Consider the following 514,483-nt stretch of genomic DNA (forward strand, 5'->3'; position numbering starts at 1 on the left):
TCTTGTAATACAACTTTTAACTCTATTGTCCATGAGTCTTATCAGTTCTCAGATGGAAACTCGTTAATAAAAAAGGAAAATGAAATAAAAGGTACATCATCAAATTACTTTTTCAAGTTGAGTTTGGATCTGTGTTTTTTATATATCCAAATGTGTGTTGCCCTATACTATACGAATTTCATTCATTAAAAAATTGTCTGAAAATCTAGTTTAATGACCCATGAATGGCTCCTTAGTGAATGCCACCTAGTATTTTTGAGTGTATTTCTGTTTTCCACTGGTTTTTTCATCAATCCATCAGAGTAGAAGTGCTTTCCATACTTATTGCTGACATTAGTAGTTCTGATTCTACCTGTCGAGTTAAAAAACATTTTGAAACGGAATCTCTTTTCAAAATGATTCGGAAATAAATAAAAAAAAATTGGTAATACCAATATATTTTTATTGAAACATCTCATTTAGTACAATAATTATATGTATGATAAACACAAATATGCAGGAGGACCCCTTACAACGAGATCCACACCTGTTTTTTTCGAACGGTTGTGTTCTCATTTAATAATAACTTAAAAAATAAAACATACTTACAAAAAATAAACTGATCGTCAGTTGAGAAGGATGGTGGAATATTCCAGAAATAAAATGCTCTATTTGGATGTACTTCTGTGAAAGTTCACAGAAACTCTCGCACAATCCTTTTCAACAATTGACCAGTCGAATATTGAGACCACATTCATAAAAATAGTATTCAACGACACTCGTCAACATGAATGGAAAACAGTTCATTAAATATTGCAAGATGACGTCAGAACACATGTCAAATAGTAAAAAAATTTAACAGATTATTGACCAGTGGAGAGAAGTACGAGGTTAAACCAACTCAATTTCAGTTGTTATGATGATTCATATCAAAAAGCACCGCCAAAAATGATAATTCAAAGTTATTTGATGTTCACCACATTGGTTTGGTGTCAGAAATGGAATGAGCCACTGGATATCGTATGGATATCCAATTCATGTCCACTTCAGGTCGGAATATTCTTGAACATGAAATAATAATCTCCATAAGATATTCAGAAGATATCCGTTGGAAATAAACTGGACGTTCAGCGGATATCTATTGGATATCCTTGTGTTGTTCGGGAGGATAATGTAACATTGAAAAAATCATAGTAACAGCAAATTGCAACATCAATAATACCATTTAAATTACCAACTAGAGCAAAAGCTAGGAAATTGGGTTGATTTTTCTGAAACTCCCGACTGATCACCAAACATAAAAATCGTTCAATATTTTCCAACACGTATCTCACGAAAACTATTTGTAAGTATAAACTATGATTCCATAGGCTTATCACAATATTAATATTTACAGTGTTCCGCTTTATTGATTTGAAATCCTCATAGTATTGTGATATATTCTTGGGGCCTAAAACAGCGACCCTCAACATTAAATTTTTCATTTTGGAAACGAATATTATAATTATTATCAAAAAATCACTAATGTGTTGTCGATTTTTGTTCAGTGTGAGAATTTTCGTTTTGTGCAAGTACTAGAAAGATAGATTTGAAAGTTACAGGCGTTCAAATATCAACTGTAAATCGATATAAAAATACTTTATTTGGTAAGAATCACAGATAATTCCAGAGCTTTCTGGAAACAAAGAGAGTCAACCAAGAATGATTGAAAGTGAAAAGAAGAGAACTTGAAAAATTGTAAAACCTATGTCTGGTTGATTCTCAATTACCTTGAAAATGTGAATCCTTTGAGAAAATACCTAAATTAAATAAAAAATGTATAAATGTGAGCCAATTTGAAACGACTGTCAAAGAATTCCGATAATAACGGAAGGAGTATTTGCAAGACAAACACCTCGCACAAGATAAATTCCATTGAATAAGATATTGTGGCATTTTATGGATGGCACTAACATTTTTTTGAACATTCATTTTCTGTAAAATATCTTTAGGTATTCAAAAACTGTTTCTTTATAACTTATATTTGTTCGTGCATATTCGTTAATTTCATAATACAAGATAATTTTGCATACTTGGCAACAAACTGTTTCAATTTGAAACTTTTCCAGGATGTTTTTTCAACAGTATTAGCCGGGAAAAAATTTAGACACATTGTTGTCGATTTGAAATTTGATTTTGATTCAACTATTAGAGAGGCACCAATTTTATCTAGCATGAATGCCAATGTTGACACTATTTTTGATACTTTTGTGAGAATGGAGATGGTTGTTCAGTTCAGTCATCGTCTTTCTTTTCGGGCTTGAGGTCCACCATCGCATGAAGCTCCTCGGGGCTGTATCTGTAAAGAAAAACTTCTTTAAATATTCGAAAGTAAAAACTAGGAATAGTGAAACATTAATATGGCAACTCAAAGAATGTAAACTTTCCGATCTGAGATTATTGTGACAAAGCTTTTCTCCAGGGTTTTTGGCTGAGGTCTGCAGGTTTTTATGTCTGACATTTCGTCTACAACTGCGATAGACATCATCAGCCAAATATAATGAGGCAACAGACTCAGCATTCTAGTTGTTCTTGCAGTACAGCAAACCTATACCAGCGAATATATTTGACACATTAATGTAGTTTTTGCGGAGATTCATCTATCTCTCTTCTTCTGCAAAATGTGGTTTTAAGATTTTAAGTTTCTTGATTTCAACAATCCTAATGTTGACATCGCATTATTTAAATGAGATTCAACCAAAAATTGGTATCCTCTCAAATTTTAATGGAAATGATTTTCCAACAATTATTGGGAGAAAATAATCGTTCTAATTTAGATTTGGGATATGCAGTTGAGTGATTACATATATTCTGTTCTAAACAAAAATTGATGCGTTCTTTGAAATTTTTGGTCATACCTACCACATTTTTAAATATAGTAGTATTACGACTTCAAATTGAAAAAAATGTATATACTTAAGAATGTAAGCTACGAACAATTTGTATTCCATACAAATTTAAATGGATCATCATTGTAACAATATTTTTAGCCATATTCATCACAGTAGGTAATCAAAAATACACTCAATCATTCATTAGTTTCTGCTTCTAGGGCTTACTATATTTCAAAAAATCGATCACAATGAATCTAGTGATCTACTAAATACAATCCAAAAGAAAATGAAGATATCTTATTTTCTGTTCATGCCCAAGAAATTGATAATGATGATAATAATAATAAGGATAGAAAATATGATAATGATAACGGGAAAGGTATTTTATTTAAAATTGAGCCAAGTTACGAATAATGAGTTGTGGTAAACTTTTATGGATGGAAAATGATATTTTACAATTTCATAAAGGCTAGACCTCTTCAAGTTGTAAGTACCTAATGAAACAATCTACAACTATTTTTTCATACAAAATGGAAATTTATCGAGAAAAAATTTTTATTTTAAATTCTGAGCCACGAAGTTTGAAGAAAATTCACTTGTATTTTTTATTCATGATAAATATCTAAGATTTCGTTTCAATTTCAAACAAAAAAAGACTCATCAAATTATCAATGTCTCAGAAACAGTTCGTTTTTCAAAACTAGCAGTCTTTTTTTATTAAAACATTTTTCAAATGGTGCATAAGGAGTAAAATACATATGAAAAAAATTGACAGAAAAAAGGAAAAACAAAATAATGACTTTTATATAACTTTTTGACCAAATTTTTCACACCCTATGAAATTGCATAATTCAACCAAAAAATATCACTATTGATTGAAAAAAGTTTTCAGCATTTGGTTCAGGTCGATGATTTCGGTATTCATAGATGGATTTTTAAATTTAGACCAGTAAAATTGAAACTTCAGAATGAATTCCCATGAAGCACGAATGGAATCATTTAGAACTTTCTTCTTTTATTTGAAGATCAAATCTGCATTGTGAAAATTTCCTTCATGTGATCAAATTCGAGTTGTCTTCAGTGTTGATCAGTGTTAGTCGTAGCTCAAGGATAATGCCGCTTAAAAAATTTAAGTTGTGAATTCTTATAGTACTCACCCTAATAAAGTCTGCAGATCACAGACGTATCGGTAAACGTATCGTTTACCAGCAGTCTTGTGTATGATATTCTTGTCGTAGTAGTATCGAAGTCCTCGCGATAATTTCTCGTAGTTCATTTTCGGTTTATTCTTTCGTATGCCCCACCTTCTGGCTACTTCGTCAGGATCGGTCAGTTTGAATTCCCATCCATCGCCTGTCCAAGATATGAACGCCTGACACGATTTGTCGGTAAGTAGCTCGAGAAGGAACTGCCACAGCTGGATCGGTCCTGATCCTGAAAAGAATTAATAAAAGTATTGGAAAAATCCATTTTTTCAAGAAGTTCATCATCGTTGAGAAATTGATGTTTTTGTTTGAGTGAAATGGAAAATACACTAGAATTCCAAATATGAGTTTTTCCCACCACAGATATTGAATTGCGAGTAACTCCTTGGAGATTCTTCATGAAAGTGGTCTGTAGGTGATTGTACAGAAGATAGTAGAACGAATCTGAAGCCGCCCCTGACCGATACGCCAGCCGACTCATCGAACAAACACATGACCTCACCGCGAAAGAATGCAATCGCCGGTAAAATTCTAGTCGAGTACCTAACCATCTGCAAAATTCTCGAAAGGGCCTTTAATGATATAAGGCCGTCTTCCCGACCCAAGAGGGCAGTTCAGAAAGTGAATCGAGCGGCTAAATAAGAAATTCAAATAGTGAAAATAAATTAAGAGTTAGTTGCTAATTGTTGTAATAAATAAATCAGTTTGTGATAATTGAAATATTGTTGAAAATAAATTTGTTTAAAGAAATAATTTCTTTGAAGAAATATATGTCAAAATGTTCTTATTATCGATGGAACTTCGACTAAACTTATAATATAGATATTTCTAACAAAGATGTTCATCAGGAACATGTCTCTTTTAGTCTAGAATGAATGTCTTTTGGAAAAATACATAATGGATATCTTACACACGATATCGTATTAGAAAATTTTTCGATATTGAAAGTGGGTGTTGTCAAAGTAGTTCTGGAAGCTACTTTTTATTATCAAGTACGAATAATTGATCAAAAATAGTACTTGTGCGATGAATTTTTCTTTGTGCGTAGATACACTGCTCACACATCAAGCGAATGAGCTCAGGCAATAGCTGGGAAATGTTTTTGTCATTATCATGCAGAGGCAACGTTAAATTATTTCCAAGTGGGAAGTGGCAACAATAACTCCAACTTAAACTGTTAAAATGCCTTTCCCGAAGAAATGAGATTTCATAATTCATTCCGCTGATAAAATGATCGATAATGAAAGTACTAAAGGTTGTAATGAACACAAGAAAAATCCTTCGATGAGTGGCGCCAATCAAATTAGATAGCAAGGTTCGTCTGCGACGACGAACCCCCCATAAAATGTAAATGAAATAATTAAACCGAGCCGTAGTAGTCTCGACGAGAGAATTTTTCTAAGTAAAATGTATGAGAGAAAAGAAACACTTCGTCCAAGCTTCATTACCCGCCTTATTATTGAAGTAATGCGAGAAAGAGAGAGAGAGGATCGAGGGGGTATTATTAAAAATGATTATGCTACCGACTGCTACCGCTAATAATAAATCTTCCAAGGTCACGCCGCGAAACAATTGCCAAGACACGTCGCGCTCTATCATGAAAGCCCGTCTGCTCGCCATTGTTTTCGTATTTTTTCATCGATTTAATGATTATTCGCTACTGTTTGATTGGGGCTTTCCATCGTGTAATTGCAACTATATCATTTGTTAGATCGTTGTATTGAAGCGCCATTTCATTCAATGGTTGAAACGGATAGGTAGGGAGGAAAACAAACGAAGACTGCAAAAACTGCAAAAAACGGTAAACTAAAATATCGATATATATAAAAAAATCGATTGTCTTTGAAACTGTTATGGTTTACCGGAGGAACGATTTACTAATTTAGTTACTTTCACTGAACGACTTCAATATCGAACAATTATACGAATCTGTGGAAAAATTCTATTTTTTCGTCAGCCAGCTGTCGCCAACCAAATCTAACCTAACCCAGCTGAAAACGAATACAAGAGAATATAAAGAAGGAAAAGAAATAACTTGACCAAAGTTATATTGTTAATGTAAGGAAATCTAACCTATAGCCGACAATAAATGCAACAAAGCCTAATAATATATATTACAGGCAGGTCATCAAAAAAAGAGAAGTCACGATTTTAGACCACAAGAAGCACATACTTGATGGTGCGTTATTAGAACAGGCAGTTACAGCGCTTACACAACAATTGAGGATCATAAAGTATCGGCGCCCAACGTGGGGACCAAAAATTTTTCGTTATTATCAAGTTCTTACCTGTAAAGCAAGGTCCTCCCGCTCCCTGATTCGTCGGATATCCGGCTATCATCCCGTTTTGGATCATAGGTTTCGTATCTTGCATCGTGTTCAGTTGCTCCCTACCCATGCCTGCAGAGAGGAACGCAGGATGCGTGTGGGGATGGTGCCCCAATGCTAATTCGTGGCTGTGGCCCCACTGTTCGGGTCCGTTGTTGGCGGCGCTTGGAACCGTTTGGAAGGAGGTGGTTTCGTAGGGGGAGCCGTACGTTTCCGGGTAGCCCTCGTTGAACCTTCCGGTTCCTGAAGAAAATTAACGGGAGGTGATAACATGTTTCCACTCGTTTCGATTTTTTTTTCGTGATGATTATAAAGCTAAACCTAAAGGAATATAGTTGATGATTCCTTTGAAGAAGCCAAAAATATGTATTGTCCTATGCAAAATTATGTGATGGAATCGGCCGATACTTGATGAAAATCCACAACGTATATTCAAGAAACACTTCATCGTAAGATTTTCACCAAATAGTTCTACAAAACGCAACAGGTGTTTCGTTATACAACAGTTTTAGTTGTGTCTATACGCAAAGTATGGAAATTAAAGATTTTTGCAAATATCGTTTATATGAATGTGGAAAGGTAGTGGGTTCAGTACTGTACCCTGGGGAACACCCATGGTGACTATTGAGGGCTTCCTTCAGACATTTTTGAATTTTGACTATTTGTGTACTACCTATTAGGTAGAAAAAATTTGAATCTGGACCTCTCATTAGGTTATCTGATGACTTAATCAGTATTATTGCATACTGTGTCGAATGATTCAGCTAGATTAAGGAAACCACCAAAGCATTTTTCGACAGATATAAGTTCCTTATCATAGTATTCGTACTGCACTTTCTCTCGTTTTTCCAGAAACATAATTGTTCATCAATGATCGCAGAATCATATTTCAAGAACAATTTCCAGAATAACTTACATATACATGAAGTATGTGCTTTATGTATCCTAGAAGGCATTTATTCATTTGTCTTCATTTATGTTGTTGCCTTCAGAATTGTCCTAATTAGATATTATGCACTCGTGCATATTATCTAATTAGGACTCTTCCAGATGGTAAAACGACGGCCCTTCAAAGTTCTCTTTATTTTTGGAAATAGAAAAAAGTCACGCGGAACCACGTCTGGCGAATATGCAGGCTGAAACATCGTTACAGTTGTTATTGGGCAAACATTGACGAAGAAGCAAAGTGTGTACAGGTGCACAATCGTTGTGCAAAAGCCATGAACTGTTTTTCTACAGCTCGGGAGGTTTTTTCGAATTGTTTCAAGCATTCATTTCACTTTTTCCACTTTTTCACAGCCATCTTGAAACTGTTTATACCATACGGTAGCGGCAGCCACAGACGAAGTAAACAGTGAATACAGATGAAATTTTTATCATAGTTCAGGGGCACAATAATAAAAGAAGAATGACAATCTGACTCTTCAAATCGCGTTATTTTCTGAATATACCTCATATATAAAGTCATTCTAAACTCACCTCGAACGAAATTTTTAACATAATTGTGCGCGGCGGCAGGATTGTACTTCTGTTCCAAGATGTGGTTCGAATAAAATTCCGGAGAACTGTCGATGAACTGTTGGTGCGCCTCAAGCGACGCCTGATACTCGTGTTCGTCGGGTGAAAAATGTGGCGTCGGAAAAATGTGGGTGCCGTCGTCGCCGTTTAACGTTTGCAGGTTGTTCTGGTCCATCGCGCCGAAATTGCCGCCCGTAGAATCACTCCTTGGCGGACACGTGCTTTTGTATCCTGAAAAATTAATATAGATATAGACCGGTTGGTTTAGGATCCTTACTGGTGTGTAGAGTTCCACAAGGTTCTATTATAGGGCCATTGTTTTTTTTATAAATGACTTTCCTAAACACTTTTACTGTAGGTTCGAAACAACGTTTACAGATTTTAATACAACGTTTCATTCTCCATCACCAATTTCAATATTATATATGAACTGGAAGAAGGAATCACCCGGTATATTTGGTCGAGTATTGATACTCCAAATGTAACCAACACTCACAAAATTTTATTCAAAAATTGTCAGTCGGATATAATTCAATGCCTGTCGTGATATTGGCCAGGGAATCAACTGTTTTCCTTCGGCACCGATACAATTTTGGTAAAGCTGACAGTGAACTGGAGAAATGTACACATGAGTTCTACAGAGTTTTAAAAAAGTCAGACCCATTATATTTTGTCAAGATGCAGATGTTTAGTTGAAGTTTTACATAAAGTTAAACAATGTTACCATCTTTCGGATGGTGATAGGCGGGACTCCTTTGGAGTTGTTGAAGGTATCCGGTGAGGGCGCCACCAGGAGGGGGTGATCCGTCATCTCGCATTTCATCCGATGTCGGACAAGCCGGACTCCTCAATTGTCCGTAAACTCCTGCAAACAAAAATTCGAAATAATATCCATGCCCAACAAAAATTTCAATCAATAATGTAATGCATGTGTAATAACGATAGGAACTGGTTTTCAGTCAGGGTTTCAATAGTTTAACAAACAAAATAACATTTTTCTGCATATTTCGAAATAAAAACATTATCAACTCATTCATTGCGGACCCAAGGAATTTGTCTATGCGTGAAAAAAAATTCAATTGCCTATTTTAGTGCTAATTTTCTCTAAGTCCCTCGTAAGAGTTATCATGTGTCTGATAATGCAAGGATACTCTCCTGTTTTTGTGAAAGTTCAAAAATATTAGAGGTTGAAATGTTCCCATATTTGGTAAATATTGGAGAAGTGTTTATATACCTCCACCATTACACTTAGTTACGTGATATATCGTCAAACCAATTTGTTCTCCCGTAAATCAAACAATGCTAATCGCTCATTCTAATACGTTTCATTGCTCGTTCTAATCGCTCGATCCGTCCAATCGAACGCTTATCCACGACTCATTATCGAACGTCTGGGAGGTCCAAATCTCTATATAAAACAATTGCTTATCGGTTGCCAATAGAAACGAAATTCGCGCGAGATCGGCCAAGGTTGATCGCTTATCGAGGACACTCGGGATGACCAGCTAGAGAGTAATGTACCGACCGGATGGGGATTGGCCGTTCGAGATCCGCCTCTTTGCCGTGTGATCGTCTAATTGGGAGGCTGCGGACCACGCCCTCCCCGTTGCTAGTTGGTCCACGGTACGCGATCGCTCAAAGATAGACAGATAGACTATGAGAAGTTTTAACTTGCATAGGTATAATGAAACTTTGAAAGCAAGCTAATTGTCCTTTAGGGTCAAGTTTTGAGTGTGACAACAAATCTGTGGTGTAAACTCTTAAATTTGAAAAAGTACAAATATACCTACCTGTTAATTTTCACTGACTAGAAAGATTTCATTGAGTATGATATATCTAAATTGAAGACAAAATATCTTTGAACGCGCATCATTAGTTTGGGTATATGCAATGAGTCGGCAAAGTAATAAGAATGAAAGTGGCTACTGTTCTGAACAACGGAAATGTAATGTTGAAATGATTGAACTTTTGCACCAATAAGTAACCCCATGTTTAGATTTTGTGTCAATTCCGTAATATTCATCGGCACTTTATTGATTATTCCGTATGAATACATTAGTTTTTATGTATGAAAACAACTATTAGTGTAGTTAGATAGGTACCTATAAAAGATTTGAAACCGCGTAAAAACAACGATAAACAAGTTTGAAACAATAGTAATAACGTCATCAATTGGTCTCAAAATGGGAAAGAATGAGGTAGTTAGATACCTAATAATAGTAATCCATCACTTGAAAAAATGATATGAGTGTTTCCCTTTATCCGAAAAATTGAGACGAATCGGTTACTGATATGTGAGAATCCCTTTCAGATCACACTCGGTTGTTGGTAAGGTAAAATGGATAAAATGGCTCCTATATACCGACATTTCGAATAGAAATGGTCTCTTTTGTTATAACATGGAAAAGAGAATTTCATGTTCAGATGGTTTTGAAAAATATAGAAAGATCTATTTAAAATTGAGTCCATTTCCAGTTGAACTGAAAACGATTTTCAATTGTTTCATTGTTGGAGATATCGGCTTCAAAGACCCATACCTTTGTTCCAAATTTTAAATTTCTTGTATCGCAAACAACTCCATTGGCACCGTATACAATAATTTCGTTGTTACTCGATTATTACGCAGTAATTTTTCGGGTCGATCTGTTCAATGTGCCTCTATTACACTTTATCAAATTCCGTATTGAATAAACTTTCTTCGTTTATCAGATTGTGGAATGTGAAAAAACCAAAAAAAAAACAGCAAGAAAAGCTGACCCCTCCACATATTTTTTCACGTTTGAAGTGAACAAAATCGAGGCTGATAGGCCAGCGGCGGCTCGTCTGAGGAGGCAAGGGAGGCTTAGCCTCCCCATAAAATTTGAGGCTATTCATCGCAATAAAGATATATTGACAAATCATTATGATTATTTTTTTCTAAAAATCCTTGGATATCATTACTTTACCATTAATTTTCAATATAAATACATAATATGTCCGAAAAAAACACTATCACTCACTACGTAGTACGTACCATACTGTATCATGCATCAATAAAACTCAAAAGCACCGCCCATGAACGAATAACGAATAAACCATCAACCCGAAATAATAAATGCCGTACGTTGCAAGGGAGCCAAGTCTCCGACCGCTTTAAAAAACACAGTCTCCACGAGACCGATCCAACCAGCGACATACGTCCCTATTTGTAATTTTTGTTGCAGGTAAGTTTTTTTTCATTTATTATGGATAAGTTGGACGAAATTAAAAAATCTAACGATATAGTCGATTGGTTGCAAATAATTTCAAGTCTTTATCTTAGGATGATGAATTTTACATTATTAAAACTCTGGTAAGGCCTCAACCAAATTTACCTCGTTCTACAGAAATACATTTCAAATCTAAGTAGCATATATTTTCGTCTTGTAAATTAAAATTGTTTAGCAAACAACAACAAGCAAGCAACAGCTTTAGATACAGCTCAGGTTAGGGTTGTTTTTCTAATGGTCTGTTTTATACGTATAATTTTCGGCAATACACAATTTTTGTTTGCATTTATGCAAATATTACGTATTTTGCTTTAAATAGGTGCGGTACCGAAAACATTTTCGCGCCTCCGGCGGGCTTTTCTGTGTGTATATAGTCTTACTGACTTTAGCCTCCCCTGTTCTCCAATGCACGAGCCGTCACTGTGATAGGCAATTGCCGAAAGAAATCTGAAGTACCGAACGTTTCGCCTGATACTACAGCAGTATCAGGCATCTCGAAGTTAACGCACATACCTACAACTGATGATGTCTGACGCATAAGCAGACGAAACGTCTGGTACTTCATTATCAATTCGACCACGACATATTACCTACCTACCACACTCTTCGTGTACCGTTCAGTAATAAAACACTCTACTCGTTCTGTCATGCAATCGAAAACACTTTCCTGCCACACTGAAAACAACATCGACAGTTTTTTACCTTTGTAATAATACATTGTATTTCCCACAGACACCAAAAACGGACGCGCAAACTTTTCTTCCAGGAAGCTTACCGCTACTGAATTTAACAGAGCGAAGTTCTGTGCAAAAATCAAACGCAATCCGGATGTGGCAGTGCATCATTTTTCGAAAATATTCACGAAGTTTATGTATCTACGGCGGCAATTATCAACGAAAGACTCACTGTAGATATGGGATAACAGGAAGGTGTGTGTATTTGTGAATTCTGAGAGGGTGTTACGTTATTCGTTATTGAGCCTGTGGTCTGCGTTAGATCTTTCCACTGTTTTGATCGACGGATGTCCGGTATAGGTTGGCTCGTGTGGAATATTAACGAGGCGTTTTGCTGGTGTTTATCGATGGTTTATTCGTGAGGAAAGAGTGTAGTAGCAGCTACTGTCTAGTTGAATAGTGTCTGGTGTCGGGATACTGAGCGACTTGTACAGTGTGTTTTACAAAGAGGTTCCATCGGAAGTTTGAGATAAAGGCGTAAAGTTGACCATTTTTTTATTAATGTTTCAGATATCAGTGAAATGTGCTTTTTGGAATTATTCAACAATGTAGGTATACAGTTTATATACGTACCCTGTAGAAGTGTGGCTTACCCTCCAAAAGTTGATCTATGTTCAACCGTCCTACTTCTCAACAAAAACTCATTCAAAAAGTCCTACTTTACTTTGAAAATACTTATTTGAAAAATGTTGTTTTTAATATTATCTATCAAATAACAGTTTGACCGCAATATTTTTTGATACTGTTGTTGAAATGGTTCTAAAGTTGGGTGGGTAAGTTAGGTAACAAAAATAGTGTATAAACATTTATTATTTATTATATACATTATTTTCAGCATCAAATGTATCCACTAAGAATTGCGAAAACACAATTTCTATATAAATGAAATTAATCTTTAGGCAAACTGACAAGAACTTCAGGCGGTTAACCCTTCTGGGAGTATAACAAAAGAGATTTTTGTAATGACATCATTTTTATCAGAAACTCAATCTTGATAACGTAAACAATTTTGAACACAAAAAAATCACAAAAACGATTGAAAACCCTCAAATATAAATAATCTACAAAAAATATACTACCTACATTGACTAGGCCTATTCAAGATCGAGAGCAGCACAATATTTCAGCTTTGGGTTAGCTAGTTTTCTTCAATATTACATCGTAGAATTTATAAAATAACATAGCGTTTCGTTTGAGAAAAAAAATGTGTAAAAAACTATTTCAAGCCCCATCTCAATCAAATTGTTTAGAGAATAGGAAAAGCATTCAAAATTTGTTTCGCGAACGCTAATTCCACATTCATCAAGTTCTGGAGAAATATATTTTTTAATTTTTGATTTAAACATCTTCTACTTCGAAAACAGTGCTATTTAAAAAAAATTTCATGGAAATGAATATTGATTAATTCAGAGACTAAACTCATTTCAGCAGTCTTTTTCAGAAACTGCCTGATGATATATATATGTTGGGTCCACGTTGGCTGAAATACAAACACTAGATCCTTCGCCAAAAACAAAACACTAAATTATACGGTACTACTGGTTATTTATTATTGTTATCCTTCTAAATTGGATAAAGTAAAAAATCGAAAGAGACTGAAGTATGCAATGATCAAACTTTATATATGATATTCAATTTGCCAACCTAGTTCTTATAGTGTTGTAGTATTTCCTTTAGGCATAATTTGTTCATCAAGTACGTTGGTGATTGAATTGATGAACGCTAGTAACAGCGTTGGTCCTTCGAGCCAGATATGTGAGATTTAACACAGAATTATGAAAACGGTTATAGAAAACAAATAGTGAGAGATAAACAAATTTTTTGATCAGCAGTTGATTGTTTTGAAAAATATTTCTCAAAATTTACCTATAGTAATTATTATTCTCGAAAAAATCATGCATATACTTTCTCAACAGCCAGAATGGACGTTGAACTACACGTCTATTTGATATTTATGAAGTACTTTCGCTACATATATAACAGCCAATTAAATTTCGTGCGGAATACCTTTATTATTTATAATTGTGTAAATTCCAATATTATTTCTGTTCGATGAGTACGTATATTTCATCGAAGGCGCACCTGCACGCGAAAGCAAGATTTACCGGATCGAGTACATAATACCGGGTCGAGCATTCCTCGTGGTGCGCAACCAATGTTTTCTGTTTCGTTTTCGAATTCTTGTCATTCTACCGCCTGTCGAATCGCTTCATATGCCATCGTTAATAATTGAAGTGTGCAGAAGTGAAGTGATCGCTGGTAGAACGGGTAAATATTTTTTAATGATGACGATTCGAACAATCGTATAACGGATCGCGGGCGAGGTTATTATTGTAAAATGTGACCGCTGTCACCAGTTAGGCCTATGCTTGGGTTCTTGATGATGAAAATGTGGTACGTTTATTCAGATTTACACTTGATGATTATCGCATTTATTTGAGTTGTTCACTCGTCGCTTTCCTCGCCTTCGAACTATCTTATGTTCCTAACTGATTCAATTTGTTTTGCAGCATTATAAGCTCTCTCATACACAGGATACAGTGATATAACCGTTAGTTAGCCGTATTTTGAGACATAATAGGATCCACATTCTGGAAATTGGTAGGGGTATGTTTTTGGTATCCTCTATCACAGTTTCGTGGTGAACATGTGAATTTGACTGATTTTTTTGAGAACAACTAAAATACCATCAACGGCTGATTTTGAGCATATATAGGGAATATAAAATATGAAAGTCAGTCACAATAATCTCAGAGTTCCAAAGCTGTCTTGGAATTTAGGGTGTTCCACGTAAGGAAAGCAAGTTTTGACATTTAAATATCTTCAGAATTGGTTACCAATGTGAATCACATAAACTATATTTGAAATAAGGAAAATGGTATCGGCTTTTGGTATAATCAGAAGTGTGCAAAAACTCTTATCATTTCCATTCGACAGAGTATAACGAAAAACCTAGCCATGCCAAGTTTCAAAATATAAGTCCTATTATCTTCTCAAAATACGGAAAACTGTCGGTCATCGCGCTGTGGCCTCTTTATATATAACAATCGTATCAGTGACGGTTCATTCACTTGTTCGCCAATGGCGTAACTTTTGAAATAAAACTGGAAAAAAGTTTTGTAAACTCCTCTATTATAGATCAGTGAATATTTATTTCGGTCTATAGTTATGTGAATGGGAAGAGTATAGAAACGTCTGATGTTTTTTAATCTGAACAAATGACGTAGGTACAGTGGTTCACTAGAAAACTTAGGGTGCCAAAATTGACCAAAAACAAGATGGATGAATGAAAAAAAAGTGTTATACACCTTACAACACTGACATATTGGAAGTATCTATAAAGGTAAGACCTCGTTAATCCTTAGCTCGCACAAGTTTCGAATTCTGAGGGTTGTCGCTCGTAGGGGTGCGACAGTTGGTTAACGGAAAAACATATTTTAAACAGATTTTTAAACAGATGCGCTAAAGATATGTTTTGCCTGTTAGGAATTCGGGATTTTAAGGCAGTGTATTTTATTTCATTGCATTGTAGGTATATTTTGTTTTAAACATGAATTCGTACATTTTTCAAGTTTCAATACAAACAGCATAGATTTTCATCTATCAGAAGCTTATGTTCATTCAATGGGGACTGTCATAGAAATAGTTGTTGTGATCATTTTATTTTTTCGCGTTATGTATGTAGGATACACATAATTTTTTATTCTAAGCCCATGTTTACCCAAAATATGAAATATTCGATTAAGAAGGGAATATTTTTCCACGAGAGATTAGTTTCTGGGAAAAGAAACCTTTTGGTACAAACTAAAATATTACCAAAAATGTCAGTTTTGGCACTTTCTTGTGCGGTTTCAACTTTTTCCTATCTAAGATTCTATCTATAATCTAACTTTGTAAAACGGTAAAACATTCTTTTTTATATGCTCTTACTAAGAATGAACATTTTTTCTGGTTTCTGTCAAATTTATTCTGTCAGCAGGTCAATAAATACCGGTGAATCCAAAAACTGTCATCATTACTAATTTCTCAACGCTGTGCAATCTGACGACAGGGTACGAATATAACAGACAATAGATCTCCCAGATAAAAAATGTGCACCCGCACGGTTCATCTAATAAGCAGAACCGGCGGAAGATACAAAGTCATCAAAGAAAAAGGCGCCCATGCAAGAATAACCGTAAAATTACTAATAAGGTGTTATTTTGTAATAAAAAATGTTGAAGTATGAGTTTAAGATACTTACATTAGTTTGAAGAGGAATGGCAGACGTTTACCTCATCTAATTTTCATACCTATATATTTTATGTGAAATGATTTTTTGAGAAACAAAAATCATTTTTTACTCCTTAATCAATTAGCTTTCGATAAAATAACCTCCAGTTGTTACTTGCTGGTATAAATCTTCCATACTGTTTACGATATTGAAAGGGGGAGCGCAAAGGATAGCTACAAAGTTTACTCGAAAAAAAAAAGAAGACATACGAGTAAAAGGACCAGTAAATGATCAATGACAATCCTTAACAATCCTGATGAAAGATCTCAGTTATCCCGAAATTTATAACAAACACAGTCTATAGAAGATATTGAGGAAGAGCTTAGTTGATCTCGTTTGAATTGAAAGGGAATTATTTTTTTTGGGAAATAAGTTTTTAGGAAATAATATTCCACTCAAATACGTCTTAGTGTTTGTATTGCTTGAATCCTAGAAGGTAGGAATGACTTATAAAGTAACATTCTTTCTACAAACCGATCTAAAATCACTGAAGATGACCTGGCTCGGAACAGAAACTCATTCTTCCAGCCGATAATTACATGTGTTGAAGTTACTTTTCTCGTTACCATTTTCCTTCCTGTTTCGCGGCCAAAGCCAGTCCTGTTCCATCTTCAGTCATCTTATTTTCAAAGAGCGCAATTCCCGTTCCTCTAGAGCTGGAAGTGAGTCGATTACATCGTTTCGAAAAGGCAGGCAAAAAGCCAACGCGAAGGACGAGAGAGTAAACTTCTTCGTCAGCAGGTGGTTTGTCGGAGCACCTGTCTCACACACACCAGTTTCGGTTTTTTCTGTGCACTTATTCGATAGCGGCCGATTCGATGTATGTGCTATTGAACGCCAGTATGAATCGAGGATGAAATGTTTGAGCCAAACAAGCGATTGCCCTACAGTCAAGAGGTTTCTTTTCAGAAATATAAAAAGGTTATATAAATTCAGTTAATTAACCTAATTATTCAGTTTATGGTTTCAAAGCCCAATTTTTTTGTTACCTACATGAGAAGACCAACATCCCACCAATATCTCATCATCAATTTTATCCGTGGAAAAATTCAACGGTGAATATTTACTCATGGGCTGGAAAGTTCCGGGCCTTAAAAAGAAAACCGCGTGTTTTTTGTTCAAAATCGGCTTTATTCATCAACGTAATTTCCATCAAGAACAATCATTCCAGCGCCGCTGGAATTTCAATAGCACTTTTGTAGGCATCCTTTCAGCAATAACATCTTCATTCTATCGAAATTTCTCACAGGTGAGTCTTTTTTGAGTGAAGTGATCTATGTTTCATCCGAGGTCACATATCGACGCAAAAATTCCGGTTTGTTATGTTTAAACATGGCCAAACACTGCTTAGAATCATCAAGATGTTCTTGTTTATGGTCGACAGTGAGCACGCGCGGCACCCACCTTTATCAGAACTTTCTCATAATCAAAAGCTTGTGCAATATAAAGCCAACACGTTCCTATTGATATCTTTACAATGTCAGTTAATTCACGCAACTTCACTATTCGATCATTCAAAAAGATTTTGTGGATTTTTTTATGTTTTTTTGGTGTTACTGCGTCATTTGGACGTCCACTGCGTTCTACATCATCGGTGTCTCTCTCTACGACCACGTTCGAAGTCAGCAAACCAACAAACCAACTTTTCAAGCCATTGCTTCGTTTGAACGGTATTTTTTCCCATCAAGAAGAAGTGTAAAATTCAAACACAAAATTGTTTTGAATCCATTGTTTTGAAAATAGCAAAAATAGTGTCACTCTTAGAACTCACAAACTTATGAGAAGAATATCATGAAATTTTAACAGCTCTATGTGTTAGGCCCAAGTTCTTTTGCGGTGGGCAATCTGATTTCTCTCGTGAAAAATTTAATGCAATTATAGTATTATAGTAGGTATTATGAAACTATATTTCCATTACTGGTTGTTCAAAAGTTGTGTAATTTTTGGAACAAAAAAGTTACTCCATACCTGTTTCACCAGGTAAAACAACTAAACTCATGATAAAAATACAAATTCACGAACAATAGAAATTTTTGATCAACTTTTTTCTGTGGCATGTTGAAAAAATTATTTTCGAAAACCTACTCGTCGCTCTTTTGCTGGTATCATTTCGAAGCGTTGCATTTAATTAATTATTTTCCGACGGAATTCTGAAAGTTTTCATATTTTCAGGCAAATATATTCGAAATAGTTTCAATAATTTCTACAATCTATTTTGAAAATTGATGTTGAGTTTGAGATATGAAATTTTTAAGTTTTGCTCTAAATGCATTGAATTGAATTGCATTCAACGATGTTAAAACGTGAAAGGATAAAAAGGAGTTGTTGAACTTTCTAGATTGACAAATGAAAACATAATTTTCTTTTAGGCACATAGGTAATGAATATTCTATAGTGTGAACATCAAATACACTTTATATTCATGTAACCTCTCAAAAAATCTGAAGGCGCCCTATTAAATGATCTAGTAGGTCATTGTATAAGAAAACGTGTCTGCATATCTACAAATTTTGATAATGATGGCAACACAACACGGCGCTCCTCTAGTGCAATATCCTCTTCCTCTGCAGTGAATTGATTCGCAGTATTCAGCAGTATAATTGCAATTCCTACGGCTTCGTTGTAGGTGGTTCGATTTTCTCTCTTGCGGAATTGTAAATATCATTATGATAGATACTACTTACTTTGCAAGACAATTGACCAGAAGGGAAAGTGCCAGAACACATTTTGAAGGACCAAAATGATTATACCAGTGAATCACACGCTAAGAGACGTATGCTCAAAGAATCAGCGATGTATTTCAAAGAGCTCCATAGAAATGAATCGTTCTTGGCCACCTGTGTTGAAGAAAGATATTGGCGAAGTTGCAAGAGACTAGTTACATTTGATATTTTGAGTTTTGTAGACGGAGGAAGATATTGGCACCCGAATGTTAAGATTATTATCTAAGTATACAATTCATTGACTAATTTTTTGTAGGCAAAAATTTTCCACAAAAAATGACTTTTCGTTAAGTTTTCAGTAATGAACCAAGTATTGAAATTCTCCTCCAGATATTGCAGTTGACTAGAGAACAATTCCACATTTCTACGGTAAATTAATTTACGAAGTTTCCTAATATAGCGCTCAGGTTTTTATCATCTGGTCGATTTTGTCGAATTCTCTCTCTATAAGAATATTATTTTCGGTTGGGAGGGCACGCGCGCAACCCGCAACAGGTGTTGGAAACAGAAGGTATCCGAAGAAGTGGATATAGCTAAGCGAAGTTCGGAGAGTCAGCTGGTCTCCTCTCGCATCAGACGAACGAACTTCTCGAAACAGATGTCGGCCCTTCTTAGTTTTGGTTAACTGTTCTTAGGTAATACGGTGACTTTGAATCGAGTTTGAATTATAGAAACCGAATCGATTCAGATTGAATAGCTGAATAGCTGGTTATTTCGCGGAAGACATACGAAATATTTAGAAGAGGATATCGTATTCAAAGACACACTTTAATGTGAGATTTTCAATGCGACACGTGCTATACAGTTGTATTGTATTGTGACGCCATAGGATGCTATCGTTTAGCGTCACAATACAATACAATTGTGACGCCAGAAGATGCTACCGTATAGCGTCACAATACATTACAATTGTGACGCCATAAGATGCTACCGTATAGCGTCACAATACAATACAAGTATTATGACGGCAGCAAATGCTACCGAATAGCGTCACAATACATTACAACTGTAACACCAGAAAATGGTTATAGTCTGTCATCGAACAGATATTGTTTTAAAAGAGCCGGTGATCTGCAAGTGATTTTTCACAGATCCGCGACAGATCCGATCCGTCGATCGACAGATTTTAGTTCTCGAACGTTATCATACAGTCAAACAATATCTATCTTTCCTTTTCGATCTAGGTAACTCACATTTTCATTCCTACTTGCGCCATTATGTTATTTTTTCCCTTCAAAAATTAATAAACCCATTTAAAAAACCTTATTCTCCCTCACTGGATGGTTTTTATTCATTAGGTATGAAAAAATACAAAACTACAAGTGTTTATTTTGAATAACACAATGACATTTGAATTTGCTCAAAAATAAATATTATTTATAGAAGAAATACGGGCATGCAGAGTATAGCTAAACTAATAATGATTAATGCGTAATATTGATTGCTTTATTTTTTTATTGTAATTGAGAACGAGGGTGAATAATAACTTTTCCCAATGAATCTTGACACAATTAGAGACCAATTCATCAACGCTCTAATTCACGTTCTTAAAACACAATTAGCAGGTATACACTGAGAAATTTAATATTTTTTGAGACTTTCATCATCAAAAGGATACATTAAATATTATGTAACAAAACGCTAATATCGCGTTTCGTAGAAATAGAAATTGATTCAACTCAATGGTCCGGCAATAGTAATTGTCGAGTTGACGTCCATATTATTTTAATTCCACATAATAAATCTCATAATGATACCACGCACGGCTTCATTTCGTACTCACTTTTATTATAAAATTACAGTTTACATTTTTATTTTCGTTCGCTTAAGTCATACAAGTACACATTTCCTACATAATTTTGAATTGATTTCGCCTAATGAGAATAACGTTAGCATATTCATTAGCTAAATCTGGCTGTTATACAAACGGCGATGGCATTTTAATATATTTCAGTAAAATTATGGTGAAGGGCATGAGAAGAATGATCTGAAAATATTTTGGTATCGAGTTATGCAAACAAGAAATTGGAGCAAAAAACCCGTCTGAAGACGCTAATCTTTCATGAGAGCAGCAACTTTGAACCGATTAGTTCAGTTATCTCGAAAGATAGTTATATCAAATAACCATAATTATAGACTAACGGGTTTTTGAAATCTGAATATTGATTGAGATAATCTTGTTTGAAATTCTGTATCTACTTAAGACTTTAGAAGAAAATGTTTCGTTCTCGATAATTATCGCACCTATTTCACTTGTTCACTGTCGCTTTTGTCCCATGCAACTTCAAATTAAATCGCGTTTAGAACCCATTTCAATGAATCTGAATGAAATAATAATAATAATAATGGGGTATTCTTCAGTAAAATTGGAGCCCTTGGCTTATCAAAGCGCCTGACGTTCGCTTTCCTCTGGTCGAGTGGGCTGAAGTCGGAAACTGAGGGGTTCATCATGACTTGCCAGGATGGTGTCTTCAACACCTTAGTCTACCGCAGTCGCGTGATGGGTATAGAGGTTCCTGATATAAGGTGCAGGGCCTGTCGCGAGGCGCCCTAGACCTTAATGCACTTGTTGTCAGCATGTCCAGCATATGCGGACATGCTGACAACATGTGCATATGCTGGCCTATATCCATCGACATAACGCGGCCCTAAGAGTGCTATATTAGCATCTACTGCACTCTTACGGTATTGACGAGATACCGGTGTTGCCCTACGCTCCGGGGGATATTGAATCCGTTGTGGGGAACGATAAGTGCCGAATTTATTGGAACTATTCGTTCCCCATCCTCAGGCTCATACAAGCTAATAAGCCTGATGTAGTCCTTCTTGATCACCAGAGCAAAACGATATTTGTCGTGGAGTTTTCAGCTCCTGGCGAAACGAATATCGTCAGAAAAGAGGAGGAGAAACGGATAAAATATCGAGATTTTCTCTTCGAACTCCGCAGACTCTATCCAGATCAATCTGTCAAGATGGTTTTTGATTATTGGAGTCCTTGGTAGAATGATGTCCTCTCTACTCTCGAATCTTAAAATTATACCGCAGAAGACTTACATTTGGCTCACTGCGCTTGCTCAGGGCACATGATTCTGGGAACCCATGATCACTTACCCCACGGTGTGAGGAGTGGTCATTGGTTGATAATGCTGGCGCGTCCTCCCGAATGTAACGGTGCTTCGGGTGATAGGGCCTGACCAGTGCACACTACGGTGGAAAAAAATAATAATAATCGTCTTTATTGTTTCCCAGCTGTAGTTACATACAAATATTTAGATAAATTACAGAGCTAGTTGCTAATATAACAAAAGGTGAAGTTCAACTCAGCACACAGAGCTAGTTGCTGATATAATAAAAGGCGAAGTTCATTTCAGTTAGCACAAGTGCTACTGAGTTGTTCTTCCACTGGAATAATCCGCAATATATACTACATTCGACCATTCCGGTGTAAATTTCAGTATATTCTCGATGTCGTTCTGATGCGATACTCATTTAGAGACTGAGAGCTCATGACGACACAACACGTTGTCGCTTGGAGGTGGTTCATAGAGAGCAACGTCGGAACAATAATAATAATACTATGTCTCAATTTTTAAGGTGAATGAACTTGTTCGATTGATGACCTATTTATTTTGTAGAAATCCATATTGAATATAGCATAAAGAAAATAACTTTAGTCTAATTTCTACTAAATATTACTGGAGTTTTTTCCCAACACCAAATCGTTTTTTTAACACCTCGACACGCGTTTCGATCACCAAGTGATCATCTTCAAGAGGAAGATCAAACTTGGTGTAGTAATATTCATTACTACACAGTGGATCACAAGTAATTTCTACTGAGTTCATTATTTGTTACGACCGATTTTCAAGTAACTTGAAAAAGGTATAATAAACCGAAACCGGTCGTAACCAATAATAAACTTAGTAGAAATTAGACAAAAGTAATTTTTTTATTATATATTGAAGGTGAATGAATCATTTCGTTTCAGATCGTTATTTATTCGTTATTTACTCGTATTTATTATCTCATAGGGGATAGATAATAATTAAGTTGATTCTAATTATTTTCAACTTTCAAAACACATCAACATCCCCTCTAAATTTGACAGTAATGTTTCTTTTTGTTTTATAGAAGCTAAATCAATAGAAAAGTCATTTGCTTAGAAAAATTTCGAAAACTATGGATATGCAAACATTTTGACCGATTTAGTACTTCGTTAATTTTTTTTCAGTGTTTCATTTCATTGTTTCCTTAGCAATGATGGGATTCTGGTTTTTGTAGTTCATGTCCAGCGTCAATTTTTCTTTGTATCGATGTAAAAAAGCTGTTTTTTGATATTGATAAATATTTGATTGATTGATGAAATTTCTTTGCGGAATGTGGTTTACAATTCAATTCAGATTACCTACAAGAAACATCACATTAATTATATTAGTAACTATTACTAACTAATATTATACTACAATGAAGTACCTAAGTAAAAGAAAGAAGATATTTTACAACTACCGCAACATAATTAATGAATCTTACAGGAAAAAATAATGAAATTATTTCAACATACCATATAATTGTGAATGATTAATTTCCAAAATTTCAGAATGAACGTAGGTAATAGGAACGGATTTCGAAATTTTGTCGATTAATATCCGATTTCGGTATACTTAGTACACTTGTATTTCTGTTGATGATATTACCTAAATGTGATTATTTTGTGGCATGATTATGTATAGGTATACCTATCTATTTCAACAAAAGTTAGGTTATAATTCTTTATATCTCAGTTTGAATGAACGAAACAACTAGTTTTTTGAGTATTTAGAAGAATATAAGTCTGAATATTGATTCCAAACAAGGTGATTTATATACCTATGCTTCAAATCATTATGTTTCGTGAAGTTTTCAGATTTTTGATTGTAGATTTACGATTCCCAAACGGAAATGAGATATTGCAACTGTTAGACTGAAATATTTTTCAATAATATTTATGGGGTAAGATTATTTGAATGAAGTTTTGTAGAAATTTCTGAAAGAAGAAATATTTATTTTTCATCTATTTTTTTTTCAATAAACTTGTTCCATGACAGTTTCTCATCAAAGTATACTGAACCTAAAATTGTGTTGTTTCCGTAGGTATATTTAATGACATTTACTGATAATTATTCGTTTGTTTGTCAATGAAATGAGTAAACAGCGAGTGAATAAAGATTGAATTCACGATAAGTCACAGGAACCCTCGTTTTTTTAATAGTTAGTAACGCAATTGAAATCAAACTAACGAAGATCCTAACAGAGAGGAAAAAATAATAACAATAATGTACCTTGCGGCAGAACCGTACAAGTCGGTTGTCCGGTGGTGTTGACGTCCAAATTTATATACGACATCGGACAGTCGCCGTAGAACGGCTCGCCTGAGTTAGAGGCCACCATATCTAACACCTGTAGCACCATGGCGCCGCCGACGGTCTCCGTGTTTGTCTTTTATTTTTCGACGGAACGCCGATATTCGAACTCTCGCAATATTCTTCACGTCACTACCGGTTGTTTTCGACCGACGACCGACCCCACTCAAGCTTCGCCTCGAACTGGAAACGCGCAGATCGGCGGATTCGCCGCGGCCTCCTACTACCCAGTCGAGTCTTTGTTAACGGGAAGGCGGGGTGGGGAGAGGAGGTCGGGTGCTCCCACCGCGGCAAGCAGCGCTGTTTCATTCAGAGATTCGAGACGTGATGGGTTTTTAGGGGTAAAGCTGAGCACTTAGGGAATGCGTGGTCGCGAAGCAAGAGAGCAACAATTGGTTGTGTGAATTAGGTGATTGATATTTCTTGTAGAAAATTCAATTTTACCTTTTAAATGTTTAGCTAACAATATTTGGGAATGGATATGAACAAACGCTGCAAGAAAATTTTCAAGGTTGACGTCTAGTATTAGTAGTTTATTAATCACTAAATTACATGTATTTATAAAAGCATACAATAGAAAAAAAATGGTGATTAATTAGATATAAGGAAAGGTTTGTCAAAACGAGTCTTATTATTGAATTTTCATCAGAGGAAACATAGGTATTGATGATTCACTTAAGTTTTTGGAAAACTTGTCTGCGAAACATCAATATCGAAATTCTCTCCTTTGAAGATGGTCAAGTTATAATGTATTTTGAGTTACTTGGGCAAAACATTTTAGTGCTTATATTTGTAAATAGTATCAACAATATCGATATTATCTTTTCCTAAAAAGTAGTGAATAATTTTCTTAGTATACTACAAAAAATACACATTGAATATAAAATCTAAAAGTATAAAATCTCTAAACGTGTTAATAATGTAAAACATATGAAACGTAAAAATTTTAATGTGTAAACGTATAAAAATATGAATGTTATATGAAAATTGAGACATCAATTCAGTAGAATTTGTTTATAGTAATGTTATATTTTCATTTTTGAGCCATTTGATCACTGAAATTTTGAATAACTTACAACACATTCCGTTTTTATATGATCTGGAGCAAGATTGAATGATTTGGGTCCAATGTATGTAATTGATCTTTGTCCAATAGCTTTGTTAATTTTCGATATATCTAGGTTACTCGCTTTGAGTCGGGTTTCATATCCATGTTGATGATTTTTGAACTTATTTCAGTTGTGAAATATAAATATTGATACTTGTTTTAAATAAAGATATCTCAAACTCATTAGATCACAATATTGAAATATTTGTGCCGATGGGAAACGAAAACTTAAATTATAGATAATTTTGATAAATTGTTTCTGTAGTACCTTAAGCGGTTGTACAGTTGTACTATAGACCCCATCCCATCCTAGAATTCCATACATACAGAGAGTGAAGTAGCGAAAAATATATACTATGCGCAAATCATTGATACTCAGTATATATTTTTAAGTGTTCGAAAAACATTCAAAAGGGCTCTGATTATTTTACAAAGATAGTATATTTATATTTTCCAATTCGAGATATTTTACTGAACTGGATTTTTTCAAAGTTATGTTTTCATTTCTGCTAGCAATCCTACAGAACATTTCATAGGACATTATTTGTAGCAAATTGAATTGTCTACAACTTTATTACCACCTCTTTTAATCATAAAATGAAAAATAAAAATATAACAAAAATATCTGAACATTTTTGAATACTTTCTTTTTGGGCGGTATAACTTGTTTTCAGGTTATTTTACAATAAAACGGTATCAGAGTAATCTCATAGAGAGTTTTTCAATGAATAATTTCCACTGAAGATTTGTTTAATTTCATTAATTTATCTGGGTTTTGCAGTGCATCGAAGTTAACCACCATCGATTCTTACCAGTATTCAAGAACCAGGTGAACTTCGTAGCGCTATAAAACCCAGATAAATTAATGGAATTGAATACATTTGTAGTGGAAATTATTCGTTGAAAAATTCTCCATAAGATTACTCTTATGTCATTTCATTGTAAAAAGACCAGAAAAAAGTTATAACGCCCAAAAGAAAATTTGTTCAAAAATTTTACGATAGAAAGTAATTACAATGAAGTTGTAAACAATTCAATTGGATAAAAATAATGTCTCATAAAACTTTCTGTAGGGTTGCATCCCTTTTACCAAGATGACAGCCGGGGGACAAGGGTTGCGTCCCCACAAACTCGTACTTAAGCTTATACTAACCCCTCCTACATACCAGAAAAACTAAATTGCTTACATTGAAAAACGCAACCCTAAATGTAACTTTTCAATGGACTAATCTCAGATTTACTTTACTTTAACAACTATCCATAGAATTGTTCGAGAGCAGAAAGTTCATGTGAATATAATTTTAAAATATCAATTTCGTAAACATATTTTCGGAGCTTAAACTATGCCCATCTGGTAATATTAAAAACTATTTATGCACTTGCCATAGTTTATAGGAAAACAATTTTATGATGATTGACCAATATTCAACAAAACAATTTAGCAATGTATGTCCAAGAATCGAATAAGTAAAATAGAAATTTTTGTCTTGGTGACTACAGAAATTAAACATTTTTTTTTTACAAAATTAAAAAGGGAAATACTACTTTCGTTTCTTTTATGTCAATAGTACTTCGAATTATACTTCGTTTGAGAAACTGTAGCATTTCAGCACTTATTAGGGTGTACGAAATAAAAAATTGTTTTTTTTTTTGGTGAAATTCAGGAAAATTTTCAATAACAGCCTCGACTATTATTATTCGTGAATATGGAAGAAAATCACATTTATTTTCATAGTAGGTATCTAAGCTCAATTATATCAGTGCATCCACCACACATATCAATGTGGAAATAATAAAAAAATTAAAAAAATAAAAAAACATGCAATTAGGATATGTCCATAACTGAAAAAGAAAGGCTGACTGACCTAAGTGATATTATTCGCAGAAATAGTTAACATTAATAATACAGAAAAAAACATAAACACTTCACAAAATACACAGCAATTCAATAGATAAACATAGCACCAGTATTGCTACATTCACACAGAGAACATCTCGAAATCTAAATGAGTGTCACGTCTCCAGTCAATGTCATTAATGCCAGTTGTAGGCGTACGTCAGACATCAAATTCAAAAACAAGGAGGCATATGTTTTCAGTTATATCTTGTATATGAAAATTATGATAATTTATGTGCTTATTCATAAGTTTATAGCTACTCAGTGAATGCATGACTTACAATGCAGTACATCACTTCATTTCAAAATTTTATTTTTATTAATTTACCCACTGCCTCCCTAGACACAAATTTATATAATGGAATAAAGGCCAATGTAACATCAAGATTTCGGAATAATTTACTATTGAGTGAAAAATATATCACACTAACGACTACGAAAAAAATTTCAAAATTGTAAGTCTATTGTCTTGTATTCTGTGAAATCTAGAAAACTTGATTTTCTAATCTTTAAAAAACTGCACGGCTATGATCACTTATATGAATTTTGGTATTTCATAGACAAACACCGTATTGCTTATTTTCATTCTGTTGATTATGTGTTTGAATGAACGTACGAACTATGTTTTCAGTCTGATCAACCCAAGCAGGTTCCTTATGAAATAAAAATTAGTCAAGTACCTCCTTATACGACTTCCGATAGTTAGTCTACAGGAAATTATCATCGTGACTATCATATTCATTAATTGAACCGTTTATTATTATCAGGCGAGTTCAAAAAACTAAACTTCACATATACGGGGTAGTTTTGAAAGTAAACTATCAGAAGTGACATAAGTTTTTGCTTCTAGCGCGAAGAAGAAGCAAAATTTTAATTTATTCACATACCATAATTTACAAAATTCACATGTTATAATTTATAAATGTTATATTCTACTTCAAAAACGAACAACCCACCTCAGCAACTCGATTGCTTGTGTTGCCTTGAAATGTATTTGAGAAGTGCTTTAAGTGTTTCATCAAGTCTTAGTGGTAACAGATCAACTACATTCATATTGAGAAATACAAAAGAAATAAAAGGGGAAAAAAAGATGAAATAAGATAATTAAAAATAGAAAAAAAAGTTATTCATGATTATGCAGATAATGACAGTAGAAGGAAAAATACGACGGCAAGAGAAGATGAGGTGTGTGATGAGGATTTGATTCTAACAAACAAGAAAGTGGAGAGGTGATATTATCAATGAGTTTTTGGTGTTTGGAACCTTTGGTGTAGTAATGCATATTACTGGAGTTTTTTCCCAACAGCAAACCGTTATTTTACCACCTCGGCACGTGTTTCGATCACCAAGTGATCAACAGGAAGATCAGATTGATCTTCTTCTTGATAATGATCACTTGGTGATCGAAACACGTGTCGAGGTGTAAAAATAACGATTTGGTGTTGGGAAAAAACTCCAGTAATATTAATTACTACACCAAAGGTTCCAAACAGTGCATCATAAGTATTTGAAGTGGTTTAAGTGTTTCATTAAGACTTAGTGGTAACATATCAACTACATTAATATTGAGAAATACAATAGAAATAAAAGGGGAAAAAAAGATGAACTAAGATAATTAAAAATGAAAAAAAAAATAGGTATTCATGATTATGCAGATAATAACAGTAGAAGGAAAAATACGACGGCAAGAGAGGATGAAGTGTGTATTATCAATGAGTTTTTGGTGTTTGGAACCTTTGGTGTAGTAATGAATATAACTGAAGTTTTTTCCCAACATCAAACCGTTATTTTACCACCTCGACACGTGTTTCGATCACCAAGTGATCAACAGGAATATCAGATTGATCTTCTTCTTGATGATGATCACTTGGTTATCGAAACACGTGTCGAGGTGTTAAAATGACGGTTTGCTATTGGGAAAAAACTTCAGTGATATTTATCAATGAGTGATGATTTGTTGGTTTTGTCAGAAAACTTTTAACAGATTTTTATTTTCATAAATAAAATTTTTCATAGTGTTTTTGACTTTGGCAAGGAGTTTATTTATAGTTTTTATGTCATGTGGCAGAATATCTATTGTACAGTTTAGGTCCATAAGAAAAGATATAACGCTGTGTGTGTGCTTTCCAAAAAATTGGTGATATGTTTGTTTGTTTGGGTTTGGGAATCGTATATTTTTGTTTATTATGGAACATCCAGATCATCAGACTGATATATAATTCTCTTCAATATCCTTGTAAAGCTGATTGGTAAAATAAAGTTTTTTAAAAATTATTTTTAGTATGTAAGGAGTTTTGTAATGATTGAAGTTTACCCAATACATTATGCAATATTTAATAACTGATTCGACCAGGAAATATTGAAAGATTTTTTTTGTTCAAGATCTCTCTGGTACTTAAAATTTATGGATCAGTTGTCTGATCCTTTTTGTTACAAGGGTCACGTGATCATCCCACCGTAGATATTGATCCATTATAATACCATGATATTTCATATTGGGTGTTTTTTGTATAGTTGGGTAAGTGAAAATAAAATGGAATATTATTGGGGACTTTAAAACTTTTTCATGTTATTAAAAAATTCGCTTTTTTGTTACGAACAAAAATTATCGCTCCTGTTATTGTTCCAGTTGCGGAAAAGTATCTTCAGGTTAGGTTTGTAGAGGTTAAATTGAGTGAATTTGAACTTTGTTTATGTGTCTTCAATGATAGATTCTTACAAAACGTAACTATTTTCATCAACCAACGCACTCACATTGGCCAATTTGCCACATAACATCGTTTCGGAGCGATAATTAAATTAACCACAAAATTGATTCTGTTATCAATGGTTTGTTTCTTTCCTGTTGGAAGATTCTTATCGGTTGTGGTATGTTATGGGTTTTTTTATTTTGCCACGTTGCGTCATGAGCTAACTAGACTTATTATTTTAATCCTGATATAATACGGAAATTTTGAGTAATCCAACGTTTTTTTACAAAATATAATGGAATCCACTGTTATAGTTTTCAGTGGGTTGAATTTCAAAGAGTCAGGAATGTGCTTTATAAAATAATTACCTAATAAGTTACAGTTAGCAAATAAAAGTAAAAAAAAACTGACCCTATACGAGTATATGTTATTTTTAACAAACTTTTATTTCATCTGTCAATATGCTTTGTTGAAGTGTATATTGTAAAATGCATTGAATATACTGAATTTGTTTCATTATAATTATTTTGATTATGATTTTTTAAACCTCAAGTATTCCTATTGACATTTTGAATTTTGCAATATCTGTCTGTTTAAAATCTGTTTTTAAGTTAACCAGCTGTCGCACCCCTACGAATGACAACCCTCAGAAGTCGAAACATGTGCGAGCTAAGGACTAACGAGGTCTCACCTTTTAACGTGTGATTCTTAATACGAGTTGGGCGATAGCAAGTGAAAATCGATCGTTCAGCCTGGGGCTTGAACCACCGACCAACACGGTGTTCGATTTGAGTGAGTGAACAAAGCACCCGATCGGCTAACGACCGACAATAGCCCTAAACCATTAATCTGAGATCCGAATAAAGGTCATCCTTTGCCCATCTGTTTGCCAGATAAAACATATTATTATTTTTTATTATATTCTGTACGCGCATACGAATATATCCTGAATGTATTGCCTAGGAAAATATGCTCTCAAAGATAGACATGAACTATTATAAAAATAATTATTTTTCTGATACAGTTATGAAAAATGTTCGGATAACTTTCATAGAACTTTTCGAGGTGAACAAAATTGGTTTCATAGAAAATTTCGATATCTACGGTGTGTTTGTTCTGGTGTAGAAAAAGTGTTTCCTATAGATTCACTTGTCACATGTTTACTGGTGATACGATAGTAGACACTTTCAGTTAAAAATTTGTTGGACAAATTGTTCCACGGTTTGAAGCATTTCTGTTCAACAGCCAGAACTGTGTTGTTTAAACACTGTTACTTTTTGAGAGGGAATCGTTTTGCCTTTCTACTTCTTCATCATTAAACAAAAAATGTGGAAACCTTTTGGAGAAACAAAAAAACCACCAAGTTCAGAATAAGTTCTTTACAAAGATGTGTAGATCAAGTATACACGTTTTTTTCAGATAAAAACTGGAAGAAAAAAATCCTTTTCGAACAACTACTTTAACATGAGTTTGCACTACAAACATTCGTCATGGAATTCAAACAGATAACATTCACAGGAACGCCACACATTTTCAATATTTTGAAGAGAATTGATATAAAATTCCACTTACAACTCGATCATCCACAATGGTGTACTTTTCGAAATAATCTTCATTGAAAATATACCCCTTAAAAATTGAAGAGTTTATTCTTAACTTAGTTACTTTTCTTCCTTTTTTCGGAAGTTTCATATATTTTTTCGTATGAATGAAGCTGGAGACGTAGAACAACAGCTATTAAGCACCAAATGTTTTACATTTCTCATAATGTCTGTGTTTCATAGAAAAACTGACGTGTCAGGAATTTTTTATTTGAGGGAGATACCTTCAACAAAGTGCTGCCAAAAACTGAAAACACTGTTTGTTCTTTCTTGAATCTCACATATTCAGTTACTTATAATGCAGTTGTTTCTTTTTCGGACCTTGAAGTCTTTAATTGCTTGAAAAAATTGGACTCCTAAAATTGTCATTCAAACCACATTTCCATGAGATAGTATTGAGATTTAAATGTTCTCTTCCCGCACAGTGTCCTCCACATCGATGTCCTCTCTTCCCACGCATCGAAAGACATCTCGAGATCGCCGAAATCCTTGAATGAAACCCGCCAGAAAACAAAAGCCCTCCAAAACCCTACACCACCAAGGTCGAATCCCATCCTCACGAAAAACAATCGAGGACGGTGCCTTGTGTAAATGCACAATGATGCGTTTTTCGTCGGTTATATCAGAATGTGCAGCACGACGCTATTACGTGAATGATGCCCTCGAAGGATTGCCTTAGGGGCGAAGAGAGGGCGGGGGCAAAAACGGAGGGGTATTGTGTGCATTCACCGGAAACTGAATGCAACCTGACACCATGTCTCACACGTGATTTGCCTACCTTACTACCACCGAATTTATGGCAAAACCGGGTTGGCGCAGGACCGGTTTCAGGGAAAAGGGTTTAGCTGATAAAAAAAGGGATTATGGGAAGGTTGCCATGAAATAAGTATTATATAATATTATTATATTTCATATGTGAAAAGGGGAGAACCCGTGTATAACAATAATAAATAAATAAATTCGATTCGCATTTTATAACGAAACCTCAAAGTGCGGTCTATATACATGTTTATGTCTGAAAAAGTTGGAAAAAAGGATTCTCAAAATCGGCGTATGGAGGAAACTTATTTCACGTAGACAAGTTTCAATTTTTTAATAGTTTTAAGAAGGGCAGATAAGGGTGCTTTTTTTCCACAAGTACATGTTGATATTACAATTACGAGTATATCAAAATTTCGTGAATTTGAAAAAGTATTGCGTTCTGTGAAAAAAAAGGTACTTTGGGGAAGATGCCACACTTATAATATTCTGAGATGAGTCTGACTGATATGCAATTGAATTCAGGTTTGTGTTTAATAAACCCTGCAAAATACAAATGAAACAGAACACAGAGACAAATGCAACAAATTTAATACGCATATATACAGACGGCTGTATATGTGGAGTGTACTCCAGATCACTAAGCCTAGGGATTGAGTGGGGAATGTGATAAATACCAGCAGACAAGCCCTATTAGCCTTGAACAGGCAACGTGTTACCTCAGGGCTAGTACTAAAGTGCCACCAAGATTTAGCCAAAGCCTTGGTAGATAATAACATTATCCTGAGGTGGGTAAAAGGGCACGACATGAGTAAAGGTAATCACATTGCCGACTCTTTAGCCAAGTTAGCGGCTGGAATAATATTTTTAGGATTCAGTGACACTACGGCTCGACTACGGCCCGATGACTTCGGCAATTACGGAAAACTAGCCAAACGTCACACCCACACTCAATCTCTAAAGAGATGGGATGAAACCAAAGGATGCAATCTTGCCAGGATCACCCTGGGCGACCCTGTTGACACACCTCTATGTAGGATGTGTCAACAGGAAGATGGAACTGTCAGGCATATCCTTTGCGAATCTCCGGAGTTATCGTCAATAAGAGAATGTGTGTTCGGCGAGTATTGGCCTTACAGCTACCGATATAAAAGAGATATCCCCCAGTAATCTTCCTGGAAAGGACAGGATGGACGATGACCTAGGAGTCCAACTCCTCGGGAAGATGTACAATGGGTTACATGTGGCCTAAGTGCTGTGGATCTACACTCACCCTCCCTACTCTACTCCTGTACTCTACAGATACAGATAAGTCTTACTTTTGAAAATTTGAGGAAATTATATTTTCTTTCAAATATAGATTACATATTTGAATTTTTCCACAATTCTTTCACGTGGCATTTCAACGAACATTTTCCATCAAACGCAGCAGTTTGCAATTCAAAAATTAATGGATTTTGAAACAGGCTCTCCGAGGAGCATTTATAAAAATGCTAAATGCCAAAATAATAATTTAATCAAAAACAAATATCCTCTCATAGTAAAGACAAGTCTTCTTGGAAATTCATTTAAGATGATGATACTAATGATTTGGGTACTAACATAAATTATGAGCCGATACCTGATCCTGGTAATGTTACCATGCACTTCAATGATTTTTTCAAATTGATGCCATTAGATATAATTGAAAGAATACCTGAGAATATCACTGAAAACTTTTTCACGAGGAGGTTCTTGCATTGTATCATTCACGGCACTAGAACTTCGTTTTGCATCAGTAAATTTTCTACATAGATAGAATTTATATTGTCATCATCACAACATATATTTCGACAAAAAATCCATTTTTACAACGTTCAACTCTATTATCTCGTGGAAGAATGCCCTGTTGTGATAATTTGCGATCTCAGCAGGGCATTCGACTGCATAAATCACAACAATTTACATCAAACGGCAGTAAGAAATTGGTCGAATTCTTTCATTGTTTTCCGTGAATAATATGTATGCGTTGAGTCTGAAGAAAATGGAATAATTTCCACCGATTCTTGGTTCAATCACAATTTAATTTTTTCAATTCCGAAAAAACGACACAAATTATTCTCATTCATAATCATCAGAGTGATACCTACAAATCAAATTTTTAGGTATTTTTATAGAAGAGCCAAGGGGCATTGTGAAAATATATGTTTGGAAAACGAATTCTTCCTATAAACTTTGTAGGTATATATTTTCGTCCTTGTCAATCTCAAGGAATATGCAATGAGAACAAGACAAAATACTTTTGTAAAATGATCATCATAAAAGCAAGTTGGGTTATTTATTGCCTGATAGCATAGTTTTAAGGGCGTTTATTTCTGTACCATCTGATTCAAATCAGTTGAATACGCTGTTGAATCTTGTCTGAATATATTTTTATCCGAGAACAGGTTTTACCAATTTTACCATTACCAAAACTATAAAAAAATGCAAGTCATATCACGTTTTCAAAAACTGAATAAACAAATGTATAATCGATTTTCCAAGGTAATTATAACAACACCCCGTTTTATCGTATTTATCAAACGATAAAAATGTCAATTTTTATTCTCGTTCTTTTCCAAAATCCCGTCAAAATATTTCCATGTCCTTAAACTTTTATAAATTCCCGTTCAATCTTCTAAATTTTTTTGTGCATATCATTCTGAATATAGAGATGCGATAAGTACGGTTATACGTATATAAAAATAATTAATACAATGAGTTTTATAGATTAATTGTAACTTCCTGTGAACCACTTTTGTGTGGCATGGAGCGTACATTCGAATGGGGGAAATTAACACTCTAGATGTGGAATGCACCTGTTGAGTTTCACACGATCAGAAATTCCCCTACTCGAATTCGAATAATCATAATTTCGACACTCATTAGCCTATCTGATCGCTCTCTCTCTCGGATCCATCGTTTTGTCTAATATACGGGAAAATATTCATCAACAGAAAGCAAACAGATAGACACCAGTGATAATGGCGAAAAACTAGGGGTAAGTTAAAACAAATTATACGCCGCAGTCGAGCTTTTCAATTAAATATTCATTAATCGGTCTCTGTATCTTTATCACTGGAATAAATACAAAGCGTAAAATCCGCACCGCGTGAAAAACCTCGGTTCTGAAACCTATCGCTGGCACGGAGAATGTTTATTGGTCGCGGCAACAGAAAAGTCGATTTCCTGTTTCACAGGAAACAAACGAAGATAGCATCTGTAACACGCTCGATCAAAATACCACTAAATAATTAATTAGATATAGAATGAAATTGTGCTCGCTCCGCGTTCAGGAGTGATTTCCATCATTTTGTTTTGATCATTTCTCAGCGTAATTAGTAACATAACCCGTCTGGGAAGATAAATTAAGCGAATAATACAACGGTAATTTATCTGGTGGTGTTTATTATATTTGACATACAAAACAGCTCATATGATCGATAAAAATATCAATATAGAAGTAGATGGCACTTCTATGATTCGACAGAAAACTCAGAAAAACAGTCATCAGAAATGAATTGGGGTCACCACCAAATGGTGAATCGTTTTTTGTAGTTCATCACTGCAAAATAATCAACCAGATGAGAGAAGAGCCAAGATCTACCATAAATGACAACATGAAGCAGTTTACCTACGATAGTTCTTAGCGAGCCGCCTCGCTTAGCACATGTGTAATTTAGACCCCTGTTATACTTTGATACTATTTATAGGTACCTACTTAGGTCACTTATGTATAGCATTTTTTCTCTTCCCTGACGAAGAGGCTCCAACTTAGCCATTGCACCTACATCTATGGCCATATAGAAAAAGTGCAGTGGAAGTACAGAGGAAGACGGAAGAATCCATTTGGAAAACCAGAGATCAGTTACATAAAGAACCACTTCCTACATTTCTGATTGACCTACGGACTGATTCAAATTCCACTGCACGTCAATAAGAGAGTGTGTGTTCGGCGAGTATTGGCCTTACAGCTACCGATATAAAAGAGATATCCCCCAGTAATCTTCCTGGAAAGGACAGGATGGACGATGACCTAGGAGTCCAACTCCTCGGGAGGATGTACAATGGGTCACATGTGGCCTAAGTGCCACATATATGAAGAATAAAAGAAGTTCAGTCACCCACAACTTCCAAGACTCCTAATGTCAATCATTCAACCATTACAAGGAAAATTCATCTATTCGGCGAAGAGTTCAAAACACTTTGTCGAGTTACTGACGTAGAAAAAGACTATAATAACATATAGGAAGCTATCCGAATACGATGATGAGGAAGTCAATATGAGGATATGGTCCAGTGAATACGTCTGTAAGAAAGGCATCAGAAAGGAGATAAAATTATCAACAGCATCAAAATCACCTGATAGGGTACTCAATATTGTTGGTATGGGGGATAAAAAGGCATGAATTTCAAAGGTGGAAAATGTTTTTTACATGATTTTCATCGGAACTATTTTTATATGAATAATTTTTTCACATTAATCAAAGTTATAGACCTTCGTACCGCCCACAACTGAAAAAGGTCTGGTTTCGTTGGCAATTATAAAAAACTTTACACCAAATTGATATGTAATGAGAGTGGTGTAACTATTAAATCTGTTCGGATCTAAGTTATGTAATTTTAAATAGATCTCTACAAGTTTGTTGTTCAATAAGCCCCATTCCCTGAATAAACTTTTCAAAAACAATTGAAGCTGAGAAGCAACCACCCCAAAAACAAATATTCCTTTTTATTTTCTACATGCTTGGATGATAATTCTACCACCGATCATGGGAGAATTGATTTGAAATTTCTAATAAAAGATAAGTGGTTGATGAATTTTTGTTACAAGCGAAGGTTAGAGAAGCAGTAATGTGCAAACTATCATGTGGAACCAATCCTAGATTTATTGCTATATATTCAAATATAACATAGGAACAAACAAACAAATTCTAGATTAAACTATTCGCTGTTCGCTATTCGTTATAAATGATGAGTGAAATTTAAAATATTCAACTTGTGGATATCTCCACAGGTGAAAATCAACTCATCAAGCCACGACTTTTTCTAACCATAACATTTGTTATCCGCAATTCCGAGATTTTTGAAATTTCATTATTAGCCCAGTACAACACTTGTATCTAATAGTCAGTGTCTGACAGAAACTGACTGTCCGAAAAATCCTAAACTAAGGGCAATACTCAATTATTTTCTAATTTCCCCACTTATCACCAACATTTGTTTCAATTAGTTTCTATTAAGCTAAATTGTTTATTAGATTACCAAACAACGATAGTTAGTAGTTGTTTAAGTGTTGCTATCTCTTGTATTCAATAGCTTGTTTACACGAGTGTCAAACCATGATAAGGGTTTATCTCGGCTTGGAATGGTACAGGCGTTAGTTTTATCTGTGCAACAGAAATACTGAAAAAATATGTGGTGCTTGACAAGGTCGATAAAAATTTCCAATGGTGATAAATCTTTGATCAGGGGACTTTTGTCTCGGGTTTTTTGTTTATGTGAAATTCCAGAAGACCCTCTGATTGATGTGACGTTTTATTTAGTCTTAGGACGTAGGAATAAAAATTGGATGTAAGCAAGTTGAACGTGTTGAGATTCTCAAGCCATATGTTAATATTTATGATGACTACTGTGAGAACATTACTTTTAATTTATGGTACTGAAACAAGCGACTTAACGAATATTCCAGTCTTTTTGAAATTGACAGAAAATAATTAATCCAATTAGGTGTGCGAAATTCACAATATAAAACATTTGTTTGTATTGTCTGTATTGCAAACTTGCATTGTATCAATTCAAAATGTGACTCATTTGAAAATATATAAGTGATAATTGAATAGAAGTTTTCAATTTCTACCACATCTAAATCAAAATGCAATTTGACTTTTTTGGGAAAGGTTTCGATATTTGACAAAATGGTCCAAAAGGTTCTCTAGAATATTCTTAATCGTATATCATTTCATGCTAAAGTACGATTACGTAGTAATTCAGCTGGGCTCTAAATAAATATTAGCCATCTATAAAAATACTTTGGACAAGAATGTTACTAATCTAAATGAAAAGCACTATTATGTATAGTGTTTTTTGGTGTAAATTATACCTTAGTGAATACAGAAATAGTAATTTTTTCATGCTGAAATGTAGAATCATTAAAATGACTACTCCTTAATGGATGGTGTCACATGCTAAGATAGTGTCCTAGGTGTACATCCGTTCGTCTTTGACATATCATAACGTTTCGGCAAGTCTCTCGCCATATTTTTGTGTTCTGCTTGATACTAATGTCTCAGATTGTCAGATCTTTTTAAGAAATTTTAAAAAAGTAATGAATTGTTGTTTTGATTTATTTCGAATGTTGACATTTTTTTTCGTCTGTTCTTACTTTCAATATTCAAATTGATTATTATTTTCTAAACGAATACCACTACTGTTTATCTAATGAGCGTGAATATATATGTGAATGATTGAAAATGACTAATCTTTTATAAAGATAAAGATTGCAAAAATTCGATCATTTTTTGAAGTTACTTACCAGACTACTGATTTCAGAACTTGAAAAACGAACCACTTACATAATTTTTGATATGTAGCTCAACTAAAATTAGTAACCTTTATTATATTTATATATCGAGATTTAAATCTTCTATCTACAAATTGAGCACTTTAACCTTTTCCCTTGACTTATAAACTACCAATGGTAGTTTCCTACCGACTTTGAAACCTCAAGGATGAAGGAGAATTGTAGAATAGTTTTCAACTTATGAAATTGTTATTACTGTGTTAAACTGAAACGACTAATTTTCATTCCATATTCTCTATATTGATATTTTGTCAAAACTAGATACCTAGGCACCAATGCTAGTAAAATATGCTTTTCTACTAAAAAAAAACTACAAATTTGGCTTTCATTCACTAGTTTGTGTAATAAAAATTGATAATATTTATTTAATTTTGACCTATACTATAAGCATCAGCAAATATATTCATATTCATTATTATCAAATAATGCTCTTTTTTGATATTTACTTGATGAATGTTATCTATGGAATAGAATGAGAGGAATATGGTTATTGGATCACTAAACAATATTTTTCAATTTTCTGTGAATAAAACTGTGTATCTTCAAAAAGGACTAAAATCAAATGAAAACAACAGAGATACTGCGTAATATATAGAAAAATATAACTGAATAATAATAATGAATTATTTCATTCAAGTTCAACTTATCTGATAGGCAAAATTCATATATACTGAGCATATTGAATTCCTTCTTCGGAAGATTATATTACACAGTAATTTTTGGTTATAAATTTTTCAGTTTACCCTTTATCACACATGGACATATTCAGAAAAGTGAAATATTGAAAACCTAACTCAATAAACATTGGACTTCTCCACAAAGAATAGTTACTTCAATTCATTAGTTAGGAACTCGTACCAACTAGACTGGAAATTTCTATTCGCATTGACGCGCAATCAAGTTTTCGTCCGTCTGTCGCAACCCTAAGTAGTTTTCCATTGTCGAGTCTAGTGATTCCTCTTGAAAACCACCCATTTCCGGCCGTATGATTTCTGAACGAGTCGTCAAACACCACCTATATAGGTATTCCTCACGTGCTCAACCATTCTTCGAACGCTAAGTAATCGGAGATGTCGGTACCCGAGGTACTGCCCCCCAGAAGAAGGGAACTAGCTACCCCATATGACAAAATGGAGAGAGGAAGTTCTAATATGACAGGGGTATCTGCCGAAACACGTGCGCATTGAGAGATATCCCGGCCCACTTGTGTTTTATTGTATAAGCTTTTGATATCACATGCTCTTAGCGATCAGTGGTGTAGAGCAACGGAAACTCAAGATGATGGACTTCAAAAAAAAATTCTGAACTGATCAGATACTCATCAGATTAAAATGAACACTGTAGGAATTATATAGTTTCGATTTAATGGAATGACTTTTGGGCTGAGAAACGCACCAGCAGTTAATCAGAAGTTAATGGATTACGCCAATGGAAAACAATATATATATATATATATATATATATATATATATATATATATATATATATATATATATATATATATATATATAAAAACCCAGTTAATGAATATAAAGACGCATAGATATTCCATTGCAGAATACTCGGAAATTGATTCAGAGAAAATTGTACAGAATTTTTAGTTTAATTCCAAAACGTGAACATTTCCGTAAAAATAAATACTGTAAACGAAGACTGAATAATTATTATATCGAAAGAAGACCCTTATCAATAGACTTTTATGGCTAGATATAGCCATGCCAAACCTATTTTTCGAACGAAATGCTCCGTCTATTGCCTCATCGAATTTGATAATGTCCACCCCAGTAATGGACGAGATGTTGAGTATGAAAACCTGTGAATCACGGCCAGCAAACCCGAAAAATAGCTTTGATACGAGTTCATTTGAAATCAAATCAGCACAATAATTTGTGCTGATTTTCAGGAACCGAGATTGATGGTAGCCGTGGTCTATAGATGTGGATGATAGATGTTTCGTCTACAACTGCGAGAGACATTATTAAAGACACCCTTCAATCCGCATCTAAGAAAATGAATATCAGCATCAATTTGGAAAGAATTCTGTCATATATGTACAATGCATTACAAATATTATATCTGTATAATGTATGATGTTTTCCGATTATCGGAAAAGGGTCATATTAGGGTAGATAATTCTTGATTGTACAAAATAAAAAAACATCATTTTGAATTGGAAATAATTTTTCTGATAAAGGAAAATTGCTCGCGTTAAGCCTATTCCAAAAGGGCAAGAAAAATCTTCCAAATAACTATAGACCAGTCGCTTTGCTATCAGTGTTATCAAAAATCATGGAGGAAGCCATAAACTACCATATCATTGAAAATTTGGAAGGCTTGAACATCTTGAGCGATCATCAATATGGCTTTCGGAAACAAAGATCAACAGGCGACCTTCTATCGTATGTCATCCGTATTTGGAATAACGCAATGGAGAAACATGGACAGTCAAGAGCTGTTGCACTAGATTTTCTAAGGCCTTGGACCGTGTGTGGCATAAGAGTTTGATTGCCAAACTTCGATGCTATGGCTTGTCGAATCATTTTTGTGTATGGTGGAAGAATGTTTCCTGCAGGTAAGGATCTAGAGGTGATTTCGAATTGGAGTGAAAGTAACCAGGTTCAATTCAGTTCCACTAAAACCCAGGCATTGGTTTTTTTGTTTTTTTACAGAAAGATAAGTGTCTTCGAACCGGATAAAATAATTTCAGGACAGGCAATTCAGCTTTCTCCTTTGATAAGTTTGTTGGGGGTTAAAATGGACACCAACATGTCTTGACACAATCATGTGTCAGATAACTGTAGACACCTCAGCAACTTTTGATGCTATATAGAGCCCAGATCAGACCTTCTTTGGAGTATTGTTCTCATGTATGGAGCTCCGCTCCCAAACATACCCTGAAGCTGCTTTCCATCCAGAAAAGAGTCAGTCGCTTGATTGGAGACGCGAACATCACTTGCAACCTTGATAGTCTGGAGCATCGAAGAAAGGTTGCAGATTTGTCTCTCTTCTATAGATACTTTCACGGAAAGTGTTCAAGTGACTTGGCACATTTGAATCCACCAAGAGCGGTACATATCAGAAATACGCAACGGACTGTGGCTGGTCATCTTTTTGAGGTTCAACTCAGTCGACCTCGAACTTCACTGTTTTAAAAACTCTTTCATTGGAGAACTGCGTTTATGTAGAATAAACTTCCTGACAACGTTTTTCCAAGTGAATTTAATCTCCAGCTGTTCAAATCCAACGTGAATCGCTACTTTCGCACAGACACCGCTCTTGGAGCGCCTTAAGGAGTTTTTTGTAGTGCTTGTGTTCTGTCTTAAAAAACAGAAGCAATCGTAAATAAAAAATATAGATATTTCATCAAATCAAAACTCCATGAGTCATCAAAAACCTACGACAAATGACTGTTAGGTAGTATTAGAATTGGTTTTTCATACTCTCCAGAATGTTTCATACATTCCAGTTTTTCTAGACTACAGCGAGACGAAAACCAAAACTGGAATAATTTCGCAGTTAAATAGTTGATGACTACTTTCTCATTCTAGTACAGACCTTTGATTTGCTCAATTACTTAGTCACTAATTACAGGCACTACTTTTTATATTAACTCAATACTATCACCCTTCTACAATATGGATCAAGCAACCGTACACGCCAATGTCAACATTGAAGAAGCACACACAAGGTATACATTCTCTCAAGGGCCCTTCTTCGTACGGCCATTAATGAAATTCAAATTAAGATGGCAGTCACTAAGAATAACTACAAGTTTATCTAGTTTGGAATAAGGGTAGACGTGAAGGGGTTGTATAATGGGGTTAAGTAGATTTTTTATCGCGCATTGCTATAAGTAGGGCTGATGAGGGGGTCGAGTGGTGTTTCCACTTGAGAGAGAGAATGAATTTTGAATGAGTTGAATGTATCGTTTTATGAATCGGCATAGTTTTCAATTGAATAGATTGAATCGGAGGGTCAAAGATAATCTTGGATATATGTAGAAACGATAAAAACAATTGTACAAAAATAGGTATGATCAAAAAGGGTACTAGTGAGTTTTTTGATATAATAAATCATACCTATTTGAAGGTATTAATTTGTAGAATCAATGTATCTATTATTGGGGATAATGTATCGAAACTGCCTTTCTTGAAGTCAGTATCGCTATAAAATAGATTGATTTTCAAGATTAACGATATATTATTATATGAAATATTCACTCTATATTCAAGTTCGGAGATTATACAAAAATGATTTTGAGAAATTTCCATAAATCAACAAAGAATACCATGAAATGAAATTAATTGTAGTGAATCAAAAGTATTAGTTATTCATTTCCTTCGGTAAAGGATGGATATAGAATGGAAGACAACAGTAGCGTTGAATGAGAAATTCAAAGAAAGTCGAAGTGAAGTGTCAAAAACATTATATTTTCCAAAGTTATTATGAAAAAAATTTCAAAGGCGAAGACTAAGCAGATTTCACATACTTTGTCTTGGAGGTAGCACTTCTGAATCCAGAACAAGCATTGTTCACAAACACCAGAACTGCAACACTCTTTTCGACACGATTATCACCAAAAAAGTTGGCGTCTTCATAACCAACCAAGTTGGTCTACTGTAACCAAGTTTGAACGTGAATTATATGTGTTGAACCAGCTCTCTACTTCACAATATTGTGAAGATATGTCTCTTGTTGAAGAAATATTATTTAAGCTTTGTTCTGTGCTAATCTAACTTAAAAACATTTCATTCAAAAACAAGTAGATATTGGGTATTCGAATGAAAGTTTCAAAAAAATGAACCAAAATTCGGGATAATCAATAACTAAGCCGCACAAAACTGATGATACTGTCATTTGATCTGGAAGTTACTCTTGAAAAATTGTTCACATAATTCAATCATTTCTCGAAGTGAAACTTGCATGTAATTGATATTTATTGAATTTAATGAATAATAAATTATTTTGCAAGATACTTGGTTATGTTCAAAAGTTTCTGTCGAATTCTCAGGTATATTGTAACACTGGTTCAAAATTCTATATGCTGTTGGGAATATGCCATATGCATGAAGGGTGAAAGTTGCAGAGAAAGATGGAAAGCGATTCGTTTTGCGACAAATCGACGAAAGGACCCTTGTACAAGTACAAGTACATTTTTTCGATAAAATATGTTCATTTCTAAAGATCAGTAGCTGGACAAAAAAGTACCAAAAAGATTTACTTATTTGAGTTGTCATACTTGATGCTTTTTGGGGTTTCTAATGGTGCAGAAAAAATTGGTTATAACATATAAAAAGCCAATAATAAACGGTGGTTTTTCTGCCGGTCGGAAACAGAAATAGTCGACGATAACGAGCATCCTGAAATTTTCCCAGGAAATCCGAGTTTCACCACTTTTTACAAAAACAATCTTGCCCCGAGGCAAGTTTCCTTATACGCCGTGCTTGTGGCTGTCGATTAGAAGCGGAAGAATTTTTGCAGCTCGAATGCCCCTTACGGGATTCGTCGTAGATATCACATTCATTGACTAGCTAGTGAATGAATTAAAATCTTATACGTCCTGTCATTTGTCACTGAATCATTTTTTATCGTCTGTAATGATTTGCCGGTAAAGGAAATCGGTTCTCCGGTCAAGTTTGAATATTGCCAATTATGGAATGGTTGTAATTGTAATTAGAATGGTTTTGGTATTCACGGAATCCAATCATGAAGGCGTTGATTGCATTTTTTGAGCGGTTCTCACGAAAGGATATCCTTTAATGTTCATAAGGCATCGCGAGGAGCAGCTGTCACAAATATTTTTTTGAAAATTTTTATGAGGCTATGAAGCTAACAAGCTTCAAATCAGAAATAATGATTCATGCAGGTCTAGGTTATTCAATATATATCTTAAAAATCATAAATATATCGTGAAACTTATTTTGAAAGCGGGTGTTACTTCCTGATAAATGAACAATTTTTTATAGAACTAACGGATAATATCGATTTTACCTTTTGTTTTCGGAGAGTGTGAAAGTCTATTCATATTCTCGCTTAAGCATGGGTGTTATAATATGTACGGAGTCTATTCGAATGGCATATAAAAACTAAATAGGTACCAAACGTCGGCAGTTTCTTTGTATGGCATGGGCGGCGTGGTATAATATTTTTTTATTTGTAGTAAAGAGTAATGCCATTACCCTTTTATTTAGCTGTTACAATTGACTTCGTATACCTTACTCGAGATTCAGTAGCCCGCAGCCAACTCACGTTCGGCGTATCTTCTCTGCGAGATATGCGTAGGAGCGGAAGCAGTTCGAATAGAATCAGAAAGGAGAAAATGACAGGATGCTGCAGCAACCTGTCTCTCATTTCTCACACACGCTGCCAGCAGCTAGTTTATCGTCGATAAAGGATAATTATTATTATTAAGAGGTACGTTCGCGATCAATTTCTTTAGAGGAAGCGGTCCGCGTGATTCCCAACGGGATATATTCGATGTTTCCGGTTGATCGACACCGATTTAGGTGTAAGTTTATGCAGTGTATGGCACCTGTACGACATCGTTCAATGGTCATTTGATATTCGGCTGGGTTTATCAACGTAATTTATATCAAAATGTGATTTCCGTTGTCTTCGGAAATGCATGATGTCTCATTACAATGCTTTGGTAATACTAGTGTGATATATCATATTCAAGGTAAATTTAAAAAGAAAACTGAAATATCAACGATGGACTTTATTTTCTGTTAAGAACAAAATAATTCAATTTGAAGTGATTATTTCAGTGGTTTTTACTGGATGATACCAAATCAAGTACTCTTTCGATACACCATAAAGATAGAATGAATAAATTCCATTTTATTGTCTTCCCATGATAATAATTACAAAATTTAACTTCAATTTACTGAATAATAATGATTAAATTTTTTTTTTCGATAACCTGAATATATTCGATTTTATAATTATTTTCAAAATAAAAAATTTGCCCTTAACTTGTTGTATACAGTGCATTTCTTCAATGTCCCCCTCCCCCTTCATTTTTTGAACGGGTCGACTCAAAAAACTTGAAATTTGGGATAATGAAATTAATGCATGAATACTTTATTTTGAAGTGAAATTGACAGATGAAACTTTCAAGATGGCGACTGGAGCCATCTAAGAAAAAAAATTGAATGAAAATAGGGGTCTTGGGCTACATCACTTTGAAGCTCCTGACGAATACTTCACAACCATAGAATATGAAGTCAATGTCTTCACCTACTACAAAATGGCGAAACATTCAATAATTTTCTGAAGACAAACACATTAATATCTATATTTCTAGAAATATTCCTTCTTATCTGCCATATGGCAATTCCAACAACCCGATAAGGTTTGTTAAGTTATTTTTAGTTTATAAAAACGACAAAAACTGTCAGTACGAAAATGAACATTATTGTTCACTTAGAATATTCTGATTGAGTTTTCGGTTTTACTAGTAGAAAGGTACCACGTCGACAATCTCTAGAATGGTCAATTATCTTCCGTTGGAAGAAAAAATTTAAGCGATTTTTATTCAAGGTGCGACGGGTAACTTTCACGATATCCAAAAGATTTTCAATGAACGTTTTCCGAATCGTCCTATCTGTAGAAAATATTTGGGGAAACTTGTATCCAAAACGAATCCTAATGGATATTGTATTCCAATATGATGGAGCACCACCACAATACTCCAGACAAGTAAGAAACTATTGGGATACTACTTTTCCCGGTCGTTGGATTGGCCATCGAGGTCCTACAGAATAGCCAGCCCGCTCGCCAGATTTGACAACTTTGGACTTTTTTATGGGGCTATTTGAAGCAAAAAATGTACGAAACTGAACCTGCTTCAATATTGGATATACGGCAGGATCTTCAAAAAAATGTGTCACAAGACCCCCAAATTTAAATTTTTTGAGTTGACCCGTTCAGAAAATAAAAGGGGGGGGACATTAAAGAAATGCACTGTATATTTTAATTCACTTCTGCGATATTCTGTAAGACAATAAATATCACATCTCACCGAACAATTTCAGTAAGACCCCTCAAAAGATCTAGTTTACATAATCTCTATTTTCATCAAGAAACATAAATTACAATAACTCGTTTCTTGTTTTCAATGAAACTATTTTTATAAGCAGGTAAAATTCAACTTATTGAAATGGTTCCTTGTGTTCTCTAAAATGCAGGTACTTGAAATATTTGTTTATAACTTTCTCTAAAGACATCAAGATTATACTGATAAAAGTTATTTTTCCTGTTTTATTCTCCTTCGAATGGTAACCTACAATAGATTACTTAGACTTTTTTGATCAGATATAGTGTAGCTGTATTTTAAAACATGGGTTTTTGTTCACTTTTCGTTTCTGTTGGAAATGAAAGTTCATTTATTACGACTTCTACTCATTTGATAATGCATTCGACAAGAAAATTAAATTGCATTAGCCCGAAAATAAACTTACCACAAAACTTTCACAGCCAGCGATATACTTTTACAGATTTTCTAAAAGCCGAATTGACGAAAGTTAAAAGGAAATTACGCATCTTTCACGTAGAGTGAGAGGAAAATTCAATTAACTAATTAAGGACTGCTAGCCGGTAAAAAATGGACAGAAAAACTTGAAAAGAATTCTTCTAGGAAAATATGTACTTCCCAAAATCTTTTCAAGGAAATATTCATTTGAAAAACAATTTCTTTGATTGAATAGCCTACTCTATTAATTGTACACAGTTTGAGCTAATTTGCCTTCAATGCATGCTTGGGCGAGTGATCAACAAAGTGTTACTGGATCACGATTGTAACGCAGAAGTAATGATCTGCATTGAAAGCTACACTGATACAGAAAGCGATTTCCAATTTTGAGGTCGATGTCGGAGTTGGCTCCAAAACAAAAAGCTTTTGTAGACCTCACTTCATATTTGAGTTAAGGATTGAGTTTTTCATCGTTCTCATATAAAAGTGCCTTATTTCCTACTGTCTTTATATAAATGTGTTGTATTTAATCAAATATTTGATAATATGACTCTAAAATAATGATTAATGATGAACTAAAATGTATTTTCTTCATTTACGGATTCACTTGGTTACTTTCTATATACTGCTTGAAGCGATTGCATTATTCTTGACTGTGCTTGTGATCGCACGTTAAAACTCAATGTATTACAAGTATTTTTTATACAAATAATGCCGCCTCTTCTTGCGATACATTGCCATGGAAAATGGTGAATAATCAACATATAATTCTTTGAAACATGAGTTGACTTTCATCAAACTGGTGAAAGAGGCAGTATTGAATGGCTTCCACGGTCACCAGATTTGCCACTCCTTGATTTCCTCTAGTGTAGATACTCAAAATCTATAGAACACAACTAGTACTATTAGGATAATTGAATAAAAATTATCATCACTGAACAGTCAACCAACAAAATAGACTAAACCGTTCCGATGACTAAACAACTTCGATAGAGTTGCTGACAATAGCAACAGCTCTCAGTTTATTATTATTTTCAAAAAATATCCGAAATATTGGAAGATTATTTAAAAAATCTTTGTGCTACATAACCTAAGAATAATAATTCCCTTTATAGTTTTTGAAAGTGTAAAAAATGGTTAATAAAAAGCATTTTTCATGTCAGTGAAATATCTTCTTTATTATTATAATTCCCAAGAGACAACGATATTGACCTGTGTCTTTGTGCGGATAGCCTCAAAGTGGAAATGTGCTTTTAATGGGATTGCGAAGCTTCAAGATAATGAATATTTTTGAGGTTACGTTTGAATGTAGTTGATTTTTCAAATAATTTCTGTTCCAACTCTGTTGTGAGAATATCAATCAATTGTTTCGCATGATTGTGAATCTGGTGGTGAGATTTTATTCATTAGTACTAACCTCTGAATATAATCGCCATGGTAATAAAATCCTTCGAAAATGCACACCAAATAGCAACTTTCTCGCGAAACCATTTGCGAAGTACGCGAAAACACCGAACCGTGTTTCACACAATGGGACAATCTAACATCGCACCGCGAATGGAACCATCAGCGTACTAAATACGAAAAAATGGCCAACTATTCGACCATTATGAAAGAAGAAGTAGAAGCAGAAGGTACGAAATAGAGAGCAGCATTGGCATTGTTGGAAAGGAAACGGACCATGTCCGAAGATTTGAAGCAATACCTCGCTCGATGCATGCAATAATATTTCTTATCTCACTTTCACTATCGGGTTTATCCTCGTTTTCATTGTTTATATATTTTTTGAGGAATATGAGCGAAATTATCATAGAATGGCGATGTACACGTGAAATTGTTTAAAGATTGATATCTCTCACCATTATGGATCTCGTGGATTACTATTGATCTAGTTTGGTGGTAAGAAGAAGGAATTGAAATATTCAGGGGGAATACCCTGAATCTGAAGACAATCAGCAATCTCATCTCAATTAAAAGGAAGAGATGGAATGGACCCGGTGTTTACCTACTAAGACCGGTGTCCTTCAGGGTAGTGTTTTAGGATCTGACATCGTTATTGACTTCGTAAATGGGATCCGGGTAGAAACAAAGCTTTTCTTGAGAGTTTCAAAAATGTCTTGTTATTCCTCGTGAAAACTTCACTAATGATCATCAAAGATCAAATATCCAAATGCGAACATACAAATTTAATAATAAGCAAATTGCCTGCTCTTTCAACAATGATAGACCATCTTCCCAACTGTGGATGCAAAGCATACTCTCATAATTTGCATCTTAACCCATGGAAGTGACAACCATGTTATTTGATTATAAAAAAAAATAAAATGTTTCTTGTGAGGGGAATAACAAATTAATATTGAGCAGATTTCATACTTCATCAAAATTTTTGTATTATAATGTATTTTCTTTCTACGAACAATTATTTCAATATAATCTGGTCTTTTTACCATAATATCAAGGAACATTTTGTTCAATCCCTAATGCCAACTTTTTTGTTGATTCTTCTACATTCAGGCGATTAAAACAATTCACATCATAATGATTTTGATTCCGTACATCAATGTAGCTCATTCAGCACACTTTTGAACCGCCCTGGTAGGTTTCGACAAAAGACTCTTCAAAATAAGGTTCAACAACTATCCGGTTAATTACTTTGTAGAGTATTAAAAATTTGGGCTTTCCATAATTCAAAAATAAAGATGTTTCTCAACAATTTCCATTTGTAATGAATTTTTATTGGTTCAAGTAAAAATTGATGATGGAATTCGCTGTATTTGTTGAATACCTTATATTGATGACGAACAAATATCCCGAAACGATATGCGAATAATATTCGAGTTGATTCGGATAGAGAACTTGTTAACTGTAAATGCTCTACAATTTCATCGACATAATCGAAGGTTTTTTCAAGAATTCAAGACCCAGGAACCGAAAAGTTATTCAACACACGAAGTACTGGAGAATTTTTACGTTTATTAATACACCTGATGTTCGGAAAAATTCCATCACGAATAAAATACGTAGATTCGGTCGATATCCATGGGTAGAAAAGAAACTCGAGACCATTGTTTACAGGCCGCATTCGAATTTGTAATTCAAATAACGCATTATCTATTCATTAATAATTACAAAAACCTTACAAAACATGAAAAGAAAAAACGAAACACCAACCATCGACGTGTGACAAACCACCTTGAACCATACGAACTTTTTACAGAAATATGAAAACGTCGTCAATTGACCAGACATAACAATCACACACGTTGAGCTTTAACGCATTAACCTGGATTAAGTAATAGCAAAACTTTCGGATTCTCCAATCCGTAACCGATGATTTTTAATTGCAAAATTTCATTTAATAATTCCATATACCGAGGGCAGATATGAATCTTTTTGTTTCGTACACTTTAACGCTGTTTATGAAATGGAAAACGGTTGGTCACAACCGTGAAAAAACGTAAAAAATGGGTCAGAAAATAATTAACGATTTGCTTCATGACTACCTTACACGACGAATATTTGCCAATAACTGAACTCAGAATAAAAGTGAACAGCAGAATCATATTCTGTTTCACTGATAGAGGGTATCAATATCACTATCCGGCTCGAAGGTCCATAAACTGCTAATCTTCCGACGTCAATTTTTTGTCGAACCCTTATCATAACAATTGAGATACTATTCATTTGATAAATATAACTTGAATAAACAGTCAAGTTTGAAAAAAAAGAACATTGTTCTATTGATTCTCATTATATCTCTCAATATTGGGAAATTATTGGGAATAATCAAATAATCACTCTAATGCTTTGATAATGTAAACCTAATCGAATGACGGGATTAATTATTGCATCTAATGAATATATCACATGAAACCTTATGATGACTTACCCTCGTGTAGGAAATTGTTGTTCGTAGGAGGAGGGTTCGAATTATTCTGAGGAACTGGCGAATGAACAGACACCGGTTTCCGGGATTCGTCTTGTAAGACTCCAGGTGCTTGCGTATAATCAATATAAGTTAGTTCTGGAACGCACATTGGCTCGTACAAGTTAGTAGTTTCGACAGAGTTGTTTAGCGCTCTCTCTTTTTCCACATCTGAAAAAGACAAATGAAATGCAGATAATCAGTATTTGTAAAGTAAGTGAATTATTACTATAACTTTTTGAGGGTTTTGATAATGTTATTCAAAAGTGAAAACCTAGGATACGACTTTCTGGTTTATTCTGCTTTTATTCCCTTTCAGCTTTCGTTTTAAGCTCAGCCTATGTTTCTGCTTCAGACATTAATGTCATCAGCAAAACTATTTATATTTCCTTTATATTTTAATTTAAGTAGACAATTCAGATGTATTGTTAATAGAAGAGGACCAAAGACGGTTCCCCGAGGGACATCACATATTGAATATAATGCATACTTTCGATTCAAATATTGTACTTCACTACCAAACAGGGCACATCTTCAACTAGAAATCTGATCAGACTCCTCCTATGTTTTGAGGCGCCTTTGAAACATTTTTGTTTTCATGTATGGCAATAATGAATCATTGGTTGATTTAGTGGTCGATACCGAGCCAAAACCATATTCTAATGGCGCGGATTACATTCGAAGCACGAATCGTCACGGTAGAAGTAATTCATTTATAAGCACATGTTATAACGTATCATTTTCGTCTTCTTTGACGCAAACAGTTCTTATATCGGAGTAATATTGGCATAGATCAAGGTAAATGTGATAAAATTATCGGGAATTAACTAACAACCGATCGAACAATAGTGATAACCATCGGGTATGAGTTTCTGGGTAATAATAACAATAAAAAATCGATTATTACGACACGAGCTCGTTCGGTTAACAAATATTGTTATCCGTAGTGAAATAATGAATTATGACAAGTTCCTCCGCTTTTTATAAACTATCCGATAAAAATATACGCGGGAATTTTGAGGACACGGGGTGGCACCCCCAATACCTGTATTATTGTCACTTTTTTCTTACAGTTAATTTCTTACTTTGAAACCGCCTCGTTTTATAGTTGACCACCCCGATGGTATTTTTCACCCTAATTAAAATTTGTTACCCCCAATTGAAATTTTGAATTTACGTCTTTGGATAACAAGTTCAATATTCGAAAATCATCCCAAACTTCTAAGCTTGTATTACTATAGTAATAAGTGAAATTCATTTTCGATATAATATATTATTCTTCCTCTAGAATAATGAAAAATTATATTTGTTTTTGGATTAGGGTTATTATAGTATTCTTAGTGACAATGCGTCTTTTTATCGATTTCTCGCGCGATTTTGACTGTGTGGACTACCAATTGCTGTTAGCAAAACTTTGAAAACATGGTACAATAATTCTAGCCTTACAGCATTAGAATTATAGATATTATATTATTGGTGTTCTACAAGAAATCATTCTGAGACCGTTTCTCTTCTTAGTTTTTCGCCACGCACTGTTGAATTTTCTTCAAAAATGTGTGCAGTCTATCTGACTTATTATGGGGATTACACCAAAATTCTCTTTGTTGAAAAGGACCTATACGATTTTGAAATAACAGCGGAAAACATATCAATATATAATAAAATGGTGAAATAAAGTAAATTACAATTGAACAGAGTTACGACTAAAATTATTGTATTTGATTTGGTACAAAAAATTGTACTTCTTTGAAAACATTGAGAATGAAGAAGTACCTTCTGCAATGTGGATTTGCTGGCAATTTGCTTAGATTCTAGAATAATATATTCATCGAATTGAGAAGGGACTATTAAGCTTTAAAATGCATATCTTACTGTAGTGAAAATATAATAATATCCTTACATTATGTGAATTCCCATTCTCATACGGTACCTATATGCTTTTCTAAATTGTAGAACAAGTACCTGTAAGACTATAGTATTTACCTAGCAGAAGTACGATATGAGAAGCATGCCTTAATTGAGTAATAAAAACTCTCATAATGAATTTTGTAAAAAATTCTGAATCATAACCGTTCTAGAAGCGCGTGTTTTTTATTCACAAAAACATAACCTATTACTTGACGAATGGGAGGGGTCAATTATTGCCCTCTGTTTTATACAACAGAAAAATTGAATATACTGAATATATATGCTAATTAACTCTCGGTTGATACCAAGAATTTGGCTAACTCTCACGGCAATCATATTTGCAGATTATTGTGTAATCTATTCATCGAACAAATCAGAAAATGAAAATTGAAAAGGGTATAGTTTTTAGGAACGATTATCATTTCATTGTTATAAAACGAATTTCTGCACGTACCTTTTTGTAAAAGGTCCAAATGTTCCCACAGGATGTCTCCGACGAAAGCAGGAGCCCTGGCGGAAAAAGCGTCTTTTTCCCATTGAGCAGATGTCTTTCCCTTTCATTCTGAGCTGATTCAGGGGTATGCAGTCCAGGGAAAACTCTTTGGCGGCCCAATGTAACCAATGGGCCACATGGTTTTCCGTCCATTCCCTGGGATCTGAAACAAGGAAAATACACAATGAACAGATGCGGAATATTTACAGATTTTTTCCGAATGATCAGATATAATATAATTTAATTGGAAGTATGTTTTGATATTTTTGATACCCATTAATTTCGTCGAGTGCTATACAATTACGAACATACCGTAAATCATAAACGCAGAAATAATTTGATAACTTTCTTGTACATGACAAAAAAACTGGAGTCGTTACTATTGGACGAAATGGTTCATCCAAACATGTAGATATAAGATTGCAGTGCATTATATAAATTTTTGAATTTTCTTTGACAGTTTACAGTACACCATTTTCTTCATCAATTGAATTCAGTCTGACATACGGTTGATTTTGACCGTTTTTATGCCTTGATAATTAATACAAAATGGGCAAACATGAATGGAGACATTTCCTGATCTTATACTTTTTTTGTAAGATTCTCAGAAATTGAAATACAAACAAGAACTGCTGCTTTCTAAACTTATAATTACTGAAGAAAGAAACCTAATAACAGTTAGTTATTTGCAAATATAAGTGATTCCAAACAACCGTCAGACATATTTGTCAAATTTTACGCCCTCTAAGAACTTCAGGGGTTTTTCAAAATTTGGGCATACAAGGTGAGCCGTAGGATTCGAAGCAATTGAAATATATTCACAGAAGAATATAGCGGGAAAACAATAATTTTCGGTAGACTTCAGGGAACGGTTTCAGGTCCAACCTTTTTCTCTTTATATAACAATAGTTAATCAACTCAGTAGACTTGAGAATGATACGAGCATTTTTAATAACGCAGATCCATGATGAAAATCGAAAACAAAAACAGAAAAATATTTCAGATAATATCGTTCATGAAACAAGTTAACACTGAATGTTGACAAAAGGAAATATTATATATTATTGAAATGATTTACAAAACTGTAATATAGGCATGAGATGAGATTTGCAATCCTTTGAAATCTTGCCATGGTCTTGTACAGTCGCACTACTACTCACTTGATTATTGGATCAAAAAAGATTCATTAAAAGTGCCTGAATTAGTTTCAGGAAAGAACACATCTATTTCCATGATGAAAGTCATGAATAAAACAAACCTGAAGAATAATACAATATGGTTATTTTTAGGAAAATGTATTTATTTGAGCCTGGGTCAAAGATAATGGAATTATCTTCTATAATGAAAATCACCTAGAATTACATAAGCATAAAATTAAAAATCGACATTTCGTTTTGAAATATACAGTTTTTAACGAAAAACAGGAATAAAAAAGGATTTGGCAGTGAAATTTTGTAATGTGGCATAAAAGACTTATATTTTTTGAAACTTCGTCAACTCAATAACAAAATGAGAGCAATAAGAATCTAACATAGCTTTATTTGAAACTTATTTTGAAGGTGCTAATTGGAATAGTCAAAACTTTGGATTAGAATGTCAATGATCTTGTGTTCAAGTCTCATCAACTGTGGAGTTTTTATTTTTTCGATCACTCAATATTCAAATTATTTACAATTGAATAAAATAACATAAATGGCAAATATGTTCGAATATTTTCTTGGGTTATTTCTTGTTGTGAAATTGAATGATATTAAATCTTATTTCAGAATATTCATGTTATACGCACTTTAATAATTTATGGTTAATTTCATTCTTACGAGTAATGACCATATTTCTCGTTCGTTGAATAATATACTATTATTATTCCGTCCAGTTCCAATATTTTAGAATGAGGATGACATGTTGGAGAAGAAGTTTCAAGTATTCATTGAATTGTGTCAAGCATTCCAGGCTATGAATCTCAAAACGTGGACCAATAGTTTCGGATGACTGGGTACTCCTCGGTCGAAAATCTCGATAACAATATGTCGCATACATCACGAGAACTCGTAATAAGCCTCGGAGCAATGCAAAGTGTCATTAAATCAGGTGATTTCACAATGGTTTATTTAAAACGGATGCTGGAACGTTACACATTGTTGATTTTCAATAGGAACGGAAACTTTCGCTGACCCGTGCTTATCTGATTGTTTCCGGTTTGGCTTTGTTTTTACCATTTGCCCTCTGTCTACTCCCTTTGCCCCTCCACAGCTTTTCGTCTGTAACAGGTATTGCCAGAATCGCAGAGCGTCAGCCTTTCATTTCACCAGCACGTACTTCTCTGTGAAATATTCGCTAATCATCGAACCTGAAGATATTGTAACGGAGCATGAAACACAATATGATCAGAATCAAATTGTACATGGCTTGATAGGTTGCAAAAAGTTTTCAGTATTCATATAAAAACCGCGTCATTATTCGAAAACAGTTCTATACATAAATGATATAACACGTTTTCCTGATAGCAAATTCACGATTCTAGTGAATATCAAACTGACTTGAAATTAAAATGTGTCAATTAATTTCTTGGTTCAACAATATTGGATCACACACAAGTAGTTTGAAGTCATAAAATAATAACCGGAGAAATACAACAAATATGGCAAAGCTGAGATGGATCCAAGATGAGTGAACAAAGTCTAATATAAAGAGCCAAATGAAAGAGTGTTTCTACACATGCCACAAATAATTTTCCACATTTCTCAGTTTGTAGGAGTTTCGAAATATGAGGAGTAGAGAGCTGGTTAACACGAAAACCAATTTCAAAACAGTTTTCAATCATGTCGGAGAAAACCTGGAAGTCCTGGACAATGACTATTTTGCCTGTTCTAAAAACTGCACCCAAAAACGTGACAGTGAATTATAATAGCATCAGAATACCGGTAAATTGAAGCTCTCTCAAACCTCTTTCAAAAATACTCCATTAAATTTGAAACAGAAGATTTTATCTAGAAATGATATGTTCAATTTCGGGAAGGAAATTAATGTAGCCACACTTTTCTTCTAAGACCAACTTGGACGTTGTTGAAAACGAAACTCTAAATCAAATCATCTTTAGGATCCGATGAGACCACAAGCATTCGTTCCTGAAAAATTATATTCTTTCGAGAGTGGCAAATTTCCAACCTGTCTAAAAACAGAAAAAGTTATAACTGTTTTTAAAAAGGTAATTCAAAACTTCTGGAAAATGTACACCCATCACTCTATGGGGTAGTTTTTCGAAGGTCTTCGATGTTGGATTGCTATTTCGCGTTCAGACGCGACAGTGTTAGAAGGCAAAACTTGGCACCTGCTCTATAAGTTCAAAAAACAAGATTTTATAGGCATCAGTTTCCAATTTGTTTCAATTCACTAGAATAATAACATCAGCTGGATATCCACCAGTATCTTTGTGAAGGGATCTCAAAAAGTAATAATTTTGTATTTGTCTACTACTCTACTGGATATTCGGAAATCCAGCAGATGCCAATAAGGATAAAGTACCCGTTTTATTTATGTAAAACACTATCTATGCCGACATAACATCATCATACAACAATTGTAAAGGTTATAATGACTTGAATTAGTTGAAGTTTCGAAAAGAATCGACTCATGAATCTCTTAGATTATTTTCATGATTTGGAACAAAAAAAAAAAACAAAAAACCCGTCTACTCGTCATTAGTAATTTCTCAATAAATCGAGATACAGATCCGTCTATTGTTTCGCGATTTGCTTCAACGAAGAACGGGCACTAATTCAAAAATTTTTCGGCCGTTAACTCGGAAATCATTAACTGGAAATCAGTTTTATTGTTATCGAGTTAGATTTGGTCGACGACTCGCGGAAAATGTGAAAGGAAATTAGTTCGGGAGGCAAAAAATGCCGACGATATCCATCGTAGGTGTTTCGTTAGGCGAAGAGAGAAAGAGAAAAGACAACTAACAATCCTACGGGTTTTTCTAAGGCGATTTGATTGTCTTATAATTCGAGCTTATACTTCTGTAAACAGTGAAGATATAGATAATTGGATGTTGGAATATCGTACCTAATAGCAACAAGATCTCGTAATGATCTTGGAGCACGGAATGTTTTGTGTGACATGCGGCGTTGTCATATAGGAATTTCAAGGATAGTTGAAAGTAGAAGTTACTTTTCAAAGATATGCTCAATTTGTTGTTTTCGATGATATCAATATAGGTTTTAAAAATATGATTGATGTGTTGGGATCATTAAAATACGGCTCAAGCAGGTTCAGAATGTTTGGTTGATGGTTTTATTTCAATTAACATAGGTCCAAAGGAGTAAACTCCACGAATACCCTAAAAATCAAATCAAGTCAATCAATTATCAACTTTTTTAATGTGGTTTGAGTAATTTGTCAGTTCTAGTGAAGATAGGAAACATATTTGGTATCTTTCCTGAGACTTGTAGAAACTCTAAACAAATGAACATTCGTCATAATATTGTAATTATTTTTCTAATAAATTATCAGATATTTCCAGTTTCATTAGCTGTGGTCAACAGATTTCCATACTCGATGTTTCGTCTGCTACTGCGACAACCATTATCAAAGGCTATGCGGCAATGGTCGAAGCGATCTATATTGATACGATGGGCAAATTGAAGATGATCCTGATGCGCAAGCTGACAATGGTCCTGGTGCGTTTCTCCTTGCAAGGGACCATCCATAAATTACGTTACACATAAAAGGGTAGGAAGTGGGGGGGTCGACGAAGTGTTATATTGTGTCACAATGGGATGGGGGTTTTAAATTTCGCGACTTTGAACTATCAATGAAAAACTCAAAAACATTTGCAGTAATGGAACTATTGATTTGGAGTTAGAAAAAGGAAACTTTGAGAGTGCAGGCATTGTGCTGGCTGATATTTGGAGCCAATTGGTCACTGATGATTTTCCTATGGTTGCTGAATACATTAAGAGAACAGATACTGGACTGAATATTGAGCAGGCTAAAGAATTGGAAAATGATGTGACTTGGTACGCAAATAATGTTCTTGAATCGCAATATTCATTATGAATTGTAGAATGCGAAGTTATCTCATGTTGTAGTGTGCGATAATCTGGCCTTTGGCGACTATTGCGAGAGGGGTTTTTCCCACCATCTGTTTTGATTAATCAGGCGTCAGGCGGGTATGTAACCATAGAAAAAGATGACTCCGAAGTTAAATCCGCTCCACTGTTACTTCAGCTAGCTTTTGATCCCCGAGCATTATCACATTTGAAGAAGTTCCGTATGACAGCTAGTGCTCCAGTATCGATGCATACTTGTTCAAGCGATCGTGTGGCATCAGTGGTCTATATTTTGCATCATACAATCTCACTAATCAACACAGGCAATAACATAAGAAACAACAAGAAGTATTGTCCATCGCGAAGATTCGTCACCAGAGTTATTCATACCTGGGGGTAAAATTTTATAACAACCTACCGAAATATGTCAGAAGTGAAAATAATGTAAGAACATTCAAAAGAAGCCTCATAGCTTATATCAGAAGTAGATCCAGGAGAGAGATTCGTGAGTTGATTGAGATACAATAATGATAATGATAATCATAAATATAGCTATGAGTGGATTGTCAAGATAATATTGGTAAACTATCATTGAATGATGATGTCTCGTTTCTACAATTCAAATTTTACCTTCTTGTTTGTTATATAAATCTTTTAATTTTCATTATTGTACTTATATACTTATATACAACCTATGTGATAGAATATTGTGTTAAGCGTACTAAATTTATTATTGTAAAAAATGTAATTATGTGTTGTGTTACCACGTACAAGTTGTTGAAGCTCTCAACAACTTCTGTTGGTTCATTGAAATGTTTATTGTATTTATCGTGTATTACTTTAGTATGTTCATTTACTATTAATAAACAACATTCATTCATATCATTCATTCATTCATTCAAAGAATTGCAGTTAGACGTGCCAGAGAAACTCTTTGTTTGAATGATAACGTTGATGCTGTATGACTGGATCAAAAAGATGTTGACATAACGAATGTTCCTGATATCAACAATACAAACGAGAACAGAGTGTCTGCTATGCCAGGAGTGGATTCAAATTTCAAATGCGCCGTACGGAAATAAAGGCCAAGAAAACCTAGAGTCCATGGACTAGAGATGGTTGAGCATGATCTTTAATTAACATAAATAATCGTTTTTTGTTTTGATACTTTCTTGAAATGTTTGATTTGATATTGATTTTATTAAAAAATTATTTAAATTGAACAAATTTCGGAACTGCTGTTTCAATTCAACAACTATTTCTAGATGTAAACTTGTGAAATATGTGACGTCACACTAAGGAGGGAGGTTTCACAAATGTAACCAGCTGTGAAAAAGACGGGACAGGGTAAGAAATAATGAATTTCATGTGACGTAATTAATGGATTACCTCTAATAGGGCTAAGTGTCAGGTGTCAGACTGCTCTTTTACCTGATTGAACAATCATTTGGAAAGATTACTAAGCTTATTAAGGTTAAGATACTTTCATATTCAACACATGACAACCTCAATATCGACCTGAAATCTTTTCAGAATGCCATTGTGGTGCCATAGGGATATTCCAGAAGTTGGTCCAGAGGTATGATTCCAGAGCTGTACATTCAGACCGGAAGGGAGCGTCTCCTGACTATACCTGACGGAGGCATTTGCAGACTGACTGCCTCACTAGACACATAAATGCAGGTCCTATCTGCAGTCAGTTTTTCTTCAGTTAGAAAAGTCCCACTCTCGCCAACTGACTTGAAATATCATCACCAAGAAAAAGACAACCAACGTATAATTTCATCTAACTTCACTCGATTCTAGTGGAAAAGAAAAAACTGATAGCTTCAAACATGGCAACACAGCTTCCCTCATGTTCTGAAAGATTATCCCCATATCTCGTCTATATGATGTAGACGATCGGGCTACTGGCTAATTAGCCGCTACTGATGCGTAAATGATTGGCAGTAAAATTATTTATTTCTCAGTGGAACATTAATTAATATTTATTATAACGAAAATGGCATTAAAAGTTTATAGAGATTGTTCGGTGTATACCGCCGTATATAAATCCGTAATTAGTCGGGTAAACATCGATGATATTGACCAATTAGGGCGGTCTGATTTGTTCCGATCACGGCATGATTAGATTTAAGGAATTTGCTAACAAGAAATAAATCTGACTCTTGATGAGTTCATATTTCGTCTTGAATGCCACTTCTGAAATAATGATGATCAGATATCGAACAGAATAAAGTAAACAACTTAAGACTTCTACTGGATGTTCGGAATAACCGAACGCAATTATCTCGACCTTTTCACCATTAATTGGTATCGTTCGACCACCTTAATCTAGGAATTTCTTTATCGGTGGTCAAAATAATCTAGTCTTTTACCGACGACATAATTCGAAAATGGGATGATGACGTCACGTAATTGTAGTCGCATGTCCTTACTAGAAACAGAGTTGGCTATTCTTGGAAAGTCATTGTTACTCGATTACAGACACCATTGTTTTGGTGGTCATGAAACTCGGTTGATGGAGTCACACCAGAATAGTGTTTATTGCGAACTGAGAAGTAATTTTTTGTTAAATGAAGCCCGATAGAACCGGAAAATTACGTCTTCTGTCGATGTTTACTTTTGGACAAGCAAGAAATTCTTGCTCAATTCTCAAAGTATAACTCTTGATCACATAGAAATCCAAAAATTTTAAAAATCCGTTCGGATCTGCTTTTCTGCATGGCCCGTAACGTTTAAATGGCAAACAGAGGAGCGATGCATGTTTAAGGTAGATAGTGAGCGATAGATGAACTTGATTTGCGATAGTTATCGGTGTGACTATATCTCTTAACAAGTTTGAACCCATTCTCCAAAAAGTCCATATAAAGGCCACATATATCGAATCGATCCTGCGGTATATGAACGAGGTTTTCTTCAAGAGCCTTGGATACCCTGGCTCATCCACGAACCAGACCTTTCAGGGCTTCATCATGATTTGTCGCAAACGTATCTTGAAAAACTTGTTCACCTGACGGTTTACCTTTGCTCAAAGGAGCTTTGACATCTGTTGAAGAAGTTGAGAAATAAAAAATCAGCAATTAGCAAAGAAATAACTGCATTTATATTTAAAATTTCTTCACTTCTGAAGACGGAGGCAGATGTTGGCCTCCGAAACGTAAGATAACTATTTTTTTGACATGCAATATTATTGAATACGAAGTTATTGATAAATAGAACTTGTTTTGCCTGAAAGGTTTGCCCTTTCTACCTACCTGAATAAAGTTCACTATTTTAATATCAATATTTTTCAGATTGTGGAAAGTGAAAATACAAAAAAAGGGTCCATAAAAATTTGATTTTCCTCCAGAAAACTGCCTTTCATTCCATAGTTACTTCGAATGGAACAAATATACAAGTAGTTAACCAAACCTCTTGATGTAGTCTATGAAATGTGTGAAAGCAATTTTTTTAACTTTTTAATGGTATTATTAATGTTGATGCAAATGGTACTGGTATAATCAATGTAGATTGGCTATAATTATAACTTTGTAATTATTAAAAATTTCCACAAAAGCCACAAATGTGCGGCTGGCTTGCGTTGATTTTTTTCATACATACTTATTAGTCGAGTTTATGTTCTTTTCATTTGTATATCAAATATATCATATCAAAGGCCTCACATATGGGTCTGATTGCCTATAAACTGACCATTAATATTATTTCCAACAAGATTTAATGTTGGGCATTTCATATAGAAAGAGCGTCTCTCCGATGCCGAGATATTTTCAATTTTCTTTCTTCCATAATTCACGAATGTAGTTACTACTAACATAGTTATAAAACACCAGCTCTTTCGATTCTGCATCTTCCATTCGATTTTCCTGTTATATGTCATTTCCGAAAAGAGACTCGGAAAATCTACGATTATCATTCTATAAAACGACAATTTCCTCATCTTCACACATTTCAATATTCGCCACAATTTATTTGTAATTTCCTTCGTAAAGAGCAGATGAATGATGGAATCCTTCAAAATATATCACATAGAATTGAAATAGCTATACAGAAAAATGCAAAAACACCTTATGAAAAGAGGAAACAATTATATTTGACGAAACCTAATGATGATGTGATATATTGTCGGTTGGTTAATGAGTTCCATTCTTGAAACAACCGCCATTGTGAATGCAGGTTTGATTCCTACTCTGGAACTGGTCTGGTAATTTGTAATCTGGGTTGCTGGAAGTGTACATTGAGTCACGTTTTACCTGTACGTTAGAAGGTAAGACCTCTTTAATTCCTTACTCGCACAAGTCTTTTGAATGAGCTTGTTTCATTGTTTATAGTTCACTTGATAGAAATTTTAAATTGAAAAACAGTGCACTTTGTTTCATCTCTCTAAGTACCGTAGTTTTCCCGTAATTAATTATTAAAAATCGAATGTCACGTCACGGTGTGACGTCACGGCCCTATTCCCGCTTCTTGTTCGATTGACCAATAGACACAATAGAAATAATCAACATTGCCGAATTGTAAAATTTACGGAGCCTATAATTATCAATTTATTTATGGAAGTGTATATGAACCCGTTAACGTTTAAATTAATGAAAAATTCTACACATGAAATAAAATGTACACGAAAAATCATGTTTCGAACTATGTTCTATATCTTAAATCAGTACACAAAGTCGAAAGATTACAAAATATTTATCTAAACTATGATTTTATACATTATTTAATATACGGCTTTGAAAATCAAAAAATATAGCAAACTGGATTGAAGAATCCTGAAATATTCAATTTATTCTACAATCCTCAATCTGTATAAATGCAATTTATTATGAAAAAAATTATTCCTACATATATACCTCCTTCTAATAATGCTACTAAATTCAAGCGTTTTAGGCTCGCTTGGGTAATTTGTTGAATCTTCCAAAACTTGAAAGAAAGGTTGAATGAGGTCAAGTATAGACAGAATTAATTGCATTCGAACTGATCCAACAAAAGCTTCTGAGGTAATGACATTAATCATTTGATAAAATCTAATGAGGTAAAATGAAATGCATTTGATTTTTTTGCAAAAATATTAATTCATTTTCTTTCATACTTTCAGCAACAGTATTAACCCCAGATAATACTTTTTGTGGAGAATACTTTAAGTTGAAATAAAATACTGTGTCATCAAATTCTATATTTGCGTTCCCCTGTCATTTATAGTCACTTTTTAAATGATTTCTATAAAGTCTTGGAAGAGTGGAAGGATTGTAGTTATTTCTTTGGGAACCTGAACTCATTATATGAAATAACTCACCTATAAACCAATTCGCTTTCTGTTTTCTTGGGCCTTTTCGCACAATTAAAATCAGCACAAGAATGAACCATATTAATATTCAAATATATCTCTGAAACACTTTTGAAACACACACAAACTAAACTCGATGAAAAAACGAATTGTTCCTACGCGAGCTGTCAGCTAAGAAAAAGTTGAAACTCTATTTTCCTGAGAAAATGAACGATCAATTAAAATTTTCTGTAATTATTCATTCATTTTTTAAAGAATAAAGCCAGCAAACAAATAAATATACAATAATAAGATCGCTGGAATCCACGAATTAAGCATAAAAATGGATAATAATATTTGCATTGATAACTAATATAGTACAAGTTATATCTAAATATGATTCTAAATAGAATTTACCGAGCAGTATTTTCAAACTGTTTTCGAATGCTCATGAATCCTAATAAAATAAATCAATTATGCATTCATGCCACCCACCAAAAATAATAAGAAATTTAACGTTACTGGTATATTAGCCATATTGTTATCCAGTCAGCCAGCGCCCTCTGTAATGTATGCGACAATGTGCTCTTTCTACTGACAATGGTTTCCTCACATAACTACGTATTTTTGTTAAAATAATTTCAAAATGAATGTTGAGCCTACTTTTTTTTAAAGCTGACTCCGACAACTTCCCAAGAGTCGATTTTGAAATGATCGATGAATTTTACTTGAAAAATTTGCAATACTTTGGTACCGAAATGTAGAATGAAAAATTGAAACGGTAGGTGGTATATTTAGAAGGTCCTTTTATTCATATGACATTCATTTCAGACTTCGTCTTTTATCGAAGGATGGTAAATTTTGATTTCATTTTAGCTCGGCCAACTGAAGAAAATCATAGATCTCTTAGAGTTTCGTTTTTTGGAACACTGAAAAACTTTTTGTCTGGTATGGATGATCTGTTTTCACAACTACCATTTTGGTGGTAGTAATGGTAAAATTCAATCCAAAAATAACCAGAAAAAATATTTATCGGAATGTAAACTAATGACACGGAATATGCAGCAAAATAGGCACCCGCCGAGACCTACCTTTTACAAAAAAAAACCTTATTTAATTACATAACTGTAACAGTTTTTATTAACACCGAGTTGACAACAATAACAACAAAAATGGCGTCTGTCAAATTGGATCATCAGATCTGTGATTGGATATTAAAAAACAATACACTTGGCAACTCCGCTCTAGACACGATCTATTTTATTGGTCAACAGACACGCGGCCAACTTAAATTCTTGCTTTTCGAATTGTTCTTTTTTCTGCAAATATAAAGAGATCTTGGGACCGATTAGGCTTGATAAGTGTAATATACCCCTTACTCGATTAGTCTATAAGCAAACCAGTATTATTTTCCATAGCATGAAACAAGCCCATTGATGATGAAAGAATGGATTGTTGGCTAGGAATATTATAAATTTGAAAACATCACATTCGGCCACAATAAATAACATTATTTGACTAGGGCCGCTTGACCATAAAATGGTTCGCAGTGTCTACACCTGTGTTTACTTATCGCACTGGGTCCGTTTTTATGGTTTTTAAATCAATCTATCTGTTTCACTGTCATGGCGCCATAGGCAGGTGAAATAGTTAATGTTCATAAGCAAGCCGCATAACACAGCGGTTTATAAGTTGCCAATCTGAATTCATCTAAAGTGAATATCTTGATTTACAGTACCATAAATTAACAGACGATTCTTAAGGTAATTTCAAGACGAAAAGTTCATATAAACATGGGTCCGCAAATCCTTCGTTCTCAAGATACAGGGTGTTAGAATGAAAATAAAAAAAGTTATTCGTAAATATCTTAAATATCTATTACTTAATTTTGTTGTTATTTGGCAATGGTATTTATAACATTAAAGAGCTAATTTAGCCCGAACGTGATTCAATTTATCAAGTCCAGTGGCGTCTCGAGTGGGATTTGAACGAATATTTTTTACTTAAAAATGTACGCCACTGACTGTTGTGCAATTTTTATTATTTCGTTGGATTGAGCAATTAGAAATACGACTTTTTTCTCTCGTGAATTTTTTTCGTATCTTGCTTAGTTTTTAAGAAAAAAAAGTCGACCTAATTGCATATCCCTGGACCTCACAAGGAATAATATGGGGAATTAAATGTTTCTTTTGGAAATTATTATTTTTACAATTTTTCATCGCTAATTATGTAACAATAACAACAAATATTAAATAACATTAACATCTAGACTAACAAATTGCACTAAATTAAGTGTTGGACAGTTGTTGTCAACTTTATAAGCAAGTGTGTTAAGTGGTTATTTTTTGAACCATTTTTGTAAAACATGGTTCAATTCACTAACAGTGAAATGGCAGATATGCATTTCTGTTATGGAATAGCTCACAGAAACTCGAATGCTGCAAGACGCATTTACCATGAAAGATTTCTTCAGCGTGTAGTGCCTAATAGAAGAACTTTTGTACGTCTCCATGCACGACTTCATTGGGAGGCCTGCAACGGTACGAACAGTTCAAATTGAAGAAGCTGTTTTAAATGAGATTGAAGTAAATCCCCATAGCAGTACTCGGAAAATAGCTGAAGAAACTGAATATTACCCATGTCACAGTGTGCCAGATTTTAAGAACCCAGCAGCTATATTCCTATCCTATATTCCTATGCAACGTGTGCAAGCTCTATTGCCCAGAGGTTTGCCTGCAAGAATAAAATCAGGTTTCCTAAGTCGAATATTGTTTACAGATGAAGCTTTTTTTTACTCGCAATTCAATTATTAACTTCCACAACAATCACATTTGGGTCGAAAACAATCCTCCACACGCCTTGATATAAAATAATTTTCAAGAACGGTTTTCTTTTAATATTTGTGTTGGAATTGTCGGTGACCATCTGATTGGGCCTCACTTCCTTCCACCTAGACTTAATGGAGAAGAATACCGAAGGCTTATAGAATTTGTTTTACCTGGACTTTTAGAAGAAATTCCGATCATGGAAAGATTCCGTATGTGGTATATGGTGGCACGGCAATTTTTGGATGAAAATTACCATAAACGATGGATTGGGAGAGCTGGTCCACCTCGCTCGCCCGAAATAAACCCCTTAGATTATTTTCTCTGGGGACACTTGAAGCGTTGGTAAATAAACTGCTATTCAACGTGAAGGATTTACGGAATAAACTCATCAATTCATGTGACATAATGAAAAATACGTCAGGTATTTTCAGAAGAGTGCGAAATTCAATGATGCGGCGGCTAGACGGTTGTATTGAAGCCGATGGAGGCCATTTCCAACGCTCAATTCAGTGCAATTCTTTAGTATAGATGTTAATGTTATTTAATATTTGTTGTTATAGTTACATAATAAGTAATGAAAAATTGTAAAAATAATAATTTCCAAAAGAAACATTTGATTCCCCATATTATTTCTTGTGAGGTCCAGGGATATGCAATTGGGTCGACTTTTTTTTCTTAAAAACTAGGCAAGATACGAAAAACATTCAAGAGATAAAAAAGTTGTATTTCTAATTGCTTAATCCAAAGAAATAATAAAAAATGCACAAAAGTCAGTGGCGTACATTTTTAAGTCAAAAATATTCGTTCAAATCCCGCTCGCCACGCCACTGGACTTGATAAGTTGAATCATGTTCGGGCTACATTAACTCCTTAATGTTATAAATACCATTGACAAATTACAACCAAATTAGGTAAAGGATATTTACGAATAACTTTTTTTTTATTGCAACACCCTGTATTTTGAGAAAGAAGGATTGGCGGACCCATGTTTATATGAACATTCCGTCTTAAAATTACCTAAAGAATCGTCTGTTGAATTTATGGTACATATTTAGTTAACACCATGTATAAAGCATTTCACCTGGCTGGAAAATATAATTCTTCAACAAAGAAGACAAATATCTCTTTGAATACTTCTGACCTCTTCTAGGGATTGCACGTACAAGGTAAGACCGCGTTGATCCTCATCTTGCACAAGTTTCTACTTTTTGTAGTTGTAGTTTGTATGGGAAGGATTTTTGTTTCAACACATCTTCACCGGCAGCAAGAGTTTGCATATCTCAATAAGGATCTAGAAGTGATTTCGAATTGGGGTGAAAGTAACCAGATTCAATTCTCTGTCACAAAAATCCAGGCATCGGTTTTCCCCAAAGAAATAAATGTCTTCAAACCGGATAATGTCAGGACAGACAATTCCGCTTTCTGTTTCGATAAGTTTGTTGGGGGTTAAAATGGACACACTCATGTCGCTGGAATTGCAAAGACTGCTTCTCAAAAGGTTGGAACACTGTACCGAACCTGAAAACTGTACAAACTTCAGCAACTTCTGTTGCTTTATGAAGCTCAGATCAGACTTTCTTTGGAGTATTGTTCACATATATGGAGCTCCGCCCCTAAGCATACTCTGAAGCTGCCTGATTCCATCCAGAAAAAAGCCATCCACCTGATTGGAGAGGCGAACATCACTTGCAACCTTGATAGTCTGGAATATCAAAGAAACATTGGGATTTGTCTCTCTTCTATAGATACTTTTACGGGAAGTGGTCAAGTGCCACAAGAGCGGTACATAACAGAAATACGCGACGGACTGTGGCTGCTCATCGTTTTGAGGTTCAACTCAGTACACCTCGAACCGCACTGTTTCATTTGGAGAACTAAGTTTATGTGAAATTAACTTCTTGAGAACGTTTTTCCAAATCAAATGTGAATCGCTACTTTCGCAAAGGCACCGCTCTTAGAGCGCCTTAAGGATTTTTTTGTAGTGCTTGTGTTTGGTCCTTGAGAAAGACTAAAAACCAATTATAATGAATTTACAACTGTTCTGGGAACTCATAAGAAAGTAAATTTTACGTACATGTAGAGTAGTATACAAATTTTCATCGTGTTGGTGAAATTTCTGAAGCACTGTGTCCCTCGACTGAAATTTTCATTCAAATCCTTTCTCAATGTCTGTTCGACAATGCGAGACCCATTGAAAAAGCGTTGGTAATAATGGACTTTGTAGGCGTATATCGAAACTCTTACAATTGGTGACCGCTCAACCGATAACTTTTGTACCATATCAAAGTAAAAATCTGATGTGATTGCGTCTGTAAAACAATGGTGTACCGAGAATCTGCTGTCTCTCGTTTAGCCTCTCTCTCTCTCTTTGGTGTCTACACAACGATACACTCGACGGATGAAGTGAGACATCAGATAGAGAATAAATTGGAATACGAATCTTTTTTGCTGATGGAAATGACTCTGAAGTAATCATAGGGTAATAATTTTGGATGTAAATGATCCTTAAATCACTATTTTCAAAGGAAATGTCAGGTCATCGGATAACGATGAGATTGGAACCTTTGGTGTGAAATTTGAATAACTTTTTGCGAGATCAATCAATTGGTCTCGAAAAAAAAGTTATTCAAGGTCATCGGAAGTTATACGTAAATTAATATTGAAGGAATTATCAGAACAAGCGAAAGTAATGATAGATAAGCAAAAATCCATGCTGAACCAGTCTCCTAAGGATCACAATAGAAGGCAAAAAACTGGGAAAAAAGTTAGCGAAGAACTTTTGTGTTGCTAGTAATAGTAAATAATCGTAACTCTCTACGTCATATTATCTTCTGACGAAAATTGAATTATGCACGAAAAATATCCATTGCTTCTTTGGTATGTTCTGAATTTTACCAATACTTTTGTTGAAATATTTTGATAACTTTCTGGTTTTATATATAAATATGTCATTTACTCTAAAATTATTTTTCATGAAGAACGAGTTTGAGCATGTAAACGTATGTTTGTTAGTTCAATAAAAAAATCATACATGAATAGCATACAGAAGATATTGCAAATGACCCGTCAGTTTCACATCAATAATGCTAAACTGAACTTACTCGTATATCAGGAAATATTCCTAAACCGAAACATAAGTTTATCGGTGTTGTTATTATGTGTTATAACAAGCAAAATGCATATCGTGAGTTTGAGATAATTTTTAAGTTATCTCGTAAATGTTCATAAGTACTGCACCATTAATATCTAGACAATATTCACATTACTTAATGATTTTTTAAAATTAATATTATCCACAACGGTGGAATTATTCATCAAGCTTTTATTTATATGCCCTGAAAAAAAAAACAACGTAAAATAGGGTAAATCTATGACAAACTTTTAGATCGCACAAATTGTGTTTTGTAATAAATCGATGAATTGATTCATTTCAGTTTTTTATTTTTGGAACATGTAAATAAAACTTTGTTTTCGAAAGCGTCTTTTACAATAAATTTTTCTCGGAGAAAACTCGAAATCTTCCAAAAGTAGGTGGCGCAGTAGAAGTACCAACCGACTAAAGGACGTGCCAAAATCGCAAATAACTTGTTCCTTTTCATTTTTATTGGGTACACACTCAGTTTTTGTATTGAATATGTTCACGGGCGAGCTGAGATGGTGATAAATTCTGTTTTTCGTCAATCTCGTCACCTCCAAGAATTTTAAACGTCCAGATCAGAATGTAAACAGTGTCGTCGGCATCTTCTTTGAACCTCTCGAATGAATGTGTGTTCTGAACAATCGAACGGTCATGTTAACGTTTTTCTTGTTTGATGTTTCAATATGAAGAGTCGCAGACAATAAAACTGTGGAACAGAGTCGTATCCAGGCAAGGTGATTTAATAAATTGAATTGGCCGCGGTGGTAGTGCGCCCGAATCACGATCGGAAGACCGTGGGTTCGATTCCTGCCTCGACCAGATATTTTTCTCGAGAGAATTCATCTGGTTGAAGCTGGGATGATTCTGCAACCGTGTTAGGAATAACACGTTATCAGGTAAGACCTCGTTAGTCCTTATCTCGCACAAGTTTCTCAACTTCTGAGAGTTGTCGTTCGTATGGGGGCGACAGCTGATTAACGGAAAAGCAGATTTTTTGTAAACAGAATTATCAATCGTATTCATCACAATATTATATTCAGAATAATTCGTCAAAAAGTACAGAAATTTTGGTAGAAATCCTGGCCTGAAATCATCGAATCAATGAGCAAAAAACGTTCTAAGTGGAAAAAAGGTGAAAGTTGAACTTACATTTTGAAAAAATGAAACCGGGGCTCTACCTAATAAATACATCAATACTTCACTTCAAAAAGGCTCATTACTATCAATCAGGACAAATGTGGAAAAGTCCTATTGAAGTTGATGGAATGAATTGAAAATAATCATTGGTTTTGGCATTGTTAAAAAAATATTTTGAGTAGATTTTCATCAACAGGTTGAAAATGAAGAATCAAAAAATCCAATGAGAATTCTTTCAAAAATCCATCTCCATTGTTTTCCCACTGAAAAAAGATTCATTATGAAGCCATGATAAAGTTGAGGCAAGTAATAATAACGCCTTTCACGTGACAATAGATTACCATGATTGTGACATATCATCATTATTATTATTATTATTCATTTATTCGATATTTGTTTAATGTAAATTGACTAATGATACTCTGAAACTGTTACAGATAATCGAATGATTTTAGGTTGCGCGCGAAGCCCCTTCAGAAAATTCGGGTACCGTCCTGCAAGTAAACATAGGGCTCGAGCCAGATTGTACGCCGCGGTCATTATGGCCGCTCCTTTCCCGACGTTGTTTAAATTGTGTGTGCTTTTGCGAAATTGATAAGATTACCACAAGAAAAGATATTTTCAGGTATAGATTACAATATTTGTAAATATATGCTTTGTTGGTGTTGTGTGAAAGGTCTGTCAATTTGTAACAAATTAAATAAATCAACCATTCATCTCTAGTGTGTGTATAACATTGACATGCATGATCAGCTGGATATGATGAGATATCGCATGCTCAGAATGTCTCCATTTGTCACAGGAGTACAAAAAAATTTAATATTTTTGAGGCAACTACCAACACCAGGCTGACTCTTCAGTGTGATAGTTTAGTTCGCAAGTGCTATTTTATCGGAAAACTGACCTTAAAGATCAACAATTATGATAAGCTTTCGTTTTTAATTGACTCTTGTTAGTTAAAAGTTAATATAAAAACCTAAAAAATCTAAAGACCTAGGAATGTTTTCACTTCCTTGGAATTATTGCTGTAAGAAAAAAAAATCTGTCGAAAAAAATTGTTTTTCCACTTTCGTTGTAAAATGTAAATAAAGCATAACAAACAAACCTATTATTTTGTTCTCTCATGGCTAAAAGTTATATTATGAATTTTAAAAATTTTTATTTACTTATACTTACTAATTCTTGATGAAAATGATGATTCTTTAAAATATTAGTTTCATAAATTCATTTTTGATAAAAAACATGTTTTTGTTGCCAAAGATTAATATACAAAAACCATTGTTTTTATAATTATTTACAGTTTTCTTTCATATCGCTATACTTTTATGTCATTTTAAATTGTTCTTCACCTGCGTTTTGTGCTATATTTTTGAATTCTGACTATATGTAATAAATATATTGAAAACTGTCATAAATAATAGTGTTCGAACTTATTTGAAATTAAACCCGAGAAATGAACAAATAGACCTCAGAACACAATGGAAAATCATTAAAATGTAACTAGTAACATTTTTTACCGAACGAACTCTTGCATTCCACCTCAAATCGGCCCAGTACGTAGTTACATCTGGGGGTACAAGGTTCCAATCTTAGACCTCTTTCATTTTTAATTTTTATTAATGATTTGGCAACCTCTTTGAATATTCCTAGCCTACTATTTGCAGACGACCTGAAGCTATATTATAAAATCGACGACATTACTGACTGCCGACATGAATTAGATGTAATCAAACTTTGGTGTAATGATAATCGTCTACAACTGAACATATCCGAATGTAAAATAATATCATTTACAACAAAGAAGCGAACTTTAATGTACGATTATTCAATCAACAAATCTACAATCAACCGCGTACATGAGATAAAATATCTTGGTATAACATACGACAGTAAATTAACATTTACAACACATATAAGGAATATGACTGCTGATGTAAATAGGATGCTTGGATTCATTTACAGAAATGGCAAGAACTTCAAAAGTATTGCCACCTTAAAATTACTTAAAATTAAAATTATTTTGCGTATGCCAGATCGAAGTTAGAGTATGGCTCTTTGTTATGGAATCCGGTTTACGGCTACCAAAAAACATCAATTGAGAGCGTACATAGGAAGTTCCTAAAATACTTATGTCTAAAAGTTGATGGTCAATACCCCACGAGAGGCATCGATCATAACATATTGTTGACACGATTTGATATGACATCTTTGGAAAATAGGAGAGTTATCCTTGCTATAAAATTCCTGCATAAATTACTCTACAACAATATTGACAGTACGGTTCTTTTACCCGAGATCAATTTCTTAGTACAAGAAGTGAAGGTCGATAAAATCTGAAATTCTATTGCGAAGCATCACGCACAAATATTATGCTACGATCACGCCTTGGTATCTTGTATCCATAATCACTTGTAAAAATACTATAAATAAATTTTGTGTCAGTACTGTAACATTGCATGATTTGTAACTTTTTGTGTTATATACTCAATTTTTCATTTCTCTTTGAAATTCTACTTATACGAATATTTTATATATACTTTGTTTCAGCATTTACTTTTATACATTTCTATATTCCATTATTTTTAATATTTAATCCATATATACTCTGTAATAATAGCATTTCCTGTAACTGGGTACTCCTGTTGGAAATAAATCGCTTTTTTTTGTTTTTTTTCTCATTGCTTCTTGAAACTGACATTTAAAAAAATATTCATAATAATAGAAAAGTCCCATATTCAAATTACTCTTTACGTCACTTGTAAAATGATACATAATTCATATAGTAATGTATAGTGATACGTTGCTAGGACAAATACCTGCCGGAAAACAACTACTTCCCTGGCTAATGCCACGTCGGATATTGTTTTATATTCGATAGAAATTTGAGAAAGTTTTCTCACAGAGATGAAAATATGTCTAGTGTATAAAATCTATGATTACTCACCTTTGGTTATATTTAACCTTAATTGTTCTTTTTCCCACGAGGCAAACGACGCTTTCAGCGCCTCTGCCATCGTTTTGTTCGTGCCTGGAGTCAGCGGCGGCACTTGCGTAGGAATATCTGCAAGACCAAAAATAAAATCAATATTGGAAAAGATGAATCACACATTAAATAACTGTTCCAGTCTCAATCATTCACTCCCTTCTCCGTTCATACATTCACATCATACATCAACTAAGACTCCAACTAAAACACTTGTCTAGCAAATCATAACAATAAAACTCTTCAATATTATCTGGATTATGTCCTGATGACACCAACTTGGTTGGAGAAACGACAGGGGTTATAATTCTGTCTTTCTGAAAATTATCATCAACGAATTGAGAAGTGAGCACTATGGTTATAATTCCAACTCTCATCCGTAAATTGATTGGTTCAAATATCACATAGAACAGATACTTCTCTTATCAAAATGAACTGACTTCATGGTTGTGTGTGTTCAATAACCGTGCTTTAGCTAATAACGAACAAAAGTATTGAGGAACATACCAAGTATTGGGATGCTGATAAGCAGCTGAAAAAGTATTGGCAAAATTTGTTATTACAAAACTTTAGATTCACAGTATGCAGGCATATAAAAAAAAAAATTGCTGAAATATCTCTTGTATACCTTATTACATTCAATGTTTGAAAAATAAGGAGGAGCGATGTTATCTTATCCATTTTGGTTCGATTCGGCAATTATAGATTGCAATTGATATTTCAATTTAAACATCTGTCAATGGTCGATGTGGTTGTTGAGACTTCAAAATATAACCTTCCACAATAGCAGACGAAACGTTGTTTTCACTCATTGTTTTTAAAATGAAGTTCAAACATTGCCATCCTTTTCGGAATTGAGTAACCCGTAACAATTTCAAAATTTATTAAATAATTTTTTCTGAGACAAACTATGCTCATTTGGCAAGGAAAAACTAGAGACTCGCTAAACGGTATAGCACTTTTCAATGATGGTGCACTAAATCCCATCCCCATTTAAAAAAATGGAGACAGGAGGACAGTAGCCGGTTGGGTTGACGTGGGTGGTTTGCTCCACTCACAAAATGGACCGCTGTGTGAACCGTTGGTTTAAGCCGCGAGGATGGACGATCGAGTTTCACTTCCTATCGTCCAACCTGTGCTAGGAATCACGTGTTGAAAGGTAAGGCCTCGTTAATCTTTAGCTCGCACAAGTTTCGACTTTCGAGAGTTATCGTTCGATATCGATGGTATCGATGGTTATCGAAAAAACATATTTTCGAACAGATTTTAAACAGATACCCCACTTCAAGGAATGAATGATTTTGGAATGTTTTGAAGAGTTCTTTCTTTGCAGGATATTTTTGAAGGCTCACAAATGTTTCAAGATTTAAATTGTAAGGAATATATTTTTAGGAGACATCAATTTATTGCAGTTTCTTCTGAACTTAATTGCTTTTTTTGTACAAATACTTGTTTCGTTTCTAGACTATGACAATTCTTATGCATCCATAATCGAACGTCTCCCATATGATCTATTTCATTTCTCATCGAATATCGACTTGAATCCAGCTTGGTAGCTCTCGAGCTACCAAAATAACCGGTTCATTTCAATCGTAGGATCGTTTCTCAATGCATTGGCGTTGAAAGCGAATGTGCGACAAACATTGCCCGACAATTGCCAGAAAAAATTGAGCGAACTAGAAACGCCGCTAAAACAATTCCAAGAATAACATTTCAATACACACAGTAATTAGCATGGAGTTATGGCAGTTGTGAATTGGTTTCGACGCAGTTGCTATTTCGGATCTTCAACGGGGACCGACTGCCCACGAGTGGTAGTTCTTCCAGGTGCCGACCAAAGAACCCATAAAACTTTTATTCGTCCGACATATCCAATGTTCCAGTGCTGCCATTATGGATTTTTCGGTCATTAATCGATCGTTTTCAGGCCAGATGCACTTTCAGCAATTAGTCACGATTCTTGAAATTTAATTTCTCAAAGCTGAAAAATAATTCCTTGGTGTTCGTTACGATTTTTGTTGATTTTTTTCAGCGAGTTCGAATGCCAATAAAATACTGACTGCAACTGATTTCCCTCTATTCATTATTGTTTGAATTTCTATTCATTCAATTGATTATTTCTAGCCCATTCATTGAAGGTAGAGACAACGACGACAGTGTGAAATTTTCCAAACCGCACCGATTTGCACAAAAATTCAGATTCAGATTTTACTCAACCTCTACTTCAAGTTGATCTTGTACTGGGGATGCTTTCACGCTAGAGGTCGGTGCCACCCATTCTCGAGGGGGAAGGGAGCGAAATATGTTTCATTGATAATAAGTCCCGTAATGTTAGATGAGTTGAGAAATTACACTTTTTCCAAAAAGTCAATACTTTTACATTATTCTGTGGAAGTGCCAATTTTTCAAACAATGAACCCATAAGCAAAAGCATAAGCTTTTTCGCCAATAACACAAAAAGTATTTCATCGAAAAAAAGATTTTTTAATAAAATACACATTATATTTTACCTATCAATAATACTTTTCGAGTTATTTTGGAAAAAAGTAAATTTTTTGGCAATTTTTTTCAAAACTAAGCACTTTCAACCAGTCAATATTTTAGATCACATCGCAAGTATACAAATAAATTAATTTGTGAAGCGATAACGATTATTTTCAATCGGGATGGTAATCAAGGGGTGATTTTTAGATTTTTGTCGCCGAAAAAAATTGGGACCAAAACTATAAAAAAAGAATTAATTTAAAAAATGTTTTCATCATTTGCATGTGATTTCTTTCTCGGAAAAATCTGCTTTGTTGTACGAGAAGCAAACAGGAATTAAATGTCGAAAAATTTTTGCAAAGGAGTGTAACAAACAGAACAAGAAAATTTACAAATGGATCAGTGTTTCATAAATTTTCGTTATTATTATATATATATTGTATATAGTTATATATCATTACTGAAAAAAATTAATGATAGATTGATAGACTAACGATATAAATTGAGGGCAACTACCGTGATAAATCTGAAAGATGTTTTAACTTTTAATTGTGAACTAATATGGAATTAATTACCTGCTGATAACAAGAAATAGATCGTTAACACGACACATTCTTGGAAAATCTGCCGTTTCGTTAATATTTATCTTGTATATCAGTTGATAGTTAAATGAACGTTCAGTGTGAAAGAGGATCAATTAAAATTTTCTTCTCCAGAGATGAGGTCATAAAAATGACCACCTAGGTGTCCTAATCTAACGACAAAAGTATTCTGTCTAACGATACTCAATATAATTGGGAAGAGTCAGTCTGAATCAGTGATCAAAAATACGGATATTCGCCTTTAATTCATAAAATCACTTTTTATTTCAGAATCTTGGTTGTTTGTTACTTTTGTGACAGCTTGTAAACGTAAGATTCTGTGGACAAACAGTCTGAAAGTATTTTGCTATTTTATAAGGTTTTGAAAATGGTATAAAATGCAATTTTTTCAACTAATTTTAATAATACACTTTGCTTATTATTTGCAAACATTCGCAATAACTCGCAAACATTTTTTCAGAAAACTTTTTTTGGAATTTGAAGGCACTGAAAGACACATTCATACCAAATTTTAGCCCCATAGGTGTGATTTTGACGAAATGAAAAATATTTGATATTTCAGCCATTATCAATTTTTAATTGCTCATATCTGACAAAGCTTTCATCAGATTAGATTGACCTTCTTAATGAATACTATAAACCCTGGAATGTTTGTAAGGTTATCTACAGAGGGACTGAAACAGCATAAAAAACCGTTTTTTTCCGAGATAATCCTGAATATATGTCTACGTAGAAAGTTGGTCTTGTAATTCTTGAGGAAACTCATACATTTTGGAAATATCACTATACCACAATATCTCTTGAAATTGACGGTGAAATTATACCTAGTTGGTATAAAGTATGTTGGTTTCGATAAGAATTTCAGTGAAATAAAATCCGGAATTCTCATGTGTCCACATGTATGTGAGCAGTTTGGTGAAACATTATTAACTACTGTTTCTTTCTTCACAGATATTGTATTGCTATGATACTAATTTTTTTCCATATCATAGGTAACCATAGGTTTGATGACCATTTGGTATGACTATTAGATCGTTTTGATTTTGAACTCATTTGATTATTATGCCCATGAATAGTGCCAAGACAGTTAACTATTTGAACTGGCACTAAGGAAATAAATTGACGGAGTGAGCGATTGACTCAGTCGGTACTGTGACTTCTAGACATTATCTTTGACTCGCAGTCTGCGTATATACCGTATACATATACCACTGAATATGTCTGCCGCAGTAGCAGACGAATCGTTTGGTACTACAAATTCCATTCGACTACAGCCTACTAGCCCGGAAACATTCATGGTCGCTTGTCAAGAACAAACCTTCCCCTTGATATCAGAGATGACAAGTGCTTTGGAAATACCAAGGACATTTTTTTTCAATACCTTTTTGCAATATTTCATAGTTGACATTTGCTTGAAGAAATTATACTAATATAGAGTCGTTTAAGATGACGGATTATTTCTTCAGAACCCAAAGCTTTAATGATGCTCAACTCTTGCAGGATTCGTTGTATAATAGTACGGTAGATATTAAGTCCAAGAACTGCCTTGAACTAGACATATGAATGCTGTTAGTGAAAATGTGTATTGAGCTTCGTTTGGAGATTAGAAACAAGTGTTCGATGAATCTCCAAAATATGTACTCGTTTTCCCCACTCTTTGGATATATCAGGCCAACTGAGTATATTTTCATTTGTTTTTGACTCGATGCTACATTTTGGTAGAAATATCTTAGTGTAATTAACCGCCATTCTAATACCAACTAATCAAATCAGTGAAGCACATCCGCGTAGCTATTTTCCATTAAGTAGGTTCTTGCATAATAAAAAAACACAACACAAACGATAAAGAGTAAATAACGATTAACACCTCCTTCAATTATCCAACAACAATTTGTTGAGTATTTCATGGACAGAGAAACAAGTTATGAGCTCGCGAGAAACGAGGGATGTAGGAAATTGAATGTACCAATGAAATTTAATCAAATCTGCAGTAGAGCGTTTGAAAAAAATCAGTAACCACTTCGTTTGAGTATAACTCCAGGTTGGAATTTAATATGTAGCAGGTGGCACCATTAAATATGCGATACATGCCTTGGTCACGGTCCGGGTGCAAATTCTTACACACTTATTCATTACGTTTTACGTTTTATTCATTCGACTGACTCCCAGTTCACCTTCCTCCATAATAAATTTTCGCTGTATTTTATAATATGTATATATCCCTTGCGCTTCTGCATATATCGGTTCTATTAAAATTGACATCGCAATTAATTGTTGGATCTCGCAATTAATTTCTCTTACTCGAGCAATTAAAATTCATATTTGAGCGGAGATCATTTGAGTCCGGCTGGATATTGATGATGCCGATGAAAATGAAGCAGATGTAACTCTCGTTGAAGATTTAGTATTCTATATTCGCATGTCATCGGGTATTCTATGGAGTTAAAAATAAAGGTATATGTAAATTTCATTGAAACGGCGCGTGTACATTCCTTATAGTTGTGTCAGATGTCCAGGAGTTGGTCAGCGCACGATATTTTCGTTGAAAATTCTCCTCACGTTTGAGCCACTCCATTAGCACAATGTGAAGACAACGCAAAATATTCCAGGAATCACTCTTTCAATAATGCAAGTGAAGATGTAGACAAAATAACAAATGCTATCCTGTGCAGTGATAGCTGAAAAAAAAATCAATATAGTGATGACAATCTCTCATGCATCCAATATTCCAAAGGTTTGAGACTGTCTATGAGTCTTTCCGAAGGAATAACTTGTCACCCTCTTACAATGACGAAAGTCTTGCAGGTCAGAACTGTTTATGATCCTAAAGTAGAAAAATTTAACTCACAATTTATAAGTCCTGCTCGAGCTGCCGAAAAAAATGTTACAGCTTGACGTTATGAAGAGCCTTATTTATTATTGTCGAACTGATGCTGTATCAATATTCGTTAATGGAAAAGGGAATAGGTAGAACATAATTTGAAGTCTAGTTATTGGGAATACAGCTAAATAAAAGACTAATATCTCAACTAGATATGGCTGGCATACTCAGAGTGACAGGTAAGAAATTCATGCGAGGTCCAATCATTCCTTTTATTAACTAGTAAATTTATCAGACCCGGGACATTAGTCTTTTATCCAGCTGTTCGGACTGAGTATACTTTGGCTTGAGTTTTACAAAAGTTTTCTGAAAAGTATCAGCTTTTTTTTAAAGGAAAAAACCGACAAAAATGTTTTCCAGAAATACGGGATTTTCTACCGTTACTACGATGTATCTGCCATGAATAAAGCAGATGAATTCATATCACCAATGTAAATATTCGAATGCGGAAAAAAATGACATTCTAAAAAAAGTGTTCCACTGAATATTTTGGATGCTGGAAATTGATAGATAAGCACCATATCCATGTTTGAACCATTATATAAAGTGCACAGGATAGGAAAAAGAAACAAATTTTGCTTTTTCGGATGGTAGCAACATACATACCTACGAACAATTTGAAACCATCCAGCTGACTGTCTTTTCTGCTAAAGAAACATATAGCCTGCAGCCATTGCATCATATATTGTATACAATTGAGAGTTATAAAGAATTTTGGTGGCAACGTTCAAATTTTGTAAATTTAATTAAAAAGGCGAATGTCTAAGAGTCACTTGGTATTACTAACCCTAGATCATTTCGTATGGACGTAGCACCAAATGTTTTCAAAACAGCAGAGTTGTAAAGCCATCCGGAGTCGTAACATCACCAATAATTTTATTGCAACCAACAGTTGCAGCACCAGTAACAATAGTAATATCACCATCAAAATTTGCGTCTCAGACCCACTAATCAGGGATTCATCTGGACCTTCAAATACATCACAAGAATCTGTATCTGATAATTTGAGAGTTGATGTAACCAATACTAATCAACAAAGTTATACCTGCAACGATAATATAGAAAAACTATGAAAAGAGGATGAATGCTGAAACACGGAATCCTGTACGTGTAAAAAAAAGATTACAAAAAAAGATTCAATGTGAGAAATGTAAAGATTGTATACATGACCTATGTACTGGCATGGAAAGTGGAATAAAGCAGCCATTTCATATGTGTGATATTCGTGTTCAATCAAATTAATTCTTAAGGGCATTCAATTTTGTTTTTGTGATGGTTTGACATAGACTCTTGATCTCAGACTCTTTTCGTGGAACATTGTTATGATACTATTCTATCAGGCACGTAGGTTTTTCCACCGCCCTTAGAAACATGGAATCAATGCATCCCTCAACCAAATCAGGAAACGCATTGGAGCGACTAGGACCAAACGAGCCATCTTGCGGCAAACACGATGGAAATCACAAGATCAAACAAAGTCCACCAAAAGGCACACAAAGAAACACGGGAAACCGAGCGGAAGCCAGGAAAATCTCTCGCCACAATGCAACAGACTCTGGCTTGAACTCTCGTGTTTCTTTGTGTATTTTTTTGGTGTTGACTGGTCTTGTGGTTTTCATCGTGTCCGTCGTGAGACGGTTAGTTTTGTCCCAGTCGCTCCAATACATTGAGTTTCCGGGTTTGGTTGTGTGGTTCTATGAAGACGAGGGCTGCTGCGTCTTTCCTGTTCTGGAGGATCCATTTTGGTGCGTTTGTTGGTGCTGTCGGTTTAAGGTGTTCCAGCAAATGCAAACTACAAAAATATCAAAAATAAAATGAAAACTCAACTGTTTCAATGAGTTTGATAAGTCTTCAGAATGCATTTAATGAGGAGCTAGCTATGATTCAATCCTGCAAGGAGTTGTAGACTTTTATTGATGAAAATGAAAATGACTTCTGGGAGTGCAGTTTTGCGAGAGGGAATACAATATTCACCAGAGAACCTTGTGGATAGACGATGTACCTCGAATCAGAAGTTCAGATGATATGTATTATGAAACTTTGAATTGACATCTTTTAGTGAGACATCTAGTTGCGAACATCTAGTTTCAGAAATACTACCACCCATCGTGTTCTTAGAGACCAGCAAACAATAGTCATTATATGAAATCTTAAATTTCTTTGTTTGAAGGTGGTTGACAATATTTAGTGGTGTATTTCATCAGTTAGGACTTCCATTGTCTAATATAATATAAATTGATATGAAAACCCTGAAAAAACAATTGAAAAAATCAATAAGATTAACCGAAAATAAAAATTTTATTAACTGAATTTACAGAGAAATAACATACAACAACAACCAAACAAATAAAAATTGTAATATTAATAAAAGCTGAAAAAATTAAAAATATTATTAACAGAAAATGGAAAAATAAAAATTGAAAGATTTCAAACCGAGTTATGTCACAACGTTTCGATTGTTAGTATCCACAATCGTCTTCGGGTGATAACTGAACTTATTCCTCTCTGACTATTTATAGGTCATTCGAGTGCTTTCACCTATCCTCTCTTCCCTCTTTCCGCTTCATTGGTTTTGGCTCTGCTATTCCGGATTTGCAAATCCGGAATAGCAGAGCATGTTTGGACTCATCAACACAACATCAAGTGGGCTCAAGCTGAAATCATCCACAAAGAGGAACACTGGTTTAGGAGAAAATTCAAAGAAGAAGCGTAATGTTCAACAACGCATTTAGTCGAGCTAGCGTAGAGATACGTAACATATTGAAACCTCTAATCAAGCGAAAAACGAACAATTCCCGCCAAACGGTCATCTCCGCCAAAACCAATGAAGCGGAAGAGGAATATTTTAAATTTTGTCAGCTTTTTTTGATATTTCAATTTTTATTTGTTTGGTTGTTGTTGTTTGTTATTTTTTTGTAATTTCAGTTTTTTATTTTAATAAAATTGTAATTTTCGGTTAATCTTTTTGATTTTTTTGAGGGTTATCAAATCAATTTATATTATATTAGATAGTCCGAACCGATGGAACTTAAATTTTTCAATTGATAAAATTCAGAAACGAAGTAAATGTTATTTTTTTAATTCCATCGAGATTAGTGTAGCCCAATAAATGAAAGAAATATTACAGATGCATTATATTTAGTAGTGCATTGTATTTAGTACCAATCTCGGTGTTACCAACCCAATATAAATCATTATCAGTTTTTTTTCTGTCAAACATCTTTGTCTCCCGACCTCATCTGACGCTAACCAGCGGAATTTCACTCCTCCTATCGATTACGCAATCTAAACGGCAGAAAGATACAATGATATCTTGTATAACACCAGACGACACATTAAACAATTGTATGTGATTGCCATAACATTCCGTAGCAATGTTTATTGTCCTGCGACGGCTTACCGAGAAGGCATCACCGACTGAGTTTCGTTTAATATTCTTCTGGAGTTTTGTTGAGGCGGCGGCGGCGACGAGGAGCGGTAGGAAAACAGTCACGAAACGTCAGCAGACGAATACGGCACGGGATTCGTACGTGCGACCTCTTACCGCACGTCTATGGATTCTTTCAGAATGTTGGAAGAGCTGCCTGCGAAAGCGTTCGCGAAATAATAATTGGCTGATATTATTCATGGAATGTATTCGGCAAGCGCCTGTTGTAAATTTATCTTGTTATGCGCTGCAAAGGAATTTTGGAGATTTGTATTCGTAGATTACGAATGACGGTCAATGAACGCTCATGATATTTCGATAGCACGTTGAAAAATTAGATCCCCGTCTCCCTTAAGCTTGTCCAAAACTTTCGAAGATTTTGAAAGACTCCTTGAAACGATACTATCCTACCGACTGCGCCATATATCAAGAAAACAATTTTCAAAGGGACTTATAAGAATACGAGCACACGAACTCCTAATGAATATCGATCCCACCCGATTCTGTTAGAATTGACAAAAAAACAAAGACAAGAAATACTTCTGAAGATTTTTTTAAGGACAAAGCACAAGCACTACAGGAAAATCCTTAAGGCGCTCTCACAGCGGTGTCTGTGCGAGTAGCGATTCATATTGGATTTGAATCGCTGGAGAAAAAATCCATTTGGAAAAACGTTCTCAGGAAGTTTATTACACGTAAACGCAGTTCTGAGAGAGTTCTTAAACAGTTAAGTTAGAGGTGTACTGAGTTGAACCTCAAAACGATGAGTAGCCACAGATGGTCGGTCGGTAGCCAAGCGGTTCGGCGTGGGTGATTTGTTCACTCACTCGAATTGACTGCCGTGTTGGTCGGTGGTTCAAGCCCTAGTCTGAACGATCGATCCTAACTTGCTATCGTCCAACCCGTGTTAGGAATCACACGTTAAAAGGTAAGACCTCGTTAATCCTTAGCTCGCACAAGTTTCGACTTTTGAGGGTTGTCGTTCGTAGGGGTGTGACAGCTGGTTAACGGAAAAACAGATTTTAAAAAAGATTTTTTTTTAAACAAAAGATAGACAAATCTCCAACCTTTTTTCGATGTTCCAGACTATCAAGGTTGCAGTGATCTTCGCGTCTCCAATCAGACGGATGGTTTTTTCTGGATGGAATCCAGCAACTTCAGGGTATGTTTGGGGCAGAGTTCCATACATGAGAACAATATTCCAAAGAAGGTCTGATCTGAGCTTTATAAAGCATCAAAAGTTGCTGCGGTGTGTACAGTTTTCTGATTCCAAGTTTTTGAGAAGCAGCCTTTGCAATTCCAGCGACATGATTATGCCAAGACATTGGTGTCCATTTTAAACCCCTAACAATCTTATCGAGAAAGCGGAATTGCCTGACCTGACATTATTATATCCGGTTCGGAGACATTTATCATCTTTCACACCAATTCGAAATCACTTCTAGATCCTCATTAAGATATGCAACCTCCTGCTGCCGGTGAAGATGTGCCTCCGTAGCCGATGTCCTGGAATCCAATTGGAATGACGAGACAAGTATGCTGTTCTCAGCAAATCAATACATTGGATTCTTGTTTTTTTTCCAATAAGTCGTTGATATACAGTAAAAAGAGGGTTGGAGACTATGGATCCCTCGGGAACACCAGCGTTGATGGTGAAAGTATTCGAGAGATATCCATCGACGGCTACTTGCCGGGAACGTTCTTCAAGAAGCTGAAGAGCCATACACAGAAATGTCCCGACAAGCCATAACATCGTCGTAGTTTGGCCAGCAAGGTCAAAGGCCTTAAAAATATCAAGCGCAACTCGAAGGTGACATCTGGTTGATTATAGTTTTGAACGACATTTTATAGATGATACTATCCTACCCACTGCGCCGAATATAGAGAAGATTATTTTGAATGAGTTTTATAAAGATATGAGCAAAATTTTCCTATATTTATCAGCTTAGATATTATTGGGCATTATTAATAGCATTCCAGTACTTTATTGTTTCTAATGACATAAATCATATTCGAATGTAAATGCCAGACACAGGCGTATCACCAATGTATAAGGTGATGATTGAAATGTTTTGTGTATGAACAAGTTTTATGTATGTATTCTCCTGATAATAAAGGAGCTCAAAAGGATTTCAAAGTGTCAAAGTAATACTCTTTGTTACTTTTGATGAATCACAACTAACTTTCAATTTCCCACATGAAAATAACACCAATTATCAAAAACTGACTCAATGAAAATATTTCCGAAGTCTATAAAATCTATAAAAATGCTATACTTTCTATTTAGTGTGTCTTTAGCAGATGAGGTTAAACGTAAAAATCAAAGACATTCAACGAACAATTACAATTTTCAGCAGAGTAAAAGAACATTTGAATATTTTGTACTTGATGAGTTTTTTGTTTATGGGCAGTTCAAACGAAATGCAGTGTAGTTACCCAAAACAAGAAAAAAATTGCTACTTTTTATCAATCCTTTTTGAATTTCCAACGTGTTCACGTTCCACTTCTTTCTTACCACATCAATTTACCAAACCTCTTGTATGTCAACTAATAAAGTTTCATTAAAATTATTGAATCCAGAAAAAATCTCTATTTGAAAACCACTCGAATGTAGTGTTTGAGTAAATAAGCCCGTATACTTGAAACAAAACAAAACAGGCAATAAAGTTCTAGAGACCGCTCCCAGTGTAATCAATTAAGATCATAATAGATGACAATCTTTTGTGATTTCATTTACCACAATTTATATGGCGACTGAATTGTATTGTGTTTTTTTGTGTCATTCCTTTTGTTAACGACAGAATTTATTGGTCAACTCACGAGTTTGTCATTTCTATGATACTGGGATCGAAGCAAGATCGAGTACATATGATATATTGTTTGAAATCTGGATGGGCAAAGTGAATTATTCATTGGTCGGTAATCGATGATTTTTCAGATGAAATTGTTTGTGTTTGAAATCGTTTCAAAAAATATAGTCAATAGCATTTACTTCTTCGATTGACGACTTGTTTATTTCGTGGAAATTCATGTTCACTGAGGATACACTACAAAAACACACTTTTGTCTATTATATAGTGGAATATAGTGGAAAATAGACAAAAGTGTGTTTTTGTAGTGTATCCTCAGTCAATAGCATCTAAATGTAGAAAAAATTCATCGTAGTCTGAGTAAACGTAGAATGGAATATTTGTTTGAAGGTGATTGACAATGTTTCACGATGAATTTCACTAGTTTGGACTTCCATTGTCTGATATTATATACAATGATTTGAAATCCCTCAAATAACTAAAAAAGAAGAATTGAAAATTGAAGAAAAAGAATAAAAATGAATAGTTAAAAATAAACCAATCATATTGTTATATTTGTTCAATTTTTACTTGTATTTTATTTCATTTCAGGTTTTTTGCTTAATTTAATTGTTTTTTTTCCAGCTATCCATTCTTCTTCTTCTTCTTCTTCTTCTTCTTCTTCGATTTTTAGTTCTTTTTTAGTTAATATTTCAGGGATTTCAAATCATGTTATATAATATCAGACAATGGAAGTCCAAACTAGTGAAATAGAACGAAATAGTGGTCTTTTATCAAAATTATTGGTTTTATCAGTTTCAATCGAAATTTTTGTAATAATTTATTCACCGTGGATTTGACAGAGCTGTATTGGCTACCATTCCAACAATTCCGATAGCTTGTTTTTCGTGAAGTAACTGCTTCTTGAAAGTAGATTGTTTGATAAAAACTGAACTAGGTCGTTAATAAAATGATAGGTGTCTACATCGCTGATAGCTAATAGCAGTAAAAGAAAATGATATAATAATATTTACCACAATGGCCAAATGGCAGATGTTGGCGCGCGTGGGCACATAGCAGGTGCTAGTCATTGTACTTCGTAAAATAAATAACAGAAAACCTATAAAAGTTATTTATTTTCGAAGAGTCCCGACATTTTGGTCTTGGATTATTTTACAGCTACACATATTGGTTGATGGAAATTTTTGGTGAGAACCTCTCGAAATCAGCTGTTTTATACCTAAAACGATTTATCTGTCACGTATTGAAATCAATGACATAAAAATCTTTCTCTATTCTTTTCGAAGATCTCTACAGAGACTGTGCTGAGAAAAGTACGTCCCAATAGAACATCGAATGTTTATCAATACGTCTGTATTTTAAATTCCCACCACTTAGTGAAAGTTCAGCACGTACACTTTGAAGCTTCTATCGAATTCATACAAAGTGGATAAATTGGCCCAATGGTGACCTTTTCTCAAGTTATCGAGTCACTAGATGCTCTCAACTTACATCTAGCTAGAACCATTTTATTCATTACAATCGGTCTACAATTATTTGAAATAATCAGAATTCAAGTGACACATTTGATTCCACAAAGAGCGGTACATATCAGAAATAAGCGACGAACTGTGACTGCTCATCGTTTTGAGGTTCAACTAACTACACCACGAACTTCACTGTTTGAGAACTTTTTCAGTTGGAGAACTGCTTTATGCGGAATAAACTTCCTGAGAACGTTTTTCCAAATGAATTTAATCTCCAGCGATTCAAATCCAATGTGAATCGCTACTTTCGCACAGACACCGCTCCTAGAGCGACTTTTAAGAATGTTTTTGTAGTGCTTGTGTTTTGTCCTTGAAAAAAGTTCATGAAGAGTTTTCTTTACCATGAATTCTTTCTGTGACACAACACTTCCACCAAAGTACTGGGCTCTTGGGCACATTTCAAGCTGATATAGAGCTATATACAACACCAAAGTGTTTTAGTTCATTTCAGTTAGACGCTGTTTTCAATTGAAAAATAAATTTTGATTCGATTTTCTTCTGATGTATGTCAACAATAGTAAATACTTTTACTTCGTATGGTTGTACAATGAAAGAAGTAGCGGTGCCATCAGAATTCACCAAACTGCAAAGATAATGATATTTTTTGTTGTTCAATCAGCATCAGTGTCAAAATTGAAAAGTAACCAGAGTTACTTTTCAATTTTGACAGACATATCGACAAAGGATCTTTGCGTCCCCCAACTATTTGTTATCAAAGATTCCGTAGATTGAAGTGGAATCAAATGGTCATTCTATTCTAGTATTGGAATCCTAGCAAAAAAGACAGTTATAAAATCTGACCCACAACCTTTCCGTAGACTCAAGGCGGAATTTTGACGATGAGAACTTGATCAAATAATACGTCACAGAAAAGAATGATAGAAGGGCAAGCAAAACAGTTCATCACCACAGAAAGCTACAGATGAACAAGAAAGACCTGAGATTGGTAGTGGGATTTTTTAGATACTAACCAATGAAGTTACGCCTTAGTGAAATGGAGAAAACAGACGGGGAGAATTGTCGTTATGTTCTGTGAAGCCTTACAAACCATTTAGAACCAAAAGAAGCCGTTCTAAGGTCTTCATCAGCAGTCAGCGCTGTTTTGATCTGCCAAACGTCTCATCAGTGGTGGTAGACTATACCAATAATGTACTGCCAGGACTACACTGTCTTTGAATAAAATAGCGCTGTTTACTGTTGTATCTCGAATACTTTTTTTATACGATTTTTGACTATTTATTTGCATTGCAATGAAAGCTGCAGAAAACATAGAGAAAGGATCTCGTTTGGCGGTTGATATCGAAGCTCGACTTTGCAACGGACCGCCTTTGAGAGCCTCTGTTGTCTTTGATATTCGTGGTTTGAGTCTTCTGCCGACTTCATAGATGCTGGTGATGTCGTAACTGGAGATTCAATCGCTTATTCTTGTGCTATATTTGTAATGAGTATGACATTTTTGTTTTCGGCGATTCCATAATTATTTTTGAGATATATGGGTAATAAAATATTTTATTCGATTTGAATTCCATCATCAAAACTAAAGACCCCACAAAATTCAGCGTTTTTATTTCAGAAAAAAAGTTCAATACTGAGAGAATCAATACTGTAACTTTGTCTAATGATCTTTAACATTAATACTTAATACTGATCAATGAACTGTTCAAACTCTCAATGTAATATGTTCACAAACACTGATTATTACTTCGCCGAACTTCGGCTTTTCGTCATATAAACAATAGAAAAAGATTGTATCACAGTGGAAAATGATCATTGGATTCAAAAATAGTCTGCTCTGAGTAGAAGCAGTGCATCAAGAATGACCGCTTTTGTGCAATTGTTTAAGTTCTGTGTTTACTCTATAGATCTCGATATTCCTTTCTTTTTTCTCCTCTTTTCGAACGATATTCATCTCCCCCAAGATAACAAATATTCTTAACTATTTGTATCTACTACCAAATCCTCTAACGAGATCCCCAGCATAGTAGTTGACAATTCAAGGTGAGTTCCCAATATTATTAAGGAAAAATATTCCGTATATGAAGCATACCTTGTCACAATTCATTCGGAAAGACAAGCAGCCGACAGTATGGAAACTTAATAAACTCTCTTACCCTAACTACCCCCTACCGACCGACTCATGCTTTTAATCCGATATCAAGTGAACCATACTTGAGCGACTCATGGGGAGCGTAAAATATAAAATTCCTAATTAAAGTGGCAAGTCGCAGAAGACTAAAAGGGGTCAGATATTCAGCAATATTGGCTTCGGCGGTTGTTGGATAGGTTATGTTGAGGCCCGTTGAACATATGCGACGCAGGTGCTTGTCTTTCACACACACTCACAACCACGACTCGTATTCAGTGTTGCCAACCCAATAGAGTTGTTTTGAGAGAGGTTGCTGTTAAACATCCGATTGAAGAGCGCGAAACTTGAATTAATCTATAAATCGACGCATACTTGAATCATAATTTCGAAAAAGCCCTCTATACTTGAAATTTTACGAGAAAAAAAGCAGACAAAAATACAGAGTCGGTGTCTAACAGATTAATCGTTGTTTTATGGGTTATTAGCTTTGGTCATATAATAATAAACATAATAATAATCGTTAATCATAAAAAATGATAAAAAGAGGTGAAGTTCAATAGTTTGAAGACTTAACCAGAAACAACTGTACTTTCATTTGAATTTAACAGTTCTACCGGGAACCTATACTGATAAAGCATACTTCCAGAAATGCATACTTAATGTATTGAACTGAATTACCTATAAGGAAATGAAATATTCTCAGTATATCAAAATTCAATATGAAAGTAACAAATTGGGTAGCTGAAAGATTGGAATGAAGGAGGTGTTAGCATTCCTTCAAAACTCATCTTCCGCAGTTGCGGAAGAAATGTCAGGTCCCACAGACCACCCGATAACAGCATTAGGTAAAATGTGTAACATAGATCGATCGGTCATCGGTACACAATCTGTTATATCGTTTCACCAAAAATTTAACGCAGAGTTGTACTGGGTCTGAGTTACTCTGAGATTAAACTAATCTACTAAGACAATGTGGCAAAATGCAAAATACACAAAAACAGTAAAAGTCTAAAAACGCAAGTAATATGCAAGGATACTAGAAATACGCAGATTTTGTTCATTTTTAACCCTGTTGGCAACACTGTCCGTATTTCAAGACTGCTTGTTTTACCGGAGAATTTCGTTTTTTCGTTGGCGCTGTTACACCTGCTGCTACTGACTGATACTTATTATTATTTTTATGTAATTGATTACTGAATTGTTTGTGGGAAAGTCGGTTCTTCGTAAAGTATGCAGAATGCTGGCCGTTTAGAAATGTTTGCATATTTTCCACTGCGACTGTTAAGAAAAGTCAGTTGCCGTTTGGTTCAACGGCTACTTTTAAACCAGTAGTCAAAAATTGGAAACTATCTTAATACCTTCGAAACAAATTGAAATACTTTTCAAATGTGCTCCTTCTTTTGAACTTGTGCAAGTTGCAACGTCCAACTGTTAGAAATTTACAAAGATTCATAAGTGACAAGCTAGTTTGATTTTATTTTTCCAGAAAAGGCGATATAAAATCAATGTAACCCCTTTTGAGGTTCCACCTACTCGCTTCATTGAAATGAGAACCATATGCCTATAATTTCAATAAAGTGTAGTTAGATTTACTTGAGAGTAAATCAAAAATCATGCAAACTTTTGATGGGCCCCAATTTATGCTTTAAAGGATATTGAATTTATCGAGGTAAATGAGAGAAGTATTGAATTTTTTAGGACTGTTCATTTCAACCCTCAAGATGACTTAAATTAATATTTAAGTCTATATATTGTAGTCCTCTCAGCTATCATTCGAAATGATATCGTTCGAAAAGAGAAGAAAAAATGAAAAAATATCGTGATTTATGGACTAAACGCAGAACTTGAACCAATGCACAAAAGTGGCCATTTGAGGCACTGCTTCTACTCATAGCACATTACTTTTGAATCCAATGATCATTTATCACTGAGAAAAGGTCATATAATCATTTTCTGTTTTCACCACACCGTTGCCTTCGACTTCGTTTTTGGGTTTTTCCAGCTTTTTTACAGCAAACTGTCTCATGTATCTTTGATTTACAATAAACTCGTTTCATAAACTATAATTATAGTTAACCAAAGTTACAACAGAATCAACCAAACGGTTTTTTATAGTATTTTTTTCCAACAAATTTGTGACGTGATTCTTTAAATAAACATAAGTTTTTTATTTATGAGCTGATTGAAATGAATTAAACACTAAATGTTGAGTGACTCTTATCACAATAGAATTGTGATAAACCCAGCTTCTTAACGAAGTCGGTTACTTTGTATGGTGAATGGTCTTTCAGGTCAGATGGTAACAGTACGGTTCTACCGAACTCTAAAAACCTGATTTGGTCCCCAACGGGACAAGCACAAAGTAGTCGGATATTCAAGGTGCAAGATTCCCACCTTGATAGCCGCGACACTCTTCCATATGAGGGTTTTGCACATCAGCTACACCTGACGATGCCTTAGATTCGACCGTGCAGGTTTTTTCGCCTCTGGTTTTGGAGAATCATCACTTGAGATCAAACGTTTGCTAACCTGCTCATGGGGGGGTTTGTTCCTTCACCTGAGACAGATTCTGCGTACGCCGCTCAATAATTTGGTGCAAGGCGGTTTCATAAGGTACCCCGCTCTTGAGGAGACGACTCAGTCGTTTCCTGGCTGGACCACCAAACCTTTTTTTTAGGTTCAGTTATTGGATAAGGAGTTGGAGAGTTGGGAAGCTCTCGCTCCTGATCTAAATATACAGGGAGGTGAGTTGGAGTCGTAAGCTCGACATCCATCTCCTCTGTAGACTCAGCGTCAGAAAGAATTTTCAAGTTTACTCTGTCCATAAAAGTCCCACGAGTAGCTAGGGAAAGAAGGTCAATCACGGCAGAGCCCCGCATTACCGTGACAAGGCGATGCTACGACGAGAGGGCGTCCGGTATCTCGAAGGTTCCGTAGAGACAGCTGATAGGCTCAGTGTCATTCATCCTCTCGGCACGGATACACACACCTTAGGATCAAGCCATGGTTGGGATGCCATTCAGTTAGGGAATAACAGAACCACAAGTGATTCTGTCATTCCCGTATCCAGCGGGGCTACGTGGAAGCAGGCATCTAATGGCCGGTTTGCTCAACTCCCACATCCCAAGGTAAGGCACTCGCCAAAAACAGCATGCACAGTGGTTCAGTGAAAGATGAACAAGGACAGCGAGGTACTCTCAATCAGCTCTCATCTGATTTATCCAAGCATTCTGAAAAGTGAGGTTAAGAATATGGTATTTATGCGGCAATTGATAGATTTTAGAAATTAGTTATCACTCTACACCCTCCCTTACTACATCTATTTTCCAGCTTTGCTCAAGACTTGAAAACTGACCCACAATTTTTTTTCAATATTCACAATGATGTACTTCACACTCAGTAGGTACAATTCATTAAAAAAAAATACAAAAATATCAAAACTGATATTTTGATAAATTGCAGTTATCAATTTTGTTAATAAAAACTGTGTATCTGTTGTTGAAGTCGTTGAAGACAATTTCTTTTGTTAGTGGGAACATATGCACTCGACGATTATCTTTGAAGCTTGTCATTGATCGGGAATGTCGAGCATTGTGTGAACGTCTTCTTCAATTCTCTTCAAGTAGGTCCTCGTTGAGTCCTCAAAATGAGAGTTAATAAACCACATTAACCACGTAAATTACGCGTAGTATCTAGCCGACGGAAGTGGATGTTTAAAGCTCGAGTTATTTCATTAAATTTATTTTGGTTAATTGATATGAAACCCTTGACCGACAGTCACAAGGAAGCTAGAAAAAGTAGAGCAATACATACCATCATTATTTTTGGAAAAATCAGAGATTGAATATTTGTTTGTGCTCAGGTTCATATAGCCAAAAACCAAATTATTAGTTATTTTTGTCGAAAAAATCCTTCTGATGAGTAAACCTCCAAAACGAACTAAGAGACATACAATAATGATATTTGGAATGGCCCGAAAAAGTGAGACAATCTTATATCTTTTGCACGCATGAGAAACTTTGGCAATATCTAGATCTGTTGTCAATTTTCTGATACGAATTCTTCTCTTATACCTATCTTCAATTCAATTTCTCTTTTTTCCTTTATCCAATATTCCCCGCGACGTTTTACCATCGGCAAGTTCTGTCTTTCAACGTCTTAAATTCAGCACACATGTCTAAGATGTCTTATAGTAAGGTGATCCCTCGCTAATTTTGACTTCCTTTTGATCCACCCTGAGTGGATCCTGAATTCCTTTTATCTTGAAAATTCTGGAGCTTTCCCCAACGCCATTTTTTCTATCGTTTCTCTCGACATCGTCATATCCTGTCTCCTGCCATCTTGATCGTTGTTTTTTCTTTCTTATTTCTAACTCAATATTTGCCTTTTGCAGTTTTCGAAGTGCTTTTTCATCTGAAGTTGTAGATTTTGCTTTCAAATGAACTATTTTCATTTCATATATTTCATATATTTCCATAGGTTTCTTTTCCACGACCAAACTTTTTGACAAAAAATTAAATGGCAAAGTTTTTGTGGCATCTTGCAGTGTCATTATTGCTAACTCCTGAATCTAATATATAAACCTATGTCTCAATAATGGCATATTTTTTTGTCTGGAATTATTAAGTGAAATAACATATATTTATGTCGAGGGTCAAATATTATTTCAAAGAAGTATATATACATCTCTCAATATGCATTTCGTTGAAATTTGCTATCAACTTTCGCAACAGCTTGCATATCTATACAAACGAGGTTTGATAATGTCTTATCTGTGAGTATTCCTGGTAGAAAGGGGGTAACAATCTTAGCGTTGAGAAATGATTCCATTATCATCTCTTTCTTTTCGAATTATCTTAGAGTTAGTTGTCATTGTCGGACTAAAATGAAAAAACTTGAATTATAAAGGAACATTTCAAAATGAATTTAAATAGGTTCAAAGAATAATACTGCTATTATATTGAAGATGAAACATTTACACAGATATAAATATGTTCCAGATAGACACATAAATAGAGAAAGAGCGTGACAGATGAAAAATATAATGACGCGTATGTAAAGAAACAACGAGGAGTAAGAAGTTCTAAAAATAAGGAGACTGAAAAAATTGAAGAATGTAGTGGCTATAGAATGTCATAGTAATGACAGTCACAGGCAGTTTACTTTTTGACAGAAAATCCACAGCGGTAAAAAAATGGGCATAAAACTTGTAGAGAGCTGAAGTGAACAAGAGGAACAAACTGACAGAATGAATGACACATCATGTAAAGAGACAAATCAAATTGACGGGCAGAGTTATAGGAACAGGAAAATATATAGAGGGGATAAAAAATGATAAACTGAGTTATAAGAACATCAAAAATAGAGAGAGATAGATAGAGAGAGAGAGAGGGACTGCAGATAAAAAAGGAAGAAAATGGAAATTTGAAAATGAACAGAGAGAAATGTCAAAAATGAAAAAGGAGAATATGGGTATGTTTTGAGTTCTTTAAAATTAGTTGGAAATCTGCAATATTATATTAATAATAATAAATAATAATGATGAAGAGTCTTTATTTTTATCTTGGCGGTATATTACCGGAGTTTTTTCCCCAACACCAAATCGTTATTTTTACACCTCGACACGTGTTTCGATCACCAAGTGATCATCTTCAAGAGGAAGATGAAACTAGAAACTTCTCAAAACTAAAGCTATTTATGCTATTCAGGTACATCATACAGGTAGGTAATCAGTAATACCACCCATACAAGTGTACCACCCTAAATTAATTTTACAATTGGCCTTTCTATTATTTACAATATGTCCTTATGTATGTTCAAATGTTACAGCTATATATAGAACAATTTTCAGCTATATAAAACTAGTTTCACAATATTGCCTATCTAAATATATTTACAATGTGCCTTTTTGTGGTAATCAGTAAACCCAACAATATTATTTCAACAAGCTATATAGTATGCTATTTGGTATTGGTCCGTTATCGTTATTCATAATATCATTATGTTTACTTATTTCCACACTCTCATAGGCATCTAGTTGCCTGTTGTTATTAACTTGTCTAACTAATCTTAAAGAACTGAAGTCTATGGAATGGTTTTGTTGCAAAATATGATGGGCGACTGCTGATTTTTCAGGTCTTCCATATTTTAAGTGTGCTATGTGTTCCTTATATCTCACTTTAATAGATCTTTTCGTCTGTCCATAATATTTTGCATCGCAGTCTTTACATTCAATTTCGTAAATTCCAGACTTTTCCGAATTCTCGACTTTGTCTTTTGGACTTCCCAAAAGGTTCTGCAGTGTATGACTTGTTTTAAAAACCACCTTCATACCTAGTTCCTTGAAAATCTTTCCAAAGTTCTTCGTATATTGGTGGTATGGAACTGAGATGTATTTCTCTTGGTTTTTGTCCTTTCTGAAAGTCGAGATTTTGTTCATTCTTAACCTAAACTTCTTTTTCCTAATTATGTCATCTACAATACCCCTCGGAAACCGTTAGTGGCTGCTATTTCCTGTATTGCTTGGCGGAGTTCAGCTTACGATATTCTACCACTCAACCATACCTAATATCATGAGTAAAATCTAAAAAACAAATGCCCGAAAGATACTCCTATGGATGAAATTTTAAAATTGATATAAAAATGACGTTATATGTTTATTTATTTTATATTTGCGAGAATCGCAATAATAATAATAATAATAATAATAATAATATTTATTTCAGAATATCAATACAAAGAATGTAATGAGATATGAGATGGATTATGAGTTTTCGTAGAAAATTATTGAATATTTTGGAAAACGCGGCTTGTATATTAACGGAAAAGATGATGTAATAAATTGGTGTTTTTGAGAAGTGATAAATATTTTGATAAGATAATAATTTTCAAAGGAAGATATTTTGCTTATCTGATGAATATTTGCATATCAATATATCAGTATTTGAAACATTAATTAGAGCATAGTAACCTTATTTTATCACGACAGAATACAATTGAGCTCATTTGGTCCACCAAAAATATTCCAAAATTATGGGATACAGTAATGTTTTTTTCATTCCTGTTATGATAGAGATGGACCTGTTTCATATGACTGTTGAATATAAAAAAATCGGTGTGAAATCTGGAGAAACTGAGCTTGTTTGGCATTATGAATTGCAGCCTTCACAAACATTCAAATGAATACTTGAACAAATTTTGTGTAGCGTGAAAAATATAAACTTTAATTTTGTCCAATAGTCCCAACTTCAACTTCCCCTAATACAATATCGACTGGATGAGTAGTCATAGCCCCGTCTCTGTAATTATGTCATACTACCTCTCCCATATTTTCTGCCTGCCGAAAATTTAAAAGTGCTCCTCAGTTTCTTAATTGCTCTTTTACCTCGAAGCGGCTTTTATTTACTTAAAAACTTCGATAGGGTGGTAAAATTATAATTATGTTCCGTTATTTGGTTGCCACCCCACTCAAGTGACGCAAGAAGACAGAGAAAGAACATTTTGATTCAGTTTGGACCCAATTTTGTTTTGATATAACAATGTCACCAGATTATTCAGAGTTGAATGTGATGGAATTTTATATATTTTATATTGCAATATATTCTTTCAGTTCAGGTAGACTGAGACACAATATTTGAAGCTTTGCTTTTTTCTCCGTCCACAAATGGATATTTTTCTGCATCATATGGATTTTTGTTAAAAGTTTTATTGAAAACTTGACCGAAAAATATCTGTTTTGTAAAAAAATGTATGAAAATGTGAACTGAACTCTGACTTGAAATTCAAATTACTGTTCTAAATTTATTTAGATATTTGCCAAAATGAAAATGAATAATTTTAAGTCCGCCAGAGAATCCATTTCATGAATAGTGTCCAAAAAGGAAGCTACGTTTCTTCTCTACATGGTCGTACTCAGTCTTTGTATAGAAAAAATTTGGGATCATCAATCAATTTTCTCATTTTCATAACAAAGATTTTTGCTTTTTCACCACGAAGAACCGGCCAGCTGGGATTATCGCAATGCTTGGATTCCTTCACAACAGAAAAAACTATGGACGGTGGCATGTGAAGACGACATGTTTCAAGTGAGAGTACGAAAAACCTGCCAATTCACAAATTTCATAGAATTTCATTGATACAACTGACGAGATTTACTTCAACAAAAAATGTTTTATGCAAATTGAATGTAAACATTCCCTGGAAATTACAATTATGCAACACTCTTGAATCACAGAGGGACCAGTTATAGTATGCGTTCTGTTCTATAAACTAGAAGGCACTAAATTGCACTTGCTATATATACCTAGTCATGTTCCATCATTATCAAATGCTGCACGAAATTCAGTCAATTCAGCAGCTTCTTCAGATTCAGAAGGTAATTCTTTCATATGTGACAGTGAAAAAGTGTTCTTGCAAGATGAAATCTGAATAAAAGCTTTTCCAGTTTCCCAAGAAATAAAAGTCAATTCGTCGGCACTTTTCCGTTGATTTCACAAATAATCTGAAATAGACAAGTTCCAAGTAACACTAAGGTCTTTATTGAGGGAGACACAGTATGACCATCTTCCTGAACTTTTACGACAGACTAAGAAGTGATGGCCCAGCCAATAAACCTCCTCATATTTTTCTAGAAAGGGTAATGAGACAACATTTAGAATTGTGCATATTACCAAATGCATAAAAAAGTTTATGGTTGACACCGAAAGTCACATCATTCTAGAAATGACCTTCAAACTGTCCTGTTCCTGAATAAAGAGGATTGGATCATTCAGGTGGAGAAAATACCAAGAGCAGATAACTGTTGGTTCACAGATGAATCAAAGACACATTCAAGTTCTGGTGCAGGTATATATACAGCAGCAGACCCAAGACAAGAAATATTAACCTATCAAGAGCCTGATGCGACCGTATTTCAGGAGGGCAGTTAAGAGGCTTTCCAAGCCGTAGCCGTAGCCTGACGTAGATCTCACCGAGCTACGTCCAAGTTGGCATTGAACCATCAAAAAACGCTACATAGTAGGGATACTTGTAGATACGTAGCTCTCACCGAGCTACGTCTAAGTTGTCATTGAACCATCAAAAAACGCTACATAGTAGGGACACTTGTAGATGACAATTACGCTGCTGAGTCACCTGGAAGGAAGGGAGTTGCAAGCGGTTTCATCAGACCAGAACCTACCATTGGCATCGCTCTAGATTTTGCAAACAACACCGAATACCTGGACTACAAGAAGAGTTTCAGACTTCTGAGGAAATCTAGCAGGATTGGCCCATTCCAAAGTGTACATACGTCCTTCGAAGTATGTTCCCAAACAATTATTAAACTACAACAGGGATGACCTACCTAGTCAAACAGGACAAGGAAGGTCATGAGACAGCAAGGAAGATGACGAAACAGCAAGGAATATGATGAAACAGCAGATCACATACTTTGTGCTTATCCCGCTAGGGACCCAATAAAGTTGAGAGGCTTTGGCAGAATTTCATTCCCGTTATCTGTCGAAACAGATTAATCACCAAATGGACTTACTTGGTAGAGTGTGATTTGGTGAGCTGAGGAAGTGTCAAATACAACTCACTCTTGAAATAACTTAACCTAACCTAATAAAATATTCACACAATTTCTGACAGAATCGTTTTTGGAAAAACCAGAAAACTCATTCGAACAACCAGGTTCTAGCTCTGAAGTCGTCGCTGAGAAATCTGTAGGAATATAATCATACCAAAATATCAGACATTCCACATGCCAAACATGCAGTGAAACCCATATTCAGACACTCCAATATGATATATGAATCGCTAACCTTTCTTCGTTCACTTCAATTTGACTTCCAAGAATCATTTATGTTCACGAAAGAACATCGTGAAAACTACATTGTATGCAGATTTCACGAAGCGAATCCACCGAATCAATTAAAATTCTTCAAACTATTTTCGTGATAATTGAAAACTATCCGCAATTCGAATCGAATGCGAAAACAAAACTAAACTTCCAATTGAAAGTAATCAAGCTAAACGGGCAGAACTATTAAAAATTACTGCTTTTAGTAAATAAGCGTCGTGTTCCTAATTGATAATGGGATAATTACAAGATCTATATTAGATTTCTTTTCCAAATTGAATCTCGCATTAATTAGATGTAAAAACATGTTTTCGTTCGGATGCTGTGTGCAGAGTAATTGAGTATTTGACGTCGTAATTTATTTTTCTCTCGACGTCATGTACGTACATTCGTGACTCAAATGTTTAACAAAAAGTTTATGTTTGGAGACTGACAAGTCTATGTAACAGTTGACGTTCTCACACCATTAGACTCGAATCATCACAATCAAGTTCTAATTTTAAAGTAAAGACTATAATAGAATGTCAAACGTTTCAAACGCCATTTGTATTTTTGCGTGGACGAGAATTATTCTGGTTAATATGAAGTGTTATAGTTTAACTTCAAGTATTACAAGTATGGTATGAATGGTTAAATAAGCATAAAATTCCGATCAGTGCAATGTACCTAATTGTATAGATATGAAAACCTTTAGACAACCTACGCCTTTGTACCTTCTTTATATATTTTTGAATTTCTTTACTTGAAAATATTATTAGTATGTAGTCAAAACTTGACGACAGCAAAAAATGCGAACTTCAATTGTAAGATGTTGGCAATTTTTCGACTATTATCAATATTACCAAAAATTCTACTGAAAATCCTTGATGTAGTTTGTCTGTATCTGATATAAAAATATTAGAATAGTAGGCAAGAATATGTTACCCTATTAAACTTGTAAATGCCCCATTTGTTGGTTCATCCCACTTTAGATCTATATCCACTCAATATCTTATCAAAGAAAAAGTGGAAAATATGAACCAATATGCAAATTGAAATGAAAATAATATGTAGTACTTGAAATAAATTCCGTTTGAATATTGTTTGGTGTTCAATTATGAACGTCAGAATAAAAATCATTCAGTTGCATTTGGTTCGTATCATATAAAAAAAGGAACGTGAAATAAAAAAGGCAGTGTTCACGAAAGAGAAACTATTGAGTTGATAGTTATTCACACATATCATTTGAATTCATTATATCTAAAAAACCCAACATAGGAACAAAACCAGTCTCTCGATGGGCTTTCGCTAATCAAGTAAGCATCATCAGGAGATGACCTTAATTATCTGCTGATGATTTGTCTTCGCCCCGAATAGCAGAATGACTATTAAGACATTTGAAAAAAAAAGGAAGTGATCAAACAAACTGACGACATCGGGTTTGTTGGATTATGACAGTTCTCGTGGTGAGCGCAAATACAACTGAGGTTGTAACATTTGTGATTGTGCTCGCATGTATAATTATTGTGTCGTAATAGAAGCAAATTCATCAATATCCATCACACTGTTATTGAAAGTGTAGTGAGCAAGATGATGGAATCCTTCACAACGAAGTCATAATACAATTAGACTGCGGAATATTGTGAATCAATCCACTGAAGATGATGAAGAAATCGCATGAGAGAAACGCCACGCCTTCAGGGTTCTCAGGTCTATTGTTTTTGTGTAAGTTTTTGTAGTAGATCTTCTGTTTTGACTCTCAAGCTACTTTTCTAACTAACCCCCCATGAGCAGGTTAGTAAACGTTAACGCTCAAGTGATGATTCACCAAAATCAGAGGCGAAAAGGCCCTGCATGGTTGAATCTAAGGCATCGTCAGGTGTAGCTGACGTGCAAAAACCTTCATATGGGAAGGTTATCGCGGGTATCAAGTTGGGAATCTTGCACCTTGACTATCCGACTACCTCATTAACGATGAAACAGCAGAGCATATACTTTGTGCCTGCCCCGCTGGGGAGTGAATCCGGTTTTTTGAGTTTGGCAGAGCCGTACTTTCACTATCTGACCTGAAAGACCACTCACCACTGAAACTAATCGGCTTCGTTAAGAAGCTGGGTTTATATGGTCGATCTACAATAAAGGTTGCTCGACCAAATAAGGTGTGAGCCACAATAATCCCTTGCGAGTTGCGGTGGAGGGTCGAACAGACCCACTCTCTTTGGACCTAACCTAACATACTTTTCTACTATATAAGAATAAAAATCACCTGATGACCCAGTTTAAAATGTGTCTGAATAATGGACATGTATGTAATATGTATCTATAAAATATATTTCATACTTTATTGTAAGTATCAATCTATTGTTTTTCTAACAAAAAATCTACTGCTGAGCATTGGCCTGGCAACATTAGCCGTGTTTGTATGACCTGACATCGTGCTTCACAAACACAATATAAAAAAGTTATTGTAGCCCAGCTGATAACTTGAATCATTCATCAATTGTAAGGCAGCTTATATTTCAATGAAACGAAAATATTGAATTTCTCTAATATTAAATGAAAATAAGAATGGGAAACGAAGTTGAACTCAAAAAATTTGCTGACAAATTTTCAATATCAAGTGTACTAGATATTTTCCATTTTGAATCGCATATATGGCAAATTTATGAGAAGTTTTACCGGGAATTTGGTAAAATCTCTATGAATTTCATTCAAAAGTTGTGAAATTTCTCGGTAAATGTTAACTCTTCATATCTGAACGAAATCGAAAAGCTCTTTAATCTTGAGAAGTGAATCATTCGTGTACCTCCACAAATAGCATTCAGACAATATTCGTTAAAAGAGTTCATTAAGCTACAACATTATTTAAGATGTACAAATGTAGCTTTTCGCTCTCATATGTGCTTACTTAACATCTCTAATTCATAATTTCTTTCTACATATCAGTCCCCATAAAGAGCAAAGTGTTCGAAAAGAAGGTACGATTCCAAACACACACACACACACATGCTCTAACGAAACATCTGCTCGCCACATTCGGCCATCTCACAACTCTCGAAACCCGAATTAAAATTAAATATAGCTTTTCATACCTTTCTGCCTGCTGAAAGCCTTCATTGTTTTTATTCCCATTCCGCTCCTAATGTCTATACACATTGACTAGATAATAAATATATATATGTACATGTACGAAAATAAATTATATCACTGGAATATCACAAGGAATGTCGTTTTTCTTCTGCTTTTCTTCAACATCGGTGTCACTTGATTTATTTCGGGATTTTTCCGATTATTTATAGAGTTCTTGTTGCGTCCGAGGCTGGGCGAATGTCAATTGTTTTTCTCGCTAGCGTCAAGTCATTCTGAAAAGTGGAAAGTGAATTTCACATAAAAGGTCCTAATTCACGATATTTCCTGGCTACAATTTTTCAATTCACAACAGTGTTCAAAACACAATTTATTGGGCTGTAATTGGTGGTAAACCTTTGGTAATATGTGCACAAAATAACGTTGATTCTTCAAATACATACCCTATACAAACGATGAAAAAATTGAAGACTAGGCAATTTGAGCGAGTTGTAAATTTTTGATCCATAGGATTCATCTATTGGTTCTTTCGAAACGTTACCTCTTTTCTCATGGTTGGAGCAATTCAGTTTTAAAACTTGCCGTTTTACAGCGATTAAATTAACTATAGATCTGTTCAGCGATTGAAAGTGCTGTTGAGATTAATAATTTTGACAGGTAATTATAATTTTCGGAAATTACCAAAGGTTTTGAAAATGCAGAACTTCCTACCCTCCGCGCTCAACATCATTTTGAAAAAACCGAAAAAAGTCGGCACGTTCTTCATATTTTCGCTTATATCTCCGTATCACTGTTTTTCGTTTCTTAAACTAATAGTTTCGGAGATATATATAGTTTCAGTCAATTTTGGGAAAAGAAGTATCATGATGAAACTCATATGAGATTTAATTATATACGAAACGCATATACTTGAGTGATGCTTGTAGTAAAAATAACTTTCCGCATTTGTAAGGATAATAACTACTCCAGCATACATAATAATATTTCCACTTTTTGAATCTTCTCAATTTAATGACAAAGTAACTACTTGTACCCAAGTAAATAAATCCTAATTAAAGGGGTGAAGATTGGAGTGCAGATCTGAATATATGATGAGCAGATAATGGAAGTGTATGCAAGATACATTCTCAAGAAATAAAAATATAGATCTATAATTAATGCCAAGTGTTTTCAGTGGCTTATATAAATACAAATCTAATAGACAATGAAAACTGCAAAAAACTGTTCAAGCCTAAGTATAACAATTAGGTTATGAAATTCTGTAGAATTAATCGAAATTTCCCAATTGATGAAAACTGATGAACACATTCCATTAATTACAATGAATCCTTTTGCAATTACATTAAATTATATAATTTTTTAATGAAAGTCTTTTATCAGGTGAAAAAATCCTGAAGTGAAGTATTATTGAGTTCGGAAAGTGCGATATATTATTATCAGTTCTAGAAACAAGAATTGTAGAAAATTTAATGCTATACAATATTGAAATCTGTCCATTCAACAAACAAAGATAGATGCGTGATCAAAGCATGATCACCACATCACCACGCACATATTAGGTAAAATAAACAAGCCTTCTTACGCTGGCCAATCAGATTCAACTGCAATCGGCTGGCGGAATTCATGTTACAATGTCGGAGTGGTTAGTTACATTTTAACGTCTGTGGTGTGAACATATACGTAATTTTGAAGTCACTCCACCTAAAAATTAGTCTATACCCAGCCGCATATCATTAAAAAAAATTATGTCGTTCCTTAATGCGATTCTGTACAAGCAGCCTTGTCTGAGGGATCACTATGCATGCTAATATTTTGGAGCACTCTGTCGCTAATATTGACAGAACACTTCTGTAGTAGTATTCCTAGAACACTTCTGTAGATAAACTGTTCCAAGAAGAGGATATAAGCGAAGAAATGTTGAAGAAAGTGCCAATTTTTTTCTTTTTTTTTCGAAATGACATTAAACTCAAAGTGGAGGGGAATTGTGCATTTTGCCTTTTAAAATACTATCAACCAACCTAGAATTAACGTACCTGTTGTAAGTAAAGCCCGCTACATCTATTCCATAATTTTTAAAATTTTTGTTTTCAAGTAAAAGCTCTCGAGTGTAATTAATCATTTAATATAAAATCCTCTACTCAAATATTATCTTAAACTCAAGTTATTTGCTTAGCAACATTCAGATAATCGACTTACAATTGATGAAATTTGGTGCACACTGACAATATAATGTGTTTCAAATATTGTATAGCTGTTTTCAAAAACTGATGTTCTGAAGAGGCTTATTTATAAAATTTCAGTTATTCTAGATATTACTTGAAATATCAGCTTAAAACTCAAAAATTATCGCATCTGTCATATTTTTCAATTTTCTCAGATAAATGTGACTGACTACAACTAACTTTAGAGTACTTGAACTTCCGGTAATATCTTTAATATTCAAGAGCCAAAAATAGGTACGTTATCAAGTTACCAAAAAGTGAATGAAGAAAATATAGAAAAAAATGCAGTATTTGTTAAACTTGTGAGAAGAAATGAGGTATGTCGAAAGAAGGGTTACATAATGATAATGAGCAATATTGTAAAAATCCCCTGTGAATCCAGTTAATCAGGGTTATTTTATACGAGTAATTATGCCCATTGAAGCTACAACGGAGAGGTAGAAATCTGCTTCAATTTTCTTTTGAATTATTTCAAATCCATTTCAACAAGGTTTATTTAATTCACAGAGGTTTATATAGGTTCTTTTGTACCAGTGAATAGTTCAGGTTGGAATGAAAGTTGTAGTGAAAGAAGCATATTCAATGTTTTAACCCCTCATTACTCAGTGATGGTCAGAAACGAAATATGGTGGTGAATATTAATGTTAACAAAACCTACTCAAAAGTCGAGGTTATCTACAACATTCAATTTGAGTTATCAGTCCAGAACAAAAGAGGAATATATAAACAGATTTAAATAAATTCAACTTAAAAGACACAACAATTAGCCTTGTTGAAAACTACAATCTCAATTGTAGATAAATATCGCTTAATATGTGAGTGTGAGGGACGTGTGTTTCAGATTGAATTGCCCCAAATACTTATTTTAACTCAACCTAATCCCCTCGTACTTTTCATTTTATCATTAATAGGCACACTCAATTAACAAGTAGAAAAATTCGAACTTTTCAGTTAAAACTGAAAAAGTAATATATCTTTACATAACGTGGAGTGAATGAATGGAGTTATTTAATAGTTATTTGTCCACAAGTTTAATAATAATGCTTTCATTTCTCAACATATTGCCGGTCATAGGGTATCTCAGTGGTTAGTTCTACTCGAATCATCGCTATTGTGAATGCGTGTTCTATATATAGCATTTCCGCTTGTCTGATCTGTGTTATGAATCGCATTTTGAAAGGTATGATCTTGTTAATCCTTAGCTCGACTTTTGAGGGTTTTCTTTCTATTTCAATATTGGTAATAGGAAAAGTTATGGACATATCAGACAAATTTGCATCATCAAATTATCATGACCTCGAAAACCGAAAGCTACAATAACTATATTGTGAAGAGTTTCAGTTTTGTGCCACTGATTGTGCAAAATGAGTGAAAAACGTTCATTTTAGGACTGATAATTATCCTTCCTTTATATTGACGAATATTAACGGTTGGATATTAATAAATTCACCTTCAAACTCATAAATTTTGAGCATATACTCATTCACTTGAAAATGTTTGGTATCAACTACTTATTCTTTATATGTACTTGTATATTTAAATAAATATGAAAAAAATTACTGTCATGTAAATTGAGTTAAAGTAACTGACATTTGATAAAATATTGGCGAATTGCTTCTTATAGGATGTTTGCTACAGTTTCAGACATAACATCAGGATATGAAATCGGTGAACAACGTCTATATACAACTTAGATCGATGGTGTATCTCAAAATACTTTATCAACAATTATTTCAGTTTGAAATTTATCTAAAAATTAAATTTAGAAAGGAGATCGTAAAGACAAACTGTCCTGAGAAGTATCATTCAACATTATATGATGTGTTGTATGTTTTTTTCGTTATCGCACCCCAACGAACGACAACCCTCAGAAGTAGAAACTTGTGCGAGCTAAGGACTAACGGGAACCAAGCAGGTGAAAATCGATCGCTCAGCCTGGGGCTTAAACCACCGACAAACACAGTGATCGATTTGAGTGAGTGAACAATGCACCCACGTCGAACCGACCGGCTACTGACCGATCGAGATGTCAAAACTGTTTACAGATTGAATGTTTCATCACCAAATTGTACTGTTTTCATAGGCATACCGAACTGACATGTTAAATCTCATTGACAAATTCAGCAAGCGGGTACTCTACGGTAATTGTAGTAAATCATGTTAGACCATTTGCAAATAAAGTTGCAGGTTTGTATTCGGTACCTTTTGTTGCAAAAAATGACGTAGAAATTTTGATATTTTTTTTAGAAGAAATGCTACGACTATTACAAATTTATAGAGATAATGACTTTTCTTAAAATTTGATGAGACATGTTCTGAAATTGCGATACAAGTACAGAAGAAATCTTTCAAGTACTGGTCTGTAGGTATCTATACTTGCCCTTTATATTTGAAAGGCTTCGCACCCTGCTGTGTTTACAATCTATGGAGTCAATTCAGTGCATATCTAAAAATGCTATACAGTTTCTTACTCTAATTTTTGAGAATATTTTTCCAGAACTAACATAACTATGAGAAGAAGTGGAGCAAAACAATTCAACAAATTTCAACATTTCATTTCGGTGTTTTTTTCCGAATTCCTCAATATGAATAATGAGATATGCTGCTGATAATTTATGATGACAATAATTCAATTCTCCATGAAAAAGTTATGCAGGTATTTTTCTGGGTGAAATTCCAGAATAGTACATTATCGTCAGGAATATAAAACTAAACCTATTCACCACCATAAATCTGATTTGATTTAAAAAACTGAAATATTTTGAAGCCAATGACAGCATAGTAATATAGTGTTCCCACAAAAAATTCTGTTTTTCATACAAATACAGCATGAACGTCATTTTTAAAAGTCAGAAGGAGAATAAACTAAAAGTTATAAAACAAAGTTCTTCAGAGCATCATCGTATGCCTGCCTCTCGTGACAGTATAGTGTTTACATTTTAGAAATAGTACTAAATGTCAAGTAATAATTTGAGAATGTGCGTGTCAAATTTTATTGTCAAGGTCAACGTTATTTGTTTGTTGCACATCAATAGAGATCATTGCAGTTCAGATTCAGAGTCGTTTTGGCTGTCTCTAATGACAGTGTTGTGTTCTGAATCCTCTCTTTGATGATAGTTACCAAAGTTTATACCTACAAAGATTACGATAATGGGGTTTAATCCCAAAAGAAAACAACCCACAATTGTGCCGAGAACACTGGACCAAAACCTAACCTGCAACGATCAAATCACCTCCTAAAATATCGTGAATTACGACCAAAGCGCACTAGTTTCGAGTGTCGAACTGTCTCATAAGCAAAACGAGACGCGTTACGAGCGGGGCAGATTCAATTTCACCGGACACACTCAGGTATTCCACGAAAACGTACTATTTCGCACACACAAAAGATTTCACCGACGACGCATTCGGATACAGAAAACGCGCACCTGTGTTACGGCCAGAGTATGAATAGAGTCGCGCTAGTTCAGAACACTCCGTTTCCCCCACCGCCCGACAGCTTTCCGAACTTATGAATGAATAGCCTTAGTGCGGGGTACCACGGCCGGAACTGACGTATACTCGATTTCGGATAGGATTTCGAGAGAACAGTTTTCATCTCTCAGGACTCCGATCTGTCTTCGGATGTTACGAGAATGGATCGAAGACGAAGATTGGGAGACTTGTGGTTGTCATGGTACGGTTTCGACGTGTGTCGGATACCTGGAGAGGATGTTTCTTCCGGAAGTTTACGGGCGAGAAGCTATCGAATAGGATGAGGTTTCGTGATAACTGTCTGAGACGAAAAAAGGAGGCGAAGGCGCTGAAAATTGAAAAATAAACGGCGCTAACAATTAAAAAGTGGAATGAAACAATATTACACTTAAAACAGATAATATTTCTTTTTGAATAGAAACTTTCGCTCTGAAAAATTACAGTAGATTAAAAACTTCACAACCAATGCTTGCTATTAGAGCCTCCAAAATATACAAAAACCTTGCAAATGGTAAGCAGCAACTTCTTAGTATATATTTCCATTGTCGGTCCAATCTGGACATCAGTAGATACTTATAACAAGGAAGAACTTGTACCTACTTTCTCGGATATTAGGGCCTCAATCACTAGCTTCAGGTTGATAGACTGCATCTTCAAAGGATTTATATGTCCTCAATGGTATGGTAATATCCACTGTTATGTTAGTAATGGACGAGCTAATATGAGCTAGTCATAAAGTAGTGGCATGCAGTACCTTAGACCCTGAAAATTACATCAAAATAGATCAAGAAGGAGTCTAACTTGGGCCCATCCCAATCGATCATAATCAGTCACCCAGAAGACCAAGATAGCGGAATAGGGACCTTCAAAACTCCAAGGTGAAGAGATGAAATTGTTGTGGGGATTGAATATCTGTAACAGAAGATTTGCCCAGACGTACATATACGGAATACCATGGAGACATTAGGTTTTGGTTATCCATACCAATGGATGAACTTATGATAACCGATTTACCCAACTAAGTACCAGATTACTTAGGAATTACAGGTAAAGAGTCTGGTGAGTGTGGTACACACGAAAGAATGATCTTACTAAACAATTATTAATCGAAAAATTGTTTCAATAGAACATTATTCGATTTAGATTGATTACAAGGTTAGTAACTGGGTATTGTTCATTTTGAAGAGACATCTGAAGGGGGGTGTAAGGTAAATATCAGCAACATAACATAAACAGTTCGTCATGACTTATGCGAATGTGAGTTGCGGCATTGGATCCCAAGAGACAAGCAACTTATGGACGAGCAAAATTACGCCCCAAAGAATATGACAAACATCCAAGAAATCACCTGAACAAACTAGAACAGAAAACAAGATTGTTTGAGTGGGTGTCATGAAAAGATTTCAATAAACCCATGAGACTGCAGAGTCCTCCAAAAATTTAGAAGTCCCGCAGATCCCAAGCAGGAAAAAAGCTGAATGCCGGCTTTGAATAAAACTCGTGTAATCCATATTAGAAATATTGCAATATTGGCTGAAAAATTATCAAGTTTGTCAATTTTTGGGTCCAATTTAAGTAAGACGCAAATAAATTTAACAAAAAATGTCGATATTGAAGCTTTGTTTTGCAACTGACTGCCTTGAAGAACCCCATATTCGTGGATTGAGTCTTCTGTTGATTCCATAGATGAAGGCATCATTAGGGGTTCGGTTAGGGTTTGGTCCAAAGTGAGTGGGTCTATTCGACCCTCCATCGCAATCCGCAAGGGTTTATTGTGGCTCACACCTATTCACACTCGACCAAATAAATCCAGCTTCTCAACGAAGCTGATTAATTTGTATGGTGAGTGGCCTTTCAGGTCAGATGGTAAGAGTACGGCTCTGCCGAACTCTAAAAACCTGATTCGGTCTCCAGCGGGGCAGGCACAGAGTATATCCTCTACTGCTTCATCGTCAATGAGGTGGTCGGATAGACAAGGTGCAAGATTCCCACCTTGATACCCGCGACAACCTTTCCATATGAGGGTTTTTGTACGTCAGCTACACCTGACGATGCCTCAGATTCAACCATGCAGGGCTTTTTTGATTGTGGTTTTGGTAAGTCATCACTTGAGCGCAAACGTTTGCTAACCTGCTCATGGAGAATTTGTTCCTCCACCTGAGACGATTCTGCGTACACCGCTCAAGAATTTGGTGCAAGGCGGTTTTATAAGGTACCCCGTTCTTGACGAGACCACTCACTCGCTGGCTGCACCACCAAACCTTATTTTTGGGAAAGAAGGCCAATCACGGCAGAGCCCCGCATTACCGTGACAAGGCGATGCTACGACGAGAGAGCGCCCGGTATCTCGAAAGTTCCGTACAGACAGCTGATAGACTCATGGTCATTTATCCTCTCGGCACGGATATATACACCTTAGGATTAAGCCATCGTTGGGATGCATTTCAGTTAGGGAATAATAGAACCACAAGTGATGCTGTCATTTCCGTATCCAGCGGGGCTACGTGGACATGTCATTAGGGAACATGTCATCGCATTTCTTTCCCAGACTTGTTGTTTGAGAAGAGTTGACAGACCAGTAAGGGATTAATGGTTCAGACTAGCATCATGATGAGACCAATGGCTCTGGTTTCAACTAGAACCCGATGTTGGAGTTTGACTGTAGCGGTCCGCCTTGGAAACCGCGTTTATAACTTATAATCCTATTTTTTTATTTATTAAAATTCATTTCGAAACTTGATAATATTTACACCAACAATATTACGTTAATATTCATTTTGATCTCAATTACTGAACAAGTTATAAGTCGATTCACTTTTCTTCAAATTAATTGACTGAGAAATATCTGCTCTAAAAATCACCCTTGGTTATAATTTCACCGTACTATTTCCCATCGACGGTCATCTGTTCCTAATTCGATTGATTTTAACAGTGTTTCAAAACCAGTTCATTCATGTAAATCTGCGGGCCAACTTTTAATTAATCCATTAAATGAATCGGATGTGATTGGGGTTTCATTTTTTTTCGTCGTTTTCGTTTAACGTACTACGTTGCGTTTATTCAAATTTGTCGACATAACTTTCGACAGTTTCCGTTCGGCCGAGATTTCGGCGCCTCGAGGAATCTCTTCAGTAATGATTCCCATGCATTTTATGTTCATTGACGACTTCTGACTCACTGACAGGAAATGTTCATATAGAAACAACCTCAATTTAGTTAATTCATTGCAAATTTATTCGATTTCATCTCCCACGAAGGAACGGGAGACCGTATTGAATTTTGAGAATTTATTGGCTTGATTTGGAGATCGCCGTGAGAGTTTGGATTCGAGTGATGTAATCAAGAGGATTGAAAAATCTGTAGGTCAAGAACAGGTGTTACTTGTTTGTGGGAAACTTATTTGGACGAACAGTTCAACAATTTCAATGACAGTGACATTGAGGAATGGTCTTGTGTGAAAAACAAGGTGGGAAGGATAAGAGATGCGGACTATAAATTGTGATATTCAAAGAGAATCTCCCATTAGATAAAATTGTTCTATCATGAGTTCATTTCGAGTCTCCTGGGTTCAATTTTTTTTCGAAATGTTCAAGTTGATAGATTACTACGACATACTGTTCGCAATTTGATAAATGAAAAAAAATTCTTATAATCACAGCCACATTTTAAAGTTTCCAATGTTAATTATTTGCATTGTTGAACTAGTTATTATATCAGATAAGCGTTTAGAAGATGTCACTGATTTTCTTTCTTCATCTGAGAAGGAAATTTCACCAAAAAACTACCATTTTTTTATTTTTTTCCAATTTTCGTTATGTTAATATTCCACCAGTTGGAGTCTGAATAACAACATCCAGTTTTGTCTTTTAGGAAATTAGTTAACAATAATATTCATTAAAAATTTCTATTGGAAATATTCTTCCCTATCAGAACAAAATTACTGTTTCTCGATGCGCTTTTCGGTAAGTTACCATAATACTGTACTCGGGCTCATACAACGTGAAAACCTTGATGTAGTTCTTCTCCAACATCAGAGCAGGAAGATATTCGTCGTAGAATTTTTCGCTCTCGGTGAAACGAATATCATCCGAAAATAGTAGGAAAAACGGATGAAATATCGAAATTTTCTTTTCGAACTCCGAAGACTCCATACCGACCACTCTGAATGATTGTTCTGATTATTGGAGTCCCTAATGGAATGATGCACTCTCTACTCTCGAATATCAAGATCATATCGGCTTGCCGCACGATGGCAGAAATCTTGAACAGACAAATGCTGAAGGCAGTCATTCTTCTTCATTGCATCTGTTCAGGGCACACGTTCTCGGACCCAATGATCACTTACCCCACTGGGTGGGAAGTTGTCCTGCTGTCGCGCCCTGTCGACTGTGTCGGAGTTTCGGAGACAGGGCCCGACTAGCTTACCCTTTATAAAAATAATAGTAATAATGATGATAATAATACAAGAGGTAACTCCAGTAAAGAACTCTTTCCGTAGCATGTTTCAGCCACGACCTAGTCTTCGAAACTGTCGGGAAAAAACGAAATTGCTGTTACAAATATGCTTGCCATTGCGATCTTACTCCACTGCTTTCCAGTATTGAAGTGGACTCGCAGATACCTGGCTCCGGTAAAATGGTACATCTCCATAGTCGTCCGAGTTACAGTTATACTTTTTCGACAACAGCGAGGCCGTGGACTCTATAGTTTGGAGTTTTTACATGATAAAGTTGATGAAATCTGTGGAGTCATCAGCAGTTCGGATTCCATTCTCTGGATGGTCGGCGAACATGAGAGAGCAGGAATTCGAGCATTTCTTTTTGAGGCAGCTGCCCGAGCGACTGATGACACTGAACGAGGTGATCACAACTCTGGCACTAAATTGGAACCTGTTCAGCAAAATACCCTCATAAAAGCTGCAGATATCACTTCACTTCTGAGGCAGGAGTCACTTCACTCCTGAAGCAGGAGTACTTTACTCCCCAGCTTATCAAAGCATCTGAACTTTGATCCTCTAAGGTCAGGTGGGTTTAGACCAGAAATTGAAGGGTTCATTATGGCCTGCCATCATGGCCTACCATAGTTACGTTATGGGTATAGAAGTTCCTAACATTAAGCGGAGCAGCGCTTTCTGTGTTTCCCAATAAAAAAAAACAGATATAAACTATGTTCTGACTTTGTCAGGACTTTTTCAATGAAAGGAACAGTATAAATTGGTGACGAAGAAGGCAAAATAATGATATGAGATTTTCAGAAATCGTATAAACAGTCAATGGCTAGTAGAATAAGTTTTCGTGAGACTTGTTTGATTCATAGTCGAGAGTCTCAAGTTTCGAAGAAATCAAGGTAAAAGAATTGCAATGAAAGTCTGTATATCGTCAATTATATGGCTTATTATTTGAATAATAAACTAGGTCGCTCTGGTTTTTTTAAAGTATATACCTTTCAAAATAACATAAAAATATTTTGAATTGAAATCTTCGAAAAATCTCCAAGAAGAGTTGGGATTTTCTTGATGGATAGTAAAAAAGTGATAAAACCTGCGAAAATAAAGTATTATTGTGTTCAACTAAAAATGCAGCGCCAATAAAACGATTTGTTTGAACAATCGATGTACCTGTAGAAACAAAAACACAAACCCTTTCTCATAATCCGTGTTTTAAGTTACCTCTTGATGGGATTTATCGCATGCAATATTTCAACATCTGACCCCACTTACCTCCGGACCGTTTTTTCTATATTCTAATCAGAAAACAAACTTCGGTATCTCCCCTTTCTAGTCTTGGTGACTACGTGTAGACCGCCTTGATGACGACTACGACACAATTGCCCTTTTCGTATACCCTTGTCAGAGGGCAGATATAATGAGAATGTTTTCCTTATTGGGCTTTAAATACATTTTAACCTTTTGTGAATTTCTACCTGGAGATAACGTAATGCCCTAAGTGAGCGTGTATGCACTTGTCGTACTACATTTTTACGATGAAAAAGTGATCCGTTGATGGTCATTACGGGTTACAGAGTACAGGGTGTTCGAAAAATTACCAAAAAAATCATATAGTTTCTAATTATCTCAAGGATTTTTTTGGAGGACTTCAAATTTGAGAATTTTCAAAACAATATTACTTTACGATTTGAGTTAGTTAATAGCTGTCCGAACCTCAAATTAAATTACTGTCTATTTAGTTCAGCACAAGAAATCATACAAATTTCATGTTGTATTACTTTAAGAAGTCAAGTTTCTAAAAAATATCGTTGGAGTTTGCTCTGGGGACTTGCAAATACAAAATAATAACAAACATTTACTTCAACCCGAGCTTCACTAAATATAGATCAAACATGGCTACCTCTCCTGAACATTTAGATGTTTCAGACCTACGAAGACTTATAACATTCAGTTTAATTAGTGGATACAATAGTCCAAAACAAAGCATTTTTTATTCAACACCAGGCGACACTGTTTCGACCCGTCATAGGTCCCATCAGTGACTCTAGGCTGAACCACGAATGCATTGTTGGATTCATCTGGACGACTATGACGTATTCCATTTGAAAGAGGCTTGAAATTCAGTAGTATGGAATGCTTGGAAATTAAATCATTAGAAATTTCTGAAAATTAGCTGAATGACCAAATGGAAATGAATTATTACCCTGTGGTAATTTTTTTTCTAATGTGAAAATTCGTAATTAGTTCAGTATCTATCCATTTATTGAGTTAGTACAATGTCTTTCAAAATGTTTGACTTTTTAATTAATTTATACCCAAAACCCGGTAAAAGTATTAGTTGATAATTAGATGGAAGGTCATGTTTCAAATTGTTACATTATATAAAGCACTAATTAAGTAGAATATTATAGTCCGTATGAATACGAATGACGAAGCTATTGTATAGCGGTTTTGTAAAACTGTCCAGGGAAAATCTAACAAAGTGTTATTTGAATAAGTCCAAATATAATAATGAAATAAATTCGTCGATTCTATTAAAGTATCACATGTTTCTTCTTATATTTTTCTTTCCATATATGATTAAATATAATCTTTGTGATATTCATGCTTCCTTCAAGTGATTTTCAAGTACGGTTTCAAAAATTTTATTCGCAAATGGCAATAATGCATTTATCTGTTCTTTCAACTCAATGTAGAAATGTATAAATACTTTTAAAAAATATGAATTTTTATCATTAATTTATACGGAATAATTGTTGACAGTAAGTTAAAGGACCTGATTATACGTTATGAGTAATACTTTTATCTTCCCAAAAATTATGTAAATATTATTATTTATTGAACGAAAGTTATTTTTTGTGGGCGAAAATCAGTTTTTATCTCCCTGTCAAAAATTAGTATAATAGGTACAGAAATTTTGAAACCAATACCAGGAAAGAGTAATATTTTTCTAAAAAATACAACCCTTTTCAAAAATAAACTTAAAAATGTATCAAATATTATGTATAGACAAAACCTATTTTCAATATGGAGATGACTTTAATCAACAAGAATTTGCAATAGCTATGGGTTTCGCTTTATATTCTATCTTAAGTAACATATATATGAAATAATTTGAAGAATATTTTGTTGAGACTTACCAGAACGGTCCCAAAGTTTGGTGTATATATGTTGAAGATATCTTTACTATTTGGAATACAAACTATGATGAATGATTTTTAAAATTATATCAACGAACAATAACCGACGATAAAGATCACAAGAGAGATTGAACAAGATGGTCACTTCCTTTCCTTGAGGTAATTTTGAAGAGGTCTTCAGATAAATTTAATACAAATGTTTATCGAAAAAAAAAAACACATACTGATAGATACCATCACTATACATCAAATCATCATACGAGTGTTGAAAAAAAGGTATAATAAATTGTCTTTGTAACAGAGCAAAAAAATTGAACTGAATATTTTAATAGAGAAAGAAGTATCATTGATAAAATATGTTCTAGAAGAGAACGAAATTCAAGAGTCGATCAAGAAGCAAATGACCCTACAAACAGCATCACAATTCCAACAACCACTAACTCAACGAGAAAAGTAGACGAATTGGAAATAGATATTATGTTAGAACTTCTAACAAAACAACAAATACACCAAGATCTATACTCACACATATACGAAACCCAACAACACAAGAGAAAAAACAGAAAATTGCATTTATGAAATACCTCGTTCTTGTGGTGACAGGATCAAAATTTTCAGAACACATTTTGAAATCAGACGGTGCACATCGAGTTAAACGAAACAAGACGAGAATGATTGCCAATGAATTCCTCTCTAGGATATGTAAACTTGAAGAATCAACATATTCATATCTGGAGAGAAGTGTATTTCGAACAACTCCTTAGAAATGAATCAATCGTACGTGGCCACCCGACTTGAAGAAATATATGGATAGTGGCGAAATAGCAACAGAGTAATGTCTATATCCAACTCCTCTCCACATTTTTCTGGAGAGAGAGGCTAGATGGACTGCATATAGACTTGTGCACATTGCCAATTGCACAAATCAATTTAATGTGCAGAGTGCAACAGACTGCTGGTTGACACTAGCATTGACAGCATTTTGGAAATTATTTTTGACTTAATGCCTCCAACTGTCAACTACGAACTGCCTTATAGAGTACTGTTCCCGAGTAGAGAGGACTGGATTCTCCGGGAGAAGGAAATATTAGGAGCAGATAGTTGTTGGTTCACAGATCAAAAACACCTTTAGGTTCTGGTGCAGGTGGTTTCAGTCGCAGACCCAGGACAGAGATATCAACCTGCCTAGGAACCTATCAAGCGGAAATTTACGCAATTGAATTGAGTGCGGAGAGATTGGAAGAATCCAACCTCATACACAAGTTGATAAAATATTCTCAGACAGTCAAGCGAAGTTGGAAGCTCTTGGCTCCTACCGAGCAACGTCCAAACTGGTAGCAAATTGCCAAAAATGGGTCTCTTCGATAGAAAGACCTAACAGATTGTCTCTGATTTGGATTCCTGGCCATACTGGCCTGGAAGGCAATGGGGCTGCTGACTCCCTTGCAGAGGAGAGTGCTGCAAGCAGCTTCATCGGACCAGAACCTGTCATTGATATCGCTTCAGGCTTCGACAAACAAACATTGAACACCTGGATGGCAAGAAGATTTATGCACTTCTGGCAGAATCTTCCAGGATTGGCTCACTCCAAGGCGTTTATTCACTCTTTGAAACTTGCTCCCAACCATTTGTTGGACTACAGTAGGGATAAACTACGATGTTTAACAGTCCTTCTCATAGGTCACTGTCATTTGAATCATCATATGCAGAGACTCGGACTGTTGGATGATGGTGTGTGTCGCCTCTGTTTGGAAAATGATAAAACAGCACAGCACATACTTTGTGGCTGCCCCGCTGGGAACCGAATCAGGTTTTCAGAGTTTGGCAGAGCTGTACTCTCATCATCTGACCTGAAAGACTACTCACCATACAAACTAATCGGCTTTATTTGGTCGAGTATGAATAGGTATAAGCCACAATAAACCCTTACGGGTTGCGGTGGAGGGTGAATAGACCCACTCATTTTTGACCTAACGCAACCTAATGTCGGAGAACACTTTGTACAACATCGAATGTTTCAGGAGTCAACATTGACATTGACATCATTCACATTTCAAATTTTCTTTGACTTCTGTCGACGAAATTAAGAAATACAAAGAACCAGCGAAGGGAAAAGTGTGTGTAAACTTTTTGTCCAATTCTGAAGATGGAGGCAGATTTTAGTCTCCGAAATGTTAAGAGAAGTTTCGTATAATTTTGTTGTTTTTTTTCTGTTACGTAAAATTATTCAATACGACTTGTTACTTATAAATAGAACATTTTTCTTTGTGAAAAAACTTGGAATTTATCGGGATAAACTAGAACATTTGCCCTTTTTACACATGTATAATTTGCCAAGTTTGCCCACTACTGAAAGTAGCAAATTGTTTTCATCTTTATACTAATTCTAGAATGTATCCTTTGAGCGATCATCCCGTAACAACACAATCGATTATGGCTGTCTATTTCTATTTGCAATAATAGGGAATATTCGCAAAAAGGGATTCATTCATAGATCGAAGAGGCGGCACGGCACCCCTAATGGAAATCGTATATTCAACCTTGCACAGGTGTACACAGGATTAAGAGGATCCCTCGTTATAAAGAGAATATTTCATTGAAAAAGTAAACAGCAAGTTTCCCATGAGCAATAAGATATATCTCGCAGGTCAAGTGTATTAAAACACCGAAATGAATGGGTGTGTGAATTTTCAGGTAGGGGGTTATGTAAGGAAGAAACGAAGATGTATAAAATTCGGTTCCATTCATAGGGTCGAAATTGCGGATAATAAGTTCATAAAAGTATTTGCAGAAATTCAATAGGACTGACCCAAGTTTCTTTTGCTGGAAGATATTTATTCGCAGTAATTACATATAATACTTGATACATAATATATGTATACAGTGTTTCAAAAAAAAAACGAATAGATTCTTTAAACTCTTTCAATAACAATGAAAACGAAAAACTGGTTGTATAATCGAAAAGGGTCCATCTTCAAATTCTTTGTGAATCTATTTTTAAATAAAAGTAGCTTCTATGTTACATATACATACATCCCCTTCTTAACTTCATCCCCCACCCTTCAGATTCATCTCACATTTTTTATAATAGCAAAAGGTATCGATTCTTTTATTTTAAGGTGTTTTCATAGACTATACAACCCTGTTTTCATTTTGATTTTTTTTTGAGAAATAATAATGTACGTAGTTGGAAAATCACTTCATCTATTTTTATTTGAAATAATTTCATGATATATTAAAACCAATCTCCGTTAACCATCATACAGAAATACAACTGATCTTCATTACTGAACATTTATTTTTGTTGTTATCGTTATTACTAACCAACAATCTTAATAATTCTATTTCGTGAACCTTTGACTTTAGAGGCCTATAGAGAAGGTTTTAAATAAAAGTCAAACGGTGTGAGGCAGGGTAATCGAGGAGGCTTCAGTACTTATATTGACACCAGATGCGGTAGCAACCGTTCTCGAGAAAGTGTTGAGCTCATATGATTCAAAATCACGATTAGCAATGTCTAAACCATTCCTAGTATCCATTACTCACATCAACAGACATACCAATATTTTGAAACTGAATTTCAATCAAAGTATCGAAACCTCTTCTCAATAAAAACATATGAGGAAGTTCTAGAGGGAAAAGGAAAAAGTCAATATGATACACATAACATAGCTCCCTTGATGAAAACTTAGGACCTGTCTCATTGTTTCAGGGATAAAATCAATTGATGAAAAAAATTGAAAGTGAACTATGTTCGATGAGATACATAGTATATTCATATACATTTTTCAATATCTAATAGTTTCGGGAAGAAGAATTGCATAGGTGCAAACTGTTTAGATGCCCAAAATTTGAACGTTTGTATCATCAGGGAAACCCTACATATTATAATTTCGCCTTTTACCGGACTGGTCAACCTCACATTTAAGACAGGTGTTTTTCCTGACGCTTTCAAATATGCGAAAGTAATTCCAGTCTTCAAAAAGGGGACCCATGTTCCCATCTATCACCTCTAGTTTTTCCAAAGTCGTTGAAATAATAATGAAATAGCGTCTGTATGATTACTCCGAGAGCAACAACTTCTTTTCTCAGGGTATCGCAAAAATCTAGGTGTCTTTGATATTGTTGGATCTATTGTTGAAGGATTCCAGAAGGGTGTACACACTGCCATAATGCTTTTTGACTTGTCTAAGGCTTTTGATTTTGTATCACACAGTGTACTTCTTAAAAAATTGTATTATTATGGAGTTAGAGGGGCATCTCTGTCACTCATAGAAGCATACCTTTCAAATAGGTATCACGCGGTTTCGTGTAATGGTATCACATCAAATTTTGAACTTAGTGAGAACGGTGTTTCACAAGGTTCATTACTTGGGCCCCTGCTTTTTGTTATTTATGTCAATGACATATGTAATTTCATGTCTCCAGATGACACAACTTCAATATATAGCGATCAATTATCATCTAATATTCCACAAGTAATGGAAGCAGTTGAAAATCAACCCAACACTAGCAAATAAATTGAAGTTGAATAGTGACAAAACTCAAAATCTTGAGTTCAGCACAGTGAGTTCAGCTAACAAAAGTGTAAAATTACTTGGCATTACTTTCGACAGTACTTCATCTTGGCTTCAACATACAGATCTCGCAAATAAGCAATCTAGTGCAATATATATCTTTCGTCAACTGCAAAACATCACAAGCGGTGGGATTCTATAAATGACGTACTTTGCATTATTCCACTCACACATCAGCTACGGTGTTGTTCTTTGGGGGAACTCTCCTGGTTCGATGAGAATTTTCAAACTACAGAAAACAACCGTAAGAATACTGGCAAGTGCAGGTTTCCGGGAGCACTGTAGACAATTATTCAAAAAGTTGCGTATCATGTAACATTATATATTTATCAGACGCTACTGGAAATCAGAAAAAATGCTCAGTTGCTAGAGAAACAGGCCGACATACACCAATACTTCACAAGAAATGCGGACAAGGTAAGAACATGCCATTATCGTTCGATCAGATCAAAAATGAATTCTGTTGATTATAATCTTTTCAACTCTCTGCCAAATAACTTTAAAGAGCTTAGTATCACCAAATTCAAAATAGTCATCAAGGAAAATGCTACTCAACCAATGTTTTTACTCAGTTTCGAAATACTACGATCATTTTAGGACAGTTCACATCAGCTATGTCTACTCGAGATGAAACACACTCACCGGTATCGATTGTACTGAGGTAGTTTGTAAACACCCCTATTATCATAGGTGAATATTTATTTTTGTTTATATATGTACGTATTCAACCCTGGGATGTTTAATATTTTTACATTTTTACAATTTACTTCTTTATTTTATATGTTTATTTAAGAAAGCTATACACTTGACTTGCTACAAACATGAAAATATAACGTAGTTAATAAACTATTCTATTCTATTCTATTCTATTCTATTCTATTTAGAAAGTATAATAAAATTAGTATTTTTTAGATCTGATCACGTCAGATGATTATAATAAAAAGTTCAAAGTTTAAAAAAACAAATAAGAAAAACATAAGGTTTTTCTGCGCTTCCGTAAATTATGGACACCAATTTCTCAATCAGAGATCCATTTTTCCCATGATTCTGACATAATTTCGAATATTTGTTGTTTTAGCATCGATTACCTCTGAATAACAACCCCGAATACTACTACCCGTTTTACGCATTCCTTCATTTACGTTTTCTCCGCCCGCTACTCAGAATCCACGAACCTTTTAACCTATTTACAAGAACTCAGGTAACCGCCCATTGAAAAATCCAAACATAAGGATTCTCCCTCGAACGGTGTGCGTATAGTACAATTCGAAGGGAAGGAAGATTGAGGCTACACCGGAAACAGCTCTCGAGGGAAGCCACCCTCGCACGCCCCGAAGGACCGGAAGTGTCGTAACACCTCGTAGCGAGGCTAAACAACTTGCACGCAGTGATGCCAGATTTTGAGAAATTCCTTGATTTTGGGGGAATTTGGCGGCATCCAAAAATTACTAATATTTCGTATTTATAGATCGTTTTTTTTAATGGCTTTAATCCCGAGTACAGCAAGTTCAATCGATCAAAATGTATGTAAATCCTTTATTTTTGAAATTTTGCTAAGCAAATGACTTTAGTGTATGATAATTAGTAAATAATAATAATAATGATAATAATAATAATCAGGCTCATACAAGCTAATAAGCCTGATGTAGTCCTTCTCGACCACCAGACCAAAACGATATTTGTCGTGGAGTTTTCAGCTCCTGGTGAGACGAATATCGTCAGAAAAGAGGGGAGAAACGGATAAAATATCGAGATTTTCTCTTCGAACTCCGCAGACTCTATCCAGATCACTCTGTCTAGATGGTTGTTGTGATTATTGGAGTCCTTGGTGGAATGATGATTGCCGCACTAAGTCAGAAATCTTAGCCGGACAGATGAAGAAGGCTGTCATTCTTGGCTCACTGCGCTTACTCAGGGCACATGATTCTCGGACCCAATGATCACTTACCCCACGGTGTGGGGAGTGGTCATTGGTTGATAATGCTGGCGCGCCCTCCCGAATGTATCGGGGCTTCGGGGGATAGGGCCTGACCAGCGCACACGACGGTGGAAATAATAATAATAATAATATATTACCATCTATGGCACTCTTACGGTATTGACGAGACACCGGTGTTGCCCTACGCTCCGGGGGATATTGAATCCGTTGTGGGGAACGAGAAGTGCCGAATTTATTGGAACTTTCAGCGAATATTGTCAGAAAAGGGAAGGAAAAACGAATAAAATATCAAGATTTTCTCTTCGAACTCCGCAGACTCTATCCAGATCACTTTGTCAAGATGGTTGTTCTGATTATTGGAGTCCTTGGTGGAATGATGTCCCCTCTACTCTCTAATCTTGAAATCATACCGAATTGCCGCACTAAGGCAGAAATCTTAGCCGCACACATGCAGAAGGCTGTCATTCTTGGCTCACTGCGATTGCTCAGGGCCCAATGATCACTTACCCCACGGTGTGGGGAGTGATCATTAGTTGATAATGCTGGCGCGCACTCCCGAAGGTATCGGGGCTTCGAGGGATAGGGCCTGACCAGCGCACACTACGGAGAAAAAAAAGATAGTATACTTTATTGTCATTAAAAATAAATTTTGTGAACAAAGCTTGTGAAAAATAAATACCAATGTAATTATAGCAATTTAAAATGTGAATATAAAATCACCTACAAAAAAGTAAAGTTAAAACTTACACTATAGTTCAACGCCGAAATTTTGTATCAACATGATTGTGTATAGATTTTTTTTAAAATATTATCAACAGTTATATAATAGGCATACTTATGTATGATATTACATAAATAAATACACCCATTGCACCAGACAATCAAACATTTATCCAAAGAAGAATGTAAACAATATAACCTCATATATCTGAGGGCAAGTGATTGAACATCTTGGCCAAATTTGTTAAAGGAATTGGCAATTTCAACGCGGTGGAACGGGTGCTATAAGAATGGCATAAAGTCTCAAATAGGGAGATATTTTTGAAAATGAGGCAAACCGATTCCAAAATGAACAAAGCAACCACTATTAAAATCTTTTGCTCAACGAATTTGTGTCTGCACGAATCACGAGGTTTAATCTTAACTTATACCTGATAGCCCGTTTTTGCAGTACTAGTACAGACACAAGTGCTGATGAATTGCATACTCCCCAAAACGGTATTCCATAACGAAGGTGGGATTCAACGACGGCGTAATACACCGTTCTGGCAGTTTCGATTCCCAAATTTATTGAAGTAACTCTCACTGCATAACATCCAGAACAAATTTTACTTTGAAGTTGTTTGATATGTTCAATAAATTTGATCTTATTGTCAATGTGAATACCGTTCTTGATCACTAAGTTATCACCAAATGACAGGTCATCAAGAGCACTTTTGAATGATAAAATGTTTGTTTTAGTTATATTGAAGGATAGCAAATTAGCATCACACCAATCCTTGATTTTTTTCATATCAGTAGATAATGCATTGTGTGAATCATTTGAGTTTTTGTTGTTCTACAATATCGTCGTGTCGTCAGCGAAAAGAGTGAAATTTCTAGAAATGCTCAAATTTGCTATGTCATTGACACATAATGAGAATAAGATGGGTCTTAAAACTGATCTTTGAGGAACACCACACAATTTTTTTTTCTGAAAGTCCTGTTGTTCTTACCATTTGATTCCTTTCTGAAAGGTAAGATTCAAACAATTTGAGCGCCATTTCTCTGCGGCCGTATTGGTGAATTTTTCTTAGCAAGATCTTATGATCAACGCAATTAAACGCTATAGAAAGATCATAAAAGACCGCAGCTGCTACATTACCAGAATTGAACCTTGCAAGTAACAACATGAACCTATAAAAATAAACTCAAGTTTAAAAAGTCAATTTTGAGATTTGAATGAAATATGTGAAAAAAATGAGTTTCATTATTTTTTGGATTGAGAAAAAACAAAATATTCCTATTATTTAGATATTCTCAGTTAATAAGTCGTTTTCAAAAAAAATTAACCATATCTCTTCTGTGTAGATTTTCTGTTCTGTCAGTCTCAACTCTTAACTCTACTTTGGAAAACATCTACACTAAAAATTAAACGATGTCAAAAATGGCTGAGGAATTTCAAATTAGAAAAGAAATCAAAAGGCAACACTGCTTACACGCCAGACTTGGTGGATTGTTTATTTCGGATGAGGATGTACGGTGGAATGTTGAGCCTGCTACTCGGAAAATTAATGAAACGATCAATGAAATGTGTCTAATGAGGAAATTAGAACGTAAATAAACATAAATTATTGAAGCGGGCCGGTTGCGGTACAGGGTGCGTGGAGCGTGCTCGGCCGGAGGTTTAAAAAATTGTATCGGGTGCACTTTTACGCAAGATGCTGAAAAAAAAATTGAATAATGTAACTGATTGATTAGTTACGATTCAGTCCGTTGAAATGTTTTCAATATCAAGTCTAGTTTTTCTTATTCTCTTGGTAGAAACAAGTTGCAGGTCTGATCTATAGAAACGTTATACAGTAGGTTGAATGGACTGACGCCCATCAGAAAACAACTACTCCCCTGGCTAATACCACGAAGGGCGTTGGATTATATCCGACTGGCGTCAGTGCAGGAATCTTCACAGAAAATTTCCTGCATATGCAATTGGCATTACAACTGAAAGAGTCGACCTTCAATTTTGGAACGGGCACACTTGCAGACCGTTTCGGGCTCATAAGCCACTCATCAGTGCAAGATAGTAGCCACTCATCGGGCAAATTTCGGATATGCAGTTGGTTGGTACCTCGTCCACTAGATTTTTTGTTGTTCGCTCCAACTTAGGAAGAGGAATGATACTCAGAAAGAATTCCGATTTTCAATTATGGATTATCATTGACTTTAGGTCGATGATGGCCACTATCTTGCACTGATGAGTTGCTAATGAGCCCGAAACCGTCTGCAAGTGTGGCCGTTCCAAAATTGAAGGTCGACTCTTTCAGTTGTATTCCCAATTGCATATGCAGGAAATTTTCTGTGAAGATTCCTGCACTGACGCCTGTCGGATATAATCCAACGCCTTTCGTGGTATTAGCCAGGGGAGCAGTTGTTTTCTGATAGGCGCCAGTCCATTCAACCTACTGTGTAGGTATATTCGAGACTGGCTTGAACGTTTAAAGTTCATTTCTTTAGATTTTTTCATATTTTTTATACGACGGACAAAACCCCGCCATAATTCAATTCTTCACTAGAATAAAGAATTATTATATTGTCCAAGTTAAGAGTGTACTTCAAGTAGTTTCAAAAGTGCCAAGATGTCAACACTTTTCAGATAGTTATAATGGAAATGTATGATTAAGTTAATAATTACAGAAAATAAGAACAGTAAGTTCGATAGTAAAAATCAAATAAGAATGTAAAAGAATAACGGAAAGTTGTTCGTTTTTTTTCGCACTGCAAGGAAGATTACATAAAAAACCTACTAAATATTCACCTTGTCATTGTAAAAAAATGATATAAGGAGATTTAATTTGCGAATTTTCTTCAACTATAGTCAGTAAAAATCAGTTAAACCGTCGAACACTTAATTTTAATAACCGTCGGAATCAGTACTCAATACAGAATGATACAATAAAGCTCTCATCGATCTCAGTAGGCCATCTCAGGTGCCATCTACATGTCCATAAATCCAAATTAGGAAGCCACATTGCTACTGCCTCTTAATAGAAATTTTCATGATTAAAATATCGATAGGAGAAGTGATAAACTCATATCAAAACTGACATGTTATACCAGTGACGTATCGATAATCATTTCATGATCTACAAACGCTATGCTTTCGATCTCTCGCATATTATCTAGCTGTTTGATTGCAGTGAGAGCTGCAGAGACAGATAGGAAGAGATTTATTATTCGTCGGTTGTTGGCTTTGCAACCAGATTACCGTTAGGACCCTCGTTCATCTTTGACATCCATGGTTTGAGTTTTCTGTTTAATCCATGGCGTTTTTGAACGGGAAGAAGGTAGGTCTTGCTTGGAAATTTCTGAAAATGCCTGCAAGATACATATTGGAACTAAAATATCTTATTAATGTATGGGCAGTTTTCAATGACACAAAACAACATTTTAGTTTCCAATTTTAATACCTACATTCTTTGATTCAAATTCAAACATTTCGTATCTTCAAAAACCAGTTTTATTGAAGTTAAAATAAAAACAAAGCATTCATTGAATTTCAATTCATGTGCCAATTCCTAATACTTATCATATTTCGCGATACTTTTGTTTCAAACTGGTTTCCTCAACTTATAATAGCCTACCTATATGTTCACTTTCACTTCATTTTATAACCCAGTTGTTGGTAATTGTTTTATAACAATAATAATTAAAACAATTATGAATTATGAATCACCTTATTAACAAATTGGTGTTATTTAATACACTCCTTTTCAGTAACATTTCATTTATTTTCAACAATTAATAGGTTTTATTTATAGACAATAACTTTTTATGCTACACTTAGTTTGATGACTAATATAAATGGTATTCTGAACATATTTCTCCTCTTGTCCTTCGTAAGTGTTGCTTGGATGGATAATAGTGCGAGTGTAAGTATTTCAAAAGAAAAAAGTGTTCTATTTCGATAGCACAGAGAGGTCCAATAGGGAACATAATCGATTTATATATGATTTTTTTTATTCAGTTGTAGTCCACTTACAAATGAACAAAATTTGTGCGAGCTGAGAGCTAACGAGATGCCAAAACATATCCTTATCCTCATCTTTCAAGTCATACCTGCAAAAATTTGAAGGAGCATAAAATAACCTCAGCAATGCATTTTGTCATGAAAATTCAATTCAAGCATTGAGTCTCAATAGATCACATTCTTTTATTGATGAAGTTTAGCTGAAAATCCATTTGTTACCAGTATTTAAAGATTCAATACAATGAGTCAGATGCAGTGGCACTGAATTCAAAAAAGTTTGAAATTTTCTTCAGAACATAAACCAAATCCAAAGGATTGTTCTGCCGAAGGATCATTCTTTTCCTTTACTATAATCTTTCAGTATTCTTCCCAGTAAAGGTTGAAACATTTTTGAAGGACTCTGAGAACATTCTACTACATGTAAGGCCCACAGTACTTCTGCATCAGCTAAACGCTCAGTCAACATCCACTTTTCGCGTCTACGAGGTAGGTAGGAGAACCGTATTGAAAGTGGAGAAGGAGGAATAAGGAGCGCTTCAAGGAAGTTCTTCATGAGTAAATTTTTTGAAAATTTCTGTCATCTATCTCACCGTGAGAATTGATTACGCATCATTTCTCTAACCAGTTTAGATATTAATAATTAGAAATTTCGAACAATTATAGACAATTTTGAGTAAATTAAATTCGATTTCTCATGAACAGAATCGGAAAATAGGAAAATTGTCTTTCAGGCGCTTCTCCCTTCCTATTATATTTCTCTCAGAAAAGTGCATACTCCAACTCCAATAATACAGAATATATCTATGATTTTTGAAAACTCGGATTTCGTTAATGACGCCAAAACAACTGAAAATATCGAAATGTCGCCTCAAAGAATACTTTAAAAAATATTCGAATTTATTTTTTGCAACTATAATAATTCGAGAATTTCCCAATAGAATATATATTTCTATTATACAATTGGAAAAATTCCTTCGAAATGGAAAAAATCGAAACTGAAATCATCGAAAAAACTACTGAACCTTTTGCTATACTTATTATAGTTCAAGAAATACTCGTTGGAAATCCAACCCCTCTATCTAAAAAATTACATAGAATTCATTAAAACTAATAGCCGGTTTACACCCGATCGAAGTATTTACATGTGAAAAATCATCTGTTTCGAGAATTTTCGAATTCCTCAAGTTTTAAGTAGTGGCTTGTTGATTTTTACAAGCGTACACCCATATAACCCAAGCAAGAAATCGCACATTGAAAATTAAGATCTCGTTAATCCTTAGCTCGCAGACGAGGGCCTTCTGAGGGTTGTCGTTCATGAGGGGGCAGCAGCTGGCTTACGAAGAAACATATTTTTAGCCTGAATCTGGAAGTTATGATTCACCAAAATATATTTCACATCAAAATCATGTGGAAAAATGATGTAGGTATCAATTATTTATGCGATGAAAATCGATTTGATGTGGCAACCCCAGAAGAAACCAGCTCGATTTCATGATATTGTGAAAGGTGCTGAACAATTGAGAATATCAAAATAATTCTGAACACTTTATCGACTGTATACATAAAACATATAAGAAAATGAATACTTAGAAATAAAATTTCGAAACATTCATCTGGACATTGATAAAATTCAATGTCCAGCGTGGTATTAGCCGAGGAAGTAGTTGTTTTCTGGCAGGCATTCACCAAAACCTACTGTGTGAGGTAGTTGAAAGAGGTGAACATTTCGGGATTTTATTTCGAAATATTTATTTTCTAATATTGAGAATATTTATTATACATTATTTCAATATAAAAAACGTTAATTATTTCTGGAACGACTGAAAGTTCATTCAAAGATTTCTTATAACCGAGATCTGTTTTCTACTGTTTTGATTTACGTAATTTTGTCACATTCACAACAACATATTCATGGATTTAGCAATTCGGGCACTTTATGGTGGTTTTAAAAGCAGCGGAAGTGTCGACATTTTATCACGGTTATAGCATCTTTTTGCAATGTTTGAGGATACTGCTTTTAAATTTATTAACTATTTCCTGTGAATAGGTAACTCTTAACCTAGTTGTAAATTAAAAATGTACTGAATTATAGAACGGTTTGACTTGAATTATGAACCAAACATTTTTACTTGCAACAAATTAATGAGTAATTGTAGTTTATTATACGTTATCTCCAATAATAATCTCGAGTTGTTTTAAGCTGTTAGTAATTTGTGTTTGCAAGCGTCAAACAATTACCGAAATGAATTAGGGGACCATTTAGATTATGAAAACCATTAGATTATTATTGTGTTAATAATTTTGGAACATGTCTAAGAATTGAATTGAAGCGTTTTGACAGTTACTTTTTATGTATCTATCTACCTATCTACAATTCAAAAATATTTATAGAATATTTGACATGAAAACGCTCTCAAGTGATTGTTTTTTCACTGAAATCAATACTTGTAACTTGAAAAATATCTGTACTTGAAAAATATCTGAATCAGAATCAAAACAATGTCGTCTCCCGAATAAATATATACAGTCAGAAAATTGAAAACATTGGAGATCAATGGCAATTGGACATGTTTCGAGTGTAATGAGCCACCCATCTTCAGTAAAACAAGAAAAAGATAATGAAAATTATGTAAGTTAACATTAGATTGAAACAATTGAAGAATAACAAAGTTATATAATTTAACACCATGACTTTTTTTAGCGTATGATAATGTCCAACATGGTTGGGTAGACTATTCATGATGATTAGTAACGTCGAAATTTGTGAAAATTCCTTAGGTATAAATCACACAGTCAGACAATAAACACTATTTTATCACTGTTGAACATATTATTAAGCTAAAGAAATAGCCTTTATGTTAAATTATCATGTATAACTTCTTTATTTATCAATGGTTTTAACCTAATGTTAATTTACATAATTTTTATAATCTGTTTCTTGTATTACTGAAGATGGGTGGCTTACTCCACTCGAAACATGTCTAATTGCCTTTGACTTCCAATGTTTTCAATTTTCTGACTTACAAATATATACTTATATATTATGTGGAGACGACATTGATTTGATTCGGATTCTGATTGATAACCTCCACTTTGAGCTATGGACTATTTCTTAAATATGAAAGATATTTAAAAATACTATTATCGGGGATTTTTATCCCTCGCTCGAAAAGTATTCAAATTCAATATTTTTCTAATGAATAAAACTGAATTTCATGATATCAGATAAAAAACTATGAAATTAATTATATTTTTTATATTCCGAAAAATTAGACGAATTGTGAAATTGAAAAGAAAACAACTGAATCAAACGATCGTTTGTTCCATGACAGAGTAACAAATTCAACAGTCAAATTCCCTGTGCTGTATCCGAATAATTTACTCAATTTTGTGTCTGACCCCTCTTTCAATCCTTCAATGTAGTTTGGTTTGTTATATGCCGACGTTTCTTCTACTACTGCGGTATACATTATCAGATGTGATGAGGTAACGGTTGACGTGGTCGAGTTGTTTCCAACGCAGAAACTACAATGTTGGAATTTGTCTTTGAATTTATATTGTAACAAATTAATAAGTTAACTGTCTTAAACAAATTTATTTCCAACAATATTTCACTAATCACAAACTAATTTATTTGTTGCAACACTTAGCAACTAACGCTTCATTTATTTCCACTATTTGAATTTCTTGTTTAGCCGCTCGATGAACTTTCTGAACTGCCCTCTTGGGTCGGGAAGATGGGCTAATATCAAGAAAGATCCTTTCTAGAATTCTGTAGTCGGCTCGGTACTAGAATTTTACCGGCGATTCCCGACTGCATTCTTTTGAGGTGAGGTCATGTGTTTGTGCGATGAGTCGGCTGGCCTATCGGTCAAAGGCGGCTTCAAATTTGTTACAATATTATCATAGGTGGGCGAGGATTGGTTTCTCTTGATTGGATCATATAATCCACCTATATAGGTACTTGTAATGAACTGTTTGGACCCTTTAATGAAGTAATGAATATAACTGGAGTTTTATCCCAACACCAAACCGTTATTTTCAACACTTCGACACGTGTTTCGATCACCAAGTGATCATCTTCAGTTTAATCTTCCTCTTGAAGATGCTCACTTGGTGATTGAAACACGTGTCGAGGTGTTGAAAATAACGGTTTGGTGTTGGTATAAAACTCAAGTAATACTCAATCCATCTATATAACAATATAAAACCGGAGACACTCGAAAACGCTGTCATGCAAAAACTCTCTATTCCTCATTTTCAATTATGACCTAAAATAGATTTTTCATAAGGTACAGATATTCTTGCAATTTTCATCTTTGCTGATGCTTCCTGTAACATACATCAAAGCCAAAACATCGAAAAAACTGTACATTCGTCGTCGGACGACGATAACACAACCAGCGTTGTTACCACAAGTGTCTTTGACTTTGCAGTTATTTGTTGTTCCAAAATCCAAAGACGGTGCGAAACAAATAAACACGAAGCATGTGTCGTCGTCTTCTTCATTCATTTTTACTACGGTAGTAGCATGTTGTTGCCATTGAGTAGTTTTTTTCTGCGTAGGTGAACGCCCTGCTTTCGATGGATCTTAAATCTGGCCGCTGCAGCCACCAGCTGGTATTTGTGCATCGGTTTATTTAGATTAGTCAGATGATCATCGTGATATTACGTTCAGTCGAAATTATTAATGTTGTGATTAGTAAACTTCCCATCAATTACTCCACACAGTAATTATGGAATATATTATTTAATAATATCCCAGAAAAATCTAGTCATTAATGTTATGAAACTGTTCTATATATATTAGGAGTGAGCTCAGTTAGTTTGGAAAAGACGAATATAATTTCGGGTGTGCAGTTTAAATAATTCTCAACAAAATTTGCAAAGATCTCAAAGTAGCTCAACTGCTGGAATTGAACCTCTATGGAGAGCATTATGTAAAATATTCATGTTCTGTTAAAAAATAGCCTGAAGAACTTGTCTCGTCCTCTACCAACAAGATAATAGAACATAACAACATTTCACCTACTGCTCCAATATATGTTATTCGTCAATGAAACCGGTCTTCTACTAGTTGTTCAACCTTTTAAGTATAATTCTGGCAACTAGTTTAGTCAACTCTTGATGTTGTCAACTACCTGAGAAGGTCAGAGTTACTGAATGGGAGGAATGAAAGGTTCTTCTGAACCATTAGCTTGATAGACTTACCACTAGAGCAACTTTGCACGACAGAAGTTATTTCACTCCTTAGTAACTCTATTGTTAGACTAGGAGACTCCCCTTTGGTACCGAACTGGTATAAGTACTAAAATAATGTTTGCATGTGTTCATTCCAAAACACATATTGATGATTTTTGACTTCATAACGAAAAGTGTAATTTGTCTTTCTGTTGACCTTTCATTGTCCAAATCTCTCGTGACTTTATGATACCTCACAAGACTTGCAGTTTTCTTTGTGAAACATTAGAGGTGCTGCTCTTTCGCAAGTTCAATCTTTTTCCATATTGCAAATTTCAAAATTGCATTCTGTCATGTGGCAAATAAATCACCGCTAAAGGAACTGCTACAGTTGTGTTGATCTTTGAAAGATGTAAACTCGATGGCAGATAATTTTCCACTGGGGACTTTATATTAATAAAATGTTATATTTTGTTTATGTTTTTAGTCTCAATGTAGATTTTCTCATAGATTGACCTGAGGAAAGTCAAAGACAGATGCAGACTCTCTACCCAGACTTTATGATACCTCACAAGACTTGCAGTTTTCTTTGTGAAACATTAGGGTGCTGCTCTTTCGCAAGTTCAATCTTTTTCCATATTGCAAATTTCAAAATTGCATTCTGTCATGTGGCAAATAAATCACCGCTAAAGGAACTGCTACAGTTGTGTTGATCTTTGAAAGATAGAAACTCGATGGCAGATAATTTTCCACTGGGGACTTTATATTAATAAAATGTTATATTTTGTTTATGTTTTTAGTCTCAATGTAGATTTTCTCATAGATTGACCTGAGGAAAGTCAAAGACACATGCAGACTCTCTACCCAGACTCATTTCGATATGAAAGACGCTTGATCAAAACATGATCACCACGCACATTTGCATCTATTGGGTCTCCTTACGCTGGCCAATCAGATCTAACTGCAATTGGCTGGCGATATTCATGTTAGAGTGTCGGCGTGGCCCGTTACGTTTTAACGCATGTGGTGTGTACATATACGGTATTTTAATGTTGACAATTTTTAAAATGTCTATTACTGATACGGCTAAAGAAACTACTAATTTGTATCACTGCACTCTATCTACATTTTTCCCATACCCAGCCGCATATCATTAAAAAATAAAATGAAATTTCGGTCGTTCCTTAATGCGACTCTGTACAAGCTGCTTTGTCTGGGAGATCACGTGCAATATGTATGATAATGTTTTGAAGCACTCCGTTGCTTGGTTGGACGGAGTATAGTAGGTTCGATCGAAACGACAAAAGCTTGTTTCTAACAGCAACTATTTCTATTTGGATAACTCCAACGATCAGATCTGTTGGAGTTTGTTCTGATACTTACCTTCTTTCCTGTATTTTTTTTTTATTTCAAGATCAGATTCGAAAATTTTTGTACTGTTTGAAAATACCACTGACTTTATAGAAGCTAATACCGCGATTTGCAGACCGATGTGTATCTTGGCATTTTGAAAAGGAACGGCCAGTTCTGTACCATAAGTTCATGGGGAAAATTCAATACACAATAATAAACAACACGTAATAAACTCACCAACATTACCCAGTTTTGGTGGTTGAAAAACAAACAAGACAAGTACCTGGAATTTTCCAAGATTCACCTTTATCCACTCCCCGACTGTCTCAATCTGGCGAAGAATCTCAAAAAATGCAGAAGTTTCAAATCATGATTATTTTAAAAGCTAGAATCCTTGGCCTCAATACCAGTTATGTAGCAAAACCTAGCGTCCCATCAATTGTTACAAAATATATCACATATATTATTATTTAATTTCGGCGCTCTTCTAGCATCACTTTCACCGACCGTTAGGTTTTGCCACCCATAAAAAAAGTTGAAATTTCATACTCCATGAAGCTCTGTCTCAGCAATATCCTCGCCATCATTATTGCGATAAGTCAACAAACATTACTTTATTAACCGTTCCTTTACAAAGAGAGATACTTCGAATTATATAAGAAATAATATCGTCTGCAAACAATCTGTTCCAGCGCTTACATAAGTAATGATTCGCTGATTGCAAAATACCGAGAAGGAAAGAAAAAGGTGAAAAATAGTCCCTCGGTACGCATGAATGGTTAGCAATTTGCATTTAGATGTTTGAGATAAATAATTAGATGGTATCAGCAAGTCGCCTGTACCTATTTAATATAATGTTGGCAGAACAGCTCGGATGGTTCGCGTCTTTTGCGGAGCCTCTCGAAAACAAAAAAACATAGAATAAATAATGTTTTAAATGGCGAGTTGGTTTATTCTCAAGGCGAATATGTGAAATCATTCGCATCTTTTCTCGTGAAAAATGTCTATTGGACGTCTGGATATCTATCAGCAGAGATTCCTGCTATACTATACATAAAAAACGAACAGTTTTAACTAACCCAGTATTACCAACATAGTTTTTCGACTTTTTATACTACAATTCCAAAATAGTAGGCAGTAAATTCTCAGAAATGACTGTGACTTTTTTGCCTTAATCTGTCATGAATGTTAAACTAACCGCGCTCAGCTGATGGGCCGATATTCATATCTCATATTCAAATCATTCAAATAAGATGATAAAATATATACAGAGTGTAAAAGTCAAATGGAATAAATTCATTATTTCGGTTGCGGTACATATTTTAACAAAATCCCGAAACACGTCAAATTTAAATTATAATTTGACATACTTCAACGGAAAAATGCTACAGGTAAAACCCCCAATTTTTCAAATGTGAAGAATAGGCTTGTGATATATCGTTTGAAAGGTCTCTTCATTCGCTATTCAAAAATGTTATCGCTTTCAAGTTTATTGCAACAACTAAGATGAATTAATTGAAATCATGTGGTTACCGAAATTCGATATAATACACTCAAAACTCATTCCATGTTGAGGTATTGATATTAAGAAAGTAAGCAAAAACCATAGCAATGTTTTTTTCAGATGGTATCCTTTAAAAAACTATTAATTGCCGCACCTTGTCAACTTGTTTTATATGCTACATTAGTTGTCAGTATTTTAATTTAAGTTTAAAGTTCGTTAACTTCAAGTCTGACAAATGGTTACATTAACAGAAATGGTCAACAGAAAATCCTTAATGAATGAGAGAAGAACACACGCAATAATGTTTGGGCAGGGATTGCAGGAAACCATATCATTGGTCCCATTTTCGTTGAGGGCAACTGTAATGGCGATAATTATTTGGCACTACTTCAAAATGATCTCATTCCAAGTTTAGCGAATTTACATCTTGATCCAGGAAACCCTGGTTTCAGCAGGATGGAGCACCACCACATTACCAAGTTAATGTCAGGCAATACCTCGATACAAAGTTTCTCAATCGGTGGATAGTGAGGCGATGATCGAATGGCCAGCGCAATCACCTGATCTTTCATCATTAGATTTTTTATGGGGATATGTAAAGAGCCAATGTGTACAAAACTAAACCTTCAGATTTTAATGAATTAAAAAAACGAATAACGCTTGCGATTAGGTCGGTCACGCCTGATATGTAAAATAATATTAAAAGACAGTTTTATTTGAGATTAGGATGTTGCCAAGACGTTCACGGAGAACATTTTGAGCATCTACTTCGTTATGGAATTTTAGTATAGTGAGTTTCAATAGAAACGGTTTCATTTTTGATTTCAAGTGAATTTTGACAGTAGTGAAAACTATCTGTGACTATATTGAGTGAAAACGTCAATAATTTTACTTTTTTAATTTTGTCTGCCTATGGCAACCTTTAGTTTTCGTATTTTATATAAATGAACTTATTCAAAATTAAATAATAAATAAAAAAAACATTATTTTGCCAAACTATTTTAAAAGTGTAACTTATGATTTTTAAAAGCAAAATTATTTGTCAACTGATTATTTGAACAATCGAAATATAAAAAATTGTTTTCAAACAATTAAAAATTAAAATTAAGAAAAAAAATTTTCAATCCTAATTATCTCTAGACAACAAAATATAAAAAAAAAATTTCAAAAATATTGAATTTCTCTTTTTGCTTAAAACAATTTAATAAACAAATTACGTAAAAAATGCTTATCCTATGTTGATAACTGCCATTGTTTAATGTGAAAACAGACATAGCTAAATATCAATTGAAAAAAATAATTTTATCAACAATTTTTAGATATTTTAATTTGCGATAGTTATAAAAAATCATAATTATTAAATTAATAAATATTTATGAACTTTTTTCGCAGGATCGTATGAAGTATATATATCCCATTATCCCATTATTTATGTCAACGGAGATTGGGAAAAAATTTGTTAGTTAACAATTGAATAACTTTTTGAAAAATGGTGATAAAACTTTTTTTACTACGGAACTCAATCTATTCAAGTATTAAGAATATACTAGATTTTTTCAAATTTTTAAAATGACATTTTGTTATAAAAAAATTATTTCTTCTGATAAACTCTCTCTAGCGGCAGCGTGCGCATGCCGTAACAGCCGCGCGGAACCCTATTTTCAACGTCAAATTAAAATTATAAATAATGGAGATGGAGTTTCGGGAGTTATCGGAAATTTCCCCCTCTTTAACGAGCTTTTTTGAAAATTGCTTAAATATTAATATTTTTTGAGTTATCAACAATAACAATTGCAATTTTTCACCTGCACCAAAATCCTTCAAAAACATTTTTCTAGAGGTGATTCCGAATCGAATGAGTTATCGCTCATATTTTTAGGACCTTTATCTCTATATTTCATGTTTTTGAACTTGTTGATTAGACTATAGGTAACAGTTTATTGTGAGAATTTCTCTAGATAGTTTGCAGAACCAGAACGTGTTTCGCTCTACAATAGTTTCCTCAATCGTTTTCATACTGCTTCATCCAGTATAAAAATACTTGGGGAGATAATTTTCAGAACAGAAATTGGACTTGATGTATTTGAATCAGCTTCTTCGTATTTGTAAATGGGATTTAATTTGGTCCTCTGAAATCTATCAATTTTAATGAATTATTTCATTCATAGGTGAGTTATTATTTAATATTATTCATTGGAATTGCTTGATTTAACCTCACCAACTCTTCTTCCTGAAACGAATCTGTAATGAGTAATGTGAACGTCATAAAAATCGATCACTATTGATGAAACATCGTTTTTTCCAAATCCGTCACCCATTTCCAAGGAACCTATCCAAATATATCCCCTTTCAGAAAGAAATTCCAATATTTACAACGCAAATATTAACAAAAACAACGAAAGTGTTAACTGTCAAATAGAATTAATCATTATATTTCATTGTTCAAACTCCTTTGACGCTATTTGCTTGTGTCAACACGTGTACACAAGAGGTGTTTGTATTGTACATACAATAATCGACTCTCTTCTGAGTTCTGGAATCTTATGAATGTCCACTTCATATAGACACAAGAGGAGATCACTAAATTTAGGATCTTTTCTTGTTCATGAAAAAAATCTGCCTAAATTCCTTCATCGCTAACAGGGCACACACGTCCTCCTTTTGTTTGTCAGTAATCTGACTATTTGTCTTATCTCAAGGTATTCGAGTTCTTGGAAAATTCTAATATTTTGAGTGTTTGCAATGTCTGGAATCGGGTAGTATTTTAAAGAACAAGCACCAACGTTTGTGACGGGCTCAGTTTGCGTCCAAACTCTAGGTTTAAATTGAATTTGAAAATAATACCATAAGACCGTACAATTTTATTGATGAACTTCCATTTTTTAACAAAAAACTTGGTATTTTTCGATATTTTAACGCTTTGAAGGAGATCGCTCATACGATTGAACGGTGTTACCAACATCAAAAATAAAGGAAACAGTAGAAAGATCGAGGTGGTTTCGATGGTAGCAGAACAAAAAATATTCGACAAGAAAACATTTCAGTGGCAAGTCGTGGCAACATTTCAATAATGGTATATTTTGGTAATGACTATTTGGTCAAATATTGATAAGGTTTTGATTAAAATCTAAACAATAACCAGGAATCAGGCATTGATTGAGTATTGAAAAACGTTGCTCATATTGACCTTTTACTCAAACTGTTAACATATTGTAGCCAATATTGTCATTATTACTCAAGTTGTTTAAAATATAACACGTCTTTCTTATTTTTCTTTTCAATTCTCTCGCATTTTCACTAAATTCATTCACTAAAATCTGTCGAGTTTTTTTAATTCTTCTAATGTGAATCTGATTTTGACGACCATTCACCAATTAATAGCTATCTTAGTAGATTGTTTCTGGCGTAGACCGGATGCGGGATATCTGCCTTAAGAAGGAAGTTGAAGTGCTGCTAGTACCAATTAATTTGGTAGCACTGTTCCATCCACGGTTCATCGCACGGGTCAATGGGTGAGACTTTCGAGATTTTTTTCTGTTCGTCGGTTCTATTAGCGCTGGAATCGATTCGTGAAAGTCAGGTAACGAATACGATTTCAGTCAATAGGCAAGACCGTTTAAGAGAGTGGTTTCTTTATTGAATTCGTATGTGAAAAACTCATTATTTGAATTGAATTTAGAAAACGAATAAAAGACGAATATTTAAATTAGGCGATTTTAATACTGTCAAGTCGGGATTACCTATAAGGTCAAATCTATACATAAAACATTATCGTCTGATTTGATGGTGAATTTTATAAGAACGCATATTGAGCACATATTGAGATTGAGTACAATTATTGCCAAAAAAGAAATCTGTTTTGATTCAGCCCTCAAAACAAGAAACTTGTGCGAGCTGGGGATTACCGAGGTCTTACTTTTTAACGTGGTATTCCTAGCACTGGATTGAATGAATAAATAAGAACATATAATTCCAATAGTTTTCACCAATAGAAGTGTAACTGGTCGCTCTCTCTACAGGTGAGCTATTTCAGAAAAACGTTTAGCTATTGACGGTTTTAATTAACGCAATACAACCTAAAATAATTTTTTAAACTTTTGTCTGAGCACTAATCTCAAAAAGTGGCAATTGTCACTCAATATACAGGGTGTTCCTTAAACACATGCTAATATTTAAGGAGGTAATTCTTAGACCCATTTTAAGAAAAAAACTTCCTATGAACGTATGTCCTAAACGCCTTAACTTTTGAGATACAGGGTGGCAAAGTTTTCAAAAAGAATCAGTTTTTCAATAATAACTGAGATAATTTTGTAGACATCTTTGGCATATTTGGTACATATGTTCCATGCCTCAAGGCGCATTTTCTGATGTACATAAATTTGCATTTTTTTCAAACAGTGGCATCCCTACGGGTTTCGCATTGAATATTTTTGGGGAAAAAGTACTACGCCAATGCTTTCTTTTCAAAATAAAATCATTTTTAAAATCCTCATTTATTTTTGAGAAAATTTGATCTCCTGGTATTTCTTTGTCCGACGCATGATTTTCACTCAAAAAAATAAAAATCGACAGAAAGCAAATTAAGAAATTAGATCAATTCTAAAATGAATGAAAATCTGAAAATTGCTTCATAACGCATTACCAATTCCCTAATAATATTTGAAAACATAATCTGCAAAAAAATAAATTTTTCACAAAAACGAGTTTTATTTTATTTTGTGACAGTAAGTCTAAACGAATAGCACAAATTTGTTAATTAGTAATAATACCAAAACTGATCATAAGAATTGTTGGAAGTGGCCACCTGCACTTAGTATGCATGCTTCCGCTCTTCTACGAATGGAATTACGCACCCGTTCAAATATTCCCGGCGTATTTCGTATAGTTTTACACGAGGCAACTATTCGCTCTCTTAAATCTTTTAAAGTATTAACGAGAGTTTTATACACAAGAGTTTTAAGGTGACCCCATAAAAAAAAATCTAAACTGTTGAGATCGGGGGATCTTGCTGGCCATTGCTGAGGTCCTCCGCGACCTATCCAACGATTAGGATAAACTGTATTTAAATGGTTTCGGACAATTAAACTGAAATGAGCAGGGGCGCCATCGTGCATGTACCATATTCGATTCCTTAACGCAAGTGGCACATCTTCCAATAACCCAGGTAAGTCTTCTTGGAGAAAGTGTAAATAAGAACGACCATCAAGGCGTCCTGGTAGAAAAAATGGGCCTATTAGATGATCACCTATAATTCCTGCCCATACATTAACCGAAAATTGGTGTTGGAAATGGGTTTCGGTTATTGAATGGGGATTTTCTTCAGCCCACACATGATTGTTATGGAAATTTTGAATGGCATTCCGAGAAAAATTTGCTTCGTCTGTGAACAAAATTTGTGTCTCAAACTGCGGATTTAGTGCAATACTTTGTAGATACCACTGACTGAAGTTCACACGCTGTGGAAAATCTCTGGGGAGTAATGCCTGCACTCTTGAAATATGGTATGGGTATAACAAAAAATCAACCAAAATACGCCAAACAATTTGATGACAAATATCCAGAGTTCTAGCGATCTACTCGTCTCAGGATGTTCCTCAATTTCTTGCAGCACCGCTTCCTCAATTTCAGAAGTTCTTACTACACGAGGTCTACCTTCCGGAGTCCCTTTCTTGAAACTACCAGTTTCCCCAAGTCGACGATGAATATTTGAAAAGGTTCGGCTATCTGGTAAGGCACGATTAGGATATCTTTCCTGATAAATGCGCCTGGCTTCTGTTGCATTACCATCGGCAAAGCCATATACGTAATGCATTTGCGCCATTTCCGCATTCGTATAATTTACCATATTTACTGATATTCAGAAAAACAGCGAACCACCAAAATAACTTCAATAACACTTCAAATCAATCAAAACGCGCTGTGACAGTTTTTAACACCAACACCTTACTTTAAACCAACATCAATATTAGCTACTGACGTTTGAACATACAGAGAATTCGTTTTTTATTGCTATGGTGGGTACGCTGTTTTTTCTGCTTTTAATGCTTAAAAGAAATCACATATCGACAAACTCCATACTTCCAAGAGGTGCAGTAAATAAATTCTGCTACACGTCATTTATTCCAAGATAACTAAATTTATGTTTTCAAAAATTATTAAGCGGTGCTGCGTTATGACGTAATTTTAATTGAGAACAGTGCATCTGACAACAAACAAATGCCTTTTAGATCCTCAATTAGTTTGCAATAAATCTGATCTCTTAGTTTGCTTTCAGTCGATGCACGATACCGCATCAGATTTTTAAGGAATTTATCCTTAAGTAAAGCGATTTTTAATTTTTTGAGCGAAAACCATGCGTCGGACAAAGAAAACCCAGCAAATCAAATGTGCTCAAAAATGTATGGAGATTTTAAAAATTATTTTTAATTCAAGATAAAGCAGTGGCGTAGTATTTTTTTCGACAAAAATATACATTTCAAAACTCGTACGTACGCCAATGGCAGAGAAAATTAAGAAAATTGTACATCAGAAAATGCGCCTTGAGGCATGGAACATATGTACCAAATATGCCAAAGATGTCTACAAAATTATCTCAGTTATTATTAAAAAACTGATTATTTTTGAAAACTTTGCCACCCTGTATCTCAAAAGTTAAGGCGTTTAGGACATACGTCCATAGGACGTTTTTTCCTTAAAATGGGTCTAAGAATTACCTCCTTAAATATTAGCATGTGTTTAAGGAACACCCTGTATAGTGTTTGATTCATTTCAATCGAAATGAAACAGTTATGTCAACTTGAAAAATTACATCAAATATTTGTTAAAAAGAAATACCATAAAAATATATTCGGTTGACTTAACTGGTACGTTGGTTAACTAATATATTCATAGTTTATGAAACTTTTTTCTTACGAATCAAAGATAGACAAAGACATGAGAACTTTTTGCTGTCTTTAATATACATAACGTGATTTTTGAAATCACATCATGGACATAAATTTATATAGTTTCCTTAGAAATATAAGTTTTCTAATAATTCCAATATGTAGTGCTATAATGTATTTTTAGCTTCAATTTGATTGCTAACCAAATTAATTTTTGTTGTGGTCTATGACCGCCTTCAAATCACCTCCTGATGATCCTTAAGGTGTGTCTTGTAAGCCAGGCCAAGTAATTTCGTAACTCAATATTTATTCAACATACAAGAAAATTGTGTCATTTCCTCTTGCGAGTGCAATCCAATTAACCTCGAAGGAAATGGCATACCAGCAGAGGAATTGAATATATAATTTTTCCGGTGCTCTTTTATCATGTTAATATTTTGTTCAACAATTTTTGATTCATTGGAATATCCTAAATTCTTGTGTAGAAAATGCAGGATACTGCTTTTTCTAACGCAGTGGAGATTTATCATAATGAAGGAAATTGGACCTTTTCTAATAACAACGTTCCATTCAGAAAATTAACATTTAAACAGAACAACATGAGTACATCCACTTTCCTTGATTGAGGGTTCTTACCTTCATTAGAAGAACCTGTTGACACTCCATACCTTTGTTTTTACATCAGTAATAATGTATGTTATTACTGATGTATAATACAGAAGAAGTTTCATCAGACAATATGCATCTTTTCTGTAGATAGCTTCTCTTATCACTTCTGTGACACATTCAGCTGTGTTAAATTTCTGGTGAAGCTTATTCTTGTAGTACAAACTCAATACTTCTGAATTCATAGTGGATCTAAACACCAACAATTTTCTGATGTGTGTTTCTTTTATCCAGTACTGAATGCTTTTTGATAAAAAAGTAATCAACTATTATAGTTACGAACAAAGCAAAACGTTCTGAAATTTTTCTCAAAGTAAAGATTGTGGTAAATAAGAAGACAAAGCAAATGATAGAAAAAACAACGCTGACAATGAAAATTTCGTAGAAGAGAAGACGTCTAGTTTTTAACGGGATTTCGAATCCGAAATAAAAGGATGTTATTGCCAAAAAACTTGATATTAACATATGAATTCGTTTTACTGACTAATACTTCGAATAACCATGCACAATACCTGTTGCTTCCATTACTGCATTTCCTTAATGGTTCTCATACTACATAAAAAATAATCGATACAATAAATCAAGGCAATTGAACGTAAAAGTGCTAATGATAATTTTTTTTCGCAGGCCACTTAACGGTCACTATTCAAGTTTTTTTTTCATTAATGATTTTACTGCACCCACCGAGTGGTTTTTGGTAGATAGAAATCTCGAACTGACATATCAATTTCCTGTACCGTATAGAAGATACATCATAATTATGAATGATGACTGTTTTTAAATAACAATTAAGGAATCATTACGAGTACAGTTTTCATTCATCGCATTCGAAAAAGGAAAAGAAAAACGAGTTTAGTGTTTTGGATAATACAGAATTTTGAATAAAAGTTTGGTAAGATATTGATGGACATTTTTTATAATACAAAAAGTAAAAATTCTTCAGCATTTCCAAGACTGAACCAAAAATGGGAATTTGGTAACTTTTCTGTAGTTGCAATTGTTATGTTTTTATATCATACAAGCTTTTACCTGCAGCTTCGCTAGCATTTATGCCATTAAATAAGTGTCAGTACAATATAAATGAATCAATATAAGAACTATATTTTAATGGTTGGCTGGGATTATCAATTTTTAAAAATTATTACCTAACCTAACCTACTCTACTCTAACCTAAAGTAACTTAACCTATCCTAACCTAATCTAACCAACAAAGTAGCTATATTTTGTGATTTTTTGACAAACAATTTTTTAATCTTACATAATTTTTTTTCAATAAAAAGTATCTTACTTAAGTATGTTACTACTAATACCTCCAAGAACATGTCTACAAAATTTCATGAAGATTAGTGATAAATAAAAAAATTTCAACTATTATTATTTTTATCGATGTCTTTAAATCTTTCGATACTACGTGCCACGACATACTACTAAAAATTGCGATCTTACGGACTAAGAGGAAACGTACATAACTTATTTAGAAGCTTCTTGTCTGGAATAAAATGGATGTCAACAGCGAGAGCGGAAAAATAATGGTGTCCCTCAGGGCACCGTCATGGGTCCCTTACTATTCACAATAACCTAATGGTTTATTCAACTCAAAATAAGAAGGAAATATAAAGAGTTTTGTTGATAAGATAATGACTATGCCGTTTAGAGCAGAAACAAAATGAAAGCTGAATGGGATATGCAGGTCATATAAATGATTTCGAAACCAAATGTTTTCATTGAGCCTCTTATATAAACGGTCTTCCAAACGTAGGGGCGATAAGAATTGTTGAAATCATTGAAATATATATCTGAAACCGAATCCATGAAGTGTCTAGGAATAATTGTGGACAGGCGTATTACATTAAATCTCCAGTTTGAAAATAATATTTTGAAATAAAGAGAACGACCTTCAAGGTTCAAGTTGAATTTTGTTTTAGACATTTCAAGTTTGAAAATTGTCTATCACTCGTTGGTACAAATAAAGTTTGTGGGAATTTTATCAAGTACAGGAATAATCTGCTGTGTGTAAATAAATGATATTCACAGGACTACAGAAAATACTGAATACCTAATTATCAAGATATTTCTCATATAACTCAATTTCAGAAAAGATGTTTGATCGCTTGTATTTATCTTGGATGAAAATCAGAAACTGAAAGAATTTCAGACATGATTCTTGTGTACTAATTTATTAGAAAAAATCAGATTTATTATGTGAAAAAGTCACCAATATTATTTGAAATCTTCGACAAGAAAAATCAGAGGATCACGTGGTACATGGAATAGGTAATTGTATTAGGTATTGCGAGCAGAAATTTTTAATGACTGGTATACTAATTCAGAGAGCAAAATTGATTCAAGGGTAATTCAATATCCCTATAAGGATAGTAATTATTTCATATGGACTGTTTTATTGAATTTAGTATTTTTTGGAATGAACTAGAATGTTGAACTAGGAAATTAGGCATACTTGTTGTATTGAATTTGATTATTACACGTTTTTTCATATGAACCCTTTCATGGAATTATATATTTTTAAGAATAAACTAAGAAGAACAACTAGGGATAAAAAATATATGCAGTAATGTATTGAATTAAGTTTGATTATATCCACTTTCCTTTGCACCGTGGTATAATATACTCGTATGAAAATAATGAGACGCACAATTTTTTTTAATTTTTCATAATACTGATAAATACGAAAAATACCCATCCGCCCTAGTTCATACCTAAAAAAACTGAATGAAGTGTTGTAGTGATGCACGCACAACTCCCACAAATACTACACCGGAAATGGGCTATAATCTTCATCGGTAATTTAACCCGAGAGCCATATGTAGTCTGCTGCATCTCGGGTACTTACTATTATTACGATTTTTTTATATGCAGCCTGCGGTCCCGACTCGGAACGTCAGAAATTACTAACGAAAAAATTTGATTGATGGAAACGTATTAGTATTTCATTGCGAAATCTTTCATTCAATTGCAGCATTTCACAGAATTATCATTTGTGTAATATTATGCTCGTTATAGTACTTTCTACTGGTATGCTTTTAGAGTGATCGAATTGGGTATTGAACAAGAGAAACATGCAAATGTAAAAAAATTACATAAAAAGTCGTATTTGATGGGAATTAAAACTTCAGTATAGAAAAAAGTTACATTTTATTTCACATCTTAAAAGGTCTCTCTTCCACTATTCAATTTTGAAAGAGATTGGATTTCAAAGTCAACGAAGTTTTTAGCACTTTGAATTGAGAAAAACAAAAATGAAACATCACTTGTCGCCGAGAGGGTGTCAATTTTATTTGCGTTTTGATTTTCTATCTGCAAATCTTTATACAAACAATGCATTTCATAAATTTGATTTGAACTCCGGAATTTACTTTTCGACAACGCATCAACGTCCAGCCAGGCGAAATTTAAATCAGATTAATATAAACAAGGCGTCCTGATGAAGTAAGTGCACGTCATCGTACTTGAAAAGTGCCCAAATGAACTTGCACCACTATTTTGCAGACTTTTCAACCTGTCTTACAAGAAAGGGTTTTTGCTTTTTGTTGGAAGACTGCTCGCGTTCTGTCTATTCCTAAAAAAGACAAGAAAAATCTTGCAAATAACAATAGACCAGTCGCTTTGCTATCAGTAATATCAAAGATCATTGAGAAAGCCGTAAAACACCATACACTCAAATATTTGGATGGCTTTAACATCTTGAGCGATCATCAATATGGCCACAGCATAGGAAACAATCAGCATGGACACTTGGCCATGCCTCTTTTGATGTGGAAAAGTATTTGGACGCCATTTTGGGAAGTGACGATAAGAGGGCAGGACTCGCGAAATGGTTTTGGACAGGTTCGCACTCAAAACTTTTTTATATCCAAAATGCTCATATAATTTTTATATACCTTACGGAATGGACCCAAATTCAATTGATATAATAATAATTCTTGTACAGGCATTCTATCTGATTACATGATTTTTTCAAAAAATGTCAAAACAGCCGAATTATTTTTAAAATCTCCAGTAGGAATACAATAATAAAATCAACCGGAATATGAAGGAGAAATGTGATTTTGTATATCACTAATTAACCTTTCAGTTGAATTGCTTGTTCTTTATTATAAGAATTGACGTTCTCCTTGCATTTTAGAATGAAGTCTTTTTCAACATAAATGTATTTTTTTTATATATACATAGGTAAGTTCTATCCAAACATCATCTTAATTTTGTTACTCCAATCTTTTTATTGTTTTTTAGTAATACGTTCACAGAACGTTTTTTACCCCCTTGAAATGTCAATATCATGTAGTTGACCCACTTAGGATCCTTCTAGGTCATTTTGGAACATTTATTCGTGTCTCCAAATTATTATTTTATTTTTCCTTCTCTTTTTGGCAATATTTTTATGAGATTTGAAATTCCTTTTTATGCATTTTAATGTATAAAATAATCTTACTCTACTATATAACTTCAAAAGGTGAAATATTGGGAAATTTTTACAAGGACGGTTATAATTACATTGTTCAAACAATGATGCAAATCCTGCAATGACATTTGTTCCTACAATAAGATTCTCAAAAATGCTTTGTGAGTTTACTCACAAGGAGAAAATGAAATAAACAAATTCATTTTTGGGCATCCTTAAGTTACAGAATGTATCAAGAGTTCCATTTTGAAGTGCTCTGAAATAACAGTACAGAGATTCATTAATCAATTCACAATTTGTTTTGGAATAGCTCACACAAATGTCACAACTATGAATTTTCAGTAATTTATTGATCAAGTAACCGCAAATATATTTCATAACATTTTGCTGGAGCACATCACTGGTTCTATAATACAGCACAAACATGTCCACCATCTATTCGTTTTTTCATTATTTTAAAAGTTAAAATTCACGATACGCACAGAACACAGGTATCATATTCGTCCTAAGAGTAAAGCCAAAAGCAGAATGAGAAAGTCTGTCACTTCCCAAAATGGCGGACTCATCAACGCGACGGATATGCGCGAACTTCTCCCGCCAAGCGAAGTGACATTGCTGATTGTTACATATGCTGTGATATGGCTTTCGGAAACAAAGATCAACAGGTGACCTTCTAACGTTTGTCATGCATACTTGGAATAACACAATCGAGAAACATGGAGAGTCAAGAGCTGTTACGCTTGATATTTCTAAGGCCTTTGACCGTGTGAGGGTTTGCTGGCCAAACTTCGATGCTATGGGTCGTCGGATCATTTATGTGTATGACTCTCCAGCTTCCTGAAAGAACGTTCCCTATGAGTGGCCATCGCTATATCTTCAATACTTTTACTATATTGTCTCCAACCCTCTTTTTATTGTATATCAAAGACTTATTGGAAAAAACCAAGAATCTAGTATATTGTTTAGCTGACTACAGCACATTTGTCTCGGCATTCTAATTGGATTCCAGGATATCAGCTGCGGATGCACATCTTCATCGGCAGCAGGAGGTTAATATCTTATATGTATCTTAATAAGGATCTAGAAGTGATTTTGAATTGGCATCTGTTTTCTCCAAAACCGAACCGGATATAATAATGCCACTTTCTGCTTTGATAAGTTTGTTAGGGGTTAAAATGGACACCAATATGTCTGTCAGCACCATCATGTTGCTGGAATTGCAAAGGCTGTTTCTCAAAAGCTTGGAACACTGTTTCGAATCAGAATACTGTAGAAACCCCAGCAACTCTGGATTGTTGTTCTCATGTATGGAGCTCCGCTTCTAAGCATATCCTGAAGCGCTGGATTCCATCCAGAAAAGAGCCATCCGCCTGATTGGAGACGCCAACATCACGTGAAACCTTGACGGCCTGGAACATCGAAGAAAGGTTGGAGATTTGTCTCTGTTCTATAGATACTTTCACGGGAGGTGTTCAAATGACTTGTGGAATAAACTTCTTGAGATTGTTTTTCCAAATGTATTTAATCTCCAGCGATTCAAATTCGACTTAAATCGCTACTTCCGAACAGGCACCGCTCTTAGAGCGCCTTAACGATTTTTCTGTAATGCGTGTCTTTTGTCCTCAAAAAAAAATACAGACAAAGTGTAGAAGATACATTGGAATATTGAAAAATACTAATACAGATTTTTACTTGAAACAGGTCTAGAGCAATAAAGACAAATTGTTTTTCATATTATCCTACTCACTTCATAGAAAAATGGTGCGGCAGTATGTTGAACTGTATATGTTTTTAGAAATCGTGTTTTTTTTTCAACGTATTAAATAAATGGTTATTATCTGCCACAAACTATAATTTCCTTAATTAATCAGCTACCATTTAGAATCACTTTGCACATTTTAACATCAAAGTAGAACGGATTGCTGTAAGCATCACCGTGGAAGAATTATCAAACTTCAACGAAAAAAGTTTCGTCAAATACCACAATTAAACGTCCTTGATTCCATTCGATCGACATCCGGGAATGAAAACAGCCCAGATAGAATCGAAATTACTAATTATTAGACAACCTCTCTTGTCAATTTTTAACGAATTAAAATCCGTAATTTCACCTTGCAGTCTGATATTATTATAGTTGATTACCAAGTAGTAATTGTTATTGAGAAGCGGACCGCAGCAATCACAATGATTGTTACTATAGTGACCGGTTCTCGAAATCGATGCAAAGTATTAATCACATTCATCTAGCCGTACGACCTAAGTGAATGAGATTATACGGTCAATTATTCTATTATTGATACCGTTTCAATTGTGTTGGCAGCAGTTTGCAGGAGTCAGAATTAGACAATGAAACTTTGAACAATTTGCAATTTAGCCTAAAATATATATCCTCTACATAGAGAAGAAAAGTTTTATTACAAAGAACACTTTAGCCCCATGTTTTCACAATTTGAATAATTTGCACGACTTAGCGGTGAATTGAGATGCTTGTTTAAACCCGGTCTTCGTCACTGATGTCTTCAATTCGAATCCGTCTTCGGTCAGATATTTTTGTCTCCATAGAAGTGGACTGATTCTGCTACTGTACATGACTGAGGAGACTGCGAATAGCCACAGTACTCTCCAGAGTACTAAATCTAATATTTCACAAAATAAAATGAAAAGATTTTTATTCACGATCACGATCTGAACTTATAACAAGTGTTTTTTCTTGTGATGTTAAACATGTGGTGTACACAATACTGAAGTGAGTCAACATATTGTCCCATCAAGAAGCGATTCCGTCTATTGGATTGAATCCACTAGAGTGATCACCTTTCAAAATCTTTCCTAAGATATCCTTCTATGCAAGCAGAAGGAGTACGTCGTCAAAATTGCAGAAAAATAGGTTGATGGAGGGACATCAAATTACATTAACTTGTTGGAACAGTAATTGAATGGAAAAAAATTACAGCCCTTATTTAGTGTATTTCGATCATCAAAATCTACTTCACTAGATACCGAATATCGCATCTGAAATATGGAGAGAGGCAAAAAAGCTCGGTATGTTCGTTTTTTCACCACTTACAGAATATAGTCATGGAACTACAGGGTATCCTGTATCCAGATCTCATTTACAACCAGAAAAACGATAGTACTGTCGAGTATTCCAAGCCTCTCTGCTTTGAAAATACCACAATTATTTTCATGGTATTACTTCTTAAAATGTTTTGCACTAGTGTAAATTCTAGGCCTTCACCAAAGAACAGGTCACTTCAGAAATGTTCAGCACTTTCAAACTGATTGAAATTTGCCACAATACGTGTAACTCCTCAGACATTTCTTATTACTTTTGTAGCTGATGCACTTCATGTTCTGAAGACGCCAACTTGGTTGGTGAAACGAGCATTGAGAAGAGTGTTGCATTTCTGGTGGTTGGAAAAAGTACTTGTTTTTTATTCACCAAAGTATGACAATCATCTATAACGCTTATTATATTTTTTTGAAGAGAGGTAGACCTGGTAAACTACGTGTTTTCGTAATTTTTTTTGAAAGAATGGAGTCGATAATATCCACGTTGTAGCCGTTGTTGATGGCTGCATAAAAGAGACGTGTCGGGGAATTATTATGTATGATAATTTCCATACAGTGCATTTCTTTAATCCACCCCCTTTTATTTTTTTAACGGGTCAACTCAAAAAATTGAAATTTGGGATAATGAATTTGATGCATGAATACTTTATTTTGAAGTGAAATTGACAGATGAAACTTTCAAGATGGCGCCATCTGGGCGAAGACAAACACATTAATATCGATATTTCTAGAAATAATCCTTTTTTATCTTCCCTATGTCAATTTCAACAACCCGATAAGATTTGTTGAGTTACTTTTTGTTAATAAAAACGATAAAAAATGTCAGTACGACAATGAACATCATTGTTCAGTTAGAATATTCTCATTTAGTTTTACACATAGAAAGGAACCACGGCAACAATCTCTAAAATGGTCATTTCTCGTCCATTGGAAGAAAAAATTGAAGCGATTTTTATTTACGGTGCGACGCGTAACTTTCACGAGACCGGAAGAATTTTCAATAAACGTTTTCCGAATCGTCCTATCTGTAGAAAATATTTGAGGGAACTTGTATCCAAATTCACAACTACCGGTAGTGTACATAACAAAAAGCCCCCAGGTCATCCGTTCATTCCGAAAGAACAGCAAGTGCAAATAATTGGCGAGATGGTAGTAAATCCTGAACAGTCTACTTATTCCATCGCGAATGTCTGTGAGGTGTCTTCTTCTACTGTGTGGAGACTCTTGAAGAGGAATAGGTATCATCCATACCAAATTAAAATGGTACACCAATTAACTGAAGATGACCCTGATCGAAGAACAGAATTCTGCGAAATCATGACGGAAACCATTGCAAGGCATCCTACCTATCTCCACAATATTTGTTATAGTGACGAATGTACATTTTTTTTAAACGGCAATGTTTACAGACAAAACTGCTGTTATTGGAGTGACAACAACCCTCACGTTTTCCGGGAAACACATAACCAATATCCAGAAAAATTTACCGTTTGGGCAGCAATATTGGGAAACCATATTGTAGGACCTCTATTTATTGATCAAAATTTTACAGGGGAACTGTATTTGAACATGCTGGAAACTACTTTTGACCCTCTCACCACTAAAATCGTCGAAGCGAATCCTAATGAATTCGATAAGGATATTGAACTCCAACAAGATGGAGCACCACCACATTACTCCAGACACGTGAGAAACTATTTGGATGCTACTTTTCCTGGTCGCTGGATTGGTCGTCGAGGTCCTACAGAATGGCCAGCCCGCTCGCCAGATTTAACACCTTTGGACTTTTTTATGGGTCTGTTTGAAGCAAAACGTGTATGAAACTGAACCTGCTTCAATATTGTATACACCGCAGAGAATAATAAATATGTGTAGAGATATTGACGTTTCTGTGTTCGAAAATGTTCAGCGTGAAATATCGGATATGTCACGAAGTTCAAGGCAACCATTTCGAGCATCTTCGGCTCATTACCTAATATTATGTAGTTAAATGTCAATGTATTTAGGCAATTATTAAACGCTCCGCCATTTTGTAGTAGTTGAAGATATTGACATTATATTCTAGGGTTGTGAAGCATTTGTCAGGAGCTTCAAAAATATGTGTCACAAGATCCCCTTTTCCATTTAATTTTTTTCCCAGATGGCGCCCAGTCGCCATCTTGAGAGTTTCATCTGTTAATTTCACTACAGAATAAAGTATTCATGCATTAATTTCATTATCCCAAATTTCAATTTTTTTGAGTTGACCTGTACAAAAAAATAAAAGAGGGCGGACATTAAAGAAATGCACTGTATATTATAAGAAGGTTGGTAGAAAGTTGCAAGAAAGATTCTAGTTGGATGTATTATCATCTTATTGTGAAGGGAATGGTGAAGGAGGATGAATTTTGTATATTGTATTTTTTATTGTACAACACTTGAGTGAAATTTTTCATTGCTAATTAAGAAACAACTCTTGGGAAGGCAGATGCCATTTATAATTTTGAAAATAAGAAAAGTTTGTTGTTTTGAAGTTCCAACTTTTTGGAGTGAAACACCGGAAGGAATTTCAGAAAATTTCGATATTATTATTGATGATTCACACTGTGAAAAAAATCGAAACGTTCATCAAACTATGATATAAAAAGAAATGCATTCAGCAGTACTTTACACGGAGATTTCTGCTTAACAGTTATTAAAGGAATTTCACATCCAGAAACGATTGATTACAATAAATATTTTGAAAAAAATCGTAATAAACAATGTTTCCACTATACAGTGTTTCTTACAACCACTGCACAATGAGTTATTTCAGTATTTCAAACTTCAAAAGAAGGTACAAATATGTTCAAAGAGAGTCGTTAAATATGTTTTTCATTTCAATTTATTGATACCCAATAATCAGAAGAGATAAATATTCAAATAAAGTTGAGCGTGACTGAAAGAAAGTAAAACTGAATATTTACCGCTTCGTCAATAAATATAAAACTATTTCCTGAAGAGATTCACAAGCAAGTTATAAAGAAGGAACAAGATAGTATCTGTTGGACATCTTCAGGAAACTGCTTAACTGTTGAATCGATATTAACTTCATTTATAACCATCGACGTCCATGCTGAAGCAGACAAACCTGTATACATGGTATTGCTCAGGATGTGGCTCATTAAAATGACGCAATTTATTTGAACATTTTAATATTTTCCACTTCCGCCACACGTTCACATTTGTAGAATTTCTGAAATTAACCATTCATTGAGGGAGATGATGTCTAGTTATTAATCTAGTTATTTTTGTGTGAATAATTTACAACCTCATACAAGATTTGTTTGGAAAATAACGAGAATTTCGGTTTTTTGAAAAATATATTTATCTATTCGTCTATTGCCTTTAAAATAGTCCCCATTAGATATTATGCACTTGTGCCGTAGTTTCTCCCAATCCTCAAAACACTTCTCAAACTTGATCTTTGGGAGAAAACCTGCATGCTTGTGAAAAGATGGCGCTTTAAATTAACTCGGCCAAAAACATGGTGTACCATTGGATAGGGAACAAATCTTCTACATGTTTGATTCCATTCATTTTCACCTCCGGGGTTAGGTTAGGTTAGGCGGGTTCGCTGTCCTTGTTCATCTTTCACTGTGTCTGCTGCTTTTGCGAGTGCATGGGCTTGGGATGTGGGGTTGAGCAAACCGGCCATCGGATGCCTGCTTCCACGTAGCCCTGCTGGATACGGGAATGACAGAATCACTTGTGGTTCTGTTATTCTCTAACTGAATGGCATCCTAATGATGGTTTGAGGCTAAGGGGTGTGTATCCGTGCCGAGAGGATGAATGACACTGAGCCTATCAGCTGTATCTACGGAACCTTCGAGATACCGGGCGCCCTCTCGTCGTAGCATCGCCTTGTCACGGTAATGCGGAGCTGTGCCGTGATTGACCTTCTCTTCCTCGTTACTCGTGGGACTTTCATGGACAGAGTAAACTTAAAAATTCCTTTTGACGCTGAGTCTACAGAAGAGATGGATGTCACGCTCAAGTGATGATTTACTAATACCAGAGGCGAAAAAGCCGTGCATGGTTGATTCTAAGGCATCGTCAGGTGTAGCTGACGTGCAAAAACCTTCATATGGGAAGGTTGTCGCGGGTATCAAGGTGGGAATCTTGCACCTTGACTATCCGACTACCTCATTAACGATGAAACAGCGGAGCATAATAGTTTGTGCCTGCCCCGCTGAGGACCGAATCAGGATTTTAGAGTTGGCAGAGCCGTACTCTTACCATCTGACCTGAAAGACCACTCACAATACAAACTAATCGGCTTCGTTAAGAAGCTGGGTTTATTTGGTCCTGTGTGAATAGGTGTGAGCCACAATAAACCCAGCTTCTCAACGAATCCAGTTAGGATATATTGTGAGTGATTCATGCCAGATGCCTGTCCCGCTGCGGGGGCAGGCACAAAGTATGTGCTTTGCTGTTTCATCATTTTTCAAACAGAGACGACACACACATCTGAAAGATTTTTCCAGAAGTCCATAAATCTCCTTTCCATCCAGCTGTACCGAATTATGTATGCAAACTTCTTAAAACAACATATATTCATCGAATATTTCTGTCTTGCATAATCGTTTTGGAAACTCTTTATCATTATCCAAACAAATTGATCTAAACTGGGCATTTCCAACTTTGATATTATTTACCCGATCGAACCGGGCTAAAACGGTCGTATTTGGGAAACAAAACTGCTGTGCATTTCTGCGATAATCAGGCAGTGTATCGGGGGTCAGAATAAGTCACTCTTTTGTCCATACTAATAATACTGAAGCTGTTGAATATTCATTATCCCTTCGTATTATATGTAGATTCTTCGCATTAGCATACCCATGCCGACACTTGTTGACAATGAACTATTTTATCGACATTACTACCTTAAAAGTTTGTTGTCTGTTTCTGGCTTCGTGGAAAACCATATAGAAAGAATTATATAAATAATGGAACGAAGACATGAACAGACAATCAGTAATTAATCTGGATAGGAATCAGTGTGGTGTGCGTAGCACTTAAGGGGGGAATAGGAATTAACTTCTAACTGTGATCATGAAAAAATAAATTAAATAGCTCATTGGCTCACTCATGATGTGGGTAGGGACTCGATTTTGATATTCATCGAGTAGATAATCAATAATTAGAGATAAATTGAAAAGAGAGGCACAAGTAAGAAGATAGTGGGGAATATTTGCAAAGAGGGGAATCATATAAAGTTTTAAAAAATATAGGAATGTCAATAGTTGGATCCTCACGAAAAAAATATGAATTCAATAGTATCTGAATCTACTTCAAGGAATTGGAGCGTTAGTTTTCTTTGTAGGAGTACTAAGCAATGCTTCAACTTGTCTGTACACAAATCGGCAAGAATGAGAACCGAAAAGAAACAATCACATCTTTCGGGTACATTACTGTAGATATAATGTATATATAAAGATGCAATCACTATTGGTGATATAAATAGTAAACTGAACTCATGAGCAAAATTATTGAATAGTGACAACCGGAATGAAAACTTGAAATTATTTAGAAAATGGAATAAGAAAAGAAAAAATTAAAATGGTACAGATGGGGACATGTTCAGATGATATAGTTGAAGTGACCGTAAGAAGAGGAAACATTCGGGAAAAAGCCAATTAAATTACTTGGGATAGAGAAATTTGACATACCTATATAACCAACAAAATCCCTAACTAGCTGTTCAACACCACCAAATGCTAAGAAAGTAATGACACGAAGATAAGAGTTTGTACTAATCACTTTAAAACATATTTTACGTAAGATCCCGAACTTTGGACAATTTCCAGAAAAACGACAACTAATTATTGTTGCCAAATTGCTGCCTTTAGAAGCGACCATGTGGAGACATCCAGAGATTAGTATTGACGTGACATTCTAAACAAGAAGTCCATCCAAACATCTCTACCACATTAGAGATCAAATCTAAATCCAAAGTAATATAAGTGAACTGTTTAAAAGAAGTACTGATGAATAAAAATTATGAACCAGAATGAAAAGGATAGAAAGCTTAGGAAGTATCCCGATCAGATTCTCAGGGAGGAAAATAACGTGTGAGAATATTTCGAAATAAAATGGTTATAGAAAATGAAATTTGATAATTTTCAATTATTTAGAATTTTTGTTGAAGACCGAATTTTCAATATAGAACTTCATACATTTTTTTTATTACATTTTTTATTGTGTTTTTCTAGTAACCATGTCGCTAAAGTACAGCTAGATAATATCATTGAGTATAAATGCACAAAACTGATTTAATATAAAAAGAAAATCATGGATAGTATATCGTTTCTGAGATAATGGGGAATACCGCGACTACAAAACCTCCAAAAAAATTGATCGAGCGTGCAAAATGGAGAGTGGTCGTTTGTATCTCTCATATAGTAAAGAGATGCATATATCTGAATCTACCAAAATTATAAATAGCTGCGATCATACTTAGTAATTGTTTATTGCATATCAAATCAAAATTGTGAAAAAGTTAAAAAATTATGAAACAACAAGAATTAATTGGCGCTCCGGGGCCGCTTCATTGATTCCAGTGGCGCATTTGTTTTTGCAGCTGCAGGAAAACCCGGAAAAACCTGCAGTATCACATCCTCAGAAGATCTTGATCTGTCAATGTCCTATCTTTCATAAAACAAAATATAGAGTGTCTCCAGAGGCTCAAGACATCGCCAGAACGGTTAGTGACTCGACTATCGTCAAACTTAAACCAGTCCGTTTCGTCTTTGACCAATGCCTAATAACGACTAAATTCAACGCCAGAACCACAGTGAACAATATCTGCATGAAGATTATAATAGTTATCCGCTAGATTGAAGTGTTCATCTATTTCAAACCTTCGTAAGAGTTTGGTGCTTCCGTCAGAGGTTGAGTCATGTTTGAAAATCATCAGATTGACTGGTGATTCAGCTATACTTGTTTTTTATAATAGTCAGTTAGTTTGGCGCATGTTTGGCAATACAGTTGATCATCTCCCGTTAAAAGTTCCATTTTCGGATGATTTAACAATAATAGATTCCCTTGAAAAGTTGCAGAGATTTTATTGCTACGCCACTGGCGTGCTAAATGCGATGACAGTGAGGTAGGTAGCTCGATGGCTTCAGCTGAATATATTTATTGCATCCCCTGATTGCTATCGCCGCTCAACATTCACAACCGACCGACTAGAAATTATTATTATTGTTCGCCTTTTTCTTTGTTGAAAGTTGACATATTAATGATGATTAATGCGCGCATTGTTCATATTCATTTTAAAACGTATATGCAGGGCACTTGCAGTTGACAAACAGTCAATCCAGTTTTATGAATCTGTCTGACATTAAAATGAATATTGGAAAATTAGTACTCAATAATACGACATGAAAAAATATTTTAGTAGTTGATGGACGCGTACAGATCAATTAGGCTGACAGCTATCCGAAGCGAAATTCTTTATATTGAAATTACAATTTTAAAAAACAAATGAAAAATTTAATATCTACAGTAAAGGGGAAAGAAAGATTTGTAACTTGATTTTACGAAAACTTTCAAACACGTGATTATATTGTTCGGAAAATTGCATCAAATCGATTCATATTTGGCTCGTGTAGAACCACTTTTCTGCAGGCATAAAATATTAAAAATATTTGAAACATTCATTCTAGAGACTGTCTGCTTACACAAACATAAAGAAAAGTTTGAAAGCCAAACATAATAGTCTACGCGTAGCGATAAAAACTTGCCTTCCACTGCCCACATCATCTTTGGCCAGGCAGTGTCAAATCTATAGAATTAGACAAATATATAATCATCAATCGTTTTGGGAAAGTGTTTCTACTATTTGGAAGAGTATTTTGCATACAAATTTTAGTCTTTCTGTATACCACGATGTATATTACGATTAATGACAAGTAATTTTAAAATTGTGTTGTTTTATTGATAACATATTTGTACACTTTCTTTATCTTTGATATTTTTTGATTGTTTTTTTGTCTGTTATTTTTAATCTTCACTGTATTTTTGTGAATACTATATAATCTTAAAAAAACAACATTTTATATATTTTTAATATTTTATGTATTCATGAACATAACACCCTTTGTTGACAAATCACAATAAAGATCTCTATCTATCAATCATATGGCTTGAATGAGCGAGAGTTTCTTCCGGCTACACAGTATTAGAGCCACTTTTTAGGTACATTGTTTCAAAAGGTTGAAATATATCTAATATGTGACATATAAATTGAATATTGGTAATGTATACTGACAAAAGAAATCCACTTCAAGGGATTTGAACACGTATTGTTGTTGTGACCTCCTATTTTCATTTCTTAGAAAGATGATTCTTTACCTCGTAAGTAGATAAACACATACTTTTCTGATTGCTTTGTAGATAAAACTGAGAGTTGTATGTCCTTTGTTTGGTGACAGATTTCATCATTGATTTCATACAGTGGCTTATTTTGATAATCAAAATTACCAAACAGTTTCAATGAGTAACAGTTTGCATAATAGTTTACAGAATATCCTTCATTGGTTCATCCTTCATTGGTTCAGTTCTAAACAGGGAGTGAATAGAACGGTTTTGTGAAATTAAGTTAATTGCATAAAAATAGCCTAGAAAGCAATTATTCATCGCATGTATGATTCAATTGGGTGCAGAATGAACCGCCATAGTGCTTAAAATTAAGTGTTTTATCTATGTTTTGAGAATTGTTTGAAGAACTTTCGAGAAACAATGTTTTCAATGAAATAATCTTCCTAGATTTCAGTCGAACGAACCATTCTTGAAGTCAGCAATTTTTGAATATAGATTGATGATATGATTATCCCCCATAAAATTAAGTACTGCCTGATGGAGTTATCAAAGGTTTCAGCTTTGACGTTTGCCCATCCATTAAAATACATCCGTCATATAGGATCTTCCAACAGCAGGGGCTTCTGAACTTTGACAATTGATAACGGCCATCTTGTTGAAACTACATCTGTCAAATTAGTTGTCATTTATTCAGCCTGTTTTTCCAAATCATCATGGACGGATATAGCAATCAACAGCACTCCCAAATAGTAACATTGTTTTATCAAATTATGTGTTCTGTTCGGGGAACGTGCCGCTGGCTTCGTCCATTTAACGATCACCATAATCGTCCTACGGTAAGGACTATTCGCAATGTATACACCTGTATATTGACGAAACGCAAGGTCTGCTAAAAACATCACCGCTGTCTGTAAGAATATGCATAAGAATCCGACGCAGTGGATTCGCGTCGCTCCAAGAACTCGGCTTTTCGCAGACCACAACTTGGCGAATTTTGCATCGTGACTTGAGCCTGCACCCGTACAAAATTCAACTGACCCATCAGAAACTGAAGGAAAATGACCACAAACGACTTGTGTTTGCTGAATGGGCTCTGGAGCTGTTGGCAACTGACCCTAATTCTCATTGAAAAATCATCTTCAGCGATGAGGCCAGCCACATTTCTGGATGAACTGGTACAGAACAAACAAAATTGTCTAATTTAATACGTAATCAATCCACATGAGACCTAAGAGCGTGCAATGCATCCCAAAAAAGTGGATTTTGGGCTGTCAGCGTCATTGGTCCATATTTCTTTGAGAAATACGTTGGCCAGGCCGTCAGTGTCAATGGCGAGCATTACCAACTTGTTTTGGCCTGAATTGGATGACCTGAACACCAACGACATGTGGTTTCAACAGGATAGCTCTACGTACCACACAGTTCATGCCACATTGGATATTCCGCACGATCGATTTGAGGACATGGTCATCTCACGTAGAGATGATGTGGTCACCAAGATCGTGCGATTAGACCCCGTTAGACATTTTCTTGTGGGGTTTTCTCAAGTCGCAGGTGTATGCGAATAAGCCACAAACCACAGCGGTGCTCAAAGCCAACATAACCTAGACTCATTTATGTGCCAGAGTCATGGAAAATGGGATGTTTCGGATGCGCTCCACCCAGAGAAGCCACGGCGAACATTTGACCGATGTTATTTCACACACATAATGGTATCAACAGGTCTTTCAAACGAATAGCAAATATCGATGATATCTCTCACAAACACTTTGTTTCATTTTCATTTAAAGATAGGAAGCGCTTAATGAACGACTATATAGAAGTGCCCCAAGAACTGAGTCTTGAGGAACCTCAGATTCACTGAAATGACTTACAGAGGATCTGTACAATCAACGTTCAATTTCTAACTACAGATTAGATGGCAAATATTGTATAAATGTGAGCCTCACAGCAAATAGTAATAGTCTTCCATTGTCTAATATAATATAAATTGATTTGAAATCCCTGAAAGAAATATTGTCAACCACCTTCAAAGAAATAATAATAGTAGTACCGGTCCCTGACCCGCTCAGGGACACCCATTTGACTGCTGTTAGTGGACCTATCATTATTAGCTAATTTGCAACAACAGTTCTATCTAGGACGGGTCACAACATTCCTTTCCCTAGTATGATCATCGTTGCGACTTCAGAATTGAATATACACTTGTCATGAATGAGAATGGCACAGTGTCTCATCATTCCATTAAACAAAGAACCCGTGTCATACTTACGGACAATTTAGCAATCTTCCAATTTGTTTTCTGCAGTTTATTCTGGTGCGGTGTCTATATTTACATAGTGAATAAGAGCATGTGTGTATTTAGTAGAAACTGATCTCTCAATGGATACCACTGCGTGTATTTTATTACGATAGACTTATAACATAAGAAGTAACAGCAGTTAATTTTTGAAAAAATATTGTGAAATTATGTTCAGTAAAAATTCAAATATGTGGAAGTGAAGGAAAAGATGAAAATATATTTTTATATCATTTTTAAATAACGTGTAAAGCGAGCTCCGTTTCAAAATTTATACTCGACAGGAACTATGGAAACAATCTATTATTTTTCCTATAAACAAAATTTCTAATTCTTTGACACCAAATGATTTGAGGCCCATAAATATAGTACCGGCAATATCAAAACTTGTAGAAAAGGCAGCCTATAGTCAGATATACTCTTATGTCTCTGATAATAACATCCTGCCTGAACACCAATCTGGTTTTCGAAAAAATCACGGTACATCTAGTGCTCTGTTGAAAATGACTGATGATATTTTTTCAGCCACCAATAATGAAAAGGTCACTTTTTTCTTGTCTTTTGATTACAGTAAGGCTTTCGACACCATGAATCACGATCTGATGTGCGCTTAACTTGGTTTTTTTTTGGTTTCAGTACGGAGGCATGTGACTTTATTAGTTCATTTTGAAAAAATAGAAAGTAACGTATTGTGATAAAGGGTAGTCAGTCTGATAATATGAGTGTATGTCATGGAGCCCCACAAGGTTCAGTTCTCGCCCCGCTACTCTTTATTATTTAACACATCTGACTTCTTCAAGATCCTTAAATTATTCAACATTCGTACGATGAATAAATCAGCTTATTGATCACGAAACATGCTCAATAATGACATAAAAAATCTTGTTCAGATTTCGCAGCAACACTGTCTAAAACTTAATCATAGTAAATCATCTTTAATAATTTTTGGAAAAGCCATAGATAACATCGATTTGTATATTGATAGACATATCAATATACAAATCGACACATGGAATTGACTGACTAAATAAAATTTTTAGGACTTCATATAGACTACAACCTCAGATTTGTTCATCAAGTCAATACTCTCATTCAAAGGTCGTACGGTACTCTGGAAACATATGTATTCAAACAGACACTATCTTAGTAGATCTCTCAAAATTACCCCTTCAGACGTACCGATTCTATCTATGTTTAATTATTGCGATGTCGTCTATGGCCCTTTATCGATTCCATAACTTCTGCAAGAATTCAGAAAGTACAGAATGCCTGCATTAGACTATATTCAACTTGAATTACAGAGATCATGTGACCCCTTCCATCAATCAACTTAATTGGTTAAAAATTCAAAACAGAAGAGAATTGCATTTCGCCTATTTCATTCACAAACTGATAAAAAACACAACAACCCACTTATTTGGTAAATAAACTCCTTCCCAGACATCAGATACACTCAAGAAACCTTAGATTTAATAATAATTTTGACATTCCGAATCATAACAGTACTATCTATGAACGATCCTTCACGTATCATGCTGTAACAATGTATAATTCATTCAGTGAATCTTCGAAAAATTCATTACTACCGCTATTCAAAAGTAAACTCAAAACTAAATTGCTCAGCCAACAGTGATTAAACATAAACATTTGTATTTCATTTTACTATTGTCCTGAAATCGCCATTTATTTTTTGTAATGTTTCTTTTCTTTTCAAACGTGGTTGAGTGGAAGAATAACGCTTTGCTAAACTCCGCCACGTAAAATAAAGACCATTTATTATCATTATTATTATTATTTCAATACTGAAATGATAGATATCAATCAACCGCGGATCATGTTATGTGCTATCATCGAAATTCGACGGATGAGCTTGATATTCTAGAAATCTCAGATAATTGATATCACTTGACAGTTACTACTTGTTCTGAGTTTTCAACGAACGTGTTGAGCCAGATGGCAAACAACTTATCTGGCACCTGCTGATATTTGAAAAAAAAACAAAGTGCCAGTTTGGTGAAAAAATTAGTTTATCTGGGATTATCATATGTTGGATTTCTTACAGATATATTCTTTGTCAGTCTTTCTCTACAATGAACAAATTAGGTTTTTTCTGATCTGATGCGAACTGAATTGGAGAAGAGTGGTTCATGATATTTTACTCCGACATATTCTGACAGGCTAGCTAAGCTGAGTAGACTTTTTAAGGTCGCGTTTTTAAGGTCGCGTAGAGATTGAATATCTGCCTAGATTATTCCAACCTGACCAATCCGAGCCCTAATGCGTTTGTTTTGCACCCTTTAAGCCTTATTCGACACCCTCGTACATAAGGTACAAGGGTGCTCTGGAAAGTTTTCGACCTAACAAGGATAAAGGACATTTTTTTTAGATTTATTTTTTATTTTTCAACATAGTGTCGGGACAGGAGATAAGTGATTTATCAATCAGACGGACAATTATTGTCCCGGTCATGAATATATTCACAAAAGATCAAGTTCTTGGGCCCTTGTCTGGATACATAAAAGTCTTAACAATGAGTACCTACTCGAAACATCTCAAGTGGCGCCTGTCGTTCTAAATATCCATATGTTTTTTCGACAATAACCTTTCGTTTCGAGGGATCACACGTTAAAATACAAAATACGTGAATTACAAAAATAAAAATCAATAACGAAATGAAATGTTTTTAAACTGAATAGTTGTAGAAAAAACCCCTACAATAGTCAATGATTGTTCATCGAGGTGATTTGACGAAAATCTCTGTCCTCCGAGCGCATTTTCAGATGAGGGAACAAGAAGAAGTCGGTTGGGGCTAGATCTGGTGAGTACGGTGGACGTTCGAATAGTTTGAACCGTAATTCGTGGATTTTCGCCATAGCAACCACTAAGGTGTGAGACAGTGCACTTTCTTGGTGAAACAGAATTTTCTATTTCTGCAAATTTGGCCGTAGTATGCTCATGTGATGGTTTTTCCGTTTTGAAAATAATCGATTAAAATAACTCCATGACTATACCAAAAAACAGTAGCCACCACTCGCCCAGCCAAAAAAAACAAACTATTTTTTATGAGCTGGTTCATCCTTTGCAGTCCATTGTTTGGACTATATTTTCGTTTCGGGCGTATAATGGTGTATACAAGTTTCATCTACTGTAATTAATCAGTGCAATAACTTGGATTTATTGCGCCTAAACTGCGCCAACAGAGCGTTGGAATGTGAGCAAACGCGGCATCCAACGCGCCAACAGCTGTCTTGATTCAATATGCGACAAACATGATCTTTTGACATGTTCATAACCTCTAATATTTCTCTCACTTTAATTCAGCAGTCGTCTAGCACTATTTGGTGTGAACTTTGGCGATGTTTTCGTCGATAGTTGCAGTTTTTGGCCGTTCCGAACGTTCATCGTCTCCCAAGCGTTTAAATTTAGCTGCCCAAAATTTCACTGTGGTAAATGATGGTGTATAGTCCCCATACACAGAATCCAACTCATCTTTGACTGCGCGTCCAAAATAGCCGAAACTTTGGTGAGTAACTGTCAACAGATGAACAGCGAAATTCACTAGCTATTATTTACGAGTGCTGCCATCTTCATATTGAGGTCGGAAACTTTCACACCAACCTCGTAGTTGAATCCTGATCCCCCGTCTAAACTCTGTTTTTTAAGAGTACAACTTGTGCAAAAAATATTCATTTTGAATTTTAGGTTCTTTGTTTGGGCAATATCTCCTTTTTTTCACCACTGTAACGTTCTTTAGATAGATGTGAAGAAGAAAACTGTACCCATATCTCAATAAATGAAATACTACTCGTAACATTTAATGCGCGCCACCCAGTATAATTTCCCAATGTATCAACAAAAACATTTTGGATCTTCCGTTTGGTTGAAACCAGACACGACCGCCAGCAAATGAAAAAACTCGAAATCCAGATATCAATTTCTGCAACGAACACCGAATTTACATATAATTATTCAAATGAGAATTATCAAATTCAACTGAAATAAAATTCCTAAATTGGATCAGATAAAATGATAATTCGTCCATTTCGATGTGTTTTAATAGTTTCCAGCTAAACTCGAAAGTGGTTAAAGGTTACTTGGGGCCCGACGGGGGAACTTTGGGACCAGTTCACGCATCGCTGGGCCCCACACATGCCTCTCATCGAGTAATGGTCATTGCATGTAAATAAAACGATGAAACGAACAATGAAACTGAAATGTATCATGCAGACTACATTTTGATTCGACGATTCGAAGTACAGACATGTTGAAATAAGACAATGAATATATTACAAGAGAGAACAAACAGTGAGAAGATTTTAGCTAGATGTTTTAACGATTCTTTGGTCGTATATATCAAGGCAGTTCCAGAGGAACTGAATTAGATTAATCCAATGAACTCCTGCTGTATGTATTTTCAATTGCAGTTCGGGATCTTTCAAAATTATTCTTGGATAATTCGTCCAATTGTTCAATAATTTCGAAAATAAGCCAGAGAGTGTTCATCTGAAACACTGTTAAAACCAAGATATACACATTTTCTCCGAAACAATACTTGAGCAGTTGTGCAAAGTCAGGAGTCCCAGAAAAAATAGATAGACACGAAAGGCCAAGGAATATCGAAAAAAAAGATAGAGATAATGGAACAGACATTTGCTGTGAGACAATAAAAGACTCGAAAGGAAGAGGGGCCGTCACAATTCCTTTCTCACTTCAGAGGACTGTCGGAGAGGATAAGAAGCATTGGGTACGAATACAAACATCAGAACCTTCTTCAGATCAGGGAACACCATCCGTAACAGCCCCACGAGAACCAAGCCACCAAGCGCAGATTGGGACTCAATAATTGCATTTACCGAATGTCCTGAAGTTATACCTAGATCAAATCAGGACAGAACCAAGGACGAGTCTTTGTAAGAAAATTCTATGAACGACGAACTCATTTTATTCATAATCTGTCTGAATGATCAAAGATCACAAAAGGATTATATTGTAGAAGAGAGGACAATTGAACTTCTTAACTTTCGAAAAATTCTTAGGTCTTTCAAGAACATAGAAAAATAAATGACTAACTATGGTTAGGTATGATTATTGTTACATGTTTTAGAAAATTCCAAATATTTTTTCTTTTTCTAGATGATATTCAGAAGCTTCAAATATTATGAAGGGGAGCAATCAAGATATCAGAATAAATGAATATGAGACAGTTATGGACAGTTAGTTGTTTTTTTTGAGAGTCCATTCGTTTATTATATTTTTAGCATAGGTAAAACTGATACCTAGCTTTATACTGGACGATTATATAGACATTTGAACAAAACTAGTATGTCGTATGGAAACAAACAAGTATCGAAACCAAGAAATCTGGAGACTGAGCTGAAATATCAAATTCCATATAGATAGGTAGATATTATATTAGACTGACATATAATTGATCATTATCTGATTATTATTATATGTCTGTTTGGGAAAGCTCAATTGGTAGTTTAGTTTAATTTATTTTGTAAATATAATTAAAACTAGTATGTCGTATGGAAACAAACAAGTATCCAAACAGAGAAATCTGGCGACTGAGCTGAAATATCAAATTCCATATAGATAGGTAGATATTATATTAGACTGACATACAATTGATCATTATCTAATTATTACTATATGATGTCTGTTTGGGAAAGCTCAATTGGTAGTTTAGTTTAATTTATTTTGTAAATAAAAAAAAGAATGAATGGATTACAGCAGGATTAGTTAAGTCGATAAAAACAAGAGACAAACTATATAAGCTATACATCAAACAGCCAAATGACGAGAGAAAAAAAGAATATTTTGATTTCAAGAATAAACTCAACAAATTACTAAAGAAAGCAAAAAATAGTTACTATAGAAATAAAATCGAAGAGAACCGGGATTCTACGGATAATCTGTGGAAAGTAACCAAGGAAATTGTATCAAACCTAAAGCAAAAGAATGATCCAGCTATAAATAAAGTCATTGACGAAAATGGTGCTGAAGTCACCGACCCCTATGACATTGCAAATACGTTTAATATATTTTTCAGTGAAATAGGTCAACACCTTGCCCCACAACTGCACAATCGTAAGCTACGACAGAACTCCTGCTACTATGCAAATTCTATATATCTTGCATCAACTGATGTCAATGAAATCACCAAAGTTATCGGTGACCTTAAAAATAAAAAATCACCAGGACCAGATGAAATCAAGAATGAATATCTGAAATTAACAGTTGAATATATTGCAAGACCTTTGTGCCATATTTTCAATAAGTGTATGGAAAAAGGAAAATTTCCATCTGCTCTGAAGATGGGATATATTAAACCTATTTTCAAATCTGGAGATAGGCTTAATGCCTCTAACTACCGCCCGATATGCTTAACATCGTCTATAGCAAAATTATTGGAAAAAATTATAAAAATTCGATTGATGAACTATGTAAATAAACACAAAATTATTTCTCCCAAACAGTATGGATTCAGAGAAAGTATATCAACCCAGGATGCCATAGCTGATGTTATAAGTAGGATATATGAAAATGTAGATAAGAAAAAAGCATGTCTTGGAGTTTTTGTGGATCTTACAAAGGCTTTTGATACTTTGAGTCATGGGCTTTTGTTGGAAAAGTTGGAAAAAATAGGCATAAGAGGAGTTGCCCTTGATCTTTTCAGAGATTACTTGAGTAACAGAAAACAGAGAGTAAAAATTAGCGATGTAATTAGTGATGAAAAAAGAATAATTTGCGGTGTCCCACAGGGCACTGTACTTGGACCGATACTTTTTAATATTTACATAAACGAGCTCCTTAGCCTAAATACTTGTGGTTCTATAATATCGTTCGCTGATGATACTGTCATCATATATGAGGACAAAAACTGGTTGAATGTGAAAGATGCGGCAGAAAGAGACCTGAAACAGATAATAGAGTGGTTTAAAGAGAATTTGCTTACAGTAAAGCTCAGTAAAACAAATGTTATCTGTTTTACATCATATGAGAAGTACTTACCCCCATATGAGTCAATAAAAATTAATAACCAAGATGTCAAACTAGTACTGTCAGTAAAGTATCTAGGTATTTTTATAGATTCGGTATTGAGATGGGATATACACATCGAAAAGTTGAAAAATAAACTCCGAGGGCTAATGTTCAAGTTTTATAAATTAAGAAAAATACTTTCTGTTGCACAACTCAGGATCCTCTATTATGCACTAGTGGAATCTTTGCTGCAATATGGAATACTTGGTTGGGGTGGAGCAAACAAAACAATTGTCAAAACCCTTGAAAATGTGCAAAAACGAATCTTGAAAATAATATATCGCAAATCACTTCGATTTTCTTCTGATTCATTATATATCGAGTTACAAATTCTTGACATCAGACAGTTGTTTTCCAAAACGGCAATATTTTTTATCCTTCAGCGTAAACAGTATACAAGTAAATTAAGTCATCCATTCAATACAAGGGCCTTAATATCGTCCGATTTTGCCATACCCAAGGCAAATAAAGCAGTAGGTCAGAAATGTTTTACGTATTTAGGACCAAAATTGTACAACATAATGCCAAATTCTCTTAAAGCGATCCATAACAAATACAGTTTGAAGAGGGAACTCAAAAAATGGATACTTTCAGAAAATAGACATATTTTCCATGAACTGATTGATTCTCTTAAATGATTCATCCCATTTTTTACAATGAGTTTTTTTTTTTTTTCCTTTGCTCTAGTTATTGTTCAATGTCTATGCTTTTCCGAGTAGATTGAAAATTAAGGAACCATTACTATAGTTATTCGTTTTTTTTCTTTGTATGTGTCTGTTATTACTAGAAATATTTCTACTTTTCAAAAATTAGAAAAATTATACTGAAATATGAGCAGTATTTATATTTTTAGGTAGTATTCATTGTTGCGTATTTGTATGATTAAGTATACCCATGGACAGGGTCTTCAAGAGCCTATATGGGAAAATATATTTCTGAAATATTTGTTTACAATGTAATACTTTCCATATTCTATAATCATGTAAAAACTGTTCTTTTGTAAATAAATATTATTATTATTAAAAAAAAAAAAAAAATATAATTATTTCACGCTGTATCGAGCATTAAGGGGCCACAGCAACGTTCCACCCACAAGAGATGTTCATGACCTTCTGAAAGGCAAAAAAAACAGCGTATTACAAACAAACATATTTGTCCGATATATTCACTTTAAATATCCAACGGAATGAACTTCGGTGCTCAAGTCGAAGTAATCGTCGTTGAAAATATATTTGTGAACATCAAAAGTGTTTTGTTTTGTGAATGTCATTATCAAGAGCGAAGATTTCCTTCAACGGAGCTTCCCAAATCCACTCCTCAGAAAGGTACCTTTCCAACGCTATTCTTCACGCGGTCGACCACGAGGAATCAAAGTAAATCCCCTAATGTTCTTGACCTAATTTTAACTATCGTTTTCTCTTTCGCCATTATTTTTGGGAATAACGGATATCACCCCAACTCAGAATATTTTCCAACAGTGCATTTTTCGAAACCAATTTCTGAGCTAATATATACAGAAACAATATCTTTGATGAGTGATTTTCGGAGAAAATGAACCAAAGTACTGCCGAAACAGCCCGAAAAATTAACCAGGCAATGGCAATATAGCGTTAATGAACGCACTGTGCGATGTTAGTTTGCGAAATTTCGTTTCGAAGATTTTAGCCTCGAAAATGACCCCCCAAGTGGTCGTCCTACAGTAACCCTGGTGGAGACTGACCCATCATAAACGGTGCATGAGATGGCGGAAGAACTGGGCGTGCATTCCCATCAGGTTTTTGATGGTTTAAAACGTATTGGAAAGGTCAAAAGACTTGAAAAGTGGGTGCCCCATGATTTGAAGAATCGACAAAAATTGTCACGTTTCGAGATCTGCACTTCTTTGCTTTTGCGAAAACTAAACGATCCTTTTTTGAATCGGATCGTCACGTATGATGAAAACTGGATCATCAACGACAACAGAAGACGTTCAGGAGAGGGGTTGGACACCGTTGAGCCACTCAGGAATTTTCCAAAGGCGAAAACCCGCCAAAAAAGACCGTGGTTACGGTATTCACCATAGCTTTTTGCAACCGGGCAAAACAAACCCTCACAGCAGAGTCCTATTGTGAAGAAATCGAGAATAGTAGTCAGTAATAGTCCTATCCTGCTCCATGACAGCGCCCGTCCACACATTTCACAAATTATCGTCCGAAAATTAAATGAATTGAGCGTCGAAGTTCTGCCTCACTTGTCATACTCCCAAGACCTCTCGTCAACTGACTACCATCCTATCGAGCAGTTCGATAAATTTCTTACCGGTGGAACTTTCGCCAATCAGAACCAGGCAAAACCGGCCTTCGTCGACTTCATCGAATCCCGAGTACTTAGATTTTATGCTGACGGAATTATTCGACTTGTGTTGCGTTGGCAAAACTGCACAAATTATGCTTATTTCGATTAAATTTAATTAGTATTCACTAAGATATTACAGTTTGTAGTAGACTAATAAAAACGAAAATAACTATAGAAACAACCTAAAACTAATCAAATTAACAATTTACAAAATCTGCAATATCTTTAACGAACACTGATATTTTCAAACAAAATAGTAATTAATGTATTCATTTATTTCTCTTTGTCCATTCCATCCTCCATTTTCCGTGGGTTGAATCTTCAACCATTATATTTCTATATTCTTTATATTTTTCTGTGAACTGTTAAAAATAAATGTACTGTTATTATTATTATCGATTTCGTAGTAGAGCAGTCGCAAGGAAATTACTAAGTAGCATAGGTGAAAAGGTCAGTGCATGTCTCGAGCTGGTCTTCTTCGAAGAGAAAAACAAGAGCGTTTCGCTGAGGGGAAGAGGGCGAGAACAGAACAGTCTGGAGGAGGCGCGGCCCCAAGTGGGTACCGGAGCGTGGTTCCTCTGTCCATCGTACCATCTTCGAATGTCTCTTCTACGTATAACCTTTGTTGCATGAAGAATTTTATGCATGGCAGTCTTTCGTTTTTTATTGCTGAATAAGGTTAATAGGTCTGAAGAAATAAAAATTCCACTTTAATTAGGCGTGTAGCTGTAAGTCTGACTCTGCTCAAGGATGATTACGTTTTTTTGTTCGAAACGGTCGTTTCAATTTTCTCAGTGAATCAGATTCAGTAATTTTTGTTTTTTCAAGAGATAACTGGGAAGAAAATTTGTCTTATTGCTCTTCATCTGTACCAGGACACATGCTTTCATTTCTTTAGACTTGCAAAAAAGCGTTTTAATTCAAATATATTAATTTTGTAACTATCATATCATTTTGTAACTATCATATTAATGACTTCTTTGCCAAAATAACTTCAGATTCCGATGCTCCTGATGAAAAACTCTTTGATTTTTATTTCCACAATAAAATCAATCATATTGGAAAATTGGATTTTCTTTCTACAAGTTTCCAGAAGTTTTCGATGATAAAATTTTCAGCAATGAGATTGGACAACATTATTATAAATATGGTTTTGCATTGTTGTTCCATCATAGTTTCCTTTATTACTAATCCCAATAATGTCTGTATTGAAAATAAAATTTACCCTATCTCACACTATAGAAGCAAGCTAAGGTTATTCCCCAAAAAAATTAGATCCCCCGCTCCTGAGTAATTTACATCCGATAAATATTCTTTGTTCCACCTCGAGAAGTTTTGAAAATAATCTTACAGAAGAATAAGAGCTCATTTGGATAATTTCGATATTTTTACCAAAATTCAAGTGGTTTTTCGATACTAACATAGTTGCACTACTGAAAGTTCCTGATAGTCTGTATTAATTTATTGGTGAAAATAAACTATAGGTATGTTTCAATCCCAATTAATTTCTCAAAAGCTTTTGATATAATAAATCGTCAATTTTTATAGTTTAATCAATAAATTATATCGAAACCTAAGATAATGTATCTTATTCTGTCGCATTATCTCATAATCGTAACTTATGTTAACGTAACTAATCTACACTGTGAAGAAATAAGTAAAGCTTGATCAAGCTGCGCTTAATACAATGTTTGTTGAATCGCTAAACATGATAAATCAACCATGTTTCAGTTCACTTTCACTGAATTCTTTTTTCTTGAGTTTCAATGTGGAAATTTGGAATGGTGAGAAATTAAATGTAATTTGGTCCTTCGAACCGGATCTAACAGGTACTAACTCCAAATACAATAACTTTTAGTATTGAGATCGACATTGTAACATTGAAAAACTCCTTTTTTTTCACTTTCGCTTATCCGCGTCCAAATCGAACACATCCTCACTCAAAGTCTTCCGTTCTGGTAAATCAGCCGCCAAACGAAACTAATGGCTCATTCCCATTCAGCAGCCAGCACCTGAGACCTGTTCTCTTGTCTTAAAACGTCTATTTTAACAATTAGTTCAATGGGTTCCGGACCGACACAGCAATCGAGCACGTGTGCTTTTAAAAGAAAGACCCTCAGAGTCGTCGATTGTTACCACAATAAAGGACCTCACCGCGTGCCTTTATTGAGTCCCAATACCGCAAAAAGTGTGAATCCGTAGCATAGAACCGAAGAGTTAGTCCCACTTTTAGCACGGATGAATACATCTCGAGGGATAATATCGATCTGAATGTGTTGGGGTTGCGAAAAAATATTGAAAATCGGTTTGGATCCACTTGTGACGGTATACAAATTGGTAATATTTTATTTTAACACACTTTATATATATTAGAATGATGCAACTAATTTTCCTTTATTTTCAGTATTTTAATATTAAATTTCACAAAAAGGATTTGAAGCTTTATATCTTCTATTAATTATCTGCGAGCGCTTTTGACAGCTGGTCGTACTGTCATCTTCAAGGCACTCCTCAAACTAATACTAACTACATTCCACTACTATATATATATATATATATATATATATATATATATATATATATATATATATATATATATATATATATATATATTTAGATTTCATCACATCACCTTGTTTTGTTTTTTTTTTCACAAATTTATTCTGTATATTATATATTTTAGATTGAGCTTTTGTTCTACAAATTTTTTCATATATCTCATTCCTTACACTACACACAAGTAACATATGTTGCTCCTATGGATTATACGATATTTATTTGCAAAGTATTTCTCTTTGTCATTTGTCTTATATGTGAGAAAATGAATATTATTTTATGTACCATTTTGTGACTAGTATTTTAAACATTGAAATGGGTGTAGTGAAACATTCCAAAATGTTTAGAGTTTGATAAATTTATGAATTATTGTATGCACTGAATTATTCTGTTCTTTATATTTATGGATTTGACTAGTGTGTTGATAACGAGGTTATTACTTTAAAAATCCATTTTTGCATCTTTCCTTTGATTTTCATAATCATGAGTTACCTACTCAATCCAAGTATTTGAAAGAAAAACCATAAATTGTTTGACGACTAAGCCGTTTTTAATAGAAACAAACACAGTAATCCGTCGGAACGTAATATATATTTTCTGTGAGAAACGTCATTTCCCACATAGCGCTAAACAGCACTTATCAACGGCCATGTTCCAATTATCCAGCCCAATAATTAAGATAAAACCATTAAAACAAATGAACACATACATCCATCGAAATTCACAACGATGTTGGTAAACTAATCATATGGGGGAGTGTAAATTCGAACCACCTGTGTATGTTTCCCACAGTGGTCCCACTATAACACCTGAGACATGTCATGCATCGGAAAACACACTGTATGAGTGGAGGGCCCGAACCCCCGTTTTGGAAACTGAAATTGTAATGTGACAGGGAAAGCACTTGATCGCCGATCCTTATCTTCCGAAGAATAAACGGATTCCGTATACGGGGGTGAACTGAAAAGTTCAATATTTTTGTCATATTGAGGACATAATGAAGAGCTGTTGTATACTTTTTTAAATTCCTCTATAGACACATAGATATGGTTTTTTCATCTCTGTAATTTCAAAATTATTTGGTAAAGCCCATAACGACAAACATTCTGAAACATTTCGAAATTCTAATGTCAAAATTGTATAAGAATTTTATAAATTTTTCAGTAATAAAAACAAAGAAGATTCTATTTATCATGCAGATTATGTGATGGGTGCCCGCTTAAGCGGCCTACACTCATTGGAACATTGTTCGCCAAACTTGGTCCGCACGAACCATGAACCATGTCCGTCATTTGTTCCTCTGTGTGTGGTGTTCAACTAACCAAGATCGCTACAATTTCTCACGAAATTGATCTTCCATCGGGTTGGAAAACATTTGTTCGGTTCACCGACCGGGTGCTCCAAGTTCGTCTGTGTGTGGAGGAAGGGAACCGTTGTTCGCCATTTTCCTCAGTGTTTGTGGTGACATGCCACACGAAAACTTTAAGCCTTACAAGTTTTTTTGAGTATCTAGGTAGCAAGATATAGAAACGAGGCAATGTTCGGCCGATATCGACTTTCCCATTGAGTTGTTTTGAAATGTAGGGTGTCACAAGTTTCAATAATTGGTGGCATCTGTCGCACTGTTCTCCTTAAGATGACGTTAGGAATTGATATGATACCATTCATCAGTCCAAAGGGTAAAGGAGCCAGGCTCCAACCAGTCTAAATTCAAGATGACTTCCACTTCTCTCTCACGAAGCCACTGCTTGGTCCATTGCGACATTCTATCTTGTGAAACCCCCAAACTCATTTAATACAGCAAGATCAGCTGCAATCTTCCAAGAACTCATCCCAACTACTGGAATGAAATTGTGAAATGGTGAACCATTGTTCACATTCCCCTCTATTGTGTGTAGGAAGTGACGAACCAATAACTTGGTTCCTATGTGTGTAGGCCGCGTCATTTAGTATCCATATATCTTGAAAAAAAATTCACAATTCCGCATGGTATTTTATCATATTTCATATCTTCATTGTTGTTTTGCGGTAGAATTTTATTTATTTCAGTTCAATTGTCCAAAACATTATATATACCTACATGTAACTGTTTAATTATACAGATCAGTCAACAACAAAACCAAAGTTTATACCGTTAACTTCAACACTTATTTTTTCTCACAGAGGTTCACAGAATTCTAAGAAAATGGCATGCTTGTTGTCTATGACAGTTTATTTTCAAGAAGACCCATAGCTATTTGTTTACTCATTAGAGATTTAACGAGTTTTAGTGAAGATTTCGAGTGCTTCTCCCATTTATCTCCGACACCCCATCGTTTTGCGAAATGGTACCCTTGAAAGGTAATAAAAGGCATGCTAAACATAAAACAGAAGGCACTCATGTCAACACCCAATAAACTGCAGAAAGAGATAAGATATGGTTGAGTCGTAAACTGTAGCATTCATTATCTTAGATAATTATTATCCTTAATGTATCCAATTATCTGACATCTGTCAATCGAACAATAATACCGATAAGACAAAAGGATCGGATGCATAATTTGTGGTAAAATTTGCTAAATATGGAAGTTAGAGTATTTTTTCGAGAAACACTATTCAACCTTAGAAAATATCTGTAAGTTAGTGAGTCTGTCATTACGTATATATGAGACTAAAACTGTCTGAACAACTATCAGAAAATATATTTTGAAACTAATATTCACAACGTTAATAAACTATTGTGAACAATGTAACCAACGTTAACTTTCACGATGTTCTCAAAAATATAATTTTACAACAACCGTCTCTTAAAATATGAATCATAATTGTTACCAGTAACACGTCAAGGTGAAACATTGAAAATGAAATAAACATAAAATAAAAAACTATGTAAATTGATGGATTGATGGAAAAACTGTAATTAAAACATTCATATCAGATCTTCAGGTCAATTATAGTTGAGTTTCAATGATATACAAGTAAAAAACGGCTATATAAATTCAACTGTGATTTCGGTATGTAGACAGAAAAACTTTGGGATACCTCCATGAAAACAATACTTATTGAAGGACTAGCTCCTATATACTTTTCTAAGTTCAATAGTCATCTCAACAAGAATTGAATGTTTGAAAAAGTATAGCCTAGGTATAACTGAGAAAATAAACTGCCTAACTTAAACGATCTAATCATTCTTTAAATTCGTCCTATAGTATTCATACTATTCCATTATTTAAAAAATTTGAAAAAAATGTATCCATATTTATTTGATTCATGATTTTGATTCAGCTTGTATAGAAAAAAAAAATATTTCATTGAAGCTGATTGTACTTTTCTACCGGTTATCCCCACCAATTGAATTTTCAAATAGTAATATTTTGTTTCAAACCGAAAATTCAGAATATTTTGCCTGAAGTGTTATGCCTGAATTCATAATCATTCAGTAATTGCCAAATCTTTTCACAATAAATTCTGTTGTTTTCATTTTGAATGCAATTATGTACTTTTCTTCATTCCATTGACGCATTAACTCAAATTGAAAAAATAACCTCAAAATGGACGAAAGATTTGTCACAGGTTAAAGTGTTCATTCGAAAACCGAAGTTAGTCTACCTTGAAATAGATCATTGTCTTGTGTTTTATAGTTGAAAACATGTGCTACGTATCCGGCAATTGTTGATTCGGCTCGGGTACTACTTTGTGATATTTATTCCATGTTAATCACCGAGTCACAGATATCCAAACAAAATGATGGCAATTCGTCTCATGTGAGACGAATTGCCATCATTTGCCAAAAAACAAATTGAAGCGGTTCAATTGAAACACAACTCATATACCAGACGCATCGAAAACCTCAATCCTCGGATATCAAAGAAAAACGAGGCTCCCCAAGGCGGTCAGTTGCAAAGCCAAGCTTTGACATCAACCGATGACGAAATTCGTCTTCTGTCTGTCACTGCAGCTTTTACTGCAAGTCAACCAGTCGTGACCAGAACCCAAAAACAAAGCATTTGTGATGTGACACCAGATACCGCCGTTTCGACCCGCCATAAAAATCATCAGTGGTGCTGGAGTAAACCGCAAATGCATTACTTCCTAATTAAACTTAAATTATAGTTCGACTCATTTGAATTTGGAAATAAAAATTTTATTAATTTCAGCATCGAGGCAGGATTACTAAATTTTATAGCAAGCTATGTACAAGAAAATAAGGAGGTCTTGCCTCATGATTTTCTTAAAACAATATGTTGGATTTAGACAAAATTCCTTTCAGAACGTCTGATTAACAGTTCAGCAGACCAAATTATCGAAAGTAATATCCTAAAACTCAAAACCTCAAAATTTTATCGATATATTTCCAGTTTTCAACGACAACTTTGTTATTTAGCAATGTCATGAGTGCAAACAGAAAAATTAAACGAGTCCGGAGAACGAGTGGTTCAATATATTGCTGGTATTACTCAAAAATAATAAAGTTTAAAAAACTGGATATTTATCTGAGAAAATGTTTAGGTCGACTGGTATTCGTCATAATTATTTTCTGAATTATTATCAGGTAAATGCATTGATTCATGAACAGAATATCAATTTTCAAAGAAAATCAATTTTATTACCTGAACAACGAGAAATTTCAAGAGGAACATGCGTTTGAAAGTATAACTATTCATTAAAGACACAATGTTCGAAAATATGAACAGAATACGTGAATGACTGGACTCACATTTTTCAACAATAGGATTTCATTGTTAAAATCTATCGTGCCTTGATATGAGACCGCATAGTCGGCACCCGAGTCACCCGACATATTTGACATGGCTAGATGCATAAACTGTACGTCGCGTATTCTTTTCGCGTATTCAGAATAATGTTACTATTCGAATTAAAAATGTACCAATAAGTTTCGATCATGATCTTAAAATTTCTGGATATCATATATAAATTGTTGGTATACAAGGAGGAGTTGTAATTGAATCATTGTTGTCTTAACAACAATGAGGTCATGTGAATCAGTGAAGTATGGCAATTAATTTTTATTTTCGGTGTCTTGTAGGTAGGTACCTACCTGTTCATTGTATTGGCAAGTTTTATTTGATTTACATATTCATTCAAGATGTATCACCAGAGATAGGGTCTAGTTACAGTTACTATCACAATATCAAATTGAACCTGTAAATTTTGTCAGAAGCATTTACGCAAAGTTTTAATATTTAGTCACAATCTTATTTGAATATATGATGTCGTTGGTTCGCTCAGGATAGTGAGAGTGATCAAAATTTTATGATTCAAGAATAATTACACCAACAGATGTTAATCTCATGACTAACAGTTTTATTGTTATCAGTTTCATCGCCGTTCGGAAGAAGAGTTTTGTCACTGTTGGGAAGAAGAATTTTATCGCTGTTAGGAACAATCGTTTTATCGGAATGCAGGCCTTCACGTCGTCAATGTTTTGGTTGGTTTGCGGTTTGCGGGTTTTGTCGTAGTCTTCTTTGGTCGAAGTACCCTTCTTGAAATTACAAATAAAACTGTTTCAGTTGATTCAGTTTCAGTTTCAGTTAAGAATAGTACTTCGACCACGCCACTGAAGATGACTGCCGCAGTTGCTGTTGAAACGTTTGGAGATTATAACCGAAGAAGAACACGGCAAAACCCGAAACCAACAAACACAAAAGTTTTATTGCTGTAAAACTGTTTTGGTTGCCTAGCCTTCAATTTTTTCATCCATTTCGCTTCGAAACAAAAAATATTCTTCATCATTTTGAAATATACATTCATTTCCCATTATATTTTTTGGGAGAGAAGAAACTTATTCCACCTCAGCATTTTGTACGCCTCCTGGATCCTATGAGACACTTATGGGAAGAAAGAACAAACAGGGTGTCGAACTTCTACGTTACAATATCTTGAACTGCATGGGACAAGTTCGTACACTTAAGAAATGTTCAAGTGAAGCACCCTGTACCGAGGCGACTTGATTTGAGCGTTCTGACTCAGAGTTATTCAAACAAAAGTCAAGCTACGTAAAACATTCGAATCACTGCTCAAACAGAACAACCAACGAACTGTTGGGTCAAAGGTCATTTTGAGGCGGAGCTTAATTATCCAATCAACATTTCAGCGTGATGTGTTCTATGATTTTATAGGACAAAACAATAGAGGAATGCCGGGAACTTGGCTGTGTGGGAATACGTTGTTTACGTTCGAGAAATGGGTGTATTCATAGGCATATACAGTGTGAGTTCCAAGAAGACATGAAATATATTGAAAAAAAATTGGGTATGTTGAAATTATTTTTTTGTGAGAAAAATAAAGCTCCGGTTTTTTATAAGTTGGGCGTTTCAACAGACGGTCACACCTATTTGAGTTTTCAAAAAAGACGAATGTTCTCCAACATCAAAGGAACCACCTTTGATTTTGTTCAGGTGGAAAAAAAGAACCAGTTGAAACACACAGAAATCTCTATTGTTAATGAGTTTTTATTGAGGAACTATACTGATAGTCTTGAGAAATTATCTTTCCTGAATTCGTTTTTCTTCCTCTAGGTACTAAAATATGAAGCAACACTAATACTGAAGTTGTTTTTTTGCCTTATTTGTATATTTCACCTTCCAAACCGGAAAAAAATATTAAAATTGTAATGACAAATAATATAAAACCAACATCGATCTAATGACCACCAACTGAAGCCAACCATTGACACCTTTCACAACTAATGGCATAACCTTATTTTCCAGGACAATTTGAAAACATGATCAATTAAATATTAGGTGATATATATGAATATATGCTATCTCACATGAGAAAAAACAAAAAATGGGATGTACAAGAGAACTTGTTCTTGTGTATGTTCGTCAAGACTATACTAGAAGTGGAAGAGAATGAATATAGAGACTACATCAAGAATAGACAATTAACAAACTAATGGGAAAAAGTTCAAAAAATCAGCTTATAGTCTGGTGACTAATTTGTGCAAGTAGCTATATAATGGGTTATTTTTTTTGCTAATTGGTCCGCTTTTTCATTACAAACTATATGACCATGTGTGAGGAAACCCACAGGAACTAGACGGTTGAGTATATATTTAATCCTTCCATATGGAAGGATTGCTTAGTGCGGAGTTAAGTTAAGGTGATTGACGTATCTACAGTTTTCACCCAGTTTGATATTTTGGAAAGCTATTTTTTAAAAAAACCTTCTGGACGTTAATATAAATTAAAGTAAAAAATTTAAAAGCGTCATGAAAATTACTTTGAGGATTTTGGAAATAAAAACTTGGTGTGCCAAGATCCTCTCATCGGATTGCTATTTCCTGATTTATACATTTCGTTTAATCCTTGGAAAGAGCATGGAGAAGATTGTTGGCTGTCTGTTGATTATCACACTACTTAAACTCACACTTGTTATTTTTTGTACTCGTTTTAACGTATGTAACGTATTCAGCAATCGGTTGTCTACTTCCCCGTCGTACCACTGGATGTGGTGTTATTCTCTAATCAAATGGCATACCAATAATGGTTTTCTTCTAAGATATCACTTACTGACTGTCACTAATGGAATATTCGAAATCCCGGACGCTCAATCGTCATAGAAACCCTTGATACGGAAATGCGGGGCTCTGGTAATTTGCAATATACTTTTTCCTAACGTATCAGCTTATATTTCAAATTGAAACAGTGTTTTTTCTGTGCATTTCTTCAAAATATTTTGTCTTTTTGGTTACTTTCAGAACACAAGCAGAGCGAAACAGCCATAAGAAAAGTGTAATCGGTGCTGAATGAAGTGATTATCAACCGTTTCCGGTATACGTTAATACAGTTTCCTAAAAATTCGCCTTCGGCAAATAATTGACAATCAAACAACACTCTTCCTGACCGTCCGACCGTCATCTAACGTCGAAAGTCGAAATGATTGAACCGAGCAGAAATACTGCCTTCGAGTTGAAGGGGTCGAAAGGCGACACAGAGACGATAAAAATGGCCTCAGGGTTCGCCACCGTCACCGTGTTGACAAGACGCAGACATCAATACGTTGCCAAGATTAATTTCGGGAATTAATTAGCGTTCATAGTCAAAGAATCGAGCCTTCCGTGGCTGGTAATATGACCAAAGGAGTCACTCGAGCGATTCGAGGCAAACAAAGACGGACTATGTCATTTTTGAGATCCTCCGGCTGTCGTTTGGTGATTTTCGAAATACAGGGCTTGTCGAAAGGAATTGAACCCTCTGATAAGTAATCTATTACTTAAGATAGTCCTAATTTGCTTTCTGAAAATAGATATTTTGATTTATATTCACGTAACACTATTCCAGTTGTGATAAAATTTATAACACTAACGATAACGGGGCGAGAATATCTTTGATATTTGCGAAAAAAACTCCTGAAGGTAATTGTTTTTGAACTATCTACATGCGGATGCTCAAGTGTTAATATTTCACGATTTTGGTGTGACAACCTAGATATTTTTGTGAAACATAGTAGATTTGCACAAAATGATTTCAAAACCAGTGGCGTATCACTGCTCTTTCTTAAAGTCAAAATAATTTATAGCATGAAAACATATTATTCATTCATTTGCATGTTACGAGGGTTGCCTTTTATGTTTCGGGATTTTGCAATATGGCAAGTGACAGCTCTATAGTAAAGTTTGACATTTTTGAGCTTATACGTACTCTGAACTTTTTGACATACGCGCGCTATTTGTGTTGTTTACAGTAACTTAAAAGATTCATCTCGGCTCAAAAATGGAATTAAATCGTGAACATTTTCGAGCGATTACTTTTTACAACTTTCGACGTGGATTAACTCAGCAACAGTGCGTGGATGAACTTAATTCAAATTTTGGCGATGAAGCTTCATCAAGGACCAGTGTTTATCGATGGTATGGTGAATTCAATCGTGGTCGTAGTTCCCTGCAAGACGAATTTCGTGAAGGTCTTCCAAAATCAGTTGCTGTGCGCAAACTGGATATTGCCAGATCGTCATGTGACCTATCGTGAGATTGAGACAACCTTAGGCATTAGTGGGACCAGCATACATTCAATATTGCATAACCATTCGACTGTCAAAAAAATTTGTTCGCATTGGATCCCACACAATTTGTCAATCGCTCAAAAAAAGGCTCGTGGCGATTGGTCGAAGGAAATGCTAAAAAAATACAATCGCAGTACTTCGAAACACGTCTATGACATCGTGACAGGTGATGAATCGTGGATTTACGCGTATGAACCCGCGAAAGTAAACAGCAGTCGACTGTATAGGTGTTTCAAGATGAGTCAAATCCAACAAAGCTTGATCACGCATGAAGCACTTCCAAGTAAATAGTCGCCTGTTTTTTCGGAAAAACTGGACATGTCGCAACCGTACTACTAGAACTACGCAGAACAGTCAATTCTGAGTGGTACACAACCATTTGTTTGCCAGTTGTCTTCTAAACCATTTGTTTGTCAGTTGTCTTCTAAGAAATCAGGAAAACCAACCGTCGAAGACGGATCACTCTTCACCACGACAATGCGAGCTCTCACACATCGGCTCAAACACCTGCATTTTTGAGCACCTAAAACATCGATTTGATGAGTCATCCGCCGTATAGTCCTGACTTGGCACCCAAAGACTTCTTTTTATTTCCGCACGTAAAAAACAAACTGAGAGGTCAACGTTTTTCAACACCCGAAGAAACGGTTGCTGCATTTAGAATGCGTGTTTTGGACATACCTCAATCAGAATGGCAAAAGTGTTTCGACAATTGGTTTAAACGCATGCAAAAAAGTATAGATCTTCATGGGGAATATTTTGAAAAACAATAAAGTAATTTTCGATGATTAATATTTGTTTTTGTTCTCTAATCCCGAAATATAAAAGGCAACCCTCGTATTATAAAACTGAATATTTGCAGAAAGTGGATATCTGATTTAATTTTTTTTGTAGATTCAGTGTATTTCTGGGTTAACATTCCATGATGTGATTTAATAAATTGAATAGGTATATTATTATTGAAAGTTTTATAAATCATTTATTTGTGGGGTGCAAATTAATTAATTGAATTTTTTATGCGAAAATCGTAGGTCAAATGAAAAAAAAAAAGAAAGGCAGTTAGAGTTTAAGAGTGAAACATATGCAAATCAGAAAAACCTTTGGCTGTTCACACATGGCGATTGAAGCTGAAGTATTTTTTACTAGAAATCTGCCAAAACGACGTTATTGAAGTTCCAAATATTTTTTTATCGTTGTATAATCTTAACTCATTTAGTAGACGTTAGAAATATTCGTTAACAGGATATCGAATGTATGTTACTATAATTCCAAAATAGTAAGCAGTTAATTCACAGAAATGACTGACGTGTTTGTCTTAATCTGTCTCTTCCCCTGGCGAATGGAAATCATACTAAACAGATGAGGAAAAATTGTGATAAAATATATAGTATCAACCTTGACAACAATGTTTTCGTTTTAATGCAATAATATTTCTGAGAATTCAGCGCCTACTATTGTGGAATGGTACTTTAACAGAATGGGTATGCACGTTCAGTATAGGTACCATTGATTTTTTTCAAATAGTAGCTTCAATTTGATTAGACGAAATTTGTGAGCATCCAAAACATGGAACCGTATAATATTCAAAAATTATCGGTTAGTACCTATATGAAAAATATAACTTTGGTTGGTTACGTTTCGACTAATCAGCCAGCATATAGGAAAATGAGTTTGAAACCCGCTTGAAATCAATAATTATTTTTTTCCAAAAAATCATATAATAATTATTATATTCGATTTTTAATTTGAAAATCATTCTTGATTTGAACATAAAAATTCAAATCGATATTTGATGTTTTTCGATTCGATTATAATCATCATCCACAGAGGGATGCCTATCTTTATTAATAACGATTAAACTATAATCTTGAAAACTTCAATATAAAACAAAAATCACCTTTTCAGTAGAGAAGCGCGACATTTCTAGTTGAAACTTGAGTACTTTCTATAAATTTGAATTAAACTTTTCCAACTTCACGAAGTGAGACAGTTTGGATTTTTATATTTACTTATTACTTTTGGTGAGCCGAAATTTCTACTGCTTTTCAGAAATAAATATTTTCTCCACCCACCTATGGAGACTCAAAACATATAAATACAAAGTACTTAAAAAATATTACTGGAAAATCATTATAATTGTTAATCGTACAAATTTCATGGAAAAGTTAGGATCAAGTTTGATGTTTGTTTGAAGGTAGTTGACAATGTTTAGTTTGGACTTCCATTGTCTAATATGATATAAATTGATTTAAAATACCTAAAAGAATCTGTAAAAAAAATTAAAAAAGATTAGCTGAAAAATAATAAATATATCAAGCAAGAAAACTATAAAACCTAAAATTACAATGAAATAAAATATAAGCAAAAACCATAAAATCAAAAAATTGAACTATTAACACGAGATGAAAATTAAAAAAATTATTAACAAAAAATGAAGATTAAACAGTTATCACCCGAAGACGATTTTGGATACTAACAATCGGAACGTCGTGAAGTAACCTGGCTTAAAATCTTTTAATTTTTACATTTCATTTCTGGTTAATAGTTTTTTAAATTTTTATCTTGTGTTACAACTTCAATTTTTTTATTTTTTGGTTTTTGCTTGTTGCTTGTATTTTATTTCATTGTAATTTCAGTTTTTTCTTTGCTTGATATAATTGATATTTTTCAGCTAATCTTTTTTAATCTTGATGAAAGAAATCGCTCTCAATAAAAATCATGAATTAATTTTTGAAATACCTAGATAACGTTTTTTCATTTTGATTATGAAATTCAAATCCTGGAATGAAAAAAAATTAAACAGATCAAAATATTGGTTCCCCCAGAGCAATATTCCGAGGAAGTATTATTGACTTACCCTGTATATTGATAGATAGATAGATGGATATTAGATAGATTTCTACATTTGAAGCTGGAACAGATCCGTTGTTTTGAACAAAGAAAAAAAAAACATCTGCATACAGACAGGAGCAGTCATGTAAACCGATATCACGGAAAAGTTAAGAGAAGAAAAAATTTCTGACACGATGGATGCGGAAAAGTTTAGTAGCAGAAACGAGTGGATTGAAAATTGTTTTCTCAGCATTCGCGTAACGGTGCTCTCGCCATTCAACATATCGTTGCCACACATACAAAAAAATGAATATCGAGTGCACACCCGACCATGACCCTAATTAGAAAATTCACGCGTCATTAACGGCTACTACCTTCTCGAGCTGGTCGGGAATACGCACGTGTGTCCGTCGTTCTGTCCGTCTGTGTGATTTTATTGGTGTTCAATGCGTGGGAAAGCGAATTCACGCAACGACATTGAGCAGGTGTCGCCCGATGACCGTTATGGAATTAATGTAATGAGTATTGCCCGATAAAATATGCGGATTATGAATATTAGCGAATATGAGAGAATTTCCTCATATATAAAATACGGTTTATAATTGAAGAGCGTCCGGAGTCTAGGGGCAGCAGTCGCCTGGCATGCATTTTAGCAGAAAACCATTGACGGTTTTGATGTCACGTGGAGATTTGGCTGCTTTTTCCTCATTTGCCTTTTTGTTTATTGTTTTACTAGACATTATACTCGTAGATATATGTTATACTGTAGGTTTTCACGGTTATACTGTAGATTTTCCGATGTATATTTTTCAAAGGTCAACGTTTCGCGATTTCAGATTTCATTATCAAGACTTCGTGAGACGTAACTTGACATATTTTATCACCCGTGAAAACATACAATGTAATATATCACGCCTCTACGGGGAGCCGACATTGATATCGCACATCGATTACTTGCTTGTTACATCATTTTTTTTGATGCAATGCCGAGACAACCAGATGATACGGACATGCGTCAAACTTGCCTACCACCTGAAAAAAGCAAGTTTATCACTCATACATACAAAATTTTAGCTGCTGAAGAGGAAGAAACATAAGACCAACATCTTCAATTGAGCTAAATCCTTGCACCGGTAAATTTGGATCCAAATTGACAAAATTACTACTTGGAGAACAGACAAACACAAAGTTGAAAAAAGACAAACATAAGAAAAAGTCCCACAAACATGATACCAAAGATTCCGTGACCAGGGCCAGGACGAAATTGAGTAACTAGCCCTATTCGGGATCGATATTTTGGCACCTTCAACAATGGTTTGTTAAACATCGAAGTCTACAAATTCAGTTTCGATACCTTGAAGAGGTCGAAATTACCACCATGGCATGGCCAGCACGTAGCCCGGATTTAAATCCAATAGAAAATATCTGAGATATCCTTGGTAGGCGATTGAGAGAGCACCCGATCCAACCAAACACCCAGCAAGCAGGAACTGGGGAAGAGAATGATTCAGGTTTGGAGAGGACTGGACCAGAATGAAAAAAAACACATAATTTCAAGTATGGGCCGATGATGTGAAGCTGTTATACGAGGTAGAGGTGGAAACACTCGTTACTGACACTTTTCTGTATATTTTCGTCAACTTTTTCGCATCACTGGTCTCCGCAAGGGTCCTAATCTGCCTACTCTCAAGCGGCGACTGAAGCTTGCTGGAAAACAACTAGGTACTACCCCGGTAAATGACTTGAAGACTGTTATTTAATATTCCTTGTTTAATTTTTTGATATTTTATCTCACATTTTTCAATTTCCAACAAAACGTTTACTTTACATCACCGCCAACACCATGTACATTGTACAGTACACACTCGAATGTACCCGCTTTGTTTTTCGTCAACCATCAGGCAAGTGAGTGCATGATTGTTCAGAAACAATGGCTCGTTATTCGTGGGAGTTTCGGATTATAATAACACGCCGGGTGCATTTTTTGTTAACAAATATCACACCTCATATTGCTTTCAGACGCAGACGTTCATTAATTAACCAAAAAAAAGATCATCGGAAAGTCCAAAGAGCGGTTATTCAGTTGATGTTTCCTGTCCGAATATTCATGAGAACGTTCAGAAAATGATGCGAACCAGCCGATGCGAAACCTTGGGAGATAAATGCAAAACATGAATTTACAGGAATAACATGAATATTCTAGAAAACGACTGCTTTGGTTTATTATTCGAAATTGTAAGTTATTAATATTTTTTATCTATTCATAACATAATTTAAATCATGATTCATGAAAGTGACAATAATCCAGTTTTAGTCATAGTGATTTTTGTTCATTATTTATATAAAAATACTAACTTCTTTCTCTTTCAATTTCTTATTTGTTATTACTCAGCTCTGAATACACCAAGCAAAATGAAGAAGAAATACGCTCGACATCAACCTGCTGATACTGATACAAATAAAATTATTCCAAATAAGTTTCTCTCGATTTCCAGAATAAAACAGATTTAAAAAAATATATACTTTTATATGCAACCCTGTATGAATAATTTGCACTGGTACAAAAAAGTTCAGAGCAGCAATTTCTAATTTAATTTTCATATTACAGTAATGAAAGGAATAAAATTGATAAAAAGATTTGGAAAAGCTGAATACACTTATTTGAATTAATGAATCGAAGAGGTTTTTGTATTAAAGTGTATAATTTTAAAAATTCTTGCAAAGCGCTTTCGACTTTCGTCATCACCAGTGCTCACTTGTCAGGCAACAGGAAGTATCAAATTAAGTACATTGCACATTTGTAATATTTGACTTATATAAAACAAAACAGGCTTATAGCCAAGAAAATACATTTTTGGATTGAGGCCATGTGGTTCAGTCAAAGTATCATATGAAGAAGCTTCTTCATATGATACTTTGATCTAAGAAAAGGACACAACATACTCCTTTGTATAACTAGTGAATTTACCTGGACAAAAACCATGTTGAAATTAAAAAATGATACAAAACCAACCCAGAAACGCAAATACTTTATTGTAGATACATCTTTCGAAAATGAAGATCATAATTCTATTTATAATTCTGGTACTAAAGACAGCATTAGTATCGAAAATATCTATAGCTTGTATGGTGGAGCAAAATAAAAAATGTCCGTTACATCTATCGTTGTGTAGTCACTGAAAGATAAAAACGGAAAATTTCAACAGGCCAATTAATTTGCAGAGGCTCTAAATATAGACCAAACGTATTAGCAATTATATTTCTATTGTCGCTCGTTTTGGGCATTTATTGAGGACGAATTCATGTTTGAATCCCAATTTGGTTCTGCCTGTCTGACTTCTCTCCAGTCTGAGTTTATTCTGCTCACGTGAATAATAATTTGAGCCAACTATATAGTTTGAAAAAATTACATTTCTTTATCGATTTTTATTTTTTATAACGAATTTTTGTTAAGAAATTCACTTTTCACAACTGCATATCCAAAATATCCATCTGCTTAGGTCTTTATGTTAATTCTTTTTTTTTTCTCTTCGCATATCATTGAAATGCTCTCTTCTCTCGAAAGAAAAGTTTATTGCCAAAAAATGAATATTTCGAATGACAGACACCACTTGGTATGTTTCAAGCAGATACTCATTGTTAACACTTTTATGGATCAAGACAAAGGCCCAAGTGGTTGACTCTTTTTGACTATATTCATGACCCACACCATCGTCAGGGAGAAAGTTACTTCGAACACATGTTTTAGCCCATGCACTGATTCATTCTGTTCTGAGATTTCGGTCGAGAACAATTTCTTATTCTGGGGTTTCCGCCGAGAACTAAACCCGCTCTAGAGTCTCCTTGCTGATCGAGAGAAGACTTAGCGTTAGTTCCTCGAGATTATCCTGTAATTTTCTTTTTCGTGTTTTGTTTGTCATTGGGTTTTGTTGTTAATAAATTGTGTTATTGATAAACGCTGTGTTCGTCTAAATAATAATTCACCTATCACCAGTCCGACAATAGCCTTTTTATTTTGGTACTCAAATTTGTTTCATCGACACAAACTCCATGAAATTGATTCAAGTGATCAAGTTTTAGTCTGAAACAGTAATCAGTGAACAATAGACAATCCTCCAGGAACCTTGAGGAATACCTTGAGACGGAGCGTCTTCGTTTTCAACAAAGTTGGACGAGCAACTCGGAACTTTATTACTGTGATACGAAAAAATCGAGGCACGAAACACGAATAAGAAGACGAGAAGACGAACAAGCAGAAGAAGAAGAAGAAGAAGCAGCTCCGTCGTCGATGAGCGGCTATCGGGCATGAAAAGAAGCGTTCGCGCTGTGTAGTAGTTGAATAATTTGCAATTCAAATAGTGCACCTGCGTTTAAATTTTTCCCATGGACTGCCTGACAGTGGAGCGAGTTATTTACGCTTATGTTTATTAGCGTCTCCGTCCATGCTATACACTCAACAACTACTATTAAATATTATTTTATTTATCGGTATACTCGAAGGCAAGGAACGGTGATGTCGGCTGGTGATCGAATGAATGAACTAGTTAACACTAGACAACGTTACTTTCCATTGAGATATATGGAGGCTGCTCCTTATTTTGCATATTCGAGTTAGCAAATACTTTAAGGGACGGTTTCTAGTTTATCAGGCTAGTATCTGAAGCCACTAATTACTTAATGCCAAAATGCATAGAACCACGTCGAAATGATATATAGTGTTTGGTAAGTTTTTTTACTATATGGTCCATAAATCAAAGAGCTCAACAAAATAGGCGTGACAGATTTCGATTGTTGCATCATCTATCAACAAGAGTACAAATTTGGGTCAATCTCATTTCTAGCATTGAGAGTTTTTGACAAAACAAAAGCGGGTCGTTTAAAACACCAGGGTATCTAAGCATCAGTGTTAACGCGCTAAGAGTTCACATCTACATACTTTCATTCGTGTGAAAAATATTCCACCAAATTTGAAAAATCATCTCAGAAGAAGAAAAGAGAATTTAAACTTTCTCTGTTTTCTACCACTTAGATTTGTAACTAACTTTACTGCAGTTTCGTCCTATAAGAACATTTTAAAACTTATACATTCAACTAACAAATATTGATTGCATTAGCCCTTATAAAACATCACTGTAAGTAATAATACAGGTATTTAGCTTGATTGAGTACCTGAATTTTGTTTACTAGGGACAATGTGGATATGCTAATTTGAAAACAGGTGAGTAAACTAAATCGATTTGATCATTTAACTGGTTGCACCCGCAATTTTTATGCTTGTAAATTTCCAAGGATTCTAAATAATTGAGTTTGCAACCCTTCCTTGCATAGTGTAGAATTTCCGTATCGTTTAGATTCGGAAACTTGTGGTTGCATGCCAAGGAATGGTAATAATAGAGGTACTTAGCTTGATTGAGTATCTGAATGTTGTTTACTAGTGACAATGTGGTGAGTAAACTGAATCGATTTGATCATTTAACAGGTTGTACCCGCAATGTTTATGCTTGTGAATTTCCAAGGATTCCAAATAACTGAGTTTGCAACCCTTTCTTGCACTGTCTGGATGGGAAGAATCACTTGGGGCAGTAATAAATAAGCAGCCTACAATTCAATGTTCAACAGAGCATTCTCACTGCCTCTGTCTGCTAACAATCTAGCTAGGGAAATTGATATAATCACACAGATAGGTCATAATAATGATTTCAACGCAGATGCAGTCCAGAAGTTAAGTCAGAAAACAGCCGTAATTTCGCTTACAGATTAATATACCTCCAGATCAAACAATCAGAAACCAAGAAATGGATAACTGTAACATATTTTGGTAAAAGAACAAAGATAATTGCGGGTTTCTTCATGAAACATAATGTGGAAGTGGCATTCAGACCACATGCCAGGTTATCTAATTTCCTTTTCAAAGCCAAAGACAAGTTGGGGAAATCTGGAGTTTATAAGCTCAAGTGTAATAGTGTTTATATGGGACAATGTGGTCGAAATTTCCAAAAACGGTATGCTGAACATGAAAAGTCGTTTAAACAAGCTAAAAATGATTCGACGTTTTCAAACTATACCTTGACATGCAATCACAAGTTCCTGAATCTAAACGATACGGAAATTTTGCACTATGCAAGGAAGGGTTGCAAACTCAATTATTTGGAATCCTTGGAAATTCACAAGCATGAACATCGCGGGTGTAACCTGTTGAATGATCAAATCGATTTAGTTTACTCACCGGTTTTCAAATTAGCATATCCACATTGTCCCTAGTAAACAAAATTCAAGTACTCAATCAAGCTAAGTACCTCTATTATTACCTACAGAGGTGTTATATAAGGGCTCATGTAATCAATCATTGTTAGTTCAATATGTAAGTTTGATAATGTCGTTATAGGACGAAACTGCAAATAAAAGTGGTAAAAAACATAAAGAATTTAAATTCTCTTTTCTTTATTATGAATTCCTACCACGTAGTTATACGGCTACATCCATCAATTCATCTCAGAAGAGTTGGGAATCAATATAGACCCCAAAAAATTTCATTTCATTCTGTCCACAGTAAATCAACTAAGGCGCATTTCACACTGAAAAACTTATTTCGTTAAAACTAGTTTCGCGAAATATCAAACTGAAATTGCTTGCAACAGATAGAGAAGATTAACAAAGGTTGGTGCACACAGCGTTTGATGAAACCGGGTTTCAAGAAATTCGTAGAATCGATTTCTTATTGCTTCAGTCTCACGTTTCATCAGTCCAAGTATATATTTCATAGGCGAAGAAAGAAATTAGCTGAGGTGGCAGATACATTTCAAGTCACGTTGATCGAAACAGTAGAAAAACATCAGGTCTGTACAGTTTTCACATGAAAGAGTGAAGCACTAGAGACAAAGTGTCAAGTGGAAGTCAGGGAGAAGAGGAACCTGATATGGAAAATGAAGATACAGAAACAGGTAATAAACCGATAAATACACCATCACAGGGAACTGGGTTAATGAGACCTCCTCCGAAGAAAAAGAAGAAAACGCATACTAATGCTGCTGATGAGATAATGCGAATAAAAAGTGGCTTCGACATCCGAAAAATATCTTTGAATTCATCAGGATATCTGCATAGTTATCCAGCTACAACAAAACAGCTGTGCTGCCGATCCCTGATCAACAGGTGAACCCAGTACTAGCATTTATTTCTCATTTCTCAGCCACCACCACAACACAAGCACATCGTCGTCGGAAACCGTCACGAAATTGATGGAAAACCGTTGCTTCTGTGTGCACATTCCAATGAAACGGTTTTCTTGAAACCCATTACATGAAACCAGTTTCATGAAACACATTTTTCCAGTGAGCACCGCGCCTAACCCACCCTTCACTCGTTTGCGGTCTCATTAGAAAGGAAGAGGCAATGAACATTAATAAAATCTGGCTACCTGTTCTGCACTGTACACAATCAAGATCATGTTATTCAATTTAGATAAACGAAGCCATGCTCACTTATTGTATTACATGATATAAAACCGAAGACAAATTTCAGCACTGTAGTTTCTACGTTGGGTAGAACTCCTCGAGCACCTCGACCGTTGTCTCCTCGCCATTGATACTGCCTACCGTAGTAGTAAACGAAACGTTAGGTAATTCATCATTCATTAGTGAACATAGACGAATTTTTGAGGGAAATGATGTTGAAAAAACACGTACTAAGACATGCAAAACATCGCCTCAGCGTCGAACAGGTGGCTGACCTGTGATCTGCTTATCAGGGTTGCTTGCTTAGTTTACAAAAACTGTGGTGTCATGCTTATTAATTGATAATAATTACGCATTCGTGTTTAGTGATTTGAACATTCACAGTGTTATATTTTGTTGTTCAAGAAACCAGACTAGTAACTTCTTCAATTCGATACCAATTTTTATTACGACTATACCTCAAACAAGGCAGATTCAGCACCAAGTCGAGTTTTAATATTTATCATTATTCTGGCTGTAGCATGAACGCGAAGTGCTAATACTCGCTGAGCCATTATGAATACATATTGAAATTGATGGCGGACTATACCATAACTCCGTGATAATTTTTCAGTCGCTTTTGGCCATCAATTATCGCCGATTAGAGGAAGAGTTGAACTTTATCATCTAGACTAGTCGTATTCTCTATCTCGCCAGCCACTCGGACCGTGACAAATAATTATTATTCTTGTTATTTGTTGCTCCATGCTCGGTGCTTCTGAAAAACGATGCCTACTTGTAATTTGTCGGGCGTTTTCATAGTTATTAATAGAATCAACAACAAAGACTTCACACCGTTTTGCTGAATTATTATTGCATGCGGCGAGGTTTTCAGATATGACGTCACTCCATTTCATTGAAGAGAAAGTAGAAAAACTGAAGAATTAATAACTTTCAGAAGAAATTAGCTTTTGGGTAAAGGAAGGTTTTGGTTTTCTACCTCTTCATCTTCATACATCTCTTGTATGAAAATGGAGAAATAGCGAACAAAAATCTTTGTTTTAAAGTAGTCCGGTCAAATTAGACCAAAAAATAAGAGTAAAGCTACCTAAATTCCCACCAAGCTGAAAATCAGTAAGATTGTTTAAAATATGTTTAAAAATTTATTCAAGGTCAAAGGTCTAAGAGATTAGTTTTTCGCGATTTTCAGCAAAACAGTAAGTTCAATCATAAAAATACTTCAGATAAAAATTGTAGATCATAAAATTATCTATAAAAATGTATCAAGGCCTACTGGGGAAACCACGTTAAAAAAACCGCGCTAAGTACACTACCTCATAGGTGGCGGAGAAACATGTGCATATTATGACAATTACAACTTTTTCAACTTTTTGAATTGTCAAAAACGGTGACTCATAGGAAAAAAAGTATTGATACATTTTTTGTAGATAATTTCATGATCTACAATTTTTTTCTGAATTATTTTTATGATAAAACTTCGCCAAAAACTCATTTTTTAACCTTTGACCATGAATACATTTTTTTCCATACAGGGGAAAGATGAGGAACTTTCAAATTTTATGTTTAATCATATTTTAAACAATCTCACTGGTTTTCAGCTTGGTGGGAATTTAGGTAGCTTCGAATGTCTAAACTGACCGGACTAAAAAGCATAATATAAATTCATTTCTATGTTACGAGTGCCGTTGAATCAATCGCATTCGCTACCACCTTCTATATCTATTCTCTCATTTCCTTAACAAAATGAATAATATCTGTTAAATTAAGGACAATTCAAATCAACATACCGATTGAGCCAACAGTATTTCAGAAAAACCCCAAGTAGTTATCGTCTGGTCGTTTATCAATCGGGACCACTTACAGGACATCCCGTTCCAATAGATAAACTCACAAACGCGCACAAAACCAAAATAAACAAAATCCTAGCGGCGGAGGGTGGCGAGAGTTCCCCGTTCACTCGACGAAAAAAAAAAACAAAAAACGAAGAAGAGGAAAAAATCAATCCGACGCACACACTTTCGATTCTTACTGGATATATACAGGAAATGAAAATTAATTGTTGAAATGTCACAACTCGGACTGAATGTATGTGTTAGTGTGGAGCGCTTATCACAGGAAGGATATTGTGGTCTAAGCTTTTCATTCGCTCATTTAAATATTTGGATTTGATATCAAGTTCTTTTTTCATTGCGATGCTTGATGTGATTGTTTACCGAGTTTGTATAGGTTGGCATGTAATTAATTTTATAGTGGACTGTAGATGTGGGGCTGACGACTATGTCAACAGGTCGCATAAGGTGATGACAGTCGAATATTTTCCCACAATCACATATTCAAACAACATTGATTCATTGGTGAAGTTCTGGATAGTCTGCACCCGGCGATTTCGAAAATAAAATGGGTGTACTGACGTATTTTGGCGAAAGAAAAAAATCGATGCTTTCCCTTATTTCTAGAGTTACAGCCTTTTGTTGTACACAAACTCCTGAAACCACAAGTGTTCATTTAAAACATCAGCTTCACTTCCAATTTCATCTTCTTTGACATTTTTCAGTTGTAATGCACTATTTGGAGCCTCTTGAAGATGATCACTTGGCGATCAAAACACGTGTCGAGGTGTTAAAATAACGGTTTGGTGTTGGGAAAAAACTCCAGTAATATTCATTTTTCAGTTCAATAATCAACATTTTTCCTAAGAAAAACTCGATTTACCAATGGATTCGTTCAATCTTTCAACATCTATTATCAGATCTCTTGACACTACTGGGTGAGGTGTTACTTCTTGAAGTAATAAACCTCCTAGATGATAATGAGAAATAAAGTATACTTTGATTGATTCATTTATTGATGTTTTAGCATGTCGAAGATATTAAAGTGCTCCAGCAATGATGACACAGTAACCATCAAAGCCCAGGATGATGCAGATACCGTAACATTCATGTTTGAAGCAAAGAAGCAAGAAAAAATATCTGATTATGAAATGAAACTCGTGAACCTTGACCAAGAACACTTGGGAATACCAGAAACTGATTTCTCTTGCGTAATCAAAATGTCTTCCGGTGAATTTGCTAGAATTGTAAGAGATTTGTCCCAGTTTTGAGAATCAATAGTTATTTCTTGTACCAAGGAAGGTGTTAAGTTCTCTACTTCTGGTGATATTGGTAATGCCAATGTCAAAATCGCACAGACCAGCAATTTTGATAAGGGGAAAGAGAATGTAACCATAGAGATGCAGGAACCCGTGACACTCACCTTCGCATGTCAGTATTTGAACTCGTTCACAAAAGCAACTACTTTGACAATTCAAGCGCAGCTGTCGATGTCTGACAATGTACCGCTTGTTGTGGAGTACCAGATCCCTGATTTGGGACATTTACGGTTTTATTTGGCACCTAAGATTGAGGAAGATGAGAATTGAAGGTCTGTAATTTTTATTTAAGTGTCTTGGTTTCTGAGCCATTTTGACAAGTGACAGCACTTCATTTTAAGGTTTTTCTCTGGAAGAATTTTTTGTGGAGGACTATTACTGTTTTTTTTGGTACCTATATAACCTTCCACAGTTTGAAAAATGAACAGAGCATAATCAATAGAGAATCTGCTGAAGTGTAAAGAAGGGCGAACTGAAAAGTTCAGCCCGAAAAGTTACTGCGTAATATTAATCACTGAAAAGTCTAATGTATAATAATAGTATAGGAATAATATAGGTTATAGTCTCCAAACGTTTTGACTGCAACTGCGGCAGTCAGTGGCGTGTCTTGACGTGTCAATTAAAACAGTTGTTGTAGGAAGAACAGATAGATGCCTTCTGTTGACATGAAGCCTTATTTTTTTTTCAAGAATTCAGTGCATCGTCTTTGAAACTTGTTCAAGAAGTCGCTGGAAAGGAATTGAAGACAAGAGTTTTTACCCGAAACTTCAAAGTACACTTGGTGATTGAAAGTTTTCCATGCAAGTGAAATTCCATTTTGAATGTTTGGAGTACAAAGTGAAAGGAAAAGAGTTATTTCCCATGTAATTAACTGTTCATATATTGGAAAGTTTTAATCATTTTTTTTTGAGGTTATAAACAAGATTTTGATGTGGTATAATATAAAAATAACAATAAAAATTAATTGGCGCTCCGGGGCAACTTAATTGGTTCCAGTGGCGCATTTGCTTTTTCAGCTGCAGGAAAACCCGGAAAAACCTGCAGCACATCATCTGAAGATCTTGATATGTCCTCTCTCTTATAAAACAAAATGTAGGGTGTCTCCAGATGCTCCAATAAATTCAAAACATCGCCAGAACATTTCGTGACACGACTATCGTCAAACTTAAACCAATCCGTTGACTGTTTTGAGTGGATATTTTCTTCCTGTTTGTATCTGGAAACTTCTGAGTATACACATATTTGTAAAACGTTTTATTGATGTTCTAATAATTTTATTTCTTCGAAAGTTCAATATTTCCTATATAATGATAAAGAAGTAGAAATCCAACAGAATGTTTTTCTCAAAATATAGAATTGATTCTGTAGATTTGATACACTATTCTTATCTGTCTTTTGACTTAATTATATTCAAATTTTTACATAGGGTTTTTTTTAATAATAAATACATTTGATGTTACTCATTTTCAGATTTGTTCATTGAACAAATCTGAAAATTGTGTTCATTTCTGTATTTAACGGTTTCGAGACCATCAATTTTTGATGAATTTCCTTTGCTATGTACTGTTTTGCGAACAACTTTTTTTTTAATGAATGAAATTACACAACTAGCAGTACTTTGAGAAATATTTGACAAACCATAATATCATACATTCTCTATTAGACTCTCATACAATATTCCTTCAGAGAATATAACAAATTCTCCACACATCGACACTACCAAATGCACCACACAACTGCAACTTACCTCATCCTTACTGTGGGGCATGTAACAAGCGTTGAAAAAAGTCAAAATTACTTCATCAATTTACAGAACTGGCACTTACCTACAAAAAAAATATCAATAAATTCCCTGACATACAAGATAGCAATCAACCATGTATTTTTCCAACCTACCCACACCGTTGACCAGCGTAGTACGGTCAAGTACTTTTTTTACAGCACCCGATATCTCATAGAGAATCTGTCTGTTTTGATTCGATGCTTAGACCATTTACATAGGACATAATACAAACATTTTAATGTCAAATTAGAGGTCGACGGGGACGGTCTTCTGCGAAATTAATCGACCGCACCAACAAACATTAACGAGATCCAAACGCTAATAATAGTCATACTGAAGATGGAATTAAAGCGATTACATCACAAACGTTTTGAATAAAAATAAACGTGAGAATCTTTTGCAGAATTCATTATACCGTTTCGCTTTCAAACGTTTTTTCATAATACATTCCGACTAGATAAATATTAACGCTCGACTTGTTCGGAATATATTATGATTATTATTTTTATAATTATATTCTCATATTGTTGTTATATCATTTCATTATGCGACCACCGGCCTGACAGGTTTATTGGTTTCGTGTCAGGTCATCAAGCCTGATTGTGCATTGTTATTTTTTTATAAAAGTGTTCACAGCGACAGGGATACAAAATAATAATGTCTCGGTTGCTTTTAACCTTTGGTGTGGATATTTGACAAGAATTTACAAAATATACGAGAAATGTTCTACTAGTAATGATAACAGTGACCCTGTAGAAAAATTGGCTGTGATATGAGGCTACAGTGTATTAGAATAATTTTCATTAGTCAAAACAAGTTGGCATTGTTTTTATCATTTTATGGAAATCTAAAGGGGGTAGTAGGCTCTTATAATTAGTACCGTCCTAACTATTTTTAACGACATTACAGGATCAGTTTCATTTGTGGTGTGTATTCCAGTGAGTATAGCCAGGATTTTTAGACACATTTATATAATTCTTTGAATCATATATTCTTTATAAAACTCTCATATAATATCCTTCAGGTGTATGACCATATATTGGTGCATATATTTTTCCCTCATTTCAGACAAATTGATTTTTTTGTCTAAACCCTCATTTGAGAGATAAATCATTATTTGAGAAAACAAGAGAAGCTAAGGCTCTTATTGAAAAAGTGATGAGTGATAATGAATGTACCATGAATCTGATAATCTACTGTAAACCTAATGTTGAGGAATCTGATCCTGAAGAAATGGAAAAAACTATTCAGAACAGAAATCAAGGTAATTTTTCTGAAAAAAAGTGCTTATTGAGATAAGAAAAAGAATAGAAAAATCAACATATGCGAAATGTAGCCATCAGAAAATCCTATTCTGAAAATGATTATCAAGTGTAAGCAAAGTCTAGTTTTGTTGAGATGAAACTTTAAATTTCAAATATCAAAATAGTACTTTTACAGAACTTATATCAGAAATAAGCATTTTCAACTAATATTGCTGTATTATGTACTTATAATTAATATTAGAAAAAGTGACCAAATCGTAGTAGACTCTTATTTAAAAAATTATTGAATCACCGGTCTCATGAACCAACATAACTACTAGGGTCGTGAAATTTATCGCAATCACTGAAAGGTTAAGTTTTTTTTGTTTGAAAGTGGTTGACATTTTATGGTTCATTGATTCGGACTTCCATTGTCCAATATGATTCCATTATGATTCGACGTCAAGTTACTTCACGAAATTTCGATCGTTAGTATGCACAGTCGTCTTCGGGTGATGACTAAACTATTCCTCCGAGAGATGACTAATAGGACATTCGAAAGCTTTCACCTATCCTCTCTTTCCTCTCTCCGCTTCACCAGTTTAGCGAGAGTTGCCTTTTTCCACTTTAACAGGTTTCCATATGTTGCATATCTCTACGCTAGCTTGCCTGAATGCGTCGTTGGACAACATATATGCAACTTCTTTGAACTTCCTCTTAAACCAGTTTTCCTCTCTGTGGATGATCTCATCTTGGGACACATGCTCTGCTATTCCCGATTTGCTGGTTTCTCCTCGCTGTATATTATGAGCTTTTCTTCCAAGTCTGCGGAAAACACTGCAGCCTACTGGGCTTATGGTATTCATGTCACCCATTCCGACAATCAGGTACCGTGTACTAATTTGTACATGGACATAGTGTAGGTTATCCAAAGATTGCTTGCCTCCTGTGATCAGGATGACATATTTGATGTTCGTTTCTCCAGACTATGTGAAATTTTCGTTTTGCAAAAACTCATGTGACTTCGTGAAAGTTTCAGTCTGAATTAGGCTTTCCTTGCCTCTCCTATTTTAACAAAATGTGATGGAGGAAGATTCAAGAGCATCTCCAGTGAAACTATTGGTGTGGTTTTTCATTGCTTTCGTTATTCTCAAACAAGCAAGTTTTTGTACCCTGCTCAGTTTGTTAATAGAGGTCGTCTGCTTCAACTTTGGTCATCATACCTAGATGCATATGTTATAACATATTTAACCAACATTGACAATAGCCAATGAATACATCATGTCTGCCCGTGAGTACGTCAAAAATGTTGATAGTTCATCGCTGCATCTCTCGAAACACTGTTGATTTTTTTTAGCAAAACTGTATTTCACAACATAAGATGACCATACTACTCATCAATAGGAAATAAATATTATTTGCAAATCTTTTCTTCCGTTTTCTTTTCAGTCAAAATTAAGCTCTTGCCAAAATCTTGATTCAATGCAAATAACATGAGTAAAGTATTTACTGCATTCCCTACCATTAACACAAACAGTTTTTGCACATCCCAAATCGATTTAGTATATTCGAGTCCCACACTTTTTGAAATCTGATCAGCTAAAAATAGCCGACGAGGTCAATGATTCCCAAAACCTTCATTCATCTCATTCAGCAGTCGAATTTTTATTTTATTTTGTTATATTTCGGTTCATTCAGCTTTCGGTGAGAGTATCTGTCCTGAGAACGAGTTGTGTAATATCAAATTAGGTTATGCATATACTTATAGTCTGTGGGCTAGGATAATATTCAAAATACATTAAGAATCTAGCAAAACAAAAATGGAATTCATACTGGTAAGTATAAGTAGCGAAGTAATGTTAGAATGTGCATTATGTCTGTCAGTCTGTCTGTATGTCGAGAAAAAACGTGTTTCAGGAGTCCAACACATAACTGCAACACCCAGTAGGTATAGTTTCTGTTCTGATATCGCCAACTTGGTTGATAAAATGCACATCGGAAAGAATGTTACAGTTCTGTTGTGTGATTTTTTTGGTGTTGTTTGTGTTGGGTTTATTCTACGCCATAGGGGTCTTATACCTTTCAGTATGTTCAGACATCATCAAGTGTCCATAGGGTGTCTTATCACCCCTTCTTTGGAACATAGTCCTGGATACCACAACAATAATAGATTCTACACAATTGCATATGCAGATGACATAATTATCTTGCAGATTGGCAAATTTGTCGACACAATGTGCGATAGAGCGCAGGATGGGCTCAAATTAATAGAAACATGGTGCAAGGAACACTCACTGTCGATCAATCCCAAGAAGACTGAGATGGTCCTTTTCGCCAGGAAAAGAAGTTTATCGGGCTTAAAACCCCCCGACATCTTCAAAAGCAAAGTAAACTTCTTTGAAGAGGTGTAAAACCTTCGACAGGAAGCTAACATAGAACTCTCACCTATAGAATAGAACACAAAGAGCATATGTGGCTTATGAGCAAAGTCGGAGGACATTGGGACGCACATGGGGTATTTCACCCCGTGTGGTCACCCGAATCTACACTGCAATAATAAAACCTATGTAAACGTACGGAGCCATTGCATGGGGACCGAAAGTTCTACAAGCTGCGGCAGCCAGTGATGCTATTGAACACAGGTTCGTGTTTAATAAACCCTACTAAATACAGGATTGGCTGTGGAATGGAAAAAAATATCAGCGTGGTTTAAACAGAACTCAATCGCCAGAAAAAAATAACCACGAAAGGAATTTCTGGCAAAAACATAACAATCTGCACTCATAGCAGACAATGCCACCAAGATTTAGCCAAAGCCTCAGTAGATGATAACATTATTCTGAGCTGGGTTAAAGGGCACTACAGGAGTAAAGGTAATCGCATTGTTGACTCTTTAGCGAAGAAAGCGGCTGGACTAAGAATTTTAGGACCCAATGACACCTACGGCCATATGACTACGACAATTGCGAAACTAGCCTAAAGTCACACTCATGCTCAATCCCTAAAGAGATGGGGTGGAATCAAAGAATGCAATCTTGCCAGGATCACCCTGGGCCACCCTGGGAAGCTGGCGCCGAAGAAATATCTGTCGATGACGTGGAAAAATCTGACTGAGGAAGATGAAACTGTCAGGCATGTCTTATGCGAGTGCCCGAAGTTATCGTCAATAAGAGAGTGTGTGTTCGGCGAGTCCTGGCCTATACCTGACGATATAATGGAGATATCTCCTAGTGACCTGTTCACCTTCTTGGAAAGGACAGGATGGACGATTTCCTATAAGGACAATTCCTGGGGAGGATGTACAATGGGTCACATGTGGTCTAAGTGCTGTGGCCCTACGCTTACCCTCACTACTCTTCAGATACAGGCAATGATTCGTTTTCATAAAGACATGCCTTAAAGTGGGTGCTGAGGGTTGACGAGGTTTACCCTTATAATGTGCGTTTCCTAGGAGTATCAGACGATTCCCATTGAGTGCCAGTACTCACAGAGTTGGGATCGGACCCACAATAACTTCATAAATAGAACTCACTAAAACTGGACGATATCAATTACCACGTACCATTGAGATTAAATTCAAATCAGTTGTTTTTCACAGAAGAAAAATACTTACTCTCGACGCTTGTATCGCTAACCAAATTAGCCAAGAGATGATAAAACTTAGTCATCACCTGATAAATTCATTTTACGCCTAATTCTTCTGAATCAAAATTAACTGAAAACCAAAAATTACTTTTGAACATCTGAAAACAATCCTCAATGGAACTAAGGTATCTAGGTAAGGTATTGAAATAATTGCAGAATCCATAAAAACAATTGCAATAGACGAATAAAAAACTTGAAAAACAATGATCTTTGTATAGAGAGAAGTAAAAGCTAGATGGAAAATAATTTTTCAAATGATTAAGTTGTAACAAAAATGAAAATCGTATGAGTTTAGTAAATATACTGTAGATAAAATATATTCAAATAAGTCACACCTTTTTCCCTTCTTAAACCATTTATTTGAGATGAGTAAAAAAAAATTATGATGAAAAAACTCTATTTGTCTCCGTTATTGTGAATGTAATGCACGGTAGGGTTCTACAACCATCTCTGATCGTAATTCATGACATTTTTCATTGGTAGGGAGCGGTAATAAAATTGTTTGAATTTATCAATTATAAGAAAGTTTCTTTCCAGAGGATCAAAGCGAAAAACTGTCAATTTTTCAAATGAAAAACTCATAGCCCGGTGTTACATAAAATGTCCTCAAGCCCATAGACTAACACTGTTATTTTTTGTGCTGATTTCTTTCTCTTCTGAACCCCCGAGGCGATACCTCTTATTCGTGGACCGGTTTTTCGGGGTTTCATAACTTACCGGTCGATGTTATACCAAGATTATATTAGTTCTACAACAATTACTACGGACATCGACATTTCGAAAATGACGGTCGATAAAAAACTGAAAGATTATATAATTTCATTCAAATTACAATGCGGATATTACCAATACATGCAATTAGCATTTAACTGATTAGTGTTTATTTAATCGACCGATATAAATTTATACGGTTCAAAGCAAGTTGAGTTACGATATGTGGACTGATATTTTTTAAGTACCTGGTACTGAAAATCAGTTAGGTACTCCTCTGTTAACTACTTTTTTGGATGCCAACCTATAAATATGACCCTTTGAATTGAAATATTTCAAGTGATATCTCTTAAACCAGCATCGAAACGATAAAAAAGTAGACGATTTCGATTTGGTGAAAACGATGTATTTAAATAACAATTGATTTGAATTGACTGTAATATATTTATAAAGAATGAACACAGATTTATATTCCTTAATGCTTAATTGACTACATATAGTGTAAGCAATTTTGATCAAGAACAAATAATTTAATTACATGAAGTTTTTTCTCCGTATAATTATAAGTCGGCGAAGATGAGAAGGATGAAAACATCTGTAGCTGCATATGAACAAAAAATCCTTTTTTTTTATTTCATACTACTAATCATTATAATTTCAACTCTGTTTTCCAGTTTTCGTTCTTTCGATTATTATCTAACTCGATGAAGAACAGCGATTTTTTTCAATAACGAAAGCCGACAAAGGAGAAACCAGTTTACTTCAATGAAGAAAATCAGGCAGAGACCCAGTTCAATTGCATTTCGCACAATAATTAAAAAGAATATGAACGTTGTTACTTGATGTCATTTTTTAAGAAGAAACGCCTATGGTTTAATATCCCTCGAACAAATATTGGATACACGTTTCTATATTCCACATGACCCACTTATTTTGTAATGATTCTTCATCTAGAAATGCGAATTATGTAATGTACTAATCTTGCACGTTCTGGAATTTTTTGCGACTCATCAATTTTCATTGCGCATTCTGTAATTCCAAAACTAATTACCAAATAGATAGATGAAATCAATTAGAGCTACCTTTGGGCGATCAAGGATCCGTTGCGGATGACTATAAGGTATGCCTCCAAATGGGACCCTTGAACATAAACAGCAGAGAGTAAAACGTTCATTACCTTTTTAGTATCCCGACCACCATCACCAAAAAGAGCAAATTCCAAAGGTCATGTTATTATATTTATCATAAAACTACACTACAAAGTAATGATCCTTTAGTTGTTTTGAGGAGTGTAAATACCTTACCGACAACAAAACAAGTTTAGAAAAAAAAATTAAAATATTGCCGAATATTAGAGACAAATTGTTTATTATGAAGCGTGTGGGGTCATCTATAGCGCAATCTTATTGACGGGTTGAAGTGAATTTTCGTCAATTCGAAAACTCGCCTATTCATTGTTTGGATGGACTGCTTCATATATTTTATAGTATTGATAAATTCAAGGTTATCTGTAGAATAGGCATGAGGAATTATTAGAAAAATGTGTCCCATACTGATCTTTCCCGATCTTCGTAGCGAGATTCTCCTGAGGCCAGCACTGGACAACTAAATCGAATAATAATTACACCAATTTTCAATCAGACAATCCCGTTTTTTCGACCCTGCCCCGAGGATTTATGCCCGTTATAAATTTCACCGGACACATTCCTGTATATATGCTCCTGAACACGTGTAAACCCACCGATAATCTATGTACCTACCTATATAAATATAATTAGCGAAGAAAGGATTATTCTGATTTAATAGATCGGCTGCTGTTCGCATACCTCAATTTATTTTATTATATTTAAGATCGCCACTCATACACCAGCAACGATTTCTGCTAGGCATTTTCTTCGTTTTCTCTATCTGCGTAATTAACGTTGAAGAATTTATGTTTTATCGATGCATAATGGAGTTTATTCGCTTAGGAAACAGCAGGAATGCCGCTCGGGGAATTGAAATCATCCCCGAGTACATCGCATGAAAGGGGCTTTTTTCGACTAGCGAAGTGAAAACACAAGAAATTATTCGCAGAATCTAGAATGTTCGGTTGGTGAGAATTGTTTCGAACCTTCAAAGAGATTCGCCCGTTTCCTACTATTCTTGAATATTCGCTGTTCTTTTATGATTGCAATAGGATAAGCTATTTTCAGTTGCAGAAATATTTTCTAGCACAACTAGGTGTCCTGCCGGTTTTTATGTCTGAAGTTTCGTCTACTACTGCGTAGACATTATCAAAGACGATATGGTAACCGGTCGCAGTAACTTTGGTTTCATATTATTATTAGTGGACGTGGCTTGGTTTTTCTCAATTGAATTATCTGACCTTGTCTGTGTACCTGTAAAGACAGGTAGCCAGATTTTAGTGATGATCATTGCCTCTTCATTTCTATTGAATTTTTCTCTGTGTTTTTGAATTTCTATTGCCTCTCTTTTACCAAACGTCGGTTGAGAGAACATGACTGGTTATGCCTTCAAATGAAATGGGTAGGTATAGCTAAGGAGAATTTGAGCGGGCACACAACTCAGGAGCGAGAACACCAAAGTAACCCCAGCTAGGCTGGTTACGGGAAAAGCTTTCCTTCTCTATGTCAAAAATAATACAGATCAAATTGGGAGAATCTTAGAGACATACGACGTGAAACGAATATTCAAGACAACAAAAACTATCAGACGATGTCTAAGGTCAGATAAGGACCCTAGAGAACCTTTAGTAACACCCGGGGTATTTCGGACTCTGTGTAGCTGGGGGTCGGTCTACATTGGAACCGCGAAAACCGACAAATCAGTTGTAGCTAATATGCGCTCAACAATGAAGGCACTTACACGCAGATACAGTAATACTCGATAAAACTCAAAATTACTATCTAAAAGTATATAGAGAGGCAGTAGAAATTAAAAAACACCGAAATAATTTCAATAGAAAAAAGAGGCAATGAACATCGATAAAATCTGGCTACCTGTTCTTAGAGGTTACACAAACAAGATCACGTAATCCAATTAAGAGAAACCAAGCCATGCCCACTGAAAATAATATAAAACCAAGCAAAAACAACAACATCGCCTTATAATCTCTACCGCAGTTCTAGACGAAACGTTAGGCATAAAACCTGCAGATCACGACCAAACAAACCGGGAAAATTACTATCACACAAATTGACGACTGATTGTTAGATTGAAGTTATCATAGTACGCGCAAAGACAATTGAGGTTATGACATAATAAAGGCATAGTTAGCAATATCCATCACAGTGTCATTTAAATGCCGTGAGCAAGAAGATCTAATCTTTCACAACGAAGCTACATTATGATTAGACTGTAAAGTTTAGCTAATTAATCCAATGTAAATGAAGAAGAAATCACTAGAGAAGAAGGACGTGTTCAGTGTTGCCAGGTCTACTGTTTTTATAGTAGATCACCTGTTTTGCCTTTTGGGGTGATTCAGTTTACTTTTCATAATAGTTATTCAATTACCGTAAATAGTGGAAATCACCATGTATGTAGTACGTACCTATGTAATATATTTTCTGCTGTTTTTTGTTTCAATCTACTATTTTTCAGAGATATTTACTACAATGTAGGGAAACAATCTCGCAACACTACCCGTGTTAGTATGGCCCGACTTTGTGCTTTACAAATACGATATAAAAAGTTGACTAAGCTACTAATGAGAGTAATTCACAAAAATGATCAATAGTTAATGCTTAAAAGCTGAGTCAACGAGGAAAGATGAAGATGAGTGTACAAAGGTGAATCTCCAGTAGTCATCAAAACTTGTGTTACTATTTGGGGTAGTTTATTGATTGAAATGTAATTGAGAATGGTCCTATCAACAATATTTCATACAAAGACAATGGTAAGCCGGATTTATTGTTGCCTTTCGGGAGCGTTCAGTCCGAAAATGGTTTTTTGTTTGCTCTAACCGATGAAAAAAAAACATAAGCCAAATTACAAAAAGTAAAATTGCTTGTTTATATGTTTCCACAACAGTTTTGTGTGACACGCACATTTTTTTCGCCATTGATGAAACGAACAGCAATTCAAAATACACCATGATTGTATTTTGAGAGTTTATTTTGAAGTAAGTTGATTTTCAAGGCTTACTTGCGAATGAAAATAATTCCAATACAATTGTAAATTATTGAAATTGCTCATCTTGATGTTGAGTAATGTATCTAGTCAACTCTGATTGGTTCAAAGTTTGAAACCAGAGCCCAAACAGAACGTATACATGATCAGCAGACATCACCGTTTCGACTTGCCACAGACCTCATCAGTGGTGCTAGGCTGGACCTAAAATGCATTGCAGGACTCAAATGCCCGGAAACGACAAGCTTGATTAAGTGAGGCAATACCTTCTTTCCTTACGAAGATGCCATCTATGGGAGCAACAGAAAACTAATTCGTGAAATGAGTTCTCTGTGGATATTACAGATGGCGTCTTCGTAAAGGAAGACCTTGAGAAATGAATCATTTGCCTATCGACTCAACAAAAAAAAACTTTAGGAAGAGACTACGGAAATATTTTCTCAAAAGACGGTTTTTGCACTTCTTGCTTCGTTAAATAACGATCAGGAAGAAACACTAACGAGGTTCGATAAAAAAGTGAATTTATGAATACATTACCGAAGCCTTAGGCCAAGGAAATGCACCTCTCACGAATACTCCCAACAATCGATTCATTAAATTATCAACAGACTAATTTCATTATTTCATCGATGTAATAGAAAGCCAAGATAACTCCTGGATATCGCGGAACAGAGTCCACCAATATATTATACGTACACACACTTATATTTCCTGCTGTATAATTTCGAATGCCCCAAAGGCGTATAGTAGGTATACTGACCCCGTATATATACCTGTTCATTCATAGAGATCGTGGGAACCTCGTCAACTAAATATATGTGAATGTACCTGCCCTCTCTTTCCGCTACTGATCAAAAGCTACCTTTCTCTCTTCAATTTTCCAAAGTAGCTCGAGGCCCGAGCGCTTATGCGCGCTGCTCGTTTGTTTTTATTCTTATTCCAATCTTTGTTTAATTCCGTAGTATTATCGACTGTCCATTTTTAATTCAGATGATATACTGTTACTTCATAAGCTTGGTATCAAGACATTTTTGTGATTACATTTCTTGGTTCGGTCAGAGACGTAGAAAACTTTCGAAGAAACTTAATCGAATTAGGTAATACTATTTTCTATAACTATTGAAAAATTCGTCCTCTGAGCAGGCAATTGAAAACGCGTTTCCCACACCAAAACAAAAACACTCTATCTCCACGTGCGTTTGGCCAACCAAACTAGCATAATCAGGAGATGACTAAAATCCACTACAAGAAGTTCCAAATTCTACATATCAAGTTGACATCAGAATTGTGTTTGAATTATTTTCATTCGCAAGTAAGCCTCAAGAATTCACCTACTCCAAACACCCATGCTTGTAAAAGAATTTGAAAATGGTATAAAGATTTTTCGGAGTGAAAAAAATAAATCGATTGAAAAACTAAGTTGCCGTTTTTTTGAAAACAAAAATTGTGCACTGTAAACATTTGCTTCTAGGTTATTTTGCAACCCATATTTTTTATTACTTATCTGAGACATTAGAAGGTTATTAGTGGTGAATCTGAACGTTTCATATTTGCCTCTCATGTGTACATGTGAGTCACATGTACATCCGCGATTTAGTTGAAAAGTTTAGAAAAACCAGATCAGTGCAAAATGAAAGGACGGATGCTCCAAAGTTGTTGGATGAAGCAAGCCAAATTTAGGTCCCTGGGCAATTTGTAATGGATCCATCTGCATCAACTCGTCAAGGATCTGCAATGTCAAGACTATCAGGTGAGTTGATGAGACGGTGTTAGAAAAACTCAATATTTAGGTAGGAATATTGAACAAATCTTTGATTGATCTTTTGTTTTTATTTCAAAACACCATCGAACCTGTAATTAGGCATGAATTAGAGAACCTAAGAAACGACCAAAACAATCTAGCTCTACACCAAGACTTGCTATACTTCCAACAAAATGGGGCATCTCCTCACTATGCAGCAGCAACAAGGTATTGGTTGGGTACTAAACATCCGAACGAATGGATTGGAAGGAGATAGATGTCCTATTGAGTGGCCACAGAGGCCACCAGGCACAATGCCACCAAATTTTCATTCTATGGGATTCCCTTAGGTCAGTTAGTTATGAAACTCGAACTGCATCAGTTGGGGAATTACGGAAGAGAATTAATCAGACCAGACCAAGTCTTTGTGCATAGGTGACACTGTATTTGGAAAAACGTAAAAAAATGTTGATTTTAGAGGCATCCTATATTGCATTTTCTCAACTGACACCAAACACCATAACATTAACATAAAACTAGCAATTGTGGAAGGATCCAGTTATACTCAGATCGCATGCAGATCCAGCATCCTTGAAAACCCATGTTTTGAAGATATACTACATATTCTTCAGCAACCGAAGTACACCTCCATCCACCATTACTCTTCAACGTGGTTATACTTGCTCCAGCACATACCAGAAGAGTTGCCGATGTTCAACGTAGACCAACCTATATATCTACGTAGATTTCCCTGAATCTCTCAAACTCAGATATTCTGCAATAAGGAATAGTGTTTGTTTCATTCGGTAATCAACAATGTTATAGACACACGTTTTTTCACTAGAATCATCCGAGAGATAATAATATCATTTTCAATTTCACATCGAATGTTTATAGTATTCATATATTTGAAAGTAGTTGTTAACGAATGGGTTTTCTCTTTAAGTTTACGTATGAAAAAAATTTCAGCGCACGATTTTCATATACTTGTTGAGTTCATTTACCTTCTTCGGGGGTTTCCAAATACTCTGGATGATGATGGACAGAATAAGTCATTCAGAAATAAAGTGAAAAAGTTAATACGAAACAAAATAAGTTGTCACAATAAAAGTACATGAAAACTCATTCAACAAGAACAAATTTAAATATAAGGACTTTTTTTTCAAAATGAGTGAGTAAAAATTCACCTAAAGTTTATCCAAAATAAAATAATGCCTTTGTTGCTTGACATTTTCCAGAAGTTGATTATACGTTCTAAGCCCAATGCAATTAGGTGAATTTTATTTGATATTGAGTCTCGCATATAAAACGTAAAGATAATTTTTTGTCATATTTTTGATAAACGAATATTGGAATTCTTATCAAATTTGTCAAAATTTTCCAATATCATAGAGACGTAACTTGCAAGAAGGGAAAATATTTCTGCAGGAACGCCTCTGTTCGATATCTCTACAAACACTTTCGATCAGAACAGTAGTCGGCTGTTAATAATATTATAGGCGTCGAAAAAAAATTATAGGAATATGATTGTGAGGTCAGATAGAGCTTTTTGTGTTATGGATACTGTAACGGTACAGGTAATAAAATGAATAGAAACGCAGATTAATCTGATGTCGGGTACTGTTAATATCAATACAACAATGACTACGTTACATAAGTGGTTACATATAATGGGGAAAAGCTGATTTATCAGTTTCGTTAGAAATAACGTTTGTTGCGTTGAAAATTATGGACAATTTGAAATATTTTTGTGGAACTCAACTCCCAGATCATTATTACTGTTCGTGTATTCACGTTCGAATAACAAAAGGCTGTGTAGGAAGTCATTATAACGAAGATAATAATAATAATAAAGCAGAAATCTACAGCTGTACCCAGAAACATTTTTATTTAGTATTTAATCATTATAAAATGACAATTCATTTGATGTAATCACATTAATACTAGGTACACAAGAAATACTTATAATTGGCAATGAAAGGCTAAAATGAACCATATAGGGATACATGCTACCATCACGTTGGAATTGAAGTATGTGGTAATTCAACAAAGAAATTTTGAAATATAAAAACATTACCAGTGGTAATAGCGGCGCAGACACAGACGATTACGAAATGATTCAACTTCAAAATTGTTTTGAAATTTGAAATCTTTTGCGATGTATATTCACACTTGAACATTGAGAGGAATGTATTTTAATACCCTTTAAATGAAAAGTACATCGTAAACAAGGTACTGTTTTGATTTTTTCTTTATGGTTTAAAATAAAATAATTCAAATGTAATTTTGATTGAGAAGACAAAAATATTAGGAGAGGCTAATAAACTTAAATGCTTTCTACTCCTCGATCCGCATACAAAACATGTGGGAAACTTTTAAAGAAAGGAATAAAAAAATAATACAATAAACACATTTTATTAAGATATGTAGCATTCTTCCTACTTCTGAAAAATAAACAAAGCTCAGTCAGTAGAGAAGTTGTTGAAGTGTGATAACGTAACACGTGTGTCGAAGGAAATAAGAGGTATGCTAAAAAAAATGAATGTTCAAATTTTGCGTACTACGTACATTCGATTAGAGATTTTTTATGTTGGTACACACGTCTCGAACATATGTTTACAGTTTCCGCTGTTCATCGTGTTTATTTTGTTGGTGAGAGGCACAAAAGTTGTAAGTGTTTCGCGTGTTTTCTGCTATCTAAAAAATAAATAAAAAAAGTTGCATAAAATTTTGTGAAAAAATGGTATAAAGTGCACAAAAATACTTGAAATGTTGACAGTGTCATACGATGATTGTACTATGATTACAAGAAGGTCTAGAAGATGTGGATGACGACGCTCGCCCTGGACGCCCCAGCACATCAACAACCGATGAAAATGTTGAGAAAGTGAGAAAAATTGTTATGAAGAATCGTCGAATCACTATTAGAGACGTTGCTGAGGATGTCGGCATATCAGTTGGCTCATGCCATGCAACCATTTCAGAAATTTTGAGCATGTAGCCTGTGGCAGCGAAGTTCATTAAAAAATTGCTGAATTTCGACCAAAAAACCAGTGAAATGAACCAGTGAAATTGTTGAATGACGTCAACGGCGATCCAAATTTGCTCAAAAGGGTCATAACTGGGTGATGAATCATGGGATATATTGTTATGATATCGAAACAAAAGTCCACGGCGTCCCAATGAAAGAGCCCAGGAAAGTCAAGACCAAAAAAATCCGTCAAGTTCAATCAAATGTCAAGGTATTGCTCGCATGGATGGGCATCCGGTCAATAAGAAGTATTATCTTGAAGCTTGCGAGAAGGAATACGAAGAAAACCAGTATTGTAGAAAAACAGTTCATGGCTTTTGCATAACGATAATGCACCTGCTCACTTGTCATAGCTTGTTCGTAATTTTTTGTCCAGAAACAACACCGTAATCATGCCTTTTAGCCACCATATTCACCAGATTTGAGCTCCTGCGATTTTTTTCTGTTTTCCTGCTCCCATGAAATGACGGTGTTTTGTGACTATTGAGGAATGTATTATATCTGAGGAGAAATGATTTGATGGAGACAAAGTATAAATTTATGAATAAATACATATTTTTTTGGAAAAATGGTTATTTACCTGATTTTTGAACGGACGTCGTACCTATGCCTGTTTTCAATTGAGGAATATTTCACAAATGATTTTTTTGGGTTTTGAAAACAGAAGAGAATTATTTTCAGAAACGTCATCTATGTCAGGAAAGCTAAATATAGAAATTTCATTTTTTGTTTAGACGCAAAATTCATGAATACAAGTCAACTCTTAAGTGGATTATATTACGCAACAACTGTTCGGGATGAACTTTTCTGTTTGCCTTTATTATATTTCAGCAGATTCTTTACTGATTTAGAATCGTTTGCTTCTCAAATCGTGGAAGGTTATACCCCTAAAAAGTAAAAAATATTGACTTCTCCACAAAAATGTCTTTCAAAAACTATTTATAGCATTTACAAAATTTTGTACAACTACTTTCACATTAACTTTGAATTGCAGGAAAATCACTTTTTCTATTCAGTTTGTACTACACACATCCGTTATGAAATTGAAAAAGATATCAATCAGTAGACGCTACCCAATGAAGTTTAGAAGTATTGATTATATCATTTACATGTAACATTATCATCTTCAATGGTGTACTTCGAAGTTTCGGGAGAAGCCACCTGTCTTATCACTTAATCAACACCCTTTTGGATTAAAAAAGATATTAGTGCTTGGTAAATGATGAACGCAAATTTAAACTCTTCTTAACAGTTCAAGATTTATTGAGAGCAATGATATGAAGAATAATCCTAAGAGTTTACGGTTGACTGACGTTAATCTAAGCCGACGTAAAGTCCTAAGCTGCCCAGACTGAATAGCCTATCTACCAGTGAGATATAATTATAGACCAGAAGGTTGATTGAATTAATAACTAATCGTAATTGGATTTAGGCCTTGACACCGCCATAAAAAATACAAAACGAAAACATTTATACCATCCTTCGAAACATCCACACCACTGTTAACATCTCCATAAAAGAGGTCCTCAACCTTGACATTCGGGTAATAAAAAACCGATCGAACACCGAAGAGAAGTCCTCCACGGGGGTCGCCCCTCGAAGAAGGCGCCTGGGTCACATCAACCGCCCCGGGCTATTCAACAGGTTCGCCGCTTCGCGTGACGTCACACAGAGCCACGCGACCGTTCATTCATGCCGTCCCCCCCTCTCGATCTATCTTCTTTCGCAGTACGATCGCTCTCTATGCATGCATCCAGCATCCGATCGCGGACGCAGGAAATCAGTGGCGGATTCGACTTGACGTTTCTTTGATAGGTCATATGAACATGTTCACTTGTTTCCCATTGAGAATACAAAACGCCTGGGGGTTAGACTCGCGACTATACATATTGTCCTTGTTTGTCTAATCCATGAAAACTGGAGGGTGAAAAGAAAAATATATGTTCTTGTAAAATGGTTCTATCTTCTCTTTCAGATGCAGTATTGTGTGTTTCAACCTACTGATCACTATTTCACTCATTTCAATAGAGTAATTAGGTGATAACAATGAACGTCAAGTTGAATGGAATTGGCTCCAGCGCCGTCCCTTGGGGTACACCAAGAGTAAACCAAGTCACCTATTTTGACTTTTTGTTTTCAAATTGAAAAAATCCGGTGCTATGGCACCAGATACGAGGTATACCTCGTATCGAAATATTTTGTAATGTAATGAGTAACTTATTGTTAACAGTATCAACAACTTTGAAAAACAAGTGAATGGTTTACATTCATCAATGATAAATGACCCATATCACCTTCTTTATTGGATGTTGAATACATGTATTTTCTCTACAATCGGGTTAAACCTCAGAACAGTTTTGATACTCTAGAAATGCATTTAGGGATTTCTGATTGATTTCACAAGACGGACGGACAACTATACGCTCCGAAAACTCTCAAAAACACTCAAATTTGAAGGGGGCGTCAAAATCTGAAGAGGATACACAAGGTAGAAATTTTGGGTAGGTTACATTCTGTCATTCTTCGTTGAAGGTATTAGAATCGTACTGTTGTGTTGAAAAGTGTTATCGTTTTAGTACTTTTTTAGTTTTGAGTCATTGATTATCGATTGAAGTTGTGTAATTCATAAAGAGATTCATTGAAGAAATAATGGTTTATGTATGATGTCGTAGAGAAGAAATACCAACTAGCGTGTCTATATAGTCAAAAAAGGCCTTTATGAATCTTCACGTCATATATAGGCTTGCAACGTGAACGAATCAGAAAGCATTTTAATATGAGGTGAAATTCAAAGGGATCATATTGAATTGTAGGTAAGAATTTCACAAGATATTGATTTTTGCTTGGAATAAACAAGTGAACATATCGTTGTTATGGTATCTGTTATGGTAGACTGGTATCGTTGGCATCTGAGCGACAATAGCGAGATATGCTAGTAACCCTTAACAAGTTTTTTTCGTGTATCTTTATAGTCACGAAAATGCAGACATTCAACGTTTATTTCAGAAATAATATATTTTTCAGGTATGTACGTAGTACTAAAACTATTTTCAAAATATGTCGTTATGTCTATTGTGGCAAATTAATGAATTAACTGTCTTCAACAATATTATAAAACAATTGTTTTAACAATATTTCAATAATCACAAACTAATTTATCTATTACAACACTTAGCAATTAAAGCTTGATTTATTTCCACTCTTTGAATTTCTTGTTTAGCCGCTCGATTCACTTTCGGAACTGCCCTCTTGGGTCGGGAAGACGGACATATATATATATATATATAGCTGAAGGTCATTTTGAGAATTCTGTAGACGGTTCGGTACTCGACTAGAATTTTACCGGCGGTTTCAGACTGCATTCTTTCGCGGTGAGGTCATGTGTTCGTTCATTGAGTCGGCTGATGGCGTATCGGTCAGGGGTGGCTTCAGATTCGTTGCACTATTGTCTCTTGTGAATCAGAAAGAGCTCTTTTTCAAAGGACCTGCATGCTACAATACTGTGCTTTGAATTGATCAGGTAAATTGTCTTAAAAAAGATTTTTGAGTATGAAAAAAATCTGTTTAAAATCTGTTTTTTCGTTAATCAGCTGTCGCCTCCATATGAACGACAACTCTCAGAAGTTGAGAAACTTGTGCGAGCTAAGGACTAACGAGATCTTACTTTTGCAGAATCATCCCCGTTTAAGCCAGATAAATTCTCTCGAGAAAAATATCTGGTCGAGGCGGGAATCGAACCCACGATCTCCCGATCGTGAGTCGGGCGCACTACCACCGCGGCCAATTCCACAAGTAGGAGTAGAGAATAGAAAATTTTGTTACTTTCCAAAGAGAACAGCACCGGGTCGTGGTCAAGAGATACTTTAATTATTCAATGCAAGTTCACATTAAATTCAACTACAAAAAGCAAAAATTAGAACGATGTTGAAGTATATTAAATTATATATTTACAATTTTGAGTAAGTTGTATGAAATACTAGCAATCCGCTCCGGCTCCGCACGGATGCAATGCTGTGAATAATACAGTGCGATGGTATAAGGGTACTAAGGGTTGGAACTTAATAACTGGAATGCTAGATGAGTGCTAGATGCTAGATTTTGAGATTTTTTTTACAAACAATTTTTTTATCTTGCAAAAATATATTTTTTTTATAAAATCTATTCTATGTTACTTCTAATACCTCCAAGAACATGTGTACAAAATTTTGTGATGATTGGTTGAGTAGTTTTCGCGTGAAACCGTAACAAACAAATTTACATTCGCATTTATGATATTAGTAGGGATAGTAGGGATGTTACCGATACTTTACATTAACTTTCACTATAAAACGCAAAAATTACGACGCAGCAAAACATAATATTATATTATATATTTTTCATCAAGCACTAGTGATGTCTATGTTTTCACATCAGGATAATTATCATAAACCCGTGGTTTAATGAACAGAACAGACATATTTTGTTTGAAAATATTTTAAAAGTATTACGAGTAAAAACATTTTCAATCTTCCAAACTGAAATCTTAAAAACCCCGAACATTCAAATGCGTCAAGGGCCATTTTCATTAGTTTTTCGTGAAAAAGAATTCATATCAGACAGATATATATATACAAGTAAATTCATCCCATAGAGACTGGAAGTTCGACATTAAATAATTAACTACCTCTGATTGCTGCTATCTGAAATAGATTCCTTGTTAGTAACCGGCTGCTATCTCACGAACAAACTGTTGTCCGATCATTCCTTCAACAGCACTATTAACAGCCAATTAAACAGGAGTAGTAACATCGTCTGAAGTAGTAAACAACCTTTCTCTTGTACGTAATAACGCCTCACTTTAATTGGAACCCCGGGATACCCAACCGAAGACGTTTTGAATGCCGGGCCATAAACGTGTGACCTACATGCCTATGATGAAAAAGTATTAAGATATAGAGATGACGCTTTCCAACTAGACTGTGGAATCGTAAATGCAATTGAAGTTGGAATAAGATGAAGAAACTATCGATGGAATATTCTCCCTCATCGAATTAGCTACTGGGGTCTTCGAAAATGTTTTCCATTAGCATTTCTTTAAAGACATCTGTTTCACACCACATGTTTTTTGTAAATGTACCTTTTATCTGAATGGGGAAGTGTATAGTCGAAATTTCATAAAATGGAGTGATTCAAATCAAAATATGCACGCCAAAATGATGAATATTTCAATTTTCCGAATAATCAATTTCTGTGAAGCATCAACAAATCTAATTCAACGCTCTCTTGCAAAATGTGAGGTACTTTTTTTTCAACAGCCCCTCATTGAGTAGTACCAGTGCTACAGTTCCTCGATAATAACTTTCCAGGTTGACGGATTGGAAGGAAAGGTTCTACAGAACGACCACCCGTATCCCTCGATTCGTCTCCATTAGACGTTTTTTTATGGAGATTGAAATCCAAAGTCTACGAGCTACAGCCAACTATTCTAGATAATTTACAGAAGGAAATTACTATATGTTGTAGGGCTATCAATACTGAGAGATATTCTTCAAAATTTAAGGAAGAAAACAAAAGCTTGTTGATATCATTGTATGTGAGTTAATGGCACTCATTTCGAACATTTCATGAAGTAATGTTTTCTATTCAGTCTCAGTTTTGAGTTCGGAAACATAACAAGTATTATATTATTTTGACATTGTTTATTACTATAATGTCAGAAATCTTACAGACTTGGACACATAATTGAAAAATAATTGAATTAAATTGGCCGATACTTAATGAAAATTCATAGTAAAACTAATTAATACAGTTTATTGCACGTTTTTCACTATAAAAGGGTTTTACAAAAACTGTGACACGTGTTTCGCTACACAATAAGATGAAGCGTAAACGCTTGAGGAAGCTATTAGTGCTCAAACATAAACGCTTGAGGAAGCTATTGTATAGCGAAAACCTAACCTATGTGATATGTTTACCAAGTTAACCTATGTGATAGAAATGGCCGATACTTGATGAAAATCGATAACATTTTTCTATAACGTGAAATCTTCACCGAACAGTTTACAAAACCGCAACACGTGTTTAATCATTCAATAGCTTCATCGGACGTACTCATACTGGTATGAACACGCCTGATGATATTCTGAACAGTTTACACAGCAGAAATACGTTTTTCATTATGCAATAGCTTCCTCATATTTTCACTGAATATTTCACAAAACATAAACACGTGTTTCATTATATAATAGCTTCCTCGGGCGTGTTCATACTGCCATGAACACGCCTGAGGAAGCTATCTGATAGTGAAACGCGTATTGGGGTTTTGAAAACTGTTCAGTAAAACTCACAAGTACCACAAAGTGGTACTTGAATCATCAGATAATCATTCACGCTACTTACGAACCTTACAGGTTGTTATAACCAATCGAAAAAATGTATATTCTTTGCGAAGAACTTCCCACTTGCAAAATTTAACACGCTCGTTTGGTCACTCCGAAACGAATCGATTGATTTTTACGAACTAGTTACTTTACTGCCAAGCTAATTACTTCTTTGTTTCGCTTAATTAACCGAAAATTACTCGCCCAAGTGAAGCATGACGAATAATCGAATCAAGCGCCCCAATAGGAAACGCCAGTGCAGAATCATTAATCCGTCTTGTATCTTTTCTGTTTAACGGTAAATTCGCGATAATTATAAAATCAGGTATTCCTATGCGAGCATATCAAGTGAGATTGCTGAAAAAAAAACGATTTAATGGACTCCGACATCCGTTGCAAGATTATGAATGAATTCAAGTAGTCCATTTCGTAAGCACAATGTGTGCTAGATGGTTAGATAAGTACTAATCTATAGATCTGAATATCAGTAGTCAATGAAACAAATTAAGTGAATGTTATGTATGAAATTGTGCTGTTTTAGGTCAAGACACTATCCGAAGTGTTGAAATCCCAATCGATATAAACTAAGGTTCCTAAAAAAGCCATTTTGAAATGTTAGCAAATTTTGATTTTGAATAACTTTTACATTTTTAGCTCAGTTTTTGACGTTTTTTTTTTTTAATGAATGGGAGAAAATTCACACAAAAAATATTTCCTACTAGTGCGAAATTTTGTGTAGGTACTAGTTTACAGTGCAATATTATAGGTATTTCATGTAGGTCGTCGAAAAAGTTCCTTTTTGTTCCTATGTGGCAGTTCGCGACTTCTATACTTCTACCTAGATAGTCCCAGACATGCTCATAAGGATTTGCATCCTGGGAGCATGCTGCATATGAGGATTACGAGGACAAAATGCAATACATCATTCAGTAATTCATAACTTTGAAATGAATCGTGACAGAAAGTTTAATGAGGAAATAATATATTAGGAAATGAATCAAATTTGCACACAAAATAGTTCTGAGTCTCATCCAAAAGGTGTATTTTACCATATGTGTCTCCCACATATAATGTGTACAAATCGGGTCTTACTAGAAAATATGATTGGTGCGAATTAATGTGGGATTAATTTTCTTCCATTTATAACCAAAATAGGGCCAAAAATATCAAAGTTATTCAGACGTAATGAAGTAACGTACCAAATTCAAAGAAACATTTAAAATACCACGGATGATGTATTTAGGATTTGACACAAAAGAGGACTTTGTTTAAACTCTCAATAAGAGATCTCCAAATATACATATGAAATTGAAAACAATAATTCTTGCATAATTAGATTAATAAGAAGAGGTAAATTTGCAGAGAATCTTCATTATTCTTAGACTTTTAGAAAAGACAAAGTTTACTGTCCATCCTTATGAACCAAGATACATTAACGAATAGATATTATTTTTCAAAAAGTTGAAAGTTAAAGTAACCCTCTTCTTGCTCACTTCAACAAATGTTAGGTAACTCTCAAGACAAAATGTTAGAAAATGAAAAGTCGGGGATATTGGAACCGAGCTGTCAGGACTCTGACAAAAAATATATCGGTCAGACAAATCGAGCCACTGAAACTCGTTTCAAAGAACACGCAGCGCATATCCGATTTCAGACACCAGAATAAGCTAATGCCGTTCAACACGCCTCTGAGAACGGCCCTACAATTGGTGAAATTGTTGAAATCGATTCATGACACTAGATTTTTGGATGCTTTCAAAAGTGTGGAAAAAGCAAATGGCATGAGAACTATGAACCCAGTTTGATATAAAAAGAGACCAGTTTAAGAGTTAGAAATTAGTTCTCTTCATCTCCTGTAAACGCCAACTTGGTTGGTGAGAAGCGCGTTGAGAAAAGTATTGCATATTGCATATTGGATACTTTTCTATAGATAAAATAAGGCGTACAATTAAAAAAAAATTGGCTCATTCTCCTTATGAGTTCCAGAATATCACAGTTGTGCTCTTATAATAATATGTTGATTGAAAGTTATCTAAAAGTGGATGTAAATTATAATATCTTTCAAGGTAGATCAATTATTCTTGTTCCATTGAATGTTATCGTAAAGGAAACACAACAATTCAACTGAGAACTGGTTATAAGATTTGTAGAAAGAGGTGAAAATATCAGTTGAACCCTTTTGAAGATGCTCTCGATGATGCTAACTTGGCTAAGTTTGTATCAAATCATTCTACCATTGCATTGCAAATTTCCTGCAACTCTTTATTTGACTTATTCTTTATCTTCGATGTAAAGGACAGAAAATAGCACTGTTTTATCAACATTTGAGTCAATCAGTGAATCCTTCAAATACATTAAAAACATTATAGGTCCCAGGACAGTTCCTTGCAGAATAATAAAATTTGCATTTTTCCATTTACTCAGCACACTGCTGATTCTCATTATCTGGTTTCGCTCACATAAATAGCTATGCAAAAGTGACAATGCTGGTCCGCGACTCATGGTAACAAAAGCTTTTGCCAAATCTATGAATACTCCAACACCCGCCTGACACAGGTGTGCATGGCATCATTCGTTGATAAATTTTTTAAAAATCTGAAATGCATCATGGATAATGTTCTATGCTTATCTAAAAAACCCCGAAGTCCTGCTGTAAAAATATAAAACTCTGAAGATCGCTTCACTAATCTCCTTAGATTCAGAAAAACCAATATTGACGACATCCAATAAAATGGTTTGTTCAGATTACCCAATCTATCCGACAAAACATCCAAATTCGAGAAATCAGGAGTATATAAATTAAAGTGTATCCTAACGTATATATTGGTCAAACTGGCAGAACATTTGGGAATCGAATCCAGGAACATCATATGAGCTATGTAAATAAGAAAACAAATTTAACATATGCAAATCATTTCCTAGAAGAAAATCATACCTTTAACGAAGAGTTCGAAATTTTGCACACATAAAATAAAGGTTTGAAAGTGAATTATTTGGAAGCAATGAAAATTAATAAACTTAAAAATTCAAACAATGTAATTAATGACTAACTGGATTTGAATAGATCACCATTATTGAACTTGTTTTCTTAAAAACCGAGAAAGAAATATTATTTACTAGTACTATGTTGCTGTATCGCTGATGTTCCAATGTTTTGACAGAATCAGAATCAACGAACTTAGGCGTGTCCAGCGTTATAGAATGTGCTTTTAAAAAATTGTTCTACAGCGCCATCTAGTGGCGAGTTACAGAAAAATTGATAGCCTAAAAACCTTCTCCATGAAAAATTACTTATACATGTCAAGTTTCATAACGATCGGTTGAGCGATGTAGAAGTTTATCACTTACCAACCAACCAACTAACATTCATTTTTATATACAGTGTGTCCTATTCTTAATGAAAATACCCCCCTAAAATTTGAAGTTGTAAATCGATTTTAATAATTTTTTTTAATGTCAAGTACTAAAAAGTCTACCTTGGGACAAAATTTGAAATGTTTATTAAAGTTTCAGGGCATACATACTACGATATTTTTTCTTAGTTGAAAATCGGTATTTTTTATTAGCGATTTTTTTATTAAAAATATCACAACGCCACTGGATTCAGAGTGCCTCTAAATAAGTGTGACCAAAATTTCATGAAAAAATATTCATTATTAACAAAGTTGTGACAACTCAAAAATTCGAAAACTCACACAGCTAACAGTAACAATATATCATTTTTTTTATGATTTCAACAATGAAGTGCCGCCAGATGAAAAAAAAAACAAATAGCGTAAATATTTTTAATGAAAATAACGGAATTACATTCACACAATTCAACTAACAATGAAGCAAAAATTTTTAATAAACGTAACTAATAACTAATTATTGAAATGTTTCGATTCAGTGCAGCAATTAATTCTAACTCATATTCTAGTAGCCTCTACTAATCCACCACGTATTTCGATACATGTGTCGTAGCGCTTACGAATGTTTCTGATTATGTTCCTTAGTTCTTGAGGGCTAATATCTGCACATACCTGTCGAATTCTTGCACAAAGTTCATTTCTATCTCTTGAGCGGTTTTTCTAAACCTTTTGTATGAGAAGTCCCCAGAGAAAAAAGTCCAAAACTGTGACTACCACGGCCTATCCATCGGTTTGGAAAATGTTCGTTAAGCCATTGCCTCACAGCTCTGGCATAATGAACTGAACACCCATCTAACTGGACAATTGAATTGGATCGTTCATTAATTGGCAGCTCGTGAATAGCATCCCAAAACTATGTGTTTAAAAATTCTAGAAACCTCTGCGCATTAATGTTTTCCTCAAAAAAGAAAGGACCAATAATTCGTTCGTTCAATATCCCACACCAGACGTTGATTTTTTGGGAATACTGGCTTTTACAATTTATTACCCAGTTAGGATTATCCGCTGCCCAATAGCGACAATTCTGTGATGACATTACTCCATTTGTAGTGAAAGTGGCTTCGTCGGTATATAAAATATTTTTTAGGGAATTTCTATTGTTTAAATATTCTCTTTGGACCCATAAACAATATTCAAGGCGTCTTGCTTCGTCGCCTTCTTGAAGTGTGTGTAAAAATTTTGGCTTGCAAGGTTTAATATTCTTCGCCTTGAGACATCTCCGAATAGTTTCACGTGGAATATTCAAATCTAAAGTGGCATTCCTTATACTGGCATTAGGATTATTTCCGAAATGAATTAAAATGATTTGATCATTCCTGTCATTCCTGTTTCGTCTTTGTACAGGATTACCGTACCGCAGCTAATACGAGGACGATCTGGATGTCTCTCATCAAAGACTCTACAACCCTCTCTAGCACTTCTAACGTCATCTCTCGAAAGGCGTACAATTTCAATGTTCTCTCTTACGCTCAATCTTGCAGCCATGACACAAAATAATGCGAAGAACTGTAAGGTGAATATTGTTGACAATAGTACACTTAAATATTTCACAAGTGTCAAACTGTCATATCATTTCCATGGTAACTAAGATTTAAATTGAATAGTTTTAGTTAATTTGCGTGAAAACTTGAATGTAATTCCGTTATTTTCATTAAAAATATTTACGCTATTTGTTTTGTTTTTCATCTGGCGGCCCTTCATTGTTGAAATCATAAAAAATATTCTCATCGCTATATCTGTTGATATAGGGTGTTTTTTGTGACTGTTAGCTGTGTGAGTTTTCAAATTTTTGAGTTGTCATAACTTTGTTAATAATGAATATTTTTCATGAAATTTTGGTCACACCTTTTTAGAGGCACTCTGAATCCAGTGGCGTAGTGATTTTTTTCAATAAAAAAAATCGCTAATGAAAAATCCCGAGTTTCGACTAAGAAAAAATATCGTAGTATGCCCTGAAACTTTGATAAACATTTCAAATTTTGTCCCAAGGTAGACCTTTTAGTACATTTCAAAAAAAAAATTATTAAAATCGGTTTACAAGTTCGAATTTTAGGGGGTGTTTCCATTAAAAATGGGTCACATTGTATTAGATGATGTGTATTTGAGGTTATATGTTTCAGGTGATCATAATTGAAGAGGTATCTTAGATAGAGGTCTAGGTAATTTTTTGGGGGAAGTCTCAATTATGGTTACCTGTAGTATATAAATATCAGTGTAAGAAGCAACTTGAAGTATTCAAATCACTTGATAAAGCTACTGCGTTAGCAAAACACGTTGTGAGTTTGTGGAGATCAAATCGTGAGGTGAAGTTTATGAAACAATATATCAGAATCACCAAAATGATTGAACCACCTCTTAGTTTTCTGGTGCTAAACAGACCGAAATCCTAATTAGTGAGTAATAGAGCTAGTTAATCCTGTTTTCTAACACCCAGTACATCGACCATCCAATCGAACTCATTATATGTACACTTCGGTTGTTAATTTTCATCATCTCCACATAAACTGATGAGCCGATGATGTCACATCCGCTTACGGGAGGTGGAATCGTTTCGTTATTGAGTTGAGATTAAGAGAAGCAGGCGACTTGATTAGTATTCAGCTTTAATTCTACGCTCAAATACTGCTTCCGGTCAGATACTATTCGAACATCTTACACGTTCACGCTGACAAACGAGACTCGCCAGAAACTTACTATCAATTATTGCCGTATTGGGCGAGAAAGTATGAATGGTCGATTGGAGATTGTTATTTATTGAACGCTCCAGCAATTACGGTGTCTGTTTAATATAGGAAGGGCCGCTTTCAATTTGGTATTGAACTCATTTCTTATCAATACCTATTTAAAATGAAAACACTTTTATGAAACCTATATTTTTCAACCGATACGAATTATTATTTTTTCTATGGGTAAGCTTCGAGAGGTCTATTAGGTTACAAAATTTCATAAACGAAGTTTCGGTTTCCGGATCAAATTATTTCATTTTTCAATATCAAAAATTTGTGATTTTTTGAAAATAATTCCACACCACTGTATTCACGCCTGCCGGCAGTGGCGCAAAAAAAGGGCAAGAAAAATCTTCCAAATAATAAAGACCAGTCGCTTTGCTATCCGTGATATTGAAAAAACCATGAATAAGAAAGCCGTAAACCACCATATCCTTGAATATTTGGAAGGTTTCAACATCTTGAGCGATCATCAATATGGCTTTCGGAAACAAAGATCAACAGGCGACCTTCTATCGTATGTCACCCATATTTGGAATAACGCAAACGAGAAACATGGAGAGTCAAGAGCTGTTGCGCTTGATATTTCTAAGGCCTTTGACCGTATGTGGCATAGGAGTTTGCTGGCCGAACTTCGAAGCTATGGCTTGCTGAATCATTTTTCTGAATGGCTCTTCAGCTTTCTGGAAGAACATTACTTGCAAGTGGCCGTTAATGGATATCTCTCGAAAACTCTTACCATCAACGCTGGTGTTCCTCAGAAATCTATATTGTCTCCAACCTTCTTTCTATTGTATATCAACGACTTATTGGAAAAAACCAATAATCCAATACATTGGTTCCAATATATTGTTTCGTCATTACATTTGGATTCCAAAATATCGGCGGCGGATACACATCTTCACCGGAAGAAGGAGTTTGCATATCTTAATGAGGATCTAGAAGTGATTTTGAATTGAGGAGGAAGTAACTAGGAACAATTCAATGCCACACACTCCCCAAGTTTGTTGGGGGTTAAAATGGACACCAATATGTCTTGGCACAATCATATCGCTGGAATTGCAAAGGCTGTTTCCCAACAGCTCGGAACACTGTTCCAAACCAGAAAACTGTACACACCTCAGCAACTTTTGATGCTTTATAAAGCTCAGATCAGACCTTCTTTGGAGTATTGTTCTCATGTATGGAGCTTCGCCCCTAAGCATACTCTGAAGCTACTGGACTCCATCCAGAGAAGAGCCATCCGCCTGATTGGAGACACGAACAGCACTTGCAATCTTGATAGTCTGGAACATCGAAGAAAGATTGGAGATTTGTCTTTGATTCCACCAATAGCGGTACATATCAGAAATACGCGACAGAATGTCGGTGCTCATCGTTTTGGGGTTCAACTCAGTACACCTCGAACTTCACTGTTCAAGAACTTTCATTCGGAGAACTGCGTTTATGTGGAATGAACTTCCTGATAACGTTTTTTCAAATGAATTAAATCTCCAGCGATTCAAATCCAATGTAAATCACTACTTTCGCACAGGCACCGCTCTTAGAGCACCTTGAGGAACTTCTTGTACTGCTTGTGTTCTGTTCTTGAAAAAACCGACTTATTATTATCCCTCCAATTCAATTCCAGAACACAAACTCCCATGAAAATAGGCACCAGAACGGTGTAAATGGAATACATACTTACTTCCATCAGGGAAAAATTACGTATGTCTTAGATTAGATACCTGAATATTGATAATATCTATCAATCCAATTACTGGGAATCTTGGGAAATTTTGGACTTCTATGTTGAATTTGTTAAGGAAAGGAAGATGCAGGAAAGTTGTCAAATCTGAGTCTTCGCTTTGTTATTGTTTATTTTGTTATTCGAAAAGGAGATTGTTCCCGTCACGCCTACATTCTGCGCCGGTGCGAATCTACCCCCCGAGAAGAACAGTTTCACTAGTCTATAATCAGTTACCATCACAACAGTGTCTAGCATTGAGTGTCGAACTATAAGGACCATCAGTCAACGGCATTCAACTCATTCAATATCAATATATGTATCAATAGTATTTTAGTGTAAATATATCTGTTAAACTCAGTGGTCAATATATACAGTCCACTTATACCACTCATTCAACAAAGATAAACAGAGATTATAGTTGTTTTGTGATTATTAGTTATTCAAAGGTTGTTCAGAAAAAACTCATGTATCATGAGAAAATCACAATTTTATTCCAGTTAACTACGGAAAATTCAGTGCCGCTTTCCGTTAGTAAACAATAACTGCAAATACCTACTTAAGTTTTTAGTTTTGATTTTTTTCCATCTTTCTTTTTTCCACATTTTATTTTTCATTCTATTTTTATTCAATTACTTATTGTTTGAATCATTATTTTGTGCACATAGATTAACACCTTTCTAATATAATCTAATCTAATATAATATAATATAATAATCCGTGAACTGATTTGTTTCTGGTTGGAAAAAATTCAAACCAGATTACGAAGTCGTTATGGAGAATCGCCAAAACAATATTTTAGAGAAGTTGACTAGGATGTCAACATACCTACTGGTTGGCTCATGCGACAGAATTTTGTCGGAAATTTTGGGTATGAAGCGTGTGGCAGCGGAGTTCGTTCCAAAATTGCAGAATTTTGAACAAAACACCGTCGCATGAGCACCACTCAGGAATTGTTAAATTCCGTAACGGCGATCCAGATTTGCTTAAAAGGATCATATTGGTCCCAAATCATGGGTATATGAGTTATAACATGGAAACCAAAACCCAATCGTCCCAATGGGAGAGCCCAGGAGAGCCGAGACGAAAAAAGCATGTCAAGTTCTTTCAAATGCTCAGTTTTCTTCGATAACCGTGGCGTAGTGCATTAGGAGTTTTTTCCACATGGTCGTACGGTTAATATGGAGTAGTATTATCTTGAAGTTATGCGTCGCTTGTGAAAAGCTATACTCGTCATTGCTTGTTCGTAATTGTTTAGCCAAAAATAACACCGTAATCATACATCAGCCACCGTATTCACCAGATTTGTCCCCTGCGACTTTTTCCTGTTGAAGATGCCCATGAAAGGACGGCGTTTTGCGACGATTGATGAGATAAAAACCGAACGCTGGAAGAGCCAACGAGTGCATTTCAGAAATTCTTCGAGAATTGGAAACATGGTGTATCATATCTGAGTAGAAGGACTTTGGAGGGGACAAAATAGAAATTGATGAATAAATAAATATTTTTCGAAAAATGAAAGTTCACCTTATTTTTTCAACAGACCTCATAACTGCTTTGAAAATCTGAACACTTTGGTGGATTGCTTGTCATTAACCATTTCGATCTTGGTTTTAGAGCTGAAGTCTAATGGTGGATTTTTAGCAAGATTACCTAAATCTCATTGGGTGCAGGAATAGAATGTCCTCAGTGAATGAGTAACGAACAAAAAATGAGTTTTCTATTTTTTCATGACCAGTAGGAATTTTGGCGTGTCGCAACAAGAAGGAGTAGGACATTTTTCTTCAATTCGAAGAGTAGATTTCAGTATGTCATTCGTTTTTCTCTTTCTGTCTAGACAAACCGAAAATCTAATGACAGAATCTTCTTACTTTGATGGGTTGAGTGGTGTGCATGAGACAAACCCATTTATTTTGGGAAATGAGTATCAATAAATTCGACACTGTACATTTTCCACCACGAATTCCCGAAGAAAAAGGTAACACAAGTGTCTCGTCAATACCGTGGAAGTGCCGGACATGAAAATAAAGCGGACACTATATCGTTATTATAAGAGTATGACATGTAAACGAATATTCTCACACAGCAATAGAATAAACTGCACTCTGCAACAAAGACAGTTACATGAGTCATCACATATCGAAGACGACCTGTAACAAACCAGTGGGAAAATGTTCGGATGACTGACATGTAAAAACAAAAATCTACAAATCAAGAAGTCAACCTTCTAGCTTAATCTGCCAACGAGACTAAAAAACATTACATCTTGTCTGAGCGCCACCTGCTCCGTGTTCGAACTCATGTAGACTTAGAGTGGCATCTTCCGTCTCTCTCATATGCACGACACGATCGTAAAAACGAGCGAAACGTAAGTAGTGCACTTCGAGATCATCGAAGGAGAACAAGAGCCTAATAGAAGATAGTGGACTTGTAAATCGTCGAGCCTCCGGCAGTGCAGCGGCGAAACATGAAGGTGGAGTACAAGGGTCGTAATCAGTGATCAGAAAATATACATACAACTTTGTGAAAAGGTTCATCACAATGGTAATTCGTTAATAAATACATGGGATCGCTGCACCACTCCTAAAATCAACAGAAATTCCTTCAGATGATTCACAGAGACCTACAGAGGAAACAAACCAAATACAAAATAAAATACCATACGAAGACATAATATACCACTTTCCAATGCTCTCGATTCAACATGCCAATACAAAGTCTTTATCAGGGCATCAAACTTAAGGCATCTGCAAGCTTGCAAAAAGTGCAGTAATTATTATACATTTCCATAACAAGGTAGAAATCATCTGCAAATCACTCCACAAAAAAAGTTGTTCATTGTTAATGTGAAAGCTATTTTCCGGATTTTTTGGCGGTTATTTGTAAGTTTTTATGACTGACGTTTCGTCTACTACTGAGGTAGATATTATCAAAGGCGATGTGGTAACAGTTGCAGTACGCGAGTTGTTCCCGTTCCTAACGCGGTAACTACGATGCCGGTATTGGACTCTGTTATATTATCATTATCTATCGTGGGTCCGATCCCAACTCTGTGAGGACGAGCACTTAATGCCCGTACTCACAGAATCGTCTGATACTTCTAGGAAACGCACATTATAAGGTTAAGCCTTGTCAACCCTCAGCACCCACTTTCATGTATGTTTTTATGAAAACGACTACCATTTTAACTTATTAGAATCACTGTCTGTATCTGTAGGGCCACAGCACTTAGGCCACATGTGACCCATTGTATATCCTCCCGAGGATTTGTCCTCCAAGGTCATCGTCCATCCTGTCCTTTCCAGGAAGGTGGACAGGTCACTAGGAGATATCTCTTTTATATCGGCAGGTGTGAACCAAGACTCGCCGAACACACACTCTCTTATTGACGATAACACCGGACACTTGCATAAGACAAGCCTGACAGTTTCATCTTCCTGTTCACGCATCCTGCATAGAGGTGTGTCCACTAGCCCCATAATACGGTGGTGTTTCCTTAGTTGACAGTGGCCAGCCAGAAATCCTACTGTTAAGCGTAGGTTTTTCCTGGTCATCGCCAGATATTTCATCGGCGCCAGCTTCCCTGGGTCGCCCAGGGTGATCCTGGCAAGATTGCATCCTTTGATTTCATCCCATATCTTTAGGGACTGAGCAGGGGTGTAACATTTGGCTAGTTTCGCAATTGTCGAAGTCATCAGGTCGTAGGTGCCACTGACTCCTAAAATTCTTAGTCCAGCCGCTTCCTTGGCTAAAGAGTCGGCAATGCGATTACCTTTACTCCTGTCGTGCCCTTTAACCCACCTCAGGCTAATGTTATTATTTACCGAGGCTTTGGCTAAATCTTGGTGGCACTCTAATATTAGCCCTGAGGTAACACGTTGTCTGTTCAAGGCTAATAGGGCTTGTCTGCTATATTATCATTAGTGGACATGTCTTGGTTTCTCTTATGGATTACCTAATCTTGTTTGTATAGCCAGATTTCATTATTGTTCATTGCCTCTTTTGTTCCATTGAATGTTTCCTTGTGATCACCTTCTTTGTTGAGAGCATATTCGGCTATAGCTGATTCGTTGGCTAGTCCGAGTCGAAAATCTCTCTGCTCTGAAAGACGGTTACCTACACTTCTTTTCGTGGTTTAAGTGTAAACCGACCGGCTTCTACAAGGAATCCGGTATTCCCCGGGTGTTGCTAAAGGTTCTCTGGGGTCATTAGTTGATTTCAGACTTTGTCTGATAGTTTTTGCTCGCCTAAATATTGGTTTCACGTCGTGTTTCTCCCAATCCGGCCTGTAACATTTTCAACATAGGGAAGGAAAACTTTTCCCTTGACCAGCCTAGCTGGGGTTACTTTGGCGTTTTCTTTCCTGGGTCATATATGGCCCGCTCGAATTCTTCTTTGCTGTACTCATCCATTAAAGGCATTATTCAGGTTATTGAGTTTATCAGGAAGACTCTCAGGTTAACAAATACGTCGTGCTCTTTCAACCAACGTTTCAATTACTCTCTTTTATTGTGGCTGGTGTTGTTCAGGTACTTGTCTGTGTATGTTGGTTTCATATAGACTCTGTGGAACAATGTACCATCTTCACATCTATCAGCAAGAACATCTAAGAAAGCTAGAGTTTCTTGGGTTTCTTGTTCCATTGTGAATTGGATTTTTGGGTCGAAATTATTTTACATTATCTGTTCATTGTTTGCTTTTAAATGACTCATAACACTATAACTGTAACTTGATGAGTTGTTTCAGGTCATCTGACCAATTCTTCCACACTCCTCTTCATAAAGATGAAACAGCAAAGGAGTGATGACCAATAACCCGACCCTATTGTTGGGATTATCCTATCACTCCTTTTCAACAGGATTCGAGCCATTTTCTTCTTCTCTGGTTACTAGTATCGTCGTGCTGATCATTTTTCGACTATGTTCAGACTTTTAGCTCCCTAGAGATTGATGATAGACCTGTTTCTGGTTTATCAGACCTGACCAAAAGTAAAATAGGGAAAGGGCTATATATTTTTTGGTCGCATTGTTTTATCTTTCTCTCGTCTTGTACTAGATAATTCATGCATACATCACATTATATTTTGATCTTCAATTGCACTTGTTGTAAGCCATACGAAGCATTATACATTATAACTTCCAAGAAGGGAAGTAAGTTTGATTTGAAAGATTTGGAGGTTTGAAAAAAAATCAATACATCTATCCGAAGAGTTGACAACTCTCAAATATTTGATCAGACACTGCAAAAAACATAAAAAAAATGAAATGAGATGGAATCGTATTTGGATATTCACTACAGCTTGGTGGTAACCTTTATAAACAGGAAAACCCGATGCAAAACCAAATAAAACTAATAGACAGATATAGATAATTTTATTCACTATATTACAAAACACTGTACACTTATTTATACTCCACCACATTATAGTTGGTCTTACTGCAAACCATACATTGAAACATTAATGAATAGTACAGAATATAGTGAGACAGATGGACTCAACAACAAGTCTAGAATATTATACTTTCATGATCAATCCTCTGGATAAATGAAATCATTAATCCAGAAACATTCATAGTTTTGCTATGGATATGTGAATTTCTGTGAAGCTTGTTTCATAGGTCGAAGTTTATAGAATTGTACAAAGCCTTTCTCATCCTATATGGCTTCAGCGATCACTAACATGGATTGACTAGTTGTGGAAGTTAGATCACCTCAAAAGTATTTCTGCCTTTCGGATTTCAAACAGTCGACGACTGTTTGCTTCGATACAATTCTAAGCATCAAAGGTTTTCATTAAATTTTTGATCGAGTAATTCTCAACAAAAGACGTACCGTGCCGCCTCTGTTTCATCAACACTTTTTAACTATACGGTCAGTCACCCAAAGACAAGAAACATCACAAATCCTGCCGGAGGCAATTCATCTATGCTAAACGCCTCTTCCGTATTGTTTTTCATTTTATTTCGGCATCATTCATTATGACGAGCTATGAAATTTATTCCAGCAGATGGCGTGTCAATCTTCTAAAGTTAAACAGTTTAAAATGCATAAATACTTTTTTACTCAGCAGGAATACAAACCGTTCTCTGAACGATTCGAAAAGTGACATCAAACAAATCAAAGTTTTTTAATCAAACCAGGCTTATTTCTTACAGAAGAAAGTCACATAAAATATTAGAGAAATTATCGATAATCATATGAGGTCCCAAAATAATTCATAAAGCATACCATTTATTCAGTAAAATATTTTTTGTATTCCTCTCTGATATACTTCGTATTTTGTATACCATAACGCTTACAACATATTTTCATTGAAGACACAATTACTGTTTGGACATATAGGGATGTTGAGTAATTTCATATCCGAAACATTTTAATTTTCAAAGGACTTTTGATAAGTTTGAATTATGATGGTACGATATTTCAAAATAAAATATTCATTTGGATATTTTTGTTCACTTTTTAACAAAATAATGTTACTATTTCATATCAGAAGGTCTTCGGGTCATAGCTTTTTTTTTACAAAGTTTGTATTTTTCTTAAGAAACGTCCCTTGGAACCTTCTTGCCTTCATGAAACAATTTACTACAATTAACATTCACGTTTCCTTATGTAAACAAATATTAAATCCATTAATGAAATTTTGTCCCAAACTTTGTTACTGATTTCATAAATCAAACTCTTTAAAAGTGGAACTCCTCACTCTAGTCTCCATCTATTGGCGGTCGAACGAAGCTGCAGCAAACGGCTTGTTAGGAAACTTCCTCGACCTCCGTCGGTTACCTGGCCACTAATGGCGGTGAGACCAGTAACGGATAGATGGCGCTGAAATAATCCTCGATGAGGTAATATAAAAAACAGGGTATTTAATCACTATTGAAAAATGAGTGTGAAGTATTCATCATTTGAATGATTCTCTTTATTACTAATGACTCAAACAAGCTTCAACATTTACAAGAAAATTTTTTCTAAAAGGGATTTTTGATGTTTTATCTTTTGCGAAAACAATTTCATGTTGTGGAAAATAAGCAAGCCATGGATACGGAACAAGAAATTACGAAATTGAGGAGTATGTTATTACGAAAAGTTTGCATGAATATCAAATATATTTTTAAAAAGGCCTGAGCAAGCAACAACTTCCTTTCATCTTTTGCAATACTTCCGTGGTTAGACAAAAAAGTTATCCATTAGTGGTTGGAAAAATTGGAAATGTTCTAAGCTGAACTGGTACTACTTTTGAATCATTCTAGAGCATTCCACAAATTCCCGGAACATTTTGAAATATTGTAGAATGTTCGGGAATGGCTTGCAACGTTCGGGAATATCCCAGATCCCTGTGGAACGATCAAGGAAGTTATATCGTGAAATAGCTGTATTTCCTTCTGAGGAAGGTTATCGTTTTTCCTGAATTTGTTTCATTATTCAATGTAGTTGCCTTCGAGGTAACTACGATTTGTCTTGAGCCTCAAAATAGGTCTCGGTTTCGACGATTATCACTTCATCGGAGTTAATTTTTTTCCAGCAAGCATTCTCTTGATGTCTGAGAATAGGAAAAAGTCGATAGGGGCCAGAACTGGAGAATACTGTGGATGCGGAAGTAATTCGAACACCAATTCATGCAATTTTGCCATTGATTTCATTGATTTGTCCAAGGTGATGTCATATGGGGCCGTTTTTCTGCACGTTCGTCCTCCCAATAACCATATGTAATAGTCGTTGTTGATGGAGTTTTCCTTTTCAAGAAAGTCGATGAATATATGCTAAAAAACAGTCGCCATCACTTTGTCAGCCGGAAAAACAGGATTTGATTTTTTTGGAAACGTTTCCCTCTTTGCAGTCCACTGTTTGGACTGTATTTTGTTCCGGGCGTAAAATGGAACAAAATTAATTGACGCCAAAACTCAGATTTATTGCGCCTAACCTGTGCTAACAGAGCGATGGAAATGTTCATTCAAATACGTTTTGGGTCTAACGTGAGCAAACGCGGCACCCAACACGCGTACAGCTTTCTCATTCCTAAATATTCATTAAATATGTGACAAACACGTTCTCTTGACATGTTCATAACCTCTGCTATCTCTCTCACTCCAATTTGGCGGTCGTCTAGCATCATTGGGTAGTTGCAGTCTCCCAAGCTCTTGCAGCTATATGTTTGAATTCGCCTGCCCGAAATTTCACTGTGGTACACAGTGCTGTGTAGGTACTGTGGTACACAGTGCTGTGTAGGTAGGTACTGTGGTACACAGTGCTGTGTAGGTAGGTACTGTGGTACACAGAATCAAACTCATCTTTGATTTGCGTGGGCGTATTGCCTTTCAAAAACAAATATTTAACGACAGCTCGATACCCTATTTTGTCCAACAATAGTTTCTCCACTCTAAATGTTTTATCCCACAAACTAATAGTCCGACAGCTGAGAAATTTGTACGTGTCTTTTGATACGTGTACAAGTACATGACAGGGTTAACTGAAAAATCATATGGATTCAATACTAGTAGCGTCATCTGTGTGTTAGCCTACCTAATATGGGTTGGAAGTTTCGCCCTACAGAAATTTCTAGAACGATACAGAATATTTGAGAGTATTCGAGAGCACTCCACTTTTCAGAGCATGTATAATGTCCTAGAATGTCTGAAACACGTGGTAACATTCCAGAACACCCAAAACTTTTTCGTGAGGATGCGACTCAACGATAAGCAAAGCGTCAGCACAATTTTTAAAATTTTTATAAGGAATTGATACATGTGATTGTTCACTACGTAACTTTTCATTTTGGCGTCCTCTTGCGGAAAAAACAACTGTTCTGCATTCCAAATTATGATACTTCATTTGCAAGACAAGTAATAAAAAGATAACAAAATTTAAAAAATGCACATTGCAGGAACCAAAAAAAAGTAGAATCGAGCATAATTTTAATATTTTCAAACGACAATAATTCACAGTAGATTCTGAAAATGTTTCCCACTAGCCATAAACGTATTCTGACATTTTGGAGAATCTCTGAAGTTACTTATTAACATTGTCTCTCTGCTCTAAACGTTACGTTGTTAACACCCATAAAATTATTTTTTCAATGTGTATGAGAGGTATGAAAGTTGAGGTTATGATAGAAAGATGTCATCCTTGAGTTAAAAATCAAAATATTTTTGCAAGTTTTCGGTACAGCACACTGTATACTCCGGATACCAAAACTAAAAATGTTGTATATTGTAGATATATATAAGTTTTATAAGTCCATGCTATTGTAATAGTAAAGAAGAAAGTAATACAAATCATGAAATTACGAAACAACAATAAAAATTAATTAGCGCTTCGGGACGAATTCATTGATTGCAGTGGCGCATTTGTTTTTTCAGCTGCAGGAAAACCCGAAAAAACTTGCAGCACCACATCATCTGAAGATCTTGATCTGTCAGTGTCCTCACATTCATAAAACAAAATGTACGGTGTCTCCAGAGGATCCAAAAACATTCAAGACATCGCCAGAACACTTAGTGACACGACTATCGTCAAACTTAAACCAGTCCGGTTCGTCTTAGACCAATGCGTAATAATGACCAGATTCAACGACAGAACCGCAGTCAACAATGACTGCATGAAGATTATAAAAGTGTTCATCTATTTCTAACCTCCGTAAGAGTTTGGTGCTTCCGTCACCAGATTGACTGGTGCCTTAGATATACTTGTTTTCTTAAAATAGTCAGTTTGGCAATACAGTTGATCATCACCCGTTGAAAGTTCCATTTTCAGATGATTTAACAATAAGCTTTACACGGACTGGGTTATCAGTCATATTAGGGAACTCTAGTTGGAGTTTCAGAAAATCACATATATACGCTTTTGCTACGCGACAGTACATATAATGTCATCAACATAAAAAATATATGAGTAATTCGTAAGTAAAATTATTCTTCATACATTCATGTGTTCATAATATCTATCATGTTGTTATTAAAATAGTTTCCTTTCAATATGAATTGATTTTAACAGAGATTGGGAACCGGTTGAATGTAGACATTATTTCTCAAAGTTAAATTAAAGGTTTTTTTTTCGAAATCTATTGATATCAGTGAAATATAACAAGAAGAAAATATCAACAGTTGAAGTTGTATTACTTTGAGTGCATCTACCTACATTTTTGTAGGAGTATGTACTATGGAGCGACAATAACATTATCAAATTATCTTGTGTAAAGGAGACTGATACTATAACGAACATGGATTTTTTCTGGAGCAAGGCACGCAAAATTGATTTACTCTAGACTACCCACAGACAGGTTCGCATGTTTTTCTTCGAGATTGAAAACCGGTATCGTCCTCGATCGATTTACCGCAAACGAAAAGAAGAAGAAAAAAAGAGGAAAATAAATTGAAAATATAATATCACAGCTGTGAGATATGCGAGCAGACTTGGCAGCTACTCCAATTTAAAATCTCACGGAATCCGAAAAGAACTTTATGATTTATATCTGTTCGATGCCAATTATCCTTTATTGATAAATAACAGATAGGTACAAGTGAATGTAAAATGTTGCTCCTCTCCTGAAGAAGCCAATTAAAAGCAGAAAAATGAAAAATGATTGGAAAGGCGGTGTTGAAATAAATCAAACGAGTGTTCCTTGTTGGACTCTTGCTGACAATTACTACAGGTCTCTTGAAAAAACAATCAGAGCAATTAAAGATAAGATATATGATGGGTTTTGATAGATGAAACAATAGATTACTTATTAACACAACAAACCCAAAATAGTTTCCTCTGATGGATTCGTCAACGATATTTAAATGCTATGTGAATTCGAGATCATGTGTAACACTGTTTAAATTGATATGACCATGTTGGTCATATCTCATGTTTTCATAAAGTAATCGTTTATAGACAAACCCATAACAGGAAAATCCTTATGGCTCTCTATGAGCGGTGTCTGTGCGAAAGTAGCGATTCGCATTGGATTTGAATCGCTGAAGATTAAATCCACTTGGGAAAAAGTTCTCAGAGGTTTATTCCACATAAACGCTGTTCTCTAAATGAAAGAGTTCTTAAGCAGTGAAGTTCGAGGTGTACCGAGTTGAACCTCAACTGGTATGTACCGCTCTTGACAAATCCCCAACCTTTTTTAGATGTTCTTAGAAAAGTGGAATATGAGTATTTCTGAAAAATCATATCTTCATAATAATCTCGGCTTCAAATACTCCACAGTTATTTCCAGAACTATAGTGAAAATTTTCGACAGTCCGATCATAGTTAACGGTTTCATGATGACACTCCAAATAAACTCATTCAATAAAAGAAAGTACAAAAAAGTTTTGACGTTTACAACATTCTTTTGGGAAGAAGGTAATGGGTGTATTGATTCCACACTGTCTAAAGTTTAATACCAATTCTAAAATGTGGATAAAAAATGAGTTTCAACCGGGAAATAACAATTGATACAAAATGGCAATAAATACATAAACAAATTATGAAATCAATGATATAATTCAATCAATAATGACATTGAAATACTTTGAAAACAATAGTGAGTCGATATAAATATGTGGAGCCTGATCAGATTTTGAATCTAGCTCTTTATAAAAATTCTCGAAAATGGAAAATTCATTATGAAGAGAATACCAAAAATACACAATTGATATGCATTTAAATTTTATTTTATCACAAAATAGCTTCAATAGAAAAATAACTTATACCAATAACAACAAGCCTTTAAGACTTACAAAAAAAAACTAAATAATTTGTCAGAGGAATTCATAAATTGTTGTGAAATAAATTTTTTGATACTGAATGCAGTGAATAGTTTGTATGCATTTTCATTCTAGGTGGAGATCTGTAACTGGTACTCAAGTGGTTGTCAGAAATAGTACTATTCATGTTTTTGAAATTACGAAATTCCTTGGAACGTGTATAGATAGTGAAATGAGTTGCGAAAATAGTATTGATGTCATAAGCAAAAAAGTTAACACAGGTTATAATGCTGTGTTGCCATTGAAAAATATGTTCAATACCACGTATTAATTTTTTCAAAAGTATAATGTTATTTATGCAACATATTGACATGTATCAAACATTTTCTTGGTGCCATGATTACCCCACTAAAAATGGAGACCTCATCAGAATTCCTGCATACAGTTCATCATAAATAAATATAAAGTTTTTCTTTCCGCAAACCTGAAAGAGCTACAGAAATAAAACTGCTTCAAATCAAAATTGGAAGTATATTTGCGAGATAATAAATGTTTTTATGGTATCAAATAATTTCTTGTTTGTTTGCTTGTGTAGGTATGAATATAAACTGAAATAAATGTTACCTTGTATATGTGTACAAATCTGTTAAATATTGATATTTTAATATTGTTGATTGTTAATGTGTTTACCATCTAATAGTTTTTATTTGTGACATATCCTACATCATGCTGTATGTCAACTGAAAGGATGGAATACAATATTATTATCATGAAATAGACTGTAAAATACAATGAATAATGAAGTAAAATATATAACTGGGAAAATATGCTGTTTACGATATATGTAAAATGAAAGAATTAATTGGAGTGAATTCAAATAAGCATAACTTTGATCATGATCTTCAACAACATTTTCGAAACACGAAAAAAATGTTTATGTACATTTCATGTAGTCCAACTTTTATTGGAACCGCCCCGATATTTCTGTAGTTAAAAACATGATTTCAATCAACTTTGTAGATTTTATCTGAGTATATGCTGAAATACTACAATTTGGCCAGTAGAATACAGTGTGTAACAACGACGTTTTTGAATATAAAAAGTAAGATTTTTAAAAAAAGGTCAGACATGTCGATTTCTAATTAAAGGGGGACACCTTTCGGACTAATCAGATATTTTGTAGTACGCACCCCCTCGGAGGGGTGCGTCCGATGACCCTTATTTAGATAGAGAAAGTAGGTCGAGTGGCACCTTGTTTTAAAGGTCTTTCGAATAAAAGAAAATTTTTGTAACGATTAGTTTTCGAGATAATTTGAAGTTAAAATTGCCATGTTAATAATACATTAGACAGATCACTCGGTAACTTGTATGCCTAAATAAAAAAAAAATTCGAGCAGTTCTTCTTATCAGTTTTTTGTTAAATAAAATCCCTTTTTTAAAATCAATACCCACTCCTCTTCTTCCAGTTTTCATTTGTACATCGTTCGATTGTTTTGTTTAAACGGGTCGTGTATTGTTATTTGTTTAAAAATGCCTTACACTACTGCTAAAAGGGTTTCAGTTATTGCTTTATTTTTTGGCAACGACCAAAATGCTAATTGAACATCAATTTTATTTAACGAGCAAAACCCTGGTAAACACCTAAGCAGAAATCACGTTCTGGATTTGGTCACAAAATTAACGGAGATAGGTTCGGTTTTAAATAAGAATATAAATCTTCAGAAAAGGGTAGTGAATGACGATAATGCGATTGGAGTGATTGGTCATGTCATCGCCAATCCCAGGTTAAGTACCAGAGGTTTATCAGCAATGGCCGGAATAAGCCATATGAGCGCATGAAGAATCCTTAAAAACCACAAATTCCATTATTACAAAATTAAACTTATTCATTAACTCAATGAGGATGATTTTGACGGTGCACCACCCCATTATGCCCAGCAGGTTCGAAATTTTTTGAATAATAATTCTGAAGGACAATGCATTGACAGAAGAGGTCCAATTGGATGGCCAGCACGATCACCAGATTCAACACCATTGGACTACTTTTTGTGGGGATATATCAAGTCTAAAGTTTATGTTACACAGCCAGCCAATTTGGATGAATCACGTCGTAGAACTATTAATGAATGCCGAGCTATAACTCCTGAGATGTTGAATAATGTAAGAGCAAAATTCGAACAAAATCTTTATTGTTGCATGGAGCAAAATGGCGCACATTTTGAAGATTTACTTTAAATTTCCTATGTGAGTTACCCTTATTAGGTGTTCAGTTTTTTTAAATTTTCTGTGTCATCAGCATTCAAGGAAATTAGCAGGTTGTATTCGTTGTGTAGGTAAGTTTTTAGTATGATTCACTTTTTTATCAGAAGCATAAAATATTCACGTCAAAAGGCAACCTTCATAAGGAGGTGCCACCCAATTTACCTAAAATGTAAGGGTGGTAACCAACCCCATTCCCCGAAAAATCTCCTCGTAATAAACAAATAATTCTTACTTTTTTACGAAATCAAATGGACACATATTAGTAGGTTGTTATAAAAAGCAAAATTTTTTTTATGAAAGTTCTGAACGTAAATTGTACATTAAAAACAATTTGATTTATTTAAAAAGAGTTGAACTCAATAAAAATACCTTTAAATCTTCAAATTATCTCGAAAACTAATCGTTACAAAAATTTTCTTTTAACAGAGATGTAAAGGTATTCGAAAAACCTTTAAAACAAGGTGCCACTCGACCTACTTTCCCTATCTGAATAAGGGTCGTCGGACGCACCCCTCCGAGGGGGTGCGTACTACAAAAAATCTGATTAGTCTGAAAGGTGTCCCCCTTTAATTAGAAATCGACGTGTCCGAGCTTTTTTTAAAAATCCTACTTTTTATGTTCAAAAACGGCTCTGTTAAGTTTTCGTTGTTACACACTGTATATTGATTATTCATTGACGTAGTCTATTTACCGAGGTAATTATGTGGAGACAATTGAACCAGAAAGCAGTAATGGTCTTAGGCCAAACGAGCACTTATTCCCTAAGAACTATCCCATGGATCCAATCCAAATACTTAGAAACCCTAGTATAAACGGTAGGGACGTTGCCCCCGCATCCAATCCCGAAAGACACAACTCCCACTACCGAAAACACCCCTGAATCCTGCTGAATGAACAAAGGTCCTCCAGAATCACCCCAACACGCGTCTTTAGCACCTCCTCCAGCGCAAATCTGGCTAGACACGATCGATTTCTTCCCAAACATCAAAATTCCGTAAATGGTATCGCATGCACTCACAGGCACAGAGAGGATTTTGGCTTTCCGAAGTCGTGTACTTCTTCCTTGTTCTGACACTCCCCAACCGGCGATTGTGAGTCCTTGAGGGTCGTCCTGGCCTGCATATAAAGTAGCCGGCTGGATTCTGTCGGAAAAAGAAACTCTTCTGGCAATTTCTACGATGGCAATATCGTGATGCTTCGTGGTAATGTTGTATGAAGGATAGAGAGTGGCTTTTTTGATATCGACATCCAAAGCAGAGGAGTCGTCCAACGAGGTAACTCCCAAGCGAGCTACTGAGGGCACCACATTTCGACAGAAACAATGAGCGGCTGTGAGGAGGAAATTGAAAGAGATTATCGTCGCTCCACAGTCCCAACTAAGTTCGCCGTTTGACAAGAAACCCAGGGCTGCCATGTGGGGAAATTCATTTTCGCTAGCTATCACCCCTCCTATCATGTTCCACAGTTTTTCTCGAATCACTTTACAAGTTACAAGATGTCACTGATACTAAAGAAAAACAAGTTGACAGTCCATTTCTGAAGCCCTGTTTCAACTTTTCTCGAATACGAGTATTTATGGACCAACTCGATTCGATCAAGTGGACGTTATAAAGAACACCAACATTATGACCGGTGGCAAACTTTTCATCGAATTCAAAAGGAAAAAATTGATGACGCTTTTTGACCGCATTTATCAAGCTTTGACGTTGCGAAAAATTGTACATATATGCATGTCTGCCGGTCTGTGGTTTTACTTTAATTCCTTACACCTGTATAGGAAATGTGGTCGTCAATGACGTTACTCATAGTGCGAAAATTTCTAATCAACTTTGCGGTTTCATTAAATTATTGTGAAGGCGGTATATTTAATAACACAGTAATTGTAATCAGTTTTAAAAATGATTCTATTTCTATGTATTAACAAAAAAGTGTCACTTTAAATAAAAGTTTAAACGACTGATTTTGTTGATATGATGTTCAATAGATAGATGAATAGAGACTTATTGACTACGTTATGTGCAATAAGATGCATCAAAAATCATGCAAAATAAACAACAAAACATTCAAAATGAGGCACGGTTAAATCCAGAATATCACACAACTACATTTCAAATACTCGTACTTATGGTAAATTTGTGAGACCTATGATTTAAACTCACTAGTGAAAACAAAAACGCCCAATTTCTCATAAATGGCAGCCCGAAAAAAAATTGCTCGGTTCCTTCGATTTTTATTTCGAAAGAGAAATCCTTCTCCGCCTATTACCAATTTTATCGCTTCCACCCCCTCGCTGGGGTAAAATCCTTCCCTCAAATCTTGAATAGGATCAGGGATCTCCCAGAAAAAAAACATTACTTTGAAATCAGTCAAAGCCTGAACGTAAAGCGTCTAATAAAAATTGTTTCAATGTGCAACTAGTCTGATATTGATTTTAAAAATACCTTACTTTCTATTTACAATTTAGTATTATCCATTCTGGAATTCGATGCTAGTAATAAAAAATTTAACGCCGTTTTTGTCAATCTTTTTTCGAAAGTATTCAAAATTCCATTTATCTACATTGAGTATCTCACAGATTTTGCACAAAATGCTGTATTCAACTGCAGAAAAAGTGTCGATAATTGAACTGTAAAATGTAAATGATAGGTGCGCTAATACTACAGCACAGTTGATAATGTCCAAACTCTGGATGGGCATCTGAAATGAAAGTTCTTGAAGTAATGAAAGATTGATTATCCTCCTACCTCAGAATGCTTTCGAAGACGTAATATGATTTTTGTGAAGGAACATGCACGGAGAAAGCAATTTTAGACCTCACCTCTGAAATATACTCGGCGCTAGATAACAAAGTCTTTCGTGACTTGTTAAAACCTTTCGACAGTGTGGTGGGAGCAAATATTGGTGTTCTACAAAAACACTGTGTGAAAATCACACGGAGCTATTCTAGGCCCAGTATCATTCAACATCTACCAGGAATAGGTATTTTCACTAGCAAAAACCAGAAAAATGTTTACGTATGCAGATGATAGAGAAAGTGTAAAGCACAAGGAGAAAAAAACGTAGAAGAATGACAATTTTCAACAAAAGTAATATCAATGGCAACACTATCCATTGATTGTGTTGCCATTGATATTACTTTTGTTGATTTTCTCAATAAAATGAGCGACAGCGAATTTTCTGTTTTTTTCTTAAATAAAACGTTCCACATTTAATTTCTCAATAACGAATGAACCAATTTAGAAAAAAAAATACAGAAGTAATAGAGAGACGAAAAGACCTTTCAAATCACTCGACTCCCCATGTCAATGGAAAAAATAGGGGGGTTAGTTGGTGACCGCAGGGGGATGAAGTTTCGGGTATGATTTCCATATCAGAAGTAGTCACCCTAGAAATAAAAATTGACGTGTTCTTTAAAATATTCGATTACACGTCAGTTTCTGACAAACTGATAAATTCCACAATTGATAGCTGTAACTTTGATAAACGTACGAACATGAGCACATCAATAATAAAAATCATTATGAGGGAGTCAAAACGAAAGCGGTAAAAGTTAATAATTACACTGTTCTTGCGGTTGGTGAGTTATCCCACAGTTATTGGAATACATTGATAACTTCCTTACCTTCAAAGACAATGAAAAAAATTACTGACGTAGACAGATTGGTCAGAGATTTGTTTAAACTTGAAAAATCATCCGATAATAATAATAAAAATTTATTTAATAGGCATCTTAGTATAAACAGATCAAATGTGCCGATATACATGCTGACTTCTGAATTTATTGAGTTCTTTAGGGCAAGTTACCTTATTTCCTCAGTTACCATTTCCAAAATCAAGAAATAAATTGACTATTGATTTTGTAATAATTTTTTTTTCATCATATTTAACAATGAAATACCTATATCTGACGCTGAATCTCAAGTTTTGTTTTCGCTTGAGGCATACCGGGTGGCAAAATCAAATTGCATACTATTGCTATCTCGGTAACGGAAGAAGATACGATGTTGGTCGAATTAGACAAAAAAAAAGTACTCTTTAGAATGCCGTGGTTTTGGATTGAACTTCATGAAAGTTACAATATTCACTCATTTTATTTTTCATCATCATTCATCATCAATTTTCTCAAATACGGAACTGTATTTCTAATAGCAAATTGTGATACCATTTCAATAATGCATTTACCTAGCAACCATTCATAACTTTTTCTCAACGTTTCACTCAAAAAAATTTCATAACCAAGTCGATTGGATCTGAAACTTAATATTTAGGTACATAATATCTAGGTATTATTATTATTATAGATATTATAGTCCATTCAGTATTATCTGAGAGTGAAGGAATTTCAAGAAGGCAAACAATGCCAGTACATTAAAAAAAGCAACATAGTCGTCTCAAGCAAGAGGCACTGCAATTCATCGACAAAGTCACTGAGATATTTCCACCCGCTATGCCCATCGAGGACATCGCCAAGAAGCCATTGAAACGGTGAGTTTCAACGGCCGACGCTGTTTATCATATTGCGTTGAAGATAATATTAATAGGCGTCGAACTGGAGGTATTAATATAAAGTTTCTGTATGATGCGAAGATAATTTAAATATCGTGAAAACTAATTTTGTTTAAATATTTTATTTTGAGAAGGACAATTCATATTTGAAATAGTTTTTTATTGGGGATGTTACCTTCTATAGGACTATGAAATAATGGGAATATCAAATTTAAAAATAAATACAAATGTAGAAAGTGCAAACAATTACTGAATTTGATGAATTAGCTTTTTAAAAAAATATATTATTTGTCAGTAACTTGAATTCATGAAATTTTGCAAATAAAAACCTATTCAAATCAAAACATTATAATGTGTAGTGATAATTCTTTTTTTGATGTAAATCAATTTGATATTATTATTATTGACACTGATAATATCAAATTGATCATAGGCTCGATAATGAAGATGGATAAAGTCTTCGAGACGTCACCAGATAAGGTACCTTTTTTGTGCTATGGCAGCTCAAGGTTTTTGGAAATGTGAAGAATTTCTCAAGATTGGTTTTATTTAAAGTTGAAAATTCACTGACGCTTTGTTCGAAGTAAACCTTCTATTGAATTAAAGAGCGATCATTTCCAGTTGGAAAAATAATTCATAACGTCAATGTTCCAAAAAGAAGTTCCCGGAAAAACATAATAAAAAAAATGTTAACCTGCGCGAAAATGAAAAAGCAACTAATAACTCGAAAACTACAAAAAATGTGGTATCGAACTTTTTTTTTTATTTTTTGTCGTTAGGGTTAGACCACTCTGATATATTGAATGTACTTGAATATTTGCGAACAAAATAATTCAAAACTTTTCAGATTCACACGATTTCAATTTAATCATTCTTTGTGTATTTTCAATCTTCTAAAACCACGTAAAAAAATATTAATAAAAATACTTTGCATATTGAAAAGTAGTCGTCCCTTAAGGCTAAAGCCGTTCCTGGTCAACCTTACGCGTCGTTTATTACCCTGGAGATTATACCTCCTTCTATACACATAGTAGTATATCGGTTGCCTGCTTGTAGGCTGCCTCTTGTAGCAAAGTAATGTATAAGTAACAGGTCCTAAAGCCCTAAATGTAAAGCCTGGCAAACAAATTCAAAGTGTATTCTTTCGAATAATAATTCAAGGCTCTCAGATGCCAGTTTTGGATTGTGTCTGCTGAACTTTCTATTAGGCTTTTAATTTATTGCAGAAAACAAACCCTATTTATATCTGAGCGAATCGATGACAAAGTTCCGAATAGGTGGATCTGGTCATATTCGTTTTTTCACCGTAAATTTGTTATGCGTACTATACATTCGCAGTAATGATTGATAAAAGAAGAGTGTTTTTATGTTGAGCAGGTTGGTATCTTCATAGAGTAAAAGAGTGGGAAATATTCTATCTTTTTTTAGTAAAGATGTTTTGTGCTATCTGTAAAGATTGTAATTATTGAAAGCACCACCCTATGCGACTATGCAGTATCTGATGATTGATTCAGCGAGACTATTGTACAAAATAATCATGTTTTTTCTTGAGAGAATGTCTCTCAGGATATAAAATTTCTGACTTCAAACAAAATTAATTTGTCCGTCGTTATTATGATTGAATGTTCCGAATAGAACAATAAGAGCACTTGAATTATTCATTTTACCCTTTAAGAGAACTAACTATTCGCAGAACTCTCCTCTATGTCGATGCGTTAAATTAGGTAATAGGTACTCTTGCAAAATATATCGATATTTTTTGTACATCATTGCTTACGGCCAGGAAAATATTGAAAACTTATTTTCATTAGTTATAATTCATTTATATATTTGGTCAATAACTATTAATCAGTTTTTTTGTTATTGTATTCAATTCTAATTCATCCTTTATTTTAGACACTATGTATATGTGTATTGTAGGTTACCTTCAATTTAATATTAATTCAATTATGTGGATACTGTAGTGGATTTTTGTTTGTTTGTATCCCGAATATATAAATGAATAAATAAATGAATCGATTATTTATAACATACCCAAAGATATACCCGAAACGTAATAAAACTTTTCTCATCCATGCTTTAAAGTTGTAAAGTTATGAGTATCTGAGGAGCAGATTTTGGTGCTATAATAACCAATCCAAGTCAAAAGTATAAATTTCACTGTTCGTTATCTATCAAAGAAATTGACAAATTTCACAAATTTTTGGGGAATTTGTGAAATGGAAAGTTGAACTTTTATATTCTGCTAGAAAATGAGATTCAAAATCGCGAAACAGGAATATAACTTTGAAAGATAAGGTTTCTACTTTGTCGCTGATCAATTACTTTTTCAATATTCAAGAGAAGAATTCTAAAAACAGCAAAAAAATAATAAGGTGCGACCCAAATATTATGTTTTACCCTTTGGATTGTCTGCAACTACTATGTATCATACTTTTATTGTCTACATCTACATGATAAATTCCAGGACGAATGGCCACGTCCATCAACAAAGAATTAGTATGTTTTTCCAAGTTATTTCAGATAATATAATGGTGAAGGAACACTGAAGTTTTAGGAATCTCCGCCATGTTATGAATTATGGTGAATTCGCAAGGATTATTAGGTTGGATACTTTGTGAGCGAAACTCATGTCGCGCATAAAGAAACTAAAAATTAAACAAAAAAAATGTTAATTTTTTTAATAGAGATGATATTCACCTTATAAACGGGGTATGTTGAAAAAATAAAGTGATTTTTTCATTTTTCTCAAAAAATGTTTATTCATTCATCAATTTCTATTTTGTGTCTTTCAAACATTATCTGGTGACAGATAGTTTCGAAACACTTTATAAATAAAAATACCCCAATCACCTAACGACTCGACTAACACTGATGTCGGTGAAGAACAGAGGGAGTATTTAAATTCGAAAAAAGTAATGAGGATGTCGCAGTTTAGGTTGTTTAACATATGTGATGTGGCTATAATAATATGACTAATAATGTTCGGCTGCAGGGCTTGATGAATATTAACGATTTAGGGACTTCTGATACGAAATATAGAAAATTGAAAGGGGCATTCTTTTAGGAGAAATTAGTTTATGGGAAAAAAGCTGTTTGACTTCAACTTCTCCATACGTACAGGGTGTTTTTGAACTCCAGCTAACTCATTTGCCGATAAATTTAGCCATCATTTCATATCATTTACATATCTGTACCAGTATAGTCTGTCCATTCCCAATTGGAACGGCAATAAAAATAAGAGTACAGTTATAAACATTTCTTGCCTGTGGCCCCTAGTCGCCCAGTTAGCAAACGTACTATCAAATGTAGTTGAGGAATAAAGGCTCGGCTAGCTGGACTAGCTGAATACTAATTTTTTGTCCGTTTCACAATATTTCTTTATCAGTGCCGTGTGTTCGTGGGGTTAGGTGAGGTAGTGAGTGGTTTTGCAAACCGATTTCTAGAGATCAATTACCCTAATACCAAACTGATATTTTTGCACTCGACGCGCGTTTCGGTAACAAAGTTAACATCTTCTGGAGAAGCAAATTGATACTGAATCTAAAGACAAGGGTTAGCTGTTTATATACCTAAACTTTTTTGGTCCGATGTGGACTTTGTTTGTTAAATGATGATTATCCTAATTGATTTTTTAGTAATTAACTAGTGGAACCACTACCTGCAAATTAATTTGTCCGCTTTTTAATCTATTGTTGACAAATTAATTTGCTGGTAGTGGTTCCACTAGTTAATTACCGAAAAATCAATTAGGATAATCATCATTTAACAAATAAAGTCCACATCGGACAAAAAAACTTTAGGTATATAAACAGCTAACCCTTGTCTTTAGGTTCAGTATCAATTTGCATCTCCTGAAGATGGTAACCTTGTTAGCGAAACGCGCGTCGAGTGCAAAAATATCAGTTTGGTGTTAGGGTAATTGATCTCTAGAAAATTTTTTCAACTTTTACACCAAAGGTTCCAATCTCATCGTTTAAACCGATTTTTATCAAAATCTTAGTGTTTTTGGGTACTTTCATCAATATGGCTCTCTGGAGACCTTTTGAAACAAATGATAACATTACGTGTGAGGAATCTATGTCAATCGACAGGGGTCCGGAATTTGAAAATAAGGACTTACATGTTCAAGTTCAGCGAGTAATTTCAAATATTCATAAATACTTGAAGAAGGAAAACTGTCATACTTCACAGAATGCTATTGTGAATAGAATATGTGAGTTAACGAAACTAAGTCGTTCGACAGTTCTTCGAGTCATTAAAATAGGAGATGTCGTTTGACCATGCAATGAAACGAAAACAAAGGAATAAAAAATTCGCAAACGTTGATGGTGCTACAAAAGATGTGATTCGACGAAAAATTAATGGTATACACCAAAAAAATGAAGTACCAACCTTGGAAATGATTTGGTATAAATTACTCGAGTATCCCGATTACAATTACAAATCTTTGGAAACTCCACGACGTGTCTTATTGTCTTGTGGTTTCAAATATGAAAAATTTAACAATCGGATGGTCATAATGGAATCGACACGCATTGTTCAACTCCGTCAAGAATATTTGATACGAATTAAAAGCTACCGAGAATCCAGCAGGCATATAATCTACCTCGACGAAACTTGGTTTGACACCCATGATGTTATCAAATATGGCTGGGTAGACGAAATCAAGTATTGTGCTTTGAACACACCTTCTTCAAGGGGAAAACGTGTTATAATTTTGCATGCCGGGAATGAAAGTGGTTTTGTGCCCAACGCTTTCTTCTGTCAGCCAAAAATATAAAAGATTCGTCTGCTGATTACCACGAAGATATGACTGCGGCTTTATTCGAAACCTGGTTCAGTCAGCAGCTTCTCCCAAATATTTCTCCAAACTCGGTTATTGTTATGGATAACGCTACGTATCAATTTCGGTTATTGACTACAGTACCAAACAGTAACACAAAAAAAGTAGATATTGTTGATTTCATGCGAAATCATGACATGGAAATACCCGAAATGATTCCAACGAAAAAGGTATTACAGGCGACCATAAAACAACGTAATTTCAAAAAAGAGTATATTATTGATTCGAAGTGTGAAACACGTGGTCATGTTGTCTTACGTTTGCCTCCATATTATTGTGTGTTCAATCCAATTGAAATGGTTTGGGCCACAATGAAAGAAAGCTTGCGGAAATGTAATCAGTCACCGACTGTGAATGCTGAAGTGCTTGAGAATATAAGGCGAGTGGTGAATGAAGTAGGTAATAGTGATGTGTGGAAGAACTGTGTGGCCCACGTTATAAAAGAAGAGAACAAATATTATGTGCAAAGTTCCATAAATCCGATCGTTATTCAACTCGATGATGATTCCACCTCATCCGAATATAGTGAAGAAGAATTTTGATTTTTCTAGCAATTTTATTGGCCTCTATTATTTTGTAAATATATGTTTGCTGAGAATTCGGTGTGATTATTTGTGTTTTCATTGTATTTTAGAGTTTTCGACTCGAAAATTAACTACCTTGAAATCCAGAGTTTTTTATAATTACCCATGGTGGAAAAATTCAGTTGAGATAACTTTGATCAATTGCTATGATTGTAAGAATAAGTAACTGAAAAACTACCACTGAAAAATAATATGCCGACACCTATGTCGAGGCGGGAATTCCTTATCTGTGCTGTTCCAGTTAGTATTGGAAATACTATATGAAAAAGTGTTAATGAGCCGATTGATATGGATTTTACTTTCTAGGTTGTCAATGAAAGTTTCAGCTAACAAGGGACTCAAAGGGTTTCCCATTATGAAACCCTCGCTACTGGAGTAAAAATTGTTTATAGTTTTGAACAACTATTCTTTTTGATGGCATAAAAATTAGGGCCCCCCACTTCTTCGTTGCCACAGGGCCTGCCAATGTCTCAAATAGGAGCGCAGAAGATAGAAGATAAGCCGCCTAAATTTGACCGCTTGATGACGCTAACTTTCTTAACGAAACTAGTCTGCTACATCTTATAAAGCTACAAAACACTCTAGTAACCTAACCAAACCATTCCACGTACTGGAATTGCCACAAAACTTTTCTCGAAGCAGAATTTCGCCAAACAAGACGAATCTGTGTTGAAATTTCTCAAGCTTGTTGACCGTCGTCGGTTGACTGTTTGTCAACGTTTAACCAAGAAAAGTAGTTTGCATCTTCAGGATAATGTACTTCATTTAGAAAAAAACTTGTTTACTTTCAATAGGTACATAGAAGTCGATGAGAGTCATTTACGAAAAGCGTCAGAACAACGGAGTAAATTAACAGACACAAAGAATTGGAGCAAACTCCAGAAGTCCTCAAAATTATTGTGAAAGCTGAAGGTGAGCAACAGCTTTTCCTACTTTTCAACTTGTAATCCTAATCATACGAATGGGTTATTGACGTATGAAATTCTCATTTTGTACTTTTAGTGAAGACAGAAACATTTATCAAGTTAGTGCTCATTAAAAGATAGCTTCCAGAATCCAGAAAGGGAAATGAAAACTGTATTTATTTTGTAGACATATTTGTTTTCGAAAAATAGTCAGATTCTTCGGTTTCCAGAAGTTCGACTTTCGAAACATTATTGAAAAAACCTTTTAATGTTGATGAAATAATTTTTCAGATTCATTTACCCCAAATATATTGACTGAACTAAAAAAACAAGCCTTGTTAAAAAATGCATCGAGTTACGAAACGTCTTAAAGCAGAATCATAAGGATGAATCATTGGACCACCTTGAATGTACAAAAACTAATTAGTTAAAAAAAGCGGAATGGACTTGCACTTGCCAATTTTCATCAGCAATGAAGAAATCACTTTCGTTAATCTCTTTTAATTATTTTAATTAGAAAATTAAATGAAGTATGATAACGCAGTCTACGGTTTTAATAAAATGTGGGCTGTAAGATATACACTTACTCACCACTTCCGTCCTTCCTTTGTTTCGGTCCTGCCATGGATTTTGTTTCATTAAGGGGATCATTATAATAGTTGGCGGTGTCGTTTACACGAATATAGAGGCACTACCGAATATACAGGGTCTTCCATTAAGCTCCTTCTATTTATCAATTTAAACAAAATGTGTGAGATATCATCAACATTTTTATTCGTTTCAAAGACGTATTGATGCCATTATGTGTGGAATACAACATCGTTCTAATGCCCGCCACGGCTTCTCTGGGTGAGGCGCATCCAAAACGTCAAATTTTCCATGACTTTGGCGCTTAAATCGGGCTGAATTTTACCGATGGCATGACCTATGTCGGCTTTGAGAACCGCTGTGCTTTGTGGCTTATTCGCAAAAGAAGTTGGTGATCATCGAGCTATAGTACTTGGAGATAGATCTGGTGACCTTGGAGGCCGTTCCACAGGTCCTCGGCGCTCGATCCGTCGTCCTGCATGAACAGTATTCAAATACATCCTCACAATATCTACAAAATGAGGAGGAGCTCCATCATGTTGCAGAATAATGCCCATGTCACATTCGTCTAAATTATTTTCGACAGTTGCCAGTATCAGTGGATCTATTACTGTTTCCAGCATTTCCAAATAGAGGGCACCAGTCAGATTTTCCTGAATGGATAACGGACCTAAAATGTGGCCACCCAGTATTCCTACCCACACATTAACTTTTTGGGGAAACTGGAATTTTTATCGGACCAGTACCTCACATTTTGTGGCTTATTTGCATACACCTGCGAGTTGAGAAAACCCCTGAAAAAAAGTATAACTAGGTCAAATCGCATGATCTCAGTGGACAGTTCACATCACCACGTGAGATGACCAAGCCCTCAAATCGTTCGTACAGAATGTCCCATGTGACATGAACTGTGTGGCAGGTAGCGCCGTCCTGTTGAAACCACATGTCGTTGGTGTCCAGATCATCCAATTCAAGCCAAAAGAAGTTGGTGATCATCGAGCTATAGAACTTGGATATAGATCTGGTGACCTTGGAGGCCGTTCCTCAGGTCCTCGGCGCTCGATCCATCGTCCTGCATAAACAGTATTCAAATAAGTCCTCACAGCAACTGCAAAATGAGAAGGAGCTCCACCTTGTTGCAGAATAATGTCCATGTCAATTTCGTCTGAATTATTTTCGACAGTTGCCAGTATCAGTGGATCTATCACTGTTTCAAGCATTTCCGTATAGAGGACCCCAGTAAGATTTTCCTGAATGGATAACGGACCTATAATGTGGCCACTCAGTATTCCTGCCCACACAATAACTTTTTGAGAACACTGGGTATGAGTTGCGCGAAAAATTCGAGGATTTTCATCGTACCAGTACCTCACATTTTGTGGCTCATTTGCATACACCTGCGATTTAAAAAAAAAACAGAAAAAAAAAGTCTAACTGGATCAAATCGCACGATCTCAGTGGCCAGGTCACATCCCACGTGAGATGACCAAGCCCTCAAATCGTTCGTACAGAATATCCAATGTGGCATGAGCTGTGTGGCACGTAGTACCGCGTCCTGTTAAAACCACATGTCGTTGGTGCCCAAATCATCCAACTCAAGCCAACAGAAGTTGGTGATCATCGAGCTATAGTGCTCGGCGTTGACAGTGATGTCCTGGCACACGTCGTTCTCAAAGAAATATGGACCGATGCCCAAAATCCACACCAAACAGTGACTTTTTCGGGATGCATTGGACGCTCTTGGATCTCATGTGTCCAGAATCCTTTCAGGGAACACACGACGTTGTCTATGGTAGTTTTATTTTATACGGGTGCAGGCCCAAGTCACGACGCAATATTATCCTGCACACTCTCACAGACAGCGGCGTAATAATTGAATGATGGAATTCAAGCTGATATTGTTAAAGGGTGTTTCTCAATAACGTTCTAATATTTGAGAAGGTTTTAACTTTTGAACTATCACTTTGGTATGACCCTACACATTTTTGTGAAAAGTAGTATGCATCTTCTTTCCATCAAAAAGTATTTTCTGTTGTACAACCTAATATGTTTATTCTTGTCAGTAGCGTCCGCGAAGTCTGCACTGAATTATTTCAAACAGAAAAGTGATACGCTAGTGCTTTTTCTTCGAGTGAAAATTACTTTTTAAATCTTCATTTTTTTCGTAGCAAATCTGGTCTCTTGATTTCTCAGAAAATAACGGTGTGGGTGAGTTGTCTTCAATTTGTAAAAAATATACGAACAATTTGAAATGTCACTTACCTAAGGATGCTTCTGGATCAGAAAGATCACTGATGGAAGGCACTTTCTGGATGGAATCCAGTGCCCTCTGAGACTGATCTTCATCACTCTCATCAAATATCTCTTGTTTCATCACTGAAAACGGTGTGGTATACTCGGGATCATCATTCTACAACAATTGAAAAAATATATGAATTACTAAATATTGAGTACACAATGTGAGTCATTGTATATGATGGAATTGGCCGATGAAAATCCATAACGTTTTCAAAAAACACTTTGTTAGATTTTCAATAAACAGTTTTACAAAAAAGCAACACGTGTTTCGCCATACAATGGCTTCTTCGTACTAACTCACTAAATTTACTAACTAACTAACTCATTGTTTTGTGTTCTATGCAGTGCTGCCGCAACGTCAATTCAAAAAGTACCGAAATTTACAAGAAAATAGTACCCAAAATGTACTGCGCAAGACTAGGCATGGCACATGCGAATAAGTCATTTCAGACCAAATGCCAGTAATGCCAAACGTGTAATAATGTTATCCATTTAAATTCGGAAAATATATGGAGTAAAAAATTTGCTGGAAACTAAGAAATGTTCTTTAAGAGAAAGATCATAATCAGAACATTTGATAAAAAGGTGTCTTTTTCCTTCTTCGAATTGCTCTTTCATGATTGCAAATGTGTTTTGTTTTAATTAGGTTTCTGTCACAATAGAATGAACAATACTAAAGACGTTTTCAAGTAGCTAAATTCGAAAATTAATTTTTACCTGTCCATATTCCTATTTATTTTGACAAAACAATAAAACCAATTTCTCAAAGGTGAGGTGTGAGGTTAGAAGTTAAAACTGCTGTTCTGCTGACTGACTGACAGATGACAGAACCACAGTTCACAGGCACAATACAGAACACAGGATTAAATAATGCAGAGTTATGATGATATTTCGCAATTTTGACACAAGTACGGTATTTGCTGATCTGAAACTTGAAACACGGAATTGCATTGTTGCCACACATATTGTTGTTATTTTTTACTGTACTCGATGGGAGTCAACGTGAAAATGTAAAAAAATTAGGATTATAGTAAATAGTACCGAATAGTCTACATATTGATCCGGGTAGTATCTTCGTATCAAAATCATGGAATAGTACCGAATGCGGTACAATAGTACCTTAACGGCAGCACTGGTTCTATGGCTCGTATGTGATTTTTACATATATTAAATTTATCTTGCCTAATCTCTTTCTGTCTAGTTTTCACTGCAATTTAGCTAGAAAAACCTAGAGCTCACAAAAAGTGATGCTATTTCGTCTCGAATAATACCAACTCAACTGTCCACAAACAACAAGTCTGAATATAAGTAGGCAAACGCCATCTTTGAGATCAAACTTCACTCTTTCATTTGTTTTTAGGTTTGTTCGTGTCTACTTGGCTCAAACAGGTTGGGGCTTGGCTCCCTTACCCTTTTGACTGGTGTTCGTCAGAGAGACAAACGGATCAAGACTGATGGGATGGCGGCATGAATGTCCTCAGACATCAGTACCGGCCTTCACGTGGACCCCTACCTGGCTGGGATGTTTGGATGAAGGGACTGTTCATCTGTTAACGGGGGACATGAGGACCTCACTCGGCAGAGTGTATGGGCTTTTTTTATCGGGAGGGGTCGTCTACAGAGCATAATCCATAGCTTTCCTAACTAACGGAATATCGTGGGTTTTTGCGCAATCAAGGACTTGCCGATTCCTCGACTGAATGGACTGCTTAATGGAAGGCAGCAGCAAATCTCTGCGGATGGCTTCGTTCCGTACGAACCACGGAGCATTCACTATCATCCGCATTAGCTTATTTTGCAATTTCTCCAGAATGGAAATATTAGGCGGAGCCGCTTGTCCCCAGATGCCTGAAGCATACATGATGACAGGTACATACTTTTGATTCGACCCTCGATCGTTGTCTTCACGGTTGCGATGTGCGGGTTCCAGGTGAAGGTAGGTCTATTAGAAGGCCGAGGTACTTTACCCGCGCTTGCCAGTCGATCTCCCTTCCAGAGATCCTCAATTTTCTGGCCGGAGAAGATAGCATTCTTCCCATGGTTATCGCCTGAGTTTTGTCCAGATTCACTCGGAGCTTCCATTCAAGGTACCAGCGTTCGAAGTCGTCTAATGCACGTTGCATGTAGACGACACCGAGCTCCTGACCCATGGAGGATGAGAGGAGAGCCGCTCAGACCTCGGGAGGTCACTGGTGTAAAGTGAATACAGCGCAGGGGAGAGCACGGTTCCCTGTGGCACTCCAGCGAGGATCTCTCTGTTGTCAGACAGAGAGTCCTCTACTCTAATCTGAAATGTTCTGTCTTTCAGGAAATACCCAATCCGCCAAATCAGGCTCCGAGGCAGGTCGAACGCTTGTTTTAAGGTGATTCATAATGAATTCATGTTTCATAATGAATTTCATTAGTTCGGACTTCCATTGTCTGATATTATATAAAATGATTCGAAATCCCTGAAAGAACTTAAACAGAAGAAATTAAAAATTAAAGAAAAAACAATTATATCAAGCAAAAAACATGAAATGAAATAATAGTGAAATAAAATACTAATAAAATTGGAACAAATTGAACAAAAAATAAATAAAATTAAATTAAGAAGTTAAGAGATTCCAAGTCAAGTTAATCCACGACGTTTCGATTGTTAGTATCCACGATCTTATGCAGCATCTTGTGGATTTTCGGTCACGTTTATTTTCAGGTAATTGCAACCGCATTCATGACAAGCATAAAAATGAGTGAGGATAAGAAACTAATGCAATCGAATAAAGGTTTTTTTATTCCCGGCGATTACAGTAATCAACTCAAAAACCAAAAAAACATTTCAATAATAAACATAACGACGCAACAAAGATGGAACATGCAGATAAACGTCGGTGTTGTATTTATGAATGAATTGATCAGGCTGGACGTGGCCTTGCTTTTCTAGACATGGAAATGAATGAGTCTGCCGAGTTCGTTTGGCGTTCTACGATTGTAACAACAACATGCGACGTTGCCAAATCCTAAAAATGAAATAACAAGAGAATCAACAGTTTTCATACAAGACACAAGAAAAAAATGAATGAGGAGTAGCGGGAAAAATGATGTTCTTTCAACTTTGAAATCATCGGGAATAAAAAAAGAGAGTTTTGTTCTTGGTTAACACCTGGGAATTCAACAACACTTTTATTTGTTGAAACGTGTTCTACTTTTTTACTAAGATCTGATTTTCCAAAACTCTGAAATTGTGAACTTCAAGGTCGATATTTTATCAAATATCACTACAGTTAGGAAAACAAGAGAATACACGTGCGTCATTAATTCGTCATTAATTTGTAACGATATGGCTACTATACTTCTCAAAACAACCAACCCTTTTAGTGCAAAATTGCTGTAATTTTTTAAATTGACGCATGTAGCGGCGGGGAACATTGTGTATTCCCGCGCTCTTAGCTACGTCATGTTTGGTTTATGGTTACCAGTGGCGGCCGGCGTTATTTTGGATGATACTTCATACACATTATTAGTATAAGCTCACCTCAAGTTGTCTTCCAATAGAAATGAACGTTTTTTGAATTGGTAAAGGAGTTTTGATGCAATTTGGTTACTTTAAATTATTTCAATTTTCGGTATACACGTTCATTACCTTCGGGAGTTTTTAATGTAATTTCTCATTCTTTTTCAGGTGACAATTATATGTAAATTGTCCACATGTACCTTTGCACATATGTCCACATGTACATATGCTCATATGACCACATGTACACGGTTTCATGAAGGACCTATACAAAAAATGGATCCCTGAAAACTGCACTACATTAGGATATAAGTTAATAATCGATATAGAAATCTATTTTGGGGTTCACTTTTGAAAAAGTAAACTAAACACTCTTGGAACAACTCTGGAACAAGTGCAACCTCGTGGGAAGAAGCTTCGAGAAAGAAAGGATTCCTAACACAATAAAGGGTATTTTCTCAAAGTTTTCCATCATACAGGAAAAATAAGCTCAACTGTGTGACAGCTCACACGCCAAATTTACGAACAATTATTCGAATTTGACTTATTGATAACGCTGATAGTTGTCAAGGCCCGTCTGTCTGTTTTCCGTCGTCCCCCTACGAACAACAACTCTCTAAGGATTAGCGAGGTCTTATCTTCTAACGTGTGATTCGCGACATGGTAGATGTAAAGATAAGCTTGATGTGTGTAAATACTAACGATGGATTGTTGTATCGATTGATGAAATAGTCTATGGAATGTAAGAGTTCCATCGAGTCTCTGGCCTACAGAGTCTTCGCTAAACTTGACATCAATGTTAACAAACTCGACGTGGTCAGTACTCTTGCATAATTTTCTGTTGATGGGCGATACGACCACAACTGAATAACACGCAACACCAACCAACGCTGCAGGATGATTTATTTCAGAGCACATGTGATGCTGCTTAATCTCTTTGTTTTATCGATTTGCCTTGCGTTTTATTTTTAATCAGAGAAATTTAAAGTGGTAGCTTCTAGTATACAAAAGTAGGCAGCTGCTCACGATCCAAATTGGAAAAGGTTAATGTCAAATGCGTTTTGCTCAAGAATAATGAGCTGTTCATTTCAACTCCATGTGGTTTTTCTGGATGTTTTCTGAAATGCCATCAAAAACCTCGAGGTTAGTCAAATTATTCAGAAACAGATACCGAAACAGAAAAAATACTTTGAATTTACTGGGTATTGAATAAATAATCTTTTGTAACTATGATATTTGGCTGATTCATTGTTATACCTTTATTTATTAATTTGTGCAAACGAGCCATACACATATGAAAAATAAACGTCCCACCAAATTCGACAAAGTCTTGAGATTCCTTCTGCGAGATTAAAGTCAAAATATCGATTTCAAAGTTTGTTAGGTAGTTTTTGTGCATTTTCTATCTCACGACTTCTCATGTAGGTCGAACTCAGAAAACTGTATCTGGTATTTTCATTTATAACCTGTGCAAATGTATTGTATGAAAATAAATTCATTACAAGAGGAAAGTCTACACTATTTTGATATATTGAATATAACCAGGAACTCACCGTGTTGGAAATTTGTTCGTCCTCTATACAGACTTTCATCGGAACGGTTGTCATGGGAATAAGTTGTTACGACAGAGACTTTTTAGAATCGTTCTAATTAATTTTTGAATTGTCAAGTTATTAAATAGTATACTTTGCATTCGTATCACACCCAAGTTTTTCCATTTCTTATATTAATTGGCGACCGTGATAGGACAGACAATGGGAGATTTGAAAGTACTCCAAAAGACAAGGGTTTTCCTCAGACGAAAGCTTTAAAAGGACATGCAAGATCTCAAAACTATTTTGAACGAAGTAGAATTGCAGAAAGGAGAGCTTGCAGCGTTATTGAATCAAACTTTACCAGAACTAGTCAGAGCAAACGCCGTCGATGAAGAAATTGAACAGGAGTTATCATCGTCAGAATATTACCGTATCGAGTACATCAGAAGCAAGTCAAAAGCTTATTTCGTACTGAACGAACAGAATAAATCGACAGGTTCATTAAGTATTAACAAAAAATTAGCACCAAAGTGGAAATTTCAACTTCCTAGGTTGGAACTGAAGAAATGTAATGGCGAGGTTAAAAATTGGATAGGCTTCTGTGGCCAATTCAACAAGATTCATGTTGATAAGGAAATGGTCGAAGAAGATAAGTTCCAATACTTATTGCAATCAATGGAACCAGGTTCAAAGGCGCGAGAATTGACGAAAGCTATCTACCGCCACGAGCTAATTATGACAAAGCTGTCGAGCAAGTGAAAAGCTTCATGCTGTATTTTTTGTTAGAATCTGCTCTTCCTGAAGATATTTTGAGGGTATGGAAGAGGCACTGCAATTCTGTTTCAATTAAAATCACGGATGGAATTTGTTGTTGACTATTGAAGTGAAAAGTGTTAAAGAAGAAGGAATAAGGTGTAAAGGTGACCTAGTGAATAAATGCTTGTGTTTTTAAATAGTTTATTTAGTGAAAAAGAAGGCTGAAAAGTTGTCCTTTTCTGAACTTTGAAGGGCCGTAACTTTTTAAATAAGGGAGAGCGCCGCTTTTTTCTTTCGGATTCGTAATCTACGCATCAAAATACGTAAGTACAGTCAAAAACTTTTTCAAAATCGCCGGATGTCCACATAACGAAAATTTACCAATAAAACGTGCTTTCTCTCTTTATTAAATGTTTATGTGCAGACATTTGTATGTTATACCATACTTTATTACATTCTAATCAAATATTTACTGACGGATTTCTTACTTAAAGGTGTCTATGATCTACCACTACATTTTAGGCGTGTACTCAAAAAATAATCCTGGAGACCTGGCTGACACAAATCAAAAAAATCTGACCTATTTTGAATGTCCATGAATTGAATTTTCTCTTGCTGACACGGTGGATGTGCCTCCTTGAAGAAATTCACATGTTTATATTTATTTCAAGGTGACTAAAACAACAAAAATACAAATACAACCAATTGTTTGAACTTTTGATATGAAAACCGACACTGCCTTGGCAAAAAAACTACTAAAAGACCCACCTTGAAATGAGATGAATTTAAAAAATGCATTGTTGTTATCCTCTCCCCGCAAATCGAAGACCTCTTAACAAGTGAAATAAAATAACTGAGCATCCAAATCTGATTAGGACAAGTAAAATATGTGCTCAGAAAGATGCATTTGAATAGAAATAAATCGAAATGTGACAGAAAAAAATCATATTATATCTTGGACAGTTCATTATAAAAACTGAAAGTTAATGAATGGACATCATAAAAACTATATTTGCATATTTTCAACAAATTGTAACAACGACAACAAAGGTGGTTTTCCAAGTACACCCTGTACATAAATAAAACCAGTAGCAGTCTGTTTTGATGTCTCCAGGAGCCGAAAAAGCTGTAACAGTGTATCTCCATTGCATCGAACAAAATAACGTTTCCTTTAATTTGTCTGAACGACTCGAAATATCGAAGGGAAATACATTCTTAGTCTTGTCGTTAATGTCCAAATGAACCGAGATGCATTCGGTTACCGCATAATTTATTTTCATGTTGATGTTTACAATTTGAATTTTCACTCATTAATTAGTATTTGGGATGGCTATTTAAATTTGTACATGCGGTTTTATTGTAATTAATTCGTGGGAACGGTTCACTGTGGTTATACGAGGTGAATCATTTGAATGTATGTGGTTTATTTACAGTTTTGTGTGAACTAATGTTTACTTCCGAATTATCAATTATTCTACAAAAAACCATTTTCATCGCTTAATAAGCTCAGAGAGCTTGTTCAAGATGAATTTCATTGAAAGACACCTGCAGTGAAAAAAAAAGTGGTGAAATTTAACTGTGATTGTTAATTTTCACATCAAAATTACTGCTTATCCCCCCTGTCCCCCCATTTACAAAATCAATTTTGATTACACCAAAAAATACAGTCTCGATTCAAATTTAATTTTTATTTTATTATCGCAAAACTTTCAGAAATCTAAATTGTAAATTATTGAAACATACGAAAAAATGATGTTTTCTTCTGGAATCACAATCAAAACGCAAGATTACTGTTTTTCTTGTGAGATCACTGTAGAAATAATTGTATAATTCTATATATTGTGCAGATAAACAATATTAAATGATAAATGCACAAAATATTCGCTCTGGTCAGATCGACAAAACATTTCAAGTCTTTCGTAAAGCCATAATCCCTGGTTGCTTTCAGCAGTTCTTTTTGGTCACCCAATGTCTTTTCCAGGAGCTTTTCAGCTGCCGGTTATAGCTTCTAACCGCCCTGTTGGTCGATTGTGTGGGCGACTGGTGGGCGATTGCAACTGTCCTGTTGTCTTGTGTGGCTGATTATACTTCTTCTTTATGAGCGAATATACCTATCCCTCTTTTGGCAAATGCAACTGTCCTGTATGTCTGATTGCCTCTGTCCTACTACTAACCTGCTCTAACATATTTCCCCTTTTAACACCTTTCCCCCTCTTGGCCAACTGTTCTGTATGGGCGATTGCAATTGTCTCGTTTAGGCGATTTTAACTGTGGTGATTGCAACTGCCCCGTTTGGGCAATTGCAACTGTCCCGTTTGGGCCATTGCAATTGTCCTGTGTATCTGATTACTCCTGTCCTGCTCTAACATATTTCCCCTTTTGGCAACTGCAACTTTCCTGTATAGGCGATTGTAATTGTCTCGTTTAGGCGATTTCTACTGTAACAATTGCAACTGCCCCGTCTGGGCAATTGCAACTGTACCGTTTGGTCGATTGTAAATGTCCTGTGTGTCTGATTGTCCCTGTCCTGCTTTAACATATTTCCCTTTTAAAATCTTTCCCCCTTTGACAACTGCCACTGTCCTGTATGAGCGATTGTAACTGTCCCATTTGGGCGATTGCAATTGTTCTTTCTATGTGTCTGATTGCCCCTGTCCTGCTTCAACATATTTCCCCTTTTAACATATTTCCCTTTTTGGCGACTGCAACTGTCCTGTGTGGGCGACTGCAATTGTCTGGTTTAGGTGATTTCAACTGTGGTGATTGCAACTGTCCTGTTTGGGCGCTTGCAAATGTCCTGTATGTCTGATTGCCCTTGTCCTGCTATTATATATTTTCCTTTTGGTAACTGCAACTGTGTTTCGTATAGGCGATTTCAACTGTGACAAATGCAACTGCCCCGTTTGGGCGATTGTGAATGTCCTGTGTGTCTGATTGCCTCTGTGCTGCTTTAATATATTTCCCGTTTTAATATCTTTGCCCTTTTGGCAACTGTAACAGTCCTGTATGGGCGATTGCAATTGTTTCGTTTAGTCGATTTCAACTGTGGCGATTACATCTGCCCAATTTGGGTAATTACAACTGTTCCTTTTGAAAAAAAAACTAATCGATAGAGTTTATTCTATGATTTTCACTATAAGGGTTTTACAAAAACCACAACACGTGTTTCGCTATACAATAGCTTCTTCAAGCATAACTTCCTTTTGAGCCCTTGCAACTGTCCTGTGTGTCTGATTGCCCCTGTTCTGTTTCAACATATTTCCCCTTTTGGCGACTGCAACTGTCCTGTGTTGTCGATTGCAATTGTCTAGTTTAGGTGATTTCAACTGTGGCAATTGCAACTGCCTCGGTTGGGTAATTGCAAGTGTCATGTTTGGGCGCTTGCAACTGTCCTGTGTGTCTTATTGCCCTTGTCCTGCTTTAACATATTTCCCTTTTCAACATCTTTCCCCTTTTGGCAACTGCAACTGTCCGGTATGGGCGATTGCAATTGTCTCGTTTAGGCGATTTAAGCTGTAGCGACTGCAACTGCCCCGTTTGGGCAATTGCAACTGCTCTGTTTGGGCAATTGCAACTGTGCCATTTGGGCGATTACAATTGTTATATGTGTCTGATTGCACCTGTCCCGCTTTTACATCTACTCCATTCTGGCAATTATATCTGTGTATACATATTCTTCGTGAATATTTTAGACAACACTTCATGATTACAGCTTGGAGACAGCTTAGATCCATTAGGAGTTTTCAGTATAAGCGGTCAATTTATTATGTGTAAGCCATTATAATAAAAATATGTACATGAAATACATCAACAAATTACACTTTATGTTAAAAAAAGGAAAATCTAACAAGTAAAGATCACCTCAAATGAAGTATTTACATAAATAAAAACTCAATTACGAGAATATAGGGGTAAACATAACATTAATCGAATTGTTCTCGAGCAACAGCATTTAACTCTATCTCTGTCGTGATACCCGTGAAATCTATCGATCAATTTGTCGAATATATTAACGCATTTTTATCTCCAACGCCATTGAATGAACTCTCACAAGGTTAATAGATGAGATGAATACAAATCGTTTGTCGTGTTATTCCCGACTGACTTTCAATAACAGACTAAGAGTAGGCCTACAGGGTGGAGATGATGATGATTATGCTAATTATGGTTATCGACAAGTTCCATTTGAATTCACTACTGAATCTTTCATGTTTAATGTGTACTGTGTGTTCATGAATTTCCGAATGCCTGAGTTGGCTAACAATTATTTATCATTTGAAGTTATAGTTATTTTTGAAGAGAACAAAATCCAGGCAAACGTTTCGTCTACATATCTTCAGTGATATGTGGTGTGTTCTTATAGTTATAATATTATGGAACTACGTTATGAGATAAAAGATTATTGCTAAATTTATTTTGGGTGCATGAAGGCGACGAGTTTCATGTGCTGTTCTATTGACAACTTGAATGTTTTTATTGAATAATTTGGAGTGAAGAAAAAAACTAAAATTATATCTTGTGTTATTCTGTGCCGATTCTATTGTTTCATGAACTGCACTTTGAAGACATGCAGTTTTGCAACAAAATTCTTAACAAAACTCCTGAAGCTCAGTCAAGTATCAAATTTACAGAAAATAATGCACAAGAAGAGACAACAATAATCACAGCAGTGATTTTGTTGCACCTATTTTTCGAAAACTATCTGTCATTTGACGACACTCCTAGTGCTAAATATTGAAAAATTTAAAACGGCAAGGATCAAGGATCTTGCATTTTTTGTATAATAGTTATTGAAAAAAAATCATCATTAGCTTTGATTCCAACAGAACTCTACAATATTTCATCCAATAGTTAACAGGGAGCTCTTCCTTCTGCTTAAAAGGAGTTCCAGAAGAAAAATCATGTGGCTGAAATATCATGTGCTCAAATATCTATCAGTTTATTATCTCAGTTCGTACTGCACTTTCCGAACTAGACTAGTCATTCACCCCTATGTATTAGTGAACAACATTATTACTCTCACAACAAATTATGGTTCTGGAAAACCATTATGAAATTCATCAAATCCAACAAATGTATGACCAACAGAAATCACTGACCTACAACACAAGAGAAAGTACCAAAACAAATGATGGGTTACAGACTGAACTTTGGAAAATAATATCAAAGAATTGTGATACAGTTTTCAAAGCGATGACAGATTTTGTTTGAGATATCTTTTATAAACTCCACTCCACATGTACTCCAATGCATAATACACAGTTTAACCAGGAAGTATCTAATGTAATCTTCAATTTTAGTATTTTTATGAAAATAAACACCAATAAATTTTTGGGGCGGTTTATTTTCTATCAAGTCATTTCTGTAGCTTTTGTTTCAAGATGTCAAGATATAAACTGTACATATCATCACAGTGTCTCATGGAACCTCTTTTCATCCTGGATATTTCAAAGGAAACAAAGTAGAACCTAACGCCGAACCCACAGGTACTCCAATTGTACATTTGTTTGATTTACCTAATAACATAACCTAACCTAACACCTAACCTAACACCAACAAGTGCCTTAAAAGTATTTTGCCTATTTTATGGTACGTTATAAAAACAATAATTTTTATCCGTCCCTTTGATCATATAAGTGCATATTAGAAATGTCATTAGACAATCGAAACATAAAAACAGTCGGGTATACAAATATTACTTTAGTAGCAAACCTAACCTAACATTTTTTATGTATTCAAGTGCTTTAAAAGTATTTTGCCTATTTTATGCCACGTTGTAAAAACAATTATTTTATCCGTCCCTTCGATCATATAGGTACATATTAGAAATGTCATTAAACAAAACAAAAATGAAAACACCTTTATTTTCTGAATATATCGTAGAAGAAAGCAGAGTTCTTCTGCCAGTGAATCACTATCAACTCATTCGTACAAATTTTCACGAATTACAAGTAGTAGTTCTGATACTATTTTTTCGAAATTAATTTCAATTCCAATAAGGGAAATTTGATTAGGTTTTTTTTCATTTAACGTTTGTCATATAGGTAAAGTTTACGAAATGCAAATGTTTTACTAGCCCACTATCAACAACGGGCATTCCGTCCCACCTTGAAATCACAACAAGTCATAATTATTTGATAAAACTGCGTAATGTCCACTCTTATCGAAATCACAACAATAATTAATTACAGGTCTTTCTGTTTTCTTCCATTACTCATGAATGGAATGAATTCATTCGATTACAAAACAAATGAATAGATAGTAAATAACGATTCATTTCAATCTTGGGCAGATGTTCAATTTATTGATGTCATTAGTTCACCACAGAAAGTTTTCACGTCATTATGAACCTGATAGTTTCACGTTTTCATTTAATTATAATATTTGGGGAACGAACAGGCCAAACTTCAAAGCAGTATCCTCCAAAAAATAACATTGTGAAGAAATGATGATGACATCATAATCCGACAACACTAGTAATTAATATACGATAACGTTTTATGTCCAATTACTCAAATGAAGTTGAAATATTTTCACAGTAAGAAAAAAAAATGAAACAAAACGAAAAAAGATGAAACGAAAAGGGTCAACAAATTTATATTAGTGACTTTCATGAATTTGCTAGTTTTGGTAAAATACATCACTACGCCGATGATAATCAATTGTATAGTTCAATCAGCTTTAAAGATATTATACTCGCTAATGAAAATATTAACAGAAACCTTAAAACTCTATACGATGTATCCTGTGCACATAATCTTGCTATCAATCCAAAGAAATTCCAGGTCATGTTATTTGGTCCCAAAAGTAAAAGAAATATTGTGTGTGAGCCATTGTCGATCCGTGTCAACAATAACATAATTCCTTTTGTGAATGAATGTAAAAATCTCGGCTTGTGGTTAGATACAGACTTGAGATTCACGAAGCATGTAAGTCATCTGTGTAAAACGTCATTAAATCTATTGAGACAACTTTATCCAAGTAGACACCTTTCATCAAAAAGTCTGAAGTTGAGTCTCTGTGAAACATTTATTTTTTCAAGATTAGCTTACTGCGATTGTATCTACGGACCCGCCATACAACAATTAGATGTAATGCGACTCCAGCGTATACAAAATAGTTGTGTCAGATTTTCCTACGGTATCGGAAAGTATGATCACATAAGTCCGTCCTTCCAGATTCTGGTTGGCTTTCACTCAAATATCTAAGAGCAATCCATTTTCTTAGTTTCACGCAAAGAATTCTTGTTTCGGGATATCCGCCTTACTTACGTGAAAGACTGGTTGCACTATCACACATTGGCACTTCTCGTAATATGGATACTTTCCTCATTCCTAGGCATTCCACAGCAATGTTCACTCGAATTTTTTCCTACAATGCGGCAAAGTTGTATAACACCATCCCCACAGACTTTAAAGAAAGTTCAATGAGAAACTTTATGAAAAGGCTGAAAGACATGTTTCTTACACGACAGTGATAGGGCACGACATATGCAAAATTATTTTTATTTTTATGGTGATACATCAGTGAGAGTGTCGCCAAAAAGGCTAACCGGGTGATTCTTTTTCCCAAGAAATATGAAAACTGGTGTTGGTTTCTCGGAGGCGAAACGTCGGATTGGAAATCTGTGAACGCCATCTCGTACGGCTTGATAAGTGGCAATGAGAAAGTGTGTTTTGTTTTCAATATCTTCTTGAATACCGTTAGAAAAAAATAAATAAAACCGAAATATGTTTTTGTGATTGTATCAGTTCGTTTTACCTACATGTACATGTATACCACATGATGTGGTATACACATTATGTATACCACATAACCACATCTCATCTGAACGTCATTTATCATTACTTTTCGTTACAGTTAGTCCCTTAAGAAGGCGAGAATAAATGCCCAAACGTTGGCACTGAAAATTGTGCATACAGAAAAGGAGCTTAATCAGCAGATTCCACCAAGTAAGAGGTACTAGGACATCTAAAATGCTGAGGTAAAAATATATAACTGCCGAGAATGATTGAATATCTGGGAGCGGTAATAGAGTGGTACAAAAGTTCCAAATACTACTTAACAAGTTCCAGAACTTGTCAAAGCATTCAACAGTATTTTGGAATATTTCACAATGATCTGGGATGTTCCAGTAGGTAGGTAGGTAGGTCTAAAGAAGGTGGGTCTATTCGACCCTCCACCGCAATCCACAAGGGTTTATTGAGGCCAAATTAACCCAGCTTCTTAACGAAGCCGATTAGTCTGTATGGTGAGTGCTCTTTCAGGTCAGATGGTGAGAGTACGGATCTGCCGAACTCAAAGAACCTGATTCGGTTCCCAGCGGGGCAGGCACAAAGTATATGCTCTGCTGTGTCATCATTTTCCAGGCAAAGGCGACACACACTGTCTTCCGACAGTCCAAGTTTCTGCATATGATGATTCAAATGACAGTGACCTGTAAGAAGGCCTGTTAGACATCGTAGTTCTTTTCTACTATAGTCCAACAACTGTTTGGTATAAAGCTTCCAAAGGTGAATAAACGCCTTGGAGTGAGCCAATCCTGGAAGATTCTGCCAGAAGTCCATAAATCTTCTTGCCATCCAGGTATTCAGTGTTTGTTTGGCAAAGCCCAAAGCGATGCCAATGAGAAGTTCTGGTCCAATGAAGTCCTTTGCAGCACCCTCCTTTGCAAGATAGTCAGCAGCTTGATTGCCTTCCAGGCCAGTATGGTCAAGAATCCAGACCAGAGACAATCTGTTGAGTCTTCTTATCATGGAGAGTCGTTTTTGGCAGTTTGCTATGTTACAGTAAGTTCCATAACATTTTTGAATGTTCCAGTATATTTGAATGTTTTGGACTCTTCGGAAAATTGCTAGAGAGCGAAAATTCCAGCTCTAATGTCTTCAAAAACACGCTTTATGCATAAAAATGGAAACCTTATTCGTGGATGGAGGATAGATTTCCAGAACGTCTCGGAACGTTCCAGAGTATTCTGGATTATAGAATGATTCGGAATGTATTGGAATACTTTTTGATGGTCTGAACTATTCTAGAAATTTCTTTAAGGTGAAAATTCTAGGCTTATTATGGAGGATTGGGGGCTACCACATCATACAAATCTCTCATCATTCCACAATGATTCAGGATGTTCCCGAACGTTATATGTTATTCTTTCTACCGCATTTCAGAGTGTTTTGGGATTCTCTGGAGTTTTGTGGGATGCCTTTGAAAATTCTCGACCTCTGGACCTTTTCAGAAACATTTGAGGGAGAAACGATCTAGCGCATCAACAATCGATGAAAATGTTGAGAAAGTAAAGAAAATTGTTATGGAATCGTAGAGAATCACTATTAGAGAAAATGCTAAGGATATCGGCATATCGGATAGCTGATGCCATGCAATTTTTTCGAAAATTTTGGGCATGAAGCGTGTGGCAGTGAAGTCCGTTTCAAAATTGTTGAATTCGAACTAAACACCGTCGCATGACCATCGCTCAGGAATTACTGAATGACCTCAACGGCGATCCAGATTTGCTTAAAAGGATTGTAACTGGTGATGAATCGGGTATAGGGTTATAACATCGAAACCACAGTCCAATTGTCGCAATGGAAGAGCCCAGGAGAGTTAAGACCAAAAAAAAGCACAAGTTCGATAAAAATGTCAAGATTTTGCTCACTATTTTCTTCGATAACCGTGGAGTAGTGCATCAGGAGTTCTTGCCACATGGTCGTACGGTCAATAAGGAGTATTATCTTGAAGCTATGTGCCACTTGCGAGAAGCAATACGAAAAACACGTCTGGTATTGTGGAAAAATAATGTATGGCTTTTTCATCGCGATAATGCATCTGCTGACGAGTTGTTGCTTGTTTCTAATTTCTCGGCCAAAAACAACATCATAAGCATGCCTCACCATGTCATCGTATTCACCAGATTTGGCTCCCTGCGACTTTTTTCTGTTCCCAAGATGTTCAAAGATTGAGAAAAACGCCGACACAAGTGTATTATATCTGAGGGAGTTTACTTTGAAGGGGACAATAAAGAAATTGATAATTGAATAGTTTTGGGGAAAAATTTTAATTCACCTTATTTTTTTAACAGACTTTGTATCGAAGCATGCCCTCCAGAAAACGCAATAAAGGGTCAGACACAGTTCTTCATCTTTTATGCGAATACGAGGCACTCAATCATAAGCAATAAAGCAAGCAATTTATTAGCAAATTGATTATATGACAAATATCCAAAAAAAAAAGGACAGTATAAACTGGTGAAGGAAACAAGATTTTGGGAATGGATGTCATGAAAAATTTGGGGAAAACGCAATAAACCGATGAGGCTGCAATGTAAGCAGCATTGAAAAAAAATATCAAAAACTCTATTGACTTTGGAAGAATTCAATACATACAATTCGTTCTGCAAAAATATCTGAAAATGACGAATATAGAGTCAAACAGTAGATATAGAGGTGATTCGATATAATCTATGGGTAATATTTTGGTCGTTGTTTTGAATTATGAAAAAAAATGAAATAAAGCAGTTTTATTAAAAAAAATTACAGACAAAAACAATTATTGAATGCGTAACTTCGCACACTCTAATATTTTCATATTAGCGATTTACTTGCACCAACCATTCCCAAAAAAATTATCTAATAAAGCAAAAAGATTTTTTCCGGCAGAAAAAATAAATCATTCATCGCACTTTCGATTGATTGAACGCATAAAATTAAATACCCATCAGAGCAAGAATAGCGTGTAAGACGAGAAGCTACCAGTCGCCGGTGATGCTGAAAGCAAACAAGAAGACAATAAGAGGCGCTGTTGGCTTATTTTACGACGTCCTAGCGACAACACTGGAATGCATAAATAAACAAACAATTTATTCATAACGCTAGAGGGATACGGCCCCGTGCATACGAGAGTGGGCCTAAACGCAAGCGAATTGAATACGATACGAGGCGGCCGACGTAGGACGTAGCTCAGCTCTGTACAAATGCAGTGGAGTAGAAGGCAAAAGGCCGAAAAATCCAATATAGAAATAATTGACCTTTACAATGATATTGGAATAACCGCATTGGCGAAAAGTAAATGTACCTCTTTTTATGTTTTTTACAATTTTTTGTCAGTAGTTTTTTCATAAACGATGGTCGTGACGTCACTGACATATGATATAAACCAATGGACACCGTAGAATGTATACACGATTCATCCAACCATCATCATCAAAAGGAATCATCAAGACTCTAGTGGCTCGTGCTTTCGGGCTCTGTAATACTAAAAAGGTCTCGGGAAGAAACTAGGCACCATAAAAAATGACCTTCAACGGATTGGTTACTCCAAAGTGATGGTGAAACAGACTTTGACCACAAGACAGTAAGAGCCTCTTTCCCTTTCCTACGTCAGAGGATTGTTGGAAGGAACAAGAAGAATTGGGTCCAAGTACAACATCAAAACCTGCTTCAGATCCGGAAACACCATCCGTAGCAGCCTCGCGAAAACCAGGCCACCAAACACGGGCAGCAATTTCAACAAACACATTTACCGGATACCCTGTGAGTGCGGCAAATCCTATATCGGTGAAACTGAGAGGTCATTGAAAGTTGCATTACCGAGCACAAGAGAAACACACAGCGAGGAGAAACCAGCAAATCGAGAATAGCATAGCATGTTTGTACTCATCAACATAACAACAAGTGGTCCCAAGATGAGATCAACCACAGGGAGAAACACTGGTTCAAGAGGAAGGTCAAAGACGCTGCATATATGCTGTCCTACGAAGCATTAAGCCAAGCAAGCGTATAGATACGCGACATATGGAAACTTGTAATCAAGCAGGAAAACGGTCAACTACCGCTAAACCGGTGAAGCGGAGAGAAGAAAGAAGAGATAGGTGAAAGCGCTCGAATGAAGGAAGGAAGGAATAGTCCAGTCTTCACCCGAAGAAGATTGTGGATAATAACAATCGAAACGTCGTGAAGTAACTTGGTTCAAAATCTTTTTTTAATTTTTTTGCTCATTTTCATTTTTATTCCTTTCATTTCTTCTTTACTCTGTGGTTAGTTTCATCTTTCATCTTGATTATTTTATTCGTTTTATTCTATTTTCATTTCACGTTTTATTGCTTATTACAATTGATATTTTAGCTACCCATTATAATTTCATAGATAAACATTATCAACAACTTTCAACTAAGCGTTGCATAAATTAATTTTATTCTCCCTGCTCTGACTCCTTGTTGGTCAAACTCAGAGGAGACATTGATCATCGCCTTAGGAAACCGGCATTTAAATGCCAACACTACAGGTCTCTGATCTACTCTACATACCAACATAAACCTTTATTTATTGATTCTTTTTTGTATGTTTTAGAATGATAGAACATTGACGTGAAATTGTTGACATTCCAGATATCACAAAATAAGTATAATAATTCAAAAATCAGTCCCCATTTACACAATTTTCTACGTGGTCCAGCAATCTAAACACTTTGGATTTCGTAATCAATAAGTAAAAGAGTCGATTTGGCACCTTGTAACTATGGCACATTCCTGGTACATTCCTGGCACATTGCTTGAAATGTCCTCTTGAGAAATGTTTCCATGTGGCAACAATTTTGGAAAAAATGTCGTAGAGGCAGTTTTTCTTCATAAGACAAGTTTTTTTCGAAATGTTGTCCATTATCCTTCGAATTCCAAAGGTTTAGAAAAGGCTAAATATCGTTCACTAAGGCATATTGTTGCAGCAGCTTATTCTATTCCTAAGAAGAGCAAATTAACGTTTGAGTAAAATTGAATGAAAATAGCTTATTGGCCAATGCTTTATAAAAAGAAGTTGTGCAATGCTTTGTAAAATGAAGTTGTGCAATGTTGCTCATCAGAGTAGATATAACACTGTTCATCGCATAGATAAACTGCTTTTGATGCATTCAATACGCACAAAACTTAAAATCTGGCTAAGATTTGAATAGTGTGAAGTTCAGCAGATTGGAGTTTTTGCATCCTACATTACATCCAATGATATTGTGGACGCAGATTTCAGATGTGCTTAGATGGCTTGTAAATGGTTCAGCCGAACTACGGACAAAACAATTTGGTAATTTAGAAACTAGGGAAAAACAATTTAAATATTGAAATTCAACGATTCATACCATAAAATAACACCTTTTATTGAATGGTTCAGTGTGATAATACTCCACGCTTATAAATACACATAATTTCGTCAGGTTACCACCCTTCGCGTACGGCATATTTCCCCAGTAACGTAATTTTGAATATGTTGTGGAATTATTTGATTATCACCAGTGTCCCTGAGCTATTACTACTAATAATCTCATCAATTAATGTTTTTATTTCAGTTTAGCTGGAATCAAGGAAACAGTTTTCGCCTCTACATGGTACGCCACTGGTAATACGTTGATAGATTTACGATGTACTACTGCATTAGCTGTCGTTTTCAAAAGGCTGTTAATAGCTTCATTCTTCATTCAAGAGTTTTTCGTGCCATCACCGATAGAAGAAAAAATCCTTACAATTGACTCGCAACAGCTGGGATTATGACAGATTCTTGTAAATTTTTAAGCGACATTGAAATTTCAACGATGAGAAGGGTTAACAAATGGTTGAAATGAGAAGCACTATCTTCGTATTTTACCGAAACAACCATTGAAGAGATATCATTGGTATACAACGGTTAAACAAAGCAAATAAGTAGTCAGAAAACAAATTTTTCTTTGAAAGGATTAGTGGGGGGAGATAAAAAGAATGGTGATTGGGGAGAACAGCACAAAACCAAAGTAGACAGCCAATAATTTATAAGAAAATGGATAGATAAGTATTCGAAATAGAACCCGAAAAGGTTATGAAGTAAAGCAAAGGTCATTTATTATAATATCAAATTCAGGAATTTAAGTTTTTAAGTTTTTTCAGTTCCCATATAATCTCAGAGTTTAAATATAATCAATCCAGTCACTAATTAATTTGCTATATTCATATGACTCCGTGCATTCCTACTTCTTTTGGCAACCGAGTGTTGCCTATCCTTGCACTTGGCTGCACCATACCGATGATGGGCCGAAAACTCGAAACACGTGCCAATGGTTTGCCCCTTTTGAGTGCTATGTCCAATAAAATTATTTCTTCGATTCATATCACGACACTTGATAATCTTTAAAGGTCTGTGTATGATTTCCTGGACACTGGCGTCACGCTAGTAGCTATGGCTGCCATCATGATAATTTCAGTAATATTCTTGAAAACACAAGGTCTATCAATCGAAACTAGAAATGACAGCTGGTTTCTGAAGATGGCTCCATGCTTTTGAACTTCTTTTGGCAAACAAGTGTTGCCCATCCATGCACTTTGATACACCATACTGATGAGATGTCAAAAGCCTGAAACAAATGTCTATGATTTGGGTGCTGCGCCCAATAAAATTATCTTTTCGATTTATATCAAGACACTAGATATTCTTTATATCTGTATGATTTCCTATACCCGGATGTCACGGCTGCCTCCATGGTAATTTTAGTAGTTATCTTATGAACACCATTTCTATCAATCGAAACCACAAATATGCGACTGGCTTCTACAGACGACTCACTGCATTTGTATTTCTTTTGGCCACCAAGTGTTGTCCATCCTTGCACTTGGCTATACCATACTAATGATCAACCAAAAGTTCAAAACACACACACATAGTCTATTAATCAAAACCACAAATGTGCGTCTTCCTTTTGCAGATGGCTCCGTGCATTTTTACATCTTTTAGCAACCAAGGGTTGCCCATCCTTGCACTGGCCTGCACCATACTGATGACCAGCCAAAAGCCCGAAACACACACACAAGGTCTGCTAATCAAAACCACAAATGTGCGGCTTCCTTCTGCAGATGGCTTCTTATGGCAACCAAGTGTTGCCTATCCTTCCACTTGACTGCACCATACGGATAACCAGCCAAAAGCCCGAAACACACACTTGAGGTCTAATAATCAAAACCACAAATGTGCGGCTTCCTTTTGCAGATGACTCCGTGCATTTTTACTTCTTTTAGCAACCAAGGGTTGCCCATCCTTGCATGGCCTGCACCACACTGATGACCAGCCAAAAACTCGAAACACACACACGAGGTCTGCCAATCAAAACCACAAATGTGCGGCTTCCTTCTGCAGATGGCCTCTTATGGCAACCAAGTGTTGCCTATCCTTGCACTTGGTTGCACCATACGGATAACCAGCAAAAAGCCCGAAACACACACACAAGGTCTAATAATCAAAACCACAAATGTGCGGCTTCCTTTTGCAGATGGCTCCGTGCATTTTTACTTCTTTTAGCAACCAAGGGTTACCCATCCTTGCATGGCCTGCACCATACTGATGACCAGCCAAAAGCCCGAAACACACACACACGAGGTCTGCTAGTCAAAACCACAAATGTGCGGCTTCCTTCTGCAGATGGCTTCTTATGGCAACCAAGTGTTGCCTATCCTTGCACTTGGCTGCACCATACGGATAACCAGTCAAAAGCCCGAAACACACACACAAGGTCTGCTAATCAAAACCACTAATGTGCGGCTTCCTTCTGCAGATGGCTTCTTATGGCAACCAAGTGTTGCATATCCTTGCACTTGGCTGCACCATACGGATAACCAGCCAAAAGCCCAAAACACACACACACACAAGTTCTAATAATCAAAACCACAAATGTGCGGCTTCCGTTTGCAGATGGCTCCGTGCATTTTTACTTCTTTTAGCAACCAAGGGTTACCCATCCTTGCATGGCCTGCACCATACTGATGACCAGCCAAAAGCCCGAAACACACACACAAGGTCTGCTAATCAAAACCACATATGTGCGGCTTCCTTCTGCAGATGGCTTCTTATGGCAACCAAGTGTTGCATATCCTTGCACTTGGCTGCACCATACGGATAACCAGCCAAAAGCCCGAAACACACACACAAGGTCTAATAATCAAAACCACGAATGTGCGGCTTCCTTCTGCAGATGCCTTGGTTCATTTTTACTTCTTCTGGCAACCAAGTGTTGCACATCCTTGCACTTGGCTGTCCCATACCGATAATTAGCCAAAAGCTCATTTTTTGAGTGCTATGTCCAATAAAAATTATCTTTTCGACAAAAATCGACTGTCTCTAATTTGTCCTACCGTTTGTTGATTCTGTAAAATAATTATAATAATAAACATGTTGACCCTTGAATATTTATCAATCGAATTGTAAAATTTCATAACACTTGACTACGGCAAGTATGCACATATTCTTAACCATAAGTTTTATTCAAAACAATCGATGCCGCTTCAAACAAGCCGCTATCAAATTGCATTTTTTTCCGTAATCATCAAAACGCACTGCAAATACGAGACGTTGACAAGTAGATTAAATACTGTATGTAGGATTCAGATAAGACACGTATCTGTATGAAAATATATGAAGAACCGGCAGTGTTTGAAATTATGGTGGATCCCCATCTATCAAGGTTTCTCCGTATTGTTAGCAGATGAATAGGCATGATGACATATTTATAAATACTGTTTATTCTATAATGTTGGGAAATAGGTATTCTGATTGAAACGTATATATATTTCCGCAAAAAAAAGTTCAGTATAAAATGAATACACTTCAATTTATAAGTTTAAAATTCGCACCAAAACACATCAAAGTGTCTTAGCATCGCTTGTGACGTCACGTTCAAGTAGATTACATATAAACAGTAAAAGCTCTCCAATAAATTGGTTGATAACTATTATTGAATATGAATTCAAAAGTGCATCGGTGATGTTCAGTTTCTCAGTGTACTAATACATCTTTTTTTTTCTGACTGATTCTACCCATCCTCATCAACACAAAGTAGCAGCTTATAATATCATGATTCACAGATTAGTCAATGTTTCTCTTTCAATAGATAATTTCAATAAAGAACTTAATATCATCAAGCAAATTGTGGTTAACAATGTGTTTAAAACCGAATTAATAAACAAAATACTTGCCAGGAAACTCTACGCAAAAGCGATTCGAGACGTTTTTCCTATTGATAAGGTAGATAATCAAAATTATACGTAAGTATTTTAGACAACCAACGGAAAAAGTGGCTTAATTTTTGAGGAAACGAGATATTAAAATTGCATATAGATCAAGTAATACGTTGGGAAAGTTAGAGATAAAGACAAAACATCCAAATTCGAGAAATCAGGAGTATATAAATTAAAGTGTGGAACGTGCCCTAAGGTATATTTTGGTCAAACTGGTAGAACATTTAGGAATCGAATCCAGGAATATCGTACGAGCAATGTAAATAAGAAAACAAATTCAACATATTCCAATCATCTTCTACTAGAAGAAAATCATATCTTTAACGAAAAGTTCGAAATTTTGCACATAGAAAATAAAGGTTTGAAACTGAATCATTTGGAAGCAATGGAAATTAATAAACATTCTAATGAATGACCAACTGGATTTGAAAAGATCACTATTATTGAACTTGTTTTCTTAAAAACCGAGACAGAATTATTATTGATGTAAATGTGAGGTAATATGCTTCAGGTGATCATAATTGAACAGGTACCTTAGGTAGACCTTTGGGTAATTTTTGTAGGTAGTCTCAATTATGGTTACCTGTAGTATATAAATATTAGTGTAAGAAACAACTCTAAGTATTCAAATCACTTGATAAAGCTACTTTGCTGGCGTAACAAGTGATATATTTTTCAAATAAAGTTTGTGGAGATCAATAAACACCCGAAACGTCGTGAAGTAGCTTTCATTATTTCACTTTATTGATTTGTTTCACCATTTGTATATCATTAACATTTCACTTATGTTCAACCAATATATTAATTAATTTCCATTTCAGGTCTATCCACCGGTTTGAAAAATTGCTATATAGCCACTTTCGAAGCAGCTTGTTACAATTAGAAGGTGCTTCGTGTTACAGAAACTCAACATTGATTGAATTTGTAAACTATCCAAATCGGTAGATACCCAGACATTGACCCTTAGAGTAGCCCGCTAGATCACCTGATATAATGCCTATAGATGTCTTTGAGGGGATTCGTGTCATCTGAAGTGAACAATACACAACGCAATGTCGGAACTGGTGATAGGTGAATTATTATTCAAACGAACACGTTAACAAATAATAAAATTTATTAACAACACCAACAAATGAACAAACATAAAATAACGGTGTAACCTCGTGGCGAGGATAATCAGAATTAGGATTAGTTCCCGGCCGAAATCCCTGAACAGAATACATCGGCTAAGAAATGTGTTCGAAGTAACTTTCTCACTCACAAATGGTCGAGTCATAAATTTAGACAAAAGGGATCAACCACTTGGGCCCTTGTCTTTCGTTCTAAATATCCATATATTATTCGGCAATAAACTTTCGGTTCGAAAGAAGAGAGCATTTCAATGATATGCGATGATAAAATACGAAAATGAATTTATAATACAAAAATAAAAACAATAACGAAATAAAATGTTTCTGAAGTAAGTAGTTGTAGAAAAAACCCTACAGTACCAATACGTTTACGAATAGAGAAATGGTGCTTGAAACAAAATAACTCTGGAAACATTTTCTATTGAAAATACTTGATGAGTTCTATACAGAAGATTTTTTTCTGTTGGGTCGATAGATTTTTCCCAAAAAAATCAATACTGGTATTCAATTATAGTCTCAACCATATTTCCGGACTACGTTTGGCCATGTGTTTCACAAGCACTACAGGAAAATCCTTGAGGCGTTCTGAGAGCGGTGCCTCTGCGAAAGCAGCGATCCACATTGGATTTGAACCGCTGCGCTGGAGATTAAATCCATTTAGTGATGTTCCTTCACGAAAGATTCTTTATTATATTGTTCGTCTAATTCAGAAGTTATCGTATGGTAAAATGTGGCAGTTTTGAAAACTGTTTATGTGAAAATCTCACAAAGTATTTTTCAGTACCCACGAATAACCAAACCGCCGTTAATGAAATCAGCCCACGAATCGTTACGAAAATATTTCAAAATGCGAACAACAAGGTGCACGCAAAATTTTCTGCGATTTTTATGCAATATTTTCCTGCTCTTTGTCACCTGGCATCGAGAAGGCAGAATCATAATAACGGTGTGCAGTGTCCAGAAATAGAAGCGAAAAGTTGTTTGAACTTGAGCCAAGAGATTGAACGACTGGCAGATATTGTGGACTGGCTGACTACATTGCGAATTCTTAGTCGGTGGGCTCGATAACGAGTTTCAATTATTTAATCACCTAAACTTCTAAACGAACAAGAATCTACAATGGATTTCACCATGTTTGAATGAGAGGGTCCCCTTTCCTAATGTTTTGTTGAAAAAGTCATCAGATACAAATGATACAAATGTTTATCGAAAGAAAACGCTTACCAATAGTATAGTGGAGGAATCACTATACTATCATGAAGAAACTATAAAAGGTATTATTTATTTATTTATTTGTAATAAAATACAGGACACAGCCCAATTACAGAGCAGGAAATAACAGAGTATAATAAATACGTCACAAACAAGTGACTGTAAAGTCCACAAACACTACAAACAAGTGATTATAAAGGCTACATATTTTATATTCATTATAGGTGACAAAACAATTATTTTAGGAAGTGGGATTTTATATTTGACAATTAGCAACTAAATATATCTAAATTATCGGTAACAGAGTTTGTCACTTTACACATGGTATGGATCGGAGAATTCTCCAGAACATTTGTGCGAGATGTTTTTAAATAGAAAGTACTCGGGTGTCTGGAACAGATTTTAGGAACGCAAATATTAAAATTTTCTAGTAATGTTGGGTAATCAACTATGCTTTTGATAATTTAATAGGTTACTACAACACTATAATATTCACGTCTTTTTTCGAGACTGAAAAAGTTATGCTTTTGTAGCAATTCATAGTGGGTTGTTCCTATTGGAGGATAAATGCCATCGGTTTTTAGGCTTAGCAGTTTTAAAAATCGTCGTTTAATTGCTTCTATTCTATCAATATGATATTGATAAAAGGGGATCCACACAACTGACGCGTATTCTAACTTTGATCTTATGAGAGCAAGATTTTTCAATTGAGAGTTTATAATTGATCGGACTATTTATTCAGTGGAAGACTTCTATAAAACTGACCGTATATAATGTGTGTATTATTTATATGTATTTTAATGTATATTGTATACAATAATTGTTTTTCACTTGATGTACCTCCGTTATATTTTATTCTGCATATTGTTGTTTTAATATACTTGTATTTGACGTTTCCTACAGCATAATAGTTTGATCTAAAAGGAATTATTATTATTATGTTCCGGATTTAAACAATACCAAAAACAACATAACAAAATCATCAAATTCCAAGCTTAGCCTTAGCCAAATCCTAAGGTATGTGGATGATATTTTCGCGCTATTCGATACCAAAAAGTCGAATATTGACGACTTTGTTTACATTTTAAATAATAGATGTACACCAATAAAATCCACGTATGAGTTAGAAAATAAGGGGCAACTACCATTTCTTGACGTTTTGATAATGAGGAGCCAATATGGAGGGTTAGAATACGATATATTTAGAAAAGAAACAAGCACGTACAGGTATATTCCTGACAGTTCACATCACTGTGGACAGCACAAACGTGCTGGGTTGAATTTTTAGTGCATCGTCTTTTGACTTTCCCTCTAACACATGATAGGTTCACAAAAGAAAGACGTACAATACAGAAAACAGCAGCCACTAACGGTTTATCGAAGTAAATGACATAATAAGGAAGAAGAAGTTTAGGTTAAGAATGAACGAAATCTCGACTTTCAGAAAGGACAAAAACCAAGATAAATACATCTCAGTTCCATACCACCAATATACGAAGAACTTTGGAAAGATTTTCAAGGAACTAGGTATGAAGGTGGTTTTTAAAACAAGTCATACACTACAGAGCCTTTTGGGAAGTCCAAAAGACAAAGTCGAGAATTCGGAAAAGTCTGGAATTTATGAAATTGAATGTGAGGACTGCGATGCAAAATATTATGGACAGACAAAAAGATCTATTAAAGTAAGTAAGATATAAGGAACACATAGCACACTTAAAATATGGAAGACCTGAAAAATCAGCAGTCGCCCATCATATTTTGCAACAAAACCATTCCATAGACTTCAGTTCATTAAGATTAGTTACGCAAGTTAACAACAAAAGGCAACTAGATGCCTATGAGAGTGCAGATTTTTTTTAAACACAATAATATCATGAATAACGATGACGGACCTATACCAATGAGCATACTATATAGCTTGTTAAAATTAAATTAATGTTATTGGGTTTACTGATCACTACATAAGGACATATTGCAAAAATAAATTTAGATAGGCAATATTGTAAAATCAATTTAGGTTGGTATACCTGTATGGGTGGTACGCCTGGATGGTTTACCTGTATGGGATACCTATATAGCATAAATAGGGTTAGCTCGCATTAGTTTCTAGTTTTAATCTTCCTCTTTGAAGATGATCACTTGGTGATCGAAACACGTGTCGAGGTGTTAAAAATAACGATTTGGTGTTGGGGAAAAAAATCCGGTAATATTCATTACTACACCAAAGGTTCCAAACAGTGCATCATAAGTATTATTATTATTATTAACTTCCGAAAACTGCCCGTTTCACCTACTTTTAACGGGACTTCTATACTAGTTTGGAATTTTGTATCTAATCCCATGGACTATCGGGTCAAAATGTCCGAAGAAAGAAGGTCCTCTAAGAAAGAGGACGCACAACAAGTTACCTTATGGCCGAAGAAACAGTCGACAGCTGCTCGAGGACGATGTTTACACATTCACAAAATACTCATCCTATTTCGAACCCCCTCGACAATTCGGCTAGGCAAAGCAAAAATAAAATATCCAAAACACTTCTCGATGAATTTTAAAAATACTTGTTTCTCGAAACGTCAAGCATTCTGGTAATTAATCTCGGGTTGCATTTTTTCTCGAGAGGTGTCGAAAGAAAAGCGGCAAGAACATGATATGTCTTTGAGTAAATCAACTAAATGAGGGGGAAAAAAGATGTTTTATTTGTCGTTTCATTGCGCCTACAGAAGGGGCTGTTATTTTTAAAATGTTACATTAATTTAATTAAACTATTTTTAAAGGTTTCTCAAACGTTCCATTCACTTTGAGTCGGGAAGATTTATTTATGAGAATACAGCAGTGAAGGATTTTGAATGGGCTTGTTTCATGCTATAAAAAATGATACCGGTTTGCTTATAGACTGATCGAGTTAGGGGTATATTATACTTATCAAGCCTAATCGGTCCCAAGATCTTTTTATATTTGCAGAAAAAAAAAATCGAAAAGCAAGAATTTAAATTGGCCGCGTGTCTGTTGACCAATAAAATTGGTCGTGTCTAGAGCGGAATTGCCAAGTGTATTGGTTTTTGATATACAATCACAGATTCAAAGTTTTGCTCCTCGATTCATGGGTAATTCCCATCAAGACGCCCAGGAGTTTCTCCGTTATCTTTTAGAAGGATTACATGAAGAGGTTAATATAATTAATGAGAAACCTAAACCAATCTTAACGGAGATTGACGAAAAATTGAGCGACAGCGGAAATGCACAAGAGTCATGGCTCACATATTTGAGGATGCATAACTCTAAGATTGTAGATAATTTCATTGGCCAATTGAAATCCACAATGAAATGCACACACTGTGGATACTCTTCAGTAACATTTGATCCTTTCTGGGATTTGTCTCTCTCCATACCACAAAGAACCGACCAATTGAGTTTGTGGCAATGCTTAGATTATTTTACAAGAGAAGAAACTTTGGATGGAATTGAAAAACCGACATGTTCGAAATGCAAGGAAAGGAGAAAATGCATAAAGTCCCTATCAATCCACAAGTTTCCCTATATTTTAGTAATACATTTAAAAAGATTCTCTACAACTGAAAATAGAGGCAAATTGAATGATGTCATCGAATTTCCTCTAGAAGGATTGGATATGGACAATTTTGCAGGAGAAAATGTGGCTACTTGTTATAATCTATATGCACTCTTAAATCATAGTGGGACTACTAACAGAGGACATTATACAGCATACTGCAGACACCCGTATACTAGCGCGTGGCACAAATACAACGATTCACACGTGTCACCAATTTCACCAAAGTCGCTTGTGAGTGGAGAAGCATACGTCCTCTTTTATGTAAAGGATGGAACAAAATCGCGCCTTCAAGATAACCGAGGGAAAGTTTAACTTTTAGTTTCTTCAATTTTGTAATTTTTTTCAACATCTCATTTTTGTAAATAAAACTCATTTATTTCGAAAAAAAAAAATCACAGATCTGATGATCCAATTTGACAGACGCCATTTTTGTTGTTATTGTTGTCAACTCGGTGTGAAAACAACTGTTACAATTATCTAATTGAAGAACTTTTTTTTGTGAAAGGTAGGTCTCAGCGGGTGCCTATTTTGCTGCATATTCCGTGTCATTAGTTTACATTCCGAAAAATGTTTTTTCAGGTTATTTTTGGATTGAATTTTACCTTTACTACCTTGGCCGAGCTAAAATAAAAATTAAATCAAAACTTTCCATCCTTCGATAAAATACAAAGTCTGAAATGAATGTCATATAAATAAAAGACACCTACTAAATATATCACCTACCTTTTCAATTTTTCTTTCTTCATTTCGTTAGCAAAGTATTGCAAATTTTTCGAGTAAAATTCATCGATCATTTCAAATTCGACTCTTGGTAAGTTATCGGAGTCAGCTTTAACAAAACTAGGCTCAACATTTATTTTGAAATTATTTCAACAAAAATACGGAATTATGTGTGGAAACCATTGACATTAGAAAGAGCACATTTTCGCTACACTACAGAGGCCGCTGGCCGACTGGATGACAATATGGCTAATATGGTAACGTTCAATTTCTTATTTTTGGTGGGTGGCATCAATGCATCGGCTACGGAGGAACATCTCCACCGCCAACAGGAGGTTGCATATCTTAATGAGGATCTAGAAGTGATTTCGAATTGGGGTGGAAGTAACCAGGTTCAATTCAATGCCACAAAAATTAAGGCACCGTTTTTTTCTAAGAAGATAAATGTCTCCGAACCTCCGATACCGATAGCCATCTTGATTTCAGACAGGTTGAAGCCCAGCTCCCTTACCCTGAGTAAATGAGTTCATGACTAAGGGGATATTGGCGGTATGAAGACCTCAGACATCAGTACCACCCTTCACGGGCTACTTCTACCTGGCTGGGATGGGACCGAACCTGATATAATAATATCAGGTCAGACAATTCCTCTTTCTGCTTCGATAAGTTTGTTGGGGACACAAATAAGTCTTGGCACAATCATGTCGCTGGAATTGCGAAGGCTGCTTCTCAAAAGCTTGGAACACTGTTCCGAACCAGAAAACTGTAAGCAGCTCAGCAACTTTTGATGCTTTATAAGGCTCAGATCAGACCTTTTTTGGAGTATCGTTTTCATGTATGGAGCTTCGCCCCCAAACATACCCTGAAGTTGCTGGATTCCACAAAGAAAAGAGCCATTCGCCTGATTGGAGACGCGAAAATCACGTGCAACCTTGATAGCCTGGAACATCGAAAAAGGGTTGGGGATTTGCCTTTCTTCTATACATACTTTAACGGTAAGTGTTCAAGTGACTTGGCACATTTGATTCCACCAAGAGCGGCATACATCAGAAATACGCGAAGGACTGTTGCTACTCATCGTTTTGAGGATCAACTCAGTACATTTCGAACTTCACTGTTTGAGAACTCTTTCATCTGGAGAACGGCGTTAATGTATGATAAACTTACTGAGAATGTTTTTCCAAATGGATTTGATCTCCAACAATTCAAATCCAATGTGAATCGCTACTTTTTCGCACAGGCACCGCTCTGAGAGCGCCTTAAGGATTTTCCTTTAGTGTTTGTGGGTTTTCCTTGAAAAAAAACACTTCTAATTTTCATGCCTCTCATCAGAAAATTAAATATGCAAAACAGCTCAAACTGTGAAAATCAAAATAATAATAATAATATATAATAATAATAATAATATGAAATATTCCAGAGAATATTTCATACAGAGTGTTTTCAAAATACGTATCCGTTCGTATTTATTGACAAACGACTATAAATCAGTTTTTCCAAATAGAAACACCCTGTATATATTATCCAATTTTTTAATGTCCTATGCTCTGACCGTTTCTGAAATATTAATTATTTTATAATATATGTGTCTATGCGAATGAAAAGTTATTATTTTAAACTTCAAAAGGGGTGAATGGTGAGATCTTTGAAAGATAGGTATATGTGATCTCGGACATTTTTGTAGACCTACGTTATTTCTCAAATGGATTAGATAGCTTTTTCATTGAACATTTAGGACATATTCAATAAAATTTGTTCATACTGGTCAGTTAAATACTAATTTCAATTGAAAAAAGTGAGTTGTGTTTGTTTATTAAAAATATGAACAAAGACTATTTTTGAATTCAAAAAAGGTAAAATAAACTACTCAAAATGAATATAGAGACATGTCCTTGAAATGCAATAAGTAAAAAAATATGTAGGTATTATTTTGTCAAACATTTATATTTATAAAATAGTTTATAGGTGCCTTTATTAAATTTAACTTGCATTGTTTTCAAAATGCTGTTTGGTAATACGATTAACAAGAAATACAAATGAGTGTCAAAAACAAATAGAATTCATTTCAGAAAAAAAATAAGAAAAATGTACATTGATAGTGAGTACGTCCACCCCTGGCTCTAAGAAGTTCGGTACAACGACGATGCATGCTCTCCACCAAATTTCTAATCATTTGTTGTGGTAACTGCTCGTAAATCGTCAAAAGAGCATTTGCAACTTGGTTCAGGCTTATGGTTGGAAGTGTTGATGATCCTTCAAACATATTTCCAGTTCATCCCAGAGCTGCTCAATAGGATTTAAATCCGGACTATTAGCTGGCCATCTCATGACATTAATGTTGTGCATTATCTTGTTGTAAAATGAACCCCATATTTTGGGCAAATGGACGACATGAGGTTCCAATATCTCCTCTATGTAACGGACGGTCGTTAAAGTCCCTTCCCGAAATACCACAAGGTCCGTGTGTCCTGTCAAAGTTATACCAGCCCATACCATTATCGATCCACCTCCAAATGGAACAATTTCTGCACACAGTCATCCAAATAGCGTTCACCAGAACTTCTCCATACCCGAACACGCCCGTCATTGTTGAATAACATGAATTTTTTTTTCATCTGTAAACATTACATTGGCCCACTGCTCTAAATTCCAATTACGATGCTCTTGACAAAAGTTTCTACGATTTCCTCGATGAGCTGGAGTTAATCTAGGGGCTCTAGCAGGTCGTCTTGCATTGAGTTGTACTTCGTGAAGTCGATTTCGTATCGTTTGGTTCGAAATTCGCGTTTCCGTAGCTTCTATAAGGCGATTTTGCAGTGTTCCAGCAGAATCGATGCGACCCAAAGTCGTAACAAATTATCTTCTCGTCGAGTTATTGCCCTTTGTCGATTGGGATAAGAAGCTCTTTTTACTATGCCGTAAATTTGGTAGCGATTCCAAGCTCTGGAAACCGTAGAATTAAGCATTTGGGCTACACGACGCCTTGAATACCCTACCACTGCTCTAGCAACTTGAAATTCTTTGAGGCACACCCTACATATCCTCCTTCTAATCAATACATTAACATTCATTGATTAAATTTTATATTTAATACCTATCACGAACTAAAGTAAAGTGAAACTAAATACAGAATTTTTCATATAAATGATTTTGTAGCTAAAAGTACAAAAAAGTAAACAACAACCGAATGGAACATGATAAGAATTACTATGGAGTACACACCAGAAGTTTTTATCATGAAATAATACATATTTTTTTACTTATTGCATTTTAAAGATGTGTCTCTATATTCATTTTGAGTAGTTTATATAGGGTGCTCTATTCGAAATTTCTAGTAGATATGACATCAATGCCAAGATGAAATTATTAGTTATATTGGGAAGAATCTCAGAGCTATGTTTTTCCCAAAATTAGAATAAAGTTTCCAAAAATTTCGTGAGCTCGCCTAGTGAAGAAATTTCAGTTCCAGAATGTGCAAATTAAAATAAAAGAAAAATTTCAAGAGCTATCAAGTTCTTAACAGTAGGCACTCGAAATAATAATATTCTCGGAACTGCAAGGCAAAGATGATCGCTTCATTCAATATCCAGTTTGAAGTGCAAATGATATTTCAGAGTGATGTTCTTATGCCAATTAAATACTGAATCAGCATGACCGTAGCAGATGAGAACGTTCGCCCCGAGAAAAATGATAAATGGTTGGACGTTTTTACATGAAATTCCATTTGACTTTTTCCATCATCCTACCTGATTGGACAGAAAGGAACGATAATAAACTCTTTCCTGTACTCGAGAGAGTAAGAACAAATTAGTGAAACATCAAGAAAAACAAAATAAAAAGAAACAACGAACAACAAGAAGAAAGAAGATGACAAACAAAATAGCAAGAACATGAAAAAAAATTGTAAAGGGTGCCATGAGCTGTCGCTAAGGCTAGCCGCACACTAGCAACTTTATGATATTGGTGATTAAATAATTCGGTCGATTGAAATTTGTCCGCTGTTGTTTCAAGAACACACTGTTTCAAGCACACAAGCAAGCACACACAGACCGCGACCAAAAAACCAGGAAATAGCTTTTACACAATTGATAAACAGTTTGAAAATTATCCAAATCAAATTTTTCAATTATTTCCGCATAAGCGAGAAAAGTAACTTTTGACCACGAAGTCAAAGTGTATATCCCACTTCAAATGCCTATCTATTATGAAGCCAAGAAGCCGTGTGCAAAACGGAATATAGTTTCAACTCGTTTTGTATTCAAATCTATGGTTAATAATTAATAGTCAAACCAATCCAAGTCTGTTTATACTGTACATTCAAACTCTTCCCAGTTATTCTCTTCGTAGTTTGAAAAAGTATCAACTGCGAAATTTATTATTTCGCTGCAGCTCTTGGCAGAGAATAGGCCCTCAATATATATTGATAAAATAATCGGTCCCAGAACCATTCCCCGTGGTACGCCACACTTTACTATTCCCTAAGTTTGATGCACGGTTTTCGGTCACTCAAATATTTTAGTATCTATCCTATGGCTAACTGTGTCAAAGCCTTAGCGAGGTCTATGAACACTCCGAGACATGATCTGTTATGATTCAAGTTTTCGTAGATGTCCGATGTCAGTTCTAGAATGGCATCCCTTGATGTCAAATTGCATATCCGATAGAAGTTTATATTTTTGTTTGTAATTTACTGGTCTGATTTTATTGAGTTTTGCTAACATGTCGAACATATGACTTATAATATATCAATGACATGATTTCATTATCATCCCTACTATCTTCTGTTACGCAACTATATCTGTCTAACAAACAAAGTAACCCAAAGAAAGATAGATATGTGATCAGAGCATGATCACTACGTACATTTGCATCTATTGGGGAAAATAAACAAGCCTCCTTACGCTGGCCAATCAGATTCAACTGCAATCGGCTGGTGAAATTCATTGTTACAGTGTCGCAGTGGTCAGTTGCGTTTTAACGCCTGTGGTGTTAAAATTTTTAAAAAGTCCCTACACTCTATCTTAAAAAATTCCTATATCCAGCCGCATATTATTGTGCGATTCTGTGCAAGCAGCCTTGTCTGGGACCATGCATGATAATGTTTTGGGGCACTCTGTTGCTTAGATGGATAGAGTATGAAATGAAATGCTTTATTCAAATAGGATACACCCTAATACACAACAATGATAAAAATTTCAAAATTAATATACATATATACAATAATAGAAAAAAAAGATCTACTGAAATTTGTTAAAGAGTAGTCTTACCTACGATAATTGAAAATACAAAAAAAAATAATAATACATAATAATTTGGTATCACCTTAATGGTCTCTTAAATGGTCTAATAATTTCTTTTGAACGGAATAAGACTGTTAGAAGACTTTACATTTTTAGGTAGACTGTTATACTTAATAAATCCTTTAAAAATTTATGTTTTAGTGTTGAACGTTTTTGTTTCATTATTTACATACAAATTATTTCTTATTCTAGTATTATACTGGTGGATTTGATTATTAAAAATCATAAATTTGTCAAAATATGAAGGTAGAAGGTTATGCAACATTTTGTAAATATAAATCATTATTAAATATGCAAGCCTACTTTCTATAGATAACCATTCTAGAGTATTTTAACATTAAAGATATATGGGTACAAAATAATCCTCATTGCGCGATTCTGTAGTTTTTGTAGTGTTCCCATTTCACTTAAATCACCTGTGTATAGAAGAGATATGCAGTTATCCGTGATTGCATATTTAAGTGTTGGGACACTCTTGTGAAAAAATATAATTTTTTCAAATTTTTTTCTGTATATAAGAATGCTTGTCCAACATGAATCCTAGATATTTGAATTCAGTAATGAGCTCAATTTTGTCATTTTCTATTTTCATTTCAATTTGATTTAAATCTAATTCTCTGTACTTAAACGGCGTAGTAAGTATCATAGCCTTTGTTTTGTTGACATTTAGCTTCAATTTATTAGTTTCTAATATGTAGCAATATTATTCAATGCCTTATTCATTTTTTGAATAGATTTATCTATATCTTTATCAATAACCGATACTAGGGCATCATCAGCAAAATAATGTTCACAATCACATTCATTACATTTGCTGATATCATTAATGTAAATTAAGAATAGCAATGGCCCTAAAATACTTCCCTGCAGAACCCCGTGGTCTAAGCTCATTGCTGTTGAGACAAACTCATTAATTTTAGTTACCTGCTTCCTTTCTGTAAGGTAATATCACTGATCCAATGAAGTACTTTTCCTTTAATGCCATATTTTTTAATTTTTAATGTATATTTTACGATTAACCGTTTCAAACGCAAGTTTAAGATCTAAAAATACTGCTTTACTCATTTTGTCTTTCCATTCAGTAACTGTAATCTGAAGTGCGGATTCGCATGTATGTTTGGATCTAAAACCAGATTGGTTTGTGAATAGTATTTTTTTATTGAAATATTCCAACAGTCTTTGACATACTATTTATTGTAACAGTTTTTCAGCGCAGTATACAGCAAACCATTTTTGAAAATGCTTCAATGGTGGACTTCGGAGTGTCTCAATAATAACCACTGTTTCCTGTTTCCAGCCACCAACTCAGAAGTGATTTTTTGGGCACAATTACAACCAATCAGTTTCCAATCCCTCTGTCAAACCTGTTCTTCGCCAGCCCATCTCAATCTCGATATGAACGCTCATTAACCAAGCCGAGTTAATTGTTCCTTAACGGAAATAGAGAACGATAGCCCGTGATTATGCGGACACTTTTCAAATGCCGGATGTCTAAACACTCGTTATATAATTATACAAGCACCGCACGTATTCAGGTGTCAAGTCGAATAAAAAAGAACGGGAAAAAGTGTTAGGGAGTCATTAGAAGAGATACGTTTTTTCTTCGAGGAGATGGATTTTATTTCGGTTGGCTGAAAATCCAGTCTATTCTGAGAGCGATTCGAGAGGGTGATAAGCTTATGATTTTTGTTTCGAACGAACCGAACACTCAGCTATTATGGCTGGTAATTATCGCCTGAAAAAATGAACGAAGTTATTTGATGGAAGTACTTTTTTTTAACAAATTCTATTGAGTTTATATGAAAATGGTCTTATAGCAAGTTAGTGAGATTCAAGTCAATATTCGAATTTGAGGAGAAGCGGTGGTTGGTTTGCGTGATGTCGTTCTACTCATTGAATAAACCGCTATGTGGAACGGTGGTTCGATCAGTCGATTAAATTTCACTGCGTCTAATCTTTGCTAGGAATCGCACATTAAAGATTAAGACTTCGTTACTCATTAGCCTTCAGTTGAAGTTGTCTTGGGAATTTATGTTTTTGTTCGAACCATTTTTGATGTACCATACTGTTAAGTTAGGTTAGGTCCAAAGTAAGTGGGTCTATTTGACCCTTCACCGCAACCCGCAAGTGTTTATTGTGGCTCACACCTATACACACTCGACCAAATAAACCCAGCTTCTTAACGAAGAGTGGTGAGTGGTCTTTCAGGTCAGATGGTAAGAGTATGGCTCTGCTGAATTCTAAAAACCTGGTTCAGTCCCCCGAAGGGCAGGCACACAGTATGTGCTCTGCTGTTTCATCATTTTCCAAACAGAGGCGACACACAGTGTCTTCCGACAGGCCGAGTCTCTGCATATGATGATTCAAATGAGAGTGGCCTGTTAGACAACGCAGTATATCCCTACTGTAGTCCAACAACTTTTTAGTATCAAGTTTCGAAGGGTGAATAAACGCTTTGGAATGAGCAAATCCTGGAAGAGTCTGCCAGAAGTCCATGAATCTTCTTGCCATCCAGGTGTTCAATCTTTGTTTGGCAAAGCCTGAAGCGACGCCAATGACAGGTTCTGGTCCGATGAAGCTGCTTGCAACACCCTCCGTTGCAAGGGAGTCAGCAGCCTCATTGGATTCCTGGCTATACTGGGCAGACCAGATACAATCTGTTACGTCTTACTGTCGAGGAGAGTCGTTTTTTGTCAATTTGCTACCAATTCAGACGTTGCTCGGTAGGTGCTAAGAGCTTTCAACGCCGCTTGACTGTCCGAGGATGTATGAGGTTAGATTCTTCCAGAGGATCCAGTCCTTTCTACTCGGGAACATTACTTTACAAGGCAGTTCGTAGTTGACAATTGGAGGCATAAAGTCAGAGGTCGTTTCCAGAATACTGTGACTTCCAGTGTCAACTAACAGTCTGTTTCACTCTGCATTAAATTGCATTAATTCTCCAGAAAAATGTGGAGATGACGTAGATCTAGAAGGATCTCCATGGCCGCTGACGATGTGGTACTGATGGCTAGGGTAGACAGATATCGGCTCCCTCAGGCACCAACTGTGCACAACATCCATCGTGATTTGGAGGATATTACAAGCTACCCTTCCCGACGTGGACCTTGCCAAGATGACAAGGTCATCCGCATAAGCTTGCAGATCTACTTTTTTTCTGTCAAGGGCATTAAGCAGACTATCCATCAGGAGCTACTACAGAAGGAGAGATACTACCCTACCTTGAGGGCAGCCTCTAGTGACCCAGAACCTAATGGCCTTGCTTTGAAGAGTCGTAGTTACAATTTTGTTCACCAGCATGGCATAGATCCAGCATGTTATGGTCGATTCTATACCTTTCCTAGCCAGAGATGATCCTATAGATTTAGGTAGTAGTGCTTTGTCAAATGCTCCTTCAATATCGGGAAATACAGCAACCGCAATCTACTTGTTGTCGAGGGATTGGTAGATTTTCTGTACCAAACTGTACTAATGAATTACTTCAAAAACATAGTTTTGTTTTCTGCGATAAGCGTATGACCAAAATTGAGCCCTCGCCTGAATTCCTAAAAACCACTATTAGTATACTTTTTTTCTATAGTTTCATCTGTCAATTCCCCTTTGCTTGTGTACTGTTTTCAATTGGTGTATCGAAATGAACATAAATTCTGTTGCTGCGGCAAGAACTGTGGTGGTTTTGGAAAATGGCCGCCGTAAGCGCCAAACTGCAGGAAAAGCTAGTGTAAGTATCTCGAGTGTGCAACAGTATAGCGATCTGCTAACTTAAAAACCCGGTTCGTGGCGACAGCTAGAGATGACCGCTTTCTCGTATATAGTGCTTTGAAAAACTGAACAGTCACGGCAGTTTTCCTTCGAAGTCATCTGCAAGTTGTCAGAATTGAAACATAAGGAGTGGACTATTAGGAGGCGACTCCGTGCTGCTAGATTATCTTCTCGAACTAGAGCTACTGGACCGCTGCTTTCCTATGAACATCGGATTGAAAGATTGAATTTTTCACTTGGCTTGGACAGTAGCGAATTGGATGCGTGTATTGTTTTCCGATGAATCGCGATTCTGCCTCACAGACTCAAATAGACGTGAACAAATATGGAGACGATCAGGCTAGAGATATGCCCGAACGTGTATTGCCGAGCGACTTCCATTAAGGTAGGGCATAAGTTATGACATGAGGAGTCTTATCGTTTACGCTCGCACGGAGTTAGTCTTCATCGGGAATGGGACATTGCATGTACATAGGTTTCCGATGGAGGTTCTACAAGACCATGTTTTACCATACATGCCTTTTCTTGGAGATGACGTTACGTTCATGCATGATAATACACGGCCCCACACTGCCTGGATCGTTACTCAGCATCTTGACAAGGTTCAACTCCCGGGATTTGTTTGGCCTGCGCCCGGTCCAGATTTAAATCCCATTGAACATGCGTGGGATGACCTTTAGAAACGTTCACGGAAACGTGTGCTCGTTACCAGAAATTTTAAAGAGCTACGCGACATACTGGTACAAGAATGGAAGAATCCTCCGCAGAATGTAATCCAAAGTCTGATCCATACATGTCTCGTCGTTTGCAAGCTGTTATCAGTGCAAGAGGAGGAAACACTCGTTACTAAAGCCCTTGCATTTTGTTTTTTTTCAACCAAATGCAGAGTAAAATTGTTCATTTAATTTCCTAACATACTGAATTGTTTATTTTCAGTATCAACAAATAAATTTGGGCACTCAAAAAGTGTTTTGTTTTTTATCAGGACTCAAATTACGGAGTGACCCTGATTTTATGCCCGGCAGTGTATATTCAAAAGGAATGATAAATCAATATTTTTACAATATCTACTCAATTTGTAACCGAATCACATCATTCACTCTGTACAAGTAATATCCAACGGGCGTATAAATTTAGATTTATTATTCCGGATATGCACCACGAACCTATGCTTCTCCGATTCTTCAGTCGATACTTTTGATGTTGACAATTTAATGATCGTCTTCTGGAAATTGATGGCATGTATTTCCTGTATTTTTAAACGTGGACATCCCTCCTACCGAAATAACCCATCCATACCTTCTTCTCCACTGTAGCGTAACATAAACTATTATTACCCATTTGTTTTTTTAGTAATGACTAGCACAGATAGGGGGGGATGTAGAGTTCCATTCGGGCCTGGTTCTAGAATAGGGTGGAGTGAATTTTTTACAATGCAAGAAGAGAAACTTTTGGCGGGGTTGAAAACGATGTTACAAAAAACTAACCAGTCGTACGTGTTGATAAACAATCAAATGTTACTGAAAGCAGGCTACATTTTCGGCAAACTGAAACTTTATCAACACTAGAACTTGACCTTTTTGTCATTTAAAGCAATATACAGTGCTATCCATTTAAAACGAGCCACTCTGAATAACTTTTGGTACAATGATTTGCAGGAGAAATAAAAAAACACGTCAACAATAGTATACAGAGGGACACATTTTGACATATTTACATTTGATGTTACTTCCCCTATCGCACCCCCAGCGCATGTCACCAATTTTTTTAAATGGATCACCCTATATTGTTTCGCATTATCAGATGCTCCATGATGAGCAGATTTCAACAAAGTATAAAACATATGGTCTGAAGCTTATGGTTCGGGAGCTACGAATTATTTGAGTTGAAAACGAGCCGCCCTGAATAACTTTTGGAACAATTATTTTCAGGAAAAAAAAACACCTCAACAATAGTAAACAGGGGGACACATTTTGACATATTCCTATTTGATCTAACTTTCCCTATCGCACCCTCAGAGCAAATGTTTTGCATTATCAGATGTTCCTTGATGAACAGATTTCAACAAAGAAGAATACATTATGGTCTGAAGATCATAGTTTGGATGCTAAAAATTATTTGAGTTTAAAACGAACCAACCTGAATGAACTTCGGTACAATCTGTTATAGTCTATCCATTCCCAATTGAAACGGCAATAAAAATAAGAGCACTATGAGAATATGCTAGAATATGCGAGTTAACGAAACTATCTCGTTCGACAGTTCTTCGAATCATTAAAATAGGGGATGTCATTGACCATGCAATGAAACGAAAACAAAGGAATAAAAAATTCTCAAGCGTTGATGGTGCTACAAAAGATGTGATTCGGCGAACAATTTATGGTATATACCAAAAAAATGAAGTACCATCCTTGGAAATATTTTGGTATAAATTACTCGGCTATCCCGATTACAATTACAAATCTTTAGAAACTCTACGAGGTGTCTTATTGTCTTGTGGTTTCAAATATAAAAAATTGAACAATCGGATTGTCATAATGGAATCGACACGCATTGTTCAACTCCGTCAAGAATATTTGATGCGAATTAAAAGCTACCGAGAATACAGCAGACATATAATCTACCTCGACGAAACTTGGTTTGACACCCATGATGTTGTCAAATATGGCTGGGTAGACGAAACCAAGTATTGTGCTTTGAACACACCTTCTTCAAGGGGAAAACGTGTTATAATTTTGCATGCCGGGAATGAAAGTGGTTTCATACCTAACGCTTTGCTTCTGTCGGCCAAAAATATAAAAGATTCGTCTGCTGATTACCACGAAGATATGACTGCGGCTTTATTCGAAACCTGGTTCAGTGAGCAGCTTCTTCCAAATATTCCTCCGAACTCGGTTATTGTTATGGATAACGCTCTGTATCATTTTCGGTTATTGACTAAATTAGCAAACAATAACACAAAAAAGCAGATGTTGATTTCGTGCGAAATCATGACATGGAAATACCCGAAAAGATTCCAACGGAAAAGATATTACTGGCGCGACCATAAAACAACGTAATTTCAAAAAGAGTATATTATTGATTCGATATGTGAAACACGTGATCATATTCTCTTACGTTCGCCTCTATACTATTGTGTGTTCAATCCAATTGAAATGGTTTGGGTCACAATGAAAGAAAGCTTGCGGAAATGTAATCAGTCACCGACTTTGAATGCTGTGGTGCTTGACAATATAAGGCGAGTGGTGAATGAAGTAGGTAATAGTGATGTGTGGAAGAACTGTTCCATAAATCCGATCGTTATTCAACCCAATGGTGATTCCACCTCATCTGAATATAGCGAAGAAGAATTTTGATTTTTCTAGCAATTTTGTTGGCCTCTATTATTTTGTAAATATATGTTTGACGAGAATTCGGTGTGATTATTTGTGTTTTCATTGTATTTTAGAGTTTTCGACTCGGAAATCAACTACCTACCTTAAATTTCGAAGTTTTTCATAATTACCCATGGTGGAAAAATTCAGTTGAGATAATTTTTTCATGGGGAGATCAATTGCTATGTTTCTAAGAATAAGTAACTGAAAAACTACCACTGAAAAATAATATGCCGACGCCTATGTCGAGGCGGGAATTCCTTCTCTGTGCTGTTCCAATTGGTATTGGAAATACTATACCTAGGTTTCATAGGTGTTTTCTGGAGTTTTATTTTGCCTAGTTTTGTGAATTCTTGAGAAGCAATGATTTATACGCTTTGAGAACGGATTGAAATAGGGAGTTTGTATGTATTACCAGAATGGAAATAGTGAAGGAATTTTAGGTGACCACATCATAGGAACGTTTTTAACGATGATAATTTGACTAGTGATAAATATTTGGATATGTTGGAGAATCGAATAATACCATGCATCAATAGGGCAATTGAGGAGGATATAAATTTATTCGAAAACGAAATGGTTTTTCAGCAGGATGGTGCAACTCCTCATTATGAAGCTCCAGTGTGACACTTTTTGGATGATCATTTTCCTGGTCGCTGGATTGGCTGAAGAGGTCCTACAGAATGGCCACCAAGGTCACCGGAACTCACTCCTGTAGATTTCTATCTATGGGGTCATTTGAAGTCTGAAGTGTATGAGATAGAATCAACAACCTTAGAAGATTTAGGAGAGAATATCTTGAGACATTGCAGAGAAATAACTCCTGAGATTCTCAACCATGTGAGGGCGGCAATCGAAGCTCGTTTGTACCATTGTATGGAAGTTGGTGGAAATGTTTCTGAACATTTACTGTAGAAAATTGTTTTCTTCTCATTGTCCTACCATCAGATTTTATTCAAGAGTTAATAAAAAATCTTTTTTTCTTTTTCTGATTTATTGCTTCCATATTTGTCTCTAGAATTAATATTTCAAAATGTGGCCTCCACTATAATTGTTGACCTGTTTTTATATTTTCTGCAAGTCATTGTTTCAAAAGTTATTCATGGTGGCTCCCGAAGCTTCAGCCCATATGTTTTTCTTGAAATCTGCTCATCATGGAGCATCTGATTATGCGAAACAATACAGGGTGATCCATTTGAAAAAAAATGGTGACATGTTCTGGGGGTGCAAGAGGGGAAGTAACATCAAATGTGAATATGTCAAAATGTGTCCCCCTGTATACTATTGTTGACGTGTTTTTTTATTTTTCCTGAAAATCATAGTACCAAAAGTTATTCAGGTTGACATAAACCATTTTTTTCCGTGGACTGTTTCTGTTAAGACATGTTCTGCAATGTTGTCTGTTCTGTTTTTCCGTTAACCAGCTGTCGCACCCCTAGGAACGGCAACCCTCAGAAGTCGAAACTTATGCGAGCTATGGATTAACGAGGTCTTACCTTTTAACGTGTGATTCCTAACACGGTTGGACGATAGCAGGTGAAAATCGATCGTTCAGCCTGGGGCTTGAACCATCGACCAACACGGCGGCCGACTTCAGTGAGTAAACAAAGCACCCACGTCGAACCGACCGGCTACCGACCGAGGACATGTTCTTCGGTTGCATAAGGTGGCAGCTACGCTTGTGTTTTCGTATCTTGGTGTTGATAATGCCTTTGTTAGTTCCGATGTAAACTGAGCCACAGAAACAGGGAATCCTGATGAGAGGCGGATGTTAGTGACTCTTTTTTTGTCCTTGGCCGATCTGATAGTAGTTGATTACTTGTCTTGTAAATAATGCATGTGTTACTTAACGCCATTAATTATTATCTATATCTATTATCTTATGACTGATAATAATAGATTTCGATTAATTTACACAATAACTCTTATCTATGGAATATAACCCGCTCAATTTGTCTGAACGCGTAACTTTATTTCACTGTATCTGGGCAATAAATTCAGGAATATACGCTGCCTGCCATTCAATGATCCGTAAGCTTTTGATAAGATAAAGTCTATTGCGAGATAGTAGGAATCGAATGTCAATTGTTACATATGTAATTATTACGATCCGGTCAAAGCTGAACAATTTGCAATCGAAACTTCCCGTATTCATAGAAGAAGATAAGCCAATGTTTGAATCCTGTAAATATGACATTCACCTCAAGATAAAAAACGAGGATCGTACTTCTTGAGAATTCAATATTTGTGATGTGATGATTTGCCTTTTTATCATTTCATTATGGTTCCGCAACTTGACCAAAATATTGTTTACTTATTGGTCATTATGCGATGCACATGTTATGGAATGACTACATTTAATGATCCAAAGAGTTTAAGCCACATGACTTATCAAAAAAATAAATATTAACAACTTTCAGGTTTATAGTAACAAAATTATATTTGTTTCAAAGCCGTGGGCTGCGGGTTTTCACGCCTGATGTTTCATATACAAATGCGGTCGACATTATCAAAGGCGATGAAGCAACGAAATCTGGTTGTTCTCAGGGCAGATACTACAGAATAATTCTGGGTCACCAAATATACTGGTAGTGGACGTGAATTTCCTCTTATTGGTTGAAGTAAATGACCTGATACGTAAGCAATTGAGTGCAGGTAGCTCAGATTTCAATAATGTTGGTTTCTTCTTCCTTTTGGCTGAAATTATTTCTGTTCTTATGGATTTCAACCACCTCCCTGCATAGTCTTGGATAGAAACTCTAAGTTCTATCGAGGACTTGGGTCTCTTTGAAGCAATAACGTAGGAACCTTCTCTTATTGCATGCTTTATCGGTATGTCCCAAGCGACCATTTCTTTAGTGTTCAAAGAGTCGGGTATTCATGGTTCTCTTCGTGGCTTAAATGAAGACCGATCCACAGCTATAAGGGTATTGCTGAATAATCTTTCGGGTTCTTAGCTGACCTCAGCTTCTCTGGTGGTTTTTAATGGTGTCAATATCAATTTCAAGTTTTATGTTTTTCTAGAGCTCCTTTGATCTCATCGGTAACAATCTTCATATAAGGAAGGAAAGCTTTACAAGCCTATTTGGAGTAACTTCGACATTCTCTTTCTGGGTCGTATTGTCGCTCGAAGTCAGCTTCGCTATACCAATTCCCTTTTGAAATCGTTATTAGAATGACTGAGTTCTCAGCTTCGCAGAAATGTCGGGCTATACAGTTGATTTTTTGGGCTAGTGAAAGTGGAAATTTCAAACTTCCTACTCTTCATTTTAATTTCAAGTATTAATTGTCGAAAATGAAAAATCACTTTTTCACTGACTGAAAAAATTAACCATAATAATATCGCCGACAATTTTTCTAGTACAAGGAATAATGTGGAACTTTGAAAAATACGTGGCTTACTGATAAATTTCAATTCTTGAATCTTTATTCATAAACTGTATTGTGACCCTATGTGAAAGAGTCAAATATAAAAAAAAAACATATTTATCTATAAGAATAACAAAAAAGTAACAATATTGAATTTTTCACGTATTCTAACAAAAAAAGAAAAATGAAAAACTGACCTATATGTGTCACTGAAGTAATTTTAACTATTTTCGAGAGCAATCAGTTACGTTAATCTAATAAAAAAACCATCACCATTACCATTATTATTATTATTGTTCAACAAATTTACTATCCGGCGTGGAAATATCCGGTAGTTGTCTCATATTACCCCAACTTTCATACCGCTTCAGAAATAACTTGAATTTCCCCTTGCAATTAGTCCTTCATTACGGAAATAATTGCTAGGTGTTGAAGGAGTAAAACAAACGAAGCGAGATTCCGAAAAATCTAGTCCTCCGTTTTATTCCTGTTACTTCTCATGCGAGCGACGAGGAATCCATAGAATAACGTTTTTTATTGGTACAAGCTACAGGTATCTCGTTGCTCTGCTTCCCCTCATATGGAACCAAAATTAGCGGACTTCCTGTCTAATTATGACGTCACGAATTTAAACATGACAACGTGTCTTTGGTAACAAATAGTTTTCATCAGTATTGATATTGGTGTATTTCAAATGACCACATAGTCCTTTCGAATGTTTTTATGGTAAAAAAATTGAAGACTATGTAAGTGCATTTCATTAATTTCCCCCCTTTAATTTTTTGAACGGGTCAACTCAAAAAATTGAAATTTGGGATAATGAAATTAATGCATGAATACTTAATTTTGAAGTGAAAATGGCAGATGAAACTTTCAAGATGGCGACTGGGCGTCATCTGGGAAAAAAATGTAATGGAAAGGGGTCTCTTGTGACACATCTTTTTGAAGCTCCAGACAAATGCTTCACAACCCTAGAATATAATGTCAATATCTTCAGCTACTACAAAATGGCGGAACTTTCAATAATTGCCTGAATACATTGACATTTAACTACATAATATGAGGTAATAAGCTTGATGTCAGTTCAGAAGATGCTCGAAATGGCTGCCTTGAACTTCTTGACATATGAACAGCCTATCCGATATTTCACGCCAAACATTTTCGAACACAAATATTTATTATTCTCTGCCTATATCCAATATTGAGGCAGGTTCAGTTTCGTGCACTTTTTGCTTCAAATAACCCTATGAAAAAAATTCCAAAGGTGTCAAATCTGGCTAGCGGGCTGGCTATTCTGTAGGACCAATCCAAGGACCGGGAAAAGTAGTATCCAAATAGTTTCTTACTTCTCTGGAATAATGTGGTGGTGCTCCATCTTGTTGGAATACAATATCCATATCGAATTCATTAGGATTCGCTTCGATTATTTCAGTGATGGGAGGGTCAACAATAGTTTCCAGCATATTCAAAGTTCCCCTGTTAAATTTTGATTAATAAATAGAGGTCCGTCCTACAATACGGTTTCCCAATATTCCTGCCCAAACGTTATTTTTTTCTGAATATTGGGTATGTGTTTCCCGGAAAACGTGAGGGTTGATGTCACTCCAAAAACGGCAATTTTGCCTGTGAACATTGCCGTTTGAAAAAAATGTACGTTCGTTACTAAAACAAATATTGTCAAGATAGGTATGATGCCTTGCAATGGCTTCCGTCATGATTGTATGGATGATACCTATTCCTCTTCAAAAGTCTTCACACAGTAGAAGGAGACAGCTCACAAACATTCGCGACAGAATAAGTAGACTGTTCAGGATTTACTACCATTTCACCAATTATTTGCACTTGCTGTTCTTCCGGAATGGATGGATGACCTGGGGGCTTTTTGTTATGTACACTACCGGTAGTTGTGAATTTGGATACAAGTTCCCTCAAATATTTTCTACAGATAGGACGATTCGAAAAACGTTCATTGAAAATCCTTTCGGTCTCGTGAAAGTTACGCGTCGCACCGTAATAAAAATCGCTTCAATTTTTCCTTCCAATGGAAGAGAATTGGCCATCTTAGAGATTGTTGACGTGGTACCTTTCTACTAGTAAAACCGAAAACTAAATGATGTTCTAACTGAACAATGATCTTCATTGTCGTACTCGACATTTTTTGTCGTTCTTATAAACAAAAAATAACTTAACAATCCTTATCGGGTTGTTGGAATTGTCATATGGCAGATAAAAAGAAATATTTCTAGAAATATCGATATTAATGTTTCTTCAGGAAATGTCTTCAGGAAATTATTAATTGTTCCGCCATTTTGTAGTAGGTGAAGAAATTAGCTTCATATTCTAGGGTTGTGAAGTATTCATCAGGAGCTTCAAAATGATGTGTAACAAGACCCCCCTTTCCATTTAATAATTTTCCCAGATGACGCCCAGTCGCCATCTTGCATCCATCCATGCATTAATTTCATTATCCCAAATTTCAGTATTTTGAGTCGACCTGGGGCATTAAAGAAATGCACTATCATCAAAAAAAGATTTAAAATCAACAGTGTGACTACCGAATGATTTATGTCCAAACTCTAACAAATTATTAGCGAGTTTTTTATCTGACTACGCCACTGAATTCAAGTAATTTTGAAATGGTTGATGTAAAAATTTTGTCGAATTGCGTTCGTCATTTGAATAGTTATACGGGAATAAAATTGGAAAAATCTGCCATTAAATTGTCCCACCAATTCAATTTTTGAAATTTCTTTTAAATTCTACAGAGGCGCAGGAGGTTCACATTTTTTATTATTTGTTTGAAATTAAATATTCCCTAAAATTTTATGATGAAATGATTTACGATATCTACTTTGATTTTCGAGTGTGTTTAATAGAACGAAAACACGTCAATTTGCTTATCAATTCTGGGAATTTTGCAATTTCATCTCCATTGATAATATGGAAATGGTTACAATAAAAATTGTCAAACTTGTTCAATTGATTTTGTAAAAATTCCTATTGAATAGGACAAGGAAAAATAATTTCTGTTCTTTTATGTGTGTTATTTTTTCTTATCCTTCATTCAAAATGTTATGGAGAGAAATATTTTATTCATCCAAGCGAAAGCCATGTTTTTTAGTAGATGCTAGTAGTTGGTTGACCAATGAAGTGGATCAAAATGCATTTCATAGAAATTGAAAGATGTATAATTATCTACGATGCAACATGCAAGTAAGTACATTTGTATCTATCATTTTGCTGAATGTTGGGGTTTTGAGTACCAGCGTAATTTTTTATACAAATCCGTTTCATAATCTATTCGGTAAAATTTTTGTTCCCGATTCGACTACTGAAACTTACCAGGGTAGTCTCAGAAGTACCCGGCCTGACCTAGAGATGGCGTTAGAGTGAAAAATACCACTGTATTAGAAAGTACACAATCTATGAAGCTATGTTTCAAGTTTGAAGACGCTGCGTTGTTTAGTATTCTTTTGGCAGCCATCAATAACGAACATTTTCGGTGAATTGGTGAAAATGGAGAAAATTGGTCATCGTAATATGGTACAAAACTTAATTTGAAAGGACTCAGCCCAACCAATATAAAAGCTGAAGTGGATTCTACTCTGGGTGAGTCTGCTCCTTCGTTTACAACAGTAAAATATTGGGTAGAAGAGTTCAAACGAGGTCGTACGAGCTGCCAAGACGAGCAACGAAGTGGTTGACCAAAAAGGTGACGACTTCAGAAACTATGAAGACAATCCAGAAAGCGGTACTAAATGATCGTCGATTGAAAGTGCGCGAGCTAGCAGACTTGGTAGATATTGTAACGAATTAAAGAATCAACTGTCTTAAACAAATTACTTTTAACAATTTTTTACTATCACAACTAATTTATATTCAACACTTAGCAACTAACGCTTAATTTATCTTCACTATTTGAATTTTTTATTTGAACGCATGATTCGCTTTCTGAATACAGGCTGCCATTTCGTGACGCTGCACTGTGAAGTTCTATGGAAGTAACACTCCACAGTCTTCATGCTCGATCGTGGAAGATTGTTGCCGCACACCAAAATCTTGATGCCGCTGGATCTGAAGATCGTTTCCAACATGCTTCTCACAATTCTCCAGTCCAGCCTGTTGAGCCCAGAGGCTAGTTTCGGGATTGCTAAGTCTACGAGATTCTGGTCGAGCATCGTGTCCTTCAGTCTGGTAAGACTCCTCCAGACATCTTCGTAGGATGGTTTGTCTCGAGAATGCTTTTTGGTCACCAAGTAGAAAATTTTTCTCTGACTCTTCTTCGACAGTAGCACTCCTCCGACTTCAGGATTCTGTTCTCGTAATGTTTGGAGCTGACCGAATTTCTTGTTGAATACCACTGCGATACCCTTGGACATTTGGAGATCCTCTGCCACGCAGTGAGCTAGTGCGTAATCAACTGGAACCTTGAAAAGGTCTCGTGACTCTTCATGAGTTACCCCATGTACGACCTTCTGTCCGTTCGAGTCTAAGGACAAGAATTTCTGGAACGTCATTTCATCCTCTGGTGGTCTGAGGGCGCGAACTTGGTCGTGACTTCCAGCATAAGGAGCCAATCTATTAGAATGGACGACCCTAGGCTTTCCTCGAGGTTGCTTATGGATTCGGTAGACGAGGTCATTATTCTTTTTTATGATTTTGTACGGACCCTCCCACGATTTCTGCAACTTCGGTGATGAACCACGGCGTCGCTTAGGATTGTACAGCCAAACTAGGTCACCGGTTTCGAATCCTCCAGCATTCGTCTTGATGTCATAGGCCTTCTTCATCCCACTTCTGACACCATTTGTAACGAATTAAAGAATTAACTGTCTTAAACAAATTTATTTTTAACAATATTTCACTATCACAAGTAATTTATATTCAACACTAAGCAACTAACGCTTAATTTATCTTCACTGTTCGAATTCTTTATTTAAACGCAAGATTCGCTTTATGAATACAGACTGCCATCTCGGGACGGGAAGCCGGCTTTTATATCGGCAACGATCACTCCAGATCTCTATAGTCGTTTAGGCACTCATCTATACTTTTCGCTGCGATTCGCGGTGAGTCATGTGTTTGCTAGCTGAGATATCGGTCAGGCCGCGTTTGCCCATACTCGAGCAAAACATTGTTTCAATTGAGTATTTAGCGAAGTTTCTCAGCAACAGAGCAGAATTTTTCCGTCGTTTCATAACCATGGATGAAACATGGCTCCATCACTCTACACCCTAGACAAAAGCACAATCAAAACAGTGGAGTCAAAAAAGAAAACCGGCTCCAAAGAAGTCGAAGACCATTTCATCTACAGGCAAGGTTGAGGTATCAGTTTTTTGGGATGCGCGTGGGATAATTTTCATTGACTATCTTAAAAAAAGGTAAGACTATCAACTGAGAGTATTATTCGAACTTTTTGCAGCGCATTTGGCTAAGAAAAAACTGTTGTTTCATCAAGACAATCCACCGGCTCACAAATCCATTATTGCAGTGACCAAAATTAACGAATCAAAGTTTGAATTGCTACCTCATGCACCCTATTCGCCAGATTTAGCCCTCTCGGATAATTTTTTGTTCCCAAACTCAAAAAAATGGTTCAGTGGTCAAAGATTTTCGAACGATGAAGAAGTGATATCGGCAGTTAATGGCTATTTTGAGGAGCAACACAGTTCTTATAAAAACGGTATCGAACTTATTGAACGTCGATGGAAAATTGTATAGAGCTGCAAGGAAATCAGTATCTTGTGTTTGTTTCAATAAGCTGGATCCAAGACAAGGAAAACCAGAACGGGAAAATCGGAAACTGTTAGAGAAACAAACTTTGTCAAGTCAGAAAAAAAGTTGCCCATTTCAGAGCTTAAGCAATTCAAATTTTTCTTTTCACATCGATCGTTAAGATAGATTAAAAAAACAAGTTACTGTATAGCGAAACAAGTGTCGCTGTTTTGTGAACCTTTCATAGTGAAAATCTCAAACCGAACTCAGTGCGTTGAAATAGAAAACAAAATATCAAATAGCATAGTGGTTCACCAAGGGGTTATACAAGGTAGTGTATTGGGACCACTTTTATATACATTGTATATTTCCAATTTTCATAATCATCTGACATATTGCAATTACCACACGTTTGCTGATGACACACAAATTTATTGTGCATTTAAATTGGAAAATATGAGGGAAGTTAATATAAAAATCAATCGTGATTTAGAAATCCTCCTTAATCTTTTTAATGATCATCTGTTATCTATAAATTGAAATATATCTTCTGCTGTATTATTTAGTTGCGATACTCATAAAACATGAAGCTTCGAGTGAAATGCAGATAATCTTAGGGGTTCATATACTGACTTTCAGAGACAGCTGCAAAAATCTAGGTTCACTCATAGATTCTAAACAACGTTTTAAAACGCATGTTACCGAAACATTCGAAAGGCCTACGCATCGTTGAAGTTGGTATATCAGCAGAGAATATATTTTAGTTTGGATGTGCGGAAAATGTTGAGCGATACTATGATATTGACCCATTTCAATCACTGTGACATTGTGTATAGTTCATGTATGGATTGTAGTGACATACGTCGATTACAAAAAGTTCAAAATTGTTGTCTTCGAATGATGTATCACATTAGGAGGAGAGAAAGAATTTCCCATAAGCTGAAGAACGCGGGATAGTTGAGTTAATATAACAGACGTAAATTACACGCTCTCTCTTCTTACTATAAAACAGTAAACTTCAAAAATTCATAATATTTATATAAAAAAGTTATACATAGGACAGATGTGTGGTCAATCTTCGGAGAAAAAACATGATCCATATTCTTGCACACAATAAAGAAATGTATAAAAGGTTATTTACCTAAAAGATATCTCCTCACGGCAATTTCCTGGATGTTCCCAAGTTCTCTACATCAATTCACACTTTCAAAAAAAATGTCAAAGAACATTTATTTGAGAAGCAATGAAACACGATTTTTTTTAGAATATTTCCTTAATTATATTTGAGTTCTATTTATATTCTGGTGTAACTATAGCTAGAATGTCTATTTATTTATGTTGTGGTTTGTGTGGAACAATTGGTTTTAAGACTTAGCATAATCCATTTCATGTTATGGTAAATAATAAATCATCATTATTATTATTAAACTGTACCTATTAGTAAGTTTTGATATGGATTTTCATCGAGTATCGACCATTTACATTCAAAATCACTCACCTTCAAAAACACCTTCTTGCTGAAAGTGACCCTTCGCTGGTTGGATATTTTCAGAGGAGGACTCTCGTAGAAATCCTCGTCTTCGATGCCATAGTCGAAGGAATTATCGAATGACTCCAACTCCATCTGTAAAATAAAATTGCTCACTACATGTTCATTACATAACTCAAACAGAATAAGGGACCGATTTTATAATGACTTTGCGATCGTCACTGGATTGGATAGGGAGATATTCGAGAACCTTTGCCGTAAGATGGCGATGCAAAATTCAAGGGAACGAAAGGTAATATCAAAATGCCATTCAATATTGAAATTTCTTACTCATTTCATGAAATATTGTTGGAAAATAATTCTAGACAAATAGTTGAAGGAGGTAGGTAGGTGTGAGGTAGGTTATTTAAAGAAAAGAAAAGTGTTGGTGCCTACAAAGGTCTCATTGAAATCCTCTCAAGAAATTGACTGTGAGATTTCTAACGAAGTGGATGAATAATGTTGCGTGTGCTGTTGTGAAGCAAGATAGTATGATTTCTGCAAACACGTTTCAACTTTATTATACATTAATTGGTGAGAAGTACGTTATTGCTTCTCTCTAGACAGGCGTATTCACCAACTACGATATCGGAGTCACCAAGCAGAATAACAACCGGAGCACATCCTCAATTTACATTTTTTCAATAATTGTATATATGCATGCCGTAAATCTAAGCTTTCGTATTTACATTACAGAAGCCAATTTCTCTTGTGTAACAACGACTATATTAATATTGGCGACTATGGTTAAGGCGTTATCAATGTTTTCCCTGCGTTTATCTTCGAATTATGAAACGAAGATGTCGCCTACTTAGTTTGACGGTCGAAGTAACCGCTGAAGTGAATGCTCAATCATTTATCGGGATCTGAAATGAGAATGCCCATTTTAAAGAAGTTACTTGACCTTCATTCGTTATTCCAGGTCGAATCCAATATCACCGATTACAATTTTCACCAGAGACACTTTACAAATAGATGGACCACCCTGTAGAAATATATGCCAAAACACTAGAATGTGCCTCGGTATGTATACGTTTAACCTAAATTAATTGGAACATTACACGTCGAAATTTTCTCCCGTAAATCAAACTCCCACACTATGGCTGATCACTTTTCCAAGATAACCGCGATGAAAATAATCGTATCCAATTAAGCTGAATAAACACAGGAACTGATTAATAAAGACATTCAAACTCGTGAACATTTATTCATTACATAATTTCGCCAGAGCAATTTTTATACTTTGAATTTTTTGGTCCGACGGTAGTCGGTGTAACGGTTGGGCTAAAGAACTCGTTAGGCTAACATAGAAAAAAAGTTTCTCAATAAAATTCAATTTTTTAATTCAATATAAGTAGTTGCTTTCAAGAGCGACACAACGATTTTTCGAAAAACGAGCATTTTCGTGAGGTTTGAGAACAGAAAGAAGTCGCTGGATGCCAGATCTGGAGAATATGGTGGATGCAAAAACAATTCGAAACCCAATGAACCTTTTTTCTGAAGTACGAAAAATCACTCACTAGCAGCGCTAGTAGTTCGGTAGGGACAAACACTGCCTAATCCTCATATAAACATATGGTAAAGTACAATTGAAAAAGAATGTTTTCAACAGAAGCAAAACTAAAAATTGCAACTGAAAAGGATGACAATGTTGTAACATTAAAACGTTGGCTTGCATGCCTTAATTTAAAAGTAACTGGAAAAAAGTGAATTAATAGACAGGTTAGTATAGAGACTCTAGTAAAAGAGTAGCGGTAGATTCAAACTGTAATAAAAGAAATTTAAAATAATTATGAATGTCAGATTTATTTCCGAGTGAAATTTAAATCAAATATAGATGGTAATGAAATAAATTTAATTAAATATAATAAATGAATATGATTTAATAAATGATTAAGGTTTCTCATTCTAATCAATGGTAATTATCTATGAAAAATTTAGTATTCATTTCATGTTTAGAGCATACATATGAATATTTATTTATTTTTTGCACTGTTAAATCCACTCCCCTCGAAGCATGTATCCATTTCTTACATAAAACCTCATTATTATGAGGTTTTATAAATGGTATAAAAAACACGTTTTCTTCCGGATATCGATAATCCGACGTACAATTCGCGTGTTGGCATTATACTAACATAAAATATTTTTTTATATCAGATTTATATTTTTAAATAATAAATTAATATTACGTAAATAACACTGTTTTACATGTGAATCGTTTATGTTTGTCCCTACTACTCGTGACACGGCAACATAAAGTTTTTACATTTTTTTTTAATCAAAAAAATAATGTTCTCATATCAGAGGCTATCATGTTAACAATTCGAGGTGCTAAATAAAGACAAGTGACAATTCTGACCTATAGATTAATAAGACGTTCTGATAATGAGGGTTTTCTTCCCTAGAATTGGATATACATGTGATTGTGGTTCAAATTATGACTATTTTTAAAGTAATGATGAGAAATTTTGTTAAAGAATAATCGTTCCAGGTGTAATATATTTTCAATTCATTATAGAGAAGATTGTTTGAGTATTAGATGCTTTTTTGTATCACCCCGAGTTCATCCGAATTCAAAAAAAATATAACCTCAGCAACAATATTCATAATATCTAATTAAGCTTCTAAAAGGCACTTGGGTGATATTTTAGCTCGTAAAAGTAACGTTATACGTATGTGAACGGCCGTCCACTATCTCCTTTTAGAAATTTGTAACCCAATCGGGTAAAATATGAGTTGTGCTGGTGGCACCAGAGACCAAAGCTCGAACAACAGGTGGTCTGCACACTGTTGAAAAAGATTTCACTCGGCAGCCCTTGTCTTTTCTGGCGGGTGTTCTGCCGGTCCCAGGATGTTGCCGAATCGATATTTTTCAACCGGTTCCACATACGTGTAGTTCTATAAATTGACTATAGTTCGTTCATAGAATATAATGTGACGTGTATACACCAATTGCCTGCCGTCTATTTCCTGATTTTATATTATTGTATTAATAATAATAATAATAATAATATTATTATTTATTTGCCAAAAACAACTACAGTAACCAATGTCAATATTACAAATAAAGAGTTAGCCACATAAAGCATTGCTTTGTATCGTTGTTAAGAGAAAAGAGAAAAAAGGGAAGAGGATTAGAAAAGAATGAAAGTTACCACTTAATATACAACAATGATATATACTAACGGTCTTCAGTTAATAACAATGCATATCAGTCGTTTACTGATAAAAACTAACAATGTTCATGTACCGAGAATTATAGAAAGGGCTTTAAAAAAATCTCAGATTTGAACATAAACCGGCTTCTATCATTCAGCAGTACTCCCCAATTGTGATATGTTTGATGATCATTCGATGAGTCATAGTTAGGCTTATTAATAAAATGTAGTTGCAGATAAAAAAACCGTGAAGGAAAAAAGAAAAGAAAGGATGAAGAAGGTCTACGAACTAGAGTTGATTCAAACAATTCAAAGTAGCTTCTTAGAAAAACACATTTTTTTGTCTCTTTTTTCCCCTCCTCGTTCTTTCTTCTTCATTTTTGTATCGATGAATCGGTGTAAGTTTTCTCGAGGTATTCTAGATTACATGAATGGACTGACCCGTTACTTGATGATAATAATCACATAATTTTTACAAACATTTTTATTTTTAGACGCGTTTTGTTAACACCGTATGCTTCTTCCGTAGATTTAAAAGTGTACAATGCAAATTTTCTAAAAAGTTCTACCAAAGACCCTACAGTGTTAACAAAACGCGTCTTCGAGTAGAAATAAAAGTATTTGTGAAAATTTGGTAATTATCGTAGATAGTACTACATTTTTCTTAGTTACCAGTTTCGCACAGTATAAAAACTCTAAAATCCAGACCAATCAACTACAAAATGCTAACTTCTAAAATAACTGACTAGAATAACAGAGCTGGCATAAATAATACAGACGCTAATATTTTGAATAAAGCATCGAAAAACCAATTTCCTCAGTTGTTCTACATTTCAGTAAATGCTTATAAGGAATAGAAAACTAACTATTTAGCTGGTTGATACCCCCCACATATTTTGATTTTCTTCTGCCAGACGTTTGCTAAAGTTTCTTGCATATACTTCTTGTTATCTAACTCGAGGAATTCGTATATTGACAAATAGCCTTAATAACTACTGTAATCTTTTATCATCTAATTAGAAATTGAAATTTTCAATATCTTACTTTGTTTACCTGCTGAATTTCTTTTTCATCTAGTGTCATTTCTAAATACTTTGGTTAATTTTAGTTCATTGTAGTATTGTTTTACCACCAAATAGGCGTTTGTTAGCTTCATAAATAATATCCAAATGTGACGTTAGGCTAAGTCAACAGAATAGTAAATGATGTAGAAAAAAAAGCATCCCGTATTGAGCCCTGATCAAATATTCAGTTCAAAATTTTCAAGGATTGAATGTTCACGAATCGTGTTTATAGTCGTGTCGTGAATGAAAATTGTCAGCAAAGAACCACAAAAAAGGCAAGAAACTGAAATAATTCAAATATATTTTTTACAAGTATTTCGACAAACTGTAGAAATGGGTCGTACCTGGTTATCATGGCTGAGGCGAGAGGTTTAAGGCAGAAAAATTTACCTGAATTTGGTGAACATCCCGTATGTGTGTACGCTGTCTGTTAAAAAAATAAGGTGAATTTTCCTAATGAAGAAATGAGAAATGAAACTTTCTATGTTTCTTACCACTTTTATTTGTTAATAACGTTACTGCAGTTTCGTCCTACACGGACATTTTCAAATTTATACAATATTTTATACGATAACTTTATTGAACAATATTTAATTTATACAATATTTTATTGTATAAGTTTATTGTATAAGTTTGAAAATGTCCGTATAGGCCTAAACTGCAGTACCGTTAGTTACAAATAAAAGTGGTAAAAAAACATAGAAAGTTTCATTTCTCTTTTCTTCATTATGATTTCCTACCACGTAGTAACGGCTACATCCATCAATTTATTGAATTTTCATACTTAAATTTATATTTTGTCCCCTTCAAAGTAGTCACCCTCATATAAAATACACTTTTGCTAGCGTTTTTTTTTCAATTCTCCGATCTGATATGCACGTTTTGGTATGTTCTTGATCTCTCTCGGCGATTAGGTTTCTATCTACTCAGTCATTACAAAGCGCCGTCCTTTCATGGGGCTTCTCAATCTTGGGAAAAGGAAAAAGTTGCAGGGAATCAAATCTGGCAAATACGGTGGCTAAAGCATGATTACGGTGTTGTTTCTGGCCAAAAAATTACGAACAAGCAATGATGAGTGAGCAGATATATTATCGTGGTGCAAAAGCCATAAATTGTTTTTCCACGATACCGAACGTTTTCTTCCTATTGCTTCTCGCAAGCGACGCATAACTTCAAGATAATATTCCTTATTAGCCGTAAGACTATGTGGCAAGAACTTCTGGTGCACTACGCCACGGTAATCGAAGAAAACAGTGGACAAAACCTTGACATTTGATCAAACTGGGCGCGCTTTTTTTGGTCTTGGCCCTCCTGGTTTCTTCCATTGGGACGATTGGACTTTGGTTCCGATGTCATAATATACCTATGATTCGACACCAATTATGACCCTTTTGAGCAAATCTGGATCACCATTGACGTCATTCAACAATTCCCGAGCGATGATCATGCAATTTTGGAACAAATTTCGCTGCCACATGCTTCACGCCCGAAATTTCCGAAAAAAATTGCATGGCATGAGCCAACTGATAGGCCGACATCCTCAGCAACTTCTCTAATAGTGATTCGAAGATTCTCCATAACAACTTCCTTGTTTATCAACATTTTCATCGGTTGTTAATGTGTTGGGACGTCCAGGGCGAGCGCCGTCATTCACATCTTCTCGACCTTCTGTGAAAAGCTTGTGCCACTTGTAAAAATTTTTCTGACTCAGAGTACAATCACCGTATGCCACTGACAACATTTCAAGTGTTTTTGAGCACGTAATTCCATTTTTTACACAGAACTCGATGCATCGCGGAACACGCAAAATACTTCTAATTGTTATGCCTCTTACCAACAAACTAAACAAGCTAAACAGCTGAAGCTATGAACATATATTCGAGACGGGTGTACAAACATAAAAAAAAATTGAAAAATCGCTATTCGAATGTATACGTAGCCCGCGAAATTTGAACATTCACCTTATATTTTAACAGACCACGTACATTTAGCATTTAAAACGTCCAATATGACATCTGGACAAAAACATAACAATCTGCACTGATAGTAGACAAGTCCTATCAGCCCTGAACAGACAACGTGTTACCTCAGGGTTAGTACTAGAATGCCACCAAGATTTAGCCAAAGCCTCGGTAGATAATAACATTATCCTGAGGTGGGTTAAAGGGCATGACAGGAGTAAAGGTAATCGCATTGCCGACCCTTTAGCCAAGGAAGCGGTTGGACTAAGCATTTTAGGACCCAGTGACACCTACAGCCTGATGACTTCGACAATTACGGAACTAGCCAGAAATCACACCCATGCTCAATCCCTTAAGAGATGGGATGGAATTAAAGGATGCAATCTTGCCAGGATCACCTTGGGCGACCCTGGGAAGCTGGCGCCGAAGAAATATCTGGCAATGACCAGGAAAAAGCTACGCTTAACAGTAGGATTTCTGACTGGCCACTGTCAACTAAGGAAACACCTCCATAATATGGGGCTAGTGGACACACATCTATGTAGGATGTGTGAACAGGAAGATGAGACTGTCAGGCATGTCCTATGCGAGTGCCCGGAGTTATCGTCAATAAGAGAGTGTGTGTTCGGCGAATCTTGGCCTACACCTGCCGATATAAAGGAGATGTCTCTCGGTGACCTGGATACCTTCCTGGATGACCGATGACCTAGGAGGACAACTCCTCGGGTGCTGTGGGCTTACACTCACCCTCCCTACTCTACAGATACAGATACATCTGGACATTTTATTCTTTTGATGCCTTTCAAAATATATTAATATATTTCCAATCGATACGTTTTTTTTTATAATTATAGGTTCTGAGAACGGAAACGGACTACATTCCGTAACATCGAAAACAAAACGTCTGAAGAAAACTAAGTATATGAAAAAATTCTAATAATACATCTTATTTTATAGAATAAATCAATAAATACAACAAGGTACTGATAATTAGATTATTCAGATGTTTATGCGTTTATGCTCACCATTTATTTTACTACTCTTCAAGAAGAAATAACCCAAAGTTATCCAAAACTAACATCCTAAAAGAAAACAAATTTCAAGAGGGTTCTGCAAGATTAGAAGTGAACAACTGGCAACGCTGTAAAGTACCCCTATAATGACTGACTGCCCCTCAGGCACGGAATAGATTTCAAGATTTGCGGCTTTTATGAGAATACACACCCTGGAAATTTCTTATAAATGAGTCATTTACACTAACTCGAAATATATTCAGCAAAGGACAAACTTTCATAGTTTCGATGAGGACGCTTTGCATCTACTATTTTTTTGTTAAGGTGGAATTCTGATTCTTTGTACATCGCTCGACAAGAGTTTTATTACAATTTCAGCGGATGTTGTGAAATTTGAACTATCAGAGTAAATATGAGGAGCATCTTACGACTTGTCTGGAGCTTATGCAAGCTATGTTGGAACTGATTGTTAAATAGTGCGTTTCAGATTTACGTTAGCGATTAATAACTAATAATGAGCAGTTATTACTGAACGAAAAACCAGCAAGTCGAATATTGAATTTTATGATTATATGAGATATATTGATTAATGGATGCAAAGCACTTGATTCGACAGTATCTAATCAATAAATGACATTAATGACTATATCTGATTATGTTAATAATATATATATATATATATATATATATATATATATATATATATATATATATATATATATATATATATATATATATATATATATATATATAGGTTTTTGGTAAACCTATTTGCGGATTTTCACCTTCCACAATCTGATAAAATTAAAATTGAAATGGAGACATTTATAAAGTTGAGGAAAGGGTAAAAGTTACTTCACAAGTATTTTTCATTAAGCAAAGAGAAATGTACTATTCATCAGTAAATTGTATTTACTGGTTTTTTATGTGAAAAAAAGAGCTAAGAAATTGTATAGATAGTTATCTAAATGTTTCATAAGCCAAAATCTACCTCTGTCTTCGGAAGTGAAAAAAATCAAGTTGCACTTGCAGTTTTTTTTTCATCAAGTTGTTATATTTTCAAAATTTCTCGACAGATGCCAAAAAAGTTTTGAAATGTGATATCTGTCAATATCGATCATACATTCGATACAGTAAAAAGTGTTCTCAGATTAACGGAAAAACAGATTTTGAACAAATTTTTTTTAAACAGATTAGTCTGTTGCAATTTCGTTATTATCATTATTTTTCTTCAAGACGGGTAGCCAAGTACCTATGGAACATTTATTAAAACAACGAAATAAAAATTCCAGTGGCGCATTTGCTTTTTCAGCTGCAGGAAAACCCGAAAAAACATGCAGCACCACATCATCTGAAGATCTTGATTTACCAATGTCCTCTCTCTTATAAAACAAAATGTAGGGTGTCTCCAGAGGCATCGCCAGAACACTTCGTGACACGACTATCATCAAACTTAAACCAGTCCGTTTCGTCTTTGTACAAGAGGTAATAATGACCAAATTCAACGCCAGAACCATAGTGAACAATGACTGCATGAATATTATAATAGTGGACTGCTAGATTGAAATGTTCATCTATTTCGAACCTTCCAAAGAATTTCTTGCTTCCGTCAGTGTTATTATTAGATTGACTGGTGCCTCAGCTATAGTTGTTTCTTTATAACAGTCAGTTAGTTTCCCATACAATACAGTCGATCATCACCTGTTAAAAATTCCATTTTCAGATGATTTAACAATAAGCTTTGATTTTTAAGAACGAAACACAAGCACTACAGGAAAATCCTAAGGGCAGTGCTTGTGCGAAAGTAGCAATGTTTGACATACACGTCTGTGTCTTAGGATATACCGATACCGAAAACGAAACAGATATAATATCTTCCAGATACCTCGTGGGTTGGGCTACCTATCGGGCGCGTCCCCAGGTGGCGGTTAGGGGAAAGGGCAGGGGACTGGAGAACCTGTCCGGGACGTAAGGCCAATGTGGGCCTTACGTGTGCCGGACTCCTGGTCAGTGGCAGAAGTAAGTAGGGTGAGGGGAACTGAAACCCCCAAAAGCCTTTGCAAAACATGCCACCGTGGACCAGCCTACCCAAGCTAAGGTGTAAGGAATCGTGCCGACAGCTGAATGGCCGCAGGGTGATATGCGGTCACAAACGATCCCCTTGGGGAACAGAGCGAAACCTCATTGTAATCAGCCTACCTTTGGTAATGCTGGGCTCTGCCGGAGGTGACCAACTCTTCCCTTCCTACTCGTGGGAACACGCATGAATGAAACAACAGAAAAACAGAAACAACAAAAACGAAAACCAATCCCGATGCTGGACAGAAGTGCCCACCTCAATATAAGGCGGTGGCTGGGAATGAACAGAAGTGTCCACCCCAATCTACCGCTTGGAATGAAGCTGGACGTAGCAGATCGCCTCCAACAGCAAGATCACTTCCTGCGGCGGGCGCCAAGAGCTCTGCCTTGAATAAAGGCAACGAACCGGCTGCCCCTACAGGAAAGCTCCCTCACTTGTGCACCTTCACGGAGGGAATCCCAAGAAGGTTGAAGAAGCCGCGCAACGACGGTAATATCGCTGCACCTTCTAAAACCTTCGCGGGGGCCACCGTGAGACACCTCAAGATTGCCAAAGAGAGTGTGTGTTCGGCAAGTCTTGGCCTACACCTGCCGATATAAAGGAGATGTCTCCCAGAGATCTCTCCACCTTCCTGGAAAGGACAGCATGGACGATGAGCTAGGAGGACAACTGCTCGGGAGGATGTACAATGGGTCACATGTGGCCTACGTACTATGAGCCTACACTCACCCTCCCTACTCTACAGATCAGATTTTTCAGACACATTTGTTGAGAAAAAAACTGGGAAAATACAAAAACAGGTCGATTTTACTCCAAAAGGGGCATCGCTCCATCATAACCTCAACTGTCATACTTCCTCCCCCGCTCCTTGCTGAACATTGCCCTTAGAATTTGACACATCATCAAAAGAAAACTATATAAGGAATCAATCCATTCCCGTGCTAGGAATCGCACGTTGAGTGATAAAACCCTGTTGACCCTTTGCTCGCGCAAGTTTCGACTTCTGAGTAATGTCGTTCCTTGAAGGAGGGGGGCGACAGCTGGTTACCGAAAAAACAGATTTTAACATATTGTTTTTTTTAACTATGTAACATTTCATTTTGTCCTCCTCTTGCGGGAAAAATATCTGTTCTGTATTTCAAATTATGATTGACTTTGAAACCTTTTCTCCTACAAATGTAAAACATCATAGTCGTGGTTGAACTCTTGTCCTGTCGAGAAAAAGGTTTACAAATGTGAGATTGGTCTTCACATTCACGAAACTACGTCTATGTTATTTTATTCATTTGGGAAAAGCCTTCCCAGTTTGACCAATATGAAGTTTTGTGCAATAACCATATAGTTATATACTCTTATATACTCATATACTCCTGATTTATGCGACACTGAAGTTTTGTCTAATAGTCTGAATGACTTTAAGAGAAAAACGTTGAAAATCGATTTTGCCATTTTTTCTCAAGAAAAATGTCTTCGAGATATTCGATCTATTTTGTTTTTGGTGCCGCACACTGTATTCTGGGCTCCAAATAATTGAAACATTTTCCAGATTAGATCTAATAAAACTGTATACAACGTCATCAGTGCTACAATATATAATAATGAAACACCAAATACGTGTTTGCTGATGATACACTTTTTAATATTATCATTCAGATTGAATTTCACTAGTTCGGACTTCCATTGTCTATTATATGAAATGATTTGAAATCCCTGAAACAAGTAAAAAAGAATAATTAAAAAAAGAATAGTTGAAAATAACAATTATATTAAGCAACAATAAACCTGAAATGAAATGATAGTAAAATAACCTACAAGTAAAAATATAATAATTGAATAAATAAAAATTAAAGGAATGCAAAAAGAAAATAATAAAAAAATAAAAAAGTGTAGAGATTCCAAGTCACGTTAGTTCACGACGTTTCGATTTTTGGTATCTACAATCGTCTTCGGGTGATGACTGGACTGATTCCTCCGAGAGATGACTATTTTATAGGTCGTTGAAATACTTTCACTTTCTCTACTTTCCATTTTCCGCTTCACTGATTCCGTGAGAGATGACCAATTTGGCGGGAGTTGGTCATTTCTCGTTTGATGATGGGTTTCCATATGTTTCGTATATCTACGCTGGCCTGGCTGAATACGTTGTTGGACAACATGTATGCGGCTTCCTTAAATTTTCTCCTGAACCAATGTTCCTCTCTGTGCAAGATCTCAGCTTGGGACCACTCGATGTTGTGTTGATGGGTCCAAACATGGTCTGCTATTCCTGATTTGCTGGTTTCTCCTCGCTGTGTGTGCTTCTTGTGCTCGGCAATGCGAATATTCAATGGCCTCTTAGTTTCACCAATATAGGATTTTCCGCACTCACAGGGTATCCGGTAAATGCAATTCTTGGAATCGCAGTCCGCGTTTGGGGGCCTGGTTTTCGTGAGGCTGCTACGGATAGTGTTACCGGATCTAAAACAGTACAACATTAGAACCTGTTTTAGATCCGGTAACACTATCCGTAGCAGCCTCACGAAAACCAGGCCCCCAAACGCGGACTGCGATTCCAAGAATTGCATTTACCGGATACCCTGTGAGTGCGGAAAATCCTATATTGGTGAAACTAAGAGGCCATTGAATATTCGCATTGCCGAGCACAAGAAGCACACACAGCGAGGAGAAACCAGCAAATCAGGAATAGCAGACCATGTTTGGACCCATCAACACAACATCGAGTGGTCCCAAGCTGAGATCTTGCACAGAGAGGAACATTGGTTCAGGAGAAAATTTAAGGAAGCCGCATACATGTTGTCCAACAACGTATTCAGCCAGGCCAGCGTAGATATACGAAACATATGGAAACCCATCATCAAACGAGAAATGACCAACTCCCGCCAAATTGGTCATCTCTCACGGAATCAGTGAAGCGGAAAATGGAAAGTAGAGAAAGTGAAAGTATTTCAACGACCTATAAAATAGTCATCTCTCGGAGGAATCAGTCCAGTCATCACCCGAAGACGATTGTAGATACCAACAATCGAAACGTCGTGAACTAACGTGACTTGGAATCTCTACACTTTTTTATTTTTTTTTTTATTATTTTCTTTTTGCATTCCTTTAATTTTTATTTATTCAATTATTATATTTTTACTTGTAGGTTATTTTACTATCATTTCATTTCAGGTTTATTGTTGCTTAATATAATTGTTATTTTCAACTATTCTTTTTTTAATTATTCTTTTTTACTTGTTTCAGGGATTTCAAATCATTTCATATAATAGACAATGGAAGTCCGAACTAGTGAAATTCATCACGAAACATTGTCAATCACCTTCAAACAAACATCATTCAGATTAATAAAAGTCGAAATTTAAAATAAATTTCCAAATCTTTGAAATCGGTAATACTTTTTAATATTAAGTACATTGTTAATAATATGTATAAATATACGGCAATGTAATCATTGTTTCAAAACAAGTCATTTATCATTCATAGGACTTGCACAACAAGTATTGAATTAATCAATATACACATATACATAAAACTTTTCAAATTCACATTTTCAATAATAGCAAAGAACTTGAATAAGACATAAATAAAAGATAAAAGCACATAAATAACGGATAAAAAAATAAATGAAATTAAAGAAGACGCGAATACATTACAATATCATAAATAAAATCATAGTGGAGTGAAATAAAGAGCCGATCCTCCATTTTCCAGTTTCTGGAAAACGTTTTCATTTCATATTTGGTAATATTGAAGGACAAATAATTCCAAACAGTGTTTGAATCATGTTCAATCGAAGAGACAACCTTAAAAATTATGTATAGGGTCTTTCATTAAGCGCTTCCTTCATCTTTAAATTTAAATAAAAGTATAGGGAAATGAATATTTCGAAATAAATTTCGAAATATTAATCTCTCCCAACTACCTACACAGTAGGGCTACTTCCCCGGCTAAAACTACGCTGGATATTGAATTATATTCAGCGTGGTTTTAGCTGGGGAAGTAGTTGTTTTTCGACAGACGTTTACCATACCCTACTGTGTAGGTAGTTGGGAGAGATTAATATTTCGAAATTTATTTCGAAATATTAATTATGGCGACCGTAAAATGGACGAATCGGTGCCCGAACATCACCTATTTTGATAAACCATTTTTTTATTACTCGCGTGTGTTGTTGAATGGAAAAAATCCATTATGATAACCAAATCGGTAAGTCAACTAATAAAATGAAAGAAGCATGGTCTGCTATCAGTGGTATTACGGGAAAATAAATAAAAACAGTGGAAATATCACTTAGTCCTGATAAAAAACGTTAGTGGAAATATAGTGGTACCTTACGATCCCTTATTAAATCTTGAATATGTCAGAATTGAGGATAACCTAACTTTGTACGATACAAGTATCAGTGAATTAGTAGAAATTTTGAGGAAAATAAAGAATAAAAATGCAACTGGTTTGAATGTTACCTTTCAGGGAAGAATCAAATGGTAAGAACAACAGGACTTTCAGAAAAAAAAAGGAAATTTTGTTTGGTGTTCCACAAGGATCAGTTTTAAAACCAATCTTATTCTCATTATATGTCAATAACATTGCCAATTTGAGCATTTCTGGAAATTTCACTCTTTTCGCTGATGACACGACTATATTGTAGAACAACAAAAACTCAAATGATTTACCCAATGCAATATCTACTGATATGAAAAAAATCAAAGAGTGGTGTGATGCTAATTTGCTTTCTTTCAATATCACTAAAACAAGATGTGATCTTTATGACCTGTCATTTGGTGATAACTTAGTGATCAAGAACGAGAACCAATCTAAATTTCTAGGTATTCACAACATTCACAACAACTTAAAAGTAAAATTTGTTCTGGATGTTATGCAATGAGAGTAACTTCAATAAATTTGGGAATCAAAACTGCCAGAACGGTGTATTGTATTATGCCCTGTTTGAATCCCACCTACGTTATGGAATACCGTTTTGGGGAGTATGCAATTCATCAGCACTTCTGTCTGTATTAGTACTGCAGAAACGGACTATCAGGTATATGTGTAAGATTAAACCTCATGATTCGTGCAGACACAAATTCGATGAGCAAAAGATTTTAACAGTGATTGCTTTGTTCATTTTGGAATCGGTTTGCCTCATTTACAAAAATATCTCCCTATTTAAGGCTTCATGCCATTCTTATAGCACCCGTTCCACCGCGTTGAAATTGCCAATTCCTTTAACAAATTTGGTGAAGAATTCTATTTATTACAATGGGGTCAAGTTGTTTAATAATAATGTATAAGTATATAATATGTTTATATGTCTATTAAATTAGTGTTGATAATATTTTTAAACAAGTTTGTACACGACCATGTTGATACAAAATTTCGGCATTGAACTACCTATAGTGTATGTTCTAACTTTACTTTTTTGTAGGTGTTTTTATATTTACATTTTATATTTCTATATTTACATTTGTATTTATTTCTCACAAGCTTTGTCTACAAGATTTATTCTTAATGACAATAAAGTATTTTATTATTAAAAAAAATGTTAAATCCGTCCATAGTGATTTGGCAAAACAGACTGAATAAATGACAACTCATTTGACATATGTCGCTTCAAGAAGATGGCCGTTATCAATTGTCAAAGTTTAGAAGTCCCTTTTGGAAGACCCTATACATGCTACATGTTCAGGATAAAATTACTTATACCTTCAAAAACGTTTCAACTTGAAAACTGTTAACCCAAGTGCAATCTCCTATATTTCAGGTATCCCAACACTCTAGTTATATTACCCACTTCCACCCCTAATGGTTCCGTATCTTTATTAATTTAGCGGCGACAAGTGGGTACTGTTAGAGGACCTCAGACATATAGACGTCTGTTCTCTTTATCCCAATATCGTAACAATGCAAAGTCACCATAATACAATTTATGATTTTATGAATTCTTTACGCCTCGTATTTTCAACTTTATTGGTGGATAATTATATCTGACAGCAAACTGGGGAGATGTAATATAATTATGGAGGGCGAGTTTGTCTACACTGCCTGAAACTGTTTCTCTAAGCTCTTTTGTAATATTGAAATAATAATAATCATGCCTCGTAATACCAAAATAATACACACACGTGATATATGTTGTTGAAATGCAGCAAGCATTAAATTTGTGATTTTTTTTATTTTAACTGATATATGTCCTAAGCAGTTTATTTTATCTTCATAAATACTTAACAGATGGGGCTACAGGCAGGTGAAATCTCACAAATCTCAAGAAAATGCTCGCTTTCTGGCAGACACTGACATCAAAATAAATTGACAGTAAAAAACATTTTTGAAATCAAGTTTTCATTACAGAATTATATATGATATCAGTATACCTTCATCTAATATATAAAAATGGATGTTTGTTGGTTGGTTGGTTGGTTGGTTGGTTGGTTGATAAGTGATAAACTTCTACATCGCTCAACCGATCACGATGAAACTTCACATATATAAGTAATTTTTCATAGAGAAGGTTTTTAGGCTACCAATTTTTCTGTAACTCGCCACTAGATGGCGCTGTAGGAAAAGTTTTTGAAAGGACTGTTCTATAACGATGCGCACGCCTAAGTTCGTTGATTCTGATTCTGTCAAAACATACATACGATCATGGACATACAGGATTGCTTACTTACATAAATCGCCACGTTAAACAAGCGCCGAGCAGATGTGACGTAACATTCGTGACACTTTTAGTAGCTGTCATAAGACTGTGTGTTATTTTAACATTTTTTGAGGATCATTTTCGGACAGTATTACATTGTATTTGTATATTTCGATTAAATTTTTATTTAACTATACCAATTAGGTTTCTGAAACATTGAGTTTGTTATTGTGAAAGTCGTATTTTTTTGTGCTTTTGGACTCTTTTTAAACTGGTGTAGTGAGTAGACGCCATATAAGACTCTGTTATTTTCTTCCGTTTTGAGGTTTCTTTTTCGCCATTGTGGAACTTTTTTTTGTTTTTTGAACATTTTTAAATTAAATTAAGGTAAAAATTGGAAATATTCACATTTTTGTAAGTAATAGCAATAATTGTCTAACCATTTAATAACCTTGTAAATTTTAGTTAAATTCACTCTCAAAATTGGATTTGTTTGTTCTGAACTTTTTTCAGAAAATGATTATGAACGAGACCTTGAAAATAAATTGTTAGGTAAAAACTTATTCTATTCGTTTACTGCTTAAAATAAATATGATTTTTTAATAGGTTTGCCTTTGCGTCGTAAATTAAAAAAAACTGCAAAAAGGGAGAAGATTTTCCTTTAAATATTATTTTTGAATTTTGCAAACTGAGAACTATTATCAGAATGAAATATAATAACTTAAAGGCTGACGAAAATAGGTCACTTAAAAAAAATTTAAACAATTTTCGTAATAGAAAAAAAATCGAAAATTAAATAAAGTAATATATTAGTCCTTTAAATTTATTTTTCTGCATTCATGCAAAAAAAATTCAAATATATTTAGTGGATAAAGTAATTCCTTTTTGCTCTAATGTAGATTATATATATTAAATTGTAGATTTGTCAATTTCATCATTTATGGAACAAAGTTTAAGTTAAATTATTCTATCTAAATTTCTCATTTTCTTAATGAAAAGTAAAAACCGTATCATGAATTTTCTGTCAGATAAAGTAAAAACCGTATCATATATTTTCTGTCAGATAAATAAAAAAATTTGTTACAACTATAAACAATTTATTACTTATATATATTTTTGATTATTTAGCGTTTATTATAAAAGATGGAACAAAAAGTTATAAAAAATAAAATTTTTGTGGGAGTTACCGTTTTCACGAAAATAATAAAAAAGTTATGAAACCTCTTACTTTTAAAAAGAGCAAAATAGCTCGCCCTAACATCCACAAAAGAAATTTTTTTGCTTAGTAATCCATTTATATTAAGTATTCAATCCTATATAAAAATAATATTTTAATAAGGGATTTACCTAAAATTTGTTTATTTTAATTTAAAAGTGCAGTACCAAATCAATCCAGAGTCACCACTGTTACGTCACGAGACCACGTGACGTTTCTAACAAAATCGCAGAAGTAAGCAATCCTGTATGTCCATAATCGTTGCGATACAGCAACATAGTACTAGTATGACATAAAATATGATATATTACACATTGTAGTGTAATTTCTTTCATAATATAACGATAAGTATTAAGTAAGTCGGAAAAATTCTTGCTCTCTGAGAGCTACCTTGGCGTGCGCTGCCTATACCGTTGGAGTTACATGCAGATGATGTACCGTAAGATTGTTTATCTTGAATAGTTCTAAATAAAAGTCCGCGATAGCACATATCTATCTCTTATGTGATTTTTTTATGTTTTTATGTAGTCTTACAGTAGACGCGACGCGTCTACAGTAAGACGACGGGGGACGATGCGCGGGGGTAGAGGGGCGGTTTAAGCAATAAAGCGCCATTGCCAAGCACCGAACGCGGGCAGGCGCGTGAGGGCAGACGTCGCCATTGAGGGTTGTGTTAGTTTTGCGAATTTCTTTATAGGTAATATAATTCGATTCTAGAAGCTTTTCATTACTTCATGCAATTGGCATATTTTTTTGTTACTGTATTTTTAAAGTAAAAATATAAATTACTAGCTGTTGCCCGCTCTTATTTCAACGTACAGCCAAAGCTTCTGAACCTAGAATTCCCCAAAGAAAACCCAGGTTGGAAACCTGAAGTTTTGGGTTGATAAAAAAATATTTTAACTATTTGTTTTTCAATAAAAATGAAAAAAACATGAGTATCGTTGATAATTTTGTTGAGAAAATTAACAGGCCAATGAAATTACACTAATTTATGTTGGTACGAAAGTGTAAAATATAAAACATAACCTCTTTATGGGGCAGTGTACTGATTTTTGTATGCACAACCAATTATACAAATATCAACACACTGCCCCGTGTGCATATAAACTTTCATGTCATATACTTAGTCCGTTATTACTTGGAGGGAAGAGTTGCGATAAAAATAATCACTTACATAGAACACTATCATCCTTAATTGCGTACTTCGAAGTTTCGGAGTGAAACGCCTGTCTTATTACCTCATCAACACCTTTTTGGATAACATTACAGACGAAGCTCTCATTTCATTCATTACATTATGACTTCATGTCAAGCATGAGATAAATCTACTCCTGTCAAGACATTCATACGCTAATTACATTCAATCCCACCCACAGAAATATTGTTCAAATTTAAAGGAAGATAGGTATTTTTCAGGAAAAATTAGTTTTTGGGAAAAAAGCTTTTCTCCATCTTTATACAAAAAATGTGAGAAAATTCATATATAACGTTGTTCATGTGTGGCATGATCTAGACATCTGTTCAAAATCTATTCTACTGTTAACAAACTATAGCCCCATTACGAACAACCACCCTCAGAAGTCGAGCTAAGGATTATTGGAATCTTACCTTACTAGACAGACGTCAAGTACACTAAAATGTAGTTGATAACTTGAACTCATGAATTTATCAACTTGTCATGAAACTTTGTAAAGATTTGGTTGTTGCATATGTATTGTTTTGGACTCTTTTGGATGAATTTGAATTAGCCATGGCGAGTTAAAATTTTACATTTTATAGGTAGATATATGAAAAACAATTTTAAAGAAAAGTAAACAATATGTCTCAACAGAGTTTTATATCCCAAAAGCAAAATTTATTCAAATGATAGACAGAAATGATGATGAAAATGAATAAACATCATTTCCTTTCAAACCGATATTGAAACAACCGTTATCACTCATATTTTATCAGATAACAAAATATTTCTGGTAATCTTAGATTTACTCACCTAGAAGGCATGATAGATATGATACACAATTTTGATGATTCAATTATTAATAATGGATTGTTGTTAAACAATTCAAACCACCTATTCACTGGAATTGGGGACATTTCACTTTTAAATTGAAAAAGTAGGCAAATTAATGTTTGAATGTTTGACAAATACACAATGAAATTGGTAAACAATTCAGAGCAGATACAATTCCCACCTACCAGAACATCCATCTATCACTAGATTTATGTATAATTCTCGGAAGAAGGGTTCAACAGCATATCAAGCATGCTTTGCTCCTCAACCGTTCTGGACTTAATTTTGCTGTTTTTTTTATTCTTCAAATATGATTTGTTGATGAATGGATATGCAAATGATAAACATTCGCGAACGAACAACAAGTAACTATTATGAGACCATACATCATGTCCATTGAATTTCAAATTCGAGAACTTTAAATCTACCGTCTCAACTCCGTTTGTTTGGTTAGAAAATAAACACAGCTGAACTTAACCTCTCTTAACCTTTCGGAAACTTACATTTCATTGACTTGGAGCCTCGCCTGATGGATGATCAACAGAACTTCACTTAATTTTCACGTTTTCACAGGGGGAACTGTCACAAAATTGCACAAAACACGCGTAATGAATAGAATACAAGTGGAAAACGACACAAACGACTCAAAAGCCCACTGATGAATGAACCCGAGCGCCGAGAGAGGGGGTAAGATGAACGTGGTTCGACAGAGAGGGATTCGGTTGGGGATCTAACTTTAGATTTCGCTCGGAATATTATCACGCGAAGATGTGTTATTATTGCCCTTTTTATTACCGTTTGATAAATAACACAACGTCACTAGGTTTATCAATGTGCATGGTCTGCTGCAAATTATTTGGAAAAAGTTCGTCAATTACATCAAATAATGGTAATAAAATGATTTTTTGAGCACACAACAAACATAATAAGTATTTGTTTTCAGGTTTTTTCTTGGAGTTTGTAGGTACATATATGAAAGAAAATCCTGTGAATACTCTACACATCTTTAGAAAGGGTTTTTATTGTAGGTAGTTACTTTCTTCTAAATTTTGGAAATATGAAATACTACACATCTTTTATATTTGTAAATATTTCAGATGTACGCAATTAAGATCAACCAAAAAACGATTACCTACTAATTTGTAACTGTCCTTCGATAGCCGATAAGTAAGCGCTGCCAGTTCTATTGAAATACACAGAGGTCCACACCGCACCGAAAAGAGGTAGAACGATCTTAAAATAACATATCTACATTCTACATTTATGATATATTTGACTTACATATTGTTAGAAATATCGGCTTCAATGAACTACACTTTCATTCCGAATTTCAAATTTCTTACAATAATTTCATTGTCACCCAGTGTATTGATTAATTGTTATTCATTACATGAATATGGCGGTAAATCCTACCTATTAAAGAAATGAAAACAATAATATCAACATCAAATAATTCCTTCCAGGAATTAGATAAAAGATAAGATGGCTATAAATAGCGTTCCATTCATGAACTGGTTTTATTATAAAACTATTACTAATTTATGATTTAAGGTGTATCTACTTCATAAATGAAGATAGGTTAGATTAGATTGGTTGTGGTCACCACATTTGTTATATATCAAACTTTTACTTCAATAAGGTGTGATGTATGAACGCTTCCATTTATTTACATTGTGAAAACTGACTTGAAGTAAAAGATAAAATAAAACAGAAAGTTTTACCGCCATTACCGATTATATATTACTTAGAAATGTGTTCTAACTTATATTTACTTATATGTTAATATTAGAAATTACTTCCGCGGTTTACACCGCGGATAACTACTTATAAAAAAATAATACAAATGCATCAAACGGATGGAAGAACAAGAGGTGCCTACCTACCAGACACAAATCAACGAGTTTTCATTGCTCATCTGTAGTAGAATTCGCCATTTTTGCCACAAGTTTTTGCATGCAGCAATAAAAAGGCAAAAAAGAAACAAAATTTGAAAGAAACATAGCTTTACGACACTGAAGACTCGATTTTTTACTGTTGCCGACAGTTGTGTTCGTTGGCGGAAGCAGTATTTTTCATTCAACTCTAGAATGTAAGTATACACACCAAGTTTTCCCACAATATCGTAAAGGAAAAAGCACTAATAAAGTGGGTGGCATTAATACACTTGGAACATTACTACTGCATATTGCAAGTAATCTTAAAAACTATGTTTCTTCATCTCTTGAAGACTCCAACTTGGTTGGTGAGACGCGCTACAAGAATAGTATTGCAGTTCTAGTGTTTGGGAAAAGTGCCTGTTTTGGATTCATTCTACGCCAGTGGTTTTAGTTTCACCTTTAAATACTAACTATATTTTTCATATTTATTTGGATATTTTAATAAAGTTTTTGAAACATGAGTCAGATCTTTTGTTAAAAAGTTGATATTTACACTTCCAGTTTACACTTCCAGCACTTAGGCCACATGCGACCCATTGTACATCCTCCCGAGGAGTTGTCCTCCTAGGTCATTGTCCATCCTGTCCTTTCCAGGAAGGTGGACAGGTCACTGGGAGACATCTCCTTTATATCGGAAGATGTAGGCCAAGACCCGCCGAACACACACTCTCTTATTGACGATAACTTCGGGCACTCGCACAGGACATGCCTGACAGTCTCATCTTCTTGTTCACACATCCTGTATAGATGTGTGTCCACTAGCCCCATATTATGGAGGTGTTTCCTTAGTTGACAGTGGCCAGTCAGAAAACCTACTGTTAGGCGTAGATTTTTTCGGGTCATCCCCAGATATTTCTTCGGAGCCAGCTTCCCAGTGTCGCCCAAGGTGATTCTGGCAAGATTACATCCTTTGATTCCATCCCATCTCTTTAAGGATTGAGCATGGGTGTAACATTTGACTAGTTCCGCATCAGGACGTAGGTGCCACTGGGTTCTAAAATTCTTAGTCCAGCCGCTTCCTTAGTCCTTCCGCTAAGAGTCGGCATTACCTTCACTCCTGTCGTGCCCTTTAACCCACCTCAGGATAATGTTATTATCTACCGAGGTGTTGGCTAAGTCTTGGTGACACTCTAGTACTAGTCCTGAGGTTATACGTTGTTTGTTCAAAGCTAATAGGGCTTGTCTGCTGAGAGTGCAGATTGTTATGTTTTTGCCAGAAATTCCTTTCTGGGTTATTTCTTTTGTGGCGATTGAGATACCAGCCAGTTCTGTTTGGACCATGCTGATATTTCTTCCCATTCCCCACTTAATTCTTAGGCTTAGTGATCTGGAGTACACTCCACATCCTGAGCCTTACAATGTAGGGCTTAAAATACTATGCTTGAAATAGCAGTTTGTGCTATCTTCCATTGAAAGTGTTGAATTATAAACATTCTATTTATTGACATGACATATACTCTTGAAATTAGTCTTGAAAATAGTGACCGTTGCAACGGGAATAAGTTGTCATTCAACGGGAATAAGTTGAATGCATGATGCTCACGTTATACTTTCACCTTTCGTCAGTATTTGAATGATATCTTTCCTAGTCGAAGAATCATTCAAAGAATACCAACGGAGTGAACCGCTAGGTCACCTGATTCAGCTCCGTTTTATTTTTTGTATGTGGGGTCACTCAAAGACTATAATTCATAAAACTCATACAGAAGCTATAGATGATTAACATCAAGTTTCGACTTCTGAGGGTTGTCGTTCGTAGGGGTGCGACAGTTGGTTAACGGAAAAACATATTTTAAATCTGTCACTTAACAAAGCTGTCATATCTCTTCTGCTCTATACCTTCAAATCGAGCAGGGTGGTAAAGTGAAGGCATGTGAATTCTATTTTGTTATAGGAGTACTTTTGATTGTTCAATAATTTCGTTTTCTTTTGTTGAAGGAATAGTTTTTGTGTTGTTATGTATTGTGTAAGTAAATTATACGACTGTGCGTTCAATATGATAACTTTAATACACCTGTAAAAATTTATTCAGCCTTCAAATGTATATTGAAACTCCTTTAGTCAATAAATTATATATTTTACATCGAAAATATATTTGGAAAAACAATAAAAGTCTATTCTTACTTACAGAATCGGATAATCATAGCATAGCAAGCATGATTTGAAAAACGAAAGGAATGAACGTGACTTTCATTTAATATAAAAGTGACAAAAACAAAACAGTCTGGACATTTTATAAAATTGCGTACTGTTCATATAAAAGTTCCTTAACCCTATAATAATCTTCTGATATACAACCTTCCAGCATTATTTTGCCAGGATCCACCTGAAAACAAAACAGGCAATATTTATGAAAAAATAAAGATAAAAAAATTGTATGGAACATTACTATGGCAGTGAGGTTTTTTATAAATTGCAAATTTATATGCTATCCTACCCATCATATGTCAAGTATGAGGTATATTCTGAAAATAACGAAAAATTTTTAATTTCACGGGTTTGAAGAGTCAGATTATCAAATTTTTTTTTGTTATGATGGTATATGTGCCCATGAAGTGTGATCAAATTTGCAGCTGTATTCATTGTTTACTTTATCCCTGGCAGTCACTAAGGTTTTACAGGATTCTAGGAGCTCATCGGTTTTCGTTAAGTAAAACAAAGTGATCAAAGAATTTGTATCGAATTTTGAGTAAAAAATGAAATGACATATCAAAAAGTGTGGGAAGGTTAAAAAGGTATATGATGAGTCTGCTGGCAGTGCAACAAGAGTTTATGAGAGGCTCAATATCGATAGATTATTCTATTAGTTTATTATTATTACTATTTACTATTTATTAGTTCTTTGTAATAAAAAAAACCTTTTCAGGTGAAGAACATGTCAATTACAGTAAACATTACAGAAGTAGTAAAAAATCATGAGGCAATATCATTAATATTGGTTGAGAATATATGAATGAACAGATGTATGAATAACAAGGTTATTAATGTAATATTGTTATATAAGATACAGAACATGAACATATACATCTATATGTAGGGTTCAAAAGAGACTAAACTACATCACAATGCAGAAGATACAACATGAAATATTCAACGCGAACAACATCAGTTTAAAAATTATCATTGAAGAATTCTTCCAGCGAATAATAAGCTTTGGAGAGAAGCAAAGTTTTCAATTCATTCTTCATGATCATAGAAGACAAAGTTTTGAGAGATTCAGGTATCTTGTTATAAATATTAATGATTGAAAAAGGTATATTTTTTTGAAGATAGGTCAAATGTGTCTATATTCAAAAGGTTATTTTTGTTTCGTGTGTTGTGGGTATGGTCCCTATCATGAGTCGCAAAAAGAGATATACTTTCTTTGACAAATACCACAGATTCATAAATATAGAGACCTGTTAGTGTTAATATTTTTTTATCTACGAATATTTTTTTACAGCTTTCTCTCTGAGAAAGATTGAATAACTTCCTGAGACACCGTTTTTGCAATATGAATATTTTTTGTGTATGTGCAGACATTCCCCAGAACATAATGCCATATCTGATGTGACTCTGAAAATAACCATTATATGCTAACATTGCAGTCTCAGTGGTTATATTTTGTGTAATTATTTTCAGGGCATAGCAGTACCTTGACATTTGTGTTGCCACTTTATCTATGTGACTCTTCCAGTCCAACTTTGAGTCAATTATAAAGATGGCTTCGAGAACTTTGAAGATGACAAACGCTCCAAAAGCCCAAGCACATCAACAAACGATGAAAACGTGGAGAATTGAGAGAAATTATCGCCGAATAACAATCAGGGGTGTCTCTGAAGATGTTGGCACAGCGATTGTCTCATGTCATGAATTTTTTTCGAATATTTAGTGTATGAAACACGTGACAGCAAAATTTGCTCCAGAATTGTTGAAATTTGAACAGGGGTCACTAAATGAAGTCAATGACGATGCAGAATAACTGAAACCTGTAGTAACAGGTGACAAAATATGGGTTTACGGATATGACATCGGAATTAGGGTTCAATCTTCCCAGTGGAGGCATTCAGGCTCACCAAGACAAAATTAGGCTCGACAAGCGTGATCGGATGTGAAGGTTGCCACAAGGTCAAACGGTCAATAGGGAGTACTACCTACAAGTTCAAAACTTTTTGCGTGAAGCAATCCAAAAAACGATTCAACAGTTTGATATTTTTTGCCATTTACGTGTTTGGGAAAACCTCCGTATTCTGCAGATCTTCATGCATGAACCTAACCAAAGACTACAGAATACTATAAGACGTGTCACTCGCTCATTTTTCGACATCTGAGAAATCTCGCCGCCCGCTAGCGACAGCGGGTAATTACCAGCCGAGGTAGTACAGTGTGTCGCTTGAAGTTACCAGTTCTCGTCGGCACACGAGATATAAAGGTTGTCCGTATTGTTTGGTATTGTCAAAGACTACAGAATCGGTAAACTTTGGTATTGTGATAGTGTTGTGTTCGTTCAGAGTTCGAAATATTTATTTTGTGAAAATGTCGACGTATTGCTCAGTGGATGGTTGTCTGAGTACGGTGGGAAGCCCAGGTATTTCGTTTTTCCGCTGCCCAAAGTACAGTGAAAGGTATGCATTCAATATATTCACCATTAATTTTTATTTTACCTATCTATACCTTTTATGGTTTTGTTGTATAAAATTATTCATAACGAAATATACCGCCGGCATTTGCCAATCCAAACTCATTTCAATCTTTTTTCAAAATGTTCAGTTTATCGATTGATATACTTGAATTTTTTTTTAGGTGTCAACGTTGGAAAAATGTATTAGGCTTCATTGGGAATCATAGATATGCTACTCTTACCCCAGAGCAGAGTCACAATAGAATTAAAATTTGCAGCTTACATTTTAGAGCCGATGATATTGTGAATTCTCGTATTCATAGCTATGATGTTCCTTCATTGCCTTCTGCCTCAAGATGGTTCTCAGAAAGGTTGGTTCAGTGAAGTTTATAGATTCAAATGATGAAAAAATCTTATTCCACTTTTTAACATATGAAATTTACAATATCAATTTTGTCGTTTAAACCTTCCAGATGATGATGCCATTGCCGGTACTAGCAAGGATTTTATTTACATTGATGCTCAGGTTCAAACGGATCAATTAGGATCACGAGGTGAAATATCTTTTCGTTATATTATATACTTACCTGATCTATTTTTATATGCTTCGGAAAAAAAAAACGATGACAAGAAAACAATTATTGAAAGTACGTACATCTTTCTTTTAGATGAATGCAGCCAAACATCTGCTAAACTCTCTTCGGGAACTCCAAGAAAAGTGGCATTACGAAAAAAAATTGTATCACTAGAGAAAACAGTAGCTTCAACATCAAAAAGAGCACTGGACGAAACCGGAATTACTCTGGATGATGTTTTCAAGTTTCTGGATCGAAAATATCCTGAGCAATATTGTAAGCTCTTGAAAGCACAGCTTTCTTTGATAAATAAAGCACCAAAAGGGTCCAGGTATAGTGACGAATTCAAACAGTTTGCATTGACTCTTTATTTTCTTGGTCCGAAAGCATACAAAAAATTTTCAACAATTTGTAGATTACCGTCAAAAAGTACACTTCATCGTTTCACGAAAAATTGGATTGTTGAACCAGGCTTCAACGATTTTATTTTTCGTGTTATTGAATTCAGGATTGGGCTCATGAAGGAGAAAGAAAGATATTGTATTTTATGCCTAGACGAAATATCTTTGAAATCTCATCTTTATTATGATATTTCCAGAGACAAAATAGTAGGTTTCCAAACAAGTTTGAATGGGACCTCTACTGACATAGCAAGTAGTGCTCTAACAGTAATGGTCAGAGGTTTGGCAAGCAATTGGAAAATACCACTTGCATACTTTTTCTATAAGACATCAGCAACTTCTGATGATTTGAAAGATATTTTGTTCAAAACGGTACGAAGATGCAAAAGTATAGGCCTAAATGTCATGGGGGTGGTTTCCGATCAGGGTTCAAATTTTCAGAAGTTGGTGAAAACTTTGAATGTTACAGACGAAAATCCCATATTTCTGATAGACGATCATAAACTTGTATATTTGTTTGATATCCCGCACTTGCTGAAGTCGACACGAAACAATTTGTTTTCCTATCAGTTTTTACTTCAGGGTGGAGAAACAAGAAAACATTACATAGAAACAATGTATAATTATGAAAGAACTAAACAATATAAATTGGCTCTTAAACTTAATAATGACCACATTTATCGAAATAATTTTCAAAAAATGAAAGTCACGTTGGCTTCCCAAGTTCCCATCAAGAGATATTGTTGACCATGTAATAGAGATGGAAAACATATTCATTGAAAATTTTGATAAAATCGGCAGTGAGAAGGGAATTGGACAGTATTTGAAAACAAAATATTCGAAAATTCTTTTCTCACATCCATGTCAAAAATTCCTCTTCGATTATTATATATCTTTATATACAAGAGTTCGGATATACTTTACTTTAAAATTCATGAACCAGGACATGAAGATTGTTAGGAAACATAAATCATGCAATGTAAAATTGAATATTTTAAATCATTTATAAACATATAACATTATATAATTGTATTATTTTTGTTAATAAAACATGTTTTTCTGAATGTATGTTTATCATTTCATCAGTAAATCACTCTGATCTGTTTCTTAGATCATTTATTCATGAGTTTATCTATCATGTTTCTAGAAGTTGATCGACAAACAACTACTTTCGTATCTTTGTTTATCTGTCTGATACAACCGAGCAAGCGAAGTTTCAACTTCGGAACGTCCCCTGTAGATATCGCGAATAGGAACTGCCCTCGTATAACTGTCATGCGGCCGGCGGCTTCCAGACATCGTCTGTCGGCGATATGATTTATGGAAATCGCAAAAAATGCAATCCTGAGCCGTACCGACAAACGAATTCCTTGGAGTGAACCAACTTATAGTATTCGGTAAACTTTGACCTAACTGCCAAATGAACTAAGAGTGAAATATAATAGATGACTACAAACTGAACTTGTGTTTCACTATAAGAAAACCGTTGAGGGCTGAAACCCGTCGAGTAATAATGATTGATATGCAAGAAATAACATTTTTTCCAACAACGAAATGGTAAGTTGCAGGCAATCAGTAAAATACTTGGGAGTTAACATTGACTACAAAATCAACTTGAACAGCCATACAAAAATGATTAAAAAGAAATGCATCAATAGATGAAGACACTTTCGGAGTCTGACATTTAAAAAAAGAGGAATCAACATTAAAACTGCAACAACCGCAAACCTATACATAAATCAGGGGCAAAAGATGATATTAAGAATTACAGAGCTGTTTGCACTTAATCAGAAATACCCAAACTTTTTGACTTTTTAGTAAACAGGCATATGACTTGGCAATGCAAAAGTGTAATATCTCCACAGCAACATGGATTTGTTGCTAATAAATCAACTGTGACGAACCTACTTGTTCATGAAAATTACATATTAGGTGCTTTGGAGAAAAGATTACAGGTCGACTCTATCTATACAGATTTTTCTAAAGCATTTAATAGGGTGAACCAAGATTTGCTTATTGCCAAACTGTCTTCGTTAGGTTTTTATGGACCAATCTTGCAATGAATCCACAGTTTCTTATCTGGTAGAAGCCATATAGTAAAAATAGGAGGCTGTGTATCATCCACAATTCCTGTTCCTTCGGGTGTTCCTCAGGGTTCCTACTGTGGACCTTTGCTATTCAACCTATTTATTAATGATCTAGCTACAATTATAAAACATAGTGAGGTACTGATTTTCGCTGATGACTACAAACTACAAACGATGTCTCACTCTTACAAGAAGATTTGTCACAATTTTATGTATGGTGTGTTATGAATCAAATGAATTTGAATATATCCAAATGTTTCTGCCAAACATTTTCTAGAATAATTCACCCTGTTCTACATGACTACAGTATCAATAATATACCAATTATTAGGAAATCAGTGATAAAGGACTTAGGAATTATGTTCGATCGTGAATTGAACTTCAAATCTCATAATGAGTATATTATAGCTAAATCACTCAAGATGTTGGGCTTCATCAATAGATCATGTAAGAAATTCAGTTTGAACACTCTCTAGTTACTATATTGTTCATTAGTTAGATCATTATTGGGGTACGCTTCAATAATTTGGTGCCCATATTATGAAATACACATAAACCAAATTGAAGCTGTACAAAACACTTTCCTGAGGATCTGTGCATACAAGTTAGGTCCAAGAAGGGAAGAATATGCATACAACAACATTAGAGATCAGATTATTCTATTATTTTTAAAGAATAGAAGAATTGTTTTAGATGTATATTTTTTAAGCAAAATTTTAACTGGCAAAATCAACTGTGAGGAGATTTTATCTTTAATTAATTTGAATGTCAACAGACAGACCAGAGCCAGTACCGAAACATTTAAAATACCGTTCCACTCCACACATTATGGTTTTTTATCTCCTGTCACTCAAATGCTCAGAAATGAAAATATGTAACAACAGGTTGATATCTTTAGCAGCTCCACAAATACCATCAAAATTGAACTGAGTCACATTATTTCCTGAAACATTTCCTTTGAATATTCTATACTATTTCATCATTATATTGCTTTCTTTTTATACTATATATCATATTATTATTATTGTGATATGTATTTATTATCTTTAGTTCAGTTTAAGATTCTACAAACTTTTTTTTTATTTTTCTCTATGACAAAATTGTACTGTGATTTTTATCACTATATTATCGTATTGCTTTTTTTATATTGTATTATGTAATTATTGAATTTATTATCTTTAATTTAGTTAAGATTTTACAAATTATTTTTTTATAACAAATTGTAATTGGGACTACCCGTTAAATAAATAAATAAAATATATAAAATGATCTGTCGCCCATTTCTCGAATATGCACATGTTATTTATTCAAGTTGTCGTAATCCTGCATTGAAAACATCTCCAAACAGCTGAAACATCTACACAAAGGAGTATTACCAAAATGCGTCAACCTCAGAACATACTACACAATCCCTCAAATGCACTGCTTTATAGAACTACAAAAGTGATACCTATAAAGAAGAGACCTGGGAAACTGCTTTGCCAAAAATTAAATTAACTTGGAGACCCTACAGGCATTATGTAGTGAAAGAGCTGAAGGACAACCATCCAAATTCAAATATCCATAAAAAAATATTTGGGAAAACATCAGAAATATAATGTACCTCAAATCTATTATGTAAGCATATGTGAAAATAACTGCAAAAATTAAAAAAATTTACACTGGCTGAAGGACTTCGGTCGATGGCCCTTTGGTATTCACCAATAAATGACGTTTATTATTATTCATTTATTTTTTGCCATTTACGTAATTGAGGAAACCTCCATATTCTGCAGATCTTCATGCATGAATGAACCTAACTGCCAAATTAACTAAGAATGAAAAATAATAGATGACTACAAACGGAGCTTGGGTTTCACTAGAAGAAACTGTACTGACTAAACACAGCCAACACGACGGCTCAAGTAACAGTGAAAATTTTACTTAACCAAATCGAAAAAGACAGAATTTATTTGCCTGTGTGAAAACCGTTGAGGGCTGAAACCCATTGAGTAATAATGAAAAATTACATTTTTTTACAACTCCATTTGTTCAGTGTACAGACTATTATAACACTCAGCCATGACCAGTTCCTAGTACACTATTAAATGAAAGTAGAGAAAATAAGTGTATACCCTTCGTATCGCAATAGTTCCATTCGAACACCACAAAACTCCTCCAGAAAATTCTGAACTGATATTACTCCTTGCTAAAATCTGTTTAAATTCTGCCAATTTCAGTTCGTTTATGAATACGGGTTCATGATTATCTTCTTCGGAGGCTGGCTCTAAAGTGAGTATCCTCATGTCATCGTCGTCAACTGAAAGGAAAACATTCGTAGAATAAAATCATTTTGAAACCGATCTGAATGAAGACATGTCAAATTCTTTACAAAACCGCGACACCTGTTTCACTATACGATAATTTACTCAAGCGTGTTCATGCTCATTCATGAGAAAGCTATTGTATATCAAAACACGTGTTGTGATTTTGTGAACTGTTCAGTGAAAGTTTCACGATAAAGTGTTGCACAAATTTTTTGATTTCATATTCAGTACAGATCTACATCAGCTGTTATGCATAAGCACATTATCCCATAATTAAAATCAGCACAATAGGAAATGAAACAGATGAGCAGTTGATAGAACTCATTTAGTGTGTTAGGAGTTTTTTTTTCAAATATCTTTCTCATTCAAAAGCGCTAGCTAGCTGAAATGTCCCCTGAAAAATTAGGGGACATTTCAATCAGGTATTTGAATATATCTTTTTTTAAATTGAAAGGGGTATATTTTTAGGTATAAAGAGAGTAGAAAGCCAAAACATTTCCTTTCCCAATATCTCTTTTCTTTTGGTGACATAATTGATTTTTTCAGTTTTAGTTACACCTGTATCTAAAGTCTAGGCTAATTTAGACAAGAAGTTAGTAATGATTGATTTGTTATGTGTTTGCTGGTTTAGATTAGACTGAATTAGAAATACTTCTAAACTATATCATTATTGAGTTTACAATACATTATTTATTTAACTCATTCATTAGATAGGCTTTTTCAGTAATGACCATATCAGATAAGGAGTTTGTTTGAAGCACAGATATATTTTCCAAGTTGGCTAGACTGAGTATCGATAATTAGTGTCAGTTGTCATAGCCAGCATGACAACTGACACTAATGACAAATGCCCAGTATAGAACTCAGAAAAAGTAAATTTCTACAAATGAAATCCTCATCCGTAATGCTCAAGGGTACTATGAAATGCTCATCCTCCAATAAAGGTATCTGCTGTCTCAAAACAGTAGTCCCCTTTATATAAGTAAATCACTGAGCTGGTTCACAGAAAAACAATCTACAATGTTTACTTACTTTCCATTGGTTCATTATCAATGTTCATTCTCTTAGCATCAGCCTGGGTCTCCCTTACGACTATTTGGGCATTAAGCCATGCTACTTCCGCGTCTTTGGCTTTTTGGAATGCTAAATGAGATACCAAGGCATCTGTAAGACGCACCTAATTTGGAAATAAAAGATATTTAGGTGGTGGACAAAAAAAAATATTCATTGAATACAAGAACTGTTCAACTACCTACATAAATAGTGATTATAGAAAATTTCAGAAAAAAAATTGAACATATTTTCTTGTTCGAAATCTGAGTGATTCACATCATAACCTAAATACCTACAGTTATAAGAGATTATCCAATAAATATTTTTACAGCCTTTTAATACTGTTTACAGAATTTTTATATTGTTTCATTGACAACTTGGAAAACTTTGAATAACAGGTTATAACTGAGGTTGTTTAAATCTGTTTTTTCATTTGTGAAATGTCTCATAACTTTATCTGAATTATACAGTAAACTCAAAACCGATTAATGAAAAAGAAATCATCGAATTTAGTATCTAAAATAACGTGTATGGATAGTACTAAAACATATATAGGACAAACTTATAGATCACTCAATAGTAGCAATAATTCACATAAAAGTGACTAATATTCTTGAATGTTAATCAAATAGAGAGAGCAACAAGACTTAGAGAGAATTCTAAGAAATGGTCCATGTTAATAATTAAAAACATTCTATGAATGACAAACAGATCTAAAGATACCTCAGTAAAATTTACATGTGCTTATTGACATATAAGAAAGAAAACATGAAAACACCCTTTATTCAGAATGTTCCAACTGACATCATTTTGAGTACTGAAAAAATCTTGTTTTTCTGTTCGTTTCCAAGTCAGTTTTTAAATTACTCCCATGTTAGTAAGTGTAATTTATGTTTTTATACAAAATATAACTACATATTTTAGTTGTCCTGACAAAGGTAATAAAAAATACCAAAGGCTTGATAAATATCGAAGAGTATTCTTAACAGTCCAATAATTTGACTGTAAGCTTCCAAACACAACCATCATATACAGTGCATTTCTTCAACGTCCCCCTCCTTTATTTTTTGAACGGGTCAACTCAAAAAATTGAAATTTGGGATAATGAAATTAATGCATGAATACTTTATTTTGAAGTGAAATTGACAGATGAAATTTTCAAGATGGCGACTGTGCGCCATCTGGGAAAAAAATACTGCTAATTTGTGTCCCTACACTCCACCTAAAAAATTTTCCTATACCCAGCCGTATTTTATTGAAAAAAATTTGATAAAATCTTGGTCATTTCTTAGTGTGACTGTACAAGCAGCCTTGTCTGGGAGATCACATGCACTATGCATGATTATGTTTTGGAGCACTCCTTTGCTTAGATGGACACAGTATAGTTTCATTGGCAAGAATTATCTTGATCATACCTGGTAGATATGAGTCTCGCTAGTCGCATCCACAATTTCTCCTTTAGCAGGAGTAAGTACCCTCGCAACTTGAACATTCTCCTCACAGTATTTTGCAATAACTGCTGTATTCTCTGCAGTACCTCGAACAACAATCACTCGTCTTGGTTTAAGATGTGATAATATTTTCATGAGGGATTCGCCATCGGACCGACCTTCAAAGTCGATATAATGCACTTGACAATTGACCTGGACAGTCCTTTGAAGAACAATGCACTTGGTTGGCATCTCCGGGATCTCAGCTGAAAATGAGTTACCAAAAATCTGAATTCATGAGAAAGTTCGGGTGAACAGAACAGTTTCTCTGTGATCCATTAAATTTCAAGGAACAATGGCATACAATGTACATCAAAATAGCTGAAAAAACTCACTTATTTCCTCTTCTTCTTTTTTAACTACCAAGTTTTCTTTATTATCTTCTCCTTCTAAAGGCACATCTGCTAATTTATAATCTTCTGGCCTGATGATCTCTCCATATTCATCAGACTTGACTTTTTCCTCGTGGAATGGGTACATCGGATACATTTTTTTTGTTACTTTGAAAAACCCTGTAGAAATTTTGCCTTCCTGTTTTATGACAATGTCGTGCCTGCCTTTCGAAATGACTGACATCTCAATGTCATCATCAGAATCTGAATCACCTTCTCTGAAAATGAATGTTGAATGATTTGTCAGTTTGGCACAGACAAGCCCAATAACTTACTCTTTGGTTTCATCGTCTTCACATCTTTCTCTCTGTCGTTTCTCATATTCTTCAAGTTCTGCTCCCTCCAACCTGACTCTCTTTTCTACTGTTAAATCTACGGTCCTCTCTCCTCCATTATCCACTAAGTCTCTAGCTAGAGTACCAGGAGATGTCCTAGAAAAAAATATTTACTAAAAGAGACTGCATATAATAAGAGGCTTATTACAATAATTCATGTATTCTTAGAATAATGACTACATTTATTTATTGCACTAATGGAAAAACATCTGTTAATAATAAATAATACAGCATTAATGGCATAAAATAATAACTTGAAGCTCGACCATTACAGATTAGTCTCTGGAGTTTGAATGAGTACCAACATTATGTTCAAGAATTCAGTTTACGATCAATGATGGCCAGTAAAAAAATGTTAAAACTTCGTTTACACCCCAAGTAAAAAGATATACTAAGTAGACAATTTCGTGAGGTAATTTTTTATCAATTTACAGGGAACCAAGTAAAAACAGCAAAAAAATATGAAATTATCTTTTTGGGAAAGAAAGGTTTCGGCTTTCGAATTCTTTATCTTTATACAAAAAAATGTGAGAATTTTCTGAAGAAAGAAAGCAATCAATTCCAAAAAATCAACTCTATGCAAAGATTATACAGGCTGATTCACAGTGGATGGCACATTAGACGTTTCTGGTGAAACAGACACCGGATCACTTTGAGAATTCAATGGAGAGCATATTCTCTACCCAACTAAAATATTTTCAACAATGCGGTGTTGTCATTTCCATTGAAAAGTAGTAGCAACTTCGATTTTCCAAATAGAATACCCTGTATATAATATTATTTTTGGACTCTACAGCAATTTTACCTGACAACTTTTACTGATATTTCCCTATACCTATCTGTTAACGTTTTCCAAATATGAATTGATTTCAATGTTTTTTTTCGGAAATCATGACGTCTGAAAATGCAAATTTCTTGATCCTTTGGAAGTTGATCCGAATGCATTGAAATTGTTATGAATTCATATAAATTTCTTGGGGTTCATTAGCGGTAGATTCGAATACCTTTCATTGCACTTTCTACATATTCTGCTGATAATTTTATCACATTGCCCAAAAATAATAAACAAATTCATAGGAACTTCATTTGAATAGTTTTGTTCCATCGTTTTGGAGGTATCTGAAACATTTAAAGTGACAAAAATGTCAATATTATTAGGAGAATATCAACAACGTTACTGTTAAATACTAATCATGACGTGCTTACAAAATACTGCATGGGAAAACCATTCCGAAGGGACATTTTCACAAATAAATGCTCATGATTACATGATATACCTACATAGAAAAAACGGAAATTTCAACAGCTTTTTGAATTTGTAATAATACATAAGGTGTTCCATTTGAAATAATCAACTTTCAGTCACTTTTTCAAACAAACGAAAAAACTGTATTTTTTCATCACCCTGTATTGAAGTAACTGGGATTACACTGAAGTTTGGGAATCCTCTAAGTATCACCTAACTTCAACCAATATTCAGGACCATAGTATTCCTTAACCCAAAGATATCAGCATTTTGAGAGGTCATAATTTCCAAAGAAAAAAAATGAAATTAATTCATATTTTGAAAACAGTAACAGATAGGTATAGAGGAATATCAAGAAAAGTTTTCGGGTAATTGTTGTAGTTTCCAATAATAATATTATATACAGGGTGTTTCATTTGAACAATCAAAGTTGCTCCTACTTTCTAATGGAAGTGACAACACCACATTCGAAAATATTTTAGTTGACTACAGAATGTCCGAGTATGCTCTCCATTAAATATTAAAAGTAATCCGTTGTCTGGTTCAGCCGAAAAGTCTAATGTGCCATCCACCTTGAATCAGCCTGTATAAGTATATACCTATTAATTCAGAAGGATGTTATGCATGTTAGGATATATGAATCAATTTAATGAACTCATAAAACTTTCAATATTGTCTCGCAAATGAAATACACAATAATTCCTTCACAATGTTGGGAATATTCTTGCATCTTTTACCTTGTGGTCAAAATAACACTGTTGGCAGGATTTGAACACCACTGTAGGAACAGTTCCCTGGAGTAGCCACTTTCCATATCTGCTGAACTAGCAAGCACAACCTTTGGACTGGAAACTTTGCTCAACTCTCCCTGAGTGTGACACAACTGTAAATGTTTAAACTGAAATGGATTGTTTCGAGCCCCTTCAAAACTTCTCATCAACTTATCACTCATCCACTCAATCTGCGACTTGGCAAACTCAACAACGTTATAGCTAACGTTAGTTAGTAATGCTAAAGAATATGCAAGAAGACCAGATTCTTTGTTGCGCCACAGTTGATCAAGCATATGGGCTAGCTCCAATACTCGTCCAGCTGTATCAACAGCAATGAGAACATTACCATTGTTTCGCAGTGTCTGAAGAATGTTTGCTGTGAAATGATAAAATTTATTTTAAATGTCACCAATAATTCTCAAACTTACTCATCAGTTTCTCATCTCTTGCTCTTCGTCTTGCTTGCTGGTAAGTGGCATTGAAGGCATCAATAATTACCAAAGAGGGTCGTTGGAGTTTTTCAAGTTCGCAACCATTCAGGTGCCTTTCCTTTTTGTGGTTGAAATCATTAGCATATATTATATCCTCTTCTCCTACCTTCATAATTTTCCAGATCGTACCTCCAATCATGTGACCTGCAGGTAAGGGGGTAACTGTAAGACCATACCCTTTTCCTGTGAAAAAAAAATTCAATAAAACTTTGTATAACAGCATTAAATCTTATACCTTTCAGAGGAACAGTCTGGTTATATTTCAGCTGTATGATTTTTTCAAAGGTAGCATCTACGTCATCTAGAGAAAATATACAAAACTCCTTCATGTTGTGTTGGGACTGATACAAATCATACATGAACATCTGTCCCATTTTATAAACTGGTATTGTTGAGTAGATAGGACAATTGAGACCAAGCTTTCCAACAACATAAGGTAAAGCTCCCAAGTGTGTCACATCAGGGTAAGAAAGTAATACTGCATCTATGGTATGTACATGCCTAAAAACAATAACATTTCAATAGGTTATTAAATTGCTTCAATGCAAAAAGTTTGTAACCTTTTTATTTCCTTGATAAATTCCATGTTGAATTTCTCATCCCAACCACAATCTAGCAATATTCTGACTTCATCTACTTGAAGAATATAACAAGGGGGCGATTCGTCCATAGCCCCAGAGAGAGCATGAACCTTAATAATTGAAGTCATTATTTGAAAAAATTGAGCAACCTATTCTCTAAGAATTATAAATAGTAAATGAAATATGCAGTGTCTAAATTTTGTACATATCTGATATATGTTTGTGGGAAAAATGTTTACAATTTTTTTATCAATCACAGGCAAATTAATAGGTTATGAATTAGCAGATTTCACTTTCATCTTCTTCTGTTCGTTTTGTGGTGTGTCACTATAACTCTGTGTTCTATGTCACCAAAGAGTAGATCAGATGGAGTAGTAGAAAGCCAAAAACTTTCTTTCCCAAAAAATTAATCACTCCTAAAAATATAACCCTTTCAAATCAAATAGATCTACTACTTTTTGACGTACTCTTTGGTGTCACCTTAAGCTCTTCCCCTCTATTATATAACACATGTTGCATAAGTTTGGGGCATCGTCCCTTTAACAACCATATTGTCACCGTATAGACTTCTATACGGTGATATTGTTTACTTTTTGTGATTATTCATTTATTCATTTATTCATTTATCCTGAATATATACAGACAGAGTCCAATTACATATACACAGTACCTAAACTACACTAAACCTAACACATATATAGATAAAAAGATACAATTGACAATAAAATTATTATAAATATAAAATCCCTATAATGAAATATATGAAATCATTGCAAATAGGTGTTAAAAAATATAGGAAATAGATACGGGCTAGTGTGTAAATTCATAATATATATGTCATATCTTTAAAAATAAAAGAAACATGTAACATTAATTCATTCTTATTGAATAGTGAATAACAGAGATCTGAGATTGGTTGGGGTAATGTTTAAAATATCGATGTCAGTGTTTTCAACTAATTTGTTTGTAGTTATCAAGGAGCAATCAACTGGAGAATTTACGTTGAAGTTATGAAATATGCAATCTCTTCGCCTCAGGCGGATATCTGGTATACTGAAATTGATGGAAGCGAGTACATCGGGAAGAAAAATGTTGTTTCGTAATAAATTGAATATGAATAATATTTGAAAATTTTCTCGACGTTTCTTAAGGGTGCTTAAATTAAAATCTTCCATTTGTTTTACATAGGATATCATAAAAGGGTATATTCCATATTTTTTTAGATACATTGACCTGAGATATCGTTTTTGTACCTTTTCCAGCATATCAGAATGCGTCAGCATTTGGGGTGACCATATTACACACGCATATTCGAGTTTTGAACGAATGTAAGAATTAAAAAGTACTTCATAAGTCTTAAAGGTGAATTCATGACAAGTCCTGAGGATGAATCCAAGCCGTCTGAAACATTCCGCTTGCAGTCTTTCAATATGTTCATTGAAGTTGAAGTTTGAAGTAAACACTACACCTAGATCCTTGATTTCATTGACTCTCTCGATAGGAATATTATCAATGTTATAGAGTCTCTTGAAAGGGTTTCTTTTCCTGGTAAAAGTTATTATTCTACATTTGGATACATTCAAAGCCAGGTCATTATCCTTACAGAAAGCAGATATGGAGATAATGTCATTTTGTATGAAATCAGTATCTTCAAATGATTTGATGGATCTGTAAATTTTCAAGTCATCAGCGTATAACACAAATTTTGTATACCTAATATAATTAGATATATCGTTGACAAACATAACAAAGAGCAAAGGACCTAGTATTGAGCCCTGTGGTACACCCGAAGATGTTACGAAGGTATTTGATTTTCTATCGTTGAATTTCACAAAATTCTCGCGATTCGAAAGATACGACTTGAGTAAAGATAATAAGTTTTCTGAAAAAGAATATGCATGCAATTTCTTTATCAAGATATTGTGGTTGACCTTATCAAAGGCTTTTGCTAAGTCGGTATATATCGTGTCAACTTGAAATTCAATATTATTACCAATATAATCACTAATGAGGATTAAATTTGTAATAGTTGATTTTTTTGGTACAAAACCATGTTGTTCGTTAATTATGACTGGAGACACATGATGATATATCCGATTATATAAAACTTTTTCAAATATTTTTGATGGCGATGGCAGAACTGTAATGGGCCTATAGTTACAAACTAAACTAGTGTTTCCTGATTTATGTATGGGTGTTATGCGACCAATTTTAAACTTGTCTGGGAATATCTTGTTTCTTATTGAGGCGTTGAATATTTTCTGTAGTGGTATTAAAAGACTGTCAGTATAGGCTTTAAAGAAATAAGCAGGAATACCATCAACACCTATAGCAGACCTAGGCTTCAATGTTTTAATGGCTTCGGCTATTTCAGACTGAGTAATATTTGAAATGTTCAAATGATCTAAGTCATAACTCTGGTAATGCAGATCAGTTGGTGGTGGGGCACTATCAGTGTAAACAGACTTGAAGTAATCAGCAAATGCATTAGCGATATCGACTTCATTATCAAAATACTGATTTTCATAAGAAAATCTGTAGGCAATATTAGAGTTTTGTCGCTTATTTTTTATGTGGTTCCAGAAATTATTCGGATTATTATTGATGTCTTCTTCAATATTTGATAGGTAGTTAGAGTAATTTTCTTTTATAGCCAATTTAACATCTTTTCTCAACTCTTGGTATCTAAGTAAATAAGAAGAATTTTTTTTCGATTTTTTGAAATATTTGCTTTTTAATTTTATTTTCTCAATCAAATCTCTTGTATACCAGACCGGATATTTGTTGTTATCGAGTTTTTTCTTGACAGGTACGCATTGATCAAGAATGTCATATAGAATTTTATAAAACTGATCTACACACAGGTTAGGATTGTCTGCGGAAGTAATTTGAGACCAATCACAATTGCTCAATAATGGATATAACTTTATATAGTCTCCTTTTTTAAAATTATAGTTGTGAAGATTTTGATCCTTACTATTACTATTAAAAACAGGCTTAACAGTTAAATTAAAATATATTTCTAATGGGGGATGGTAATTATCCACGCTTACGAGGGGTGTCTGTGATTTTGTCACCTTTGCTTCTGTTACATTCGTCAATACCAGATCTAATGTGTTATTCGTGTAATTTAAAATGTCATTCAAAGAGTACAAATCATACCGGCTGACTATATCATGAATAATTTTAGCTTTGGTTGACCCCTGATTAAGTGAATAAGATGCTCCATCAATTTCAGGAACGTTGAAATCACCTACAACAAACAGATTGCAAACTTGTAAGTCGTCATGTTGCTCTAAAAAATTTAAAAATTTCTCATACACTGATAGGTTCGAACCAGATTTTATATAAATACAACATATCACCAGAAATGTTCCATTTATATTCAACTTTGTACAAATAGACTGAAAGTCTACATTATCACTTTTCAGAGTCAATGTTGGTTTATATTTCTTTTTTACGCAGCACATTACGCCGCCTCCTCGTTTTACTCCAGCCTCTTCATAATTTCTATCATTCCTGAATATAATATATCGTTCGTCACACATCTCAAAGTCATAAACAGAGTCATTGAGCCACGTCTCTGATAAACAAATGACATCGAAGTTATTTGCCAAGGAATTCTCATAAAATTCCTTAGTTTTAGTTCTCAATCCTCTTACATTTTGATAAAAAATCAGGATATGTTTGTGATTATTAATAATCTGGTCTAGGTCTGGATGACTTCTGTTATTCGATAATCTAAAAAAGATGGTCTTGCCTCTTCAACATTGTTGACATTTTCATTATTTGATTCAGGGTTGCCCAGACCACTGTTTATTACATCTCTAATGTTATATTTCTCGTAATATTTATTGAAATCAAACCTTCGGTAGTGCACGCCTCGCGGCCAGAAATTGGGGTTATATAACGTGTTTTTATATTTAAAATCTGTTACAACTAGAAAGCATTTGTATTTTCTATTGGTTGGTTGTAAAAGCCTCACGATAAACTCTTTTTTATTATCATCGGTTTTGTAACTGAGAAAAGATAATATATCTTCCTCTATTACGTCACCTCCTACTTTGTATAAATAAATGTAGCATTTTGGGTTTGCACCTTTGAAGTTGCCACTATGTTCCTCGGACTGTCCTACATTTTTCCTAGTTGATTTTTTACGCTTCCTCCTCTGCACTGTCCATTCCTCATGGGTATCACTCGCTATTGTCTGAGATTCTAGGTTTATGATGTCTGTCATTATAGCTCTTTGATGTTTTTCTATATCAGTGAAGGTTTGACTTACTGATGGCGCTGAAATAGGATTTTTTTGTTGTGTAACAATATCCGTGTGATTTTGTTTGATATTTTCGGGCATTTTGATTAAGTTGGCCACCCTGTCTTTTAAAGGTTCCTGATTTTTGTTGAGATTAGGATTATCTGCCAATACTCCAGTTTTTTGTTTGGAGATTCCATGGTTGTTATCTCTTATTTTTTGTGATCCTCTATCAGTTGATGTTGATGGTTTTTGTAGACCTAATGCTTTTTCGGCTGATTTATTTTTATAACACTTACATATTTCTTTGCTTGGTTCTAATCTAAATTTTAAAATATTTATTTCGCTCAACAGTAACTGAAATTTAGTTTCCATGGCTGATTTTATTTCTTCTACCGTCGATTTCAAGGCATCCTTGAAGATTTCTTGATTTTTAAAATTCTGTTCTGCCTGTGGCTTGTTGGCGTTTTCAAAGTCTAAATTGTGTAGTTTCTCTTTTAGGAAGTTAATGTGTTCCTGCAATTCTTTATTTACGTCTTTAAGGATTTTATTTTCCCAGTTCAGACTTTCAATTTGGATTTGATATGATGGTAAGTCATTTTCATTTTCGTTTGTCTGGTTCTCCAGGAATTCTGGATTTCCGCAACACTTTTTCCTTCTCTCTATAGCAGCACAGCTTGGGTGAAAATACACTTTACATCCATTGCACTGAATTTTGTTTTTAATTACACCTTTTTTACAATAAAAACAGTCGAGATTGGTGGAGAGGCTTGGCTTCTCCGCCATCTTGATTTATATAGCCAAAGAGTTGGTGTACTCTTTGATCAGAGCGCCGAGTCAGCCCAGCAAAAGAGTAAACAGAAGTTATCCACTCGCAGCGATGCCAATCCAAAATTTAATTTTCGTACTAAAGTTTAAATAAACCCGTTTTTCACAAACTACATCTGAAGATTTGATTTCAAACTGTATTTTCAAAAATAACACATGCTTCGCTACAACAGTAGCCTTTTTGTAGTGAATAACATTCAGAGTGTTATTTATGACATGACAATATGACGTCATTGGTTTAAGTTATTTTAGAAATAAAAAGAGGGAAATAAGTAGATAAACTTTTATCCTAATCCTAATCATACAATATTTATTCCAAGCATGTACAATTAAATGTATTATCAAATGAATATATTTCATTATAGAAATGTATACAGCTTGAAATATATAAATTGATAATATGATACACAGTAATTAGAATATTAGACACATTCGGTTTTTCTTTAGTGTTGACGCATTTATTTTTCTAGGATAGTTTTGAACTATTATGTAGGTATTACTCCATATATCACTTCATCTATTTCACTTAATTAAATTACATTAGCTATATACTATCCGTCTGAATGAGATTGGAGACATATTATATATGATTTATTTTAAATTTCACTCACTAGTTGTTAATAATTATGGACTATATACCTAATTCTAGAAATTTTGAATGAATTGAGTGAGTTTTGAATATATTTTCATTTGAATCAATCTGTGTCTAAATATTTTTTTCTCATGCACCACCTAAAAATTCACAGATATCTGTCCTTTCAATGTAAAGTTTGTTCAAAACGTTTGTGTCGAAAATACATCCTGTCTAGACACGAGAAAATTCATGAAATAGTGAAATCATATCACTGCAAAGTTTGTCCAAAATCGTTTTTCAATAAAACTGTATTCTTGAGACATATTGCATAGATACTGTATTTGTTAATGTCTTGATGAACTGAGCAAGAAAATTAACATCAATATTTTTTTTCATGTATGATTTCAATTGATTTTTTTACTCAACTTTTTTTTAATTAATAGTTTTTTAAGTGTATTATTGACTTGTACTATGCCACTATGTATTATCTAAAAAAAAGCAAATAAATACTATTATAGCTCGAGGTACATTGAAATTCAGTCTTTAAATTTGAAAATAATAAATCCTAAATCAGAAATGACTACACAAGTTTTTCAGAAACAGTTTTTCCTTGTACAAAAAGGAAAAAAGTATTAGATAACAATATGAACCGTTTGGAAAACTAATTGAAAATATAATACAGGTTCATCAATTTATAACAAAAATTATATTTGAGATAATATGAAACAAAAACTTGCACACAAAACTATATTTTCACACCATATTTTATGTTGTTATATTTCTTATCAATATGTAGGCTTCTGAAAACCTCTTTTTCGTAGGCAATAGTGAAGGTGTGATTTTCAATGGAAATCTCTGGTCCTCAAAAAAATATATTTGTTTGTGAAAACTTCTCTAACTCATCATTAAATTTTCTAAAACTTTCTTTCTCGTCAATTGTTTTAACCTCCAGTGGTTTGGCATTTGTACAGCATCTTCCAGAGCTCAATCAATTTTTTCATTAAAGCAATATTATATAGCCTTCATTCAACTCTTTTCCCTTCTTCCGGTAGGCTCAATAACTGTTCCTCTTTTTTATGGATTTTTTCATGTTTTGCTAACCGATGACTTTGTGTAAAAGCTTTGTTGCAGACGTGACACTTGAAAGGTGTAATTCCATTATGAGTTCTTTCATGTATATTTCGATACGATTTTTGTGAAAAACTTTTATCGCAAAATGAACACCGATATGGTTTGTCTCCGGAATGAGTTCTTTCATGATCTACTAGGTGGGCATTTTGTGAAAAAGCTTTTGGACACAGTTTACATTGAAATGGTTTCTCCCCTGAGTGAGTTCTTTCATGCCTTCTACAATGAGAGTTTCGAGTAAAACACTTGAAACATATTCTGCAGGCATACGGTTTCTCGCCATTATGAATTCTTATATGCTCTACTAGGTATACTTTCAGAGCAAAAGCTTTGGGACACATCTCACATTGGAATGGTTTGTCACTATGAGACCTCTCATGTTTTACAAGATGAGTCTTACAAGTGAAGGTTTCCGAACAGTATTTGCATTGGAACCTTTTGACATGAGTTTCTAGATGCACTTTCAACACTGAATTCTTTGAGAAAGTTTTGGAACAGGTCTTACATTCGAATAATTTTTCCCCTGTATGGTAATTCTCATGTTCTTTCAATAGGGCTTTCCTGCCAAAACTTTTCAAACAAACTTGACACTGAAATGGCCTTTCATTATTGTGAACCACAGCTACATGATTTCTCAATGTTTTGGCAATAGAAAACGTTTTTGTACAGAGATCACAAGGAATCCTTGGTCTGTTTTTTGATTCTTTGGAAGATGCTTGCATTTGTTCTTTGAACTCATTTTCTTCTTTAACCTCAACTGGTAAGTATTCTTCAGGAACATTTTCCTCGTATGATTCTTCAGTTTTTATTGTGGTAGAATAGGATAATTCCTGTTCGAAACCTGGAAAGAAAGGATAAACTTAATAAAATCTCTATAACTATTTCATGTTGGTTTGAAAGTTTATCTATACCCGTGGTCGTCAAATTGCAGCCCGCATGGGGCCCGTGGCCAGTATTTTTGCGGCCCGCGACAAAGTAAATTATTTCAATAGCCAACTACATGTCATAAACAAAATCAAAACAGATTTTGCGTTCAAATCCGGCGAAGGTGACTGACGATAGTCCGTTTCTCTAACGTCGTTTCAAAATTTTTCAAATAGGAAAAATTAATGGGCTCTCAATAGGCGCATTTGTCGGGTAATAAGAGTGACTGACTTTTTTTGTAAAACTGTGATTGTACCTTATCTACATGTCTGTAGTTGATTATAACTATGATTGAAGTGTTCTCTTATAACAAAGGTAAGATTTTATTATAAAAAATAACAAGAATTTTGACTAACAAGGTTTTCTTCAAACTTCCCCTTAGTAGGCTCCCATTGCTTTGCTCTCCCCTATGCTCTCTGAATCCACCGTCGCCGCCTTGTTGAAGATATTTGAAAAAATTTGCTTGAGGCATTAATTGACGAACTTGAACGTACTGGAATCACAAGCAGTCTTGCATTACCATGAAGGGTCATACGAGAGGTTGTGATTTTATGGAAGTTCTAAAAGAATTTGTGGAAAAACACAAAACACCTGTAAAAAGTTGATTTCAGTGTGTACTGATAGTTGTCTGTCAATGGTGGGTGCAATTAATGGTTTGATTGCTTTAATGAAGAAGGAATGGAATATACCTAATTTGTTGCCTATTCATTACTTGCTGCGTCAAGACATTCTGGCATGTGAAATTTCAAAAAACAAATTGAAAGATGTAAGTATTATAAATGTTATGCGCGCCCGCTAAGTTAATCATCGAAAATTCAAAGACCTTCTTGAATAATTAAGGTATAATTATAGCGATGTTATCTTACATACGGCCATAAGGTGGTTAAGCAAGTAGGCAAACGCTCTCAGAGTGCCTTTACATTAGGACGCGCGGCTGCCGCGCGACTTGCATAATAAAAAGTGACACTCGGTTGTTGTGCGACCTAATGTGCCCGGCACTAACACCCACATTGTCCTGTGTGCCCTTGGCCAGAAAAGTGTGACGACCGCTGATCTATACCTACCCGGTTCACACTTTATGTTCAAAACCTTGCTTTCAGTTATTTTATCCTTGAACTCTGGAATTGAAGACTCTTGATTCTCTTCTATATTTACATTTCTTTGGCATTCTATCAAATCATGATTGGAGAGTTCGGTCTCAGTATCAAAATGTTTTCTACATAATTCACAGACAAATAGTTCCTCTGGCTCAGCTTTCACTAAGTCACATTTAACATTCACAGCACAATTCAATTTAGCCTTGTCGATGTGATCACAAGAATTTTCAGTTTTTATTTGGATATGTTCTGCAATATCATTCTGCAATATATTGTGAGTAAAAGGAAAAAACTGGGACTCATCCATTTTACTCAAGAGAAACCTTTTATTTTGTTTGTTCTAGAGAAAAATATTTTTTTATTCTCAATTAATAGTGCAAGATCCAACAAGTTTTCTAAATTTCTCCGAATAATGATTTAACAATTTTTCACTAATATCAATCAATTCCACAAATCATCACTTCCATGTTTTCTCTATATCTATTTAATCCTGTGTCTAGAGTTTCATGTTCCCAGTTCCCAGTTTCCAGTGTTTCCACATTTCCACTATTTCTTCTTCTTTTTTATTCCCAGCTTCCAAGTTTGGTCCTTTTATGAACAGATTTTTTTTATTACAATATTGTAGTATGTTGATGTAGATGAGTTGATGAAAATAATGCCAAAGTTGTAAACTGTTAGAAAGAGAGAGACATTTTTATCGATGAAAGTGTCAGTTTGTTCTACCTTAAATAAACGGTTAATTGTGACATATAAAAGGTAGGTATATAAGTTATGGCTTATATTTGTATAGAGCTGAATATGAATTGTGAAGTACATGTACATGTTTATTGAATGGTATTTGAAAAGTTTCAATTTGTTATAACGTGAATTTGTGAAAAAAATGTTTCTTACAAAGAAAAACACATTGGCATGTGAAATGCAGATTTTTACCGTTTTCTTTATTTCTAATATTCCCGATGAACCATTCATTTATAAAGTTTTTGAAAATTTATCGTTTACCGCAAATTTATTCAGCGATGCCTAGAGGGCTTCTGAACTGCATTCGAGTTGACGTTCGATAGAACATGCAGAGTAGTCAGTATATTAGCCTGGCTTTCAATGTCTTAGGAAATTATGCAACAGATCTCGACTCGAGTCCTCAGAAGTAACATATTTCAACAGTGTGGAACATTAATTTTTGACTATTCAGCAGAGATTACTCTGGTTTGATTTATTTATTTTGTATTGATTTTCTTTGTGAAGTGTATAGAAACAGTCACGGAGGTAGCTCTAGCTTGTAGGGACAAACCACCAACAGTAGAGAAAAAGACTACAGCTAGATGTCAAAATCTGAGGTCGGCACCAGCATTTTGGGAGTTACCTTAGTCGTGCTCTGTTTCATCACACAGGTGAAGCCCTTAATAGCATACGATTATGACGACACGACAACAGAGATATTCACAGTATCTCTTCGCTATGTCGCGGAGTGTCCGGAACCCTAGTAACTTTAAAATAATCCAGAAGTACGAAGTTGCCTTGCAATATGCATGGACTTGCTCAATCGCGAGCAATTAAGCATTGCGGGATGCATAGCCCTGCTATTCCATAAGATCAATTATGGCTCGCTCCCAATGTTCAGGGTATTAACTCGAAACAACTCTATAGGGAAATGTATTATCCAAATACGGCGCCTACCGTTAGAACTAAGACAAACGGTATAACAAAAATTGAGTACTGTCTCACAAATCGATGCGTTATCAGCAAAAAGTGTACAGTGACTGAAAACAGTCATATCATTCTATATTGATTTTCTCGATTTGCTTTTTAGTAATGTTCAATATGATCACTAAAACAGTCATCTTTTGGATGATAAAATTTCATGTATAATTTTATGTGACTCGTGAACATACAAACTCTACATACAGATTCGAGCGATGTAGGTATATTAAGTAATATGACCATAGTTCCATATACGTCATATTGTATATATTATTAGATTGATATTGAAAATGAAAACCATTAAGTTACCATGCAATAGAAATTTTGGCTTGGACGTTTTCCTAGAAGTGCAACTGGATCTTCTACTTTTTCTTATCATACTAATGCCAAATGTACAATGGATGAAAAACAATATATATATATATATATATATATATATATATATATATATATATATATATATATATATATATATACACGAAACGTTCAAGTATCATTAGATTATGGTAGGAGTTTTTGACATGTGTTAATCAGTATGATTATTAAGGAAGGTAATAAAATTAAAAATCATTCACCTATATCATTTTATTCCCAAATGTAAACATTGAGGTGCCAACTTGACATTGTCAAATTGTGTCAACTGATGTATGTATTCAGCAACTCTATGAAGGAAATGCCGAAACTTATTAGTTCTCTTTATTATTACTTCTTTATCAAGTGTGCCATAGAAGGAGAGGTTTTGACAAAATACCTTTTGGTATAAAACATTTTGAAATATCTCTATACAGGAGCCCTGGAAACTATGATTTTTTCCATACTGAAGATGCATTGAATGATGAAATTCTTCTTCTCTTCTAAATAAACTGGTTAGTTTTTTTTAAGCTTCACATTACATTTTCGGTAACTCGACTTGTCAATCATATTCATCTTTATGGACATTAACTGGATTGGCTACACTGAATTAGTTTTTCCTTTGTACCAGAAATCCATTACCTTCATTTAACTTTTTCAACTTTACTCAACCGCTTTTTCTCTTTAACGTGGCTCTTTTCATGTTTTGTTAAGTCACAAGATTGTGCAAAAGCCTTGTTGCAAATGTGACACTCATAAGGTTTAATCTCATAATGAGTTTTTTCATGCATATTCCGATTGGATTGTCGTGAAAAACATTTTTCACAAAATGTACACTGATACGGTTTTTCTCCAGTGTGTGTTCGTTCATGTTCTACCAAGTGGGAATTTCTTGAAAATGTTTTTTGACAAAGTTTACATTGGAATGGTTTGTCCCCAGAGTGAGCTTTTTCATGCCTTCTGCAATGAGAATTTCGAGAAAATTTCTTGGAACATATTTTACAGGCATAGGGTTTCTCCCCACTATGTGTTCTTGTGTGCTCTATTAGGTAAATTTTTAGAGCAAAATCCTTAGAACATATTTCACATTGGAATGGTTTGTCATTATGAGATCTTTCATGTTTTACAAGCTGAGTCTTACGAGTAAAGGTCTCCAGACAGTATTTGCATTGGAACCTTTTGACATGACCTTCCAGATGTACTTTTAACACTGATTTTTTTGCAAAAGTTTTTGAACAAATTTTGCATTTGAATACATTTTCTCCTGTATGGTAATTTTCATGTTCTTTCAAGAAAGATTTTCTGCCAAAACTCTTCAAACAAATTTGACACTGAAATGGCCTTTCATTATTATGAACGACAGCTACATGACATTTCAATGATTTGGTAGCAGAAAAAGTTTTTGAACAGAGTCCACAAGGAAACCTCAGTTTGAGTTTTGGTTCTCTGGAGTCATTTTCTTTTTTTACCTCATCTGCCAGGCGTACTTCAGGGCTATTTTCATTCTCTAATGTTTCTTTTTTTATTATAGTGCAATGGGATGATTTTTCTTCAGAACCTGATGAGAAAAAATAAACAAATGAATTAATCAAAATTATGTGTAAAAATGAATCGACTACATAGAATGATTATTGCTATTTATAGTTTAACGTTAACAAGGGAATTGTGTTGAAGAAAATAAGTTATCCCTTGAAAAATTCAATGATTTGTACCTGGTTCACACTTTATGGCGAAAATTTTCTTTTCAGACAGTTTGTCATGTATCTCAGGTATTAGTGACATTTGCTTCTTATCTAAAATCGCATTTTCCTGATATGGAAACATATCATTCTCATGATTATAGTCTTCATTATCAGTATTGAAGTTTTTTCTAGATAAATTGTCAACACACAGTTTTTCCTCCTGCTCCTCTTTCACAATTTCACATTTAACGTTTGCATCCATATCACATTTGAAGCGTTCACTATTATAATCGGAGTGGTCCCAAAAGGATTCAGTTTTTATTTGAATATGTTTTTCATCTTTTTTTTGTGATTTAACATAAATAAAAGGATAACAATGAGAACCCTCCATGTCTCTCGATGGGTTGACAGATGACTTCACACTTCACCTGTCAATGACAGGTGATTTAGGTGATTGGACTTGGTACTAGGAAAACACAAAATTTATTAAAGTGACATTTTGTACTGAAATTTCAACGAAATATTAAGTTTCATATGTCAATAAAATTTCTTTCAAAATCCCTCTTGTGAAAGTATTGTTGGTTGAAATAATCCATTATTTGTTACCGGTTACCGTAGGACGATAGTCGGTTGGTTTGACCGTAGTATGTATAATACTATGGTTTGACGTGGGTAGGTTGTTCCACCCTCCAATCGACCACTTTGTGAATCGGTGGTTCAAGCCGCGAGATCAGATGATCAATTTTTACTTCCTATTGCCCAACCCGTACTAGGAATCGCACGTCAAAATCCGAGACCTTTTTAATTCTCAGGTCGCACAAGTTTCGACTTCTGAGGGTTGTCGTTCGTAGAGGGGGACGACAGCTGGTTAACAAAAAGATCGATAACGGAGCACGGAATAGTTTGTAGAGATGAATCACGTTATAAAGGAATGGCCTACAAAGTTCTTCGTTGAAATCCTCTCTTCACGATGTGATATTCACTCTGGTGTCATCAACGAACGAAGTGGAAAAATGGTGCTGTGTTACTTTGGTTTCTACAACCTATATTATAATGAGCTTTTGATATTTAGTAAAGAGGAGCTGCTGCATATGGTTCGTATGGTTTTCAGGGCCGAAGTTACGATTAGATAAAATAAATTGCTGATTCGTACGTGGGTGAATGAGACTTGTAGTACCAAGCATTTCGTCTGCTACTGCGGCATATATCATTAGCGGTATATGCGTTGATTGGGAGAACGAAGGTCATATCTTGATGGTTATATTTTGAAGTTCTAGCTAGTACTTCGAAATATACACATCGTCCCCACATTTCTTTATAGGTAATACATTGGCCCTCGATATTATGCAAGCATATATGTTCCATATATATATATATATATATATATATATATATATATATATATATATATATATATATATATATATATATATATATATATATATATATATATATATATATATATATATATATATATATATATATATATATATATATAAAATATGAAGTTTTCACGGATAGGAATATGCTGAACTGGTTTTTCCGGGTATTTGATCCGTGTATGTGATATTATCTCTAATTTGAAATTAGAGGTGAAATTAGAGATAATATCACATACACGGATCAAATACCCGGAAAAACCAGTTCAGCATATATATATATATATATATTTCTTTCTGATGAACTGGATTAAAGGTCTACAACGAGTACAACGTCGAGTTAATGAAAATAAGTACATAAGAAGAAGAGTAACCTTAAAAGTTTCCTTGTAAATCTAAAATCAAAAACTTTGTCAAACTCTTGATAGTTTTGTTTAATACTTGCTTTTATTTTTAATTGAAATAATCATGGTTGTGAAGCAACTGTGTTTCATGTTTAGAAATATTTCGCTTGAACATAATATTTTATGTAAACGAAACTTTTTTACAAGCACTTTCAACTGTAGAGAAACGACTGATCGAAAAGAAATGCTAAGATCTGCCCCAGCAACTGATGAAGGCGCAGTCGGTGAAAAATCGATTGATGTAGATTCTATTATTCATAAGTGAGTTAGGTTCTAGAACAATATCCAGTAATTGATATATTATCGATTGTTTCAGGAACAGTGATACCTTTCCTACCTTCGATACACCAAATAGGATATTCAATGGGATAGCTTTCAAAAATTTACCTATATTTAATATAAGAGTGTCGCCAAATAATACAATAGTTTGCTTAACTGATGCCAAAGGTAATTTTGTTTCACACTGCTCATTTTGATTTCAATTATTGAACTTTTTTTTTTCTTCGTCAATATATACCTCCCTCTCTCGCTTCTTTCTTATTGTTGGCATATGACCTGAATATATTTAAAAAGATTAGTAATCTTGAAGTTGCTAAACTACTTCAAAAAACAATTGAATATGGTGTACTGAAAAATCTCATGTTGAATATAGGAAAATATTTTAAGTTCAGTTTTTCTCGAAACGCATCAACTATAGGTTCTTATCATGATAGTGCTATCCAAAAAGTTGATGAATCAGTTGATTTTGGTGTTACATTAGATACAAAATTGACATTCTACTCCTAATCTCAATCTTTGAAAATGCTGGATTTTATAATCCGAAGCTTATTGGAATTTTCTGTAAGCACAATCAAACTTTTGTACTGGTCCCTTGTTAGATCTCCTCTTGAATAGGTACATCCAACTGTTTGATTGTCTTAATAATTAAATGGTTCTGAATGAATTTATAAGGTGTGTAGCATTTAAAAAATGGTTTAGTATAGGCATTTATCATTAAGTTGAACTCTTGTGACTAATGAATCTTCAGTCATTCGAAAAAGTGAACAGAATACCAAATAGATATCACTTAGAAATAGACATATTTGAAGTACCTATAACAGTCTTTTAAAAATCAGATATTTAGATTAGAATTGTCTATATAGTATAATACAACAATACAGCTGGTGTGAGTTCATTAAATTAGTATAGATATTTTTGTAGTAACAGTTTAATTTGTTTTACAATAATGTAAAATGAAAATTGTAAAACGGTTTACCTGTTGATGAATGAATTTTTAGGTGTTCCCCAATTGACAAGGTCTTGTGGTGTGGAAGGTTTCAAGAATACTAGAAAGGGAACAAATGTTGCAGCACAAGCCACGGCTATCACGATAGGCTCGGTAAATATTCACTTCATCAAACAGTTTAAATACCAGATGATAAACTCATTTAAAAAATTTCACTAGCCAAAGAAATTAAACGACTTGTAACCCTTACGGTATATGTTAATATATTCAGACAAACCTAAAATTGAATCAATTTTATTCAACCTACCTTCAAGGTTTCATACGTCGAATTCTAGTATATTTGAAAAATAGTGTTTGGATTGGATTACTATTGTTTGAAAGATAACGGTTTATGGGTTCTAAAAAATGACACCCCTCGTAACTATCATGGTCATGAAAATGGCTGAACAGTTTTTCAATGTTGCCATTTAGCAAAACAAAAGTAACCAGCCAAAAATATATAATAAAAATCAATGATGGGATTGACCAACACTTGATGAAAATCCATTCCCTCTGTCTCTGTATCTGTAGAGTAGGAAGGGTGAGTGTAAGCCCACGCACTTAGGCCACATGTGACCTATTGTACATCCTCCCGAGAAGTAGTCCTCCTAGGTCATCGTCCATCCTGTCCTTTCCAGGGAGGTGGACAGGTCGCTGAGAGACATCTCCTTTATATCGGCAGGTGTAGGCCAAGACTCGCCGAACACACACTCTCTTATTGACGATAACTTTGGGCACTCGCACAGGACATGCCTGACAGTCTCATCATCCTGTTCACTCATCCTGCATAGAGGTGTGTCCACTAGCCCCATATTATTGAGGTGTTTCCTTAGTTGACAGTGGCCAGTCAGAAATCCTACTGTAAGGCGTAGATTTTTCCTGGTCATCGCCAGATATTTCTTCGGCGCCAGCTTCCCAGGGTCGCCCAAGGTGATCCTTTGATTCCATCCCATCTCTTTAAGTATTGAGCATGGGTGTAACATTTGACTAGTTCCGCAATTGTCGAAGTCATCAGGCCGTGGGTGCCACTGGGTCCTAAAATTCTTAGTCCAGCCGCTTCCGTGGCTAAAGAGTCGGCAATGCGATTACCTTTACTCCTGTCATGCCGTTTAACTCACCTCAGGAGGCTTTGGCTAAATCTTGGTGGCACTCTAATACTAACCCTGAGGTAACATGCTGTCTGTTCAAGGCTAATAGTGCTTGTCTGCTATCAGTGCAGATTGTTATGTTTTTGCCAGAACTTCCTTTCTTGGTTATTTTTTTTGTGGCGATTGAGATACCAGCCTGTTCTGTTTGGACCACGCTGGTATTTTTTCCCATTCCCCACTCAATCCTTAGGCTTAGTGACCTGAAGTACACTCCACATCCTGAGCCTTCTTTGGTTTTTGAGCCGTCTGTATAAATCCGTATTGCATTTATAGCATCTGACTCTGTGTTATGCTTAATTTGTATTTTATAGGGTTTATTAAACACAAATCTGGGTTCAATTGCATCACTTGTTGCCTGCAGCAGAGGTTGCGCAGTAAGCGCTTTCCCGCCATAGGCCCAGCCTCAATTGACCCATTCCTACTTCGAGGTTAACACCAGCCATGCGCAATCGTACCATGGCTATTAACGCAACCTCCGTAACGTACAGATCCAGAGGGGTCAGACTTGTAAATCCATTCCCTTTTCCAGTAATACTATATCGTGAGATTTTCAATGAACGATGAGGTTCTACACACATCTCAAATATGTAATTCATAGATGCTAATTCATTTCTTGATCGATTTCAGTTTGTAGATCAAACCTGCCATTATTTCATCTCTCAATTTTATCTTACAGAAAGCACTTGAAAAAGGAATCAAAACTGTTCGAGTGCGAGTAAGAGGTTTGGGTCCTGGAAGAATGGTAAGTATGATTTTTGAAGGGAATCTCATCTTGAGTGACTGCATTGTTTTACAGGCTGCAATAAAAGGACTTCAGCTTTCTGGATTGGAGATTGTTTCAATAACTGATAGTACACACGTTTCTTGGAATCCTCCAAGAGCAAGAAAGCAAAGGAAGTTGTAATCAGCAGTATTTTCATTGGTTCAAATTTTGTAAATAAAGTATATCATCCATATTCTGGATCTTATTCAATGTATGCAGTTGTTCAAAAAATATAAAACGTTTGTTTGAAAGTGAATGTTACAAGTTCGGACTCGGATTTTTTTTTTTAGTTGAAATAGAAGTAGAAATGATCATAGTGAAAATTGTAAGAATACTAATTTGTAAAGAAAACAAATGATTGTGACCTGAAATGAAAATGAATTCATAATGGGTTGAAGAATAAGAAAGTGTCCTATAATACGTGTTTACATCTATCAAAAATTTTTCATCCACCTAATAAACGGTGGAACTGAAACCTCTGATATAGAATAAATCCAGAAGAAAACTTCATTTCCTGTATTGCAGTTATGGTGATTGAGAAAAGTGCTGTCATACAGAAATATCTCTTTTATATTGTTGAATATCTATCGAATTGTCTCAAGCTCATTTAACTCTGAAATTTCGTTTTCAAAGGTTTTGCTAGAGATATTCAATGTTGAAAATAATATACTTTTGTTTTCGAGTTTCGAATCATCAAGTATTAAAAAAAATATTTTGGTCACATTATTATTTGTAAATGAGAAACATCATTTCAGAAACATCTTCATGACAAGAAAGATATTTTGAAGTGAGTTTTCATTTTCAAGGATCCTCAGTTAATAAACACAGTTTCAATGATGTTTAATGATTTAATTAACACACAACTTTACATTTCAAGATTGTCGGGTGGAATATACTGACACAGTGCCCGATCCAACTATTTCGCCGCTCCAGGCAAAATAATATTTGCCGCCTTTTACCCATGCGTTATTCCATAGATGGTGTAATTTTAACCTATAAAAAGACAAATTTTCCCTGCCGATGTTAATGAAACAAAATAAGTTTCGTTTTAAGATATTTATTCAAAACCAACATCCAGCACAGCTTGAAGGACGCAGTATGACCACATTTTATTTTTGTAATCTGTGATGTCAATAGAAATATATTATACTCTAATAACTTTTGTGTAGGGTGTGTTTTTTTTGTTTAATCATCTCTCAAATTTTCGCCTTCTTCAATTTTGCCGCCCCTCATTTTTGCCGCCCCGGGAAATTGCCCGGTTTGCCTCCCCCTTAATCGGGTGCTGTACTGACACAATATACAACACATTGAACATCTGAACCACCAATATTTTTTAGAAGTAATTTTCTGTCGGAATCGGAATAGGCATGAAATATCATTCCATTGAAAAAACTAACTTTGATATGCTGCACATTTTTTTATAACTTCACCCATTCCACCCAAACTTCTAATCAAAGCTCGATATGACACGCACTTAATAACTGGAGTCATGTGAACTAGTAAGGAGTCGATCTATTTCTCCATCCACGACAAATGTGAATTGACAAAACGGGAAACCATAACGTTTCTTGTCTCATTCGGTTTTTGATTCCTTTGAATTTCTGTCAAGCTTCTTCAAGGGGAGTATTGTTTGTGACTTACTCATAGGAGATAAAAATTTGGAGACTATTAGTTGCTAGGAATTGTGACTAGGAATTCAGACCAGATAATTGATATCATATTCAACCAGAAACATTTTAATTACAAGCAGAAGGTTTTTCAAAACAAAATTCATATTCATTGTAAAATAATTTATTTCAGTAATGTAGCGATTTTACATTAACGGTAATTATAAAACTTTATTCTTAAACACAGCTCATCTGCAATTTTCCACAGATACCTCTTAAAAATCTAACAAATATATGGAATAACTATAAAATAAATACAATATCCTAATTTCAATATATTAAAATTATACACTAACGGTAGAAACTTGGCACAATAAGTAAGATATTATATTTTCTAAACTGCACAGAATGGAATAATTATTCTGCCAGTAAAAACCCTATTATATGACCAACTTAAAATGAGGCTGATATTTTATATAAATGAAGAAGGCACTATATAAGTTTCAGGAATCTTACAGGCAAATTCCTGAATGTGATATTCATAAAGATATTTGAAAATATTTGCCACATATATTAATATAATTCTTATGACAAACATTTGTCTCTAAAACCTATGAATATTTGAAATTATTTAATTTTTGCACATGTTCTCATTAGAGAAACGAAATAATTTTTAGCGCCATTATACTTCATTTCTATAGGACACAAAAATGAAAAAAATATTTTTTTGTCACTGGTTTTTATTATTTTATCAATCACATTCGAATTGGCAAGTTTGATGTTTCAATTTGAAAAGGTTCATAGCATATTGTTCTTATAAGGTTGGTTCCATGAAAAAAAAATTGAGAGATATAATTGCAATAGAGTCAGGAATTACTTTAATGTCTTTCAACTGTTATATTTGAATTCATAAATGTGTTTTCTTTTCATTCCACTTACACATTTTATTTTCTTCCTGAATTCAATTGAAATTTTCATTTTTAATAATTATTCGAACGATACCACTTGAAATTTATGAAAATATTAAATAAATTGGAAATAAAAAATTCATTAAAAGAACAAATACTTTGAAAATGTTGAATAATAATCCAGTTTTCACCTATATCAAACAATACTGTGTTATGGTATATTTATTCTGTGTAAGACCGTTCGAATACATTAACGAGCTTTTATTATTACATATTATATTTTATTACTTATAATCTCTAACTTTATATTCCGTCAAGGACATTACAGATAGAACAATTCATTAGACACCGAAGGTAGACACCACAGAACGCACAATTTATTTCACAGAACACATCATATTTTTCATATGACTCTAATTTTTCACTTTCCTTGGATATGTTCAGAAGAAGTAAAAACTGAATTCTTCCACAAAAAATTACTCATTCAATATGAATCATAAGTCTTCTGATTTTCTTGTTCTTACTGAGCCTTCAATGTTGCTTGATCTCGATATGCAAATTTCTAAAAGTTCGAATAATTGAATTCATTTCATATTTATTTCTATTTTCAAATATTTTATGTAAGTGGAACTCGAACCTATGAAAGCTTTGTTAAAGACATGACAGTCAGTATATATTAAATAAAATCCCGTCATTTATAGAGATTCACTTCAGACTTCAGCATAAAGTTAATTGCCGATGGGGAATAAATAAACAAAAGATTCGATTATCAATATAGGTAATTTTTGGGTATTTCATTCAAAGGTTCAGCACAAGTTCCCATATGTTTCATTGTCACCAGGGATCTCGATCTACAATTTTCAATTTCCAAAAAGCAGGTGTTGCTGTAGGTCATGTTGTCTGTTCCGCAAACTGGATCATAATAAGTCGGGCAGATTTTTTGACAGCCTTTGAAGTGAAAGCCTGCTATGCAACGTTTCATGGGAACAACGAAGATGTGTTTTCTGAAACAGAAAATGAATATTTCTTTATTTATGATGGATTTCAATGAAAAATAAATGCAGCGAAGTATTTCTGTGGATGTAAGGAGTGCGTCGATACATCACTCGTGAGAAAGTTATCAAACTGCTTGAAAAGCATGTAGTTGGCTGGCCAGAGGTCTGGGAGTATGGTGAATGAGGTAGAACTTTAACGCCCAATTCGTTTAATTTTCGGGCGCTGATTTGTGAAACGTACGGAAGGACGTTGTCGTGGAGCAGGAGCGGATCTCTTCACAATAGGACTCTGCTGTAATGGTCTGCTCTGTATGCAGAAAGTTATAATGATTCACACCAGCCGCTGACCATCACATTTGGAAAGTACCGGGTGGCTCATCTGTGTCGAACTACTGTCCTGAACGTCTCCTGTTATCAAAGAGGATCCGTACTTTTTATACGCGATGATCGGATACAAAAAAATCGTTTTGGCTGCACAAAAGTAAAGAAGAAAATAAAAAAGCTCGATGATGACAAAATTGCGCAGAAGAATTCAACAGAGAGACATTAACGAGAGTACATTTGAAAAATTATTCGAATGTTATTGACTTGGGTCACAGTTGATTTTTCAAATTGTTCCTTATATTCTAGAGTACCTATTTGAAAGCTATAACTCACCCGCAGTTGTCTCGTTTCATTTCACATTCGCTTCTGTAGAGCTTGTTATCTGATCCGCACACAAAGTTCTTGTCTTCAGGACATTTCTCGTTACAGGCTGCCGTAGTCCTGCAGTGATGCAGAGGAACTTCAATGACCAATTGTCCACATGTATCTTTCCTCAGATGGCAATTTGATCTGTAAAGTTGAACTTGTAGTTAGAAAAGTTAGTCATTGTAACTAAAATAATGCTTAGATGCTTCTTTGAAATCACAAGGTGGACTTTTGCTTTGTATCCGTTAGACTCATTCTGGAGAGATTCGAACATTTTTGAACAAAAAGCCCTTTTATTGATATATGTATTTTCAAACAGTCTGCTAACATTATTATTATATATCCAGGAGCGTACCCAGCGAAGGGTAGGGGCAGCTGCCCTTTGGAAGCAAAATTATAACACCTGTTTATCAAAATTTGTTGCTGGAATTCATAATAATTCCTGAAATAACTATTTCGTCGTCGTTTGAAAAGTTCTCTATGTATGTACTGCGTTCTTTTTCTTGCTAGTATTGCTACATTTGGAGATAGTCACTACCACAAAACTTCAACAGCTGTTGCAAAAGCGTTCCTTGAAAATGTTCTAGTTGAAGTACAATTACAAAGTGGTCACCAGAAGATGATTGAAGAAAATAAACAAATAGTATCGTCACTTATTTTTTGTATCATATTTTGTGGAACTTATTGTAAAGTCATAGTTAATGACACACTGTTATAGTTGATTTACTCAAAATTTTGGTTTCATTCACCTTTTCCGTACTGAAATGTTGCAACCTGAGCGAACATGGCTAGCTTCCCCCTAGTTTTGATCCTGTGTACGCCCTTGTACATACTAGGGATGGCACTGAACAGTTAAATTTGAAGAACTTGTTTGAACTGTTCCAGTTCTTATCGAAAACCTGTTCTTTTGAACTGTTCATGTTCACCTATTCTTGAATGACGTATCTTGCGTCATGGTCACATTTTAGCGTTCGGTTCCGACTGGTTCCGAATTTCCGTACGTCCCCTCTATTCGTCTTGTTGTTTTAGAGTTTTATTTCAGTAACAGGCTGGATTCTGGATTCTAGTGTAAGATGAATAGAAGATCAAGCCCTATTTGGATTTTTTTTTCAATCACAGAGAAACAACTGCAACTAGCAACCTGTGAAATTTGCAAGCAGGTTATTTCCTTTAAATCTTCCGTGACGAATTTAAAGCGTCATATACTTAAAAAACACCCCACGGTAAAAATTCTACCCACTGAAGGAACAGTGAAAACCTACGTTGAGGAGAATTCACAGGAACAGGGAACTAAAATTTTGGAACAGGTAGGTATTTAATTTTTTGCATTTTGCATTTTTTCTGTTCAAAATTTAATTCGTTTTGCATTTTTCCTATTCAAAATTTCATGGAAAATAATTTTGACTTTTTACAGTATGTACTACATACCTGTAGACATTTCCATCTGATCCGCAAACAGGCTCGTCTCCAACTTCGTTAGCACAGCTCGTTGGACAAGGCTGCTGTTCTTTCAGCTTGGTGCAGTTGCCAACGTGAGCAAACTGAACACTCTTCAGGCACGTGGCTAAGTTCAACTGGCACTGGTTGGTATAAGTTCTAGCGTCAGTACCACACACTGGGTCGAAATCCTTTGAGCACTTCATCTTGATGCATTTCGATAGTCTTCCTCTGCATTTCTCGTAGTCAACTTTGGTTACTCGTCTGTTGTTTCTGAAAGAAAAACGTACAAATGGCGCGTGTATTTTAGGAATATATCTAGATATCGAAAATGTTAAGTTATATGTACATGAATTTGAGTTTAAATTAATCTCATCATTTGAACTGATGATCCCTGTTCTGATTGGTTTTTACAAAACTTCCATCCTTCTTATTGCATCATCCTTTCTTCCATAATGATTGGCAAGGAAAAAGGAAAAAGGAATTGAGGATGATGGTTAATAGGCTAAAAAAAGATAAATGATGAACCAAGAGAATCTGTGACAAAATCTTGGAAGGATTCTTGATCACTGGGACTCTATCTTTCTGCTTGGACCTTTTCCTAGTTTAAAGTTCTTTAAGGATTTGAGCCCTGGAGATGGGTTTCCTTTATTTAGATGACAATCCTATGAATACATCCTATGATACCATAAGGACGTTAGTGCAGATTTTTGATAAAAGCTTTTGATTTTGGAAGAGAGTATGCATTCTTTACTGTACGCTGTCATTGTAGCAATTCTGAGTTTTGATTTCCTTACTTACCCACAGTTGAGTAATTTGAGTTCGCATTCGCTTCTGTAGACAAAACCGTCCGATCCACAAGTTGGCTTTTCTATTTCATTCTTGCAACCGACTGGACATGACAAGCTATGGGAAGTTCTTTCTTGACTAGTACAGTAAGCCATGGGAACTTCAAAGACGTGCTTCCTGAAAAAATGAAAATTTTAAACAAAAATAATTCCTTGATAGATATTTTCTGGAGAACTACTTCGGATTAACAACCATATTATGAAAAAAAGTGGAAAATTACAAAAATGTTCTCACAATTTCTCCTCAAATAAAACATAATCATTTTCAGAAATATTTCTTTCGGCGTATATGAGATATTTACCCGCAATTTTTGGATTTCATCCTGCAAACATTGGCATAGATTTTGCCATCGGAACCACATGCCGGTTTGGCATTTCTCCAGCAGGATTCACGACAGTGGCGTGTAGTTTGACAGTATTTTTTGTTGGTTCTTACTACTCCTTGCCTGAAATAAAAGAGTTGAAATATATTCAATTGGGGCTATTATTAGAATAATTATGGACTAATCTAGAAATGGCCCTTTTTTTCTTCAACGTCATTAAAACCCTTTTATTTGTTATGCCAAAGATACCCGTTCACTTGCTTTTGCAAACAAAAATTTATATATTTATATACCGCAAATTCTGATCTAAAGTTTAACAGATTTAACGTCCCATTGAAACGCTTTCTTGGAGGTTGTTGACGTCAGAAGTCGGCTCTGTTGTTATCCGCCATAACTAGTAGTTGTTGGTTGTTTTTATATTTTGAATCGACCGTGAGAACAATTTTTCGATGATTTTTTTTCAAATATAACTGAATAATCTACATGGAGTTACGCGTTTTGATATTGAATTTGTTTTGACGTATTAGGAAAATATTTGGCATGCGCGATAACCAAGTAGGAAGAGTTATTTTTCTAGAATATAAAAATACACAAAAGTGACCTATTGTTACTTACCCGCACGTCAGTAATTTCATTAAGCACGTACTCTTGTAAACATTGCCATCACTACCGCATACAGGGCCGTCTTGAGGGGCTTGTTTGCAGTCAACAGGGCAATTCTCTCGGTGAGCACTGATATTATTGCATGATCCCACATGGGAAAGTCCAATGCCCAACCTAAAACAAGATGGTAGAAATTGAAATTAATTTTTTACGAACACCATTTTTTTCGTAGAAATAATACTATTTCATTTTGATTCTAATATGACACCTGAAAAAATTCAAGCGAAAACAATTATTTTTGTATTAGTAGTTGTCGAAAGCAAGCAACTTTTATGTTTTTTAAAATGTAAAAAGAATATCCTTCAAATATCCAAATTGCAGGTCGAATCTGAAAGATCATTGAATGCATTATGAAGAATTCGGTAGATAGGTTTCATAGTTTCATATAACCTATGTAACTCTGATATATCTGTCACCTAGATAGGATGGATTTAATCTAGATGAACGTTGATTTAGTTGCACTGCGTTGAGTCGTTTCAATAAGCAGAATGTCTTTCAGAAAATATGGTGACCAAACGAATGATAACTTGTTTTGCTGCAGACAGTTTTTCAATTGAAAATAACCCCTAGGTCATTACTATTGAGCCAGGGTCATGTTGATATCAATGTCCTCCATCTCGACTTCTGAAGAGTAGATTCAGCATATCTCGTAAGTATGCTGATACGACTAGATGGAGTACTTTTGTTGCGTCGTCTGATTTCTTTCACTTGCAGTAAACCATCACAGAAAAATAGGCGTTGCTAATAGTACCATACATGGAGACCCGCTGCCGCTGCTAAGTCAGCTTCAAACCAGCATCACTTCATTTCTTTTCTCCTGACTTTCTTTTGTCTCATCTATTTTTCTTTGGTTTCCTCCTATTAAATTCCATTTTACAATCGGGGTGCTTATTGGTGGTAAAATTTTTTCTTTTTTTTAGGACTGTAAACTCACTACTTCTTTCATTACCAGAATCGGTATGTAAATTTAATCAATACGTACGTATTGCTGTGATTAGCCAGCTGAGCCTTGTCTCTGGTGCAAATGACCTGTGCCTACTCTCTGACTTGACTCAATGTTGCTTATTCAGCTTCATTTGATCTAGAAGAATCTTGACCTTCATTTGATGAAACCCTTCTCCGCATAGCATATAGTCTTATTTTTTCCTAAGACCTCTTAGGATGACTGTCTATACGATGACTGTCAGTCTAAAGCCGAGGGATACAAGGATATAATCATTTCTTTCCGATGCACTTGTTTTAGTAATATCTCCTAGCCTTAATTCTCTTAGCCTCTCTTTTCTTTCTCTTGTTTGCTTGTATTTCTCTGTTTATCTGTATTTATTTGTCTTCTTTATCAATCATGAGCTGATACCATTGTATGTCTGCATGGGTTCCTGATAATAGATAAGTGGTACGTTCATTCAAATTTAAACACTATTTGATTATTAAAATAATAATTAAACAGAGTACTTCAACTACCTCTATCATTATCGATCTTATTCCAATTGTTCACTACTGCCTTCCTTGCACTCGAACTATTTTACACTCTAAACTAGTTGCGAATTCATTTGATGATTCCGCAATTCCGACATTATTTCGAATGTATATCACAAATGAATATTCTCGTATGTTTGTGTTAATATACACATTTTAGCAATTATTGAATCATCTCATTACCATGGAAATAAATTTCTGATCTTCTGACTGTTCTAACTTTCGTCAATAATGGTCTACATTCAATGAATAGATTCAGTTCAACACTGAAAAATAAAACAAATTCTCAAAAGGAATGGAATTTTTTTCTGAACCCAATAAACAGATTGAACTTGTGATGTACTGTTTGGAAGCTTTGTTGTAGTAATAAATATCACTGGATTTTTCCCAACACCAAACCGTTTTTTTTAACACCTTGACACGTGTTTCGATCACCAAGTGATCTTCTTCAAGAGGAAGATTAAACTGGTGTCGAGGTGTTGAAATAACGGTTTGGTGTTGGGAAAAAACTCCAGTGATATTCAAACAGATTGAAATTCATTAAAAACTTGTTTTTACCTGCATATTTCCACCTGGAGCATACACCTGTTCAAATATGTTCGACCGTCTGTTCCGCATACGGGATCTTTTTCTCCTCCACATTTGTGCTCACATTTGGAACCATTAGGCCTCTTGCAAAGCGCATGATCGGCAGAAAGTGTCACCCCTGAAAAAAAAGATATATTGAATCCGACAAAAATCTCTATTGTCTCTGAATCGATTTTTTTCTCAAATTTGGTATGTCTCTACAACAACTTATCGGTCATTGTTCCAGCATTGTAGTACCTTTTTCCACATGTTTTGATGGTTTTTTGGATAAATTATATTTTGAGTTGAAGCATGTGTAGAAAATGAAGACATTTATTAAATAAATTGATGGATGTAGCCGTTACTACGTGATAGAAAATCATCATGAAAAATGAGAAAAAAAAAATTTTTTTCAATACTTTCATTTGTACTTAACTAACTATGTTTTTTACCACTAAAAGTGGTAAAAAGATATCTCTGAAATATTGAATATCACTTTGAACTATTCGAGTTAGTTAATCACAAAAAAATCAACCTATGCCAGTTTCCCGAGACATTAAACAGCGCAGTGATGAAACATTTTGGACACGAATCAATTGTACCTTCCAAATCATCATGAAACATCAACAAACTCAATAAAACAATACACGTTCAGAATCCTGAAAAAACTTACAATTTCAACTACCATACTTTTTCTATCTCAAGGAATGCGAACATCACATGTCTGTCTGACCTAGACTCCACCCAGTATACTAATTTCACGCTTGGATGAGCTCATGAAGTGATTTTCATTTACTTACAGTGAAATGCGGAATGAGAGAATACCTGCATATTTACTGTTTTCTTCAATCAGTCTAACGGTGGTATCATATTTAATATAGCCATGCTCTAAACCAAGTCGAATTGTATCATAAATTACATTTATATTATTATTATCTTATAAAGGTACGTGATTCGATTATAATAAACTATGATTAGACGTTCTGATGTTGCTGGTAATTATAGTATTTCTAATTGGTGTAAGTCGGGTATATTGGATAATTTGCTGCAGGTATGATTTAGTTCATTGTAATACTTAATTTTTCACAGGATATTATTTTTTTTGTGAATTTCACTTTCAGTACCCAAAAATAATTCTTGAACAGTATTTTCATCCTCGCTGACTGTGAAGAAGTTATAAGATATAAGAACAAAAGCAGTCATTTAATAGGTTCCTAGTAGTAGGTAGTTGTTTCAGTTTGTTGCATCCTGATATATCTCAATGACTAATAACTAATGATGCCTTTATTTTCTTGGTTTCTATATGTTATTATTACGTGAGAGATTGTAATGGAACCTTCAACAAATGTTGGGAACTCGGTATGTTGTTGTTACATACAAGATAGGTATACACTATTTTTTGATAATAGGGATCTGTTACTGGGGTATCAAATAAATACAAAAAACAAAGAAATGAAAATGAAATAACATAATGAAATTAAATGATGAAAAACTACGAGGAAAAGGAAATTTAGAACTATGTTTCTTCAAGATGTTTCGATTGTTTCTCAATCGTCTTGGGATGATAATATTTATCGGCCGATTTTGGCATTTTTTATCATTTACCTTGATTATTTTATTTTATTTCTCTTTCTTGTTGTTTGTATATCCATTAATTATTTCATATTCATTTCAGGTTACAATAATTTGTTTGCTTCACAAGTCAACGTTTTTACATTTTTGAATTTTGTATATATATATATATATATATATATATATATATATATATATATATATATATATATATATATATATATATATATATATATATATTATTCACTGTTCCTAATTTTTCATATGTTTCAACTAACTCATTCAAATCATTAAGTTCGGTCATTTTCAGTATTTTCAATAATTTGGATATTCGAACCTCATGCATCGAGTTATCCTTGTGTTATGACATGAGTGAATTGACCTCTGTGGCTGTTATTTGTGCTTTTTGCTGTACGGGTTCCAACTCGGTGATAGAGTTGTGATCACCTCATTCACTGTAGAAAACCAAACTAATTACCTCAGCCGCTCGAGCAGCTGCCCTAAAGAGAAATGATCCAATTTCTGCTCTGTCATGATCAAACAAGGGACAATCCAGAAAATGGGATCCAAGCTCCTGATGATTTTACAGCCTCTATACACTACTATTCTGTCATGTATACATTCCATACTTAAAAGTTCACGACTTCACTGTTGTCGGAGGAAGTATAACAGTGAAACAAACGGTTTAGGATGCAAATTCCTATGGAGATGCATCACTTTTTGGGTCTTTACGTCGAGTTGCTCCCTCTGAGTCCACTTCATTACTACCAAAGAAGTAGAGTGAGATCGGATCGTATCAGCAAATTTGCTATTTCCCGACAGTTCCGATGACCAGATTATTTGAATTATCTAAAAGAACAACTCGATCTGCAGCCAGTTTCCAAGTATATCCCCCCTAATGTGTGAAGTTTTTTCCTTATATGAGTAATTGAGCGATTGGTTACCTCGTTTACGGGCGGATGGGGCAATGACAAATATGTTGCGGTTCGAATCAGCCTAATGCGAGAAATGATACTCTGAAAGAAATTCGATTTCGCATCGTTATCGCATCTTGAATATGGGTAGACCTACCCATATTCAAGATGCGATAACGTGAGTTATAAGACATTGACATATGTGGGGGAACCAAACAGGAATATTGCCCGTTTTTTGAAGAAAGAAGGCGTAAACGTAGCTTATAGAACGAATAATAACCTAAGTAGATTTATTAAAAACAATAAGGACAAAACTTTGGTGTCGGATAGATCAGGAGTATATAAGCTGACTTGTGGCTCCTGTCCAAAACTGTATATTGGGCAAACAGGAAGAACATTTTTCCAACGAATTAAAGAACATAGGAGTAGTTTTGTAAATAGAAAGACCAATTCCACATTTGCAAACCATCTTTTAGCAGAAGGACACGAGTTCAATCATGAGTACGAGGTGTTACATTTAGAAGAGAAGAGTTTGAAACTTAATCATCTAGAATGTTTAGAAATCAATAGATTCAGGAATTCGGGTAATTTACTGAATGATCAATTAGAACTCAATAACTCTCCGTTACTGAATATATTTTTTCAAATGTGAAAATGGAACATAAGTGCAGGTAATTTAATTCGTTAGAAACTCAGGTAAAATATCAGCTACTTAAAATTCAGGTACTTCGTTTACAGGTACTTTGATTTCAGGTACTCCATAACCTATATATATATTTAGTATTGAATGTGTAGAATTAGTTGAAAGACACGCCAGATGAAGCCATTGTATGGCGAAACACGTGTTGCGTTTTTGTAAAACAATTTAGTGAAAATCTCACAATAAAGTGTTTTTGGAATACGTTAGTTATGGATTTTCATCAAGTATCGGCCGATTCCATCATATGACGTAGATAGAGTTTACGAGTGGTTTCTGTCGAATTGCCCTCACATTTAATGATAACAAATGCTTTAGTGTGTTAATAACTAGGAAAAAACTACGGAATGATTTTCAGTATAAGATAAACAATGAATATTTATCCAAAAAGACAGAATGTAGAGATTTGAGAGTTACGCTGGATGAAAAACTCACATTTGAGCAACATATAACCAACATTATAAACAGAGCATATAGAATGCTTGGCTTCATTATTAGGAACTCATTTGAATTTACAAAAATATCCACATTGCTAACACTTTATAATTTATTTGTCCTTAGTATACTGGAATATGGTACAATAATATGGTCTCGTTATTATTCAGTTCATAAAAATGAAATTGAAAAGGTACAGAAAAAGTTCTTAAGATTTCTACATTGCAAAAAACAGGGTGTATATACCTTAAAATTTAGAAGAAAACGAATTTATCTGAACTGCAGTACATACTTCAATAATAGAAGGAAAGAAATATTTGTTTTGCCTAAACCTCGAACCAATCTAGTTTTAAATTCCCCTCTATACAATATGTGTTCTCTTGCAAATTGAGGAATATAGCTTCGCCCTCAAGCTGGATTTTAGAAATGAATAGATAATTGGATAAATGAATAAATGAATATATTGAGAGACTGAGTTACAAGTTTGATTTCATTTTTTTTTGGAACATATGTGAATGAAAGTTCGCTTTTGAAAACGTTTATATACAATTTTGATTTTCATCTTTTTAACCATTTCATTTGATATACATATAATGAAGATTCAAAAAATATAAGCTTGTAAAAACAAAAGCTATTAGAAAAATCACTAAGAGTTTTTTCTGTGGAGAAATGTCAGGTCACATGAATGTTGCCACACGATTGAGCATTCACTTTTTGAAAAACATAATATTGCTATAACGCAATGAAAACAATAGAAGGAATCATCCTTAGAATAACAAAGAACTATGAAAAGAGTTATCGTAAAAACAATTTGGAAAGCAGTGAAGAGTACAGTTTTTCAATAATAATTGAATCTTACCCTTTCCGCACGTCTTCTTCTTCAATTCGCAAATATTTGAGTAGATAATCCCATCACTTCCACAAACGGGATCACCATAAGCGTTTTCTTTGCATATTCTTGGGCACGATGAATCTCGGACACCTTCGATTTCTGCAAAAAAAACATACGTTGAGGATTGACAGACAGAATGCTTGATCTATTCGCGGGCAGATGGCGCTTTACGTAACCTCCTTGATATATCGCCATTATTGCTTGATCTATTCGCGTTCAGATGGCGCGGCCACCAGGCAATTGCACCATAAGTGATCATTGGTTTGACAATCATCACATAAATACAATGGATTTGTTTGGGACGTCAATCCCAAGTTTTACCACAAATCCTTCGACATGTCCATAGAGACAGTCTGGCTTTGTGTAAAACTTTTTTCAAGTGAGCGTTCCAGGTGAGTCTTTCCAAGTGTTATCGAGCACTTAAGTTCAGCTAAAACTGTGATTATATATTCGAAACGAGTGTACAACATATAAAAAAATAAAATGTCTCCAATCGAATGTACGTAGCCGGCGAAATTTCAACTTTCACCTTATTTTTTTAACAGTCCACGTATACGTTTTTGTTTGTCACGTTTATCGTCAAAACGTATCGGTAATATGAAAAAAAAGACTAGTTTTTAATTAAACACATCGTTCCAAGTGACCCTTTCAGCAAAATTCTCAGTAAAACATTTTGATAAATAAACTTCTTAATTTCTTTCAGTAAACTTGAATTCGTAAGTTACAATAAAAAGAAACATTGTCAACGACCTGTTCGTTTTATGTTTATTTTATGAAAATGAATGAAAATTCTTGGAATATTTTTTCGTTTCGCTCAATGTTTTACGACCCATGTTTTCTGATAGAAATTATCCAATAAAGTATCATGAAGAAATTATTTAATGAAGTATCATGTAGACAGTAACAGTTTCTTCTTTCATGACAATTCAATGTAAATGTTTTGAAATGCTATGAAGTTTGAAATGATACTATTTGAAGATTTGATATAGACATGGAGATGTTTCGATGAATCTTTTATAATACAATGTGTCCAGGATAAAGTGGGCCTTATTTAGAACTGATACAAATGACATTTCAAAATTTAATAATTGAATGATTAAAACAGGTTTTTTCCGTCATCAGTTTTAAAGTTGGAAACCTGGAGTTTTGGGTTTTAAAAAAATCTATTTAAAATCTGTTTTTCCGTTAACCAGTTTTCGCACCCCTACGAACGATAACCCTCAGAAGTCGAAACTTGTGCGAGCTAAGGACTAACGAGGTCTTTCCTTTTAACGTGTGATTCCTAACATAGTGATTACGGTGATGCATCAATGAAGTTGTCGACAAAAAGGCCATACTATATCGGGAGATTCTTGTTTCCGGTCCGTATTGAAAATTTAGATTCCTGAATCTGTAAACGCCATAAACGTATACCCGTTTATGGACGTTATAATAATAATAATAATAAATGAGCTTTATTCATTGACATACATTATTTATAAAGAAGAAGTAAATACAAAAATCAATGAAAGGGCGAAGTTCAATCGAGTCTGCTTTACAAATTAATCTAGGGGATAACATGTATTATATAGAAATATAAAAATAATTACCTAGTATCCATTAATAAGCGGGTAGTTCATGAATCTTTGTAAAACAAAGAAATAAAACAAAGGCTGTGAATTTCAAAGTTAATATTGAAAATCTATTTAGCTTAAATAATGTAAAATATATAGCAACACATACACAAAAATGAGACAAAGGGAAAACCATTTGAGCAATGCATAACATGAATATATTATCTATCCAGAAGACTTGATATGTTTTCAACTTTTTCTTGAAATTATATATGGAGTACTGTCTAAATTCACTGGGCAGAGCATTATACTGTTTGAGAGAGTTGTAAATAAAACTACGAGAAAAGCAGGCTGTCGAGTGTTTTGGAATAATAAAAGTGTGATGGTTTCGTGTTCTCGAATTATTCTGAGATTTAAAAGTTTCATATCTTTCATGAATATTATTTGGCTCTTTGTAAATGATAAATTTATGTGTATCCACGTGTAGGTGGAGCTGCCAGGTTTTAGCAATCGATAACCAACCTGACTCCTCGAATTTGGGGGATATATGGTCGAATTTTCTCACGCCATAAGAAAGGCGAGTCCAATTGATTTTTATTTTTTGTAAGCGATTTACATCAAATTATATCAAAGCAAGCCCGTAGATTATATCGCAATATGCTAATCTAGACAATATGAGGGTTTCGCAAAGTTTCAACTTCAATTTGGAAGGCATAATATCTCTCCTTTGATAGAGTTGACGTAAGATACTGTAAGAGCTACGACAAAGTGAATTTATATGTTTGTGAAATCTCAGATCAGCCACAAACCCAAGTTCTTGCTTTCTGTAATTATTTGTAGTAAGTCTTGTCCAAGTTTGATGTCAATTCTTCCTTCAATTTTCCACCTTTTGTGTTTCGGACTAAAAAGTATCAGATAAGATATTTTAGAATTCAATTTCAGGTTATGGGCTTCAGATAGATCCAGTAACTTTTGTAGATCACTGTTAATTTTTTCCATTGCCACCTGCCAGTTACTTGGAGGAAATCGAGTATCATCTGCGTAATGATGAACTCTGCAATGATCAATTATTTGATGTAAGTCATATATAAAGAGAGAACAGAAGGGGGCCACGGATGTAGTCCTAAGGTACTCCTTAGTCAACAGGTAAAGCACTAGAACACTTTCCATCCAGATATACTGACTGCTTTCAATAAATCTTGCGTGATGTTGACAAGAGCGGTGATGGTGCTATAGAATGCACGAACTCTAGATAGAACATTTGGTATTAAATTATTACTGTGTACAAAAGAATCAATTTGATCTTTCAGAATCTACTAGAACACCTTAGATAGGATAGGCAGTTTGCTAATTGGCCTCAAATGAGATAGTTTAGTTGGGTTTTCATATTTTGGCAAAGGGAGTACAATTGCATGTTTCCATGCAGAAGGAAAATGATTTGTTTCTAAAGAGGAATTGAATATGTGTGTTATGTGGTTGATAAGATGATTTTCAATATACTTCAACATAATGAGAGAATTGCTGTCAGATCCAGCACATTTACTTTCCATACCACTGATGTGTCTGGAGAGATGTCACTCTGCGAAAATTCAAAGTAAGAAGATTTTGTTAGAAAGAATTCGGTCGATGTCAAATCGATAAATGTCTAGCCATCATTATATTCGAATGAAAACCTGCTCAACAACTTTAAATCCCTCAAGTCCAAATTAAATCAATCTCTGAAATGTTTCTTACATATATGTAAGCATATATGTGAGCAACATATATGTTGCTTAAGACATGTGAATTCATGTGAATGATATCTGATTTTTATACTACAACAAATGTCTGAAATACAAACTGAGTACAGAAAAGTATCTTCTGTATAATTCAGTGTTCATATAGAAGTATTTGTTTCGAAAGAATTTTTTTCTTTCGTATAATTCAATGTTTATATGAAAGTACCTGTTTCAGGAGGACTTTTTTTCAGTTTGTGTCTGAAAGTTACTTCTTTGCATGATCTACAGATCCATGTATAGAGTTACTTATTTTCAAATTGATTACTTCCTTCCTTTCTTTGGAAGATTCCCTCATCCTTTTCTTTTGTATCAAGATGGAGTAGTAGAAAGCCAAAAACTTTCTTTCTAAAAAATATATGTGATATCTTCATTTCAGCATTCACGATCTTCTAAAAATTGCATCATCTCGGTGTATTATCTCTGTTATGTGGTTTACAATAATCTATCTGGTCAGCTGACAACGAAATGAGTAATCGATCATCAACACATTCTGATGAACCGAAAAAATTATAGATAAAAAACCGTTCTAAATTAAATGGACGGAGGAAATGGGCGGAAATGCAATTTGCTTTTACTTTGCGGTACATATTACTAGTTGGTTAAACTATCAATTAGTGCCCGAAAAGGACTCGAAATAAACATTTATGTAACCTAGAAACGGTACACGAAGCAATATATGTTTTACGAGCCGTGTCAACAACCCAGTACGGTTGTAATTCTGTGAGTACATAGCGTATGCAAATAAGTAAAAGAAGGTCTAAACACATGACAAAATAGCACGTGCATTATGGTTAACATACAGCGTGGCTTATTGCAAACTTTTGAACAAGAAAATTTTTCCTTGAAGAATTTATATACCGAATTGAGATACGGCGATGACATCTCCCCTTACGGAAACGCCATCTATGAGATCGGCAGAGAACTACATTCTGGAATATCAAAGATGAACGAGATCCCTTCTGGTTGTCAGTTGCAAGGTCAAGCTTCGACATTGTCCTGCGAACGATATTCGTCTTCTGTCTTTCACTGCAACTAGATGAAACCAGAACCCAAACACAAAGCAGTCGTGATAGAGAGAGATGTGGTTTCAAATTATTTTAATGTTCAAGATGTGTTCTCTCTTGAAGACAGCAACTAACTTCGAGAAGAACGAAAATCAACCAGAAAAATATAGGACACAAACTATACACAAACCTATTTGCTAAACCCCAATGATATGCACGTGTCCTACACTTGATAAGGTATGCAACATGAAATATATTGGTGTATATGTAGACCAACATCTACGATGGGACGTACCTACATGTAGACTTAGTAAATTATCTTATAAATTCTACCAACTCAGAAATCTCAATAATGAAAAGCTAGTAACAATGATATATAACTCACTCGCAGAATCAGTTCTGAGATATTGCATTACAATATGGGGTGGCGTCAGCAAAAGCCTGTCACATAATCTAGAGGTAATGCAAAATAGTATCCTGGAAATCATTTTCAATCGTGAGAAAAGATACTCCCCTGTAGCACTTTACAAAGAATCAGACTTATTTGATGTGAGAAAATTATACACTTTTCACTGCATATTATGGATGCATAATAACCCCACCCCCAATATGAATTATAATTATGAAACCCGAGCCGAACTTCATCAAAAAACGAATGTCCCTCGCTGTAGATTAACTTGCACTCAGAGATTTATATCATACTCTGGCCCAAAAACCTAGTTCCTTCAAACATTAGAGCAATCTAAAATAAATACAAAATCAAGTCAAAACTGAAAGAACATGTGAATCAAAACTATGACATATTGAAATATGTCTATGAACCGGATTCATAATCAAAGTTCTTTCTAGGCTATGAATATAAACTACATCCTATTGTAGGTAATATCTTGAATTAGAACAATATAACGTCACCTTCTTTTCGAATATTACTCTCTTTTTCTACCAGTTTTTCTTCTTCCAACTATTTGTATCAGTTGTATATACATTGTCAGTCAGAGTGTTTGCTTCATTATGCAACAATGATACCTCATTTATATGTATGTGTTTATGTATGTATACATACATACCGATAAAGTCCGCATCAAATGGGAAACTTTTTTATTTATCGTTTTATGTGAAATTTGATTTTGGCAGTAGATTTTGCTTAAGAAATGATGTCAAATGGCATCTACAAAATAGGTCACGTGATTTCCTTAACCTGTCAAAATTGACATTTAAAAAAAGAAACATCGAAAAATGACATTATTCTTCAAAATATCCAAAAATATCACAGGATAAAAACATTTTCTTTTGTAATTTTATACCCACACACCAAGTTTCAAACCCATAATAAGTATTTTATATTTTCACTATTTTTCCGCACTCCTGCTTTTTCTACTAATCAAAATTTAAGCACACCTGTACTAAATCATTTATTTTAACTAAACTCGTCACCGATTTTTTTTTGTAATATAATAATATTTTAAGAGCCTCTTTGATGTTAAAAACAAAATTTGAAAAATAAAAGTTGTCAAACTTGATGCAAAGTTCATCTAGTTTCAACGGGGCTTTCAAAACTATACAGTACTTGAGTTTTTTAATGAGCAAATTGCCTCACAATATGAATTAGAACAAAACGGAACATTAGGAAACATTGAATGGTCGAATTTGAAGAATTTGAAAATGGAAAAATGTTTAGGAGCATATCAGGTGTTACCACGGTTGAATCGGGCTTTTCAAATTCGAGTTTTTTTGATGGGATGTATAAAAATTGAAGCAGGCAAACATTACGTGAGAAAATACCAACATTTTTTCGAAAACGTATTAGAAAAAATTAAATTACACAATTATGAAGATCTTTCATGGTATTTTAAGAGATGTGATTAAGACCACAACAAGCCTTGCTTTTTCAAATGAATTGGTTCTGATTAATTGAATTGACTTTTATGGTATTTGAGGTTGAGCATTATTTTGTATTCTCAATACAGTTTTTCATCTATATTTTCACTATGGATGACAAACACTTGAAACTTATCATTACAATGAATGCATTCAGTGTCAGATGAGTTTGTAATGATCATATCGAACATCAACGAATCTATAGAAAACATCAAAAATCTAAAATAGGTACTGTTTTTTCACTGACAGCTTATTTGCCTCATCTTTCGAAGTAAAAATGCAAACTTTATCTGTCAATGTAAAAAACATCTTCGTTGAACATGAACAAATAGTTTTATATTTGAACAAAAATTTGGAAAAAATGTTGATCTTTTGGCAAAATTACATTTCTAGGTTAATGATCGGAAACTAGAAACATTATTTCGAATTATAAAGCTCCTAAGTAAAGTAATTTTCAATGATTTTTAAAACGCAGATTAGGTCTTCAGCAGTTTTCCAGAATAATATAATCTCCATTTTTTGCACAGGCATCGCACTCACGGCTCTTGAAAAGAACCTTCACGGAAAATTGTGTATTTTCTGAAAGGTTGTTTTGGTGACACATTTACTAAGTATAGAAATGGGGACTTTTAATAACATTTTTGTTATGGCAATTATGAACTCAACTTGACTTTTTATTTCATAATATATCAGGAATTTCTCAACAACACCCTAATTTTGATATCTTATGAACTAGTTATTAGAAAAACAAAAAAGCGTGGAAAAATTGAATATGACTTTGTTGTTTTGAGTTCGGTGCATAAGATATGTAAACACATTAATAGTTATCAATATTTCATAACTGTACCCAGAAATATCATACTGATAAATTTAACCATTATGAGTTCAAAGTTACTGAAAATAAGACCTTCGAGCCCTTAAGAAAACTAAGTGTGATGAACGAGATTAGGTCAAAATATTGAGATAGTTGAGTTACCAACCTCTTTGCAGCAACCCCATTCACGTGCATGTTTCTTGTAGAAATTATAATTTAGAATGAAATGATTTGCTTTCTCACTGAAATGTTGATATTTCTTGTTACAGAGAAGCTGTCACACAATCTATCTTTTCAATCTATTACCTGTCTTTTCCGCACTAGCAATCGCACGTTAAAAGGTAAGACCTTGTCAATTCTCTGTCCGCACAAGTTTCGACTTTTGAGGGTTGTCGATCTTGGGGCAACAGCTGATTAACGGAGAAACATGTTTATTGTAACATATTTGGGTGAGAAAGAAATGAGGAAAGAAGACACAATATCTGAATTTATAATTGAGATTTTGATATTGTAATCAAGACGAGCTAGAGGATTCAACCATTAGAAAGATTCGAGTGTAGAACTAAAAACCTTTGGAAATATTATTTCTCACTTGAAAAAACTTGATACTCAAAATATAACAAATTAATCTAATCAAACTTCTAGAAACAAAAACATAAATGAAGTGAATTGTAAAGTGATAACGCATATTTTTAATTGGGGTGGTGAATAGGGATGATTTTCACAACATTTGACAAAAAAAATTTGGACCGTTTATTTCCGTCGTGACCGACTTAGTTTCATTGCTAGGGATTTTAATAAAAAATTGAATTGATGACAGTGTTCCATGTAAGTGCAATTTGTTACCTTTCATTTAAAGTAGAACTCATGTGAATGATATCTGACTTTATTCCACAACGGATGTTTGAAATACAAACTGAGTAGAGAGAAGCATCTTCTGTAAAATTCAGTGTTCATATAGAAGTATTTGTTTCGAAAGAATTTTCGTGTAATTCAATGTTTATATGAAATTAGCTGTTTCAAGAGGACTTTCTTCAAGTCTGTGCCTGAAAGTTACTTCTTTGCATGATCTACACATCCATGTATAGATTTACTTATTTTCAAATTGATTACTTCCTTCCTTTCTTTGGAAGATTCCCTCATCTTTTTTTGTATCCAGATGGAGTAGTAGAAAGCCAAAAACTTTCTTTCCCATAAATAAAAGTAATTTCCAAGCACTATTTTTACCAGTTTTCAACATTCTGTATAGGGTTTGCAGGCATCATGAACATAGCACCCATTTTGTTTTTTCATGAGCTTCCTTTTTACTGGGTGGTCGGTAGCCAGGCGTTCGATGTGGGTGCTTTGTACACTCACATGAATTGACTGCCGTGTTGGTCGGTGGTTCAAGCACTAGTCTGAACGATCGATTTTCACTTGCTATCGTCCAACCCGTGTTAGGAATCACATGTTGAAAGGTAAGACCTCGTTAATCCTCAGCTCGCACAAGTTTCGACTTTTGTCGTTCGTAGGGGTGCGACAGCTGGTTAAAGGAAAAACATATTTTTTTAGAAAGATGTTTTATTTTTGATGAAATAGTTATTGGGCATAGCACATAGAACAAAAACTGCTCACAATTAGTCAACCTATTAATACCTGGAGTTATTTTGAACATTTTTCACCCATGAGCAAAAGTTGTATCCACCCCTAGAGTAAAAGCAACTCACATTACAGGGCCAACTCTAAAGTAGGGGGTGAGAAGACTTTAGATCCAACTTTTTATGAAGATCGGTGTTGTTTGACAAAATATTTGGGAAAAAGGTCATTGACTAATGAAAAAACTGATGAGTAAGCTAGACAGAGATCATCAACTTAGTATAATGACTCAGAACTAGGTGTAGGGGTTTTGGGTTGAGTGAATGAACTACTCCATTCTTCGGATAGGAGTTGAAGTCAGACGTAGCTTTTTTTAGATCATCCATAGATCATATGTAATTATATTTATTTTCAGTCTGTTAATAGAAACGTTGATTATTGTTATTTATTTTTTTTCGGATATTGTGGAAATCGGCGCTGTTTGGCGAAAGTATAGCCGTATTTTTCGGTCTGCTTGTTTCTTCACGGCATTCAATGTTCATTACAAAATCGCTATGTATGGTAGAGCACTTTTTCATTTTTTGAAGCCGACTTTTTGAGCAAACCCCGTATAACCATCGAAAATTTATTATTAACCGCAACGCGGACAACTTTCTTCGTTATTTTTCCCTCTCCCATTCGGCATTTTCACATGTCTTCCACCATCAGGAGATAGTAATTTATTCAACCATCGGGGTCAACGTATCACATTGTAAACATTATATCTGATAATAATCTTCGCTTTTCACGTATAAGGTAAATATCCGACACACGTTCAATCAATGGGTTGCCTGAAGCGTGTGAATAATGAATGGAATGGCCTAGAGAAAACAAATATATATTAACAATGCATACTAGATTTGGTTATATACATGCAGACGACGTTGAGTTCAGTAGGAGAATAGGTCAGTGTTTCATGGTTGTAGGCTCAAAAATCAGTTTGTGTTAGGAATGGGAATATAATTTCTACAAGTTTGGAGGTAAATAGATCATTGAGAAATGAAATCGTACAACATTTATGTTTATAAGTGGTTCTTTATGGGTTAGGTTAGGTTAGGTCGAAAGAGAGTGGGTCTATTCGACCCTTCATCGCAACCCGCAAGGGTTTATTGTAGTTCACATCTATCCACACTCGACCATATAAACCCAGCTTCTCAACGAAGCCGATGAGTTTGTATGGTGAGTAGTCTTTCAGGTCAGATGGTAAGAATACGGTTCTGCCAAATTCTGAAAACCTGATTCGGTCCCCAGCGGGACAGTCATAAAGTATATGTTCTGTTGTTTCATCATTTTCCAAACAGAGGCAACACACACTGTCTTCCGACAGTCCGAGTCTCTGCATATGATGAATCAAATGACAGTGACCTGTAAGAAGGTCTGTTAGACATCGCAGTTCATCCCTACTGTAGTTCAACAACTGTTTGGTACTTCGAAGGGCGCATAAACGCCTTGGAGTGAGCCAATCCTGAAAGATTCTGTCCATCTTGCCATCTAGGTGGTCCATGTTTGTGTGGCAAAGCCTAAAGCGATACCAATGACAGGTTCTGGTCCGATGAAGCTGCTTGCAGCACCCTCCTTTGCAAGGGAGTCAGCAGCCTCATTGGCTTCCAGGCTAGTATGGCCAGGAATCCAGACCAGAGACAATCTGTTAAGCCTTCCTATCGAGGAGAGTCGTCTTGGCAATTTGCTACCAATTTAGACTTTGATCGGTGGGAACCAAGAGCTTCCAACACCTCTTGACTGTCCGAGAATATTTTTATTGATGTGTATGAGGTTGAATTCTTCGAATCTCTCTGTACACAATTCAATAGCATAAATTTTCGCTTGAAATACAGTCGCATAGGTTTCTAGGCAGGTTGATATCTCTGTCTTGGGTCTGCGACTGAAAACACCTGCAGTATTCTTTATGGGACTGCTAATTTCTTTTTTAATGATCACAGGTAGATCCTCGGTAAAACTCTGCAATGCTCTTGTTTTTCTGGAAACAATTTTTTCACATTTCATTTCAACACAAAATTTATCCATAGAGACTGTGTCATTCCACAAACATGAGTTTTTAAGGAGAAGCTTTTTGTTTTCTACTTCTCCATCGTTATGCAAAAAATGTGGGAAATTCCGAAGGGAGAAAGAAGTTTAACTCCAATGAACACTCTCAACTTTGATTGATAATTATCTCACAGGAACAAGTCAGAGAACAGAAAGTAGAATAAAAAATAGCGTACCACAAGGTTCAACACTGGGATCGATACTTTTCTTGTTATACATAAACGATTTTACATCTATCGATATAGAAGGAAAATTTACCTTATTCGCCGAAAATACCACAATATTACGGTGTAATGAAAATTTATGTAATATCCACGAGACTGTAAGCTCAGATATAACAAAACTAAAAACCTGATGCGACTGCTGTCATTTAATGTTTTCAAAAAAAATTCAATATTATTCCGCTGCTTTATTGCCAGCATACCATTAACAACAAAGGACGCAGACAAGATGATTGAAAACAGACCTAGTTCTAAATTTTTGGGGGTAATAATTGACAATTAACCTGAATTCGCCGATTACATTGTAACCTTTGATAAAAAACTAGCTTCTGGGTGTGTCGCAGTGAAAATGAGTTATGAGAAACTTGGTTTTTCTGCCGCTAAATCGACTTATTTCGTATTCATTGATCCTCAATCAAGGTATGACATTCCTTTCTGGGAAGTATGGTGCAAAACTCAGTTGCAGACATTATATAAATCCTTGTTTGAACTACATAAAATTTCGACAGTTTTTAGAATCTTTATTTTAGAAATAGTCTATTTGATTAACACATTGATATTTAGCGGCTACTCCAATAAATTATGCTCTTCATCAAGCTAATGATCTAAGATTACCCATACCGGCCTCTACACTAAACGAAAGACTCATATTATAATGGTTTTAAGATGTTCAGTCATCTACCAGGCCATATCAAAATTTTAAAGGACAACTGTAAATTTGGGAAATCAGTAAAAAATTTATTATGCGGTAGATCCTGTTACAGTTTAGAAGAGTTCTATTAGGACAGTTTTCTCAAATTTATTTTATCATCTATATTTTCAATATAGAGACAAAATATGGTATACTGCATTTTTATTATTTTAAACTTCTGGTACTGCGTCTCTAACGTGTGATATCTCCCTTCAGTATCTGTATGTCTATATTTCTGCAGATATACGATGTATTTAAGCTATTTTAATATGATTTGTACTCTATATGTATGTATATGTGTGAATATATGTATATATATAGTAGTATAGTGACTGACTAAAATTTGCATCTTTGTCAATAAGACATTATGTTCTTTGGACAATAGAGCATATTATTATTATTATTGAAGGTGTGTGAATCATGCTCAGAAAATTCTGTGGAAGAAAAAGTTCATTCTCAACAACTACTTCTGAAAATGTGAATATGAACTTTTTCTTGTTCAGTTAGACTCCAAACATTCGCTCCGTTAGTTAGGGAAGCTACAGATTATGCTGTAGACGACCCCTCCCGATATAGAAGGCCCCGACACTCTGTCGAATGAGGCCCTCATGTCCCCCGTTAACGGACGAATAACTATTTCATCCACCCCAACCCAGCCAGGTAGGGGTATCCTGTGAAGGGCGGCACTGATGTCTTAGGACTTCATGCCGTCATCTATCAGTTGTGTACCCATTGGTCCCTCTCAAGGCCAATGATCAGCCAAAAGGGTAGGGGAGCTGGTCTCCAAACCTGGAAGAAGTGACGATGATGGCATTCAAACATTCGCTATAGAATACAAAGAGACACCATTTACAGAAACTCTACACAACGTTTCATATGATGACTCTTAATATATAAATTTCATTCACATTAAAAATAAGCAAACTTCTAGTGTAATTTGAGGTACTTCTCATCTGCACCTTTTTGGATAACTTTGAAAGACCGAACACTCACTTGTCGCATACTTTCGCGACTATGTCACCTAAAAAGACAGTTCTGCTCTTGTCATGATGACAGGTCGTTAAAACATTTATTTCTGACCGGGATATTATAAGCTTATATCGTCATAGTTACGCTATCAATAAAGAGGGTCATAACTCCCTTGGGACATTATAGATTTTATAATTCCCTCTACCTTTCACAAATAAAAATAAATAGAAATGAAAACTGAACCATATTTTATTTATTCACGTCATTACAAATAATAAATGTACAATTTTGAAATGTTCCTACTCTTACTCTTCCGTTTCAAAAAAGCCTGTAGTTCATTGAACTTGGTTATATCTCGTTTCTCATGTATAGTCACCATCGATTTTAGCATTGACCATTTAGTCCATAAAGAATTCGGACTATACGTTTCTGACTGAAACGAATAAACACAATTACTACCAAATCTACCGGAAAACATAGAAAATTCCTTACCAGTTCTTGAAAATATGCCAGAAATACAGTTTCAGTGACATCTTTTGGCATAACATTTTTCCGTGTCAGCCAGTCCAGATATATCTTGTATTCTTTTTGGTATACGGCTTCACTTTTCGATGGAATTAATGATTCTCTTGCTTGTTCAGCTTTTTTCAAAATATCCTCCAATATATTTGGGGTAGAAAACACGTTTTCACCGCAAACACAGGTAAATTTATTAAAAACAATAAAGACAAAACTTCGTTGTTGTATAGATCAGGAGTATATAAGCTGACTTGTGGCTCTTGTCCAAAACTGTATATTGGCCAAACTGGAAGAACATTTTCCCAAAGAATTAGAGCAAAGAAGCAGTTTTATAAATAGAAAGATCAATTCCACATTTGCAAACCACCTATTAGCAGAAGGACATGAGTTCAATCAGAAGAGAAGAGTTTGAAAATCAATCTTCTAGAATGTTTAGAAATCAATAGATTCAGGAATTCGGGTAATTTACTGAATGATCAATTAGAATTAAATAACTCTCCGTTACTGAATATTTTTTCAAATGTGGAAAATGGAACATAAGCTCAGGTAATTAAATTCATTACAAACTTAGGTAAAAAATCAGGTACTTGAAATTCAGGTACTTGAAATTCAGGTACCTCAAATTGTAGAATGAGGTATATATAGCATTTAATGTGTAGAATTCGAGGAAGTAGATTATTTGAACAAATTAAATTCACAGACAAAGATTAAAGGTGATAGCAAAAACATATCGCAATATAATAACACATTATAATAACTGCAACGCTAATGAAAATGATCATTTGAGTATACAATTAGCCATTCCGCAGCTAGAATAATGAAAATATTATTAATGACATATCTGCTTCGACTTGATGAAAGTGGTTAATTGTTTTTTGAGTCGTATATCATTACTGGCATCTTCTATCACATTAAACCATAAAATTTAATCAACTCATTATGGTAAATTTGAATCAATGTATAAGTATGGTGATTAAACGATGATGAATCTCAGTACTGGGAGTGATCAACTTGAAAAAAAAAGCGCAATCTCCTGTTACCGAACAAGAATTTTCAATTAGTGAAGTAGGAGTTCATATGAAAAGATTATTGTAGGAGAGAATGTCGCAAACTCTTCATTCACGTGGGTAAAATACATCCCCTCATGATATAAACATACAGTGCTTTTCTTCAATATCACCCCCTTTTATTTTTTGAACGGGTCAACTCAAAAAATTGAAATTTGGGATAATGAAAACAATGCACGAATAGTTTATTTTGAAGTGGAATTGACAGATGAAACTTTCAAGATGGCGACTGGGCGCCATCTGGAAAAAAAATAGATGGAAAGGGGGGGTCTTGTGACACACCTTTTTGAAGCTCCTGACTAATGATTCACAACCCTAGAATATAATGTCAATATTTTCAACTACTACAAAATGGTGGAACTTTTAATAATTACCTGAATACATTGATATTTAACTACATAATATGAGGTAATAAGTTTGAAGTTAGTTCAGAAGATGCTCGAAATGGTTGCCTTGAACTTCTTGACATATGAATAGCCTATACGATAATTCACGCCGAACATTTTCGAACACAGTAACGTCAATATCTCTACAAATATTTATTATTCTCTACCGTACATCCAATATTGCAGCCGGTTCAGTTTTATACACCCTTTGCTCCAAATAGACCCATAAAAAGTCCAAAGGTGCAAATCTGGCGAGACGGCTGGCCATTCTGTACGACCTCGACAGCCAATCCAACGACCGGAAAAAGTAGTATCCAAATAGTTTCTTACTTATCTGGAGTAATGTGGTGGTCGCTTCGACGAATTCAGTGATGAGAGGGTCAACAGCAGTTTCCAGTTTTGATCAATATATAGAGGTCCTGCAATATGGTAATGGAAAGGGGTCTCTTGTGTCACATCTTTTTGAAGCTCCTGACAAATGCTTCACAACCCTAGAATATAATGTCAATATCTTCAACTACAACAAAATGGCGAAACTTTCAATAATTTCCTGAATACATTGACATTTAACTACATAAAATGAGGTAATAAGCTTGAGGTCAGTTCAGAAGATGCTCGAAATGGCTGCCTTGAACTTCTTGACATATGAACAGCCTATCCGATATTTCACGCCAAACATTTTCGAACACAAATATTTATTATTCTCTGCCTATATCCAATATTGAGGCAGGTTCAGTTTCGTACACCTTTTGCTTCAAATAACCCTATGAAAAAAAAATCCAAAGGTGTCAAATCTGGCGAGAGGGCTGGCTATTCTGTAGGACCTCGACGACCAATCCAACGAACGGGAAAAGTAGTATCGAAATAGTTTCTTACTTCTCTGGAATAATGTGGTTGTGCTCCATCTTGTTGGAATACAATATCCATATCGAATTCATTAGGATTCGCTTCGATGATTTCAGTGATGGGAGGGTCAACAGTAGTTTCCAGCATATTCAAACTTGCCCTGTTAAATTTTGAATAATAAATAGAGGTCCGTCCTACAATACGGTTTCCCAATATTCCTGCCCAAACGTTAATTTTTTCTGGATATTGGGTATGTGTTTCCCGAAAAACGTGAGGGTTGGTATCACTCCAATAACGGCAATTTTGTCTGTGAACATTGCCGTTTAAAAAAATGTACATTCGTCACTAAAACAAATATTGTGGAGATAGGTTGGATACCTTGCAATGGTTTCCGTCATGATTTCGCAGAATTCTGTTCTTCGATCAGGGTCATCTTCAGTTGATCGGTGTACCATTTTAATTTTGTATGGATGATACCTATTTCTCTTCAAAATTCTCCACACAGTAGAAGGAGACACCTCACAAACATTTGCGACGGAATAAGTAGACTGTTCAGGATTTACTACCATCTCACCAATTATTTGCACTTGCTGTTCTTCCGGAATGGACCGATGACCTGGGGGCTTTTTGTTATGTACACTACCGGTCGTTGTGAATTTGGATACCAGTTCCATCGAATATTTTGTACAAATAGGACAATTCGGAAAACTTTCATTGGAAATCCTTTCGGTCTCGTGAAAATTACGCGTCGCACCGTGACTAAAAATCGCTTCAGTTTTGTCATCCAATGGACAAGAAATTACCATTTTAGAGATTGTTGGCGTGGTACCTTCCTATTAGTAAATCGAAAATTAAATGAGAATATTCTAACTGAACAATAATGTTCATTGTCGTACTGACATTTTTTGTCGTTTTTACAAACGAAAAATAACTTAACAAACCTTATCGGGTTGTTGGAATTGTCATATGGCAGATAAAAAGGCTTATTTCTAGATATATCGATATTAATGTGTTTGTCTTCAGGAAATCATTAAATGTTCCGCCATTTTGTGGTAGGTGAAGATATCGACTTCATATTCTAAGGTTGTGAAGTATTGGTCAAGAGCTTCCAAATGATTTGTTACAAGACCCCCTTTTCAATTAATTTTTTTCCCAGATGCATTAATTTCATTATCCCAAATTTCAATTTTTAGAGTTGACCCGTTCAAAAAATAAAAGGAGGGAGGGGCATTAAAAAAATGCACTGTATATTGCTAAGTTGCTTTGAGGTGGTAATTTCGGAATACCAGTAGGTACTCAGACTATAAACTGTTGTTTACATGTTATTCTGTGAAACTACTCATGAATTAAAAAGTACGATATTGAATATAAAAAACTCAGAATTGTCCTTATTTTGAACATAGGTCATATCGATTGTGTTCGTTAAAATAAACTCTACGTATAATTATCTTATACAACCTAATAACCCTGAAGTAGTTCTTCTTGACCAACACAGTAATACTTCATCCGTTTTTCCTCCTCTTTTCTGGAGATATTCGTTTAACCCGGAGTTTTCAGCTCAGGGTAAGACGAATATTGCCCGAAAAATATCGAGATTTTCTTTTCGAACTCCGCAGATTCTATCCAGACCACCCTGTTGGGGCGGTTTTTGTGAATATACGAGTATAAGTTTTTGGTGGAATGATATCTTCTCTACTCTGGAATCTCAAGGTCATATCGATTTCCCGCACTAAGGCATAAATTTCGGCAGGACAAATGCAGAAGGCTTGATCTTAGGGCGTATGATTCTCGGACTCGAGTATCAATTATATCACGGTGTATGATATACAAAACTTATTTGTTGATAACTTTTGCAATGTTTTTTGCGGAACTTTTCGAGATGATATTCCGAATCGAGTGACACCTCAAGCATGATTTTCGGTGAAGGTGGAAATTCGTTGAAGAGGATTCGTTGGTTTAGACTAGGAGTTCTGCTACACATTCTAATGTACCATTCCAAATACAGTGTGTTGCATTTTTTTGGAAACAGTTCTCATAAACCATTTTTTAAAGGACAAAACACAAGTACTACAGGAAAATCTAGAAGGCTCTCTAAGAGGGGTGCCTGTGCGAAAGTAGTGATTCAAGTGATTCAAGGATTTGAATCACTGGAGATTGAATTCATTTTGAAAAAACGTTCTCAGGAAGTTTATTCCATTTAAACGCCGTTGAACCTCAGAACGATGGGCAGCCACAGTCCGTCACGTATTTCTGATACGTACCGCTCTTGGTGGAATCAAGTCACTTGTACACCTTCTGTGACAATATCTATGAAAGCGAGACAAATCCCCAACCTTTCTTCAATGTTCCAGACTATCAAGATTGCCAATAATGTTCGTGTCTCCAATCAGGCAGACGGCTCTTTTCTGGATGAAATCCAGCAGCGCCAGGGTACGCTTAGGGGTGGAGCTCCATACAAAAGAACAATACTCCAAAAAATGTTCAATCTGAGCTCTATGAAGCATCAAAAGTTTCTGAGATGTGAACAGTTTTTCAAACTATTGAGAAGCAGTCTTTACAATTCCATCGACATGATTGTGCCAAGAAGCAGAAAGATCTTTCATGACATTATTATATCCAGTTCAGAGACATTTATCTCTTTGGAGAAAACTGATGCCTTAGTTTTTTTGGCATTGATTGATTGGTATTGCATATCTTATTGATCCTCCTCAATAAGATATGCAATATCTTGCTGCCGGTGAAGATGTGCATCTGCAGATGATGTCCTGGAATCCAAATGGAATGACGAGACGATTGTGCTGTCGTCAGCAAAGCAATATATTGAATTCTTCGCTTTTTCCAATAAGTCGCTGATATACAATAAAGAGAGGGTTGGAGACAATATGGATCCCTGGGTAACACCATCGTTGATGGTGAAAGTATTCGAGAGCTATCCATTAACGGCCACTTGCAGGGAACGTCCTTTCAAGAAGCTTAAGAGCCATGCACAAAAATACCGGACAAGTCATAGCATCGAAGTTGGACCAACAAACCCTCATGCCACAGACGGTCAAAGGCCTTAGAAATATCAAGCGCAATCAAGGGTATTGCCAGCTTATGACGTGAAACGTTACATTTTGGAAGTCTTTGCCTCGATGACAATTGTAATAAGAACGGTTCTGATATCAATGTATATCACTTCACAAGCCCTCGACAGCACAATAACTAAATGAAACTTTTAAACGCAGTGATAATTGTTTATTTTAACAAAAATAATATTTGATTAAAACATAACCTGCGGGGATTTTTTGCAAAACTTTCAACCACTTTATCATTGAAATTATTTAGGTTTTTATTTATTATAACTCTGTGTACACTCATCATGGCCAGACCATTAAGGCGATCTTCTGCCATGGTGTTTCTTAGCCTTGTTTTCAGTCTTCTGAGGCTGCTAAAGGATCGCTCTACTGTACAGGTCGTGCATGGTAAAGTGATCAAAATTTTCAATGCTCTTTCCGTTTCGGGAAAGAAAAAATTCTTTTTTAGCACATCAACAACTGTAAGATTTGTTAGATTAAGCCTATCTTGCCACAATCGCTGCTAAAGTCCGATTTCATTTTTTATGTTCGGTTAATCATAAAACTGGGCAATAGATTCACAAGTTCCTTTCAGATTTTCAGTTGTCACCTTTTGCATCTGCGCCGGGTGTAACTTAGATAATGCGAATGAATGCGTGTTTTCTTCAGCAAAACGTACTTCAAAGGTAGTGATAATTGAATTCAAGAATGGTATTACTAAAGACCTCCTCCAGTATTCTAAAGGGCTTTCTGCTGGATAATTGTGTCTATGACGTTGTTTCTCCGTAATACGCGGCATTGATGTAATGTCCTTCTCCAGTCCGACTTTCTCCGCAACGATAGTAGCTTCCTTTATAATTTCGTCTGTCACTTTTTCCGGATTTTCACGGTGGTTTTTAATTAAAAGTAGAATCCTTTTAACGTGTTCCGAGGCTTTGATCACGTCCAAAGCTACAGATTGAAGTACGTTGACAACGAGTTCCATCAAAGCCAAGTATTTGGCTACCAACATATTCCCGGGAATGAAAGAAATTCTGGAAGTAGCCGCATGCAGTTGGAAGGCACTTTTCCGAGTTGCACTATTTCCTTCCTGAGATAATGTTTGTGAGGCTTCCAGAATTTTTGGAAGATTTTCTTTAAAAACTCTGATGGGTTTGTGGTTCTCACTCCATCTTGTCTTGCAAAGTCTAGAAATATTAGGTATCTTCGTTTTCGAAAGCCGTATTGATGATATTTATTTAAGAATATGGTAGTTTACGGTTTTCTCCATGATAGTAAAGCAACTGGTCTATAGTTATTTGGAAAATCTTTTTTGCCCTTTATGGGAATAGGCTGAACGCGAGCAATTTTCCAACAAGAAAGAAAAACCCCATCCTTGTAAAACATGTTGGAAAGTCTGCAAAATACTGGTGGAGATTCATTGGCATACTTTTCAAGAACCATGAACGACACTTTACCTGGACCATGCTCGAACAAGAAAAAAAATCAATTTCCAAATATCAGCCATCCATCAGAACACCTCTGTCGTAATGGAATATGTAGCCTACACTTACAAATCCAGTAAAACCCGCTTATGGCCCTCTCTGATTGCTTAGATTGCCTTTGGGTTAGTTAAATTTAAAAGGTTAAGTGTTCTCTTCTATTGAATTGAATTTGCGATCAATCTCCCAAAGAAATTATTGTTTATTCACAAATGAGATGTTCGATGACGTCTATTATAAGACTGTGGTACCGTTCCAGCGCTCAGGGAGGTCCCATCAGTGGACACCGGCATACCAGATGACAATGCTCTTCGAGAAGAAGCTCTGAAGTGAATTTTATGTAATGTGAAGCAACTCGAGCGGAAAGAGAACTGCATTTAACATTGGCGTAGACATTTTATGAAAAGTAACTCCACGGCTCCGCATTGGTAGAAGAATGTATACAACATTTTTTTCTTCTCACAGTGTTGCCACAGCTTGTAACGGATAAAAATGAAATTTACTTTAAAAAAGTATGTTTACAACTATCAAGTGAAATTTTAGAATAGGAAAGTACTTATCTACCTCAAACTAACACGAAACAAAAGTCCAACCCTAACTTCCAAAGTAATCCACTACGTAAAATGTTTTATCTTCGTCTTGAAGATGATCACTTGGTGATCGAAACATGTGTCGAGGTGTTGAAATAACGGTTTGGTGTTGGGAAAAAACTTCAGTATTATTCACGTAAAATAAAAACAACGCAATTTCAACCTTTTCCATCACCCGTGTCGCATCGGTTTGTCAGGTCGCTTGAATTTATTTTATCGCACGATAAAAAATAATATGATAACTGTATCATATCGTCACTGCTTATACCTGTATTGAAATTGGAATTGAACAATTCTACTCAGGGCTTTAGAGAGATGCAATGGGGCCTGACGAATTACCACCCTATCTTTTGATAGGGTTCGCTGAATTTTGCTTACAAACTTTTGTTATTAGTTGTCTTTAGTTTCGTTAACTATGGTCCTTTGCCTCGTGTTCTGGGTATGTATTTCAATATATCTTCAAGCCACCTAGGATTATTTGCAGTCCCGTCAGACATGTAATATAACAAAATTATGTGTTATGTTATGTTTAAATTATGTTTTTCCGTTAACCAGCTGTCGCACCCCTACGAACGACAACCCTCAGAAGTCGAAACTTGTGCGAGCTAAGTATTAACGAGGTCTTACCTTTTAACATGTGATTCCTAACACGGGTTGGACGATAGCAAGTGAAAATCGATCGTTCAGATAGGGCTTGAACCACCGACCAACACGGCAGTCAATTCGAGTGAGTGAACAAATCACCCACGCCGAACCGCTTGGCTACCAACCGACCTACAATACACCTTCAACTAGTTGAATTCTTTCGAGAATATATCTGTAGGATTTTCTTTGAAATCACTCAATAGTGACCATTGGATGTGTTTTCTCCAGTGGGTGCTTCTTCGCATCTTCCTATTGGTTGGACCATACTATTCTTTTCAATTAAATATTTTCTATCGGCCTAACAACAAGCTATATACGTCGAACTTCATTGGTAGAAAACACTTTGTGCAGTATCTTGGTTTCAAATCTATCGAATTGACGGCAAACTGCGTATTCCGCAAGGCTCTGTATTGGGTATTTTGCTTCTCTTGTTTTTGTTAATGTGTTCAGTTTGGATATCGATATCTCATCGGATTTTATCATTGAATGCCAACGAGGTTCTTCAGAGATATATCATTATTGACAAATAACCACTTTATTTGTCATATACGTTGAACAGGTCAGAATCTGTAAAGAATGACTAATATTAGAACCTAGGCATTATTTCTCACATTCACCTGTCAAATAAACTATGTTGTGTCTGGAGGAATACAAGTTGTTTGTGCGACACCAAAACTCTTCTTCTCATTTAATGCACTGTTGTGATCAAAGTTTGAAAAGGGATAATTATTATTCTGAAGAAAGTACCCGAATTTTACCTAGCCAATTAATGTTTTATGTATACCTGAGTTTGTAATGAAATGTCCCAAATTGTCCTAAAATATCACCAAATTAAATCTAGTGTACTTTCAATACTGTTAGGAGGCACGTGCTCCTCTGCTTCCCCTCTAATCCACCACTGGCTGAGAGTACTTGAACAAAGAAAATAAATATAAAATTGAATCAATGATCTAACTATCAAATCTGAATAGTTTAAATAGTGATGACTGCCATATGTTCCGTGTACAAAACCAATCGAAATATTTGGTAGCTCATTCTTCATTAATTGCGAAACTAACAAATCATTTAAGCTTGTAAAACCGCCATTGCCAGTCCCAGAAGAACGTAGCTGGGAAAGTTCACAAAACCAATGAGTGAAGCCATAAAAAGAGCAATTGCAGAAATTCTACAAATGAAATGATTTTGTCTCTTTCGTATTGATGACACGAAGTAATTAATCCTTGTCCATAAGTACAACTTCCGTGTTGGTCTGAGCAATAAAATATGTGGACCGCGGATCACCTCATGAAGATATCAATCCTTTTTTGTTCCCTTTCAGTCATTTCAAGAATATAAATACTAGTACTGGAGAATCAAATGGGAATGCTGTTGTGGACAGATGTTTTAACAGTTAGTTATAGAATTCTCATTGGAAAGCTAATTAGGTAGTTTATAAAATTCTTTGGGTTTTTATTCAGAATCATTGAAAAATACGACATTGTTTTACCACGTTTGTCAATTTTGGTATGCCAGTCTCTGAAAAACATATTTTAATTTCCATATTCTGGGAGATTGATACGATTTTTCTAGTCGATCCATGAATATTTTCCATTTTTCGAGTGATATTGCCAGGTAAACCATAAAAACAAACATGTCATTTCGACATTCAATTAAAACTGTCTTTAGCATAAACCGTTCCATTACTATCTATTACAGGAGTTTCTCATTAATGAAGAGGTGTATAAGCTTGGCTCTGTAACGGCCGCCTTGGGAAACCTCCATTTTTCTAGATATTGTTGAATCGAGTCTTTTGTTGATTCCATAGATGACTTCTTTGTTGGGGCAGATATCATCGCCTTTACTATCAAGCTTGTTCTTCTTAGGACAGCCCAGTGGTTGAGCCTAGCATCACTGATGAGACCTTGGGCGGGTCGAAACAGCGCTGTCTGGTGTTAGATCAAAGGTTCATTATGGAGAGATTAATGGTGGAATATCGCTTACAATTGGTATTCTTCAAATATTTTAGATAAGTTCATTATAAAACGTAAATTTAGAGAGAATCTTCGTAAATCTTCAACTTTTCAAAAATACATAGTTTCAAAGTTCATCGCCCTTCCGTATGAACAAGACACAGTTACGGTTTAGGTTATCCTGAAGACAAGATTTTGGAAATTGAGAAGTCGGGGATAAATGAGACAATCTGTGAGGACAAAAAATATATTGGTCAAACTAAGCGAGCCATTGAACTCGTTTCAAAGAACACGCAGCACATATTCGTTTATGAGGTCCAGAAAATTTTAATTTTCCTCATCATGCCCTGAATGGCCATAAAATGAATGAAAATAGTCTGAAATTGTTGAGATCGGTATATGAAACTAGATTTTTGTATGGTGGAAGTTTGAAAATAGCAAAGTGAGGCATGAGCACTGTGAAACGTGATATCGTCGGACTCTTTAGAGCATGTCTCACGGGGAGTTACTTTCAATGGAGGGGAAACTTTTACGAGCAACTAGATGGAGTGGCGATGGAAAGTCTACTTACCCCACTGATAGCCAATTACTTCATGGAACTTCAACTAACACCTTAGAATTAAAACCGACCTTGTGACTACATTACGTGAATAATACCTTCGTCATCTGGAAACATGGAAGGGACGCTCCGAACCTTTTCCTAGACCATTTGAACGCTCACCACCCAAGCATCAAGTTCACCATGGAGACTAAATAGGAGCAGCGGAAAGCATTCCTAGATGTACTAATTAAACGATGTAGTGCTAGACTACAAGACACACAGAGTGTTCCAAAAACCCACGCACACGGATTGTGCACGCAATCAACATTTGTAAAAAGGTTATACACAAAATACTTCATTTGAATGTGTTCTCGTGTGTATTGTAAATAAAGTATGTTATGTGATGTGATGCTTTAAAGTCTCATGTATAGCCATTATAATATTAGTCGCAATTTTTTTTTACTTGTTGGCTAGTGTAACAAGTACTCTTGACGACATCAATTGCTTCATGATTCCAGAAAAAGACCATCGAAATGGAAGATTTGTATAGTTTTACGAGTTTTTATTACCAGAAGGGTGTTCCTGCGTTCCGATTTTTTAAGAGTTTTGACTTTTGAATGGTTGTATCTCCGGAAGAATAGGTACCTGAGCGCGAAATTTCAACTATAGTTTCGAATTCAGTGGATGAAACCAGTGTGAGCTGGCAACATTCAATTTATAACTTTAGTTCACAATAAACAGAAAGTTTGCATTAATTTATTGTGCCACCTCTCGGTGAAACCTGTAACTAAGGAAGGTGGATTTGAATAATCCCATTATACCATCCTGCCCTCACTGAAAACGTATAATCCATCAATCCATCTCCCAAGATTCCGTGTACACTTCCTTATATGCGGTGAACATAACCCATACCACCGCCACGAACCATATATCAACCTTTAGTCATATACATGACGTTATTATATCTAATTAACTTCGTTTCTACAAACCGGGCTGTCAAATGGAACAAGCGAGAAATGCAGGAAATTGTTATACTTTTTTGCTCGCTGGCTGGACACCAGCCAGTTCATTAGTTTTTTGTCGTCCCGGCAGGAATTTACTCTCGTATAGATGTTTCACATCGCGTGTATTAATTCCAAGTTGGATGAAAATGATCTGCTTTCAATCAAAGATAACTATTAAAATTAACGGTAGTTGGTAAGGTCTCACGTGAAGATGATTGTATCCTTATTAAAAGATGAGGGAATATTTCAGAAATACATTTCAACTCCACATGAAAATATAAGTCACGAGTATCACAAAATACAGGGTGCTTCCTAACTACGGTACGAAACGTCAGAGGGTGATTCGTGAGGCAGTTTTATGAAAAAAGTTCCTATGAACATATTTCCGGAGTTGCTTCGTTTCTGTGATATAAGGCTTTTAAGTTAAAAAAAAACGGTATTTATAAAATATCCATACACCGATATGGTTGAAATTTGCTACAGTTATTTGAAGTGAAAAGGCGTTTACTCGTCACTGACTTGCTGTTGTAGTTTTTTTATCCTTTCCGTTCTTGTTTTTTCTTCACATCTAACTTCGTTTTCAAGAAAACAAAATTGAAGCCACTTTGCATATCATGAACAGCCTGCTTTGGAGACCAGCTGACAGTGATAGTGTTGTCATATCAGTGAAAGTCAGAGTTGTCAATTAGCAGTGATTTCCATGCTCAATCCTTAAAGAGATGGGACGAAACCAAAGTATGTAATCTTGCCAGGATCACCTTGGGTGAACCTAGGAAGCTGGCGCCGAAGAAATATTTGGACCAGGATTTCTGACTGGTCACTGTCAGCTAAGGAAACACCTACATAATATGGGGCTAGTGGACACACCTCTATGCAGGATGTGTGAACAGGAAGATGAGACTGTCAGGCATGTCCTGTGCGAGTGCCCGGAGTCAATAAGAGAGTGTGTGTTCGGCGAGTCTTGGCCTACACCTGCCGATATAAAGGAGATGTCTCCCAGACACCTGTCCACCTTCCTGGAAAGGACAGGATGGACGATGACCTAGGAGGACAACTTTTCGGAAGGAAGTAAAATGGGTCACATGTGGCCTAAGTACTGTGGGCTTACACTCACCCTCCCTACTCTACAGATACAGAGATAGCAGTGATTCCATCACGAATAATTTTACTAACGCTGAAATTGCTGATACGCACTTTATTTATGGATTAGCAGCACGGATAATTTACCAGGACAGATATCTTAACAGAGTAATTCCATGTGCTAAAACATTTAGAATGCTACATGCGAGATTATATGGAACTGGGAGTTCTGATAAAAATGTAGGTGGTGGGAGGCCAGAAACTGTAACATCGCCTGAACTAGAAGAAGTTATAATTGATGCGATAGAAGAAGATCCTCTGAACAGTACCAGGAAGACGGCACTGCTGAAGTCAGTCCAAAAACCGTATGTTCTAAAGAGAAGCCTTCTATACACATATCACATACAGCTGGTCCAAGCTCTACTGCCTCGGGATTTTCGCCCAAGATCAATGTTTTGCAGGTGGTTGTTTTTTTTTTTTCGAAGCTTGATATGATGAAAATACAAGTGACGGAAAAGTTGTATTTTCAATTGCTCATTCTAAAAAATTAAAAACTATAAAACAAGTCAGTGGCGTTCTTGTCTTCTCAATGTTGTTGGCTGCGGTGCCCATTGAGATTCCACTGGCCCTAATAATTTCAATCTAGTTCGGGCTAAATAACCATTACTTCAAATAACTGTAGCCTTTCAACCAAATCGGTGTAAGGATATTTATGATATTTTATAAATACCGTTTTCTTAAAACTTCAACTCAAAAACGAAGCAACTCCGGACATATGTTAATGGAAACTTTCTTAATTGAAACGACCTAACGAATCACCCTCTGAAGTTACGTACCGTAGTAAGGAAATACCCTGTGTTATGATGAAAAAGCTGTCAGAGAATGCAGCGCTAGTAGCAGTTTGGAAAGTCAGAAGATATGAGCATAGTAAAAGTCAACCAGTAAGTCCACTCCCACTACTTCCATTTATGAATTCACAAAGTTCTCGGTGACCTGGAAACGAAGTGCAGAGCCAATTTCTTTCTTTTACCGTAGGCACGAGCTCATATAATAATGTCTTTTTTACATCTCCCATTTTCTAATCACTTAATAATAAAACAAACAACAATAACCAACTACAAAAACTGAAAACAATAATAACAACAGCGAATAAACTAAACACAAATATCAATTTCCGGGTGTTTATTATAACTAATCCGGTGCTCGTGGGACCGTAGAATCCTTCGGTACTACAGCACTGAACCTGAACGCGTTGGATGGGAATCTCATCCTGAAAGCGGTTGAAGGTCTCTGGCAACTCTGGCGGATCACGTGGTAAGAGAGCCTACTGATTGTAATTATTCTACTGTGATATGAATACTCCAGTCCCGGCATCCTGTCCGAATAATTAAATAAAAAACAAACGCACTCGTACATTAACGAAGACCAACTGGAGGCTAGCCTCCTCTAACGCTATAATTTCTGCAACTAAAATTACAAATCGGGACGTATGTCGCTGGCTGGATCGGTCTCGCGGAACTTGTGTTTTTTTAAAGCAGTCGAAGGCTTGGCTCCCTTGTAACGTGTCAACGTATGGCATTTATTATTTCGGGTTGATAATTTCTTCGTTATTCGTTCGTAGGCGGTGCGTTTGAGGTTTGTTGATGCAGCATACAGTGTGGTACGTACTACGTAGTGAGTGATCGTGTTTTTTCGGGCATATTATGTATTTATATTGAAAATTATTGGTAAAGTAATGATACCCAAGCATTTTTGGAAAAAAATAATCATAGTTATTTGTCAATATCTTTCAATTTATTGCAATGAATAGCCTCAAATTTTATAGGGAGGCTAAGCCTTCCCTCCCTCCTCTGACGAGCCGCCGCTGTCTCGTACGTCAGAATGACGAGTTATGTATATATAATATAGTAGTTGAATTATGTATGAATTCTGTTATTGAATGAATGAATTCATACTAATTAGACACCAATGATTCAGAAATGATATCTCTGAGAATTTCAGTAATGATATTGCAGAGATAAAACTACTAATGTAAGTAACCAATACATGAAAAGAAAATTGGCATATTATAGAGAAAGATCTTGTCTACAGATCATCTTTCAGTAATTATTCAAATATTCCTACGATTCTAAATGATTAAGCTATTTTATTATCAGACGGCTTCGTGGCAGTTAATGCCTATGCTAACAAATGCATTATTAATTCTTTTCATCGTTCAATTAAGAATGAAAAAGACCAACTAATTGAAAGATTAATTCAACGTTTTGGGCCCTAATTCAATGTAAGCCTTCAATTAACAGGTTCCGTCCAGTTGGCTTTGGATATTTCTTGTATATGAAGTACGTACAAGATAACACACCGTGTGCTTGCCGGGATAAAAAATGTAACCAAATCATGGTAATTGATGAGCAAGTTGATTTTTAATTCAACGCAATTTGAAATACACCGAGGGACATTTGCATAATTGAGTTGGATTTATCAAAGTTATCGAATATGCTCCATGTCGAGCTATAAGTTGAAGAATGGTTAGTTTTCAGGTGAAATGGTATACTCATTCACTACTTTATTTCATATATCTTCATATTTCAAGCATGTTGAGATTCTTTTTCAATATTTTCTTAACAATTATGGTCAACTTAGTGCAACTTTGATTCGTGTGGAAGTAGCAATACATACTTTTGGAAAACGTTTTATTCGTTTATTTCGTGACGATAGAGATGGTGTTTATTAAAAATTGAGAATAATCTATGACAATTTAAAACTCTTGGTTTCTGCGAAGCCATAACATTGACTATGTTACAGCATTGGTCTGTAGGTATTTATAGTGTCTGATATTCAATCTAACAAATGTTACGGAATTGGTTTTCCCTATTATTACGTCTTTTTCGAGAGCATTTTGTAGGAGGTTCTTCGAGGGTCAATCCTAGGGCTATTATTATTTTCCATCTTTTCTTGCAATCGCACTGTTTAGTTCGTTGTGGAATTGGCCGCGGTGGTAGTGCGCCCGACTCACGATAGGAAGACCGTGGGTTCGATTCCTGCCTCGACCAGATATTTTTCTCGATAGAATTTATCTGGTTGAAGCTGGGATGATTCTGCAACCGTGTTAGGAATCACACGTTAAAGTTGTCGTTCAGAAGTTTCTCAACTTCTGAGAGTTGTCGTACGTATGGGGGCGACAGCTGATTAACGGAAAAACAGATTTTTTTTAAACATATAGATGATTATCACTATATTCACATTACATAGTGCATTCCAGTTGAAACGAGGAGTCTCATTTGGTATTGAGATTGCAAAAAAATCGTGATACATATCTTCAGTTTTCAGGGGGGGGATATTTCTACTTGAACATCAACTTTTTATCAGCCACCATCACATGACAAAAATTTCAAATTAGAATAATAGTCGATTGACATCTTACAAAAACCTTTTCAAAAACATGAGGATTTTAACAGTTAGTGGTATTTTCATTTTAGAACTTTTGAAGAATATACACAAAGCTCGTGACGACCATATGCGTGTAGATGAACTACACAATTATGATACTAGACAGAAAGGCAAATATTGCGTTCCCTTCAGACGCTTAAATATTAGCTTAAATTCACCTACTGTACTTGGCTTAAGACTCTATAATCGACTTCCACAAAGATATAGATCCTTTTCAAACCGGCAATTTCTTATTGAAGTGAAAAAGATACTAATTGATCTGTGTCCCTACTCCCTAGAAGATTATTATGAATTAATTTTTAAAGAACAACCAGTAAACATGTATTATTTCACTATCCTATGTTAATTGTATTTTGTCTGCAATCCTTGTTATGCATGTACATAATTTATTTTATTTTATCATTTTACTCACTGTACTTTGTTGTATGTCTATATGTTTTTTGACTTGTCCTACAGCTGTATTTGCTCGAATGGATAAATAAAGAATTGAATTGAATTTGGAAAATTTAATTGATATATTCAATGATTTCGGCCTATTATTTGATTCCCATTCTTTATATTCTGAAGGAAAAGTGGAAAATCAAATAAGTTTTTAGCAGAAAATTGGAATATACTAGTATTTCGAACATTAAAATAGAAAACATGTAGAAATTATAATTGCTTTCTGTGAAAAAGGGGTATGACACCCTCTTGGCTTCCAAATTGTTGAAAGGCTAAAATGAAGGGTTTTAATATCGTCTTGACCGGCAATGTCAACAAACAACTACGATTCTCTTCACAAAAACATGTTGAAAATGAAACATTTGAGTGCTGCATATTTTTACTCGTGATAAATCAATAGTAACTATATCTACTATTTTCGGTTTCCTACTATCGCAGTGGGACAATGTACTCTGAAATATGTTATTTCCTGGTCGTGAGAAATAACTTCGCAATAGCTTAATTAACGTCAGAAATCATTTATCTTATCATAATTTTCTTCAAACCATTAAATTTAATTCCGATCACCGATATTGCTCATCAAGGAATTGGGACAACGGCGATTTTGTTTAAAACCAGTTAGAACGATAACCCCAAAGTTGAACTCTGTTTCCTTCTTAATTGGGAACTAATCAATTGATTTGTCCTATACAAAATCAAAATGTGCGCAGAACAAATTTATATGACTCTAGGTGTTTTCGAATTGACCTCTGTGTCAAATCACCATTAATGCCGTATTTCAAGATGAAGAGAGAAAAAAAAATTGATTTAATCTCGAACTGTTCTTTGCAAAGATATCTTGAAAGTCTCTGAAAATAATTCAGGAAATTCAAGATCAAAAATGTTATCGTTATGAAATACCATTTCTGATGGTGGGAAAAATAAAAGAAACACTTATCTTCATAAAATCTTTGGAATGATGACAGTGGTTTGGTTGGAATTTGGCAGAATGTCTAAGAGTCTCGAAAAATATATTTCCATTTTTTCTTAAAATACTTAGTTTTCTCAAAACTCGGAAAGAAAATGAAAAATGTATGAGGGTAAAATTGGAATAAGACTGTCTTAATACTAATACAGATGTTATTGGAATAATCCCACCTTTTTAATTCAATTTAACAAGGGGTTTAAGATTCAACGCCAATCTAATAGCAAAAAATAGAATTGGAAATATCCACAAAAGAAATCTCAGTTAGCTCCTAATAATATATTTCTTGGTTAGACAATAGTTGTAGGAAAAGTAACATCACCAAGGGAAAATCTCTTGAAGAAAATGGAAAACATTGAACCTGAACATTGAAGTTGTTGTCCTGTGGTAGAAGTCCATTATATCTCTCGAAGTTGAGTGTAGTAGATTTACGAAGCACACAAACTAAAAGTCGTCTCCACAATTTATTATCACCCTCAGATGTTAGAACGGTAAAACCATCAATCAGTACAAGTTCCAAACCTATAAAGGTTCATCATCAGCTAATTATTTAAAAATTCTATAATAAAAGAAGAACAACATTACAATAGTTAATACAATGAACTGTAAAATATTTAGGTACATGGCAAGGCAAATTTTATAATGGAGAAAATAAAATTATCACATGTTACCAATGAATAATTGGTCACAATGACATGTTGATAGTAATGAAGATGTTATATACGAAGGATGTTAATACACCCAGTCTTTACACCCATTAATTAACATCAAAATAAAAAACGTCACATGAAAAAGAATTCTACTAAAAGATATCAAATATCTGAACTGAATTGAATGAGAAAGGAGAATCATGTCAAAAATATATGAAGAAATAAAATCGAAATGACATGGAATAGTGACAAGATACCTGCAAACACAGAACACAACAGAAGAAGGACCGCCACATACATATCAACTCGTGTTCTGAGCAAACAGATCCTATACCACCATCTATACATGCCAGCCTGATACAATAATTTGTGAAAGTAATCCTATGAGCTGAACTGTGAGATCAGTGAGGTTGGAAGAACAATTGTCCCGATCAGCAATAACCATGCGAGACATCTATTGCCCATACATGGAATGAAGAAAAGAGTCAAAAAGTTGTACTGGTGTTCGTACTAAATTCAAGATGTGTAGGTTACCCCATTTCTTCTTAAGCGATTCTCTGATAGAAAAACAAAGAATTAGACGTGTATTGTCTATCAGGTATCCACAATTAATCCTCTACAATATCTCATTGAAGTTTTTGAATGGATATTCCTATGACATTGTGACTCAATCGATACAGACACTGTCATCGACACGTTCACTGATCAGGTGGATTCAGTAAACGCTAAGGAGTATATTCTCTCTAGCGAAAAAAAATTGAAATTACTGTGACAAAAAAACTGTTCTCTGTTTATTAGATGCAATTATAAGGGGCTCAACTCGGAATTCCTACCGAAATATCGAATCATTTTGATTAACAAACCTAATCCAAAGTTTGTGTATGGGAGAAAATTTCCATGTCAATTCCGAGTAAACCAAATTGTTTTCTTTCCCACATTTTTAAAAGAAATTACGAATTGAATGATAAGGTTATACAGCATGAAACCCTGGTGGGTCAGATAAGTCATATGCTCACGAGTCTAAACTATTGCAGCTCTACAAAAAAACTGGCAAAGAGGTGAATGTCACTCCGCAATTGAACGAAAGGCAGTAAGAAAGTTGATGTTTTCCTTTTTCTATGACCTCTGAAACACTACAAAAGTCAAACATATCAGCAGTGAGAACAAGATCAAATAACATGTCACTGGACAAAATGCCAGCACAATGATTAGGAAAAAGTTTGACCAACCTATCGCCTGAAAGAGCAGGGCAGCTGCTTCGTGGAAGTTAAACTGGTTTGCCATCGGAAAATTGGTTTCCAAAATATCGATTTACTTCGTCAGAAGTACCAATATCTTGTAAATCATCTAGAATGGTGTGGAGGTGCAAGCAACAAATATATGTCACTCGGAAAATGATAGAGGTAGAGAAAATTTCGGAAACATGCAAGTATGTAGAATAAATGAGCAAAATACTAGTGTTTAAAAAAAACCTAGCTTTTTCGCTTTCTATTTTTCCATAATTGAACAAAAAAATGTGGAAAATAACTTGAAAATTTGTCACATTCTTGTTTGATGGTGTGGAAAGCCAAGCATATTTTTTATTATTGATGAAGTGATACTTATGCCACTCATTTGAAAGGGGTTTTACAGCGATCACATCAGAATTCCTGTACCACTCAAAAAAACAACTTACTATCGCTTGCTAACGCTGTTGTGAATTACACTGAACTGTACTTAATTCGCAAACATAAGTAATTTTTAAAATAGAAGACTCTAGAACCCTATTCTTGAAGTTGACTCTCGCCAGAAGGACCTAGTGTTGCCTTTCTTCCACAGTATTTTATGGAGGATTTCAGTAGTCGAATGCATTTCGTTGTTCGAAGGGTGGTTCTTGACAACTTGAAAAAAACATCAGTCAATAATTACAATAACTGATGAATTCAATCATGTAACATTCGACACATTTATATTGAACCCACTCTCAAAATTGTTTTGTTTTAAGTTTTGTGATTTTTGAAACGTGTAAGATGAAATTATCGCTATTATATCTCGCGTGATTATTATCAATATTTAATAATATTAGTATTTTCTGCCTGTCTGCATATCATTACCTCGAATCTACATAAGTTCACCTGGATTTTACGACTACTCTCAACGCAGGGAACTTTTATTATTCCAGTAAATGGGTGATCAAACCACACGATTACGAGTAACTTGGCAAAAAACTATAGAAGTTTTCATTAAAATAAACTGAATTCTCATCTGCAAGTGCGGACGATCATTAACGCAATGCACATATACTGGACAATTTTTTGTCTGTAGAACTGATTTATTGTTTTGTAGACGGCAATGCAAGCTTTTATGGCCTACTCGAGAGCGTATAAGCAGATAAAAGCCTTAAAAACTATTTTTTCAATTCATAGTGAATTGAAGATTATGTCGCCAGTCTCTCAGTAATGCTACCTGTAAGGTATTTCGAACATGATCCTCATCCGATAGATCCCCGGAATACTGAGTCTGGCGAACTTAATCAGTTTTTGAAGAGCAATTCTTTTCAACCCAAGCTACACACCACAAATTAAGTAAACTGCTCTTTCTCTTGACCGGGCATCAGCTCCCTTGTGACCCACATTGAGGTTACTTGATTTCTATCTGCCGTTAGGTGAGGTTTCACTGTCTAATTGAATATAGATTCTTACGCCAGGAGTACCTTTAGAGTCACCTCCAAGTGTCCATCCCGGTGGGACCCTATTTTGTATCTTGTTCCTGTCACTTCCACATCGACCTCTTCAATCATCTTGAACCCAGAAGTACATCGTACCAATGCATTTTCTTCCATCTTAAGAAGTCCGCAAAAAGTCTTTCTGTAACTTTTATATCCATGACAACTGTTTGATACATGATTTTTGCTGCAAACCTCTTGTCTTTTTGAATATTGTATGGCACATCCAAGTTGCCAATGTGGTTTTCGAGAGAAAGTTCTTATGTGACGGTTATTGCTCGGTAATCAGAAGCAGGTGTTCACTTCTTCCAAAGGAGTGAACTGAGTGCAGGCTCTGAATGCAATTCTTTTCCTGTTGGAGGAACTGATACTGTTTTGAATATTACTGGAGATTTTTCCCAAGACCAAACCATTATTTTGACACCTCGACACGTATTTCGATTACCAAGTGATCATCTTCAAGAGGAAGAATAAACTGGGTACTTCTACTGGGTGGTACTACACCAAAGGTTGCAAACAGTGCATCATATGTAATACCGTTTTGTTGAGATTGATGGTTAATTCCTCTTTCGGTGTCCAGCTTTGAAATGAGTTCGTAGTTGCTCGTATGAAGTCTAAAATAACCTTACATCCACACTTATTAGCTTTTGAGTGTGTCAGCGAATTTCTGTTATCCAGCAATTTTCTCTTTTTTAACGTCAATTTTTGTACTGAATTTGAAAATACCTAATATTTCTAAAACACTTGAATATGGGTATGGGACATCATACAATATAATCTTCTTCTTGAAGATGATCACTTGGTGATCGAAACGCGTGTCGAGGTATTGAAATAATATTTTCATTACTACAGCAAAGGTTCCAAAGGTTCACATCGTACTTATGTCTAAAATGTTCAGAAAAACTCAAAAATTGATAAAAATTCAGGGTGTTCCATTCAAAATGAGGAAGTAGGCCACTGTTACATGACACACCCCGCATAAAAAGTTTTTAATTTTTTTGTAATTTTCATATTCAAGTTCGATTTTCAATTGTTCCGAATAAAAAGCTATAGAAATGACGAAATAATCGGAATCAATGAAAATGTATTAAAATGATTGAAATTGAAAACTATTATTACCAAATAAAATCTACTCCTCAATGTACGACAAAATATCTACTTTCAGCTAGACGGAGCCTCCGTTCACAATTCTTGGATGGTTCTAGAGTGGTTGAACAAACATTTTCCATCTCGTTGGACTGGTAGAAGTACCAGTATGAACAATGGCCTTCTCGCTCTCCTGACATAACTTCAATGGATTTTCACTTCTGGCGAACTGTTGAAAATAGGAATCACAAGTCTAGGCCACGAAATCGACAAGAACTTTGTGAGAGAATACGGCAAACCTGCCATGAAATAACTATTACAGAGTGGCCAATAAAAAAAATTGAAAAATGTATCAGAATCGAGGGCGAGCCACATGAGAGGGACAATATCTGGAACTGACTTCCAATTATATTGTTTATTTCTATATTTCTATATTATAACGAATTTATTATTTTCCTAGCTTCTTATTCAGAACTATCAATTGAGAATCGGACTTGTATACGAAAAAAAAAATCAAAATTAGAATTTTGCATTGAATTTTAGTATGTAGAGTAAAAACGATTTCCAAGCAACTTTTTCAAATAACTAATTTCGGTATCATCTAGGCAAATAAAAATATCGAGAATTTGCACTTTTCGCAGGAACACAGTAGGCTGACTTTTAGGCTGTTACTCGGGCTAAGTATTGCGAAAAGTGCGGCCCATGGAAGTCAATGCCTGTACCAAAAATCAAATATCTGCTCCCAAAAATGAATAAAGTACAGGGGTGTGCCTCACTGTATAATGTTTTCGACAATTTAAAGTTTGTAGAAAACTGGAAATCATAAGACAGCCAAGCAAGCCTCATTTTTGTAATAGGATTGAATTATTATGTGCTAAATCACGTTATAATTAGTACTTGATACGATACAACTGTGATTCACGACGACAGGTTTTGTTTGTTATCATATATCAAATCAATAACTCGTGTGCTAGTGTATGATTGATGTTATCTGAGAATCTTGATTTCAATTTTTCCAGTAGGTGGTACAATGGAAATAAAAAAATAGTGATGTTGATTGATATATCGATAGTTCAATCAGAAAAATGTTTCACTTTCAATTTCGAAATGGCTGACAACATTCATAGGTACAAATATCAACAATTCTTTCGAAAAAAGAAGTCAAAATGTTGACAATAAATTGAAATGGGATATACACATTGACAAATTTATTAAAAAAATATCTGTCATTGTCATTTATTGTCAAAATGTTGACAATAAATTGAAATGGGATATACACATTGACAAATTTATTAAAAAAATATCTGCTCTTCTTGGAGCACTACGCAGATATCCAAAATTGAAACCGGAAATAGCAAAACATTTTTTTGGAAATACATATTCGTAGACGGATTAAATCTTTAATAAATATATGGGGATTATGCTGTAGAAATACCTTCAACAAAATTTCCATTGTTTATAAGAAATTATTAAAAGTACTGTATCGTCTTCCATATGATATTTCAACTAACCAACTGTATTCAATAACTAACACATTTTCTTTAGAAGAACATTTCATAATAGACAGACTCAAAATTGCTCATTTAGAGATCAATAAAAAAAATAAATCTGACGTCATTTTAATAAAAAATTCAGAAATTCATGTTCATGATACACAAGGCAATATAATCTGTTTCATCTCGATGCTGCAAGGTCTATAATGGCCAAAAACGTTCAAATCATGTTAGGAATCACACGTTAAAAGGTAAGATCCCGTTAGTCCTTAGGTCGCACAAGTTTCCTAACTTGTTGTTGTTGTTCGTATGGGGGCGACAGCTGATTAACGGAAAAACAGATTTTAAACAGATCTTAAAACAGATGATTCTCTTTCTGCTTTTAATAAATTGCCTGACCACATAAAAATCTGTGAAAATATCGAAAAACTCAAAATATTATCAAAAGAATTTCTACTTCAGGAAAAAAACTAGGATAAATGAAAATTTTTTTTTTGTGAAAAACCAATTTCATTTCTTTTTTCACTGATTTCTCAGTTCAAATGTCCTAAATTTGTATGTTAAGATTTGTGAATAGTCTTATACCAGAATAAGTCTGTCTGACTATTCATGCTATTATATAAAAAATATCTATATAAGTGTATACACACATATGTGTATATATATATATATATAAATATTTGTATATATATATATATATATATATATATATATATATAAATATTTGTATATATATATATATATATATATATATATATATTTATATATATATATATTTATATACATATATATGTGTGTGTGTGTGTGTGTGTGTATATGCGTGTATATGTGTATGTATATGCATAATTTCATTGTCTTATAGATTTTAGTTGTTGTTGTTGTCATTTTGTTATGTTGATTGAATTATTGTTGTTGAACTAAGAAGAAACAATTTTGATCAGGGAAAAGAGTGAGTTTCTCGTTTCGATAATTATTAAGATAGGTGGACATTCAATTGAAATTTAGTTACAACAAATTAGTTAACTGATTCAGGAACCTATCATCATTGCCTATTTGAAGCTTTCCCAGAAATTTTTTCACCATTGTTGGTTTGTTTATAGTGGAGTTATAAGTGCCAATTTTATGATTATTATGCAGGTAAATATGTCTATCTTCACTTGATACACCCTCCATATAAATCAGTGTTGCCGCGACACACACTTTTATGAGCTCGGAATGATACATTTTATGTTTCTTTAAATTGATAATGCCATCAAGCTATCTTGTATATAAAGTCAGAAGTTTATCAGAAATGAATAAACCTAAAACTTGAAATGTAAGTCTGCTTGTGGAATTGTTCAGTAAATAGGTCCTGTAAGTCATTAACTTGATCAGTTTTGGAACTTTCATTCAACCTCGGTGAGCAATAATGAACTTTTCCTGATATGTATGTGTTGATCTTCAAAATTGTAATTTAATGAAATATTGGTTGTTCTTACGTGAATCGAATTTGGTTTCATTGAATTTCTAAATGATCCCTGTCGAAGCAGGAGCACATCTTGATAATTCCATCTGACATGATGGTGAAACGTTTACTTTCGAAAATTCTAACCGGATGAGTATTCGGAAAAACAACTCCGCACATCATATGTGAAAAACAACAAGAAAATAATTCAAATACCCCATTTTTTCAAGGAGAGGAGGAGTTGAGTTCACGAATGGTAAGGTGTCAAACGATTTTCATCGATGTGTCGAATGTTGATTTTTAATACTTCACCGATGTGATAAATTATGTTTGAAATTCTAAAACATATGAAGTGGCTAATAGTGTCCACAATCAATATACATTTACCACATTCATTTTGTTTGTTCTGATTATTGTGAACTTGGGCTGATAAACTAAACAAAGCAACAACTTTTCGCCTAAAAACAAATCTAGAACGAAAGAAGTGACTTAAAATTGTTTTTTCCCAAATTGGTTTGGGAAAAATTATACTTGCCATCATTATTAACTGAAGAAGAAGTGAGGACAGTTTCTCATGGTTTTCCAAGATTGAATTTCTACTTCTTTCGAATATGTAATGGCGGTCTAAGATTTTATTTTTGAAGACTCAGGATGCAGGATTTATATAAAATTCCAAAACATGGAATGTTTGCAAATTTTGAAGATTCTGCAGATCAGAAGTAAGACATAGTTACAAAAATGTCAATATTGAAATTAACAAATGAAAATTATGACGTTATTCATCGACATCTTATATTAATAAGTTGGGTTGCTCCTGTTACCCAACCAACTTTTCTTCATTGAACATATAGTTTTTTCATAAACTACACCTCACGATTTGATCTCCACAATGGTGAGGTGTAGTTTTTGAAATTACTATGGATCTTCATCAAGTAACGGCCAAATCAATCAGAAAATTCAAATCATAGATTAATAAGACTTCCAGAAACTTTTAGTCAATTGAAAAAGGTAAAATACCGATGAAATGAGAAACGTAATGATATCAATATACTAAACATCTTTATTATTCTTCAGACAATAACAAATTGTGTAGTAATCATCAAAAAAATCAACAGGGTAGAAAGATTAAAATACAAGTATCTGTATCTGTAGAGTAGGGAGGGTGAGTGTAGGCCCACAGCACTTAGGCCACATGTGACCCATTGTACATCCTCCCAAAAAGTTTCCTCATAGGTCAACGTCCATCCTGTCCTTTCCGGGAAGATGGATAGGTCTCTGGGAGACATCTCCTTCATATCGGCAGGTGTAGACCAAGGCATGTGGACATTCGCATAAGACATGCCTGACAGTTTCATCTTCCTGTTTACACATCCTGCATAGAGGTGTGTCCACTAGCCTCATAATATGGAGGTGTTTCCTCAGTTGACAGTGACCAGTCAGAAATTCTACTGTTGCGCTTAGATTTTTCCTGTTCTACGCCAGATATTTCTTCGGAGTCAGCTTCCCAGGGTCGCCCAGGGTGATCCTGGCCAGATTGCATCCTTTGATTCCATCCTATCTCTTTAGGGATTGAGCATGGGTGTCACGTTTCGCTAGTTCTGCAATTGTTGAAGTCATCAGGCTGTAGATGTCACTGGGATTTAAAATTTTTAGTCCAGCCGCTTCCTTGGATAAAGAGTCGGCAATGCAAAAACCTTTACTCCTGTCGTGCCCTTCAACCCACCTCAGGATAATGTTATTATCTTCCGAGGCTTTGGCTGAATCTTGGTGGCACTCTAGTACCAGCGCTGAGGTAACACGTTGTCTATTCAAGGCTAATAGGGCTTGTCTACTAACAGTGCAGATTGTTATGTTTTTGCCAGAAATTCTGGTTATTTCTTTTGTGGTGATTGAGATACCAGCCAGTTCTGTTTGAACCACGCTGGTATTTTTTTCCATTCCCCATCCACATCCTCCACATCCTGAGCCTTCTTTAGTTTTTGAACCGCCTGTATATATGCGTTTTGCATTGAAATACGAGTAATAATATATGAAAATAATATAAACTGTTTGAAGATTAATAAAATCCACGTAGGTCGCAAAACGAAATATGAGAACACATCCGTATTGAAACTAGTTCAAAAGTACAGAAACGTTGTGAAAACACGTCGCATTCAAGTACAATTCTGAGCGGTATTAAAATGAAAGTTGATATCTAGAACTAGGAATATAATACATTACGTTCTGTCTATTATGACATCTTATCATATAGAGAGAACTCGCAAAAATCACTATGGACTTGTTTCGTCTGCAGGTGAGGCAAAATAAGTGAAAAATCTATTTCATCAATATCGTTGATACACAGGAAACATATTTTGGCTCCCAAAACTGATCCTTGTGGAATATCAATAATCCTTATTTGTTGTCGAAGGCCCTGCTGAGATAACAAAAAAAAAATCTCAGCAGGACACTCGTCAGAATCAATCTATTTTATGATCGTATTATAATATGAATGAATTGCAGTCATATCTTCGACACCATGGTGACTCTTCTTTAAAAAGATTATCAAAAGTATGTCTTTCGAAAAATTTCTTCTGGAGAGAAATTAAAAATTTATTTTCAGTGAGTTCAGAAATCGAACTAGACTGCAGATGAAATGTAATTTGGATCAGATAGGTTTGATGAATAAGAAGTTCAAGCTAATTGAAAACGGTCTGCAAGAAGTGACCCAGATCCACTCATTCGAAATGAAGAATTCTTCCGCCGTTCCGCGCAGATACAACGAAGCGCCTCGTTATGCAAATGCGAAAAATAATATACCGAGCGTAATTTAATACGTCCTCAGAGGTCGAGCGGTCGTTTACAGTCCATATGAACTATGGAATGAAGCAGGCGAGGAAGAAAAAAGCCCGTTCATTGCAGTGCAATTGCATGCGGCTGATATGTAACAGATTGCAACTACTCGCTGAAAATTTACAGCCTTTGTATGCGTATACTGTATACACCACTTTCCAATAAGTCCCATGGGAGTTGTAGTACATGAGCCAGGTCAAGTGACAGTGCGAAGAATGCTAGAGAAGTTTGTTAGGAATCATGAAAGAAGAAAAGCATCCATTCATGACACCTGTGATCCTCCTGTTCTTTTGTTGCACTGATTTCCATCTAGGGACTTCATTATTTTGTTCTGGTGTCCTCTTAATGGACAATGCAGTGAGTACCGGGTGGTCCCAGAAGTATCCGACTTGGCCTAGAGATGGCATTAGTTGTTAAAATCTATAAAATATATTTTTCAAGTTTGAAGACGCTGCATTGTTTAGTGGAGAATATTTGTCATCGCTACATGGCATAATACTTTCATTTGAAAGGCCTCAGCCCAACCAATATAAAAGCTGAACGAGATTCTTCTTTTGGTCAGCCTGCTCCTTCGTTTACAACAGTGAAATATTGGGTAGCGTGGTTCAAACGAGGCCGTATGAGCTGCCAAGACATGTATCGCACCAAATGAGATGACGATTCCAGAAAATACACAAAACGGTACTGAATGATGCGAGCTAACCGACTCGGTAGGCATTTCAAAAAGTGCGGAACATCGTATATTATCTGAAAATTTGAACATAGATAAAACATGGGTCCATCAGTTTACACCCGAGACAAAAGAACAATCAAAACAGTGGATTCAGAAGGATGTACCGGCTCCAGAGTGGGCAAAGACCGTTTCATCTGCAGGCAAGGTCATGGCAAAGGTGTTTTGGGATGCGCGCGGGATAATTTCCATTGACTATCTTGAAAAAGATAAAACTATCAACGGCGAGTATCGTGCGACCTTATTGCAACGTTTGAGTGAAGAAATCAAGCAATAATGGCATTTGGTTAAGAAAAAAGTGTTGTTTTATGCACCAGCTCACGAATTCATTCTCGCAATGACGCAATGACGAAAATTAATGAATTTAAGTTTGAATTGCTACCTCGTGCACCCTATTCGTCAGATTTAGACCCCTCGGATCATTTTCTGTTCCTAAACTTGAAAAAATGGCTCAGTGGTCAAAGATTTTCCAACGATGAAGAAGTGATGTCGCAGTTAATTGCTATTTTGAGGAGCAAGACAGCTCTTATCATAAAAATGGTATTGAAATTATTGAACGTCGCTGGGAAAGGTGTATAGGTCTTTACGTGAGTGAAGAAGAAATAGCGATGTGAGTGTGAAGTAAAGAAAAGCAAATACCATTCTAAAGATACGCCAAAATTATTACTGGAATGGATAGTCTGTATATAGAAGAGGTGTTCCAGTAGATTGGCTCATAATTGAGATGCATACGTCGTACCAGCCCGACTTCTTGATCTCCCTCAAAGATGTTCATGACATACGGAATGACTTTCCTAATTTCATCTTGAAGTGTCTGTCTTTCAGACAGACTACCGCATTACTGCATTGCGAGTCTTACAAACTCCCAGGTTTGCTCTGATATGATGTAGAATCATTCGTTCCCAAGCCAAATTTCCCATATGGTAGGAAATTTTGATCTTGAACCTCTTTCAGGTCCATCATTTAGGAAAATGCTGTATAAACTATCTAAATTTTCGAAGTTAGAGAACATCGTTGTTGTCACATTTCCGTGTTTCTCAGCAAATGTCTTGATTAAAGTCATCATTTTTCTCGATATTAAGTTATAATTGCTGCTCTACCCACAGCACCAAAGTAGACCCTTCTACATATCTATGGAAAAAACGATGTTGATTGCTTTTGAGCATTACAGTTTCATTTAGAAGAAAACTATGAAGATTGGAGTTTTTTCCCAAGCACAATCTCTTGTATCAACTTCATAGAATGTTACTGTTGATTTCACGAGAAGGTTAAGAGTATGCAGATATTTGAATTTTGATTACAAATAACTTTTTTACTAGACACCTATACTATACTGGGCGAGTCGTGTGCTAAGAGTCGTAAATATCGCATTTCTTTCCATTACTAACTAAGTAATTCAACCTTTGGCATGAAACTTCATGCTGAATATTATTTATATCGGTTCTGTTTTATGGCAAGGTGTCAGCAGAAACTTGACCCCTAGCTGTTTCGGGTTAAATTTCACGAAGAATGTGAAAGGAGTGACCCGTCCAAGCAAGGCAATATACCAGCCCCCATTACTTGAAAAATATGAGTACAGTTTTTGATTTGCTGTTGTACGATATAGTCAGTCATTCTACGACTTCGAGAGATCTAATAATATGTTTAAAGTATATTTATTTTCGAAATATTTGCCAAAAACTCAACTTGTCGAATTTGGTTTTTTGGCTCTACTGCCTCCTTTTTGAATGATATACAAAAAGGGCGGAGTAACTTTCAATATTGTTTTGTTTTTTCTATAATGTGATTCGAACCAATTTGCAATGCAAATTTCATCATGAACTCTATTTTTTTTAAATAGACCTCTAGTATTTTCATCGATTGTAATGTATCAAATTTGAAACGGTATTGAAAGTTCCTCTATCATTCAAAATGGAGGCAGTAGACAAAAAACGAAATTGAACAATTCTAGTTCTAGTTGAATATTTCAAAAGCAACCACTGATAATCTCGATCTGAAAATAAATATTCTTTTTGGCTTTCACTTCCCCATATACAAAATATTGTGTGAAACTTCCAAAGGAAGAAAGAAAACAATTAAGTAGAAAAAAACTCTTCTCAAAGATGTGTAGATGTGTACAGAAAGCACCTCATATTATGCATATGATGGAGTTCATGTTATTTCAATTACATATAGATCTGACTACCGATGTAAATAACAAGATAGCACTGTTGAAGATTTCGCTTCGGAGCTCAAATGAATTTGTCAATTCAAATCATGGTCCGATATGAAATTCAACAAGAGATAATAATATCTAGACTAACCACTTCAAACGGTGTAGCTGATCGCCACAATCGTCTTCACTGGACCGACAGTAAACTCGAAGTTTTTCACGCGGTAAACACACAAAACTCTCAAAATTCAAACGTGAAAACGCCCTTCCGGAATTAACAGGTGATATGCCTCTGCAGTTACTTCAAAATGCCATCTGCTAAGATCTCACTAAAATAAAAAATTATCCTGTACACAATGAATGATGAATGAATTAACGTAGTTATATATATGGCAAGTTTCGAGGTCGCTGAATAGGACAAATGGGTGCAAATAAGTGGCCTTCTCGGTCACCCGACATACGCTTTTTGGACTTTTATTTGTGTCGATACATAAAAATTGAGGAGAATAGCACTTTATACGATTCACTGGAGAACCGGCTCCAAGAGCTCCAAAGTACGATAAAGGTATGAAAATGACATTTTCAGCTTTCACTTGATTGTCACGGTGAGTTTTTTGACCTACTCCATCCCCATTCAAATTTGAAAAAATTGGAAAATGCAACTCCCACTGGAAGGTTAGGAGATTTTCAGATTGTTTCGGATCAAAACTTGCCCTACTTACAGAAAAACTTGACCTGTTTAAGAATCTTTGTGAAAATTTCTTTCTCTGGCAATTATGGCTTGCGCTGTTTTCGGTAGCCCACCCTGTATTAATTTATCCAGTTATACTTTTTCACATTTGAAGAGCACATGTAATATTTGAACAATCGCTAATTCCCTTTGATGTATTTTTGTTTTCTTGAATGAAAAACATCCTGCCTGAGCGTAAATATTGCTTATCAGCATTGGAGGGACCACCCATTTCACAGGAAACGTGAATAAGTAAATTCGAGCTGGCTGCGACAAAAACAAATAATTGACAATTACTTTTTTCGAGGACTCTTTCAAAACATCTAAACCATCCAGTCGCTCACGAGATGAACGTCTTTTTATGCCTCACTTCAGAGACTAGTTATTACCAGACTTAGCTACGATTTGATAGCGGACGAAATTAGAAAGGAATCTTTTCATTTGCACAATAAGTTTCTTTTATATCAATTCAAAATGGAATTGACTGCTTCGTCATTTGCTGTATGGAATAATAATATGCATTCTGCTGGATTTGGTACGTTAACTTTGTTATAAAAACCTTTCTGTATAATTCAGTGTTTATATAAAAGTATTTGTTTCGAGAGAAATTTTCTTCCACTTGGATTTTGTAAGTTACTTCTTTGGTTGCTTCTTTCCTTTCTTTGTAGGATTCCCACATTTTTTTATATAAAAATGGAGAAGTAGAAAGCCAGAATCTTTCTTTTTCAATAACCTAAGATATTTCACTTGAGGAAACTGAATTACGAAACAGGAATATGACAAATTTCAAAAATAACGTCACATCCGATGGCAATATCATCGACAACTGTATTAAAACTCATCAGTGAAAGTGAAGGAAAGTAAAGCAAATATTTGTCTTGGGAAGAAATTATTCAAACTTCGTTTCATCCTCGTTGACGAGATTCGAGATTTCCACCATGATTTTGTGTACTTGATGAAAGTACTATACTATTCCTCATAAATAGTACCAGTATAGTTCAGCGTAGAAAACATCCTAGTTGATTGATAACTCCCACACCAGCTGAGTCACATACGCCTTCCTGAATTGATATCCAAACTTTCACCGGGTGTACCCACATTCTGATTTTAGTTTTTACCCACAAGCAGATAACTCTAGTGAATATTGATGAAACCACGTTGACAATATGGAAACACTTATGTTATAATATTATCAAGTGTTTATTACTTCAGGAGAACTCCAATGATCTAATCTTGTTGTCCTTCAATTCCAACTATTCATTTGCAGATAATCTGAGATTACTCAACAATCAACTTACCATGAGATGACATACTTCGACCATTCTTAGAGACACATCTGAAGTATTTCTTAAACAAGATGATTTAATTTTGAGATACATAATCACATCTATAGACTTTTTCAATCAAGAACGGCCATCGTGTTAAGGCTGCATCTGTCAGAATAATTCTCATTTAGTGAATCTGTTTTGCCAAATCACCATGAATGGATTAAGCATTCAACAACACGTGGAAGTAATGAAATTGATTCATCAAAATGGCAACGCCAGATCTGCCAGAAACATCGCCGCTGTCTGTTAGAGTGTGCAAGAGAACTTGCCCCATCTTGGCGAATTTTGCGTCGTGACTTGGGCCTGCACCCGGAATGGATGAATGGCTGCGCGAACAAACGAAATTGTTGAATTTGGGACACTACTAATCCACAGTAGCACTGATTTGTGCACCCAGCAAGCTGGGTTCTTACCTGAAAGGTCCACGATAACTAACCTAACATGTTTTATACAAGAGGCAAATCAAGTTGTCGAGAATAATAGTCAACTAGATATTATTTTCACAGATTTTAGTAAAGCCTTCGACAAGGCTGATCATGAGGTTATGTTGAAAAAACTATACACTTTTGGGCTTTCAGATCGACTCTTGAAGCTGTCAGCTTCCTATCTTATAGACAAGAAACAGTATGTAGTTTATGAGGGATGGGAATCAGAGGATTTCTTCACAAGATATGGTATACCCCAAGGGTCCAATCTAGGACCCCTCTTTTTTTATTACTAAAAAATGATCTGCCAGAAGTATCAGAATCAAAAGTCAAGAAGATGTGATTTTGCTACAAAATGACGTAGATAGAGTTTACGAGTGTTCCCTGTCAAATTGCCTCACATTAAATGTTGACAAATGTTTAAGTATCTCAATTACTAGAAAAAAAATTATGGAATGATTTTCACTTCAAGATGAACAATGATTATTTAGCCATGAAAACAGAATGTAGAGACTTGGGAGTTGCGCTAGATGAAAAACTCACTTTTGAGCAACATATGACCAACATTATAAACAGAGCATATAGAATGCTTGGCTTCATTATCAGGAACTCATTCAAATTCACAAAAATATCCACATTACTTACACTTTATAATGAATTCGTCCGTAGTATACTGGAATATGGTCCAATAATATGGTCTTCTCATTATTTAATTCATAAAAATGAAATTGAAAAGGAACAGAAAAAATTCTTGAGATTTCTACATTACAAAAAACATGGTGAATATATTTTCAATCTTAGTTATACTTTCTTGAATGAATTCAAATTCACAACCTTAGAATTCAGAAGAAAACTGGCTTTTCTATTATTTTTCTATGAGCTATTGCATAATAAAGTAGATAATCCACACTTGTCAAAAATTTATCTGAACTGCCGTACATTCTTCAATAATAGAAGGTAAGATACCTCGAAAGATACCTCGAACCCCGAATCAATCTAGGTTTAAATTCCCCACTATACAATATGTGTTCTCTTGCAAATTGTTTGAGGAATATAGATTTCTTTGTCAAATGAGATGTAAAAACAATTTAAAAAAATATTGAAATTGAGATGTCATCCTTAGAAATTATCACTAATTGTAACTGAGAGTCAATTCAAATGAAAAAGGTCCATTTGTCATTTTCAACTTAATGTGTCTTTGAATTTGATTTTGATTCAGGTGATTTGGAGTAACTTTAGTATTAGTTATTCTATTATATTGAGAATGGTTATTCAATTAGTTTTCGATATTGTGATCGATTATTGGAATTGCTTGTTCTGTAGATTACTTTATAAATAAAATAAATGAATAGAAGAGGAATATTATCAGTACTATTTTCAGCTATAATATCCCAAGGACATTGATAACTAACGAAATAATTTTATCACAGTTTTCGAAAGCACGTTATTTGGTAACATCCCGACGCCGAAGGCGGAGGGATGTTACCTAAAATAACGTGCTTGAGGAAGTTGTGATAAAATTATGAGTTATTTATCAATGTTCGAGGGATATTCGGTGAGAAAATTTTTTGCAATTCGAACAAAATTATTTATTGAACACACAGTTATTAAAAGAACAATTCGTATAATGATATTCCGTTGATCTTGCTGTATTTGCCTCGGTTACTGCATAGGTGTTTCCACGCATACTATTGATTATTTGGTAATGATGTTCCTGATCAATATTCAAATAAGGTTTTATGGAATTTCCATTATTGTGCCCAGTAATTTTCAACAATTGCTGTTCTTGAACTCCACTCTTAGCTAGTTGACTGACTGCAGTTGCTCTATTAGAGTGATTGGTTATTTTCCTCTGTTTCGTATCCAAGCCAATTGCTTCAGCAGAAGATTTCGTCCATCCGTTGATTATATTTCTACCCAGAGGCATATTTTCATACCAGTTATCGCTTCCTGTCTTCCAGTGATGATTTGGCCTCAAAAATAGTCTATTTGTCTTGATATTTGTGCCTCGTTTTGATAATAATTTAATGAATAATCTGACAGGACAAGCATTGTTATCACTATTTTGAACTAACCATTTGCTAGAGGCGCAGTTCTTTGAACCCCCTTGGCAGGTTTTACTGAAAATTGGATTAGGTAAATTTTCGTTATGTGGACACCCGGCGATTTTGAAAAAATTTTTGACTGTACTTACGTATTTTGATGCGTAGATTACGAATCCGAAAGAAAAAAGCGGCGCTCTCCCTTATTTGAAAAGTTACGGCCCTACAAAGTTCAGAAAAGGGCAACTTTTCAGCCTTCTTTTTCACTAAATAAACTATTTAAAAACACAAGCATTTATTCACTAGGTCACCTTTACACCTTATTCCTCCTTCTTTAACACTTTTCACTTCAATAATCAACATTTTTCTTATAAAAATGTTAAAAAATGTACGGAGCTGCTTTTTGGTTACATATCACTGCATTTTACGTTTTTAAGATTAATGATATGGTTGGTACGACTGATGCAGTCCATATTCCTGAAGTAATTCAAATGTTTTTTACCTTCATTCTTTAGATCGTAAATTGGTTTTTGGTGGTGTATTACGAATTTGAAATAGTAGGCGACGGCAAATACCAACCGCTTTTTTCTGAAATGTCACTAATAACTAACCTAAAAATAGAATAATGTCACCAGGAGAAGTATTCGTTTTTAAATTAAGTTTTTTATAAGAAAAATGTTGATTATTGAAGTGAAAAGTGTTAAAGAAGGAGGAATAAGGTATAAAGGTGACCTAGTGAATAAATGCTTGTGTTTTTAAATAGTTTATTTAGCGATAAAGAAGGCTGAAAAGTTGCCCTTTTCTGAACTTTGAAGGGCCGTAACTTTCTAAATAAGGGAGAGCGCCGCTTTTTTCTTTCGGATTCGTAATCAACGCATCAAAATACGTAAGTACAGTCAAACATTTTTTCAAAATCGCCGGGTGTCCACATAACGAAAATTTACCTTGGATTATATTCTATCCTATTAGTTGGAGATCCATTGTTGTCCTTTTCGATATGAAAATAATCAACTAAGCAAGCAGCACCTTCACCACCTCTCCAAGCCAATTCCACCGCTGCTATGTGATAAAATTTGCGTAGGAGTCCTATAGGGGTATTTTCATCCCAAAAGTTTATAATTTTACTCATTTCATTTGAAGTTAATGGTACTGAGCTTGCGTTTAGTGGGATCTGTTTGTAAATTTCTTCGTGCTGCGTCGCGTGCATTCCGCGCTTGTTTGAATGCAACACTTTTAAAGGGGTCTAGCATGATATTATACTCCTTGTAATACTTTTCTTGTAATAATTTGCTTGTTATATTCCATACGGTTTTAACAGTAGCCTCCTTAAACTCTGTGCTATCCTTTTTTCTCATATTGATCGCCCAATCCTTGAGTATTAATGCAAGCTCTTCGAGAGTACGATTTCCATCCAATTCATATTTTCTGGCGTCACAAAACTCCATAAATATTTTCCAAGTGTATTCTTTACTATTGGCAGTATTTTTTGGTGTATTTTCTTCAATGATTTTGTCAATTGCCGCATCATTTTGAACACCAAAGCGAGGAAATGACATTTTCGAAATAAATTGAATTACTGAAATGTCAAACAACTTTATTGTGTTGGTTGCTTAGCAATGTCATGACATAAGTGATAACTACCCGTGAAAACTATCCATGGGTAGTTATCAGTGTAATGATGGTTTCATTGGTTATTTCGACACACATGACTAGAAATAGACAAATTTGATAGGATAATTTTTTTGGCAAAAAATTTTCACTGAAATACAATGAATCCATTAGCATTGTATAATATCTCATCTTTTTATGATAAACTTATTATCAGCAAATATTTTTTCATGAATTTAATTTCAGTGGGAAATGCGTTATGTTACTTAGGTCGAAATAGAAAAATTATTTTTGAATTGACGTTTTTTTTGAAGATTTGGTGTTATATGGTAGAAGAGATATTGGACCTTGTCATTCTTCGTACTCGCACAATTTTGTAAAACACTAGAGTATTTAGAAAAATGGCTATTTTTTTATGTGCCATACATTGCTGTCACAAAATTAAAGCGTAAAAATATTTTGTTCTGTACTCAAACTAGAAGTGTTGGTTTTAAAATCCGAGACAGTAACCCTGATCATTGATTCATTTTCTGCAGTATGGTCAATCTTGAGGAAGATATTTGGTTTTTGATAATCAAAATTGAAAATGAACTTCATTGCAGATTCTTTGTGGTTTCGTGTTTTCAGATCGTCGTCTGCTGGAATTTCTTCCAGACGTTTCGCCAGCGCGAGTGTCTGAGATCTTCAGAAGTCCGTAGATAACGTTAACGTTGACGTTTGTTTCTTCCAAAACTAGCATCTTTCCGAAGATGATCTGGAAGTGTACTGATATGTCGGGGAATTAATTGGAAAAATCCTATTTTGAAACAGTGAATTAGTCACTCTGTATTTCAAATCGACTAATAACTAGCCCATAAATATCTGAGCAAGATATAAACTCCTTGAACGGTCACACTCGACAGATCTCGCAAAGTTCAACCACCTCTATTACAGATCATTATCCACTAAAAAAATCGATTTCTGTAATTTCGGAGCTCTACATTAGTTTTCGTCTCAAAGGAGCGGAATAACGAGCATAAAATCAGACTGTTACAATTTTTTCCGTTATTAATTTGAGTAATGTTACCTTAACAAGGCCGTCTGAAGTCGTGATTGGATCGGGCTGATCAGATGCGATACACTCGGAAAAACAATGAGGCTGTTATTCACAATTTCATGGCATTGACAGCCTCTCATTAGGTCGGTTCAATGAGCCTGTAATTCGAAGGAGGAACTCCATTTTGTCAGATGGAATATTCATGATGAGTTGAATATACAGGATTTGCTGCGATACTAATAACTCAAAGATGTTAAGAACTCCAGAAGGATCATATATTTTCGAATGTAACGTAGGTTTTCTCCACTTTATCAGTGGAAACGTGACTTTTGTTAAACTGAAAAGGGGCGATTAGTTTTTGAAGAAAAATATAGCTTTATTCTTCTCTTTTAGCTAGTGCACTGCCGGAAACGTTTCAAATAAAACGTTTTAACCGACCATGCTGAGTGCCAGGATAAAGTATACTCTGAAATATGCATCGACGAATTGCGAACAAAAACCCTAATGACATTTTTCCACAGCAACGTCATCAAAAAAACCTTGTGAGATGTCAAGAATTTGATAAGTCCCTAGGTCGATTTTTTTTCAAGTTTCAGGTTGGAAAATGATGTGTAAGTATGCCACAGGAAATTTTTCAGATGCAAACAAGAAGATCAAATCTATCGAAACCAACCATTTTCAGATATGACCTCTGAATTACAAAAAAGTCACTTTCCTTATTCAGTTTGTACTTTAAATGTGTACTTCAAAATATCTTTTTTATACTTATATTATAAATGTGACAGTTTGTGAAGATGGATGAATGTATCTATGTATGTATGTAATACTAACTGTTTTCCGCTGTTTTACCCGCGTTACCGTGGGAACCTACCTTAGGTGTTATTCCAGGTCATGATCTATCTATAAACCAACTTACATTTGAATCCGTTGAGCTGTTTAGGCGTGAAAAAGTTAAAAACGTAAATACGTACATTACATTCATCCATCCTCACAAACTTAAGGCATTTTAATATTGGTAGGAGTAGGATTAGTAGAATTATCAATGTATTCAATTCTAATCCTTTCAGTTTCTTTTTTGCTCATGCTATTCAATATTGTATTAGTGGGTACCTATTGATTGACTGATACTCTTATGAATATTACTGCAGTTTTTTCCCAACACCAAATCGTTATTTTCAGCACCTCGGCACGTGTTTCGATCACCAAGTGATCATCTTCAAAGAGGAAGATTAAACTAATAACTAACGCGAAACTAACGCTATATAGATATCCCATACAGGTAAACCATCCAGGTGTATCACCCATACAGGTATACCAACCTAAATGAATTTTACAATTTTGCCTCATCTATTATTTTACAATATATGTTTAACTGTTATAGCTGTATATAAAACAATTTTCAGCTACATTAAAATTAATTTCACAATATTGCCTATCTAAATTCATTTTTGCAATGTGTCCTTATGTAGCAATCAGTAAACCCAACAACATTATTTTATTTTAACAAGCTATACAGTATGCTCTTTGGTATAGGTCCGTCATCGTTATTCATAATATTACTGTGTTTACTTATTTCTACACTCTCATAGGCATCTAGCTGCCTGTTGTTGTTAACTTGTCTAACTAATCTTAATGAACTGAAGTCTATGGAATGGTTTTGTTGCAAAATATGATGGGAGACTGCTGATTTTTCAGGGTTTCCATATTTCAAGTGTTCTATGTCTTCCTTATATCTAACTTTAATAGATCTTTTTGTCTGGTCCATAATATTTTGCATCGCAGTCCTTACATTCAATTTGGTAAATTCCAGACTTTTCTGAATTCTCGACTTTTTCTTTCGGACTTCCCAAAAGGCTCGGTAGTACATGTGAACCTAACACATGATAGGTTCACGAAAGAAAGACGTACAATACAGCCACTAACGGTTTTTCGAGGGGTATTGTAGATGACATAATAAGAAAGAAGAAGTTTAGGTTAAGAATGAACGAAATTTCGACTTTCAGAAAGGACAAAAACCAAGATAAATACATCTCAGTTCCATACCACCAATTTACGAAGAACTTTGGAAAGATTTTCAAAGAACTAGGTATGAAGGTGGTTTTAAAAATAAGTCATACACTACAGAGCCTTTTGGCAGTCGCCCATCATATTTTGCAACAAAACCATTCCATAGACTTCAGTTTATTAAGATTAGTTAGACAAGTTAACAACAACAGGCAACTAGATGCCTATGAGAGTGTAGAAATAAGTAAACACAGACGGACCTATACCAAAGAGCATAATATAGCTTGTTAAAATAATATTGTTGGGTTCACTGATTGCTACATAAGGACACATTGCAAAAATAAATTTAGATAGGCAATATTGTGAAATTAGTTTTTATATAGCTGAAAATTGTTTTATATATAGCTATAACCGTTAAACATATATTGTAAAATAATAGATAAGGCAAAATTGTAAAATTAATTTAGGTTGGTTTACCTGCATGGGATATTTATATAGCATAGCGTTAGTTTCGCGTTAGGTACTAGTTTAATCTTCCTTTTTGAAGATGATCACTTGGTGATCGAAACACGTGTCGAGGTGTTAAAAATAACGATTTGGTGTTGGGGAAAAACTTCAGTAATATCCATTACTATACCAAAGGTTCCAAACAGTGCATCATAAGTGAAATGATACTCTTATATTAACGTACAGTCGAAGCTACTGAACCTAAAATCTTGAAATACGCAGGTAGGTTCTTTGTATAGCATAAATCAGCATCAAGAAAGGAAATCAGGAAACCTGAAACCCTCTTATGGAAAGGTTGTCGCAAGTATCAAGGCGGGAATCTTGCATCTTGACTATCCGACTACCTCATTAACGATGAAACAGCAGAGCATATATTTTGTGCCTGCCTCGCTGGAGACCGAATCAGGTTTTTAGAGTTCAGCAGAGCCGTACTCTTATCATCTAACCTGAAAGACCACTCACAATACAAACTAATCGTCTTCGTTAAGAAGCTGGGTTTATTGTTTATTGTGAGCCACAATAAATCCTTGCGGGTTGAGGTGGAGGGTCGAATAAATCCAATCACTTTGGACCTAACCTAACGTAACCTTCCATATGGTGGTCAGCGGGTGGTGTGATTCACTATAACTTTCTGCAACCGGGCCAATCCATCACAGTTAAGTACTATTGTCAGGAAATCGACGAAATTTAACGCAAATTGTGTCAGCAGCAGCCGGCGCCAGTCAACAGAGGAGGTCCGATCTGGCTCTACGACAACGTCCGTGCGCACATTTCACAAATTACCGTCTGAAAATCAAACGAATTGATCGTCGAAGTTCTGACTCACCACCGTACTTCCAGACCTCTTGCCAATCGACCTCCATCTTTTCAAGCACTTTTATAACTGTTTCAACGGTAGAACCTTCGCCAATTAGGACTAGACAGAAAAAACCTTCGTCAATTTCGTTGAATCCCAATTGAATTGAATAATAATTGAATTGCAACCAAAAGTGGAGCCATCGTTCCAGCTTGTTTACGAGTAATGAGTCGTGACTTCAAACTTTTTCACTGAATTGATCATAGAGTACGTGTTTTAGTGGGTAACACTTTTACTGTGAAATTTTCCCTAGACAGTATTTCAAACCGCAACACTTATTTCAATACATTCTCTTCTTCAGGCGTGTCAGAACACTTTCATTAATATTCTGTTAATGCTGATAACTGCGAAGTTATGGAACAGAAGTTCATTTGATCATCATGCCCTCGTATACCACATTTGATGAATGAGAAACGTTACTCACTCACGAGTTCTGTTACAACCGGTAAAAAATAATAATTATTTTCATGCTATATATCTAGTACATTTGAGACAATTAGTTGTGTTACTCTCGGCTAACTGTACCGGAACTTAATTGAAATTCTTGCCTCCTGCGAACGATACCTTTCACATAATTCAATTGATTATGGAATTTTTATTTGGAAATTAATAACGACCAATCTACGAGTATTAACTGATATAGTGAGCGGAACATCAATTTTCTTTGTCGAATCGAAAAGGAGTTTTTTTTCTTCAAGACAAGAAATGAGAAAAAATATGGTGTAGGTTATTTCCGATTATGTATCTCCAACACAAGTTTTTTTCTATTTTCTCCAGTCCTCCTGGTTTTGGTTCCCTTTCAGTGGAAGAGCTTCATGGAGCAAGAGCCGAATCGATCCCTCTATGAAACCCTTCATCATTTGGAAGGATCGATTGCAGCTTGAGAAATGGTTCTGAGGTAGATTCTGTGAAACATGTTCTTCCTTACGAATTAGTTACAGTTGTCCTGAATATCTTGCGAAGAAAATTGGCTAAGATAATTTAGGAAACACTTGCTAAATCAATAGCATTTTACAAGTGTTGTTCTTGACAAAGAATTTCAAGAACGAGAATTTCAATGATGAACGAGAACGAGAATGTTTCCGACTTATCCACCAAACTCAAACACCTGTTCACGCAGCTGCAGTTTTGTAAGAATGTATCATCTTTCCCACCAACCGATTTCCTAGGGTCTTTGAAGTAGAGACAACAAGAGGATTGCTCTGAATTCTTGGTGTTCTTGTTGAATACTCTTCGTGAGCAGGAAAATACAGAATCAATACTCTTGACCGCTCTGGATTGAATGATTCCATACAGTCTATTTCGTCTTGTGTATAAAGTTTTCTTGCTGGAAAAATCTCCACTATTTCACTTTGTAGTACATGTTCAAGAGATAGAAAACACGTATGTGACTTTCTAGAACTATGAACGTTCTTTTTTGAATATTAACTCCTCTATATTGACTTCTCAAGAAAAACTCTATGATATTTTTGATGAAAACAATCTCAATCAGAGGCTTGTTTAAAACATTTTTATTGTCCTAGAAAAACCCTAAAAACCTCATTTGTAATATTTTCAGTATCCTCAAGGAAGTAGTTGTTTTCCGGCAGTTATTGTGCAGATCTCACTGTTCAGGTTCATTATGTTCTCATTATTTATTATCGTAAACGTATGTGCCTCTCCTTGATACAGTCTTCAGATATTATTTTGATGGGTGTTGATTTTGTGGTTTAATTGATCCCGATCCATAACCATAGTTACACACAACTTTGGCGGGTCGGCTGTTCTTGTTCATCTTTCACTGCTTGAACCACTGTGCATGTTGGTTTTGGCTAGAACATTGGCTTGGGACGTAGGGGTTGAGCAAACCGGCCATCGGATGCCTGGTTCCACGTAGCCCCGCTGGATACGGGAATAACAGAATCACTTGTAGTTCTGTTATTCCCTAACTGAATGGTATCCCAACGATGGCTAAGTACTAAGGTATGTGTATCCGTGCCAAAAGGATGAATGACACTGAGCCTATCAGCTGTTTCTCGTCACGGTAATATATTTATTTATTACCCAAACAGGCTATTTCAGCCTAATCACTTGGATAAATAGGATGAATTATAAATATTTACATAAAAATATTGTCTATATTATATTTACTACCTATTAGTTAATGCCCAGAATTGTAGGAGATGAACTGAGTCCAAAATTGTGGAGATGTGCAAAATCAGTCACAAATACTTGTATTCAATATGTCTCAAACAGTGTCAAATACTTGTATTCAATATGCAGTCTAAAACATTTTTACGATAAAGTGCTGGGGGTGAGGTCCAGTCTAAATCAATCAAAGTGTTGAAATTATTAGCTAATTTGGGAATGTAAACCAGTGGTGCCCTTGCTGGATTTCCTATTCTTGATATATTGAACATGAGGGTAGAACGTGTACGACGAGGAGGAATGTTGAATTGAATCGCATTAAGAATTTCTGAAGAGTTAATTTTATTATTTACTATTTTGTGCAAAAATATCATACAGTTCAAGCTCCTTCTTTGTTCCAAAGATAATATTTTAAATTCTGATCTCAGCTGATATGGCTACACATGATACTGTTTCAAGTGTAAATATCTTAGTAATTTATATCATTCTGGACCTTTTCCAACTCATATAGATACTTTTGATATTCCCCGGACCAAATAATACACGCAAATCCTAGTTTAGGCCTTACTACAGAATAATATAGTAGCTTAATCGTATGTATACTCGAAAAGAATGATGTCCGCCTGATCACAAAACCCAGAATTCTATTGACAGATTTCATACTTGAGAATTGTGAATATTAGTTTATAATTTATGACATTAAAAATAAAATAAATACAACAATAAAAATTAATTGGCGCTCCGGGGCGACTTCATTGATTTCAGTGGCGCATTTGCTTTTTCAGCTGCAGGAAAACCCGGAAAAACCTGCAGCACCACATCATCTGAAGATCTTGATCTAACAATGTCCTCTCTCTCATAAAACAAAATGTAGGGTGTCTCCAGAGGCTCCAATAAATTCAATGCATCGCCAGAACACTTAGTGACACGACTATCGTCAAACTTAAACCAGTCCGTTTCTTCTTTGACCAAGGCGTAATAATGACCACATTCAACGCCAGAACCACAGTGAACAATGACTGCATGAATATTATAACAGTGGTCTGCTAGGTTAAAATGTTCATCTATTTCGAACCTTCCAAAGAGTTTCTTGCTTCCGTTAGAGGTTGAGTCTTGTTTGAATGTCATCAGTGTTATTATTAGATTGATTGGTGCCTCAGCTATACTTGTTTCCTTATAACAGTCAGTTAGTTTGGCGCATGTTTGATAATACAGTTGATCATCACCTGTTGAAAATTTCATTTTCAGATGATTTAACAATAAGCTTTGCACGGACTGGTAATTAGTCGTATTAGGAAAAGCTAGATGAAGTTCCAGAAATTCACATAAGTTTTCAGTACTTCTTGAACATTTACCACAAAGTAAACAAGTGAGGATTTTTCCAGCAAAAGATTTACAAACACAAGACGAGATGGGTTGTACGGAATCATTCAGTCCAGAGCGGCTGGGAGTATTGATTTTGCTATTGTTTTGCTCACGAAGAGTATTCAACAAGAACCCCAAGAATTCGGAACAATCCTCTTGTTGTCCTAACGAGTATCTAGTGGACTTCAAAGACTCCAGGAAATCGGTTGGAGGGAAAGATGATACCTTCTTACGAAACTGCAGCTGCATGAACAGTTGTTTGAGTTTGATGAATAAGCAGGAAACATTCTCATTCTCGTTCATCATTAAAACTTTGTTCTTGAAATTCTTCGTCATGAACAACACTTGTGAAATGCTATTCATGTAACAAGTGTTTCCCAAATTATCCAATCCAATTTTCTTCTCTAGATTTTCAGGACAACTCTCTACTGATTCGTAAGGAAGAACACGTTTCACAGAATCTCCATAAGAACCATTTCTCAAGCTGCGATCGATCCTTCCAAGTGAAAAAGGGTTTCGTAGAGGGATCGATTCGGCTCTTGCTTCAAGAAGCGCTTCCACTGAAAGGGTACCAATTCTACGAGGAATGCAACTAATTTTTTGGGGCCAAGAATGACCGCACTGAAAAAGAAGAAGGTGGATCAATCACTTGTGAATTAACCTTGATAGGAGACTGATAAATATCCACATATTTTGGCTTGTCTCGAAGAGGTTTCAGTTCCGTACTGAAATTGGGGCAATGCATGATCTCATCAAAATTATGTGAAGGAGGAATAGTTCCAAGTACTGAAGCAGCATTGCCACGTTGAATAGCAATACTAATTCTTTCTAACAAAAAAGAGGTAGAACGGTGATCTTTCGTTGCTTGGCCTATTCTCCTTCCGAGTTCATGAACGAATAACAGAGACTCCGGGCTATAAACACCAAAAGTTTCAACCGCTACTGGATGGAACAGATAGTTGTTTCCAAGATTTTGGTATTTTTTCCTTTTCAATTTCTCGCCAGACAATGCTGCAATTCCAGCAGACTTGGAACTTTCGGCTAGATGGGAAGCCGCGACCGTGTCAACGCAAGTAAAGTCCCATACCACAGGTTTACCGTATTTCCATGGTATGAGAGACATGCCATCTGGTCGTTTACCATCATCTCGACTGGTACCTAAGGGTTCCAAAATTGCAGGAACATCCGCTGACAAAATAGCTCTTTTCAATATGTCGTTCACTTGGTGATGTCGAGATATACGCCCTGCACTTCTCCTGCAACTCAAACCATGTGTACCTTTCTCATCAACTATACTACCGCAAACACAAGTATGAGAAACACAAATAGATGAACCCATCCTAAGTCCTACTGCTATTCTGAAAGATTCATCGTCTAATAGTGTTCCAAGAAATGCAACAGGTAAAGCATTCAGCCAAGCACCCGATTCCTTGATCATTGCTGCTTTCAGACGAGCCTTATCGTATACACTTGTAGATTTCAGAAGTTTATCAGTTATAATGTTCAGGAGAGGTCGGTCCCATACACTTTGTATTTTCTTTTTATCTGTGAATTATAAGTTATTCCAATATCGTTTGAGTGATTGGTTCTTTCAGACGACTTATTGAGAGCATCGAACATGTTTTCAAATTAAAGTATGATTCGTTCTTCTGACTCCATTCCATAATAGAATCAATATCCTTCTGGAGCCCTATACAATCCCGAACTGTTTTTACTTGTTTGAATAACTTCAAATCGTCAGCAAAAAGTGAGCAATCTGAAAATTGAAGATGAGAGGGTGAATCGTTTATGAAGAATATGAATAGAAATGGTCCTAAATTCGAACCTTGAGGAACACCCGAATCGGCCAAAAATTTCCCTGATGTATTTCTATCGTATCTGACAATGAATTGTCTTTCTTGTAGATAATTTTTTATCAATTCTAAGAAATTGCTTGACAATCCATATCTGCTTATCTTTTCCAAGAGAACCTCATAATGAACTTGATCAAATGCTTTATGGAAATCTGTGAACACAGTGTCCAATTGTGATTTATTTCCTATAGTGTTGAAAGATTCATAACTGAATAGTAATAAATTTGTGAAGCCATGCTGTTGAGGTACTAGATATATATTTACTGGTGAAACTGTTGATTTTACTGGAAATAATGTGTTCAAATAATTTTGCGGGTGCACACATGATGCCAATGGCTCTATAGTACTCAACATACATTTTATTACCAGATTTATGTAAAGGTATTGTTATGGACGTTTTCCACATAGTCGGAAATGAATTAGATTTGATAATTAAATTGAAAATGTGTATCGAAGGGGCTTTCAACCATTCACCGCACCTTTTTGAGAATATATGCGGGTATACCATCTGTACCTGCTGATATTTCAGGTTTCAATTTTCTCAGTGCTTCATTGAAATCAGTTTCGTTTATTGACTGCAAAGTGAGTGTTTCATTATATAAACCTGTTTTATCATTATTATTGAAATCCAAATTGTATGTAACTGGTTGTGAACAAAAAACTGATGAGAAAAAATTTGCAAAAGCATTAACTGTTTCTTCTTCACTAACAGATTCATTTTTATAAATGAAACTGTTCAATTTTGTGTTAGTTGTCTTTTTTGTACTCACAAAATTCCAAAAGTTATTTATAATATTATTTATATTTTCCTCAATTTTCTTTTGATACATTCTTTAATCTTTTCTGATTTGACTTTTCAGCTTCATTCTCAATCCCATAAACTTGTTATTATAAAAACCCGACAGTGATTTCAATTTCGGGGCTCTACCGTGCTTGACCTTCTATCCCTAGCTACTCGTACTCTTATCTGGCCTGAAAGACCACTCACCAAACAAACTAATCGGCTTCGTTAACAGGCTGGGTTTATTTGGTCGAGTATGAATAGGTGTGAGCCACAATAAACACTTGCGGGTTGCGGTGGAGGGTCGAATAGACCCACTCACTTTGGACCTAATCTAACCTAACATACACACAACCTTCTTGCTGCTTCTGACAATTCAGCTAGAGAATGGGAACCTTGGAGGGTTAAAAGTACTAAAATGGTTATATAGTGCTGCCTTGCCCCTTCACGAACAGATGTGTTTTTGATTTGGACGCGGTATGTTTTTGCTGGTCCGCCCACCCTGTATGTTCACAATACAGTAGATTTCATTGCCGAAATTTTCAATGGAAAAATATTTTTCGTGACAAAACAAATCCCATTTTACTAAGTATACGTCCAAGGCAGGCACGCCAGGTTGTTTCTGTAGAAGCCGACGATGTTAATCAGCGGCAACATTAAATAACTCTCAACTTTTCAGAGAGTAATGTCAAGAGACTGAAAATTGAAACCATAAATCGCATCCCGAAAAGTGTACCACACGGCATTATTGCCATCGTTATACGTATAAGGCCGACATTGCCACTCCTGGATTATTTTTTGCCGATAATGCGCTGCAATTGCAGCACGATAAGCAGAGGCGGGTGAAAAATTTGTTGAAATAACTTTGTCTCGATGTGGGATTCAAATATATCAATACATATAATGAAAGTGTAACTGATAGCTCTCTTAATGAAGAATATTCGAGAAAATTTCTCACTTTATTGAAATGAATTCGGGTTAAACCCGAAACCGGTCGTATAAATGAAATTTACTAGTGGAAAATAGACAAAAGTGTTTTTACTCATTTCAATAAAATGATCATGAGTTATCACAAAATAAACAAGTCATCAATCACACACATTTTCAATAATGCAATAGAATCTGAAATCATTCTAACTTCTGTCTCTTTTTCTGTGTGTTTGTGCGTGTTAAGATTCAAGAATGATTTTCATAAATGCATTGTGGTGGGTTTCGTTTAACATTTAGTGTCAAATTTATTTCGATCGATTCATAAATGAAATAGTTATGTTAGAGATACTATGAAAATGATGTTCAATTGATTTGACTGAAACTTTGTTCAGCTGATAATTTTTGAAACAATTTTATCATAAATCAAAAATAAGCAAATACGCAAGAACATCATGTTGTTATGTTAGAGAATCCGAGTAAACCACAAATTAAAGAAATAATTTTGTTTTGACCCACGATTATTTTGAGTATGAATGCTTAATGCACACAATAATTATATCAACTCTTAGCAAAAGACAAAGACACAAAGAACAATAAAGGAATTGAAAATCTAGCTATTCGTAGCTTACAATATTTACATGGAAATAGGCTTAAATATACGGGTTGCTTGTGTAAAGATATTCGGGAATATTGAATTTCATGAGGATAAGTGGATTAGAAAAGGCGCATACATTAGAAGATCGACTGGAAAAACCCCATTGGGAGACCCTTGAGAATAATGAAGAATGAAATAAGTTAAACAAGATTAGTTAGCAATACCTAAAATAAAAATAATGTCATAAAATAATCTGCTTTGTTGTACAAATTGTAGAGCTGGTAACTTTAGGCAAAATACTAAAAATTTAAGATTCACAATTTCGACTGCTCAAACTGCAGTTTGAGGAGTGCCAGATGATGATAGTACTACCAACTGTCGAAAGCGCTCGCAGATAATTAATAGAAGATATAAGTATAATAATATTCAGTGAAGTTATTAAGTTGATTGATGTATCCGTTACTACGTGGCAACATATCATGAAACATGAGAAATGAAACTTTCTATGTTTTCACCATTTTTATGTGTAACTAACGTTACTGCAGTTCTCGAACTAATACAATACACAGTTCAAAGAGGTATAAAACATGTGTGATTTCGTGTTAGGAATCACACGTTAAAAGGTAAGACCTCGTTAGTCCTTAGCTCGCACAAGTTTCTCAACTTCTGAGAGTTGTCGATCGTATGGGGGCGACAGATGATTAACGGAAAAACAGATTTTAAACAAACAGTTTCATTTCTCATTTTTCATAATAAAGTTAATCTATATTACAAATAGCAAAGAATTGTAAACGAACATGGACAACAAACATCAATTAGACATTACAATTTTTGACAAAATATTTTCAGAATCTAGAAAATATCCGAAGAATATATCCTATTTAAACACTATTCAATAAATATATTTTCCAACAGATTTACTAATAGATATCACTTGACACCAAAAAAAATAGTGTGCAAGTTGAAAAAAAAATGTGGTGAATATTCACCTCAGTCCTGTTCTCTTCTCCGCTTGCATTTACAGTATGCTTGCTGCAGGCTACATGCAATCAGAATGCATCGGTTCAAATAGATATGTCGCTCAAATACATCAAGTCAGATTATGATGTCGAGTTATAGTGATTTACTTTGTGGGATTTGGGCAGAGGCGGACTGACAATTTATTGTTGCGCGATTTCAGACTTTGGTTCTACCAACCTTCCATTGACTCATCTGGGTGAATAACCTCTGGAATAGTCAACCACGGTTAGATCTGGGGGTGGCGAGAACTGTTGTTTTACCACTTTTATTTGTAACTATCTTTACTGCAGTTTCGTCCTATACGGACATTTTGAAATTTTTATCGTATTAGTTTGAAAATGTCCTTATAGAACGAAACTGCAGTAGCGATAGTTACAAATAACAGTGGTTAAAACATAGAAAGTTCCATTTCTCAGTTTTTGTAATACATTGCATATATTTTCTGCAGAGTGTACATCTTCCGTATTTGCTGAAGAATCTTCGAGTTGACAATGTGAATGAATACATTCGTTTCCTAATGTGTCTACTAAATCGAAGAAATTGAAATTTTCGTCTAGCCATTCATATAATAACGATAATAAATCGACTTTATTCATCATAATATACAATAGAATACATAGTATTGACAGTAATATACTATTTCAATAAATGATGAATATGCGAGGGTTCAGCCTGAGCTGTTTTTGAACCCTACCATGAGAAAGGGAGTGTCTACAAGTATAATCGTAATCGTAATACAGAAATCTATAGAGGCAATTGAACATATGTGTGTGGTTACAAAATTGTCAGTCCGAATTTCCTTCAAATTTAATTTTCAATCTTTTCGTGAAATTCTGTAGACTGAACGATTTATATTAATTCGGCAATTGATTATAGAGCCTGACGGTAAGAAAAACTGCGAGTATAAATGAAACTGCGATGCTTTGGGATTACCAGGCATTGAATTATTATATATTCTATAGAGTTTTTTCTCTAAAAATCAATTCGAAGTCACTTTCAGAGAAAACTATCTTTACTTTTTTCATCTCTAAATTTTGAAATTTCAAAAGTTTTGCCGCCCCTTAAAACATGCCGCCCTAGGCCCTAGGCCTGGGCCATTACTGGGTATACAGTTTCTAATCCAATAAGAGGAGACATTTTTTCCATATGTTTATTCCAATGATAATTTCTCATTAATGTATAAACCTAAAAATTGTTGTTTCTGTAGGTATATTTAATACAATTATGATTAAACATAATAATTATTTGAAGTATCCATTAGTCTCAGGGAAATATTAATATATGAGCATATATTGAAATTGAGCCCCGATTTATGTTCGTTGAGCCAAATGAGAATTCCATGCAAATAATTCTTCATATCATTTTCAATTTTTTCGTAAGTGTCTGAGAAATATATAATAGTGGAATCATCAACAAGTAATTTAATTATACCATTCAATTTCAAATCGTCTAGAGAATTGATAAAAATGAGAAAAAAACAGGACCAAGGATGGATCCTTGAGATACACCACAGGTTGTATTTTGACGACAGCATTTTTGATTACATATATAAACATATTGTCTTCTATTATAGGAATGATTTTGAAACCACTTGAGAAAATTACCTGTGATTCTAATATCGAATATTTATTTAACAGTATGATATGGCCAACTGAATCAACAGCTTTGCACATAAGTCATAATGATATGATTGAAACTTTTATAGAATTATGGTTTCCTCTAATGAGTGTGAAATAATTGGTAATGCGTGTTTTCTGAACAGTGCAATCTGATTTTCATCTCACAAATACAACGCTACCCAATACAATTCAACAACAGACAGCACCGTTTTGATAGTCTGAAGCACATAGTGAAATCCATTGGTTAAAACAGAAACAGAAATCACTATTTTGACCTGTCATGAGTCTCACTAGTGGTGCTAGGCTGAACTACAATTATATTGTTGGAATAAACTGTCCTTGAAGAATAACCCTGAGCGATTGAGGAGGATGACGTCTCCCCTCGCGAAGATGCCATCTATGGGATCGACAGAGAACTAAATCCTCCAATATAGAAGATAACGAGACTCTGAGAAATATCGTACTGAGTTCTCTGACGATCTCATAGGTGCCATGAATGAAATGGGTGCTTTATCTTGTAATACGATTTAGATAGGTGTTGATGAGGTATTAAGACAAGTGACTTATTCCGAAACTTCGAAGTCCGCCATTGAAAATGATAGTGTTCCACATAAGTGTAATTTTATATGGTAACTCCTACATATTATTATATTGTGTAACGTTCCTATGAATGATATCTGATTCAATTCCGTAATGAATGTTTGGAGTACCAACTGAATAGGAAAACGTGAACTCCGTGTAATTTCATGTGGAAGTAATTGTTCCGAGGAAGCTTTTTTTTCTAGTTTATGTCTGAATGTAACTTCTATGCATGATCTACATATCTTTGTAAATAACTTATTTTAAACCTAATTGATTTCTCTATTTATTTGGGAGTGTCCGAAAATTACTTTGTATAAAGATGGAAGAGTGAGAGCAAAAAAGTTTTTTTTAAAAATTTCTAAAATATACAACTTTCAATTAAATTTTATAGCAGTTATATCAAGAATAAATGAAATTGATTCATAAATTACACCTCATAAAACTAATTACCTGGTATTATTCGAATATTTATTTTTATACAGCACTGTCAGTTCGATATTCGTGAAACTATTCATTATACCAATTGCTCGTAATTTTTGAATGTATCAAGTCTGTCTTTTTCTATTTCAGGTCATATTTATTGTATTCCAATTCCAAATTTTTTTAACTAATATCTCTAGTGCCTCATTTCATCTGAGATTCATGACCATCATTTATCTCTCTAATGCATATAAAGCTTTTGTCTTGAATAGTTTTGGAGAGTTCTCGGAGCCCAATCTTTTGTAGATGGCGTTGAAAATCTCAAAGATCACATTTCACTGTCGATTAACAATACTAATATCTGAGAAACTTTCTGTACGAATATTCATTTATTTATTTATTCAACGGCAAAGTCCATTTACAAAAAACATATTCAACAAAGTATGAGGAACTACAAAGTATTTTTGAATGATCATGTCTGATGTCTACATTACGATTTGCAATTTTACAAAACATTTAGCGAAGTGTGAAATACAAAATATTACTAAATCCTCATGTCTAGTGACTACATTACTGAAATATGAAACAATTCTGGTACTTACAAGAAAAAATATGTAACAAATCTGGTACTTACAAAGAAAATGGTAAGGTAAAGAAAAGCTTCGAAAACGCTATAGCGTTATCAATTGATTTTTGAAGACCTGAATTAAACAGATCCAAGTTATTATGATATGAAATTTAGTTATTATGAAGTCATAAGAAACAGACCAAAATATTTTCAAAGCTCTTGTAAACATTTCTAGAGGATGGCACATCATCAATGGATTTTCAGATATAATCATCATTGGTACTTATCCAATGGACTTGTCCAATAATTGTTTTTATTTTACATTCAAGTACAGGTAATAACCGACTTTTGAACCAGCTCTTTATATGCTTCGTAAAACTGACCTACCTTCACCGAGAAGGTAGCTCGCTAGGAAAGAGTGACCATCTTAATCTCTCAATGTCACGTATTATGACGAAGAATGCATATAAATGTCGGTTTGTTAATCTCGAAATACTGCTGGGAATACGTTAAAGTGGCTCGTTGAGAAAGAATTAAACACAGAGTTGGAGTTGAAGGTTTTCAGTTGCCTTGGATGGTATATCACTTAGCAGTCCATGTTCGTCAAATTACCAGATTGAAACAACTGAAACAGTTTTTATAAAACGTCCTTGGGGATTCTTACGACTGTAAAAACAGTAACATTGAACTACTCTGATGGCATTCTTAGTATCCAAGAATTAGACCAGACGGGGGGTTGTTGTTGATACTTGAACTGAAGAAAATTTGTGATGGCCAACTAGATTCTGCAAAATATTGCAGAGTTGCTCCACCGCAAACAGCTCAGGGTACCTTCACAGAAATCGGAAGTTGTTCTCATGGTGGCAGGAAAAACAATCAAAACCAGCAACATAGAAATTGAGGACATGCTGCGAGATAAAATTATCACAATGAAGGCGCATATAAGGAAATTAACCGAAAAAAGCTGCGATGGGAAGCCAAAGACAGGTGCTCTGAAAGAAGCGACAAAAAAGAAGTGTAAATGCAGGCAAACATTTAATTATAATGTAATCAGCACCAATCTGGGCAAAGCACTACAGCCATCACTCTTAAAATGGCAAAAATTAGTCCGATTTACAAATCGGAAGAGTGACAGATGTTCAAAATTCCAGAACATTTGTGCTATTAAGTCCCTTTGCTGAGGTTTTTGAAAAATATGTTGCCAATGAAATAAAAGAATTCATGGATAGGTTTGATTTAATGAACTCGAATCAATATGGTTCCAAAAAGGCAAATCAACCTCAAATGCAATGGTGACGCTTGTGAATCGAATTTGGGAGGAGTTACATGATAGTACATGATAGGCTAAAAAGTTATCTGACAGACACCTTGCAGCATGTTCAAGCAAACAATCACACTTCGTTGAAAACAGTAAATGATGTAGATATTCCTCAGGGTTCTTTTTTAGGTCCTCTGTTATATCTGATATACGTGAATGACATTTCTAATGAAAGTTGTATAATGTATGCAGACGACACCTCCCTCATAGCTACAGGAAGCAATGTAGAGCAAACAGTCTTGAAGGCCAAAGAAGAAATCAAAATATCTGAGAAATGGTTCTCTTCAAATGAATTAGTTTTGAACATGGAGAAGACAACGTTCATAAGATTTTGTGACTCAAATAATGAACTCGACTACACCTTGTTGCTAAAATCTAACGGCAGATCTATCATTCAAGCACCTTCTATGAAGTTCCTTGGGCTGCATACGAATGAACGCTGTACATGGACTACCCACATGAATGAAGTGTGCAAAAAACTAGCTCCAAAGTGTTATCTCCTATACCGACTCAGAAAGACCGTCGAAAAATCTGTATTGATGATAATATATTTAGCACACATTCAGTCAGTGATGACATATGGAATTATAGCATGTGGAGTATCTCAGGAGACCGATAGGGTACTCAAACTCCAAAAAAAGAGCAGTTAGAAATATCGTTGGAGTGGCCAGGAGAGTAATCTGTAAGAATATATTTCTACAGCTCAAAATTCTGACTTTTCATTCTTTGTATATCATACATATACTGATATATGCCAAAACAGAGCTGACCTCATTCAGAGCTCTGGAAAACAGTAGATATCACACAAGAAATGCAGCAATCCTTGAAGTGACTAATCACCGTCTCCAAAAAAACAGAACGTTGCCCAAAATACATGGCAATAATCTTCTACCAAACTGCTACAAAGATCTTCCTTTGAATAAATTGAAAATAGTAGTCAAAAATATCTTATTAAAAAAAGCGTACTACTCTATGCAGGCGCATTTTATATTTTATCAAACCAATTTGTTTTCTATTGCTTTTAGATGTTCTTATGTATATCTGTAATCTGTTTATAATTTAAGTCTCTTATTTGTATCATCGAAAATTCGCGTGGACAAACTGTTTCCTGACACCTGATTTGTTCTGTATTATGTGAGAAATAGTCATTAGAACCAATAACAAATAATTAACCACCATTACTATTATATTGAGTCCTTTAACATGCTTTCTTGCACTCAGTTACATCAATAACTAAATCAATTATATTGACCACAATTTGTGAAAAATGTTTTAAATATTAATATTTATCTTATAAATCTTTTTTTATAACTGATATTGTACTATACTGACTTGTTTTATATAATTCTAGACAATCTAAAGAACTAATAAACCATTATTATTGAAGGTTCATCAAAAAGTCTTGTTGAGTAACCCGTGTCGAACGTATACATATCACTGGAACCTACAGAACTTCATCCACTTGGTACGCCTGGATGTAGCACGAATAGCACCATCTATATATGGGTTAAACAAAGAACAGGAGAGAGAACAATCGAAAAGTAGAGCACACACACGAATATGCTCGAAAGATGTCAGAATTTGTGGCAAAGAGAAGCAGACACAGCACTGTGAACAAGCAGACGCATTCCTGATAAAACTTCCTGATTTACAAGAAAGTATGACACAGTTGCTGACAGTTCACAGTACTATTTTGTGTAATGAAAATCATTGTTGAAGTTTTTGGATCGACACACACTGAATTCTTATTTCCAAAATGGACAATTCAACGAAGCCAAAACTTTGAGCTAGCTAGCAATGCCTGCAGAAGTACAAGGAAGAAGAATATGATCAGAAAAGATACAACTGTTCTCGCCGAGTGAAATGAATCGCAGTCGAGTTACTTTACTAGGTGTGTCTGTTCTGTTTTATTAGTTTATCAAGATTCAATTAGATTCAATCACCGTCCATATAATAGACTTTGCTCCAGTAATAATGAAATGAACCTTCACATCTGCTCCGGCAATTGTCGCAAGTAGGGCAATAACATTATCGTTCTTTCCGAAGTTCAAGACTGTTGTCCTCGATTTAGAAATAAGTCATGCTCTACACAATTCCGATATAATGACATTTTGTAATTAACTGACAAGATTCAGATGTAGAGGCTGTACGATAGCTCGATGCCAGCGTACTTTCTAAATGAATTTTTGCACTGTTGATGTCAATTTGGAAGCACAAAAGGGTTTGCTCTCATCTACAGTTTTTTTTGTGAGCAATTGTTGTGAGATGAACATTTATTTGTTTTAATACATTTTGTAGCGAAGAGATGAATTGGGTTGCATTGATGATGAAACGTTACGAGGGTCGTAGAAGGAAGTAACACTGTAATTTTACGTAAAAAATACAGGGCGTTAAACTTAGTAGATGCTACTCTTAAACAAGGGTGCATCCAATAGGGGGTCAATGGGAGTAATTGCTCCCTCAAGGATCAAATAGAACCAATAATTCCATCGATAGGTGAAATTGATAGTTTGATATCCTTTTCTTGATATTGAGATCAGGATGTGTGTTTTTGTTGTATATTTCAATTCAAAAAATTATGATGAAACCATAATGCAGCTTCCGCGACTCTATACTCAGTTGTATTGAAAAATAATAGACTTTATGAAAGAATATTCGCCTATGGAATTATTTTTGAAAATGTTGCCTCACGTTTATTCAAAAACGAGTTTGAACGATTTCGTTGAACAAAATCTAAAAAAAATAGTCTGGACTATAATTTGTATAATCGTCAGTCAATGAATATTCAGAACATATTTCTACAACCTAATTTTGACAATAGTTTATGTGTTACCTCTTCTTCTCATTTCATTTGTAGGTTAGTCAAGTTTTGTGTTGATATTGTGTAGATATTTTTTTCGGACTGCAGAATATTTCAGATGATTTTTGAAATGTTTGTTTTATACAATATTTACGACCCATTTTGATTGTAAATGGCCTGCTACAAACATATTTGAGTATGTAACGTGGTACATAAACTTACTTCACTTCAATTTATTCAAAATTGCAAAACTGAAAGACATTGTGAAATTTCATCAACAAACGGAAATCGTCAAAAAGAAAGCTCTCCATCTTTATACAAACAAATGTGAAAATGTGGGAATCTTCTTAGAAAAGGAAGAAAGCAAAGAATTTCAGAATAAACTGTTTCCAGTTTATTCAGAAATGAATGTATCATCAACAGATCTATTCGATAACTTTGAAGTAGGACAGAGCGATAAACAACACGGTCATAACTCAAGACGTAGAGGTCAAAGTGAATATATTTTTACGGAGAACAAAAAAATCCAAACTCATTTGTAAAATGAAAACATACTACCGTAAGAGGGTTAAATTATCGTGAATTCGATATAATGGGGCAATAGGTGAATTTCTGGAAAATTGAAGAAGTTTCAGAGGGCTCACAATTTTTTATCGAAGAACAGTTTTGTGAAGAACATTTTGAAACTTTTCAAAAAGGAAATCAATAAATAATGTGATTCTGAATAAATGGTGCTACGACAATTTAAAGAGCCAGAGAAACAGTTGCATAATTATTCCGAATATAAACAGTACCGTATGAAAAAACTTACCGTCGAGTTCACAATTTATTTTTACCGCAAAAAGGGATGTTTTATGCAGAAAGTACTAAGTACCCGCTCGAGAGTGATATTCAATGCATGTTGGTTCCAATGGATTTTTTATTCTTTCATTTTGTTGTAATGTGTAAAATGTACTTTCTAATTTTTTGATTTTGCTGTCAATGAATTGTATTTTATTAAAATTAATTCAAGCTTCAAAAGAAAGGGTATTTTTGAACAATCTCCAGATAATCGTTCCAATGATCCAAAAAGCTTCATATCGCTATAATGATGTAATAGTGGACATAGAAAAATGTATGGATAGTCCGAAAGAAAAATAGCCTGGTACTCAATTCAATAAGAAAATTTTTCCAGAAGCTATTTCTCAAATTTAGAATATATTAAATATCTCTCAAGTAGAATTATTCTCAGGTCTTCATCGTATGGAAACAACTGCTGGTTTAGATAGTTCACTTGGATACAAATTATTTTGATAAAATAACAAAATCTGTTAATATTTCATCTTTATTCAACTGTTATATCTTATTTATTCATGCATATGTCCTTTTCTTGCCTCGTTCAAAACTGTTTATCGTGAATTCAGTTTGATGAAATGAATAATATAATAATATTATGAAATCTATTTATAGAATCAAGCAACCCAATCGAACAAAGTTTGTATTTCGTAATTCTTATAATGAAACGAATCTATTGGAAAAACTGAAATGTAAATGACCCGCCTTTACGATGCATAAAAATCAGTTAGAAAGTCACGAAACTGTCCAAAGAAATGCATACCTTTCGGAACGGTAAATTATGCATATTTTGGTAGTTCACAGAATAGTACAGAATACATTTCTAGGACAAGGTGGTTAGTTACCAAAACACGTTCATAGTTTTCGAACATGCGATGTTCACAATTACTGAATTATAAAAAAAAAACAGATGTTCGTGAAGAATCCTCTCTTTGGGACACTCCCATCAAAATGGATCTGCCCCAGATAGAATTTATACAATTTGGTTTTTATTCAACGTGCGGAAGATTTGAGTACAAACGTGTTGTGCATTACAAAAAAAAATACCACGAATGCTGAATACGAATAGATAATTTCAGTGGTTAAGGCGATTTGTGTTGAACTACAAACATGAATTCTACTCGAGAAATTTCTGGCTTTTTTTGTAAAACTATTATTTTTTGTTGTAAATATGAAAATATTCAATTTGAATAGGAGATGAAAAAAATATAGTTTATGACATATAATGAAATGAAAATGATTTTTATTGACATATATGGAGTGAAAATTTGAATCTTTTGTATGGTCATTGAATAAAAAAAAATCAATCGTTTGATACCCCCTGCAAACAACTTCAGAAGCCTTCTAGGAGGAAAGTCTTACCTTTTTATATGCGATTTTAAACACGACAGAAGCAATTACAGAATGAAATCGTTGAGAGGTATCACAAATATTCATCTGGCCTGAAAACATACAAACTGCCAATTATATTCGATATTATTATAAAAAAGATGAATGAAACTGATGATTAGATTCGAAAATTTTCATATATGATTTTTGAATAAAAAAAGTTTTGTGTGCGAAATATAGGTAAATTTTCAGGTATTTCTAGAAAGAATTGAATAATGGCTTTCCAATCATCACAGAGAAAAATGAGAGCTTTCGAAGAAAGAAAACATTATGAAGATATATATAGATCGGGTACAGAAGCTCTTCCAAGATACAAACTGGAGACAAATATCTATCCGAAACAACTATTATCAAATAAGAACGTATTACACGGAGATCGCTTCACATCAATTCCTTTTTTGATAACTCTGAAAGAAAATAACTCACACAATTCTTGGAAAAATTTACGGCTTCATGTCACTAGAAGATACATATCTGCTTTGTCACAAAAACAGACAAGCAACTAGTTAATTTAATGTAAGCCATAGGAATTTCGTTTAATTGTTAGTCATCTGGATATTGATCTCTAGTGAACCCTATGCAAATCGATTGAGAGTATTTGCAAAATTGACACATTAGATTTTTATCTTTCAAGTATAATTTCGTTGGTTCAAAATCTTCGGGCTACAGGGGCAACTATGGGATCGGTAATGATCCAAACTGGTGAACAAACGACTGACGACTTTACCATCTCTATCCAGCACTATTCTGTCATGCAGACACTCCAAACTCAAAAGTCCACGGCCTCTCAGTTGTCGGGGGAAATACAACCGTGGAAGGGACGATTTGGGATTCAAACTCTTATAGAGATGCATCATTTTTCGGGTCTTTACGTCGAGTTGATACAGCTCCTCCCGAGTCCACTCCACTACTCCAAACGAGTAGAGTAAGATTGGAACGGCAAGCATATTTGTTGCAGCAACTTTGTTCTTCCCCGACAGTTCTGATGACCAGATCTGTCGAAGTTTGTGCTGATACTTGCCGCGGAGAGAGTTTTTCACTGCTGTTACCTCTTGTGAGGGGCGTTGTTCCACCCCGAGGTAAGTATAAGTCTCTTCGGCATCCAGATGGTGTAAGATGCTTCCATCTACGAGCTGCACATCCTCTCCGTAGTCCCCACATCGTCCTCTTTTGAGATGGACCATTGCACATTTGTCTATCCCGAATTTCATACCGATAGCATGCGTGTACTCTTCCACCACTCTCAAGGACTGATTGAGATCCTTCTCTCCAGAGGCATAAAGTTTAAGATCATACATATAAAACAAATGGGTGACCTTGTGCCTCCGGTTTCCGGGGGTGCCACAGTTATACCCTCGAGTGTTTCTGAGCGCAACGGATAATGGCGATAGTGAGATGCAGAAGAGAAGGGGACTGAGGGAATCAACCTGAAATACACCCCTTCTGAAAGTGACCCACCCTGTTTTATTATTATTATTATTATTGTTGATTGATGATTGGTTAAAGAGTTTCAATATAGTCTCACACTGTTTTTTTCTATAGCAATTCTATAGATGAAAGAGTACTCAACCAGTAAAGTTCTAGGTGTACTGAATTGAACCTCAAAATGATGGGTAACCACAGTCCGTCGAGTATTTCTGATACGTACGCTCGTGGTGGAAGCGAATGTGCCAAGTCATTTGAACGCTTTCCGTGAAAGTATCTATGGAAGAGAGATAAATCTCCTTTCTTCCATGTTCCAGGCTATTAAGGTTGTACGTGATGTTCGTGTCTCCAATCAGGTGGATGGCTCTTTTCTGGATGGAATCCAGCAGTTTCAGGGTATGTTTGGGGGCAGAGCTCCATACAGAGGAACAATACTCCAAAGAAGGTCTGATCTTAGCCTAATAAAGCATCGAAAGTTGCTGAGGTGGTACAGTTTTCTGGTTCGGAACAGTGTTCCAAACTTTTGAGAAGCAGCCTTTGTAATAGGGGAGCCCAAGCGGGGATTTCGGGATTTACTAAAGCACGGCAGATTAATACACAGGGGGATACCTTGTACCCGGTTAAGTACCTCCATCAAATATGAGCCCCATATATAAGGTCGTCTGTGGGGATTAAGGATCAGATTAGTGAAAAAAAATTGATCATCAGAAATTCTCGAGCGTCAGATTAAGGTAGTGTGAGTTAATTACCTGCTCTCTCACTCCGTCCCCACTCTGAATTCTGTTGCCATCACGTCATCACAGCTTATCACAGAGACTCGTTCGTGATGAAGATTAATCAATTAATTGATGGATGTAGCCGTTACTACGTGGTAGAAAATCATATTGAAGAAAAGATAAATGAAACTTTCTATGTTTTTGACCATATTTATTTCTAACTAACGTTACTGCAGTTTTGTCCATTAAGGACATTTTCAAACATATACAATATATAAGGGCATTCTCAAACTTCTACATACATTTTCAAACTTATACATTACATAAGTTTGAAAATGTCCTTATAGGACGAAACTGCAGTAACGTTAGTCACAAATAAAAGTGGTAAATCACACAGAAAGTTTCATTTCTCTTTTTTTCATTCATTAATCAATTGATTATAAAAAAATATTTTTTTGAGCATTTAAAAAAAATATTTTCTTATGAATACAAGTATTCTACTTAAAAAACATACACTTATTCATTTGCATGCTATTTCCTGAGCTTTTCAATTGAATAAGTTCAATGAATTGAAATAAAAATTAAAAAAATATTATTTTCGTCAGTTTGAGCGAATCCCTCTAAATAATCGTTAGATTATGAGACAGCATGTCTAAAAAATTAAGATGAACCACATATATCTTAATCTGACGCGCTTGAGTATTTCAAAATGGTGAATTTTTTTGCACATTATAATAATGGCTACGAGTTTGCGTCAGATCGAAATCGTCAGATTATTGAATGAGAGCTTTTTCTTGTTGCATTCAACATCACCTTAGAAAATATGACGCGCTCGATTGAATTTTTTTTTCCACTTTTAAGCCTTACGTACAACCACCCACATCATGTAAACGATCAGATTGACATACCAACATTATTAAAAATACGTAGGACATTGATGCTATCAATATCTGACGCGCTCGAGTATGTCCATGCAACAGTATTTTTTTACATATTTAAAAATCTATAGCCGCTTCGCCCACCGATGGAAAGGTATATATTATAAGACATTTTTTTTATCATCTAAGATTTGCAACCTAATATGTCTCAATGACGCTCGAGTAAATCCCCATTTTGCATCGTGGGCTCTCCTGCTATTGCAATTTCAGCGACATGATCGTGCCAAGACATATTTGTGTCCATTTTAACCCCCAACAAAGCAGAAAGCGGAATTGTCTGACCTGACATCATTATATCCGGTTCGGAGACATTTCCTTGTTGGAGAAAACCGATGCCTGGGTTTTTGTGGCATTGAATTGAATCTGGTTATTTTCATCCCAATTCGAAATCACTTCTAGATCCCCATTGAAAATTATCGTATTTTCATTTTTTCAAGTTTTCTCCTTTCGAAACTATACTAATCACATGATATCCAGTTAATTTCTGCGTTATACAGAGGTTCCCATCAGGTGAAGAGTCGAAATAATGTTTGCCGCGGGACAGCATTTCAACAAAACATTGCACCTCGGTCATTTCTTGTTTTTGCTGAGTTGATTACTTTTGTGTCACCTCAGGAATGACTTATGATACCAAAACCTCTGTGTAATTTCGGAACGAGTCTTTATAATGACCACATTTATTAGCGGTGCGTTTTTTGACGGGAAGAGAACGAGTATTTTTAAAATTCCATTCCAACAAATTCGTTCACGTATTACTCTGTCTTTATAAGAAAGTATCGATTCATTTCTGAACCGAAAATAATACAAAACAAAGCTCATCGTTGTTAAACGCCAAGTTCCAAGAACTTGGATCGTTCCATTAGGAGCTGAAATAATTTTTGCACCTGCACAGTTAGGAAAATGAATTTCTGCGTCTAATGATATTTTAATCATAACGCTTTAAATGATGTGGACTCCATTTTGGTAATTCTGCATAATGGCGCAGATGTAATGTATTTTGCTCAAAATTCATTTTCATAATGGCACACCTTCACGTCAATCATCATATGGCTGAATACGTTGGACGGTGTTACCCCAAGAGATTTTAATATTTTTCAATTTAACAGAAAAGTAACAATGATAGTGCTTTTTACAAAAAAAAGTTGAGGTGAGAAAGAACACACTATTCGTGGGTGATTCAATATATATATATCAAGAAATGGTTTGAAAATGTAGAAGTGATCTTCATATTCAAAAAACTACTTTCATTGTCTTTCACTCTTTTGGAAAATATCCTTTCTGTTTGGCCAATATAAAGTTTCGGGTAGGAACCTCAATCGGCTCATTTACTCCTGATCTATCTGAACTAAAGTCTTGTCTTTATTGTTTTTTATAAATTTGCTTGAATTATTACTTTTTCTGTGAGCCACGTCAAGTTTTTTCTTTTTCATAAAATGAACGATATTATCGGTAGGTTCACCAAAATATGTCAATGTCCTATGAGGCTTATTATCGTTCGTTGAAGTGGGATATGCCTGGCTTGTTTTCTTAAATTTTTGAAAATAATGGGAGTCGATAATATCTACCTTATAACCGTTGTTGACAAAAATTTGTTTGATGAAACTTGGTTCCCGTTGAAAATCAATTTTTGACGGTGGAATATTCAATAGTTTGTGAGGGAATGTTGGAACTTTATTGAGTTTTGGAAAAAATAACTTTTGGCCTTCTACTTCTCCATCTCCATGAATGAAATGATTTGACAAATAGAAAAAATTTGTATATAGAGCACTAATTATGTAGAATTTGATTAGTATGAACAAGGAATCTATTGTATGGCTATTTTGGTTTTGTAAAATGTTCGGTAAAAATTTCACAGATGAGTGTTTTTTAAATATCACATACGAATGTGATTGAAGAAATCGTATCTCCACCTACATTGGAAGAATGCAGTTGAATATGTGATTACTTATCTGCCTCTTTTAAAAAAATAAATTTAGATATTAGTGATTAGTAACTTCTCCAGACGTGTTCAATACTAGTGTATTGTTCAATTACTGAAATTATATGGAATTATTTTCATTATTCTCATGAAGCGCTCACATTCGAATGTAAATATGACATAGGCTACAGCAAATATGGTGCGTAGCAATTCTATTGCTATTCTGTGTATGTTAAATGTAATATTTTTACGGAGTTACAATTTTGTATCATACACATATACGATAAAAAACCCATATTCAGTTGGACTGTCACCCAGAACGGTATTGATGACAAAACAAGTATCTTGTGCCGAAACTTCGAAGTACACTCTTGAAGATGATAGTGTTTCATGTGAGTGACATTTTATATTGATAATCTTCCATATTATGTTGTGGAGTATTCCTATGGATGATGTGTTATTCCGTTTTGAAATACGGAAATTCGAAGAAGCATTTGATAACTCAGTTGCATCCTTGGATGAAAAACCCAAATTGTACATGAGCATATTAATGATTTTTTGTCTTTGCCATTTTCATTACCTTGAAGATAAGTGGATGAATAAATTCACAATTTGGTTTCCTTAAGCAACATAATTGTTGTTTTGATGTAAAAGTTCAAGAGATGATACGTTGGAATTTCAGCAAAGACTCTTTAGTTAAATATAAACGTGAAAATAAATTGTTGAATGTCTCAACTCAGAAACACCACAAACAGGTTATTTTGCATAATAGGGACATTTATGATTATGATGCTGGATATAAAGATAGTTTTTATATTCGCAAAAATACCACAAAATTACTGTTATTCAAGGGTTAACAAGAATTCAGCGAACTATCCAATGAAATTATATATCTTTAAAGGTAATATAAGACCGATTTCCAAGAACGACTGGAATTTTATTTTCAGTAGAATGTGTTAGTGAAAACAAGATGGTCTTTAACACAATAACAATAATTGAATATGTAGAAAAATGCACTCCAAAAGATTATTAAATACCAATGAAGAGTGCCTGATGATTGATTTTCAAACAAACATTATTGGTAATTCATACAGGTGAATTATTTTTTGATATGTGATGAAAGTGGCCGATGCTTGATGAAAATCCACAAGTTATTCTGGATATGAAAACACTTGAGAAAGTGAGAGACGTATTGTGGCTGAATGTTTGCCTCTATCACACTCTAAGAAATATTAAACATTTAATAATCAATATGCAAGTTGGATCACAAAAGGCATGACTGCCATATAAAGAACTTTTCGCCAAGGCTCAGAAATGCCTGTATTGTGTAAATTACATGAAGTGGTTATTAATTTATATGTTCATATGTTAATTTATTGATTTATTATACTTATATAGACATAATGCAATTACTTTTTTCAGTATATGTGTAAATTTCGTCAATTTTCGAATAAAAGTCGTTTGAGCATCTCAGAATCATTTTTTTTCATTTCTACATGTAGGAGTTCCCGAATAACAGTCACGAATCTTTATATACGACTTTTCTAGAAAGAGATATAGTCTAAGCAACAAACTAATTTGACAATTTACCATTTACTACCTTCACCAAAAATTATAATTGAGGTGTCATTCGATTAGGAATGGCATGAAAAAACTTTTTGAAAAATTTTTCTGCTCAAGAAAATGAGTGAAAAAGGAAAAACGGGTTCGTTTTAACAAATATCTGGAGAAATATTGCAGATATAAAGAATATGGAAACTGATCTTCGAAGCAGACAAGACAAAAAAGTCTATACACATAGTTCAATTCAGAGGTCAAAATATGGCTTTGAACGGGTAGCTCCTGAACGACAGGTAGATGCGCTCTTTTATTAAATATATGTATAACTGGTAAAATACCTACAAATAATATGGAATGAAAAAAATAAGTTATCAATTAGACTTATGAACGAATAATAATACGTTGAAAAATTTTTTCTCGCAATTTGTTAATTACTTGTGCTTTTGTTAAGGAAAGGATTCAAGCTATTTGAAAATCGACATGAAACCGTGAAATTCTTTGTAGTAAATACCTCAATTTTTTTTCATTTCTCAAGTCTATTGTTAGAACACATTGAAACTGATTCCTATTGAAAAAATTGAAATATTCCAATTGTAAACTTTGTATAAATAATTAGAGGTTTAAAAAATGAGAAATTCAAATTAGACTATCATATTTTTTTTCAGAATATTGAGATTGTTTTATATCATAATCGTCATTGTTTGAAAAATTGTTATAAATGATTGCAGTGTTTCTATGAGATTCAAATTATTCCTATGCAAATAACATTTTTTTTAATGAACAAATCTTTATTGCTCAATTAAAATCAATAGTCAGGGTTGATATCGAGATGTAGTTTTTGAGAAATCATTATCAGTATTGCTCTTTCATGTTCTTGAAAACTCTCAATTAGTTCATTCGATAAAACTTGTATCAGAAATGAATGAATTTTCTTATATTCTTCTCAAAAGTGGAAAAATGCTATGTATAACGTTGATTCAGAATTATTTCAAAATTTTTTTGGAAATGGAACATATATAATAATTTTTGTGATTATTTGCTTATGAATAAAAATTTATTGCACGAAAATTCGTTTCTGTGCGACAATTTTTCAATTGGATGAATAAATTAAAAAACTAAGATTTTTTTTTCGAAAAAATTGTTTTCAATACCATTATTTCCTATTACTAAATTAACAAATGCATCTTCGAGCAACAGATTTTTTCTTGAAAATCATTATTCATACGAAAACTTCCACGAAAAAAATTCAACATTTTCAGCATTTATTGTGAAAATGTGATATTTTGTTTACAATTTTGTTATTTTGAATCATCCTATTCTGTTATTGTCTGTACTTTCACATGTTTTAGCCCACAAAATCTTACTTTTAACCTAAAAATTATTAATTTTTGGTAAGTTGTTCCCTGGAAACTTTGAGCCATAGTTAAGGAAATTATTTTGTTACCTCACAAACTTCCTCTCGTCCATTGGTGTTAATTCAGGATACATTTGGTTGAATTTTTTACACGTTCTGATAATGATTTGATCACTTTGTTCATGTGTATAATAAATGATTTCATAAGAACTTCGTTTGAATAATCGATATTTGCATTCATTTTGGAAGATGATTCGAAACACCGTCGATAACTCTTTGTAAATTACTTATTGAAGTAACCGAACTGCTATAAGCTTGATAATACCACTGCTACCTAAATCCAAATTCTAAAAAAAATAATGTTTCTAGAAGAAGTGACTTTATTGAGATTTGACGATTTAGGTAGCGGGACATGATATATCATCTTTCAATTTACCGAGTAATATACAGGGGGTTTCATTTGAAAAAAATGAACTTTTGACTACTTTTATGCACAATGGAAATGATAGTAATTTTAGCACGCCCTGTAGGATATGGAGTTGATTTCTGAGTGTTATTTGAATATTTCGAATTTGTCCAAACTATCATCAAAATATCAACTTTTCATGAATTGAGAGTACAGATGTATTCAATTTCAATTAAGGCTATGTTTTGGACCATATTTAGCGCAATTTATTTTTTATCTCGAAAACAGATAGAGATAGGTATAGGACATTATCAACAAAAAAGTATTAAAATACCAGGGCGATTTCAAAAATGTATTAATATATGGGGTGTTCCATTTAAAAAAATAAAGTTGCTAGGACTTTTTGATGGATGTGGCAACGCCGCAATGCTGAAAATATTTTAGATCGATAAAACAGGTAAGGAAATGTGAGAGGTAAAATTTTCAGAAAAATCATGCTTTGCGTTTTCCAGAAACGTCTAACCTACCATCGACCGTGAGTCACGCTGTATGTAGACCTCACATTGGGCAAACTCTCTTTTTATTAACGATTTGTTGAATAACGTTTGTTTTTCTTGGGTGTGATTTTCTAAAAGCGTTATTGTTGAAAGTACCTCTCCCGCTATAATACAATAACTAATTATGAATTCTGTCAATGGGTGAAAATATTTTTCTGAAAGAGTATCTCTGAGGCTGTAAATTTACTCGTCATATCTTAGTAAATAAGAACCTATGTTCATTTTCTACTTCAATTATCATCACCTGTACATTCTTTCCGTTTCAATTGATCCAGTATTGACATTCATACCACATTATTGAAGGAAATATTTTTGTTTTTGAAGCAAACATAGTATGTTTCATGGATATCAACGTATCTACTGTTATTCAAATTGAAATGCGACAAAGTGTTGACGGGAAATACTAACAATATTTACATTCTTAATAGTTTCCAGATGTGACCCTGTTTCATTCAGTTAGCGAGACTAGGTAACTTGATTATGTATTGACAGCTTCGTTTTTACAGTTATAACTTTAACACTTAAAGTGCAGCCATGGTGACCCAAACAGTGACAAATGTATGGAGGAAAAAGATATGTGATTAGATTTTTCAAACTAGTTTATGGGTTCTGGTTGTTGTTGAAGGTATTTATTGAAGCACTTTGTTTCCATGGAGACGTTGAATGAATAAATAAATTATAATAATGTTTTTTGAGAAACAGTGGAAAAATTCAAATATGTCACACCATTACTTTTATTTTTGTTGAACCATTCTTTATTGTGTGTTGACAAAAGGCAACCCAATAATAGTACCGAATTTATTGGAACTATTTGTTCCCCACCCTCAGGCTCATACAAGCTAATAAGCCTGATGTAGTCCTTCTCGACCACCAGACCAAAACATATTTGTCATGGAGTTTTCAGCTCCTGGCGAGACGAATATCGTCCGAAAAGAGGAGGAAAAACGGATAAAATATCTTCCAACTCCGCAGGCTCTATGCAGACCACTCTGTCAAGATGGTTGTTCTGATAATTGGAGTCCTTGGTGGAATGATGTCCTCTCTACTCTCGAATCTTAAAATCATACCAGCTTGCCGCACTGAGGCAGAAATCTTAGCCGTACAGATGCAGAAGGCTGTCATTCTTGGCTCACTGCGCTTGCTCAGGGTATATGATTCTTGGACCCAATGACCACTTACCCCACGGTGTGGGGAGTGGTCATTGGTTGATAATGCTGACGCGCCTTCCCGAATGTATCGGGGCTTCGGGGGATAGGGTCTGACCAGCGCATACTACAGTAAAAAAAAATACTGTTTATTTCTTTTAGATCATACAATTATGGCGTAGGAAACGTTAAATACAAGTTTATTAAAACAACAATATGCAGAATGTAATATAAAGAAGTTACATCAAGGAAAAAAAGGTTTATAATATACAATATACATTCAAATACATTTATATAATACAAGCATTATGTAAGGTTACTTTTATAGAAGTCATCAACTGAATAAATAGTCCGATTAGAGTAGCAGGTAGACAATTGAAAAGTCTTGCACCGGCCAAAAATGGAGGCTTTTCATAGGTTGAAGTCTTATGTTGTTCAATTTTAATTAAATTTACTGATCTTGTGGGATATCGGTGGCACTGAGAATTGGACTCGTAGTCATTTATTTTTTTCCACGTATAGAACAAAAAACCATATATATATATATATATATATATATATATATATATATATATATAAATTGCTGGCAATGTCAAAATTTTATTTTGTTTGAATGAGGGCCTACATGATTCGGTTCTATCTGGATTAAAAATTAGTGGAAGAATTCTTTCTGAGATATAAAACACGATTTCACATCCAGAACATGATGAAGTTGCAATAGTGCATCAAAGCTGCTATTAAGTTTTCTAATCAAATGGTTCAAATGAAATTTCCAAGATAAATTAGTGTCAATGTGGACACCCAAAAATGTGGTTGTTTCACTTGGGAGAATTGTAACATTATTGACTAAAACCTGTATATAATTAGTAAATCTTTTTTAACCAAAGAATTCAATTAATATTGATTTTTCTGCAATATAGCCTGAATATTATTTTTATAGTTGTCCTACTGGTTTATTGACAAATGAATGACTGCTTTGTGGAATGAGGCTTTTATTATGCTGTTATGTGTAACTTACATGAGATCATACACTTGTTGAAAATTTTGACATCATTAAGAATTGAACAACTTTTCAACATTCTGGAAAACGAAGTTTCCAAGAACGAATTCAGTTTCAGATCAAGAGATGATTTTTTTCTATAAATTCGAGATCATTATGATATGAATTCTGTATTTTATTTAGTATCGTCAGCATACAATATAAATCTTATATTAGTGATATAGATAATAAAGAAAAGTTTACCTAAAATACTTCCTTACGGAACTCTCTTTTTATAGTAAGAGATGCAATGCCTACTTTAAAAATTAATTAATATGTACTGTAATTGAGAATAATGGTTTATTCCACATACATATTAAGAATTCATTCATATTGTTGCCACATATTCATTATTATTCTTCCATAAATACCTTCCAATTTGTTTATATATTCTTCTTCACATCTAGAAGCGTTTCCATTTTGAATTCATCAGTTTCCTACAAATATTTCTTGATGAAAACCCTCAACTCAATATGAAAACGAAAATTTACAAATTGAAAAATAAAACTTGAATTGTTTCATAAAAAGTCAATACTCTTGTCAGACCGACACGAATCTTTGTTTTATTTCATGAAATGTAAAAATGAAAGCCGGTTCGTTGCGCTTTGGAATGATTTAATTTTCAATTTCAAGGTTTGGCTTCTTGCAAGAGTTTCGATGAGTTAGTTGTCTTCGAATGGTTATTTTATTGACCGCAACTTTTGATTATATATTCAATGGCTGTGGTAGTTTCTTGATTTACTGCAAGTAATGATAATTTCATGATTCGTAACCTATACCTACCACGCCAATAAGATCACTGTTAATGTTTGTATCATATTGCTAGTTGAATGATTGATCAATTAGAGTGATAGAACAAGTAACATGTGCAATAGTTCATAACACAAAATATCGTGTATTGTATAATTTTTCAATGAAAATATAGATCAAGTCACTGCAGTAAGTTTATCTGTCTAATGATGTTGAAAGAAATCTAACTAGAGTTATAAAATATAACCACTCATTGAGTGGTTATATTTTTTCATATTTGAAAAGATAATGATACAATGAAAATTATACCTTGAGGATATTGATTCATGTGAGAAATATAGTGGAAATTCACAGGCTTCTTGTGAACAACAAATTATAAAATACTCTGTATCAGGCATATCTAATCAATAAATCAAAATCTATTTGCCCACAAGATAAAATATTCATGAATTCTGATGATGAAAATGATATTCTCAGAGTTTCTGAAATCAATTTCGCAGATTATGAAAATATATTAGGCAAACAAAATCAGGTAAACAAACTGGTTTTGAAGAACGTGCTTCATATCTTCAGTTTTGTAGAGTGGAAGTGATAGCATTCAGTAGTCTATTCATTCTACGTATTCGTTGATGTTGAAAACATTATAGAAAAATTCAATTTTCAAATTTTTTTCAAAAACATGTTACATCATTTTTCTATTGCAATTGATTGAAAAATAAAAAAACCTTTTCTGAAAATGAATTGCGTCTGAACATCATAGTTGAATTGAATAATTAAGAATCATCCAGATGTACGTCTATATGTAGATGTAACGTCAGTTGCTGGGATTTTATATACAAAATTTGCATGTATGAAATGTTCGTCTTGGTATTTGTCAGGGAAGTAGTCGTTCTCCGGCCGGCATTTACAAGATTCTACAGCGTAGGAATGTTGGGAAAGGTGTATGTTTCAAAATTTCATTTCAAAATATAAATTTTCTCAATACAAGCTTTTTCGTTGTTTGTGATTCCTGAATGTGATTCCTCTATATCAATATAGAGTTCGTAGCTGTCTGCAAGAATTGCATTTCATTTATCAATTTGAACGTTTGATACATCTTACTTGAGATGCACTGTTTGGAATAACGGTTTGGTGTTGGGAAAAAACTCACATCCCTTACTCTCTCATACTGCTAACATATTATGAAGAGGTGGCTATTTCTTACAACTCGGTGGAAGTTCCAGACAGTTTCGAAAATAGTTCTTCCGGCCTACTCAGCATTAATGAAGAGCTAGCACCACGTATTTTGCTTGGTTCTTGTTGGGTTTGCTGTTGTTTTCCAATAGTAATCTGGGTGCAAAAATATCTTTACCTTATTGTCTTTGTGTAAAATGAATTTACCCGGTCTTCAGTTCTTAGTATGAATGCGAGTATGTTGGTTAGTTGTTGAATTTTGAACAAGTTTCATCGTAGATTTTTTTCTAAAAAGTAACTGACACTGAAATAAAAAATTTGAAGGGTGTCGGTGCCAAGAATACCTATAAGAGTATGAGACTTCAGAATTTTGCGCCCTGTTTACCTGTTGCACAAATATCCTTAGTGACCTCTTGTTCAGCTCACTTCCTTTTCTAGGTCTTTCAGTGGGGGCTGCGGGACTTTCAATACCCCTGCCAGGTGGATTTGGGAGCCCTACCAAATGATGCCTCATCCTAAGGTGTGTGTATTCCTGGCGAAGATGGGAAAGGTATGACTGAGTCTACTCAGTCATACTTTCGCCTTGTCTTGTCACACTTTCCTTCCTGAATGGAGAGCAAAGATTCTCAGTTATCCAGCTTTTGATCCTATCAACAAACCTAGAGGACTGGGTGTTGCAACCAGGAAGCTATCTTCCTCCTTCCTAAAGAGATGGGATGAAATCAAAAGATGAAACATTGCCAGGATCACCCTGAGCGACCCTGGGAAGCTGGCGCCGATGAAATCTCTGGCGGTGACCAGGAAAAATCTACGCTCAACAGTAGGATTTCTTACTGGCCACTGTCAACTAAGGAAACACCTCGGCAATATGGAGGTAGTGGACACACCTCTATGCAGGATGTGTGTACAGGAAGATGAAACTGGCAGATATGTGCTATGTCCGAAGCTATCGTCAATAAGAGAGTGTGTGTTCGGCGAGTCTGGCCTACACCTGCCGATATAAAGGAGATGGCTTCCAGAGACCTGTCCACCTGGAAAAGACAAGGAGGACAACTCCTTGAGAGGATGTATAATGGGTCACATGAGGCCTAAGTACTGTGGGCCTACACCCCCCCTTCCTACTCTACAGATACAGATACCTTTCTCCTCGCTTCAACTTCTTGAGCAGAAAAAGTTTGGAAATGTTTTGCTAGCAAACCTTTTTTATTTTCTTGAAAACCATGTAGAGTCAGAAGTGATAAAATAAATGTTATAGTAGATTTTGGTAGACTTCTTCGGAAACAACTGTTTTTTGTGAATATTCGTCAATAGCAAAACAGTTCAATCTTGTTCAACTGTTCACTTGCTAATTATTTGATAAGGTATCCAAACTGATGATCATTTTCGCCCATAACATTATAGTATTTCTGTTTCAAACGTTTTCTTACTCTCAGGAGACTTCACAAAGTCATTCGTCGACTAAAATTCTGTGGAGCAAATCTGATTGTTATATAGATAATATTTTATATGTATTACGTCAATCAAAGGACGACAAATCTGGTGGCTGATGAGGCTGGTGAATTTTACCTTCTCTACCAATCTAGTACCAGCAAAAATGTTGATACGAATGAAGAGTACGATCAAGAGTAATAGTTTTCTCTATTATACCTTGATTGTTAATCATGATTCGGAGTACAAATTTTGGAAAGAAGTGTCTCCCTTCATTAAAAATCCGGAATCCCTTGATTTTTCTGAATGTTTCTGGTTTCTGCACGTTCTGGACTACCTCCATTTTTGGAGTTTGTTTATTTTTCAATTTTCTACATAGCATTGTGGAAAGCGCAAAAATATCTTTTGCTGCTGGGGCATTTCAATATACCGTTTAATCAACAATTGTCCTTTATCAAAAATAACAAGTTAAAGTGTTGACTCACCGAAAGAGATCAGGAAATGCTGATTGATGTGAACACGGAATGTTGTTTTTATCAATACATTTTGTCAGTTTTCTCAGATAGCTAATTGTGATAATTTATCACGTGTGTTAATTTACCACGAAGTTGATCGTTCAATATATGGAATTTTCCGAGTCTGAAGACAGGTTGACGATTTAAAAAATTTAATTTTTTTGAAAAACACGACTTATTACAATAAAGTAACGGATAAAGTAACGGATACCGTTATAGGAGACATATTACCACCCACCGTCTATCCGGCGTTTCAGCTAATTAATTTCAAAGTAGAATAATCAATTAATCCTATGATCGCCTTTTACAACGGAGATGGAGTAAAATGAAAACTTGAACGATAAAAATTCGGATGCCTCATTGCCGGAAACACAATCTTTAGTTTACAGTTGCTTTAAGATTTATGTTATCGTTATGGTTTATGCTCTGAATACTTTACATTCAAGGTTTTGCTTTCCACAAATTGCGAGGCAAGGGAATTTATATAAGAGCCAGGAAGAGGATTAAGTTATGTCTTAATCGCGCGATGGGAATCTGGCCTGGGCCGATAAATACACTTCTATAGAGTTGGTCACGAACATAGCATAATAATAATAATATATATTATACACATGTTCATACATACATACATACATACATGTATGTACATGTATGTATGTATATACATGTATATATATGTATGTATATTTTCATTATTGCCATTATCGGATACATCAGTTATTACTGTGGTTGATTGTAAAACCGAGACAATAGGCTTATATCATGAGAAATAAGATACATATGTTTTCCAATGAAAACTAGCAATATATCTAGAGAAAACTGCATCAATTGTTGTTCCGTGTTTTATGGTAGGCTCATTTCGGTTATTATTCATTTGCAGTTCTAATTTATCTTCTAGAAAGTTTACCAAGAGTTGTTCATCTTCGGATGTGTAATAAACATTGAAATCCTCTGCTAAAATTACTAGCAAAGGATGGTAGTGTTTCCCTAATTCTTCAGAGTCTACTGGACCGTAAATATGTGCTTGCACCTCTCTCTCTCTCTCTTGCCCCCATAGTAATATACGAAACGAAACTCTTTCTCTTTCTATCTCCAACAACTTATACCTCCCTCTCAACTTCCGTTCGCTTCGCTCGATCACACTTTTTGTAACGCTTTCGTCACGCATTTACCAGCTTACGCTCCAACTTGAGCGCGCGTAATAAAGTTTTACTTCAAAAAACTTTCGTTAAACGTGAAAGTTTCAAATAGAGATCGTGATTTTCTGATAATTATTGAAAAAATTCATGAAGTTTTTTTTTTATTACAGAAAGTGGATGTAATATTATTTTTTTGTAATATTAGAATGTCTCATCCGAAAACTTTTATACAGGGTAGCTCAACTTATTGTTTCTCAGCAAGCATTTTTTTAAAACTCGCTTTCGAATATTCCAGGAGTGATTAGAGTTCTTCTGCACCGAGGGTTATGATTTTTCAGTTACTTTTTGAACAAAATGAAAGTATTGTTAGAAGTATACTGAGAGTTGGAAGTTTTCAGTTGGTCAACCTGAATTGTTGAAAACTTTTTTGCTTTAATGTAGATAATCCATTATCAGTAGAAGCCGATTTATTCCATTATCTGTTACTGCTTGAATTGGTATTTTATTCAGAATAGAATAGATACCTCTATCAAATTGTAAATGAAATTTTTCAGAATAATTCTGAAATTCTATAATAATTTCTGGAGATTACATTATTCTGGACTCCATATTACGTCCCTTTGGAACAGTGCAAAAAAAATCAAACACGTAGTATGACTTAGAATAAATTGATGGATGTAGTTACTACGTGGTAGGAAATCATAATGAAAAGAGAAATGAACATTTTTATATTTCTCACCATAATATATTGTATAAGTTTGAAAATGTCCGTAAAGGACGAAACTGCAGTAACGTTAATTAAAAATAAAAGTGGTAAAAAACATAGAAATTTTCATTTCTCTTCTCAATATGACTTAGAGTTTGTAGTAGATGATTAGAAGGATAAAGAACATGAAAATGTTCTCTATCCTTCTGTCTCGTAATATCACCGCGAACTCCAGATAGGTTGAAGAGGCAAAAAAACATTTTTTGTTCCGCATTGAAAGATATTGTTCAACAAAAAAAAAAAGACTTTTTCTCAACAATCCGGGCCCTTCGAAAACCTAGCTTATTCATTCAATATTTGCAGTATCCATGTCTTCATGGCTGTTGTGAATTGAATTGGAGTTTTCCTGTTCATAAATGAAAAAATAAATGATTGAAAATCTTGAGATCTTGATAAAAAAGCTGATATTTTGTAAAAAGGCAAGATCTCCTAAAAAAAAACGATATAAATAAACGAATGAAAATTTCGAGATAAAAATCTGTTTTTCCGTTAACCAGCTGTCGCACCCCTACGAACGACAACCCTCAGAAGTCGAAACTTGTGCGAGCTAAGGATTAACGAGGTCTTACCTTTTAACGTTTGATTCCTAACACGGGTTGTACGATAGCAAGTGAAAATCGATCGTTCAGACCAGGGCTTGAACCACCGACCAACACGGCAGTCAATTCGAGTGAGTGAACAAAGCACCCACGCCGAACCGCTTGGCTACCGACCGACCTTGACAAATAAGCCGATATTTTGTAAAAGGCAAAATCTAGATAAATGAATGAATAAAAATCTTGAGATCTCCACAAACAAGCAGAGATTTTGTTAAAAGGCAAGATCTCCTGAAAAAAAAACGATATACATAAACAAATGAAAATCTTGAGATTCTGACAAGCTTATATTTTGTAAAAGGCAAGATTTCCTGAAAAAAACCGATATAAATGAATGAATGAGAATCTTGAGATCTTAACAAATAAGCCGTTATTTTGTAAAAGGCAAGATCTCGTGAAAAAAAATCAAGATAAATGAATGAATTAAAATCTTGAGATCTTGACAAACAAGCAGAGATTTTGTAAAGAAGCAAGAACCCTTGAAAAAAGCCGATATAAATAAATAAATGAAAATCTTGAGGTCCTGGCAAATAAGCCGATATTTTGTAAATGGCAAGATCTCGTGAAAAAAAATCTATTTAAATAAATGAATAAAAATCTTGAGACCTTGACAAACAAGCAGAGATTTTGTAAAAAGGCAAGATCTCCTGAAAAAAAACAGAGATGAATGAATGAATAAAAATTTAGAGATCTTGGGAAAAAAGTAGAGATTTTGAAAAAGGGAAAGATTTTGTGAAAAAAATCGAGATGAATCAAGGAATAAAAATCTTGGGATCCTGCCAAAAATGCCGATATTTTGTAAAAAAGGCAAGATCTTTTGAGAAAAACCGATATAAATAAATGAATAGAAATCTTGAGATCATGACAAACAAGCGGAGATTTTGTTAAAAGGCAAGATTTCCTGAAAAAAAAAAACCGATTTAAATAAACGAGATAACTTTCGAAATTAACCTTATTATTTTTTAGAAGATAATGAAGATTTGTTGATTTTAAAATGAACGATTGAAATATTTATGTCATCAAATGTTTCTTCAGGATATCGTTTCGGAAAGTAGATATTCAGAACAAATTTGAGAACTGAACTTCTCAATCATATATTTTTCTTCTCAGTTTTCTGCGATCGGCAAAAATCAACGGTCACTTTGCAGATACAAGTACGATCGCCATTCAGCGTGACGGTTTTTTGTTGTTTTGCGTGAACCTTATCCAGCCCGATCGTGACATCGCAGGAAAAAACGACAAGCAACTTTCGTGTGGGTTTTCGCTTTCCGTCACGAAATCCAGTCGTGTGCTTACCTGTTACGAGCAGAATCACCGTGAAAAGGGTGAAAAATAACAGCATTTGACTAGCGCACAGTAGCCTCTGGTACATCATAGTCGACACTGCCGGGAAAAAATTACGATCGCGAAGATCACGAGTTCGACAGAGAGTGCGGTGGGCGATCTGTCGATCGAGCCACGAGAATGAGGACTGAATCGGCTCGAATGGAATTGTGGCCTATATGAACCACCTCTTCTTTCAACTGAAGAAGAGGCTACTTTTCTCCGTGCATTTGTCTCTGTACCCGGCTAATTAGAGATTTGCAGTGATAGGCCTTTGTTTATATTTTTCTCGGTGACCAATGGTTTTTTAGGTCTTGTAGGTTTTCTAGGATTCAGATATGCAGTGCATTTCTTCAATGTCCCCCCCTTTTATTTTTTGAAGGGGCCAACTCAAAAAATTGAAATTTGGGATTATGAAATTAATGCATGAATAATTTATTTTGAAGTGAAATTGACAGATGAAACTTTCAAGATGGCGACTGGGGGCCATCTGGAAAAAAAATTGGATGGAAAGGAGGGTCTTGTGACATATCTTTTTGAAGCTCCTGTAGCAGGTGAAGATATCAACTTCATATTCTAGGGTTGTGAATTATTCGTCAGGAGCTTCAAAATGATGTGTCTTTAGACCCCCTTTTCTATTAAATTTTTTTCCCAGATGGCGCCCAGTCGCCATCTTGAAAGTTTCACCTGTTAGCTTCACTTCAAAATAAAGTATTCATGCATTGATTTCATTATCCCAAATTTCACCAAATTGACCCGTTCAAAAAATAAAAGGGGGTGCATTTGAAGAAATGCAATGTATGGGCTTTTTCGTCAGGAAGAAGAAGCTTTAACAAGTCTTGAAAATGCCATCTAAGATGATGGTAAAACGTCGATCTTTGATGAACACCCTGATAAACAACTCCACAATGTTTGTTTGAAGGTGGTTGACAATGTTTCGTGGTGTATTTCATCCGTTCAGACTTCCATTGTCTAAAATAATATAAATTGATTTGAAATCCCTGGAAAAAAAATGCTAAAACCAATGAAGCGGAAAGAGGAAAGAGGGGATAGGTGAAAGGTGAAAGCACTCGAATGACCTATAAATAGAATGAGTCCAGTTATCACCCGAAGACGATTGTGGATACTAACAATCGAAACGTCGTGACCTAACTTGGTTTGGAATCTTTCAATTTTAATTTTCATTTTTGTTAATAAAATTTTTTAATTTTCAGCTTTTATTAATATTTCAATTTTTTATTTTCTGGTTGAAGCTTGTAGGGTATTTCCTTGTAATTTCAGTTTTTGTTTTAATAAAATTGTTATTTTCGGGTAATCTTTTTTTTATATTATATTAGACAATGGAAGTCCGAACTGATGAAATACATCCACAATGTTTGCAGTTACTTTCTGCTGAGCCCCACGTGCTATTCTGAATCTGTTCAATTTTCCATTTTTTGAAAAATCGAGTCATCTTCAAACATTTTTCAAAATGTCCAATGTTAAATTTCCAATTCAATTAGGAATACACTCGAATACTTATTTTGTCATGGATAACTATCTGAATAAATGAGTTAGCTTGTCATTTCTAATGTATTAAGTTTTATGTGTTTTGTATCTAATTTGAATGCAGATCAATTATATTTCGACCGAAAATTCATGTACAGCGGATTACATCTTTGTTTCAGAGATATATTTAAAATCTGTTGAGATCATTTCTGAGAATTTCATATCCAAAGTTTCAGTTTAGTCGGCTGAAAAATCAAATTCGACTGAAAATATGACCGAACAAATTTACAACAAATCTCAGCGTTTCTTTATTGATTCAAATAGTAATCATAAAAAAACAAACTCGTTTATTTAGTTACTTATATATTCACTTCTCGACAAAATAATTTCAAGGTAGTTTATAAATAATTTGAGAAAACTGAACAAAATTACTCCAAAAATGAAAAATTTTCAGAGATACATTTTTCTGGTAATAGGCCAACAAAAGTTTTTTTTTAACATACTATTGCTTGTAAGTCTCACATTCATCAGAAACATGGTGTTTGAATAAAGTTGGTAGAGCGAAAATTCAAAAAAAATTGAAAGAAAGTGACAGTAGGAAGTTGAAATTTGGTAGATGAACACAAAATTGAAAACAGAATATTTTTGGGACCTTTATAGATATTTCACGTGCTTCATTGTAGATTTCTTCAAGAAACTTAGCTCATATTCACTGATTGTTCAGTAAACTACGAACTCAATTTTCAATTGTATCTATTAATGAAAAAAGTTCCATATGGTGCGGACTTTCCTAGCATCACTGTACATTTCATTATTTAAAAAGTCAAAAAGTGGCTTCAGTTATTCAACCTAACTATTCATCTGATAATTGGATTCTACAGATAGACGAAATCTGTATATTCAACTAGATGCCGCAACTGCCTGCAACTAAACTGAAAAACTTAGTCCTTGTAAAAACCATTTTTATCTATCAATGTATAGGAAACTATGGCTTCACTCAGTGGCTACCCAGTACACCAGATCTAAAACCACTGGATTTCTTCGCGAATGGTGAATCAAAGAACTATATTTTCAAGCAAAGCTATGGAAATACTCAAGACTGCAATGAGGAAGAACATTCATCAGATAAATGATAGAACAATACTGAAGAATGTTATATACATAATGTTATATACATATATACATGTCGTTTCATCAAGTTAACGTGTAAACTGCAGATTGCGAACCTTATTCAGGATCACATTACCTCATCAATTTTTATCCTAGTATGAAAATTGTTATGAGCTTTTTGGTGGAGGATAAGTGAAATAGTCATTAAAAAAATAAAACAAGAACGAATAACAAAAATGAAATAGTCTACAATAGATTTATTTCACCCCATCATCAATTTATTTTCATTTCAGCTAAAGGTGGTGACATCTCTCCCTATGAAAAAGCCATCTATGAGATCGTCAGAAGACTAATTCTTCGAATATTAAAGATGTACGGGGATCCCAAAGGCGGTCAGTTGCAAATCCAAGCTTTGACCGTCGAAGGCGATCATCGTCCATCCTTTCCAGAAAGGTGAAAACGTCATTAGGAGACATCTCCTTTATATTGGCAGGTGTAGGCCAAGACTTGCCGAACACACACTCTCTTTGGCAACCTTGAGATGTCTCACGGTAGCCTCCACGAAAGTTTTGGTAGGTGCAGCGACATTACTGTCGTTGCGCGGCTTCTTCTTCTTCAAACTTCTTGGGGTTCTCTCAGTGGAGGTGCACAAGTGAGGAAGCTTTCCTGCAAGGGCAGCCGATTTCTTGCCTTTATTCAAAGCGGAGCTCTTGGCGCCCGCCGCAGGAAGTGCCCTTGCTGTTGAAAGTGGAGTTGGGGAGGAGGAGGGTGCATTTATAGTTGCTGCCACTTCTGCCTCTTTCGCTCTCTTCCTCCTTTTGGACTCGGTGCCGCAAATGCGCTTACGCCGTGGCCTTTGTATTACATCACAAGGTGATCTGCTATGTCCAGCCTCATTCCAAGCGGTAGATTGGGGTGGACATTTCTGTTCATCCCCAGCCACCGCCTTAGATTGAGGTAGCACTTCTGTCCAGCCTGGGGATTGGTTTTTGTTGTTTCTGTTTTTGTGTTCATTTCATTCATGTGTGTTCCCACGGGTAGCAAGGGAAAAGTTGGTCACCTCTGGCAGAGCCTCGCATTACCAGAGGTAGGCTGATTTCGATGAGGTTTCGCCCAGTTCCCCAAGAGGATTGTTCGTAACCGCATATCACCCTGCGGCTATTCAGCTGTCAACACGATTCTTTACACCTTAGCTAGGCTGGTCTACGGTGGCTTGTTTTGTGAAGGCTTTTGGGGAGTTTTAGTTTCGATCACCAAACTCATTTCTGCCAACCTACGTACGTAGCCCAACCTACGGGTTTTGTCAGGCATTTGTCAGATCCAGTGGGTGGGAACGTTAAGAGAAATAAATTGATTTGGACTAATACACAAACACTTTTATTCAGTTACTTATCGAGAAGACCTCCATCTTGCCTATAGAAAATGAAAACTTTTACAAATTGAACCTTGCGGAGAGAATCCGTTTCATGATTAACCTTCCCAATTACCTGGCAAATTATTAATAAACATTCACAGAAATTAACAATGTATATATGTTATAGATAAACGTGAAAAAAAATCCTATGAGAAATACAGGAGTATTTTTTGAATGCAGTGACTGAGAATTCATACTTACTCTGTAAGATGGCATATCATACAGAGAAAATCTAATTTTCGAGTTGCTACCCAGCAACCTAGAATCAACTTGGATGTAAATACAAAAAATGTGTTTCTATTCACATCACATTAGAAACCTTTAAAATTATCAGTGTTTCTTTACTTTATTATGCATGATATATGAATATGAACCTTCTTCTGAATTCACTCTATATATTGAAAAACACCGCATCGAAATCCGTTGCGTAGTTTCCAATATCTAAGCATACATAGCACACCTTTGCTATATTGTCCACTTACAATTCTGTAATACATATGTGCTCATAAATGTAAGTATGTATATATGTTTATACAGTGCTAGTCAAAAGTCCCCTCCCCCCCTCGTATCTTTGGAACGGGTATACTTATAATAATGAAATTTGGAGGGTGGAAATAAACGGATGTAGGCTTCTTAACTGGTCATAACAGGTGACGCAATAGTCATAAATGACATCACAAGGTCACTGTGACCAAAAATTTTAAATGGGACCCTATGGCAAGTGATAGCTCGTTTGAAAGGTATTGGAAATACCTATTCAGTCATACCAATTTTGTTTGGGTTTCGGCTGATTTTGATTGATAAATTGAAGAAATACGAAAATTATTGTTTCGCATTTAATTAATAAAGATTTTAAAGTACGCCTCTGGTTCATTGTCAAAAAGGTTGACGTGTTTGAATTATCTACTTGTCAAAAGTGTTTATACCTTGAAAATTTACCTAAGCTATTGTTTAACGAGACGTTTAAGTGTTTACATAGGCAAAATGGTACGTACTGTAGCCGACAAAGTAGCAGCTATCTTAATAATTGGTGAATGTAGAAACAATTTCCATGCAGCGGAACGACTGTTTAATGAGAGGTACCCCGATCGCCCTATATCGAGGGTTTATTTGAGGGAGCTTCTTCGGAAGTTTGAAGCATCAGGTAGTGTTCAAGATGCCAAACGATCTGGTCGACCAACAATTAGTGATGACAAAAAAATTGACATACTTGGAGAAATGGTAGTGAACCCTACTTCTTCCACAGCCCAAGTTGCGTCTATCTGTGAAGTCAGTCAAAGGACAGTACATAGGGTGTTGGCTAAAAACAAATTTCATCCATACAAATTAAAAATGGTGCACCAACTTTCAGATGATGACCCCGACCGAAGACTAGAATTCTGTGAAACTATGTCCGATAAAATGAACCAACAACCAGGCTACATACAGACAATTTGTTTTAGTGACGAAAGTACTTTCTTTCTCAATGGAAATGTTAACACTCAAAATGTGAGGTATTGGAGTGAGACAAATCCTCACATCTTTCGTGAAAAACATACTCAATTTCCAGAAAAAGTAAATGTTTGGGCAGGTATTTTGGGAAACCACATAGTTGGGCCTCTTTTTCTCAATGCTAACTTAACCGGTGAATTGTATCTGCAGATGTTACAAACTGATATTGAGGCGTTAATTCTTGAAATTCTAGAGGATATTCCAGATGAATTCGACAACTTGGAAATAACGTTTCAACAAGATGGTGCTCCTGCACACTATTACGGTGCAGTAAGACGTTACCTAGATGAAGAATATCGTGGTAGATGGATTGGACGACGAAGTTCGATCGAATGGCCAGCTCGGTCACCGGACCTTACACCATTAGATTTTTTTCTATGTGGGTACTTGAAATCTAAGGTTTACTCTACAGCACCTGACAGTATTGCCATTCTGAAACAACGAATTGTTGAAGAATGTAGGGCAATTTCCGCTGACACACTGGGACGAGTACGACAAGAGTTCAGCAATAGGATGCATTACTGCCAGGAAGTAGATGGAGCACATTTTGAACACTTATTATAAGAACTGGTTCTTAAATCTTTATTAATTAAATGCGAAACTATAATTTTCGTATTTCTTCAATTTATCAATCAAAATCAGCCGAAACCCAAACAAAATTGGTATTGGTATTTTCAATACCTTTCAAACGAGCTGTCACTTGCCATAGGGTCCCATTTAAAATTTTTGGTCACAGTGGCCTTGTGACGGCATTTGTGACTATTGCGTCACCTGTTATGACCAGTTAAGAAGCCTACATCCGTTTATTTCTACCCTCCAAATTTCATTATTAGAAGTATACCCGTTCAAAAGATACGAGGGGGGGAGGTGACTTTTGACTAGCACTGTATATGGGCACTATTGTTTTGTTAATATATATCACATCCATTTTCAACAACATCCATATCGATTTCAACATGTTTTTATATATTATTACTAGTACGCGTATTTTACAATTGTGATTTTATACTTAATTGTCAATTTAGTTTTATGTTTGTATGATTTTATATTTGAATAATATTATTAGTCAAAACTGACAACTTTTTATATTTATACTGATATTTGTGAGTTTATATTATCTTATGTGTTTTTAATTTCATATATTGAGTAGTTTATTTTCATATGCAAATCCCCTTTATATATAATTCATTGTCATACTTTAATATTTATCATGTATACATTTTTTTCCTTTGGATCTCCTGTTCACCACATACAAACAACATCTGATGCTTTTGTGGTTTCTACAGTGTTTATTCAACTGTATGTATTATTTCTTTTTGTGATTTGAACGTGAATAAACATTATTATTATTATTATTATAGGGACAGACAGCGCTGCAGCGAAGCGACTATGTAGTGAAGTATCTTCCTTCGAGAGAAAAATTCAAAATTATCTGGGTGCATTCATCTTGGGAAGATCTCATTGCACATTTGTGGAGCTGAAGGAGGCGTAATTATTAATGTTTTTACAGAGTAATTATAGGATTTGATGAATGTTTCATTCTAGCTACTTCTTGAGTGGCTCATCTGATGTTATCGATACATTTACTTTTTCCAGTTGTAATCTGATACAATGCGTCGTTAAAGAAGGTACACCTTTAATTACAAGTTTCGTATTCATGTTAAATAGCATACACTCGTTCATATTGCTCGCTAATCTTTCTGACTCATCTGCAGCAACATGTAACTGTAGATGGAACGAAAAAAATTAAACAAAATATTGAAGGGCCTACAATGAAAAAAAAGGAAGACATTTTTGAAATGCGTGGCTGTGTGACCTTTTCCTAAAATAATGGCATTTCTAATGTTCACTAGCCATGATTCTCTCTGAGATCTGCAGCTTTGTTGTATTCACTTAGGGATTTTTTGTATCAATCCAAATACCAGTTCTTTATTTGATTTATGTCAGATCTACATTCTATCAGGAAACATTCCTGTTTCATCTCCGATTAACGGTGGAACAATGTTCATTATGTATATATATATATATATATATATATATATATATATATATATATATATATATATATATATATATATATATGTATATATATATATATATGTATATATATATATATATATATATATATATATATATATATATATATATATATATATATATATATATATATAAATATTCGGTCTACTGCTAACTCTAATTCAGTAGAATATCTCATTACGAAACTTATTCGATGTGCAGTTCTACCTAATAGTTTTCCAGAATATTTTCAGAGGTTCCTATGGTCACTCTGATTTCAAAGTGTATAATCTGATAATCTGAACAATTTTTGTCATCAAAAATTTCTAAACATAGTTAGTCATAAATGTAGTACCTACTGTTGAATCTATCACTGCACTACGTCTCGTGTTGACAAATGTAGGGCGTTTGCCACAATAAACTGTAATTGTTGTCAGTGCTCCCCCACATCAGGTGATGTGCATTGGTACTACAGCCAATGAAGAGCTGTGATTTGTTTATTCGTCAGGTTTCCACTAGCTTGTCCACTTCCCTGATTGGTGGTGATTCACGTCTGTCGTAATGTAGTGATGATTTCCTCAGATCCTCCCTTACCAGCCATCTTTGGTCTAACCACCATCAAGTCTCAAGTACGAAACTTACTCAACTTACTTACTTACTCCTTTTCGAATAATCATTTATGTTCCTGGAATCTCATAGGTTGTGTTGTGAATGCACTTCTATTGAATCTCTTTCAATCCTATGATATTTCCGCTGTAGACCCAAGGTTCTTGTGTGAGAGCAATATCAAACTTTCTTATAATCTTCGTGAAGATCGGCGAAGCTCCCTCATTGTGTTGAAAATTGGCTTGTACTGCTATCATTGAGAGTCAGAGGAGTCCTCCTAAGAGTCCTCCTCTTTTCGTTTGTAGTTGAGGTAAATTAGGTTTCCACGAGAATGGGACAAAGCTCTGTCCACTTAAATGGGGATCCCTGCATGAAGGCGAGGCTAAATACCTACTATGAGAGGTCTACTGGTATCCTACAGGTTCCGTTGGTGATACCCAAAACACCGAACCCAAACATCATTCGTCCTTTGGGAAGGGGCACATAACACCATTGGATTGATCCCCCTCTTCACTTGCTTATTAAAACAAGGGTTACTGTGTGTTGTGATGGCTGTCCTTGTTCATCTTTCACTTCCTGAACCACTGTGCATGCTGTTTTTGTCCAGTTGGGATGTGGAAGTTGAGCAAACCGGCCATCGGATGCCTGCTTCCACGTAGCCCCGATGGATACGGAAATGACAGAATCACTTATGGTTCTGTTATTCCCTAACTGAATGGCATCCGAACAATAGCTTAATCCTGAGGTGTGTGTATCCGTGCCGAGAGGATGAATGACACGGAGCCTATCAGCTGTCTCTACGAAACCTTCGAGATACCAGGCGCCCTCTCGTCGTAGCATTGCCTTGTCACGGTAATGCGGGGCTCTGCCGTGATCGACCCTCTTTCCCTATTCTCAACTCTCCAACTCCTAATCCAATAACTGAACCTAAAAAAAAGCTTTGGTGGTGCAGCCAGGAGACGACTGAGTCATCTTCTCAAGAGCGGGATACCTTATGAAACCGCCTGCACCAAATTCTTGAGAGACGTACGCAGAATCTGTCCCAAGTGGAGGAACAAACCCCACATGAGCAGGTTAGCAAACGTTTGCGCTCAAGTGATGATTCACCAAAACCAGAGGCGAAAAAGCCCTGCACGGTTGAATCTAAGGCATCGTGAGGTGTAGCTGACGTGCGAAAACCCTCATATTGAAAGGTTGTCGCGGGTATCAAGGTGGGATTCTTGCACCTTGACTATCCAACTACCTCATCAACGATGAAACAGCAGAGCATATACTTTGTGCCTGCCCCGCAAGGGATCGAATCAGGTTTTTAGAATTCGGCAGAGCCGTACTTTTACCATCTGACCTGAAAGACCACTCACCATACAAACTAATCGGCTTCGTTAGGAAGCTGGGTTCAATTGGTCGAGTGTGAATAGGTGTGAGCTACAATAAACCCTAGCGGGTTGCGGTGGAGGGTCGAATAGACCCACTTACTTTTGACCTAACCTAACCTTAGGGTTACTGTGGGCAAACTCCCGCTGCAGCCTGGAGATTTATATCAGTTACTAAGCATGTATTTTTCCATGTTTCAATATGGAGGGTGAAGAAGGAGAGGTAAAAATACTATTTGTAGTCGATACTCCAAGTTGATCTTGGAAAAGTTGTAAAATGTTCCAGAAAATTCCTTTTTGAATTCCAGATACAACCGATTTTGTGTACAAAATTGTTGAGGCCACAACAGCCCAATTTTTTAAAGTGGTACTCCACTTTCTTGGTCTGAATGATACTAAGGGAAATTCAAAATTTATGTTGGCCCAGTCAGATCCTCCAAATAATCCGAGGTGAAAAGTTTACTTCGTAAAGTTACTGCGTGATTTGAACTATTGAAGAGCTATTTATTTTCTAGTACTTACGTATGTAGCTCTCCTCGATGCAGATTTCGGATACGGTTTGATCTCCGTTGAAGTATTGGTATAGTCGAAGCAATCTTTATTGTGAATACTCAAAGCTATCGGCGCCCTCAAAGGCCAAAAAAAACAGTACAAAGAGATAAAGCCGATGCCAGATAGTCCACGTGGACCGAAGAATTGGCGGTTAGTATTGAAGGATTTTAACTAACCGAGTTTTATGATTGGCTGAAGAGTCATAAAATTTAATTTTGAAGTCATGTTACGGTGACGAATAATGCGAGCCGTCGTATTGTCAATGTTCAGTTCAGGAACTGATCGCAATTTGAGTGTTGAAATTCTGTATTGGTAGTTATAATTACTTAAAATGTTTGATATCTGTTTAAAATGTGGCGTCCTTGGACAAGTACTAAAACTAATAACAAGTTTGATAACAACGCAGACTTTTCCTGTGTAGTGATTCTAATAGCGCTGGTGAACAATGCGAAAAAGAGATACCAGTGAATAAGATTCGGATGCATTTGAATATTGAAACACAGAGAGTATGTTTCAATGTATATAAGAATCTACATCTCAAGTTTTGTTCTTTGAAATTATGTGGAAAAAATTTGAGGACTGCAATGTTGACTTACTTACTACGATTACACTTTTTTCCTGAAAAAATTTCAGTCCTGAAAAACTTTCCTGACAAATTGTTGTCAGGAAAGTTATTCCTTCTCAATAAGAGAGAAAATGGTAATTTTGTAAGAGGAACGAAAACATGTAATCAGTGACGTTTTAGGATGGTTAATGTTAGTTCATATTTTCATTTTCCAATTTAAAAAAAACAAAGGATATTTTGTGGCGAAAAATGTTATGTTGTTCAAAATTCTTTCGAAGTACTACTTTCAAAATCACTTTTCAATTTGAAAACAAAACAATCAATTTCAAATGATTTAACTGTTGACAATTTTATATTTTCGTGCCTTCTATGAAATTTCCCTCCAATCGAAAATATTTTTCTATGCGCCTTCTATTATTTCCTGCAACTCTTCTCAGTTCTCGAGGTGTGATTTCTCTACACGCTTGTATAATTCTTGCACGGAGATCTTCCTTATTTGTTGGCCTATCCTTATAAACTTTATTTTTCAAGTTTCCCCATAAATAAAAATCCAGTGGAGTTAAATCTGGAGATCGTGGTGGCCATACTACGAGAGGACTATTGGGTCCTATCCATTTCATAGGTAGATTCCTATTCAACCAAACCCTTGTTATGCCACTATTGTGAACTGGTTAACCATCTAACTGAAAAATCATGCTGTGTCTCACATCCAAAGGTAGTTCTTCCAACACATCGGACAATGTATTTTCGGGAAAATCAACGAATAGTCGTCCGTTAAAATTTTGATAAAAAAAATGCCCCGATAATAGTTTCGTTCAGGATACCACACCACATATTAACTTTCTGAGATATTTGGTCTTTACAATTCACCACCCAATTTGGATTTTGTTCAGCCCAAAACCTCATGTTCTGGAAAGATACAACACCATTCGTGGTAAAGGTAGCCTCATCACTGTATAAGATATACTTTAAAAAATTCCTGTCATTGAGATAATTTCCCTGCATCCATAAACAATACTCCATACGGCGGATTTCACCTCCTTCGTGCAAAGTATGAAAAATTTGGGTTTGAACGCATGCATTTTATGCCTCTTTAAACACTTCCATATTTTACTGCGGCTCATTTTGAGTTGAAGCGATAAGTTTCTCAAACTAATTCTAGGATCAGCTTGATGAGCTGCCAATATCGTATCATCATCAATATGATGTTTTACAATTTTTCTGTCCTTTATTACTTGGCCGGTGCTCACGAATAGATTATATATTTTATGTATAGTTCCAGGGTGTACAGCTACCTCTAGCGGGTGTCTTCTATTAAATTCAGCGGCCGCTTCACGATAAGACCTCACCCCTTCACCAACAATTGAAACAATTTCAATTTTTGCTTGAAGTGACAGACGTGCCATGTTGAACTTTGTCAATCAAAATGAGCTGATATCAGTTAAAATGGGAACTTCAGAAATATTAAAATATGAACAGGAACTCACGAACAGAAAACAACTGGAACACAGGTACAATATCCAACACAAATACAGGAACAATAAACACAATGGGAACAAAAACACGGCAGAAACAACAGGAATAACGGTGATTCAAAGAACAACAATACTAGAAACAACAAATGCAATGAAAACTGGTCTGGGGATTAATACAACAAGATCTGATATCAGTTACAATGGGAACTTCAGAAATATTAAAATATGAACAGAAACTCATGAACAGAAAACAACTGGAACACAGGAACAATATCCAACACAAATACAGGAACAATAAACACAATGGGAACAAAAACACGGCAGAAACAACAGGAACAACGGTGATTCAAAAAACAACAATACTAGAAACAAAAAATGCAATGAAAACTGGTCTGGGGGTTAATACAACAAGATCTTTCAACAATATTGTTAGGTTGACAGTAAATATCAATGAGCAACTGTTTTCCATGGTGATTTCAGGGCACCGCATAATTCAATGAAACTGATGTAATTCAATCCCTTCAAATGATTTCCGACAACAATTCAGCAAGTAGGTAAAATAATCTAAATTCTACCTGTTCACCAAGTGCGATTTTTTCTTTAAAAATTGACAGTTGTTTCGGTGTTGCAATGAGTATGAAGATTAATTTTGTTTTGGATGGTAAAACGTTTCCTCAATATTTTGATAAAGGACCTCCTACATTTCTATTGAGAAATAGCTTGCCTTGAATTGTGCCGAAATTTTGATATGTTGTAGTTCTTGATGTGCTGATTGAAAGTGTCCACAGCCAAAGCTTAGAATTGTACAATTTTCGAGATGTGAACCTTTGAATATAGATTTTTTCCATTTTTTGCAGTTTTTGCTCATCAATCGATAACTTTCACTTCTGGTTGGGATAGAATTTCGATGTTCAGCAACCAGAATTAGTTTTACGAATAATCTTCGCGAAATATTTTGCGCCGTAATATGTTTTACCTAAAAATGGAGTGGCGCCATCGCCATCGCCATCGCGAGTGGCGGACAGTGTATATCACTTTGGCCAACTCCATTCAGGTAGTAAATGCATTTTGAGCATTTCCATCAGTCCTGAGAGTTTCATCGTTCTACCTCGAATATTACGAAAGATACGGGGATGTTTCCATGAGAAGTGATACACACTGTATATTTACAGAGATATAGATTTTATCGAGTGTGTATGGTATAAATCAAACACGTGTCCGCCCTCATTTTGCCCTCATTTTTTGGGTGTACTGTCCACGAATCTCCCCCTTTTCATTTATATATATATATATATATATATATATATATATATATATATATATATATATATATTGATTGATGCAAATAATTTTCCTTTATTTTGAGTATTTCAATATTGAATTCTACAAAAAGGATTTGAAGCTTTATATTTTCTATTAATTATCTGCGACGAGCGCTTTCGACAGTACCTACCAGAGTACCTGATTCAGAACAAATACAGGCAAATTTACCTTAAGTACCTGAAATACCTGAGTTAAGACGCTCTGTATATATATATATATATATATATATATATATATATATATATATATATATACATCTGATGTTTCGTTCCCGTAAGTAAGTAGTTGGGAGAGTTGTATTTTTCGAGATATCATTTCGTAATATTTATTTCCTAGTCTCTCTTTCTATAGAGTCTTAAGACACGGTTGAGGGAAAATGTTTGCAAATATAACCATCCATGAAATTGAGAACAGATCAATGCATTTTATTGTATTGAACTTGAATTTTTTGCCACAAACTTGAATGGACAACTGAATAATTAATCAGCTGCTGTTTCGCGTATAACCTTGATGTTTATTCATATCGTCCAACAGGTCTATTGAACCGAAAAAATGAATGAATTGGTAAGGCTTGAAAGGAAAAAAACTTTTATAGATTGGTATTGTTTCCAATATTACACTTTCTGTAATCTTTTCCATCAGATCCTGGGAGAATTAAAAAAGACTCGATTGCTCTCTAACTGTTTCATATTCAATTAACTTGGTTTTTCTAGAGCACATCTTAATGATATGCAACGCTGATTCAATTTGCCATGCGTAAATGTGTGTTTATGCTAAACATTCAAATAGCACTTTTTTCACTCTCTATGCTAATCCAATATATAAACATATATTAGTACAAACTGCTGCACCGCAGTGCTTAATTATTGGTTAATAACAGCGTAAACGTGCAATTTCGTTGAAAATTGTAAGTTATGCGCGGGATCAACTATAGAAAAAGTCGCATAAATTATTGGGAGCTAGTTTGTCGTGAATACCACTGAATCATGCTGCTGATATGATCGAAACATACGTTCTTAACAAGCCTCATTTGAATATTCAGGAAATCTGCGAATGGAAAAATTTGCTTGTTTCTAGTTTATTTGCTGTCTATAGACGGTACACGAGAGAAATATTTCAATTCGAAGTGTCTTTAGATCGTGTTAGATGAAGTTGTCAGCAGATTCAATCAAAGCTACAGCAGATCGAAATGCTGTACATTCCAATGAAAATGTTCAGCTGAAATACGAATCCAATGAAATTAATGCATCCATAAGGCAGTGCAGAAGGGCCATATATTTCGAACTTGATCATGTATACCAACGTTATGTTAGGTCCATGAAAATAATTTCTCCATTATTTTGATAAAAAGTGACGATGTCTGTGGTCGTCATTATCCTTATACACAGATCCAATAATATTTATATTTGGACGAACCTGTTGCAGCCGATAAAATACTAATAAATTATGTGTGTTATCTGATGAAAAAATACTCATGCATAGGTGATAAAAATTAAAGCCTATATGTTGAAACATATGAATAAATCAATGCGGTAAAAGTTTGTAATAAGTATGTTCTTCAACTTCTATGTATCTAGGTCCGGCTAATAAATAACGAGACTGCGCGTCTAGAGGGCGCCTTAGAGGGGTGGGCAAAAAAAGCCGAAAACCATGTATGACGGAAAACAGGAGAAACATATCAATCTCGAATTTCTCGTTGAATTCAAAAAAACTCCGACTGAGTGATACAAATTGTTGCAAGAGGACTATAGGGACAATTTTCTATCTCGTGCACGTGGTTTTGAGTGATGTGAGCGCTTCAGTGCGGGCCGAGAGAGCAAGGATGTTCAAATCAAAATTCAAGGCAATGTTGATAGTTTTTTTTCGACTTTAATGGTATCGTGATGACTAAAAGAGTTCTAGAGAGTCAGACTGTCAACCAGACTTCCGAGAACGAGTTCGTAAGAAACGGCCCGAGTTGTGGAAGAACAACTCGTGGTTTTTGCACCAGGGCAACGCAACTGCCCATAGCGCGCTATCTGTGAAGAGGTGTGGCCGATAAACATACTCCAGTGCTCGAACACGCGCCGTACTCGCCAGATTTGGCACCGTGCGACTTTTTTTTGTTTCAGAAGATCTGCTTCGAAAGGGGCCCGATTTGAGTCGATAAAAGCGGTAAAGCAAACAACGGCAGAGCTCCTAAAGGCCCTCACCAAAGAAGACTACCAGCACTGCTTCGATCAATAGGTAAAAACGTTTGGAAAAGTGTGTGACGAGGGGAGTAGAGTATACTGAATGAGAGCATTCGAATGTAGAATAATTTTTATAATCAAAATCTTTTTCGTAATCAGTCTCGTAATTTAATAGCCGGACTATGTATGCCCAAAGTTCAAAACGTAGCCCTACGCGGGTTTTTCGGGACAGGTTTTTCATCGAAAAGTGTTTTCAAATTTTAAACATTCCTTGCAACATAAAAAATATCAGGAAAAGTAAAAGGCTACTGAAAAATTATATTATTATTATCTACAGCTCAACGATTTTGATTGTTGTTTTTGAAAGGGGTATGAACTAACGAACATTTTATTGAAACTTTGCATATTTTATTTCCACAACAATACCATTTTTCCTGAAAACTATAAGAATGATAATAGATTTGTAGACATTTATATATAAAAAGGAAGAGTTCCCAACTGCTTCGTCAAAAAAAAAACTTTTGATCGTATTTCTGGAACACAAATGATATGAGATCATTTGATTACAGCCATAAATCTTATACGTGTATTCATTATTCTCCACTATTTCAAATGCTTTCAATATTTCTTGAATCCTTCGGTTTCGTGATTACTAATGAGGTTGTTGTTACAATAGTACCTACGTCATGCTGATTTTTCCACTTTGAAACATATACCTTGCCCTTTCATTTCCACATATAATCATCACCTTCGGTGACTAAAACTAGATTTCAATTCCTATCAATTCTGAGGAAACCTGTCACATGCATTTTCCATTATAGAAGTCGGTTAGTCAATGTTATACGAGTATAATAGTTAATGATGAAAAACTGGTTAACCCCGTTTATGTGTTATTTTAGAAGTCTGAAAACAATTGCATTGACTGACTAGTGAATTTTTCTTGGCCCTTGTATAATTCAAGACTGAAAACACAACCTTCTGAGGAAGGTTTTTCATATAAGTACTCGTACGAAAAGGCGGACTTTCATGAAATAAGATGAGTGATTCATCAATGGATTCGGTGGCAAATAGCACAATGGAATCCACTAATACACACGACGAATATTTTTATGCATTTTCTGCAAACTATCTTTGTTGGGGAATTCCTGCTCATCGTTATTTGCGAAACAGCACAGAATTTGGCCAACACTTCTTTCACTCATCACAACAGAAAAAAGAAATCAGTAGATCAAAACTGAACGTTTTCCTCATATTGGTAGTTTTGAAGTGGCCCTGTAACACTTCTCGAAAAATGAGGTTTTGGACGTGATTCTCCAATGAAATGACGTCTGTATAGTTCACGGAAGATTTCGATTGTTCTTTCTTCCTAATAAAATCTTTTCAGACAGAACATAACAATGGGATACTTTTCAGAAACAAATGTTTGTTTATCATTGAATCAAAATTTATTAAGGAAGTAAATGACTTTTTGGCACAAGAAATTCTGAAAACTTGGAGTGGAACAGACGAAAAGTCGAGGAAAGTTAATAATAGTATTGAAAATATTTCGAGTCAATCTTTTCTTAAGGAAGAACTCGATTTGTTAAACAGGGGTTTGAGGTCTGGTTTGAATCTTTCTAGCAAAGTCACGAAAATATGTGGTCTTTGTGAAAAAGTGCAATTCAGCACTACCTGAGACATTAAAAGATTTGATCGGGTGGGTTGCAAGAAACAAACTGCTAATAACCTGTCAACCAAGACTAATGACGATCAACGAAATGAAGGAAAACAATTATCAGATTGGAAGAGAAATAAGTTTTCTGTCTGAAAGCAGAGGTGCAAAACACACTCACGAAGTGTCAAAATTTGATCGCACCGGCTTTTAACAGGAGTGTACAGGTTTCTGATCCTACAGTTCGTTGAATATAAGATTCACCAAAAATTTAGAAACCTGGCAAGTCGTTGCTACCAATTGTATCTGCCATAAGTTTCCCTACATAAAAACTTTTCCAAATGGTTAACCAAATATGAGAACTATGAACAGTGGAGAAGGTCCCATTCCGAACAGCTCATTGTTCATTTTCATATTTCATTTCAAAACCAGAGGGAAATTTGACGAAAAAATTGCAAGCGAAACTATACCCAAAACCATTGATGTATGTCAGCTACAAATTTCATGACCTAGGTGTGTCAACAATGCCAATCATGATCGTAGCAAGTGAACTGAAAATTCTCTTATTGCTAGTGAATGATGAAACTCAATTATTATTCCTGATGAATGGCACAGTGACTATTAGAGATGGAGGAGAAAAAATTGATGTTCAACAACCAGTTCTTAATGGACGTGCTTCTTTCTCTCTTGCAATGGAGATGAATTGTTTGGTGTCAACCTGTGCTAGATAAACGATAGCTATAATGCATTTTCTGTGACGAACACTCCATAGATATAACCGTTAAATTATGAAAACAATTCTTATCTGAAATGAAGCTCACTCAAATTGGAAGTCACAATGTAATGAGGAACAGGAATTTGATTGAAGTTGGTACAAGATATCTGTCATAGTTGGAACCTAATTAATGAAACAAATCAGGTAACCGTTTATGACTCAGAACTGAGCCAGTAGCCATCAAAAATTACATCAAGCAAAAATAAATCTAGGTCCATTTGCTGAAATTCCTTTACTTGATATGAATATATACGGTGCTATGTCTGTATGTCTGTCTTTACTAGTATAATGGAAAATATTGCTAGACCATATTTTTCTACCAACCTTTGAAAGTTAGCTCACTTAACCTAAAAAAAATACTTTATATTCAGTAACATTTTTTTCATAAACACCATTGACTTCATATATCAGCTGCCATGCTCATGTATTTATTCATTTATGTATTTCATACACTATTTTACACAATGAACCCAATTACAGAATAGGGAAACACAGTGGCATTTACAAATATATACTTGCATAACATAATTTTTTAATCTTTTAAAAAAATTGAATGAAAAACAGAACTGTCAGTGAGCTAAGAAATGTCTTTTGATTTGTATAATCTAGAAGTTGAAGATATCAATGACACGACTAACAGAATTACAGGTATTGCACATCGTGAAAACTGGGTAATTTTTCATTATGTTTTGGTTGGTTTCTGGGTTCTGCCGTGGTCTCTGATTAAAATCTCCAGATATATATTATATGAAATCATCTGAAAGAACCATTCGTTCGGGCCAGTCTCAACTCCCTATACTGTAGGTTAATGGACTGACATCTATCAGAAAACAGCTACTCCCCTGGCTAATACCACGAAGGGCGTTGGATTATAGTCTACAGGTGACAGTACAGGAATCTTCACTGAAATTATTCCTGTATATGCTGTTGATTTTCAATCATTGGAACACACTTGCAGAACGGTTTCGAGCTGTTTAGCCACTCGTCAGTGCAAGGCAGTGTCTATCATTAACATAAAGTCGATGATTTCCGATAATTGATAATCTAATTTCTTCAGAGTATCAATCCTGGAAATAGGCTGAAGCGTACAACAAACAACAGGTTTGTCATCGCCCCATCTGCCTGTGAACGAGGTAACCAACCCGATATCCGAAATTTTCCCAATTCCTCTTATAAGGAAAGACAACTTTTCACATATAGTCAGTGGGCATACTTGGAAGACTGGCTGTAAATCAAATCATCTGAAAGAACATTCAGGCCAGTCTCAACTCCCTACACTGCAGATTGATGGTTTGACTCCTATTAAAAACCAACTACTTCCCTGGCTGATACCACGAAGGACGTTGGAGTCCCTACGATCTTTTCAGGCCAACTATGGGGTATGTCCAAAGTGGGCGGTGATGAAATTATCAGTATTTGAATGATATTTATTAGATTATAACTGAACAGTTCACAAAACCCTAATACGTATTTCGCTGAAAATTCCACAGTAAAATGAAACTTTAATGAAAAGTGAATAATATTGTGACTCATTCATATTCAGACTGAACCAATTAGATCCAAACGCCAAAAACCTGATTCAGTTCGTGGCGGGGCAGGTACAGATTATGTGCTCTGCCACCATATCCTCAAGTTTTATTCTTCAATTCACTCTAATGTTGACATATCATGATAAATTTACTTCATTCCAGTGAGGATTTGATCAGCGGTCAGTCTACCCCCTCCCATAGCTGCAGGGTACTCACTGCACCAATCTGGTTGGTTGCACACCCTTTGCTGATTCTCCCAGTAACCTGAGGCGAAATATGTAGCTCTAGAATCGTACCTATGCATCATCTTCTAGAATATCCTATATGGCATAATGAATAAATTACAGTTGAATGGTCTATATGGAGGTCGGATGCTCAAGATGAAAGATTCCCACCTCAATGACTGCAGCAACCTTTCCATATGAGGGCATCTATAAGTCAGATGCAGCTGAGCAGGACTTTCTTAGTTTTCATCGTTTCTTCTTCTTCGTTTTCATCGTTGAAATATAAGCGTTTGCGCCTCGTGCTGAGAAAGAGTTTGTTTCCTCTTTCGATGCAGATACAGCTTCTGCGGCTCAAGAATTTGAAGCAAGGCGGATTCACATTTCATCGGTATGGTGTCTGCGAATGACTTTATTTGGTAAGTGTTGTGAATGGATGAAGCCAAGCAGGAATTTTTCGGTTTTGATTTCAGTGAATCATGGTTGAAGTATAAGCTTTTGCTGGTGTGCCGAGGAAGAGTTTGTTTTCTTTTCCGATGCAGAATCTGCTTCTGGCGCTCGAAAATTTGAAGCAAGACGGATTCATAATTCATAGGTATGGTGTTAGCAAATGACTTTATTTGGTAAGTTCCTGGATGAATGCAGCCAGGCAGGGCTTTTTGGTTTCTAGTTTGGGTGAATCATCATTAACGTGCAAACAAGGAGTTTTTCTCTCTCCATTCAGATACTGCTTCTGCTGCTCAAGAATTTGAAGCAAAGCGGATTCATATTACATAGGTGAGGTGTTAGCAAATGACTTCATTTGGAAAGTTTTTCAAATGCATTATAAAATTATAGAAAGGGCAGATTGTTGAGGAAACAAGACAACGTACAACGTAAGCAGATTTATTCAACTTTCTTCTTCAAGAATCTTTCAGATCGTGAAAGATCGTAATACACCAATTATAAAAACAAATCATTTTTCACAAACATACATTTTGAGTCACCTAATATTATAGTTTTGCTGATTTTGCCACATTTTATCCATGCCCTGTATATTATCGATCATTTTTGTAGGTTGAAATCAATATATTCAGTTGAAAGTTTCATAACTTAAGAGCACTATTTGATTGATAATATATAGTTGGTTTACCAATCGATTAGTTTAATAATTTATACAGTTTGTCGTTTGTAAAATAATTTGGAATGTCGAGTAACGGTAATTGTCAAACCGAAAAAAATCGTCTTTCAATATTGATCTTGTAATCATTATGCAACAGACTCGAATACTTCCTCTGATGCACGAGGTACAAATTATTTGGAAAAATATTTACAGAAGGTACGAAAAGGAATTTTGTTGATTATTCGTGTGGATTGAAAATTATTATAGAAAGAAAATAATTGATGCAAGGTAAATATGTAGTTGAAAAATGGATAGTTATATTATTTATTCTATATTTTTTTTGTTAGGTGGACTGAAGCAAACGCAAAATGTTCAGAATCAGTACGTATGTTTCATTTAACATTAATTGAGGAGTACTTAACACACGAAAATAATAATCTGTCGCACAGACATCTTACATACAAACGTCGATACATACATTAGTGTAACTACAGTCTAGAATAATCGAATATCTTACCCTTCTATTATCACTTCATTACATGATAATGGAGCAATGACATTTTTCCACAATGTGAGGTGAGTGATCATGGTACACCAGAAACATGTGCCCTGAGACAATGACACAAGCATAATATTATTATCATATTATTATCATGTCTGTCACACAGACATCTTACATACAAACGTCGATACATACATTAGTGTAACTACAGTCTAGAATAATCGAATATCTTACCCTTCTATTATCACTTCATTACATGATAATGGAGCAATGACATTTTTCCACAATGTGAGGTGAGTGATCATGGTACACCAGAAACATGTGCCCTGAGACAATGACACAAGCATAATATTATTATCATATTTATATTTGTATTTCCTGATTATCCCCTGTATATGAAACTTCGACAAATTCAACAACAATAACTAATTACTCTCCACACCATGGGGAACTTGATCATTGGATTCGATAGTCATGTGCTCTTAATAGACGCAGCGCAACCAAGAATGCAGTCTTATGCATTTGTCTACGACAGTGCGGTTCACTCCAATACACAGTAGAGTCTGCGGAATTAAATTAGGAAATCTAAATATTTCACTCCAGTAAACAGGAATCTATGAGCTGTGAACTGTATCATGATTTATAGGAATTTTACTCCTAATATTCCGGAGTGTTGTCAACTTTTTTTGACATAAATAAATGGTAACTGGACCAAAATTGTTGGATTTGTCCCTGAATGTTCTACACTGGTAAAAATTTTTCCACCGGTACCAGTGGCAATTTAATTACCGCCCATATTAGCGAGAAATTACTTTCGCGTGTGATATCACATTCCATGCGGAATATTATTTTGTAATTCTACCCCGAAGACAAGTGTGGAATTTTTCAGTGTAATTTTTCATTTTGAGTGTAATTTTGTGTTGAAATGAAACTTTATAAGGTAAATTTGCGATATAAATTCATATCGAGATATTACACTCTTGACAGAATTTTACAGTAGAAATTTACACTCTTATATAATTTCACAGTGGAATTCTATACTCTGATAAAATTTTACATTGTAATTATTCATTTACGGGTTATATTACCTTGGGATATTCCGTTGTAAGAAGGTCCGTATTCAGAGTAGTTTTGAAGATAATGATACCTCAATCGGATGTTGACTCTTGACTCTTAAGTGGCAATTTTTCCACATAATTTAGATAATTGAATGCACAAGACATATTACACATTGATATATTAAAAAAATGTGTATATACAAAATAAGTTCATATACATTCTTGAAATGAAATTCTACAAAACATTTTTTTTTTCATTTTCAAAAAAGTCAAATAACAGTACAAAATAAAAAAACCATTCTTCAAATTAACACATTTTCTTTCTTGCTCATGGTGGTATTATTCGAAAAGAGAAAAGAAAGTAATATTTCTTTTTCTTTTTTCCTCAATTGCTGTTATTATCCTAAAAGAGAAATGAAATATCATCAAATGAATAGGTTTAGAAATCTAAAAACATAGTAAGTTGACGAACACACATTCCTAGAGAGAAACTACTACTAGTTTGAATTCAATATTAATATTTCTCAAAAATTTTTGATACATATTCAACCGTTTAAATAAAAAATTAGATTTTTCCAAATGTTTTCCAACATTTTCTGAAATATAGCAAATATAGCTATAATGATATGGTATAAAGTGGTGATGAAGTGTTTTGTTCACCTCTTCAACAGAAACAAAAAGGTCCTAAAGTGTTTCTCGATTCCTTCAATTTTGAGTTCCAACTTGCCTCCCATCACAAAAATGTTTTCCAGTTCAATAGTAAGAATCTCAAATTTATCCAAAATTATGAGAGATACGAATAAAACATTCAGATATTTTTTAGGTGAATGAAATTACGATTTAACATTGTCCGAATTTGCAACCACCAATACGAAACTTTATTCCTCATCAAAATTCATTTTTAAAATTGGTCGTGCATACGGCGTCACTGATGAGTCACGCCACTGCTATCGAGTATATCTTTTTTTCTCTTTTTCTCAATACCATTCAGTAATTATCACAAACTTTTTCAAATATATGTTCTGTAACTTCTTTAAAAATCAGTTAAAATATGTTGTACTATTCCATACAGTATGAAATAATTCGCGATGTGAGGTTAGGATATACTTGTAATAAAAAAAAACACTCTATAATGCATAACGAGAAAACTCAATGAATTCATCTGTTTATTGGACTAGTTATTGAAATTTTACAAGAAATGTACTCACCTTCTTTATTTATTTTCACCAAAAACAAAAATATTCTAATGCACACGTCAGACAAACCGATGCGCTTCTGTAGACAATAAATACTCACAAATACAAGCGTAATTTTACATTCGATAAAGAGATGGCGAAAATTTACATTTCACTAAGGGGGAATACCCATCGTCCAGTTAGTAATTCTCTTCACATGAAATAATACGTTATGATTTCACACATATATTAGATGAATATTTAATTCTCAATGAAAAGTACATTGCCTACTGAAATTACGCTCGGGGATGTGAATTACTCAATAGAGAGAGTATATTTTCAATAAAACTGGAGTAATTTTCTTCGTTCGAAATGAAAATTCCGAGGTAAATTTCAATCATTTTTCCCGGTGTATAGCATTGAACAAATATTGGACAATACACATCACTGGGTTGAATCGTTTATACTGGAGCTTGTATATTTGCTCAAGATATATATTTTTTATATTCAATGAAAACATCTAGCAAATTTACGGAATACCAGTGCCACTTACTGTTGCGCTTGATATTTCTAAGGCCTTTGACCGTATGTGGCATGAGGGTTTGCTGGCCAAACTTCAATGCTATGGCTTTTCGGATCATTTCTGTGTATGGCTCTCCAGATTCCTGAAAGAACGTTCCCTGCAAGTGACCGTCGATGGATATCTCTCGAATACTTTCACCATCAATGCTGGTGTCCTCTGGGATCCATATTGTCTCCAATCCTCTCGTTATTGTATATAAACGACTCATTGGAAAAAACCAAGAATCCAATATATTTCTTTGCTGATGACAGCACACTTGTCTCGACATTCCATCTGGATTCCAGGACGTCGGCTACGGAGGCACGTCTTCACCGGCAGCAGGAGGTTGTGTATCTTAATGACGATCTAAAAGTGTTTTCGAATTGGGCTGAAAGTTTTCTCCAAGGAAGATAATTGTCTCCGAACCGGATATAATAATGTCAGGTCAGACAATTCCCTTTTCTGCTTCGATAAGTTTGTTGGGGGTTAAAATAGACACCGATATGTCTTGGCACACGCATGTCGCTGGAATTGCAAAGGCTGCTTCTCAAAAGCTTGGAACACTGTTGCGAACCAAAAAACTGTACACATCTCAGCAACTTTTGATGCTTCATAAAACTCAGATCAGACCTTCTTTGGAGTATTGTTCTCATGTATGGAGCTCTGTCCACAAACATAACCTGAAGTTGAAGGCTTCTATCCAGAAAGCCGCCTGATTGGAGACGCGAACATCACGTGCAACCTTGAGAGCCTGGAACATCGAAGAAAGATTGGAGATTTGTCTCTCTTCTATAGATACTTTCGCAGGAAATGTTTTAGTGGCTTGGCATATTTGATTCCACCAAGAGTGGTACATATCAGAAATACGCGACGGACTGTGGCTGTTCATCGTTTTGAGGTTCAACTCAGTATACCTCAAACTTCACTGTTTAAGAACTCGTTCATCTAGACTATCTAAAGAACTCCGTTTATGTGGAATAAACTTCCTGAGAACATTTTTTCAAATGGATTTAATCTCCAGCCATTCGAATCCAATGTAAATCGCTACTTCCGCACAGGCATCGCTCTGAAAGAGCTTTGAGGATTTTCCTGTAGTGTTTGTGTTATCGGTATTTTACATGATTTTATCACCTACAGAGTTGAAATTTCCTTTTAAATAGCCTTTTGGACCATTTGGCAAATGAAGCGCTAAGTAATGTAACTTAAAAAATGAAATAAAGAGTTAGATGATTTTTTTCATCAGTACTTTCTCTCATCATTCAATACATTCCGGGAAAACAAACTTTCGAAAGGTTGATGAAGGGAAGAGATGCAGTGATTACTAAATTTGAAAGAACTCGCTTGGGAACGCAATATCAGCTCCAATTAGCTCCATATTAGCTCCAATTTGTTTTGAACAAAGCCTTAATGTAAATGTCAGAACGAATGACTCTAAAAGTCTTTGGAAAGTTTCACTAGTTAGGACTTCCATTGTCTAATATATAAAATGATTTGAAATCCCTGAAACAACTGAATAAGAAGAATTAAAAATAAATAGCTGTAAATTATATTATTATATAAATTATATTAAGCAAAAAAAAAACCTGAAATGGAATAATAGTGAAATAAAATACAAGTAAAAATGAAAACAATTGAACAAAAAATAAAAATAAAGAAGTACAAAATGAAAATAAAGATAAAAATAAAAAAAATTAAGAGATTTCAAGCCAAGTTAGTTCACGATGTTTCGATTGTTAGTATCCACAATCGTCTTCGGGTGATGACTGGACTTACTCCTCCGAAAGATGACTATTTATGGGTCGTTCGAGTACTTTCACTTATCCCCGCTTTCCATTCTTTCCATTTCACTGGTTCAGTGGGAGATGACCGTTTGGCGGGAGTTGGCCATTATTTGGCCATTTTCCTTCACACAAGATGAGGGATTGCCAATGGGATCGCCACTTTCACTAGTCATAGCCAACATATATATGGATTGGTTTGAAACTCTGGCCATTGAAGAAGTCCACAAGAAACCTCGAGTCTGGTTGAGATATGTTGACGACACCTTCATAATATAAAACCATGGAAATACTGAACTAGACGCCTTCCTGAAACACAGCAACAGCATGAGATCTTCCATCACTTTCACAATGGAGAAGGAAATCCACAACGAATTGCCATTCTTAGACGTATTGGTGAAGAGGACCGACACTAAGTGGGAAACATCTGTATACCGAAAACCCACTCACACGGGACAGTATCTGAACCACGAATTCAACCACCATCAATCAACTAAAAGAGAAATCATCAATACTCAATTAGACCGTGCTTTCGGGCCCTGTAACATGAAGGAAGGTCTACTCCAAAGCGATGATAGAAAAGATTTTGGTTAAAAGACAGCAGGAGCCTAGCAAGGAAGACAACCCGTAACAACCAGTGCTTGTACTTCCCTACATCACAGGATTATTGGAGAGGATAAGAAAAATTGGTTCCAAGTACATCATTAGAACCTGCTTCAGATCCGGTAACACTATACATAGCAGCCTCACGAAAACCAGGCCACCAAACGCGGACTGCGATTCCAAGAAGTGCGGAAAATCCTATATTGGTGATACCAAGAGGCCTTTGAATGTTCACATTGCCTAGCACAAGAAACACACACAGTGAGGGGAAACCAGCAAATCAGGAATAGTACACCATGTTTGGACCCATCAACACAACATCGAGTGGTCCCAAGCTGAGATCTTACACAGAGAGAAACATTGGCTTAGGAGAAAATTCAAAGAAGCCGCATACATGTTGTCCAACAATGTATTCAGCCAAGCCAGCGTAGAAATATGCAACTTATGGAAACCCATCATCGAGTGAAAAATGGCTAACTCCTGCCAAACGGTCATCTCCCACCGAACCAGTGAAGCGGAAAAAAATGGAAAGCGGGGATAAGTGAAAGAACTTGAACGACTCATAAATAGTCATCTCTCGGAGGAAGCAGTCCAGTCATCACCCGAAGACGATTACGGATACTAACAATCGAAACGTCGTGAACTAACTTGGCTTGAAATCTCTTAACTTTTTTATTTTTATTTTCATTTTGTACTTCTCTATGTTTATTTTTTGTTCAATTGTTTTTATTTTTACTTGTATTTTATTTCACTATTATTTCATTTCAGGTTTCATTGCTTCATATTGGTCGGTCGGTAGCCAAGCGGTTCGGCGTGAGTGCTTTGTTCACTCACTTGAATTGACTGCCGTGTTGGTCGGTGGTTCAAGCCCTAGTCTGAACGATCGATCTTCACTTGCTATCGTCCAACCCGTGTTAGGAATCACACGTTAAAAGGTAAGACCTCGTTAATCCTTAGCTCGCACAAGTTTCGACTTTTGAGGGTTGTCGTTCGTAGGGGTGCGACAGCTGGTTAACGGAAAAACAGATTTTAAACAGATTTTTTTTATATAATTCATGTAATAATATAATTTACAGTTATTTATTCTTGATTCTTCTTTTCTAGTTGTTTCAGGTATTTCAAATCATTTTATTTTTCAGACGATGGAAGTCCGAACTGGTGAAATTCATCATGAAACATTGTCAATCACCTTCAAATCTTTGGAAAGTATTTAATCTCAAGTATCTATTTTGAATTAAACCAACACTGTTATTCCAGAGAATCTACAAAACCCAGAGAAAATCGATAATAATTTCATGACATCGACGAAGAACCTAACCACGAATTGTATGATTACCCACTTCTGTAGGAAACAATGCTATAGGTTCTCACGTCATTCCTAAGCTCGAATATTGCAGCCTCTTTATCGACTATTAGCTCGCAAATATCATAAACTGAGGTATCGTATTTTCCCGTACCATGGAAAGTAGTTATCGTGAAACCGTCACCCAATTTGAAACTTGTTTCTTATTATTATCATTTGTTATCGGACCCTTTCGCGAAGTTCCGTCAAATTTAAGGATATACGCCGGTATCAATATGACCACTCCTCAAACTGCCTGGTAAGTCGTCATTAGATCCGAAATCATGCCTCCTGATAAGACGTAAAGAGCCAAGAATGCCATCTTCTGTAGTTGGCCGGCCAAAATTTTTGCCATAGTGCAGCAAAAGTCAAAATGATTCCGAGATTCCGGAACAGAGGGTCACAAATAATTCTACTCATCAACTTTCAACAGATTGCTCTGGATAGAGTTCACGGGGTTTGAAGTTTAATCATCAGTTTTTCCTCCAATTCTCGGACGATATTGGTCTCACTTGGAGCTGTCAAATTCAACCATATGCACAAAAGATTTAGAACCAATTGATAGAAGGAAGTATTAGAGACGAGGCGAATTTTATGGAATATAATTCCAGATGTCGAAACATTAAATCCTCAACCACAACCTTGAAATTGCTGCTGTCAATTCATTCCGGAATTTTTACGAACTGTGTTGTTTGGACTTTGCAGGACACTTGAACGGAACATTTAAAACAAACGATATCCTCTGCAGCGCTTTTCTTGTTCCGCCAGTGCAAGAGGAAATCACCGTAACCTTGATCGAGGTTAGTGCAATCACCTGGAGCTGCATTTCGCCTACTTATCGACTTCTACTGACATATATGTTAGCGATATGTCTACCTAATGAATACCGCTGATGAATACTTCGTTGATGTCGAACTGGCAGTCGTAGCCTCAAAAGCGACCTTATTTTTCGCACATCATTAATCACCGCAGGCGGAAAAATGCATTTGATATGCATCAAACCCGAAGCGCATTCACACCTTCTAGTCGAGTTCACAAGTACCTACCATTGTGCAAAATAAAAGTTCGTGTTCACAAAAAATTATGATTGAGGTGTTATTCGATTCGTGATTTCACCTAAAGTAATCTACGATTCCAGCCAAGTTTCACAAACAAATAGTTCGAAAGTTATAAGCAATTGAATTGAACAAAAAAAGAGGTGTTCGTTTCAGCGAATATTCCAGAAACTACTGGATGATTTTATTATAGAGTAAAAATACTGTCAAAAATTGTCGACTTCATCAGAAAATTATGTTAACTCAATACTGGAGTCTTTGAAGTCCACTAGATACTCGTTAGGACAACAAGAGAATTGTTCCGAATTCTTGGGGTTCTTGTTGAATACTTTTCGTGAGCAAAACAATAGCAGAATCGATACTCCTGACTGCTCTGGACTGAATGATTCCGTACAACCCATCTCGTCTTGTGTTTGTAAATCTTTTGCTGGAAAAATCCTCACTTCTTTACTTTGTGGCAAATGTTCAAAAAGTACCGAAAACTTATGTGAATTTCTGGAACTTCATCTAGCTTTTCCTAATATGACTAATAAACAGTCAGTGCAAAGCTTATTGTTAAATCATCTGAAAATGGAATTTTTAACAGGTGATGATCGACTGTATTGTCAAACATGCGCCAAACTAACTGACTGTTATAAGGAAACAAGGCTCCAGTCAATCTAATAATAACACTGATGATCTTCAAACCAGACTCAACCTCTAACGGATGCAAGAAACTCTTTGGAAGGTTCGAAATAGATGAACATTCCAACCTAGCAGACCACTATTATAATATTCATGCAGTCATTGTTCACTGTGGTTCTGGCGTTGAATTTGGTCATTATTACGCCTTGGTCAAAGAAGAAACGGACTGGTTTAAGTTTGACGATAGTCGTGTCACGAAGTGTTCTGGCGATGCATTGAATTTATTGGAGCCTCTGGAGACACCCTACATTTTGTTTTATAAGAGAGAGGACATTGTTAGATGTTAGCTGAAAAAGCAAATGCGCCACTGGAATCAATGAAGTCGCCCCGGAGCGCCTATTAATTTTTATTGTTGTTTTTATTTTATTTTTATCGTTGTTTTAATCATAATATATAAAGTATTGTTTCACAAATATGAATGTTTGAAGGTGGTTAACAATGTTTCGTGGTGTAAAAAAAGTCAAAATGATCAACCAAAAAAATAACAATTTTATTAAAGAAAGTGAAATTACAAAGAAATAGTATTAGTATAAGCTGAAAATTTAAAAAATTAAAATATTATTAACAAGAATTAAAAATTGGGAGATTCCAAACCAAGCTACGTTATGACGTTTCGATTGTTAGTATGCACAATCGTCTTCGGGTGATAACTGGACTCAGATCTCGAAGGAATAAGTCCAGTTATCACCCGAAGACGATTGTGGATACTAACAATCGAAACGTTGTGACGTAACTTGGCTTGGAATCTTTTAATTTTCAATTTTCATTTTTTGTTAATAATATTTTTAATTTTTTTCAAATTTCAGCTTGTATCAATATTTAAATTTTTTATTTTTTTGGTTGTTGCTTGTATGTTAGTTCTTTGTAATTCTACTTTTTTGTTTAATAAAATTGTTATTTTTTCGGTTAATCTTTTTAATTTTTCACATATTCTTACAGGGATTCCAAATCAATTTATATTATATTAGACAATGGAAGTCCGAACTGATGAAATAATAAATATGAATATTGTGAAATTAAAAGAATCAGGTTCTTGCTGGATAGTTGAATAAATAACAACCCGTTGGCAGAAAAAATATAGAAATGTTATTCCTAGTTATGCTTTTGTTAATTAACATTTTGTTCAAATAAGAATATTGATGATACTTATTCAGAATTGAAACCGGCATATTCAAAAACTTTAGAAAACATCGTAGCTGGAAAAATTCGAAAATTTCCTCTTTTAAAAAAATGAGAAACATAAATGGAGCATTGAAATTCCTATTGTTTTTATTCTATTAATGAAATCAAAATTTTCCATTCATTTCGTTCAAAAAATTGTTATAAATGTTCATAAATGAAACATCTCTTTGGAATTGAGATCGATTTTCAGCAATTCATTTTTATTACATGGAAACATATCTGTTAGTTAATTATACATTTTGCCTGAAAATAGTCACACCAAGAAACCATTTAAAAATATTTTTAAAATTTGCATTCCATTAGTTCGGACTTCCATTGTCTAATATGATATAAAATGATTTGGATTCCCTCAAATAATCAATAAAATCAAAAATCTTAGCTGAGAATAACAATAATATTAAGAAAAAAACCTGACGTTTCGATTGTTAGTATCCACAATCGTCTTCGGGTGATGACTGAACTTATTTCTCCGGAAGATGACTATAGGTCATTCGAGTGCTTTCACCTATCCCATTTCCTTTCTCTGCTTCACTGGTTTAGCAGGAGCTGACCGTTTGGCGGGAGTTCGGCTATTTGTTTGGCGGGAGCTGATCGGCCTAACAATGTTACCTAAAATCATCATCTGCATCGTTTGTTAAAATTCCAAAAAATAATTGTTTAAAATAATAGAAATAAAAAAAAAAACATATGCATGTAGCTTTTGTTTATAAGAACATAAAAACCGTATAAAATATTTTTGAAATCTTTTCCAATATGGAAACTGTTCAAAATATATTTTGAAACTTTTTTCCGGCATCAACGGCAGCTCTCAGAAGGTGAAACTAGTGCAAGCTAATGATTAACGAGTAGTTACGTTTCAAGGTGTGGTTCCTAGCACGCAAGAAATGCTCATAATTATTTTCATTTTTCAAAACCTTTGATTGATAATGAAAAATATAAATTATCAAGAATTGAATAGAACTAGCCGATACTTGATGAAAATCCATATTGAAACTCATTAATATAGTTTATTGTATTTTTTTCACTATACAGGGTTTTATAAAAACCTTGCCACGTGTTTAACGCTCAAGAAAGCTATTGCATAGTGAAACACGTGTCACGGGTTTTGTAAAACTCTGTAAATCATATAATAAACTGTATTAATGGTTTTCATGTAAATACTTAACAAAAGCTACATTATTCACTCAACTATCCACACATAATTTTTTTATTCCTCAATATTCATAATAAATGGGTGACAAAAATATTTTTGAGCGCCCAAATCGGGCCTCGTGTATACAAGCCAAACCATGCGTTTTTTCCGTATTATCAGCGCCCAAATTAAATTATGAATATCGTTGCTACAGTTCCGGGAGTTGAAACTCTTTTTCAGAAAAATTCTTGCTCTTCAACGATTTTATTTTCAAATTTTGAATACTTGTGCATTTCATCAGTTCGGACTTCCATTGTCTTATATGATATAAATTGATTTGAAATCCCTGAAAGAATCTATGAATATTAAAAAAGATCAGCTGAAAATAATAATTATATTATGCAAAAAAATTGAAATTACAATGAAATACATTCTAAGGAACTATAAAAAAATTGAACTATCAACACGAGATGAAAATTAAAAATTATTAACAAAAAATAAAAATAAAAAATTGAAAGATTCAAAGCCAAGTTACTTCACGACGTTTCGATTGTTAGTTTCCACAATCGTCTTCGGGTGATAACTGGACTCTCCCGCTTCATCGGTTTTAGTGGGAGCTAACCGTTTGGAGGGAGTTGGTCATGTTCCTTGTGGATGATTTCAGCTCGAGACCACTTGCTGTTATGTTGATGAGTCCAAACATGCTCTACTATTCCTGATTTGCTGGTATCTCCTCGCTGTGTGTGTTTCTTGTGCTCGGCAATGCGAACTTTCAGTGTCCTCATACTCTCACCGATGTATGATTCTCCGCACTCGCAGGGTATCCAGTAAATGCAATTCTTGTAATCGCAGTCCGCGTTTGGTGACCTGGTTTTCGTGAGGCTGCTATGGATAATGTTCCCAGATCTGAAGCAGGTTCTGATGTTATACTTGGACCCAAATCTTCTTATTCTGTCCGACAATCCTCTGTTGTAGAGGAGTAAAAGTACTGGTTGTGGCGCCTTCTCTTCCTTGTGAGGCTCGTGATGTCTTTTAGCCAACGTCTGTTTCACCATCACTTTGGAGTAACCATTCCAAAGTGATGGTGGAATAGACTTTGGCTAGAAGACAGCACGAGCTTCACAAGGAAGAGAAGCCGCCACACTTTGAAATGGTTACTCCAAAGTGATGTTGAAACAGACGTTGGCTAAAGACATCAAGAGCCTCGCAAGGAAGAGAAGCCGCCACACTTTCGAATGGTTACTCCAAAGTGATGGTGTAACAGACTTTGGCTAGAAGACAGCAAGAGACTCATAAGGAAGAGAAGCCGCCACAACTAGTACTTGTAGAAAGGATTGTCCGAAAGGAAGAATTGGGTCCAAGTTTAACATCAGAACCTGCTTCAGATCTGGGAACACTATCCGTAGCAGCCTCGTGAAAACCATGTCACTGAACGCAGACTGCGTTTCCAAGAATTGTGGATACTAACAATCGAAACGTCGTGAAGTAACTTGGCTTGGAATCTTTTTATTTTTAATTTTCATTTCGTGTTAATAATTTTCAGTTTTCATTTCGTGGTAAAAGTTCAATTTTTTATTGTTGCTTGTATTTTATTTCATTGTGATTTCAGTTTTTTTGCTTAATATAATTGTTATTTTTCTGCTGAACTTTTTAATTTTCTATAGATTCTTTCAGGAACTTCAAATCAACTTATATTATATTAAACAATGGAAGTCTGAATCACTGGAATGCACCACGAAACATCGTCAACCACCTTCAAACAAACCTCCAATAGTTTTTGAGATATTTGCAAAAATTAATACCTCTTTTTCAACAAAACTTTTTTAATAACTCTGAGCGATATCAAGGATGAAATAACATCACAATAATTTTTTATCGACATTTTTTGGGTATTTGTTACCTTCCACAATCTGAAAAAATTTAAAAATTATAGAAGAGAACTTTATACAAGTGTAGAAGGGCAAACTTTTTAGTTTACCCTGATAAGTTACTGCGTAAAATCAAAGTATTTTTCACAAAGAAAAATCTTCTATTTAGCAGTAACCTGTCGTATTTAACACCAAAGTTCTCTTCAAGATGTGTAGCCAAGTACGGTCTATTTCTAAGGAGCTATTCGACATACAATTCTCTCCAGGCATGAGAATATACGCTGATTTTATAGCTTACGTCTCTTAGAATGAGGCTCATTGGTAATCATTCTTGTCCTATTCCATTCCACCCGATGTTCACCTTCTGATTTTGAAATGTGTTCTGATAATTTTTATCCTGTCAATTGTCTATTTTTTATATAATCTCGATGTTCATTCTCACGCACTTTCAATGGTCTCGAGGTTTCACCAATGTAACTTTTACCACAAGAACAAGGTATTTCATAAATACAATTTTTTGTTTTCTCTTCACTGTTGTTGGGTTTTGTATGCGTGAGTATAGATCTCAGTGTATTTTTTTGTTTTGAAAATAGTTCTAACATCATACCTATTTTCAATTCGTCTTATTTTTTCAGATAGTCTTGGAATGTGAGGTATAACGTTAGTTGTGAAAGGTGTCGGTGGATGTTGAGTCGGTAATTGTTTAGTTGGATGTTGTTGAATTTGTGAAGCTGTTTGTATGTTCGTTTGGTTTTAAATTGACTCTTTATTTTCTATTGCATTCATCGTTGAATTTATGAACGAATTTGGATAAGCGTTATCTTTCAAAACAGATTTAATTAATGATATTTCTTTATTGAAATTTCCAGTTGAATTGCATATCGTTTTAGCTCTTTTGTAATGGCAATTTATTATACCTCTTTTAATACTCGCATGATGATTTGATGTATAGTGAAGATATCTATTTGTGTGTGTTTTCTTCAGATAAACATTTGTATCAAATTGATCTGATGACTTCTCTAACATTACATCAAGGAAAGGGAGTCGACCATCTTGTTCAATCTCTATTGTGAACTTTATTGTCGGCTCCCGCTCGTTGATATAATTCGAAAAAACATTCAGTTCCTCATGGTTTCTATTCCAAATAGCAAAGATATCGTCAACGGATCTCCACCAAACTTTGGGACCATTCTGATAAATTTCAACAAAATATTCTTCAAAATACTCCATATATATGTTACTCAAGGTGGGAGATAAAGGGGAACCCATAGTCATACCAAATTCTTGTTGATAGAAATAATCTCCATATTGAAAATAGGTTTTGTCTATACATAATCTTAAAAGTTCTAATATAGAACTAACATCCAACTTCGTTCGATGTTTTAAAGTTGAGTCATTTTCCAACCTGGATTTGACAATTTGAAGAGTTTTATCAACAGGAACATTCGTGAAAAGACTTTCAATATCAAAGCTCATCAGAACATCACCATTACTGAGTGTTATGACTTTAAGTTTATCTATGAAATGGGTTGTATTTTTTAGGAAACTATTATTGTTTCCTGAGATTGGTTTCAAAATTTCCAAAAGGTATCTTGCTAATTTTTGACAGGGAGATACAATGAAACTTACAATTGGTCGTAAAGGAACATTAGGTTTAAGTATTTTTGGTAAACCATAGAAATGAGGTTTACTGAGGTTAACTGAAGGCGTGTCTTAAGACACGCCCGAGGAAGCCATTGTATGACGAAACACGTGTTGCGTTTTTGTAAAACTATCTAGTGAAAATCACACAATAAAGTGTTGTTAGAATACGTGAGATAATTTATTTTCATATCGAAAGTATCCATACCCAAAAAAGGTCGATAAAATACTATTTTTTTTCCTTCACAAAAAATGACTTTCGTTGAATATAACAATCATATTTATCTGTGAAGGTGAATTCTAATTTGGCAAAATGGCACCCGTGAACTGGACTAGCAGGTGAAAAAATGGATTTGACATGCATCGATTTGAGTTCACACCTTCGCCTTGCGAGAAATTGGTTGGAGTTTTTGCCTCGCGTTCGGAATTTCTGGTCATAAAGGAGCCAGTGTAAAATAGCTCCGAAGAAAACGATAACGGGTTCTTGAAGCAGGATGTGGGTGCAGGGTTTTAATCAGGTTCGCATGTAGTTTTGCACATCGAATGATCGATCGATCAGATATGAGTTAGCAAAGGAAGCAACGGGTAAAAGCCCGACTCGTGAGAACTGAAATTGTAATTATTGGCGTTTTTCCATCACACAATTGGAAATAAAAGAATAAGGAGTGGAAAAACTTTACCCAGAGAAGAATTTACCCAGAAAAGTATTTAGCCATAAATTCAAAGAGTATTTGCTGAGCATTCAGTAAATCTAACTCAGCAACTGAGTTGCTAGACCAAAGTTTTCCCTTCCCCTTTCAACTGGTTCCCTACTAACATGCTCTTGTTCTATTTCTCCCTATTTCAGATGAAATCTGAAATATAAATATAAATCGTTATCTTTCGCATCTCTGAAACTCATTGACGGTAATCGTCGTATTCTCAACTTCAACATGAAGTGAACGTTGTGTGAATCACTTGTCCAGAGTCACTGTAACTATTGTGATTTCCTTTATCAACCGTGCCTAACAAAAGTCGATAAGGATAAAATACAAAAAGTGCAAAATAGCTGTGCAAAACTGATTTATGGTATAAAATTGTTGAATGCAACTGGCTCAATATGTTCAATATAGAATTGTTCTTTTAGATGATTTCAATATAGTAGGCAGCTCCTCATGGGTAGCTTCACTCACAAATTTTTTAAAGATCCTTTCCCTTCGGCGTTGATCAATAAATTCATTCCTCGATTCAAAATACATTCACGAAATATAAGACACAAATCTACCCTGAGGTGTTTTGTCTTCAATGCCATCCAAAGGTACAATACTCTGCCTGATGAATTCATATTATATAATATAAATAAGTTCAAATATGAATTGAAGCATCATTAACGTGGTGAGTAGTAAACATAGTCATGCGACCAGGCATAATAATTACTTTAATTACTTCATTCATAGCTCATACTTCATTTCAATTCATTATGGTTTGTATTGTTGGCTATGCATGCACCAATAATTTTCAATTTATAATGTATTTTTCCTTTTTTTTCACGTTTTTCTATTAATTCAAAGTTTGTCAGTCAATTTGTTAGTATATGTATTCCATTTTATTTTTTCCTTTTGGGTTCTGTCCTTTTGTTGGCTAAATGGAATAGTTTCGAGCTAGACTTCGCCAACAGTATATGAATGAACCATTTATGTACTGTTCCCGAATAATGATGGAAGGCGTTTATTATTAATACTATTATTATTATTTACAACTTTCCTGAAACCAATGGAAGAACAGAAACAGTGCACAACTGTTATCTGAACCGCGGATTGACATTTATTTACCTGATTTATTACTTCATATCATATCAGATTGAAAAAATAATAAAATCGTTGAATTTATTCAGATTGTTTGAATTGTTATTGACTGATTCTTGTACTGAAAATTGAATAAATTCATATTGAATTGAATTAACATTTTTACTCAGGTTAATCTACGCCCAACGATTTTATTATTATTTATCTGATTAATACTGTAGATTGCTGAGGAAAGTTGTGTGATAACCGGTACCTAGGACCTTGCTAATTATTTTTTAGTTTTCATTACATTATCCTCATCATCATTATTGTTTTCTGTTCAATAAAACCGTTTCTCATATACTCAATTAATTCTCAATCTACTTACTTATTTTCTTCAACTCTGAGATTACTGAATTTGGCGGTTGAGAATTATCAACTTTTGATGTTTGTATTCGTTTCAGAAGTAGTCTGTCAATAATTTTCCAAATTTTCCCAAACTAGTATGATTGTCGAAAAAGTAAATGAAAATTTTCGTAACACATGTTGATATATGAAAAATTGTTCAATAGCATTATTTGATGCAGGATGAATACTTCCCCATTTATCCGATACTCAATTTCTAATAACCAGACATAATAAATGAAGAAAATTTCAAATCAATATTTCGATTCCTTCGAAAATTATCGTTGCTAAACTACATGCAGATTACAGAGAGACAGACAGTTGTTATTTTCAGTTTCTGACAAAGCATCTAGTATGAAATTGAAGAACATTGATGAAAGGAATAATACTAGAATACTTGATGGTTTATTTCATATAGAAATGGGAACAACGGTCTACATGTAATAACTACTTTCCTTAACGAATATCCTCCATCTCTTTCCCAAAGTGGGAGCCAAAAAATATTTTCTGAACAATTTTTCTATGAAATAATTAAAAAAAAATCTACATCAAAATATTCCAAGAATTCACTTTCAAAGTCCGTATCAATTCTTGTCCCACTTCTTTTGAACCCTGCCATTCAGCAAGACACGAAATTTCATCCTACATTACATTTCATGGTTTCCATTTTCTGAATAGCTTTGAGTACAGAACTTACGGACGCTTCTTCAAGCATTATTACTTTGCAATGTGGATCTATTCACGCTGAAGGCAAACGGGTATTTAGTTCTAATAGGGCAATGATTGGGGTAATTGGCCTATCTTTGAAATGCTCAGTGTGTGTGGCTTCAAGATGTGCATTACAACCGATTGAACTGTCTCTATATTCTGTCGGTGAGTATTCATTAAGATGAATTAGCTAATTTTCAAATATCTTGTAATGTATTAATAATAATAATATTCTTCGAAGATAAATATCTTTCTTCACTACTTTTTGACAGAATACTGACAGTTTCAACCAGTTCAAAACAGCAATATTGTTTTGATATGATGATTCAATTGAAATGATGAGTACGTGAAAGTTATGCACTTGCAAGTTTCAGAATAGTAAATAATTTTTGATATCAATTTGAAAAGTGTTATTTTTTACATCTGAACCTTTTCAATCTCGATTTTTTTTAGATTACTGGCTACTTTCTCGTTCTACTTCGTTGGCTATGTTCACCACTTTAAAAAACTGCAACACGTGTTTTGCTATACAAGAGCTTCGTCAGGCGTATTCATACTGAATAAATTCTACTTAATTAGTGCTTTATATTATATATTGCTCGCTGAAATTTTCATGAGAAACTTTGAAAATGACATTCATAACAATCAGTTAATTATCAGTTTTTCAAACGGAACAGATACGTAGATGATATATTAGTCTGTTTCTTTGGTACAGCTAGGCAGTAGAGTACATAAGTTCACCCATCAATTGAATTTACCACCATCTGATGAAAAAAATATGTTTTTCCCTTGACCAGCTGTCGCCCCCCTACCAACGACAACTCTCAAAAGTCGAAACCTATACGAGCTAAGTACCGGTGTGAACCACCGGTTCACACAGCGGTCGATTGAGTAAGTGGGGCAAACCATCCACGTCAACCCATCAGGCTACGGTAATTTTCCACATTTCATCTCATACGGACAATGCCATACATCATTTTTCGACATATCTTTATCAACATTCAATAGTACTTATGTTTCACATGCTATTGAATATTCTACTGTCTGAAAGACATTTTCAGAGAGAACTGGTTTCATCAAACATATTGCTGTCAACGACGGTTGCAAGATAGATATTATTCACTTCATGTTTCCCAGAAAAAGTACGGAAACAAGCCATTTACCAGATCATTGCACATTTTGGTGAACCACCAATAACATCGCTAGCTTTTCGAAAGAAACAGACGTGGACGTAGCTTACAGACCAAATATTACTGTCAATCATACTGTCAGATGATGCTGGGGCATATACATTGACTTGTGGTTCTTGCCCAAAATTTTGGGTAAACGGGAAAAACTTTTATCCAAAGAATAAAATGAAATAGGAGTAGTTTTTCGACCAATTCCACATCTGCAAGCCATATTTTGGCAGAGGGGTTTGAAACTCCATCTTTTGGGAATGCTTGGAAATTTATAGATTTGTGAATTCAATGAATTGGCAAATATAATTGAATTCTCTTTCTCTGTCAAATCTGTTTTATAGTGTGGAAAATGGTAATCAGTACATATCCATATGACGAGTTGTTGAAATTTCTTTCATGATATTGAAATTTTTAATTAATTTTTACCTTAACTTTGGTAAAATTATTAGTCATTGAGCAGGTAAAAGGCCATATTATTGATAATAATGAAGGAAGTAAAGAATTATTGAAAAGTGGAAATATTAAGCCATTCAAGGAATTGAACAATTTAATGAAAAATCAAATATCGTAAAATCTTCACCAGGGTTGTGTTATGTAGTGAAAAATGATTATTCATACTTATTCAAATGGAAACAACGATTTCTGAAATTTATCGGGGGAGTAGACATTTCTGATTTGAATAAGTAAAACATTTGTAGTATTGTCAGATATTTGCTGGATTCTATCAGTAACCGATTTGTTGCGGACATGACAGAAAATGTTTAGTTAATATGTAGTAGTAGACTTTGTGGTCAGATGGTATATTACACGAAATGTGTGGGAAAACTCGTAGCTCAGATCAAATTGTACAAAATTACTAACTAATAAATAACGGTCATGAAAAGTGAAGTTCATAATCATTTTGTCAATAATCCATAATAGTTTAGTAATATTTTTGTGGTCATCATATTGAATTTTATTTTGATGGATTCATTATTGCTATGATTTGTGGTATATACATATAACACAGTTTACGTTAAATTTGAATGGGTGAATACGTGAACTATCAAATTCAAATGAGTTTGCAAGTTTGAAAAAAGTGTCAAAAAAGTCAAGACAGTGAATATTGTGGATTTGGTTCGGCTATATTTGCTTCCATTAGGTTGGTTGGAAAGTTTTGTTTGTTTCAATGTCACGTGTCGTATTTATTTTACTGATTGATAGATAATGTAGGTACTCTATACATCTTTTCCAAATTTTAATTTTTTTTCCTTTTTCAGCTCATTACTACGTGATGCCCTCAGTCAATTATCGGCCAATTTTTCCAGGCATTTGGCAATGATAGTATTTATGAAATAATTTCTTGATGAATTGCTCTTGAAAACAGAAGAATTCATCGGAAAAATTGAAGAAATTCTTGACCCGTTCAGCTACCGCCAGCTGGAAAGAGACCCAACACAATCAAGGTTGCGGAATACGAACCAGCTCATAAAATCATCATCATTGTCGGAAACCACTCAGAAGTCCATCTCAAGAACAGAAGCTATCACGCCAAGTCTTTACGGCTTCCTAAGATACACAAAAAAAAGTTCCGTTGAGACCCATAATGAGCGCACCGGGTTCGCCTATGTATTACTTGTCAAAACACATTGCATCGCTCCTCTAACCTCGTACGGCAAGGATTTAACAGACTTTGTGGAAAAAATCAAGAATATATAAAATCTGTTTAAAATATGTATTCCGTTAATCAGCTGTCACCTCCATACGAACGACAACTCTCAGAAGTTGAGAAACTTGTGCTAACTAAGGACTAACGAGGTTTTACCTTTCAACGTGTGATTCCTAATCTTGGAAACAAATGATATTCTGGTCAGTTTCGAAGTTGTGTCCTTGTTCACCAATTTTCCTCTGGAAGATCCTTTGAGAAAGATAGCCAACCTGTTTCCTAGTGATATTGTCGGACTCTTCAAGGCCTGCCTCACGAAAAGTTACTTCCAATGGAGAGGATATTTCTATGAGCAATTAGACGACGTAAGATAGGAAGTCCACTCAGTCCAGTGATAGCCAACTTCTTCATGGAGAAATTTGAGGAGGCAATCGACGCTTCCGATTTCAAACCAGCCGTTTAGCTTCGATACGTGGATGACGCCTTCGTTATCTGGAGACATGGGAGGGACAGACTGAACAAATTTTCAGACCACACAAATGCTCAACACCCTAGCATCAAGTTCACCATGGAGACTGAACAGGAACAACGAACAGCTTTTCTAGTTGTACTCGTCGAAAGGCGTGGCACAAGACTGACACATAAAGTGTACCGAAAACTGACACTTACGGACAGATATCCGCATGCACTTTCAAAACACCATCCAAGTCAAAAGCGGGGGTCATCAACACACTGGCAGAACGTACCCCTATAATTTGTGAACCGGAACACCTACAAGAAGAATTGGAGCATCTTCAACTGGCTTTAAGATCGAATGGATACAGTGTTACCGAGATCAACAAGGCCAAGAAAGTGAAGACTTCTACAAGTCAAAATAGGGAGGAAACTCAAACGGTGGCACGTGCAATCGGAAAAGTCTTAAGGAAGCATAAAATAAAAACAGTGTTTAAGCCCACCAGGAAAATACAACAATCTGCGAAAGGCAATAGAGATCCACTATCAGCGGAGGGGTATATCGTATACCATGCATTTGCGGAAAAGTTTATATCGGTACCACCAAAAGGTTCATGGGTACAAGGCTGAATGAACATCGGATAAACTGTAGATTAGGTCAAATAGAAAAATCGGCAGTAGCAGAACACGCGTTCATTGATGGAGATCATACGATACTGTTTGAAGATGTGAAACTACTTGGACCCGATCATGGATACCACAGTCGGCTTGTACGGGAAGCCATAGAAATCCACAATCTACAACAGAAAAGAGGCGATAACGCTCAACCGGATTCAGAATCCCATACTAAAAGATGCTAAGATGGCAACAGTGCAATGCAATGTAACGTCATCAATAGGTAATAACACTGCGGCCAATAGCAACGCATCAACAAGAAAGGCGGGCTACATGAGCGAACATAAACACAACTCACGAACTAGAAATCACAAGTCATCGGTGAGCCATCAAGATGAACAAACCTCTGAAGAAGCCAGCCACTTGTGCTGACGAAACGTTAGGATACAGTTCCATACCTCGACAGCCTTCAATCCCGAAAGAAGATTGTTACAATGATATAATTTCTTGCTTCGAACAACTCATTATTATTATGATAGACTTATGCATTCTTGTTTTCTCTAATAAAATATATTGACAGGTATATGAACATATATACAGGAGAAGTCAGAATGGTCACCACAGTACTCCCCCTCCAGTGAAGATGGTCACTCAAAATGAACATTTTTTGGTGCTTCTCTGTATCCTTTGTGTTTCACAAGTTCTTTCTCCAGTTCCCTCTCTCTCCTATTCTTCAACAAAAGCTGGTTTCATAATGCGTGAAATATTCTTCGTCTCTGTTAATCACCCTGAATGGTCCATTATAAGGTTTTGACGGACTTTTTTAACATTGTCAACTCTAATGAACACATGGGAACAAGTTGATATTTCGTTTTGCAAGAAAACTTTTCATTTATCGTGATCAGTTCCAGGCGTTGTTCTTATTTTCATCTAAGATAACTGTTGATAAGTGGGGGAAGCAACAGTCCTTCCTATCATAAGTTCTTCTGGCATCCTGAGGGTTGTTCCATACACCAATTCAGCACTTGAACACTGCAATTGTTCCTTTACTGAAACCCTGATTCCCAGTGAAATAGTAGGGAGAAGGTCAGTCCACTTTTCTGTTTCATAACTCTTCAGTGCTGCCTTCATTGTGCGATGAAATCCCCCAATCATTCCATTAGCCGATGGGTGGTAAGCTGTCGTTCTTATATGCTGCATACTCAGCAATTTTGAGAACTCCTTCAAAAGTGAAGATTCAAATTGTCTACCTTGGTCTGTAGTTATTCTTAACGGAACTCTAAATCGAGAAATCCATTCTTCATAAAATTTCTGGACCACCGGTTCTGCAGTTATATTGGTTATAGAAAAAGCTTCAGGCCATTTTGAATATCTATCTATGCAAGTTAAACAGAATGTTTATCCATTTGATGAAAGAAGGGATCCAACGAAGTCGATATCAATATGCTCCAAATGACTTTTAGGTACCTCATAAACACATACTGGTCTTACCAAATGTTTACTAATTTTGGATTTTTGGCATTGAATACAGCACTGACTCCATTTTTGATGTCTTTCTTCATATTCGACCAAACATATCACTTGCTTATCAGTTTAGTGGTAGATCTTATTCCGGGATGAGATATTGAATATTTTTTTCTGAATGCTTCAGGTACACAAGGTCGCACAAGCTTTTGTGAAGTGTCACAAAAAAAGTAATCTTCACCATAGGGAAGTTTACATTCGTCGAGTTCTAGAGATGTGTCTTCAGTTTCAGTGAGTAATTTCTGCAGCTCCTTAACTTTCTTTTGATTTGACTTCCATTCTGAATAGTCAATATTCTTCATAAAATCGATGGTACACATTATTGGATAAAACATTATTGGTTTTTAGTTGAAAACGAATTTAACATTCAATAGTTGAATAGGATGGCGACTGTTCAATATGATTTCGATTGTCATGTTGGCGGGAATTCGGTCGAAATGTTGTAGAAAATCAATTACTAAATTGTCGACGTTTCGAAACTTTATTGTTTCATCTTCGGGACTCTGAAGTATAAGAACAAGGCATACATATCAAAATGAGATTATAGAATGTAGTTTTGTACGCAAAATCCAATAATGAACTGGATAGCAAAAATATCATCAATGTCGAAAAAAATAACATGAATAAAAATGCAGGGCGTCATTTGAAGTATAACCTAGCCTATGTATCCATTCACAGAGAAAATATTGTGTTGATTATTTTCATGAAAATGACTACCTAATAGCAAGAGATCCGAATTGGAGGCGACCTTAACCCAACTATTCAATCGATAATGATATGAACTTTAGTTTGTTGAAACTGAAGCTATGGATAATTCACCATTCAAAAATGACTTCAACATTACTTTCATTTGATCGAAAATCAGAGCCCAAAAAATACGACCCATTTTTAATCCAACACCAGACAGCGCTGTTTCGACCTGTTATAGGTCTTATCACTGGTGTTAGGCTGGACAACAAATGCGTTGCTGGACTCAACTGTCGTTAAAGGACAAACCTGAGTAAGAAAAGTCGATGACATACCTGTCCATCAAGGGCAATTTAGTTTAGCGATGCATTTGTGGACATGAAGGTCTCTTTAGTGACTCATCTCCACTGAAGCGATGGGGGTTAAAACAGCGCCGTCTGGTGTTGAATCATAAGTGCGTTGTGTTTGGGCTCTGGTTTTCAGCTAGTCTCTTGCAGTGAAAGACAGAGGTCGAGTCTCATCGGCGATCGATGTCGGAGCTTGGCTTTGAAACTGACCGCTTTGGGGAGCCTCTTTTATCTTTATTCGAGGATTGAATTCCTTGTTGATTTCGCAGAATGTATCTTCGTGAGGGAGATGTCGTTGATCTTTATTATACTCATTTTTTTGGAAAATGAATATTATTTCATTCCGATGACAGTCATCAGACAGCAAGCGATGATGGTTAAACCTCTGAAGAAGCTAGCCACTCTCGCCAGCGAAACGTCAGGAAGAAATTCCAAAAATCCACGGCTTTCAAACTCGAAAAACAATGACACTTTCCATCATTATGTTCTAATAACGTATACGCATTTTCCATTGTAACACCCTGTATAAAGTACCTGCGTTTGAATCTTACATGAATTCAATAGTGCAAACATATTTCAGAATAAGATAAACGTATAGTATCTACTTCCTGCATCTAAATTTATCGAAGAAACGTGCTTTATCACCACATTCAAGATATAATCCACAAGTCTCCGTTTGCAAAGTAGTTTCTTTGAAGCTAATTTCTTTTTCACCTACTTGGCAGGTAACTGGGTCGGTCAACTGTTCTTCTTCGATTGTTTTATTACATTTTCTCTTCTTATTCTTCTTCTCGGGTGTACCTGGTGATTAGGTTTTTTTTCTCGTCTTCACAATTATAAAAACTGAAAGTTGTGTTAGTCGCAGAGTTATTAGAAATGATAAGTGTGTTCGTCTTCGATCAAAACTTATTATAGGGACAAAATTTCTGACACGTTCGCGTGGAAAGTGCGGTCGACATACATGGCAAGTTTAATAGGAAGTTTTTGCCTTGTTGGTTGATGCAATAATAGAACTCAATCAAAACGAGAAACAATTTTTTTCATCTAGAAGCAATAAGCTGATTGTTTTGGAGATGAGTCACTGAGACCGAATGCTGGGAAATGTGTTACTGGACCAAATAACTTATTACGATTTTTTGTCACAAAATCCATTTTCAGAACTAAAAATGTTCAAATAATCATCGTGAAGCATATGTGGAACGTTTCGTCAAACACAAAAAAAAAGTTGAGGAAGGTTTCGCTGAATGCAACGGAATTTGTCTAGAAAATGTTAACGAGCGATTGAAAATACTCGTAATGTAAGTAACAACCAGGAAAACCTATACAGTGGTTGAATAATAAAATATACCGAAAAACCAAGAAGAGAAGAGATATATCTTTGTTTAACAATTTTGAAAAAAAAATAGTTGATGTTCATGGAAATATATAGTTATGTTTGATTTGTAACAAAATGTCAGGGAAAATTCGTGTTTGACTTAACAAATTGAAAAAAGGGAATACATAATGGAAAATTCCCAGTGATGTTACTTACTTTCATTTATGTCTAAATGTAATAAATAAGTATATATTGTACTAAGATGATTGATATCTATTCGTTTGTTCATAGTATTGGGCTCTTTCATGATTCCTACCATTTCAACAAAAGTTTTTTTTTGTAATTGTTTTCAACTTGTAAAATCATACTTTGTTCGTGATTTGGAAAATGATTTTTTGTAATACAATGCTCAGCCAAAGCACAAGATTTTTTATTGAGTCTTGTCACTTTTATGAGAAACAATTCGATCTCTAAATCTCAAATTTTCCAAATTACGAACAGACTTTTTCTTGAAATGGTAGAAATCATGAAACGGCCCAATACTATGAACAAACGAATAGATATCAATCATCTTAGTACAATATATACTTATTTATTACATTCAGACATAAATAAAAGTAAGTAACATCATTGGGAATTTTCCATCATGTATTTCTCTTTTCAATTTGTTGAATCAAACACGTATTTTCTCTGACATTTTGCTATAAATCAAAATCAAATATATATATATATATATATATATATATATATATATATATATTTCAATATTAAATTCTACAAAAAGGATTTGAAGCTTTATATCTTCTATTAATTATCTGCGAGCGCTTTCGACAGTTGGTAGTACTGTCAGCTTCTGGCACACCTCAAAATATACTGGCACCATACTCAAAAGTATAGAGTTTTGAGGAGTGCCAGAAGCTGACAGTACTACCAACTGTCGAAAGCGCTTGCAGATAATAATTAATAGAAGATATATAAAGCTTCAAATCCTTTTTGTAGAATTTAATATTGAAATACTCAAAATGAAGGAAAATTAGTTGCATCAATCAAAATATATATATATATATATATATATATATACATATATAAATATATATATATATATATATATATATATATACTTTGATTTGGCTAGTATAGACTCTTATGTTGAGTTTAAATCCTATAACTCAGTATATAGAGATTTTTCTCAACACCTCAGGTGGATTCAGGCACAAACACAACGATTACTTACTCAAACTTGATCTTACTTGCAGATGTTCCTGTGAAGAAATTGGAAAAAACACAACTGGTTTCAGAAAATGTAAAACAATTTTCAATAAGAAATGTTGAATTCAAAAATATATGAATTACCAAAAGAGAAAATTACCTAATTCTAAAAATGTTCCAAACCTACACCGAACTAATTTAGTGTGAATATCGGAACACCATCTTTGTCTTTGAAATGTCAGTTAATTATTCGGGGTCACTGTAACTTATTTGGTTTGCAAACGAGATTTCTGGATTTGAAGTTTGATTTTATTGTCCTGTTATTTCATTCTTGGAATTTTTTTTATATATGCATATATGTTACTTGAAGTGGAATCGGTAAATACCTGGTTTTCCTCCAATGTTGGTGTGTGGTGTGAGTTTTCTAAACTTCGGAGCTGGATCTTGGAAATCGGATTGGAATTTGGTTTATCAGGTTGGTTTTCACTGAATTTACTTTCACTTATTCATATTCAATACAATTATATACAATTTATAACTTTTCTTTATAATATTTTTCAAATTTCTGGAGACAGAAAATTTACGTGGCGTTCACCTTCGTCACCTTGAGAAGAATCCTCTTGTTGATCAAAAAGTTGAAAATCTCTTACTTTCCTCAGTTACCAATTCTCAATTTTTATAACTACAAATTTTCAACTTCAATATCAGAAAAAATACCTATCTATGATATTCATATTTGTTCTTGAATTTAGATATATTTTTACTTAACAATCATGTACAAAAATAGTTAACCTTACTTATGTCTTAATATAAATATTTTTCAAAAGCATCACTTGATGTCCGAATGTAAGTAAATATTCTATAACAATAATTTTCGAATTTTCCATCATTCCTACATATTTACAATTAGTTTATTATGTCTTTTCCGATTTTTCATAACATATATCAATTTGATTTCATCTG

General features: G+C 35.0%; 6 protein-coding genes, 1 long non-coding RNA gene, 1 other non-coding gene and 1 pseudogene across 8 annotated transcripts; 3 read left to right on the top strand and 6 right to left on the bottom strand.

Annotated features, from left to right (window-relative positions):
* Positions 1 to 421: 421 nt before the first annotated feature.
* pnt (ETS transcription factor pointed) lies at positions 422 to 325,952 on the bottom strand. The gene is given in 12 exon segments (XM_074179758.1): positions 422 to 2,317; positions 4,010 to 4,286; positions 6,346 to 6,627; positions 7,864 to 8,133; positions 8,627 to 8,767; positions 51,298 to 51,504; positions 53,696 to 53,771; positions 53,773 to 53,897; positions 74,100 to 74,216; positions 253,621 to 253,768; positions 306,109 to 306,234; positions 325,785 to 325,952. Coding segments are annotated over 11 exon segments (1,833 nt in total). The 5' UTR covers positions 325,785 to 325,952; the 3' UTR covers positions 422 to 2,253.
* Positions 195,073 to 195,766, top strand: LOC111502434 (proliferating cell nuclear antigen-like; annotated as a pseudogene).
* LOC111502477 (serine protease persephone-like) lies at positions 238,920 to 246,848 on the bottom strand. Its single transcript, XM_074179759.1, has one exon. The coding sequence runs from the start codon at positions 241,383 to 241,385 to the stop codon at positions 240,684 to 240,686; it is 702 nt and encodes a 233-aa protein (XP_074035860.1). The 5' UTR covers positions 241,386 to 246,848; the 3' UTR covers positions 238,920 to 240,683.
* A 3,322-nt stretch (positions 325,953 to 329,274) lies between the features above and the next one.
* On the bottom strand, positions 329,275 to 343,851 carry CPSF2 (cleavage and polyadenylation specificity factor subunit 2). Its single transcript, XM_023156637.2, has 10 exons — positions 343,528 to 343,851; positions 343,203 to 343,468; positions 342,905 to 343,150; positions 342,441 to 342,852; positions 340,398 to 340,553; positions 340,066 to 340,340; positions 339,656 to 339,936; positions 338,220 to 338,364; positions 336,996 to 337,180; positions 329,275 to 329,544 (listed from the first exon to the last, which is right to left on the bottom strand). The coding sequence occupies exons 1-10, from the start codon at positions 343,674 to 343,676 to the stop codon at positions 329,452 to 329,454; spliced, it is 2,208 nt and encodes a 735-aa protein (XP_023012405.2). The 5' UTR covers positions 343,677 to 343,851; the 3' UTR covers positions 329,275 to 329,451.
* LOC141484644 (uncharacterized) lies at positions 332,290 to 333,858 on the top strand. The gene is made up of 2 exons (XR_012466720.1): positions 332,290 to 332,372; positions 332,487 to 333,858. It is a non-coding gene; the product is annotated as an uncharacterized lncRNA (long non-coding RNA).
* A 6,040-nt stretch (positions 343,852 to 349,891) lies between the features above and the next one.
* Positions 349,892 to 352,894, bottom strand: LOC111502518 (uncharacterized). Its single transcript, XM_023156619.2, has 2 exons — positions 352,319 to 352,894; positions 349,892 to 351,171 (listed from the first exon to the last, which is right to left on the bottom strand). The coding sequence occupies exons 1-2, from the start codon at positions 352,656 to 352,658 to the stop codon at positions 350,225 to 350,227; spliced, it is 1,287 nt and encodes a 428-aa protein (XP_023012387.2). The 5' UTR covers positions 352,659 to 352,894; the 3' UTR covers positions 349,892 to 350,224.
* A 1,725-nt stretch (positions 352,895 to 354,619) lies between these two features.
* Positions 354,620 to 356,586, bottom strand: LOC111502509 (uncharacterized). Its single transcript, XR_012466721.1, has 2 exons — positions 356,113 to 356,586; positions 354,620 to 355,958 (listed from the first exon to the last, which is right to left on the bottom strand). It is a non-coding gene; the product is annotated as an uncharacterized protein (transcript).
* A 1,235-nt stretch (positions 356,587 to 357,821) lies between these two features.
* mRpS11 (mitochondrial ribosomal protein S11) lies at positions 357,822 to 361,233 on the top strand. Its single transcript, XM_074179762.1, has 5 exons — positions 357,822 to 358,126; positions 358,182 to 358,312; positions 359,143 to 359,243; positions 360,954 to 361,019; positions 361,074 to 361,233. The coding sequence occupies exons 1-5, from the start codon at positions 357,930 to 357,932 to the stop codon at positions 361,179 to 361,181; spliced, it is 603 nt and encodes a 200-aa protein (XP_074035863.1). The 5' UTR covers positions 357,822 to 357,929; the 3' UTR covers positions 361,182 to 361,233.
* Positions 361,234 to 362,815: 1,582 nt separating this feature from the next.
* On the bottom strand, positions 362,816 to 466,381 carry LOC111502488 (serine protease inhibitor dipetalogastin). Its single transcript, XM_074179761.1, has 9 exons — positions 466,198 to 466,381; positions 375,032 to 375,163; positions 370,546 to 370,693; positions 368,464 to 368,625; positions 367,828 to 367,971; positions 367,479 to 367,643; positions 366,669 to 366,950; positions 365,208 to 365,384; positions 362,816 to 364,559 (listed from the first exon to the last, which is right to left on the bottom strand). Exons 1-9 carry the CDS (start codon positions 466,274 to 466,276, stop codon positions 364,325 to 364,327), a joined length of 1,524 nt encoding a protein of 507 aa, XP_074035862.1. The 5' UTR covers positions 466,277 to 466,381; the 3' UTR covers positions 362,816 to 364,324.
* Positions 466,382 to 514,483: the final 48,102 nt, after the last annotated feature.

This window comes from Leptinotarsa decemlineata, unplaced genomic scaffold (genome assembly GCF_025532065.1).
Source record: "Leptinotarsa decemlineata unplaced genomic scaffold, Ldec_3_MD MMD2_tig00026282_RagTag_RagTag, whole genome shotgun sequence".
NCBI lineage: Eukaryota > Metazoa > Arthropoda > Insecta > Coleoptera > Chrysomelidae > Leptinotarsa > Leptinotarsa decemlineata.

Coding starts and splice junctions, on each gene's coding strand:
- mRpS11 (XM_074179762.1), top strand. CDS start 357,930: ATGGTTGTGAAGCAACTGTGTTTCATGTTTAGAAATATTTCGCTTGAA. Junction 358,313..359,142: donor TTGCTTAACTGATGCCAAAG/GTAATTTTGTTT, acceptor ATGAATTTTTAG/GTGTTCCCCAATTGACAAGG. Junction 361,020..361,073: donor GTTTGGGTCCTGGAAGAATG/GTAAGTATGATT, acceptor ATTGTTTTACAG/GCTGCAATAAAAGGACTTCA.
- LOC111502488 (XM_074179761.1), bottom strand. CDS start 466,276: ATGATGTACCAGAGGCTACTGTGCGCTAGTCAAATGCTGTTATTTTTC. Junction 367,644..367,827: donor ATGAAATCCAAAAATTGCGG/GTAAATATCTCA, acceptor TCATTTTTTCAG/GAAGCACGTCTTTGAAGTTC. Junction 366,951..367,478: donor CTCAAATTACTCAACTGTGG/GTAAGTAAGGAA, acceptor TTTTTCTTTCAG/AAACAACAGACGAGTAACCA.
- CPSF2 (XM_023156637.2), bottom strand. CDS start 343,676: ATGACTTCAATTATTAAGGTTCATGCTCTCTCTGGGGCTATGGACGAA. Junction 343,469..343,527: donor TTTATCAAGGAAATAAAAAG/GTTACAAACTTT, acceptor TATTGTTTTTAG/GCATGTACATACCATAGATG. Junction 340,341..340,397: donor GAAGACGATGAAACCAAAGA/GTAAGTTATTGG, acceptor ATTCATTTTCAG/AGAAGGTGATTCAGATTCTG.
- LOC111502518 (XM_023156619.2), bottom strand. CDS start 352,658: ATGGATGAGTCCCAGTTTTTTCCTTTTACTCACAATATATTGCAGAAT. Junction 351,172..352,318: donor GAACATAAAGTGTGAACCGG/GTAGGTATAGAT, acceptor CTTTCTTTCCAG/GTTTCGAACAGGAATTATCC.
- LOC111502477 (XM_074179759.1), bottom strand. CDS start 241,385: ATGATAGGAGGGGTGATAGCTAGCGAAAATGAATTTCCCCACATGGCA.